General features: G+C 41.0%; 42 protein-coding genes across 64 annotated transcripts; 17 read left to right on the top strand and 25 right to left on the bottom strand.

Moving 5' to 3' along the window:
• Nucleotides 1-10,823: 10,823 nt before the first annotated feature.
• On the bottom strand, nt 10,824-21,676 carry fam20b (FAM20B glycosaminoglycan xylosylkinase). The gene is made up of 9 exons (XM_029500804.1): nt 21,522-21,676; nt 20,151-20,451; nt 19,706-19,953; nt 19,478-19,564; nt 19,265-19,374; nt 16,279-16,450; nt 15,937-16,128; nt 13,046-13,105; nt 10,824-12,959 (listed from the first exon to the last, which is right to left on the bottom strand). The coding sequence occupies exons 2-9, from the start codon at nt 20,277-20,279 to the stop codon at nt 12,728-12,730; spliced, it is 1,230 nt and encodes a 409-aa protein (XP_029356664.1). The 5' UTR covers nt 20,280-20,451; nt 21,522-21,676; the 3' UTR covers nt 10,824-12,727.
• Nucleotides 21,677-22,665: 989 nt separating this feature from the next.
• ralgps2 (Ral GEF with PH domain and SH3 binding motif 2) lies at nt 22,666-87,506 on the bottom strand. Of its 3 annotated transcripts, none has more exons than XM_029499357.1 (21): nt 87,388-87,506; nt 70,387-70,495; nt 67,939-68,065; nt 67,577-67,684; nt 66,759-66,809; nt 57,887-57,970; nt 54,814-54,903; nt 54,622-54,714; nt 53,718-53,844; nt 33,244-33,381; nt 32,107-32,197; nt 31,882-31,949; nt 31,621-31,759; nt 31,345-31,496; nt 31,211-31,265; nt 30,557-30,634; nt 29,413-29,518; nt 28,689-28,781; nt 26,871-26,976; nt 26,374-26,465; nt 22,666-26,295 (listed from the first exon to the last, which is right to left on the bottom strand). In XM_029499357.1, exons 2-21 carry the CDS (start codon nt 70,398-70,400, stop codon nt 26,266-26,268), a joined length of 1,842 nt encoding a protein of 613 aa, XP_029355217.1. In that variant the 5' UTR covers nt 70,401-70,495; nt 87,388-87,506; the 3' UTR covers nt 22,666-26,265. The 3 variants fall into 3 exon arrangements, with proteins under 3 accessions (XP_029355217.1, XP_029355219.1, XP_029355218.1); XM_029499359.1 differs by having other exon boundaries at nt 67,939-68,069; nt 87,388-87,417; XM_029499358.1 differs by lacking the exon at nt 30,557-30,634.
• On the top strand, nt 35,408-50,081 carry angptl1a (angiopoietin-like 1a). Its single transcript, XM_029499360.1, has 6 exons — nt 35,408-35,713; nt 43,818-44,075; nt 44,233-44,853; nt 47,283-47,476; nt 48,417-48,687; nt 48,820-50,081. Exons 2-6 carry the CDS (start codon nt 43,886-43,888, stop codon nt 49,005-49,007), a joined length of 1,464 nt encoding a protein of 487 aa, XP_029355220.1. The 5' UTR covers nt 35,408-35,713; nt 43,818-43,885; the 3' UTR covers nt 49,008-50,081.
• A 683-nt stretch (nt 87,507-88,189) lies between the features above and the next one.
• Nucleotides 88,190-89,878, bottom strand: coa7 (cytochrome c oxidase assembly factor 7). Its single transcript, XM_029500719.1, has 3 exons — nt 89,492-89,878; nt 89,228-89,368; nt 88,190-88,877 (listed from the first exon to the last, which is right to left on the bottom strand). Exons 1-3 carry the CDS (start codon nt 89,595-89,597, stop codon nt 88,432-88,434), a joined length of 693 nt encoding a protein of 230 aa, XP_029356579.1. The 5' UTR covers nt 89,598-89,878; the 3' UTR covers nt 88,190-88,431.
• Nucleotides 89,879-89,953: 75 nt separating this feature from the next.
• Nucleotides 89,954-97,088, top strand: zyg11 (zyg-11 family member, cell cycle regulator). The gene is made up of 18 exons (XM_029499989.1): nt 89,954-90,368; nt 90,487-90,652; nt 90,885-91,096; nt 91,192-91,509; nt 91,634-91,747; nt 91,847-91,963; nt 92,046-92,186; nt 92,466-92,642; nt 93,078-93,142; nt 93,295-93,394; nt 93,491-93,541; nt 93,637-93,798; nt 93,973-94,020; nt 94,122-94,319; nt 94,403-94,455; nt 94,546-94,643; nt 94,755-94,955; nt 95,036-97,088. Exons 1-17 carry the CDS (start codon nt 90,339-90,341, stop codon nt 94,943-94,945), a joined length of 2,241 nt encoding a protein of 746 aa, XP_029355849.1. The 5' UTR covers nt 89,954-90,338; the 3' UTR covers nt 94,946-94,955; nt 95,036-97,088.
• Nucleotides 97,089-97,099: 11 nt separating this feature from the next.
• echdc2 (enoyl CoA hydratase domain containing 2) lies at nt 97,100-102,134 on the bottom strand. 2 transcript variants are annotated; one of them, XM_029499991.1, is made up of 11 exons: nt 101,797-102,132; nt 101,420-101,487; nt 101,249-101,336; nt 101,066-101,152; nt 100,872-100,964; nt 99,462-99,518; nt 99,300-99,362; nt 99,063-99,187; nt 98,041-98,091; nt 97,915-97,962; nt 97,101-97,429 (listed from the first exon to the last, which is right to left on the bottom strand). In XM_029499991.1, the coding sequence occupies exons 1-11, from the start codon at nt 102,005-102,007 to the stop codon at nt 97,352-97,354; spliced, it is 969 nt and encodes a 322-aa protein (XP_029355851.1). In that variant the 5' UTR covers nt 102,008-102,132; the 3' UTR covers nt 97,101-97,351. The 2 variants fall into 2 exon arrangements, with proteins under 2 accessions (XP_029355852.1, XP_029355851.1); XM_029499992.1 differs by lacking the exons at nt 99,300-99,362; nt 99,462-99,518 and having other exon boundaries at nt 97,100-97,429; nt 101,797-102,134.
• Nucleotides 102,135-109,032: 6,898 nt separating this feature from the next.
• Nucleotides 109,033-121,211, top strand: lrrc52 (leucine rich repeat containing 52). The gene is made up of 2 exons (XM_029500763.1): nt 109,033-110,043; nt 120,886-121,211. The coding sequence occupies exons 1-2, from the start codon at nt 109,395-109,397 to the stop codon at nt 121,209-121,211; spliced, it is 975 nt and encodes a 324-aa protein (XP_029356623.1). The 5' UTR covers nt 109,033-109,394.
• Nucleotides 121,212-140,360: 19,149 nt separating this feature from the next.
• On the bottom strand, nt 140,361-143,939 carry mmachc (metabolism of cobalamin associated C). Of its 2 annotated transcripts, none has more exons than XM_029500483.1 (5): nt 143,823-143,939; nt 143,473-143,670; nt 143,075-143,227; nt 142,789-142,962; nt 140,361-142,447 (listed from the first exon to the last, which is right to left on the bottom strand). In XM_029500483.1, the coding sequence occupies exons 1-5, from the start codon at nt 143,904-143,906 to the stop codon at nt 142,265-142,267; spliced, it is 792 nt and encodes a 263-aa protein (XP_029356343.1). In that variant the 5' UTR covers nt 143,907-143,939; the 3' UTR covers nt 140,361-142,264. The 2 variants fall into 2 exon arrangements, with proteins under 2 accessions (XP_029356343.1, XP_029356342.1); XM_029500482.1 differs by having other exon boundaries at nt 140,371-142,441; nt 142,786-142,962.
• A 214-nt stretch (nt 143,940-144,153) lies between these two features.
• LOC115041794 (general vesicular transport factor p115) lies at nt 144,154-154,373 on the top strand. The gene is made up of 13 exons (XM_029499565.1): nt 144,154-144,188; nt 144,498-144,649; nt 144,851-144,928; nt 145,217-145,259; nt 145,443-145,603; nt 145,742-145,823; nt 146,630-146,813; nt 147,018-147,091; nt 147,231-147,307; nt 147,395-147,495; nt 147,587-147,675; nt 147,764-147,910; nt 149,200-154,373. Exons 3-13 carry the CDS (start codon nt 144,863-144,865, stop codon nt 149,397-149,399), a joined length of 1,224 nt encoding a protein of 407 aa, XP_029355425.1. The 5' UTR covers nt 144,154-144,188; nt 144,498-144,649; nt 144,851-144,862; the 3' UTR covers nt 149,400-154,373.
• On the bottom strand, nt 152,073-161,580 carry LOC115041795 (cell wall protein DAN4-like). The gene is made up of 5 exons (XM_029499566.1): nt 161,235-161,580; nt 158,254-158,452; nt 156,223-156,678; nt 154,899-155,056; nt 152,073-153,864 (listed from the first exon to the last, which is right to left on the bottom strand). Exons 1-5 carry the CDS (start codon nt 161,235-161,237, stop codon nt 153,820-153,822), a joined length of 861 nt encoding a protein of 286 aa, XP_029355426.1. The 5' UTR covers nt 161,238-161,580; the 3' UTR covers nt 152,073-153,819.
• A 2,077-nt stretch (nt 161,581-163,657) lies between these two features.
• Nucleotides 163,658-186,311, top strand: LOC115042440 (importin-13-like). The gene is made up of 23 exons (XM_029500671.1): nt 163,658-163,720; nt 164,161-164,247; nt 168,899-169,024; nt 169,122-169,478; nt 169,842-170,095; nt 173,032-173,172; nt 173,526-173,667; nt 174,048-174,214; nt 174,523-174,643; nt 175,021-175,168; nt 175,289-175,470; nt 175,712-175,738; nt 175,910-176,044; nt 177,464-177,616; nt 178,080-178,160; nt 178,268-178,405; nt 179,381-179,477; nt 181,426-181,478; nt 183,157-183,223; nt 183,386-183,444; nt 183,577-183,666; nt 183,834-184,015; nt 184,141-186,311. The coding sequence occupies exons 2-23, from the start codon at nt 164,179-164,181 to the stop codon at nt 184,235-184,237; spliced, it is 2,886 nt and encodes a 961-aa protein (XP_029356531.1). The 5' UTR covers nt 163,658-163,720; nt 164,161-164,178; the 3' UTR covers nt 184,238-186,311.
• Nucleotides 186,312-186,867: 556 nt separating this feature from the next.
• On the top strand, nt 186,868-197,664 carry pfas (phosphoribosylformylglycinamidine synthase). The gene is made up of 29 exons (XM_029499692.1): nt 186,868-187,104; nt 187,575-187,611; nt 188,273-188,395; nt 188,489-188,624; nt 189,083-189,188; nt 189,289-189,484; nt 190,586-190,691; nt 190,799-190,939; nt 191,039-191,163; nt 191,263-191,391; nt 191,900-192,037; nt 192,334-192,462; nt 192,660-192,733; nt 192,814-192,970; nt 193,057-193,118; nt 193,215-193,376; nt 193,525-193,761; nt 193,854-194,084; nt 194,200-194,380; nt 194,472-194,555; nt 194,816-194,971; nt 195,249-195,368; nt 195,482-195,627; nt 195,715-195,922; nt 196,043-196,128; nt 196,225-196,339; nt 196,420-196,569; nt 196,731-196,871; nt 197,108-197,664. Exons 3-29 carry the CDS (start codon nt 188,275-188,277, stop codon nt 197,416-197,418), a joined length of 3,948 nt encoding a protein of 1,315 aa, XP_029355552.1. The 5' UTR covers nt 186,868-187,104; nt 187,575-187,611; nt 188,273-188,274; the 3' UTR covers nt 197,419-197,664.
• Nucleotides 197,665-198,172: 508 nt separating this feature from the next.
• LOC115041851 (E3 ubiquitin-protein ligase RNF170) lies at nt 198,173-201,354 on the bottom strand. Its single transcript, XM_029499694.1, has 6 exons — nt 201,326-201,354; nt 200,468-200,579; nt 199,912-200,023; nt 198,793-198,866; nt 198,604-198,714; nt 198,173-198,496 (listed from the first exon to the last, which is right to left on the bottom strand). Exons 1-6 carry the CDS (start codon nt 201,352-201,354, stop codon nt 198,173-198,175), a joined length of 762 nt encoding a protein of 253 aa, XP_029355554.1.
• Nucleotides 201,355-203,833: 2,479 nt separating this feature from the next.
• Nucleotides 203,834-213,671, top strand: hook1 (hook microtubule-tethering protein 1). The gene is made up of 22 exons (XM_029499693.1): nt 203,834-203,878; nt 204,933-205,018; nt 206,040-206,112; nt 206,903-206,953; nt 207,168-207,300; nt 207,596-207,663; nt 207,857-207,919; nt 208,173-208,256; nt 209,657-209,820; nt 209,898-210,038; nt 210,528-210,729; nt 210,837-210,947; nt 211,037-211,124; nt 211,212-211,278; nt 211,377-211,517; nt 211,659-211,746; nt 212,000-212,031; nt 212,106-212,188; nt 212,335-212,435; nt 212,506-212,607; nt 212,694-212,762; nt 212,866-213,671. Exons 1-22 carry the CDS (start codon nt 203,834-203,836, stop codon nt 213,022-213,024), a joined length of 2,151 nt encoding a protein of 716 aa, XP_029355553.1. The 3' UTR covers nt 213,025-213,671.
• A 1,088-nt stretch (nt 213,672-214,759) lies between these two features.
• LOC115042611 (cytochrome P450 2J2-like) lies at nt 214,760-218,166 on the bottom strand. The gene is made up of 9 exons (XM_029500958.1): nt 217,899-218,166; nt 217,397-217,562; nt 217,152-217,304; nt 216,912-217,072; nt 216,574-216,747; nt 216,346-216,487; nt 216,062-216,249; nt 215,344-215,485; nt 214,760-215,189 (listed from the first exon to the last, which is right to left on the bottom strand). The coding sequence occupies exons 1-9, from the start codon at nt 218,085-218,087 to the stop codon at nt 215,014-215,016; spliced, it is 1,491 nt and encodes a 496-aa protein (XP_029356818.1). The 5' UTR covers nt 218,088-218,166; the 3' UTR covers nt 214,760-215,013.
• Nucleotides 218,167-219,203: 1,037 nt separating this feature from the next.
• LOC115041646 (cytochrome P450 2J2-like) lies at nt 219,204-222,146 on the bottom strand. Its single transcript, XM_029499272.1, has 9 exons — nt 221,908-222,146; nt 221,623-221,785; nt 221,126-221,275; nt 220,883-221,043; nt 220,625-220,801; nt 220,317-220,458; nt 219,998-220,185; nt 219,757-219,898; nt 219,204-219,637 (listed from the first exon to the last, which is right to left on the bottom strand). Exons 1-9 carry the CDS (start codon nt 222,088-222,090, stop codon nt 219,462-219,464), a joined length of 1,482 nt encoding a protein of 493 aa, XP_029355132.1. The 5' UTR covers nt 222,091-222,146; the 3' UTR covers nt 219,204-219,461.
• A 1,851-nt stretch (nt 222,147-223,997) lies between these two features.
• Nucleotides 223,998-229,063, top strand: LOC115041644 (cytochrome P450 2J2-like). The gene is made up of 9 exons (XM_029499270.1): nt 223,998-224,325; nt 225,636-225,798; nt 225,937-226,086; nt 226,250-226,410; nt 226,602-226,778; nt 226,852-226,990; nt 227,106-227,293; nt 227,457-227,598; nt 227,723-229,063. Exons 1-9 carry the CDS (start codon nt 224,125-224,127, stop codon nt 227,896-227,898), a joined length of 1,497 nt encoding a protein of 498 aa, XP_029355130.1. The 5' UTR covers nt 223,998-224,124; the 3' UTR covers nt 227,899-229,063.
• Nucleotides 229,064-229,069: 6 nt separating this feature from the next.
• Nucleotides 229,070-232,574, bottom strand: LOC115041645 (cytochrome P450 2J6-like). The gene is made up of 9 exons (XM_029499271.1): nt 232,307-232,574; nt 231,446-231,611; nt 231,195-231,347; nt 230,945-231,105; nt 230,657-230,833; nt 230,408-230,546; nt 230,104-230,291; nt 229,869-230,010; nt 229,070-229,764 (listed from the first exon to the last, which is right to left on the bottom strand). Exons 1-9 carry the CDS (start codon nt 232,496-232,498, stop codon nt 229,589-229,591), a joined length of 1,494 nt encoding a protein of 497 aa, XP_029355131.1. The 5' UTR covers nt 232,499-232,574; the 3' UTR covers nt 229,070-229,588.
• A 2,931-nt stretch (nt 232,575-235,505) lies between these two features.
• Nucleotides 235,506-245,131, top strand: il23r (interleukin 23 receptor). 3 transcript variants are annotated; one of them, XM_029500960.1, is made up of 17 exons: nt 235,506-235,788; nt 236,205-236,316; nt 236,704-236,812; nt 236,942-237,114; nt 238,051-238,174; nt 238,272-238,438; nt 238,884-239,020; nt 239,105-239,306; nt 239,408-239,490; nt 239,932-240,133; nt 240,214-240,417; nt 240,758-240,856; nt 241,055-241,216; nt 242,777-242,917; nt 243,092-243,173; nt 243,634-243,724; nt 244,132-245,131. In XM_029500960.1, exons 2-17 carry the CDS (start codon nt 236,256-236,258, stop codon nt 244,786-244,788), a joined length of 2,694 nt encoding a protein of 897 aa, XP_029356820.1. In that variant the 5' UTR covers nt 235,506-235,788; nt 236,205-236,255; the 3' UTR covers nt 244,789-245,131. The 3 variants fall into 3 exon arrangements, with proteins under 3 accessions (XP_029356820.1, XP_029356821.1, XP_029356819.1); XM_029500961.1 differs by lacking the exon at nt 235,506-235,788 and adding an exon at nt 235,870-236,118 and having other exon boundaries at nt 244,135-245,131; XM_029500959.1 differs by lacking the exon at nt 235,506-235,788 and adding an exon at nt 235,870-236,118.
• Nucleotides 245,132-246,554: 1,423 nt separating this feature from the next.
• On the top strand, nt 246,555-255,849 carry il12rb2 (interleukin 12 receptor, beta 2a). 3 transcript variants are annotated; one of them, XM_029499808.1, is made up of 16 exons: nt 246,555-246,927; nt 247,082-247,182; nt 247,419-247,676; nt 248,289-248,412; nt 248,529-248,719; nt 249,426-249,568; nt 249,860-250,004; nt 251,151-251,218; nt 251,792-251,996; nt 252,153-252,335; nt 252,457-252,558; nt 252,701-252,847; nt 253,178-253,306; nt 253,410-253,503; nt 253,648-253,735; nt 253,819-255,849. In XM_029499808.1, the coding sequence occupies exons 3-16, from the start codon at nt 247,520-247,522 to the stop codon at nt 254,275-254,277; spliced, it is 2,235 nt and encodes a 744-aa protein (XP_029355668.1). In that variant the 5' UTR covers nt 246,555-246,927; nt 247,082-247,182; nt 247,419-247,519; the 3' UTR covers nt 254,278-255,849. The 3 variants fall into 3 exon arrangements, with proteins under 3 accessions (XP_029355668.1, XP_029355665.1, XP_029355667.1); XM_029499805.1 differs by having other exon boundaries at nt 247,082-247,186; XM_029499807.1 differs by having other exon boundaries at nt 247,027-247,186.
• Nucleotides 255,850-256,051: 202 nt separating this feature from the next.
• serbp1a (SERPINE1 mRNA binding protein 1a) lies at nt 256,052-262,192 on the bottom strand. 4 transcript variants are annotated; one of them, XM_029499809.1, is made up of 9 exons: nt 261,827-262,191; nt 260,178-260,361; nt 259,400-259,543; nt 259,156-259,227; nt 258,799-258,873; nt 258,481-258,649; nt 257,909-257,950; nt 257,622-257,795; nt 256,052-257,396 (listed from the first exon to the last, which is right to left on the bottom strand). In XM_029499809.1, exons 1-9 carry the CDS (start codon nt 262,083-262,085, stop codon nt 257,340-257,342), a joined length of 1,176 nt encoding a protein of 391 aa, XP_029355669.1. In that variant the 5' UTR covers nt 262,086-262,191; the 3' UTR covers nt 256,052-257,339. The 4 variants fall into 4 exon arrangements, with proteins under 4 accessions (XP_029355669.1, XP_029355670.1, XP_029355672.1 ...); XM_029499810.1 differs by having other exon boundaries at nt 259,156-259,224; XM_029499812.1 differs by lacking the exon at nt 257,909-257,950 and having other exon boundaries at nt 257,622-257,791; nt 258,459-258,649; nt 259,156-259,242; nt 261,827-262,192.
• A 1,876-nt stretch (nt 262,193-264,068) lies between these two features.
• Nucleotides 264,069-266,529, bottom strand: hsd17b7 (hydroxysteroid (17-beta) dehydrogenase 7). The gene is made up of 9 exons (XM_029500749.1): nt 266,495-266,529; nt 266,095-266,301; nt 265,889-265,981; nt 265,614-265,728; nt 264,895-265,089; nt 264,706-264,819; nt 264,522-264,578; nt 264,347-264,445; nt 264,069-264,256 (listed from the first exon to the last, which is right to left on the bottom strand). The coding sequence occupies exons 1-9, from the start codon at nt 266,527-266,529 to the stop codon at nt 264,122-264,124; spliced, it is 1,050 nt and encodes a 349-aa protein (XP_029356609.1). The 3' UTR covers nt 264,069-264,121.
• A 420-nt stretch (nt 266,530-266,949) lies between these two features.
• ddr2a (discoidin domain receptor tyrosine kinase 2a) lies at nt 266,950-292,471 on the bottom strand. 2 transcript variants are annotated; one of them, XM_029499553.1, is made up of 17 exons: nt 292,316-292,471; nt 280,634-280,747; nt 274,018-274,120; nt 273,244-273,475; nt 272,881-273,028; nt 272,256-272,358; nt 271,567-271,741; nt 271,229-271,469; nt 270,971-271,033; nt 270,347-270,483; nt 270,043-270,259; nt 269,733-269,965; nt 269,520-269,647; nt 269,245-269,442; nt 268,915-269,149; nt 268,677-268,826; nt 266,950-268,599 (listed from the first exon to the last, which is right to left on the bottom strand). In XM_029499553.1, exons 2-17 carry the CDS (start codon nt 280,713-280,715, stop codon nt 268,468-268,470), a joined length of 2,577 nt encoding a protein of 858 aa, XP_029355413.1. In that variant the 5' UTR covers nt 280,716-280,747; nt 292,316-292,471; the 3' UTR covers nt 266,950-268,467. The 2 variants fall into 2 exon arrangements, with proteins under 2 accessions (XP_029355413.1, XP_029355414.1); XM_029499554.1 differs by having other exon boundaries at nt 270,043-270,208.
• A 764-nt stretch (nt 292,472-293,235) lies between these two features.
• Nucleotides 293,236-302,374, bottom strand: uap1 (UDP-N-acetylglucosamine pyrophosphorylase 1). Its single transcript, XM_029500568.1, is given in 13 exon segments — nt 293,236-294,378; nt 294,478-294,544; nt 295,561-295,602; nt 295,844-296,032; nt 297,045-297,185; nt 297,289-297,392; nt 297,394-297,487; nt 299,753-299,924; nt 300,020-300,195; nt 300,725-300,929; nt 302,095-302,135; nt 302,137-302,203; nt 302,206-302,374. Coding segments are annotated over 13 exon segments (1,641 nt in total). The 3' UTR covers nt 293,236-294,204.
• A 2,905-nt stretch (nt 302,375-305,279) lies between these two features.
• On the top strand, nt 305,280-310,508 carry ubxn6 (UBX domain protein 6). The gene is made up of 11 exons (XM_029500569.1): nt 305,280-305,467; nt 305,912-306,069; nt 306,565-306,629; nt 306,729-306,857; nt 306,964-307,061; nt 307,209-307,284; nt 307,388-307,472; nt 307,654-307,873; nt 308,020-308,150; nt 308,273-308,421; nt 308,748-310,508. Exons 1-11 carry the CDS (start codon nt 305,385-305,387, stop codon nt 308,871-308,873), a joined length of 1,320 nt encoding a protein of 439 aa, XP_029356429.1. The 5' UTR covers nt 305,280-305,384; the 3' UTR covers nt 308,874-310,508.
• A 748-nt stretch (nt 310,509-311,256) lies between these two features.
• Nucleotides 311,257-320,523, bottom strand: chaf1a (chromatin assembly factor 1, subunit A (p150)). 2 transcript variants are annotated; one of them, XM_029500452.1, is made up of 16 exons: nt 320,250-320,523; nt 318,917-318,964; nt 318,027-318,679; nt 317,452-317,514; nt 317,071-317,315; nt 316,874-316,955; nt 316,319-316,387; nt 315,752-315,969; nt 315,440-315,608; nt 315,133-315,213; nt 314,699-314,800; nt 314,349-314,598; nt 313,714-313,870; nt 313,164-313,485; nt 312,934-313,018; nt 311,257-312,052 (listed from the first exon to the last, which is right to left on the bottom strand). In XM_029500452.1, exons 1-16 carry the CDS (start codon nt 320,311-320,313, stop codon nt 311,943-311,945), a joined length of 2,718 nt encoding a protein of 905 aa, XP_029356312.1. In that variant the 5' UTR covers nt 320,314-320,523; the 3' UTR covers nt 311,257-311,942. The 2 variants fall into 2 exon arrangements, with proteins under 2 accessions (XP_029356312.1, XP_029356314.1); XM_029500454.1 differs by having other exon boundaries at nt 311,925-312,052; nt 312,925-313,018.
• An 881-nt stretch (nt 320,524-321,404) lies between these two features.
• On the top strand, nt 321,405-326,872 carry scamp4 (secretory carrier membrane protein 4). The gene is made up of 7 exons (XM_029500984.1): nt 321,405-321,510; nt 321,893-321,914; nt 322,034-322,162; nt 322,274-322,430; nt 323,889-323,990; nt 324,713-324,830; nt 324,966-326,872. The coding sequence occupies exons 2-7, from the start codon at nt 321,908-321,910 to the stop codon at nt 325,152-325,154; spliced, it is 702 nt and encodes a 233-aa protein (XP_029356844.1). The 5' UTR covers nt 321,405-321,510; nt 321,893-321,907; the 3' UTR covers nt 325,155-326,872.
• A 1,149-nt stretch (nt 326,873-328,021) lies between these two features.
• On the bottom strand, nt 328,022-342,836 carry LOC115042550 (semaphorin-4E). Its single transcript, XM_029500839.1, has 14 exons — nt 342,737-342,836; nt 335,976-336,459; nt 335,515-335,657; nt 334,725-334,787; nt 334,219-334,317; nt 333,202-333,301; nt 332,791-332,901; nt 332,492-332,643; nt 332,077-332,249; nt 331,693-331,849; nt 331,378-331,600; nt 330,433-330,548; nt 330,037-330,256; nt 328,022-329,926 (listed from the first exon to the last, which is right to left on the bottom strand). Exons 2-14 carry the CDS (start codon nt 336,082-336,084, stop codon nt 329,163-329,165), a joined length of 2,430 nt encoding a protein of 809 aa, XP_029356699.1. The 5' UTR covers nt 336,085-336,459; nt 342,737-342,836; the 3' UTR covers nt 328,022-329,162.
• Nucleotides 342,837-343,004: 168 nt separating this feature from the next.
• On the bottom strand, nt 343,005-347,791 carry LOC115042513 (uncharacterized). Of its 3 annotated transcripts, none has more exons than XM_029500779.1 (5): nt 347,691-347,791; nt 347,155-347,523; nt 346,736-346,786; nt 346,097-346,225; nt 343,005-343,580 (listed from the first exon to the last, which is right to left on the bottom strand). In XM_029500779.1, the coding sequence occupies exons 1-5, from the start codon at nt 347,713-347,715 to the stop codon at nt 343,414-343,416; spliced, it is 741 nt and encodes a 246-aa protein (XP_029356639.1). In that variant the 5' UTR covers nt 347,716-347,791; the 3' UTR covers nt 343,005-343,413. The 3 variants fall into 3 exon arrangements, with proteins under 3 accessions (XP_029356639.1, XP_029356640.1, XP_029356641.1); XM_029500780.1 differs by having other exon boundaries at nt 347,155-347,520; nt 347,691-347,758; XM_029500781.1 differs by lacking the exon at nt 346,736-346,786.
• Nucleotides 347,792-349,578: 1,787 nt separating this feature from the next.
• Nucleotides 349,579-357,363, top strand: fsd1 (fibronectin type III and SPRY domain containing 1). The gene is made up of 13 exons (XM_029499697.1): nt 349,579-349,739; nt 350,414-350,509; nt 350,623-350,754; nt 351,356-351,457; nt 351,741-351,763; nt 352,194-352,315; nt 353,929-354,138; nt 354,223-354,321; nt 354,468-354,615; nt 354,698-354,780; nt 355,022-355,273; nt 355,621-355,709; nt 355,794-357,363. Exons 1-13 carry the CDS (start codon nt 349,725-349,727, stop codon nt 355,902-355,904), a joined length of 1,482 nt encoding a protein of 493 aa, XP_029355557.1. The 5' UTR covers nt 349,579-349,724; the 3' UTR covers nt 355,905-357,363.
• Nucleotides 357,251-362,427, bottom strand: LOC115041855 (signal-transducing adaptor protein 2-like). Of its 2 annotated transcripts, none has more exons than XM_029499700.1 (13): nt 362,196-362,427; nt 360,917-360,988; nt 360,695-360,814; nt 360,552-360,608; nt 360,289-360,437; nt 359,871-359,999; nt 359,688-359,757; nt 359,004-359,106; nt 358,830-358,919; nt 358,558-358,632; nt 358,392-358,436; nt 358,172-358,312; nt 357,251-358,020 (listed from the first exon to the last, which is right to left on the bottom strand). In XM_029499700.1, exons 1-13 carry the CDS (start codon nt 362,280-362,282, stop codon nt 357,968-357,970), a joined length of 1,191 nt encoding a protein of 396 aa, XP_029355560.1. In that variant the 5' UTR covers nt 362,283-362,427; the 3' UTR covers nt 357,251-357,967. The 2 variants fall into 2 exon arrangements, with proteins under 2 accessions (XP_029355560.1, XP_029355558.1); XM_029499698.1 differs by having other exon boundaries at nt 357,253-358,020; nt 358,172-358,318.
• A 1,617-nt stretch (nt 362,428-364,044) lies between these two features.
• LOC115041662 (ras-related protein Rab-11B) lies at nt 364,045-367,415 on the top strand. The gene is made up of 5 exons (XM_029499304.1): nt 364,045-364,175; nt 365,770-365,965; nt 366,061-366,254; nt 366,340-366,420; nt 366,702-367,415. Exons 1-5 carry the CDS (start codon nt 364,136-364,138, stop codon nt 366,845-366,847), a joined length of 657 nt encoding a protein of 218 aa, XP_029355164.1. The 5' UTR covers nt 364,045-364,135; the 3' UTR covers nt 366,848-367,415.
• Nucleotides 367,416-368,374: 959 nt separating this feature from the next.
• On the bottom strand, nt 368,375-376,055 carry marchf2 (membrane-associated ring finger (C3HC4) 2). Its single transcript, XM_029499302.1, has 5 exons — nt 375,742-376,055; nt 373,098-373,406; nt 372,401-372,596; nt 371,924-372,133; nt 368,375-371,773 (listed from the first exon to the last, which is right to left on the bottom strand). The coding sequence occupies exons 2-5, from the start codon at nt 373,277-373,279 to the stop codon at nt 371,615-371,617; spliced, it is 747 nt and encodes a 248-aa protein (XP_029355162.1). The 5' UTR covers nt 373,280-373,406; nt 375,742-376,055; the 3' UTR covers nt 368,375-371,614.
• An 880-nt stretch (nt 376,056-376,935) lies between these two features.
• LOC115041789 (ras-related protein Rab-11B-like) lies at nt 376,936-380,566 on the bottom strand. The gene is made up of 5 exons (XM_029499558.1): nt 380,436-380,566; nt 379,285-379,480; nt 378,996-379,189; nt 378,710-378,790; nt 376,936-378,612 (listed from the first exon to the last, which is right to left on the bottom strand). The coding sequence occupies exons 1-5, from the start codon at nt 380,473-380,475 to the stop codon at nt 378,467-378,469; spliced, it is 657 nt and encodes a 218-aa protein (XP_029355418.1). The 5' UTR covers nt 380,476-380,566; the 3' UTR covers nt 376,936-378,466.
• Nucleotides 380,567-383,302: 2,736 nt separating this feature from the next.
• On the bottom strand, nt 383,303-419,160 carry pip5k1ca (phosphatidylinositol-4-phosphate 5-kinase, type I, gamma a). 2 transcript variants are annotated; one of them, XM_029499787.1, is made up of 18 exons: nt 418,776-419,160; nt 405,286-405,317; nt 404,446-404,532; nt 404,066-404,196; nt 403,622-403,739; nt 401,895-402,047; nt 398,850-399,149; nt 397,917-398,125; nt 396,872-396,955; nt 396,567-396,615; nt 394,875-394,959; nt 394,306-394,467; nt 393,523-393,664; nt 393,165-393,197; nt 392,777-392,896; nt 389,883-390,138; nt 389,594-389,640; nt 383,303-384,940 (listed from the first exon to the last, which is right to left on the bottom strand). In XM_029499787.1, exons 1-17 carry the CDS (start codon nt 418,906-418,908, stop codon nt 389,632-389,634), a joined length of 2,103 nt encoding a protein of 700 aa, XP_029355647.1. In that variant the 5' UTR covers nt 418,909-419,160; the 3' UTR covers nt 383,303-384,940; nt 389,594-389,631. The 2 variants fall into 2 exon arrangements, with proteins under 2 accessions (XP_029355647.1, XP_029355648.1); XM_029499788.1 differs by lacking the exon at nt 389,594-389,640.
• A 768-nt stretch (nt 419,161-419,928) lies between these two features.
• Nucleotides 419,929-426,550, bottom strand: gpx4a (glutathione peroxidase 4a). Of its 4 annotated transcripts, none has more exons than XM_029499322.1 (7): nt 426,467-426,550; nt 421,751-421,845; nt 421,516-421,660; nt 421,092-421,243; nt 420,932-420,956; nt 420,604-420,663; nt 419,929-420,365 (listed from the first exon to the last, which is right to left on the bottom strand). In XM_029499322.1, the coding sequence occupies exons 1-7, from the start codon at nt 426,488-426,490 to the stop codon at nt 420,333-420,335; spliced, it is 534 nt and encodes a 177-aa protein (XP_029355182.1). In that variant the 5' UTR covers nt 426,491-426,550; the 3' UTR covers nt 419,929-420,332. The 4 variants fall into 4 exon arrangements, with proteins under 4 accessions (XP_029355182.1, XP_029355178.1, XP_029355179.1 ...); XM_029499318.1 differs by lacking the exon at nt 426,467-426,550 and adding an exon at nt 423,696-423,857; XM_029499319.1 differs by lacking the exon at nt 426,467-426,550 and adding an exon at nt 423,723-423,851.
• polr2eb (RNA polymerase II, I and III subunit E, b) lies at nt 424,048-426,340 on the top strand. The gene is made up of 8 exons (XM_029499317.1): nt 424,048-424,239; nt 424,632-424,806; nt 424,966-425,081; nt 425,235-425,315; nt 425,417-425,475; nt 425,598-425,676; nt 425,951-426,023; nt 426,188-426,340. Exons 1-7 carry the CDS (start codon nt 424,183-424,185, stop codon nt 426,014-426,016), a joined length of 633 nt encoding a protein of 210 aa, XP_029355177.1. The 5' UTR covers nt 424,048-424,182; the 3' UTR covers nt 426,017-426,023; nt 426,188-426,340.
• A 158-nt stretch (nt 426,551-426,708) lies between the features above and the next one.
• arhgap45b (Rho GTPase activating protein 45b) lies at nt 426,709-439,629 on the bottom strand. 2 transcript variants are annotated; one of them, XM_029500403.1, is made up of 24 exons: nt 439,238-439,629; nt 437,918-438,167; nt 436,926-437,108; nt 434,898-435,038; nt 434,677-434,761; nt 433,165-433,237; nt 432,879-432,954; nt 432,373-432,504; nt 432,194-432,255; nt 431,955-432,065; nt 431,739-431,819; nt 431,479-431,646; nt 431,222-431,359; nt 430,942-431,138; nt 430,694-430,815; nt 430,361-430,447; nt 430,123-430,224; nt 429,862-430,025; nt 429,591-429,779; nt 429,349-429,486; nt 428,833-429,104; nt 428,476-428,722; nt 427,814-427,919; nt 426,709-427,645 (listed from the first exon to the last, which is right to left on the bottom strand). In XM_029500403.1, exons 1-24 carry the CDS (start codon nt 439,514-439,516, stop codon nt 427,194-427,196), a joined length of 3,855 nt encoding a protein of 1,284 aa, XP_029356263.1. In that variant the 5' UTR covers nt 439,517-439,629; the 3' UTR covers nt 426,709-427,193. The 2 variants fall into 2 exon arrangements, with proteins under 2 accessions (XP_029356263.1, XP_029356264.1); XM_029500404.1 differs by lacking the exon at nt 439,238-439,629 and adding an exon at nt 438,652-438,847.
• Nucleotides 439,630-440,442: 813 nt separating this feature from the next.
• On the bottom strand, nt 440,443-457,577 carry tjp3 (tight junction protein 3). 2 transcript variants are annotated; one of them, XM_029499627.1, is made up of 30 exons: nt 457,438-457,577; nt 451,233-451,289; nt 450,673-450,797; nt 450,446-450,548; nt 450,060-450,339; nt 449,857-449,960; nt 449,563-449,752; nt 449,341-449,416; nt 449,100-449,197; nt 448,887-448,980; nt 448,160-448,357; nt 447,846-447,931; nt 447,199-447,283; nt 446,440-446,528; nt 446,048-446,144; nt 445,839-445,927; nt 445,651-445,723; nt 445,410-445,483; nt 444,991-445,054; nt 444,693-444,849; nt 444,168-444,276; nt 443,862-444,081; nt 443,295-443,500; nt 443,098-443,193; nt 442,926-443,005; nt 442,592-442,802; nt 442,380-442,480; nt 441,712-442,287; nt 441,087-441,145; nt 440,443-440,999 (listed from the first exon to the last, which is right to left on the bottom strand). In XM_029499627.1, exons 2-30 carry the CDS (start codon nt 451,278-451,280, stop codon nt 440,876-440,878), a joined length of 3,912 nt encoding a protein of 1,303 aa, XP_029355487.1. In that variant the 5' UTR covers nt 451,281-451,289; nt 457,438-457,577; the 3' UTR covers nt 440,443-440,875. The 2 variants fall into 2 exon arrangements, with proteins under 2 accessions (XP_029355487.1, XP_029355486.1); XM_029499626.1 differs by lacking the exon at nt 457,438-457,577 and adding an exon at nt 451,401-451,788.
• Nucleotides 457,578-462,084: 4,507 nt separating this feature from the next.
• On the bottom strand, nt 462,085-515,293 carry sbno2b (strawberry notch homolog 2b). The gene is made up of 32 exons (XM_029499401.1): nt 515,141-515,293; nt 502,113-502,339; nt 500,665-500,753; nt 494,367-494,490; nt 476,550-476,726; nt 474,873-474,956; nt 474,023-474,128; nt 473,739-473,899; nt 473,512-473,645; nt 473,243-473,333; nt 472,966-473,109; nt 472,703-472,820; nt 472,503-472,608; nt 472,196-472,349; nt 471,872-472,048; nt 471,246-471,343; nt 470,690-470,772; nt 470,321-470,503; nt 469,985-470,106; nt 469,736-469,867; nt 469,482-469,617; nt 468,421-468,533; nt 466,880-466,951; nt 466,656-466,764; nt 466,473-466,544; nt 466,184-466,327; nt 465,828-465,922; nt 465,021-465,113; nt 464,764-464,895; nt 464,201-464,277; nt 463,745-463,935; nt 462,085-463,406 (listed from the first exon to the last, which is right to left on the bottom strand). The coding sequence occupies exons 2-32, from the start codon at nt 502,218-502,220 to the stop codon at nt 462,085-462,087; spliced, it is 4,947 nt and encodes a 1,648-aa protein (XP_029355261.1). The 5' UTR covers nt 502,221-502,339; nt 515,141-515,293.
• Nucleotides 515,294-518,163: 2,870 nt separating this feature from the next.
• On the top strand, nt 518,164-533,821 carry tm6sf2b (transmembrane 6 superfamily member 2b). Its single transcript, XM_029500112.1, has 10 exons — nt 518,164-518,243; nt 520,098-520,201; nt 521,790-521,887; nt 522,082-522,185; nt 522,638-522,720; nt 523,106-523,230; nt 524,167-524,268; nt 524,969-525,061; nt 532,517-532,636; nt 533,585-533,821. Exons 1-10 carry the CDS (start codon nt 518,164-518,166, stop codon nt 533,819-533,821), a joined length of 1,146 nt encoding a protein of 381 aa, XP_029355972.1.
• A 6,563-nt stretch (nt 533,822-540,384) lies between these two features.
• Nucleotides 540,385-547,853, top strand: hapln4 (hyaluronan and proteoglycan link protein 4). The gene is made up of 7 exons (XM_029500110.1): nt 540,385-540,420; nt 540,640-540,775; nt 544,125-544,314; nt 544,495-544,667; nt 544,808-544,923; nt 545,283-545,469; nt 547,462-547,853. The coding sequence occupies exons 1-7, from the start codon at nt 540,385-540,387 to the stop codon at nt 547,851-547,853; spliced, it is 1,230 nt and encodes a 409-aa protein (XP_029355970.1).
• The last annotated feature ends 15,519 nt before the right edge of the window (nt 547,854-563,372 follow it).

Genomic DNA, 563,372 nt, shown 5'->3' with positions numbered 1-563,372 from the left:
CCACTTAACCTAAATTTGCATGTCTGCGGACAAGGGCAGAAAAAAGGAGAACCCTGAGGGGACCGATGCAGGGGAGAACTGGGAGAACATGCAAACTCTGACCACCACACAGCTGAGTTATTACGAATGTTGGTATTTCTTCACAACTAAGATGTTTCCTTCCCAAAAGTCCTGCAATCAAAACTTCAGTTTGTTGCTTGCATCTAGCAAAAGAATTTACATCTTCACAAGTGAGACTCAACATACCCATGCGCTTAACACATCAGAGAAAACACACAGCACATATGCATAAAATCCCAAACAACAACTTTGAATAGCTCAATACAGTGGATTGGATTGAAAAGTCCCTGACATTGAATTTTAATTCTTTCAGGCTGGTCAGAGTTCATAGAAATGGAACAAGCTGTCGGTGTAGCGACCGCGGAATTGAAGAGTTATTGTCACATTCTTGACCAGTTTGGCATCATTGAAAAAGAAAATCTTTGTCTCATTTGTGCTCTTTTGTTGGATCGTTCTTCTTGATTCACCGTTCACTTGCATGAGGATGAAGTTCTCACTGGTGGGATTTGGGATTTTCACCCACCCGTAGATCAGGTAGTCTGCAGCTTTGTCCGCCGTGAAGATGTCATATGTCCCCTTTTCATTGCCCTCTGGAGAGGAAATGATTTTCTTCCATCAGCACACAGAGAGCTAGACAAATTTTGGAATTCAGGGAGGTCACTTACTGTTTAGTTTAGAGGCCTTCAAGATTTTTGGGGAGTGATCCTGTGGAGAGACAGCTTTATTGTGAGCAGATACCTGGATTCACAGAGAAGAGAGAGGGTTAATAAAATTAGCTCAGGAGACTTTCTGTTAGTGCTGCTACATCTTTCTCACCTTAGTGCATGATGTCTTGAACAGAGAATGAAGGCAGATGAAGAACACCAAAACGAAAATTACTGCTGCTGCGGCAAAGACCTTACACCAGAAGCAGCCACGGCCATTCAAAGGTGCATTTCTGGATTCCAGACCACCCATAGCCATCCTGACTCTCACCAGATTCTCCTCCTGTCCTGTTTGCTGTCTCGCCTCCATGCAGACTGTGACACATGCAGTGGAGATGGAATATTAAGGTAGTGTCTGCCCACGCAATGACAGACAAAGTGAGATGAAAGTTAACTCACACCCCATGTAATAGAAAGTAAAGGGAAAAGAATGAGGGAATCCCTCTGCTCCCACTGAAACAAACCAGTTTAATTATTAATATGTGCTCAGCGTATTCCAGAAGTAAATAAATAAAATTTGAACTGTCATTAAAAAAAATTATTGCAGAGCCTTTGCACTTATGGAGTGCTTTAATCTTCTATTAAAAATATTTAATGTTGTTGCTATTGGACTGATGCCAGTCAAGGATCTCATCAGCACCACACACACTTATATACGTAATAATAAACCACAGTTCCGCGGGTGTGTGCACTGAACCCAGAACTATGCAGTCAGTCATTACAATGCGTGGGCTAAATGTGACCTAACTGTGCTGCATGCACGGACCAGCATGGTACATGCATCTTTTTTCTCACACAAGGCACATTCTGCTTTAACGTGCCAAACTTAACTCAGTCTTAAAACCTGTTCATCACAAATACAGGCCGCAGACAGCTCAAGCGTGAAAGTGAATTTTGAAATATCCTGCTGCCCTGCGTCAATCTCTGTGTTTTAGTCTATCTTGCCATCAGGAAATTCCTGAAAACTGATTCAGGTTGCAGCACTGTCCCACCCACGTTACCAGAACTGAAACGAAGCTGTTGCATCACTGTTCTGTCTGAGATAACAAACATATGCACACACCTGTAATTAAAAAATAAACTGCTGATCAGTCAAACCTGCAAACTGCTTTCATACTTTAGAAGTTTGCCTTATAAATATATTATCTTGTTGATTTTAGTTTCCACATTTTTTTCGACTTCAGCGTAAATACTTGCAGCTGTTTTTGACTTCTGGTTCATAGCTGGAAAAAAATTTACTTGGACATTAAATAAAACATCCATATTCTCACATATTCTGCATATTCTACAAGACACATTTAATTTTGAGGGTATGATATTGTCAGTTTTTAAGGAAGTGAATAGCTTTTTAATATTTCTTGGCCTCAGCTTTCTGTTGGTGTATGTATTTAATTTTAAGGAAATTAAGGAAAGGAAATTGCAAAGAATAGCACTGTGTCTCTGTTTCATGACTCAGATTTGCCTAAACCAGTGAAGAATCCCAAGTATGCATAATGTTCATGTTTCATGTGGAGGTGGATGTGCAGATTTAACTTCAGTGTTAGAACAATATCACATGTAGCCATCAAACATTCATGCAGTTTTAATCTAAATGTATAGTTAGACAATATAATGCTCTTTTGTTGTGCTGAGGTACAGCTCAGGTTTTTACTGTGAAGTCTCTCTAAAGAGTCCATTTCACTACACAGTCAACAGGCTTTGTAATGCCAGATAATCAATGAAAATAGTAAAGAGTTTGAGTGCTTCCCTGATTATTGTGGATTTAAACCTGCAGGATTTTCAGTGAACACAAATTGTGAATGACATCTGATCGCTATAGCAGTCTGGTTGTTTTCTAGAAGAATTATTCCAAATTTAAGACACTACAACTAAGAAGACAGGCAGTTAGTTAGTTTTTACAGTATACTGTCCTTGGCACCTCCCCATTCACAGGTTATGAGAGTATCACATGATCGCAAGGTTCAAGGTCCAGTGTGTGTCAGGAGGTCTCTCATTATGAACAAGTCTCAGTGGGCTGGGAACTGAACCCATGATCTTCTTATTGTGGGGCAACACCGCTGCCTGCTATCCTGCCGTGCAGCCCATGTAGGATTTCATGAAGTATAAATATTTTATATTAAATGAATGTTACATGCAGTCAATAATTAGCAAATTACATCTTAACATTTGTCCTGTAGCTAAAGCTCCAACCTCCAACATCACCACGAGGATTATGGTCAGTTGTAAACTCGTACATAGTCACTGGGTTGTTTTTAATATTAGTTAATTAGCTCACATTGCACCTGACAATAAGCAAACATGGGACACACAGGACGTGGTTTCTATGTGATTGACTGACTGCACCACCAACAGCCTGCCTGACACATGGATGGAGTTCAGGTCCATCTCCCTGGTTTCAAGAAACTAAATTACAAACTAAAGGAGGTCAGTGACTTTGAAATCAGTTAGCCTGTGGTTTAGTTGTTTATTGTGCAAATTGTGCAAATCTTAGTCAAAAAGATATTCAGGCATTGAGGCTGAAGGCACAGCTCTTGATATATTGATGGATCTTTGATGCAAACTTCATCTGTGACCTTCAGGTAACCCAACGTGGGACGGATGGAATGATGGACATCATAAAAATAATCTAATTTTTTCTGTGTGCACACGGATAATAAATAAATAAATAAATAAAATCAACAGTATGTCTTTGTACACCCCCACATTCCACAGGAGGTAAAATCAGCTACTCTAGCCAAGTTTTACTGTTCAAGCTGAATCTTGCTCCAGATTTCATCACTCTTTCTGATTCCAAAATAGCTATCAGACAACCTCGGGCATTTTCCAAGTTTTGGAAAAACAGTGCTACAAACTATCTTAATTCAACAGGAAACAATTGTGTGAGAATCTGGCGTGTGAGAACTCACACACAAAAAGAAAACACAGAAAACCAATTTCCTTTCATTGAAAAAATGCACCTTTGGAAAACCTTTGTGTGACCTGACATTCCTCCTCAGTTTTCACTTTGTGGGACCCAGCAGTGACGACACCACTGACTTTCAGACAGTAAGAGGACGAGAGCGTGACCGAACTGTGAAGATAAAAGAAGAGACTTATTCCAAAATGGGAACTTTTTATTATTAAAGTCTTGTCACAACAGCTGATAAGTGCAGAGGCTTACAGGAGGTAGCTTCACTGTAAATTACCTGGATCAATTACACATCGTCATGGATTTTTTCACATATAAAAAAAGTTTCAACTCATTTCGAACACATTCAAACCAAGACCGATGTTAATTAATCTATAAATGGAATGTTTTGAAAAACTCAAGTGCAAAGTTCCTCCTTTTAAAATATTTTTTTATAAAGCATGAATAAAATATTTATGATAGAGAAAATCAAAGTAACAAAATCAATCAATCCAACCAACACCATATGACAGTTTGTAGTACAATACAGTGTGCTTCAGAGCATTATTCCACATTCCTTTTCAGTGAATCAGTGCAGTGTAGCTTGACACCCATCTTCAGATCAACACTTGGTCTTTAGAGCCGCACGCAAACAGGTGACATGTGACACTGACAACATTACAAAGTGATTAGAGCACTTTAAGTAGAGACACAATCACAGGAATCAAAACTTCCACTTAATCCCTTCATCCATCTCCGTCTTTACAACGACCTGTTCATGTATGTGTGGCTGCAGCATCAGACATATCTACACCAGCTTAAGAAACAAAGAAGTGTCCACTGACATGTTAGTCCTAGAAAAAGTGGTGTTGTCACTCCCATAGTCGGTGCTAAACAGCAGCAGCCTGGAAATCCATGAGAGCTTAACAAAGTTTGATCTTTTTAGTGGCCACACAGCTCAGAGACTCAGTGGACATTCAAAGTAGAAAAACTGCACCAAAAACAATACATTCATTTGGTACCACACAATTTGGCATTGTTAAAGTGAAATAAAGTACTGAAAATGATTATTCGTACAGTAAAATAAGTATAAAAAGATGTTGTAAATCAGATGCTGTGACCGTTCTGGTCACCAGACATTAATCCAGTTGGACACGGACGCTAAGTTTTGGCCCGGTCTGTTAAGACATTGCTCTCCACCACAATCATTAAAACACCACATGAAGGAATATCTTTTGGAAAATCTGAATTCAACCAGATTTCAAAGACATGCAAGACATTTTCTCAATGGTATGAGTAAACCATATTTCAAAGGTTGAGGAAATAAAAAATCCCTGGGTCTGATATTTAATATATATTACGTAGTAACTGCAGAGGTGACCAATCTTCCCACTGAAGACACATAAATTAGCTTGATGTAATAGCAAGATTGAATATATTCATCTTAGTAAGACTTAGTATTCCTTTCTTTTGTCACCTTCTTGTATCTTTGTATTGCAGGCTTTAAAAACTCTTCCAGTGGGTGTAGGTACATTAGTTGGGGAAGCATCCAGTGCAGTTGTATCTACACTTTTATAAAATACATATTGTTCACATGTTTTAAACCAACAAATATAAACCAGCAAAATCTCAACATCACTTAAATAATTGTTTGTTATTTTGTAAGAGGAAAACTACCCTTTAAAATGTCAAGAAACGTTGGTTTAATCAAGACTAGAGCTGAGAAGAATTAGCTGGGGACATAGCTGAGTCCTCGAGCTACATGCTTTGCATGCAGAGGTGCCGGGTTCAAACCCCAGCCATAAGGCAAACCAGTGGTAGGCTTGTGCCGACCCCAAGCCTGGATAAATGGGGAAGGTTGGGGCAGGAAAAGTATCAGTTGTAAAAGCTGTAGCCAAAATCAATGATGCAAATCATAGTGCTGACTTGCTGTGGCAACCCCAAACAGGGAAAAGCTGAAAGAAGCAAAACAAAGACCTGAAATAAATTAATCTATCAATCAATGACATTGTTACCAAAATGTTCTTTTTGTTGTTCTACGGCCAAAACCATTCAAAGGTTAATCAAAAAGAAAATTAATAAAATCAGCTGGTCATTGAAATAATATTCAGCCTTAACCTTCATCACAAATTAAACAGAAACCAAAATGAATCAAATTTTTTTCCACCCAGGGCCATGTGAAGTGGGTAAAAAAAGTCCAAGAAGTAAAAAAAAAACAAAACCAACACCTGTGTCAGTCAACACAGGTGTCGTCATTGGTGTGAGTCCTGCTTAGTGTATTTGTTACACACTCACAACTCAAGCGTTGAGGTCCTTTCCTCATCCTGTCGAGCTTTATCTTTTTGTTCAGGGATCATTTATCAGCCCTGATTAAAACACACACTGCCTCCCCAGCAGGTAGCTCAGGCCCACAGTCACATTCTGAATCTTGAATTCCTCCGGAGCATACAGGCGCACCTTTGCCCGGTCCTTCTCCCTGAGGTAGGCTGTGTCATGGAGGCCCCCGCAGACCTCATCTGAAGTCTGCAGGGAAAAGGAGATGGCCGGGGTTTTATGCTCCACCAGCTCCAGCTGCAATTTCCCAGAGGTCTCCTTTCTGTTCAGGCTGCAGTAGCACACGTATATGTGCAAAACGTAAGGTCCAGTGCAGTTGACATAGATCGTTTCATTCCCACTGAGCAGCCTCATCATATTCACACTCTCAGTGTAAATAAACTTCAGCGTTGCATTTCCTGAGATACCTGCATGATGAGAAAGACAAGGATGAGAAGATAAAGATGTGAAACACATATAACCTGAAACTCTAAAGCTTATTTTCTGATGTTTGATTAAAAACAAAGATAAAAATCAAGACAGGAAGTTTCTTTCTTTCACTTTTTTTGTTACTCACTTGAAATGGCACCAAATCGTATGTGTACATTATCTCCAGACACCTGAAAGAAGAGAGAGAGAGCGAGAGAGAGAAAAATGTTAGAAATGGTAGCTTTTTGCTGACCTTTTATCTATCCCGTTGTTACTTGTGCTTCACTGCCATTATGACTTGCTGTCTTTGTGAAAGGTCATGCTGCTCTGCTATATGATCCCTTAATTAACTCTGGGAAGCTCACAGGTTGTTTACTTGATATGCTGCTTAAGTGACACAGTGTGAAAATAGGCAGTATAACAGAAACTAGGGAAAGTCTCAGTGGATGATTAATAACTGTAGTGAGAGTAGCACTGCCACAATAAACACCATGGCCTAAATGTAGAGCTAGTCACTCACATCATCTTTAAACAGTAACTGTGCAAACAGATCTATGCAGATTATCAGTCATCCAGGTCAAAGGACATTTGAAGAACCTCTGCATATCCTGCCCCGGAGTCCCTGATTAATAAATAGTGCCACTTGACTATTAGCCATGAGTAAAAGCAGCTTATTTTGGCAGTTACATTCCAGTGAAAAGACCTATGATGCCACTTCATCATCAGTATAACTATCAGTTTGAAGGGTTTACTTTTCCTTCCTGCAGCAAATACAGCGTTTTCTCCAAAATAAGGACCATTTTCTTTGTACGAGAATGACTTATCTCAGGGGGGAAGACGTTTATACTGAAAATATAACAAACATGATTGTGTCACAAGCACAACTGAATTTTAAAGCTTTGAGATGAATGATTACCTACCTCACTATAGGACAAGAAACCGCTGATACTGAAATAACAGCGTTACTTGGATAGCAATTTGGTAAATGAGGATGAATGAATGAATGAGGATGAATGAGTAGTTTCATTTTAAAATTGTATCCTTCGTGCAGTCATCCATCCTGTGAGAACTTGCAAGACATTTCGTCACAGTTATGAGTGCAAAGATGAAGCAAGTGGAAAGTTATACTATTTAAAAAAAAAAAAAAGGGGATGAATAATGCCAAACAAAGTTTCAGGAAATAAAATGTGTATGGGTCGGATATACTGTCTTATGTCATAAATCAGATGCTATGACCTTCGCGGTCAACAGATATTAACCCAGGTGGACAACCAGGCTAAAGGTTGAGGAAACAAAGACATCTCAGGCTTCAGCACAAACTTCCAAAGTATTATTCCACATTGCTTTTCAGTGAATCAGTGCAGTGCGGCTTGACAAAGTCTATACAAACAACAACACTTGGCCTTTAAAAGCCACAGCAAACAGGCGACATGTGACTGACAACATTACTAAGTGATTAGAGCACTTTAAGCAGAGACGCAATCACAGGAATCAAAACTTAAAAACTTAATCCCTTCATCCATCTCCGTCGTTACAACGACCTGTTCAAGTATGTGCGGCTGCAGCATTACTGTCTTATGGTTCAACCGCATGTTAGCCTAGATTACACTCTATCTATAAATATATATGAAGAGAGAGATATAAATCTGAGCTCAACAAGTTCAGAACACAAAGACATCCAAATTCCTCAATGGAACGAATGACAGCTGCAGAGACTGTGAAATAAACAAAGCTGAGAGTGACACTGACGTTGAGGAAACAAACACATCTCCGCCTCTGATTTTTCAGATATACGGCCCAAAGGTTCATTTACTAGAAAACTGAAATTCTTTTTTGCATGAAATATGGAAATGATGAAAATGAAGATGAAATGTTCCTGCTCCAGCAGAGGTGGAGTTTGGTGTGTCAGGTCATCCCAGTGGTTTCTAAATGCTCGTTTTTTTTTTTTCCCCCCGGTGGCTCATCCCGTCTCCCGGTTCATCTCCTCACTCACCTGCTCCGGATACATCACGTGCCAGTAAACGTAAAAAGTGACGAGCAAGCACGCGACCACCAGCACGTTCTGCACGGCGACCACCACAGCCAGCTTCCTCGTGCGCCCCTCCCGGTGGAGCGCGCGCACTCCCTCAGCATCCATCCTCCTCCTCCGGTCCATCAGAGCTGTGAGCGGCCTGCAGCAGCTCCGTCGGCCTTTTAACGCGAATGGGCACGATGAAAGGAGGGGAGTGACTGGAAAGGAGCTGCTGAGCAACTACACTTTAGTTTGTTGTGCCTTTGTGTGGGTGGGGGGGTTGCGATACACACATTGGCTACACACATGCAGACAGACAGACACACACACACACACACACACACACTCACACCGAGAGAAACGGAAGTGAAACCAGCGCACCGAGAGCTGATTGGCTGTCTGTGACAGACGCTCGGTGATGCTGATACACAAACTGAGCAGTGAAACCTCCCACACCAAAGAGCAATAACTTCATCACTATCATGTTCCCATAAGATTCATCGGGGGGTTTAGGGAGACATCTGACGGCCTGCTTGTTTCAAGGAAACTGCATGTGACTGTTTTATTTGATTTCGAAATGTGCCCTCCCTGCAGTCAGTCAGTCAGACAGACAGACAGACAGAGGAGCTCAAAGCACAAAGCCACCAAGACAGACAGTTTTCACCAAGTTGGTGTGAAGAGGAAAAATGATGGAAACTTTCACCTCCTCCAAAGTTCAGATCCAGGCCATCTTTATTACACTTAGTAATCACAGTAACTGCTCATTAGGGTAAAGTTTCCCTTCACACCTCAGCCCTGTAAATCTGTCAGAGGGCTCTCGTGCCCTTCACCAGTTTATGATGGGGCAGTCCTGAGGACTCTGGGGACTTAGCAGGACTTGCCCTGTTGGTGGCCCTGGACGTCTCATACACAACCAAACAAACAAAGCATTTAGAAAGCAGGAAGTTGCTCTGTGTGGTGGCAAATGCAGAAATGTCTTTTATTGTTTTGGGTTGCCTGAAAATCTATAAAACTGGTTCAGTTCATTCTTAAAGCGGTTTTGCTGACTGTAAATATGACAGAGCCAGAAGCCGGTTAACTTAGCTTTGCATAAAGACTGTAAGCAAAGGCCAGAAAGTAGCTTCGACGGATTAAACTATCAAATTTAACGTTTATTAATAATATTATTTATACACTCAAGATAGTGCTTTAATTAGAGAGCTTTAGATGTGCTAAGAAACAAATTTCATATCATGTCAGCTTATTTCCTGGTCACATTTCCAGTATACATGGATGCAACAAATATGGTGGAAACTTTGGTCATGAAAGCAAATTTGTGTACTATTGAACGTGCATCACGTCAACATTATATAAATAGAATAAATTAAAGTGTTAAAATGTAGTTAGATTTTATTACTATCACAAAGCGGCTATTGGGGCCCTTTAGTATCTGCAGTAGTTGTTTGGTTGGTGGTCCTGTCTTGCATGAATTTAATCGTTCACATGTTGTCCATGCTTTTCCTCACAGCATTGTGCATTTTGTTAGATTTAGTCCTTGTCAGAGTGATTTTTGCTTAGTCATGTGGAGAGATTTGAACCCGAGCAGTATTACAGCTGTCCTGATTGCATGTGGTAGCTGTGGTAACACCCTACTGAGAAACTTCAAGTTGGATTTTCCTTTAATTTGTGAACTTTCTGTACACCACACAGACATTGTATATATGCACGCAGTTTAAATGAGCATGTGTGTCATACAGTGTGTACAGTGTCTTTTCGATACTTGTGATGAGTCACGCTTTTTATAGCTTACAGCTTAGTCTTCATCTCTACCATCCTACACAGTTTTTGATATTCCTGTAATAGATGATAGGACTTCTGCACTGCTTGCAAGTTTCAGCGATGGGCTTTCATCATGTTGCTTTACTCTGTCCCAAAACAAATCTGCAATAGTTATCCTTGAGGGACATCTAGTGTCTGTAATTACCAGTTAATGGCGCTTATTTTTTTATTCTTGTACTTTTTATCATTTTGCTTTCGAGGGGGGGGGGGCACACAAGTATAAAAAATTCCCACTCAAGAGAACCAGGAGAGGGAGAAAACTAATAAAGCAATAAAAACTGAATATTGTATGGCATGAGGACAGTCATAAACATAAAATTTCATTGTGTTTTTTTCCAAATAACCATTGAAAAGCACATCACAAAACCACATTCATTATTTACTGACATGACTCAACTTGCCCCAACATGGTTTTTCTCAAGGTTTCAATGTTTTGCCACACGTCCCAATAAAAACACCTGCTTAGCCTAAACGAAACAGCTGTCCTATATCATCTGACGTGTTGCACATCATAAACACAGAAGATGTGGATGTGACAGCAAGACAAACAGGCAGCTGAGAGTGAACATCTGCATGTGGGAATGGGAGGGACCTGCCACATGGTTTCACAATTACATTTCCCCTCTGTGGGTTGAAGCAAACACAACACAAACCACAGAATAAAGTCACTCTGGAGCAATGATACCACTGCTGCCATTGACAATGACAGAAATGTCAAGTGATAAGGATAAGCTCCTGTGGTGACAGATGATCTGTAATGGAAGGAAATAGTCAAGTGGGGAAATCCATCATTGAAAGTAGTTTAACGACACTTAGATCTGCTCACAATTGAAAAAAATTGATTCAAGGAATACAGAGTTATCAGATTTAGAGGGATGAGGGATTTTTTTGGATTGGGGGGGGGCAATTTGGGTATTTCACTTTCACTAAACATTAACATCAAGAGGAGAAGAACAGAAGGATGAGGAAAGTTTTAGTTTGTGGAAGTCATCTGTTATTGGGTTAATCATAAGCTGCCCACACACATCCTTTTACAAACCATTGCTGCAAATGATGTGAGAAAAAAAAAGCAAAAGCAAAACAGGGGCTAAAGATTTGTTTAGTCTAAATTGGGTTAAGGTTTGAAAATAAGAACCCCATATGTTTTGTCTGCTTGAAATTCAGTTCAGTCTGCTCAGTCAGCTGCTCAGACCACACCAGAATGTTCAAAACAGCAATTGCAAACACCTTGATCATTAACTGCACCAACTGTTGCTCCACATCACTGACATCATATCCCATTGACACAAATGCCTCTGTCATTGGGGTCAAATATCACACAGTGAAGCCAACACTGGAATGGACATTTTTCAGATAATCTCAAGTATCAGTGACATGTGCATTTAGGTCATGAAAGGTGATTCAGGTTTAGAAAAATGAAAACAAACCTTTACAGAAAGTGATATGAGGAAAGAGGAAAACTAAAACTAGTTATCATAAACTACAACCACTGTGCTCCAGATATGACCTGTAATTGTTTTCAGATCAAATCATACTAAGATAAAAATATCAAGGCAACGAGAAGTAGGAGTAAATTGAAAGTCCCTTCCAATGTGAACATTGTTGCAATGACAGAACCAACACATACCGGACAGCCATTTGGCTTTTAAGTGGTGAATGAATGGAAGAAAAGTGGGCTGAGTAATAACCACAACTAAATAGATCATCGTTTAAAGATGAAGACGAAGACGAACCCAACTCCTGACTTGTGTGCCCCCTGCTTCAAGTCTGTAATTTCAGTAGCTTTCTTATTTACGGCACAATATGGCACTCCTCCACACGCACACTCACACCTCCATGCACACTCTCACACTTAAGATTATTTAATATTATTATCCACAAATTTATATTCTTTCTTCCCATAATTCTATGACACTATTTAGTTAAATATATACACACTGTTGCAGCAGGGCTGAGGCAACTTTTTTTTTTCTCAATTTCAGTTCAAGGGGAAATTATTTTCAGTTTGAAAACAGATTTGAAGTTTCTTCCAAACAGCCGAAAGAAGACTGAACGTCTTCCATCCAGATGTTGGTGGCTCATTGCGACTTTCTCTTTCAAGTGCCTCCATCTCTAGCTTTCCTTGCAAAGAACTTGACAGGGAAGGAGGATCGGGCACAGGGCAGGAATGTCATCACAACCAGTAGTGGGAGATGGAAAGTTTCTTACAGCAGATTTTGTCCTCTAGTGCACAACAGTCCTGAGAGAAAGTTTGTATAACAGAAAAATGAAACAGTTCCAACACTTTGAATCCGGCGGCTTCTGTTTTGAAAAACACCAGTTATGTCAGATTGATAAATAAGTAACGGTGGAATAAACATAGGGTCCTTCTTCCACACTATAGATCCATTTGCTTTCTCATTCTTTAACACCAGGGGTGATCCACAAAGTCACCTCCTCTTCACTAGGCTCAGGAAGTGAAGTCCTGGCTTTTTCATTTTTTGCTGTTTTTCATCTTTCTTGTTTCTAAGGATGTGGGAGGTTCATTCGATCCTCTATTAGAGTGTTGTCAGGACCCTGTGTCTCCATGCATTGCTTAACAGTTGCTATGACTCCAGAAAGACGCCTGTCCAGGGCTGTGAGGTGTGGGTCAGGAAGGACCGGGTGAATAGGGTCAAATGCCAAAGCCTGCCGCATAGATGAACTTAGAGCTCCACCTCTCAGCAGATTTAGCCTGTTCCATGTGGACACACGAATCCTGACGGAGCAGATGCAAAACAGTATACATTACAATATATCAACATCAGAAAACAATTCAGACTCAACGGTTTGCTGCATACTCACATGCAGCACTGGTAGAGTGGTGCTAGGATGCTTCGTTCATCCAGAGCTGCGTTTCCAAAGCTTTGCACAGAAGACAGGAGGGAAAAAAAACAAACAAACATAAAACTGAAGAAAGTAGACTGAAGCTATGGTTAAGAAATGGCACCAAAATGCCTTAGTGGGTTTAGTGAGTTTAGTGGCATTCAACCAACCTAGGACGCCCTTCAACAGTGCTTCTAGTGGCCTACAATGAAGAAGGATGTGCAGAGCTAGGTCAACACCTGTCCCATTTGCAAGCAATGACTTTATTGTTGGTCTTCTCCCATCCAACGTACAGACTACCATCCTCTTGGATGGTCTGTCCTTCCCAAGCTCCCTTCCATCAAAGAGAGCGCCATTCTGGTTTTACAGCACATTGTCTGACTCAATGGCATCCCGTGGACATTGTCATTGACTGGGGCTCTGAGCTTACTTCAACATTCTGGAAAGAGCTCTGTGAGCAGTAAGGGGCCACTTTCAGCCTGTCATCTGGGTTTATCTGCAATTCAGCGGCCAGACCGAGAGAGTGAACCAGCAGGTAGAGACCGGCCTGCACTGTCAGACCTCAGAATCCATCCTGGTTCAAGGAACTTCTATTGCTGAAATATACCCCTAACACCCTCACCAGCTCTGCCAACGGACTCTTCCCCCATTTCAAGCTAAGCTCATCATTGTTTTTCACCAGCTTCATCCCAAACAGTCTGCCCCTTGGTAGAGGTAGACTCAAAGGCCTCTCAGTCCCTTATCGTCCCCAAGGCTAGGACTTCTTCAAAAATTACTCATTGGGCGAGGGTGTACCCCACCCTCACCCAGTGTAAGCTGATATTGGCTCCAGCACCCCCTGCAACCCAGAAATGGATAAGCGGTTGAAGATCAATGAATGAATGACTGAATGAATGAATGTGGAGGCTCATTAAAGCTGACATCTCTCCCTGTTATTGTGTGCAATTATAATTGAACTACTCAGTATCATCATCATCTTGTGCATGAATTCTCGAATAGGACTTATTTACACTGGATACAGAGAAAGACTTTTCATTGCAGGTCTGTAGCCAGAGGATTGCATCATTGCTTTTTGCAGACGATGTGGTCCTTTTGGAACCTTTGGCCTTAGATCTACAGTGCTCACTGGTTCAGTTTGCAGCTTAGTGTGAAGCAGTGGAGATGAGAATCAGCACCTTTAAATCCGAGGCCATTGCTCTCAGTAGGAAATTGCCAACTGAAGGTGGGGAATGGGTCATTGCTCAAAGGGAAGGGGTTCAAGTATCTTAGGGTCTTGTTCATGAGTGAGGGAACTCTGGAGCATCAGATTGACCAGAGACTCAGGGCAGCCGGTTTGATGCTGCATTCGTTGTACCACACTGTTGACACGAAAAGGGAGCTGAGCCAAAAGGCATAGTTCTTGATCTACTGGTTGATCTTCGGTCCTACTTTCACCGACTGTGATGAGTGATGAGCCATGACCAAAAGAACAAGATTGCAGATAAAAGCGCCAAAATAGGTGCTACGTGGAAAGGAGCCAGTTGAGGCGGATCAGGCATCTGATCTGATCTGAAGGATGCCACCCGAAGGAGAAAACTTTCCCATCTCTCAGATTGAGGATATGAATTCAGTCAAGATTATTGTACTCTTGTTTTTCATGCTTCAATGCCTGGTTTAATTTAAGAAGGTGGATTCAATTGTTAAACCATTCATGTGCATAAAACCGATGGACGTGGGTGGTTGTAATGTACCAGACTTTATGGGCTCATTTCCTTCCTTATGTGGGGGGAAGTAGGGGTTCTTCCCACCACAAATTCCTCTACAGGATGGTTACCCATTGAGTGAGTGCTTTATAAAAAAAAAGATCAGATAAAAATAATCCTTTATTAGTCCCTTAGTGAAGAAATTTGAAATAGAAGGTTTTAAAATCTTGGACATCATCGAGTCCACACATGCAACTTCTATTATTCCCAGGAAATTTACATCTACATCTCTTCTAAATCAGTGCAAGTCTGCGATGAGTATTTGGAAAGATTCCTTCTGGTCACGTGGTTGATTTGTGATTTGGAGATATGGCAAACACAAGCGCTACACCTGGAGACACTTATCATGGCGATTGAGGTATGTTCATATCTGGGATCCTGTGATCCTGTGGTGAAATGAATCAATGAACCAAATAGTAGGTGCAAGTTACAGCTTTACTGACCTATAAATTCATGAGTTGATTGAGTTTTGTGTTTTGAAATAACTTGAAAAGCACAATGCCCAACAAAAATATTATAATATTTTTTCTTAAACCCAAGTTTAACCGTCAAAGGCTTTGAAGACATAATTGGAGCTGGTTAATGTCATACAGCAGTGCACACCTTGACATGCCACAGCACAACAAGAAACATATTTTGTGGACTAGTAAGATTGAGGTTGAAAATAAGTAATATTTAATCTTATTGAAAACAAGGCACTGCATACTAGGATAAAATGTGAAGTGAAATACTAATAGACCAGACTTCAACTTATGATTTGGGAAAAAAAAAAAAAAAAAAAAAAAAAAAGAAAAGAAAAAAAAAAAAGAAAAAGAAAAAAGAAAAGCCACATTTTTCCACCAGATTCCCCCTCCCGTACCAGGGTGACTTAATGAGTCTGTCATCTGGGTTTACGGGGAGTCCCAATTTAAACAGCTTTGGGTTAAAAAAACAAAACAAAACAAACAAAAAAAAAAAAAAACAACCCTCGAACGGTGTATTAATGGTCTTTTTTCTCCATTCTTTATTATTGAAACTCTGCAGCCTTATTTATTGGCATTTAAATGTGACTCATGTTGTGCTTTCTTCAGAAAATGAAAATGAATAATAATACGACCAAAGGATAAAAATTAGGAAATCATTGCTCACCTCTTTGCATTGTCAAGCAGAATGAGCATGCTGGCGCCACCATCATCCTGGAAACTTTCATAGTGATGTCTGTCAGCGTTCCCAATGAGATAATCAAATATGGCTGTGTCTATGACATCTAGGAGCCTTGGTCCTGCATCATATGGAGGCATTTTCTTAACTGCCTCGCAATAACTCTCATCGTACTCCCATCTGGAGGTTTAAAACGCACATTAAATGGAATAAAAATCACAATATTTCTGCCAAGTCAGATTTTCCTTGACTTTGAAAAAAAAAAAAAACACACACAAAAAAAACCTGAAACAAAACAAAAACAAACAACAACCGTAGAGACACGCCCACCTGGCCAATTTCCCCTCTCTATAGGTGCGTCCCCAAGGATGTCTGTGTTTCTGCAAAGGCCAGACATCTGGCAGCCAAAGGGTTAGCGAGCCCTCCATTATCTCTCCCTCTGCACATGCTGGCTCACTCTCTCGGCAGTAATAACACTTCCCATAGAAGCATGTGTTATTACCTGGAAAAGGAAAAGAAACGACAAAATTAGTATGAGGGCTTAACATAGACATTCATCAATCATCACTAGCTACAATATGAAGTTATCTGTCACGTATGTTCAGAGAAAGAAATGAAGTGATGAGAAATGAATCAGAGTTTTCGTTCCTTATCACAACCAGTTGGTCTGAATCAAACATAATGACTGTATTTTAGTTTCATCCATAAATCGGCCTCACGTAGATGAATAGATCTTTACACAGACCCCCCCCAACCCCCCGAAATAAAAGAACAACAAAAAAACCCCTCAGTGAAAACTAGAATCGCAACTTTCCACTTTTTCTCAGTTCTGGTCCAATTCCAATTACTGAATTTGGCTATCTGGCAATATCGATACCAGATCATTTTTCTGTTAAACTTCATTGTCATATATTGTTGCTAGTAAACCACAAAGCACTAGATATTAAAATAGCAAAAAAAAAAAAAAAAAAAAAATACAAAAATGCATTTAATGCATGAAATTGAAATGTATTCCAAAGCATTTAATTTTATTTTAACTGTAACTGCAGTAGGTTTTGCTTATAAACAGGTGTTGGAGCAAAAATTTCAATGGCCACTAACTATCGGCTTATAGTTGCACGATTAATATTTATAGTTCATAAAATATGGAATTTCACACGGCCACATATTCACACCTACGAGCAAATTTTGTGTAAAATCCAACTAATTCAAATGACTTTAAAATTAAGAAAACACCATTTTTTTGTTGTTGTTAGGAAATACATTTCAAATAAATACATCAGATATATGTCTGTGCTCACTACTGCTCCACAGCATGCTGCCACAAGTTTTCGTTACTTGTGTTTTCCTCGATTTTGTTCAGCAATTTATTTTTGGTCATGTTTGTGCAATATTTGCTCCTTTGTAGCCATCTGATCTGGGTGATCTCTGAGTTGTCTTAATAAAACAGATTTAACAGATTGGTTTGTCACAATTAACCTGCTTTCCTGAGACACCCCTCAAGGTTGTTAAGATCAGTTATAATATTAACACATGAAAATATAGAGTTACGTGTGCAATGAACGCTACATTTATTAAGACTCAATATGTGTAAAGGATATAATTACATAATTATAATTACGAGTACGGCTGTGCTTAGCTGTAAACACATCAAAAAGCCTCTTATAGTCCGTGATAGTGACTAGTGACTAGAAAATATGTATATATATATTTAGTTATTTATTTTTTTATTTTTTTATTTTTATATTGCATAGATAAACCTGACAATACTCTTAGGGATCCAATCCAAAGGGGCAGAACCATTTCATTTGGACTGGTCTATTCTAGTTTGTCTTGTCGTGTCTTGACTAATAGCATGTGCTATGTGAGCTTTGGACAGGTCACCAGTCCATTGCAGGGCCAACATACAAAGATGAACAAACTATCACACTCACACTCGGACCTATGGGCAATTTAGAGTCCTCAGTTAACCTAACCATCCAAGTCTTTGGGTAGTGGGAGGAAACCAGTATAACCAGAGGGAACCCACACAAGCACAGGGAGAATATGCAAACTCCACACAGACAGCCCCCAGGCCAGGAATCGAACCCAGAATCTTCTTGCTGCGGGGTAACACTACTAGCTATTCTTTAGTTCTCTATGTACTATTCACTTTGTCATATCACGCATTACATTGTCTGTAGGCTACTGTATCTGAAATTGTAATTATTAAGGAAAAAGACAAGCATTTTTATTATTCAGTATATTGTAGACTTGCTGTTTATGTTTCAATAGAAAGACCCTATTATTACCAAGGAAAATTCAGGTTCTTAAGAATATTGCTGTTTATTTATTACTTGTTAATTGATCAATAAAGTGAATCAACTAACAATGAATGAATTTATCAACTCGCATCCATATTCAGCCTTGTGTGCCCCGTAACCTGCTTGTTTCCGCACAGGATTAATTTTGAGCGATAGAGCTTATTCCCAAAGAGGTGTGAGCCTTTTAATTGCTGTTTGTGGCCAATGCAATATAAAAAACTGACTTTACTGGTAAAGTTTTAATTGTTTCTGCACCAAGTTTCCTTTTGAAAAAGCTTGGTTGACAAAAGTCCACTGCCTGTAAACCACATTGGCACTGAATCGTTCATTTCTTAAAATACAACCAAAAAAGAAAAAACAGAAAATGTAAAATGTGACCAGAAATATTTCTGCATTAAATCTTTAACACCTAGTAAGCACCCATGTCTTTCAAACCCTATGTGCTCACTTTGTAATGCATTTAATAGATCTTCATTTTATAATCATAAACCAAAGGTGATGACATCCCCCGGGTTTCCTTTCTCACACTTTAAGCAACTCATCCAGAACACATTACACACTGCTTTCACATGTTGAGTACTGCATCCAAAACAACTGACAATCTGACCTTTAAATGTAAAATTTGTTGGGGTTTCCCTTTGACAAACAGTGTTGATTGCAGCAATGTTGCATTCACTTGACCGTTCAGTTCTCACACTGCCCCTTTGCTGAGTTTATGACACCTTGCTTATCTGTTTTTTTGATAGGTACCTTAATTGACTGGTCTGTGCCACAAGTAAAACTTCAATTTGATGTGATGATACTGTGTAAACTGTGTGGTTCCACGCCCTTGCCAAGCACAAGCCCAACCTAGTTCACTCTTTTATTGTTAAGAGCAGAGAACAGAAGGTGAGTGGGGCATCCAGTTAAAATCCGAGTGAGAAAAAAAGTAGACACACAAGTCAATAGAAAGGTAAACATAGTAGACAGGCAACTGGAGGTTTAAGAGGAAGAATGATTAGACAAATACTCACCCTGCATGAGGAAAGTGCTCAGCAACTGGTCTGTGGCCACAGGTTTAATCTCTGTCCGCAGGTTGACATATCGCCCTACCACAAGAGGTGCTCTCCTGAACCCCAAGATCCTGATGAGGGGAGAGATAGATAATAACTTGAAGATTATTACAGTTCTCCACAGATTGGAAAGTGTGTAAGAATGTTAAACACTAAATAATAATTCCTACTCACCTATCCAAGTGAAAAGCTGCCACTTCTGCATTGTGTCTGTCATAGCCTGCGTATGGCTCACCTTCAACAACATAGTCTCTGTTATATCTGATTAAGGGTGGAAAGGACAAAACCAAGACAAATGGGTTAAGCTAAAGGCAGTACTATTTGAGGGGAGAAAAAACAAACAAAAAAAACAAACAAAAAAAAAAAGGTATAGTGTGAAATCCTGTTTTAAACACTACTGACCGCTTGGGTTTGAAGACTACTTTCTGTCCTCCATCCAGCACCAGCAGGGCTTTGAGCTGAGTGCCCTTATAACCCACATCTGCCCGCTCTATTCTGGCTGTGGTGAGGGAAGTAAGCACCGCGGCCAACTCTGGGGTCTCCTCAGGATACACCTCTCTCGGTCCCACCCACTGGCTTGCTATCTCCCATGGAGACTGCAGGGTGTGGGTGAGCCGAGCTCCACGGGAAAGAGAAAGACCAGCTTCCATCTGTTGGGATGAATTCAGTGTTAATTACAGTGTGCAATGATGAGCGTCTGTGCAAATGCTTTCTAGCAGGCAGTGACTTCATACCAGTTGTAACTCAAATATTATATATTCTACTTCTGAGTCTACCGAATAGCAGTACAATTATTTGAATCTTCACATTTTAAAACAAAACTCAAAGCTGAAGAGTGAATCATGACCTTGCGAAATGCTCTGAGGTCCCGTCTGCTGGCAGCGGACCCTTCGCCTCCATCAAGCAGAAAGATCTTGGCCAGGCCAAGCAGGAGGAGCACGGCACACAGCACCACCATGCGCTGTTTGAGCTTCATCTCCACACCGACCGGCCCTGAACCTCTCCTCACCCAATGTTGTGTGCTTGCCCCACTAAGAATTTCTCTTATCCTTGATGCATGGCCCCTTTAACTGCCTGGAGCCAACCTTCCTGCTTGGCCCCGACAGACTGTGGTGCCGGAGCTACAATCTGAGCAAACTGGCATTCACCTGGGAAGAGTGCGGAACAAATATAAGAGAAGATTGGGAGGGAAGGAGGGGCAGAAGAGAACAAGAGGTAAAAGAGAGACAGAGAGAGAGAGAAATGAAGACGAAGTGTAGAAACACTTGAGAGATCTCTGACTGATTTGCTGCCCGTCTTACTTGTTTCCCCTTGGGACAGATGGTGACTGCAGGATAGCTGAAGCCTGTTTAGCATTTATAACTAAACCTGAGCTCCACAGTCTGCCCCATGTACAAGTGAGTGTGTGTACATTCAAAGGTACGGTGCACAAAACGTGTACTGTGCAAAATGGGCAGCTCAGCCTGGGTGTCCTCAGCCGTGTGTGCAAGCAGGAGCACAGGCTGGCCTGCGTTACAGCCGAGGAGCCACATTTACAGCATGTAAACTTCTGTTGCAGTTAATAAAGGGGGGGGGGGGGTGTCTGATGAGGTGGCGGACCCAGGACAGAGATGAATGGCCTCACCTTGTGTGGTGATCACACAACTGCCAAACATCTCCACCAACTCATCCGGCTGCTAAACATATTTCCAAACATGGGGCGATGCATGTCAGCGTTGCTTCCCGTAAAAAAAAAAAAAAAAAAAACCACACACACACACACCACGGTGGCAAAAATGAGCACAGCTGCCACTTTAGCCGCAATATCTTCAAAACTGTAAAACCGAGATAACCATACAGATTGACATCACCGACAGGGGCTGAGCTGATGTTGACACAGGTCAGCCTTCACAGCTTTAGCCACGCAGGCAGTCACTTCTTCCTCACAATCAGTCTTTCATGATGTCGCTGCCTGTTTTTAACACCACCACCGGGGGAAAAAAAAACAAAAAAACAAACAAAAAAAAAACGACTACAACATCCGGACAACAACTCTATTTAGACAACGAACGATACGAAAAAGAACCAGCTCCCAGTATCTGCACCGGTGTAGTCCCGTCCATCTCACCGGGGCTAGCAGCTCCAGCTCCCCGCCGTACACCTTCACTCTGAGGTTAGCTAACAGCTAACAGCTAGCTCCGCTCACTGTGTCGTCTGTTGTGTTTACGGCTTTACTTACCTGGTGGCCATACGTCGCTCACCGCGGACAAAGTCTTCTCAAGTGGCCGCAAAGTCCCGTGAATTTTTTTTAATTTAATACAATAATTAATCGGGCCGCTAAAAGTCACGGCGGTTTGTCTTTTTTCCCCCCAGTCCCCTCGGTGGCTCCCTTTCCTCCGCCCTTTCTCTCCGGCCCGCCGTCTCCACTTCCGCCGCTGTGATTGGTCCACTCGGCCGCCAGGTGGGGATGTCACACCACGTCACAGACGGGACAGGAAGTCCTCCATCTCAGTGTTAACATTATAAAACATCCACCAATAATCACCAGAACCATGACTTCATTTTTAGATTATATCTCTCCATAAGCTCAACGAGCATTTACAGATGTAAACAAGATATATTAAGATTACAGCTACTCTATAAACAGCTTTTAGTGACAAAATACATGTTAAAGTGTTTACCAAAAATACTGACAGCTCAATTCATTTTTATATTTAAAAAAAACCTATAAATAAATTCAAGAAATAAGAACGCGCTTCGAAACTAATTTACATACGGCTGTTTTTTTTCTCCCTTCTACACAATCCCTGAGAAAGAAATCCCCCTTTGACTAAGAAGAGAGCACGCTATTGATTAAAACCTATCTTGTAGGGGGCAGAGATTTCTAACTACATCTGTGCTTTCCTGTGCTGACTGACCCATCACTGTAAATGAGCCCCCAGCTATTCATTGCGTTGGCAGTAAAAAGTTGACATCTGTACCATGATGGATGTGATTAGGGTTTAAGCCTGGTGAGGTAATGTTTCAATGAGACATTTCTGACTTAAAAATGGGCCAGCAGTATATATGAACCTTTCCTCAGCATTTTGCTAGATAATTAAAAAACATTTGTTTAATATTTTGAGAATATTGTCATGAAGAAACCATTGTGCTATCTTAGAAAGGGAATAGAGGATGAGACATTCTCTCTGTGCTGTCCTCTTGTCTGCAACAATTTACACAGCAGCCTGAACAAACTGGAATTGATAATCATATGGTGTTGAATCATGCCGTATGACCAAGATTCACCACGCAGTCACAAGCACACAGCCAAGCCACTCCCTCTCTCCACATCCTGAATTAACCAACACGCAGTTATAAGAACATTGAGAATGAAACGGATGTGTGGAGTAAAAAAGGGAAAAGTGTTTATTGGTTCTCAGTCTTCACACCCGGCAGCACATCACTCAGTAGTGAGGTCACAGCGCTCGCCAGTCACAACATGGGCAGAGACACACACACAGAGCCAGGTCAAGGATAAAGGTCAAAGAGCTCACCACATTTGCAGAAACTGAAGGAAGGTTATCGTTGTTGTTGTCGATAATGATGTCTATGGTAAACAAACAATGATGCCTGGCCAGTGCACTTGACGCACAAGATTCACATTATTTAAATTTCTCCAACACATCATATAACCACACAAACACCTCCTCTGGCTAAACCCTTCATCTCAACCTCTAAGCATCATTCATGACTGTAAAAAAAAAAAAAAAAAAGAAAGAAAGAAAAAGAATTCAGACACAAAGCCACTCTAACCAGTTAATACGCGGTAAATTGTGCATTTGTAGACAATATGGTCAACTCAAGGGAAACAACATGACCTCTGACCACAGCAAAGGTCATTTTCAAGCATGGTGTCAAGTTTCTTCATAAGAACCATAAATCATCATAAATGAGTATCTGATATTTGAATGTACCACTATCATCCGAAAATAGAGGATTGGTAGGGTCATTATTTTGCTAATGATTGGCATTTGGCATCAAAGAAATGGTTCAACTAAACCCACCAGACAAATATTGAACTTTTACATTATTTTGACCATACACTGTATGGAAAATATTTTTAAAATGAAATTCATGAAAACTCAGGTTTAAGTGAGGAAATCCTCGCTTGTCATGATCTAGGAATTTCTTGAGGGAAAGGAAGGTTATTGAAATTAAGCCCACCTCTGTCTTTTAGGTATAAAACTTTTAACTCAGGAATCCACATCTTTCCATTGGTTTTTCGATAATTCATGGAATAAAGCAAAGTAAAAGGAACGAAATGTGATGAGGGTTGTTTGTCTACATTGAGTATGTTCACATCTCAGCCACTGTGGCCAACAGTCCATTTTTCAGAGTTTCTGGGAAAGCACTAATTCTGCTAAGCTGCACCCATTTTTGTAAATTTTGCAAATGACCACAGGTGAAGGTTATTTGAATACGCTATTAATGAAAAGAACAACATGTATAAATGTGGTTTCTCAACCTTAAAACTCTGCCCACCCATTTCACCTTTTTCACTCACAACCGTCTTGTTTCAGCCCCCCAGTAACTATTAGCCTTGATAGTGCTTCAGCTCTGGGACTTTGCCACTTCTTACCCTCTCTGCTCCAGTCTACAGCACCAACCTCAGCAGACACATGGGTACAGGTTACTTTCTCCACCATCCTCTAGGACACAAACTGGCGGCGTCAGTCACACAGATGATTAGGTAGCTAGTTAACCCCACTGCTCAGCAGCAATGGAGGACCAAATGGATTTGCCTATCTGGCTTGAATAACAATGTTTTTAAAAAAATAGAGACGTATACACAGGCACACAAATGCACACGTACTTGGTGTAACATGCTGCATTACAAGCCTGTTTTTGGCTTCCTCATTCATTCTTCCACATGTTCATCTACTATTATCTCTTTTTGTTTTCATACAAAAGGGCCAAACCTCTAAAGGAGACTAAAAACGATGTCTCCATGTTTGTCTAACCTAAAGAGTTGAGCAGCTGACTTGTATTTTGTGTACAGACAGTTTTAACACATCTGATTAAATATATCAAAGGGGTGGGGGCCCAGTGCTCTGGCTACAGATACATTTCCTCCTAAAACTTTGAGCTTCACTAATAGAGCATCCTTTTTACTAAGGTAGATACTACACATTTGGAGAGTGAGGATATTGTGATGTTGGGCAAAAGATTGTGTAAACATACAATGTAAACGGCTTCTTTAAGAATGATCTAGAATTTGTCGAGTGTTACTGGGTGAAAAGTACCTCATCGTTGTCATTATCACCCTCTTGATCAAATTTGCTCAAAAAGAGTCATTGTTGATTTGTGGCACCTTCAAACATCCGTAATGCATGGTAGAAATGGGAACCAGAGGTTTTTCGGTTTCTCTCCACTGCAACTCTGCCCTTCCTGGCTCTATTATAACCAAGGTGCTTATGGTATTTTTGAATCAGATGCAACATGGTCAAGGTTACAAATCCAAACTGATACCCGATCACAGGGAAAAGGGGCAAGAAAAATAGAAATAAAACATGTAAAATATTCAAAATAACTGCTCCAAAAAGGGCAAAACAACATAAAGAAAATGTAACATTCATATATGTAACAGACAAAAAGAAAAAACAAAACAAAACACACAACAAAAAACTACATTAACGTGCAATCATCTACTAAATGGTAATACTGTGAACTGCACCATCACTCCCAAATAAAGAAAAGAAACTAACATCACAAAAATAACAGCAACACATAAGGTTTAAAGTAGACTGTATGGCTCCAGATAGCTTTGAATGTCTACTCCAGACCAGAGGATTTAACCACATTAAGTAACAAGAAGAGGAGATAAAATCAGATAACACGAGATCGCTGCTCTTTCTCTCTCTGTCTCTATGCTCTTTCACAGTTTCAAGTCTTTAGTGTTTAGTTTGTGTGAATCACCTTTATGAGCTGATGGCAGTTATGACACAGAGCAGACAACACTGGAGAACAAAGTAATGCAGGCCAGTAAAGGGAATCGTCTACCCAAACGTGTCTCATCTTAGATTCAGGGATTATTGTACCTTTGTCAAATGCCAAAAAAGTCCCTATAATTTAAGGAAACATTGTTCCTCTTGTCCCCTGGACACTCACCCAATGCATTTATACAGACATGCGAGTATATATTTAGTGGACACTGAACAAAAAACAGGGGCCCAAGCTTTGTAATTAAAAACTAGAAACATTCAGTAAATGTGTGAATAGTTTCTGCTGGAATTGATTGCGAATCAGAGCCCTTACATTTACAGTGATGTGTGTGTGTGTGTGGGTGATTGTGAGTGTGTGGTTGATACTACTGCGACTCTAAAACAACTTGTAAGTGAATGAAAATTGAAAGTGTGAGCAGAATGAGTAAAATAAAATGTTTTTTCAAACCCTCTGAAGTCCATAGGGTTAGTCCGATGTGAGTGTGATAGTTGTGTCTCTGTGTCCAGCTGAATAAAAGGCAAGAATCTTGCATTCGAGCATGGCGGGGACATGTGTAAAAATACCTAACCCCTTCAGAATACCAAAATGGAGGAATTTGTCTGTCCATCTGAGGACAGTCTGTCCGTGAGAGAGAAGAGGAGAAGTCCAATGGCTCCACTGAAGTGCTGAACACTCGCAGTAAAATTAAAAGACACTGAGAGCAAATGGGAGACAAAAGCAGTGGTCCAGGTCCTTGTTCAGTAGTAAATACATCCAAAAAAGTCTCTTGCATCCACACCCACACGCTCACATGTTCAAGCACACGTCCACACATAGGGTATTCTGGTTAAGGCAGTGGTGGCAGGTGAGGCTGCGGTGAGGCCGGGGCTAGAATTGGAGAATTGGTGGGCAGGGCTCATGGCAGTGAAAGCTCCCACTACTGAGTCAATACTCCTCCTCATTCTCCTCGCCTGTTTCCTCATTCCTCTCATTTGCTCATTTATACCCCCTGGCATCTGTCACTCAAACGACATCAGGTTGGCCGGCACCTGGAAAAAAAAAAGAGTGAGAATTGTGAAAGATAGCAATTATTCAGCTGTGTGTGTGTTGTTTGTATGTCTACATACCTGTTGTCTGTTGCTCTGGCAGGCAGCACTTAGGTGTTTGAACCACAACAAAGCGTTCATTCTGTTACCTGCTTGGTACTTGTAGGTGTTACCTAGGCAACAGAGACAAACTGCATGAGTTTCCAAGTTTCTGATTTCCACCTTCTTCCTCAGAACTCTGGAAAGATGGCTAAAGCCTCGCTTGACTTTGGCCAGCGCAGTAAAATAAAAACAAAAAGTTTGGTGGAACCTCAGTGGAAAAGTTCAGGATAAAGTCACATGAGCTGCGTGTGTGTTTGTGTGTGCATGTGTGTATACGCTATAAACATGAAAGATGCTAAATACGATAGAAAAGAATGGCTTACTTAAAGTGTGATACACTAAATGTGAGTGGGGACACAAACCTGGGTGTGTGGCCTTTGGCAGCACTTAAATTAAGTTCAACTGACCAAGTTAACCTATTTCTTGCTTCAATTAGTAATGGTCATTTTGTATATGTGTACATGTGTTTTTCTTACCATGCTCTGAGTCCGTCAGCAAGAAGACATCTGGATGCTCAGGATCATCAGCCATCATAGCCATTAGACCCACCAAACACACGCTTTTACTGGATGTTGACTTGAACTGAACAGAGACAAGTGGAAGCAGAGCTATTATTTGTTTCTCATAACAACTGTTGCATCTAAATATTAACAAAAGCCTAGTGTGTGTGCATGTCTGAATTTTGCCAGCATGTGCACTCCACAAGGTTCTCATTAGCTTATGAATGACACACAGGACTTCAGTGATGTCATTGCTCTCATTAGTCAATGAGTGCTACCATCTGTCTATCCCCAGTGCACCAGACTATTTGAGTCCTCAACAAACACCCTCACTGGGTGCTTGTGCGCGTGTGCATGTGTGTGTGCACACGCAAACACACACACACACACACCTTGTAGTTGTAATGAGACTCATTAACATGATCATCAATCACTTTAAACCCCAACCTGTACTCAGTTTTAGCTCAAGCCTTCAAACCAAGTCTTAGCCCTTAAACGACCGTGTAAACTGGAGAGGCCTGAATAAAATGTCTTCACATGATGATTTCAAACCAAACATTGTCCAGTCTTTTGGCGATTCAGTAAACCTGGTTTGCAGTTGCTCCTGGCTCTAAGGTGAATCAGCAGCCTAATCCAGCCTTCACACCTGAAGTGAAGTCCTCAAAGTGAAGGAACACTGGTGAGGGTTAGGCTGCGCCCCACACATTTGTGAGGTTCTACAGGTTGGAAGTCTCTGGTCCATCCTGAGCCCATGCAGTGGTGGAGACTGTGCCCTTAGAGACTTTTTCGTGGTATCTCCCTATGGGTCATGGAGTCTTGAGCCTTTGTGAGATTATGCATTTTGGAGGTGGGCCATATTTCTCATAGTGAAACACCGAGTGAAGTTAGGTTACAAAACATAAACCCTGGTTCATTGATAACAGAGCCAGGTGTTTCAACAACCCTTCCCTCCTTAGATAGCCAAGAAGCCAAATCAGGATGATTTGACTTGGATGGCCAACCATAATATAACAGTGGTCAGAGCTCTCCCACATGTTTTTTAGTGGTGATGTCTCAAGTGATTTCCAAAGTGAAACACATCACTGTTATCAGAGATCTAGGGTTTACGAACTCTTTAACACCGAAGATTCCTCTCGTCTACCTGGACCATTTAACTGAGCACTTAAAACCTCCAGTATCAGTCAGGTTATTGAAACAATGTATTAAAGGTTATCAACAAAGGAGCGGATTCGCCTACTTCCGGCAACAGTGGAATTACAGTAATGACCATACATTGGCAATGAAGTGCAACTTCTCATCTTTCAGAAACCTATGGAATTACTATGATAGAGCAAACATTTGCATATTTCCAGTAATTTGAAGTGCGGCTGTGAATGTGCCACCGGCGGCACACTTGGTGTAAAAGGGTTAGGTAATCCAACATTTGAGTCTACCAAACACCCAAAAATTTGGCAAATTTCTTAGTTTCCTTATTTTATTTTTTATATTGTGCCCTTAACACAAACACATAAAGAAGAATCATTGCATGCTTTCCCCCAAGTTCATTCCATCATTAACATTTTTAAGAATGACTCAGTAATGGCTACCATGTGTTGCCTCCTTACAAAACTAAGGTGATTTGGTACAATATCAGCAACCGCAGTTCATAGCGAAGAATATGACTTTGCTGTGTCTGGGTGTAATTAAATAAACCAAGAGAGCTAAACACCCAGAACATCTTTGAACTACTGTGAATATTAACAACTAGCATACATGTATTTAACAGAATGAGATTGACTACTGTGTGCAACTTACGTGTTTTCTCTCAGTGGCCTTCAGGGACTTGGCAGGGTAGTAGTACAGCTGGGTCCCACAAAGGGCGACCCAGTATTTGGTCCAAGATGCCACCTGGAGGCACAAAGGTTAAATCATGCATACTTTGGCCTAAGTGGGTCCTTTCAATCAGTAAACTTTTAGATGTTTGTGCGATTGTGGTGTCTTTTGTATTTGCTTTGGTGAAAGCAAAATCTGCGTCTTGCTTCAGAAAACAATGGAAGTTTTCTAGACTAATACAAGTAAAATAAAAAAAAAATAGTAAAAATGCATTCAAGTCAAGCTCCTGATGAGCAGAGACCTGACTGCATGGTCAGATTGGGAAAAAGATGTATATCTTGTTATATGATCAAAGATGCTCACACATCATCCACATTTCCTTTGACAGCTCTAACTTAGTTTAACTGCACAAAAAGTTCCAGCCAAAAAAGAATAGGATAATCTAAGCACAAATATAAAAATGGTTTATGCAGAACAAGAAAAACAAAAGCTTTGGAAAGAAATGGAAATTGAAATCAAAGAAGGAAAAAATGACTGATGAATCAAAGGAATGGGCAGAAACAGGTTTAAGAGTCTCTGAGGTCCTATCCGATCTCTGTGCACAGCTTTTGGTGCCCTTCTGCTCCTGTATGTGCAGGTGTAGGTATATGAGCAGCATATTCACATGTACTGCTGCATTTCAGTGTGTGTTTCTGTGGGCTCTCACGGTTGGTTTCTTGCCCTCCTTGAGCACAGTCTTTCGCCTCAACACCCCCTGCACTGTGACGGCTCCGGGATACAAGTGAACTGCAAGCTCCTCAGACTCAGCAGAACTGCAACAGGACAAGGATAAACACTGTAAGCCGTACACACAAAAATGCTCATGAGAAAACATGCATGTTTTCATGCATGAACGCATTCTAGAAAAAAATAAGAGATAAACTAGTTGGCAGATACATGCTGCACAGTTACCATGACCTCTGCTTCACGAATAAGAGCCATTTTATAACTACATCTATTTCTGATTCAGCTGAATTTCACAGATTTAAATTTTTGGCTGTGTTAGCTTAAAAAAAAAAAAAAAAAAGAGCAGAGATGGGCAAGGTGGCGTGCAGATTGTGTCTGTCTGAAGGATCAGAGCAGGAAGCCCAGTGCAGGAGCCTAGTGAAGCCTGGTGGAGAGGGAGAGACACAGAGGGAGACCATCCCTTACCGCAAGGGACCACTAATATGCAATGCCCACAAGATTTGGCTCTAATAACCTTGCAGAGTCTGTTCCTCTCTTCTTAAAAAATCAGGATGGAACGGTTTGTTTCCAGTAACATATGGAGCTGAGTGTGGCTGTGGAAACAAATTTTTATCCCAAAAATGGTACAATTTAAAATATATAGTAAGTTATAATTAAGTCAAGAAGAATTTTTGACTTCAAGTTGTGTGTGTGTGTACATGTGTGATTAAATGTGTGAAGCAAACATGCAAGAAATTCAAGAAAGTAAAAGGTAGATTGGAGACTGATGATATGCAGCAGGATATATAGAATCACACACCCAAACAGATCCTTTGCTTTTCCTATTATTTGTGATTTTACACACACACACACACACACACACACACACACACACACACACACACACACACACACACACACACACACACACACACACACACACACACACACACACACACACACACACACACACACACACCTCTCTCTCTCTCTTTCTCACGCACATTTATTTCCCATCACAAGATGAATCCAGTACACACTAAGCACCAGCAAACAGCGGCCCCTTGCGGGGACTGAGGGGCATGAAGTGAGGATAAGAGAGGGTTTGATTCAGATCAGGTTGCTTCCGGTCGGGATGTGTGTACCTGCTGGGCCTCAGGACTCCTCTGTAGGGGATGCGGGCCACTCGGGTCACTGGGCCCAGAGAGTGATAGAACCGAGTCCTGTTCAGAATAGGATAAATAGGATAGGATGGTGGCACGGGACACTGTTAAGGCTGTGCGGGTGTTTTTTTCGCGTTGATACCGTTTTCCCCCTTCTAGTCATATGGGTTAGGGCTGGATGAGAAGCGGTCATTTGGTTAGAGTTACTGACGGATGTGTTACAGAGTTACGCAAGAGTTTCAAAGATTAATGGTTAATGGGCAGAAGATTAAGCTGGTATTCAGGCCAGTGGATTCTTGAGCTGACAGTTTTTACTTCAGAACCAGCAAGTGTAGCTCCAGACACTTGTTGGCTCAGTGAAACTACTGGGAATGGGATTGAAATGTTCAGCACTGAATACATTTCAGGCTCATGGACAAACAGAAGCATCTGAGCACAGCAGTGGAGGGATGATCCTTGACTGTAAGGCTAAAAGCAAGGCTGTTTAGGGTGCTTGTGTATGAGCTTTAATGGCAGATCATTTTGTATAGCTGTATGTTAAGGCTTTGACAAATTGACAATCACATAAGGCGTTGGGTTATTGTATAATATTTGCATATGGATGAGATGGGGAGGAAAAAAAAAATTATAAATTACCTCTCAAAAGCTGGCCAAGATACCTCTTCACTGAGTTCTGAACCCTCACTGCTCCCTGCAAGCAGAAAAAGAATGTCACAGTGAAGAAAACAAACTGTGCATCACATTATTAAGTGTAAATACTCAAGTCTTACCAAGTGAAATGCCACTGGACAACGTTGAGCTCTCTGCCTGTCCTCTAGTGGGGCTGTGGCTCTCCATCACACTGTCGTCCAACAGGTGGCGAGAACCAGCATTGGGGAACGTAGCACTTTTAAACTCGACTGTGTTCATCTTGTGGATAAAACTGTGGAGACACAGGGCAGAGCAGGCAGCAGGAAGACAGAGAGATGTGTTCATATTTTACGTTTTAGACAGTTGGTGTATTTTTGTTGTTCATCATAATCATCTAGCAGGAAACTGATGCTGACTTGTAGCCCAGGCTGTGGCACTTCCTGTGTCCGTACGGGAGCAGGTTTCTGGGGGAGGGTGGTGTGGCTGGGACTTTGGGTCCTTCATTTGCTACCATACATTTACGGCCACAGAGAGGGGACGCTGATGCCTCCTGGCCTGTAGGTAAAACAGGGAAGGTGAAGCTTTTAGTCTGGGAGAAACATGGTGGTAAAGATGCAATCCATAAATTTCCTCGACATGCCCCACCCTCCCCCCAACAGATCTGCAGTGAAACCCACCAACTAAATCTTCTTTGGAGGCGTTTGCTCGTGGTGTGCTGGTGCCTGGCTCAATTTTCTGGGACAACCTGAACAGACATTGATGACTCCATCAGCTTAAATTCAAAGACTTTTTTGATGGGCATAAGGCAAAAATATAAGACAGGATGGAAGAACTTTGTTTTCATATTGCTTCAAGGAGGTTTCTATGAAATAAAACTAAGCTACGTTTATTTGTTTTCTTACTTGTAATTGTCGTCCTCAACAAATTTCTGCAGCTCCTCGATATACCTGACTGAGTTGAGATACTTCTGTACATGAGGCAACACTGGTATATCTGAAAGGGAGGCAGTAATGACACACATTTTACATAATGATCATTTTAATTACTAAAGCATATCTTGGGTATAGAGTGCATCTGGATTTAAGATAAAAAAAAATATGGGCAATGTCATACTTCCATTAACCATTAAAGAAAATTAACTCAATTGCAGGTTAGTTCCAGATCAGCAGCCAGGGATTTTCTATATACTGTATTTTGGGGACCATAAGGCGCACCGCATTATAAAACGCAATATCAATGAACAGGTCTATTTTCATATATAAGGTGCACATAAACACATAAAGTGAAGCACAGTACGTACTGGTACTGCAAAAAGTAGCGGACGTAAGCATACTGCATACTGTTCTCTGATTTGTTTATCGTTGCCAGCGATAGCAAATACCTGAAGTTAGTGTGACGTTGGAACAATGTTGTCTCCCAACATTTGATTATAATTGCATCTCATTGATTATGATATGGATTTTAAATTTGGGTTTATGTTAAGAACCTAACATTGGCTTGACGTCTAATTACAGTAAGGTAACACTGACTAAATGTTGGATGGTGGTTGGTTCCCTGCTCTACATAATTAGTTATCTCACGTTGTCTGACGTTGCAGCCCATATCCAACCAAGGACCAACGTTAACACAACGTCCCTGTGTCAGCTGGGAATGCTCCAACAGTCCATCAACGGAGTGGCTTTGTCGCTTACCAAATTCTGACAGATTTTTGAGAGCAGTGTACCACATAAAATTGGTTCGAGGTCAGTAAGCACAACTACAATTCATACATAAGGCGCATTAGTCTGAGTCCATTTGCAGCTTGTTCGTTTCTCACAAAAGCACACCATTAATGAATTGCACAGATTTTCTGATAGTATATCCATGGAAACTGAAATTGAGGTATCAAGGCACTTTTTTTTTTAAAAGACTCTGTTCTCCTATGTCCATTTAATGGACATAACCAGATCTCAGTGTAGAGAGAGGCCTCCAGTCTTTAGTCTTCCTGCAATGTAAGAGTGAGCGTGTGTGTGTGTATATGTGTGTTAATCTTATCTCACCATAGGTGCAGGACCTCTGCAGGTCCGATATGATTCTGAGAATGTTGTTCATCAGGTTTGATCTCTGTTCATTCTCCAGTATGCTGCCTGTGGACGGGTAGGCTGAGTCTATGTAGGTCAAATCAGACAGGTACATCCCTAAAATAAAGAAACAGAAAAAGATGCAACATGTTACACTAAACCAACAGAAATACACAGCCACTTTCCCTCAGTTGGGGCAAGGCGAGGACAGCGTCCATATATTAGTGGTCAACGCCAATGAGGATTTTATAGCCTGAACACAGAAAGCTCAGTTTATTTGAAAGCATAGACACAAACAAGGCTGGTCATCCTAATAGGGCCTGATTTCCTTTGACACATGATGGAAGTGCCCTACAGTTACTGGTGTGAAGACCAGCTGGTGACTGCAGGCTGTTTCATAACACGTGGGCCAAAATATAGAGGAAGAAAAACTCTGCACAAACTCAACTATTAGCATATACTTTTTGCCCTGATCTGCTCCGAACAGACGGAAATGAGTGACTAAAGTAGATGACTGATCTTCTCTTCAGCCTCCAGCCTTTCCAATTCAAGGCCATCGCTCGCTTCCTCTCACTCCCGCTCTCATTACTTCTTTCTGGCAGACTTGGAATAGAGCTGAGATTCTTAGTCTCTCATTACATAAATATTAACACTGAGAGACAAACCCAGTAGCAGCTTCCCACCATTCTAAAAGAGAAATTAACAAGCTTTAGAAGTGAACTGATGGCACACTGTCCTCTCCATTGCCCTCTTTCTTCTTTTTGTCTTTTGCTCAATGTTTCATTCACAAGCCAATGATAAGATTGAATGCAGATGTAAGAAAGTCATCACACAGTAAAAAAATATGACACCAACACCTCTGCACTGTTGGGAAACGGTGCTATACTTGCAGATGTGTGTATGTACACAACACTGCATACAGAATCTAAAAGCAAATGGACAAATAAGCAACGATAATAGAATGAAATGCAATAAAGTCTTAATCTCATTTTCAGGATACCATAAACACACACACACACACACACACACACGCACACACACGCACACACACACGCACACACACACGCACACACACACGCACACACACACACACACACACACACACACACACACACACACACACACACACACACACACACACACACAAACACAACACCTTCTGATTAGAACCAGAGAGGGAGGATGGGTGCAGGAGAGGCAGTTTAAAAGCGTTTGAAGACTCAGCTGTGAAGGGGGGAAGAAAAAGATGGGGAGAAGAAGAGGAAGAGAGGGATCCCGAAGGCTTAACCACCATGGCTGCTCTTCTGAGAGCGTGTCAGGGATAACAGCAGTTAGTCATGCACAAATCCAACTGCCTTGAACACCCACAGACAGATGCATGCTCAGATAGCCTATGGTTATGGGATAGACACTTTGTATATTTACATGTGACCAAATTCATATGACAAATGATCAAGAGACGAACCTAAGATGGTAAATTATCCAAAAGTCATGTGTCAGATTCTTCAATAAAAACAAATAAATAAATAAAAAACACAGTGCAATGTTTCACAAAATGAGAGTACACCTTGAGTTGGGATAACAGCACTAATCAACTAACCCCATCTGCCTTGTTCTGTCACTGGCCCACACATACTGAAACACAAAAACAGGAAGCTGCAGAGAAACCTCAGGAGCATTACAATCACTTCTTCTTCCAAGGAAAAAGGAAAAAGGAGGAGAATTGAGTGTTGCAATTGAGTAAGAAAGGACCGAAGCAGTTCAACACTGTGCTCCAAACTCAGCAGAATCACTTTCAAATTCAAACAAATCAAATCTTTGCAATGAATCCACTTCTTCTTCCTAAGAATCACCAAGGCCATTGTTGAGGATGGGAAACTTCATGAGCCAACTCTGTTATTCTCTTTTGCTGTCTTTTTTCCATCAGAGTGACATCAGAGGTAGGCTGGGCCAATCAAAAAAAAAAAAAAAAAAAAAGGAAGGAAGGGAAAAAAAAAAAAAAAAAAAAAACCACAGGCAATCTCCAACTCCCACACCCTCATCCCCCTTCTCCTCCCCTCTCTTCCCTCTTTGGCTTCCCTCCCCTCCTCTGGTCTCCCCCATCCTTTGTGAAAAAGTCAAAGCATCAGTCGACAGAGCTCAGTCTGTCGAAGTGGCCAGCTTTTGAACCATGCACAAGCCTAAGCCCCGGGACAGCTGAGTCCACAGACACGAGGACATCTTTGGGAAACAGGGCCTTGACAAAAGAGTCTGTACTGTAATTTTCAGCTACAGGACAGAAGGAGTGAGTGAAGGGCAAGACCTCAGAAGACTGGGACAAAGAGAGAGACAGAGATGCAGAGAGATGATTCCTGAGCACTGCAGCTCGGTGAAGACACAATTTAATACACAGTTGAAACTATAACTGCAGGAGACACACACCCCCCCTCACACCACTGGTAACAAAAAGGTAAATGTTGTCTGAGTTTATTCCAAGTTTGATTCTTGAATATGTCAGTGAGATGCTGTGTGTATGTGTGTAGATGTATGTATAAGTGAATATGTCTAGGCAGCTGTGAGAGCTCTGGCTGAGAGGTTGGAGAGGTTAGGACGTTTCGTGACTGGAGGCTGCAGCTGCAGACAGAAACATTTAGCAATGCTTCTTTAGCTTTCCTCAAGAGCCTGAGGACTTAAATATACTGAGAGCTGTATCATGTATATATGTTTAACACATCACAGAGGAGGGGAAAAGGTTACAAAGCATATGTAGAATGACATCTGTGTTGGATTGAATGTATTTACTATGGTGCTTTGTGGTTTTGGCCTTTCCACTGTGATGCAGGTTATGCAATGGGAAATTTTTTAGGAGAATAATATTAGGGGGAAAAAAACAATCCCAAATAATGAAAAATGTTTTAGTCCTTGGTGTCTCTGCATGTTCTTTCCAACTGCACACAAATTCACACTACGCCTCAAACAGCTACAGAAAGATAAAGGGGGAGAGAAGAAAGTAGAGCATTCCAGTGAAACACTTGAGGGAGGCTGATGTGATCAGATGGAGAGATTTGAGCTCTACAGCCTAGCTTGTTTATTTTTTCTTGGCTTTTTGGGTTCCTAATACAGCACCATCTGCACCTAGCTGCTAATGGGTATATGGCTGGAGTCTGGTTAACCTGCCAGATTCCTGATTAGGTCAATAATATTATACACACAGCAACATAGTTATGGACAAAAATACATTGGAGTTTGTGGAATCTCTGTTTTTGTCTGTTTCTGTGAGTCCCCTTTACTGGGTCAGATAAAAAAAAATAAATAATAAAAAAATAATTATGCTACATGTAACCCAATCCTAACCACATTTTTGATCAAATATACCCAATGGACCTGAAACACTTCAGTCACAGCCTTGCCTTGATGGCAAAAGCTTTGAACACTTAATAGCATCAATACGGTGCGCTTCCATATCACCAAGTCACAATTATCTTCAAATGTTTTCATTTAAGTCTGGGTCTGTTGGTGGGATCTAGGGAAAACAGTTTCTTCACTACAAAGTCACATCTGTAGATGCCCTAAATGACCGTGAGAAACATTTGCGCACAGACACATTTGTACCTTCAAAGAGTAAAAGTCAAAATGAGGTTGTGGCAAATGGCTGAAAAAACATTTCATGACTTTGCTCGTTTTTCTTGTAGAGTAATAAATCTAAGTATCAATGCCGCCAATAAATCAGGCTGGGGAGAAAAAAAAAAAAGAGAGAGACAGTTAAAGATAGAGAGCAGGCGCAGCTATCCAAGAAATGTCCAGAACATTCTGTGCTGAGCAGCAACGCTTGGCCCTCAGGTTCACCTGAAAGTTAGGAGCATGTGGGACAGGCCTGTGAAAAAGCTTTAAATGGGTCATTACTACCAGTTCATACATAAACCAAACTTTCTCTTAACCTTCGTCCTGGAATGTAAATCACAGCAGAGAGGTTGTTTGATGTCTTTGCTATTTTAAGGTTTTAAAACTCCCTCAACAAGCCAATAAATAGTGTTCAGTTAGAGCATTATTTGGGCTGTCAGCCGTTTCACCAATGCCCCTTTCTAGCTGTCCTGTCACAGACTATGCTGTAAACCAGCAGGAGACTGATAGCTCACTCAGCCGACATGAGCTAACTGCATTTTATTTTTTTGGGAGTGGGGGCAACGGGCATGCAGCCAGCTGTATCTCACTGTTTAACCTGGGGCTATGTGTGGACCATTCATAGATACAGATGTATGAGGCATAGCTTGGCTGATGTTATCAGCAAAACAGAGCCACATATAGAAGCAGACACAGATAACATTTACATACATACACTAAGGATATAGACACAGGCTGGTCCAAAAAAATACTGCTGCTGTACTGTGCCGAACACGTGTGGTTAAATTCAACACAGCAGAACAAGTTGGACACATTTTATCACTTAAAATTCAACCCTACATTATGAGTCACACAGCTAGCTGCAGCATTTTTGAAGTAAAGTGCTATGAAATATTAAAAGTACTCTGGGCAAGTCTGAAGTAAAATTTGAAAGAAAAGCATGTAGCTGCACTGAAGCTCATTTAGAATACCCCTAATGAGAGATTGGACACAGCTGAATGGATGGGTCACCAAAGGGAGGAAAAGGTCAGCCAGGAGGTCGAGATAAACAGACAAGCGAAGTAGAGGCATGCAACAAAGAAGGGCCAGTGGGCAATGTGTGTGGGTGTGCTCATTCAACTAACAGAAAGCATGTGCAGTCAGAGGTATGAACTTAAGGTGAAGTGTGACAGAGGAGAAATAAAATCCAAGAACAGCTACGTGTGAGTGCTTATGAGTAATCTGAAAATTCACACCATTCAGCCAAACAAACATCTACAAAAATGCTATAAATGAAGCAAAGCCCCCCCGGCTCTCCTCTATCCCCTGACCTAACTCAGCAGGACTGTGTGTACCACTTGAAAAGTTTAATATAATCAGATAGAAACGGCACCTGAACAGAGGGGGAAGGCTGATTGTCAGCCAGCGTAATAAATTACAAGGGTAGAGTTTAAGAAGGCTGTGTTGGTGAGGTAATGGGATAAGTCATAGGGAGATGGAGCAGTGTGTTGGGGGAGCAGAGATTCCTTATCTTTACTGAGTCAGACAGCTAGAGATTGACGGTCTTCTGGAGAAAGGAGGGGGTTGGGGGCTACTTTCCACAAAGACCAATTGATTGGCGGGGTTCTTGAGCAGACGGCTGGGAGTGAGGAAGAGTGGGGCTGCAGCCTAATCCCGACGCATGGACCTCTGACCCCAACATCAACCCACATGTTTAGAGTTTCACTACAGTAGAGGGAAACCAGATGGAGCCCATGAAGCCGCAGGGATGTTTTGGGGGGTGATCCCTCTTCGGTAAAATAGATTCCTGAAGGTAGACAACTAAGTAGCCAGAGAGCAGAAGGTGGAAAGTTATTGTTTTGTATTCTACCCACAGGCCAGACTCCTCTTAAACTGAACATCTTAATCCAACACACTATTAATTTTTCCACCTCATCCTTCATTTTCTTTTATTTCAGGGGGAGGCTCCAGTCTCAATTACTGGCTGCTGTTGTCAACACTGAGAAAATCCTATTCTAGCTCTTTGTACCTCATTTGATTTCCTTTTTAATATTTTCAACATGCTCAGTTTAATGTGGAGATATAAAAAAAAAACACCATTAATAATGTAGCACAGTGTTTGCCATTCCACTGTAGTAGCAGTTTCACAGACGTTTTGTTGGTTTCATTGATGAAACCTTTGAGTTTTTCCTGATGGTACTGATCTTTTCTGTGCGTATGCTGTTGTTTTGATTTCATCAATTGTTTCACAATGTCAGTACTTTTACAACTTCCCCACTCATGCAGCGTTATCCTCTACAGCCCTTGTTCTCAGTAACATCAAATCTTTGCCATTTCTCCACACAGAATTTCCTACAATGATTTGCTGAAAAGATGATTTCTCAGCTTTCAGTTGCCTTCATTTTCTGCATGTTGCTCTGTAACCAACTGTGTCAGCAAGTATGCAATGAGTCAATTAGCGTGTTTGAGGGTCAGCGTACGAGTGGTCATGTACCTCTGCTGTCCACAAAAACATAGGCTGATGACATCATGTTTGGATGAAGTGCTGTGAGGAATTCAGTCTGTATAAGAGTTGGCTGAGCCGTTCTCAGATGAGATAGATTCCTGTAAAGCAGAGCAACAGCTTATTGCTGGTCCTCTCCTTTGCTCATCCCATTTTACTTTTCTCTCTCTTCTGAGCAGTGTGTTTCAGGGCATTTTGGACTTGTTGTGGGAAAGTCTGAGGACCAGATGGGGAGTGGAAGCCGAGGGTTTTGAGGCTGGGAAATACATTGCCTATTAAAATATAAATATATTTTGTCCAAGTCTCTCCCCCTCAAATCCCCAAACTTGTTGAGCTGCAATCCATCAAGCTACACAGTGACACATCAGGATTGGTAAATGACTGCAAAAGATACACTGACCAGGAGATCAGAAACAAACACAAAGCAGCCAAAAGGTACTTCTGGCAGTAACACAACAATTTTACATTTTCATGGGCTTAAGTTCATATGCCAGCATTCAGCGCAACAGATACTCTTTTAAGTCTATTGATAATGTTAATATAATGTAGTTATTACTGCAACGTGCACCCAAAAGCTTAAAACTTTACTCACATCAATAACTCACTTGTGCTCCATGTTATTAAACTTTATTTCCCATAGTTGAATTAAGATGAATAAGCGGTACAACAAGCAACAATTTGCCTTTAGATTAGAAAATGCACAAATTACTCATAGCTCAATTGTTGCCCAGTTGCACACTTGACCCATTTAGTGACTTAAAAGGGTTCCCCTTCTAGCCTCCTGCAGCAAGCCAGCTTTCCGTGGAAGCAGTTTAAGCCACTTGTTTATTAACCAGTTTATCAAACAGTTAATTGCCTTGGCTCACATCAAATGTGACTTTATGCCAAAACAAACAGTGTAACTTGAAGGTACAGATGTGACATATGGCTGTCCTGAGGTAACAACCAGCATTCATTATGCTGTTTATCCAGCAAGGCAAAACAAATGTTTCCTGTCTAGGAGTGAAATAAGCAGCATTGCCATCTTGCTTAATGAAATCTCAGGTCATTTCCTCTTCAAAGACAAGTAGAAAAGTCTTTCTTTAAGGTATAGAGCTGATAAGCATTCATGTACATCATCACTCCCCTCACATAAAACAAGTGCATATACTCTTGCACGCTCACGCACTTACACACACAAGCACATACTGTATATGCACATTACACGCGTGTGATTTCGGTTTACTGGAAATGTGTGCTAATAAGGCTATTTGTGCAGAGTAACTGGAAAGTGAGCATTTATTTGTGCATGAGGCATTCCAGAGATCTGTCAATATGGCACTATGCTTTTTAATTATTATTACAACTAAAGAAGCCAGACCTCGGAAAAAAAATGTCTCTCCTGTCCAAGTGAGAGAGCTGGAATCAATAAGAACCAGCAGAGCTGATGAATGCCACAAACAGACTGAATAGAAAACCATAAAACCAAGCCTCACGCCAGAGTTGCTGACACATATGGCAAATTTCAAAATATGGCCAAATCCAAAGATGACTAAGTTATATTAATGACCTTCAAGATCCCCCTTTGATGAAAGTCAAGTTTTTAACATTGTCAGCATGCCCATCTGTGTGTTTTAATATCATAGTTATCAGAACAGAGAGCACAAGTTTGCATTAGTACAAACGCTAACGCTGTCAGCCACTGCCAGCTGCTATCTAACGAGAGGTAAACAAATGAAGATGCTGACTGTGCTGGCTATCCAGACATGGTCAGAATCGGACTTGGACTTGTTTGGACTTGACTGAGTTGCAAACATGTTGCTGAGTGTCTGATCCTATTTTGCAACAGGAACATTAAAAACAGTAAAAATTATTGTGTCTTGTTCAAATGATAATTATTCCCAGTAGGAGGAATGAGAGTGTAATAAAAAAAAAAAAAAAAAGAGAGACTCAAGATAAAATGAAAAACAAACAAAGAAATGGGGGGAAAAAAAAAAAAAAAAAGCCCCTCTTCATGTAATACCAACAAAGTAATGCTCGGGTATAAGCACGGAAAGGAACAGTGCCAACTCATATTGCCCCAGAAACGCACCCAAAAGCAAACATTCATTTTTATACAGTGTGTGCACTGAAAACTGCCCACATACATACATAGATATATAAAGGAATTGAACAGTTGTACTAGTGTAAACTGAAACGTCTAGTGAAGTAGGCAGTGATTTAAGTTTGTTGTTCATTTTGGTGTTGAGTCTGAGAAGCACCAAATGTGATTTATTCCTGAAGAAATGGGTTAACAAATATAGTTTGTCAAATAGGGTGGCACATTCACATGCATGAAGTTTTTACTCCCTCAGGGGGCAGTTTATCGTTTCCTCTAAACAGCCCTTCAACACTGTTTGGTTTTGGTTTGTTGGGCTTGAAAGGAGCTGCTCTCAGCATGTTCTGAGGAAGCACTGTAAACCTTGTACATTCGTAATACACTGGTGACCTCTCTACATTTGCTAGAATGTCTTTGATAAGCGACGATTCCATTCAAGAAACTAGGCCCCTCTTACTCACAACCACCACCCAGGATGAAAGCAGCCTCAATAAAACAGAAAAGGGAAGGAAATAAGTAAAAGGGGATGAGAAAGAAATGTAAAGCATGACTAAAAGATGGAAATTGAAGGAGGTGGAAGGAAAAAGATGAGCTGTGATGTTACGTGGCTTGGTCATACCCCCCTAAACTGTGGTCAGTGCTGAGCATTGCTGTGTGAAACTCATGACAACAGTAGAAAACCAGACATAGCTTCGAAGCGAAGATACACTTGAGAACTGATACTGTTGATGCTGCTGTTAAAGTCATTAGCAGCTCTCATAGAGGTCAGCAAGGATACAGTACCTGGTTATGCTGTCAGACACAAAGGCTGCTGGAAAAACACCACCATGAAAATGAATAACGTCCCTGGACAGTCGTGCACACACAGTATTCAATCTTACAGATGGACTCACAAATTTATGCATACCAGCAAGAGTGCACATACAAAGTCGAGATCTGCAGGACTAGTTGTAATCCAGTCCCCTCCTCACATTGGTCCAAGTGACAGAATTGCCAGAATTCCTCAAGAACCACAATGGCGTCATATGGGAGACACAGCGCCTGAATTTCAGGGTGGAGGTAGGACTTAATGATGTGGCACTGAGTAAAGACTGAAGACTGATGGAGTGGATTAGAAGGACTGGGCACCTCTGTCCTTGCGCGGACTCAGGTCAGGGTGTTAAATGGAGCAGTGTTCACACTTGTATGTGAGGTTTTGTGCTTGTGCACTGATGAGAAACACAACCAGAATCATCAGGGATAAGAAAGACATGAGGGAGTGCCAAGGGTCCCCTCAAATTAGATAAGGCTGAGGAAAATTGCACACACTGTTTTCTAGACTTAATTCGACTCCCCTGCAGAGACTGTATGTGTGAGCACACAGGAATGAGCATTTTCAACCCATCTCCCGGGAGGCAGCATATCTTTTACAGAGAGGTACACTGTGCATGTGTAGATACATGCAACACAAATAAGTTGTATGGGACAATAAAGTCAAATCTTTTTAGTGGGAAGGGAGGCTACTTTGGCCCAATACCGAGAACTAAAGTGTCCCTGGACCCAAAGACAAAAGTCCTGACAGTTGATCGTGAGATTTTGCATGATGCAACCCTGGAAAGAAGATGAGGCAGAAAAGAGAAGAAAATAAATCAATGCTGAGGCAATAAGCCCATACCAAAAGCATGAAGAGTGTGTCTCATTTTTATGTTATTTCAACAGAACTGAAAGATGAACGTTCCTTCTTTGATTGTTAGACTGGTCTGGAAGTGTTTTTTTTTTTTAGCTTGAAGTTAATATTTCAAGAATATCCCCATCCTTCAGTGCTGATATTAAGGGTACAAAAGGAAAAGGAGCAGTAACTGTTGAGAGATCAGGAACCATAATACAAAAGAGAAAACTATACCAGAACTATGTTCCTATGGTTAACAGTCCAATAAATTCCTTGATGCTTAAAATTAGTTTTCTGGCAAGATTTCTTTCAGAAAGACCATTAAAGTGCTTACTAATCATTCAACAACTTGGGAAGATGAATAAATACCAAAGATAATGCACGGCCAGCCACCACATATCGGACCTCCTAATGGGAAGAAAACTAACACAGCCTGGGTGTCAGTCAGTGGAAGAACTGAGTGGGATGGAAAGCAGACCTCTTGTTTTTGACTGGACAGAAGATGTTTGTCTCTTTTAATCTTTCCACACAAACAATATGTGGAACAAAGAACTGATAAATCTGCTACTGCATGTAGTGAGACTAGCTTCCTATACATATATGTGAATAACTTTGTTGGCAGTAATTTCCTCTACTCCTGAAACATATACAATCAGCACCCCTGTGATTCTACATTAACTTTATTAGACTTTGTAGACAAAGCAGTGACTGTTCCCAACTATAACTCCGGTCTTGTATTCTTGCAGGAAGGCCTGGAGGGACTTGAAGGGAACACTGGTACCTGTCCATCTAGTCATCTAACCAGCTAGCAGCAATGCAGGGGCTGATGTGGGGTCTGTGTGCTATCCTCTGTCTTTCTCTCTGGGAGCAAAGTTACTGCAGGAGTTCCAGGGAAGCCCGGAGGACCAAAGAGCCGCCTGTTCACAGGACTAAACGAGCTCCCCCGGATCCTGATGCCAAAAAATGTTCTTACACCTTTCTTGTGCCTGAGCAGAGAATCACAGGTACAAATGACACTTTATCTCGGCAATAAAATGTGCGTTTTTCCATCATGCAGCCATCTTTATTCCTCATGGATATAACTTTCATTGCTATCTATTTTTGCCTCTTTCCCTTATACAATTTTGGTAAATCACCTAAATAAGTCATATCTGTCAACAGGTCCAATCTGTGCCAGCACCACAGGCCCTGAACCAGACAAGGACAGAGTAACTCGTATGGACATTGCAGATGTGCGGGAGGTGCTCAACAAGCAACGACGTGAGATTGAGACACTGCAGCTGGTGGTGGATGTGGATGGTAACTTGGTGAATGAGATGAAGCTGCTGCGGAAAGAGAGCAGGAACATGAACTCCAGAGTGACCCAACTCTATATGCAGCTGCTGCATGAGATCATCAGGAAGAGAGATAACTCTCTTGAGCTGGCCCAGCTGGAGAACCGCGTCCTCAATGTAACCTCTGAGATGATGCGACTGGCCTCCAGGTATAAAGAACTGGAGGCCCGTTTCGCCATGATGGCCGGGCTGGTCAACAACCAGTCCATTCTTATCTCTACACTGGAGGAGCAGTGTATGAGGACGATGGGGCGCAGTGAGCTACCCGTGGTTCCTCCATTGGTACAAGTGGTACCACAGAATATACCCATCAATAACCGTTTCACTAATGAGATACAGAGGGACAATAATAACAGGGCCTTTCCCCGAGGATCACGCATGGACTCCCCTACTGCAAACCCCTTCGGGATCGACCCTCCACCACCGCAGGGAACACTTACCTCAGATGGTATGTACCAATATCACTACAATGGAGCAATAAGTGAATGAACACTATAAAACAATGAGAAATCTGGTGGGTTTTTAAAGGAAGCTGAGCAAAATCAAATGTTTGTTGTTTCCCATTACAACAGTAAGAGCGCTAATTAAACGTACGAACAACTTCTAAAACCACAACTACCCACAGAATGCAATACAAACATTATTTCTAGCAACACCTGCTGAAGCATAGTGGGCCCATCATTGGCATCCTACAGAGGCAATGAAATCATACATTCCAGTGATGCCTTCTTGGTATTCTTTACCGGCTGCACCTCACTGAGCATATGCACTTAATCAGTAGAATGAGGGTCAAGCTTCTTTCAACAACATTTAAAACTCTTAAGATAATCCAGAAAATAATAGTATAGGTTTCAGTCAGAACTATATTTGTTCTATTCTATGACCAAAATAAATAACAACAAAGTACAATAAGGAAATGGTCTCATACCAGCAAAAAAAACCAAACATTGTGTAAGATAAAAATCCTGAGCAAGGCATGGCTTCTCTTTATTCTTTGCATACAAAGTCAATCATTCTAACATCTGATAGAGATCACCTCCAATATGAAACCAATTAGCAAGGTTAGAATGCCACAAACAAGTCCCTAAAATTGGTAAGGACTGCCGTATTTTGACTTGCGTTTAGACGACACTGGGTAATGCTGATGGGGTTATACAAACAGATAACAGATAGATGAAATCATGGATATTTCTCAAACAAAAAGAAGGAATAAGAGGCAGGCTGCTTGAATAGTGGCTGGGGGAGAAAAAAAAAAAAAAAAAAAAAATCACATAATATCAAAAAGTGGTTCACAGAAAAATGTTGAGGCAAAGAATATTTCCTCTATCTAGTACATCAACATACAGAGAATACTGAGAAGTGGGAATTCAATCCGAATGAGTGATAATGTTGTGTCATGAGGGGGTCATAGCACAAAGTGTACAAGATTGATCCTCTAGGAACCAGTCTCAGTAAAACACCGCTTCTATAATACCTTCAGCCTACTAAGAGCACTTAAAATGACAGGTAAAAACAAAACAACAAACAAACAAACCAAACAACTGTGAGTAGACAGAAGAGGTGAGAAAATGTTTGGAGAGGTAAAATGGCAGGAAATCCACTTCTAGATGACAAAAAGGATTTAAAGTTCTTGTTCTATTTTTAGCTGTGCATAACAACTTTCCAGCCAATACTACTATTTCACTACTACCTCCCCAAATCCTCGTTGAACAGTAATTTCAGTGTGGTATTAGTTAATCATAGTTGCATAATTACAGCTGCAATAAGCCATCCTTTCTTCCAAGAGTAGCTGACATCATCCTTTACCTTTTAATTTTCAGGACAAGAAATATGGCACATTGTTATATTTCCACCTCTTGTTCTCATAAAACACACTTAACACATTATTTTAATATGAATGGAAACATTACTTCCCTAATTTCCTTTTACTTTCCCTTTGATTGCCTTTGTTAATTATCCATGGATTATTGTACCCTGCTCAGACACTGTTCCAGTAAATCAAAATTTAAAATCTGTTAAATTTCACACCCAAAGTCAACAACAAGTACTAATGGGTTCTCTTCCATGCAGTTCCACTGCTACTGTAAATAGACATTTCCCAACCACAGTTGGGTCTAGTTTAACCTTGAAGACTTGATGACTGGATCTATTTTTAATCTCGGTTTCTTAAAGCTCTTCTCAGAGAAACTGACAAGACAGTAACAGAGGGGAATATGTTAGAGAGCCCCCTTACTGACAGGTCTGATGGACACATATCATGACTGGCAAAATATACGATTGTACAAGGGAATTTTAAGTGCCTGTACCAGCCATTACACTAGGTCCCTATGTGCTCCCATACTCAGCTGAGAAAATCATCTTCCATAGGCATTTAGGCCCCAGAGGCCCCTCACAATGCCTGTGTTCATACTGGTTTAACACGTTCACATAGGGGGGAAAAGGGGAAATGTGCTGGATTTAGGTTCAGCTGCTTCAACTCTAGATGCAGGGCAACCACATGGCGTCATTTGGGGATAAACACAAGTTCAAGTGACTAAGCTTGTGTAATTTAATTTATTTCCGGACCGCAGATCCTTTAGAGCAAAGGGTGAAGAATCCTTCTCAATGTTCTCTCTCATTTGAATCTTGCCTGCTGTCCCCAGAATGATGATGGTGACATTGGCATAACCAAAAAAATTGTTTACTTCAAGGCATTCATTAGCCTTTCATTTCTCCAAAAACTTAAACTTTCTGTGATTCAGGCAGTTTGTGATTTTAGTTTTTATCAGAAGTTGCCAACAAAATTTGGACGTCAACCATTTTAAATTAGAGCCACTAGGACAACCTCTATTGAAAATCTCTTAGTTTTACACTTTTCTCCTCCATTTCTGACCCCAGGGCCCTTTAGGGACTGTTACCAGGTGCGAGAGGCAGGCCACACCACTAGTGGGATGTACCTGCTAAAGACAGATGGGAGCGACCGGCTCATCCAAGCCTGGTGTGAACATGGCCTTGATAATGGAGGATGGACTGTGTTGCAAAGGAGAAGAGATGGCTCAGTTAACTTTTTTCGGAATTGGGAGAACTACAAGGTAGGTGCATTGAAAAAGAAACAACTGGTTTTAATAAGACCTTTAATTAAATATATAAATGTGATCCTTTAAAGGAAAATGTCACCTGATCTTTGAAGTTTGAGAGAAATGTCTGTTCATAACTTTTTCGCTGCCTCTTGTAAGTGACCCAGTCTCAGGAGTTAATTTGGGCGAGCACTCGTTTAAATGTAAATAGTTTCGCAGTAGATTTCCCTTCACTAAAAATCACACAATTACACACAATCAGAAAGCCCTAATGGGCTGATAGAACTGTAGCTTTACTCCTAACCCTCTGAAAATTATTATTTCATTCTTTTCTTCCCATGTCTTAGTTTTCGCAATTAAGATGTACTCCAGAATCTAGGAGATCTGGCAGAAAGGAAGACAGTTTTTACAAACACCCAAAGCAAAAATAGTGAAACCAGTGAAATTTAAAATTAGTGAAATTTGATAGGTTTCTCTGCTGGAAAAGGCAAAGGCAAGAGAAAGTTTCCCCATCAGTTATCAACTTTGATTTAAAAATAAAAAGCATGGTGCTTGTGACAAAAAATGTATGTGTGAAGCTCTGCCCCCCCTCCCCCCCAAATCACCACCAATTCACCTTAAGTGAGAAAACACAGATCACAACCATAACAGTATTGTCTTCACAGGGAGCAGATTTGATTTCATTTTACATGAATGCAGAGGTCAGATTCCTTTAAAGTCAGCACAGGGCAATAATATTTTTTTAACCTCACTCTGCCTTACTGTTTGTGTTTTTTGGATGTGATTTCACATACCACAGAATGAAAAGTAATATTTTCTTTCAGCAACCCGAAGTGTCACTTAACTCAAATTAATAGTCCACTATGTTGGTCTGTGCTGCGTTGCAATAAGATTTTAATGCAGATCACAGAAAATGGCTAACAGGGAGCACGCTGCTCTTCTTATCCCCCTATAGAGAGGCTTTGGTAACATAGACGGTGAGCACTGGCTTGGACTGGACAATATCTACAACTTGGGGAAACAGGGAAACTATAAGCTGATGATCGAGTTGGAGGACTGGACTGGGAAGAAGGTCTATGCCGAGTACAGCAGCTTCCACCTGGAGCCAGAGAGCGAGGGTTACAGGCTGAGGCTGGGCACCTACCAGGGCAACGCTGGGGACTCCTTCAGCAGTCACAACGGCAAACAGTTCACCACACTAGATCGGGACAAGGATGCATTTTCTGGTAGGTTGGATGCTAGATGAGCTTTGAGTACATTCTCAGTTTTTTTGTATCCAAACAACACAACTAAGGGTGATTCCCTCTTTGCCTGTCTATCCCACTCATCTTGTTTCCTTATGTTATGCCCCTCTACAGGCAACTGTGCCCACTTCCATAAGGGTGGTTGGTGGTACAATGCCTGTGGCCAGACCAACCTGAATGGCGTATGGTACAGCGGAGGAGTTTATCGCAGCAAATTTCAAGATGGAATCTTCTGGGCGGAGTATGGAGGAGGTTTTTACTCCCTTAAATCAGTGCGCCTCATGATAAGACCGATTGACTGAGATCTCAATCTTTGGTTCCCTTCAATTGCACCTCAGTCTCTTTCCTTATCTTTATCCACTCATAGATAAATACTGTAAAAGCAGGACCAGGAATCCCTGCCATAGGTCAACTATGCCCTGTAAAAGACAGACGGCTAAAATGGAGGAATGGACAGCAGCGTGTTTATAGCCGGATGATAATGACTCCAACAGTCTGTGACGAGCTCCAAAGTGAACTCAAACATGGTACTGAAGGCTGATGCCTTTGCCTTCTATAAATAACTACTCTCCTCCATCTTTCAATTTGGACAGGAACGGTCCATCAACCTCCCTGGGGCCATTCAGTATTACTCACAGGTGTCCCATTTTATGCAATCTTGTTGGAACTTAGTATGTAATAAAGAGAAACTGCCATTTACTTAAGACATGCCATTTCTTCTGAGCAGCTAATGGTGACCTGTTGAAGGTAATGTTTCCCATATCAAGGGCTACTGGATGTACTAGAATGTTAAACTTTTGGATCATGAAAACAATAATACAATTAAAAAAAAAACTTGTTGCCAGTGAGAATACCTGACAAACAAATGACTAGAGGACAGGCCTTGATGCACCTACTGTCTATGTGTTTCTGGGATTTGTCTGGACTTCTGGGGTTTCCTTCACCCCTGAAAAAAATGAACTCAATGACAATGTGCGACAATGTGCTTTTTCAACGTGCTAATGGCTGAGCTGGCTTTGGTGTGTAAATATCTTTGGCTTTGTTTGTTAAAGTTAATTTAAGAGGTGTGATTCTACTCAGGCCAAATGTTCAAAATGTTGTCACTCTGCCAGTCTTTGTTATTTATCAGTGTATTTATAGTAAATATAGCCATTTTATATCTAGTCCTGTAACAATGCAATTTTAAACATTTTTTGTATCCATTGTAGAAATACATTAATAACAGTCAAACAGAAGTTTGCGTAAACACACACAAAAACAACAATTCAACAATACAACAATTCCAAAGTGGTTCTCTAGTTAACTTGAGGACAGAGAAAATGTTATATTCAGTGCCAGTTTTCATACAAGTCAAATTAAATTCCTTTTAAACATTGCACTCTCTTTCGGTTTTCACTCAGATTCATCTTAATGAGTCACAACACTGTGACTCTATCCCAATAAAAGATCATACAAAAATCAAAAACACCCCTTTAAATTTCTTTGATCTGATTTAAGCTAATTCCAAAGTGTCAAGACACTACAGATGGTAAGGGGAATTTAATAATTAAAAGGGGGGAAGAAAAAAAAATTGCGTGTGTGTGTGTGACCAGTGATACACTATATTTATAACCACATTATTCTCGTTCTTAAGGGTAGACAGCTAAAGCAAAGAGGAGAAATATGTGAGTAGAAAAAGGCAGCTCACAGAACCAGATAGGCTTATGTGAACGAAAGGACAGAAATGGGAGAATATAAATGATACTGCTATAGAAGAATTTGATTTACATAAAAGAACAAGAGACAGTAACTGATAAAAAGCAAGATACAGATAGCTAGGAAAGAGAAAGAGCATGTATCCATCTGATGCTGACACATGCAGGATGGAGACGGTAATGGATGCATACAGTCATCATGACACAAACTCACACACTCAGTGAGCCAAGAAGAAGGGCAGGTAGATATCCTATTCTCCAAAATACTGCATATTCATGCAATCAAGGAATCGAGGCCGCCCAGGCTTTGTCTGGTTGCACAGGCTCATTACACATAGGATTGTAAAATAAAAGTCAGTCTTTTTGCTGGCTTTTCTGATCTTGGCTAGATGGCATCTTAGTACTGGCTATTTCCACTGTTTTGTTTGTGATCCACTGACACCACAACAACTGTAACACAGCAAGGAAGTCAAGGGCCCTTTTATTTCTGTCTCTCTGTAGATTTCCCCACTAGCAGAGAAGTACTAACACATTACTCAAAACGGATCCATGTAGCCACTGGCATCCACCAGTGTGGAACCAGGGTACAATGCTTTACCCTGATTACAGCACATTAACTACTTTCATGAAATGTATCATCATTACACACATCGTTACACACTTCACGCAAGATAGCATAAGTGTACTGAGAGCAAGGGGGGGTCTTTGGTAAATGCTTTGAACACTAGCAGATCTGATTAATGCTTATCATAGATTCACAAAAGTGTGTGTCCAGTGAAATGACGGAGGGCTTTTAAATTAAAACCTTTAGAAGAAGTGCAGCAGTTTAGAAATTACTTTACAGTAATTATGTAAATTAATGAGAACAGCTTTACTGTGGATTCACCCGTATTAAAGCGCTGTGTGTCAGTGTGGTTAGTATATGGCAGTGTATTTATGCTCACTGTATATGAAGACACGAATGAGTAAAGTAGTTCTGGGCTTGTCTGTTCTCTCTTAGCAGCATGTCCCCCCCCTATAGCTTCTCTGTGCAAGAATGGGGGACTTTGCACAACCTTTTCTGTAACTTTCCAATGCGCCAACATTCATACCAAACTGCTGTTGTGATTGGCAAGCTAATAGGAGGTACACTTGGTTTGAACCTCTTTTTTCCCCTGTTGTTATACAATAATATATTACACTTCTGATGTATAAAACTGAGTAACAGTATGAAAATCTAAACTTAACCTTCTAAAACAGTACCTGCATCTGCATCATACATATGATCAAAATAACCTTTTCTGTTTCAATCCAGCCATTTTTTCTCCACTTGAACACTTGTCCATGAATACCAACACAACGTTTGAGTGCGCCACACAGACGGCAGCTATTGCTATTATTCTGCTTATGCTACGTGGCTGCCGTAGACAAGGTGAAAGGATAACGAGTGAGGAAACATTTTTAAGGTGTGTGTGTTTTGTCACAGTGGGGCCATATGTTTCTGTGGGCTCTTTGTTCTCATATGATTGGCCAGAGAACAGGAACAAGTTCATCAGAACATTTAACAGGCTTGCCCTGTGGTGCATGCAGACAGGAGGGGTCTGTGTCTGTCGAGCTAAATAGCAGGTCAGAGTTCATACGACTGCATGCATGCACACGCAAACAGACAGTCACACACAGTTTAACACAAATGTATCACTGTGTAAAAAGCAAGGCTTTGTGACTACACAGCAGACAGGCAGTACTTTCTTTAGCCTTGTAATCGCAAGAGATAAGTGTCTTACACAGATGCAAATGGAGGAAAGACATAAGGAGTCGCAAAAGTGTTGCATTTACACACAAACACACATTGTAGAAACTAACCAGCCTGTGGTGTATTTAGCACATAGAAAAACACTTGATCAATTTTAGTGCTCTGCTGTGGGTTGGGACTTCAAAGTTTCAACATGTACTTTGTTTAGCAAGCAGAGGTAAATGCATGCTTGAACACGTCAAGCATGCATCTACTTGAACCACCACACACACACACACACACACACACACACACACACACACACACACACACACACACACACACACACACACACACACACACACACACACACACACACACACACACACACACACACACACACACACACACAGCTGTATTGTAGAATCAGCATTGTGACTGTCACTCATTGATTCATAGTTTCTCTCTTGAGGGATGTGGTGGATTTATCATGGAGGGGAATGTCTGAGAGCAAGAGCGTGGCGAGTTCCTTCTTGTGTACCATCTTGGCTCTGTCCGGCTCTGGCGCCAGCCAGCTGGTCACACATCACACATCACAGTCATCAATGACAAGCTCCAACTGTAAGGAACATCACCCAACTTATACTCATACAAAGACTTAGAATACAAAGACTCCACCCTAAGGAAAACCAATTCATCACACATCATCATTGAAACGCTTAGCAAATGGAAAAAAAATGTTTTTCTCATCCACATACACACTATGAAGACATACAGTTCAGCTGGTAACTGTGTGCCATTTCACAACATTAGAACTGCATTTGTTTCATAGACTTCCATGACGAAAGACACTTGGAAAAATTTGTGGTAAACCTTTCTTTAGCGACTCACAGATCTTTGAACTCTGCATTTGTGCTTGTTTGCACATACTTGAGCATGTAAATTCGGATGGAACAGCAGTAGCTATGATACAAGCCTGATGGTTAGAGAGAAAAAAAATGTGGCAGTAAAAACACATCAAAGTCATCCAGTCATCATCAAGGCAAAACAAGAACAAACAGTACAGCAATAAAAACCACACGTGGGCATGACGATTTTCCTTGCACAACTCATAAGGGATTCCTGTCTTATGTCATACTGTTGAGTCCGAAAAAGAAAGAGTATAAAAACTGAAGTAAAGGAAAAAGACTATTTTTTTTAGCTTTCTTCATTGATTCATGTTTTTGTTACAGCTAAATGGAACTTTGAGATGTTTCACAATAGAGTAGTAAAAAGAAGTTCAGCAAAAAGAGCAGAATGAACATGGCAGTGGAACCACAGTCTATAAACATGACTGACAGATGACATGTGATAATAAATGGATAACAACAAAACAAAAGAAAACTAAACAAAAAAGAAAAAACCCCTCTCATTTCCTGTTTCACACCAGACATGTTTTGAGGCAGCCCGGTTCTTAAACTCAAACATTTGTCCTCAGATCAACCTTTAGTTTTTGAACAGCCCGTTAAGAAGACAAGATAAGGCACAGTGACCAGCCACAGTCCATCCTTTAAAAATCAAAGCTTCTTTTCTGTTTGCAAGTGAATGTAAATGTTTGTGTTTATTACCTAGGTATGGTATACAAGAGACCATGCTCTGGCTGCTTATGTAGTCTCTCAGGCGTTTGTAGTTGTCTTCTTTGGACATCAGGTAGTCAAGTCGATCAAATGTTGCCTTGTCCTTCCGACTTAATAACTGTAGTTCAAAAAATAAATAAATAAAAAGTGGAGCAAAAATACATAAATAAACAAACAAACAAATAAATAAAAATACCATGGGGCCTAAATAGATATATATATCTATAAATAGATATAATAGATATAGCTATAACATATTAATTTCCTTGGCAGATGAAGTTCTATTTAAAATGAGTGAAATCTGATGTACAACATGTATGCTGTAATAGCTGTATGAACACAAAAGAAAAAGAAGCAGCCAATAGGGCTCCCACAGTGTTCTTTGTAAACACAGGCTGCTGGTTCATTGGATGTCTGGTGCCGAACTATCAGCCAGCTACAAGTTTGCACCTTCTTTATCCAATGATCTAAATATTTGTGTCCGTTTATATCACCAAGGGTGAATAGATGATTCACGGCTGATAACTGCTCAACATTTTTTCCCCCTTTTGTTTTCCCTTTCTGTTTGGAAAGTACGTCAAGTGTATGTGAATATGCTGCTGTCACTTACAGTGTCAAAGTCAAATGCAGTAATGTTGTAGGGAATATAATCACATTTGTTAGGAGCAAACTGTTGGCCAGAGCCAAAACACTTTCTCACAAGGAACAAAAATGTGAAATTATTTTAGCAGTTATTTGTCTTAATACGCTGTCTAATCTATAAAATATAAGAACTGACAGAGTTTTCAGTGGCCTCTGTTGAAAGGTCCAGTATTTCTGTAATGATACACATTACATCCCTGTTGACTGACAGCACTCTCCTAATAAATCCCAACTAGAAGGGAAATATACTCACTGCCCATGTTTTAGTCAGCCTGAAGATGGGAGCACTTTGTAACCCCGACACCACAGCCATGACCGCGTGGAGGTTGTTCATATCGCACAGTTTCTATGGAAAGTTAGTTCATGCCGCATACAAGTTGAGTGTGCACAACAAACATTTTTAACATCAGACCAACAACGTCACTTTGTACATAAAAGTGGGTACCTTGGCAGTGCGAATGTAAAGACTCAGCACCTCCGCTCTGATCTTTAACGTCTGTGCATGGAGGATCTCTCTCACCACCCAAAAACTCGTCTAGATTAAAAAACAAAACAAAAAATAACCAACCAAGTACACACACAAAGAGAGATTATGGAAATAAGCAAACTTATTACAGCACAAGGCAGATTTCAAGTTTGTAGAAAGATTGACAGGGAGTTCTGTCTTGTTAAATCTCCAGACTTTGAGACAAGAGCCAAGCCTTGCAGACAGTCATGACAAAAGCCAGTGATAAATTGGAGCAGGACAGCACTAAGCAGACTGCTAATGGGAATTCTCTATTAGAGTCGATTAGAAATTAGCTTTTGAACAAAAGCAAGCACTTCACATGAGAATACAAATGTTTCCAATCGATTACAAAATAGACATGCACCGAAACTCCTGATTTGTCAACCAAGAAAGGATCGTGTGCGTGTTCAGAGTGCTTGGCCAGACCGAGTAATGTTGGAAATCTGTCTCTCAGGGGAAGACGCTGCTGAGCCAAAGTTCTGATTGCACATACACACAGACAAGTCAGTGAATCAATCAGTGTTTATGCTCTGAGGAGAGAGGGAATGGAAAAAGGAAAAGGGAGAAGAGCGAGGGAAGAAAGGAGGCAATGGGAGGAGAAGTGAGCTTCAGTGCCACAGAGTTGTGTGGGCTTTCAAAGTCCACAGCTGTCTGCACATTGTGTTCAGCCAGACTGACCATCTTTGACATGTTCTACCTCGTTCAGATTCTCACTTTGCTGCTTGCCAATTCTTTCTGCTGTCCACACTTTAAGTGATTTTGTCCGTGGGGTCAAGACTACACCATTAAAACTGCAGAGCATCAATTGAGTAGGTGTGCTTCACGTGTGTCTCTAAATTAGCCATGTGTGCACGCTTTTATATCTCTAACATCAAAAGTCTTAGCAACAGTTAATTATTTCCACTTTTTCCTGGAAACTGCCCCAGGATTGTTTTCTTTTCAGGGAAGAGCTGGGGAGCGAGCAGATAAACTTATCCAGTAACTCACTCTTCTCCTAAAACACGATATATGTGTAGTAAATTCCTGCAGGTGGTGTGTCTTTAGTGCCATATGTGTTTAATTTTTATTATTTCACATGGAGAGATCTGTGGACGAGATTAGATGAAAATGGACAGAAGATGCAAGGATCATAATGCCTTCCATTTTAATTAGCATGTTTTTCTTCCAGACAGTGACCTCACAATCAGGAAAAAAAAACTAACAAACCTTTAGAGACTGAAGTTTCTGTAATGTAAAATGTGATTCAGTTCTTAGGGCACGAACAAGCTGCAGCTTCTCATTTAATTTTCTAAATCTTTTAACTTGATATCAGTCTGAGGTCAGAGGGGACCAAACATGTGTCTGAAATTCACTATACCACTGGGATTCATCACAATGCGCGTCCTCGTACATTTCTTGACCTTTAAGAATGAGACCGCTCATGATGACAATGCTGGTGTGACTGGTGTGGAGATACAGCGGCCACATGGACATGGGCCTATCTTCATGCAACTCGTATAATGAACTGGAGCAAGATTGTGTCCTTCGAACAGTCTCTATGGGAGTATCAAGGCCTCAGAATCAGAGTGGCCAGTTTCCAGTAACTCAATGATCATAAATAAGTGGACAGGCAGATCCAGCCCGCTGTGGATGACCCTATTTAATGGCCTGAGGGGAGGAAGGTATGGGATGGGATATCAGGACAAAAAAATGAGACAACAGCTGGCCGACAGGCTTGAGGTGTTGGTGGATCTAATTCCTGATTTGCTGACATGATAAAGTGAATTTATGAATGGTCATGCTCAGAATGAGTTTTGGTTTTACAATTGTAGTGTAAACTTAACGGTAGTTAGAAGTGCTTTTATGTTTAACTGGTGACTATCTTAGTAACATGCTGTCTAGAATGTGAAAAATATTTCCAGCACAGCAGGTCCTATATATTTACATATACACACACGCACACACACACATATATGAGAGAGAGAGAATAAAGAATGAAGAACAAATTTGATGAAAGTCTGATGGACATTTCTTTTTCCCCTGGTATGAATACAGTGTTTTCTCATTTGGCTATAATCATTGCATGAAATCATTTATTATTCCTGTTATTATTTCTGGATTATTTCTATTATTTCTTTTACTACTATGCAAGTCACTGATGAGAGGTTGATATTCCATGGCGAAGACAGTGTTATTCTGAATTAGTCTGCTCAAAAGAGTGGCCACTTTTCCTCAGCTCCACTGGCTCCCAAACTGTGGTGCCAGTAAAAGAGTGACTGAGGGAAGTGGAATATAGCTTCAGCTCATGCTAAGGAGCTATCTGGGACTCCCTCCTCCCCCAGTTCAAGTCATATTATCCAAAAAGCTCATTTTCCTTGGCTCCCAGCAGCTAAAATGTGTGCAGCTAACATCTTGAATCACTGTTTGGGATCTGCTATACATGAAGAAGTTTCCACAGCAACACATTCTTGTTAGATCATCTCATATTTATACTGGAGGGCAGTAAAGTGGGTCTTAAATAAGCCTGGCAAAAATCAGAAGAAGGTGATTCAATGGCATGGTTGCCCCTTACATCATTATCCACAACTTCCTGTTGATGATTTCACAGGGGACTGAAAGACCATGCCATACACAACCCTAACCCTAACCCTAACCCTGCATACATTTGGAAGTGTACGTCTGTCTACAGAAGCATATTAACAACTCCATGAGGGGCAAAATGCCCTGTCTTTGACTTACAGATAATCTTGATGATGAGTAGCAGGGCTGATATATGGAGGGTATTAGGAATTTCCCTGACAAGTAGGATTTAAAAGACAACCACCTCTGGCAGAGCTAGGGTGAGGATTTGGCATATGAAGGATGAAAGAGGACACAATGGAAAGAAGAGTTGCAATCTCTCCATTTCTTGAAAGCCAAGCCTCATAAATTTAAAACACTGGAAGGAGACATGGAGGTTTTCTCTCTCCGTATTTTCCTGTTGGCTGAGCCTTGTAGTAGCACTTAAGAGCAAACTGTATATGTGTCTCACCTGGTTGAATCTGCGAGTGAACGCCACAACGTTTGGAGCAGAGCTGTGTTTCTCCTTCTTGTTCCAGCCACAGCTTGACAGCTCCTGAAAACATAAAAACAATTAAGAAAATTATACGCAGATCCAGGGGAACTTTTTTTGCATACGTCAGCATACTGAATGTGCTGAACAGTGTAGTCACAGGTAACTCTGGGGAAGTAGAGAAGAGGACGCAATCAGGATGTAAGAGAGAGACAGAAAAGTTCTGTGAGGACAGGATCCAGTAAATTAATAAATGATTAATAAATGACTGGAAAAACAAGTTGGTGAAGTAATGAAGGAGCACACTCTCCCTCATCATGAATCATCATGATTTCCAAAACAAAAATGAAGATTCCTGGAATGTTCCTAAACCGTAATAAAATTAATCTATTAATTAATGTGAGTTAAAGCTCGTCTTAAGATACTAGGTACTTTATTTATCCCACATATGGGAAATTTGTTGTTTATAGTAGGTATAGAAAAAAATACAAGAATAGAAATAAAGAGTAGAAGTCCTCGAAGGGGGAAAAAAAAAAATTATATATATATATATATATATATATATATATATATAGCAGAGTTGCCAGTTTAATTTCCAGCAGTTCTGCTTCCCCACGTGTCGCTGCCCTTCTCTCTGCCCTATTTCCTGTCCATCTACAATGTTGTGTCACACTAGTGAATGGCCAAAAATAACATTTGTCTTTACAAGGGAGTGATATTGAGTCATTCCTTTATTAATTGGGGAATTGGTTGATGGGGTAAAGCAGATGTAATTCTTGCTGTTGTCACTTGATCATGACTGGATATTCAGTTATGGAAGATGTAAAGTCATTACCGGGACCGGAAAGACCCACAACTGAATGCCAGGCAAAAAAGTGAAACTACCAAATGCATTTTGGTTGAAATGTAAACTATAACTCCACTGTGAATTACTTTTAATCCTCAAAATGCAAATTATGATACATGTTTATCCCATCAAGTTACCAGAGACCATACGATATCCTTTTTTTTCCCCTCATATGCCAAAGTGCTTAAGCTATTTGAGAAAAAAGCTGAAAATCATTTTATTTGACAAACTGTAATCAATGAGCATTTAAATTATTTTCCTTTATTGAAAATAACTTAATAAAGTTATAATAGCTAATGGGTTTCTAACTTTTTTTCCCCGATGCTGGTCTTCCAAAGCAGCAGCAGCTTTGGAAGCAGCAGTAATTTCATTAAGTTAATTAAAAGAAGGCCAGTGATTTTGGAATGTGATCAGAAAATTCCAACAACACATGCAAATAGGCAGTCAGTACCAGGCTCAACTCCATTTGGCCTTGGCCATTGTCGTCTGTGATGAAGTAAAGACAGGAGACCACACAGACATCGCAAGGGGAACCCAGACCCTCCTTTGGCCCCTGCAGGCTGTTCAGAGGCCAGGGACACTGACGTAACAGTAGGAAAAATGTTGTGCAAGCTCCTCCTAATCCCTGCCAGTCCAGTCAACTAGGACTTCAATATGAACAGCTGAATCAGGCTGCAGCTCTCCCACACAATACCCCCAGTGATATTGTCTGACCGTCTGGAGGAAAGAACCTCCAGACTTCCCACAGTTCCTTGGCCTGGGTCACATCGGGACATCTACTTGCAAAAAGAAGTCATGTTCATTCAAGAGTGAGTTTCTCAGTCATTGGAGGCAACCAGTTGGGGGTAAAAAGACAACCTATCACATACAGATGTTAAAAGCAGACTTTCTTGAGGGGGCGAGGTGATGTCTCGGGAGCTATATTGCCTGAGTCAGGATGGGGATACGGCCAGAGGAAAAAGAGGGAAAGATGAAGTGATACTATAAAGACACACTCTAGGAGATTCAGCAGCATCTTGTGTGTAGCTTCCTCTGTTTTATTTGATTCTTCATTCCATGCAAGTAATGACAAAATACAAGTCAGAGCATAAAAAATTTATCATAGCAATGGGTGAAAATGGGACACTTAAACAAGCTGTAGTAGCTTGTGAATACAGCCCCAGTCACAACAAACACAAATAGTTTCAGCATGTTCAAGTTGCAGGACGTAGCTAACCCAGCATGGAGGAGACTCGAACCTGTCTCACCAAGGAGAACTTGGAGTTTATTTAAAATCTGTCCTTTTTAAACAAACGCTTCCCCCCTTCCTGCCGTCATGTCAATCATTCTCTTCTCCAACTTCCACATGACTTTGATGGTGATTCTTAAACAGAGATGTTCCATAGTTACTGGGAAGTGGGTATGTTTGTGTGTCTCACAGCCCGGACCAGCACCTGACCACCCAGGTAGACAATACACCCACAAGGAGACTCCCAGACGGTCCCACACCTTCCTCACTCAACACAACCACAACATTTCATCAACTATCACTGACCCTTCAGCACTGGACCACCTAGGCCTGTTTTCTAAGCTAACCATCCAACCCTCTGTCCATGTAGTTCAGCCTGAGGCTTAAGTCATTTGATCTATATTGCTCTGATTTTATTATCTAATTCCCAGTTTCCCCGTGTGTATCTAAGCAGCAGGGAACCAATTTACAACCTCTTGGAAACTATTACATCTTTATAGCCTTATTTATTGTAATACTTTATTTATGGCTTTTATTTTTTCCTTGTGCCTTTGTGGTCTAATTTACACACAGCAGGCATTTTTTATTTTACTTTATTCTTTAATCTGAAAACAGATGAGTTTTTGGAGACAGGCTCTGACGAGGGGAGCTCTGGGGCGAAAGGAGTTTTAAATGCTGCAGTAAAAGAGTGACAAAAAAAAAAAAAGCCATTCTGCCAAACCACACAGAACCCGTCATTTCCACATGCTGGTCTGGCCAGGCAGTTTTTTCATTCAAAGCACTGCCCTCTGAGGCTGCTGGAGGCTGGCTGTATCAACAGTCAGGTATATATGGTTAACATGGGGCTGTCAAATAAAACTGACCTCCAGTTACAAGCTACAATTAGGGCTGTCACATTATCTGATTTCCATTGAATTCATTGGAGCCAAAGAATTCATAACGACATTATCACAATATCTATGGAAAAATGTAGGGGAAAATATAATATTGTCAGGCACTTCCATCTGTAACTTGGCTTATTCTGTGTTATGTCACTTTTTTTGGAAAATGAACTGGACTCATACAAGTGCAGGGAGGAGAAGGGAGAGTCTGTAACCATAGCCATACAAAAATATATACAATAACATTTAATGGATGGTGAGAAACATGCCAGATCACCTGATAAACAAAAGACCCCAAGGCCCAACATCTGCCATTATGATTTAATTTTTAAGTATCAAGATTACTGCAAACGCTGGCATATCTCAATACCCGCGGATGCAACCATTACCAAATAACTGATAAAGTAAAATAAATATTTAACTTTATTTATATTTCTTTTTGTCAACAACAATACAACTTATACATTACAACACAATTCTCTTCCTTTCCTGTATATTCAAGCATTCGCCAGATGCTTAAAAAGTTGGATGCCCATTCCAAAAAAAACCCACTAGTGGAGGAGAAAAACAGAGACAAACAAAACGGAGGCACTGCATGCATCCCATAATGGAGAGTTAAAAGCAAATGCCAGATAGTTAGGCATTGAATGCATTTTTATGGAACAGAGACCAGATTCTCAGCCGAACATGAACCTGACCAAAACTTCACACAGCCCCTCAACTTTAAATGACTATGTCAATATCCTGTCATGTCTTAATACTGCTTTTCGTTACACAAAGTGTCAATTGCTATGCAAAAGTATTAGATAAACAAAGGTTCCAGCTGAATAAGCTAACCAGCTGCAGCCAAGCCACAAATATTGATGACCTTGTGTGAGATACCACAGCAATACCTTATGCTTTCATGTACATGGCAAGCGGAAAACACAAGTGGGGCGATGAGCTGAACAAGGGCTGATAAAAGTAAGGAACAGGCTGGTAAAAGAAGGGATATTACAAAGACTGGAGGTTTACAAGTAAGGTTTACTGCAAGAAGAGGAGTCTGCGGAGATAGATTTGCTGAAGATGAAAGCAATCAGTGCAACGGGAAATTTTCACAGTGGTGCCTGTTGCTTCAGTTTATAAAATAGATTAACTTTAATCCAAGGGTCAGGCTGTGCCACTGTTCTACAGATAAACCTTTACTCTGCTGTTTTGGGAAAAAAAAAAAAAAAAAAACCTAACCATAGGGGAAATGGAAAAGAAAAAACAAAACAAAACATACAAATAGGCATAACAGATATGGAAACAAAAGCTAAAAGTATATCATCTTTGTCAAAAAGGTCTGGAAGAGACTTGCAACGAGCAATTGGCAGTCTCCATTACTTTGCAGCGCACACCATGGAAAGCACTGTTTCTTCTTTTAGTACATGTGCTCTTTGTGACTCTGCCGTGCAAGTGAAAACACATCAAGCATGTTTGAAAAGAAAACTTTATTGGGCATTTGCTAAACATGATATAATTTTAATTATTTCTGTTATTTTTATCCTCTTAATATCTTTGGGTTTTTTTTTTTTTAAATCTGGAACTGTGGACCGAATCCTCTCTGACGAAGGAAACATGTCAGTGTGGTTTTTCTGTCACTGCTGCCAAACCGTTATTTTCTTCACCTCTCACCATGATTAATGTGCACTGACCATCACACTGACAGACTGTACCGAAAGCGACATTCCCGCCAGTGTTTTTTGAGAAGCAATTATTGTCCAATCCCCAGATCATAAAAGCACATGTACCAAGTCAACCACAGGTCCCAACAGAGAACTGTGTGTGCAACATTAAGTAGTTCTTGGTCTCTCACAATCAATGCTATAAAACATTAAGCCCACAGAGGAGACAGGCATGACGACGTGAAACACTACCTGCCTCCAGCTACAAGTCATCATCTCCTCCTTGACTCACACAACACTTTCAATCTGTTCAAAGGAAATCTATGCTGGGTGTTAGCATACTTAGCCGAGGTATGTATAATACAATGTGATATCTGCTTCCTGGGGGCTGAAGTTGGCAATTAAATTACTGACTTGGCTGTTGTCATGGTTGTGTGTTAAAACAAAGTCAACCCTCAACCCCTTACGGTCCCTTTTCATAACTCAGCCTCTCTTTTCCATTCAGCTTCTATTTCATAAAAATCCAGTTGCAGATTATGATCCACATATCTAATTACAAAATTAGAAATGGCCTGCTAGGAGTGGAAAATGGAGGGGGGGAAAGTCCCATGTCTTTTGTTTCATTACAATGCTTCTACACTTAACCAACTTTTATGTACACATCATGTAACTCCACATTTTCCACCACCTGATCAACTATATTACAACGAGAAATCCAACCCAGTTTCCTTTAGATAGAACCCATCAATGCTACAAACCATTAAGAATCACAGCATTGTAAATTTAGACGAGAGAAAAAAAAGATTTAGCGACAAGTCCCTTGCATCGTGTCTATATTCCATCTTGTCATTTTAATGGCGTTTCATTCTGCAGACCAACAGCCAAGAAGCAAATCAGCGATTTAGCCGAGGGTTGTAAATAAAATATCAGTGTGCTCTGCACATTTATTTTACCATCAAAATATAAGAAAAGAAACTTGTGTTGTTCCCATCTCTTATACCTGCACTGCCAACAGAAGAACACCACCACCCTCATTTATCAAATTCTTTGTCGTCTTCCTGTACTCTGGACATGGGTTGGGTTCCTTTTGCACTGCAGTGTATTATGAGGTGTCACCTATGTACCATTAAAAGCAGATGTGCTTAGAGTCTCTTTGGCTCTTGAATCTACTGTGTCAGAGTGGTAAGCACTCTTATCTGTTAAAAACTTCCTCTCTTTAGGCCTTTCCAATATTTCAGTTATTCAGATTAGTTATTTACTGTTGTCTTCTGCTGTTAACTATGACTTTTTCTACTTCATATACAGGGTGTGCATAAAGTCTCTTTACAACTTAAATGTATTACAAAAGCAAATGAACAGACATATGTGGAAATAATTCCAAAACGAGGAGTAGATATTGAAGTATTTTTGCCTCGTTTAATACACCTCTATGTGGGCACCATTAGTTGCATGAAGCGCATCAAGACGGTGCTTGATTTCTTGGCATGTCTGCTGTGATCTTTTGCTTTACGTCAGTGATGTCCCATATCTTTGTTTGATACACAATATCTTGAACATAACCCCACAGAAAGAAGTCCAGTGGAGTGATATCTGTTGAACGAGGTGGCCAGGGAATCAGGCCATCCCATCCAAGTGTTAGATTATTTATCACTGCCTATTTCATCAACAACGTACCTGAAATACACAAATGCAGTGCGATGAAGAACTTTGATAACCACTGAGTACATACAACAAATCTTATTAAGATATCTCATCAATTGCCTTTGTAATATTTTTTCAAATTGTAAAGAGACTTTATGGACACCAGGAAAGAGGAAAGGGAGAATAATCCATGCTTCCTATCCAGAGGGTTTGGCCAGACGTAAACCCATCTCCTCACACTGTTTTTGATGTCTCCGTCCACAGTTCTTGTGTTAACTTTTATTGCGATTGTGACAGACAGTTATCTTTTCTTCCTCATCCAGAGGGTTTGTCTGGACTTTTCAGGCTTCTGTCCATACATCTGCTCCATGTCAGCGCCCGAGTTAATGAGATCCTCTCTTCTACTGAAATATTGTCTGGAGCAATTTTCCCAGCTCATGCCAGCATGTCTGTTTATGTTTTATGTACACACACATGTAATATGGTCTAAACACAAGCATGCATAATTGTCTCTGGACTCGCAGGCTCAGAGTACTGTGGTGTCTCAGCCCAGTTACTCTGCTCCTCTCTTTCTCAGACCAACTAACACTCACATTTATATTATATTAAGGCAGTTATGAAGTGTTTATGGAAAGAGGAAAAATAAAAATCTTAAACACAGACACCAACAGGCCAGGCCATGGCTAGTTTGTGGTTGTTTAACTATTTCAATTAGTTATTGCAGCATTAGAGTTATTATAGAAATTAACTACAGCTTTGAAAGACCAAACAAAACAAAACAGTAACATCAAAGCAGATCATTTAAGTCATGAAATGGACAACATTTCCACCAAGCAGTTATAAGTGTAAGGGCCAAATTTAGTGTACCTGCAGTAATTATGCTGTAAGCTTGTAGTAATCATTTTGGGTCACTGTGACCGCAAATCAGAAACACTTGGAGTAAATCTGGTGGAAAATGTGATTCGTGTCTTATTTGTTATTATGCAAAAAGGCAAAATATGTCAACTTGAAACCCGCTGAAGAACATCTGGACATGTTGGTGTAATGCAAGAGACTCGACTGGAGATATATCCAATGAAAGGTCGAGTCCCGACGTTAGTTTAATAAATGAGAATTACAAAACACCATATAATGGAAACTATCACACTGCCTTTTCTCCACTGTCTTTGATGTCTTGAAAAAAAATGTGTTGCAAAAATTAAAATATTTGTTCCATATTAATGTGACTTTTAACCCCAGTTATGTTCATGAATGTCATCCATTCACAATAAGCCCTGATTTAGTTTCCAAGATTGTACAGATTTTAGCATACAGTAACTGCATTTAAGGCAAGAAAGGGCTGCATGTCAGTAAAAACACTATTGCACAACTCATGTTATTTAATATTTTCCGAATCAGGCACTGAATGGATTGAAAGAGCAGGCAAGCGCACGCACGCGCGCGCACACACACACACACACACACACACACACACACACACACACACACACACACACACACACACACACACACACACACACACACACACACACACACACACACACACACACACACACACACACAAACAGACAGCAGTGGAAACTCTCATTGGGTTCAGTTCAGTCATAGCTGAACCTTTTAGCGTTGTGAGAGAAAAGCACAGTAAGAGCAAGAAAAGCCTCACTAGTGCACTCTCTGCCAGGATGCTGCTGGGCCACTCTCCCTGTACGCTCTCTTCCTTTATTTCAGCCGAGTAAGAGTTTATAGTCCCTCCAGCATGGGACATGTGGCTGAAGTGAAACCATAACCCTACTGATCTGACCTTTAAATATTAACCCCGAACCATTATTTTTCTATAGAAGGACACAATGTTATAGGCTTGTAAATCTGAGTTTTGCAAGTCGTTCTACCAAACTGGACAGAATATGGGAGCAGCTTTACATTAATAAAAACCCTCAGTAGCCAGTGGAGTTAAGACAATGGGGTTGGAGTCCATAAGTTATCACTGAATTCCCTCTGCTTTTAGAAATGGCAGTACTCAAAGGACACTCCCTGATAGAACCTACTTTGGAATTTAAATTTTTTGCCATTGCTCAGACACAACAAGCTTTTTCAAAACGTTTGCTGAGAAGAAGACTATTACTGCACATGAGCACTAGCAGCAGTCAGACTATAGAAAATCATACTGGGATGTGGTCTTTGTCCCACTTTTATAAAGGCACTGGACAAACTTAAAGACCAGAAAAAACTGAGGTGACAGACAACAAGTGCAGGACTTGGTAAAGTACAAATACCCTTTTTCTGCTGTGATCAGTCTGATCACAGTTGCTGCTGAGATAACTAATGCACACTGTGACTGTAAGCAGAAAAATTAAGTAGGATGGAGGAACAAAGAGACAAATGGATAAAGTCAAAACTTAAATGTATAGATATGTACTTATATATATTCTTTTTAATGTAGTTCAGTTTTTTTTAATGAATGAAATCCTTTTATTTCACAATCCAATTAAAAGAAAGGGTTTAAATCTAAAAAAATTTAGGTGACTTCTTGGCTTCTCATATTAAATTTCAGAAGCTGCTAAGAGGTTATCTGTTTTCTCTTTTCTCTAAGGATTTGGTGTTAGCTCACCTCTGGCTGGATGGCTTTGAACACAGGAGCATCCATGAGCGTAATCTGGCCCTGGAGGAGGTGAAACACAACAGCATAGATTTACGTCAATACTACATCACAGTGACAAGATTGCATCTCCTCAAAACCCAAATGGCCAATTAACACACAATTCATAAACTGTCAAATCCATGGTCATTAAAATAACAGTTCAACAATTAAAATTACGCTTTAACAAGACAGGCTTTGTGATTTCAGGCAAATGAGTGAGACAGCATACAACTCATCATTCCAGGCATTCTCATTTTGACTAACAACAGCTTTTAACAACTTCTTGATTAATCACGGAAGATGTGGCATGAAATTGAAACAGGCCTCTCAGTTTAAATTTCATGTCACAAGAGTGCTGTCTTGTGGTTGAACAGAGTACAACATGGGACTATTAAAAGCATTCAAATCAGTTTATGGACATGAAGAGGAAATTGATGCTATTTGAATTGTTGTTCTGTTTGTATTTTGGGAATAAGCTCAGCAACACAACACTCCTCACATTATAAGAATAATTCAGCAGCTATATGATTCCTGTTGTGCTGTTGCTGTGGAACATTTTAGCAAATGCAGCCAGGGGAAACCTATCAGTGCTGCCTTGGCATTGCCAAGCAACATCAATTATTACTGATCCAAACTCTGACCCCATTTCCTCATCTTTCAACACATCCCCCATAATGTCTGAAGTCAGCATATCACTGAGCGAACTTAAAATTTCCTAAAATACTTACACATGCAATGTACCTATACAAAGACAGTCACAAATACAAAAACACAGATATTTCACTTACTGCATATTCTTCAGGAGTGACCTTGAGCACATCAAACACAACAGCATCAAAACTCTTCTTCAACTCTGAAGAACCCTTATCGCTGAGAGATTCTGAGCTGCTGCTCCTCTGGAGTACAAAAACACATAAACGCATAGACACAGACACTGGCATTAGAAAGTTGTCAGGTAAACAAAAGTGATGGCTGTGCTGTTAAAATTTATGAGACTCAAGTAAATAATGTGGTGCTGCAACAGAACTAAATAAGTACTGGATCCTTATAAGCATACATTAAAATCAGACACTTGGCAGAATGGACTCAAAGTTCTGCCTTTGACTAGCTTCTTTCAACAGAGTGGATGGATAACTGGGCTTGGCATCACCTCAGAGACTGTTGCAGCAGTGGTTGTGACAGTTGATTGGCCATTAGGGAGGTCCATCATTCCCACACCATCTAGCTCTAGCGCAGCAGACCATTCATCATCCTCAGCTGCAGCAACATCCACCTGCCTTTCTGGACACACACACACACACAAACAAAACAGAGAGTGGGTAAATTTTGCACCTCTTGTTGACTGCAATAATCATCTTGAACCAACAGTGCCACCTACTGGCTAAATTAAGTACATTTATTATTTCACTGGTTTACTCTCTAATCTGCACTCCACTCATCACCCAGCTTATATCATCCTCAAAAATGTATCTGTAGTTGAACTTGAGGTGGTGGGCATAGGGATGGCAGGTTCGGTTTTTGTCCCAGCAGGCCTGTGCATGCCATATAGACACATGTCATGTATGACACAAGACAGAAGGAACACTAACCTGCTTACACCCAACACCAGAGTATGACCTGCTGCCAACCATTGACTCTCTAGAATGAACTCATAAACTGAACACAGGAAGGAAGTTATAGGATTTTTCTTTTGCCAAGTGGCAAGCACAGCATATTAAGCACATCCTGTTACTCTGCAGACACTCTGGATTTCAACGGTTTCAACAGACACACAAACACAAAACAGCTGCTGAAATTGTCAGCTATAAGTTTATTCACATGAGTTTTGTTTTTCTCAAATGTGAGTAGCAAGTGTTTAATTAAGTGGATTTGATGACGCAGAGTATCTGAGGTCTAATATACTGCCCCTGATAAATACTAGGCCAGTTTGAAGTAAAATTTGCAATGTGCAATAACTTGCATGTGTTGATTGCACGTGGGCATAATGCAAGGATGATGAAAATATGATTTTTTTTTTGCTAACAATATATATTGATATAATAAGGTATTCCCAGTAATAAAGCTATTGAGCGATCCATGAAAATCTGTAAATGTGAACAGCAAATGCACAACACAGTTTATGGCATTAAATGTAAAAACACAAAAAGGAATTACAAGCTTTATACAGAAAATGTGTTTGCTCCCTTGATAAATTACTTCAATAATTTAATTAATTCTCATAATTTTTCTGGTGGTTGCCAGCTCTGATAATGAAGTACAATACATCCAGTATCACTGATACCACTAACAAAATATCAGCTATGGCAAATAATAAAATAAACTCTGCATTCCCACATATCTGTTTAATTATCTGGTACATAAAACTACACATAACTATATAGAGAGACATGATGATTATTCTTGATGCTTCATGATCTTTTCAATCATGCACCTTTGATTAGAGGCTCATTTCTACTACTTGTACAGACAGACTGAAATCTCAACTCTGAATGATTTCTTTTCAGGGTGATATTTTAATATTTCACAGCATTCCCATGTTCACTCAGAGCTGAGACACCCCAGGGAGTATTCTTTGCCAAAAAAACACAGAGACTGCAATAAAAAAAAATAAGGATTCGTTTAGAATACTGAGAGCTGCAAAGGCATCTCCTGTGTATTTGACAATGCGGACTTGTGTGTGTGTGTGTGTGTGTGTGTGTGTGTGTGTGTGTGTGTGTATTTTTGTCTCTTTCTGGCAGGTTCAAGGCTCAAGCCAATATGGCCTGTACTTTAAGAACCATTAACTGCCTTCTACGGTTCCATTCAGCTCAGCCAAGAACAAACAACTCTACATCATGTCAACATCCGTCACATTGTTTGACAGTGGAGTATAATTGCACTGGAAGCAAAAGCCAGTCTGTGTTTACAAGTCAAAGTCTGTCTCCTGTTTATAAAGTCATACATCTGTAATTACTATACTTCCTGGTCTAATACCCGCTACGTGCACACTTCTTTTTGTCATAAGGGGCCCTGGACAATTGACAAAAAAAAAAAAAAAACAACACAGCATTTTGAAATTTTGTTCATAGTGCAAATGCTGTAATTATTGTCCAGGCAAATAAAATAATTTGATTACAAAAAATTATCAAAGTAATTTTTCTTTAATTAAAACTTAATTTAGGCAACAATTAAGTGATCAATTTTAGAAACATGATTTTTATGTCCCTTTCCTAATTTTTACCATTGTTCTGAATAAAGCAAAATAATTAATTAAATTATTCAATTAATCAATAAAATGCTCAATTACAAAAAAATAATTGATATTTACTGCTCTAGCTGTAATAAATGTAAACATAAAACATGCAAGTTTAATCTTATGAAAAAAATATGAAGACTCCACGCATCACCAAGACTGAAACACTTTGCTTTTTGAAATTGCTGGACTCCCTCTACACTCCTGTGTGCCGAGAGCAATAAGTGATGTACAGTCATGTCTGCTCCTATAACTGTGATGTGGCCAACTATAATTGTATGCAAATAGACTTAAAAAACTTTGCAGCCATACAGATGCTCTGTTGTCACCACACCTTGAAAAATAAATAATTAAAGCCATACTTACTGGCTGTAGGTCATACGGGCATAGTGCTGCAAGTGAGGTTAACCTGTCGTTCTGTTTTGCTGCCTTTGTTTATCGAGTCCCCTTTGTCTGTGAGGTTGGCTTCTGTTGTCTGTTTGAAAATGAAAGAACAAGAAGCAGCATGATTCTTCTGAACACTGGGAGATCGCACGCAGCCATCACTAACACAATCAAAAACACACACAAAAAAAAAATGAAAAATCCAATGGCTGGTCTGATAGGTCCTTAAAAACAACCAGATATTGCAATGGATGCTAATGAGCACTACCATCAGGTGTGTGTGTGTGTATATATATAAAAAACCCAAACAAACAATACTTATAATTGTATGATACAGTCTGATTTCCTGAGTATATGATCACAATGTTGTTTTCTATTGTGAATATATTTGTCTCTTCTCTGATTTACATTTAGTCATTCAGAGCTGCCAAGTCAAAACAGAGTTCCTTGGAAATGCTACCTGAGTTAAAATGATTGCAGAGCCAAGCAATCCAAAGATTTTAAGTTTGTAAAAAGGTGAGTGCTAATACTGGATGGGCACTCAGTATTATCCCATGTGTCTAGTTGATATATGGATCTGATTTCTGGAAAATCGCTCTCAAATGGAAAATAATACTCGTAACTTTAAAACTTTGGATTTACGCCACTACTTTATTGGTTTTAAAAAAAATAAAATGTGTTGGCAGAAATGTGCTGAAGAAAACGGTGTGGCATATTTATTCATTTGTTGGAGGATCCAAATCACTCATGCCCCTTTGCACCAGCTTAATGGGACATGCCTAATTCTGATCTTCCTCTGTGCCTCCACACTTCAAACATGACCAACATTAACCAGTAGGTGTCACACTGCTCTTTGAGATAAAGTCAGTGTGTTGCACTGTGTGGGACCCTGAGAGGCCATGTACAAATGTTGCATGCTGACAGACAGTCGTTGGCCTTTGGCCATCACATTGGGACTAAGATGTTCTTCTCATCCCCTCTAAGTTGTTATCACGCTGGATAGAGGTACAAAGATCACCAGCAGAGCAAACAACAGATTAAGATTTCCACAAACCAAAGTAAACATAGGTTGTATTACACACATTTAAAGATCACATGTAAACAGGAAACACTTTCTCTGTTTCAGTACAGCTTCAAAACAGGCCTGATGAGCAACCCGCTTTTGTGCTGGGAAAAAAGGAATAACCAATCTTTCTTCTGAGTTGATTTATGTTTGGTGACATATTTCCACACAGTTGAGTCATCATCATACTCTGCTTCCTGGGGTCCAAGTCAAGGGGCAGTTCAGTCAAAGGAATATTATGTATATAGCGATAAACTTTATGTATGTAACTTGTAATTCGTTGGAGCGAGCAAAATATACTTTAATTTCTATTGGATAATACCTCAGGACACCATGACAGGGATTACAGGAAGAAGCAAAGAATAACAGAAGAGTGACAGGGCCTGGAAAGAGCCATGCTGGGGTTTGTAGTGGAAGATGCGTCACTTCACAGCATAGCAGGTGCTGCTGAATTAGCTGCCTATCCCAACCTCTTTTCACATTTCCTGCTTTTTGACATTCACATGCTGTAGTTCAAACACAAAAGGTGCTGGCAGCCTAGCAGGCCTCATTACTAAAGGGCACAATGCACACAAGCAAGTGCTTCTGTGTGTTGTCGTGCACATGCCTGCATATTTGTGCATGACAACACATTCCACATCCTGCACTGACCCTTTACATTCCTGTCTCCAGTGACCCTGAAAACAGGACCTCAACACCTCCAATTGGCAAGTTGTTCTGATGTTGCGCATCTCCTGTCCTTCACATCTTCACTGCAAACTCATTTTACAGCACCTGTCCGTCTTCAAGTCAAAGTCCGTTTGGATTGACGAGCAATAGGGAAATTTTACAATCATTAAAATAAAACTAAACACATGCATCGCATGGGAATAGTTGTGGCAATGGAGATATTTTCTGCTTTGGTTTCTTTTGTGAAGCCTTAGTCCTTTCTAAGCAAAACATTTGATGGCAGCATTTTCCAAAATGAAAATTTGCTGTTGCTGTGTCAATACTACACTGTAAGTCTTTACATGTTTACTCACTGCTCCATGTCTGTCGCAACATGAAGCACAAGCTACCATAGGCACACAGAAGGAAGGATAAAGGATTAGTGTGATGAGCGTGTGTGTATGATAGAGGTTTGTGTGTCCCTTAACAGAACTGTACTTGTATGATTAGGGAAAGGTCACACGCTGTGAGACTGTGAATAAAGCATCAGATGTGAGATTTCTGTAGTGTTCAGTATTAACAGAGCTTTGTGTGACTTTGGCAAAATCTACCAGTCCCTGTCTGCAGCTCTGCAGGCCTCTCTTTGACACCTAGCAGCCCTGCCAGGCTTGCTTCTCAATCTGCTCAAAGGTTTCTGTGAAAGCACAACAAATATCGTCCTGCTGACGGCACAACTCATAGACCTTATAAGGCTGAACAGAGAAGAGAGCCCTGGCCTTTTTATGGCAGTAAAACGACTAAGAAGAATATAAATGTCTTCTTTTGCTCCAATGTGCTTTCTGATAAAACTCAGTATCCTTACATCTGTACAACGTTACACGGCACTCACATATGCTTGCTGCACTGTCTGGCAGTAACGCGACTTGATGCATTTAAAAAGCATGTTGCAGATGCACCAAAGTCAGGGAGCCAAAGTGGGTCAGTGTGTTGAGCTGAGAAGTGAGGGATGTGACAGCCTGTTAGGCTGTGTCCTCTTCTTCTCTTTAGTATACACGCTAAGAGCATTCATCCTGTCTGGAGTTGTAGGCCTATAAAACCAAAATGTTATCTTTCAGACAAATGTTGTTTCCACTATGAGAGCAAATCTTATTGTTAGAATATGGGGAGACATATTATATTTACAATATTTCAAAGAAGGATTGAGATTTCAAAATATAAATTGCAGCCCCCATTTCACCTTTACTTCTGGTAAACAGGAACAAAAAGAAGAATATTAACATTACTTTTAGTTACATGTTAAGTGGAGCCTGTTTATCACTAGAGAGCTGGTCTTTGCTGTTACAGTAATGCTATGCCAGCAAATGCAACATTCAGGTTCTCGCTTTCCCTGGGGTCTAGTCAAGAGAACACCATCGATCGGGAGATGAGAGCGGCTAGGCTGATCACACACACTTCCTAATGACCTGCACATACATACAGTTACACAGCATGTGGCTGCATGTCACAGCAGTTCAATATTGAGTGCTTTCAGCAGTTTGGTTGTTCAAGCAGAGATTGGTGGCACAGCCTGTGTAGGGACAATGGCATGTGCATCTGTGCGTTGTTGTTGAGGGAACATGACTGCCTGCCCCTTCACACCATCACTTAACATGCCGCTGATGCTCAGATGCTTAAGAAGGACAGTTAGTGGACAGAGACGGCTGATCTTGACAGTTTAGACCTGAATGTGTGGTAAAGAGAGAAAGCGTAGCTAGGATAGCATCAAACATTAAACTTCTATAAACAGCAAACACAAGAAGCTGTGCATGCTATTTACTGACATTTTGAATAGCAGTCGATCATGGTTTTTATCTTCCCACACAAAACAGGTTCATAATTATGAGGAATCTCATTGTTAGCAAATATATCTTGGAGTCTATGTTGCTAAGTGAATGAGGCTAGTGCATGTAATGGTGCCATTTCCCAGAAAAAACAAAATAAATAGCCTCAGTGACACTATGAAAGACTTTCTCTGGGCTGCCCCTGAGCCAACTGAGACTTTCCATTGGTATGCTGACGACAGTCAGATATATATGCCACTGAAAAAGAAAAATCTTCTCTCCATCATCGCACTTCTGTCATGTCTTGAAGACATGGAGAGGAGGCTTTTTAAATTTCAATGAAAAGAAAACAAGAGATGGTTCTTCTGAACCCCCTCCTGTTTACTCGGGCACCTAGGCAGATTATGTGAATTCAACAGTCTCAAACTAGGATTTTAAAATGGACAGCGATTTTAAATTTAACTGGCAAATTGGTGTCAAGTTCAGCTTTTTCCACCTCAGGCAGCTGGCAAAGGTGAAGCCCATCCTTGCACAACTTTGAATTAGTAATCCACGTCTTCATCACATCATCGCTGGATTACTGCAATGTACTTTATTTAGGAGTCAGCCAGTCCTCCCTCACACGTCTCCAGTCGGTGCAAAATGCAGTTGCTCGCCTCTTAAATGGAGCATGTAAGAGGGAGCACATAGCTCTCATCCTCCCTCCGCTGGCTGCCTTTGCATTTTGGAGATCATTTTAAGATTCTTTTATGTTTTTAAATCTTTAAATGGTCTCGCCTCACCTTACTTCTCTTAATTTATTCATCTCTACACTCCTGCTTGGTGTCTCAGTTCAGTTCCGATGGGCCTGGGGGTACTGAGGTCTAAACAGAAGCTCCGAGGGGACAGAGCTTTTTCTGATGCTGTACACAAACTATGGAACAAGCTACCTTTGCACACCAGACAAACAGACCCCTCAATGTCTGTTTTTAAAACCCATTTTTATTCCTTGGCATTTAATCCCACACGAAACTCTGCTCGTTTTATGTCTTGGTTTAATCCACACCAACTAACTGCTATTATGGTCCATTATTTCAAAAGTTATCATAATGACTAGGTGATCGTTTTGGTGCATGCTGGCACTGTGGGTATCCAAAAGGACAATTCAATCCATACTTTAAAATGAACACTGGGTCAACACTTTGTTTTTCCTTTTCTTCTATATCAGCAACACTCACTCACTCCCTCATCTTCATCCGTTTTTATCCGTATCCGGGTCGCAGGTCTGCTGGAGCCGATCCCAGCCCACATCAGGCAATGTGACAGACAAACAACCACTCACGCTCGCATTCACACCTACGGTCAATTTAGAGTCTCCAGTTAACCTATACATGCATGTCTTTGGACGGTGGGAGGAAACCAGAGTACCCGGAGGAACCCGCGACCTTCTTATTGTGGGGCGACAGCGCTAACCACTATGCTGCCGTGCTGCCCATCAGCAACACTAAATATATTTATTTTATCTTATTTTATCTATAATATCTGCTGATATGAGCAATGGATATCCTGCACAGAATTTATTTGATTCTTTCCACTATAACTATCTTGGTTTTCTACGTAGATATTTTGACTTTCTCGGTTAGGAAGACTGCTTCAATATATTAAGGTGTTGACTTAAGCATTGAAACTGCCAAGAGGTTGGCTGTAAACTGCCACACTTGAGGGATTAGTCTTCATATACAAAGAAAGCTTTATTTTCAAAAACAACAAAAAAGTGTCACAGGGCCTGTCAGCTGCATGACCATTGTGGTCAAGGACAGTAAGCAGACTGTTATTCTTCTAAAATGATAACATCCATTAGGTCTTTTGTGTATTGTTAAGTAGATAAATTGTTCGGACACTCGGATACCTGGCCCTAGTTTAGTAGATCTGTCTGTGAAATTCCACTTGTTCTAAATGAATGTCGTAGCAGCAGCTTGCACCGTGGGGTGCGATTATGCTTTTTATAGATACACTTGCCTTTCTCTCTCCCTCCCTCCCGCTCTCTCAGTTGATAATTAGAGCTCAGGCTTTACAGACAGGCTGTTCAGGCCTGTCCCTGCTTCTGTCTTTCCTCTCCGCACATCCCCCAGTGACACAGACACCCTTTGAATGCATTACTTCTACAGAACCAGACCTATAGTCAACACCTTCCTGTAGCCATTCCCTGGCCTCAGGCTGCCTTTGAAATGAAAAAAATACTGTAAAAAAAAAAAAAAAAAAAAAAGTCCCTGATAACAGTATCTGGTTATCCATCATGAACTGAAGGAAGGTTACAGTGCCAAGCTTGGGAGTAGCAGCATGTTGCCAGGCTCCAGAGCAGCAGGCTGTCACGTGTGGGAAGGGCACGGGCTTACAGTTTGTGCGTATGTCTATTTTTGTGCGCGTGTGCCAGCTTCAACCTGATTTGTGGTCCAAATGGAAGCAGGGCAGGCAGCCCAGCCCAAGTTCAACTCTGCTGCTGAGGCCTGAGGGTCCTAAGCATGGTGACAGATTACTGGGCGGGCGGGGGGAGGAAGCGGAGGAAGTGTTGAGCTGGCAGCAGCACTGATGTCTGTGGTCATTCCCTGCACAGGCCATTAACAAGGAAAGGACTGGGCAACAATACAGGACAATAGAGCAGTCAGTCAGAGCTCTACTGTTTAGAGGAAACTGATATGATCTCTATGTCTTCCTCTATGAGTCTCTGAGGATTGGCACAAGTCAAAACCCCAACATTAAAGCTCCTTATTAGACCAAGGAAACATTCACTCAGACTGCAAGTGATGATGCATGTCAGATATGAGGAAAAACATCAAGATGTTACAGATATGAGCAGAAATTCTGTGTGTAAATGCGTGTGAGCCGATCTGTACACATCACGTGATTATACCACTCAAACTATGTAGCACTACTTAGCTGGTTTTACTTAATTTACTAAATCTATTCAAATGACCCAACACTTGTTTTTCAAAAATTCCAAGATCTTTCACCTTCATAGTAAACATGTGGCACTGACATAAACAACTAGACAGACATTCTACAGTCCTGTCTTTTCTACACCAATTTCATTAAATTGCTTTTAACAGGAAAGAAAAATGACAGTAGACATTACACCACAGGTTTTACTTTGTTTTATTTCTAAGCTTGGTCTCTTTACAAACTCAGTCCTGTTAGGCGTTTTTAGGATAGTGGTATGCATGTTTATTGGCACTCTGACGTTGATGGCATTAGTAAATTTAGTCGTCAGCTATCTAAATTTGGTAAGAACTGAAAATTTTCAGCCCTCAATAGTTTCAAAACTGTTTAGTTGCTCAATTCAATTATTTTGTGCAGTATAGGTTTAGTGGGGGCTGACTGGTGTCTAAAATGTCTGTTTTGTTGAATCATTACAACCTACAAAAAAATAATACTTTTGGTGAAAGCAGCATAAATGATTGGTGGCTATAGGAACTGCATTCAGTCACAAAACTCCCCTAAACTTTAACTTGAATAATTACGGTCTGTGCAGACCCATCACAGTTCACGGGACTGTTATATCTCAGCATGGTTAGGTAACTAAAACCATTTTACAGTAATTAATCTTGTAAAACTCATGAGGTCTCAGTTTGTGTTTCCTAAATCTGTTTCCTGTCCACACTGCTTAGAGCCAGCACTGAAAATACATTATCTGAAGTTTTGGTCACAGAAGATTAGTCCTGGGTCCTGACTTTTCTCAAAGGACATACGACCTAAGGACTCAGACAATTGTTTCTCTAACACGCAAACAAGTTTAGCGAAAAACACAAAACTAGTCTGTCGCCTGTGGTGTAATGAAACCACAGAAAATAAGTGACATCACCATTCTGCTAATGCAAGGGCAACACTTCCTGTAGCTGCTTATAGAAAAAGAACGATTATAAAACGGTTTTCAGGTCTTATTGTGGTGAAAGACACAAAAACATGGGCGGGTTTTAACCTAGGTTGGAAATTGGTATGCAAACTCACATTAATTAAACTTCTATCCCAGGTGCTGTAGTCTTCTCAATCCACACATCATATTTTCCATTCTACGGACACCCAAACTTTCAACTTCTTTGATTTCCACACAGCTGTGTGTTTTTGCTTGCTGGATGACCATTGTAAACATTGTGAAGTGCAGGTCAGCTGATTCACATTCCTCTCAAATGATAACATGCATAATTTCTTTGGTGTACTGTTCAGCGCACACATTATTAAAGTCAAACTTTAAGAAAAAGTTTGAGCTAATGTCTTTTGCATATAAGCTACAGTTTTAATATGTCAGATAATGTGTGTGACAAATGTGAATGTCTCTTGTCTCTATGGCTTCATCAGGGACACATAAGCCCTCTTTCTGAATTCAAGGCACTGCACAACAATGTGACTTTTTTTTTTTTTTTTAAGGGAAGGCATCTCTGCTCACCCATCAAAATATGGTTCGCTCACCCTCACTCTGTTAGTACCACAAAGACCAAAGCATGGCATTTTCCTGGATTGGGTTTTGGCCCTCTGAGCTTTTTTGTGAAACACAGACTTACGAAATGCAGCTTGCTGCAACTTGAAACACAGTTGCTTTGCACATTTGTTTAACAACAAACACACACACACACAAACAGTATCAGTACAAAAATAGCTTATTTTTAGGAGTGACAATTTCTGTATCATTACAGCGAAATGGTTCAGTTAAATCAAGAAAATACTCAGTTGTGAACAGACCGTCCATTTTGATTCTAGCCATCTTGTAGGAAGCTCGTTACTTGTGGGCCTTGTCAAATAAAATCCCAAAGTGCTTAATGTTGAATCTATAATTTCACAACACCATTAATTGAGTTATATGCATAATATGCATATATATATGCATTATATCCATTACCTATACCACTTACCGCTTATTATGTCAGTCAGGGTTTGAGCCAATTCCAGCTGACTTATTGTCAAAGACAGGGGCTCCCCCTAACCACTGTTCCACCATGCTGCCCCGATTCATTCATGTATTTTGCACTGTTTATTTGGTTACTTGTTCTATAGTGAGTTGTTTGTATACCAATGAACACTGCATAAAAGGTGATCTGTTAGTCTGAAATACAATATTTTAAGAGGCAGTTTTATGGGGTCGTGGGAGAGTAAAGAAAATTGAGGAATGGCCGGTCGTATCTTGAATTTTTCTTCAGTAATTTGTTCATAACAGAGCAAGTCTTAGCGCTAACGCAGGTACAAAGAACTGTGATGCTGAGGTTTGTGTTGGCTGTGGTGCAAGTAGCAGCAAAATTCGTACTAGAAAGAAAAGCCAAGTAGAACAAAATTCACGGAGCTCACGGTCAGCAAGAGGATCGTTCCGAACATAACTTTGACTTGCAGCTCTGAATGTTCATAAAACAAACGTTCGTAAGTAGAGCAGTGACTGTACAACCTCCTAGGATATACTTCTCCCACATATAACTCTAAAATCAACCAGGCACCTTCTATCTTTGTAACAATGAGCTCATCCTCCTCCAACAGGTTTTTCTGTCCTCTTTTAGGTTGGCCTACTCGGCTCAGATATTTGACCCAAAAGAGTACCAACCAATGCTGCAACACAGTCTCTGCGGTGTCTTTAACAGCAAACACACTGCTAAATATGCTAACTATTGTTACTGTTACTAAATCCTGTGTGTGAATCTGTGCTGTGAAGAGCCAAGTATTTGGTGAGAGTGAGAGGGTTGGAGATTAAAGCAGAGCTTTGTATTTAACTTTTGGATATTTGATAATCGGATTATTTTCACCCATAAATCAAGTCACTTTGAAGTTGCTTAACTGAGCAAGACAGAGATAACCATCCCCATGTAGCTTAGCACATGCACTCTCTCTGACACACACACAGAGCTGCGTGCATGACTTCCCCAACATGGCATTGCCCTGTCTCCAGGGCCTGATTAAACAGCCAATTACAACTGAAAACACAACATGAGTGCTACTGAGACGGACAGACAGACAGAGAACCAATTAGGAAATGGACAAAGGGAAGAACCGTGCAATCAAAGCATATAAGGGCAAAACTGACTGCTAAAGCTGATCAAAATGAGGCACGGACTGCGCACACACAGTTGTTTGCTCTGAGAGTTCACCAGGTCAGAGGTCAAATGGATACTCAGACACTCAGAGGTCAACAGTAAGATAAAGATATATCAAGACAAGACACTGCTAAATCCATCTAGATCTGGGAAACTTTTTTTTTCTCTTCCAAAGAAAAATTTAATTAGGCGGTTTTGTTTTGCCCATTTTGGCCATGGCTGCATCTCTAGTGAATATGGCAAGTACTTACTATTCCCATCTGATAGCAGCTATGAAAGATTGCTTTTTTCATGTCTCTCTCACAAGGCAGAACAATGTTACGCTGTGTGCTTCTTCCAGTGTGTGTGTTTTTGTGTATGTGTTTGAGCAAGAGGGAGGGGGGAAAGAGCCTGCATCAAATGGAAGAGGAGCAACAGCTGAGACCGGAGAAACAGCTGTATCTCTTCAATGCCTGCACTGCTCCCCTCCCCCGCACCCTCATCCCTTCTCTCCCTCAATGAGCCCCTCACACCCCTTTTCTGATACTCCTCTCCCACAGAGCAACATGGCCAGGGGCTACACTGCCTGCACACACACAGACACAAAAACACACAGAAATTACCACATTTCCACAGACACTACTGATTGGATCCTCATTTCACCTCTCAGAGGACAAGTACAGACAGGATGTATGTCCTACTAAACATTAATCTATTGACTAAAAATAGGAAAGACATTCTTTCCAGCGCCAATGTCATTCAAATCCTTCCAGCCCTCCCAGCTTTATCAAATTCTGACTACGAGACAAAAGGAAGCCCGAGAAATGTTCAGGTTATCCATTCATACACAAAGCAGAATCGAAAATGGCCTGTCGTTCAAGTCCTTCTGAGTACGTGTCATGATGTCAGTTGCTGAAACAATACAGTCATATCTCTGAGGGAGTTTCCTTCCATTGATTTATTTTTTTACAGAAAGGGCATGTTGAATTAGCCCCACACAGAATCTAAATACTCATAAATACTGGAGGATGTTTAATGCATTAAAATTGCATGTATGCCATATTGTGAGGGAAGCTGAAACAGTCACATATGGTTAAAAGGGTGCACGGTTACACTTTCATCAAACAGTGCAGAATACTTTTTTGCCAAATGTTTAGAAATGTACATTTAAGACTATTAAAACATCCTTTCTTGTTATTAAGGGTGCATCTAAATTTTGGGGTAATCTCATCTGTGTCATCTAGAATAAGTAAAGATTTCAGTGGGCATTTATGCTTTTTTCATTGTGCTCAATGGCTTGTACATCATAAAATGGCGTGAATGAAATGAATAAAAACACATTTTGACAGTTGAGGATGTAAAATATGAAACAAAAAGCATGTCAGTGCAAGTCTCTTTCTGCATGTCAAGACACAACCTGTGGGAAACCTGACAAAAGGCGACAGGAAACAGGCTGCCTCAGCCAGAAGAATCTAAATGGAGTCCTGAAGATGACACAGAGACACACATCTGCTTGAGAAATTAATCATCACCTTTCATTCATAATAAAAGCACTGGAGAGCAAAAAGGGAGTTTAAGAGCAAGGCAGGTAGTGACAATAAAGCCTCCTATTCATAGTGTACTTAGAGCAGAGCACACTGTGTGATGTGTTTTATGACATTGACGTCTGATGTGGGTGAAAGAGAGAGACAAAAGAAAAAGGGAGAAGAAGAAAACAAACTGAAGATGAATCAAAGGATTAGAGCAAGGTAGAAACATGTTTGTCTGTATCCCTTTGCCAGGGTTCAGAACCAAGTTCACTAGCTTCCATGACACAGCCAAAGCCTAGCTCTTAGTTTACTTCCCAACCCAAGACAAGACAGAGATTTTGGCAGATAGATGGGGCTATGTAGAGACCATAGAGCCTGATACAGACTGGTGGATCAAGACAATATGCAAGGGAAGTGGAAGGGTGCGGCACCTGTCTGTTTACGTCCAGCTTTGCCAGTGGCGGTGGGAGGGCTTGTGACCGGGTCTTCACTCTGTATCGGTAGGACGACACCACCCAAAATAGCCCCAGCACTTCTTTTTACTCAAATCCCACAAGAACAGGTTATACAAGTTATGCTTTATTCACCATGTTTTTTTCAGTGATGGAAAACCATGACTTTCTTATAGTATCTAAATTTCTTCTAAGGTAATTTTGAGTGGTCATATTCAAATCAATTATTTGAATGTTCTTATTTTTTACTAGGCTACAATCTAAGTTGTAAAACCCTGAAGATACTGACTGTTTTGTCAAGTAAATGGATTGTTGTTGCCTTATTTTCCTTTACGCGTTTTGTCCTCAAATGAAACTTCTTCTAGGGAGAGTATTCAGAATATGCAGGACAAAATGCTTCATGAAAAAGTAGGTGAGAACCAGCCAGAAAGTGTCAGGCTGAGTAGGCCCACACTAGCTGACATTCTGCGTGCCTTAATGGCTAGGCCCTTGTAAATGTCCCTGAACTCCCCTTTGACCCCTGATCTCATGACCCCAAGTCTCTACATCTTGACACAGCAACCTATGCTAGCAGCAGTTGGGGAACTGGGCGAAGGTTTATTTTGAAGTGCATACATTTTAGCATTGCCACACAAGCAAGTATATGAATACACAAAGATGAAAAGACACGCAAGAGAGCCATCCAGCATAATAGACAAGCAGGAATTATAGCAAAACCAGTTAGCTGAGATATTCTCATTTTGTCCTATGTTTAAAAAAAGAAAAACTGCACCAACTGCAACCTGCTTGGGTAGACAGCCATGTTTCCACTTTCATAGGCTCTATTTAGAGTCTGAGGAGGCTAATGGTAGAATTCAGCCAGAAAGCTTCAGTTGGAGAGGAGCTAAGTCTGCATGTGAAGTGCAGAAAGACTCCCTCAAATAGTAGAGGCCTGGTCGCCCTGATATAGCCAACAGGTTTTACTGCCATTTGGTAGACCGACAGCCTTTATTCGAAATTCCTGTCATGTCTACCAGGTCACAGTTGATACAACTCCAACTGAAGAGGGACCACTGGAATATAACACAGCCCACGTAAGCAATAAATAAACTAACAATAACAGTGGCTGCTAACACACAGCTGCATTATAAGATAAGTCAGAAAAGAGATATAATAACGAGAGCCATTTTTGTTTTGCCTATGTAATAGTCTGGTTGGACTTCTACCGGCCATTCTATGCATAATTAATCATATTAAATCCTGTTTCCAGCTGCATGTTTAAGGCAGTAAGGACCAACAGCAAATGAAATTATCCTGCAGAGTGGATTGCAATGAAAGACCAATTACGACTGATAAGGTCAGAAGAGATCTGCCGCTTGAGATCAGTTATGGCTCAGCGCAGCCCTGTACTCCTGTCATGGTTGCACAAGTGAGGCTTGATATCTACCCTACACACAGTTTGAGTCACTAATCTGTCTAATTCAAAGCTGTCCTATACCAAAAGCAGGCCCAATATGGTTTTAATAGCTGCATTATGCTTTTCACAGGTTTGAAGAATTTTACATCGTTAGGGTTTTGAGGAAATATAATTATGATATTGAAATCAAGTAGCACATTGGTAGAAGACCAAAAAGACCCATGAAGCTTGAAGATGAGAGGAAGAAAGGATGACAAAGCTGGAGCTGGGGGCTTGACATTGGTGAGAATATACATATATATAAATGCATCATGAGAGATAGGCTACTGCTTTCACAGATTTGACAATAATTTGATAAAATGAAACTTCAGCAGCTGTGACAAGATTAAAATAGTATTAGGCTCTACTCAAAACAAGAAAGGAAAGTGGAAAAAGAAACTGAGATGAAAGAAAAACAAAAAGAGAAGCAAGGGCAGTAAGAGAGACAGTGTTGTGCAGTTGTCCACGGGGTCAGGCCTCAAGGGTTAGTGAGCCAGTCATCAGTGGTTAAATTCAAGTTAAAGTGTCATTAAAGCTCCAGGCTGTCTGCTGCTGCTCAGACCATTCCTGTGTGTGTTAACAGAGGTTTTCCTGCATAGAAAAATTACAAGGTGATCACCAGGAAAAACCCTGGCTAAGCAGAGTTTGGGCCCTTGAATGCAAGAGAAATTCAGTCAAAGTCAAAGGACCATCCTTTCTGTCTCTGTTGCAATATTGTTTGTGTTGGACTGCTCTTGGTGGCGCCTACTTCCCCTGCAAGTGTGATTACAACAAAGCAGGAACCACATGGCAAAGACACTCATAACAATAAGAAGAGGCAGTGTTGCATCACTTCCTCTTTTATCTTTCTGTGCACAACAAAAGAGGCACATCGCTCAGTCTATGTAGTGAAGTGATACCGGCCACTGAGATTTCAGCAGTAAACACTAGGACACACGTTAACCTTGTCTTTTATCTCCTTCTCACACATAGCCATGGATACTGTCAGCTAGTCAGGTGCTCCTCAAGCTCACATCTACAACACCCACTTCAGCGAAGTGCCAGCAACATTAGAAACACTTCATATATAAAAAGTCTTTATCAAACACACATTGAGTGAAATATTATTAGCAGCGTTTCAAAACAGCCTGTCAAGAGCATGGTCCTTTTATTTTACTCCAAGAAGTATTAGAGAAAGCTTTGTGGAGACAACAGCAAGATGCAGAAAATGAATACATAGATGGAGATGGAGCCAGGACTGCGATGGCATAAGAAGTAGAATGTGACAACGTGTGACTTCGCAGTTCCATCTGTGCTGTATGGATGTGCCAGACGGATGCCTAAAGTTACCCTGGCAACAGAGCAACAGTACTGTTTGGAGGTCATGGAGAAACGGCTTTCTGTGGAATAAAATATGTACAGGACCCAGAAGGAGGCTACAAGATAACAGCTTCTAGGAACTTTTTCCATAAACCGTGCCGTGAACATGATGTAATGCAGAGCAGACAAACATAACCTGAGAAACACCAGAGGCTGAACCTGATGACGCAAGAGCCTGCCGTGTTTTATCCCTTTCTCTTACAAACACACACTCTGAATCTGAGAAGGGAGTTTCATTTCACACACACAAAGATGTAATCTCTAACTAATCACATTTGTAGGACTTGAACAGAGCAGCTACACCACAGTACTGAACAGATGGGCCCACGTACGTGAGGCATCTCCTGGATTAGCCGGGCACAGACAGCAGAGGTAGCACGTAGATGTACCGAGGGACATTTTCTCAAGAATTGCTTATCTTATCCAAGTAAATGTAATAATTCAGAGATAGAAAAACTGGAATTTTATCTTCAAGCAGATTTCATCAGCCTTTTTTTCCCCTCAAAATACAACATGAGATTTTTTCCCTTTTCAGTCAAGCAACAGTAACTCAACATGATATTTTTGTTCACAATCAGAAAAAAAGGAGCAGAATAAACATTAAAATTCACAACAATAATTCCATGTAGTGTTTGTAACCAGGCATCCAGATGGGGATTGTGTTGCTTAAGACCCACTGTGCAAATCTGAATGATGGATGGATGGAGGACTGAATCAACCATATTTTATTGGATTACAATCTAAGCTCTAATACTAACACTACCTAGGTACCTTTCAGATGTCCTCTTTAGACCCACTGACCCCTGTCCTACAGCTGCTAATTTATAATGGCCAGCATTTTCCTTGGTTCATCTTGAACAAGAGGAAGTAAAAACCTACAGGAATTCCAAATAGATTCCTTCTCTGGTATATGGACGACCGAGGAATTAAGGTTAGGTTTCATCTCCTATTTTGGGCTAAACCTCAACTGCGGTAATATCTAACCAATAAAACAACACTTACTGAAATGCTATTACTGTAATCATGAACACTAATGAAATGAAAAATATTTGCACCTATTTCACTATCAAAGAAGACTATTGAAGGCAAATCAGATGCTTTCTGTATAACAGTGCATCGCAGCACTGTAAAGGCATGCCAGTCATGAGTCTGAACCACTAACCTCCAGGTCATATGTTAAGTGTTGAGAACAGCAGTTCCACACAGCCACACTAAATATCGATATGGAACATTCCTCAGAGCCCCCTATGACGGGGTGAGCGGGATGAGCAACGGCAATGTCAAATAGGACATTGAAAAAGAAATGGGAGGTTCAAAAAGAGTTGGGCTTTGTGTAGGAAAAAAGGCAGACTAATGGTGAATGAGGGCAGGAATTGATCTCACAATGAATTCCTTTTGACAGCTAACAGGACCAGCCCGTTCATTCATGAGTGCCTGGGCATTTAGAGATAACGCAGAATTTAGTTAACAAATTTACATGCTGCTGTGGCCCCTGTCATCAGACTATTTACAGATTAATTTTATAAGAAAAGCTCAACAAAGCTTCTTCTCACAGAGATACTTCCTACAGCTTAATTTGAGATCTTTCTCCATTTCTCTATTGCTTAGATTTACAGCAAATAGAAGTCTATCACTCATTTGATCTGATATGAATGATCCATAAAGTGTATCAAAATAACATGGGTAGAGTTGTGGAGAATAACTTCATAGATGTGTAAGTCTTATTTAAAAGAGTGAACTTCAGAAGGTCCCTCTCTTGCTCATGAAAGTTCCCCTCATTTAAATTGTTTTCCATCGAAACTGCTTCTCGTCAGTCTCCAAAACTCATCTTTTGGCCACTCTGCAGACAAGATCTGCTCCGGCTGAGACAAGATCGGCCCTGATAGCAGTCGGTATTGTTTGTGGGTGAACCCCCGCCACACCCAAAGCACTCCCCGGAGGGCAACTGTGCAGGGGGCTCACCGCCAATGAGCTGTCCTGGGCTGAGCGCCTGCAGTAGGTAAGGCTGCTAAATCAGCTCTGCTGGGCTAACAGCAAAAAAGAAAAGGGGGTAGTCGGTCACAAAGTCCCCGGTCTCCAACCAGAAGCAAACAGTGCAGCGTCTGCATTAAACAAAGTCAGACTAAAAAAAAATAATCATATATCACAAAATGCGACCTCAGTGACTGGACTCACTGTTTTCTCAGGTTTGCAGATTAGCATCCCTGAAGTCCTGCTAGCTTGAATCGTTAGCTGTTAAGGGAGCGCACGGTTTGTTCCTCGCATGACATCAAACTCCTCCGTGCTGTTTCTCGGTGCTTAGTGTATCTTCACGTGGGCGGGCGAGAATTATATAAATGTTGTTTTAAAAACAAACTACATCCCGCAATAGATATTGGGAACCCCCCCCCCCCCACACACACACACACACACAACAAGAAAGGGAAAAACAGGACTAGTCCCCGTGGTTGCACACCCCCTCGACCCCTCCGCTCGATGGATGCCGATTTACTTTGATAAGGGAGCATCCCGCACATAAAAACAAACACACCCAAACCGTTTGTGGAGCTTAACGTTACGTTAGCTCTCTAACGTCGGCGGCTGGGCAAAGGGTTTTCTACATTATGTCGCAAACGAGAACCAACTTTGCCTCGTATTGTCCACAAACTCACCAAGGCTCGCCGTTGTCTTCTTCCCAGCCCTGTCCTGATATTCCAGTGCGGACATCGGAGGACAGCTAACAGTTTTCAGGCTAACGCTCAGGACGAGATGATGCGCCTCTCAACAGCTGTCCTCTGTTTTGAATGAGCTGAGGAGGCGGACGGGCGGAGCTTCCAGCGAGGGAGCAGAGCAGTCCGCCCATCATCCCCCGCAAGGTTAACTTTTTTACCCACACTTACCTTTTTGTCCGTGCGACTATCGTCTACCGGTTTGTGAAGCGGGGTCGGCAGAGAGCTGGACGGGTTGGACGCAGACCCCCCCTGTGTTGGGTAGTGACCCCGGGTTAAAGCGCTCTGTTGGGTTTAAAACAGGAATAAAGTTCATGTCCTCGATTCTGACTCCCTCTTGTGGTCCAACCTGTGAAACTATACAGTGTTGTGTCAACGTGTTTTCCGTCCAAACTCCTTTACTGTCGTGTAAAAAAATGCTTCTTTTAGACACTATCAAGCTCTACAAAGCTGCTGATTTTCAGTTCTTTAAGAGGTGCAGTCTCCACCGACCAGACTTTCCCATGGCCAATGACAAACACACACCAGAGTTCAGAAGAGTTACTGATGAAATCGTTAGCTATTTGGAAAACGCAACAACACACAATGATACCATACATAGTATTGTAGTAAGGGCGATGGACATGATAATCTGATGAGATTTCAAACTGCCCTTTATACTTTGACCTTGGGCGCCTGAACATTTCTATATAATATCAAAAGACACAGACAAAAGCTTGATAAATAACATGGCTGCATCTGCACCAACATTAATTTTTATTGCATTTACATTTTCTTTAACAAAATTGTCTAACCTTTACCAATACAAAGTCAAGTTTTCACAGCTCTCTGGATGGCACTGTCGACGGACTATAAATTAGGTTTGCAGACATCCATCCGACCATTACTTTAAAACTAACAAAAGAACTCCTCCAACCTTTGAACCCCCAGACCAGGTTTTGCCTCCAAAGCAAAACAATGATATGGTGATATGATCAAGTGTCACATTCACTCTCCAAATTTCAGTTGCCTTTCCTTCTCTAAACCGTGCAGCTCCCTCGCTCGATTCTTCAGCTCCTCTGCCTTCTTCTCATCCTTATCAGTACCATCCCCCAGTTTGTACATGCGACTCGCATTGGCACAGCCCCACACGTGTCCCAGTTCACAAGCCCTGTTGGCATATTTCAAAGCTAGAGTCATGTCTGGCGCCAGCCCCGTGGAATTGCCCTCAATGAATAAAGCACTGAGGTTAAAGCATGACGGAGCAAAGCCACCAGCACAGGCTTTCTCATAGTACTGCCGAGCTGCCTTAAGGTCTGGTCCTCCTTCCATAGCTCTACCATCATGGGCTAGCAAGCCCACATTATGGCAGGCATCTACAGACTTCTTTCCTCCAGCATTGCAGGAGCGCACAAAGCAAGCGTAGGCTGTTTTCAGACACTCTGTCATTCCACCTGGTGGAGAGATTTAGGATACATTTATAGTGTTGTTGATGAAAAGATGTTTATTCATCTTAGGCAGAAAATATCTCACTGTAAGTCATACTTTTAGTGCAACTATAAAAAAAACAGCAAACATATATATATATATATATAAAACACATAATATAATATTTGCCAGACAAACAAGCAAAATGCCAATACTTTGGACTTCTCTCTCATGTATCACATCAACATTTTGTGCTACTTTAACCTTTGATGGTTTTGTGAAATTATTTAATATATTAGCTTTTAAACAGCAACAAAATTTCCCAAAAACCAGAGAGAGTAAATAAGGGAACCAGTAAGTTAACACACAGATGTACCTTTTCCTGTGACATGGTAAGCTCCCAGTTTGTAGCAGCTCTCTGAATGTCTATTTGTCTCACAGTTATGTTTGAGGACCTGCGCTGCATTCTCATAGTTTTTCTTCACTCCTTCCAAGTATTCTGCGAGTCTTTGGCATCCTAAGGGGAAAAAAGACGTGATGTCAACATAACATGGAAAACAACTAAGGCAAATCCACCACGTTAGTTTGTGCTGTTTGAGCTTCAGCACCACTGGTCAGTGAACACCACAGGTTGTGTTACCTTCAGGGTCCTTCTCTTTGTAGCACTGGAAGCTGTATTCCACTCCCAGATTGTCCAAAAACTGCTTCACTTCTTTCTCATCTTTAAAGTTTACAAGTCCAGCCATATTTCAGCTCGCACTTCTCAGTTTTAGCTTTAAATGAATCGCCTGTGTTGATGATTTAGCATTTAGCCACAACACCCACTGCTACTTGTGACCTTGATGAGCGAGTAGATAAAACGATGTTACACAAGCGCCTCTTTCAAATTACGATGGTAGAGCGTCAGGGACGACTTTCCCAAACGTAACAAACGAAATAACAACGAGCTGAATAAAAATTTCTACAGGTCCTAATGGATTACTCTCGGGAAACACCAGAGAAGAGTACGCTCATGTGTCTTCCTGGTTTCATAAATCGCCCTGACAGGCTTCCGTAGTCCAGCCCCCCTCGCTCATGTACTTCCAGTGCGGTGACCTTTGTTTACGGTTCGTCTCGTCTAGTCAAAAATACACCCAGCAGCCCGCCATGAAAACTATATCTCCAATGGCCCTCGACTCGAAACTTTTGCTGTCACACCGATTAGCAGATATCTTTAAAACATGAGTTCCGCTTTCGCAGACCGCTGTCGACGTGTTTGTTCGGAGAGCGATCTTTCTCAACGGAGGCGACAACAAGTGAGCTAGCTAGCTGCTAACGCTGCTCGGTGACAGATTAGCATAACGCCGGACCCCACACCGACAGGTGAACACCTCAAACTGAAGCAGCTCGACGGCCCCCCACCTACTCAGGCGGTCGGTTTTCTGCTGTGGAAACACACAACACTCTGGGTTATATAAGCTAAAACCACAGTTTCTTTTTTTATAGCTATGACCATGGCCTGTAGTTTCCTCAATACGGTAAGTTTTGGTGTTGCCTCAGGTGAAATATGTGACGTGGTGTCGTTTCACATGCTCAAATTACTACTGCAAAGTGCACGTCGATTTACATGAGCAAACGTCGTGTCTGTCTTTTCAGGATGAAGCCTCTCCAGCGCCTCTGACAGACCTGTGTCTGACCTATGTGAGCCAGAATCTGGAGTATTTCTGTGTGAAACGCCCCGACGGCTCCCTGTGCTTCAGAGAGGCTGTACTCTTCCCGCAGGAGCTGGCAGATCAGCTGCTGGCCAAGATGGCCACTGAAGGTAAACCTGGGCCCACTTCAACACACACATGAACTGACGAGCTGATGTATGGTGTAGTTTTTGCATTCTTGTTGCACTGTACTGAGTGAGTGTCAGTGTTACATTTTAAGGGAAGGAAAAATGTGTGAAAGTATGTGGTCACCCAAACAGAAATCCTACCCTGGTAATTATTGTGCAAAAGTTCAAGGACCCTGCATGGACCCGACTTTTTCAAAACGTCATTATGCTGCAGGTCTGCTGAACGATAGCACGGTGGGTGTATTTCGGAACTGTGAATACCTGCGGCTGAGAAGAGCCTGCATCCGTACTGCTCGCATCTCTGCAGAGGCCTTTCAGAAAGCCCTGTGTCCTCACAGACTGTTGGAGCTGGATGCTGCCAGGGTCAATGCAGACCTCACTATTCATGATATTTTGCAGGGACTGGCCACCAATAAATACTGCCAGGTAAATTGAGTGTTAAATTGTGTTAGGCGGGCAAACTTTCTTCTTGCTATATTAAAACAAAGGTCTGTTGTTTGGTTTTCTACAACACCCTGCAGGAGTCTCTCCAGCGCCTTGGCTTAACGGGTCTCACCATGTCCTCTTTGGAGGAACCGATTCGGTATCGTTTCAGCTCTCTTCAGGGCCTTCGTTCACTATCTCTAGCTAATGTAGACTTCTATGACTCTGGGCTGGTTGATGTGTGTTCCCTGCCACGACTGGAGAGCCTCGATCTTTCCAACACTTCAGTCACCAACCTCAGTCCACTGCTGGGCCTGAAGGAGCGGCTGCGCTCACTAACACTGCATCAGCTGAAGAGGCTTGAGATGAGCACTGCTCAGCTGCTAGGAGTCATACGCCAGCTGGATGTATTGCAGGTTAGTGGGAGAGTGGAGCTGAGTTTGGTGCTGTGTGCCAATTGTTCAATTGGTTCTATTTGGTTATTATGCCTCAAGAAGGCCATTATGTCAGATTTCACAAGCCATGTTTGTTTGTTTTTAGCACCTGGACATCAGTGATGATAAGCAATTTACCTCTGATGTAGCTCGTCAGCTGCTTGGACAGCCAGGAATCCTACCTGCTCTTGTTTCCCTTGATGTGTCAGGGAGGAAACAGGTGAGTGCATGTGTGAGTTTGAATTTAAGAGGATTTCAATTAGATTGTAAAAACAACATACAGGCAGGTTGTCATTCTTTACGTTGGTGAATGTTGTAGGTTACAGATGCAGCTGTTAAAGCATTCGTGAAGGAGAGACCAGGGATGACTTTTGTGGGACTTTTGGCCACAGAGGCTGGTTTTTCTGACTTCCTTTCTGGGGAAGGAAATCTAAAGGTATTTAAAAAAAAATGTACAGACGTATTAAGATACTGTGTTTGGAAATTCACATTTGCTAAATTGTGTTACATATGGACAGGTAACAGGAGAAGCCAATGAGACACAGATCTGTGAGGCATTACGTCGCTACAGTGAGAGGGAAGGTTTTGTGAGAGAAGCTCTGTTTCATCTGTTCAGTCTGACCCATGTCATGGAGAAACCACGACCTGACATTCTTAAGGTGAACCAACATTATCATACTGCAAAGTGAAATCTATTTCCTTCCTACGTGTCTTAACAGTGTATAAAGACTTATCCTGCTTATGATATAAAAATCATAATGCAGTTTACCGTTTTTATCTGATAAGTGAGAGAGCCTCATTTCTTCTATAATATTTTGTCAAACCCTTCCAACCCCATTCCATGTATATACACTTCAAGTTCCTGCTTAATACAATATCACAATAAAATATTTTTTTCTTCTTTTGTTTGTTGTTGTTTTTTTTGTTTGTTTGTTTAGCTGGTGGTTTTGGGCATGAAGAATCATCCTGCTACTCTGAATGTCCAGCTGGCAGCAAGTGCCTGTGTGTTCAACCTGACAAAGCAGGACTTGGCAGCAGGGATGCCTGTTCGACTGTTGAGCACTGTCACTCAGCTCCTACTGGAGGCTATGAGGACTTTCCCCAACCACCAACAGGTAGTTTCACTCATGCACTTCTGTTTTGGTTGTATATGTCATTCATGCTGCATGAGTTACAGTCTTTGTCAAAATGACAACTACATTTGGCAGGCCCCCTCTTACCTGATTTATTTTACCATCAGATGGAGAAAAAGGGACTTTCTATAGTATAATTAATCCCACAGGTGAAATATTCAAATATCAGAACGTTTTCCATGACAGATCACCAAAATGGTTCTCATCAACAACAGACAAGTGGACTTTTTTTTTTTCTCTCTTGCTGTGCAGACATCTTTGGAACATTGTCTGATGTCACATGACAAGAGTAACAAGAATAACAAGCTCTTCTCCTCTCTTCACTTTTAATAGTGAATCTGCATTGAGCACCTACTTAGATTTGAACATTTTTTTAATATACTGAGCTAATATGCACTTTGCCTCTTCTGTCTAAAGCTGCAGAAGAACTGCCTGCTTTCCCTGTGCAGTGACCGCATTTTGCAGGAGGTTCCATTCAACAGGTGTGCACATTTCACAAAATGTTATAACAGTAAATCAGTGCCAATGGAAATAAAGTTGGGAAATAAAACCCAAACTTGACTTACTGGTCATAATGTGAAAGGAGTGGCAAGCTCACAGTTGATGTGATTTGGTCTGACTTTCGATTTTCAAGGTTTGAAGCTGCCAAACTAGTGATGCAGTGGCTGTGCAACCATGAAGACCAGAACATGCAGAGGATGGCTGTGGCTATCATTTCTATACTGGCTGCAAAGGTTCAGTCTTGCCTTATAATAAAAATATATGTGTCATTGTTTGTGAATTAATTGTACATTTTTTGGACTTAACCTTTTTAATATTTCATTTTCAAGTTATCCACAGAACAAACAGCTCAGCTGGGAGCAGAACTGTTCATAGTGAAGGTATAAATCTTGTCTCAGGCATTTTCTCTGCCACTGTTACTTATTTACCAAAAGGTCTATTTTCATTGGAAATATGTATTCTTGTTACCCTACAGCAACTGCTACATATTGTGCGCCAGAAGGCGACCCAGGGTGTGGTGGACGCCACTCTCAAATTCACACTGAGTGCACTCTGGAACCTTACTGATGAATCTCCAACAACCTGCCGCCATTTTATTGAGAACCAGGGGCTAGACCTGTTTATTAAAGTTCTAGAGGTAAGCAGAAATGAAATAAACAAAACAGCTTTGAACATGTGTTTGAGTGTGATGACTTGCTTCTGTTACTGTCTGCTCTAAGTATGTAATACTTTGGGGCAGGTTGACTCACTGCTGTGTTGTTTTTATACTCCACAACACGCCCACCCTCTTACCTACTCCTTTTCTCTGCAGTCCTTCCCCAATGAGTCTTCTATTCAGCAGAAGGTTCTTGGTCTGCTTGTGAGTTCACTGCCCTGCAATTACCTTTAAGAGAATCTGAATATTGAATAAATGTGCAATATTAAGGCAAAATTACTTCCCATCTACCTTTCATTGTCTAGAATAATATAGCAGAGGTCGGAGAGCTGCATGGAGAGCTGATGGTGCAGGGATTCCTGGACCACATTAGCACGTTGCTGCACAGCTCAGAGGTGGAAGTCAGCTACTTTGCTGCCGGTATACTTGCACATCTGACATCACGAGGAGAAGAGGCCTGGACGCTCAGCCCTGACCTTCGATCCTTGCTGTTGGAGCAACTGGTAGGAATGAGCTTCATTCATTACAGTACAGTACTCATAACATGAAAAGATAGTTTAAGTCTCATACGTTTGTGTTTCTTTAGCATGCTGTCATTATGAAGTGGCCCCCACCAGAGTGTGAAATGGTTGCTTACAGGTGAGAAGCGACTAGAATGAGTTGGACCTGAATCAATCCTATGTGCAGCCAAGTTGTCAGAATAGCATATTATATTCTCTCACCCTGTAGGTCATTTAACCCCTTCTTTCCTCTACTGGAGTGCTTCCACACCCCTGGGGTTCAGCTGTGGGCAGCATGGGCCATGCAACATGTCTGCAGTAAGAACGGTGAGACACAAGAGAAATGCTTCTGCATAACCCGAGATTGTTATGCAATCACAGTTGCAGACCCACCTACCCAAACCACTTACAGATCTGTTATTTTTAACCCTCCTGCAGCTGCTCGCTACTGCAGCATGCTGTTGGAGGAGGGAGGCCTGCAGCAGCTTGAGCGCGTTCATACTCACCCACAGACCCACAGAGATGTGAAACTGCTGGCTGAAAGCATTCTGGAGAGCCTGCAGCGTCACAGAGCCCGCACCGGACAGCCTGCACAGACACACACAAGTCGCCGACCCCCACCACAATAATCTCACTGGGGTAAAGGCACACTACAGGCCGTTTTTGCATCACAGTCTAACATTTCGAGATTTTTCATACTTTCCTTTTTTTTCTTTCAGAAAATAAGGCTTCCTGACCAAGAAGAGGACAGTTAAACGAGTCGCTCTCCTATTGGGGATTTCTTATGTGTGTGTGCGTGTCTATAGTATGCATATCTCACGCACAAACACACTTTATCAAGAATTCTCAGAAAGTCTGCATAAAGGGGTCTACATTAGGACAGAGACTACGCAATTCTTTGCACACTCACTAACCTTTATTTATTTTCTTTGTGTTTGTTTCTAAACAGGAATATTTCTGTGTGCTAAAAAGATTTAATTACAAAAAGCTGTTGGCCAGTTCAACTCAAATCTCAACATGAAGTTTGTTTTTCATGCTCTCCTATTTGTATGACTTTGGCATTGTGATGATTCCCCGACCAAAATATCAGTGCACACACACAAATCTGAGTTTGTAAGACTTTCACTCTCCAGCCTGAGGTATGTAACTGAGGCCTCTGGTTGCTTGAATTGGTTGATCTGCTCATTTAATATACGCATGATGCTGCTGTGAGCTAAAGCATGCTGGATTCCGTCTGAATGCTTGTTCATTTTTGGTATGCCTGCTTGTTTGTTTAATAGTGGTATTCTGGTAACTGAAATTCACACCTCTGGCTCTGCAATTCTATTATTTCTCTCCTCTCCATTTAGTCTTTTATCAGCTAACGCCTTTGATTTGATGTGACAGGACACTTGCAGAGGGTGTCTTCCGTGGTTGAAATACTCCACATGTTACAGATGAGAATTTCGATTATAGAGAAGCTGTACCTCTTTCTCTAAGAAGCTCTAATATTATCTCTTCTCTAAATGCTTTGACAGTCCTAAGTCATTAAGCTGTGTCAGTGGCAAATAAGCAGGGCTGTAAATCAGGAAATGCAGAGTGGGGGTCACATTTAGTTGATCTAATGCAGTCAGTTAAGTCTGGTTGAGTGCAAATGTCCTTTCTGGAAACAAATGGCAATAACAATGTGGTCAGTATAGTTATGTTGGATGTACAATAGTTGATTAGGTCACAGCCGTTTCTTCTTTGAGAAACTTGTGTATACTGGTATGTTAGTTGCACTTCCCAACTTGTCCAGGTGTCTTAAAGAGTGAGCCAGCATTTGGCTGTGAGCATGCGAGTATGTACTTCTGTACAAGTATCTGCATCGTAAAGAGTGTATCTAATTTGTACATAATAGAAAATGTAAGAGAAACAGTAATTGTTAGGACTGGTTGAACTGGTTGCATGGAAATTATTCTATTGTATGTTCCATTATGTGTTTATCTTTTTCAGTTTATCTGATTGAGAAATACTTCTAGAACAATGGGGGGGAGCCTAAGCACTGTTTACCCAGCGAGTTGTTGGAAATATTCAAGAGCATGTTTATCTGAAACCACTAAGGTGCCATTTTCCCGGGAAAACTTCTGTTGTTCAGAGAAGCCACCGTGTTACCTGTAACAGCTGAAACTGATGTCCATGTTCTCCCCCCTGCAGCTGTCATTAAGCCCCCATCGCCATTCTCTATGCAATCAAAAGTAATGTTGCAAACTTCTGTCCAACCCACAACACAACCATGACAGCACTTGGTTATGTCGTGGCTTGACACCGTGTGGGTTTTGGCCTCAGCAGAAGTAATAATGATGAGAGGTACCCAAGACTTCTAAACAAATTATGTCTGTTAAAGGAAATAAATCTAATATGTTGGACTAAAATGGTACTTGAAATTAGCTGTTAGCAAAAGACACATTAGCTCATCTTCTCAGTGAATTCTGGCCTCATTTTTTTTATGTAAAATACTTGATTATGAGCGTGCAAATAATGCACATGTCCAAGGCTGATCCCATCAGAACAAAGAGATGACGCAACTTGTTTTTGTTGTTTTCTATTGCACCAGCTGACATATTGGATTGTTTGGTTGAGGCCCAAAGGATCTCTTTGGACGAAAGCCAGTATGATTCTTAACAATTTCATTCAGATGGAAAATGCAAAATGTCAAGATACTGTATGTCTGCTACGACTGTGCCATGTTGCTGCTGAGAGTCACATTTTCAAGTTTGGAAAAATAAAGAATGTACATTCCCATAAACTGGAGATGACACTTGTTTTTTTTTTTTTGTTTTTTTTATTCATTCAGTTACTTCCCAATATTATCAAATGTCTGACTAAAAGTGTACACGGCCTTCCCTCTTACATTTGTCTGATCAGTCTGATCATAAACATCACTACTCTAGTTGACCTTAATAATCGTGCCGACATTGCCTTGACACTGGGAATAAAGTAATATTAATTGTCTTTTAGGCATAAGATTATAGAGCGATGTGCATCAGTGCAAGAGAGAAATTAATTTACTCAGTCTATTCCCCAATGTAGCGTGGAGGTCTCTTCTCTATGAAGGCAGTCATGCCCTCCTGCCTGTCCCGGGTGGGGATGACCTGAAAGGAGGGCAAGGGTTACAGGAAGTCAACAGTGGGCAGATTATATGACTGCAGACAGCCTCAGAGGGTTTAGACAGAAACTACTGATAAACTTCGCCTATACCAGGAGTCGGCAACCTTCAACATTAAGAGCCATTTAGGTATTGTTCCCACCAAATAAAAGCCATCTGGAGCCACAAAACCTACTTTAGCTCACCGGGGGTCGAGAGCTCAAAAACCACCAGCCTGTCGGCAACAGGTGATGCAAACGTGGGACGCATATTTCAATCAACAAAATTTTTTATTTTTTTTATTGTTTATTTCGATGTTGCAAGATCACCTAAATCTCTAGAATCATAGCTATTACTTTGAAAGAATAACTAAATAGAATAAAATGTATATAAATTAAATAGCTATTATTGATTCATGTTATTTTCTCAAAGCCACAGGGAGCCACGGCAGAGGGGTGTTTTTGAATTCGGCTTAAACACTGGACGTCTTACCCGAGCATAGCACATCCTCTCTATAGCCATTGCTGAACTGATGTCAACCTAGAAGAGATTGATTTTAGTCACCACAGTCATTGATGGACGATAATGGGAAATCATGATGTATGATTCACTGTGTACCTCGACTCCTCTGTTCATTGCCTCTTTTGCCATCCGCACAGCAATAGGAGCCTTCGCAAAAGAAATGAAACACAAGGTTGAAGGATGATGACTTTGACCTGAGACCCTGCTCAGAAAATGTAAAAATGTTGAGGAACAACCAGAATAAGACATTATATAACAGCCTTTTCCCTAACGCAGCACAAACAGCCACTTTAGACTGTAAATTCAGAACCAACTAATATAAGCCCAATACATACTGTATGCACTGAGCAGACTGAAGACGCAGTTTTGAATGTCACCAACACAAACGATGCAATCTAACTGAAAAAGGCGACCTGATGGCGACCCTGACAGAGCTTACATTAATTATGTATACATTGCAATGTGAAGTATTTGCATGTATGAGTCATCTTTTGCCAAGTGAGCACTGATAAAGTCTGTTGTTGGACCTCATTTACTAATGGAAAAAAAAAAAAAAAAAAAAAAAAAAAAAATCACAATTTAGTTTTATTCTGTAGCTAAGTTGACAGAAAAACAAGGCGTCTAGAAATATCAACTGCAAAGTGTGCATTGAATGCACTTCCCCATCCCTAAAATTCAGAGCACACGTGGCTCATCATCTCCTACATCCTTTCTCATTTTCATTCAGTGTTAACTTTTGTCAGTCATTCAAACCACACCAACATGTGCATGTTCCTGTGTGTGCGCTGAGCTATTTGTGGTCTATTTCTCCACTTGACTGCCACTCTGGCCCTGCCACACTATAAGCGTCTCAACTGGAGTGAAAGAAATATGGAACGACAGATGCCTAGAGAGAGGAAAAAGAGGGTGTGATAGGGAGAAAGTCGGGGCGAAAAAAAAAAAAACACCAAGAAGAGCAGGAGACAGAATGAAAAAAGGCAGGCAAGAAGCAGAGGAAGAGGAGACAGATATAGGAGCTAGTTGCCGCCTGGAGGAGGAGGAGGGCGATGAGGAAGGAGGATGGATTTATCATTATCTGAGCAGTAGCAGAGTGAAAACGTGTGTGATTGTTTTCTAACCTGGGGCAATATCTCTCTGGCCAGACTGAGCGCCTCTCTGTAGGCAGCGTCTCCTGTCTGGTTCTGCTCTACAGCTATGTTTACAAGCCCCATCTCCAGAGCTCTCTGTCCTCCCACACGCTTACCTGATAACAGACAGACAGACAGAGAGAGAGAGAGAATGTGATATGTGAAACCTTTGCTGAACGACACGCATCTTGTGCCTTTAGCAACATGTCAGCGTTTCTGTAACTCCACCTGTGAAGATGAGCTCTTTGGCCAAAGTCATGCCGACCGTCCTTGGCAGCCGCTGACTGCCCCCTGCAGGACAAACCACTTCAAGGTCAACAGCGGCTTTGACTTTTAACTAAGACATTCAGCGCAGTCCAAGGTCATTTTTGTGACCTTTGTTCATCTTACCCGCCCCTGGTAGCAGCCCCCGCGTGGTCTCAATCAGACCCATCTGTGCCGAATACGCTGCAATATACACACACATGCACAGAGGACAGTTGAAGGTCTGAGCTGTTGAGTGCCATTAAGCTATGGAGGGCATAAAGTCTGACTGATGCCTCTGTCAACGCAATACACGCAAACACCTGCTCACCTACCTCATCAGCCCTCAGCCAATCACCAAACTGCCAGGACCAATATAACCAATCACGTTCAGACTCAGGTTCACGAGCAGCTGTGTAGTTGTGTCTGGCCTCACCAGCTATTATTAGTCCCTGAGCTCATCAGTAATGGTTAATGGTGGGTGAAAAACACACGTTTTCAAATGTCAACTTCTCAGAAACTGCATCAGACCTGTTTTTAGTCTGACCGCTGAGCGTTTAAATGGTTTTCAAGTCATTAACCCCTTTTAATATGATTTTATAATGAAAGATCATTTCCTGTTAATGGTAAATGTTTCCTCGGTCCACAAAAAAAAAAACACAGAAATCTTTGAGCTGTAACACGAAAATAGAAACTCTTTAATTAGTCTCCTCTGAAATTTGTCTCTTTGACAACCAAGAAGTCTGAGAGATACTGAACCAATGTTCCACAAGCCAAAACATACAAAGCAAGTTTTTTTTAATTAATAACAAATTATTTTGTTGATAAAAATGCAAATGTTATAATACAATAGTTTAATTCATCAGTAAGGCATCATCTTCAAACATCTTGTTTTGTCTGTTAATTCCAAAGGTTTCTGAAAGAGTTTTTACTAATATGAAAGAAAAAAAAGTTCTCCCATTTGAAAAACGAAAAATTTTACAATGTCACGCACTTTTAAAAACGATAAAAAAAAATTATTCAGCTATGATGCCGATTAATTTGCTGCAAATGGACCGATTGACAGCTGGAGAAACAAACTGCTCTCTCACAGCATGCACATTTCTGCCGATGTTTCTCTCGGAACATACAAATAATATATACAAAACACCAGCCTGATAACTAGACCCTTTAAAACTATTTAACACTGACTCATGAGCCTTCATTACAGGTCACACACATCTATCATCGTTGGGAAAAAAGTTAAGATAGAGACAAGCAACATTTTTCTCACAGAAATCTGTCTTCTTAATTTCTTAGCTTGTTTATCAATCTTACACCCCCTCGGAGGGACACAGACTGTCTTCACTCACACTGATAGTTGTCAGTCTGAGTGGACGTTGCTATCTGCTCCAATGTCCTGTTTGGATCGGACTGCTGATATTATATGATTAGAGCTATGACAGCTGTGACGTGAACTTGACGTCGCCTCTCCAACCTCATTAATGTCACCAGAATGTGGCATTAATGGGCAGACTAATCTAGTTCTGCCCTTGCAGGTGATGGACTGTCACTCACCTGCAGTGCGGAGGTCGCAGGCCAAAGCTAGCTCCAGTCCACCTCCCAGGGCAACACCTTCCACAGCTGCGATGGTTGGCACGGGCAGCGATGCTACGATGGGTGTTACGGCAAAGAGCGCACACACACACACATTCAGGGTGGCAACAAAGGTTAGAAAAACCATTCAACCATCCATCTGTTCAATCCCTCACCTATCTGAGTCATGAGGGAGCGAAGGCCGTGAACAAACAGATCCGACTCAGTGTTGTTCATCAGAGCTCTCTCCTTCAGGTCTGCACCTGCACACACACACACACACCCCCTTACACAACATTTGCTCAGGTTTGGATGGCAGATGCCAGCCAGCTTGGAGACATCTCTAAGAGGACACTAACCTGCACAGAAAACCTTTGGTACCAAACTCCTGAAGACAACCACACGCACTGCTGAGTCATGGGACAGAGTGGACACCAGCTCCCTCATCTGCACTCACAGAGCGGTCTGTCAGTCATGCTGTGTGTGTGTGTGTGTGTGTGTGTGTGTGTGTGTTGTAGAGGTCTGTTCACCTGTGAAACAAACACATGGCCCAGGGCGTTTCTTGCCTTGTGTCTGCACATCAGCACCTCCACAATCCCTGTGAAAGAAAGAAAGAGAGAGAGAGATTCATTTCCATGGATCTGATCAGCTGATTGCTTTTATTATTGATTTCAGCACTTCATGTTTCCTTCAGTTGCCACAGTTGTTAGTAAAACAGATCCCAGAGCTGATTTGTACCTCACAGACCAACTTCCTTCCAAAAATGCCCCCACCTGTGGAGATACAACCTGTTTTTTCTGCAACAACACAGAAAATCGCAGCAGACTCCGGTTCTGTTTTATGGAGGACAGTAAGATTGATGAATGACTGTGTGTGTGTGAACTGGAAGTCAAAATAACGTCGTTACCTTCGTCTCCTCCCTCTAACCGCTTTAAATCCACCTCCACAGGGTCCCCCGTCTCCGTGTGCTGCCCCCGGCTGTGTGCGCCACCGCAGCCCGGTGAAAGGCGACCAGTGCCGGCCGCGGTCCGCGCTCCGTCCCGGAGGAGCAGGACGGCTCCCAGGCCCCGCCACGATGAGCAGCTCGGCCCGGACAGTCGGCTGATGAGCGATGTCATGCTGTCTGCTTTTGTTCCGATTAGTTTCCAGAAACAGGAAGACCTGCGAACTTTCAGGAAGTCTGGAGCATGTTTCTTCCTGTGAGAGGCGGGACTTGGCTGATCCTGATCCGACTGTCAACCCGCAGAAACAGCACCTGAGAGCTTCATACACAGAGACAGGTGCACCCACTGACACCCACAGACTGAAGGATGGCACCCACTGACACCCACAGACACCCACAGACTGAAGGATGGCACCCACTGACACCCACAGACTGAAGGATGACACCCACTGACACCCACATACTGAAGGATGGCACCCACTGACACCCACAGACTGAAGGATGACACCCACTGACACCCACATACTGAAGGATGGCACCCACTGACACCCACAGACTGAAGGATGGCACCCACTGACACCCACAGACACCCACATACTGAAGGATGACACCCACTGACACCCACATACTGAAGGATGGCACCCACTGACACCCACAGACTGAAGGATGGCACCCACTGACACCCACAGACACCCACAGACTGAAGGATGACACCCACAGACTGAAGGATGACACCCACTGACACCCACAGACTGAAGGATGACACCCACTGACACCCACATACTGAAGGATGGCACCCACTGACACCCACAGACTGAAGGATGACACCCACTGACACCCACATACTGAAGGATGGCACCCACTGACACTCACAGACTGAAGGATGACACCCACTGACACCCACATACTGAAGGATGGCACCCACTGACACTCACAGACTGAAGGATGACACCCACTGACACTCACAGACTGAAGGATGACACCCACTGACACCCATAGACTGAAGGATGACACCCACATACTGAAGGATGGCACCCACTGACACCCACTGACATCCACAGACTGAAGGATGGCACCCACTGACACCCACAGACTGAAGGATGACACCCACATACTGAAGGATGGCACCCACTGACACCCACTGACATCCACAGACTGAAGGAAGGCACCCACTGACACCCACTGACATCCACAGACTGAAGGATGGCACCCACTGACACCCACAGACACCCACTGACACCCACATACTGAAGAATGACACCCACTGACACCCACAGACTGAATGATGACACCCACTGACACCCACATACTGAAGGATGGCACCCACTGACACCCACAGACTGAAGGATGACACCCACGGACACTCACAGACTGAAGGATGACACCCACTGACACCCACTGACACCCACTGACACCCACAGACTGAAGGATGACACCCACGGACACTCACAGACTGAAGGATGACACCCACTGACACCCACTGACACCCACTGACACCCACAGACTGAAGGATGACACCCACTGACACCCACTGACACCCACAGACACCCACATACTGAAGGATAACACCCACTGACACCCACAGACACCCACAGACTGAAGGATGGCACCCACTGACACCCACAGACACCCACAGACTGAAGGATGACACCCACTGACAACCACAGACTGAAGGATGGCACCCACTGACACTCACAGACTGAAGGATGACACCCACATACTGAAGGATGGCACCCACTGACACCCACTGACATCCACAGACTGAAGGATGGCACCCGCTGACACCCACAGACACCCACTGACACCCACATACTGAAGGATGGCACCCACTGACACCCACCGACTGAAGGATGACACCCACTGACACCCACAGACACCCACTGACACCCACTGACTGAAGGATGACACCCACTGACACCCACAGACTGAAGGATGACACCCACAGACTGAGGGATGACACCCACTGACACCCACAGACTGAAGGATGACACCCACTGACACCCACCGACTGAAGGATGACACCCACTGACACCCACAGACTGAGGGATGACACCCACTGACACCAACATACTGAAGGATGACACCTACTGACACCCACAGACTGAAGGATGACACCCACCACAGCCCCCAGACAGCGTTTATCACTGAAGGAAAAGTTTTAACTACTTGGTGTTGGCCACTGTTTGACTCAGCAAAACTCAAAGTGAAAGTTTGACCAATTTCTGAATCCTCCACTTCCTCAACACATCATTTTTTTCCTCTACACACACACACACACACACGTTGGTGGCCTACTTCTATCTTTGTGAGGACTTTCCTGACACAATGCATTCCCACTACATGAGCTGAACTTTAGCAATCAGATCAAGGTACTTATACTCCTCACACACACACACACACACACGCTGTCACCCAGCCTGCCCTGTCTCTGTAGTGTCCAGTCCAGAGACTTTGGACGGACAAAGCAGGTTGTTGAGGTAAGGTTTTCCATCAGACTGCTCACGTCTAGCCAGGCCATGCATTATTGAGCAGTTCTTTACAGGTTACACAAACACACAGACAGTCAGGTCTGTGTGTTTGTGTGTGTGTACACACACGTGATCCCGACTTTATAATAGGAATGGATTATTTATGATATATGACAAAGACATTTCAGCAACAAAACACATCAGATTTAATTTATTTAACCGATTGCTTCTCCTCTGCCACAGCAAGCACATTTTTGTTTTAGTGTTTCCTTTACTCTTCCTAATTATAATGGATGAAAATAACCCCGGGCAGTGCAGCATAATCATTTGTAATTGAGATGTAAATGTATTATAAGTACAGAGTGTAGGTGGCTGCGTGCGCTGCAGGGTGTTCAGGATGATGTGATTAAACAGAGACAGAAACTATGGCCACAACTGTGCACATCCATATTAATAACAAGGAGCAGTAAGAATGAACGAAAGAATGAAAGGATGGGAAAACCGGGTGAGATGTTTAAAGAGAAGATCAGGGGTGTTTTCTTCTCGTGTGCCGTGAGATGGAAAACTGTTGGTAGATAGCTTTCACTGCTTGAGTGACAGCAACTGAGCCTTGTGGACTGTGACTGAAGGAGACAGTTTGTCCCTGGACTCAGGACACTCAGGGTTGATGCACGTCACAGCTGGAACAGAGACTCTGAAACACACAGGCTGAGTTGTCAGTTGAGACATCAAGAAGGACAAAGAAGGACAGAGGATCTCTTCGGTCTTGTGGGTTGTACGACTTGTGTGCTGACTTGGAAAAGGAGAGCCCTGATAAACTGGATAGATTCAGCTCTCCCAGACACAGTTTACCTGATGCCCAACCACTCAGCATTCCCCCTCCCATCCTGCAGGGGTCAGCCTTGGACCAGAGAGTTGACTAGAGGATTGTTGACTCTATCCTGTTGCTCTTCTGCTCCTTTTTCCTCAAACTTAGTCACAACTTAATTTGGTGGTACCTTGTAGGTTCCCTCTGTCCTCAGGTAAGGCATTGTTGACAATATTCTTCTTCCCCGACAATCTCCTCCACAGAGCCAGCGTGGACTGCAACAGACCAGCTTCAGTCTCATTGAAGCCCAAGGCTGGGGTGGTGAGGGGAGCCCTGGTGATGGGGCACAAGGTTGGACACGAGTCAGAGAGAGTAAGTGGCATCCTGTTACTGTAGCTGTCCGTCAAGCGCGGGATGGCACAGCTATCTGCTCCGGGCGTGTGCAGTGTTTTTGACCTCTGTGTCAGACACTTTATCACACAGACATACTTCAAACTGCCACACACAGCTCTCAGTCTACACCTGTCACCTGTTAAAATAAATCACTAGACTAGTTTTAAGTTAAGTAAGTTGCTAAATTACAACAGCAGTTGTGAGACACTGCCATGTTTGGTCTCATGTATTTATGAATGTGACCATGTGTGTGAATCAACATCATTTGAAGCAACCTAGTGACTATTAGGGACGCATGTTTATAATCATATGTTAATCAATATGATTTCTAAAAACAAGTTAAAGAGAAAGTCTGCTGATATTCTCTCTGTATTTATTGCATCCAAAGCCTGATTTAGCTTTTTCCTCAGTGCCATTGTTGCCAAAGACTATAAGAAACATCGAGTGACATTGAAGCAGATGTTAATATTCTTCTTTATTACAATAACAATAGGCACTGTGGTTTATTTTTACGCCGTATCACATTCACCATCCTGCAGTAAATATTCACTGGAGCTCCAAATGTGTATTCATTCACAGCAGAAAAAATATTCCCCAATAAATGCAACTATTACTACTGTTTGACTAAGATTTGTTACAAACTATGATGTCCAGCTGCTTTTAAGAAAATGATTTCACATTCTTCCAAAATGAACGTGCATTTGCATGACTAATTTATTAAGACAACATCTTCAGTGACTTAGCTCGAGGTTGAAAAGTCACAGACAGGCAGGAGAGAATTTAGAGGTAGAGTCATTTTGTTTGTTTTGGTATTTTTGTGGCATTTAGCTGACAATAGTGAAAATACAGAAACTTGCTCATTTCCCTCCAGGCTGCTCTGTCCCTGCTGGAGTTGTTTTTTTTTTTTTTTTCCTCAGTAATGATATATTTGACATCATGTCTTTTTCATGCACAGGACTTGGCCAAGTGTAGATCAGCATTTTTGTAGCTTTCCAAAGACATTATAGGCCATTTTTTTCTCTATCCCCAATGTCCATACACACCCACACACAAACACAAACACACTGCCTTATGAAGAGACAGTGATAGATGATAGTAATCTTGCTTCAATTACATTAAAATGATGGAGCTGGTTTTGAACTGAAAAAAGAGCTACAGCCTGAAAGATAGCAAAGCAAGACAGGAGAAGAGTTACAGCCGTACCAAGCCACGGGCTTCGAGAGGCAAAGAGTTATAGCAGCTCCTGATAGAGGACTTAAGGGCCAGAGTTCAGCTCCGACTGAATGCATTCACTGCTGTCGAAAACTTTCACGTGTCATTATTTAGTAAAGGGCCACAGAAGAAAGACTAGAAGAGGTGAAGTAATGTGCATGAAGCAAAGGTGATTGGCACCACTGATGGTTCAGGCCACCCCCACCTCCACTCACATCGCAGATCAGACCCAATGTCTGCCAGTTGACAGCTGACACTGCATAAAGCCTTATTAAAAAATAAAGATGTTTCCCTGCTCAGCCTGCTCCACACACCCCACACACAGACACACACACACACACACACACACACAGTCACTCACAACTATCCCTTCATTTGGTACATCCATGCAGACAAGCATGACGTAGACTTGTATTACATACACATGACCATACAATATGTGACATACAAAGACCTCCATATATCATGTATCCATGGCCAGCAAATGTGTGAACTCACACACACTGTGTGCGCATGGATAGACACAAGCACCTTTGGAAGATGACACCAATTGGAGCAGTCAGGGAGAAAAGTTACATTAATGACGCTGATTGTCCGGCTTTACAGAGGCAGTTATCTGTGAACACGATCCAGCATAGCCATTTAGACAGCAAACCCATGACAGAGGGAGCAGACAGAATCCGACACTGATCAAATAGGCTCATTTTCCCCCAGGCTGCTATGTCCTCAGCTGAGCCTTCCTTCCATAACAATATATCAGACTGAGGATAGATATTGATGCCTGACCACACACTCAAATGAAAGATCAGATCTGTAATGGTTTACAGCCTGTTATCCATGTGAGCCCTCATTATTAAGCTGTGCCCCCTTCGCACAAAATGTTTACCACTAAATGAGAAGCTGAGACGAAGACGTAGTTTCCCTTCTAATTAATGACATTTCATTCAAAATAAAAGTATAAAATTTCAAAATATTTTAAAATATAAATAAATAGTTTTTTTCTGCACTGGTAAACGTCGAAGCTCCATTAGCTGCTGACCCCCAGAACAAAAACCACAACTTTAAGGGGTTAGTTTGACATTTCAGAATTTGCTTATTTGCTTTTTTCTTAGGAGATAAGATGACAACACAAGCACATCTGTGCACTAACTAATGAAGTGGAATTTATTCATCAGCAGGTTTGATAGTCACAAAACTGCTCAGTTTGGATGAAATGAAGGCTGCTGGAAGCCAGGTTTTGTTAGCCTTTGAGGGAGGTAAGCTGCCCAGTATTTGAGGTAAGCAAAAGCCAAGCAGCTGCTGGCTGTTGCAGAATAATTATAATTCAGACGTAACTCCCTGAAACTGCTGGCAAGAAATACAGGAAACACATGTGAAACTGTTCCTTTAAATCAGAATTATATAAAAATTAGGAATGCAGCATAGAAGCTGGAGACGTACTTGGAGTGACCTCTGTGTGACCTCTGTGTGACCTCTGCAGGCTTGAAATACATCTTGTATACTGGTAGAGCACATTTTAACCCCTAAACTGGCCTAGTCTAATTCCTGACACTCAACGTCATGGAAAACCAGAGGTTGGGGTGACAGCTATGCCACCATTTGGAATTACAGCATAATATTACTGTTTTTTACCCTTTGTCCTAATTCTAAAGTCAACCAGCTGCCTTTCTTTTACTGAATGACGTGGTAATGAGACTCAAGAGGCAAGTGTCAACACGCTGTCTCTAATCAAGTCCAATATTCAGATCACTGTACTTATGCCAGTGTAATGGTGAACCCACCATCACTTTACATGCAGCTGGGGGACAGAATGAGGGGAAATTATCCAGTGAACCACGTAAGGCCTGTTTGTGTGTGGGTGAGAGAGAGAGAGAGAGAGAGAGAGAGAGATTTCTGAGTTTCTCCGACTCTAAATCTGGTGAGAGTGCACACCTGGTGACGTCACAGCCGCTGCAAATTGCCCCCTCGTGTGAAGTCACAACACACACAGCGGGCTACTTCTGTGTGTGTGTGTGTGTGCGCGTGGAGCTGCAGTGAGAGCGCGGATGGAGAGGTGGAGAGAGAGAGCATCGCCACAGCGCGGCACCGAGCCTCTGTCTGTCAGAGCCGTCTGAGCGCAGCGGACACACGGACGCGCTTCGCTCTGCGCTCCACGTCCAACACCCGCACACAGGCAGGGGCACACGGCATGCTGAGCGGGGAGAGTCTCCGCTGAGAGCATTTGGAGTCTTACATCCAGGATAGCGGGGTTTTGCGCAAGGCATGGCATTTGTTTGGGAAGTCACAGAATGCGCTCTGCCCCTCCAAAGATGAGTCACCCAGGGCGAGCACGGCAGGCTCCGATGGTTCCGGTCTCGTCTGGTCTTCTGTGGTGGGACAGAGTCCGCGGGGATCTCACCCACAGAGCCATCAGCGTCTCGGTCACCTTCTGAAATCATGTCTCCTGGCGACGTGCGCGGCGCGCCACGGTGCGTGTGAGTGACTGGCCGATAGTCTTTCTGAGAGAGGAAGGGAGGCTGGATATAAACAGCAGCCGGGCTCTCAGGCAGTGGCAGCCGGGCACCCAGAGAAGCCGTCCCGCCTCTCTCTCAGCTCCTCACACCCATGCAGGATGCCCGGGGAGCGCCGGGGAGTCCTGGTCCAGCTCAGCCCGAGTTCATGACGCTCTGGGCGGCCTCGTCATGCGTCTCTTGCCCGAGCCCAGCGCCCAATCCCTCCGGCTCCTCTTCCTCTTCATCTTCGTAATGGGGGTGGCCCCCTCACCGGCTCTCACGGCCGGCTGCCCGGACAGATGCGTGTGCGACGACCAGCTGGTGGTCCAGTGCGCCGGGCAGGAGCTCACACAGTTCCCCAATGACTTGCCCCTGGCCACCCGGCAGCTCATCATCTCCAACAACCGCATCGGAGACCTGCCGGCTCTGCAGCTCAACTACCTGTCCGATCTGGTCTATCTGGACTGCAGCAACAACTCTCTGACCGAGATCTCCGAGTCCACGTTCGGGAACTTGCGCAAACTCGCCTATCTGGACTTGTCTTTTAACATCCTGCTGCAGATCGAGGACCGGACTTTCGGGCCCCTGGCGTCTCTGGTGATGCTCCGGCTGACGGATAACCCGAGTCTGGGGGAGATCCACTCGGACGCCTTCTCGGAGAACATGGCTCTGCAGGTGCTGGACGTGAGCCGGAACAATCTGACGGCCCTCAACATCAGCAGCCTGATCGCCCTGCCGGCCCTGCGCTCTCTGGGGCTCAGCGGCAACCCCTGGAGGTGCGACTGTGACACGGAGGACCTCTGTCTGTGGGTGCAGATAGAGGGCTTCAAGTTCCAAGGTGAGGATGGAGTTCAACAAACAGTTCTCAGTCCCAGGACATGCACACAGAAACAGACAAAGTCAGTCTCTGATGTGTCAGACAATAGCAATAGTAATAATAATAATAATAATAATAATAATAATAGGATCAGGTGCAGGCTCTTAAGTTTGGCTATAAAAGAGGGATTCTCTTGTCAGTTTCCTGCCAAGTAGACAGCTGTTCTTGTGCTTTCAGACTAAGAGCCAAAGACATCATTTGTTATTGCCACATCAGCTGATGCATTTAATTTGATTGTGAGGAGCTAGGTGAGTTAAGTCCCTGATAGTTTGTCACTTATTGCACTGTTTCTCTTCTTTTGTTGTGGATTTTTGTGAATGTGCACTGACACATTTCCAAGTGCACTCCGGCAAGTACGCAGATGCAGAGTCAGATGCAGTTTGTCTCTCTCTCTCTCTCTCACACACACACACACACACACACACACACACACACACACACACACACACACACACACACTAAAACTAACACTCCAGAACTAATCATTTGACCTCAGAGCCAGAGCAATCTGAGGAATTGGTTCCCCTCCTCTTGAGTGTCCATCCCCCTCAAACTGCTCTGATTTTAACGTGTAAAGTTTACCTCAACAAATCATCACACCGGTGTTAGATAGTTGAAAGGCAGCACCCACCACAGCCGTTCATTCTGTAAATAGCAGGTGATTGAGTTAAACCGGCCCAGATACTCATCGAGAGCGGGTCTTGTGCTGTTCTCAGTGAGGACAAGCTCAAAGACAAACTCAGATGTTTGTAAACGTTAATTAGCTCTAAGCAGGTGAATTGGGTTGGGTTTTTTAACGACGTGGTCGTGCTTATAATAGCTGCCTGTGTGCGTCTCTCAGCTTATCGCCAATTGAACTTAAGCTGCATCATCTGTCTGAGTCCTGAGGGCAGAGATAACGCTGAAAGGATGATTGTGTCCTTTTGTACCTGTTTTCTTGTCCAAGCCAGACACACATCCACACAAACACACACACGCACTAACACATCGTGCACTTGGGTGTGCTGGTATTCCCACCACTGTATGCTTTGCCCCTTCAGTCCAGGTGGTTAATGATGGTGCTCAAAAAACCTGGACTCTGCTCCCATTAGGGGCAGTGTGTACGTCTATGTGCACACAAGTGACTCACTTCAATGAGGTGAGCATGAATCAGTATGCGGGCTGGAGGTTAGGAGAGACCCTTGGGTCAGGGCCGATGGGAAACAGGAATGAGATAAAGGAACAAGGAGCTTGAGAGGAGGGCCACTTGAAGACAGAAGCTCCCAAACTTATTATCCACAATCACTTTCACATCGCACTGAGGAGCACTCAAAAACAGGCATGAGCGCGCACACACTCTGATATGCTACTTATCTCATCAGTCTCCAAACAAATACATTTCTGCAGAAAAAAAAAAAAAAAAACTCAGATAAAAGGGCTTTTGAATCCCGAGCGACAACACAGAACAGCCACAGACAAGTCAGTGTGTGTTGAACACACACACGGCTGTCCTGGTTTAAACTTCAGCTAAAATCTATGAAATCAGAGCTTAATGTGTCATCACAATACACTTTAAAAGTTTGGACTGTACTTCCTCTGGCCCTCAGACTGATGAAACATGTACTGATATGACACTTATAAACACCACAGTAACCAGTTTAACAATTAGGTCAAGTGAGTGTGTGTGTGTGTGTGTGTGTGTGTGAATAGGGCATGCAGTGTGTTTCTGTGGTCATGGATGCCCTCTGAACTCACTGCAGGGCTGTGAGTCTAATGTACAGAGATTCAAGCTGTCGTTACCTCTCAGTGTGAACATGAATCAGGTGTATGCGTGCGTGCGTGCATGTGTGTGTGTGTGTGTGCACATGCTCAAGTGTAGAACATCTTCACTCACCCAGGAACTGCTGATATATATATTTTTTTAATTACGGCATTGTTTTTAATAGAAAACTCCTTTTCATTTTCTGTCTCAGTGGCAGTTTTGGGGTCTGACACCAGCACTTTCCAGTGTTTTTCTCTGTCTAAGTGAGTCACAGTTTGTTTTTGTGTCCCTACTTGTGTCACTGACAAAGGTTGACTCTGACAGCCACTAAAGTCAAAATGTCGCTTTTGGTAAACACAAAGTTTGACAGGTGCATTTAAGGCATCTGTTCATAAAATAAGAGAGACAACGAAAGGAAGAGAATGAAAAAGCATCACATTTCTATTCAGCCTATTTCTTTAGTTTTTACCTGACCTATGGCCAAATTGTCTTTATCTTGGGATATTTTGGCTGTTTCTGAATACTTTTGATCTTGACTTAATACATACCAAGTTAAAAGAACATTAGCCACGTCCCATCCTATATTTTATGGGAGGCTTTTGACAGACATTGACAGCAATTTTCCAGATGACTTTGTTTTTACACTTTGACCCCTTGAACCTGCCACACAAGTATAACATGTTTCCATGATCGGGAACTGTTAAACCTAAACTTCGCTGCCTTCATGACTGAAATATTCCATCATTTTCAAAACTGAACTGAATGTGCCCTCATTTCCTCTCTTGCCGTAATGGGATTTCAGTTTGCTGAACGACCTGCTGTACTTGCTGTAGGTCGATTTTGACAACTTGCTCGGCTAAACACAGACAATGTAAGTGGCTTGTCCTGGGCTCGCAGAGGAGGTGTTATGGCTCCATTGTTGAGGAAAAGTATTTCTGGCTGCTAGTTGGTGCCCCGGACAGCTCACACACTTTAGGCAAAAAGCCAAAGCAGAGTGCCACACGCGGGGTATGTGTTAAATATTCATACAAGAAGAAATAGACCAACAGAGGCTTTGGGTTTATACAAAGTTAGAATAAAAGAAAGAAAGCATTTTGCTTTTTTTCACAACAACTGGATTTGTTTTGTCTTTCATGGAAGTGAAACATGAATTATTTCTTGGATGAGATGGAGAAGCCAACATAAATTGTGTGACAAAAGAACAGAGGACAGAAAGATGAGCTAAGACAGAAAGCGCAGAAAAATTGAGCAAACAGATTAATCCAGACTTTGGATACAGAAAGGAAAAAGAAAAAACAGATGACAGAAGAGTTACCAGCCGCCTCACGCCCCAGATCTGTCGCTCAAATCCATTAAAACATTCATTATGACAAGGAGGTATCAATTCAATTTAATACAGGTAGATGATGCATTATTCAGCAGCTGGAATGATTCCTCAATCCCATCTGGTGCAGAGAAGCATATTGAATTCAACAAGCCTACTTGTGTTGTAGCGTCGTCTGCACATATTTCTATGCGTCTGTACATTTTGCAGCATGAGCTTGAAACCAAGATTGATGTGAGGCATGTGTGGGTGTGTTTGTGATCACCTGAGGCGGAGAGGAGAGGCAGCTCAGGTGTGTGAGTCTGTGTGCATGTCTGTGACCAAACAAAACACAAGCCGACAGAGTGAAAATGGAAAAGAGAGAGTGTGAAGATGACAGAGCAAAAACTGAACAAAATGGACGGATGTAGAGAACTGGACTGATAAAGGCTGAAGGGGAGACATGAAGGAAGAATAAATGCTAATGTGCCAGAATGGGAATGAAAAGTGGGAGGTGATAAAGAGAGCATGGCTGATAAGACGGAGTGATAGAGGAAAAAAGGAGAGAGAGCTGTTGCTGTTTGACCTTCACTCTCTCTCGCCCCACTCATCCTCTGCGAGAGGAAGAAATGATCATACGAAGAAATGATGGAAAGGAGGATGGTGGTAATCTGACTAATGCCGTATTTGAGAGGGAAAGGAGTGTGAAGGCGTGGGTTATCCAGTCCGAGTGGATGTGATAAAGAATAGGTCAGGACTATTCTTAGTCTTCGCCAACCCCGGTATGATCTGTTTAGCTAGATAAACAGTGCAAGCGATTTGGGTTTCACCGGGATTGGGGGGGGGGGGGGGGGGGGGGGGGGGCATCCCAAGTGCACCATGGGACAATTTGGACACTCAATGTGGCTGAAAAAAAAAATGTGTAAGTTGTCAAATTCACACATCTACGATGCTTATTGGAAAATAAAACCACATTAAAGGAAAGATTCAACTTTTTTAATGGGGGAAACTTGTACTGTCAGTATTTTCTAACAAAATGTTTATACCAAACCACAGGCTGCAACAACCAGTTAAAAAGGGAGATAAATCTCAGACTCTTAGAGAAAATTATCACAAACCACTGAAAATAAATATCCTTATATACTTCCAAATATGAAGACTACAACCAGAGAAGTTTCAGTTAGGACAGCCCAAGTCTCATATCCAAACTGCAAATCATTTATCGAAAACAACATTTTATACACACCGCATTTTTATCGCCTAGGTACCAAAAGAGCTCACTTTTCAGCCCAAAACTCCACACCGTTTTTAATTTAAAGATGTCTTTTGATCTGCAAAACACAAAACCAGCGCTTACTGCTCTCTGCTGACAACAAAAAGCAGGATATCAAAGCCCCTTTGATCACAGGGACTTAGAAATTCATAAATGTTTTCAGTAACCTGTTTCCACAGGGAGATTAAAAGTCAAGGTCATCTACAGAACAGAAGCACTGGAGCTGGTAGAGACGATAAAGAGGTGTCACCTAATGTTGTCTAGCTGGACACTGAATGCGTTGTGTAGACGGACATTAAATAGTTTTAGTCTCTACAGTCTACTTCCCTCCACCTTTATGAGACCACAAACCTGCTTATTACCACACACACCGGCAAAATAAATCAGTTTATAAATAACTGTTCTGTGTCCTCAGGACAGACTTTTCCCCTGCAGGTTAATACTGCATGTGCATGTGTGTGTCTCAGTTGAATAGATGGCACCTGCCTTTGGTTGCTCAATAAACTGCAGGCGTCCAGTCTTGTGTTCGCGCTGTAAGCTCACGTGTGTGGTGGTTGTGCCACTGCTCATTGCTCTTTTAAGCGTCGTGCGGCAGTGAGGAGGGAGCGGGTTGCAGGAAAACAGAGTGAAGTTCATGAAAGCGTCAGCAATGTTTATCTCCAGCATCTTGCTCCCACAGCAGCCCCTCACACGGGAAGGTGACCGTCCCGCTTTCCATCAGTGTGTCACTGCCAAGCTTGGAGACCATCCAGCTGATGATTTGACACTGAGGCTGTACCACCCAGTTGCAGTGGCAGCCATTCTCTCTCTCTCTCTCACACACACACACACACACACACAATGAAAAATCCTCACAACATAAACACAATTGTAAGTCGTGTAGTCCCCCCTTACCTTCCCTGGTGTGTGTGTGTGTGTGTGTGTGTGTGTGTGTGTGTGTGTGTGTGTGTGTGTGTGTGTGTGTGTGTTAACCCTTACCTTAGTAGGACTCAGTGGATCAGGCTGGTTGGTTGTAGACCGGGTGACCGTGATTTGGCTCTCAATGCCCAGCAACTATTAAAAAAAACAACAAACAACAACAACAACAACAACAACGTGCAGCGTGCTGTCACTTCACGCATTACATCGCGATAGACAACTTTTGCGATCCGGTCACGTGATGTAACGCCCTCCTGCTGGGAAACAGAGTCCAACATGGGGACGTGTCAGACTGTGGACTGCTGTTTGGATCTGAGTTCTGTTGTTGGTTTTGCTCTGTAGATTTAATTGCAAACTACAATCATTCAGAACGTTAAAGATGCGTTGATGATTCCAACTTAAAGTGATGATGAGGTCCTAAAATATTTTAAGAATATCTTTGAAATGCATGAAAAAAAGTAAAATGAACTTCAGGATTCCTGCATATAGCTTTAATGTGTGTGTGTGTGTGTGTGTGTGTGTGTGTACTGAGGGCAAACTGGCTCCCAGTCAGCAGTGCTGCACTGAGTCTTCCCCCACACTCAGTCCCACAGGCACCGAGCCCAAAACAAATGGTAGCCTTGTGTTTTTAGGCTGAAAGTGTACCGACCTGTGGTGGTTGTCACTTTCATTTTTGCTTTTTAAATATGAATATGGTTAAACATTTGATTTTATGGGTTAGGGTTAGGGTTAGGGGCTTCATGTCAGGTCAGTATTTCATGGCACAGCCAACCCAGTCACACTGACACAGATGACCACAACCCTGGTAAAAATTACAATAACACAATGACATGAAGCCATGCACCACAAGAGAACGAGTCTCAGCACAGTGAAGCCAGTCAAGTATGTAGTATGTACAAGTAAAAGTATGAAGTAGACAATAACGGCATCTTATTCCACTACCTCACACCTAACGGGGTCCATGTGTAGGCCAAGAAGAGAGGTTTGCTGCCAAAGAGTCATGGTTACTGGGCCCGACCAGTCCGACTCAGAAACTGTCCTGTTTCTATCTTATGCTGCAGCATTTCCCAGCCAGAGCTTCTTTAAGGCAAAGACTTATGGAAGCTGCAGTGCAGCAAGCATGCAAAAAAGTGTGAATTCTTCAAGGCTGCAGCTACTCTGCAGGATCAAAGAGAGGACACACACGTCCCCCTTCCTGTTTCGTTTTCTCTCTCTGAGGTTGACACACCCACAATTTTACACAAACACACACTCAATATGCTGCTCCTGCAGAATTTATCTGATAGTACAGAATAATATTATGCACACTGCGTATTTATATGTGCGGTAATGAGTGGCGCTTATTAAAATGCTTGAGAGATTTAAGCTCATAGTGGCCAGTATTCACCTTGACACTATTCAAAGTCTCACATTTTATTTTCACAATTAGATATTGTTAAATTGAATTGCTTGTTTGAATAAGCATCATAAGCAGCCACACAAAGACACTAAGTGTTTATTCCGCCCTGTTGCCTCAACTAGAAAATATGCAATACAAGCATGTTATCCTTTGAAGGAAATGCCAGAGAATTATGTACAAAAAGGTTTGGTGAAAGAAATTGTGCTGGTGAAGAACAGGGACAAACACTGAAAATGTCAAGGGCACTCTGCCAGAGTGATGTCTGCGTGGTTTTCCAGCCTGAGTGATGGGATGAGTGAGAAAACACTGACTGACAAAGAAACAGACGGCAGAGAGCTGAATGGAGACTGAATCATCTCAGCTGCTGCCTTGTCCTGTGGACTTTGGTCGCATTCACATTTCTTTCTCTCTTCCCTGATTAGAGGAGACAGTCATACTAAAATGCAAATGAAAATAAAATGTTTACAGTGTGAAATACCTAAACTTTTCCTCTCCTGTTTTGGCAGACATAGAAACAGTAAACTTTATTCTTTTTATATACAATCTAGAGAATTTTAACCCTGTTCTGACGTTTACTTTACAAAAATAATTCATCTTTATGAAGGTTGATGGTAAACCTGGTAGTCTTCAACCACATTATGTTTCATATAACAGCTCAGAAATCAAGTAAGGTAAAAAAACAAAACAAAAAAACAACAACTACACCAAATTGTGACAGTCCTGCTTAGTTTGCTTAATGTAAATGTTACTTTATGAGACAGTCTTCTCAAATTCACAGTTATGATTACAGTAACAGTTTATCTGGTTTGGGCATGCTCTCAAACCTGTAGCTGCAGCAGACTCTTCATCGCCAAAGTGACAAAGTGTAGCTTTACAGGTTTCATTAAATTAATTTAAATAATAGACCAAATACAGCCCTTCATATCAGGAAACATTCCTATTGGTCGTATTCGTGGATGTGACAACCTTTGTGTCGCTAACATGACAGCAAAGTGAGAGCTGATGGTTGAGTCTTAACAGTCTTAATGCTGATCCAGATTCCTTTAACTCCTAAATTAGTCTTTTCGCTGAAAGAAGTTTTCTAAATATGAATGAAGTTTGGGTGACCTGTGTGAAAAAAGTCTGAACTGTGTCAGCGTACAGGAAACAGTGATGGAGAAAGGACAGATGAGACCCAAATATCCTGAGGGACCCGCTGCTGTTGTGTGAGCCACTGATTGCACCTCACTCACCTCAACTCATGGCATCCAGACATGAATGTTACACCAGCCTGTGCAGACACACACACGCACAAACACTCACACTGGAGGGAGGAGACCAGTTTAATGAGACAGAGAAGGTCAGTTTGCTGCGGCAAGTGGTGACAGAGAGCGACAGAGGGAAGACCATGTGATCTGACGAGTCCTACAAGGCAGAGAGGGAGCACAAAATAACAAGAGCGGGACTTAAAAGATTCTTTTTTTAACTTTCCAGCATGAGACTGATAAAGCAAGAAAAGACAACAATGTCTCGTTAACCACTAAAGAGTATGCAACAAAATATTGAGAAAAAAGCTGGTGACATCAGAAGTATTTTCTTCCTGCGACATTTGAAACACTTCTTTGCATAGGCCATCAATTATTAATTTTCACCCGTTAGCAAAAGAAGGTTTTGTCTCACTGTTTTAAAAGTGGAAAATAATTATTCTTGAAATGGAGAAAATAGAGTCTGATAATACCTGATGGTTCATGAGGCCCATGTCTGGTTTCTGTTGCCATGCTGCCTCATTTTTACATTTCTTACAGCAAACTTCACCATTTTTGAAGCACAAAAATGGGACTGTATAATAATATGATACTAACTGTGCAAAATTCTCTTGCTGTTAGTACCACATTTTCAATCTTGTATCTTCTTCTGTTTGAATTCAGACATTTGACATCATTTTGTAGAAGACTGAGGCAGAGTGGGTATAAAAATGTAATGTTTCCCCTTACACTTGAGGAAATGTGCTGAAAGAGAGAAGCAGAGCGGAGACGGCAGGACGGGGAATATAAACTGACAGTTTGGGGAAACCTCTGCACATCCTGACGACGATTGAAACTGGGGTAGGATAAAATGTCTGCTGAGGGTGTGTGCCTGCTTGGCTCATCAGTTGCTGCTGAAGAATGTCAGACTTAGAGATAATGTTACTGTCTTGATGACCTTATGTCCCCTGGCCTTTTCTTACCTTCTTCTTTCATCTGAAGTTATCAGATGAAAATAAACAAACAGATGTGTACGCACAAAAGAACAACAAAACAAAACAAACAAAAAAAAAAAACATTTGTTGTTCTTGTTGTTGTTCTGTATACACTGGGTGCGATCCTGACCTGTTGAAACCTTTCAGGACACACTCATACACCATCATGTCAAAACCCGTTACTTCAACAAGCTCAGCATACCTGAAAACAACATGAGCACAAATTGTCTCCTCAAGTCTAAGACAGCACCCGTATCGATGGCGAGCTTTATCCTCTGCAGGTTTTAAGAGATTTTCAAAGCAGGCTGAATGAGTGTTTTTTAAACCTTAAAGACATGCAAGTAATCTGTCCAGAAGACTAATCTGTCCTGTGTTTATTTTGGGTTTAAATCTCATATCAGGAGAATAATGCACTTAAGGTCTTGTAAAAAAGGATTAGGTTCATTTGTGTTATGTGCACTTTAAGGCCAACACTTCGGTTTCATAAGCCAACATCTCACTGCAAACCTCTTCCCACTCCTCTTTCCAGCTAATACTGCTCTCATGAAGCCCTGGAAAACAGTCAGAAAAACATAGATCATATCTGACTATTCTCACCATCATTCTCCCACCGCTCACTTCCATGTTCAGACCTTTGGCTTTGCTGGTAGATGAGTGCAGTTTAATTACTATTTCTAACAGCAATAATCCATCAGAGGACAAGATTGCAGCCAGATGCACTTCTCTCCTTTGCCTTCTGTACAATCTTCGGGGGTCAGGCTCGCTCCATCTGTTTTCCTATGAGTGCGAGCATGTGGATCTTTCCGAAACGTTCCCCCCTGCTGTGCATTTGTTTCCCGTTCCTTATCTCTTCTTAATGCTTGCTTTCTTACATCTTGAAAAGCGTCGCCCCAGCCCCCCTGTCTATCTCTTCTCCTGCCTTCTCATCACACATTGTTCCCATCATGGAAAAAATAAAATAAACTAAAAATCCTTTGTTTGTTGGCGAGCGCAATTAAGCATGCAAGGACAGTGAGAGAAGGAGAGCATGGGAGTTAGCGATGCTGCTTGGGAAGGGAGTCAGATGAGCTGATGAAAAACAGCAAATACTCGTCTTGTCTTTGATCACACCATTTGATGCTTACAAATTAAGCCCCCAGCCCCCATTCCTCTTCCCTCTTTAACACTACATTCATCCCAATTAAAATATGTGAGGGTACTGTCATACTAATACAAGGTATTAAGGTACTGATATGCTAATGCTGCAAAGTCACTGTAGCAGAATGAAAGCATGCAGCAGGGCATGTCGAGCACCACTCAGCTGCTTTCTCCCTCTCTGACTCGGGCCTTCGACCTCTGTGCTGCAAAGGGTCAGGCAGCATAAATAAACTCATCAGTGCCTTCAATGCGCCTGTTTTGTTCGTTGCTATTTCAGCCCTTCTGTGTGGTCGCTTTGGCCAATTATCGTCGTCCTCATTACGAACAGCAGATGTTTTCCTTATCTCCGTGCTGCTGTAGAGGGATTTGTTAGCGTGTGAAGAGGCGCACGACGGGGTTGGAGAATTGACGTGTCAGAGGGCCACAGTCGAGTGTGGTCACCCTTCGGTGCATGTGCATGAGTGTGCGTGTGTGCGTGCAGCATAATAATGTTGCTGTGTCCTAGGCACCAAAGACCAGTATTACTCAGAGGAAATCTCTTCCTCTCTCTCTTGGGATAATTTATCACAAAGGTTATTACTGCATTGTTAATGACATGTGTTTGTGTGTGTGCGGAGGTCCTGGCTTTTGTTCACTGTACACCTTTTTCTCTTGGGTAATTGTGTTTTCTCTCCCCACCTCTTCCATCTGATACTCTGCCCTTCATCTTTAACCGTATGGAATGATCATTTTCTGCCACAGATTTTTTATGTTATATCTTCTGTCAATCACCTGTCCTCTCTTATCTCCACTGTCTTCTCTCCTCCATCTCCAGATGAGGGTCAGACAGTTTGCCACAGTCCCCCAGAGCTGGCAGGCCAGCGGTTGGCGGAGGTCGGCATGCAGCTGCGGGCGGACTGCCACCAGGGCCTGGGCTACTGGGACTACCTGTTCTTCATCGCCATTGGCTTTGTCATCTTCTCGGCCGGCACAGTGTCAGCGTGGGTGATGGGCGTGCTCATGGTGCTCTATGAACGCTACAGCAAGCGGAAGAGTGAGGAGCTGGACAGTGACGACGAGGACGAGAGGGGAGGGATGAGTGGAGGAGGGGGAGGCAACCAAGGAAATGGGGATCTGAGCAAGCCTGGCATGCAGGTGTGATGGACTGACGTGGAGCAGCAGGACCAGAGGAAGGGCATGAAGGGAAGCGAACACTGAGACCAAAGGCTCTGCAATGAACCGAGATCTGACTGTCTCTCTTTGAGTTAGATATCACAATATGCTCTTCAACATATTGGACTGAAAGTTGGCGTGTGTGTGTGTGTACCCGTGTGTGTGTGTGTGTGTGTGTGTGTGTGTGTGTGTGTGTGTAAGTGTGTGTAAGTGTGTGTCTGTGAGAGAGAAAGAGAGACAGCAATAAGGATGACTATATATTCACTTCAGGAGTACAGAACAGAATGACCTCTGAGAATATTGAGAGCAATAATCCACCCTCAGAACACGCACATTCAAAAACGCACAGACACACACACACACACACACACACACACTAGCCCCTCACTCAGCACCGATACTATAGCGAGCTGAATTCTGAGTGGGTGGTTGTATATGTATACTATGTGAAGTGCTCTTCAGTAACACCCTGAAAATGATAATTATTTCATGACATGTTATGTGAGCAACGTATTCAAAAACACACATGCACACAGAATACACTGAATACATCGATGCAAAGTACATATGAAGATACTGGGAGTCACAAAGAGAGTGATGCCTTAGCTTTGCTACAATTAAAAGGGAACTCTAGTAAATATCAGTATTAAAATGTGTTTTTCCTGAATGCCTTAAGGCAACGCACTTGAAATAGTGAACACTCTACTGGACAGAACCCGTCCAGAAGCAAAGCTACTTCCTGGGTCATTCAAGATAAATCAATGACAAAAAATGTGAATGTAAAACAAAGAATGGATCACAATAACAAATATAACCTTACAGTTTGGGGTTTTGGTGGTCCAAGTTGGCTGCTTGTTACTTTTGAATTTAGAGGCTGCCTGTGGAGTTTTTGAGGATGAGTGGTGCTATGGTGCAACTTTTTGGCAAGTAGGTCTTTTTCTTGTATCCTGCATCATACTGATACATGTAGATAGTGACTGATTGATGCTTTTATATTGATGGACAGTGAAAGGTCATCAAGAATCAGTGTAACATGTAGCAAGCATGTTTCAAAAACAGCTTTGTAAACGCCTTACAAGTTCATAGTCCTCAAGGATGCAAAGAAACGCATTTATCTGATAAATTCTGAATGGAAACATAATTGTCTTTGTTGACGAGAAAACTCCACAGGGTACCTTGAAAAGGTAATTCCCTCTGGAATTAATGTTGTGTACTCAAGGGGGTGTCAGCACTGTGCGACAAAATATTCTTGGCTGCTGTTAGAGGTTCAACAGACCGGCACCCAGCAGCACCCATCAGTAGTCCATTTTACATCCAAATGTAGCACAAGTTTGAACTGAACAGAAAATCAGTCAAAGGAAACACAAAATGAATGCACATTCCCATTTACTTTAAGTTCAGCTCACATGTTTCTTTGGTGTCATGATTAATCTGTTGAGTTTGTATGCATCATGCAGGGAAACCTGATGTTACATCAGGTTACTCCCCTTGAAATGCGAGCGTGAGTCCACCTACAGCGGCGCTGCGTGACTGTCTCATACCTTCGGTGCAGTGTCCGTGTACATGTTTGTCTTCATGTTTCCTGTGTGGATTGTGTGCTTTCCTGCACTTTGCAGTAATTTCTAACAACATTTTACGTGGTCTTCAAACCTGCTGGACATGGAAGTGAGGCAGGTTCACGGCAACTGCACACGAAGGCAACGTCAGTGCGATCGAGTCAGTCATATAGGGAGCGGTGACTGTACACTATGTGACTGGAGGCCTCACTCGGTTGACCTCATGTTACAGTAGTGCTGCTGCAGTCTTTATCCCAGCTGTCAGGGTGGAAGTAAGCCTCAGGAGGAGTTGTAGTGGTTGTGTGAATGTTCATGTATGCGTAACTGTGTGTGTGTGTGTGTGTTGAAGTGGGGCAGAGAGATCACAGAGTATCTCTGTGAGCAGCATGGACGAGTGATTCATGGGCCCAGACTGATCCTCCTCCATCCTGATCCTCTTCCGCACCGTTCAGCACGGGACGACAAACTGCCGTGCAGAAAGAGCGGGGGTCACTATCAGAAGTGGGAATTCATCTTGACGGATGTACTGGGTCGTTTTATTGAAAGACTGATTGATAGTTGGACTTTTATTCATTTTCTGAGCTGAGTGGCTGCTATTGCCCCGAATGAATGGCCACGGCTAAATGAACCCTCCAGAGGGTTTGGCAAAGCAAGAGGGTATGTGTGTCAATATATGTTTGTGCTTACATGTGTGTACATTTCCATTTTGGTTTATGATCAGGGGTATGACGGTACATCTATATCTGGATGCAGGAGTGTAATCAGAGCTTTTCTATTATAGAAGGATAATTTGTAATCAAAATATGTCACACATGCTTCCTCTGTCACTCAAACACAGGAATCTGCTCACGTTTTCTCGTGGCACACACACACACACACACACACACACACACACAGCATGCACAATAAAACTCAAGGGCACAGCTAAAGTCAGAGCCGCAGGCCCGAGAACATTAACACTCCTGTTTTGGTCTCTTACCATGCATCACTTCACCTCTCCAACCTCAATCTGACACTGTTATCAGCTTTCACACAATGCCAGCACACACACACACACACACACAAGCACACCTGCACCGGAAAATGATCTGTTAAATCTTTAGACTGTCATTATCAGATCATTTGTTCAAAGGGAAGCTTAGAGGCACATACTGACCTGCAGATTGTGGGTGTCACTGCTTCTTATGTTACATCATATTCCCAAAAAGACATTTCACCTCGAGCATGACCTCACAGCTACATCGCTGAACATAACCCTCAACACGGCACTTCCTGTTTGGCTTAGCTTCTTTGCTTGGCTGAATATCTGTTTAGCACACCGAAAATGTTGTTATTTAACCAGCGGCAAGTCAGACGATGGGGGAGGGGTTGGTCAGTGTGCCAAAAGGCTGTAAGCAGTGTGTATAAAGGATGTGTGTGTGTGTTTGGGGGGGTGCTGTCACAGGACAGAGTCCAGGACGGAGTAAAAATATCATTGATATAGGAGGAAGGCTTGCATTGTATGTGTGTCTTTGTGTGTGTGCGTATGTGCAGGAGGTGTAAGATGTAATGATATGCTATGAGGGGGGAATACATTTCTTAGGGATATTTGCATTTCCATTTCCATTAGTGGCATGTTTGACGGTGAAGAGTGACTTGGGGAAGATGTGGTGTGAATCTCGATTTAGTGGAGTCACTGCAGCTATTGTTTGCTGCGGGAGAGCGTAATATTTTAGGGCAGAAAAGTTCAAAAAAACTGTGTTGTTGCTCAGAAAATCATGGCCGAAGGCAATGTTCTGGCTGTCGTTGGCATAAGCAAGTCATGGTGAATACAGGAGGGGTTGCTCTGTAACTTCTCCCCTCCTCTTGTCATCTCTTGAGGAGTGTGTGTGTGTGTGTGTGTGTGTGTGTGTGTGTGTGTGTGTCTGTGTGTGTGTGTGTGTGTGTGTGTGTCTGTGTGCAGTCCAGCCCTTCATCTTCATCTGCAGAGGAGAAAACATCATTGGCTTGCTGATAAGTGATCAGGGTGCTGTGTTGGCTTGCTGGTTGAGCTGCAGATTGCAGATGTTCTCAAAGGCAACAGAACTGCAGAAATTGAACAGTCCTAATTGTGTGTGTGTGTGTGTGTGTGTGTGTGTGTGTGTGTGGGTGTGTACTTCTGATAGTGACACAGAATCCAAAATATCTGCTGATACAGGACACTGTTTTTGTTTGTTGTTTCCTTAAGAGCTGTCTTTAGTTTTGTACATCATAATTCATAAGAAATAAAGAATTTAATGATGAAAAATGGATGAAAAGTAGTTTTCTAAGACTTTACTTGTTAATACTGAGAAAAATAACTTGAATTCTTGTGCTGTAACAGAACAGGGATTCTCAAATAAATAAAAAACTACTCAATTGAATATTGTAAGAATTTTTATAAAACAGATACTGGAAATGTTTTAATAGCGTTTTTTTTACTCATACATTGGTGATAAAAGTCATTAAATCCATTCCTTCTGTGTTACAACACCATCTATAGGTTGATTAATTAATTCATGTTAAAGTAATAATCCTTATGATTTTCATGACAAATCTTTTAACAACTAAAGGTTACAAATTTTCCAGCAATAGCCATTTGATATACGTATGATTATGCAAAAACTTCAAGCTTTTATTGTCAGTGTTGGAGTCGTCCCTTTCCTTCCTTTCTCATGAAGGAGGGATTCATGGTGAATGAGATGTGCATGGTAAACAACAGCACAATAATGAATCAGAGCTGTTCTTAAGCTACTGCATATATATATATATATATATATATATATATATATATATATATATATAAAAATAATAACATTACCGGCTGCTGCTTCACATTAAAAGCGTGTAACTGGAGGCTTTTATTATGAAGGTTGAAATTATTGACAGGCATCTTTCTTTAAACCACGTGAGCGAGTTATGCTGCTATGGAAGCACTCTATGTCTGACAGAGCACGAGGTCTGGCATAGAAGTTCCCATCAGGGTCAACATAATAACCTGGCCTGAAATCTTCAGATTTTAAATTGAAGTTTATGTTCAGCGCTGTTGATATTGATACTCTGCTTGTCCCTGTTGTGTGTGTATGCAAGTGTGTGTGTGTGCATTTTGTTTCAAAAAGAGCAAATTAACCCCAGTGTCTCTGAGCTTCTATAAATTGGACCCTCTCTGTCTTGACATGCGCAGCTCTATCGGATGCAAAGATTTGACATGTGGACACACACAGCAAAAACACACAACAAGGAGGCAGCAGGCGATGAGCTACAGGTCAGAGGCTGAGAACAGGATGTAGAGGACTATTGATGACTTATTGATGAAATACACTCGTGTGTTTCTCTTTCCTCTTTCACCTGACAACTTTCCTCTCCCCTCTCTTCTTTGGTCAGCAGCTCCCTCCTGCTTGGCTCACAGTCCACTTTCTCTTTCTTTCCTCCCCCTCCTCTCTTCAATTTCTGTTGTGCTGCCAACCGTGCAGTGGCTCTACTCACACCGCTGGCATAGAGCGGGCCCTAATCCTTCACACGGCCCTCAAAACTATTCCTGCAGGATCTTACAGCTCTGGACCTTCTGAGAGCTTCCTGTGAGAGAGGAAGGCTTTCAGACGGACAGATGCATCCATCCACATAGAAAGTTACTGACTTGGCTTGTGGACTGACACAAAGAAATGGCAAATGTATATAGTACTAAGAACACAAAACCCCAGAAGCACAAAAGCATTGCTAGAGACAAAACATTTTGTGTTCACGCAACCAGTGCTGTGTGCTTGTGAGTCTGTGTGGGTGTGTGCTTGAGTTTGTGAGCTGGTCTGATCCCCTTATTTCTCTGAGGGCAATCTTTGAGCGTGAGCATGAAGCACAGAGACCATCTAATGCAATAAGTCAATAACACATCTCATCATTGCACACACACACACACACACACACACACACACACACACAGACACACACACACACACACACACACACACAGCACAGACAGCACAAAACAGCCTTGCAGGGCAGAGCATGTTCCTCTATGCGGATTGTTGTTTTTAAGCAGTTCATGCCTCACTGACAGCAGAGCGATGGACCAAACTGTGGTGAAGATCACACTGTCAGATCATTTGTCTAGGACGTGAAAATCACATGAAAAAATCCAACCACAAGCACGAAAGGTGAAAAGTCAAAATGCAACAACTGTTTATGCATCACTTTCAGCGTGACCCCACTTTGAGACCTTACACACACACACTTTCAAACACTAAAGTCATTCTGTAGATGACATTGTGTGGGAGCAGAGGAGACTGTGACTGTCAGCAGGATTCCCTCTGCTTGCTTATCCCTGAGAAGAGCTGAGATGTTTGTAATGGCTGTAACATAGAACACACCACCATCATAAGATGGCCATGCCGCAGTAGGAAGGATAATTGTCTGACTTGACAGGATATTCTCGTCTTTTTCAACCTGGGTCTCATTCCTTTCATTGTGGGTGTTCTTGCAAATGGATCATGCTAATTTTCCAGTTGCCTTCCCTTCAATGTTAGAGACCCAGAAAGTATTATTGCTGCATGAAAGGCATTGACAAGAGCAAGCAGTGGACAGCCCCAGCTGCTGTTGTTTGCTTTCAACAACTGGCCACTTAACAAAAGAAAAAGTATTCAATGTTCCCAAGCTTCTTTAAAAAAACGTGACCTTTCCATGGAAAAGTAAGACGCCAAAGGAATTGTGAAATGTAAAACAGTAACATACTGTAATATAGAGGAGAAAATTGTCATTGTCAGTCTGGCTGTCCATCGTAAAACAGTCAACATAGTATGATTGAAAGTTGACGTGAAGATGTTATTTCTATAATTCTGTATTTATTAGCTAAACAACTCTGCAAATGAGCCCGAACTAGTTATAGTCCTTCGTGCTTTACGCTGCTCACAGTCAGCTGTGAAAAGTGAAGCGCCTTTTTAAACATGCAGACTGTAACTAGCAGAGTGCGATGCAGAGGTCAGAGGTCATGAGAAGGTTAGAAACAGATGTTTCATAATTATACAAACATGACACACTTCCTATACACGAGAAGCACATGTGCACTCACACAAAGACACAACACCACACGGTGCAGAAACGCACCTGAGGGTCTCTGACCTATATTACATGGGGCCAATACACAAACACACACACACAGTCGGTTTATGATCATATAATCTTTATTATCTGACTTACCATAGCTCTCTAGTCTCTCATCTCTGACACACACACACACACACACACACACACACACACACATACTCAGACTATTATCGTATGAATCTACACAGAACTTGCTTCTGTATGACTTGGCAGTTCTGGCTATTTAAAAACTGCAGTAACTTATATTAAGTACCATTTTATCTTTTACTATTATTAAAATGATAGACTGATGTTTAACCAGCGACTGTGGTTTCATTCTTGCTTTAAAAGTGTCTTTCTTTTGGGTCTGTTCTGTGTCCTACAGTGATGTGAAGAAGTACATCTACTCTGTCAGCACAATGTGTGGATGGAGGGACGGAGGGGAGGAGGGCACAGAGGTGATTGATTTAGCTTCTGCACCAACGCCCTGGCACTAGAGAGGGGATGGACGGAGGGGTGCGGGGTGGGAGAGGAGAAAAGAGGTGTATAATGCTGCACCTGCAACCCTTGTGCAAACCTTGTCAACCCTGAACTGCACTTCTTCCCCTTACCACGTCTTTCTTTAATGTTCCACCTCTCTAATTCCCTCTGTTCATTTTTTCCAGCTTTGTCCGTGCCTCCAGTATTGCTCCTGTTTACTCATGTTTAATTCGACTCTGATTCTCTCATTTGTCTTGTCTTTTTCTCTTCTTTGATTTACCTCCCTCCTTTATCTCCTTTACCTGTCACCTTTTTTGGCAGAAACAGGGGTTTTATTATCCAACCTCACCTCTGCCAGGATGGGTCAGATACTGCAGTGGAACAGTCTTCACTTGGCACTTAATGTAGTGAAAAAAAAAGAAAGAGGACTGAAGGAGGTAGAGAGAGTGACACACTGTATGAAAAATTTTTAGTGTCACAGGGTTCATGTTGGCAGCCCAGCTAATGATGCAGAAGTTGTGTATTTTATTTATGTCTGTTAAAATTTAGGGAAGGTAAAAGTGTGCATTTGTGTGTGTGTGTGTGCGTGTGCACGCACTGCATGCTGCAGCTCCTTGTCGTTAGTGGTGCGTCACTGTGGCTGTGGGCTTCCTAAAGAGGAATGGTATACCAGACATGGCACGCCGATGCCAGAATGCCAGGCCCGGTCTGTGCTGCCAGCTCTGAGAAACCTCAATCGATCCTGACAGCTCAGTGTGTCACCGGGTCACATTTGCACTCTGAGGCAGAAAAACAAGGACAAGGAACCGTTTCAATCAGCAAATACTTCATGCTCTCCTTTCACCGTTTCTATTAAGATTTAGAGTATATTAAGAATGCCATCTGATACACAGAGAGAGGCCTGTTGAGCAAATCCCTTGTGCATGCTGGTGAGTTATCTGGATTTGTTTTCTATTGCGTACTCCAGCTACCTAACTCACGTCTTCTTATTCAGGCAGAAAATTGGCTGAGAGTTTGACTGTCAGTCTCGGTTTGTTAAGAAATTCCTCTGATGTGGGTCGTGCATTTGAAGCAGAAGCAACATAAACAGCAATGAGCGATGAATCCACAATTCACTGGCTGGCTGGAGACCCAGAGTGTGTGTCATGTGGCCTAGGGACACCTCTGGGTCCCCTGCGAGGAAAATGCTGCAGAGGAGAGGACTTCTTCATATGACCTGCTGCTTCTTTGACCGAATCTTGGCTCAGAAGAGCGGATGGATGGATGATACTTCATGTGAAAGAAAACTGTGTGTTACTTTTGGTCATCGTTTCTCTAAATTTAACATCTTTTTTTTTTTTTGTCTCCATTCAAACTTCCAATTCAATCCATTCAAATTCAAAATTCCAACAGTTCATTATTATGCTTTGCCACAGTGAATGCAGTGCTCCATTCAGTAGTCAAATCTGATGCACCATGGGACACGTTTTCCAGAGCTCATTCTCTAACAGATATCTCAAGATCTTAATGTTCTCGTCCCTTCGCGTTCAGCAGGTTGTCAAAGGGGGAGCATGGATCTGTGCTGAGTGGCATGAGAGGGTGAACCAGCCTCTGTGCCTCAGATTAAACCTCAGAATAGCAGCTGAGTGTTCCTGTAATAGAGCTCATCTTCCTCTGAGACTAACAGCTCATTACCACAGGACTGCCCCCAAGGACCCCCCCACCCCACCCCACCCCCTCTAATCACTATCACATCACCCCTCTTAACACGACCTCTCTCCTGAGATGGAGCCCCCACATCATTGTGCTTATCTACGTGTACCCCCCACCCCATCCACCAAGCCCTTTAAACTGCTAATCTTAGCAATGTAACTTCGATTATTCTTTCTTTTATATTTCACCTTCTGTTCCAGCATTATAGCCGCTACGCTTTTGTCAGACATATGGTCCATGTTTCTTTCAACTGCCCTCTCCAACCTGCTCCCTAACTGCTCTCCTACTCCCTTCTGATGCCTCTGCTCCCCTCTGTCCCCTCACAGGGTGGCTCTTGTCGACACCTTTCCTGATTTGGACGTTTTTGATGAGAATTTCCCACTTCAATCTTTTCTGTTTCCCTACTTAACCCTCCCATGGGCTTCTTAGATCTGCTCTGACACAACCACACATACACACACAGACACACACACACATGCACGCGCAAAAATCATTTGCTCATACTCACAGTGGAACACACACACCGGCACATGAGCGTGCACGTGCACACGCTTGCTTCACTGAGGCCTTAATGAGGTCTCATCATGTCTTTTTCTCTCTCCCAAACCTTCCTCCTCCACGCCTTGCTTTCTCCTTTTCTCCTCGTCAAGTGTCATCATTTTCATTCTGGTGCTCTACTGATCTGTCACATTTAGACATTAGCTAAAGCAAGTAATTGAACCTGTTTTGGAATCTGCATCGACATAATAAACCGAGTCCTGCTTTGACAACTCCGGGGACTCTTCAAAGATGTATACAAACACACCCTGTCAAATACAAAGTGTATTATTCTCTTTCTACTTCACTCCAGCATGTGTGTTTAACGGTATGACAAAGTGGGGAAGAAGGGGAGTGTATCTCTGAGTTATGGGTGTTATGGATCCATACGTCCTGAATACAGAAGAGAAATTAGTGCCTCTGCATGAAAAACAGAATCCTGGTATCATCACAATGACAGATGTGTTCTGTTATAGACATCAGCACATCCACTCTGTGAGTTGAGGGCTTGGACACTGAGTCCAAGCCAGCGTCTGAGAAGGTGGCTGCTGTTGGCTGAAGGGGGCTGTAACTAGTAGTTCAGATCAAGTGCCAACCGACTATGATGTCAGCCATTGGCTGGTGACATCTTGGACCCTCAACATCACCATTGTGGTTTTTTGAACAGAGAAAAAAGCCACATTTGGATGAGACTATGGAGCTGAGGAGGAGTGAGGGGTGGATCTGGCCTGCTCTGTACTCTATCCTGGTTGCCAGGAAAGACAATAGCATCACCCCAGTGCATATGCTGCTTTATCATCTATTTTCCTCAAATTAGATCACAGTTTATATAATAGAACACATCTAGTACAATAAAATCGAAATGCATTCCTTAAAAGGTAAAAAAACAACTCATAACTTGGTGTTGTTGGTATCAGACTGACAAAACCTTTCCACAGAAAACACATAAACACATGCCAAATAAGTAAAAACCTTATTTGTGGTTCCTGCTTCAGGCATAGACGTATTTTAACACCACAAGCTTGAATACTATATTTACAAAAAAGTTGGTTTTAAAGTCGGTAACAACAACAAAGAGCCATATGCAACTTTGAAATCCTGTTTTTGTGTGTGTTCAACAGTTAATAAAGAGGCATCTGCTTATTTCAGACACAGGGCAAGCCTTGGCATGGAAGACAGCTTCAACATAAGGGCTCAGAAGGAGAGTTTGTTGCAGAATAAAATAAATAAATCCCTCTGCTTAACAAGGCACGTCCTTCTGGCGGCACCTGTTCAGCCTCTGGGAAATGTAAAATATTTAGCTTATCATGCATCTTTTTCCACAAAACACAAAATAAAGGAGATTCTCATGTACCCTTTCCTCAGAATAAGGTTGGGTCAGCACTCTATGAGGCTGGTTACAGTAGCTCTGTTTGTGTGATAGATGGCCTCTTGATCCTATTCCAGGTTTAGGTTTAGTCTGACTGCTCTCTGGAGACAAGGAATATAGCCAAAAAGAAACCCACTCAGATGTAACGCACACTGCACTCAGGGCAACATGATGGCATTAATACAGGATCCTGCACTTCTCACAGAACATTTAAATGATCTATGCAAGACCTCTTATGCAAAGCATCATCTTTAACCAGCAAATTAGCAGTCTCAGGAGAATACCACCATAAACTCCATAGTTAAAAGTGCAAATCCAACACATTCTCCTCTTCTGTCCAAATCTGTGGTGGACTGATGAGCACGTGAAGAGCAGATTAGTCCTCCATTGCTGTTGAGCCTTTACTTGTCTATCTTTAACAATCTCCCTGAAGAGATGTACTCACACGTCCACCCCAGCAGGATGACGCAAACCCTATTTCTAGGACTTAAAAGTCCCCAATGAAGCTTTTAATGCACTATTTTGTCCATGTTATGGAGTAAAAAACCAGACATGATGTATAGCATAAGCAGGATTTTGTGAATCCTCCGTGGTGAACTGATGAAATGAAAGAAAACGATCTTGTAATAAACAGAGTTGGATGGTCAGCTATCCTGCTGGAGGCTGCTGCTAAAAACTATCATTTTGGGATCAATACCTGAGAGAGAAGCGTAAAAGATGAGCAGAGAGGGAGAGAAGAATAACCGATACAATTCAGTTTCCTCTCCTCCACACAGGCCTTCCTCTTTTCACCAAGATGCTTTGATATCAATCTGACATAACAATTCTGTGTCTCTCTGTGTGTGTGTGTGTCGGGGGAAGGTGTTAAGGGGTTTGCACATCGTAAAAAAAACTTAGCAGTTTCAGAATGAGACATTGTTACTTTTACTCATCTGTGATTGATGGACTGTGACTGAGTTGACTCTTTATAGACTGAACAGTCTAATCTAACCAACCTAAAAGTCATTAAAAGCATTAAAAGCACACATTACCGCTTACTGGCTAAGAATATGCAAAACATTTCCTATTAGTGTGAGGAACCACTCTGAGGTCCCTCACAAGGCGGGATTTCAGGCCATTAGAGGAATGACACTTGAGTCACTCTTTGTGCATGGCCTGTGCGTTGTTGAGAGTTGAGTTCTTTTCCTTCCCTCCAAAATAATCACAGCCAGATAAATTATGACTGAAGGCAAAAGTGCTAATGGATTTAGCGCAGCAAGTGCCATCACAGGGAGAGCATTTACATGCTGGAGTGATTCTAAGTGCAGTGAATGTATGTAGACTGAGTCATTTACCTTCTGCCTGTCAACCTGTTTTGTTTTGTTTTATGCCTTAAGTGGGTAGCATGCAAGTTCAATGGGACTCATCAGAGTTCACTGCTGTTACTCTAAGCTGCCAGGGTTCATCTCTTCGGTGTCATTTGTTGATGATTTTTATGGGAGCTGAATTAGCCACAGAGAGGAAACAAATAGACCAGGAAATTAAAACCATTGAAAGAAAAAAAATGTGAGCTCTTAATCTTTGCTTTAATTATTACTGTGATACATTATAAGTCAGTCATTCAGGAGGATTTAACAAATAGACCAGTGGATTAGAACACAGTGCCGCTGCTTCATCAGTGGTTTTCTGATGCTCAACAGCGGACGCAGGATGCCCAGAAGTTAGAACTGAACTGACCATCGTTTGTCCGGCTTCTTTCTCTGACAATTTAAAATATTGAATGGCTACAATCTTTAATCCAAGTAAAATAGAGTAGTTGAAAATGACTAAGACAGCAAAAGTACGTCTGAATACAGTGGCTTAAACTTCAATAAATGTCAGTTTTGGTCTCCGACCTCAGCACCAAGCATGAGTTTAGTGTGATGACGTCACTGGGAGGCAACCAAATGAAACGGGCAGTTAACATCATTAAAATCCAGTAGCCTCCAGCTGTGTCCCAATTAAGGGGCCACATTCTTCAGAGGCTGCATTTCAAGAAAGATTGCGTCACAGCATCACAACAAGACTGTCCCATTTAAAAGGCTCACTCAGATGCGTTCTAATTGCGTTTCATTGCACTACAATAATAAACACAAACAAACCGTTTAAATCGAAGTATTCGGTTTCACCTCAGTTCAACAGCTAGAGCGAAACCACGGGCCCCCAAGTATTTTTAACTCGACTCTGTGAACATTTTTTTTCCTTCTTTTAGCTAAACTTGCACCTCATGATGGAAAGTAAAGGGATCATCAAAGTTATTCATGTATATTCCATCATGAATTGTGATGTGAATATCTAAACTAAGTTTCATATATGCACAGAAATATTCAGTATTTTCTTTGACACTTAAGCCAACCACATGATTGGGCTACAGTAGAAGTCAGGGAATAACAATCTCATTATGAGGGGCTGTAGCGGCTGTGGATATCTTTTTATAAAATTTCATCACAATTCATCCAATACTTCTTGCTACATTTTTAAATAGGGACCAAATTGAAGTTCTAGCCACCAGTCAGATAGATGATGCTCAGAGCAGTTTGCTGATTAAATAAAATAATAATAAATCCCAAAGGCAGAGTGAATTATTTTAATTTTGCTCTTGTGGGTAGGTTAACATAGGCTTTGATTCCAAAGTGTGTAAATCTGTGTAATCTGTAGTAGCAGAAGTCCATGTATCTTTAAAGCTGATATGCCATAACCATCATATCGAAGCCTTTACATTCTCTCACTGGAAACTGCTGTAGGTCCTGCCAGCTAAATGTAGGAGTTAGGCTGACTAATTTCCCTGTGTTGTGTCAGCTTCAAGTGCTCTCCAGCTGCGCTCAATACCAGCAACCTATTTATAAAAAAGTGCATTCAGTCATGGGAGGACAGCATTATGCTGTGTCAAAATGTCAGATGGCATAAACCACAGTAATGTGTTACTCAGGTAAGTGATTAAAAAGGGAAATGTCTGGGAGATGCACAGCTACACACAAAGGCATACACACGCACAGTGTCCTGGCCTATAATCGTCCCCTATTTAAAATGCTAATTTCCTCTCTCCCGCAGGTGCCTAACTGTGTTTGAAACTAAATTGCTCGTCATAGCAGGTCAATCTGAGCCTAATGAATTCAGCTGCTCTCCCATTACACTTACTGATGCCGAATGGTGGACAACAGGTACACTGAGCACCGAGGGTTTGAAAGCTAAACCTGCAGCTTCTTCTTGGTCCCTCAGATGGATTTCAACATCAGCCCGTGAATATTTAAATATTTGGATTGGATGATGCTTTGACCTTTGACCTTCTCCGTTACATAGGGTGTTTTACTCAGTTACGGTCACTTGCTCGCTGACACTAAACTACCTATCAGATTATATCGTCTGCCCCAGCCGTCCCATTCCTGACTTCGGGTCAAATACCGAACAAGAGTTGCACTTTCTTTTGACAAGGAGACTTATTACATATTTTACTCTGTCAACTGAATGAAATATTGACTTAATAAAAGCGAATATGAGCAATTATAGGCCATGTAGCTCTAGGAATAGAGCTAATTTACATAAAAATGCATCCTCATGCAAGAGGTACATATGCACAGTGCATATTGTGTTTGTGTTGTGTTTTCTAAGTCTATAGCACACTGAAGTAATGCATGATGGTGTGGGAGGATGGCAGCTAACATAGCACATATTGTTTATAACTTGTAATCAAACCTGATTCTTAAGATTTTCTTTGCATCGTTCCCAGCAGTGAAGACTACAGTGAACTGTTTCAATTCATTGCACATCGCATCTAACGCTCTATGAAGACAGCCAGCTCTTGATGTTAATTTCACCATAGTGCATTTTAAGTTAAGTTAAACTAAAGAACTGTACTTCATTGTTAAACAAGAACAACGTCCTCCCTGCCAGTCCAAACTGGGCTGTCAGGCTATGTGATGCCCACATACGCTCACACAGGGAACCACACGCCCCACAGAGAGGAATCACAGGTAATGATAACCGAGGGGGAGCATCATTTCCTCCACAGCAAAGCAAAACAACACAACGAAACAGTCTCTCTGGGGCTGGAGAGGCATGTGAAGGGGAGAGGTGGATGCTAACAAGGGAGAGAGGTAAGAGGCCGCACTAGGACATCTCAGCAGAAAAATGTCAGTGAGTAAATATTTTCCACAGACTTCTCTGCTGCTTTGCCTCAAGGATCATCCACGGACGCGGGAACAGAAAGCAAAGGAAAAGACAGATAAATATAACAATTTCAAAACAAAACTGGGCAAAGCAAATCTCACTCCTGTGTGTCTTGTGGTCCAAGCCCTTTACTTTGGCTCTGGATCTGATTCAAGAGGCAGATTTAGAGTTCATTGACAGCTGTGAGGTAATACTTAATGCACGGCTATAAATTAGCTCATACAGTAGTACCGTGTGAGCTTGATCTGCAGAAGCATGCAAAGGATGGTGGGTTGGAGCTAACTGCATTCATTCAGAGAGAAGCAGAACAAACCTAGCTCTCTTTGTGGTCACTTTGCTCTAAGTACTCTGAGGTATTTCCCTCCATATGAGCAATCAATCAACACCCTTCTTCCTTTTGGTGCAGTGTTGGATCTTATGTGTTGCAGATATTTCACTTTTTATTATTTTACCTACAAATCTTTCTACTGATTTTTCTGATGCTATTGACTTGAATTTAGGCAAGACAAAGCTACTCAGAACCCTTGAAATGTGTATGCAGCACAATTACTCTGCAATCTACTACAATTACATTTATGGATTGTTTTTAAATATCAAAAGAGATGTATCAAAAACAACATATTGTCTTTTTTACTCCACAAATACATAATTCAAGTTTAATGACTCATTACCATCTTTGATTTTATCCATTCAGCAGTCTTGCTGCTGCAGTTTCGCTTGGTTTGGTGTGACCCGCGTGTTATTTGGCCCCATTTGATATTAAAGGGTCTGCTTGCTAACAGTCAGAGCTACCATTACATAATGTTTCATTAGTAGTTATCATGGAGTTGATCTTTTTTTTTTTTTCAAATCCAAAGTAACAAGTACTTCCTTTCACTCATTTTGTGACAGCAAAAGCTAAAGCCTTGCAATCCACAATGTAGAGCATTAGTCCAGAATAACCAAGCTGAAAACTAAAGGATGTGTGTCTCATGTGCACCTTAGAAGCAAACTGCATAAGACTCTTCTATAGCTCTGTGAAGCTGTGATTTGCCCCTCTGTTTCAAAGGGTTAACTATACCACGTTCTCAGGGGAATTAAACTAATCTAAAACAGTGGATTATGTAAAGGGAACCTTAGCTTGGGCTAATCGTTCCCTCTTGTCTGAATGCCACACTGCTCTTTGATGTGGGGTTTATACTGGAGATGATGTGGTGTCAGGTAGACAGATTTTTTTTTTTTTCCCATATTCTGGAGAGAAACAGGAATAATGCTGTTTGCAGGGATGTTGTAATATCCCTGTCCAGATATTCCACTTCAAGCATTACAGTGGCATTGGACATCTCAACAGCCAGGAGGTTGCTTGCAGCATTTTCCTTGACATGAATGCCCACTATCAAGACCCAGCTACGCATTCGAGTCACTTGTTAATCATAAGAGTCCCAATGTTTGCATGGACACTCAGAGACATCCAGTCTTAGTTAAACTCACATCTTTCTGTCCTACAGAAAACATCACTGCATGTTTATGTCAGCAACATGTACCTGCTTGTGTGTAGTTCTTTTGAACAAATTCAATGTGTTTGTGTGTTAAGTGTTGTTGTGCATATAAAGAGGAATTTCAAGTTCAATCGCCCGGTAAGTCTGGTAATGAGGTATTCAGACAGCCCTCTTTTTGCCACTTTCTCCTTTCCTACTTCTTTCTCACCTTCTCTCTCATCAGTTCTCTATGTCCTTGGCTAACCACTCCCTCTTTACAGGCATTGGCCTTTGCAGCCAGAGCTGACGACTCTGAGGCACAGGTCATGTTAATTATGCTAATGCAAGAAACTGATAAGGAAACATTTTGAAAACATTTAAAAGCTCTGGAAACACATGCACACACTGAGACAGTGTGATTTAAGGAGAGGCAGAGGGTGGGATGACATCTGTTTTAAAAAAAAACAAAACAAAAAACGACAACATGAGAATATTTTGTCAGAATGAGCAGAGTGAAGAAATACAGGACACAAAGAGAAGTGATAATGAAGCTGTTTCCTAGTTCTGATAAATCTCCATTTACACGTAATATGTGACATCTCAGAGTTTCCAGCTGATTTTTAAAAACTCTGTAATCTAAGTTTTTCATTTTAATTAAAAAAATTCTCTGGCTGCTGGGATTTTCTTCCCCCCACTGAGAGCTCAGTTCCTCCTCTGTAGTTGGTACGCTGCTGGCCTTTCCCCTCTCTTGTTGCCAACTGATGTCTGTAGGCGGTTAACACTGCTTCAAATCACACACAACTCATTTTTTCCCTTTCTTCCTCCATCCTTGCCTGAAACTATTTTCAGCACCAAATAACTTTTGATGTGAACAAACATCTTTCCCGTCTACTGTTTTTCTATATTTTGGGATATTAAAAAGTTAGACTTCACACTGCTTCTTTTCACAATCTCATTTGATTAGCCTTTGTTGGCCATGACTGTGGAATTCATTCCTAAACTGTATAAAGCAATGTTGAAACTATAAACCTGATTCTAAAATGCTGTGAATCTCACGGTATGAATTTATCCCCAGAGCTTTCTGTTGATGTACTTTTGGTTGTATAATATGAATCATGGGGAGAAAGCTGTGATGCTGTTGTGTAAATACTGGCAGTCCCATGCCCCACAACAGCAAAAGTGCACCACTGCCTCTGCAGTCCAGTAAAAACCCAGGCAGCACAAGAGCTCGGCAGTGTAGCTCTGGCTGCCAGAACTCAAGCTGCACTGAGGAGGCAACTGACTCCTGCAGGATACTGAGCAGGGGGTGAAACAAAGAGCCCCCCCCTCCACCCCAACTCTCCATTTCTAATTGCTTCATTTTTGACATGCAGCTGAAGTTTAAATGCCACATAGCAATATATTCCCAGCTGCAAATGTTGAGAAGCACAAAGCAGGTAGCCTTCTCGTCCAAAACAGCAAAGAGTCAGAAGCAAGCAATTTTTATGTGGGGACAGTACATTTTTCACTGTCAGATGTCTCCAAAGAAAAGTATGAATGTCCAGGTTCCAAGCCCACCCAGGAAGAATCAAAGCGACGAGGAAGGGATGCAAAAGGAGACAATAAGAGAGAAACTGCAACAAGGGCATCATCCTGCCAAGGCTCTCTATGCCTGCTTGGCTTTTCATTACAAGGTTTGCATTAGAGTCATCCTTTTCTGAACCTATCCTGGAAAATGTTAAAATTCAATATGATAATTTCTTGTAGCATAAAATACATAACTGTCATGTAAAATTCATGTACTGCAGGTAAACTAAAAACTTATTGATATTTTATGGGCTTATGGATACTCAGGCATACTTGAGAGCCTTTGGTGGGGCTGAGAGTTGAACTGCAGAGTTTAAGACATATACCTGAAAAAACAGATGGGGTAGAGCGAGAGAAAGAGGTGGGATGGAGCAACAGAGGAGGGGGATAGGGGAGAGATCGAGTATCAGTGGGAGTATAATTAACTCCATGGTCTGCCTCTCTGCAGGCCTGCGGTATGCAGCTCTGAAATGCTGATTCAGTACACAGATAGACAGAATAGCACGGAAGGGAGAAGGGGTGCAGTAAGAGAGAGTGGGGTGTTGCAATGAACAGAAAAGCTGAAATGAAGCTAAGCCAGCTCAGCAGAACAGCTTCTCGAAAGTCTGCACACAATGAAAGGAAGCTAAGAGTAAATAAGGACAATTAATGAAGAGAAAAAAAATAACATTATCCATGTCTGAGTGAGTAAAAAGGTACATTTGTGGCTGGTTATCTGCAGAATCTTTACTGGAATTTATCAAGTGCAGGACATTTGCAGATGCTTTGGACATCACAAAACCAGAGCTACTATTTTTAAGAGAGCAGTGACACCTAGAGGTGTAAAAACAGACGTAGCCTGTTCTACTGCTGAGCTGCTAATAGACTGAATTACCGACTTCGTTCCATGTACCTTTTAGGCAGAAAAAGAGCCCTCACCGCCTGAGATAACCTGCTCAGCACGTGACCAATGGCTGTTTGGGGCATCTTTTAGCCATTAATGTGTTTATGTGCATTTATCTCTGCTACAGAGAAATAAGAGTTGAGGGTGTTGACCCAGTGAGAGAGAGACAGAGGTGACAGAAGTCAGTTTGTCACCTGCCTGGAGGCAGAAGCGCCTAACATCTATAATGCATTAAGATGAGCGTCAGCTAAACTGAAGACAAGGACAAAGCAATGGATGGATGGATGGACAACCCAAACAATATTCCCTCACAGAATGTGAATGTGTGTGCTATTACCACAAATACTTTACAGTGTGTGTCAGAAAATGTAATTCATGGGTTTTGTAATTTGCTGTTGTGGAGTGGTGGTCATTCATGGACACATTTTGTTGATATGTTCAGTTTTTATAGTCGGCATAACTTCTTAAGAGCACAGTTTAACAGTCCTTAAAATATAATTATCCCAGCAGCTCCTTTATGAGATACAGAAACACAAACAAGCAAAAATAACTGTAACTTACTGTAACTGTAATTACAAATAAGTGCAAATAAATAGCTGATAAACAGCTTCTAAAGTTGATCCTCAGCAGGAATCATACAATCAAAACGTGAAGGGAAATTCACCCTTACCATCTACAGTATGTTTCAATATGACACAAAAGCAAATAAGAAAAATAAAGAAGAAAGGTTGCTTTCCATGGCTTGTTGAGAACAGAGAATTTTAAAAAGTTGCAGTTTTCTTAAAATCTCCCAACCTTCAACAGAGGTAGTGCTACTTCTGCGAATATAAAACAAAGATTTTTGGCATTTGTTCAAACATGTTACCCATATAGAAATTTTAGTCAGCAATAACTGAAGACAGCTACAAGGTCTTTAACAGTCCATTAAACTAAACAGGAGAAGCTGCCTTGCACACAGATTAAAAAAAACCAAAACAAAACATAGTAGTTAAACGCACTTTGTGTTTGTATGTCATGGCATTGAAAAGTCTTCCTCACACATGAATCAGAGTCTAATTACAAGGGTCGACTCTTGGCCCTTTACTGTTATCAATATAAATGTCCATTAGGTCAGGTTATCCAAAATTTCAAACATTTCTTTCCATTTTTATGCAATGACTCGCATGTCTACTTATCTATAAATCCATCAGACCTCACGTCAGTAAAGCCACATTCTGTTTAGAAAGGAGTAAGGCCTGTATGTCCAGCAACTTTTTCCTCCTTAAAAGCAACAAAATGAAAGTGATGTCTTTGGATTCAAGGCACAAAGCAATTGTGTAACCCAGACTTTAGCTTCCCTAAGGCAACAGTGCACCAATCAGTACAGAAATCTGGGAGTTATCTTTGACTTGGACCTGGGCTTATCAAAACACTTTAGAAACATCACCAAGACAGCCATCTATTCAATTAGGAACATGGCCAAAATCAGGCCATTTGATTCATTCAATGATGCTCAAATCTTTACTCATACTTTTGTCTCTTGCCATCTAGAGTACTGCAACTGATTGTTTCCTGCCACAGAAATCTTTAACCGTCTCCAACTTGTACAAGCACTGCAGCTAGTGCCCTCACTAGGACACCTGTAAATGCAACCTTATCTCCACTGTTCCACTGGTTACCTGTTGTGTTCAGAATTTATTTAAAAATTTTACTGCTTGTTTTTAAATCAGTGAACAGTCTCGCCCCAACCTATACCTTGCCTTCTTATCCCTTACATTCTAACTCACAAATCTGCAAGACACTTGTTGCTCTCCGTCTACAGAATAAGGAATAACACAGAGGGCGGAAGAGCATTTGTTGCAAGGACTCCACAATTGTGGAACGCACTACCATTTGAAATCAAACAAGCTACCTCAGTGTCCTCTTTTTTTAAAAGCACTTAAAACTTATTTTCAAAGGCTAGCTTTTAACTAATGAGTTGCTTTTCAGATCTATGATTTTACTAATGTTCATTACATTATTTTATTCATTGTCTTTGCTTATTTCTTGATTTTGCTGTAACCGAATTATGCATATTTGTTTTTAAGTGTGTGAAGCACTTTGTAAACACGTTTTTTTTTTAAAGGTGCTATATAAATAAAGCTTCTTTTTTTCTTATCATTATTCTTCTTATTATTAGTATTAATCAAAATGTAGCTAAAAAGCTGATGAAAAGTTTGTGTTTGGAGTAGATTGGATATATTTCCAGATTACAGCTATTCTCTTTAGCCATGTCCACCTGCCTGGCTCTGTGAGTTTCTTTCAGGTTGATGGTCTTCCCCTTGCAGGAAGCCCCAAGTTTTGAGCAGAGCAAACCGCTGAGCAGGGGGAGTGGTGAAGTAGTCCTTCTGTCTCTGAGAGTAGGTCTGGACTGGAGGGATAATGTCTCTGTAGCGCCCATCCTGTTGACGCAATTCAGAAATAAATTAAAATTTAATTATTAGGGGTTTAACAAATAATTGATTTGAAATTGGAAATAGTTTTCATTTAAGTGACGTGAGGGCATCGTTGCATGGACCCCTGGATCAGTCTGAACCATCCACGATCCATATTGTTATCTTTTTGGGCAAAATAGATTTCAGACAACTGAGTCTCCTCATTCGCATGGGACAAGAAAAACACCTTATGGTAGAAATTTTATCTGAAGGGTATCTGTGGTGGTCTCTGACATGAAACAGTTCAGTATCCCTGGAGTCTATTTATTATATGTAAGATGTGTGCTATGACTGACAGTGCTGAGCTGTACCTTCCAGTTAAAGTTGTAATTCTCCAGCAGCTTTATCCTTCCTTCTCTGGTGGGCACGCAGTCAATGGGATGAGGCTTCACCATTTCAGAGCCCACGGTCACATTTTCAAACACCAACAGAGCTCTGATGGCAAACCAGCCTCCGAACTTTGGGTGCACACACACTCCAAACATCTTCTGTGAATAAAAGGGATAGATAAAAAAAATACTTAGGTGGTAAGACAACAAGGAAAATGGTACTCCCTAAAGCAACCTATGACAGTCCACAAAAAAAAAAAAAAAGTCTTACTTTTTTACCCCAGGGTTGCTCAAGAACATCAGACTGTTGGTAATAGAAAGCTGCTCCAGAAACATGAGCTGCAGTCTGAGCCAAAAACCTGGGCATCCTGTTTGGGAGCATCTCGTAGTCGTACCTCACATCCACCTTCTCTCCTGAGAAACACTGTGTGGCAGGAAGAATTTGGTGAAATGGCATCACATTTGATCAAAATAACAATAACAATAATAACAATAATAATAATAATAATAGGTTCAGGTAGAGATTATCTCCTATAGATTGTGTTTTGTTTAGTAATCAGATATTTTAAGTATCCATGCATTGCACTCCAGTTCCAGATGACTTTGGTAGGGTGTACATAAAGTCAGATAAAAGCTGTGCTGTTTTTAGGTGTCTCCCTCACTCCTCACCTGAGACACAGCTGAGGTCACATGCAGCTTGACACACTGGTCTATGGGGTCAGACAGGCCGAAGCCTTCGCTCTTCTCTATGAAGGGCAGGAAGGCTTGTTCAAACATGGAGGGAGTACTAAGCACCAGCACGGCCAAGGTGTCATCTGGGCAGGACAGGTGCAGTAACGGATCCAGCTTCGAGTTATACCAACCGATCTGTAAACAAACAAAACAACAACACGTTTTCACCTACTCACCTGCCACCTCCGAGTGAATGAGTGCGAAACAGCAGAATTTTAGTCCCGTCAATATTAAAACCGTCTGGCTCGCAAAGCTACTGAATTAAAGAGAAGTTGGCGCCACTTTACCTTTAGAGGGTACACTTCAAATCCAAATTTTGATAAACAATCCTCTAACAGTCCGGTCACATTGCTGACCGTGCTAACCGCCATTTTCGCATCTAAGCACTGAGGGATTGTGGGTAATAATATTCTTTTACCTCTGTGGCATTAGAAATTAAAATTTGCTCCAAAAAAAAAACGCTGCAATGCGACACTAGTTATGATGGATTTAGGGCCACTTCTGCTGTGCTATTTATGTTATTTCCTGACCAGATAGACAGTGTAATAAACACAGAATAACTACATTACCCATAAGGCTCCTGTCTACGTCATACGCAATCACGTTGCCGTTCACAGGCTCCTGGATTTAAAAGTGGAATCGCAAGGTTTTCTGTGAGTAGCTTATTTAGCCAGCTAGCATCCTTCTACGTTGCTGTTGTTAACCAAAAATTATTCATGTCTTGGCCGACAGGTTATACGTCGCTGAGCAAAGCAGACATTATTTGCGAGGTTTGGGGGGACGAATGATTTTCTGCCTAAAAAGACAGCATCACGGACGATGAGAGAAAAGTCGTCATAAAACTGCTGCCATTTGAAATTAGCTTATGTTAGGACAACGGCCGCCGCCTAACTTTTGACGCCGTGTAGTTATGACCTTTAAAGGATTTAATTTGCATTTGGTTTGTGTTTGTCATCGAGCAGGTACCCAGCAAAACGTTCAGTTTACGGCTCCATCTGCTCCTGCAAGCTGCAGAGGGATATTCCCTCCGGGACTAAAGGCTTTTTAAAGCAGACCTCTGACGCTGCCAGCCTGCACACACACTTACACTTTCCTAAGTAGCAGCCGATGGCAGGTAAGCAATCAAACGTGCAAATACCCGACTCTGCTGTAATGTAATCTGCAGTAAAGTATGGGAGCACAGCTACCTCACCAACCGGCCACAAAGCATGTCTAAAGTTACTGCTCTTTGATGCAACACATGTCTTCTTCCGCCGTCAGTCAAGGTTTAATGAATGATGCATATGACAACTGGCCTTCATACATTTCTCTCTAGGTTAACTCAGACATGAATTGGGAAAATCAGCTGAGTTCTGTACTGTCTGTGGCAGATGGCAGCGTTGCAAAGATGAGGGTGAGTGCATGTAAATGTCATTCTCCTTATCTTTTGGCCTTAAAGAAAATCAGAGACAAACGTGATTTTAATATGTGCATTTAAAGCGTGTTTATTCTGTAACAGTGACATTTATGTCAAATACCGAGGAGACCTCACTGCAGTCAGTTGTAAGTGTAGTTATCTTCAGTAGATGGCAGTAATGCTCCACTAAATATTTCACATGGTACTTAGTTATTCAGATACTGAGGCTTCTGATGCTGTGAGTGTGGAAAAACCCTTTGAATCTGAAAAATGTTTTGTTCTCAGGAGAGACTGACCTCACCAGGGAAATTTTCAAAAGGAGGAGAAGGTGGGTGAACTGTGCCAGAATATTGAGCATGATTAAAAAGGGAAATTACCTATTTGGGTGAGCACATTTCAGCCTTTTCAACAGCAGAGTTTAGGCTACAACAGGATGTAGTTTAAACTCAGCCACTGTGATCTGAGCCTTTTGCGGCCAACCTCAATACCACTCATTCCTCTTCCTCTCCAGATTTGTTTCCAGTGCGAGAACGGATTCATGACTCAGACTTGGACCCTCCTGCTCTTCCCCCTCGAGCCCCCCTTCTCCGACAAACTTCTCCATCCCTTAGTCCTGGTGTGCAGTGGGCAGACTTTGCTGCCATCCAGTCACAACTCCAGATACAGAGCCAGGTGTGTGATTGTTATTTGAATCAAGCAGGTGTTCAAGCCAATTTCATAAGATCACATGGTTGCTGTATTTATATAATCTATTAAAGTGTTGGCTGCATTGACAGAATTCCACATTTCTGCCTGCAATGTCTTAAAAAGGCAATTGAGTCTCTCACACAGAAAATCCGTGACATGGAAAGAGAGAAACACTCGCAACAACATCACATCCAGACACTAGAAGGTAACTAACACACCATAACTTATGCTTCTATCATCTCAGTTTATGCTGTGTTACAATATATTGCAAACATTACACCTGAATCCTGTTGTCTACTGTAAGAAAATAATTAAGTTTTGTTTAATGTATATGCACATATGAAAAATAGACTATTACATATTTATAAATGCTACGTAAATTAGCATAAATGGTTACTACGCAATTTTTACATATATTTTACATTGTATTAAATTAAGCAGTTTAGTCTGAACAATGAATTTGGAGGTAAAACCATTATTTTTATGACCACGTAGGGGTCTTTGTCTTGAAACTCCTTATCTAGTGCGCCTAACCCAAGTTTGTGTGTCCATCAAACAAAGCTTTTCACGGCTTTATCAGTGGCTACACTAAAATTATATAATTCACCTTCTTCTCTTGTTTAAAAGATCAAATCAAATCTATGTTATCTGTTCAATCACAAACAATTTAAAACGTGCTTTTAAATTAAATTGACTTCTTATTTTTAAATTGTCTTTTAACTCCATGCACTTTCTAGTTTTGACTTTTGGACCATGTTGAGGCTGGAATGCGTGACAGTATGTATTAAGGACAACTGAATTTATTAGTTTAATCATAGAAAACAAACATCTTTCATGAAGACAGCCTTTCTGACTTTATATGCATATGATAGCATTGTACAAGTCATCTGTTTTTAAACAGTGTAGACTGGCTAATCATGACAGGAAGTTCATTCATAATTAAAGATAGGAATAAATTATTTGAAAGAAAAAAAAAAAAAAACTGACTCATAGAAATCTTTTCTCTTCCAGAGGAGGTTCACAGGCTGCATGATGCGCTGAGGGACCATGAAAGAGAGAGGGATGAATCGAGGAAGGGACAAAGTCCAGGAGCGGACATAAGGATAGAGCAGTGGAGGAGAGAGGTGGGACGGGAGCTGAGCAGTCTGCGGGGACACATCACCAGAGCCACGTCGCTAGGCAACCTGGAGGAGAGGTGCATTAGGCATGGAACTGTGGGGTGAAACTGCAGATATAACAGATGATGGGTCCAGCGAATGATTGACATGAAAATATTTACACCTCATGTAGAATTCAGAAAGATTTTGCTACTCTGAAGGCTTGTTGGTGACATTAAAATTTTTGGAAAGACCAGTATGAAAGAGAGGCAATAAACAGATTTCTCTTTATTTGCACTCAGTTTTAGTTCAAAGCTTCGCAGAGAAGAACTAGAACACCTGCGGAGAGAGGTGGACCAACTGAAAAAACGGCTGAGTGAGTCATTCACACATTTACACACATACCCTTGCATCAATTCTGCGGGACTGCACTTGTCATAAGCTCAACATTGGCTAAAAAACCAAATGCAGGCACAGTCTTGTTCACAACATTGATTTTCATTTTGTCCTGACAGGGAGACAAGAGGAGGATCTGTTTCTCCAGCAGGTAGAGGCCAGAGAAACCAGGAGACGTTACGAACACAGCTGCAAGGTGTGTCACACAGGTTGCTTTTGCTTGTTTGATGTGTGGTTTGTAGTCTGTCAGATCCTCAACCTTTCCTTTGTGTGTGTTGTTTAGACACTGGAGGAGCTAACAGACAGCTACAGAGTTCACAGCACTGATCTAACAAAGACTGTCTCTCAGTATTCACAAACCCAACAAGAGGTCCGCCACATCAGGTGAGTTTTTCCAGCATGTTTATTTTTGTGTTTGGGGTTATATTTCACTTTTCTGCTGATTGCGTATGTTGGATTTAATCTCTTACAACAGATCACTTGTGTCTGAACTGAAAGATGAGGTCCGGACTCTTATTCTTCGAGAACACGAACCAACGCTGTCATTGTCAGCACACACATCAGGCAAGTCTTTCTCCAACTTAAGCTCTTCCTAACACTTGCCTGCGTAGTGTGATAAAGTGATTCAGCTATGTTTTTCTGTATGATTCAGGGGCATCACCGCTTGCTATTCCACATGGTCACAGCAGCAGAGTCAGAGCCAGTGAGCCAGACTCTGACTCAGAGGACTTTAGTCCAACCCCTAGCCTGGATGAAGTCAGCTCAGATGATCTCTCATGGCTGGATGACAAAGAGCCCGGTAAGGATTATAGTAAAAGGTGTGAAAGCATGGTCGCTTTGTGCAACATGAGGTGTTGTATGCTGAATAATCTACGCCAAATGTTTCTATTATTTCACTTCCACAAGCCTTCTGTTCACCTTCATGTGCAGCAACAGAAACATATTTTGACCATTGGATAATGTTACATCCAACAGAAAACGTTACACAAGGTACCAGCTTGCTTCCCATCTTGTTTCAGCAAGATGGGAAGTGTAGTTGTCCCCCCCCCCCACTTTTCACTGAAGTTCTGATTCCTCACAGAAGATTTGACTCACTGGAAAGAACTCCTGCAAACAGTTGGTTAACGAATAGTGTGACATTTTGCTAATAAGATGAAATCACTCACTTTCTCACTGAATTTTAAATGAAAAGGATGATTAAAAACTGTCCTGGAGTGCCTTGCTGGGTCCCGTGTAATGTCAATGACAACAGGTGTCACTTCTCCTTGCCTGTACATGGTACATATTAGTCTGACCCACATTCTTTTTACACTTCAGTTTTTTTCAGCAGATTTAGTTTTGGTTGTTGTTGTTTGTTGTTTTTTGTTTTTTTTACAGACCAAGGATAGGTGTTTACTACTCTCATCCTACTAATCTTTTTCCTAAGCTAAGCATGCCTTACAGACATGATCTTTCATCTCAATGTCAGCAAGAAAGCAAATTAACAAGTTTGCTGAAATCTTAGTCTATTACTTAAATGTATCATAACAGAAGGTGATGTACATAAAGGCAGGGAAGTGTTAAAAAATTTGGCTCTAGAGATAAACAGAACATTGTTAGCAAGTTTGTGGTCTACTGTTTTCTTCTGCCTGCAGATTAAACAGTAAAAGTCTCATTTCCTCTCCACAAGTCTCTGCAAAGCCAGTTGTTTCTGCAAAGTTGTGCAGTGTGTGTGTGTGTGTGTGTGTGTGTGTGTGTGTGTGTGTGTTTTTGGTTTTTTTTTTTTAAAGGCATGCGCCGCTCAACCCAGAGACTTACTGTAAGAGAAGACTGACTTTCCCTGAAGAGATTACGATCTCTCCTCTAAATGTTTCCCAGAGTGATTTTGGGCCTATGAAGTCAGGCTACTTTGTTACACGCTCACACACAGACACACACACTCATACACAGTCAGTTATGGGAAAACATTTGAGTGTCTTCCAACCTAATCCCACATGGTAATGCAGCAAAGAGGCACTCAGTCACTCTCACTTGCACACACACACACACACACACACACACACACACACACAAATTAACTGCTCTTGCTCTTCTCTTCACCTCTAACAGCTCTGCATCAAAAGCCACGGGTACGTTTGAGTGTTCAGTCCAGACGGAGCAACTTTGCTGGCCCAGGATCTTATTTGGAGGATGGCCATGATGATGATGACAACGACGACAACGATGACGGTGGTGGTGATAGTGATGATATCCTTGAGGCCATTGTAGACCCAGATGTGGGCTCTGACCTAAGTCTTAATGACCTCTGACCTGTCCTAATTAGAAGTTCTCAAATTTAATTTAGAAAGGCATAAAGACATTAACTCCAACTCCTGATACACAATCCAAGATGTTTTAATTTTAAGATAATTTCAATTGAACAGTACATTTTGGAGTTAGAGGATTGTTGCACAATCCAAAACTTTAAAAATAGAAATGACCAGAACAAAACAACCAGCCATATGGTGCATTTCCTTTGTTGCTTCTTTTCCCTGAGGGAAGAGGAATGCAAACAAAGAAAGGCAATAATAGCAGATTTTACTTGGCAGCACTGGCAGATGCATATAATAACAAGTAATTGTGCCATCCTCTTTGTGTTATTGCCCTTGCTTGGTTATGATACATGATAAATTGTAGATATCAGCAGGGAACTTTCTTTCTCATGTAAAAAAATTCTCAAATGCTATTTCTAAACTGGTATTTATTTGAATAACAGAAGTGTTAGGGACTCCAGAAAGATCGGTGTGTCATACTAGTTTTAATGACTCATTCTTCCATGTGATAGCTGGCCGCTTGCTAGAACAAAATAGCAAAATATTTAACAACTGCTGGTTGATAGCACTATTTCCCCTCAACAAGAAGGTTGTGAGCTCGATTCCTGGACCTGGGGCCTTTCTGTGTGGAGTTTCCATGTTCTCTCTGTGCGTGCGTGGGTGTTCTCTCTGGGCACTCCAGTTTCCTCTCACTGTCCAAAGACATGCATGTTTAGGTTAATCAGTGACTAAATTGTTCGTAGGTCTGAGTGCGAGTGCTTGAGTGTGAGTGGTTGTTCGTCTCTGTCTGTTGGCCCTGCGATGGACTAGCAACCTGTCCAGGGTGTACCCCTGCCCTCACTCAGTGTGAGATGCGGCGCTCAATAAACTGCAGAGTAATTTTTCTGTAATTAATTTAAGGTAACACTGTCCACATCTACAGACTTATAGGAGAGCAAGCATTTAAAGGGAGAAAAGTTGTTTTGTGAAAGTTTCTCTTTCAAAAAAAGTCTGTCTTCGTGATGATGGGGGTGGAGTTCTGGCTTAGAAAAAAGCAAACACACTCTGAATCCATGTTGCGCATCATTGATGATAAATTATAGGTCAGAGACAGAGTTGATGACAGAAACCCTGTCCTCAACTGCTGAGGTCTGCTAACCACAAGGGTTGGTTTTAGGCTAGACTAAAAAAAAGTACTGCTTAGTTTTGGTATGATTACAGATTGTTGGAGTTAGGTAAAGGTTTGATGTGGATGAGGTTAGGGCAGGACTTTAACTACAGTACACTCATGGTGTCCATATGAACACTGCTCCTCATCCTTGTTTGGCCTAATAATGTAAAGGCTGAGAGTATGTTTATAATTGCCTTATGGAGGTATTTTTCAATTTATCAATGTTAAAAAATACATTGAAATGAAACTTAATGAACAAATCTTGTACTGGGACAAACTTTGATCACTTGAGGTATAGTAGTGTATTAAGTGTATTAAATATTCATCATATCTTTTATGTTGGTGATCATTTGCTACATTAAGCACTCAGTGTGGCAAGGGTGAGCATAACGTTTTTTTCCTCCTGACATAATGCACTGCTAAATCCATAAGGAACCAGCGGGATGGGGGATTCGATTTCTGGTAATGCAGCTCAAGTGATGGCAAAAAGGAATCAAACACCATTATCAAGGCGCCAACACGTCGGTCCTGCTCCACCTAGCGCTGCCTCTTCTTCTTCCCCTGTCCATAATCATACCCATAACATCATCTCCTTGGATTTCTCCCTCCCTCCTCCACCTGTGTTGTTGTCCATCCAACTCAAGTTAAGAGGGAATCGGACCTACCTTCCCAAAGAGGCACCCACTGAACACAACGACTACAGGCCTGGAGCACTTGCCTCCTCTGGTCCTCTCCCACCTCAGGGCCAGTGTTTCAACAGTCAGTGTGGTTGACGGTCTTATTTACATGCTACAAAGAACCCATGCACATCTGGTGCATCTTTGAGGTTTACTTTCTGCATGGGGGCATCATGGAAAAGTCTTGGCCCTGTTGGTGGGACTAAACGTGACATGGTCCAGCAAGCACTGGAGCAGGGGAAGAGCTCTAATGTGAGATCAATAATCAACTATCCATCACATCTACTCCATACCTTGGAGACAATCAATCAGTCACAGACTGGAATTAAAGAGTCCCTTTCTGCTATCTTGTCTGACACAAGTCACATGGTGCCAGGTTTACTGTTATAAATATTTCAGCATCCATTGAGCATTGGATGCATAGCCACTGGGGAGCTGATGGACAGGTTAGGAGTTCAGCAAGATGTGCATATGGTGACCAGACACTTCTTTCCAGCTCATTTAACAAGACAGATTGTCTATCTAGTCAATAATAAGGGACAGGAAATTATAAACATCACAGAGCAGCTTGCTCAGCTGTTACAATATTGTAGTCAGAGACATTTAATGAAGAAAGGGCTCATCACTTTACTGTTGGGGTAAAATAACGGCCGATCAATTTGAACGTTGCAAAGGATTATGCAGTAGTGCTCTAGTATTGTGGCTCTTTTTTCTTTCCTCTTGTTTCCTCATCAACAAAAGTCTGTGGTGAAGTTCTGTGTTTTCCTGTCTAGAGCTATGTTGTGCTCTGATTGGTGCAGCGGTCACAGATGTTTACAGATCTGAGGTGGAAATAAGAGGAAATGATTTCAAAATAACTTTAATCATACAACACCAATAGTCCATAATTTACATGTGGCAGCAAAACCTCATTATGCATCCGTGACACAATGGACAAATATTGGAATTTACAGACATATTCACCCCAAAATGAGGAATCTTAATTTAATACTTGATGTACAGACGAGACAAACAGAAAGAAAAAGTTGTCATTGCATGATTATGAAAATGATAGGACTCATGCTGTTTTGGGGTTTTGAAGCTACGCATTACTAAGAGAACTTTCATGTTGGGTGTCTTTCAATTTGTCCATCAGTTTGTAGTTCTTCATGGTATGAAAGCTCTTGAAACCTTTTTAACTGTCCCTTATCAAACAAAGTGTCCGAACAAACTCACCCTTTATCTCAGACATTAGATGAATTACTTAACATTCTCTGTCTTAAATGAACAGGAGCTGCACATGTTTTCTGTCTGTAGGCCTCCTTCTGTTGTCCTATATGAATCTCACTTTCTCGCACATTTAGAAATGAAAATACAGCAAGGCCTATTTACAGTAAAGACAATGAAATATTTCTGAACTATCGTTTCAGTTCGATGTTTGTCTGGTGAACACTGTGGGAGCAGCCAAGATGAAACATTTAATAGAGTTGTCTTTGCATGGTGCAGTCATCAGTAGTATTTACAATGCAGCGTGCACAGGACAATGCTTACATTGTGTTGAAAGGCCACTGGCCAATTTCAGTTTGCAACTGTCATTGTATGAATGAGTGCCTCATGTTGAACACGCTTAAGGCTAGTCTTCAAACACAGGCAAGTCAGAGCAGCTACTGGGCCCTGAGTGTGTGCTTAAATGGGAATCACACAAAACGCTGGGAATGACTAGTTCATATGGACGTTAGTTGTTTGCAGTATAAATACAGTATACAATAGAAGCTGTTCCTGCAGTGTATAAGGCACTCTATCCTGGACAGAGAAAAAAATGTGTCGAACTTAGGCATTATGGCAGCAGGACCTTACCCACAAAAAATTAAATATCAACTCTAAAAAAAGAAATATCAAAAACATACATGCACACTGAAATACTCATACTCATGCACACACATCTAAAATGCATACCACTATGCCAGCACTTACCACATGTATGCACACAAACGCAATTTTTTTTCTCACACGCATAAAATATTTGTCCACTTTTTTCCACTCCTGAAAAAAGTGCAATAACTATAATCAGGCCATTTCTTTTTTTGTTCCGTTCTTTCTTCTGACCTCTAAGTCAGACTCAGCTAGACCTTTATTCTGCCAAACTTTACAACATTAACTGACAAAAGGAAATTAAACTTGAGTCTGGCAGGACTGGCTACATCTGTTTTCAGGTGTAAACCCTCACATTGGTGGATACAACAAACAGTAATGCCTTGTGCTTCATACCTATGCTTTTCATCTCAAGGGAAATCAAAATATATTATAAAACATGGGCTGGAAAATACTAAACATACAGTATTGAACAGAGCTGTTGGCGTAATTTGCAATTACAGGTATCAAAATAGAATTTTTCCAAAGGAAGCCCGTTGTGGGTGGCATCATCATTGTCCACGTCAGCTTCAATCGTGCCCTTTTCCACATATCAGTGATCTGGATAAATGAAGGCAAGCCAAAAAATTTGCTCAAACCTACCCAGGATGCTTTCTGATTGTTGCAAATTACGACAAACACTGTGGTTTGAGCCTGGATTGAAGGTGGGTTAGGTGCCAGATCTTTCGTTGTGCCTCCTTCAGTAGCTGTACATCGACAAGGGTGTGTCCTCCATCATATCATCCTGCACAGAATAAATGTAGCTAATGTAACTAAATGCACATGATTATAATGGAAATATAAAGTGTTCATAATTGCGCTAATAGAAGGTAAATTTTATGCTATAATTTATTAAGAAATGAGCCTTAGATCTTTATAACATAACTATTAACTTTATTGTTGGTTAATTAATAAGAATGTATGATAGAGAGTGTAAAGTCAAAAGACATTTTGAAAGATTTAATGATTTACTTTCTTGCTGAGCTTTTATAAGCTTAGCTTAGTTGACTTAGCTTATCTAAGGTAACTGGCTGTCCCAGTCTGTAAACTAACCCCTCTAAAGCTCCCCAATGTGCATGAAATATCACGGTTGTTTAATGAATAAAAACCACAATGCAAAATTGCAGCACAGCTTTTTTTGGCAGTGCATTCCTCTCTTAATATGATAACAGACCATATGTTTCACCTCTTCCTTATTGCTGATTGTAACTTCATATTTACATTATTTACATAAGAGGCCTATCAATCTTTCAAGTCTTGGCAAAGAAGCTAATGTGAACGATTAATAGCATAATTTATGAAGGGTAACTTTTTGTGAGTGCATGCTTATTATTGTCTAATAAGCCAGCCAGAAAAATTAGTTAGTCATTCCTCATTATATATGCTGATAAGCTCTCTGTTGTAATAAACTGTGATAAACCTAAATAAACAAAGTAAGTATACTGCTTGAGGAGGATAACCACCAACATGGCAACCCAAAAACATCTACTACTGGCTAGTAGATTAAACTGATATAAGAGATATTGATTAATAGCTATAACAGTTGATCAATAGAACATTAGAATATGATTAACAATTATTTTAAAAAGGAATTAGTTACAACTCATAAACATTTAAAATGATTACCGTATTTAAAAGTGGTGCAGATCTGGTTTGAAGAAGTAGTTATGCCAAGTGACGTTGCATCACACATTAGTGCTGAACAATATCTGACAGACTGAATATTTTCACCGAGACAGGGATGTAGGTGCTGCAGCTGGCTGTCATGGCTGTACTCACCATTGGTAAATCCTGCAGCCTGCGGAACTCCGGTTGGTTGTCTCTGCGACGCAGCTTGAGGAAGAGGAGGAGAGTGATGATGACAGCGGTGATGATGAAGGCTGACACCAGGCCGGCCAGGAGAGGGTCTAATGTGGGAGAATCGTGGACCATTGTTGCTGGGCAAAAAAAAAAAAAAGACAAGGATGTACTTGAACAGGGCCCATTCCTCTGTTGAGGCAGTGGATGGATAACTTGGATTTTACATTGACCACCACTTTTGTGAAAACGTTGGAATTACTGGTTCTTAAATGGCCGGTGCTGCAACAGGAACTAAATATAGAGGCTACAGCAGCATGTTATGTTTAAGTGTTCTTGTAGCTCAGGACAGAAATTTCAAACACAGGATGATAATGTTAACCTGCCTTCCAAGTACTTGGGTTCGCTGTTGAGTTCATTTATTCTTAGGGCATGATTTTAAGAATGACTCAGTATGTTAATACAGCATAGGCACATAGTTTGAGAGTGTTGCCTAATCTCTAAGGACAGTATTAATCTCGACATTTTTAGGTTGAAATCTGTTGTGTTTGTATATATCTCTACTGGAGAGCTTTCCTGTCTGTGTGTATTTATGTATATGGGTGTTGCTATGGAATTCTGTTTGGTAAACTTAGCTGTTTCTTTATATCCTCCGGATGAAAGTTACAACTACCGCAGAGTGGTAAATGCTCCATGTTCCTCTGGCTAATGGAAAGAGGCAAGGTGCCAAGCATGGCCTAATAAAACCACATAGACTGAGAGAAGCCGAGAGATTTTGTGTTCTAACTGTAGTCATGATGGCTCAACTGAAAAAAGTTGATCAGTTTTTCCCTCCTTTTTTCTTACCGATGGCAACCTGAGCCTTGAAACAGATCTCTAATGGTGGGAAAAATTGAAGTAATCGATATACTGAACACGCAGAGTACAGATACAGAAAGCTGATGTATAAATAAATCATTGAGCAGACAAACAAAGGGAAAGAGAGACAGAAAAAGAAGGAAAACAGAGCATTCTCAAGGCCTGAGTCCCATGACTGCCTCCGTCCCGTTCCCAAACAGAGCCCTAATTGTGGAGTGCTTGGTGGTGACAGTGCTAGAAGACGACGTAGATGGGGGATGTGTGGTTTGTGTTTGTGTGTGTGCAGAAGCAAGGATGGGCTTTTGCTGAAAAACAAAGCACAGCATTGCCTTTTTTTTTTTTTTTTTTTGCAAAGCCAATTCACTGTTGTCTCTGTCAATATCCAGCTAGTGAATAGTTCAGAACACGTCTATAAACCACAACACAACAGAGTTTGTTATACACTTACTCTCAACGCCCATATTGACCGGGGAAGAGTTTTCAGAATGGGCTTTGGCCTCAGTGGAGGTGCTGCTTGGTGTGATGGTGGCTGTTGATTTGTTTTGCAGTGTTGTGGGAGTCCGCGCCTCTGTACTGTTGGACGTTGAGCTGGGCTGAGTGGTGGTAATGGTGGGGGTAGTGGACGTGGATGAGTCCGTTTTGGGCTGGGTGGGCTGTATTGAGGTTGAAATTGAGTCTGGAGGTTGGCTAAAGTTTGATGTGCTGGTGGCTGGTATGTCTACAGAGGCATTGTGAGGCGTGTGTGAGGGGCTTTTTGTTGATGTGGTGGTGGTGGAGGCGGTGGTAGTGACACTGAGAGGAGTCTGACTCTCAGATGGAAGAATTGAAGACGATGCCAACTCTTCTGTTTTGTTTGCATTGTTTTCAGTAGTGACAGACACTGAGGGAGATATTGTGCTGGTATCTACAGAAAGAGAAAGAAAATATCATCAAAATACTGTAATAATTCTCATTGTAAACATTTTTGTTGTTGAAATACCGCAATCAGTATTCAGTATGCCAACAGTGGACTACTGAACACTAATGTGTGCATAAAGTGCATAAATAATGGTATAATGATAAATGTTGATAAATGAATGTAATCATACATTCATTATATATATATATATATATATATATATATATATATATATATATATACACGCATTAAAAATAATGCATATATTTGTTTTCTTAGCCATGTTAAGTTTGATGGTTCTCTAACTTTTAATGAAGCATTGTCATCAGGCCAAAATTTCAATTTGACAACATTTTGGTGGTTTATGACCAAATAGTAAAAGTAATGATATTCCATCACCAGCCATAACAGATTATTCCCAATGCAACCCTCCCCATTGCTCTGGCCTTGGGACTACCACAAGCCTACCACATGTTTGCCTTGTGGCTGGGGTTTGAACCTGGGCCTCTGCATGCAAAGCATGCACTCCACCACTGAGCTATATCTCATTATCTCATGGCTACATGCTGCAACAGTGAACAAACTTAAATGATTTATAGATTTATAGATTGATTTATAGATGCTTACAATGAAATTGATAGCATTGCAAGTATCTAAGCAGGATTGTGTTAGCCTTTAGCTCAAAATACCACTCTGCCAACACAACCTCTCAGAACAGCTAGTATGGCTGTGTTAATTTTCCAATACTGCACCACAAATACACCCACACACCACCACCCCTGACCCGATGAGATGAGATGCAGGCCAAAAAGCAAAAACTGTGACTGTGAAGATATCACAGACAGATACCACAATAGTTCACATGCAAACAGTATTTCTCCACAAAATAAAGATTAGCTGCATTAAAAATGTGCACCAGGCTGTGAGTATGTTTATGAGTCCAATCCAGCACAAATGTCTGTATAAGAAAGAGAGAGAATATCTGGGCTGGGGGGGGGGGGGGCGGTGTACTTCTACCTTACTCACCTATTTGCGAAAAGTCACATGGCATTTAATCACTTCTCATCGCCAGCACTGCAGTGCCAACTTTTATCCAAGTATATTTTACCATTGATCTCCTAACAAGGCTACACCTTATTTAATTAACTCAGCCGTACTTTTTTTATTTCCCTTTACACTTTTATCCAACCCGTCTCCTTAAAATCCCCGACTGTTCTCTAGTTCTTTTGTTTTTGAAGACTGAGCTCCGAGGCTCTATGCTGCTGTTGTTTGTGGCACAGTTGTCACTCACTACGTGGCCCACTTCAGGACATAGAGAGCAGAGATAAGGACTTTGTTAAATATAGCTCCTAAACTCTGAGCCACCTGCTGCTGGACATCCTATGAAATGCTTCTGAAGTGTGGCAAAACGTCCGGACTGACAAACCTCAAAGAGACAGATACAATAACCGTAACATCCTGTCACCTCCTCCAACGTTTTCTACCATCTTCACACCACATCAGACAAGTAGCACTTTCAGTCTACCATCATGTTTTCTTATTAATTAATTAGATTTCTTATATCAAGAGTAGAATAGTTACCATTGTCTTTCTTTACTTTGGGTGCAAAGGAAGTGGTTGTACTGCTGCTCAAACTGCTGGTGCCATTGGAAGTTGTGTTTGTGTCAGAGCCTTTTCCTGCAGGTACAGTATAGTTGGCATGTATACCAGATGCAGCTAGGGACCTCATGACTCTCCTCAGCACTGGGAGCAATATCTGTGGAAGCAGGTTTCTGTTGATCTAATGAGGAGAGGACAACGTTGATTAATGACCAATTACTGGTGACGTCTCATCTTTAGCAGAGAAAAGAGTTATTAAAAACGTAACTGTGGGAAACCAAACAAGCGGAAACAGAAAGGCAATGTGGAAATTTCAAAACCATGGTGTTGATGATTGAACCTGAAAACTGGAAGAAGAAACCATTATCTGAGCATGAATATGTATTTCTATCAAAACAGGGCCGCACTTTAAATGGCTTACGCACTCAGGGCACCACAGTTGTGTATTGCTCAGTCGGCAGGCTCACCAGTGATCATAATCTCATCAGTTTTTGGGAAGAAGAAATCATATTAACTTTACAAACACAGTTCTTTTGCATTGAGAGCTGTAAGGGGCGATTCTCAAAGTCTTTTAACCCTTTAGAGAGAAAGAAAGTGAAGCCACATTGAGTGATGTCATGTCTCACATGGTTTTTTAAAAAAAATGAAAAACAAAAAAACCAACCATAGCCATCTATTTTGTTAATGAGTCTGAATTTGCAGTTTTATCTTGGGAACCACTCACTGACTAACTTTGACGTTGCAAGGCATCTACTACCAACAACATTAGACACAAGTGACTTTTGTTTTTTAAAGTAATGTAATTTTAATGAGGACCTTTCATCTCTCTAACTCTCTCTCTTTCCGCTTCACGTTGATGTCTTTCGTGCAACTCTACCAGACTTCATATCTGTTCCTAACTGCTTCCCTTGATGAAGACCAGAGCACTTATGTAATGTAATGTCGTTACTGTTCAGTAACACACTGCCGTGATGTCTTTCATTACGGCCATAATCACTCATACAGCTCATCAGCCCACAGTGAAAGAGAGAGAGAGGCACAGAAACAGAGAGAGGGAGACCTGTTTTAGCTCTAAATGATACGAAAACAGACACATATAAATAGACAGAGGCGCTTGGCTGTATAATACTGGCTTTGTTCCCAGGCTTGGCTCCTTTAGAGCAGCTCAGGTCAAATGCTGGAGTAGTATATCTGTATATATGTGTATGTGTGTGTGTATAGGGTAGATTTATAAAGAGAACCACTGTTTCCACTACTGCACACCCTTCTGTCAAGATATTACAGGGTCTTACTCACAGTTTTCAGAACAGTGCAGTGCATGTACCTTGAGAAATACCTCTTGCTCACTCCTTGACCCTACCAGTGAGATGAACAGCCAATGGTTTCCCTGCAAGCAGACGTCTGCTGGTTCAACACCCAGTGCTAGGAGTGCTGATCAGTGATATTTCATAGAAGACACTTTATATTAGTGCTCCAGGACACACATAGCACAGGTTTCACAGCATGTGGTTGTGGGGATTTTAGGAGGAAACAACACAGATAATTTTCAAGTCATTTTGCCTTTTAAGTAGAACAGAAAACAATACTGAAACAGCTCTGCACATCCTGCACTTGGCAGTTTTAGGGTTAGGGCATTTTCACCTACGCTGGTTTCAGCTGTTTATGGCATCCAGTATGTGCCCTCTCTAGTAGCATGTCATGCTCCTGGTCTCTCGCACCATTTCCAGTCTTACATACAAAAAATATTAGATTGCAAAGAACTTTATCTTTCTAGTCTGTTCTAAGCAAATACCATCTCTTAATGTGGGATATTACAAAAAGTCATAAATGAGAGCCATCCTTTCGTAAAGTCAGGAGATGTTCACCACATAAACAAAGAGAAGTGATAAATATTTGGATAAAAGGTGTCCCTGTCAAGCATTGTGTGCTTTGCTTTTACTTCTGAACTATATGTTTACACACTTCAAGGAAAACAATTTGACGCTGCCTTTAAATTTGTTCATAAAGGCTACATATTGTGCTATAGAGGGAAGTCAATTAGCATGAGGCTAGCGAAATGACAGTGTGCTGCTGCACACAGTTAGAGGTGTCATTTATCACAATGTACTTCCCTGCCCCTTTACAGCCAATAAATTTCTTCCGGTGGTGCTGCACTGTTTTCTGTTCATTTGAATTTCAGCTGGAGGAGCTGATGGGACAGTTCAGCTCAATAAAATCTTTTCAAATGTCAGTAGTGTCATTTTACTTTTATGTGAGAGGCGCTAACAAAGACAGAGAAAGGGAAGGGGGGGGGGGGGGGGGTAGAAGGAGAAACAGTAAAGGAAGTGTTAGGAACAGGTAGGGCAAAAAGAGGAAGGTGACAAAGTGAAATTATGATTGTGTAAATGTGATACATGCAAAGAGAGGAAGAAGGGTGATGTGGGTGGGAGACAAGGAACTGATGTGAAAGACAAAGTGTGGTAAATCAAAATCAGAATTACAATGAAATGAAATATGAAACTGATTTATATTTCTGCTGGAGGTGGCTGAGCATCTACATCAGATGTCAAGGTTAAAAAAAAAAAAAAACAGATGGAGGAACTCATAGGAGTCATGACAGTCTTTTCATGGTGAGACAAGGACAACTAGTTGATTTCTTACAGTCAACTCAGCTCTGTCCATTTCAATCTAAGTTCAAAATCCGACCTGTGGCCAGTGGTTCGGATTAAGGTACCTCCACGGGAAATTAAAGCAACTCTTTGTTTGTCCCCCAAAAGTGACCCAGGGCAAAGTGTGTTTGTGTGTGTGTGTGTGTGTGTGTTTGTGTGTGTGTGTGTGTGTGTGTGTGTGTGTGCGTGTGTGTATGTGCGTGACGAAGAAAGAAAAGACAGTAGAGTAACACATGACACATTTAATAATGTGTCACTCCTGTCCAAACCACAATACGTGTCAAGATGTAACAAACACAATATACTGTGACCTACCATCAGCTGATCCCCAGTGAATGAGCAGCAGAACACAAAGGCCAGTCCAGAGTTTGGTCTCCATCATCTCTCTCTTCTGGGACAACCAGGAAGGAAACGACTAAAGAAATGTTGTTTCAACTCGTCCTATCGCCTCAGAGCGGGTTTCTTGTAGCCTGTCCGCCTTCTTCACGGCTCGATGCCTCACTTAAAAAGGAGCGGCGCAGAAATCCCAGGCAGGCAGCGGTGTCCTCCCACTGCAGACAGACAGACAGGCAGTCAGTCAGACAGGCAGACAGACAGTCAGGCAGGCAGCGGCTCAGCCGGTGTACGCGTGGCTGGAGGACTGAAAGAGGAGGTAGCGCGTCCCGACTCTACCCCCTCCCCCCCCTCCCTCTCTCTCTCTGTCCCTCTCTCTCTCTCCCTCTGTCCCTCTCTCTCTCTGTCTCTCTCTCTCTCTCTCTCCCTGTCCCCCTCTCTCTCTCTCTGTCCCTCTCTCTCTCTGTCTCTCTCTCTCTCTCTCTCTCTCCCTGTCCCCCTCTCTCTCTCTCTGTCCCTCTCTCTCTCCCTCTCTCTCCCTCTCTCTCTCTCTCTCTCTCTCTCTCTCTCTGTCCCCCTCTCTCTCACTCTCTCTCTCTGTCCCTCTCTCTCTCCCTCTCTCTCCCGCTCTCTCTCTCTCTCTCTCTCTCTCTCTCTGTCCCTCTCTCTCTCTCCCTCTGTCCCTCTCTCTCTCTCTCTGTGTCTCTCTGTCCCTCTCTCTCTCTCTCTCTCTCTCTCTCTCTCTCTGACCCTCTCTCTCTCTCTCTCTGTCTCCCTCTGTCCCTCTCTCCCTCTTTCTCTCTCTCTCTCTCTGTCTCCCCCTCCCTCTCTCCCCCCCGTGCCACGTGTTCCCTGTTCAATACAGTCGGTGGATCTTAGTCTGTGCCATGACACTTGGTCGGTACACACACTGACACTGTCCCTCATCAGGACACAGGACACATACATCCGGAACTTGCGTAACAACTATGCTACACAATCAAAGAGCATCCAAACTGCTGCAGTAATTATAACACACTGATAATCTACACTCAAGTAGAGCAAATAGACAACTAGACTTAATTTGGTTTTTACGTTTAAGCGTCTACAGTCATGTCAGCACACCGGCTTTCTCAATGTGTGAGGGGACTGAACTTTTCTGACATCGTTTCACACACAGACACACAGATTCAGGCTATAATTACATTACAATTATAATTCTTTATTTTTTGTGTGTCGTGTTCGATTAGTCTCTGAGTTATAACATGGAGTCTATATCGTAAGGAGGATTTCATCGGTCATCGATTCTATATACTTGACTTCTGCATGATACATGTATTAACTTTACTTTCTGTTTTATTTGATTGCTGTTGTTTTTATAGCCAATTTGAGTTCTTCTACTGCGATGCTTTCTTTATACCACATGGGGACGCTACAGCTCTATAGATGAGCAGTGAAGACATGTCCATTTGGCTGGACAGACTCCAACCCCACAGGTTTTTAGTGAATTTTGCCGTATATTATAGAAATACCCTAACCCTAATATAATCTGAGAACAATCCTAACCTGGGAACATATTATAATCGAAATTTAATCACCTGTATTGTGGTTATTAATGAAGATTATGTGAATTTATCAACACATAATTTTTCAGTCATTTTGTACTTTGTGTATTTCGCTTACTTGTTTAGAAATCTTTTAGTTGCAAATGTCTTTTTATCGTAATAATTATAGGTTCAACAACTTCCAGAAAGAGCCGGATTTTTTTAGTTATCAGTTACTTGTGACATTACGACAAAATGTAACCGTATCAGTAACCTTTTAATTCACCAATAGCAAAAGTGTCAGAATGCATGTATTCTCCATATAGTGACTATATAATAAAATGGATTTTAAAGTCAGTGTAACATGTATTATATATTTTCCACATAAATATTGTTTCCTGATGGGGGAGGCATACATTAATGAATAACTTGGGATTCGTGCATCCTAACATGTTTTGAAATATCGCCAGTAATTTCTTGAACAACACGCAATATTTTTTTCTTTTCTAAGATATATGTAAGTATGAATTAAGGGTTTATACAATTGTTCAAGATCAATACACAAATTCAAGGGCAAAGTCGAGTTTTAATAAAACCTTTAATAATGGACGCATTCAAACCATGTTCATACATGAAAATCAAACATCCAACCTTTTAAATGACTCGCTTTTGGTGTTAATATATAACCGTTAAACGAAGAATTTTCTGTGTATTGTATTTGTTTTCTTATACTCTCCACGAATGATGTGTTTGCTTGTTTGTTTGTTTTAGAAAATTGCTGTTTCATTCGCCGTAATACTGGGTGGTCCTTGACCAGTTACGCCGCGAAGACGCGATTTCCCACGGCGCCTGAATGCAGCAGAGAGCTCCCGGTGACGGAGCAGCAGCGGCAGAAAAGCGGCAGAGATCTGCCAGCATCGTCTCAAATCGTCGCAGGACAGAAAGGTGTGAAATTATCAGTCTTTTTGGCAGCCCCAAGATAATACTCTCTGCGGGTTTCATAGTATTGACGCATTCTGAAAAAGATAGAATAGTTTTTTTTTTTCGCCTGGTATCCTTGAGCAGCGGAGCAGCGTTAAGTTACATGCCCTGGCTACATTAGCTCGCTTTAGCGTTAGCATTGTGGCGTTAGCCAGCGCTATAATATCTCTATGGTGGATATTAGCGCTAGCTAGCCAGCTCGTAAATTAAACGAGCTAACGTTAGCTTGCCAGTTAGCTTTTAATGTAAACCTGAAAAACCTAAAATCACCACATCTTCCAATCGATTTGTAGTTTTCAGTTGTTATTGGGGGGAGTGTTATGGAAGCGCCGCCGGCTAGGAAGGGGAGTTGAATGTCGGCTGCTAGCTGCTGAATGTGTTGCTCCTCTGTGATCGTTTGACAGCTCCGTGTCAGTGGGGACATGGAGGCACCGGGGAGGATAGCAGCCACACCGGACACCCTGGACTTCACGGTGGAAAACGTAGAGAAGGTGAGTTTTGGGGCCAGTAAGGCAGCCCATCCATTGTGTAGCAGCAGGGACGAAATAAGTCGTCATGTTTCAGATGAGATTTAAAAAAAAAAAAAAAAAGCACGAGGAATATCGCGCATAGAGTTTATTTGCTTCTTGATCGTACAACGCTTTGTGTTTTTGTTTTTATACTAATTTCGTTTGCAGAGATCATTTGTTTGCAGGAATTCAGCTTATTTGTCTCTCTCATTATTTCTGTTCTCGCGTCTCTAGCTGTCGATGTTCAGTAAGAATGAGCAGACGAGGGAGAAATAACAGGATGCCACCAGCTAATTCACTGTGTCTCATTGTGATATGCTCGTTTTGGTCTTGCTTTTTTTTTCGTGGATCGGATTTTGGCAGTTCTGATTGTGGCTGGCAGATTGGTGAGGTGGATCTCCCTGCTGGGTGGTCACTGACACCTACCAGAGGATGGGTGGGGAGACAATGGAGGCAGAGGGGTGCTCCCGTTTAGGAGCAGAGTTGATGTGATGAGATGGACTGGGGGATGATGGGTGGGGGTGGGACAGGGTCGATGTCTGTGACAGTGGAAGTAAAGAAGGAGGAGGGGGGTGGGTGATGGGACAGATATAATTAGTGAAAGGTCGGAAAAGAGATGCTCATTCCTGAAGGGGAAATAGCTCAGGGTGATACTGTGATTTCTGCTTTAATAAACAGAATGACAAACACCATGGTCCTGTCTCTAATTTGACAATCTCCTCTTTCTTCTGTTCTTTGGGTGGAGCGGTGTCTGACAGGACAGATTGTTTTGCAATTTGCTGGGGATGAGACAAAAACGACGGAACTTGTACTGTAATTTTAATCGTATTAACTACAGATTGACCAAATATTAGACTGAACTATATGCATACCTAAGTATATGTGTAATTTATGCTGCCAGCAAGTGCATAAATATTAAGTAATGATTTATTATGGTATTTTATAGAAAAGGCAAACTATACCCAACCTCATACATTTAAAGGAAATATTCAATAATGGGATTTCCAGTATGTGGTTTCCCATCTGCAATGGAAATGAAACACAGTTTGCCAACATACTGTTACCTAGTTTAAGCTACATTTTCATATCCCGTGAAATCATCATTAGTGTGCTTCAAGGGGTACAGTGATATCAGTAATCTCATTAGCTGATAAAACACTACAAATAGCATCTGAAGCATCATAACCTATGAAGGATATGAGCTCTTTTGTTATTTCAGTGCATTTGCATTTCAGCACTGATGAGATATTATTATTCAAAGCCGCAGTTATTTTTAGAAAATATATTTAGACTGTTTGGGTGAGATAATTTTTGTGTGTAATTTGGCTAGAATTACATATTTGTTTTTAATTGGCTATGGAATCAGCATAATTCTGTACATTCAGTGGAATTAGAGAAGAACAAAAGGTTTCCTCTGAATCAGTGTGTAAAGCAAAGAGCATCATATTATTGTCTGCATTTATCAGTTGTTTTATTATTCGCACTGCCCGACCATGACAGCAGGAACTAACCGTAAATGATCGCACCACCAGCAGACATATAGTGTTGATCTAAGGAGAGTAATAGCACCTCTTGTAAGATGAGAGCAACGGCAGCACTTAGAAGAGTGAAAGGAAAAAAGACGAGCAGTGCAGAATTGTTACTTCTGTGCAGTGGGTTGTGGTGGAGATGATAGTTCCTGGCCCTGTGTTTCTATTTGTCTGATAGATAGGCCTTTGTTCTATCTTGGATCTGTGAAACAAGATGCCACATTGTCAGTAACTTTGTGGTTATAATGAATTGGTTTGTATAATGTCTTAAAAATTCAGCTGGACTATAATTGGCTTCAGAATCACAATCAAACTAGCAAGTGTGTTTTGGACTGAAGTCAGAGCGCTACGCTGTGCTATTTAACAGTGTACAAGGTACACAAGGACTTTTTTTCTCTCATCTTTTAGCATTTTTAGCCAAACAACTACTACAACTACCACTAGAAAGAAGCACTACACAGCATTGTTGACATCTTTCTCAAGGATGTATATTTGATGACCTGGTCAACTACCCAAACAGGATGCTTGCTATAGGAGGCTCATTCAGTAGTGTGCAGCTCCTAAATTATAATGTGCCTTTGCCATTTGATTAGCTGTCTTCAAGTAAAGTAAGAATCAGATGAATGTGACAACAAATGCTGTCTTCTTATTTAATAGATTTAAGAGTTAAATGAAGAGATGATTCAGCCTGCCACCTAACATATTACAGAACAAAGCTAGGCAGAGAAATCTGACACTGAGAAACACTGCGTGGTGTGCTGAGTAGTTTCGTGGTGGCTTGAGCAGCTATTTCAGAAGAACACAAATTGTCACAAATATTTCCATCTACTTATTGACAGAAATACATATAGCCATAATGTTGAACACATTTTGTCGGTTACATGATATACGCACAAATTTTTTAGGTTAAGTTGTGGAAAATAAAAATGTTTGTGTTTCATGTGCTGAAATTTTATCTTCATTAGAAGCATTATATTCTTAATTTCTGTCTTGGTCTTGTGCTGCCTTTCTTTCATTCTCATAGTTAGGGCACACTGTCATCATGGGTCAGTGATGTGATTCTGCCCTCCGAAGCCCAGCACCAGCACTGCCCACCCTACTTAATGACTTTGAGTGTGACTCTCCAGTAGACAGTTGGCTAGAGAACGCAGCACACCTATGGCAGGGGGGCGTCATTACCTCATGTGTGTATGTGTGCATGCTTGTGTGGCTGCGGCATTAGCGCCACCCTAATGGCATTACTTCATATTTATACTGTGTATTAAATGTATTATTGGGTTCTTTGTTAATACAGCCTCTGATTCACATCCTAGTTAATATCCTCGGCTTTATGTTGAGCGCACAGGCATATACCAGCCACAGTAAAACTGGTTACGTGTTTGAGCAGATGGTGAATCTGTCTGACTGAGCCATGCTTTTGACTTGCTCCTGTTGCAAAAGGACAGAAGCGGAGGCTAATGACCTTTGACAGTGTCTGCCAAGAGTACGCCATCCTCAGGTGAAGCCAGGGGGTTCAGGCAGGTTACTGCCATCTGGAAACACAGTTTGCTGCCTCAGCTGCAAATAAACACTGCTATCTCTCAGGGTGTTCATGCTTTTTGGCTGTTTTAAGAGCCTATTAATAACAGACAATTACACTTTAAGTAGATAACTGCTGCATGTCTGCTGTGATTTCTAGGAGGAGACAGGCGGCAGTTTTTTGTGAGAAGATTAAAACAGCAAAATGAACAGACTTTTTTGTCTCGTGCTTTGATAATAAACTAAGGAACGGCAGACATACTCTGACGCAGACACAAAGCTGTTTGGGATCGGATAAGGAGAGGTCTGCATTGACACAGTGGACTGCAGTAATGATATGCTGCTGCTTTGAACTCCACTATCATTTACAGAAAGGGCAAATTGGAACCGACTAACAAAAACCACTCCAATATTAAGGCTGTGTAGAATGAAGGCTATATATGAATTTATGGAAAGACCTTCCCAAATTACAAGACGTTTATATTTGATCAGCTTTCTTCATACGGTCTGTCCATGTTAACATGGTCACTTTTAAACAAATGAAAAAAAATGTTGGCAAGAAAAAGTCAAATCATATAGATAATGTATAAACAGTAACGTCTGCATGGTACCTGCACATATTGCTCCTTTTCATACAAATGAGTAAAAATGCCACTTGGATCCCTACAAAAAGTCAGGTCATTAATAGCCAGACAGTCCTGATCATGAAAGTCACATACAGTATAGAGACATAGATAATTTCTTTGTGGGATTGCAAATGGGGAAAAATGTCACCTGAGACTCTGGTTCCAGTGGGTGTTGATGTTGTGTTGATGTTCTACCCAACAGCAGCTATCGCCTCATAAACCTCTCTAACAAGGTATTGGGAAGGATTTACATTTGTAGATAACGATGGAAAAGTGATGGATGTAATGAAATTGGATGTTTCATCCTTGGAAGGAGAGAGTGGTTGGTGGTGGAGAAATTGATGTGAACAGGCTCCAGGGCTAAAAGACAAAGATCGAAAAGCTCAAAGAATAGATTTCTCTTTTTATATTGCATCTCAGAGACTTGGTGCTGACTGCCAGTGGTTCTAGTTCAGTGAGCACTTACACATGTGTGTGATATTTGACAGAGAGAAAAAGAAACAGTAATTTTGCAGAGCACAGTCTAAAGCCTTCTCCTGGCTATACCAGGATTAGAGGTGTCTGTTTAATTAATGCTTCTGTTTCCCTTTCTTTCATTTCTTATTCTTATTCTCATTCTTTATCTCCCCTCTCTTTGGCTTTCTTATTCTCCCTCCACTCAAGTACTCAAATTACTCACAGCTTTGCTTCAGCGAGTGCTGTTTTCAGATCATTACTTTCTCCATTGTTCAGGTTTTACAGTAAATGATCTACTATGTGTCATTTGTTAGTGAAAAAATGATGGCATTTTCTCAAGGTAACAGGCTCTTTTCACCGACTGCAATTGTCATCACTGATACACACCATTGTGTATGTCATAAGTGTGCATGGTTTCTCACAGACTTTTCAACCATCCATAGTCCGTGTGGATTCCTTTAACTTTTTTTTTTTTTTATTCTTTTCTTTCCCCTGCTCTCTTAGGCCCTCCACCAGTTGTACTATGATCCCAATATAGAAAACAAGAATCTGGCCCAGAAATGGTTAATGCAGGCTCAGGTTTCACCTCAGGCCTGGCAGTTTTGCTGGGCCCTGCTGAGCCCAGATAAGGTACAGTGTACACACACACACACACACTGACATGGACAAACAAACACACTAGTTTAATATTTGGGATCATTTGCATCAATTTGATCATTTCTCACAGGTGCCAGAAATTCAGTACTTTGGCGCTAGTGCGCTTCACACCAAGATCTCTCGCTACTGGTCAGACATCCCCACAGACCAGTATGACTCTCTAAAGACCCAGCTGTTCTCCCAGATTGCCTGCTTCTCTTCTGGCTCCAAGATGGTGCTCACCCGGCTCTGCGTAGCTCTGGCCTCCCTGGCACTGAACACAATGCCTGAGGCCTGGCCAGGCGCAGTGGCAGAAATGGTGCGGGTGTTCCAGGAGGAGGGGGGAGGGGTGGATGGGCGGGCACGCTGCCTGGCATTGCTGGAGCTGCTCACCGTCCTGCCTGAAGAGTTCCAGACGAGCCGCCTTCCACAGTATCGAAAGGGACAGGTATGTCTGCACATTCAGCCTGCTGGTGTTCACCATGTCTGTTATTGTGGATTGTGAAAACTGTCTAAATTGTATCCCTAGTTCTCTTTATTTAGTATTAGATATTTCCTGACATATGATCAAAATAACTTCCCTAATTTCAGACTAATGCATGTCCACTTTTTTTTTTTTTTAAATAAATGTAAACATGTATTTTGTCAACAAAGAGTTAGCAGATACATCAGTTTATTTATTACAAAAAGTATTAAATAGTTATCATATTGGTCTCAGTAAGAGGAACCACTATAGAAAAACTCTATACCAAGGTCTACACATGTGCGTGATCCACTGTCAGTCTAACCCTTGTTTTCATCCTTTCTCAAGGTTCGGGGGGCCCTCGGCCGGGAGTGGGGGTCAGTATGTCCCTTACTTCAGCAACTGCTACGACGGACAGACAGCCCTGGGGCAGTGAAAGCTCGCGTGCTACGCTGCTTGTCATCCTGGGTGCTGCTGGATGTGCCCCTCAGTGAGAGCGAAGGCCTGGTGCACGACTGCTTCAGTGCCCTGCCTGACCCAGAGCTCTTCGACACAGCAGTAGAGGCAATAGTCAATGCCATCTCACAACCCGACTCCCAAAGGTGTGTACAATTGGGATGGAAATTGCATGAATGTCATCAATAAAAGTACACAAAACATTTTAGTATTTTTGTAGGACAAAGATGTGCCAGTGTGTACTGAGAGTGAGATACCAAGAAATGGGCAGAAGAAAGAAGTAACTATGCGATGCCATGAAACCTTGTCATGGAAATTATGCCAATTATGCCTCCCAAAATGTTGGTATAAGAGAAGAAAGATGCATTAGCCAACATTGGAAAAAAGACAAGGTGGGCACTGCAAGGCCATTAGGGAGGGATGGAGGGAAGGAAGAAGGGATGGATACAGGGTAGGTTGACGGCCAGAGGGAGGAGGGCAGCATTACTCGGTTGGCTGGCGTTGCTATAGCTACAGAGCTGAGGAGAGATGTCATCATGCCCTAGCTGATTCAGACATGGCAGACACCCATTACCCCTCCCCTAGAGAGAAGGAGGATAAGAGAGAGGGCGTTGGTGATGGGACGATGCAAAAGAAAAAGCGCTAAGAGAAGGAAGAGGGCAAGAGAAGGTGTGAAATGTGCAAGAGTAAAAGACTAATCCCCCATACCTCTGCAAAGCTGTAGAGACAGGGCGGTTGCATCTGAGAAGTTGCTGACAAGACAGTTTAAGCACACAGAAATTGTAGTGACCAGATGGTGGGAAGACAATTAATGGCAGTTTAGTTGGATGTAAAATATTCTCAGTCTCTGCAAGTGTTTCTGGGCTCTTTAGACAATCTTAGCCAGAGAATTTTTTACATTTTTGATCTTTGAAAAGTTGCAGATTTTTTTATTATTCAAAACTTGTCGGTTACATGATTATTCAAAACTGAACAAATTTCTGTGTCATGTGCATGTTTGCCAGATCCTTCCAAATATCTTGACTGTTTCAATAGTACAATATAGCTGCATTTAGTAGCTATATTGTTTTCTTTCTTCTCTTCTCTCTACTGAGCATATATGAGCAAGAGGAAAACAAATAAATCCATTTGAAGACATGACATAAGGGTTTTTATTCCAACTTCTCTCGGAATTAATTTTTCTGTTTGCGTGTTGTGCTTTATTTATTTTATCTATTTTATCTTTTCTCCCTCTGTTACTTTGGCCTCTTTCTTTCCCCTTTCTCTCATACGCAGTACTAAGCCCTATTCCCTGTCTCTTGTTCTCACCCTCTGTTTAAACACATTACAGTCAACTCATTTGGGGGAATGCTATTGGTCCAGCTGCATCCTGTTGCCAGGCAACCCATTTCCCCTGTCTTGGAGTGTTGCAGTAATTGCAGAGGGGATCAGAGGTGGGGGAAGGGGAGGTGGATGAAATAAAGGAGAAGTCAGGATGGAGGGAGATGTGGATAAGAGCCGGGCAGGGAGCATAAGGGGGAAGGACGGACAGCTATGAGGCAGAGAAGGTGATTTTGCTGCAGCAGAATGCTATCTCTTATGAGGGAAATGGGGAAAACAGACAAATCCATCCTACGTAATTGCATCACATACACACCAAGCACCATTTTCCTCAGCTAAGAGTGCATGACCTGAATCTACAAAGCACCTTCTTAAAAATGAATGATCTACTCAGCGCATGAATGCAGGCTGCCATTCACAGGAACAAACATGGACACAGTTACACACAATCACTCAGATTTAAGTGCAGTATACCCCTGCGCTGCTCTCTTAGCGTTACATAGACAGCAAAACTCAGCGGATGAGTGATATGCCAGTGCACACATAGGTACAGTCTTATTATATGAAAGGCAAATTCATACACATATCTCTTGGTGGGGGAGCTTTCTCCAAAGAAGGCTGAACCAGGGAGGGATGCTGAGTAGGGGCTTTGGCCTCCAAAGGCAGGACCTTAGACTCTGCTCTTCAGCTCATAAGAAAGCCTAAGGGAAATTCTAATAATAAAGATCAGGAGTCTGATAATAAATGCATTTAACCTACAGAGCAGAGGATTCATATTAGTTTCACTTTTTGCCTCTTTGGCTAATGCCAAACAATTCTAATTTCGAATCTAATAAAAAAATATCTTCTTTTTTTTTTCTCTAATTTCCATTTTAAATTATGAAGAATGATTAGTTTAAAAAGCAATTGATTTACTCGAGTTATTCAGGTAGATTTTTTTTGGGTGTGTGAAGTGGGTAATACCATAATACTAAAGTCACACAACCTTGCTGTGTCATTGATAAATATTCATCAATGCAGACCTATATCCTTATTGATGTCCTCAGGAGAAGATAAAGCATCACCTGCATACACAAAAAAAAAAACCTGTGATCAATATGAACATAATATGGTTTATATTTCCAACATTCACACATGCACATAATCTCCTCAGTGACATTCAGGCACACATAAATGCACGCTCCTCATCTTCAAATGTCACCCCTTCGCTTGCTGTCATTAGAGATGACAGGAGGATTTTGCCTGATGTGTTCACATGAGAACATGAGCCTGTGTTTTGCTTGTGTGTGTGTATGTGTGTATCTGTCTGTCTGTTCATCCGTCCGTCTGTCTGCCTGTCAGCACATGGATGTGTTTTGACCTGAGTTGGTGAATTAGGGAAGCAGGAAGAAGACAGTATGATAACTTACAGCAACACAGCTCTGAGCAGGAGCTTTGAATAGATTTTCTGGTAAATGTGTGGGTTTTTAGGGGTGGGTGTGATGACCCAGGGGTTGGACTGACTTGGACTGAGATTTGATTTGAAATAAACACTTGTCTTGAGAAGGAGCAATGAATAAATCAACCTAGCTATGAGTGTTCTGAGTCAATTTTTATTCACCAGACGAGGCTCACTGTCTGTGGATGTGCTGTTCTTACCCCTTGTATAGTACCGTGTACAGGTGTTAACTCAATATCTTTAAATGAACTGGGCTCTGAACTTACAGATTTTATTTATTTATTTATTTATTTATTTGTCTGTGTTTGTGTGTCCTCGTTGTAGATATGTGAACACTTTGCTCAAACTGGTTCCTCAAGTACTGGCCCTGCAGGAGCAGCTCAGGGAAGCTGTTCAAAATGGAGACATGGAGACCTGCCATGGTATCTGCCGAATTGCTGTCACACTCGGAGAGAACCACTCAAGGTGTGTGTGTGTGTGTGTGTGTGTGTGTGTGCGCGTGCGCGCGCTCTTTTTTTGTTGGCCTACATCAGTGCAAAAATGTTCACACATTCTCACATTCATTTATATTGAAAGTAACAAATATAACATTCATTGAAGCTAAAGCAATAACAACAGACTCATTTTGGACAGTTTTTAAACTCCTCTACAAAATAGATCACTATATGAGAGAAACAAAATTACGTCAATTGTGTGAGTGGGCAGTCTGGACCTCTGGCATGTCCCTTTTTATGCATTGCTGTGAGAATTGTGCACCTTGGACAGCTGTCAAATACTCCTAACACTTCTCCTTCTTTTGCATTAACTTCCTTCTCCAGGACTCTTTTGGAGCAGGTGGATCACTGGCAGAGCTTCTTGGCTTTAGTCAACATGATTATGTTTTGTACGGGTATCCCAGGCCACTACCCAGTCAATGAGACCACCAGCTCTCTCACTCTCACATTCTGGTACACACTACAAGTAAGGCCACTGGTATCATTGTCCACTCCAACCTAATTTTAAAGTAATGTGAGGATAGTTTGATAAATGAGTGTCAATGACTCATTCAATGAATATTTTTCAAGTGGCATATTTATACAATTCTCTATGTACATAGACCAGCCAACAGTTTATTGCAGTATGACAATAGTCAAAGCCTCAATAAGCAATTTCTTGAAATGCTTGTCTTCATATTGAAAGAAATCTGTCGCTGACTGAGGTCTGATTTTGCCTGCAAATTTTCAAATGACAAAATTGCAGCCTGACAGAATACACAACACTTTTGATGAATAAAGTGCCAAAATAATTTTACCTTTCATACCCTAAACAAATTCTTCTCTTGTTTATTCCTTCTTCCTCAGGATGAAATCATGTCATTTGAGTCAGATAAACAGGCAGTGTATCTGCAGGTCTACAGGCCAGTGTATTTCCAGTTGGTGGATGTTTTGTTGCACAAAGCCCAGTTTCCGTCTGACCAGGAGTATGCCTCCTGGTCCTCAGATGAAAAAGAGCAGTTCAGAATCTACAGGTGTGTGTATTTTATTGTATTTATTTTTTTTATCTGTATTTATATGCTTGACTCTATTTCTGTATGTTGTACATAACTATTTCTACTGCGCTTTGCTGGGTGCAAGTGCTTCGCTGACAGCCTGCGTGTTTCAGTAATGACTCACTGACAGGATGATTGGTCAGCAAATGAGTATGTTTTTCTCTAATAAACTCTCACTGGACTGGCAGCTGTGGGCAGAATCTGTCTGGGAAGTAGATTACCAGATAAGGTTTCAACAACACAACACTGCCCCTAAAAATGTCTGTTTGTGCATATCTGTCCTTCAGGGTGGATATCTCAGATACACTCATGTATGTGTACGAGATGCTGGGAGCAGAGCTGCTGAGTAACCTGTATGACAAACTAGGAAGACTGTTGACTAATGCAGAGCAGCCCACGTCATGGCAGGTGGGTGAGACCTACACACACAGATGAGCGAAGAGACATTTTGAACTATTTTCTGTCTCCTTTATTGTCGCGCAATATGGAAGCCAGTACTAAAAATGTGTCACACTGCATAAAATAAACAAGTTGTTTTTCACATTATGCTTGTGTGAGCATAGATAAAGTCCATCCCCCTAAAGATAACCTCAAATAAATGTTGAAAAAATTTATGAAAATAAATATAAAGGGCTTAATTTTGATATTTGAATCATTTTTATTGTTGATTTCATGACATGTCATTCATACATTCTATGCTTAAACCATGTCAATTTAGAATTTGTTTTTGTGTTTTTATTGTCCTCTTGGTTCACAAACACACTCATGGTCCCCTTGTACTCCAGCACACAGAAGCTTTGCTGTACGGCTTCCAGTCAATAGCAGAGACGATAGATGTGAATTACTCTGACGTCATTCCAGGCCTTATAGGACTCATCCCCAGAATAAATATCAACAATGTCCAGTTGGCAGACACCGTGATGTTCACAATAGGTAAGAAAAATACTTTTTGTATGATTGGGGTAAGAACAAATGAAGTGGCATTAAATGTTCAGAAGAAAAAAAAAAACAAGCAATACTTCTCGTTCAGTATCTGGCCTCTGCTCCAAATAGGTGCTCTGGCTGAATGGTTGGCAGACCACCCAGTGATGCTCAGCAGTGTCTTGCCCTTGGTGCTGCAGGCTCTAGGGAACCCAGACCTTTCTGTTTCCTCTGTCTCTACACTCAAGAAAATTTGTAGGGAATGCAAATATGACCTACCCCCATACGCAACTAACATAGTAGCTGTCTCACAGGTACATGTATACCTTTGATGTTCTATTTCTTTTTTTTAACCATGTGGATCAGCTATACAAGACAACAATTATCTTTATTTTTCTGTATTTTAATGCATGTGGTGTTCTAGGTTTTTGTAATCATTTGCTTTCCAGAAACAGCTCTCAAACTTGATGTCAGCACATGCATGTAATTTTAAAGTTGCTTTTCCTCTTACCTTCAAAATAATACAATAATAACTCTGCCTCTTATTTTCTTAAGGAGGTGCTTATAAAGCAAATCCACAAGGTCAGTGTTTGTCCGTTCTCTTTCTGTTTTGACTATCAATTCAGAACTGACATTTAGAAATGAAACGCTCTTCTAATTAATTAGTTTGCATGCAGGATAACACATGTATAAAACTTTTGATTTGACTCATGGTTGAACTGAAATGTCGTCCTTTATGGTCTCTTCCTGCAGACAAGTCAGTGCATGTGGCTGATGCAGGCTCTGGGCTTCCTGCTCTCCGCTCTCCCAGTGGAAGACATCTTAAGAAACCTTCACTCTCTCATCACTCCATACATTCAGCAACTGGAGAAGCTAGCAGATGAGACGGTGTGTACACAAAGCAATGTATAGCTGTGTGCGCGCGCACGCACGCACACACACACACACACACACACACACACATACAAACGCAAAGCCAGCACAGTTGGACTCTGGCCAATACGAACAGACCTTATGTCTGTGTGGTGTCATTGCAGTGGAACATTTCTCTGTGGGACCAGATTGGATTTGACCCTGCACCATGGGCTAGTGACTCACATGGAAGCAGTGAAGACACATTCTCTCTCCCTTGTGCATACACACAAGGGAGAGAGAATAGATTCAGACACCAAAGAAAGTGCCAACGCACACATTCTTACTCTAGGTTGTGTTTTCATGTGTGTATGCGCAGTTGTGCAAAAGAAAATTCTTTACCCCATTTAAACGTCAGGTCTAATGGTGCCTGTATTTTCTGACTGTCACACTGGACAGTATAAATATGGAGCCACGCTTACACAGTTTTATCTACTGGATGTGGAGTGAGGTAGAATTTCTCCTGATCACTCATTCGACACTCAGCAAAGACCTCGGGTGGGGTGAAAAGAGACGTCAGCATCAGTGAAGCTTTTAATTTCTCTCACTGTGTCTGTTTCTGTCCCAGTTTCACCCCTCACCTCCACATAGCAAACACAGTCACACACTTTTCATCCATCCCTTCTGACTTCCTCCCTTTCATATTGTTTTCTGTCTAGCTTTGATGTATTGGCATTACATCAGACTATGAAATCAGGTTCTGTATCTTAAGCCAGGGAAATAGTGGCACCTAGTGGGGGTGCCTTCAGGTTGCATTACATCAGGGGTGAATGAACGTGACATGTGACAGGGCTGACAGCAAAAGCTGATGGATTTGCTATGATGAGGATGTCAAGCATAATATACCCATGACTGCTATATAGCAAAAGCATCAAAATTGAATGGGGGGTGGGCGATGCTAAACAGGAGATGAGAGATGTGGCTGTACAAGGGTGTGGCTCCCTCATCTTTATCCTCACTGTAGTCTTTTAGCGCTGTTACATCACCATGGAGACAGGGCAATGATAAAGTACTGCTATTCACACCTTAATTGATGATTTTTACCTTAATGACTCATGTGCATGTGCAGATGGTAAGAAACTGAGCCATTACCTCCCTCTTATGACACCCAGTGATTTGTGGTCAGAAGCATTTCAACTTGAATTTAAATTCTTATTCATCAATTATTTTGTTGATTACGTAAGTCAATTTATCTGGCCAAATGGCTAAAATAGTTTTTCTTTAGTTTATTTACATTTGCATTTTACATTTTTTTTATAATCTTGAAATTTTTGTCAGTGATTTTTTTTTCTCGGTAGACACTAATAGTCTGAATGAGCCAGATGGAAAGTGGGGTTAGGTTGTATACTAGCCAGTATAAATTAATCATTTTTCATTGTTATTTCTTTTTTTCAGCCTAATCCTTCCAATAAATTAGCAATCATCCACATATTGGGGCTGCTGTCCAACCTGTTCACAACACTCGACATCAGCAAGCAGGATGACGAGTCAGCGGACAGCTCAGCACCACCTGTCAAATCAGCCCCTCTCCCACCAGGACCAAACCCAGTAAGATGCTGCACATCATTGTCACTTTCATCAGCAGGGTTTGTCAATTTAGCAAGTGTGGGTAAGAACTAACCCTAATGGCCAAAATATATATATATATAGAAAGCATATTCCATGTAAGGGCTCTGTAATAGCGCACAGAGAGAGCACTTTGGCTGTTGTGAAATGCAGTGGGGCACATGGTGCTTGCAGCCATAGGAGTTCTTTTCCTCTCAGCCCCACCCCCACTGTTTTCTCAACTGCTGAACACATCAGCTATCACTGGTTGAAGTACTGTGGGTGGCCAGCAGGAGAACTGCTCTGACACTCAACCATAATCATTAGTAAATCTGCTCATAGGCACGTACCCATGTGTAAATGCTAATCTCTAATGCTGCATCTTGTTTACTACTTCACTTTCTTTTTATTTTATTCAATTTTAATGAAGTTTGTTTGTGTGTGTGTGTGTGTGTGTGTGTGGCAGGTGGTGGTTGTTTTACAGCAAGTGTTTGCTCTCATACAGACGGTACTCAGCAAGTGGCTCAATGACTCACAGGTTGTTGAGGTTAGTCGTCATCGTGTGCACATACTGTCAAATCTCTGCTTGTGTCCTCCAAAAAATGCAGAGATGTGGTGACATTTGAGTGAAGCTGACCTCATGTTGTTCCTCAGGCGGTGTGTGCTATCTTTGAGAAGTCAGTGAAGACTCTGCTCCATGAGTTTGCCCCTATGGTGTCTCAGCTAAGTGAGATGCTGGGGCAGATGTACAGTACAATTCCACAGGCTTCAGCGCTTGATCTCACACGACAGGTACAGACTCATTTATGTGTGAGCACACACACAAAAACACATATCTATATTCTGTCTTAAAAATTATGTGGTAACATGTAGCGAGGGTTGTGTATGAACTAATAGGCTATGCAACAAAGAATCTGGGATGATTGAATATACAGTTTGTGTTCATGAAAAGATTTCCAAACAGCATGCTTGCCCAGGTAAAATTAAAACTCGAAGGAAAAGTTTCAAGGTACTGCACTCTTAAATAAAATTGATGCTAATGTTTTCTTCTACCCAGCTGATTCTAATTTAACCAACAAACAAACTGCAATGTCTTATCGTATCAGATACTAAAAAAAAATATATATTTTTTTTTAAACACACTAGGGTTATGTGCACCTACTGGTATAGTAGTAGTTCAGTAATTTATTTATTAATTATGTCACGTAGACATAAAAAGAACATGTTTTCTGCCCAAATGAGAGATGTAGCATTGTCAGAGGTAGATTTTTGCATGAGAAACCAAATTTAAATAATATAAATGGCCATTTTTATTCATCTTTCAATGTGCGCAATAATGACAGCCAGGAAAAATTATACAGTACTGTGGCATAAGTGTGAAGGAATTAAATTACTTGCTGCTTTTGTGTATCTGTATCCAAGTTAATTAGGTCCAAGTTGAACTGTAGCCAAAACTATAATAAATGCACCTAATCACAGCTGAGCAGAAGTTTATAAGTAAAATTTTGATGCATTTTCGTCATTAGAAGAAAATTGGGCTCTTATTATACAGCTTGATGCATCTGGGCTACAGTGTCAAATGCCACCAATAAAAGTCTGGTCCAGAAATTTAAGGAGTCTGAATATTGTTGGCAAAAAGGTTTGAAGTGATCAGGTAATTGCAGTGCATGTGAATATGTTCTCTTATTTCCTGCCACAGCTTTTAACATGCTCTCTTGTGGGCAAATAAACATAGTGAATGCCTGATTTGAAGTCTTGCTGTTTCAGATGGTGCATATATTTGCCAGTGAGACAGACCACTTCCCACCCATCAAGGCTCTGTTTGAGCTGGTTACCTCGGTAACACTGTCCATCTTCCAGCAAGGTAGGGAGTCCAGCAAAGGCGTGACTGTGAACACTGTTTCTGATCAAATCAGTGGTAGACCTGAAAAAGCATCATATGATCATACATACATTTTCCCCAGGTCCAAAATCATAAGTTGGAATACCAGTAGAGTCGGGAATAGAACAGTAGAATAGGGAAATTGTTTCTATATATAGTGATGCCATATATCCTCATTTACTATTCCCATTAACGATGTGCTGCTACATGAAACAGCTCAGTCTAGCGAACACAAATGGGATTAGAGGTCACTGGACTCTGCTTTCACTGTCAACCTTTAAATGTTTGCTCTCATTACTCATTAATGTAAGTGGAAACACAGTGGACTGTCTGCTTGAACCGTGACTTAAGCGGTGACTTCACCACGGATTGCTGTGGCTGCAAAGCATTGATTAAATCATTTTGAATTCATTATACTGCTTGCTTTAAACATATACAAACTATGTTTGCGATGTCTTGTATATTGATCAGCTTAGTCTGCTTATTTATTAATTTCATTTATTTGTTCTTTACATTCATGAAGTTGTGGAATAATATACTGTGTTTTGGGCTGCATGAAAATGACTTTCATCCTCATGTGCGTGACCCCGGGGCCAGACTAATGTTCTGATTTTCACTCAATATAAAATGGACAATATGTAGATCATAATTCAATTCACTACACTTGGCCTAGAGTGCTTGTATCAGGACTGTCTGCTGCTCCCCCTCCCTTTGTGTTGTCCCTTTTTTCCTCTCTTCCTTTCCTGCTTTGACTGGTTAAGTAATGGCTGCCTCTCCTCCTGCCTCTAAACTCTTTCTTTTCTGAGCAGGTTCCTCTCAGTAGGCAGTATCAGTCACAGCACAGAGACCTCTAGGTTATTCAGTCGGCTGACATATAACACAGCAGGGCAGGCCAGATCAATATGGCAGCCACTGCTGTGTTAGGATTAGAGTTGGGTTCTTCATCAAAGCCCTCTGAATAAACCCTGTATTTCCACAAGGAGTTGTGTGTGGATGTGGGCCCGAGGGGGGTATTGAGCAGGAAACATGTTTGGAGTATGGGAACATCTAAAGCTGGGCGCTCACTACAGACGTTTGTTCGGCTTTATTACAAGTTTGCTGTTGGAGCACCTCCAACATCAATCTTAAGCCATCGGAGTAAACCATGTATGAAAGCCAGGACTTTCCATGTGGATTTTTCAGTCCATAAGTTTCTCCAGGATTTGTGTGTTTAATTGTGCATCATTTGTAATCTTGCCATTTTTAAAAAAGTCTTGTAGTCTGTGTCCAGCAAGAGGGAGGTAGTGAGATCAGAACCTTTCTTGATCTTTGAGTGTGACTCAAACTGATGGCTATGGGTTTACCTTTGAAGCAAAGGGGATGATATTGTCCAGCTCTGAATGAACCCTTGATGGTCACCTCTCTTCTTGAGGCATTTACATTAATTGGAGAATTTGTTGCTGGATGGTTGATTGCAATGATGTCAGAAGTGTCTCATAGGAGAGAGGTAAAAAAAAGGGATTGATTCAGGTTTGGTGCCCCTTTTCCTCCAAACTGTAACAGTAACAGAGGTGCCTCCTGGGTTCCCACTCCAAACCCACTTTTGTTTCTTTAGGTTTGTTCTTTTTCTCTCGTTATTATTATTATTATTATTATTATTATTATTATTATTATTCTTTTATTTTATTTCTTTCTCCAACCGGACCCATGTCTTTGTCTTCTGCCTGTTTTTTGTTTTTGGTTGGTCTGTTCTTCCAAGACTCTGCCAAAGCTTCATATGCCCCCTCCCCCCTTCTACCCCTTTGTTCGTTATTCACCTGTGAATTATTTCAATGAAATATTTTTGAGTTCTCTTTTATTTCCACATGACTGTTGAATCTATTCAGTTGCTGTTTGTATATTATTCTTATTCTCTTATGATTTCTTAAGTTTCATCTTTATTATATTTTAGGACCCAGGGATCATCCTGATATTGTTGATTCATTTATGCAACTCCAAGCTCAGGTGTGTTTTTGGTTTCTTATTTCATTCACTTTGGGTTTCTCTCTCTCTCTCTCTCTCTCTCTCTCTCTCTCTCTCTCTCTCTCTTCTCTCTCTCTCTCTCACTCTCTCCTTTTCTAGTTTCTAGTTCCTTCTTTCTGTCTTCTTCTTTTCTATCCCTGTTTCTGTTCTTTGTTACTGGACCCTAAGGTGTCCCATCACATAGGCAAAGCAGTGGAATGAAAATGAGGGGAATGTTTGAAAAAGAGACCTATGTTTCTCCTCAAACGCTATTGATTCTAACAGTCACCTTGCCACACAAACATAGTACCTTTGGAGGGGATTTTCTCTGCGATGAAGAAACTACCTTGAGCTTTCTCCAGAGATCTTAGAGTTAAATGACTCTCTTGGATAACCTCTGAAAAATCACATTTATGTTAACAGGTTTTATAAACTTAAGTGTCAAGAATTATTTGTTCTTTTTTTTTTTTTTTTTTTTTTTTTTTCTTCTTATCAATATTTTATGATACTTTATGGAGGAGCTTTCACATTTAGGTGAAAATTATGTTTTTTCAGAATTTCAGGAAGACTAAAGTGGGTTAGGGTTGTTATTTTGAGATGTCAGTTTATTTTTTCAGAGCTTGGCTTTGCAAAGGTTTACTAAACCAGAGATGTTAAGAAAAGCTTATAACTCACTGAGGACTATGTCCTTCCGTAAATCATCATTGATTTATTGAACTGTGCTCCATGTTACTTAGAAAATGTTAAAATTTGATATTTCTGTTAGACTGTCAATCAACAATTTCAAGGACTTATAGGTTTGATTAAATATTTTTTCTTTGCTTCAGTTAAGTCAACATCAGGACATGATTGGTCCCTGGAAAATCAGGACCACACCAAGCTTAAATTAAATATTTCAGTTGATGCAGCGCTCCTGGGAAATTGATGTAAAAGTGTCTCAATGAGTGTTGTGGTCCCAGGTGACTGATTAGTCTCTGAGCTCAGTCCTTCTCTGAAGTCATTCCAGCCCAGAGCCAATCAAAGCCCTAATGAATTAATATTCCACCAATATTAATCAGTTCAGATAACTTGGCTGATGGCTCTTCTGTTTTATATTTTTGTCTTCCGTCTTCATTCTTCTTCCTTTGTTTTCTATCTTTGGATAGATCTGACCTTCATCTCTCTCCCTTTCCCTCTCTCCCTCTCTCCTCCATCCTGAATGAGTTCATTATTACAAAATGAGTTGTATTTCTCTTTATCTGCACATGTTAATTACTTACACATTTCTGTTGCATATTCAATTCAGTCAACCAAAAACAAGGAAAAGTAATGTTTCAAGTAAGATTGGTTTCAAGAAACAAATCCAAAACCATCATTACCTTTAGTTTGACTTAAGTTTCCAATGATTTCAAAGTTTGATTTTTTGTAATTTGTTCGTTATACCTGCTGAGTTCTGCATTGGAGGATCTCTGTATGATTTTGGATATAGTTTTCCCTAAACAGACGGCGAGAGAACTACAGCCTGGTAGGCAGATCTGGCCTCAGTCCTGTGGTGCTGTCAGATCCGGCTACCAGGCTGAGGGGGCATTGTTGATAGCATTATTTTGAAGGAACTTATGCAGTGAATGTGGTGAAGAAGGACCGATTGGGTTGGGCAAACAGAAACATACCCTGTTGTTTAATGCCTTTATCTGCCTCTTAGGCCCTCAAACGGAAACCCGATTTGTTCTTGTCTGAGAGTCTTGATGTGAAAGCAGTGTTCCACTGTGGTAAGTTTGCTCATGGTTTACACAAATATACATCCCTGCACAGTGTGCTGTGCTTTAGGCTCTATTTTCTGCAGTAGATGTGGTTGTTAGTACAAAGTACAAACTGTAAATGTGTGACACCATTTTTTAGTAGTTCATGGCTCCTTCTCCCTCTCCTTCTAGGAGTTCTGTCACTTAAATTCCCTGAAGCTCCGACAGTAAAGTCAACGTGCTTGTTTTTTGTGAGCGCACACACATACACATAAACACACAAACACAAACATGCACAGCTCAAATTTGGAAGATAAAGTGTTAATTAAGCTATGGTTTTAGATATAGATAAGTCATTTGCTTTTTTTGTGTATCCATCCTAGACTGAACTGTTACCCCACTGCTCAGATGTGCCTCCATTGGCCAGGGTGGTGCAGGAGGATGGAAAATTATTGATACAGGCCGTATTGGAGGTGAGAAACAACACATTGCACATTCATACACCTCACCACACCACAGAAAAGTCACATCATTTCACTGTTGATGCAGTTTGCTAAGTTATCGCAGTCCAAACTTTTCTTGGTCTTACGCTGTATGCAATTAAGTCCCTCATGTAAAAAGCCTCCTCCGCACTCTTCAGGGCATCGGAGGCGGGGCATCTCGGAGCCTGATGGACCAGTTTGCAGAAGTGCTTTTCTGTCTGAACAAGCACTGCTTCTCTCTGCTCGCTGTATGGCTGAAGGAGGCTCTGCAGCCTCCAGGATTTCCATCGACACGAGTCACAACTGAACAGAAAGACAACTTCTCACAGCAGATACTCAGGTACGCTGCCGGACATCTGATGACAGGCTCATTAGATCATCAGTTCATTCACTTGGTCAAGCACATGTTTTTTTTCCACATATACTTTATAATAACAAGTATGCCTCTTTTCTTCGGTTGTGCAGAGAACGAGTGAATAAGCGGAGGGTGAAGGACATAGTGAAGGAGTTCACATTACTGTGCAGAGGACTCCATGGTACAGAGTATGCCGCTGAATATTGAAACTCTACCCTCGAACTCTCACCTAACCGTGACCTCTGCCCTCAGTGCAAACCAGCTGGATGCCACAACAAAACAATTCTCACCAACCCTGTGAGTGAAGATATCATGAAATGATTGTAATGATTACCCCATCCCCGCCCCCACCCCCAACCACTGCAGGACAAGACATGGAACCATTCCAACACAAACATGCCATTGGATTAATGGACAAACATCAAATCCCTAATGGCGTCAGGGAGGCTATCCTCTCTGCTTCGAATCGCTTTTTCTGTTTTAAGGTTGATTGTTTCTTTTCCCTTCTCTGACCTTTAAGGTCTTTTCTTTGGAAGAGCTTCGAGCAGCACTCCCAGCATGCTGCATCATGCCTCGTTCTATCTCTGTCTTGTTCTGCCTTTCTAGATCTTCCTGTGGTTCCTAGGTTGTTTCCTGGTGATTAGCATCCATATGAAAATGGTAGTGGTATCGTACGTAGCTACTTGACATTATTTTTCAAAATAAATCAAATGAAATATATAAATGTATGTACACATATAGAAAGATGGTGGTCGTCAGTCCTGCTGCTGCTAATGGGAAGAGAGAAGGACCAATGTCAGGAGGGGATTCTGCAGGAAAAATCATGACATTATTACAGTAATATTTATGCCCACTCATGCCCCCAGGAGATCTGTATTGCCAAATTATCATGAAATGTTTTGTGAATATGTCCTCTTTGTTATATATGCCTTCAGGGGGGGTATGAGTGGAAAAAGAAAAGCCGAAGATTTACAAAACTCGGATAAACAAAAGTCTGCTCTCTCGCCTTGCCTTCTGTGCATAGGGCTGTACCTCATGTGCATCAAGTCCTACCTAGTCATACTGCAGTCTCCTCAGGTTGTTGAGTGGTGTTCATGCAGTGGTCCCTTCGGTAAAGCAGGACTGCCAGAATGAAAGCAGGAGAGGAAAAGGAATTATATTAGTTGGCAGTGAGAGAAAACCACAGGATGGGAACTAAGAGGGCAATGAAGTGTTTGGAGGGATTAAGGGATTAATAATCCTGGCATTGGACTGCTTAGTCACTGTAATCGTGCAAAAATATTAATCAAGTTGTGAATATTAACAGTTATTGCTAAACACTTCTGTGTATTTGAGTGAATGTGTGTTCATATATGTATGTATGGGAGGTTGTGTGTGCACAGATAACTTTTTTTTTCCACTTGTTCAGTGCACTTATATTGGACCTACAGTACACATCCATAATTTCCTATCTTTTATTCAGAGCCCATTCATTTCTTCACGCCACATTCATTCAGACTACCCGCTTCTTAAAGGCTGACCAGTAACATCCAATATGTCACTTCTGCTGCTCTTCGGCAATAACACCCACCCATTAAACCTCCTTATCATCTGGATAATCCATGATCACACTCAATGATCGCTCTGCTATTGAGCCAACTCCAACTACAGCTCCTGACACAATGCTTGTGAACAAGCTTGCCAAAATCCTTTCATCCATCTGGGTCACTGCCTTGGAGAGGACCAAGAAGGATTAGAGTTCAGTAACAAAATCTCTGAGAAAGTTATTCAGCGTTTGCGTCAAGAATTAACACTGACATTCTGTGCTCATCCATTATGTCAGAAAATTCATTAATGAGGTGATGTGATGGCTGTAAAAATGCCCTGTCTTGCGCATCAGCAGGATCAGCTGACATCTAATAACATTCAGCATCGAAATGTACTTTGTGGTCTCTGATAAAACTTTATCTCAGTCTAATCCTTCTGTCTTATCCGAGGTGCCTGCAGACATGTAGCATGTATGTGTTTTGTGGGGGTTTTAGGGGTTCAGGGGACAAACATTCAGTATGCAAGACACCGCAGATGGATGTGATTGGAGATTGGAGGAGAGAATCAGCTCTACAGGGTGAGCTGTCCTGCCTCAGTCTGACTTGAACTGTGAATGACTGGACGTTCAACACTGATCCTCTGTCCATATTGTGGTCTCATTTTGAGAGGAGAAATTAAAAAAATGTTTGTCACAGTTTACAGAAAGTGGTAGATGGAGGAGGGGAGGGAGATAAGAAATGTACATTGTTTTTTTTTTTTTGTACCTTGGCTTTAATTTATTAAATATATCTAAGACTGCAGCTCTTGGCTCTTTTGTGTGTGGGAATAGTTTTTTCCTGCTATTTCAACACTAGCAGAAAAAACACATTGTTGCACATAACTCCCTGGCTAACAATTCAGGAAAGATAAGTACAAATGAGTGGAAATAGAAATTCACTTAGCTGCTATCTGGCAAGTTTTTGAAAACAAATGTTTGATTAGAGGAAGTCCTTGTTAAATTAATTTTAACTTTCTCCCTGAATATCAGCAGGGTAAGAGCCTGGATATAAGGCACACTAAGGTCTTTTTAGGCCAAGTCACCTTAGATGGCTTACAATACAAAAAACATTAATCATTAATTATTCTCAGTTTTATTCATTTTTCTTATTTATGTATTTTTCGCAGAGACCTTGCAAACAAATTATCTGCTCTGCATATGATATCTATTGCTGACTATTGAAGAACTAAAATAAAGCCTTAGTATTTTCTTTTAGATGCTGTTTCGTAGTCCACAAATAGGATTAAGTTAAGATTGACAGTTTTATTTTTTCTTATTGATTATATTTGGTTGACTTAAAAAAAACGCACGCTTTCATCTTCGCGCATGCGCACACAGTCATGGCGCTCACATGTGGGTAGAGGTCTGTCATTCATCCCGTCCTGTCGGAGAACAGACTCCTCCATCAGCCAGACCTCCTCCAGCCCGGCCAGAGGACCAGACCTCTCTACAGGAGTCCCGAAGGGCTGAGCAGAAACTGAAGACACAGCTGGAGCTGAAGCTGCTTCCTGTAAGTGAGCTAACCGCACTGTGCTAATAATGTAAGCTAACACTGAGCTAATACTTTGCTAACACCAACACCCTGCAGAACTAGCTCTTCTTCTGTTGCCTTATGGCGCCACGTGAACAAGTTGTGTCTGTTCAACCTCACAACGTCTGCATGTGCACGCGTGCGTGCGTGCACACGCACACGCAAATGTCTGCATGCTGCTCCAGTCTTGTCACTGTGGATAAGGACTAACAGAAAGCGCCTGACCAAGCAGAGTGTGACTTCCAACATGCAAACAATCACTAGGCCAAATAATGCAGGCTGCTGTGTGTGTGTGTGTGTGTGTGTCTGTCTGTCTGTCTGTCTGTCTGTCTGTCTGTCTGTCTGTCTGCCTGTCTGCCTGTCTGTCTGTCTGTCTGCACCAGAAAAGTACGTGCATTTATCGTTGTGGTAAATTAGCTATAATATTTTTTTATCTTTTGTTGCACAAGGTCTTTGCTGACTTGCCGAAGACCTGAATAAAAACAGGTACAGTAAACAGCAGTGTTGTCAAAAGTGTTGATATTCAAATAAGTATCAATCTTTAAAATACTGTATCGGGGCACTGTACTCGTATGTAAAGGTATTAATAAAGTTTCCCCATGTATCCAGTTTAAGATTTTAGTAGACAATAGACAATACTAGTAAACTGTGATGTTCTCACCATCATGTGAAAAAAAAAAATCACAATAAGACTAGATGATAGTGCAATGATTAAATTTGACATGAGGCAGAGTTGCCATCCAAGTAGATCATTTAGTAAGCGTCATGATGAAAGCATGTTTTCTGATGATTTGTGTAAAACTTTAACTCTGTATGTTTGTCCATCAGTAAGTGTGTTCTGTCTATAGACATCTCATTAAAGATCTTACATAGAAATTTTGACACTCTATTGTGTTCAGTTTGTGTGGAGCCAGTCATCTGAGTATTGGTTTGTCTTTACTTTGCCTGAACTGGAGCTAAAGGTCAGCCCCAGTGAGACAATGCCAGTATTGATCTTTGACCTCTGACTTAGTGATCCATCAGTGTGGAATATACACTTTGTAAAATGGAGTACTCTATTTCACATCATAAAAAATGTCTGTGATCTGTTGTATTAATGAAGGGTCCTCAGTTTTAGACAGGATTTATTTTTCTGTTTTTCTGTCAGTCATGGCTGTGGTGCAGTTGTACAGTAAGGAAGCCATCAACGGGCGGGCCTTACAGAAGGCAGCCAAGCTCTACCCCCAGCTGTCAATCACGACTGAGTTATGTTACAATGTGGAGCTAACAGGTGAGTGTGTAACGGCTAATGATTTAAAGCTGTGGACAGCAAAGATAACCAATGAAATGCATTATTTCCTTCTTAATTATCATTCTGCTGCAGGCTGTGAGAGTCTCAATGCTGAGCAGAAGGAAGTTCTCCTGTGGTTGTTTCGCCCTCCCCTGCAGGCCGAGCCATTGTCAGACAAACCAAACCTCACCGAGGGCAGCGGAGAGAAACTGGTGGAAATTGGACCGAGGTACTGCTGCATATACACAACCTGATGCGGTGAATTTTTGCCATTCAAGTTGGCTTCATGTTTTTTTATTCTTAATATGCTTTCATTGTACTTAAAAACATTTTAGAGTCTTTACATGGAAAGACTTACATATTATCAGGTTTTGCTGTTCATTAACAAATTTATTAAGTCAAGGTTCTCAGACTTTTACCAGCATCCAAGCTACAGTTTGCTACTAATAGAACAAAGTTGTACTCATCCAGACTTTTTAAGGGAAAAAAGTTAGGTTTAGTATTAGAATTGGTGTTAGAGGAACTCATAATGTGTCTGAAGGGCTATCCTCTGAGCAGCCTGACCATCCTCTCTGAATATCATAATAACCTTGGTTTTAGATTTGAAAGTTTTTGTGCATAGTTGTCAATAGAGCAGAGATCATAAAACATAAATATTCCCCCTGAGCTAACTGTGAATACCTTCAGGTTGAACTTCTCCACCGCCTGGTCCACTAACGCTGTGTCCATCTGCCAAAGTGCCGGCCTCACTAATGTCACGCGGGTTGAGGTGTCTCGCAGGTTTCTAATCAAGGTTTGAAGACATGCTCGCATGCGCACAGAACATTATTTTGCAGAGCACTGACTCAGGGTTGCTTTATCATTTAATGTGCTTGCTTTTTTGCCGCCTCCAGCCCAAACATGGAGAGAGTGTTACCAACCTCAATGAAGAGAAGAAGCTGATTGAGTGCCTGTATGACAGTATGACAGAGTGTATCTATGAGCATCCTATCACTTCTTTTACTGTGGAAACCAAACCACAGCCTGTGTTTGAGGTGGACATCCTGGGGAAGGGTCGTGCAGCCTTAGAGAAGGCAAACAATGATCTTGGTAAGACTGACTTTACAGTTTTCAGATATGAGAATTTTGTCTTTGCACTTTTCAACCTCAGCCTCTGTCCATCTGCTGCCACTTAAGTCATTCTGACCTAATGCACTGTTACCTTTCTCTGTCTCTATGCCTCTTTCCAGTTTCGAAGCTGCCTGTGAGTACACTGTGTGTGCTTATGGAAGTAAACATGTCACATGATCACATAGCTGGTTCAAGTCACAGGACAGCAAAGATGCTGCTCATTACTTCACACATGCATGCGTGTTGTCTGTGTGTCTAATCTATTGTGAGCAAAGGAAACCCTAAAAAAGATAAAGGGTCAAACTATCAAAATTGATCTTTTTGATGTCTGCAATGTTTGGCATCGTCAGCCAGTTTCACTATCAATACTTTGAAACCGAGTTGTTAGGTTTTCAGATGGCTTTTCTTTACCAATCCAACATGATGCACACAAACTAATAATTTTTTATTTATTTTTTTTCTATTCACAAACTTCATCTTTGTTTGAACACCTTCACACTGCCCTCTGGACAGAACATTTTCCGCATGCTTATTTTCATGCTCTGATTATTCGCTTCTGCTAAGCTTCATTAATAATCATACAGCTACTCAAATAGATGAGAATAATTTCAATGCTTTGTAGGTTCATCCATGCTGAACTGATGAATTGAGGAGATGATTACAGATGACCCATTAAAAAAATTTATTGACGGCATAGCTGCTTAATTTTGTTCACTTATTCTCAATCTGAGTTAGATATGGTCTTGAATAGATTAGACATGTGACATGACATAATTTTAAAGTAGTCCTTAGTTTCAGTTATAATGCCCTCATATCAGTCTTTACAAAGTCTGCAATATTTGATTTAATTTACATTGGAAGTGAAAAACAATTTGAAATAGTTTTTTGGTTTCTGGTCTGTTGGAGCATGCCAAGGACATAAATTGCTTTTTGGAACTGATGTCAGTGTGTTTGTTGGGTGACTGATTCGTTTTACATCTTCATTTGTGTTGACCTTTGTTGGGTTGATGTATGTAGTGCTGTTCCAAGATAGATATAAAATTTTCTCTGAACCTTGTGTGTGTGTTGTACTATATGCAGGTTTAGCCTTTGACTCCTGGGATCTGGATTACTACACATCAATGTTCCAGAAGATTAAAAGGAACCCCACCAGCGTGGAGTGCTTTGACTTGGCCCAGTCAAACAGGTGGGGATTTGCTTGCAGTGAACAGATTAGCAGGGGAGCTTTATGTTGCATGTTTCTTTCTGGAGGTTTTTGTTCTTTAATGTTTTCTTTGTGCTGTGATGTCTCAGTGAGCACAGTCGTCACTGGTTCTTCCGGGGGCGGATGGTGATCGACGGGCAGGAGCAGAAAGACACTCTTTTCAGTCTCATAATGGACACCCAGCGGCACAGCAACCAGAACAACGTCATCAAGTTCTGTGACAACAGTAGGTAGGAGCAGAACCAGCATTATGACCACACATGCTGTGTGTGTGTGTGTGTGTGTGTGGGGGGGGGAATGTCACACTGTGTGTGTCTGTGTGTGTCCAGTGGTATCAAAGGTGTGGAACTGGAGTGTATTTACCCAAAAGATCCTTCCCAAGCCAGCCCATATGAGACAAAGCATTCACTGCGACATGTCATCTTCACTGCTGAGACACACAACTTCCCAACAGGTCTGGACACACAAAACAAGTCTTACTTGCAAAATAACTATCCATTTTTCCATGTGTTGTTTTTTCTTAGAGAGATTTTCCATCTCATTTGACCTTTAGGTGTAGCACCATTCAGTGGGGCCACTACAGGGACTGGAGGTCGAATCAGAGATGTCCAGAGTGCAGGACGTGGTGGTCACGTCATTGCTGGTACAGCAGGATACTGCTTCGGCAATCTGCACATACCAGGTCAGACTTAAGCATCAAATTCAAATACAGAGCCAAAAACTGATCATTTGATAGAACAATCAAAATTGATTAAAATGTTAAAAGAAAAAATAAATTATCCCACATCAATCTTACTAATGGGGAACATTAATTTGTTCAGCCAAAACAATTTTCCCTGAGGAAACCCTGGAAAGAAGCCATGGGATAATTGCCATTTTAAAATCTAAAATCAGAAAACAGCAAGTTTTCTCATCTTTAAAGTATGATATTGAGCCTGCTGATCCTAGAGTTTGTCTTGTGGTGCTCTGAGACACAGTAATAATGTTTTGTTTCACTTAAGTGTACCCATCTGTCGGCGTAATTGGGAGGTACAAATGGGTGTCAGTGATGATGTGCTTCAGAGTATACATTTATCGGGAAAGTTAACTTGGTCGTCACCATGCTATGTATGAGAATGTGAAATAAAAGACTCGGACAGTGATTTACAATGAGTCATTCTCAACATGTCTTTTCAAACTGCCCTGTGTAGGTTACATTCTCCCCTGGGAGTGTGAAGGAGAGGGCTGGGAGTATCCCTCCAGCTTCGCCCCTCCACTACAGGTGGCTATCGAAGCCAGCGATGGGGCATCGGACTATGGCAATAAGTTTGGAGAACCTGTCCTGTCGGGTAGGATAACCAGTGCTACATTTATTCAAGCCTTTTCGGATCAAACATATAATTGTTTACATAAATCAAAGAGGTGACAGAACAGATTGATCCAAATCTGACATTATCAGGAAATTTTCATGAATAATCACAGTCTAGCTGTTTTAACTATTTTTGTGCTAACAGACAAATAAAATTACAAATGGCACATGTTTTGAACCTTTGTAATTCAGAAGAATATGGAAACAATTTTGAAAAACATTTTTTGACAGTCTTTTGGTTAATGATGTGCTGTTCTCCATAATTCCCTGCTCCAGGTTTTGCTCGCTCTTTTGGCATGCGGCTCGCTAATGGCGAGAGGCGAGAGTGGATTAAGCCAATCATGTTTAGTGGTGGTCTCGGTTCTATTGAAGATTCACACATGAAGAAAGAAGAGCCAGAAATTGGTAATGTCTTAACTTTGTGTGTGAAATTAGTCTAATCAGTAAAGCGCCTATATTTATGCACATCAGTCATCATTCATTCATTCATCTTTTACCATTTCCGGGTGATGGGGGCTGCTTGACCCAATCCTAACTACCACATTGATCACTGACTCACAATTTCCCTCTGGGTGTTCTCCCCCCCCCCCCCTTTGAATTAGGAATGGAAGTTGTAAAGATTGGTGGACCGGTGTACAGGATTGGTGTGGGAGGAGGAGCAGCTTCCTCTGTGCAAGTAGGAACATTACATTAAATCACAGTGACACCACGTGGTGCAACATTTCTGTTTATAATAAAATGTAATTTGGCTTGTAGGTTCAGGGGGACAACTCCAGTGACAGGGATCTGGGTGCAGTGCAGAGGGGAGATGCTGAGATGGAGCAGAAGATGAATCGTGCACTAAGGGCATGTCTGGAAAGAAGTAGTGGGAATCCGATCTGCAGTATACATGATCAGGGAGCAGGAGGAAATGGTATGAAATAGGGCTATTATTGCATTTACCCAAAGCTCATAAAATTAGGCAAGAGGTAATGTATTGAGTCATGTTGTCATCTTTAGGTAATGTGCTGAAGGAGCTTAGTGAGCCAGCTGGAGCTGTAATCTACTGCAGCAGATTCAAGGTAGTTAGCTCATCAAAGGAAGGAAACTCACCTTCAATTTCCCATTTCAGTTCACTTGTTCACTTAGTTTTGTCTTCTTCCATCTGTTGTGTGCAGAAAGGGGACCCCACTTTGAGTGTGCTGGAGCTCTGGGGAGCAGAGTATCAGGAGAGCAATGCCTTGCTGCTCCGTCCAGCAGACAGGTCTTTCCTGAGGAGGGTGTGTCAGAGGGAGAAATGTCCCGTTGACTTTGTTGGGAACATCACTGGAGACGGCAAGGTGTGTGTGTTATTTGATAAAGCTGATAAATGTAAAGCCAGCTCAATCTGCTGATGTGGTCACTAGCTAGTTCATAAGGTTGGAAAGCCTCAAGTATCACACTGAATAAGTTTACAAGTCACCCTGATTAATTTTATTTCTCCCAAAGATTGTACTGGTGGATGAAGAGGGTGGTAATGGTGATCCAGCAGACCGACAGCACTGTCCTGTAGACCTGCATCTGGAGTGGGTTCTGGGAAAAATGCCACAGAAGGAGTTTAAGATGGAGCATCATAGCCCAACCCACCAGCCGCTGGCTCTCCCTGCTGGACTGACGGTCAAAGATGCTCTGGACAGAGTTTTACGTTTGCCTGCCGTGGCATCCAAACGCTACTTAACCAACAAGGTGCGTGGTTCATCCCCGTCTTGTCACTGTCTTCTTCATTAGTAAATCTGAGCAGGTGGGCAATTCACCTCTTCACTCTCACCATCTCCAAGGTCGACCGGTCTGTAACTGGGTTGGTTGCCCAGCAACAGTGTGTCGGCCCTCTGCACACCCCACTGGCCGACGTGGCTGTTGTTGCTATGTCACCATTCGGCCTGGAGGGAGCAGCAACAGCCATTGGGGAGCAGCCAATCAAAGGGCTGGTCTGTCCAGCAGCGGGGGCTCGTATGGCTGTTGGAGAGGCTCTGACCAATCTGATGTTTGCCAGAATCACAGCACTGAAGGTGAGCAGATTGGAGAGGAAGTTGAACACACAATTCTGTCCCCCCATAATAGATTATCAGAATTTTTTTTTTTTTTTTTGCAACATAAATTTGCTTAACCTGGGTGTGTTTGCAGGATGTGAAGTGTAGTGGAAACTGGATGTGGGCTGCCAAACTGCCCGGTGAAGGGGTTTGTCTATGGGAGGCCTGCAAAGCCATGTGTGAGGTCATGGGTCACCTTGGAGTGGCCATTGATGGGGGCAAAGACTCACTGAGTATGGCAGCTAGAGTGGGGAATGAGACAGTTAAAGCTCCAGGTACTCTCTTTGTGTGGGTGTATGTGCAGATAATGTGCATGGTGTGTGTTTTGATTACACTTCATTAAACATCCTCCTGTTTGGGTTGCAGGAGCCCTGGTTATCTCAGCATATGCTGTTTGTCTGGATATCACAGCTACTGTGACACCTGATCTCAAGAATCCAGATGACAAAGGTTTGACACAACATCATAGACATGCACACACAAATCCAATGAATCTTCATCAATTAAAAAGGTTTGTGTAGTTGCAATGTTTTATTTTGTGATGTCACAATAGTTCAGAGGGAATATAAAATACTCTGACTATCCAGGGCTGTTTTAATCCACCTCTCCTCTCCCTTATTCAGTTTGCACACATCTTTCTCTACAATATACACTCTCCACATGATCAGTAACAGTTACCCTGGCTCTGATCCTCAGTCCTCTGTCTGCAGGCATGTTACTGTGGGTTCCTCTCAGTCCAGGCCATCATCGTTTGGGAGGCTCTTCCCTGGCTCAGTGCTACAGCCAGCTGGGAGATTGCTCTCCTGACCTCGACCAGCCAGAACTCTTGACATCGTGCTTCAATACCACTCAGATGCTCATACACGGTCAGCTTGCACTCACTGGCAAAATGCTACCTCCTGCTGACAAAGTTTAGCTATGTGTGCTGTAATCAATCTGTCAGAACTATTTTATTTGTCCAGAGTTTTGTGCTGTATTTACACAGGTACCTAGTGGCTTAAATGGGACATTTTTTTGGGTCAGGTTTTTATTTCATGAGTCAGCTTGATTTTTTTATTTATTCAATTAAATTAGGGATTCATTGTTAAGTGAATTGTGAGAAAATGAATGACAAAATATTTGATGTGTTTTCTCATCTTTCAGATCGCCTGTTAAGTGCCGGACATGACATCAGTGATGGAGGCCTCATCACCTGCTTGCTTGAGATGGCGTTTGCAGGAAACCGTGGAATTGATGTTGAACTGTCATCACAAGGAACTGATGGTTCGTGAGTTGATGTGCAATTTAGTTTACCTGTAAACTGCACGTGTATCAGCATGCAAATTGTAGGCATTATAACATAAACTCAGCATTTAGCTGCCTTTTTGCCTTCACAGTGATGGAACTGTTGTTCAGTGAGGAGTTGGGTTTAATCCTGGAGGTTTCAGAGTCTGATGTAGAACACGTGTGCCAGAGATTCAGTGGCAACGGAGTGCAGTGTCACCGTATTGGCAGAACCTGTGGCTTCGGACCAGAAGCTATGGTGAGACTTCAACCTCAACACGCATCTAAATTCTGTTCACTTTAACTGAGACAATTATAACTTCCAATTTCCCAACTTGACTTGCAGGTCAGTGTTCAGGTGGACGGTCAGGAGCTGCTCAGAGAGCCTCTGCCTCGCCTCAGAGCTTTGTGGGAAGACACCAGTTTCCAGCTGGAGCGTCTTCAGGCTAATGAGCTATGTGTTAAACAGGAAGAGGAGGGGCTAGCTAAGAGGACGCAGCCCTACTTTAAACTTACCTTTGACCCTTCTGAAATGCCCAGCATCAGCAACCTCAGTAAGACCAGAGAGCAGCATTTAATCACTGTTGTCATTATATATATATATATATAAACAAAAGGTGCTACTGGGTTTGATACAATTTTTTTGGGGGGTGTTTTTGTCTCTTCAATTGCAGGGCAGCCTCGTGTAGCAGTGGTCAGAGAGGAGGGCAGTAATGGAGACCGAGAGATGTCTGTGTCCCTGTATATGGGAGGTTTTGAGGTTGGTATAACGCCAAAATCGTATTCATCGACCAGGTTTATGTTTAATTCAACTGTTCGGCTGATGTGGATGAACCTTGTCCATATTTGTATGTAGGTGTGGGATGTCACAATGCAGGACCTGTGCTCTGGCTCCCTGACCTTAGAGCGTTTCAGAGCTGTGGTGTTCGTCGGGGGATTCAGCTATGCAGATGTTCTGGGATCTGCTAAAGGTAAATAAATGCATGTGACCTCCCAGACTACTGTGAGATACAGGGACACGTTCAGTATTGTTTTTTTTCTTTCATGAAAGGCTGGGCTGCTACTGTTGCATACAACCCCAAAGCCAAGGCTGAATTTGATCGCTTCAGACGACGCAATGACACGCTGAGTCTGGGTGTGTGTAATGGCTGCCAGCTTCTCGCCCTGCTGGGCTGGGTGGGGGAAGGCCAGGATGGAGCAGGTAGGAGGAGAAACCAGGAAAGGCAATATAATCTCTTATAGTAACAATAATTATTGGTTGAAATATTATTGCACCCCTTAAATGAGATATGAAGTAAGACGAGGGGAGTTTTTGCAGTAGTTAATGATCTTAAAACGCTTTCTTTTCCAACACTACACCAGATTCTGAGGTTGTGCTGACCCATAACAAGTCTGGCAGGTTTGAGTCGCGGTTTGTCAGCATTGGGATACAGGCGTCCCCTTCCATCTGGCTCAGAGGCATGGAGGGATCAGCTCTGGGGGTCTGGGTTGCACATGGAGAAGGTACAATGAAAAAAAACGTAAAATTGACTCGTGTACTTCAGTGCTGCAGTAGGTCCTAACTGGCCATAAGAGCCTCTGGCAAAAGTTGCTGTGAGAAATGTATCAGTCGCTGTCAAATGCAATTTTGAGCTTGCACAATAACCACTTTTTTAACACTCATGTCATGGGTCAGTATGGTCTCTAATCAGCAGCTGTCTTCACTATTGATTTTCCCCAAACCTCTTTCCTTCCCACAGGTCTGATGCAATTCTGTAGTTCTCAGTCTCAAGACCAGATTATCTCTGGTGGGCTCGCGCCCCTGCGTTACCTTGATGACGAGGGTCATCCCACTGAAGAGTACCCTTTGAACCCCAACGGCTCTGCACATGGTATTGCAGGACTCAGCTCCAGAGACGGCAGACATCTGGCCATGATGCCCCACCCGGAGCGCTGCACCCTGGGCTGGCAGTGGCCCTGGGCCCCGAGAGAATTCAGGCCTTCCCTCACACCTTCACCCTGGCTGCGCATGTTCAAGAATGCAGCTGCCTGGTGCAGCAACATACAGTGATAATACCAATAGTTTTCTGTCACTGTCCAAAATGGTTTCTTACCATTATGCCTGCAGTAATACTTTGAGATTATTAGTAATAGTAATAGTGAGATTATTGCAGATTCCCGTTGAATTAGTATCCAGTCCAATGTTTGAGTTTTGGTTATCCCTTATGTATGTTACAAAACTGATGTAATCATGTTCACTGACATTATCAGTGGTGCTCTCCCAAACTTTTGAGACCAAACTTGCAAATAAATCTATCAAACCATCAGAAGTTGCCCATGAAATGTGTGAGTAGATTCCGAGAAGCTACATAGGACAATAAATATTCTTTATTTTACACAAACTCATACAATATATTTAAGTATATACATGGATTTCAAACAAAGTGGTAAAATTGCTGCCCTGGAGGTTTGGGAAATTCATGAAATACTATTTCAATATGACGATGACAATGAATATTTTGTCTGTTTCATATGGCTTTGAAAGTTCTGTGCAAAAATCTTTAAGCCTCAGGAGTTTAAAAATATGTAACCAAAGCTGAACCACAGCACTGCATAACATTGTATGTTGGATCTCTATCACGCTCAAATCTTGCATAAGCTCTGCAAACACTGGACAAACAACCCAGAGTCTGTCAGCAGTCTGAGAGGCTGAGACAGCATCTGAATTGTTGGTTGCTGTTGTCAACTTTTGTGCATCCAATAATTGAACTAGGTACAGCCATCAGGGAGAAATGTTTTCCCCGTCCATGTCAAACAGCATTTAGCTACAGTGAATTCCCCATTACTCCATGTGAGTGCATAGTATTTACAGAGTGTCTTCCTCTCTCTGGTACCATTTGCTGGTTGACATTGATAACACAGATGAGTAACAGGATGATGACCACCAGGTCATCCAGGACCCCGAGCAGCCCACAGAGGGACGGATCTGTCTCCAGGGCACTTGCTGATGATGAGGAAATTGACACCACGGTCCCCACGCAGCACAGGGCCACTCTGAAGAAAAACAGCCACACTAGCCACCCCATGGTGCCCAGGCTACGGGCCAGTAACTGCAGGAGGAGGGGAGCGTCACACAGGTAATCTGTTAGCTGGAGAAGAGAGGAAAACATACCACATAGTTCTGAATATGAGCATCCACACATAATCGTAGTAATAGTCCAGAATCTTAAAAAGCAATATTAGATGGAGTACTGACCCGTCGTGGGGCTCCAGAATATCGTTTATTGTAATCTGTGATTTCCCCGAGAACTTCCTTTGACTGTCTGTCTGATCGACTTTCACTGAATAGATGGCACAGCATACTGACCTGGATAGTTACGAGCATTGTTACTTTTTATTCAGACTCACTCAGAACTGACTGATCGTCTGGTCACACATACTGTACCTTCTGTCTGCAGAGGGGGCAGCTGATTGCATCCAACCATGAGCTATGTCTCCAGTAAGCGATGAGACAGGGAGCTGCAGTATCAAACACATCTATCAGCACCATGTGAGCAACAGTTTATGCCTCCATCAGTATTTATGTTATGGCCAACTGCAATGAAATCCACTATTATAGCATGGAGATGCAGTAATTTGTTTGGTGTTCAAGGTTGCGCAACCATAGGACAAGGGTGAGTGAGTCAGGGTGCAGTAGCACCAAGTATTTACAGTATGTTGAGGTTAAAGGTAAAAATAAGAGTGCTGCTGTAAAAATGGGCTTGTAATCCCTTAAATGATCAATTCTCAAGGTTAACCTACTTTCTTGACAGATTGCGCTGTAATCTGAAGTGCAGTTACTGAAAATATAAAGGTTTGTGAGTTCAGTGATTACAGCCATAACCCTGTTCTCACTCTCAATGCCAATGTCTCAATCAGAGATTGGCGCTGTGTGAGGAAAGAATACAGTACACGAGGAATTGCAGGCCAAAGCTTCTAGCAGGCTGAACGGTTTGGATTTTAAAACACAACGTTTGTCCATTTGTGCCAAAGAGATACTGAATATTTTTCCTCTAACCAGCAGTGGCCTGTTCTGTGATGTGTTTATTGAGAGCCAAGATTTGAATAAATGGTGATAGCGTTGTTTTGATTTACAGGACTTGTTTTTATTAGGCTGTTGATTTGACTGTCACGTTTTTTTATGGTCGTCTATGGTCACTAAATCACTTTGATCTACAATATACAACCATGAAGTGGCGTTAAGTTTATATGCTCCTTGTTATCAGTGCAACCACACCTGTGTTATTCATTATTCATTATTCACCTAAATGACATTCATTCCCCCCACCCCTTGTTTGGAGAAACAAAACTGTGGCATAATGACATTTTAACTGATCCACCAGTGACTGACGAAGACAGAGACGCATGATGCAACAGGTGAGCAACATGAACAGAAATTATTTAGTCCCATCTCACACTGAGGATGATGGAGTAAGCAGGTTGAAGAATGAAACAAATCAAGTCTGCTCGGAGAATCAGGCTGGTTTGTGTGGTTGTATGTGTGTGTGTGTGTATAATGTCGTACCACAGAACAAATGGCCACAGTTAGTCTGCACTGGGAAACTTGCCATCTGCAGGCAGACTGGGCAGTGCCAGTCTCGATGGCTCGTTGTTGGACAGAGCAGCTCTGCAGGGTCCTGAAGAAATTAAAATGTAAGAAAATAAAAGAAACAGGCGAAGAAGATGAAGCAGGAAATGGAACAACAAAAGGGAAGAAGACCAACAACAAAATAAAATCAGAAACCTACATGTTATATTCTGTCTACTTTGTACTATTTGATCTCAGAAAAACTTAAAAGCCCTGATTGTTGATTTTCTCATAACACACTGTGTAACAGACTTGCAATACGTACACAGTGACTTTGGATTTGGACTGAGGTTTTGTATAAAGCAAGGCTATCAGCATGTGTATGACAGAAACTCATACAATCGTTTAATCAAATTAAACTATTGAAATTAAGTTTAATAATCCTTTCAAAAGAAGTTAAAATGTGGGAATCAGTCGAACAAACAATTGTGTAACTCACTGAAAAATAAAATAAAAATAAATCCGAACCCGAGTGTGTGAATGAAGCTCTCACCTTGTGGCGGCTCACACACGTTGATGCTGATTGCTTTGCTGCGCTGAGCAAAGATCTTGATGACCCCAGAGGATCCTGACCCATTGGACCCTCAGAGGGCTGATGGATTCTCCTACAACATGACATGACATGCACCTTAAATACTGCAAATCTATTAGTGAGGAGATACTGGCGGAAAAAAGAGCAAAACTATTTGTTAGATAAGGTTGATTGTGCTCAGCTGTTTTCTGTGTGTGGATTACACATGCAGATGCTCTGACTGCAGCAGTTTGACTGTTACCTGACATGTTGCGTACAGCCAAAAGGCTGTTTGCCAAAATGATTTAAAGCTGAACTTGGAAAATCTTTGAAAAGGAAAATTACTAAAGCTATTAGCATAAGAAATGAAATCAGCCTACAAATGTAGACATTTTGACTGGCATCATATTAACTCTATAATAATCAGCTACTAAAAAGAAGCCAGACTCAGTTACTGAAACAGACCATCTCACACAATTAAATCTCACACACACATCTTTTTAAATTTGCTCTGGTGTAAAATGTGTTGAACTTCATATCATGTGGGGAACCTAAACAAAGTGAATTTAAAACACATCATACATTTTATATCAGGCTGTTTCAATTTCTGAATTACTTTGGGCTGTTGGGCACCTTTTGGTTTTAAATATTTAGTATTTTGTATAGATATGGTGTGACAACTCTTTCATAAGATCATCACACTATTATCACCACCAGGGATTGGTTCAAATTTCTTCTTTATTCGGAAACTAAACTGATCTCATAGGTTTCAGTACATAACTCTAGTTATACTTTTATTCAGTAACAAACCTGCCAAATGTACAAAAAATTAAGACTTACCTGGACTGAGATTTGTGGTACGGGTACATGGCTGATCAGGAAACAAAAACTGACTAATAGTCGCTGTCTCCTAGAGTCAAGTGAAGTGCTGCCAGACGTCATCACTGTCCAAAATAAATTGGAGCTGCCTGTTAATGATCTACAAACCCTCCAATATCAGCTGGTCGTCCTGTTTTAAGGGGCCAGTAATGCAGTTAGATCAACAATGGAGTGTTTGGCACAAAGTGGGATTCCAAAATACACTGATTAAACTAAACGATAGATTGTGATCAATTTTAATCTTAAGTTTTCAGTTTGTTAACTCTAAAGAGCTCCATAAATGTCCCTTCAGTTCAGTCACTGGCAAACTATTTGGCACACATGACTTGTGACCAGTTCAAAGCCAGAAAACATCCCTCCCACACCGTGTTCAAGTAGGTTAGATCTGACGATCATTTACTGAGAGTTTACCCTGCAAGCAGCCCATTTAACCTGCCGCTTCACATAATTCATGTCTTACCGTAAAGTAGTGGTTGTGTAAATGCATGTGGCTGCCACTGACAAGAACATGCTATTACGCTGAGGCCTGTGGATAATAAACCCAGTGACAGAAACTAGGTCTCTCGATTTTAGTGTGAAAACAAGTTAAATGTCTGTGCTCAATACTTTCTACAATGTTATTCTCATGCTTTAACATTTACGTTTATGGAAAACCAACTGTTGACCATAACCAGTCAAAGTACCATACTAAGTAGTATATGCTGTTGTATTTTCCTGATTGTATCAAATGTTAATGCCAGTTATTTCATTAAAAATGTATTGACAGTATCTGATAGCGATGGTGGATGTGATCATCTCCACATAGTTCATCATACCACAACCTTTGCAGAAATATCCTCGCAAATATTTACACAGGCCCTTCACCTCACCTCTGATAGAGATTAAAAAGAGGGAGTTGTGGGCCAGATCATCTAAAAATAGAAACCATCAGTCAGTGAAGGTCAGGGTCTCTGAGTGGCAGTGAGAAGGTTGTTCACCGACTGACAGTTCAACACAGGACAGAGGCCACTCCCTGCAGGCCACACGTATAAAGTCCAGCCAGGTAACACATTCTTAGATTTCAAGTGTCTGACGTGCATTATCCTAAATCACCTTTTTCCTCCAGGCAGATTTAAAAAATCCTTGAGATGAATTCTACTGAATTCATATATGATATAACAAGGCCACACTTCCTTATCTGATCATGTGCAGGAATTTTACCTATAGAGGCTTAAAAGAGCAGGAAATTCCTTATCTCGAACGGTATGATTCAAACCATCAGAGAGAACCAGTGTAGCCTGAATTACTCACTCACTCGTGATATAAATACATGGATAGATAACATGAGGAGTTTTATTGAACTCAGAAGAAATGGCTTACCTTCAGAGAAAGGCTGGCATGTTGTGGGGTTTTACTTGCTTTTCTATTAATGAATCTATTGAATAATTAATTTTAAATTAATATATATATTAATCATATTTGACTTTTTTTGAAGGTGTGGCTGAAATAGATTGCCATACTGATTTTATTCAGTTACCAACAACAAATCTTGCCTGTAGACAAGGCAATGACAAAGCAGTGTTAAGTTATTCGGTAGATCTATTTGACGCAAGTCACGTAGTCAAACATGAAACCAGCAGCAATTAATGTTTCGTGCCAGTTAAGCAAACATATCATCAACATCAGTTGGCATTGGCGTCACTGGCAGACAAAATTAGGCCAAAAAAAGAAATGGACGCAAAAGCTTGTTTTTATTTTAAATAGAAGTACTGAAACAAAACTCCATCGTTTCTTTGATATTTACGTCTATTCTGTCTTTTTTTTTTTTTTTTTTTGCCACTTATTTCACAAATAATAGTTTTTTTGTTTTGTTTACACAATTTCCTGATTTGCAATCAGCATCTGTTTATATCTTCAATCTAAATTATGCTGTTGTACTCTTATACACTGCAGGTGGAAAGAGACAAATCTTGTTGATGTTGATCGTTCAGGTGGCGGAATGAAAATACAACCTTATCAATTATCAAATGATAATGATGATGGTAAAAATCAATAGATAAAATATGACTCTGAATTAACCAGAATATCTCCATCAGATCAGATAAGTCATGAAGAATGAAACATCTGATGATCACACCGATAACACAATGTTTGGATTTTTGTCCAAATGCTGTGGGCGGGTGTAAATTGAAAAAACCGCGCTAGCTAATTGGCTAAAGCGGGTGTTTAACACCCGTCAATCATCACATATCTCGATTCTGATTGGCTCCCTCTCGGTCCCAACTTAACCTGCAGGAAATAGAACGTCAAAAACGTAACAGGCTGCGCCATTCGCGTACGTGTTACGTTTGTTCTGCGGCGTAGCGGCCGCAGCAGCTCTCCTCTTTACGCCCCGGACGTTAGACAGCAGGTGAGGTCAAAGGCGGAGGAAGAGGAGCGGAAGAGCTTCGTCCGCAGGTGGATTTAAATATTTCAGCCCAAACGGAACAAATGGACGACAACAAAACGTCCCTGGTCGAGAGCCTCATAGTGTGGGTGAGTGTTTTGTTTTGTTTTTTTTTTTGTTGTCCAGAGAAAAGCAAACACCTGCATGTCGGTTGGTGGGGGCGTGGAGAAGATGAAGATATGAGCCGGGGACAGGTGGCCGCCATTCCGCCTTCCCCCGCTGCTGCTGTCGCTGTTAGCCGGTTAGCCGGTCAGCCGGTCGTTGAGGAGAGCACCGTCAGTGTGAAGCCCCCACCTCAGTGTGTGCTCAGCTTAGCTGACCCTCCGTGGATTTATCGTGCTAATCCAGTCAACCACGAGATGTTTGTGGAATGTGGCTCTTTGGATTTATTTATCATTTTTTATTATTAGCATTATTTTTGCTAACGTTATGTAATTGGTTGGATGAAGAATCAGCACAGCTAATGTTGCTGCACCTGCTCTTTCCTCTGCATGGGTGTGAATCCTTTTTTATTTATTTATTTATTTATTTATTTTTCTTGGCTGCCTCATGAGTTAGTAACAGGATAATGGGAGGGTTCATTTGATCTGACTCTCAGCAGTTTGCTGAACAAATATATTCCTAAGTAAAGGTTAGTTGACTGTCACCATGACTTCTTCCCCTCAAGAAATTGTTACAAGTTAGGTTTGGAGTCAGATATATAAATCAAGTTTAGAAGTGGTCTGAAATGTAATGCTAGATGGCAGTGTTTCTTAATGACAGTTTGTAAATGGAGGAGGTAAGCCTCAATCAGGTAGTCCTATAAACAGCAGGCTGTTTCTGGGACATGTGATCTTCCTTAAGAAGAATTCACCCCACACCGTTGCTGCTACTAAAATAATTTACATCTGCATGTTGTGGTTTCCTTTATTTCTTTGCCACTATCATTCAACCTGCCATCTGCCAGCCTCGCTCACGCCTCAGTCCTCTCCTCGCCAATATGCATTCCTTTTGGTAATATTGAGAGTGGTACACCATGTTGGCACATCTGCAATCTTGTGGAGAAACCTTGAGTTTAGTACATGTACACGATTCCCGTATTTGCCGTGCTCTCCTTCGATTGGAGATGAGTTGTTGTGTTGATTCTGTGTTTCTATCCCCCAGCTGCAGACCTTCAACACTCCTGCGCCATGCAGAACAGTGGAGGAGCTGACCACTGGAGCAGCAATATCACAGGCACTGCATCAGATGTGAGACAACACGCACACACAAACGCACAAGAATGCAACATATGGGTCTGTCCGCTAGTCACGATACCTGGTTACAGATGTATTATTTACAACCAACTGTGTTAGGGTAAAAAAAAAAAACAAACAAACAAACTTGCAATTAAGTTAAACCAGACAAGTGAAGGATTAACCATTTTTGTTTACTGCTGAACCCCTCAAATTTCACTTAAAACACAGAAACGGCAAAGCTTATTCCGGAACCTGATATTTTGGTATTGGACACCAAAATTAACATATTGCACCAGTTTTGTTTGAGTGAGGGACAAAACTCATCCTAACATATTATATTACTGTTATATTCTCCACTTACATGCAGATTTGTTGTGGTGGAAAGAGGTGGAAAAGAGGAAATCAGGTGTGCAGACACAGGTGTCAGATGGGGAATCTCTTTATTCACATCAGCCCCACTAGCAACGTAGTCAGAGACAGAACACCAGAAAATGACGTGACATGTTTCTTATGCCTAAGACAGGTTACATGTGTGTGTTGTGTGGATAGCCTTCACCCTTATCTTAAACTTCAACCATGGTGATTGTGCAGCTCTGTGTGTGTGGTGTAGTTCTCTTTTCTGGCACCCAGATGTCTTCTACTTATTGTTTTGACTTGTTAGGCTCCAGAGCAGGTCCTGATGGCCTGACTCTCATATTGACGCATGAACAACAAGGCCTCTGGACCCTGTCTTTCCCCTACAGATTCCACGGCTGAAGGAAATAAACCTGTTTTCTAGGGATTATTGAAAGTAATTCTGGAAGATAAATGAATAATAACAAAGAATGAAAAATGAATAATAAAGTGCCTTTTTCTCAGTCCGAAAATACCTCCTGTAATATTAGCAATATGGTAGATTAACCAATTCTTATCACCTCAGGAAGAGTTTGTTTTTACCTGGTTTACTGTTCTGAGAAGTGAGAGAGGATTATATGTGGCTGACTGTTCTGTCTGTGTGTGTGTTTGTGTGTTTGTGTGTGCGCGTGCACTACAGAGACCCAGCATGGTTCACAGATGCATGGCTGGGTCGTATCAAAGCAGATGTTGAGGACAACTGGAGACTGAAGGTACAGAGCAGTGCTATCTCCCTGATCCACTGTTGTGTCCTCTCTGACTTTTCAATTTGTGTTTTGCTACACCCCCGTGTGTGCTAAATCCTCTGTTTGCTTTAATCCTGCTCAACTGTCCTTGACACTGACCTCCTACCTGCTCTAGGAGGGGCTTCTCCTGACTTACCCTGCACTCTGACCCCCGGCTCTGACTCCTCTGGTGATATGTGTACATGTATGTTTGTCCATATATGTCAGTAAGAGTCATTTTGAAAACCAAATACATGCTATTCCTCTTCCTTCTTTCTGTTTCGCTTGGACTGGTTTCCCAGCTGCTGCTTTCCCTCCCCAATAGGTCTCTTTTGACATGAGACAATAGAAAAAGCACATTTGGCTGCTCACTTTTAGTACCCCGGTGTAGACCCTTTTCACTGTAGGCATATTGATTTGTGAAAGCCTGTAAAGCACAGTTGCAATGTGTCATTTTGATGGTGACTGCCTTATTTGCACCTGTGCTGTTTCTGCACCATCCTCCTGTGAAAAGGCTGTTGTGCATGCTGGCTCATTGTCACACTGTCATGGCTTACTGGGACACTTAAATCGAGCAGACATTATTATTATTCAAAGAAGAAGAAAAGACGTTACATGCCAAAATGTACGAGACCTATTGTTTTCTCACATCTGTCCGTTGGAGCGTTCTTTGTTTTGTCATTGCATGATTATGACTAAGATTTAAAGGTAATTGGTTCACATGTGGTCTATAAACTGAATTAATAACTTTTCCCATTCTTATGTGTAATCTCCACAGATGAACAAACTGAAGAAGATCCTTCAGATGGTGGTTGACTATTATAATGAGGTAAACTATGGCCATGTAGAAACATCATCCAACCTGTGTGTTCCTTTGGTACCCGCGGAGTTGTAGTATGCATTGTTTGCATAGTAGAAAGTGTCCAGTGCCACTTCTGTGGACACGTGGCTCTTTTGAGAGTTTGTTCATTTTCACTTGCTGTAGTTGCGTATACTTGCAAAGATTTAGCACATTAAGTGCTTTCTCTCCTCTTTACCATCAGGTCTTGAACCAGGAGATTTCAGACTTCCCCTTGCCAGAAATGGCCCTTGTGGCAGAGCACTCTAACCCAGTGGAGCTGGGACGGTTGCTGCAGCTCGTACTGGGCTGTGCTGTCAGATGCGAACGTAAACAAGGTATATGACTGCATGTATGTTGTACACATTTTTTTCTACACAAAATAGACCGGATACTAAGATAGCTACAATTTAAATATATCGTGCAGATAGAAGTGGGGGGGGGTTATTGTATGAAAATCCAGTGTCCGTAAAGCTTTCAACCAGTGTTTAATTATCATGCTGCCAAGTCACTGACAAAGGCACAACTCCTCATCAGCCAGGCTTGGGAATGAATGACAGGAGTGTCATTGTACATTTGAAAGTGGGACACAGAAGTAATAAACAATGTGAATCTTTCTCACTCCATTGACAGAATACATTCAGATCATCATGACTTTGGAGGAGTCTGTACAACATGTTGTCATGACAGCCATCCAGGAGGTCAGTCCATCTTTATACCAGCTTTCTCCTTCATGTATTAGTAATATTGAAAAGCTTGACTGAACAGTTAAACCACTCCTCTGTCTCCAAGGAACTTTAGCCAGCAGCCTGAAGTTTTAAGGAACGCTTTTCTGTGTCTTTCATTGAGTCTCTGTAATGAACCAAGTATCTTTTCTTTTTTTTTCCTCTCCAGCTCATGAGTAAAGAGACCATGGCCCCGTTTGGAGCTGAATTGTCAGGAGATCTGGAACAGCAGGTCAGTGATATAACGACACAGAGTGGTATAAAAGTCAAATGTGTTTGTATAGCACCAAATCTTAACCAAGTTACATCAAGGCATGTAGAAATGGTCTAAACCAAACTCTTTATAGGATTATTTAAAGAGACCCAACAAATCCCCCCATGAGCAAGCAGTTGGTGACAGTGTATTAATAGAATTCAGGTGAAAGTTAAAAATGATTTGTGTGTGTTTTTAATAACTTCAGCTTTTCTTTCATTAAATCATCCAGTTAAAGAAAGCCCTCGAAGACCTTACTGAACTATTAGCTGAGAAGGAGGCTCTAGCTCAGCGCTGTCAAGAGCTAGACATACAGGTGAAAAGAGGCTACACACACATTCACACACACAAACTCTGTATATGCTTTTACAGAAACACATACATCAGTATGAGTCATGTATAGCCATAAAGCCTCAGTGCCTTATAACTAAGGTTGAGCTCTCCATGTCTACACCCACACATGTATGCGGATATTGTGCAGTATAAACAGGAGTTGTGTGATTTTACTGTAATGCTTGGGTCCATTGTGTGGAGCTACTGTGCCAGAAGAACTGAGCTTACAGTCTGGACTCTCCGTGGCAACCAGTCGGCTCTGGCTCTGCTAGAAGGCCTCACTTGGCACTGTGCAGCCAGACAAAATCTAGTTTAGCCACTGATCAACTGCTCAACTGGACTCTCGACAGATACATTTGTTCTGTCCCAAGTCTTGCTCATCTGTCGCTGCACAGAGGTAAGTCCAACATGGCTGACCGTTAAGCAAAACTAAAACCAGCTAAACCAGTTGCTCAACTGTTTGCTCTGAACTCTAACTATGCTAACAGATGGCTCAATGCGGGTCCAGTTGCAGTAAAGTTGAGCAATGTTTGTTTTTAATATTCAATTAATTATAATTATTATTTTTATTATCAGCCCAGAAATGCACCCAGAGGCTCTGTCATCATAATCCTTCTGGTGCCTTATGGTGAAAACTGCATGCATTATTAAACTGCCCATATAGGAAGAGAGAAATTTCATGTTCAATTAAATTGTATTCTGAAAAATAGTGATTCATATAAATGTTTTTTAAAACAATGTCCAAATTCATGGTTTTAAATTAACTGGAAAATACAGGGCAACAGAATGAGATACTTAACTTTTCCATTGTACATGTGTTAGTGTTTTGTTATGACAATGGAAATAATTGGAATCAACAAAGAAATTTTTTGGCAGTTTTAAAGAAAAGTGCTGGTCATTACTATGTTTATTTGAGTTCTTTAGCCCAGCCCTAGATAGGCATGTAGTTTCTGATGCGAAACACTGACCAATGGGGGAGGATTTTTATGCTTGTCTAGGAACAAGTGTGTGTTGTTTTTTTTGGTTTTGTTTTTTTTGTTGGTTTTTTTTTATACTGTAAGTTAATCTCAGACTAATAGTCCAGTGTCTGGTGGTAAAATTAACTCAGGTTATTTGGTGAGAAGTAAAATCAACTAACCATATATTAACATATCTGGTTAAAGTGCACGTTGTCTGTGCTCTGCTTCCAGCATGGATTAACTTTAAATGTTGTCTGTAACAGCTGGGAGAGGAAGAGACTAATTGTGATAGAAATGGTCTGTGTGACTTTGCTGCTTTGCATGGGGGTGGGTGGGGCTGTTTGTTTGTAAGTTCAATTCACTGTAGCTTTAAATTCACTCTCACATATGAGAGTTGCTCTATCACCCTCTTGTACCTGGACAGGTGACTATTCTTCAAGAGGAAAGAAACAGTTTATTGGCTGAGAATGATGTTCTAACTGACCGGGCAAATCAGCTTGACACATTCGATGACCCAAGCACACCCTCAGGAAGGAAACACGGCCTGTTACAGCAACAGCTGGAGACATTGCAGGAGGAGAACTTCAGGTTTGTAACCCTCTGCTTCAAACATACTGATGCAACTTTGTCATATCATTGAACAAATGAATGTTTGCTACATTTAGACTGGAAGCTGCAAAGGATGACTACAGGATCCACTGTGAAGAGCTGGAGAAGCAGCTGATTGAGGTTCAGCACCGTAACGATGAGCTCACCAGCCTGGCAGAGGAATCTCGAGCTCTTAAAGATGAGCTGGACGTCCTGAGGTCTGTGTTGGTGTTTGGAGGTGGTAAAGTATCTTTAGTTTTAGTACAGAGACAGACTGAGATGAACAACCCCTCACGCTCGTAATCAGACCTCGAGACAATTTGCCTGCAAAGGAACCGCACCCGCAACCTTCTTGTTGTGGGGCAACAGCACTAACCATTATGTTGCCATGCTGCCCTTCAGAAGTGGTAATCAAACAGATATCCTTTGCTGCCTAACCCCTAACTCTAAACACAAATTAGTGGACAACTGAGACAATTAAATGGAGAAGAATGGCCAAGACCATGGTTGCACTGATTTGCAAACAGCCTCTTGCTGGCAAACAGGGTGTTTACTGGAGCACAAACAAGAGAAAGCAAGAAAACATCCTCAGTACACAATGTGTTCTTCTAATATAAAGTAAAAATTTTGAGTGATTTATGAAATAAGGCTACTGTACTGTTTGTACTGCTTGTTCACTGTTGTGTTTTTACGTTGTGTTTATATAGGAGCTGCTCAGATCGAGTTTTGATGCTGGAAGCCTCAGTGGATGCATACAAGCGTAAGCTGGAGAGTCTGGGCGATCTGAAGAGGCAGATGAAGCTGCTGGAAGACAATAACATGACCTATATGCAAAACACTGTCAGCTTGGAGGAAGAGTTACGGAAGGCCAACGCTGCTCGTGCGCAGCTCGAGACATACAAAAGACAGGTGACATGGTCGCAAAGGGAAAGGCTAACGTCAAATAAAATCCACTATATAATTAATTATTTTTCAGGTGATTGTATTTACAATTAGTTTTTTCACCTTCTATTTAGGTGCAAGAACTGCACAGAAAGTTGTCTGAGGAGTCAAGGCGGGCAGACCACCTCGCCTTTGAGATGAAGAAGCTGGAGGAGAAACACGACACTGTGATGAAGGAGAAAGAGGTGTGGCAGTTAATTAAATATCTTTGAGAAGAAATGACGTGATGTAAAGTTTACAATTTAAAACTCTTAAATCTCATCCCCACCGCTAGAGAATAATCATAGAAAGAGATTCTCTGAAAGAGCTCAATGAGGAGCTACGATGTACTCAAGCTCAACAGCAGCAGCTTTCCCAAGCAGGTATCTCCCTGGATTGTCAGAACTAACAATGACCCAGCTCATCCACTTGTCACATTGATATTCTATGCACATATTTTTCTCATCTAGGGATGCTTCCTTCCAGCAGTCCCAGCCATGACAATCTGGCAGCTGAATTAATACCCATCGAATACAGGTAAGGGACAGCAACTTTGTGATCATAGGATTTGTTTTCTCTTTGCTTCGATGCTGTGTGTGTGTGTGAACACATGTTCTGTTTGTGTGATTGTTCAGAGAAAAGTTTATCAGGCTGCAGCATGAGAACAAGATGCTCAGAGTGCAGCAGGAGGAATATGAGCAGGCGAAAATCACAGCTCTGCAGGCTCAGCTGGAGGAAGCACATAAAACACGCAGTGAGCTGGACACTGAGAACAGGTCAACAGAGTTTCCTAGACAGCCACAAATAAATGTGACACTGGAGATGTAGATTTTTTTTATTTTTATTTTTTTTCTCCACATTGTGAAAAATTGTGGTTTTTAAATATCTGCCTCCTTCCACTTGTGAAAAAACTACAGATTGAGCCGAGAGCGGGTCATTGAGCTGCAGCAGCAAGTGGAGGACCTCCAGAAGGCGCTACAGAGTCCGGCAGCCAAACCTGATGATGTGAGTGTGCCAACATTCACTGGCACCAGTAACAGGGATAACGTGTCTCACCAAGTTAATCTTATTAGTATGTAGAGTTTGTATGGTTTTATGGAGGAGAATCACACTACTTTTATAATTATGGTCAAGATGTTTAAGATTTTTTTTCTTTTTTTTTTTCTTTTTTTTTTTTTGGCAGTGCAAAATGTATTCTTTAACCAATTGAAACTGTTGTATCTGTATGTGCTTTAATGTCTTTTTAATTTTCTTTCAGTCAAATCTGAAACGGAAACTTGATGCGCACATGTAAGTGTGATGCAGTGATGTAAAATTTCCATTTCCAGTAGAAGGATGTAAAGACACAGCTTTTGTTTCCTCAGGGTCCAGCTGAATGAGGCTCAGGATGAAATCATGAAGAAGAAGGAGCTACTGGAGGATCTTCAGCCTGACAACACTCAGACCTGTTAGTATCACCACACTAATGATATTATTTCATTTTTGATGTATCTAAAGTGTATAAATCAAGTATAAAGCACATCAACAGACACCAAAACACAACATTACAGTAAGACTTAAGTTAAACCTCATAATGACTTCTATACCTCCAAGCTTTGAAGGTGGATGAACTGATGGCTGCTCTGAAGAAGAAGGACGATGACATGCGGGCCATGGAAGAGAGGTACAAAATGTACCTGGAGAAAGCTCGCAATGTAAGTGAGGGGCATATTATTTTTATTACTGTTTTTATGTGAGTCAAACCTTACTAAACCATGGTTGTAGGTCATCCGAGCGCTGGATCCCAAATTGAATCCAGCCACTGCTGAAATCCAGGCTCTGAGGAACCAGCTGGCAGACCGGGACAAGCAAATTCTTAACCTAGAAGTAAATTTGCATTTGGATTTGTTCAGAGGATATTTTTAATGGCTTTTTTCCCCCACACCTAACTGTTTGCCCCCCTCTTCCGCCAGCGCCAATGTGAGCAGGCCAGGCTGAAAGAGTATGAGGAGAAGCTGATTGTCACTGCGTGGTATAACAAGGTAAGATTTGGTTTGTGTACTGTCTCTCCTGACATCATTATTAAACACACATTATATGCAGAGCAGAAAGCTTAAGATCAAACTGCTGTCTCTTCTTCTGCAGAGTCTGAACTTTCAGCAGTTGGCCATCGAATCCCGACTCGGTGGCCGGACGTCCTCCATGCTGACACCTGGCCAGTCATTCTTGGCCCAGCAGCGGCAAGTCTCCAACGCCCCACGGCGGGCTCTTTCCATCAGTGTGCCTGCCACTACCTCTAAATAGATTGCAACATGGAGCCAAATGTCTCGCCTTTATTCAATGAAGGGAAAAATATGCTCACCTATAAGTGAGCACCCAAGTGACCTTAAATACATCTACTCTTAGCACTGGGGGAGGAGTCACAGAGGAGCTGAGTGGGACTGATGAGTACACACTTATCAAATTAAACCCTGTAAGTTACCCATCTGCCACTATACAATACTGTCCCACAACACACTGGCAACAAGCCGGCTTCCCATAGAGCACTAACCCACAACCTCTGTTCACCTCACAAGCTAAAGTAGCGTACACAGCCATTACCATAGGCTTAAAGCATACTTTAGCGTGCTCTGTGTCATTGCTTTGCTGGCTGCAGACTCAGCTGGGCGCTTACTAATCAGGTTTAGCTGTTTGGTATGTCACATTTGGTGAGGAATGAGAGAAATGTATTTGACCACATGAATATTTTATTCCAGAGCCTGTAAAATATACGAATGTCTTTTTAAGGGTTACTTGAATGCTCATGTAAATTAAATGTAACATCAGATGATTGCTGATTTATGTACAACTGAACCATCATACTAAGCAGTTCAGGGTCCACTAATGTTATCATCTAGCACACTGATTTAAAAAAAAAAAAAAAAAAAAAAAAATGCTTTAGATGTTTTTAAGAAAATAACTGCTATGTTTGGTGCTGGCCACCAACTGCTTTTCAGCATGAGCCATCATCCACTTAAATTTCTATTTTTATTAAAATGGAACAAGCCCATCGTTTGAAGCTGTGAAAACCCTATGAGTCATAGTTAGTGATCAACCTCAGAGGTGCTCTAACAACCCATTTTACAGAATAAATCCAGAACTGTTCTGTTTCTAAAGTTTTAACCTCTAGAGTGTGGTGTGACTCGCTCCCTGGCAGCATGCTTAAAGTTCAACCTGGCAGGTCTTTATATTCATTAGTAATCAAGACGATAATCTATGAAGTTTAACAGCTGTAATGTAAACATGATTTAACACCAGCTTTTCATTCAGATATGGGGACCAGATTCAGAGTTCATACAGTACCTGTAAATTGTAATCTAAGAATTTCAATTACTGTAGTCAATATTGTCATCCATGTATGTGCTTAGTTCAGCATGAAGAGCGCTGTAGAGAAGCAGTAGTCCTCTTCAAAATTATGGAACGTTGGTTGCCTGATCTCATGGAGACTTTTGTCAAACTGCACTAGCTTTATAACATGAAATGGCTGTTGGTTGCTTTAATTTCTGTTTTCAGTAACACTAAATGGGCTGTTTGCTGTCATGGTTTTGCCATTTTTGATCCTCAGACGTGTGTCAAAGTGCTTTCATTTTGCTTTGCAGTAGCTGATTCTTGTGCATTTGCCTATTTAAAAGCAGTGTCCTTTAGAGAAAATAAGTATGATCCAAAGTAACAGCACAGAAACTTCTTCTGTGGTATGTGTGGTTTGTGTATAAATGAAGAAATGTAAGGAAGGCATGACAACTTCTCTGGAATATAAGTTTAAATTTTAAAGCCTTTGGTTTTCTTGTGAATAAATAAATAATCAACCCCCCCCACCAAGAGTCTTACATTTAGGACCAAAGATGAAGAGTATCAGTTTTGCAGTCATTTAAAATTAAAGCCAAAATTTGCATTTATTTTAAGTAACAGAGATAACTGATAACACATTTTTTGAACTTTTCAGCTGCAAAAGGAAAGAAGAGTGTTTGGATGTTTCTTGTTGGCTACATAACGGTGTTCAGTCTGAGGGTAATTCTTCCATATGCCAAATCTGATTGAGTTGAGGGAAAGCAAAAAACAGATATAGTGCACCTCTCATTACCCATTTTATGAAACATTTCCTTGTCCCCCCATCATCAGCACCAGTAATTCACATTCACACACACTATTTGCTGGGCTGGTTAAAAACATGGCTCATACTGGCTATTTGCTATATCACGTCTGTGTATAAAATGTGTATTTCTTTGGTCTACAGCAGGGGAGCGGTGGCAGCACTCAGCGGGTGTTGGCATAGACCTTAAAGGGGAAGGGTGTACGTGTGGCTCCAATGATTCCCTCTGTACTCAGCTCGGCTCCATGAAGAGTCGAAAAACAAAACTTCTGAAACAAACTGATGAAAAACAAGAACAACTCCATTCTTGCCAGGCCCTCTCCCAGACATGCACGCTTTCCTGTGAAAAACAAGCAAAACTCCCAATCTGTCTGCAATTTGATTTTTTTTTTTTTTTTTTTTTTTTTTTTTTTTTTGGTAACTGTCACCACTTTATTCTGAACACCACTCAACAATTCAAGTCTATATTTTCATATTCTGAATGTGATGTTTACCTGCAGAGAAAGGTAAAAATGCCTCCTTCCTCACAAACTTTCCCTCTGCATTTAGAAAGTGTGCGGGGTTGAAGGTGTCTGGAGTCTCCCATTCAGTCTTGTCAAACAGCACAGAGGTCAGATTGGCCATCACAGAGGTTCCCTATACAAAACAAACAAAACATTTGAGTTAACTTGCGCAGAGGAAATGTTTTTGAGGGTCTAAATGCCACAATTATAATCTACAAAGTTGGTACTAACTCTGAATTATAATGACTCAATCTCAGGCTCACAGGCTAACTTGAATTTTTAGTTTGTTTGGTGTATAATATATCTTTTTAAACGCAAATAATGGAATTTATTTGTCATGTCAGTTTTTACTTTGTTATAATAGTTTTATTGGCATTTTGGGTTTGGAATTACAAGTCAACTAAAGTTACTAAAGCAACAGTTTAAATTGTCACCACCAACTCCACGTCAGGCAGAAACGGTAAAAACAATTGTAATAGTCCAGTAATGATAGATAGTTGGAATATTTTAGTCACAGTACTTTTATTTTGGTGATACCTTTATTTTCTAGTAGGACTTTAGCAGGATTTGTACTTGTCAATAAGTATTTCTCCAGTCTATTTTTCCCTGTATTGATAGTTTAACTTTGTTAGGATCTGAATACTTCTTCCACCACTGCACATCCACTTTCTCTTGACTCCTTGCTGTTGTGCGTTTTCAGGAAATACACCTTAGGGATGAAGTAACCACCCAGCGTTGTGTCTTTGGCAGCCGCCCTGAGTCCATTAAGAGGAACAATATTTCCCATCCTCTGGATCTCATGGATCACAGCGTCAGTGTAGGGCAGGTTGGGCCTGTCAGCCATAGTGGGTGGTCGTGTCTGACCGATCACTCTGTCTATCTCTGCCTGGACTTTGCCTTGAAGATTAAATGAAAGCTTTTAATCAATCAGTTAGTCAGCTCGAACTTCCTTGGGTATATATAGATATACTTTTGTCTCATGTGAACACTCACGTTGAATATGAGGGTTCTTGATAAGGTAGATGAGGCCCCACTGCAGAGTCTTTGAAGTGGTTTCACTGCCCGCCAGGAACAGATCCAGACAACACAGAGCCAGGTTTCCCTCTTCAAAGCCGTGATCACCTCGTGTGTTCTGCTGTCAGAAAGGAAGGTCAGTGCATAAAAAATACAGTTTTTGTGCACTTTTAAAATGATCAACCAAGTCAATAATGCAAACATTACTTTCTCCTCTATCAGGAATGTGTCGATATAATCTTGTGGGTTGCTGGGGTCCAGGTTCAGCTTGTGCCTCTCTATTTCTCTCCTGATAGATGCCTCCAAAGACTTGCAGTGGCAGAAGATGCCATTGTGAGGCCCCGGCAGGCGTTTCATCAGTGCTGGGAATGCATCATATAGCTGTTTGGAAAAAAAGTGACAGTAATTCTGTTTTCAGCCACTTTCAAGAAAAGGTCTATCTTTGGATTGGAATGTTTTCTCTGATGAAAACTTTCAAATTAGAATCACAAAAAAGTCAAATCAGATCTGTATTCTTTAGCATGTGTGTTGCTCTAGTGTCTTACTAGAGCCCATATGGAGCCCTCTAGATAGGCCATCTCAGTTAGACTCTTCAGCATGCGCTGGAAGTTCTGATCGCTGTAGTCAAATCGTTTCCCAAACACTATCTGGCAGATAATGTTAGCCACAGCGTTGTTTAAGAGGGACACTGGATCGAAGGGCTCACCTGGACAAAAGAAATGTTTCAGTCTGAGTACAGTGTATTTGTGTCTTTCTATGTTGTTGTTGTTGTTACTTTAGCCAACCGTTCTCCTTCTCCATGGCCTCCTGCAGATGTCGGCACTCCTCACAGATGCCCCGTTCCATGGAGCTCCTGGCTAAGCCAAAGGTACGTAACATGGCCATGGCAAAACGTCGTTGTCTCCTCCACACCTTCCCATTACTGAAGAAAAGTCCCGCTGATAGAGAAACCAAACATGGATCAGGGCGGGCTCAGGAGGAGAAGTCGGCTACATTGATTCTTACAAAGCACCGGGTACTTGTGATTTACCTGAGTTCCCTCCATAAATTCTGTTCACCATTGAGCTGTCAGGTCGATCCACAAAATTGTCAGCTTGTGTCACTAAAGCTTCCTTCACCATCTTCCAGCCCGACACAAACACTGTTTTGTGCCTCCCCAGACGTATGCAGAACACTTTCCCATAAACATCAGCCATCTGTGGATTCATTAGCAGAGAATAAGCAGCTGATTGTTGAGCAAGTTACGGTGGCATTTAATGTCAACAGGTTTTTGACATTTCTCACACAACATGGTAGCAAAGCCTCAAACAAATTGAGACTTAAGACAAATTCATTTTAATCTTAGTTCTAAATCTTAAGAACTTATGTGAAGCAGTAATTAAAATTAAAGTAACGAAGATGTCAATGATTACTTATTTTCGCTTTTTGGACATGGTAAAAAAAATTATGTGTACTTCTCACAACAAAAAAAAAAAACTAAAACAAAACAGAAACACTGCAACATCAAAGATATCTCATTGTTGTCAGCTTACCTTGGTTAGATAAATGTGAGGCTGTTTGGCCTCAATGCTGAAGATGTTCCCCAAAAGAGGAAGAGCTAGTGGTCCTGGGGGAAAGTTTGGTGGATCCCTTTTCTTTAGGAAATACATCACCAAGAGAAGAATGGAAATAAACAGCAGAAAACCCCTCAGATTGAGCCACGGGAAGAGAAACTGCCTCATTGTGAAGTAGACGAGGAGCTGAGAAAAGTGAGGGACTGATTTGTATCACTTGTTCATCTCCAGTTAGAGTTGTGCTGGTACTCTGCTGACACATCATTTAGGTATAATGATCCATGTGTGTCAGAAATTTCTGTTGCCTCTGTTTCTGGATGGTGGGAGTTGCTGGAGCCAATCCCAGCCAATGTTGGGCGAGGGACAGAGACAGGCAGAGACAAACGATTCAGACATACAGACAATTTAGAGTCATCACTTAACCTAAACACGGACGGTGGGAGGAAACCCACGCAGGCACAGGGAGGACATGCAAACTCGACACAGATTCTCATTGTGGGGCAACAGGTCTAACCACTGTGCCACCATCATATTTTTATGCTTCAAGCGCAAACCCTCGATCTATTTCTATGACCATCAGACCAAGCACCTTTAGCAATGTTGCATTCCTAATCATTCAGCATGTGTAACTTCTTCATCAGCTAATAATGATCTTTTGAGAAAAAGATTAAAATGACACCTCTTGGTTAGATTAAATTAACTGAAATGTCAATTAAAAGTAATCTGAAAAAAAGACTATCAAAAGTTTAAAATGAGTTGCACAAAAAAAAAATTTCTTTTGACTAAAATGCTAAGACTTGTATTTAACTAAAATGTGACCAAAAAAAACTTAACTAAAAAAATAGCATATGGTGGACTAATTAAGGGTTAGGGTTAAAAAACTAATAAGACTTAAGCTAAATTGACAAAACTAACACTAACAGATATTTACTATAGATTTTTAGCTTTTGTAGGATTTGTAATTGGAATAACATTTATTATTTCAACTAATCACTGTTAAATAAAGAAGTTGATATTAAACCATACCTGTATTTTCTACACTGAGATGTCTGATTTACTTGGAGATTTATCCCTATCTGGCAGAGATGCTGAATTGTTGGGCGGATATTTTGGGTTTGAAGGATTTGATTTGTGCAAACCCTATTTTAAAGACGATTAGGTCTTAGAAATTAGCAGGATGAAGAGGACATAGTTGGAAAAAGGTATGCTAATAAAACCAATGCGTAGATAAATCACACAGGCAGCAGATCCACGTTTTTTTTTTTTTTTGTTATCCATGTCATTTATTATTGAATGAGAGATTGACCAGAGAATTGCTATCAGACATGTTGAAGCTGAATCTTAACAACATGCATATCCAGCGCTATAAATTTCAAATAAATTAAGCAAAGTTCAGAGAATTGTCTCTGTGTCAGAGTAATGTTGTGCTGTAAATCCAAGTGTAAATGTCCTCTGACCAAGGCAAAAGCTGCAAAGAACGTACTGTTTGGATTGGATTGTTCATTGATTCTTGTTTTTTGTTTTGGATGAGAACAGAGAAGTTCAGCGAGGTATGAACTGCACCCTGAACTCCTCTGGGGAATAGGTGAAGCCCAGCACCCCCTCCAAACTGGGCATTTCTCCAGGAACAGCTGAGATGGTGAAGCGCTGGAGGAGAGTTGTAAAGAAAAGGAAGAGCTCCAATCTGGCCAGGTGTTCCCCTAAACACACACGTTTACCTGGTGGGGAAACTCAGATGCTCTAGATTAACGGCTTCCTCACATATGATATATATTGATTATTAATTGTTATGGCAGTAATTATTATAATATTAATGAAATGAGAGTGTAGAACAAACCTGCTGAAAATGGCAAGAAGGCATTTTGCCTTCTGAACTGGCCGTCTGAATCCAAGAAATTCCCAGGATCGAAGGTATGTGGAGCAGCCCATTCATTCTTATCATGCAGCACAGTTGATAATATTGTCACAACAGGTGTCCCCTTTAAAAATAGAGCCATGAATGATTATATTTTTGATATAAGCAGTGCTTTCATGATTTGTTCATTTAAAATGTGATGGTTTGGTGAATAGTCCCTCACTTTGGGTATCCAGTATCCTCCCAGTGTGCTGTCTTTACTCGCCAATTTGGGGAATCCTAGCGGGACAATATTCCCCATTCTCTGGACCTCATGAATGACAGCATCAGCGTAGGGCAGGTTGGGTCTATCGGCGATGGTAGGCTGGCGAGACTGTCCAACCACTCTGTCTATTTCTGTCTGGACTCTCTCTGAGTGAAGAAACGGGGTCAGTGCATCTCATTTGCCTTTACACACACGTGCCACATGCCAGAGAAACACTGATGGCCTTTATGAGAATACTGCAGTGGTTAATTTGACTAATGAACATGAATGAGCTCACTCTGTATCTCTGGGTAATGCATCATGAATAAGAGTCCCCAGCGTAAAGTAGTTGCAGCTGTTTCTGTCCCGGCCTCAATCAAGTCAAGGGTGCAAATCAGCAGGGTTTCAATGTTGAAGCCAGCCTGAGGATCCTCTTTTTTCTGGCGGTGTCAAAAGAAAGAAATGTATTTTCTCTTAGAAGATCATTTATCGATTATTATTTATAGATGGAATTATTGTACAGTAATGTCTTTTCTTACTTTTCCCCATTCATTATGATTGTAGCAGATGAAATGTATGAAGAATTTTTTGCCAGATTTGTATTACCTTCTCCATCTCTGCCAAGAATGCATCAATATAATCACGGGGATCATCTGCATTCCAATCCTCCTGGTGTTTCTCTATTTCCTTCCTCAGGAACGACAAGATCTCATTGTAGTTGGCATGGACGGTCTGGTGAGGTCCTGGCAGGTACTTCAGCAAGCCGGGGAAAATATCATACAGCTGGTCGATGGGACAAAGTCTCCGATCAGTTATCCAGCAGCACAGTTTGTTTTATGGTAAAAGATAGAAGTTGGCCATTACCTGTGTTCTGGGAGAGCCAGCGAGCACAACAGCCTCATTATCCAACTCCAGCACTTTACGAAAGCTATGATCACTGTATTCAAAGCGATGGCCGAAGACCACAGAGCATATGATGTTACTCACTGCAGTGGTTATGGTGTAGTGGGGGTTGAAGGGTCTTCCTGATCACATAGCAAATTCAAATCACGTAATAATAAATGAAAGTGAAACAGGCACTTCAGAGGACCTTCGCTGTTTGCTGACCTTGCTCCTCTTTGAATGCTTCACAAAGAAAGTTGCTCTCCACTTCAATATGTTTTTCCAGCGACTTTTGGCCCTCTCCAAAGTAACGCAGGTGAATGTTGGCAAACTTTCTCTGTTTCTTCCAAAGGTAACCATTGCTCAATACTATGCCTGTGAAAATGTTATATCAAATTATTAACTGGCTCGGCACAGCGATTCATGCTTTGTTTACAAATTCCCAAAGGTTCACGGCACTAATTTACTTATCACATACTTTGCACAGAAGCAGCTGTCATCACCATTTACTCTCTGTTGTGCTGAATTTGGTGCAGTTTTTGTTCACGGCAACATAACACATGTTCCACATACACATCAGTCGTTGACAATTTGTCCCACACGAGTGGGCTGATTTAATCCTGATTTTTTTGTCAAATCTTTCAGTACAGCATACAATTTAAGATATTAAGAAAAGCAATTTATTGCAACACATTCTTGCTGTAATTCATTCCTCTGCTCACCGATGCCCTTGAAGATGACATGGAAAAGAGGAACGACTGGTCGGTCAACAAAGCTGTCCAGCTGATTGACAAGAGCCTCTTTGACCATCTTGTATCCTGAGATAAACACGATCCTTTCACTGCCTCTCCTCAAGCTGAACACTGGCCCATACTCCTGAGCAAGCTGTACTTAAAAACAAAATGGCCACGACAGACAGAAAATATTTGTATATACATTACATATTAAACAGTTGATGACAACGCAACTCCTTTAAAACCTACAGCTAGGGTTTGGGATGGGCTTACCTTCTCCAGTGTTTTAAAGTCAAGCCCAGTGAAGATATTTCCTAGAAAAGGCACTGGGCAGGGTCCAGGAGGGAAGCTGTGAGGCCTCCAGTTTCTTACCACATCAGTCAAAAGTAACAATAGAAAGCCTAATAAAAGCCAACTAGTGAAGTCCATACAATCAAAAATGCCTTGAAAGATCATGATGAAGAAAAAACCCAAACTGTTACCCTAATATTATTTGGCCAAGGAGTTGAGGATACTGCTGAAATGCACATGCACAGGAATGCTCTCTTATATAACACCGGTGGCCTCAAGGGACCTCTGAAGTGAAAAACAAGGGTGGATCTTGAACTCTTCCAGCCCCTTTATGGCTGTGGCATGTTAAAGAGACATGGGGTCCTCCCAATAATTTAAAGAAAATAATGGCCGTTTGTAATCCGTGAGTGAATTACATGAGTTAGCTATTGTGTGTGTGTGTGAGTTACCCAGTGCTCAGTTCAGAGATCAGCAGATGTTCAGACACTGAGCGTCAATGCTGCCACCTTATATGGGTCATCTCCGCCAGCTGATGTGCCGCTCAGACACTGAATATTAAAAGCAAAAGAGAAAATCCAGCTACATCAGATGAAATGTTTTATGCTCAAACTTAACAGTTGGTGAATAACTTTTATTTTTGCTTCGCTTCACTAACTGGTGATGACTATGTTGATAATACTGCAAATAATACTGCTGAGCAAAACTGAGGGATTCACATAACATATGATATAACACATATACACACTTGAGTACGTGCTCTCCATCTCTGTTTCTGTTTTTTCAGAACCAGTTTCTGGTCCCCACATGTCTCTGCTAGTTCATGAGGCCAGGCGGATCCTGATCCGGATCAATGAGCTGCCCGTACACCAGCAGAGAGGCTTCATCACAAATGTTAAGTGAGCTGAAATAATTCATTGATAGATCAATACATTGAACAATAGAAAGATAAGTTTCATGTTTGTTGGTGTGGGGCTGCACTTGACCAGGTTTAAAGAAACAGGATTCAAAAAGAACGGTCAACGGTCAGTGAATTTGGATCTGCCATTAAACTGGATGGGTTTGTCCCTGGACCATTCCTCCATTAAGGTCACTACAAATCATTTCAGTACTTGGTGCAGAGTCCATGTGACTAATAAACAGGTGGAGTGTGGATGAAGGTGTTGTCTCCCTGTTAGAGGGAACAGTACTGTCCAATAGGCACATAATTAGAGAGAGGACAAAGTACTTAAGCATGAAGCCGCATGCTCTTTTCTAGAAAACTGTGGTTCATTCAGACAGATATTCATTTATACGGATACACAGACACGCTAGTGTACTCCTTACTACGCGTGTTTGCGCTTTTATTTTGAAGGTCTGGTTTGTAGAAGAAGGAAATACAGTCTGGACTTTGTCAGTGGGATGTGGTCAAATACAAGCTTAGTTCACTTCTGTCTCTGCAGATCAACGCTACTTGTAATTAATAAACAACCAAGTAATAAGTACTAAGGTCATTAAATGGAGACCGTGTCCAGAGTCCTGGACTGGATAGATGGGTGGAGCGTTTAGATCTCTCTCTCTCTCTCTCTCTCTTTTTTTTTCTCTCTCTCTCTTTCTCTCTTCTCTCTCTCTCTCTCTCTCTCTTCTCTCTCTCTCTTTCTCTCGCTCTTTCTCTCTTTCCCTCTCTCTCTCTCTTTCTCTCTTTCCCCCTCTCTCCCTCCCTCTCTCTTTCTCTCTTTCCCTCTCTCTCCCTCCCTCTCTCTCTCTTTCTCTCTTTCCCTCTCTCTCTCTCTCCCTCTCTCTCTTTCTCTCTTTCCCTCTCTCTCTCCCTCTCTCTCTCTTTCTCTCTTTCCCTCTCTCTCTCCCTCTCTCTCTCTTTCTCTCTTTCCCCCTCTCTCTCTCCCTCTCTCTTTCTCTCTTTCCCTCTCTTTCTCTCTTTCCCCCTCTCTCTCTCCCTCTCTCTCTTTCTCTCTTTCCATCTCTCTCTCCCTCTCTCTCTTTCTCTCTTTCCCTCTCTCTCTCCCTCTCTCTCTCTCTCTCGCTCTGTGTGGGTCCGCTTTAATACTTTTATTTTGAAGGGCGGGTATACACACACACACACACACACTAGAGAAAAAAGGAAGCAACAAGTTGATAGCATTTTTGTGTTTCTCAGGTCAGATACAAGCTTGGTTTATTTCATATTGAATAAACCAGCCAAGTAATAAGTACTAAGTTCATCAGATGGAGGCCGTGTCCAGAGTCCTCGGCTTGGACTGGATAGATGGGTGGAGTGTTTTGATATTTCTCTTTGTTTTTCTGCTGTGTGCTGATGTTTGGAAGAACAGGGTGCCCCTGGGCTATCCTCCAGGACCGTATCCTTTACCTTTCATTGGTCACCTTCATCTCATCGATCCCAGCAGAATCCACCTGCAGTTCTCAGAGGTATGGCTGTAGTCAAATAGATCAGGAGTAACTCTTTTCATTTATCTCTTTCCTTATGTCACACAATACTCTACAATGCCTTGATATAATAATAATACAGGGTAACCAGAAATAAAAACTAAAATGAGCTACTAAAAATGATCCTCGCACCTTTTTAATGGATTTCAGTCCCCAGCTGTCATGAACCAGCTCAGTGGGGAGTTTATTATTTCCAGTGGCCTTGTTTATCACTACAGGATGTTACTGTGATTTTTCCTTCTGAAGTATTTAATTGATGATGCTGATGACGTTGTTTTTTATTTATAAAGCTACAGACTTGATGCTCAATGTGAAGTCAGGCCAGATCATCGTCAAGTCAGGGAGGAATATTTCTTGGTCAGAATTCCGAAAACCGATGATTACAATGAATAAACAGATGGCAGGTGATTAGTGGCGTTGCCTCACAGCAAGGAAGGTCTCAGTTCGATTCCTGGGGCCTTTCTGAGAGGACGTTTCTCCCTGTACCAGTGGAATGAGAAGTAAATAACCAGGCACGCTGTTTCACCCAGTTTAAACACAATCAAATATCACTTATCTTATGTAACCTGGAGGTCATGTAACTGAGACAAAGTGATTAGGTAAGAGGAAAACTCCATGTGTCAAGTTACATAATTGACAGCCATTTTACAAAATGCTTCTAAACTACTTCTAAAACTTCTAATTATACATTTACTGGTTTTGTCAGCATTCTACAACAGTGAAATAAAATGACAATTTCTAATACAGCATTTAGTTGGTATTTAGTAAGCCAGAAATGGATTCAATGATCTCACTGTAAGTTGTGCAATCATTTCAAATCAAATCAAAACATCTGGGAAACTTGAGATATTCAGCACAATAGAAATTGGGTTTGAAAATAGCGCAACGTGAAGTAATGGTCTTGTTTCCAAATCATGTCTGTTCATGTTTACAGTTACCGACCAGCAGCTTCTTTTGTGTGTCACAACCGTCAAGTCTGTGCCTTTTAGACGGTATTGTCTGAACTACCACCTGAAAGGCCATTAGGGCGCACAAAGAAACTTTGAGACGTTGAATATTGATGAGACTGCATTATTGAAATAGCTGCACTGTTAGATTACACTTGTACATTTTTTTCTGGCCTTATTCAATAAGACAGGTTGAGGAGTGACAGGAAGGAATGACGTGAACCAAAGACGAGGACCTTGTAGCGTCTTGTATTGTGTTGTTGCTCGACCCACTACATCACCGGTGCTTTGTTTATTTGTAACCACTGTCAAATACAACAAGCACATTAACTCTGTTGCATTCAGTTTGCAGAGAAATATGGAAACATTTTCAGCCTTTGCCTCTTTGGTGGAAAATGTGTCGTCATTAGTGGCTTCAAACTTGTGAGAGAAGCCCTTGTCCAAAATGGAGAGGACTACATGGATCGCCCTGTCGTCCCACTGTTTAATGATTTTGTTGGGGAAAAAGGTAGTGTCCATTTTATTTTATTATTTCTAAAACAGGACCTAGTTCATGATTAGTCCGGCCAGTAGCATCAATAAGCATGATAACATTACATTTAAGTCCAGCGACATTTGGTTTCCTGCGGTTTTGTGTCGTTAAAAGGAATTGTGATATCAAATGGTAATCAGTGGAAGCAGCAGAGGAGATTTGCTCTTCACACACTCAAAAACTTTGGTTTGGGCAAAAAGAGCTTGGAGCAGTCCATCCAACAGGAGTGCCAATATCTCACTGAGGCTGTTGCTGTTCAGCAAGGTACGAAACGCATCTGAAGCTGGAAGCTTCTTCCCAATTATTCCCAATTATTCTTCCCAATTACTTACATACTGAAATAAAAACACATGAAAGCGAAGGTGTGTATAGAGCTTTTGCTGGTATTGTATGTATTCATTTATTTATATTTTCGTTATTTTTGCAGGAGAGCCGTTTAACATCCAATTACTGTTAAACAATGCTGTGTCCAACGTCATCTGCTGCTTGGTGTTTGGGCATCGATTTGAGTACACTGACAAGCATTACAGGTCTATCCTTCAGAACTTCAATGACATAATAGCTTTACAGGGAAGTTTGGCAGTACAGGTGAGGCAAGATGCAAAAGTGTGAAATGTCTCTAACATCATAATTAACATAAACCCAAATAAATTTCACGTAGATGTAATTTCTTCACTTCTCCTGACCACAGTTAGACGCAGTAATACACATCTGTCTGTATTGACGTGGCCAACTGTTGCCTGGTCCTCAAATGAGCTGCTCTCTGTCCTGGCCTGTAGATATACAACACAGTTCCCTGGCTGATGAAGTGGCTCCCTGGACCTCACACACAGATACGAAGTCTGGTCCAGAAAGTTATTGACTTTGTTGAAATAGAGCTCAAGGAACACAAAGAAAGTCTGGATCCCTCCTCACCAAGAGACTACATCGATTCTTTCCTCATCGAAATGGGAGAGGTGAGTTTTTTATCGTTCTATTTGTATTTTTTTGTGAAATACGTCAACTGACTACAGATTTTTCTCCGAATAGAAGGAAGACGAGTATTCTGGTTTTGATTCAAGAAACTTGTCTATTTGCACCCTGGACCTGTTTGGTGCTGGAACTGAAACGACTACTACTACCATACACTGGGGACTTCTGTACATGATATACTACCCTGACATACAAGGTGTGAGCGTTTGTGTGTGCTCATCAAAGAAAAAGTGTGAAGGAGATGTTGCACATTATTTCCCCCTCAGTTGTGAATGCAGTTTCACATTGTCTCCTGTTTTCACTGAGTGCAGAGAGAGTGCAGGCTGAGATAGACACTGTGGTTGGTTCATCCAGACAGCCCTCTGTGTCTGACAGAGATCACATGCCTTACACTAACGCAGTCATCCATGAGATCCAGAGAATGGCTGACATCATCCCTCTCAATTTGCCCCATATAACAAATAAGGATACCACACTCAACAAGTACACGATTCCAAAGGTACAAGGTGTTTTAGAAAGACCTGCTTCATGTTGATATTTTGCTTATTGCTTGTTTGGACATTGGTTTTTCTTTTCAAGCTTGTGCATTTTTTGGAATTTTTTGAAAGCAAAACAACATGTCAGTTTCATGTATGCCGATAAATGAATGTTACATTTTCCAGGGCACCATCATCATAGCCACACTGCACTCGGTCCTCAGGGATGAGTCAGTGTGGGAAACTCCTCACTCCTTCAACCCTCAACACTTTTTGGATCAGGAGGGTAAATTCAGGAAGAGAGAGGCTTTCCTTCCCTTTTCAGCAGGTCAGTCAGAATTTACAACACTCTGAAACTCACTATATGTCATTTCAACCAAGATAGATCAGATGTCTTCCATTTGGTAAGACAGTTGAGATTCAGGCTTTTCTGCTGTTTTGTGTATTCTCAGGTAAGCGTGTGTGTCTTGGGGAACAGCTGGCGAGGATGGAGCTATTCCTTTTTTTTACCTCCCTCCTTCAGAGGTTTTCCTTCTCGCCAGCTTCTGGACAGCAGCTCACTCTGGAAGCCAAACTTGGGGCGCTGCGCAGTCCCAGACCTTATTGCCTTTGTGCTGTACCAAGATAACTTTCATATATTGTAATGCAGAAATCATCTGTGTTTATATCTGAAGTAGAGATTTAAACTTTCCAGTTCAAAAAGAAAGTCACAGGCAGCTAAATAAGTATTACTGATGTTTTTCTCATGCCCACGTTCAGCTTCCCTCCGTGTTCACAGGTTGGTTTCTGTCTGCGGTTTGGTAGGAATTAAAACACTTGATGAGACAATTTCATGTCAGCTGGCTGAGTGCCATTTTTCAGCTTCACAGACTGTGAATTTATTTATGTGCAGTCAGCAGGATCACCAGGTTTTGTTTTTTTTGTCATTGAAGTTTGTTTGATGGAAATCAGTAAGTATTCTGCTGTGTTCATTGGCCTCATCAGTTTTTTTCTGTCATCCATCAACAACCAGCTTCTATCACTTCATGTATAAACACTTGCATCTTTTGCTGACATCCTGAATATTATATGACAGTTCTGAAAATGAGCAAAACTCCAGCTTGAGGTCTCACAAACAAAATCAACAGGTTTTTCAAATTTCTAATTTAATTACATTATGACAAATTACAACATTTTATGGACTTCCTTATGCTTGATGGTCTGTAGAACTCATATGAATCAGTGATTGTAAAATAAAGTAGAGTTGTCAGAGACTTTTTGGCTTCAATGTTTAAGACGTTCCCCAAAAGAGGAAGAGCTAGTGGTCCTGGGGGAAAGTTTGGTGGATCCCTTTTCTTTAGGAAATACATCACCAAGAGAAGAATGGAAATAAACAGCAGAAAACCCCTCAGATTGAGCCACGGGAAGAGAAACTGCCTCTTTGTGAAGCAGACGAGGAGCTGAGAAAAGTGAGGGACTGATTTGTATCACTTGTTCATCTCCAGTTAAAGTTGGGCTGGTACTGTGTGTGTGTGTATTGCCCCTGTTTAGCAAAGATTACAAAATAAATCCTTAACATAAATATAACACGTGCTGGATGTATTGAAAACTTGCAATCAAAGGCTAAATTGTTCGCAGAAAAGCCATTCTTCCAAGTCAATCTAGCAATTCACAAAAAGTAAATCTGTATCACTTTTAGGCAGCAAGTTCAATATAAAGAATTATGTAGAATGTGTTTGAATTCATGGTTTGTGTTTTGTTGAATTTAAAACACAATCAGCAACCTTACTCACAACTGCAAACAATACAATGCCACTTGGTGCTGCTTCATGATGTTATTTATTCATTTATTTAATCTATAAATCCTTGAAATATGCTTTTAAAAAAATGAAAGTGATTTTTTTTTTTTTTTATTAACAGGGTTCAAGTTCATATGTTGTTTAATATCACAATCCTTGTGAAAACCCAGAGTGCCAAAGAAAGACAATACACATTATGTTTTGATCATTTAAAGTAGATTTGACAGCATATTGAAACATGTATACACATCACTGTTAAGAGGTCACCACCTTAAATGGGAAACCAGCTCTACTAAATGACTGACTTTGTTATGATGACACAAAACAACACATGGCTCATATACAACACATAAATCCAACCCTAATTCATGAGTCAGCATCAGTCGCTTTCAGATTAGGCTTTAACTAAAGGTTTATAGAGGATGTGTTTCATTGCTATAAAGCACTAAAATCTCCAATAACTGTATCACACAGAATTAAATGTACATTAAGGTGACAACATCGTTTAAAAGGAAAATGGATCCTTGGGATTTGCGGAGTTCAGCGAGCCTTGGCACAAACCTTGAATGGGCGCGGCACTCGTGTTGTTCCAGCGATTGCATCGGTTGTCATCTCTTCTCCGTCAGGAGCAGAGAAAGAGAACTTCTGTAGTAAACCCACCAAAAACAGGAACAGCTCCATCTTGGCCAAGCCTTCTCCAAGGCATACACGCTTCCCTGAAGTGTCCACAATGCCACACACATAAATAAAGGTAAGCGTACGGGAGGAGATGTAAATTGTGGTTCAGGTTATGTTGGTGACTGGGCTGAAGGTGGATTACCTGCAGAGAACGGCAGGTGAGCTTCCTTCTTCACAAACTTCCCTTCAGCGTTCAGGAAGTGTTGCGGGTTGAAGGTATGTGGAGTCGCCCATTCATTTTTGTCAAACAGCACAGAGGTCAGGAAGGGCATGACAGCCGTACCCTAAAAAAACAAGAACACCGACCTCTAAGGCTTTCTCTCCCCAAGAAACATATAATCCTGTTAAGACATTGAATTACTGTGATCTAGATGCACCTTGGGGATGAAGTAACCACCCAATGTTGTGTCTTTGTCAGCCATCCTTAATCCGTTGAGAGGAACAATATTTCCCATCCTCTGGATCTCGTGGGTAACGGCATCAGTGTAAGGCAGGCTGGTTCTGTCAGCCATAGCAGGCGGGCGGGTCTGTCCGATGACTCTGTCTATCTCTGCTTGGACTTTTTCTAGATAGATCAAAATATTGATTGATTTCAGTTTACACAAACTGGATATCAATTTTAAATTGCATTGGATGACTTGTCGTGTAACGACCCTACAGTTATGTGGTCAAGCGGCTTACCCTGGATGTCAGGGTTCTTGATGAGGTAAATCAAAGCCCATTGTAAAGTGGTGCTGGTTGTCTCTGTTCCAGCCAGGAACAGATCCAAAGAGCACAGAGCTAAGTTAGTCTCAGTGAAGCCCAGGTCAGAATTTTTATGCTGTCCACAGAAGCAGATGAGGATGAAATAACGAATGAATTAGAGAATTGGACAGAGAGTGCGATGATTGTAAAGTGCTGTGCGAGCGTGTGATGCATTCTCTCACATACATTCTCCATTTCAATGAGGAACGCGTCGATGTAGTCACGAGGATTTGTGTGGTCCAGGTCCTCCTTGTGCCTCTTTACTTCCTGACTGATGAAGTCTTGAATGCGCTCAAAGTCGCTGAATAATTTGTTGTGAGGACCTGGCAAGTACTTCATCACTCTAGGGAACGACTCATACAGCTGGTCAGCGCACAATAGCAGACATAAGGAAGTTTAGTTCAAATGTTGACCTCGCTAACCCACAAATCCCACCAGAGGACAGCGATTGAATTAGACAGCTTGTTGACTTACTTGAGCCCAAACGGAGCCCTCTTTTTGGAGAACATCGTTCAGATTCTTCAGAATGGTCAGGAAGTGGTTGTCATTGTAGTCAAAACGTTTCCCCATCACCAGCTGGCAAATGATATTGGACACAGAGTTGCCGAAGAGGCGTGCTGTGCTGAAAGGTCGACCTGGTGGAAAGGAGTCCACTGTCAGAAAAAATCGATTTTAACAAGGAGCTTTTGCTGCTACTTGAGTATGACTACTCAATTAAAACCACCTTTCTCATTCTCCATCTCCTCCTGCAGGTATTGAAGCTCCCTGCAGATACACTGCTCCATCTTGTTTTTGCCCAGGCCAAAATTACGTAAGGTAGACAAGGCGAATCGGCGCTGTCTCTTCCATGTTTCACCGTTACTCATGAAGAGGCCATCTGCATTAAAAAAAAAAAAAAAAAAACATGCATAGGAAAAAGGGTCAGTTGTGGTCACTAATTTCTAAGCTGCTTGGAAAAGAGCTGTTTTTTTACACCTGAGGTTCCCGCGTAGAATCTGTCACTGACTGCACTGTATGGTCGATCGACAAAGTTGTCAGCTTGTGTCACGAGAGCTTGCTTCACCATCTCATACCCACAAACAAACACCATCTTGTCGCTGCCAAAACGGAGGCTGAACACATTCCCATAGATTTCAGCCAGCTGCGGACATGAAAACACAGGTGAACCACAAAACACTGCCTCATTTTCTTACTTTTTAAATTGTTGGGAAAACAAAGCTGCAGCCGCAAAGCGATCACTGAGCGGGATACCAGGTTTACTTAGAGTTATCACTTTAGTTTATATTTCCTATTTGACCCCCTGATATCAGTATCTGCCATTTATTTGACACTTTTTAGCATTTTATTTTCTGTGGGGGGGGGGTTTAGTGATTTCAAAACTCTCTCTGCGGTTTTCTCAGGTTTTAATGGCTTCAGCAGACCGTGACGTGCAGCACTAACTGGAGCTGTTGGCAGCTGAGCGTGAAGCAGGGACATGGGTCAGTGCCTCTGCTGTAGCTCTGAGGTCATGGTCCCCAGCTGGCAAACGGCCAATTAAGACAGAGTTGCCTGAGAGAGTTTAAATATGTTTTTTTCACATCGGGCTTTCCCAACATGAATGTCAGGCTGTAGGACCAGGAAGGCACATCGCAAAACATTTGGAAAGTGTGAAGTTGAGTTTGGATTTCAGCCTGCTGATCAAATGGGAGTTATATAACCATCAGGCAGTCAGTCACACCCATAGTTGAAGTACATACATTAACACAACAAGACTGAAACATTCTCAGAAGTGATATGACTGATTTTTACCACTTAAAACACTTGTGAGGTGACATCGCCTGTGTATTAAAACTGTACCTTGGAAAAATAGACGTCTTGCTTTTCACTGTCCACATTGAATATATTTCCCACAAACGGCAGCGCAAAAGGTCCTGGAGGATAATTTGGTGGATTCCTGTTTTTCAGGTAGTCTGCTATAAGAAGGAAAATAAGCATGAAGAGAAAAAGACCTTTGAGGTCAAGACTGAGAAAAAAATTATAAAGCCACATTGTTGAACCACCAGCCGGAGTTCCCGCTTCTACCGTTCACTTGCACTGCGGTTCCAAACAAAAGAACACTGGACAGGTTGTCAGGAGAACAAAAAGGAAAAAAAGAGGCGTGTAAACGTGCTTGCAACGTAACAGTTATATAACCAGCTGTAGGTATATCTCAAAGTGCAGTGGGAATAAAAGACAAAAACATGTATATCAATCTATCTGCAATGTTTATCTATCTGGGTCACAAGTGGTTTGGAGGCGATTCCAGCTGACGCCAGGCAAATGTGGTTTAAGGTCTCTTGAAAATTTGAAGATTATTCAAAATAAGAGGAATACCAAACAATATTGCATAATTTTCAGTGCAGTAATATCCAGGGTTGTCAGTCAGTTTACATTTTCATAATATTATGTGTCACAGAATTACAATATTTAATGAATGAATTCAAAATACAACATAAGATATATAGATTTGTGTGTGTGTGTGTGTGTTCCAGATACATAAAAGTTATTTGAAATGGATTAAATGGATAAAAATGAGATCGAGGATATTTTCTGTAATTGTTTCACTTATTCTTTTGCCTTCCTCTGCAGTCATTGGCCAAGGCTTTAAATTAAATCACCACAAACAAAATCAATGAGGCAAATTCTAAACTTACACACAAATCAACACAATCAGAAAGAGACAGATACTTCAAACTATCCAAGATGCAACATCAACGAAGGAGCACTTCTATAGTAACATTTTATTTGTTTTTGGTTTATTTTAGAATAATCTTTATGCTTTAATTTAATCACTGTGAAGCATAGAAGCTGATGTTAAACAACCGGTATTTTCCAAAATGCTAAATGATTTATTATATAATGAGAACATAGCCTGAGCAATAACAGCATAGTCTTCCTCGGGGGAAGGTGAAACCTGAATGCTAGCATGCATATCCATCATCTTAAATGCCATTAAATAGATGCAAAGTTCAGATAATTGTTTGTGTGTCAGGGTACTCTTGTGCCGTAAATCTCAAACAGTACAGTCTTATCAATGCTCGGGCGCAAGTTTTATAAAGGGTTAGGGTTAGAAAAAGAAAAGAACACTTAGTTATCATGATGTTTATGAATGACTCAGCCTAATTTAATCATTATTTTTATACATTAAACAATCTGAATCTGTCATCTTAGGTGTCATTAATAGTTGCAAAGTTCAGAGAATTGTTTGTGTGTCAGAGTAAAGTTGTGTTGTAATTCCAAATGTAAATGTCCTCTGACCTAGACAGCAGCTAAAGATGGTGCGGTAAAGTATTGCTCTTCTTTTTTTTTGTTATTGTTGTTGTTGTTGTTTGTTTGTTTTGGATGAGAACAGTGGAGGCGAAAATCAACTGTATATACACTTCTCCTGACCACAGTTAGACGCAGTAATACACATCTGTCTGTATCGACGTGGCCAACTGTTGCCTGGTCCTCAAATGAGCTGAAATGGAGCTCAAGGAACACAAAGAAAGTCTGGATCCCTCCTCTCACGAGACTACATCGATTCTTTCCTCATCGAAATGGGAGAGGTGAGTTTTTTATCGTTCTTTTTGTAATTTTTTGTGAAATACGTAAACTGACTACAGATTTTTCTCCTAATAGAAGGAAGACGAGTATTCTGGTTTTGATTCAAGAAACTTGTCTATTTGCGCCCTGGACCTGTTTGGTGCTGGAACTGAAACTACTACTACTACAGTAATGTGTGTGTGTCTGGGTGTGTGCTCATCAGAGAAAAAGTGTGAAAGTGATGTTGCACATAATTTCCCCCTCAGTTATTAATGCAGTTTCACATTGTCTCCTGTTTTCACTCAGTGCAGAGAGAGTGCATGCTGAGATAGACACTGTGGTTGGTTCATCTGGACAAATTATCAAAAGGAAAACAATATGTCAGTTTCATGTATGCCGATAAATGAATGTTACATTTTCCAGGGCACCATCATCATAGCCACACTGCACTCGGTCCTCAGGGATGAGTCAGTGTGGGAAACTCCTCACTCCTTCAACCCTCAACACTTTTTGGATCAGGAGGGTAAATTCAGGAAGAGAGAGGCTTTCCTTCCCTTTTCAGCAGGTCAGTCAGAATTTACAACACTCTGAAACTCACTATATGTCATTTCAACCAAGATAGATCAGATGTCTTCCATTTGGTAAGACAGTTGAGATTCAGGCTTTTCCGCTGTTTTGTGTATTCTCAGGTAAGCGTGTGTGTCTTGGGGAACAGCTGGCGAGGATGGAGCTATTCTTCTGTGTTTATATCTGAAGTAGAGGTTTAAACTTTCCAGTTCAAAGAGAAAGTCACAGGCAGCTAAATAAGTATTACTGATGTTTTTCTCATGCCCACGTTCAGCTTCCCTCCGTGTTCACAGGTTGGTTTCTGTCTGCGGTTTGGCAGGAATGAAAACACTTGAGAGAATTTCATGTCAGCTGGCTGAGTGCCATTTTTCAGCTTCATAGACTGAGATATCTGCTCTTACTAGAAATGTATTTATGTGCCGGCAGCAGGTTGATCCGTTTTTTTTTTGGGGGGGGGGGTTTTGTCATTGAAGTTTGTTTGATGGTATTCTGCTGTGTTCATTGGCCTCATCAGTTTTTTTCTGTCATCCATCAACAACCAACTTCTATCACTTCATGTATAAACACTTGCACCTTCTGCTGACATCCTTGAATTTTATATGACAGCATAGTAGTTCTGAAAATGAGCAAAACTCCAGTTTGAGGTCTCTTTTATCTTTACATAAACACGCTGCCTTGAATTCTGGGTTTTCCCCCCAAAGCTTTTGAGAGTAGAAATGGAAAATAAGATGCAAAAGAAAATCACAAAAACTGCAGTAGCCTGACAAGATTTGTCTTACTTTAAACACAGTCGACTCTCTGAAGGATATGGATAAGCCAGAGATGTCGGTTTGTGATGGGAGCTCTTCCAAGCAAAAACTCTAAATTTGTTTTTTTTTTTTTTTTTACAGCCTCAGGACTTCCTCTCATACGGCAGACAGTTTATACTATGAGTTTAGAAACATCCATAAATGATGCTTCGATGTTGTTAATATAATTTTTGATTGCCGTGACTAATTTGCTGCCTTTGTTTTGCCACTCACTGTGTCAGCGCTGTGAAGTTACAGTCAGCATCTGTGTTCAGATAATGATGTCACACAGCATGTTACATGTCGGACCGATCACTCGAAGTCTGCTGGCAGCAGCACATTTAATGAGAGCAGCTGACATTTCAAGTCAACCGAGCAATTGTGGTGATGGAAAACAGCCAACTTAAATGGGACACCAAGGTATGCATGTTCAAAGTCTCTGTCTTTGCCAAAATACCACCAAACTAGGTCACTGTCCTCTTTAAGATGTCTCATCTGCACAACTGAGATCAGTTCAGTCATACAGAGCTCACAAGGCAAGTCATCGGAAGAAAATGTGACTGCTAAGCTTTGATAAGAAAAACTTATGTGTTTGCTGTAACACATATGACAGAGCGATAAGATCTCCGGAACTAAGTGAGCGACTCAAGAGCCACTACTTTTTCTGATAGATTAGCTCAAAGGTTCAGCAAAACAAAATGTTTCTGCATTAAAGTTTGCCAGCGCGTCTCCTGAACACAGATGGCCGAGGTAAGTTTTGAAGATCGCTGAGCTTTGTATGGAAATGATGCTTTCTTTTCAAAATGGATTAATAGGTGGAAAAACTTGTATTACAGCTGCTGACTCATTCTGACTGGGATCTTTGAAACTGGGGAAGATGAGCTGAGATGAATCTTTTGTTGACCATTTGGGAATGCATCATTATACTTCTCAATTTGTCCATCCAGCGTGAGTACTCATCTCTCTATCCACACTGAAGCTCTGATGATTTCAGTCCTCGATTCAATGAGATAACTATACCAAAGTTTGGAAACTGTCAGGGTTTGTTCGTTCTGCTGCTTGAGTCCCCCACTAACCCCCACTTCTGAGAAAAAATATGTATACAAGTTGGATAATATATGTAATTCTCAGCATGCTGAATTACAAAAGCAATCATGGAATTTGAACATGAGATTAGAGAGGTCAGAGGAGAAGATTTGTCCAGCTCAATCTGACCCCAATCAGCACAGATTTACATCAGTTGAATTAATGTGCAGCGTGTATTCATCTGTGTAATGCAACTGCTTGCCTTCGGATGTCGGCGCTGCCCTGACATCCCTGTATGTGTTTGGACAGGCTGCCAGCACATCAAAGAATTTGGCTACCTGACGGTGGTGCCATCCCCCTTTTTCCTCATTGGCTCCAACCTGACAGTGTACTGCCACACACACAAGTGTCTTCCAAGGTAGGAATGGTAGAAAAACAACACAGCAAGCTTTGTGTGCCCAAACTAATTATAAAATTCACCTGTATACCTCTGTATGTTCTACACCTAGCAAGAATAGAAAAACTTTGTTATGTCAATAACTTGCAGGTCTACAATATCCCTGGAGCTGAATGGCGAGGCTGTGAAATCCTCCAGGAAATTCAACTGCACCACGGTGATGTTTAAGCTGCCCAGTGTCCGGATACCACAATCTATAGTGCTCTGCAAGCTGAAGGGCGATCTGTCCAAGATTGTCAGTGGAAAGGACCTTCATGGTGGACGTACGTCAGTTGTTTTGTTAATTACATGCAAATATAACTTTCGATACAAATTCACAAAATGACACTTAAGTTGATAGATTATGTTAGAAATGTGTAGACTCATAGGTTATCATGGTTATTCAGAGGTTTTTGGGGGGTAGTTCGGTCTTAAGTAGATGTGACTGCTAAACTAAAGTTTCTGTGTTGTTGTTTGGGTGTTCCACGTTGTTACTAAGATGTTCTTGATGTAATATTTTCAGGTGGTTTCAGGGCTGGTTGGGCTGGTTGGGCCGGTTGCCAGGCTGATATTTTTGTTAGGTCTGTTGTCTGGTAGAGACAGACACAGTGTTGCCAGATTAAAAACTGTCAAACAGTGCTTTGTGTGTGTGTTACATTCAAAGGTCTCGACCTACATGAGCAGGGAGGGACGTAAAAAAGCAGGCGGACTGGATGTAGAGTTACGATCAAAGAATAATCCCAACTGATCAAAGAATTGTTTAAAAAGAAAAAGATTCAACCAAGTCCTGTGGGAGCGGACATCTGATTTATTCTGATAATAACCTCCCAATCTGGCAACCGTGGATAGAGATGAGTCTGGGGCACCAGCTGTGTGCCTAAATGTTGGTTAACAACTGGTTAACATCAGTTAACTGTCATCCCCCAGAATAGCAAAATACATTATTTTGTGTTCAACTACTTTATACAGTAAGAAAAAGCTTAAAACGCACACATATAACTTGATTTTCAAAAAAGGAGGCATTTCATATTTAATATTAGCTATCTTTTAATATCTAAATTATAAGATGCTTTCGGACATTTTAGATTATTTAGAATAGCTCCTGGCATTTTCTCTGAGGAAAAGCTGTATGTTTTAACGGGTAATGTGGGAGGACTAGTATGCCCTAACTGTAACAAAGAGAGACACAACAGCAATGATTTTCTTTCCATTGCTTGCAGTCCGTCCAGATAAACCTGAAAATGTTGTCTGTGAAACGACAAACAGCTCAGACATTATAGACTGTTCGTGGAAGAGAGGACAGGAAACACACATTCCCACTAACTACAACATTTCAGTCGAGAGGTATGGTGTCATTCGGAGGTCAAATTAAGTTGTTGATTTCATTTGCTTTCTTCTTAGAGCGTAACATCCATTTAACAACAGCAAATCCTGTTTTCAGAGAAAATGGGATGCAGATGTATTCAGATCAGGTTCAAGACGCTGAAAACATCACCATACCACGAGGAATTTTTGACAAAAATACCAAGTACCAGCTGATCATTACGGCCTACAACCGCTTTGGAGCATCACGGTCCGATCCAATAATCATGAGTATAAAGGATATTGGTAAGCTCTCCCTTCTTTTAAACACATATCTTTATAGATCGCCATGCGTCACTTTTAAAAGAAAATAAAAAAGCCATCTATCAAGCTTATGTGCTTTCTCTAGAAATTAATCAATCAACTGTTACATTCAGACAGTTTCTCTGTCATCACTGTTTGACTGATGTGGCCTATTTATCAGCAAAACTCTCTCTCTGTTTGTGTAATATCTCTTTGAAATGAATGGTTGACCTATTGCATCAGCCCACCAACGTATGCAGTGTTTCATTTCACCTTTTCAAGTTTTAACATCTCCTTAAACAGTCTTGAATTATTGAGTCACTTCTGAATTACTGTCGCATGAAAGGTTTTTTTTTTTATGATACAGGATTCGTGCGAACTTATCACACTCCACAATCTTCATCACTTATGTTTTCTGATCTAGCCACTATTTTATTTTGTTTTGCAGTGATACCAGAAACTCCTTATATCACCCACGTAGACTTTGGCAATGCCTCCATGGAAGCCACGCTGCAGTGGAAAACAAATGAATCATTGCTGTATCTTGAGCCTTACATCGGGCTCCACACACGTGGCTGTTCCTTGGTAAAATTACAGCCCTGCAGTTATTTGCAGAATCACCTATCATAAGACAGTGTGTAGATAACCCAACCTTTCGATGTTTCACAGGAAGTGAGGGAGGGAACAGTCCTCAGAAATGGCCTGATAAAAGTGTACAACTTGAGACCTCTGACTGATTATGAGTTCAAGGTGAGAACATGTTACTCGGCATCACGGCTGATGCATATCAGCACCCCCAGCTCGACCTCTAATGAAAGGTCGCTCTGCAGCAGGTGGAGCCCCGCTGTCATGGGGAGAAGTCCAGGAAAAGGCAAGTTCTCCAATTTAACCTCCAAATTCATATGTATCATGTACCAGCGTGTGAGACTGCCGCCAGTCGTGCAACAATTTTGTACTCTGACTTACCTTCAGGTCCATCTCAGGAGCTGCATGTGTGGAGGAAGTTCAGCAGCTTTCAGCCAAATGGGGTGCAGGAGTTGACTGTTTTGTGGAAGGTGGTTTGTGGTTTTTTACAGTATATCGATATTCTGTATTTTGCATGACAAAGAACAGAACAGAAATTATTTATTCTGCGAAACATTGTTATAAACAGGTCACCTGTACTACACTATAATATGGGAATACTTTGGGAAATATATCAATAAAGACTCAGGTGAAAAGATTGCTCTTGTGATAAAAGCATCTTTATCTTATAGTAGTGTTCATTATACTAATAATAGTCTGCTTCATAATTTTCCATAAAACACCGCTTTATTATTTTTCTGCTTTCCTTTATGGTCAGATTAAACAGGTGAGATTAATTAGAGGAAGTTCTCATAAATGACAGTAAATCATTTACTTCTTGACACAAAAAAGAAGCAGCATATTTCCCAAGCTGTCATGGTTGATGATGCAGAAAAGTAAACCTGAAGTGATGAATGGACTTTTCTCCGCAGCCTCCCCCTCCAGAGGACTACAGTGGCAAAGTGCAACAATACAAAATCTTTCTGGCTGACGATCAGAAACTGGAGGTGATCTGTCCTGCGAATTCCAGCCAGTGCTCAGTTCAGAGATCAGCAGATGTTCAGACACTGAGCGTCAGTGCTGTCACCTTATATGGTTCATCTCCACCAGCTGATGTGCCGCTCAGACACTCAGGTACATGAATATTAAAAGGAAAAGAGAAAATCTGGCCAAATGACGTGACATTTCACAGAGGATTGTTTCTTCACGTCCAGGTGTTTCTGGTCCTGTGCTGACAGAGTTGGCTCCTGCAGCTTATGGCAGAGCTGTGCTCGTCTCCTGGTCCTGGCCGGAGACCATCCACTGGTCTGCATCTGGAGAGAAACTGCTGCACTATGTGGTAGAGTGGATCAGTGTGCCTGTGATGAAGCTGCAGTGGCAGAAGCTGAACAAAAATCAAAACAACACATCTATCACTGGTACAGGAGACCACAGAAACGCCATTCAGGCACAATGGCAGTGTAGCACTTATCTACTTACACAAAGAAGTGAACATACAATACAGTAAATTTGTTGGAAAATTAAATGTTTTAGGCTCAATATGGCAAAAATGTTCATGAAAGACAACAACTGAACTTCCACTGAGATCAAGCAGTGGCCTCTTGTGGGCCTTCAGTGAATTACTTTTTTGCTTTGTTTTTGCTTCACTACCTGTTGAGGATTTAAAGGTGATATGATAAGAGTGAAGTTCATTAGCGAAATAGAATAAATATGAGAAAAGCATGTTTTTGTTTTTGTGTTTTTCCTGTGTTGTTTCAGGTCTGACTGCGGGTGTGAGGTACAATGTGTCCGTGTACGCTGTGACCACCAGAGGTGTCAGTGCTCCATCATCTGGTCTGGTCTACTCCAAAGAACAGAGTAAGATCATGGCTCGGCATGTCCCACAACCCAGTTTTCACATTCACATTTAAATGTAAAGATGAACATTTTTCATCAGCTGAGTTCACCATGTGACGGATTTTCATAGGGATTCAGATAATGGCATATAAAACATATACATACTCGAGCAAAGCGCCTAAAGCATCATTCTCCATCTGTCTGTTTCTGTTTTTTCAGAACCAGTTTCTGGTCCCCACATGTCTCTGCTAGCCCATGAGACCAGGCGGATCCTGATCCGGATCGATGAGCTGCCCGTACACCAGCAGAGAGGCTTCATCACACACTACACCTTATATATCCAGAAACAGGACTTCAGCAACACAGCAGAACAACAGAGAGGTGAACTGGAGTCTTGTGTCCTTTTCTGTGCTCGTCTTATTGATTATCAACAAGTTCTTACCAAGAAGGTTGGTAAGTTCTTATCACCAGAGCAGATTTAAAGAAAGAAACAGAACTGACCTCCACCGAGACCAAGCATTCAGTCAACGGTCAGTGAATTTGGATCTGCCATTAAACTGGATGGGTTTGTCCCTGGACCATTCCTCCATTAAGGTCACTACAAATCATTTCAGCACTTGGTGCAGAGTCCATGTGACTAATAAACAGGTGGAGTGTGGATGAAGGTGTTGTCTCCCTGTTAGAGGGAACAGTACTGTCCAATAGGCACATAATTAGAGAGCGGAGAAAGTACTTTCTCAGGTGTGATCACACCGATGTTCAATAAACTGTGTGCGTAGCAGGCTGGTTAGTGACAGCCTTCACTGTTGCATGAGTGCAGGCAGCCACATAGCTTCCTGTTTGTGGTCAAAGTCATTTCTAGAAAACTATGATTCACTGGCAACCAGAGCTTGAGAGTATGTGATCAGTGTGTTGGTTATCAACGTCTGCATTCCTTTTGCTCAGGTATATGTCAAGAACTTTCACACGTGCATATTCACACACAGACAATCAGACGGGTTTGACACAACAACCCATTTAGATACAGAACAAGTGGGGAGATAATGACACAACACTGATACACAATGATGATTTTTTTGTTTTTTAATTAATGGTGTAATTTGCCTTGGATTTCGGGCCGCTACCTGTTCCTTTGTTTGTTTGTTTTGCAAAATAATTCATCACAAAAAATTACAACCAACAATCACCAACCAAACAAGGTTCAAAATTCACCTCATTACTGGAAGTAAGATCAGAAAAACCCTGCTGATGCACTGAATCTTTGTGGGAGGTGAGTATCAATGGAACGCGAGTTGCACACTTTCCATCAAACAACAGCATTTTGTTCTGAACTTAAATATATGCACACTACTGCATGTATGATTTCCGTCATGTGTACTTAAACACAGGTGTGCATTAGCCTGACCTGAGTTAAATTTACACAGAAGCACTGAGCTAAATGAGCACCAAACAGAGCATTTGATCTGCAAGAACAGGAAATGAGTCACAGCAAAGTTGTATTTCCTTCGAACCAGAGGGTAAATTCATTGTGAAGGAGGATGATAGAATTCAGATTATTTTAAGAAGCTAATGGGTATTAAAGGCTTAAAGGCAAAGTCCTCCCCGAATCGCAGCTCCCTTTGACTTAAAAACAGCAGAAATACGAAATTCACCTCCAAGTTAGCTTTTCAACTGCTAAATGCACAAAGAGCATTTAGCAGTTGAAGAGCTTGATATGTCATGATATTTCCTTTGGAAGTTGGTGGCAACAGGTGAAATTTACCTGGTTCCACGTGGTAAGGTGGCAGGAAGCTGATGCTGTAGATTAGCAATTGTTCACCAGTGGGTTTAGGGATCGGACTTAAACTTTGTCTCTGCAGCCCCTGTGCGGCTAAAATCTTTGAACATATGTATGAATAGATAAAATATCTTCAAATTGTAATCTCATTTGCTTCTCTCCAGTGACGCTGCCTGCTTCTGGCCCCAGACTGGTATGGCTGGACTGTCCTGAGGGAGCTCTGGCTCTGCAGATGACTGCATCCACTGCAGCAGGAGAAAGTCCACCGGGGGTCCGGATCTCCTCTGAGCCTGCAGTCCCTGCCGGTCAGTCTCCTGCTGCCATCCCATTGTCCCTTTAGAAACACAAACACCAACTAACATCTTCCTGTAACACTGAAAATGAAATTAAATCAATTTAATGAGGTTTTAAACGAGAAGAAGAGAAAATGGTGCTTAGTCTATTAACCGTTGTGTGTTTCCCTTTCTCGTCTCTTCTAGTTGGCCTGGTAATTGTGATCATTTTCATCATCATCACGTTCTTCATAGTCAACCTGATGTGCTGGAGTTGTGTGAGAGAGAGGTATCATTATTAATTAATATGCTTCTAATGGCTTTCAATGTCATGGAAAATAACAGTCATCAGACATCACCTAATAATATTGAAAGTATTTTGATGGGATAAATGCTATTTTGTTTTTAGTGGTCTCCTGTAAGTGATTCTGAATGCGCATCGGTTTTGATTTACAAGGAACTGGTATCGTCACCATTGTGGTTGATTTCATGCGAAAGTCCATTGTGCCATAACATGAGCAGAAAGACCCACACAAATAAGGTGTCAGATACTGAATGTGATGGTTTTAGCTATGAAGATCCCAAATTGTGTGATTCACACATTCAGAAATTACATTTGAATGTGATACTTTTTCTTCCTTTTGTCTTTAACAGTGGCATAATAATTGGTGTTGTGTATTTTCTGCAGCTGATAATAAACCACCATCATCAAGCCAGACCACTAAAACCTAACTGTGTTTCTCTCACAGGATTAAACAAAAGTGTCTATCCTGGGGACCTGCCTGGCTCGTCGAAAGTCTGCCAAAACCTGGAAACAGTAATGCCATCAGGCTGCTGGAGGTAATAATAGCAATTTAAACAGGCCTGCTGTGTTCTCATGCTTATTTCCCCTTTTTTGTGCGGACTACTGTCACCACAATTACCAAAACAACTATCAACCACTAGCATGTGCAAGAGCTGCAATAAGGGCAGAATCATGTGAAAAAAATTGAAAAACTTTGAAATATAGTAAAACCTTTAGTTTGATGAGGTTTACCACTCTGGATAGCAGCATGAAGTGAAATCTGTTAGTAAGGCACTTGTTATATTCCTTCACTGTGACACCACCACAGTTCTGTTGACTCTCTTGCAAATGAAAACAAGATATGTGTCTGTCCAATCCATGTGACTCACTGTGTGTGAGACAACCAAATCTGATGCTTTATGCTTTATTCATCTTCTTGATATTTTTCTCTTTTTGTCTCCAGCAGGATGGAGGTGAACCATCCTTCTCATCCATTTACAGTGACCCTCCGCTGTCCCCCATCAGTTTGATCTGCTCAGACAAGCGGGAAGACATGTATCCCATCGTCCACGTCAGTGTACCGCAGGCTGGATCGGGACAACCTCTGACGGAGACACCACGACGAGCGTCAGGCACAGAGACGATGCTTACTGACAGAGAGCTTGACCACAGCTACAAACCTCAGATTGCTATATTTGCGTCACAAGCAGGGGAGGTGGCGGAGACAGAGGAGGAGCAAACGCTCATCCCAGACAGTGGAGAGGAGGACGTTTGTTCACGACCATCTCCAGGATTACTGGAGGTCTTGCTGTCCAGCGTAGAGGTGGATTTCTCCGATTCACCCCTGGAACTGGCTGTCAGTGCCGTTGGCGGCTTTCTGTGGCCTAAAACTCCTCACAATACAAGTGTCTTGACTAGAAACTTGGGGAGCGGGGGCCCCGACTCTCTGGAGTTACACCAGGATGACATCATGACTCCTGACGTGACGGATCCCTGTTTGCCTCAGTGTACGGTGGAAACATCTTTGACTGATGGTTACTTCCCTCAGGTAGCACACACAGAAGTAGATGCAACAAAAGGAATGAACCAAATGGACATAAACTGTGGCTCTGAGAAGTGACGCCAATGTTGAAAGTACTTTAAATCGAATGACCACCACGGGCCAATTCAGCTGGTTGCAAAGAGGTTAATTTGTGATTTTTTTTTTTTTTTGCTGAGTTGAAGCTTTCCTTCTACTTTATGGTTTCAATCAGTAGTTTTAAGTCTGTCTTATATTTTTCTAATTATAGTCCTCTTTAGAGGAAAATAGAAGATAAAGCAGAGTTAGTGTCAGGGTGTTGCAACCTGCCTGAGAAAGTGCCAGGTCAGATCCACCCTCACGCCTCCTCGGCTCCACCATCTCCTCCAAATATGCTTTCTTCTGGGCACAAAAAAAAAAAAAACAAGATGGACAACTCAAAGCGTCAAAACAGCAGTTCACAAACCAAAGGTTGACATCAAGGTGGGTTTCTACTTGGAATGAACCAAACAGGACAAACTGCAGCACTAAACTGCCTTTAACAAGAGCATTATACAAGCATGACCTCATCTACTGTACAGTTAGAAAGCGAGTTAATAAAGGACAAAAACATATCAGCTGATTGTAATAAAAGTGTAGCAATATCTCTCTGTTGTTACAGACATTCTCCATGAATGGCTTTGTTAATGTTAAATCATTTTTCAATGCTTTGAAGAGCAGTAATACACCATTCTTTGCAGTTTTCAGTTCGGCTGGCACACATAAACATGCAAGTGGACTTCCTTGTTCTTTTCAAGTGTTCATGTTAATAACGTAGCTCGATGTTGATACAGGGCCAAATGTTCCCACATGAGCTACCCTGATGATTTTGGTGATGGAGTGACTTCTTTCCTGCAGCCGCACCAGGGCACCAAGTCCCTCTCAGGAAATATTATTGTATCATTGACTTTCACTCTATTGCCAACATCAGGTCAAAGCTTTGATTTTTATATGGAAGTTCAAGATCAAATACCTGAAAAACTACAAACTACAGCTCTTGTGGTTGCTGAATGGAAATTATCACGGCATGTTAGAACACTAAACTATGTTGATGATAGTAAACATTATTCCGACTATATGTATGTTAGCATGTCACTGAGAGCAACACATATGAGCTGATCTCAGCACTGCACTCAACGCATCAGCGTGTCTTAAATGGATTTTTGCACAGCCTTGTAATAAAATGTTATTCTTACAACTGGTTTATTACAGATTCATAAAGGGAGAATATTTATTAACCACAAGACAGAAGTCATATCAGATGTTTCCGGTTATTGAACAATGAATTAAATACATGCTTGTGAAATTAGAAACTAACTAACTCATCATCGTGGATCAAGGCTGAGATACTTTCCAGTATTTCAGTATAAGGGTGTGTGACCTCTGCTTGCTTTGCTTGTAAATATACCCACTCTGGTTTCTGAAACAAAACTGCGATTCCAAGTGTGAAATTATTCCTGAGCACACCCTGGTAGAAGTCGGTTGGGGTTTTCGTTTCTGCAGACCCTGCAGCTGCTGCTGAGCCATGTGGGGTCTGCAGTACCACCTGCAGCCAAACATCATCTTTACTACGGACTTTCAGGAGGATTTCTCCCCAGTTGGCACACTGAAGCTGCCAGGGAATCTCCAGGACTCTCACTCGCTCAGCTGAAATAGTCGTGCTATTTATTTATTTATTCTAATTACACTTCGCTGTTCTCGTGGTGGTGCTCGTACAAGTCAAGGTGAACTTTAGTGCAGCTGCTTGGGGAAGTCCCCTTCCAAAGCAACCACATGTGGATGAGAGTGGCGGAATGACAGACGTATTTCAGTGTGGAAACTGTGATGATCAGAGCTGCCGTGCTGGTTTGTCAGACTCATGATCTAAACATCAGGTTGTCTCATCCTTCCTGAAATAACACGGAGAAGTAAAGATCATCAGACCTGCCGCTACTTCCTCCTTCACGGGCAGCGGGATCATTAACGGGAACAGGAGAGCAGCCTGCTCTTCTCGAGATGATACGTATCAGCTGTGTGTGTCTGTGTGTGTCTGTGTGTGTGGCTGTGTGTGTGTCTAAGTGATCTACACTTCGGAGCAGCAGAGGCGGAGCCAGCTTGGACTCCCCGCCGCCGCCGCTCCGCCAACACCGGACTGGTGCAGTCTGTCTCTGGTCTTCAGGCGGATGATGGCGAGCAGAGCTTCGTGTGTCTCAGAAGGTCTGGGTGAGTAAACACAGCTGGTCTCCCTCTGTTTATGTATACACGTAGAGAGAGCATGTGCTGAACCCTGATCTGATCTGAAGACCTCATTCGTGTGGACAGAGACAGACTTGGCCTCCCATCATTGTGAGGATCGTGTGTTTGTGCTCGTTCTCAGATGAAATGAGCGTCTTATGAGGAGACAGTTTCGGATGTCTGGTCGCGACGATGTCTCAAACATGGTCCATCTTCATTACACTGCTGGCGATGCAGCTTTGTGTAGGTAAGCGCAGACTGCTGTGTGAAACATTTAAAGTTTTTATTGTTTGAAGATGGAAAACCTAAAAAAAAAAAAAAAATGTGCTGACTGTAAAGTTAAGCAGAAATTTTCAGGTTCACAATTTCTTTCACCAAATGAAAAAAAAAAGTGTGATCTTTCCTGTTGACATAGATGACCCCTAAGACATGATGTTTATGTCCCTCCAGCCTATAAAGGTCATTCTGTTTGTCTTTAGGAGGCAATTTCTGCACAATCTGGTCCAGTGCTGGAGATCATGTGCAGCTAGACTCCAGTTTTAAAGTCTACTGCATCTTCAACTCAAACTGCAAGGGACTTATGTACAGGGACCATCCACCCCAGCCACAGACACACACAGTGCTGAATTCAACAACCATTTATCTAAAAGTGGAGAACATAAAGAAGGACAGAACTTACAGCTGCCAGTGTACTTCTCCAGTCCGAGACTCCTGCGGATTGGACCTCAAAGCTGGATGTGAGTACGAAGTTCAGAGAATCACCAGCTTTTTTAATTTATTTTTTTTATTCATTTTCATTTATTTAACACCATTCAACTGACAATGCTTCTGATGCACAAGTTGCCAAACCATCATCATGGGCCAGCAACTTACTTTACCTTTGTAGTGTCCTCCAATAAAATGTATGCAAATACTTCTACACATTTTGCAAGATGTTTTGTATTGCTTGCTGTTTCAAGATGAGCCGTTTATCTCAAGGCATGACTTACTTTCGAGCTGAATGAGCTGTGAAATTAAGACAGAGCCACTTCTGCTTTCTCTTCTTTATTTAAAGCACACGCTTTTCACATGTTGTTCTGTAGCGAGGCCACTAGATGTTTTAAGCAACCTGCAAAATAGGTGCTCTTTACTGACCACAGGACTCCTAAATTTGGAAACAAAAACACGCTTGTTGATTAATTTTTCTTTGGACACATTCAGCATTTGCAGTCTTGAGTGAAAGTATGTGAAGCAATTTTAACCTGTTCAACTACTGAATTAGTAGTAAATTCTTTTGTATTCCGTCTTCTATGAACTACCTTCGAAGTGTAGGTTTCATTCAATTCCTCTTTGTCTGCTTTCTGCTCTAGATCCACCAGATCACCCTAAAAACATTTCATGCGGCTACATGGTCATGAATGATGAAAGTGGGGTTCTGTTTTGTGCTTGGAACAAAAGCCGGGAAACGCATTTCAGAGACAGTTCAGTGGTGTGGTGAGTCTGAAAAGACTGGAAATTTGAATAAAAACTGTTTCCAAAAACATGTCACAGTATAGTTTCAAATGGCCTTCCTTATACGCTCAAGTGAAACCGAACTTAATGTGTTTCAGGGTGAGAACAATACCCAGAAATCACATTGGTGACGCAGAGATCCACAATGTCCTCTGTAAGAAAACTCATGAACTGTCAGTAAATTTCACCGTGTCCAGATCTGTCCACCTCATCACTGTGTGGATCAAATCCACAAACCCACTGGGCTCTGCAGTGTCATCCAACATCAGCTACAATCTCAGTGACATTGGTGAGACCCCTATCTATTGCTGAGCTCACTTTAATTTGATATACGACTTTTACATATAAAGTGTGCAAATAGCTTGTCTGTAATGTCTGACCTCCAAACTAGCAGATGCAATTGAGGAAAAGGAAAAAAAAAAATGTCTGAGAAGTTTACTAGTTTTGTAATTTAACTTCTCAATCTGGTCCATTTTGGGCTTGAGGCTCTCTTGGCACTTAATCTGTTTTCCACATGTCAAAATCTTTCATGGATCCATTATTTCACAGACTTGTCAGGGTCATTTGTGCTGCCTCTCCAACACCAAAATTACAAATCATGACAATAGCACGTTTTAAACTACAATCACATAACATGGATCTCTAGTGAAACGATGTTTCCTGACATTGTATCCTCTCAAACCTTTGATATGTACTTAATTGACTCACGCAATAGCTTTGCAGTGAAGTGTGTCATTCTTTTCAACAACCAAACCATGTTGAGTGTCTCAGTTCTTCTTCCTCTAACCGTCACAACGATGAAACGAAATCTTATCCTTTATTTCATTCATTGTACCTTTTTATCAAGTGGAATTTGATATTGATAAAGTATATCTTATTCAGATTTATTTTATAGTAAAAAAAAAGGCATCAAAACTAACTTTACCTGCTCATCTCTTGAAAGATGCTTTTTAAATAAAGTTTAACCATTCTGGTGGCTGTGTTGATGTGAGCAGTGATGCCATCGACTCCTGTTCTTGGCCCACCCAAGTGCTCGTCCCGGGAGTGTATTATCAAAGTGAACCAGACTGTGAGGACTCAGCACATGGAGATCCAATACAGATCGGGAAAACAGACATGGACATCTTATCCACATCAAGTAAGGCATTGTGGCGCTTCAGACTGCTCCAGATTTCTGTTACTGTGAGTGAGATTTGCAGGAGATATGGCAGAAGGTTACTTAAAACATCTGCACAATTACACTTTATAGGCAACTGATGATTCAAATGAAATGGTAGAGATCGAAAGTTGAGTGTGAGTCCAGAAATGTCAATGAAAGGCTCACATTTGAACATTAATCCTCAGACAGACGTTCTTACCAGATGATCAGAAATATCACTTTGGGATGGATGAGTTAGTTTGAATAAATACATGTTTCTTTGACTTTCAGAGCATGCAGCTGAGTGCAGTTCAGTACCCGTCCGTCTCATCTCTGGAGCCGTACAGATTGTACCATTTCAGAGTGCGATCCAAATTTGAGACTGGCCTGTGGAGCCAGTGGAGCTCAGAGATTTCCAGCTGGACTGAAGAGGAGGGTGAGTGACAGAGTACTAATCTGCAGCAAAGGGTCTCACTGTGTTTCTGCATTTACTGAATGAAAGCCAAACAGACACATTTGATCCAGTAAATTTGTGGCTCTTCATTTACATTAGCTGTCAATGAATTAATGTTTCCTGGTGCTTGTGTTGTCTGAGACACTTATCAGCTCACCACCGTCTGTAACCACTGATGCAGGAAATGTAATGTGGCAAAGATGGTTCATGGGAGATGTCATGTGCTATCTGATGGTATGAAGATATGCAAAAATGGTAGATGTGGCATAAACGTACTGCAGCAGAAAAGGGGCTCACTGTAGATTTAGTGAAAGAGAAATGCTGGTTTGACAACCTGTTTTTTTTATTTTCTTCATTTAAGTATTCAGTAAATGAACAAGAGGAATTACATCTGTTTGAATTTCAGTCTCTGAAGGAAAAGCCATTTTCAATTCACAGAAGTGATTAAAGTGATTACAGCTGGTAAAAGTAAACTTTAAGATCTGAAACGTAATTTAGGAAACTAATCTGTCCTAATTAACACATTGTTTCTTTTGTAAATTGTATAATCCTCTCATGGAGGTACAGTTGTGTCTATTTGCTGAAATTCATGTTGTGTCTTGTTGGAATTTGAATGCATCTTAAGGGGAGATGGGAGGGGACAAGCTGATCAGTACTAATGCCAATAAGATACACAGCATTTGAAAATACATTTTTAACAATGCTCCCAGGCAGGCATGTGATATAACACATTTCACATAATGTGCTTCTCAAATGTTGTGAACAAATTACAGGAAGGAGTGACCTCACTGTTTTCAGCATTGGTCAGAAGGAAATCACCCTTACACTTTAAGTTGTTAAAGACATGCCAGCATGAGATTGTTCGTCTTTAAAAGTATAAGTAAGAACAAATAGAATCTTTGTGGTTCATTGAGTTGACAGGAAAATGAAGCAGGCCTGCGGAGTGGATGTATGTCACCGTCATACATGATAAAAGGTTTTAAATGATAAGGATCAGCAAGGAACATCAGCACTAACCGCGCTGATTCACTCATCCATTGAAAACAGTACCACTAAAACAACAAAATGCTTACGTGTGTTATTCTCCTTTTTACAGAGCAGACACTAATCCATCTTTTGTTGTTTTAGCTCCTTCAAAAGAGTTGGACGTCTGGTACGCTGAATCCGGCTCAAAATCCCTGACAGTTTACTGGAAGGTTGGTTATAAATCTTGTCTTTTTTTTTTTTTTTCATTAGTTTATTTTGTTGAAAGCTGTTAAAGGCCCAGCTGCAACACACAGGCACACTGTACCTGCAGTTCAGGTATCAGTTGTCTCCATATATTCCACGTCCTCTTACTCACCGCCTGTGTGGGTCGGTTTGTGGTCTTGTAGCCATAGTAACATTTTCTGTTCTTCCTGCTTCACTAAACTACTACGTGTAAAATCTAAAGGTCAACCCTTGACCACTTTCAAGGTGAGACACCTTCACATGCACACAGACTCGCACATCAGCCACTATACACACACACACACACTCACATGTACATTGGTTCGATGTCATATAAAGACAATGAGAGATGAGTGAAACCCAACTGCAGACACCACAGTTTCGGTTTACAAGAAAAGATGAGTTGAACAGAAATGATGTTGTACGTCCTCATCTTGCAGTGTGTTGATTGCATCCTGTAAAGACAAACAACATGACAATAAAGGCTTTGTTGTCTCTAACGTAAGGCTAATATATGATGTCAAAGTTAACCCTCAAATATTTTTTTTTCCTGATTGCAGGAAGCCAACATGTCCATCTCTAGGGGGAGAATCTTGGGTTACAAAGTCAGAGTCCACAGCTCTGGATTGGACAGTGTCATTGATGTGGGTCGTGATGTCAGGAACTATACAGTCCAGGTGTGTGCCGGGTGTGAAGTGACACTGTGGGCTCGTAACTCCAAAGGGCTGTCTCCTCCTGCTACAATTACGGCACATCATACAAAAGGTAAAAACAAACAAAAAGAACTCATTAATGGATGCTTATTCAATGGCCAAGCTTGTTACGTGTGTGAGAAAATACTGAAGGGGGAAGAAGGTGGTGTCTGAGTTTCTGTCATGTATGAAGCAGTAAAGGTTTCACACACAAACCTCAACTTTTCAGACACCCTCGCTCAGTATGTTGACATTTCGGTGGGCAACCACAGTGTCGCCATCTCCTGGAGGAAGCCTGAAGCTGCACTGCTGCCTGCAGGGTATGTGGTGGAGTGGTACCCAGTGGGGCTCAAGATGGAGGAGCTCAGATGGATGAGGCTGAGCAGGGATCAAACCCATGCAGTCCTTACAGGTGGGACAGGTGGGGGGAGGATGTCGTGAGTGAGCTGTAAAAAAAAAAACAAAACAAAACAAAACTCAGTTGTCAGCAGCTATGTTTTTTTTTTTTTTTTCCGCTCTCCGTCTTTATGCAGACATTAAACAATTCGAGTGCTACGAAGGAGTCCTGTATGGTTACTATGACAACCGCACAGTTACTCGGACCACGTTCACAGGTGTCGCTATTTTGGAATCAGGTAAGAATGGAGAGGCGCTACGCTGTGATGAGCATTATTTTCTAATTTACTAAGACATAGTATACATGTCATGATGATGAATTACTGTGTTTGATATTCGTCCTGTTGAGTGGCCTTTTTAGATTCCCCTTGTTGTTTGCAGTCCCTGAGGTCAGTCCAATTGTGGAAGAGAAAGTTGAGGGACTCAGAGTGGAGGTGATGTGGCGGGAGCTTCCCAGAGCGCAGTGGAGGGGTTGTATTACCAACTACACCATCTACGTAGAGAAGGACAGAGGAAATCTGTCACAGAGTAAGAACTAACTCTTTTAGGGACTATAGAAAACTTACACACGCACAGGGAGGGGTGTCATAAATGTAGAATATATTTCTGTCCTACATTTTCTATTTCCATTTCACAGTTTTGAAATTAATAATATACAAAGAGCTTCATTTGGATGAAATAAGATGGAAGGTTGAAAAGTCCTACTTACTCCAGTAACTTTGACACAGTCCTCTATTTAGTCCAAACTTTGTATGCACCATGTTTGTGGCATGCACTCTTTGGATCACTACACTGAGTTGTGTGAATATTGAATGTAAAATTGCTCCTCTGCGGTTTGTGAATGACTTTGTGTTTCAGGCTCTGTAGCAGCGTCAAAGAGGTCGCATGTGATGGAGCTGTCTCCAGCAGTCTACAGTCTGTGGATGACAGCATCCACTGCTAGAGGAGAAGGCCCACCCTGCCAAAAAATTAAGGTCTACATTCAGGGTAAAAAGCCTTTTGATGATTGCTTCAAAGGAATATTTTGACATTTAAGGCAGCCAATTGTGTGTGATGCAACTTTATGACTGTTTTATTGTCATTATTACAGAAGAAACTTACCTGCCGCTCTTACTGGTGTCTACGGCCGTCTTCCTGCTTTTGCTGCTTTTGCTGTGCCTGTATCAGTGTACATCATTGAAGAAGTAGGTTCGAAACATCAGCAATGAGCTCACTTTTCATGACTTTGATCATCTACGCTTTTGCACAAAAGCCCACAACAATTGTTGTTAAAGAAATTGTGCAACAACAACAACAAAAAAAAGAAAAAAGTTTTGTTTGTCCCTCAGGTTGTGGGCGTGTTTCCAGTGCCTCATGCTCGATGTCGTGCCAGATCCTGCAAACAGCAAATGGGCAAAAGAGTGTACGCAGGAGGAGGTTTGTTCGTAAAAGTGAATAAAAATGAAAGCCACCTTTTGCTGATCATTACTAGTTTGAGCCTTTATCTTTCTCCAATTCAGGGCCAGATTAACCTGAGGCTGCAGCTGAGCAACCCCAGCATAGCCGGCGATGAAGAGGAGCCCATCCTGGTGGACGTGGAGGAAGTGCCTAAGCAGAACTGTGACATCTCCAGACCCACAAATGTCTTTTCTGAGGTCCCTCCTCAGATCGGCCTTAGCCCAACGACTGACGGACCCACACAGCTGTACCCTCTGAGCACCTACATCAAGAGCTTCTCCCAAGACTCAGACAGCTCAGACCACACACAGACCTCTATGGACACAAACACAACCGTCGGCTACATCTCATCACACGGGATGGGATATATGGAGGAGGAGGAGGAAGAGGAGGACGAGGATGAGATGATGGGGTTCCTCCCTAGTCAAAACATCTTCATAGACACGTTAATTTTTGGAGGAAAGTTGACCCTGGACGCGGTCAAAATTGAATTCAGCGGTGACTTCTTTCAGGACAGTTAGCAGAACTCTGATGAGATGAGCTCTGAACTTAAAAACTGAAAACGGCTGATGTAAGAAATGTAAGATTCTGGGCACAACCATGATTTACATGTCGCTTGGATGTGCATGAACTACCTCTTTGTGACCACTTGTTCAAATCAGATCTGTAACCAGTCTGAATCGTTATGCAGGAATCCTTTTGACTCATGTTCTTTTTCCTATTTGATGCATTACCATTGTTTTCTCCTCAGAATAGCAATAGACACACTAATACCATGACCAAAATGAGCGCAGTGTGAGGTGAAATCAGATATCTGGCTGCCATGAGTTGAAATATTTTCAAAAAGGCTTCATCCTATTGCTGAAATCACTAAGGGCATTTTTCACAGAGATTTTGACTCAGTAGGAAAAGAACAGGTTTTACTGACTAACATCATCAGTGGCATCAGTGCACAGTATTAGAATGTAGCCACCATTTTTCCAACCCATTTATTTGAAACACCACCACTTCAGTATGACGAAACCCTCCACGAAAAAAATGTTTCTCCAGAAGTGCACACAAATTGTACTTGGGGCCTCTGAAAGGCTTTAGTGTGGAGAATAGCAGATAATGTGAAAATCAAGAATAAATGAACTTATTAGTGTGCCTGCTGGTATAATTAGCTCAGCACTGGGTAATAGAAATGGGTGTTTCATAGTAATTTGGTTGGAAAAACGACAGCATCATGCTTTTCCTACTGTGCCATGTCAAAATGTTTCAGTGAAGAGGACTCACAACAATGCATATGACCATGCTGAATTTTGGCTGTGTAAATATACAGCTGCGCTTTTTCATGCATCCATGCTACCTCACTCTTCAGTCTCACCTCATCTAAATGAGTACAAAGTTAAATTGTGTCTTAAATTTGTTAGTGCTGTAGATGTGTCGATGCTGTTGCCGAGGACAGCAGTGCCTTGAGCTACACTATAAATGTTTACTGCATTCACCCTCTGATTTCAGTATGTTGGCAAGATAAGTGCTTCTTTCCAAAGCAAACAGCTGATGGCTGATGACGAGCCTTATTTGTTTTGGGGATATTTGGTCTGAAACCAAACAAATGACCAAACCGATTGACACTTATGACAAGTCGTTCTAAGTCATGGATATGGATATTTGCAGCAAATTTCATGGGAACTGATTAAGCAATTATAATTCCACTGAAGGCCAAAATTGTCAACCTCAGGGAGGCAGAAGAGGAAAAGCCCAGGAGATACTGAAGACTAAGACTCCTCTGGAATCCTCTGGAAACCACGACTACAAAATTTCAGGGCTGTTCAGTCTGAAGATGTACGCAGGCTCCAATAGATTTGCAATCATTGTCTGTATTCCATTTAGTTTCACTCAATGAAAACTTTATGGATCAATTTTTGTTCTATTAGAATGTTTTCATTTTAGGAATGAAAATAAATGGTTTCATCCCAGCACATCGTCTGTATGCCGATTACTTTTAGGCCTGATTAATCTTCTTATACAGTCTCCGGATTTGAAACCAGGTGATCATTAAGTGTGTTTACAAGAGGACTGAGTTTTACGTGCAGGTTCTGGTCTGCCATAATTTACTCTTCTTCCATAAAAAAGGTGTAAAATAAAGACTTGAGGACAGAGGGACCATTTGGCACTCAAAGTTTTTGTGAGGACATTCACCACCAACTCTACAAGGGTCACTTACAATCGAGAACATTTAAGAGGAAACACAGTCGTAAACACAAGCAATTTTCCCTGCAGGATATATAAAAAAGGTGACAATGCAAAAAATTTATCGACCATCTTTATTTACCGACAGAGGTCTCTAATAGCAGGGCTAGAATTCACACATTTGTAGAGCACTTCAGTTGTTCCACACAATGAACAACTGTATTTCTTTCAGAGCAATTATGCAGTGGTGCCACTGTGGAAGGGGAAGTCAACAGTGGAGGAAAATACCAGCACAGAACAAACAGCAGAAACAAACTGATGCTGGGCTGAGTTTATATGTGTGGAAGTATGCTCGAGTGGAACGTAAACAGTCAGAGGGTCTGAGTGTGATGCGGCCGCATCAAGAGACTTCCTCTCTTCACTCTTTGCAGTTAAAACAACGGCTTTGATTGACTTGCACATGGTGAGCAATCAGATGAAATGAGCAAGGAGGAAGAGACATTAGATAGGGAACAGCACCCCAAATACAAGTTAATCAGAAGACAATGAATAACTTTCAGCTTCAGATAAACCCGCTTTGACGAATGTCTCAGGATCAATGTAAATTTAGGAGTGTAATAACTGATGTGTTCCTCCAAGATGACCGAATGTTCCTGCTTCAAAACATTTCCGTACAAAAGAACCTTAGACAGATTTAGGCGCCATTTCATCAATGCATTCAAATGTAGACAGCATCGCTTGATCAAAGATCAAGGGGTGTCCTATTTGCACCATGTGAAATACAGTCTCTGAAAGAATTTATGAAAATAGTCAAGATTTACAGGCCGTAGATCATAGAAGAATAGACCTCCTGTATAAAATATAAAACAATACCCCAGTGCTAAAGAAAAAAATCCATAAATCTCAATGAGTGAAGCAGTAACTTCATCTGAAATACCTGGTGTGGCAGAGATTATGAGCTTAGGTCGAAGCTCTGCAGTGCCTATTTCAAAGCAAGCAAGCTATGGCACACACCAAGCTTAAGATGCTCTTCTTATGCTTATATTTTGAATGCATATTTTCAAGCAGCAATTACAAAAATTTACCAATGGACAATGCATAACCTCTGAAAAAAATACTGTATGAAAACATCCCTGCTACTTTGTTTCCAAGTACAAAACCTCTACCAATAAGTTGCTCCAGAGTAGCAAGAAGTCCTTTTCTTTTTTTGTTTTTTTCCTTACTTTCTGTTTTTTTTTTCCATCGTTGTTTTGTTTTTATTGGATAAAATTCAGTCCTCATATTGAGTGCCATAGTTAATGACAGTCTTCTCCATCGTTTCACTTTGCTGAAGGATCCAGGAACATGCAAGCCTCGTAGTGGAGGTGCTCAGGAGGCTGCTGTAGGCCTGAGGGACAGTAGCCAGGGCTTAGGCCAGGGCTGGGAAGGCCTCTGGGTCGTCCACATTGGGCACAGATGCAGATGACTGCAAAGGAGGGGGGGAAAAAAAATAAAAAAAAAAGGTGAGAAGTTATAAAAGTCAAATGTTGACACATTATGGTCACACAATGAGGGAATGAATGAAAGAGTAACATCAGAATTTAAGTACCGACAACCCATAATCTGCAACAGATCCATTTCAAATGACCTTTAATTCGTCAGAAAATGTAAGTACTTGAGTGAAATGAAACATTTCCTTAACATTATCTACCTTGTCAGTCCTTCCCCCACGGACCGGCCTGGTGGCTTCGCCGCGGCCACGACCACCCCGGCCACCACGTGGTCCCCCGCGTCCGCGTCCTGGACGACCCAGGTCTCCAAAGTTGATCTCCAGCTGGGACGTAATGTCATTGGCTGGCTTGCGGAAGTGATGCTCATCGTCTCCCTAAATTACAAAGATGGAGAGGAAAGGCCCATTGTTTTTTGTACATTTACAGCTTTGGTTTATTTTGTTTAAAACTTGCAGTTGATCTCAAGATATTGTGCAGCAGATTTTACCTTAGACTCATCCTCAGGGTCAATCAGATCACCTTTCTTATCCTGTGATGGATGAATGCAGAAGAAAAAAAAAACAAACATTAACATAAAGTGAAGTAATCCAAACTATTGTACACCTCAAATGAAAATCTAAAACAATTGTAAAAAAGTGTTTCCAACACATTCAAATTGTGACAGTCTTGCCTGGTGTTAAGTACAATTCATCAAAATGAAAACTAATTCTGTGGTTGAAGAGGACCCTGGAACTTGCAGCATTCAACACTTAATAACTAATTAGGTCTGATGTTTATGTTGACCCTGAAGTCTTTGTTTTCATTGGAAATAGGTGCAAAACTTAATAATGTCAGCAGCAAAAGCCAAGTGAGATCACTGAAAGCTCTGAATTAAAGAGGCTGAGATGGTGTTAGATCAACGGCCTTTATTACTTATGTTACTAAACTAAAAAGACACAAGAGACCTTATTTGAAACAAATAAACACAAAGTTCTCTAAGGTCAACAATAACTGATGGTGTTAAATTTTGATGAAGTGTACCAAAGTTAAACTTTTGCAGTTCATCTGATTTTGACTCACCTCTGCCTTGGACTTGTGCAGCACAAAGCCTTTGTTCCAATCAGCTCCCTCGTTGGCCTTACGGATGTTGAACTCCACCTTGGCCCGTTCCTTGTCCTGCATGGCTTTCCACTCATCCAGAGTCATTTCCTTGGGACCTTCCTCTTTCACTTCCTCTACCTCATTCTCCCTTTAACAGACACCAATGACATTCACATAAACTTGGATTCTAAAATAAACTCTGATCAACTTCTAGTTTCCTTCATCAACAATTACACAAGATACAAAACTGTAATGTTTTCCCAAAATGTTCTAAATCAGGGAATTATGAATACATACTTGTTTTCAGAGTCAGCAGGTGGATGCTCCTCTCCTTCAGGGTTCTCTTCAGTGTTGTTTGATTGGTCAAGCTCACTGGGGAAGAAAAAGTCAAAATTATGTTAGATGTCAATACTTCCCACTCATACAATCACAAGGCTAGGTATTGATAACAGGGAGATCAGTAAGATGCTCCGGAAAACCTAAACACACTTCTCCAAAAGCACCCTCTAAAGTGATTGCAATAACAATAATGACAATAAACTGGCCAAGCACATCACACCAAGGGAGACTTTGTATGTAATATGTAATTTGTCAAAGTTCACATGAAGAGTGTGTATCTTTTTTTTAAATAATTTTTCACACATTGGTACTTACTTAAGTTCATCTTTGACAGTGCCCCAGTTGTGAGATCCACTTCCTCCGCGCTTGTCCTCACCTTTTAGACTACTGAAACAACATTTGCTTTAGCCACGATCATAACCATGTAGTGCATTAAAACACACTAAAAGGCTTTAAACAGGCCTTGTGTAATGTGTATGTACATAATGATATGTACATTAATGATGTACATATCATTAATGTCTTGTTCAAGATTTCCATCAGTGCTCAAAGTACTCACGATCGGTCACTGCCACTATGTCTATCAAATTCACGTTTTCCTCGGGAATCAAAGCCATCACTGCGACCCATGCCACGTCCTCTGCCTCCACGGGCTCCTCTGCCGCCACCACCACGTCCTCTCATCGGCCTGTCACCAATGGGTCTAAAGAAATGTACAAAGAACATGTCAGCCAACCAGTAAAGCACAAGTTTCTCTGCCTTTCAGAAGATTAAATCAAAAGTAGGGCCTTCCACTCATTTTAAGTAATTCATCTTCAGATTAATTTGTCATTAAACAACAATTTTGACAAAAACACAGCTAAAATAAATAACTTTTTTCCCTCAAATTTTAATACATCAATTTACAGTGCTCTAAAGACAGTCTAGCTAGCTGTTGGCTAAGAACCAAATAGATGGTGGGTGTGTTGCAGATTACGCCCAATTCCAGAAACAAGAAAATCTTTCTAAATATGAAACCCCACATAAACATGAGAGGTCCAAACGGCAGAAAATGTGTAATCCACCCTCTTCATTTGGAAACTGCAATAATTTAGGCTGACCATTTTAAAGTGTACTAGATTTTCCATTTGTAAGTTTACCATATGCAAAACTTAAACATGCTGAGCTTTATCATAGGAAACAACTCTGTCTCCACCCACACCTCACCCACATAGTGAGAGCTGCTTTTGTTAAAAGAAGATACCACCCAGTAAGTTATGATAGCAGTGGACTCACTGTACCCTTTACTTATGATTTATGTTCACTTAAAATATCTGTCAATTGGAAGTTCAACTCACTTCTCCACTGAGAATTCGCCGCCCTCAGGCTTCTCGCCAGCATCACCAGCAGGCCTCTCAAAGCGGCGGGGTGGCCGTCTGTCCACAGGTCGTCTGTCTGTGGGGGGGCGCCCTTCTCCTTGGCCGCCCTGGGGTCTGGAGCCATCGCCTTCCGGCTTGCGGCCCATTCTCCTCATGCCAGCACCTAGGGTTGATCAAAATAGGAGGATTAGAGGACCAATAGCACTGATGGATCAGGACCCACTGCTGGGCAACACACACCATTTTGAAAGAATTAGGGGGAGGGTGATAATTGTTCTGTTTAACTGGAGCAAATAATTTCAATCAACGTGCTGAATCAAAAACAACAAAATGGTAGGATTAATTTATCAAATATGTTGCATGGTGCAAGAAACTGCATTGCCTTGACTAATTCTGCCAACATTTCAATGATATCACATATAGATGAATTTATTTGATTAAGGGCTCAAGAGTTGAGCGCTGCTCAGTTAAATCACCAGGTCACTCTGTGGATCGAATTAACACCTTCCAAGTCTTTAACCCTCTGTGGCACATGGCTGTGACTGACCCAGTCCCACCCATTGACTAAATCACCAGCTACCAAAATAGACACCCTCCAAGACATAGCAGCAGCTGTGTGCACCATAGTCGCGGCACCTGTCTCATCTTCTCCCAAGCGAACAGCTCTGACCCCACTTGGCAGCATGGAGTGATGATAATGGCCAACTAACTGCTTGTGAGTAGGATTCAATCTCAATAATTCCTCGACACTGAGTTACACCTGAGCGAGCGCAAACTTTGTTGAGAGTTGAAGTTGCCTCAAAGGCATTGAGTCAGGCCATACACTTTCACATAATCTGTTCAATCGTGATAACTGAATCTTCAAAACAATGTACTAAGATGGTCTGGTAGACAAAAAAAATGAAGTGGGACACGGAAATGCGCAGAAGCAGGTCGACCTCACGCACTAAGCATGAATTGTGCGCCAATGGGAAGTGGCAGTTAGGAGGCTGTGCTTTAACACGCCCCACACTGCAAACCACGAGGTTCATCACCATGCTGCTCTTCATGTCTGACAAATCCACAGCCACATCGACCACGACCCAAATATTACTCTGTCCTGGAGGCGATCCACTGACCGCTTCCGATTGCATCTGTCGTACACGGCTGTATTTTAAATCAAAATATAATTAGCTCTTCAAATTCTGTCTTTTTTTTTTTTTTTTTTTTTTGGAGGAAGGAGAAAAAAAAAAGTCAGCAACAGCTAGCTTGAATTTCAAACCCGATCTGACAGGAATCAACCGTGAACAGTTAGGGGCTACTTTTGTCTGATCGGCCAGGGCAGGGCAGACCAGGGACGGGTTCCACCTGCTTAACAAGGCCGGAGAGGAGGGGGGGGGGGGCAAGCCAAAACAAGTTGGCCTGCAAACTGTTTATCACTGACCCCCTCTTAAGCCACTCAGGTCCAGCTGTAGTACACTAAAGGATGAATATGTTTGTCCACGGGGACACAAAAGAAACCACGCCGACCTCATGTCATGGGGGCTTACGAACCGCTGCTAGCTGGTGAGCAGCAACTTAGCCTGTTAGCTTAAAGCCCTTCTTGGCTGCAGCTTGACTAAAACCTACAATGTCAAAATTTATCTCACCATCTTTTTTCAGGGTTACGGGCGCCTGGGTCTCCTCCTTCTTGTCGGCTAGTGGGACCTTTCTGTCTTTTTGGGACTCTTTTTTCGGCTGCTTGGCAGCCTGGGCTGCAGTCTTGGCGGCACCAGGAGCAGAAGCCTCCTTCTTCTTCTTCACTTCGGCCTGCTTCAGCAGCTCAAACGGATCCGACTCGTCGTCAAATAACTGGTCGAACCGATTGGTTATGGCACAGCCAAAACCTTCTTGCATTTGTCCGGGCATGATGGCGCCCCTTCAGCAGGATTTTCCTCCGATTCTACGAGGCTTGGTGCGAACACTTCGCTAGATGAAGCCACAAGATGGCTGGGAAAAGGACCTTCTTCTCTTCCGGCGCGATAGACATCCGGGACTCTGGAGCTGGCGTGGGTGGGGCTTGTAGTTCTTTAGCAACGACGAGCAGTTGACTTGGATACGAGTGGTGCTACTGGAAACACTACACTACCCATAATGCTGTTCTAGCCAATGTTGCTAACTCAAGCATGGTTACTGTCGCACACGCTCTTGTTTTGACTCCACGAGAAAATCTGCTCAGACCTCCAAACAACCGTGACCCAACATGGTGTCAGCTTTTAAAGCCCGTCCGGCTGAAACTCTCCGTCACCCCCGTTTTATCCCCGATACATACGTTTGCAAACATCGCAGGCAAACAGCTGACGCCTCTGCTATTTTCCATTATATGATTCCCTAAATTGGAAAATGAAGACAGGTCGGTAGATGCGATCATATCTTCTGCAGACAGCCTCACAGTGTTCCTCTGCATCGACAGGCTGAGATGACTTTTAATTGTGGCCTAAGTGTTCATACCACGGTGAGCTGCAGGCTCTTTTTAAACACCACATGTGGTGTGAGGGTAAACATGTCAGTGTCGAATACAGATATGGAGGTCAGACCGCTCACTGGGGTAAGAAAACCTGACATATCAAATGTGGGTTTCTGTACCACACTGATAAGGTGATGAGATGGAGAGGAAACCTTTCTAAGATCCTCACTCCGTACAACCAAAGAAATCTTTAAATGCAGTTGGTGTACGGTAGACAAACTGTGTTTTGCAGGCGGCCACTAAATGATTGACAAAGTCAGAAAAAAATGTGTTTTATTAGAGAATCCAATTAAATAAGTTATTCTTGAAAGCGGAAGAGAATAATTAACACAGTTGTCAGCTTAAACAGGAAAAGGTTAACACTTTTAAAACCACTGTCACTTTCTGTGACTTTTAATTTGGTATGATGTTTCTCTACAGGTGATAAAGAATTAGTTTGTAGTTGCTGGCTTGCTCTACTTAGACATATTAGTTAGTTATTAATACCTAAGCTTACATTTCAAACAATATTAAAGTAAAAATTTGCATAGCCTACCTTTCGAAATGTTTTGGTTAAATTTCATATCTTTATTATTCTCAGGTTCTTCACTGAGCTTTTCATCTTTGTCACATATGAATCACCAAGAAAGCTCCTGAAACTCACGTGACATTAAATTATATAATTAACCTAAGTTAACTTTTTTCTCGGTCATTTGTCCTTATTTGTGACGACAGAGTTAGTTTGTTATACCGAGGTTTGGGCTTGTCCCCATCTTGGGTTACTGTTGTGCTCCAGGGATGAGGCAGCCACAGTCCCCCTTGGATGTACTTTGGGAACTCGGACAGTCCTCCCGCTTTGCGCAGAGATGACATCAACAGTCGACAAAGCCATGATGGAGTCTTACGGGCTGATGGTTATGGTGATGGGCACGTTTTTCGTATATTTCTGCGGGATGGTTTGGGCTTTCTGCAACCCGAAACTGAGCGCAGCAGAGGAGGAGTGCGGGAGTGGAGAGCGGGCGGCGGATCCCGGGGAGGACGGCGGCGCCGCCGAGCCTCCGGAGCCGATCTCCAGTCGCGCCTGTGCGCACGTGCCGCCGCTGTCGAGCACTCATCAGGCAACTTACGTGAGCTTCTGGCATGACACCGACAGTCTGCTGTCAGACTGCAATGCATTTTGTCGCGAGGATCGCGGCATTAACAACCATATTGGATTTGGTCCCTCCAGCTCCGGGTAGACGGACAGGCTGCCTGCGCTCCTCTCCTCTCATAACCTCATATACTTCAGAGTGAACGGGCTGAAAGTGACGGGAGTATGATTGATTTTATTGTAAACTCCAAAAAAAAAAAAAAAAAAAAACAACAATCAAGACATTTCTATTTCTGTCTTATATAGATGTGTTGTTTCAGAGCAGCCCAAATGAACGGAATAAAACTCTCTCCATCCCAGAATTGTGCATCAGGATGATCCCGCAGGAGGACTGAAGGAAGTGCTGGATTTTTGTTGTTTTGCCTTCAGTTTTTTCCTTACTTCGCTTTCTAGTTGCAGTAATTTCTCATAGAAAACCTCTGACATTTCAAAATCAATATCCATCTGCAAAGAGAAACAGAAGTCACGAACTCATCAGGTCAACTGTTGTACAAGACAATTTTTCTTTTTAGAGGATTGCATTCTTTGCTGTACCTTACAGGGTTGTGTGTAGTTGTTGCCCAGACCGGATGTTAAACTGTGATATTTGACTTGTGGGTTCAGCGATTCTGGCTTTTGCTTAAACAACCAGAACTACAGGAAAATAACAGCATTTCTGCATTAAAATTTGTCAAACTGTCTATGGAAATAGAAGTTGTTTTTCACTTACCAGAGCTTCAGCTCCATTGTGAGGTGTCAGGGTGAAAGTATTTGTGAAGATCCTTATCTGTGACAATAAAAGACAGATTCATTACTCAGATGTAAGTCAAATGACCCTAAATCGGATTTTATTTTTCATTATTTACACACAGCACCAAAGACTGAAGTCATTTATGGTGGAAAGTTGCCCTCACAATCCAAAACAGTGGCATTAGCAGGATCCAGAGGAATGCTGGGAAAGAGGGTAGTATGCCGTAGGTCAAACTGGTCATCACAAAACCAGGACAAGTCACAGATGAGTACAAACCCTACAATGCAAAGAAGGCAGTGAGATAATACATGGTCATCAATATCTGCAGCGCACGGGTAACAAGAGAGCTGACCTCTTTGTTGTAGTGTGTGTTAAGTGCCAGGCTGAGCAGGTCAGAGGCATATTTGGAGGAGCTGTAGGGCTGGTTCCCTCTTCGGTGCTGGATGTCTTCAAGGTTAAAGGCTGATCGGTGAGCGTTACTGGAGGAGGTCCATATCAGCTGCGAGGTATGACCAGCATGGCATAAAACTGGCTCCAGCTCCCTGATCTGGGCCAAAACACACAGGCATTCAACATTATTAGTAGCTGTTAGTCTTAAAAAGTCATTAAGGTTTTGTTTCACCTTTAAATAGCAAAGATTAACAGCACAATTGAAGTTGAAGACAAAAACAACATAGTTAAATTTAAATTTTGTCACTTTAACTCAAATGATCTAAAAAGGAAAAGTTTTGCCTTCTGTGTGGATACATCAGCACATATAATAATCTTTTAAATGCACAAACAGGATTTTTTGTAGGATGGTCTCTCAGCATACTTCAGTTTTCACCTGCAAGTGCACAGTAAGCAAAAGAGTGTAGCGACCTCAGGGACAGAACAGTGCACAGTGTTAATTTTTAATGAGCATCACTGCTAACTGACACACACGGATCCAGTAACACCCATAAATGCTCCACAAGGGCAAAAGAGCTGGCACAAGAACTGAGGAAAATGCACTTTTGCATGACGTATTATATAATATGTGTGTATTATCACTACTATATCTTAAAAGCTTTAAAAGTGCCAGTGACTCACGAGAAGGAAGTGACCAAAGAGGTTGGTGGCAAAAATTTCTTGAAGGCCATCAGAGGTGATACTGTCCTTTTGGGTTAGGATCCCCTCGGCGGTGGCAAACATGGTGATGACATTGCTGAAATGAAGCCGTTATATAAGCTCCATGAGAAAATAGATGACTGAAGCATGCAACTTAAAACGGATAGTCTATCCAGGATTATTTCTCCTTTTTTTTTCTGAGTCAGTACATATGGAGGAGCATCAAGAATCAAGGGCATCTCAAATGAACAATGTACCTGGAGAAAAGGCCTCTGAAAAAGGCTTTTACATCAAACTGTGGATTTGGCATGATGCCGGCATTCAGATAGAGGTAATCCAGTCGGCTATACCTGCAGAACACTGTTTATTATAGATTTCTGAACACACATGAAAAACCGGCAGCATAACGTGCTCAGTGATTGTATTTGTGTGTCTCACTTCTACACAGCTCACGTCGTCCCACCTGAGTTTGACTTGGTGAGCAGCGCAGATGACGGAGGAGACGCTGCTGATGTCCATCTGCAGCAGGTCAACCTGAGCCGTAGGGTGAGATGAGAGCAGGGCTGAGCGGGCAGCCTGAGCTCGATGCATGTTTCTGCAGGCTAGACAAAGCTGCAGACCCTCCATGTCCTGGGAGAGGAGACGCTCACAAAGGGCCAGGCCAATGCCACTGCAGGGGAACATACACGGCCTCTTCATTTGCTGCACATAAAATGATCATGCTGCTGTTTTGGCTCTTATGAAAGGGGTTTCAAAAAGGCAAAAATAAATACAATAAGAGAATCAACAAGTAAACCATCCTTGTGTCTCACTAAAGTTAAGTCGAAAATGCCTGACATTTAAGATGATATAATAATCATTACCTATTTGCTCCTGTCACCAAAATCACCTTATTCATCTTTTCAGGTTCCAACTTGGCAGAAACTACAAACCCTCATTTTAGAATCAGATGCTCTTTTAGTGCAACAAGTTTGGAGTCTAGTCTGCTAAGTGATCATTTTCACTCCACCTCCACAATGTGATTGGACACACCAGCAAGACCGAGCCAATGAGTTCCCAACAGCAGTAAGCTAATCTTAAAGGACCACCCCCATCTTATGAAATATTCAGCTCCACGAGAGGCGAGAGGAGAGCTCACAAAGAGACATCCCTGTTTCAATTTTATTCATATTTTGTTGACCAATGTACAACTTTTGTATACAATATTTTAAAACCTTCTCACCAAAAAGCAAACATTTGAGGATTAGATGATATAAAACCAAACAAATTCTAAAATGTGTCAGGGTGCAGCCATAAAGCTGCTTCCAGCACTTATAACAGATTGTAAATGCCCTGTGAGGACTTCTTTATTCAATGAGAATCACTACATACGTCACAATCACCCAAATTTGTCTCCTGTATGCAACAGATTAGTTTGCCTGGATTGCAAAGTACAGAAACATAAGACTGAGACGGACTCACATTCTCATAAGGCTGACTCACTACATGTAGGTTGGCACATCGTGCATCAGGGCAAACATTATTGTCTTCCTTGTGTGAGGTAAGTGGGACAACAGCATCTGAAACCGCAGAACCTGTAAATACAGCTGATCAGGCAGAAACAGTGGTATGCAGTATGAAGTCTAAGCTATTAAAGTGAAAAAAGAGTTATTCCATATGGAAAAATACACAGAAAAGATGAAGAAAAAAAAAATCCCACTGTAATGTGAGCTAACACAAACCACTGATCTGGAGCAGTCTTCCCAATTCTTTGGTTCCATTTAACACATGACGTAAAGTGAATTTTCCCACTTCCTTTATATTCCCGATTAAAACCTCGCTCAACATCCACAACACACCTAGTAAAACCTCTCCACTGGTACAGATTGTAAACATACGCTTGAACCAACATAGCACATCATCAAATACACTGCCTGGATTCGTACTCTATGTTTTGGATTGGGATTAAAGAAAAATAAAAAATCTAAATGTATTTTCTAAAGCAGTTTTTTTTTTTGTGCGAAAATCCAATGTTTGACCAAGAAAATGAACGTCAACGTAAAAAAAAGCCATATTAATACACAAATATATAAACAAAACATAAACAGAACAAACACATATGGACATATAAATATAAAGTACAAAATATTGATATTTGAGATTTAGATTTATCTGTTGAAAATACACAGTCATTTACACATCACGTTCAAATCCCCTATTGGAAAACTGCAAAGAGATGATGAAGACTGAGTTACTTGACATTTTTCTTCAAGGCCTGACGTTTGTCTGAGCAACTGAGATGAAATACTTGAAATATAATGAAATGTAACAGTAATATACTTCTGCACTTTTCCCTTCTACATTCAAGCAGTCCTCCAAAAGAAAGCACGCAACGTTTCATCAGTTTTCAAGATGGGGAAAATTTTAACTCATCAACAAATGAAATTAATAAATATTTCCAAAAGTGCCAAATGTCACATGCTACATTTAATTTTGGCTTCCGCAACATGTGTGTGTGTGTGTGTGTGTGTGCGTAAAGGTTGGTGTGTGATTAAACAGAATCGATTTTCTTAAGAATACTTGTACGCTTATAAAACATCCTAGCCAGCATGATTGTGCTAATAATACTTAAACTGGCACACACAAAATGTCTCTGGTAGTCCATCTTTGTTGTGTGTTAAGTCCATGGAACAGTGTTTTCCAAAATATAGCTTGTAGCCCACAGGTGGCTCTCAACTTTTACCTCAAATAAGACAAGACAGCTTTAAACCTGGAGTGTGTCTGCTACTCCTCTTAGGCACCATTTCTTCCAGATATGAGCAGACAGGGAATCGCTGTCTCAAACAGAGGCCCTGGCTTAGGGCTGTATTTCCAGGAGGGCTTGGTGTATTTCTTGGAACGAGGGCCTTTCTTTTGTGTTCCTCCTCCAGCAGCACAGCATGACCTTGTAGAGCGAGTCTGGACACAGGACAGGCTGAGGCAAGTAAATCTGCCCGACAGGGAGAAAGAAGTGAGGCCGGGGATTCAATGGGTTTTATACAGTGAACAGTCTGAGGTGCCACTCACCTGTCTTTTCTGGTCCCTGAAAAACTCCCCTGTGTTTTCTATCACCTGCTCATCGGTGAGCTGAGAGTAGGGCTGCTCTTTGCAATAGTTTAGTATCTCCCACAGGGTCACCCCGAAGGCCCACATGTCACTCGCTGTGGTGAACTTACCCTGGGGTGAGATATAGACATGAATACAGGGAGAGCTCAACATGCGTGTTCACTTTAAGAGGGGAAGGTTAAATGAAACACGTCCTCACCAGCAGGATGCTCTCCCATGACATCCAGCGTATAGGCAGCACAGCTCTGCCCTGAATGCGGTAGTAGTCACCGCTGTACAGGTTTCTGCTCATGCCAAAGTCAGCTATCTTTATCGTGTACTTTTTCCCCACCAGGCAATTTCGTGTGGCCAGGTCTCGATGAACAAAGTTTAGAGAGGAGAGGTACTTCATCCCCGATGCTATCTGAGTGGCCATGTAGCACAGATTGTTAAAGCTGGGAAGGAGACAGAAAAGAAAGCGTCGTGGGTTCGGAGAGGGAAAAAACAAACAAACACACTAACATCAATTTGCAGCAGCTACTTGGCTCACCTGACAGTAGGTGCGTTGCTGAGCTGAGCAAGTTGTCCCTCGGGCTCATGACGGGACAGAAACTGATTGAGATCTCCATTCTCCATGTACTCTGTGATCATACACAGAGGGTCGCTGTAGATGCACACAGCTAAGAGGCGGATGATGTTTGGGTCCTTCAGACGTGACATGATCTTTATCTCTTTCAGGAAGTCATTCCTGCCAACACAGAAGCATTATGGACGAGTAAGGTGACTGAAATGAGCCAGGCGACGAGAGACACTCAGATTAAGTACCTAGCGTTTTTGTTGGCATCCGAACGGAGCATCTTCACAGCCACTAAAACTGGCAGGTCCTCGGCGATGTCAAATAAAAACTCTTTATTCATGAACTCCTGCATTCCCTCTGCTTCGCACAGGTGAACCTGAGAGGAGAAATGACACCATTTTAACACGGCTTCTGCATTCAGCCCAGCTAAAGCTGTAGACCGGGTGGTAAAGAACACACACCTCTCCGAACTGGCCCTCGCCCAGCTTCTCTTTGAAAGTGAGCAGCTTTCGGGGGAACTCCTCCACCGCAACATCCTTCCCTGATAGCAGGTCCATTGTCACTGCAGGGATGGCATATGTGTTGCTTCCTGTCACACCTTGCAGGTTTACAATGTCTGCCTCTGCATAGTGAGGGACGCCATCTTGGACTACTGTGGTTGTGGTGGATTTAGATGCTGCAGTGCTGGTGGAAGCTGGAGCACAATAGGGAACACTGTAACTGAGCATTTTCTTTGTGCGCGTCAACGAGCAGATATGTGGGTCCACCTACCAGGATCCTCTGAGCTCTGCGCAAACTCAGGCAGCTTACATATGAGACGTGAGGGCTCCTGGTAGTCTGGACCGAGGGGGAAGATACGCTCATAGGTGGAGTTGGACTCCTGTTCGCTGGTTGTGCCCGACTGGTTGGGATTGTGGTTGTAGGTGAACGTCTCGCTCTGTATTGACAGACTAGCAGTTAGTTCATCATCCAGCATCCGACGAGAGGCCTAGAACGAAGGACGTCAGGGTGAAGGAATATCGACAGGCTGGTGATTGTTTGGTGTATTTTATTCAGTAACTCAGTTCAAGCTCACCTTCTCCAGCATCTTCTGCCACACCTGCCTCCACAGGATGATGACGATGATGGCCACAAGGATGAAGATAATGGCCACTAAACAACCTATCAAAATTCGAGTGTTGCTGTCGTCTACTTTGTGGGTGGGGTCATCTTCTGCGGAGGGAACAGGGAGATAATTGTGATGATAAATGAAATTAAGGGTCAATTCTGTAACATTTGAGTGCTTTCTTATTTGTTTTCACCACCTTTGGGGATCCTACTCAGTCAAAAGATGCAACGCAACCAAATGAATGCCATATTGCATATATTATATATAATGCCATATATCTACACGTCAGCGTAAAGAATCACTTCAGACCTCACTACCTTGTAATAACATAATTTTTTCATTATCAGTATTTCTTTAATTAAATTACATAGTATCATTACACCTACTGCATACCAACCATCACACCGTAATATTACGTTTTAACAGATTATATATCAACAAATAGTATATATTGATACATAACAATTTATGTGCATTTTTTCACCATGTTTCCATCTAATAATAGATAGTAACAAGATTCAGTGTTACCCCCTATTTATTAGTAGTATATATATACATATGTGTGTATGTGCTTGGGCTGCGATCACTAACCTGGTTGTATGTTAGGTGGCCCCGTCTTAGGAGGAGCCAAAGTTGTGTTGTACATGGCTGTGTCTGAAAAGGCAGATAGATAGGCACACAGCTGATCAGACACCAGTTTTAATGAAGTTTAATGAAACTTTTAATGAGTGGGTATTGATATTTGAATCCCTGGGTATTTACAGAGTATTTGACTGCCATAAGCACCAGCGATGTTTTCCAACAAATATACAGCTGCACACATGCAAATGTGTGTTCTTTGGTCTATACCTGACTGGAAGGTGATCTCACTGAACAACATCCAGGCATCAGCAAAGTAGAAATGGCATTTGATGGCACTGGCCATGTGATTGGCCAGGTTGACAGTGACGAAGCGGGCACTGGGGTTCTTCTCGTCCACCACTGGGCTGAAGGACAGTGGAGAGGCCTCCCAGTCTAAATCAGAGCGGAAGTAACACACCACCTGCCGGAAAGCCTTCACATGCTGGGAAAACATGTTGTTGCAGTGGACCTGGACGTGGGAACACATGAGCGTTATAGAGCTGATGAGTACATAAAAATTGAACCCTGGTGAAAATATTAAGGTTTATTGTCGTTAGCAGTCTCACCTTCATGGTGGTAAAGTTTCGTGTGCGGTCAAACTCAAACATGATTTCAACATATCCACTGGGAAAGCTTTCGTTGTTCCAGCCTACATAGTCATACCCGGGCCACACATGACTGTGTGTGAAATCGTCCAGACCACACACTCCGTCAGTCAGTTGCCCCAAGCCCTCTGTCATACTAACAGAAACAAAGACAAAATACATTATATCATCCTTTTGCTTTCAAACTTTCACGTCTTTCAGGTTTCTGACGGTACAACAACTGAACACCAGGTGGCAGCATGACAAAACAAATTTAATCACTTCTGCTGTTGGCTGTGATATTGTAACACGGGCCATTTTCTTTTTCCCTCTGCACAGTTTCCTCACAGAGAAAAGGGGCTTTGTGTCATGGAGGATATTGTTCACCATGCCATAATCCAAACACTAATGTCAACAAAAGGCTCTGATCTTTTCATTCCAGTTTTGAAACTTTGTGAGCACAGTTGACTCAGTTGTTCCCATGAGTTATTGCACAGTAAACCACCATGACCCGCTCACCACTGTCTGTCTCTTTGCTCTCACCATGGTGACCAGGCAACAACAAGGTGAGTGGAAAAAGAACTGACGAAGGATGAGAGCAGCGATGAAGCAGGGAAGTGTTGTGTGGAAACAGGAGAAGCTAAATGAAACAGGCAGAGGAAGAGACACACCTGTAGATTACAGCTCCATCGTAGACAGAGTCATTGAGATAAATTGGGTAGGAAGGTGAGTTCATCTGTTCTCCGGCTGGAGCGTTGTAAGACACCAGACCATCTGTGAAGCACATTTGTTTTTGATAAAGTGCCATTTAAAATTTGATCAATTTGTCAAGTTGAATAAAAAATGCTGAAAATGTAGCTCAATGTATTATTTGGTATAACACGAGAATGGCAAATGCCACAGTGGAGTATTTACTGAAGTGGAAAGAAACTTATTGTGGTTGAAACTTTTTTGAGCATAAAGCGAAAAAACAAAGAGAAGTAACTGGGTGTCAAAGTACTTCTTATAAAATGTAAGTTGTAACCAACACATCAGGTACACGAACACAAAAACTGATTTGTGCATCATAATTTAAAAACACAACTACTGGGATAATATTAGATTAGCCCAAAGGAGTTATTCAGTGTCTTGTTCAGTTCAAAAAACTCTGTCTGTGTTTGCAATAAAAAAGTGAGAAAGCAGTTGATCTCTTCTGGTCTCAGGACTAAGGACAAGTGCATTGGCTCAGCTGTGATCTTTGCTCCTCACTTCTGAGCACATCAGTGCGGACATATCTTCACTTCCGTCACGTCTTACCCAGCCATTCACAGCCATAGAGCTCCACTCTCATGCAGACATTCATCGAGTGATCTGTGACGGGCATGAAGCGGACAAAGCGAGCAATGATGGGCGGGTCAAGGTCCTTGAGTACAATGTCGTAGGCATTTCTGTTTCCTTCAATCACCTGCAAATAAAAGAAAACATAGCTTGACCTCAAAAAGACACTTGATAACGATTAAGATTTATTTATTTAATCTCATAATTACTTTGTTTGGAGATACCGAAAAACATATTTATTTGTTTCAAAGTAATGTCTCTATTATTTCTCTTATTATCTCACAATGCACCATTTGCTACAAAGGTCAAACAGCATGAGCACTGATTGACGGGTTAACTTGCCTGCTTGCCCTGCCTGTTCTTCCAGGAGATCCAGCGGCTTCCATCACGGCTGTACTTGATCTTGTACATCTGGGCGAACTCATTCCCAATACCCCCAGCGTGTCGGCCCTGGGTGCCCACAAGGGTGATGAAGTGGAGCGAGCGCAGGTCGATCTGGAGAAACTCCTTGAGGTTATCCGGCTCAACTGTTATCTCCGGACACCACGCACCATCGCCCTCCTCGAAGTCCAACCTGGAGAAGGGCAAATGGAAAGGGAAGGAGGAAAAATGAAATAACAGTGGGTTGATGCTCGGATTAGAATTACAGAAGGAAAGGGAAAAGCGCAAGGGAGAAGAAGAATTAGGACAGGATGGAAAGGGAAGGTGAGAGGAAAGTAGACGTGAGTGTGGTGGTGGGTTTCAGTTCTTACAGCGTTTTATGAAAATACCTTGGTGAGTCTGTGTCGTAAATTCTAAAGTGTTAACACGGGGCAAGGGGCTGGTGGCGGAGAGGGGGAGACAGAAAACACAGCCAGGATGGATGGCGAAGGTATATTACATCATTGCCCTGATAGTTACTGAAGGCCACCCAAGTTTGGCTGCACTCACGCAGACACACGCAGACTTCCTTAATCATGTGGCTGTAAGTAGAACTGATATCCCCGCTTGTGGTTTACTACAAATAAACAGGCGCAGGCACCTTACAGGATAAACCACCCACACACACACACACTCATTATCAGGATAAACATACTATGAAGCATCTGCACATGTATGTGTGTGTGTTTGACCTACCTGCCATATCTAGCAGCGGTGGATTCGGACCACTGGCTAGAGGCTGAGATGTCCTCGTCCAGAATCTGCCCTCCTGACATACCCAGAGGATACCGACACACACCTGTAATGCAACACACACACACACACACACACACACACACACATATATATAAATTTGGTTGAAATGCGAGAATAAATAAGCAGATGAATATAGAAACTGCAATGAAGGTCAGTGAAAAACTAACAGCCTGTTTGTTCTGACTTAAACACTATTTACAGAAAAGGGGAAGTGACTAATTACAAGCACCATTGTTAAAGAGTAGCTTTTTGTTTTGCAGCACTTTTTTGATTACACTCTGAAAGCACAAATTTTACTTCAACTTACAATTAAGTCCAGTTTTGATTGTGTAGAGCCCCAAAAGCCAGAATTACAGAAATAGCCTTTTGCCTATCGCTTTCTCAGGAAAATATGGTTGTTGTTGAGTTGCACTTCATAAAACAAAAAACAAAAAACAAAATAAAACAAACAAAAAGAAAAACAGTGAAAAATTTTTTTCTTAATGTATACATCACTGAACTTAACATGGGCCAGCAGGCAGTGGGGATGGTGAGAGCAATTTCTATGTTACTCAAGTATCTTAATATTATTTTCTTTATGCTGCTCCTCCACAAGAAAATAAAGTTTTTTTAGTTTAACAACTTAGTTAGGGTGGCTGCTTTTCTCAACAGCAATCATGAAAACATAAAACTGCTCTTATGCACTTCATGAGAAAAGCTATTGAGTATCAATGTGAAGTTCTGGGATTTTTACTTAGTCAGACTGAGCTGTTTCAATGAGTCTTGTCCCCTTGAGGTTTCTACACAATCAGCTGAGACTCCAGGTTACATGGATCCTTAACTAAACTGTGTCGTCTCTGTCTCTGCAGCTTTGGAAGCAGCGCATTGATAAGAGAGAGATATATATCATTTAAACTCTCAACGAATGAGCATTTGATCCTTTGTGTGTTCTGGTAGCATGCACTGAAACTGAACTCTGATATCAGGATCCCACAGTGGTGCTTGCAGTAGCTTCTTCTGAAACAAAATATTTCACTAGATGAATAATTAAGTATACAACAGAGCCGTCTTTCCTCCTTTGGTGTTTACCTGCTGAAACTCACAGCTCCCTTTCCCTCTCCTTGACCAACCACAGAGCTGGTTGGTGCTGAAAATTCAAACCCTTACTCAAACATTCACCAGATGCTCTCGGGCTTTTCTAGGACAGGAATACTAAATTACCAACTCATGTCAAGAAATCTGCACAATGTGGTGGATAGTGCTGGATTAAGTGGTGGGGAGGTAGTGTGAGAGTGCTTCGCATACACACACGCAGACACACGTCCAACTGTAGAGCCTTTGCACTCAAATTGTGGTTGCTTTATTGAAATAATAAGCTGGATCCATTCGGCGTCTCTGCCAGTCCAAACAGTAATGGTATCAGGCACATGAACAGGAGTTAGTAACTGTGTGTATATCGTATATGTGTGTGGTAAACCCGGCTGGTTTGAGCCCATCCGCCCCCACTGTGCGGTCAATAGAAGCAATATGCCCTCTGTTTCCTGCATGCCCCTCCACCCCCTCATCCTCCTTCTTTCTGTCTCCTCTCTGTCCTCTCCTCCTGTGTGGTCTCTCCTCTTTTCATTCCCCTTCAGGGGCAAAAGTTGATGAAAGTTAACACAGTGATTTAGAAAATCGCCATCTCATTAAGACCCAGTGAGTTAGTGACTATCAACTTTTACAAGCCTCTGAATGTATCGGCTGACTCGTGGGTGTTTTCTGAGAGGGAAAAAATGAAAGGGCACTTTTCCATCATGTGTTATTAGCAGGACTGGGTTGTTTTGGTCCAACACTGATAACCCCACCTAACAGGATGTGAACCTTCGGTAGCCTCATTTGTGGATGAAAGGACCTTTGGAAGAACAGATTTTTGAGTATGCGATAGCGCTGGCTTGTGGCTTTCAGCGGGGCCAGAGGCAGAAGTTAAAGGGAGTCTGACCCTGTTCACTTGGCCCCTTGTCTCACAGAAAAACCTTTGAGAAGATGCCAGCAACAGCAGAGCTGGATGTTTAAGGCCTTCTCTGTCTCTCTCCTGCTCTTTCTTTCTTGCGTTTTCTCTCCCTGAGATTTTCTCTTCCTCTTTCTTGATCCCCTCCAAATATTTGCTTAAAAGTCAAGATGTGGAAATCCCTCAAGGGTTGGGAACTGGGCTGACCCGATAGACCACTTACATGCCTGTGCGCGCACATGCACACACTCACAAATGAAAAAGCAGCCGTACATGCAACCACACACACACACACACACACACACACACAGAGGCTTCATCTTGGCAGTGACATAGTGACAGCTTGAAGGAGGCACATACAAAAACTGTTCCAGATGTCTACATTTGCCTCCTCATTCTCCTTTCAGCGTGTCCTCTCTAACCTTTGTTCCACATTACCCTCTTCCCTTCAGCCTTCATCATTTATCTGTATCTGTCTACATCCCTCTTCTCTGCTCCCACCCCCATTTTTCTCTTCGCACCAGATCGCTTTGTCCATAAGCAAACCACATCAACCAAAACCTTCTCCACTCATATCATATTCTCCACATATTAGCGGTATCCTCTGCTGCATAATTAGAGAATCATTTCAATGATAGGTGTAGTGCACGGGCTGCACGTGATAGCTGTTGCAAAACACAAATCGTCAGAGCCTGTTTAAAATGTAACAACAGGAGAGCTCTAACAAATGACTTAAAATCAAATCAGGGCAGGATGCAATTACGAAGAACAGCAATGTTTGTAAAAAGAGTGGAACATTAGGAACGATTTTATATGGCATCTGGTAGCTAAAATGTTGTATCTGTTCTTGAGTTACATGGCCGGTCCAGCTTGAGGTTGTGGGGTTTGAGCTGGTTGGCATGCCTGCACTTAGGAGCAGCAGTCAGTAGAGGTGAAGCATGTAAACAAGCATTGAAACAGGCGATGAGATGAGCTACTGTCTCCCACATTGTCATAAATCCAGAAGATTCTCTGCGTGGAAATGCTGTGATCATTATGTGCATGTCATGTGGTGTGAGGCGCTGACATAAACTGACATAAACAACAGAAACACACAGTGACACAGACCACAGAGTGCAACATCACCGGTTGGGGAAAACAAAGCAATTGGCTGGGACCTAATTGATAAAAACATAAGTCATCATCGGGGTCGTTTAACCACATCCTAGAGAGACAGGAATGGGTTTCAGTGTATCGTGCCGGATGACCGCTCTTCCAAATGTTGGTTTTTGCTGTGTTTATTTATCTACCCAACCCACTCAGAGGTGACCCCTGGGGTTAGCTGTGGGGGCCGTCGAGTGTGTGCATTTAGACGCACGCACGCATACGCAGATTTACCCCACACAACACAGACCCACATCAACCTCACCGCTCTTCGGGCTTCGGATTTGACCACAGTATCTAAAAATATCATCCCAGAAAGGTGGAAAAATACCAGGCTTGTGTGGTGAAGGAACAGAAAGACAGGGAGAGATGAAGGAGTAATGGGCCAAACCCCCTCTCCCACTACTGAAAGGTAGGTTTGTTCTGCAGTGTTTGCTGTCCAACTGCCAAATACACTCACACATACACACACTGTGTAGTCACACAAGTTGCTGCCACATAATACCTGTCCGTTATATGTCAGGAGTTGTGCTCTTTATGACTGTCTGTCTATTTTATTACATCTCTAATGCAGCAATATGAAAAGGGTCACCTGGAGTGATCAACCCACACCTGGGTTAGGAGCCACCTCTGCAGATGTTTCTAACTTCAGCTTTTCATTTTAGTTTTACTGCCTGCAAATTTGGTATTTTCTTTCACACTATGAGCTTCCATCAGTCAAAATAATCTAACAAATCTAGAGGACTTTACCTGTTCACAAGACAACAAGCAGCAGTGAGCTTGTCACATTTATAACAAAAAAGATAGATTTCTCTCAGGAGCTGCAGTATTGGTGCCAAAAGCACGACACCAAATGAATGGTATGTGTTTGTTGGATGTGTAACTAGGTTGGCTTAGCCAACCAGCTAACTTTATAATTCAATAATAAATAATGTCAATATTGTTTGCACCTTGTTCAACTGCCAACGAAACAGAAAATGTCCAGCTTCTGCGAAATTGAACAAATAGTGTGTCCCATGGTGACATAACATAGACATGCACTATATGTGAACAAGGTTTTCTCATCTGGACAGTAACTCAGTATTGTCAACTCACAGCAATATCTATTTAAAGTTAGCTAACTGATACTACAGTAGATATCAGGTCATGGCAGACTAAGTGACTAATTGCAACATCAAAGTATGGATGCATTTTATTGTGACGACGGAGAAATTATGTGTCTTTATCTGGAGGATAAATAGTGTCATTTTAGAGCAATTTTGTGTTTCTGGTGATTTAAAGAGAGATTTACGCAACAATAACGCCCTTCAGGATACATTCGAAACATCCTGATGGGAAGAAGCCCACACAATAATAATACTGCATGATATCTGGCTGCTCTGACCGGGCCTGTACTCCTCTCCACACTTCCTGCTTTCACTACAGTGAAATAAAGTTCGCCCACTCACAAGTAGAATGGGAAAGACAGGGATGGTATAACTCTATTACTTGGGAATTTTAAACAGGGGAAAGTTGGCATCACTCAACATCTCAGCTCTACTAAATTCAGCCATGAATATTTCCAGACTGTGGAAAAATGACCCTCTCAATGCAGCAGAACTTAAGTATTATGCAGAATTGTAGGTGGATATACCCCGCTTCCATAGATTAGACCAGGTGGAGATATGATCATTTAGTGACACTGGAGGTGATTGTTGGTGGTTTCTGAACAGAGAAAATCTTTGGATCAGGTTTTACATACAAAATTTTGCCTAAAATGTTGAACTTGTTGAACTTTGACCATGATCTGATGCACAAACAGTCCTTTCCATGACTTATGAGTGGTCAAATACTGGGAAACGCACTCCACACACACACACACACTCACACACACACACACACACACACACACATATACACGCATTCTGGGGAGAAAGACAGAGCTTATTTCAATGGACTTTCCTGCTGTCAGAATGTCTGGTATGCATTAGCCACAGACTCCAGTGGGATAACTGGATCCACAGCATGTGTGTGTGCGCACGCGCACACACGCGCACACACACACACACACACACACACACACACACACACACACACACACACACACAAAACAACAAAAGCAGAGACAAGAGAAACAAATACACTCAAATCCTTAATTATGTGTAGTTGAGAAAAAGTCTCATAAAATATTGACTTGTTTTGGTGCTGAATGTTAAATGGTACAAGAACTGAGATGTGAATGAAATTTATATGTAAAAGGCAGCTTATGTTACACACACATCTGGTTAGATAGGTCACAAATGCAGCTATTAACGTATAAAGACACATGCATGAAAGCAACCACAGCAGGAACACACACATATTCTGCTTGAGAACTCCCTCTATAAACATTCTCTGTGATCTCCATCTCACTCACTGTTTCTATTTCTCCACTCACTTTCCTTAAACCCGTTACGAAACTCTCTTTTATCCTGTTAGTTTTGGCTCAAAGACAAACAGGGTGAGCCAGGTTTGAGAGTGTGAGGTGTGTCTGTGTGCATTTTTGTCTGATTCAATACATGGATAAATGCTATAGATACATTTTCATCTTTAAACATGGGAGTACGACGCTTGTAGAGTCTCTGGACTAGGAGCCAAAAATCCAGTCAGGACAGTTTTAAATATGGCTGTCATGACTTCATCTCTGCTTTTATTTTCATAGTTTCTCAAAATGCAATTGGGCTTACATTTTTTAAAAACACTGAAAGTCAAAAGCTTTATTTTGAAAGTGGATGTGGGGTGGAGTGAGGCGAGAGGATGTGGAAGTGATGGGGCATTTTTTCCACTGCTGGTTTTTTTTTTTCTTTTTCCTTTATAAGCACTTGGCCAAGTGAAGTCAGTGTGACCTGTAAACTGTGTGTTGAACTTTAAAAACCATCATTAATATCTGTTTATATCTGAGTCAATTCATTCATTATCCTTTCAACAATAAAGAAAACTCAGCATGATGACAGACGCCTGGAGACTGAAATCATAAACAGTAGCCAGTCCAGGGTTTTTACTGGCAAATGTCAGCCGTATTTCTACTATTTCAACAATAACCAAAAACCTCTTCTTGATTCCTGTTTGATTCCAGTTCTGCCCACCAAATGTTGTTACTCAATTTCCTTGTAAAAAAAAAAGAAAAAAAAAAAAGGAAAGTTTAGTTAGGTTTCATTGACATCACAAAAAAGCCACCCATTCAGTGGCAGCAAAGCTGGAGAAAAACGTGCAGACTGGGATCAAAGTGGCCAAAGTATAGAGAGAGAGGATCACACGACTCACACAAAGTCAACCAGTCACAGCACTAAACGCCGAGAAACTACCCATAACTCACACAAAGTCATTTTATAGTTTTCACAAAGGCTTAAATATGGTGTTGTTGCAGTCTGAGACCACATTTATCCCAAAAATGTGAGATGAAGCACGGCCACTTATGGCGGCACTTACCTGGGTTGACCTGTGACATGACGGCTCCTAACAGGTGGAGAAGGATGAGCAGGAGGAAGGGAGTGTCCCACAGGTGCTTCATCACAAACACATGAACAGAGACAAGCTTCCAATCTGAAAGATCAGACAGACGCAGCAGGTCACACCAAGTATCAGTGCCACTATTTCATATACAGCTCAATCATGAGGCTGAAAGAGTTAAATTAGCTGCGTGGAGAACCCATTTTATTTAGTATTTATTGCTGTGTTCATGGGAACCAAACATTTGCGTAGATATATAAAAGGAAAATTGTTGTTTAATTGGAAGTGTTTATATATCGCTATAATAATTGCCACCTAACAGTGGAATTTCCATTTATTTACAGCTGTATCACTCTCTGAGAAAAGCCTATTAAATTCAGTGGTGACATTTCACTATCCAGCATACGAGACAGACCATTATCAGTTCATTTGAAATTAAAAGGCAGTTCTCTTTAATTTTTGCAGGTTTTCATGAATTGTTTCATGAAAACAAATTTTTTTTGCACATTAATTGTCGGAACAAATGATGAACGAGTTAATGAATGAAAGGACGAATGATGGAGGAAGAGACACTGAGTCATAGACATGACTTCAGCTGGACGGACGAAGCGCCAGCAAGCTGCCTCCAACTGACCACTTAGTCCCACAGCAGACAACAGCTCCGTCCAACTTGTTTCTTTCCATATTTCCTATAGAATTGTGTGGCCCAAATCTAAAATGCTTGAAAAAAATTAATAAACAAGTAAATGCAAAACATTTTTGATTGCCATAGACAGAATACAAAAAGCCTTTTCTTACTAAAATGTGCTTCTTGTGTCTCGTTATCTCGCCATTACAAAGTTAACAGCTTATAAAACCCAGTGGGACATTTTTACAGGCAGTCCGAGTCTTTGTTATATAACAGATTATACAGACATCTTTATTTTCTTATATTTCTATAAAACAATTCAGAACTACCCAATTCTGATCTTCTTGCATACGTTTTTTTGCGCTTTCTTGATATTGTACCTACTGTGTTATGATTTTGTATCTTTATTGTTGTAGGCGCCAATGTAAACAACGATGTGAGTTGGGTTTGATAAACCCATTCACACATGACACAGAACAAAACTACCAGAGCCCGGTTGGGAATTTTCACAGAGACACAAGCGTCCTGTGTGCATGTATGTTTCCTGGTGTTCATCACTGGCCAAAAACAACATTTTGCTGGCATCTCACCATTAAAAAAAAAAATAAAAAAAGCTGAATTGATCAGCAGCATACCGCTCAGAGCTGCAGTGCCTAGGTCTGGACAACAGGACAAGGCTGGGCCATATTACGAATGAATCACCGAATTACATTCACATACGGTTCAGTCAATGTATTGAATTATGGCAACCCTATCCCTAAAATCTCTGTTGTTTCTTACGCGATGCTGATATTCAGTGGTGAGTCTCCAGCAGCAGTAATGTCTGTTGAATGTGACATAAGGAGAGCAGGTTCACATGCGCTGCATTCTGTCCATGGGAAACAAATCCAGACGTGTTGATTTTGAGCTCATGCCCAAATTTACTCTACTTTTGACTAACCTTGGTAGACTTGTAAAAATATTTGATATTAAAGAACAATTTCCTTCGCTTCTCATATTGCCTGACTACAGCAATTGAACATGTGCTTTTGGAAATACAAGCTAATCTTTCTGGAATTAAAAATTGAATACACATTTCCAGTAGACCTAAAGTTAAAATGACCCTCAAACGCAAACGCTCTCGTGCCACCAGTCTTGATGAATATCGTGACACAAATTACAACCTGACTTGCCTCTTTCATTGTGTCCTCACACATAATCTCATTGCTTTTCTTGCTGCCCATTTCCTTTAGCGTCAAGTTACGGTCATTCCCCACTGAGACTCTTTTACTAAGCTTAACTCCACCTGGCTTTTCATAGCTAATGAAACACAAACACCTGTGCGCATTGGAAGCTGAATATATGTATGCCGTGCACTGGTGGACATTTATGTAAAGGCTGCTTGTGTTGTATAGGGGCGGATAGATGACCTTTGATTCTACATCTGGAGACTCTCAAACCGTACTGGTTTGTTTCTGCGTGTTTTAGGCCATTTACTGCAAATCACTGACTTTGTTGCTCACCGTTTACTAATGCACGCCATAAACGGAGATGGATGCCAGTCTCTCACTCGTCAACATTTTCCAGAGTAAAATATATCCAAAACTACTGGTTGAACATCAGATCAAATAGCTCCTCCAACTGTTTGTTGCATGACAGGATGGATCTAAAAAGAATAAACAAATTCACATCGGCCTCAGCTGTGCTTCCATGATGTCGGCGTGCAGACATGTCCAAAGTTAACATGCAAAATTTTGCATGATGTTCAAAGCACACTGGGGCTGGCAAGCTGGAGCTGCTGGTCGACATGCAGCTGAGCCTACGAGCTAATAAAGTCTAATTTTTCCTAACACGGCCACCACACCAAAGAAAGGCCTTTTAATTTAGACAATAACATGGCTTTTCTTCTGGCACCACCGTCACGCCCTCTCCGCTTTACGTCGAAGTTATTCATCCGTCTATTTCCCTGCAAGAGCATGACAGTGACCTCCTGAGAGGAAGGAGTCTTATAATTACTTTAAAGGCTATGGCTTGTTTGCCATAAAAATGTAAGGAAGCCTTAAGAAAATGGATCAGATTGATCAAAAAAAAAAAAAAAGATGATTTACTTCTTGGAAACACTGGAAGTTTTTCCAATAATTTACCCCTCGAGACAACACATTTCTCACAGTTTCTCGACTTTGGTTTCTCCCCAGAATTAAGTAGCAGAAACTACTTCCTAATTTGCTATTGGCCCCTCCCCCCGGCAGCCGGTGCGTTCTTAATATCAGTATGAAGCAAATGGCCATTTCTCTACAACTGCTTTCTGATTCAACAACATCATGTCAGTCAGCAGTACAGTGTTGGAAACGTCTCTTCGCTCCTGTCTTAAGGGGAAAACAGCCGGAAAACGTATGCACGTCTATCTTTGTTTCAAAAAATGATCTATTCCACTATTTCCCGCTTACTTTCAAAGATGAATTGCACAATCTTCATTGGGGAAAAGTCTGTATAAATACAGTAAAGAGCTTATGAAAACATTGTTGAATCATCTAATAGTTTAAATTATAACATGCTGTGTATAAATTTCAGAACTCTCCATTGCTTTTTATTTATTAACCACTTGCTGTCATTAAAAGTTGAGTTTTTCCACACAGAAAAACATCTCCTGTGTAATTTAATGATCCAAACCGTATTCCATTTGCTGTCACGGTGTTTTTGTTCAAAGATTGGACATTGCTCTTCGAAATTTATTCCAACAGCTACATCTCACATTAACAGTTCATTTACTTAAGTAAGGGCTACAGAGAAGTGGGGTAATGGAGACAGTGGACCAGCTGCACAAACCCTGTCATGAAGTTATTCTCATGGCGAGGCTGGGAGAAAAAAAAAGAAGAGGGTCTACCATTCGCTTCTCCACCTGTATGTCAGGTAGGTCTCGTACTGCAGTTTGAAGATCCTGTCAATGCTTTTTGAAATTCTCCATCAACGGAAAATCGCCTCTGGAAAAATATCCCCGTCCAGGCTCAGTGTAGCTGACATTTTACCGCCAATTAACACTCATTCAGTAACGACCAGAAGGCACCACCAGACAGACTTCGGTTTGTGTAAGACTGGTCTTCCATTGCCATGGTGACCAGGTGAACTAGGTCCAACTACTTTTTCCCAAGTGAACAGATACTGGAGCTAAACAAGTGAAATAGTTTTATTACATAGACGTTTACTACACTACACTGAATTATATTAAATTTAGGTTATAATGTATGCATTGATAAATACATAGACTGATAAACAAACAGATAAAAATGCTGATCATAGTAAATCTGAGAGTTTCTTCATCAATCCATTGGTGAGCTTCAGATCCTTAGAGCTCATTAACAAATAAACTAAAATAACATCAGCTAATCATTAGCATATGAGCTTAGTTATATTGAGCATACAGCACCTGAATGAAGCCTCAAAGAGAGTCAAATATGGCCATTGGCTGTTAAGTTCTACATCCAGTCAGGCTGAAAAATGTTCACACTGCAATACGACACACTCCTGTGTCACATTAACACAAAATAAAAAAAAAATAAACATAGGTCCACTGACATCTCTGAAAGCACTCAGAATGGGAACAAAAATAAACCTGAGCTGATTAAAAAAGCTGATAAAGTAATCAAAGCGCGATTTCTTTAACTAGAAAAGCATGTTTGATATTTTTTCACTTTTCAAGTTTCCATTTTTCTAATCAGATTGTGACACAAGTGAGGAGACACATGGTACTTTTCTACTTCATAACTTCACCAGTTTATAGCTATGGAGAATGACATAACAGAGAGAGTATGAATCAGGTCCTACCTTCATTGTGCACCACCAGAATAAAAGTTTGAAATCTGGGCAATAACTCGTAAAAGAAAACTGGCCTCATATTCCTACTCCAGAGGACTAACCCTCTGTCGCTGTGTGAAGTATTTTCAGCCATCAATGTGGTGTGGTTCTCTGGTACTGTCCCTTATTCTGATCTTATATGCATCCAACCCCAATATCAAGATATTATGCAGCTTAACAGACACGAAAGCTTTTTATTTTTTATTTTTAACCACGTCTGTGTTTCTTTGTGAAATCTGATTGAGCATACTTTCACCCATCATCTGAAATTCAAGCTACTTTTCATTATCTAAAAATATCCAGCGTGTCCGAGCACAACCGCTGTTTACAGTATTAGCAGATTTGCCTAAACCAAACCACGTGTGGTAAATGTACCTGAATGTGGTGGCAAATCACCGTCTCTTCTGCACCAGTGGGAGTTATGGCATGTCATTTCACATGAAACACATGCCAGTCACTCACTTAGAGTCCAGATTCGTTCAGACGTCTGCAGCTAAAGCGCCATTCAGACTGGACATGCTCTGACTGACTCTGACTGTCTGCTCATTTTAAACACCACATGTTTAAAGGCAGCACGTTGAGTTTATTGTATCAACTTGGAGCAGAGCATTCCTGAATACGACTACTGACTTGAGTTTCTGCTTCTGGGGTGAAAAAAAGTCTGCGCCCCATAAATATCATCTCCCCCTTGGCTAGTTCAGGAAATGGTGAAGGACAGATACTCCCCTCAGAAACCCACAAGCTCACACAGAACTCTACCGAGAAACACACACACACACACACACACACACCCTGTACCTATATTTCTTAATCTGAGGGGCAGCATGCTGGAGATTCACTGAGGAGTTTCCAAATGATCACAAATCAGCCAATTAACTATAACAGCCAGTTGAGCCTGATAAGACATATCCCACTTATCCAAGCATAAATCCTGAATCACATTCACGCAATCACTATGAACTCGTTGCCATGTCCTCAGAATGCACATCGCAAACAGTATTGACTCCCAGACTTTCCTGTTTGTACAGATAATGAGATTTTCTTGGGAGGATGGAGCCCAGCACACAGAGCACCGTGGGTGTACCACCAGGCCCTTCACTCTGGGAAAAGCCTGTAAAGTCAACACACAGATTTGCTTGGCTCTGATTCCTGCCTCTGTCTCTCTTCTCACACTCACTCACACACACACCAGAGTCAACATTTGGGGTTTTACATGGGTCCTGGCAGAGGAGGAAGCAACCAGCAGAAGGTCAGAGGGTCAAGAACAACTAAGCATTTCACAGCTCAACCACCAAAAACCTGGAGCTGCTGCCAGCGAAGGTGAAGGACAGAGGTCTGAAGTTTGTCAAGTTCCTTCTTTCAAAATCACACAATTCAAACACATGCAGTTGCCTTTGTTTGACTTTCTGTTAATCACAGTGTGAAATAAACTTTGTTATGTTTATATGTCAATATAGTCTGTCTGTTTGTGCTGTGCTGTTATTATAAATTACAATGAATGCGGTCTAACAAGGAGCAGGTGAGCGATAAGAAGGTTTGATATCTACCAGCAGTCACCAGTGTGCCATGTTAGTGTTTAAGTATTAAACACAGCTGAACCAGCTGTGAATGTTGTTTCCCTTGCAGGTATTTCAACAGATATTGAAACACTGGACTCAATGAAAAGGTGAGCTGGTGGTGACGGAAAAATCCGACAATCATCAAAGTTATTAGAAATTGTCCAAACAGGAGCTTGAAAATCTTCACAGAGAGCTATTTCTCTCCCTAATGTGAGCCTCTTGGTGGTTATTGAGAAAAGGTTGTTTGAATAGTCAATAGGATTCACCACAAGCATTTATCAAATCATATTTCTCAAGGTTACTATTTGAAGAATAACTCATTTAGTTTTAATATTACAGGTCCTTTCAGAACCCAATAATGGTAGTGTATGAAGGCATGTCACGGTGACCACAGATGGAAATTTGCTTTTAGCTCCATATGCTGTGATGATGGTGCATCCAGCGGCCTGCTGGTTAAGATCCAGACCAGATGACCACAATGTACCTGCTTCAGTTCCAACTGCAGGACTCATCTTTCGTATGTCATAGCTCAATAACATCAACTGTCAAATTACTATAAATACATAGAAAAATCTAAAAAGAAAATAACAACATAAAAACAGCAAATAATGGAAACCATGCGGAATACATAAGCTACTAAAAGCAGGTCATATTACCCGTAGTTTTGTCTGTGTTTCTTCAGCCCACGTGTAGGCCTTATAGCTATAAACCGCACATACAGTTTGGGCGTGTGTGTGTTTATGTGCTCTGTTGGTGCCGGGCCTGGCTGCCATATAATGTGCCCATATGCTACGCACCATAAGCATTCACATGTGCTTTCTATTACATTGTCCTTGTTCTCCGTTAAAGCTGTAACACAGCATCGCAGGTATTTTACATTTATGGGAATGCATGAAATCCGAATCACATCTTGCAATCAGACCCAGATGGGGCAATGAAAACACAGCAGTAAAATCATGGAATGAGGCGCATGTATGTGTATGTGGTCTTAGACACACATATGCACAAAACACACACAAGCACATGTCGTTAAATTATCTTGACGAGAAGAGAAAACAATGCTCTATTGTCTTGACACCCAAGAAGAAGTTAATAATAGGATATCACACACCCTCAAACAAGATGTATTCATGTCTGTGATGACAGGCAAGGCACATCTGAGGGGCGGTCTTTGAGAGATTTGTTTAGAAAAAAAAAAAAAGAAAAAAAGACAAGAGTTTTAAAAAAACAAGATGAGATTCCTCGGTCATATTATAACCAAGGAATCTTGTCAGCTATTTCTCTCTATATCCTCTTCTGTATCAGGCCCTCTCTCTCTGAAGGAGGTTTCACTCTGCCCCAGAGCTGCTCTGACATCGGACATCTTTACGGACACTTTAGCATGAGGTGATTCTTGAGGGATCCAGTTTCTGTAATAAACCAAAGGCTGCTTCTGAGGCACTTAAGCCGAACACGCTCGGGCAGGAGCACACCTGCTGTAACACCTTGCTGATGGTGCCATTGGGGACGTTCAGCTGCCCGAGGATGTGAACTGTTCAAGCCGGTGTGCAGGGGCTCGTAAAGGCTGCCAGCTGAAGTTTGGAGGCCACGAGGGAGAAAGAATATGAGAAATTGCAGGCGAGCCTGTCAGCCCACTTACTTCACTTGAGAACACTCACAGATTCTGCAACATTTTTTTAATCTTCCTCCTGAAACCATCAGTAGCATTTCAACAAAGGCTTTGGGCTGTTCAATGTGAGTATCGTGCAACGACAAGGTCTGTGTGTGTTATGTAAGGAGAGTAGCCTGAAATCCATAACTGGAAATCCATTTTGATTGAATATGCAGAGTCTGAACTTTACAGCTACAATGTCAGATTGGAAAAACAGCAGCCAACGCCAAGAAACGACTTTTTTTTTCCATTTCCTCCATTAAAACAAAAGTCCATCCCTAGCACACTGCTTGAATCAGCAGCACTTGTGCTTTCAACTACACCAAGAAAGCGCTCTTAAATTTCAACAAAATGTACATTTGAGTTATTAAACAAAGGTCTATAATGACTTGACTGCGAACTCTCATTATTGGATCTCATACAATACATACAACATCCGATTCTATTTTATTCTGTTCCGCATTATTGACACTCATGCAGCGGTGGAGGAAGCAGATCATTTACTTAAATAAAACTATGAAAACAAACATGAAAATATGCAAGAAAAAGATCAATGTGCTTCAGGTATCAGAAGTTAAAATATTTTTTCTGCAAATATGGCCCCTTAGCCATGTTATAAAATAGTGTATAAGATTATATGAACCTTAATACTGATGCATCGATGCATAATTAGAATAATATGAAACTGTAAAGATCTCCACTACTGACCACCACTACTATTATATCCTTTCCAAAGGGTTACAAATAATAATTAATATTTACTTTTATCTTACCTTTAATCAATCTTGTGCATGAATGTTGGATAATTTGAGTTGTAGCTGAGTTTGAGGAGATATGCTGGTTGATTTTATATGAGGAGACACAACGCAAAAATGTTTTCATGTAAAGCCAGCAAAGTAGCCTGAGTAAAAAGCACAAGGTTTGCCCCTGACATGAGAGAACAGCCTGAAAATGCTGTGATCCGGCTGAATGTACTTCAACATTCAGATAAAAGGAATGGATAGTAATAACTTTATAAAATGCCCAGAGTTGTCCGTGCACGGTGATACGTCAGCAGTGACAGCTCATTCGGTCTACAGTGCCATTCGCGTTTGGTGGCAGCCAGCTGCAAATCATGAGGTTCTTTTGATGGCAAATTATTACCTCAGATCTCTCCTGAGAGCCTGCAATCAGGCCAAACGTGGGTAACTGAGATGGCAAGGTGGAGAGGCAGATAATGACCATCATACAGACAGAGAGGGACTGCCACATGTCAGTGGCAGAGAGAATGAGGAATGAGTAAAAACACGTGTGCAAACACAGACAGTGACTACTGAATGTTACTCTGTGTGCACATCGATCTTTTTGGTTTTTGGCACAAGACCACTGACCAGCTGTCCGAGCAGCTTTATCTTTAAGACGCAACTCAATAATCACTCACCGTTTCACAAAGCAAAATATCACAAAACTAATTTTACAAGTGTTCGATTCCTGTAGCTAGAGCTAAAAAACCTCAACTCAAGTAAATGAAAGTCAGAAATAAGCAGGACAGAGGCTCAGTGTCTTTAGGCTACATGTAACTTAATCCCACTGCAGCAGTAGGTGATGAGTGAGGGGCTGGTTAGGGCAGGGTTGAAGTTCATGCGTGTGCAGGAGGCAAAGTCAACAGCGAATCATTTTAGGGACAATGTTCCCTGAAACACAGCTATTTATACCAAATTACAGTATGCACCTCAGCTGGATCAGGCACACAGCTGGTTTTTCTCCTGCCAGAGGCATTGATTTCAAAACATTTCCAATCAAACAACGTCTGCTTCAAGTTACAGCTAAGCTAGGTAAGCACCGGGTGCCTCCCCGGTATTATTTTGAATGTGGGATTGAAATTACAGCCTTTTCCGTGTGCGTGTGATTAAGGTCTGTATACGAGGATGTCAGTCAACCTCTGAGCTCCAGAGCAAAGAGCTACTGATTGAAATGACATGTTGAAAAGATGCAGTGATAGAGACTCCTAATGCTCTCTCTCCCTCTCACATCTGTCCTCCCCTGTGTGCGTGTTTGTTAATGTTTAACTTTAGTGAAATTACACCCACATAATGGAGTGAAGGTTTGGGATCAAACCTCTGTGAAAGCTCCCTCCCTCTCTATTTTCCGACTGTCTAAGCAAACAAAATATAGCGAATATGAGTACATTAATCACACCCCTATGACATCCACCACAGGCATTTCACATATTTCCCTGTCATGAGCTCTGGCCTCTCCATTGTGCTTTGACGAAGAACCTATTTACCCTGATAAAAAAAAAAAAAAAAAGTTGTGTATCCAGGAAGTGGGTGAGACCAACATTTGTTTGTTTTTTTCTGCAATTTGCTTTGATTTGTCTTGTTTTGTTCTCCAAAAAGTGCAACAGCAAAAAAAAAAAAAGAAGAAGAAAAAAACATGTTTACATTCTTCACTTAAATCACAATATGTCATGGACAAGTGAGGCAGTCTGCTTCAAGAATACTTCTGAAAGTACATGATACGACACAGAGTTATTTACTGAGCGGTTTGCAAAAAGGTTCATTCAATGTGTAATCCATAATCTCTGAAATAGCTTAAAAACTGTGGCTATCACGCAGGACTTTATGTTTATCATGACTCTACATCTCAACACACGAAAAACAACCCAAAATGCCCAACAAAGGTTCCAGCAGGGCTGCAACAAATAGTTAGGTTGATCACCAGTCATATTAATGTTGATATTGATATTGAGCAGTATTCAATGACAATAGCATGAAATAGAAGCTCGCAGTAAACCTTTACACAGGAGACAATAGATAAGTAGTATGTGAAATTTGTCATTGATTAAATATCAGTGGATTAACTGATTTATCATGTGTTGAGAAGGCCTGGATAAGTTCTTATGTGCTGTAAGGCCATATTCCTCACAAAAAGGGAGAGCAGCCAAGTACAGATGTAGAAAACAGCCCAGTCTCACTTACAAACATACGCTCAGTTATTCCATTGACTGCTCTGTTGCTCAAAATGTCAATGCTGCAAGCTCATACATATTCTAAACTCTTCAGATAATCCTTTTTGCAGTATTAACTTTTCAAACACCTACAGTGAGGTAGAAAAGAGGCCTCTGAGCGGACATCAGTCATCGACATACCACAGCAGAATACCAACATACCATCTACGCAACACCTACATAACACCACAGAGCATACACACCATCTCAACTGATATAAAAGCAGGATGGAAATTTGAGGCGCAGAAAACTTTCCCAAAGCTGCGACTTGAACATTCAGTGTTTCATCAGCTGACTGCAGCCAACTCAGAGGGAATCGAAGCAACTATAAAGATTCAGTTAACTTTTCCAAAACATCCTTCTAACTTCAACGCCACAATAAGTAAACAAAAATGTCTGTGTGCTGGATGCTGGCAAGTCAAATGAGTCACGTGATTTATTTTTTTTTTATGTTAGTTACACTTTGTTATAACGGTTCTGCACAGTAGAATCATCAGTATGGAGAAGTTTAAACAGACAGACCTGACAGAATAAATGAAGGCAGGATTTTATGCATGTACCTTAAAATACATTGTTTAACGGTGAAAGAGAACTGCTGTGTTGATGGCGTCTAGATAGAAAAACATCCATTGTCTTTTTCTCATCCAGGTTTATTTGAAATGAAAAGTTGTTTAAATGAAGGAATGAGGCATAATTCCGGTTTAAGCCAACCACAGCAAAGTAAAACAACGCGTAATAGACTCTGTTAGAAACAGCCGGATCTGCAGAAGGAGAGCAGAGAGAAGTTTGAATCTGGCATCACTCCTCTAGTCTGCCATGCAAACAGCAGCCAACAGCAGGACAATGAGTTCAAACATGCCCTCAAGACATTTCATTCTACAAGGAAAACTTAAGACACTCCTAAGTTTCATGAAAACTGAAAGCAGCTTGAAGACCTTCAACGAGAAACAGAAAAATGGATAAAGTGCTATTAGTTAAAAATGTCGAGCAGCGACGTACTTACTTCTACGATGTTGTTTTTCCTTTCAGATCATTTGTTCAGAGATGGTTTTTGATTATTCCAGTGAGAGCCAGACGGCTGAACGTTATAACCCAGGACCTTCTCACTTACTCTCTCCGACAGTTGCCTTCATCAGGACTCGCTGGGCTGATGTGCGACACCCCTGCACATAGGGAAGAAAGAGAGAGAGGGGGGAGAGAGAGAGAGAGAGGGAGAGAGAGAGAGAGAGAGAGAGAGAGAAACAGAGAGGGGGGGAGAGAGAGAGAGAGAGAGGGAGAGAGAGAGACAGAGAGGGGGGGAGAGAGGGGGAGAGAGAGAGAGAGAGAGAGAGAGAGAGAGAGAGAGAGGGAAGGGAAAAAAAACTTCACATTCTGTGGATTCTTGGAAGGACGCCAAAGTCCCAGAATTCCACATGCCACACATAAGGTTTCAATTAAGGTCGAATCCAACGCTCAATCAGAAAGCGTTCTTCCTCCTGAAAGGAGTCTTTCTTTTGACAGCTAGAGGCTGGGGCTGCTATAATTCACTGTAATGTTTGTGCTGCTATACGCTGAAGTCATTTCTTTGTCAGTTTAAAACTGACTTTTAGGATGATTTTCAACACTCATGTCTCACAAGGTTTCACGTTTAAAATGATGCCAATACATGCCTTAGACATAAAATCATACTGTACTTCTTAAGTATACAAAAATTGCCTTTGGTATTTAACTTAGGGGGTTGAAAATTTGTCACTGCCTTAATGGCCTAACCAGATCCATAAAGAGTGTGAGTCAGGTGTCAGAGAGAGGTTGTCCTCTAGTCACGTCATACAGTGTGTGTTGTAGTGTTGATGTGGACTGAACCGTTTCTCCAAGACTAAAGAAATGAGACGGCTATTTCAAGATGTGAAGCTTTTATTCAGAAAGCAATGTTTTGTTGCTGTATAGTTGTTCTGCAGATTGCAGATTTACATGTTAATATTATGACTGTGAGCATGCAGCGACCCTTGTGATGCCATTTAGCTCAAAGCACCATGACACTGAAGTATAATATATATACATATTTAAATATTTATTTATTAACTAGGAGACCATCACACTTTGTGTTTGATGAAAACAAGCCACAAAGGAGCCACAAAGGATATTTCCTGAATAGCTACAAGTGTTGCATGCACTGGCCCATCTCAAACATAAACCACGTGCTGGAAACGGCGATTCAAGACACCAGGAGCTATAATGCAAAAAACACACTCAGGCAAGTGAAACATTCACATTTTGTAGGCGTGAGAAAACACGCGCACACGCATGCACACACACACACACACACACACACACACACACACACACACACACACACACACACACAAATAGACAACACATTCACAAGTTTTTAAAGAGGGAAAATTCTTTTCTTTAATAAAAGGTGATGGAAAGAAGAACATAAATCACAGCTTATCTTGAAGCTGGAAAAAAAAAAGTCTAGCCTTCAATGATTCCAAGCAGATAAAAGCTATAAATACCCCCCCATGCCATACCGTGTACCTTCATTGCATACTGATCCATTCATATTAATGTATAAAAAAAATAAAATAAAATAAATCAAATCACCAGGCAAACCGAGAAAGTTATCAAGCATCCATCAGTATATATAAAATAAGTCTCATAAGGAAAATAAATAGATGCACCTTAAGACAGTTTCATCTTCTCAGTAGGTTAGGGATTTCGACCTTCATCTCATGCTGTGTTCAAGTGCCCTCTAAAACAGAAATTAATTACGAATGACGTTGAAATACAAAGCAAATAGAACTTGGCACTGGAAAGTAAACCGTACATTTGCTTCTACACTCAGTTTGGACAAGAGAGTCCCTTCCATGAACCATGTATTGCAACAATTGTTATTGCACAGCGGCGATATCACAGTTTCTCCCCCAAAATGTTAAGAGACAAAGGGAGGTAGGTCTTTGGATTGTCCCTCTCTCTCTCCCCTCCATTGTCTAAAACTCCATTCTTCACCAGCTCATGGACTCCGTGCTCATCAATCATTAAGGTTGGATGAAACTCTCGGTCCTTCACCAATTCTTCAAGACCCTTGAAGAGTTACAGATACATTACCAGACTGTTGTTGTTGGATTATTTCAGGATAACATCTGGTATTTCGATTCGATATGTCAGGCTTTGCCTACTTACCTCTCCCCCATAGGACACGAGAGGGGAAATCTCACATTTGATTGGCAGGTCTGTTCCATCCTTCAGGCTGCATTAGATACAACAAAATTGAGGGATGACCGTAAGATAAAAAGAAACTAAATGAATGATTGTCCCCTGAAAAAAAGTGGAGGGCCTCTATCTGACAGAAGCAGCTGTGAGTTCTTGACACAGCTGTTCTTCTACTGCAGCTTGTGATTAGAGCTCAAAGGCAAAGAATCAGAGCTTCATCATTCCCAAACGCAACCAGTGATTAGTCGCCTAACCCGTAACAGACTTCCTCCAGAAGGAAACAGGTGAATGACAGTTGTCTGTTCAGTTCTTTTAATGAACTTTGGGAACTTTGCATCACATTACTGTCACTCACATTGTTTATTTCCAGATGATAATTATAGAGATCCACTACCACTCACACATCAGGTGTTTCAGCTGTTCTGCTGAGAAGCTGCCCACACAGCTGCACCATGGGAATAAATGAAAAGCTGATTGACTGGAAAGGAAACACACCTTTTGAAGGTGCCATGAATGTTGCTAAAGCACATGCACATTTGTTTTAAAAACAAGCAGGTGGATTTTAAATTTAAAGGCAAACTAGCAGGCAATGATTGGCTGCCCTTGTCATAACTATTTCACAGGTGAATCCGAAGGATCTTCTCTTGCAGAGTTGTTGCTGTTTGTTATAAAGACTGGAGCCAATTATCCAGCATGCAATACATATATATTAGTAGCAACCATCCGAGGGGGAAATGTGCCACCAGCAGGTCCTAATGAGTTTACATCATCTTGCCGGGGCACTAAGAGCACTGTGATCACCTAAACTGATCCTCACTGTGATTTCCTTCATCACAACTAACTGTAAAGTGGACAGAAAAACGGCAGTCGCTCTGTGTCCACAGTGGAGATGAAGGAAAGGGGATGTCAAGGATCAGAAGTAGTGTTAACACATAAGAGAGAAAGAGCAAGAGATAGATAGATAGAGAGAGAGAGCAGGAGAGAGAGAGAGGGGGATGGAAAGATAGCTGAAACCCCATCACCATGCATTCAGTACTGCAGGGAGATAATTACTTTCTGTTGCCATCATCTGTGACACTGCCTGCTGGTTCGTCTCTGGAAACATTGTCCGGGACACACAGGAGCAAGACCAAGCATGAGAGAACGGGATGTGAGAGTGTGATACTAAATGAATATGATGTCTAATACCAACAAAAATGACAATGGTTACAGTTTCTAGGCAAAGTGTGGTGACTGATGACGAGGAACCCATTTCTGCTTTCAGTTTAAACATGGAGAGTGTTTGTGTTTGTGACACGACATGCATGGTGCTGTGCAGCTGGCCAGCTCTGGTCACCTGGGTATGGCAGGGACACGTCTGCCATTCTCATCGATGAAGTGGCCGCCAGCATTGAGCACCCAGCGGTGGTGGAGGGACATGAGGGCGTGTCTGGCTGTAGTGGGCGTGTCCTTTCCACCCTGACTGTCTGCATTCTTTAGTGGGGAGAATTCATCCTCCCTCAGCACTTCGTACACGACAAACTTCCTGTTGGAAACATATGGCATCACATCAGCGCATGAACATCACCAAAATGTACAGTCGACTGGAATGACAAACAGATACTGATAATATCTCCACATACAGTTTGTTAAATACATGATTTGCTGCTTTTCTCTGAGTGTCTGAACATTTTGGTAATGATTATGTATGGGGAAAAATATTTTGATAAGTTATAAAGAGTCACTAATGATACATTATATAGTTAAAGCTGATCCCACTTTGCAGCCAAAGTCTTATGACTAAGTCACACATAATATATGGCACTTGGGGCGACACAACAGACGAGGACCACCTAGACCAAACAGTACTCAGAAAGAAAAAGCAAGTGAGCCCATCTGCATTCTTCTATAGCTGCCAGACTGGACACAACTGTAATCCATCTCTTCGGTAACTATTAATTAAACTATTAATAGTTAATACTACTAATATTAACTACTATTAATTAAATAATAAAACTATTTCTTGTCTTTTCTACTTTGAAATATGGTGAATAAAACTCAAAGGAAGCTGAGCATGTCTGCAGTGTTTTTCCATCAGTCAATCATTACAGGAATCCTTTCATTAGATGTAAAGTTCTATTAGTAGCGGCGTGACTCAAAGATGATGTAATGCAACACTGGAGGAGGTGGAATGAGTGAATAGCTCATAAACCTAAGTCCTCCTACGGAGAGCTTGGCAAGCCTGGTGTGCTGGACCAGACCTTGGAGCAATGGCAAGATTTAGGCAGATGGATAGGGATCGGGACTGGAAAAATGGGGTTGGTCCATGCAGGGAAGGACAAATCAAGGAACAGTCAAAGCCAAAGCTCAAAGGCCAGAAGAAATTACGCAACTCAGCCACTTCTCAAAAGGAGTATAAGATCTTCATTATACCCTCAATATACCCTCATTATACCAGTGGCTTTTAGTGATGTGGTACAATGCCTTCAACTGATGGTGTCACACGCACATAAACCCACACTCTGTGCCCTCTGTGGAAAAAATGCACCATAACTCACTTGGCGAACTGGAAGATGTCAAAGACAAATTTTTCCATTTTAATCCCATTTGGTTTGTCTGGTTTGATTAGCTGACCCTGTGTATCCACATATGGGATCTTCTTCTGGGCCACATGGTGCTGCAGCTTTGGCTCGTACTTCCTGATAGATTTAAAAAAAAAAAAAAAAAGAAAGATTGGCTACATATTTCTTGTAAATGGCAACTAGAACCACAAAAAAAAAAAACAATGAGTATTTCCCTTACTGTACTATGTCTCTGAGGAAGGGAAAGCTAAAGATGTGATTGGCCACATTTCCTGCATTGAACATCAGTCGACCATTTGCGCTGCGTTTCTCAGCAGGTTGGCCAGACAGTGATCTCGCTGTACGCCACCACCTGGTAATACCCGTCCACCCTTGCAGACCACACTACTGCTTCTGTTGGATTGGTTTTCTCCACCACCGGAAGATGGATGTCATAAAAACTTGAGTAAGGTGCTAAATAAAGAGGAAATAGGTGGAAAACGGATTGTTCGTATTCATTATACCATCACATTGATTGCATTGTGACACTGATCTTTAAACAATTTCTACTTTCCATAGCCAGCAAGTTGCAGCCTGCAGTAATTGAGGGAGGAGGGGGGAAAACCACCTTTCCCCATCTGTTGGTTCCTAATGACAGAGTGGAGTCCTGATGAGGGGTTTGGTGGGTGGGGTGGGGTTAGGGGTCTGAGGTGGTGGTGAAGCACACAAACTGCAGTGGAGCACCATAATTTATAATCGGAAGATGGAGGGTGGGACTGTGGGACTCAGATCTGATCACTCCATCTCTTTTCCACCACACAACTCATAACATCAAGAAGCAGCAGAATCTGGATAGTCCTCAGTTAAATATTTTAATCTAGTCTGTGTTGGCTGGAAAGCAGGGTTAATATACTCACTGTGATTTAAATAAATAATAAATATTTCAGTTTGGTACGGCTAAGAAATTTCAGGTCTGGACGCAGCCAGTCTGAGTTACAAAAGAGATCTGGCTGCATATAAAACGCAAACACACTAATAAGATTTTTTTAAGATCTGGAAGCCAAACTATGATGAAATGAATAACAAAAACCCAGGACTGCTGATTTGTTATTTTTAGGAGTTGCCATGGTATGTAATAGTATTTCAAAATCTATGAAGGAGAACCTGACAACAGAGGTGAGTCATAAATGTCACATCCTATTGCTCCAGCAAGGCATCTTGAATCACTTAAACAGATTTGGGATTTTTAAGCCCTTTTTGCAATTGTACATTTGATGATGAGTCAAAAAAGACATGTTTCCTAACTTTGTGTTCACTGTCTATTGTTATTTGGCAAAAACAACTCCCATCTATTACAAAAGGAGACTCAACTGATGTCAAGAGCAACAAGCCACAAATCAAAAAACAAACTTCACCCACGGGAGCATCAATTCTACTTCTTGCCTGCTTTCCCATCCCAATTCTCCTCACAGTGAAGCCTTTATTGTTAATTAATCTGAGAAGGATGTTGGTGGAATCACCTCCTCTGTTTTACTATTTAACAGTTTCAGCAGGAGGATACAAAAGACCAGATCCCAGCTACTCTGCACAAGCTCCCCAAATTAGGCAGGAGAGGTTGCTAGTGCAGTTTGTAGAAACTGAAGTATCTTCAAAAGAGATTTAAAAAGAAATTCACTATGTCATTCAAGTGTGAAGATTTTGGTTCATGTTAAAAATAGCCTAAAAGAGCAGCAGTTTGACATACAGTACTTCTATATCATGGTTCTCTATGTATAAATTGTGTAACGGAAACAAAAATGCCTCAGTGGATCTTTCATTATTTATCCTTGTTTCAACCTAAAAACTAAAACAAAAGGTTCTCTGAATGGACTTCCTACTTTAAACTTTTCTCAAACTAGATCTGTGAGCATCCCTACTATCCTTGTTTACTAGGTTGGCTGTACTGCCACATTATTAGTGGCCAATATATGGGTCAATAGATGGTTTTTAAAAATAAACAAAACAAACTAAAATAATTAATAATCCGAGGGACTGTTAATTGCTCATGGGAAGGTTTCCAGTTCAACTGTAGTACCACGAAAAGCCTTTTCTTCCAAAATGAGAGTACACTCTGGAAAAAGTGTCACCAAAGTGTCTAAAAACACTCATGTTATCCAAGACCAAGGAGTGAAGTGGAAGATGATTATGGTCTCAGCCCTAAAATTTCCTAGAAAGGTAATATGACTTCATTCGCTCAAAGGGGTAAACAAAGCAGCCTGATCTCCACCCAGTGGTGAAGTGTAGGATTTGCAGTTTTGTACACAATTCACAGGTAAACTGTTGCGGCCAGCAACTGAAATTCATCCTCTAATCAAGGCACAGTGTGAAATGATCATTGTCACAAGTGAGCAAAAAAACTGCACACACGGAGCTGCGTTTATGTTGCCTTTCTTTGAATGGAGCAGCTGATGTAAGCTGCTAAAACGCTAAAACCAATAACAAAAACACTCTGTAGCGTAATTGAGATAATTTTGGCTTCACACTGAAAAAAAAAAAAAACAAACAAACAAAAAAAAAAAACATTAGAGTCTTCAAAAGCTGAACTGACCATTCCATTTCTTCCTAATTATCACTTGTCTTCACTTCAAGACATTCTTTGAATTTTCAGCAGAGATCAGGTGACCAAAGATAGCTGCAGACAGAAATAGAAGGGGCTGTGACCAACCTTAGCTCCACAGTCTGCCCCTTTCTCCACAGAAACCAACAAAGGCGGGGTCCTGCAACTTTTGACCAGGATGTTGTCAACACAATACACATGGATAAACTCGATTCCCCTTCGCTCCATGTCATCCAAGATGCCCTGGTTCCCTAGAGCTCTGTAAAGACCCCCATTGCCATCTAAAAATAAGCACAGACAGAATTGTTTTAAATACATCTACATGGCACAAAAATAAATCATAAATAATAAAATCACAAATCCAGAGGGGGCTTACCAGGGGCCATTGAGAGTTTTCCTTTGCTTTCCAGGATGATCTTCCCATTGTAGTCCATGGCTGGAAGCATGCCCTGCTGAAAGAAGATGACATTGTTCTTGTCCAAGCCGAAGTAGTTATGTTTTGAGAAGAAGGCCTTAGTGGACTCCATCGTCCTCCCGCTGGTCATAATGTACCTGAGGACAACAGAAAAGAAACTTATTTGTGCACTAATAGTTTTTCATTTCATTTAAATCATTTACAGCCTTTTCATTGAGGAAATCTTCTACAGACATTATTCAAATAAATGTACTAAGCTGACACCAGCCCAAACAATACTTAAAGAGTAAGTATATGACAGACAAAAAACTAATTGCAATATCAGCTATGCAACTGTTTTTCCATTCTGCAATTTACATAAACTTTCAGGCTGTTAAGCCCTAACTAGAAGTGTCATAAAGACCTTTTCTGCACTCGACTGCTTTCCTGGTATCTCTATGGTTCCACAGGGAACTAATCCTTTTCCAGTAACAGCTTTCTCTAGTGAGCTTCTTTTGATGTTCACAGTGATGTGACCCAGTAGTCAACATGCACACACAACTGGGACAAAATGTTTTTCGTTCTCACTACAAACCAAGAGACAGTATTTGGGAGCATATAACTATAACTAAAATACCTTCGTCGTCATCTTAAAAAAAAAAAAAAACCTCAAAGACATTCTCTTACCAGGGGATATAGCATTCGATCTTGTGCTTCTGCTCAGCTAGTTCCTGCAGCTTCAGTATGCGTTCAGCCTGGATCTGAAAAAGGGTTTTGTGGGATGGCAGCCCCACGTCATACATGCCCTTGGGGTAAGAAACTCCTAGTCTGGTACCTTGGCCTCCAGCCAGCAGCAGGACAGCCACTTTCCTCTGAGAGATGCATTGAAGACCTGTGCAAGCACAGAGCAGAAATGTTTGTACAGTCATAAATAGTAGCATTGAGACCCAACTGCTCAAAGACATATGTCCTTTAACATTAAAATACCTACATATACTTGATATGACGGACTAGCACAGGTGGCTAATCTCTGGTGATGGGCACTGTGCATTTTGAATCGCCTGTGTAAAAGCATCTCCAATAAATAATGTAAAACTAAATGTTGATTAAAAAAAATTATTAATAAATTCAATTAAACCAGTGTTCAACATCTTATGATTAGTATAATCATACTTATCTCTGGCTATGCAACAAATTAATTCAATTAATTGAAATTTAATAACCGTGGTCCACCAGTTCAATGATGATAATGGTTTATCTCACATAAATTGCCAATACGTGACTTAATATCCACACAGCTGATCGCGATTGCCAAAATAAGGTTTATATCGTTGCATTGGCCATGCCAGCTAGACTTTGACTACCCTCCCAAGTCAGCTAACACACAGACACGCATGCACCACACCCTGTACACATATTTGATCCCAACAAAGCGAGGTGACCTCATGAATGAGGGTCAAGCAACAACTCTATTGACGTCAGACTCAGATCAAAACCAGATGTGCTCCACTGCCCACCTCCACTGTCATCCTCCCCCTGGACTGAGGAAAAAAAAAAAAAAGCCAGCCACTCACTGAATGGTTAGACCCCCACTGCAAGTGGAATTGTGCAAAAAGCATAATGAACACCCATGATCTGGCTACACTCTTATTTTGAATATGCACAATTGAAGAAGAATGGCAACACTTAAATCGTTAATAGGTATTAGAATGGGGAGGAGTGACGTTTAGGACACACACAGAGGAAAAATTGCAGATTCCTGACACGTCTCAACTAGTGACCTCATTACAAGCTATTAAAGAGGCTACTCGGGCAGGTCAATCCTAAGTATCAGGGCCATTATCATCAGTATGTCTACACACCCAGCTCAACATCAAGCATGTGATATTTTTAATCCTCATCCAAGGCGCTAGCAGGAATATTTTCTTGTGCATACCTTAGTTGCTAAACTGTGGTTCTAGCTGGTAATTGCTCAGTCCTCATACTGAAATGATAATCCAAAACAATGCGGACATTCCCAAAAAAGACGAAGGAGGAAACACTTTAAATGAGCTCACCAGTTAATTCCCAGTCTTTGAGACACTCTCGTACCTTGTGACCTCCCTAGCACCTCCCGAGCACTGGGCTCCATGCGGGCATCCATCTTCTCATGTTTACTACTGCTGGAGTCTCAATGGCGCTCTGGAAGAGGTCCATTGATCTCTTTAAAGGCCATCCCTGCAGGTCCTGGTCAAGTTGACCTGCTCCTCGGGACTCAGCTCAGCCCCAGAACTGGAGGAGGTGAGACTGGCCAGCTTCAGCCAACCTCCTGAGAGAGTCCGCTGGTGCTGAATCCATGATCAACTTGGCTCTTACTACCTTGATTAACAATAAAAATACAGATGAAAACATGGCAACCAACGTCACTGATCCACCTAGGTCATGCTTCAGGTTTCTGAATAGCGATGAAACTTCAATGACAATGAACAAAGAAATTTAATTACAGAAACTGATCAGATTTAGGGAGGAAACTAGTTTCAGTTACAGGAAAGAAGTTTGGATGTCCTTTTCAACATAATTGGATTCTGGCCATAATGAAGGAAGATGAAGGAGAAATGAAATAGTTCCGTTGCTAGTTTGTGGCTAATTAAAATGTTTTTGGCTGGGTGGAGTAGTCCAACAGAAAATTGACTCATGGCTGCCACCGGTCTGACTGACAGAACCTGCGCTCATAATATTGAGGGATGGAACTGAATCTGTAGGATCTGTACACAAGTCAGAAACTATTTCAATAGCGTCTGACTCAAATAGTTTCTTAGAAAGAAACTATTGAAATAGTAAAGTTGTGGCGATGAAACCAAGTCCACAAGGTGCAGCCTGTTGGAGGAGGAAATCATCACGTCTTGAGCATTTGAGCAGGACACTGAAGCTGATGGTTTACATTACCCTTTTGGTTCTTGTCAGAAACAAGCATGATATGTTTTGGTTTATAATATATTGATAAAACGCTTGTGCTTCGCGTTTCCAGTGGACTGTGTCAACTCCTTCAAAGCTATGTCCTTCCACTCACCCACAACACAGCAAGCATGCTCCGTTTAACAGGAAGCATTCACGGTGTAACTAATGTTAAGTTCCACAGTCATAAATAAAGCCGACCTTGATATGTACCGTCGAGCTGTTTTATTAACACCACGTTAGCGTCTTACAACAGCAGCGGCGGCAGCACACGAGTGACAGAGCTCAGACACCATCAGGCAGCTATCCGGCTAACTGCGGGGCTAACTGAAGACATAAACGACGGCTGAATGAGAAATTAATTTCTCACCTCTCACAGTGGGCTCCTTCAGGAACAGCTGTCCGTGTGTGGTATGTTGCTCTCTTTACAACCAAACGCCTCCCCAGCCGGACTTACACCTCCGGCTACGTCACGTTTGACGTGGCACTAGCGCGGGCCTGGAGGAGTGCTGCCTTCACGTGCTCCTCCTAAAAGGGACATTTCACTACCTGACAGAATTGTGTCTGTGAACAAACCGAGAAACTGTGCATATTTATATATTTTTTTATTTTTTATATAATGAACATGATATAAAGATGCGGCAAATAAGATAAATTATTATTTCAATGTTTTTTTTATTTTCCTGTACTTCACAAGTTGTATCTCATGTTTCACCATATTTACTCATTTATTCCATATAAAAACGAACATCCTTCAGGACTTTGAAGGACGCTTAAATTATTGATTGTTAAGTGGAATCGGTAGCGCATGTCATTCTTGAGTACTTCATTACTACTTTCCTTTATTTAAGAAAGATTTGCTGATAGTACCACTTTAAAGTGCGTTCAAAATCAGTATTTAATTTAACTTTGTCACACACTAAAATAAAGTATACTTTATTACCTATAGGTGGCATTTAAAACGTGTCCGTGTTTTTTTTTTTCTTCAGTGCTCAGATTAACCACAAGGCGGCGACGCAACCGTTTGTGTGGCGGGTAGTGACGGGAAGTGATTCGGATCCTTTTACTGACTCCGGTCTTTTCATCTCGTTCAGTAAAACGAACGAATCTTTTTTTCAAGTCAATAGTTCATGTCGTTCATCGGAACCAGTGTGGCGCTGTAGCTGTCATTTGAGTAATGGCTGAAAAAGCACTGAAGAGCAACATGGTTTGCTTCGCTCGGCCCTAACCCTACCTGGTGTTGAGTTCCCAAAGTGAACTCACACATTCGTTTGATAAAGGATGCAGGAGACATCCAAATCAATTTCATATATTTCGTTTGAACACAAACAGTAAAATATACTATTAAAAAAATAGATTGTTTACAGAGCTCTCGACCAGACTATGTTTCCCCAACCAGCAGACAGCTCCAGCATCCGTTCAAGTCTGATGCTCTATCTTTCCCTGGTCCAGCTGTTATGGTTACACAAAGGAAATGGAGGTATGTGGGTGTCACTTCTTCGGGTTGCACATCTTATCTGGCTCCATTCCTGCGATCAGCCCCTAGAGGCTGTTGTAGGTCCCTGTTTTCTGTGGATGAGACAGGAGAAAAGACAAAACACAACCCCAGTGTATCTCCTTCATTCAATAATAAAAAGGCCATGATTATACATACCATATATAGATATTTCATATAAAAACATGTAAGAGGTATAAAATCAGATATTAAAACAATATGTGATTCATTAGGTTAAAACAGCATGATTATCAACCGTACAAAAGTATGTAGATAACAGGGTCAGTGGTCACTGAAGACCGTAGTGCATGTGCATTAGCTTAATGCTATCAGTTAGTTTCCCCACATTAGCGTCACTGAGTCTTTACCTACCGGCATGTTACTGAACGCTAACTGGGCATCAGTACTTTGCTGAAGTCTATTTAACTTGGAAAATCAATGATGATTGATCTTCGGCTAAGAAGTCCTTCCTTCCTGCCTTTTCTCCCGGAAGTCGCTGCCCGGGTGCCTGACGTGACGTCATTTTCAAGGCGGTGCTCTCGCGAGTAATTAGCGTCGTATTGACTCAAATAGAATCGAAAGACCCGAAGACCTGTGGTTATGTGTCGTGAACGAATGCACTCATTTCTGAACATGAGACAAGTGAACGACAGACTCGAGACCGGGAGACCCGATTTTATGAGTCGTGAACGCGCGTGCGCGGACCAGAAGAGGACGCCTCGCCCACCGAGATGACTTGTTACTCCCGAGTCATACAAAAGATACGTTCAAAAATGAAGGATCGTTCGCGAACGACGCGTCACCAGTGGCGGAAGCAGTTCGCCAGCCAGCAGACACATTTGTTTTGGTCCTCCTCCTGGATCAGGCTAGCTAGGCTCACTGTCTCCACAGCAACGTTTCCACCCACAACTGAAGGAAATGAAGAAGTTTTTCGATGACATCAAGAAAGACATTAAATTTAAATCCGCGGGGCCCGGAAAGAAGCTAACGGAAGACACCAGGCAAGTGACCCAACTTTTCTCCTGCATTAGCTGCAGTTAGCCTCGGAGCTAACTGACTGACGCTGGGCAGTAATAAGTTACCCTGCAGCTCACTGCTGCTTATTTATAGTCCCCGGGTTTGTGTACGAATGCAGTAAAGCTAATTAAAACAATGTTGATTCACGATGGCCACTGTCTGTAAGCTGCAGGTAGCATTTAGCATCTGACACTGCGCAAATAATTATATAAGAGTCATGTTTGTGGGAGGCGTCCATCCAGTTTCAGGACAGCTAGCAGCTAATCCCCGAACAAGATTACATGGCCACCGGGATAAGCAACATCAAAGAAAGTGCTACTTGTAATGTTAGCAGCATTTAACTGGCTATTAGATACTGGATTTGCTGTGTCAGTGACAGAGTCATGGTTAGCTTCACTCTGCCTGTATTTATGCCCACAACCCCGCAGCGCCAAGCCGGAGGTGTTGCAGAGCAGCTCCGGTGCCAAGCAGGTCCGTCATGCTCCCAGTGAGGGGGCTCAGAGGGCTGGAGCCGCGGCTCTGGCCCGGATCGAGCAGCAGCCTCGGCCCAAGGTCCACACCTCTCTGGACACCATCAGGAACCAGGGTGAGGCGCCCGGCCATGCTCAAGTGTTTCCAGTGAATCAGCCTGGGTGGCGTCTGAAAACAAATCAAGGCTCTGAGTAATGTTGCCATGTATAAACCTTCACGAGGACTCAGGAAGGTGATCTTAAACTTTGAAGAAAAACAAATTATAGTTTCTATGACGTTTTGCACAACTTGAATAGCTGCCACTGTGTGTGCTTGAGCTTTAAGTGCACGTATGAGCAGGCCATGCTTGCTGTTTTACTTGTTACATGTTGTGAACATGTAGTGATTGTCAGCTTTGTTTTATGTTGCTTGCCCGAGACGTTCGAAGATGCCTAAACTAAGTTGATATAATCCCAAAGCTAGCTAGTATTTGTTGAGCAGATGACATTTTAGTGCCTTCATCTGTAATAGTTACAGTCTCAATTTCAAGAGTAGTTACATCATTCTTTGTTGAATATCAGATATAAGTTTGATGATGAATGAATGAATTATTTTCTGTATTTGCTTGTAGTTAAAAAGGAATTGGAGGCAGAGGCAGCTGCATTGGCTGTAAAGGATAAAGCGGCTACATCAGAGGTATGTATTACACTGATTTGTTAGGATAAATCAGGATTTTTGAAGTCTCCTAAAATGGCATATGTCTGATGATGTCAGTGATTGATAATTTCTTTCCAGGGAGCCAATGTGCCTGTGAAAGATCCCGCCTGCCTCTCAGTGTTAGGCGTTTATTTCATTTGTCCACTAACTGGAGCTACTTTAACTAAGAGTGAGAGGGAAGCACACATTAAAGAGGCCATTTTTATGGTAAGGCTAAAGATATGTCACATGTTTTTGTTCCACTGCTTTGAAGTGAGAGATTAAATGAGATCTGGTGCTGTTGATAAAACATGTACTCTGTCGTCACTGTCAGAGATTTGAGGAGGATGCAGTCGAGGCCTCTGTTATGATGATCCACACATTTAATAAAGACAAAGACAAAGTGAAGGCTGCCGTGGACACCATAAGCAAGTAAGGCATGTTGCTGTGACTCTCAATGATAAACTGCCACTACAATGGCTTTGGCTTTTCAGCTTTTTTAACGAGTTAAATCTCTTCATGAACTTAATATTTCAAACAGTGCTTTTGTTTAATGTATTTTCATTCTTTTGTCCACAGGTATGTGGAAAATATATGTAAATGTCCAACAGAAGAAAAATACAGGAAAATTAAACTCAGCAACAAAGTTTTTCAGGTGTGTTGGTACCTATATTATAGAATCCCGTCGGGATTTTTATTTATTTATTTCTTTTCCCTAAAAGGAAAAAAAAGGTTACTACTTTTGTATTTTATTTCAGGAGAAAGTACGTTCTGTGGAAGGCAGTAGAGAGTTCCTACAGGCACTGGGCTTTATAAGTATTATGCTTCCTGTGGAGGGTCAAGGTAAAGTGTAAGAGATGCTCTGTTGTGATGTTTTTGATGGATATGAGCAGGTTGTTTTCTGTGCACTACCCATTGGTTTTCACTGATATATCAGCAGATCAACAGATATATCATTGTGGCAAAGTCTTCATCAAAACTCATGTAATGTTTTTACCATGTGCTTATCTTTCCTGGAGAGCAGAGGAAGAAGAGGAATTTCTGGTGTTGCCAGAGCAGGATCCTGATGCCCTAGAGCTGATGAAGGAGAGGAAGGATCGCCTTCTGAGAGGAGAGCCTGTTAGAGCACAGCTGGACAGACAGCCTCGAGTTTTCAGACCGTCTCCTAACGCCCAACGTTTTGAGCTGCCGCCGGAGTTTTACAATCTCACAGCAGAAGAGCTCAAGAGAGAGCAACAGCAGAAGTACAGTCTCCAAATTCATAAATATTTCAGTTCAATAGTAAAGGTCACATTATTGAATGACACTAATAAACAGGTTAAATTACAATTTGATGTATAGCTTTTTTAAAAAGTGCTCAATAACCTGTGTTGCTTGTGTATTTTTTCAGGAGTGATTTGGTGGAGAAGAATGCCATGCTGCGGACAAAAGCCATGAGGGAAAGAGAGGAGCAGAGGGAGAGAAGGAAATACAACTACACCCTGCTCAGGATCAGGCTACCTGATGGAAACATCTTACAAGGTAACAACAAAGAAAAAGTTTTTTTTTTTTGTCAATTAAAGGGGGAGGGGAAAAAAACAAAAGGTGGTTTTGTTGATGGTCCTTATAAGTGGTCATGAGTCAGATTGAATTTGTGACCTTAGGGACCTTTTATGCGTGGGACCGGCTGCCTGTGTTGTTTGAATTTGTACGGGAGTCGTTGCTGGACGGATGGCAGCCCTTTGAGCTCATTGCTCCTGGAGGTCAAAAACTAGAGGAGGCTGAAGATGCTGCTCTCGCAGAACGTAACCTGGTGAGTTCAAACCAATTTAAAAAAATGGCCTACATCAAATATTTTGTAACATATGAATTATTTCAGTTTTTGGATAAAAGCATTTATAGACCAGTTTTAAGATTTATGTCTTTAAGTATGGACAATTTCATTATTTTCCAAACTATACATTGTTGGAGAATCTTTTATCTTGTAGAGAGACCAAACATTCACAAAATTAATTGTCTATCAATATGTGGAGAGCAAAATTAATTAAGTTGCAGACCTAAGAAATTGAATTCCTTCAATTTATCAATGCATTTCTAGTGTCCTCCAGTCATTTGATGCTTATGTCTGTTTTTTCTCAGGTCCCTGCAGCTCTGCTCACTTTTGCCTGGGATGCAGCTGTGCAGGCAGATATTGCAGCAGCTGGGGGAAAGAGCCCCACTGTTCTCAAACCAGAGTTGCTGGAAACCATTCAGACACTGAATTGATCAGACTTAATCTGTCCCTCAACTCTCCCTTCTAATTTCACCCCAGAAATTCAGGGTTGAAATTGCTCCTTAAAAATGACTAATGATGAGTGTGTATTTACAAATGCTAACATAAGTCATCAGCAGTGATAGACTAGGGGGCAACTTCACCCTAATGCGCTTCTTATGCTGAGCTACCCCTCTGTCTTTTGCTGTGGGGCTTGTGTTACTCTGCAGTCTGTCTCAGCAACACATTCTGTTGAAAGAAGCACTTCTAAGAGATTTAAGAGATTTCAGAAGGAAACAAGGGACACGTTTTTTGTGATGAATGTACATGCTGTGTAGTTAATGGACTCAGCAGTCCTTTGTCCTCCACCCTTCAGCCAACCAGTCAGGTATGCTTCATGTGTCATGTTGAGAGACCTTGTTTTAACTGTGTCACCACTTCCTCCTCAGTCCATCGCACTAAAGTAAAATCAAGAAGGATCAAGTGTACAACTCTGACTGTGCAGTCTCATGGAATAAATTTAATGGTGAAGACAAGTGAAGTTCTTCAAATACTTTTGAATTTTATCTGACATCTCAGCATCAAGTAGCTCAATTGATTTTTAAACGCTGCTGTGTGAAAGTATGCTGACTTTACTGAAGACTTGAAATGTTAAGTTTTGTTTGATTGTGTTTTATCTTTCATGGGATGATCTGACTGAGTCTGTAAACATTCTTAAGCTTATTTTGGCTGTTTTTGCCCTGCTCTGCAGCAGCCTTGCACTCCTTAGTAAGATAAACGAGGCTTTTGCAGTCACTTCCATAAGCATCACTTCCATTGGAACGAGCACAAGCTGAAGTCATGAGTCATGAATCACTCTAGATAGTTTGACTTGCTCCAAAGCTGGAGTAAACATTTACATCTGAGGTCCCCCGACATACAGAGTGTTGTTAGACTCTTAGCCAAGTTCTGTCAACTGTTATACCAAAATACTTTCTATTTAAATCTATAAAACACTGTCTGTATAGCACACGAATGCAGAGTAACAGCTACTTAGTACACAAGTGATTGATGGTTTCATTGTGGTGGTTCAGTGCAGAAATGCCATGTCATCAACTTGCTCCAGCATCAATGTTAAATATTTCAGATCCACCTTTTTTCCTGTAAATGTGTCACAGAAGGTTAACACAATTGTTTTTCTGGTGGTTTTGCTGTATGAGAATATATATTGGGGCAAATGTGTTAAAGGTAATTATGGCTTCTCCTGCCTGTGGCTGGTTAGGACTACAACAACCTACCTCTCATCCAATACATCCCAAGTAAAAGGTGTGTGTGTGTGTGTGTCCGTGCGTGTCTGTCCCACCCCCCCACCCGACAACTTTAAACCTGCATTAATCAGTTGCACACCAAAAACAACTTGTAACCGCTGCATGTTAAGAAACCAGCTGATGTGAAGTATCAGTTTCATGCAGAACGTGATACAGTCCCAGCAGTTGTTAGACCATTTCTGCGCCCATAGGAATGAAATTGTTCAAATGTTTTAGCAGCATTGTGAACTAATTAGTTGTGATCTGTCCAGACGTTTCAGTTCTGTTGCATTTTCAGCTGCCTGTAATTTTGAAAAGTTGCTTGCTCTGTATCATGACTTTTGTTTAATAAACACGATTATGAGGCAAGTTTGGGTTTAAAACTGACACGACAAAATATGACAAAAACATTCCTTGATACAGGTGAGGCGTTCATGGGTCTCTGACAGAAATTCAATCAACACACCAGCAGCCGCTCCCCCTCTTCACTGAATGTTGGTAGTGGCAGCTTCATTGTGTGTAATTTATTTGTGTAACTCAGCAGCAGACAACAGCAAAATCCAGAAATCCTGGAGGACTGCCTTGTCTTGCACTCCCATTTTAGTCCCTGGCCTGAATTATTTTCCTCCTACATTTATCAAGACTAAAGGTGCAACCCGATACACAAATAGAACAAATGTGTTTAGTTTCGCACTTTGAACCAATTTGAAGTGAATGCAGATGTGAGTTGTATCTTAAATTTAATGTCTCCTCCAAACGTAACGGGATATTTCCTGTAAAATAAAGCAAATAAAATTGCAGTCCACAGATGCCAAATAATTTAGATCTTGTTACACAGATTCAAACTAAATGTTTTTCAGATGCCTCTGACAAATATGGACTTCAATTACTTTATACTCATTACAATTTTACAAATACAATTACACTGTAGAGAGATTGCTGCTGAAAAGCCTCTATTTGTAAGCATATTGTCCAAACTAAAATCAATCACTTTTAGATCCCGATTAGTAATGCTGGCCTGTTTGAATGGTGGCACGCAGATGAAGGAATGAAAAGAAGATAAAAGTGCAGTACTTTTATTCATGTTTAATGAATTTATCCTGTTCAAGTTTTGTTGAAATACACAAAATACATATTTATAAAACTGGTGACACTGGACCTAACTGTACATGTACAGATCTAGCAACTACACGATTGAGTTGTCAGAATTAGAAATTGCAGAATAAATGCACCCTTGGAAATCAAAAGGAAATGTACAAATGAACTCTCAGCCTCTACTTTGTGGTAAACTATATACACATTTAGAGCGTAAGGAATCCACATCATGAATACAACCATTCAAAGCCGTAAATAATGCTGCTCTTAATATCTTGGATGCTTCTTCCATGGAAATTAGGCATTTCTATTCTGCTCTTCCTCCCTCTGTTCAACCCAAACTGCCGTAGTGCAGCAGTGCCTGAAAGACGTTCACCTTCTGTGATCCTGATTAAAACTTCAGTACAAAAAAAAATAATATATATATATCTCAGACCCATAGTCAGTGAACACTGCCAACCATGCCCTCAAGGATCAGGCAAGACTAGCATATTTTCTGCAGTTACATTTTACTGAAAAATGTTTTCTGACTCCTTTTAACAATATTAGGTGAGCAGGAACTCCAGCTGCTGTGAGTTGCCTGTACATGGGTGCGGTGCACCATCTTGCTTGAAGACTTTATTTTGTCTTAGGCACAATAAAGTTCAAAACCAGCAAGGAAAACATTTTGTGGAAACAGGAAGGAGGCAGCTTTTCCTGTCCTCAAGCAGTGGCGAATGTCTGAGCAGCGCTGGCCACAGGGAGAGCTGCTGTGTCAGTGGGAGCAGCTTCCCTGAGGATGTCTCCCTCCCCAGAGCTCTCTCTGGTTGGACCTAGAATGTAAAATGTAACATTTCATTTATTACAATAAAACTGTTCTACCTAGTTTGGTTGATAGTATCCAGGTTGAAGCCATTTGTGAATGAATGAGTGGTGCTGTCCTGATCAGAATGTTTTCCATTTTGAATCAACTTCCAACAAGGATTGGATCATACAGTCAGATTAATTGATGCATAGATCTGTACAGTACGTAAAGTGCATCTGCTCCTCAAGTTGATCACAACACCGTTCTCTTTGTAGGTCCTCTGAAGTGTTACCATGTATTTTTGCAGAAGAATAATGTCAAAGGAAAATATACCCTGTCAAGTCTTAGCTGACGGCCATGTCAGGAACTTGTTAAGAGACGACTATGTATGCCCCACAGGTGTCTCAGATCATTTGCATGCCTCTGTGTATAGAGGCATATAAAGGTGCCAGAGCTGAGGGATTTCTCTGGCACCTTTTCTGCTTGTAGCACGTTTGCAGTTACTTGCAGAAAACTGCCTGCTTAGAAGTGTACTGAATACACTATAGAGATCTCGCTCCCTTGTGCTTGAGTCCTATTTCCAGAAGTTTTCCAAAACCTGTGACAGTTCAACTCACAGAAAGTCAATGAGCACTTTTTCTTAAATGTTTACCTTGCTGAATTGCTTTTTAGGTATTCAAATTCTTATGGGTGATAAGATAATATGTCTATAGAGTCATAATATGTCCTATTCCATCCTTAGAGCTAATCTAAGTTCCAAATATATCTTCAATCCTTTAATAATGTATTCATTAGTAATTTCGCACTTGGTCATACAATAAAAATTAGGATGTTGAAGATACTGAGTGGTCTGAATATTGGAAAAACATTAAATGGCATACCAAAAAACTTCTTTCTTACATCACTCACCACTGTGTGTGGAGACGATGACACAGTCATCTTCATCATCTTCCTCTGTGTCAGCTTGAAAACCATCTACCTCCATCGGTTCTGTCTGATGAGGGAAACAAACAAAAAAAACAGCAGGGGCAAAGACAGTTTGAGACGGTAATGAGCTACAATAAACTTGTGAAAAATCATATTTTGAGTATCTTTGACTAATTAACATCTCAGCGAATCAAACACTGATGTTTGTCTACCTGCTCAGGATCAGTGCATCTCTTCATGAACTTGGTAATGGGAATGCTGCCTGCACTCTTTCTTTTACTGGAGGTTAAAGAAGTTGTAGAGGACGTCTGAGGTGTAGTGGGAGAGTTTCCCTGAGAGCCTGTGGCTGCCTGTGGTTCTTCCCGGGACTCTTCTCGAGCACCTGTGGTGAGGTAGGTCCACTGGCAGGGCACTGGAAGAGCCTCCTGACCATAACTGGAGAGGACTTCTGTGTGCACATACCAGCAGCAGCGTCTGTAGTTTGAGCGTTTCTCGTAAACAGCGTTGTTCTTTATGAGGCGCTTCAGCTGTATTCTGGTAGAAGTGAAGGAAAGAAGAGCAGGGACTACACGGTAAATACTGATGTAGAGAGCTGCATAACTGTTGAGCATGTTAAACAATAAAACTGCTTATTGAGCTTTTTTTTAATAAAATCTGTTTCAGCCAGTAAAGAAGGGTAGAATTATGATCAGGATATGATCATGTACTGTTTGTGTACTGTTTAATTAATGTACTTTTGTGAGTCACCAAATATTCTTTCACCTGGTAGGAATGTTTTCTGCCGCACCCTGAGGGCTGGACATTTCAGGAGGTGACAATGAGGATGAGGTCTGCTGACGGCAAAACTCCTGGAACTCTGTGATGATTATTTTGCTGCTGTTTACATTGCCGTGCAGCAGAGGTAGCAGTTGACCAAGTACTGTGGGAGAAACCATGTGCAATATTAACTCTTCAATCACATCTGAAAATGCAGATTGGTCACAAAGACATTTTAAGATAAATTTTCCACAAAAAATTAAATGTTTCATGTTGCCACTAAGCAACCACTGATTCTTAAAATAAAGATGTAAAGAGAGATAAAGAGAGGGAGGGGGGAAGAGGAGGAAAAAAAAAAAAAAAAACAAAACAACCCCCTCTCCCCAAAAAACCCCACAAGCTACTGTTATTAATATCCATAGCAGCTCTTGTCTTTCACTTCAAGAACAAAAAATAAATTGAATAAAAAATTATTACAACAAATGCATAATAATGATGTAAATGGTGGGGATGTAGTGTACTGACTGCTGACAAAGACAATTAAAGGCAATAACAAACCAAAAAAAATACAAGCAGCACTCAGCCAGGTTTATCATTATCTATTAATTTCAATTTAAGGGAATCATGCGGCACACACTTACATTGAGCATCATTCTGAACCTTCTTTGACCGTTCCTCTGGGCTGACGCTGGTGTCCACTTTGGGTAAAGGCTCAACCAGGCACACAGCATAAGGCTGGAGGAGTTCCAAACCAGGTCCTTCTCCCTCCCAGATGCAGCCCCTCACCACTGGGTCCAGCACCTTCATCTTCTTCTTGGTGGACATCAGCTCATCCCATTCCCTGGCTTTCAGTTTCTGGCGCATTTTCTGCTTTTCCAAATCTCCACCCTCCTGGAGAATTTCAATTGTGTTAATAGTGGTCCAAATAAGAAGAATTCTGAAAATCCAAATGTTATTCAGATTACAGAGAGACTCATAGCTCTCTTCATACCTCCTCTTCCAGTGCTCCCTCATCATCTGAAAGGTAACCATGAGGAACAAAGAACCCATCATCATCATCGTCGTCATCTTCACCTCCTTCCTCTTCATCTTCCTGAAAATGATCAGTGGTTCAAAGTCTTTTAAAATGTATAATCACCATCATCTCCTGGTCCATAAGGGATTCGTTGTTGTTTAATTGCAGTTTTATTTTTGGTTCTGTGTGGGCAGAGTCCGGTTTAAAAACTGTTGTTTGAATTTTTCAGCTGCAAAACCACAACCCTGTTTATAATATCCAAGTATGCTGTTTTACAGTTTTTTAAGAAACAGATTTTTTCCTTTAATACCATGATCTGATCAATATATTAAATACTGGGTGAAAATGAACTACATATCATTTGGCAACCTACATAATCCTTATGTGTTCATCCTCCAATCAAAACTTACCCCTTCGCTATGTGACAAGGACTCCCCTGGCTCCTCTTCCTCCCATTCTTCATCACTGTCCACCTCATAATCCAACAACTCCTGTAACAACAGATGTCAGCTCTAAGTGTCTAAGATATCCAAAATAAATTTTTGGATCAAATGCAAATAATAAAACAAAGCCAAATTCTTCATAGTGAATGTAAGTCCAACTTTAAAATTGTATTTTAAACAAACATATTTGTTTATATATACACAATTCACCTGCCATTGAGTTTGTAATATTTAGCTGGGATCTCATTAACATGCCTTTGCAAAATAGTTTTACCTTGTCCAGTCTGAGGGGACAACGAGGTGAGATGTGTGAACTCTTCTTACTCCAGGTGCCCCAGTATGCTGGACGGTAGTTCTCATGGAACTGCAAAAGTTTCATGGATCCATAACGTTTTCGGTCTGGCACACCATCTGGTTTAGGTCCCTCAACTGCTGCACAGTCACTAAGAAGATGATAAATTGGGAAACAGAGAGAGAGAAATGATCAATCGTAAATATGGAAGGCCATGTGTAACAAACAAACAAACAAAAACAAAACAGGTAACAAATATGGAATGGTCAGGATAGTCGCTATTTCCAGTCTCACCTCAATGAGTTCTTCAGTCTTGGTTTGGTAGGTCCTGACTGTCGGGGCTTTTGCCCGATCCAGTCTTTTAATCCACCCAGGTTCATGGCAGGATTCAACAAACAGCGATCAAGATCTTCCAAAACAGAGTCCTCACACTGAACCCGACACAATGGTGCCAGAGCCATGTTTTCTTTTATTTCAAATGGGGCGAACTTCCCACAAGCAGCTGCAAGCGTCTAAAATTGAAATGAGAAAAAACAAGTTGCACTTATTAATAAAGATCATAATCATAGGCCCAGTACACTATGGCTATGTTTTCAAAAACAACATTTAGATTATGTTAAAAGAATAAAAGGGAGGTGTGGACACAGGAAATCTGTGCATCTACTGCAATTCAATCAAATGTTGTGTCTTATAAGATAATAATATAGCTTACTCTCTGAACATGTTAAATGCTTTAGGCAACAATAGACTTTCAATCAGTACTATAATTAAGAACAAAATACTTTTATTAAAAGGTCCAACCCACATGTGCAGGTCAAACCATCTGACATACTGGTATTAGGAGGAGTAAGACCTACTAACCTTTGGTGCCTGCTGGATCTTGGCTTTCTGTAGAAACCGTGTGATTTCTGCTTTCTCCGCTTTGAGGCGCTTTAAAACAGATATAAATTGTATAGTGATTATTCAGTAAAATCTAAATCAGTGAGTATTAGAACACCTCAGTTTCCCACTTGTTATTGAAATGTACAGTCTAATGTCTCTGTACTGATTAAAGAACAGAATTAGTACTGAATAAACAGAACCATGAAGTCTTCTCCCGTTTAGTATATAAGGTGTCCACACAACACTCTTGCGTTTATATGTTCCTTTGACTTCACCGGCTGTCCAGCTCATCAAAACCTGCACCACGGGATTACAGTCAGGACCCTGGATCATATATCATGCAGTTTGACTAATTATCTTGCTATAAGATGAACTCCTGAGCACCAAGCCCATCTCTAACAATGCTTTCAACAGACATGGGTTTGTAAATCATCAAATTAAAGTACTAAGAAAAACAATTTGTCAAGACGGTTTTCATTTACCAGCCAAGTTCATCTTATATCAATACTAATCTTCATACATTTTTCAACTTACATCTTTCTCCTCTTTCAACCGTTTCTCCTCCTCCTTCATTCGCTTCTCATTTTCTTTCTTCCGTTTTTCTTCAAGCTTGGCCCTGAGAAGACATTTTGAACACACCAACATCAATATCTGTTAAACATGACAAATTGATAAAACTACTTATAAACTTATAACTACTTAAATAAAAACAAGAACCTAGCATTACTCACTCTAGCTTGGATTTCCGTAGTTCCTCCTTTGCTTTTAACCTCTCTGCCTTTTCTTTCTCTTCCTTCTCTTTTTTTTCTCGTTTCTCTCGCTCATCTTTTTCCTTTTTCTCACGTTTTTCCTTTTCTCGTTCCTCCTTTAGTTTGCGAGCTTCTTCTTTCTTTTTCTCCTTTGCAGCTTTTGCCTCTTCCCTCTGTCGCTCCTTCTCTTGTCGCAAACGAAGCCTCTCTTCTTGTTCTTGTAAATTCTATAAATGCAAAGGTTCATTCAGATTTTTGGCCACTTTTAAAATAACACAAATTAAAACAGATTAAAAATACATTACACAATAAAATCAGGTTAACCCTAACCCATACTTTAATAGTTATAGCTAGAGGTCTCACCCTTAATGAGCGTCTTTTGACCTTTTTCTGATCTCCTGCTGTCTTGGGGGTGGTCTTTGGCTCCTTTGAGAAGGGTGAAAAAAAAACAAAACAAAACAACAACGTAATAGTAATTTTCTGATATCTGGTCTAATCAAAATTTTCTTTGTATAAATTACATTCAAATCAATTATTGCAAAAGTATTGATACTGTACTGTAATTAGTACTATGACAACATTAAATGCGGAACAATTAAAATGTTCTGATACATAAATATCTTCAATATAGCTGAGCTACATGTGATCTTATAGACAGGTTCAGTGTTCTGTTACAATATAAGTAGAGATATTTGTCCTAATTAACAGATGAATGGTTATGGTGATATTGCAGACGTCTAGCGTGATAAAAGCAGAAAGGGAAAACATGTTTCATCAAAATTTCTGAGCAGTACAAGATTATTGAGCCAAAACCCTAGATTTAACTACCTGAGAATCCTAAACAAATAGCCAAAAACAAATTCTCAGAACTATAAAATTAATTAATGAAACATAAAACTAAATGAGAGTAAACAAAAATCTAAGGGAGATGTGCATACTGAAGGTGTAGTAGTGGGTGTAGGGTCATCGGTCTTGGACTTTTCTGGTGAGCTTTCAGACATGGAGCTGATGGAAGACGTTGATAGTGTGGACTTGTTTCCCAAACTGGAAATGTTTCCCGACTCATTCTGCTCCTCTGTTTCACTGTCAGAATCCTGGGTTGTGTCAAGATGTGAGATAGAAGCTGTCTGATTTCCATCTTCATCCTCAATCTCTTCTACTTCATCATCATCATCATCATCATCATCATCATCAACTTCTACACAGTCTCTAGTATGTGCTGTAGGAGTTTGCTGTTTGCTGTTGGATTTCTCAGAATAAACAGTTTCATCTTTGCCCTGATGCTTATCTTTTGTTGAGACAAGGGGAAGGGCAACAGCAGCTGAATCAGGGCACTTTGCAGGAGTCAAAGGTTCGTTCTGTGTCAGATCGATAACGGCATTCTCATCTGAGGCTGCAGGGTGCCTGTGGCTCAGGAAGCCATCAAGGGGCCCTCGACCATTAACCAAAGGTGGTCCGCTGTGCACTGGGAGTGAAAAGGACTCATTCTCATTTTCTCTGTCTGAAGGTTCAGGACAGGCATGTGCACAAGGGCGTTTAGGTGGCTGGTTCTCTTTAGGTTCAGGGTTCAGACGCTTAAATGGCAGGCGAGCTGCAGACAGAATGAAAAGGAGAAAATGTAAACACCACCCTGATTAACTTTAATAGCTGTATCTGTCTGAAGAAAGGCACAACAATGGATTGATAGTTGGTGTAAATATAAGTCAAAATTAGACTTATCAACCTTCCATTGTAGATTATCATCAATAGAATAAAAATATATGTTAATCTCATAATATTTGAGTAGTCTCGCTACTCTTGAAAAAGAAAAAGTATATTGTGACCTTACCTTGTATAAGTTTCTTGCTGGCATTGTTACTTGACTTACAATCCATACCTGGAAAAAAAAAAAATCAATGAATAAATAAATAAATAAAGCCAAGCCCCCATCAGAAAACAACATATCATATAATTAATTTGGTGTAATATCTATGAATGGGTTTAGGGTTAGTGGATCAGACATTTAATATTGTGTCTGTTAATACTGTAGTAACTACACCCCAGTGCCCCTCAGCAGCCAGCTTCCAGGTGAAACTGCTGTGGACGTGAAAAACCGCTCTAGTTCTGTTCCTGTAGGCTGTCGTTTGAAATTTCACAACAGCCTGCGATGTCTGCGTGTTGTCTGTGTGTTACAATGGATGTAAAGCTTGTGTTTGGTTTGCTCTCCCGCCAACCGGTGTGTAAGTCGGTGCAGAGGCAGCAGGCCCAGCCTAGTCCGCAGGACACGCTCCTTCAGGGCTGTCAAGCCAGGGCTCTGTCTGTCTGACCAAAATAACCCACTGCACCCTCCAGACGACCACGAAGGTTTGTTAAAACGTGATATTTCACAGCCACAAGAGTCTATGATGTTTGGAGGACGATGGAAAAAAAAGTGTGTGTGTGTGTGTGTGTGGGGGGGGGGGGGGGGGGGGGGGGGGGGGGGGGGGGGCAGCAGAGGTCCACAGATGAAGCCGGCTTTCACGTTTGGTGCTAACGTTAACCACCTCCCGGCTGCTAGCCCAACAAAGCTAGCAACTTTGTGAATACAGCGGGCAGCGACAGAGCTAGCAGCAAAGCTCATCTCTGGTTTTTGGACTTTTAAAGGCAGTTATTTCGAGCCCTGACTTACTTTAACGTGGCCTTACAAGTATACCTGACCTTTTCGTTTTCCAACACAGCAATTAGCAATACTGGTGTAATGTCGAAGTGGGTTTCTCTGTCGATATGAGCTTTACTTCACATAAACCTCAACAAAACCGTATTTCCACTCTCAGGAGGCTTCTCCTGGGATTCATAGATCGGCCCTAGCAGACCATAAACTAAGAACCAGGCCCAGGTAGTCAGTTAGCACAGTTACAGATAGCTCTGAGGTTCGGAAAGTTAGCGGACGGGTTTCGCCTTCTCTTCACGTTTGTGTCATGACGGTGACAATAGCAAACATGTCGACACACAGTTGGGAAAAAATGGCCTTTAATCACGGAGCTTTGAGAAGCCGACTAATTTATCGTTTAAAGGAGCGTTTCTGGAGCGTGTTCTCGCTAATAAATACAACCTTAACAGCGCAAGCTCCACACTGTAATAGTCCATCTTTGGGTAAGTTGTTATGGCATTTGCAGACATTTTAAACACGGTGTTGGTGTTACCTCTTCTGCGGGGAGTCGATGCTGCCAAATGTCCGTCCACAGATGGGTTCTCCGCCGCCAACATCCCAACCAGTGACCCGGGGTTCCGCTCGTTTGTGATATTCTCCGGCCGAAAGACGCCAAAACAACGACACGGTTCGGGCGAACACCCAAGACAGTCTCCGATAGCAAAACAGAACCTTCACTGCCACGCAAACGACATGTATTTCTACTTTATTTCAAATAAAACGTTACTATTGTCTTTCCGTATCTCCCACATACTCCCTCGGTTTGCCCCGCTGCCTGCCTCGCGCTCCTCAGTCGGAATTGGCGGGAGTGTGTGGCTCGCTTCAATAACCTCCGCTGATTGGTCAGCACCGAGTTGCCGGTCATGGCTGGAGGTACTTGATTTAAATACCCGCGTCGCACTCCTCTTGTTTCGCGGATCGTGGAGTAGGTTTCAACGTTCACAATGGCAGCAGAGCTTCTGGTTTTGTGTGAAATTATTTTTTTGTCAAAGATAAATGAATTTGTATGGGATAAATTAATTAGATTTATCGGGCGATTCTCTGTATAAACCTAACACCCACCCGCCCCAGCACGCCCTGTGTAGAAACTGAAGGGTGTCAGACGTGTCCAACAGGGCACGCCTTCTGGTAATGTTTCGGGCTCTGTGATTGGCCACGGTCTTTGACTTTCACAAGTCAGGGTTGCCATGTTGCACCAAAGTAAAATGAAAGAAAAGAGTTGGAAGTCCAGTCGATGAGCCCAGTGCCCTCTGAATGTTAGCCTATTCGCGAGCAGTTATTATTTAAGCATATTGCGTGATATCCCTGTTAATGCTTAGTACACATTTGTTGAAAGACTTAACACTTTTGTCGCCCATTTTCACCACCAGCTGTTTTGTTTATATTACTGAGAAAAGTTCTCAATCGTCGATGAGAACTAAACAAACTTCTATTCTGAATGAGGCTCGGCTCCTCTGCTGCAAAACGCAGCATGTCCCAAAGTGTTTACATCTTGGAAACTTCTCTGGGTCTGTAAATCCATGGGTGGGATTCTGCCGAACTGGTGTCATGTGGGAATCACGCGTCTTCCGTTTACCGCTAACGTGAGCGCTGGGACTTGTAGTCCGTCGGGCTCCTGTGATCATTCCATGTAAAAGGTTTGGAACTACAAAGGGCAACGGGACCGCGCAGGCGCCGTTTTCCCGTCATATACTGGAAAAGGTGCTACTGAATGATTGCTGGACGCCAGCGGTTGTCGACAGAAACGCTAATAGGTAAACGTTGTCCAAATAATGTTGGTTTATCCACACTATGTGGATGATTGAGCATGTTTCAGTCCATGTCAGCTGTTTAAACAGTCAGCGAAATGAAGCAGCGACGTGGTGTAAAGTGACCAGAAGCTAATCTGTGCTTCCATCGGAGCTGTCCGACAGCACGCTTTAGCTTCTATCCGCTGTGTGTTATTGCACATAAAGTTAGCATAAGTTCACCAAGGTGCATAGTTCAAAAGAAAACTAAACAATAACAGTTTAACCAAAGCAAGTAATGAGTGTCATTTAGTAAAAAAAAGAAGTCAGGCGAATTGGTGAAAGTTTATCTCTTTTGCCTGTATGTACAAACTGTTAATTTCGAGATCTGTTTATTTGTGTTTTCCAGGAGAGACCAAGGAAAATGGCAGGTTTGTCACTTACAATTCATCTGTTTATCTGTCCATCTGTGCAGTTTTTCCAATACTAAAATGTAAAAATGATAACAGGAGATAACAATAATACGATGATCCCTCTCCTCCTGTTTCAGAGCGGGCAAATAATTTTCCTCCCCTGCCTAAGTTTTTGAGAATAAAGCCATGCTTTTACCAGAACATTGAAGAGGAAATCCCCACACCTCACCAGCAGTTGGTGCGGAGAGTCTACACGCTGTGGATGAGTACGTATTCTTCTGTTTTGTTTTGTTTTTTAATTATTTGTTTGTTTTTTATATTGTGGTTATTTTATATATTTTTTTTTATAATCAAACCTTGTCCTCTCTCCTCTGCAGTGTATTCAGGCACGCTGGTTATAAATGTCATTGCATGTATTGCATGGTGGGCTGGTGGAGGGGGTGCAACGAACTTCGGCTTTTCTTTGCTCTGGCTCGTCCTCTTCAGTCCCTGTAGTTACACTTGCTGGTTCAGACCACTCTACAAAGCTTTCAGGTTAGTCATCACTTGGTAAAGCTCATGCAACTATCATACCTGAATTTTCACTTTCACGTCATTTACCGAAAATGCTGTCAGAAAATTTTTGTCATACATTCGTAATATGTTTATGCTTTTATTGGCGGAATGAATTTAAACCGTCACCATGGAGTGTAATGCAACTTCATTCGTACCTCTTTGTGGATGATAAACTGCCACAATCTATATGTTTAAATAGAACAGAGTATCATGAATGATACGGTCATTCCTGGAAATAAAACATTATCTACTCACCATGTCGTAATGTGACCAACTGACAATATTTAAGTTCTGCTCTCAGTGAGATTATTAATAGCATTGTTCCAATGAAATACAAAGAGATCAAAAGAAAACCAAAGGCTGGGGAAACGGTGAGAATGAATGAAAAATCCTGTTGTAAACCTGAGCTAAAATGACGGAAACACAGACTTCAAATCTGCCATGAAATCTACAAGAGTATGCCTTCCGGCCATAATGCAGAAATTAAATGGTCAAGACAGCAACAGTTTTTCAAAATGATGAATGACAATAAAATTAATATTCGCTATCTGTTTTCTGCTGTTGGTAAACTGATTAATCTCACTAGAGCAATTCTTCTGGAACTTCTCTATCACAATAATGTTATAATATGGCTATTAACGTCACTGGGAAAATCTCCACCATTATTAATAACCCTTGTTGAAATTGAGGAATAAAACAGCTTAAACCCTCTACCAGCTTTCTTGACCCCATCCCCACAAAACTGTTTAAATGTGTCTCTCAATGCCTTCCAGACAATCTCCTGTACATTATCAGTGTTTCTCTTCAGTCTGGAGTTTTCCCTGCTTCTATAAAGCATGCTTCTATAAAGCACATTGAGTTTACATTTGTATGAAATGTGCTACATAAATAAAATTGAATTGAAATTAATAATCTAAGCGTAACTGAACTTGACATACACCAAATGCATACACCAACTGACAGGTAGTGGAAATTCCCACACAAAAAGCCACAGCCAAGATCCTAATTCTCAACTGTATGGTCCCAGTTGGTTTCGAACTTGTAATAATTTTATCAAGTGAAATGCTCAATAAACTAAAAAAAAGGATAGATTGTGGATAGAGTGTGGGCAATCTCAAAGGAAAAACGAATAAAATAGTAATCTCATTTCTGATCAACTCAGTCTCTTCAGTAAAAAAGGTTAAAACAGGAAACTTGGTTAGGGTTAGGGTTAGGTTTGGTCAGTGGTATATAAAAATCTGCATAGAGATTGCATCCACTGTGTGTGTGTGTGTGATGTACTATATGCATCTTTTTTTTTTTTGTTTTTGTTTTTGTTGCCACTTTGGCCTACATGTTCACAACATAGGAGGATGTGGCATTGCAGTGAAAATAAGGCATCATTAATTATGTGTTTTCCATTGTATCATCCTTTCATATTATTGTTCACATTCCTAGGGCTGATAGCTCGTTCAACTTCATGGCCTTCTTCTTCGTCTTCTTCCTTCAGTGTGTCTTGGCCCTCATCCAGACTATAGGCATCTCTGGCTGGGGAACATGGTGAGTTGAATAAAACCAGCTTTGAAGACTAGGCTATGCACATGGTGCCTAACAGCACACGAGGGCTTCTGTCAAATACTCAAGGCAGTCAAAAGAAAGTCCATCAGAAGTATTTGTATAAATGAACAATTAGATCAAACACTGAATTACAATTATTATTATTATTATTATTATTATTATTATTCTCATATTGAGTTCAACATCGAGGCTCTAAAGAAAATTATTTGGATTTTGAGGAAACTACACACACACAGCATGTGTCCATTTTTTTTAATGGTGCTTCTAAAAACTTCTAAAGATTTAATTCTAGAGAATGCTCAATACAATACAGTACTGTTGTGATTTAGCCCCAATTTTTATGTGTTGTGTAATGATTCAATTATGCTTGAATAGACAATAAAATGTGATTATATAACTTTTAGTCTTTTTTGGAGACCATGTGGAATGGAGTTGTTTTTAGCCACAGTCTTCCTCCAACAACATTCAAGGCTAATAACGAGCATTTGCTTGTTATAACACCACTGCTCACTCATGGCACAAATTTGTCACGATAAGTTACACTGATCATCATTATGCTCTTTGTCACTGCATATGTTTCCTCACTGCTTAATGACTCGCTAATAGTGTTGGATTATATTTGTGTTAAATCCATTTTCCTCTTTTCATATTGAATGATGCACTAACCTGTACTACTCCATCTGACTCTCATCAACACATTAAAGCGGCTGGATTGCGACAGTGATGTTTTTCAGCTACAATGTGGGCTCAGCTATAGTCATGCTTATCACAGCTCTGCTCTTCACTCTGGTGACTGCATTAATGGCACTGGTGCTCCTTAAGGTGAGTAAACACATCTTTTGAAAATGCACACACTCTTGAATACAGACCCCCATGTTCATAAACCCCACACAGAAACTTGAGAAGAGACAAGAACGCACTTTGTGAATGGGTTTTTGCTTACTTCTGACGTTACAGGTGCACAGACTGTACCGTGGCGGTGGCGGGAGTTTGGAGCGCGCTCAGGAAGAGTGGAGCACCGGGATGTGGAAGAGTGCACCAGTGAGGGAAGCAGGGTTCAATGCTGTGGCTCAGACAGCACAAGGCCCGAGCTTGCCCCAGTACCCAGCTGCTGTGCCGAGCTATCCCGACAACAGTCACTGGTGATAGCAAGGCTCCACCTCTAGATGGAGACAGATGCCTGGCCATTTCTGAGGTGCTCAGCAGAGCATTTGAATGTGCCATATCATTTCATCTGCACATGACTAAATGTGTTGTCATTTTTTTTTTTATTTTGTTTTTTGAATGCGAAGACAGGATTGCTATGAGATGTTTTATAAAGGAGTTTTGTCACCAAAGCTCTTTAAGCTCTTCATTTATTTGAGAGGAATACCTTCAAATTATATCATTCCATTTCAATTCTGTTTACATAGTTTATTGAAGTGAGTGAGATTTTGTTTTATCCTCAAAACAAATTTGCTTAAAAAGGCGATCTGCCTTTCATATATGCAATTGGAAAAAAATTGAAGTGAGTTTGATGATAGTGGTATGTGAAGGACGTGTGCCTTATGGACATTTATGATAAGATTGTATTATACCATGGCTGCATTCTAGAAATTGTAGTATGCTGAGATGTTTTTTGTTTGATTGTATTTGCGTTTTGCTTTTTTTTCTTTTGTAACAGAAAATTGGCAACAGCACAGTTTTTATCTGCTCGAACCCTTCTCTGTGTACTTTGTGTCCTCTGGCAAAACTGTTTTGATTTGTTGTGCCTGATAAGGCCATGCTTGCCAACTGTCGCTGGGATTTCACGAAATACCACCTCACTATTGTTCACAGATTTTGCATGTGGAAGAAATTGCCTGACGTTCGCTGTAACAAATGCCTATTATTTCTCATGCTTTAGTGAAGCAACATGTGGAAACATTGCAGACGTTGCTGGAGGTTAATCCCCAGCAAATAGTGATGTGCAAAAACACTTGCCTCTTTCCATTATTTTGATCATGAAATAAGCCACACCCAAGCTTGATATGTGTTGTTATTTCCTTCACTTTCTGTATTGCCAAAACAGCACTGTTTGCATTTGTTGTCAGCGCCCTGCAGTGAAAGCACCTTATCAGCTGTTACTATTCCAGATGCTTTAGGTTTGCTCAGACTGAATTTTTGTATTTAGTGGATGCAGTGTACTTGCATGCATATTATTGTGGGTGTGGGATGACTTGAGAATTTTTTATTATTTCAAATATTCTAACCTCAGCTAACCACATAAACAGACTCAAACATCTCTCAAAAGCATTTGTTGATGCAGCTGCAGTAATGTGAAATCTTGCATGCAAATGTACTTGCTGTCTGTTTAAGTGTAGTTCAGTACTGGATAAGGGCAGATTTTCTGTCATTCCAACAAACTTCAAAGTGAACGATCTGACATAACCAAATGAATGTCGCTTTTCTATTTTTATGCAGGTGATATAAAAACTCAGTTTTAGTTTGCCTCAATAATCTGATCAGAGGCTGTTTGAGGTAAAAATACTAACTGGAAGGAAAAGCTTCCAGTCTCATAGTTTGACCACTTACTTTTCTTTTCTTGCTAAAGAAGTGTCCTTCATGGCCAATTTCAGTATTTAGATTTTTCTGTTATTTGGTAAGCGTCATGTTGAAATAACCTTTAAATATTAGTATAATAAATATTCTTACTCTCATGGTGTGTGTCTGTTCCAGTTGAAGATATTGAAGTTGCAATGGTAAAGATAGTTTCGAGTTTGATCTACTTACAAATGCTCAACTGGAGCCCATTCAACTATTAGGTTATTACTTAACAGTCAGCACAATGATTTAAATGCCACATGATACACACAAATCTTATAAACGTGGATTTTGTGATTTCACTTGCCGTGTTTTCATTTCCTTCTCACTGAAAAAAAAAAAATATGTTTATTGTACCTGAAGTGCTACTTTATGGGGGTATCTGTAACTTCACAACACCTTCATTGACTCCAGCAATTTGGCCACTGCGCTTGCCTACAATTCCATTTGGAATTGTAGGCAAGCGCCTACAATTCATGAATTGATATTATTGGTTTTATATCAATAGTATAAACCTTCAAAGATCTTAAAAACAAATCAGAACTAACAGGTCACTGAGACAGTAACAGCTGTCACCTGCTGGGGCCATGTGTGGCCTGGAGGCTGTGTTTTGCTGGTTTTCTTTTTTTTGTCAAAAGAATTTCTGTATTCCTCATCCTCAGTTTAAAATCTTTCATCCTGGCAGAGATGCTGTTGTCATATCAATTTATTTGGAAATGCAAGTCAGAAATCTTCAAAGAAACTGAGTATGAGTTAAAAAAGCCTCTGAGCATGTAGGAGAATTCAGAGAGACTGCCAAAAATAAAAGTAAGTGGGGAAACCTTAAATCTTGGGAAAAATGAGGAATGAGGACTAATTATTTTTTTAATTGAAAACAGTGCTCTCTGAAACTTAAAAACAAATCACTCATTAATTTATCTTCAACCACTTATCTGTTTCCGGGTCGCAGGGGTGCTGGAGCCAGTCCCTGCTCATACTGAGTGAGGGCGGGGCCACCCTGGACAGGCTGATAGTCCATCACAGGGCCAACACACACTCACACTCAGACCTACGGACAATTTAGAGTCACTAATGAACCAAACATGATGCCTTTGGACGGTGGGAGGAAACCCACGCAGGCACAGGGAGAACATGCAAACTCCACAGAGAAAGGCCCCAGGCTGGGAACTGAACCCACTCTGCCACCGTGCTGCCCCAAAATCAACCCTGTTTAGTGAAAACAGTATCAGAATGTAGATTGCCTCTATCTGTTGTCTGCAATATTTGATCTTTACCTAATAAGTTGTATCTATATTCTTAGTTCATGACAACTTTCTTATACTGCAGTGCTGACTAATGGAGCAGAGACTCAATTCAGGCCTTTCACATCTACACTATTGTCTGTGATGAAACATGAGGTGGCTCTGAGCTGTTGTTAATAACAGAGTGAAAAACACAGCACACATTTAGGCTCCATTCCTGTAATTTAGTTTTGTCTTGAGTCATCTTTAACAGAAACGTACAGGCCTGAGATAACTGGCAGTCATGTGCATGTTTTTGTTGATATTGCCCCACCACACAATCCACAGGCGCATCAAGACAAGATGCAGATGTCAGTCAAACTTTGCAGCAGTATTTCAAATACATCTTTCTGGCGCGCGAATGGGGAGGTAATCATTAATGATAGCTACATATGTGTCAAACGCACCATACAGTTTGTTTGCTTATGACAAGGACTGCATTTCCTGAGGTTTGAAACTAGTTCTTATCTCGGTTCTGTCTCTGAGTTGAGCGCCACTGCTTGAAATGTAAACACGCTTCTCCATCTACTGGCATGTTGACTTTTTCAAAGGAAGACAACAGGATATGCTCGGTATAAAATAGAACTGTGTACCCAAATATAACCCTGGCTGTACAATAACTCTCTAAATTACTATATAGCATTTGCTGAAGTGAGATGAAATTATTACTTTTGAGTTACAGGAGACGAAGGTATAATATTCACTCTGTTTCATCTATGAGTGTCATTTGAATGCTTAGTTACAAGTATGACTGTCGTAAATTTTACCAGCAACTCCAAAGTCAAGTGGTAGTACACAGAGAGCCAATCAATTATTAACAGACACAGTTTGATGGTACATGCTGATTGATGACTGCTGCCTTAAATAAAACAATTGTATCCATAAAATGAAATGTGGCTGCAGTCTGCTACTTGTTCAGTGCTGCTGAACCTATTTACAAACCTTTTAGGAGCGTTTTCAGATGAAGTAAAATAACTTCACGGCAATAAATAAATAGTTGGGAAAACAATGGTCTTGTCTGTACACAATATATTACACAAAGTAGATTCACAATTTGTCATCATACAAAAAAATATTAAAAGATGTCAGTTTCCTGGAGTGATCTTCAACCAGAGAATGTCGTTATACTGATCATCAGCTGCCCGGTTAGAGAATGAAAATGTTCAACAGACTGGTGAGAAGAGAAAGGACACTGGTCAAAAAGGATTCATCATGTGAAAATATTGTGTCCCTTGTTACAAATGCACCTATAGGAAGATGGTTGGTTCAGTTTTGTTGGCAGAGGAATATTCTGTTCTATACCTCAGCAGTTTCAGATCTCTGACTCATCATTTATGTATCCCAGACCATCAAGACTTGAGATGTTGGCCATAGGTGTGAAGTGGTGCTCCCCGTTCCCTTTGAAGTCAACAGCAGAGTGATTATTATTGGCACTGCAAGGTCTCCCAGCCTCAGGCCCCAGGAACTTTATCTCTGAAGTCCTGTTCTGGATGTGCATGTAATCACCTGACTGCCTTCTATCCTCACTTACACTGGAGCTCTGTGTAAACTTGAAACATTCCCAGTGTCCTCGAAACCACATCCAAAATATGACTCCCATCAGGAAGAAGCAAAGCAGTGATAGCAGAGCCACGGTCACCTCTAAGCGAGTGACCCTGCCAGTGTCTTTTCGAGTCTCAGGGAGCAACAAGTCGTCATTCCCAAGGTTTGGCACTGGCCCTGGTGCAGCTGTGTTCACAGTGTGAATAGAGTCGGGGGAATTTGCCAGCTCATTGCCAGGAGTTGTGACTTCCTCCACTGTTGGGCCAGGGTTGAGCTGTAAATGATAAACTGCCATAGTTTGGTTGTATGTTCTGCCGTTTATGTACTCCACTGAGTCACAGATGTAGAGGCCAGCATCTGATTCAGAAGCATGCAAAATGAGGAGGCCTCCGCTGTAGATGTAGTATTTGTGGTTGGAGTGAAGTGTTTGGTCAGAGAAGCGCCAGAGGACCTGTGCCAAGTTGGTGTGGAGCTGGCAAGGCAGCTGGATGTTGTTCTCTGGGACAAGGTTTAGTTCCACAGCTGTGACTGGATCTGAAAACACAAAAACACAAGGTCAGTCTCTCTGCTTCCTGATAAACGCTGATGTTGGAACATCATTTCAAACAAAGCAATACATGCAAATGCACTGTGAGGGAATGTACCAAGCTGAGGGCACTGCGAGACATCTCCCTGCTTCAGACTCTGCATTGCAGTGTTGGAGGAGCGGGGGAGGCTATGGACTGAGGAGCACTGCTCTGTTGAGAAGTCCCAGGCACAGTAAGGATCCCTGGCCAGGATGCAATCCACACAAGTGTCATAGCGGCTGCAATTACTGACGGGCATCTGGATCGCACCAAAAACTGAACCGGCATACAGCTGGCCCTGTGTTTGTATGGACACACACCCACATACAAAAAAAATTTTTAAAAAGTCATCTAAATAACCCTTGAAATGATTATATATTCAAATTTGGACTCAACCTTATTTAACATTTGCCAAGTAAAGTAACAGTAGCAGGAAATGGGTGTCGATGATGATGACAAGCTAACAAATGTCACCTTGCTTGAGGAGAGACGCAGGATGGTAATTGGCTCGGGGTTTTCGAACAGCTGAATCTCCTCAATTATAAACATTTCTCCAGCGTAGTTGACGGCCTTCTGAACATAACCATTTTCTATCAGGAGACAATGATTAACAATGGCATTTAATACATACATAAAACACAGTAGAAGCCAATTTTTTTACACGATGAAAGCTTTTCTGAAAGCTATTATATCAGATCTATCTATCTAAGGTCTCCTTATAACAGATACTTCAAACTGATGATCAGATCAAATCAGGCTATAGCTGGAAAACTGCTGTGTTCACTGAATTGAGAAAGTCTGCATTTCACTTCTTATGGATTCAACTTTTCATGTATGAGAGAAGGAATAAATTATTTCTCATTGGAGAAGTTACATAATCTAGCTTTAAAGTATGGAAACATTATTTTATTTTCCCAAGAAGTCCCAGTGAGATTAGAAAAATCTTTTCACAAGAACAACCTGGCCAAGTTTGCAGCCTTGCAAACTGACAACATAGAACACAGCATAAAACACTTTCACACATTTATCTAAGTTATTACTTATAAATTGTCACAAAACGTTGCTTAGTCATAATTAATTTATGTTTTGTTTTAGTCATTGCTCTTGTGACAGGTTTGGAGTAGGTGAGCTCACCTGGAAAAAGGTGGTATCATTTATATATATATCCACACATCCTAAAGAAGGCTTCTGTTTTAAACTATTAAAAAGTAATAACAATTTTTTCCCCCGAATGTTTGAACTTTGAAGCTTCATCAGTCATGAAAATTGGATATTACAGAGAGCTGCTGAAATTTTCAGGAATTTGATGTATAATCAACCAGAATATTCATGCAGAAGATTTAAATTAAGGAACTTAATATTTCAACGTTAGTTCTGTTCCACTTTAATCTTGACCTATGTTGCTGTCCAATAGTTTACCTGTGCCAGTGAACATGACCTCATATCTTTGTCCATCCAACGCCAGCACACTGTCTACAACGATCCGAGTCAGCAGAGCTCCTTTCTTGACCAGCAGCGGCCCACCTGTTTCTGGACGGACAGCCTCGTCCATGAGGGGGCGGTCTCTGATGAACTGGAGGGTTTTATCGGGAAGGTCCAGGGAGCGATTCATGCCCATTGTACGTGCCACATTATTGATGCACTGCAAAACAAAACCCCTACTTAGAATTGCAGGTTTTGTTGATTTGCCTCAGATGCTTTAATATGCAGCATCCTTTCTGGGTTTGAACTCACCGCTCCTGGTCTGGGGACTGGTACCTCTCCGGTGTACATCACCCACTTCACATGGGATGTCTCCACAGCAACGGGGGTCTTGAACTTTCCCGTACTGAAAATATCTCTAATGGCAGATACACTATATGCACACACCGCCGATACCTGGGACAGGCTCCTGGAAACAGAAAATAAATCACAAACAAACAAATTACAAGTTTTACTTGCTAAATATCTTATATTACAATCAACACAAAGAAAGAAATTCAAGACTTTGTCATTTTTCATGAATATAGAGATCTTCATTGTTCATTCGAACTGAGTGCTCTGAATTCATGCTGGATTACCCCATATCAACACCAACCCTGAGCCATAAAACCACAGGATTTCACTGGAAGTACTCACGACTGCGGTGTAAAGACAGCATAGAAGACACTCTTCCTCCAGTCCTTGTGCTTCAGCAGGAAGACATCCTGGACAATGGGGGGCAGGCTGGGTTCAGGGAGGGAACAATCCAGACGAGCTTTCAGGAACGACGTCCATTTCCTCTGTAGCGTCCGCTGTCCACCCATATCCCCCTGAACACAGACACACGGCAATCGCGTACACATTCCCTTTAACCACAACAATCAGTCGTGTGTTGAACAGGAATCTCTGACGATGTTTGATTTAGCATTAGTTCTTATTCTTTATGTCTTTATAGCATATAAGAGGATAAATGGTTGTTTGACTCTGTATGTCAGCCCTTTAATAGCGTGACCATCTGTCCAGGTTCTACTCCACCCAAACTACGACAAAAAGGATGGATGGTGTTTTATACCTTGCAGACACGGGCCACTCGTGACACTGCAACTTTGCTGTAGAAATCATACTCCATGGCATTCTCACTGAAGAACAAGTACACCTTATCATCATCGCCATCAGGACTGTCAACACTCTCACCCACAAAGTCCATGTAGACAAAGTTTGGCTCTGAAACCACAAAAACGTGAAATAAATCGAAAGAAAAGTTAGATATCAATGCATCATTCGAAATAATATACTTTAGTACTGCCACTGGTGCCTCAGTCTGTTTCCCCTATACCATAAACCTCTGCCTTTATATGGCCAGGAACTCACCACTGAGCCAGGAGCCCTTAAACTCGGTGCGAAGAGCCAAGTTTGAGCTGCGCAGAACCACAGGCTCAGAACCCAAGAAGTTGATGGATGTAGCAGAATACAGGTCATTTCCTGTTGGACAGGAACAAGAGATGGAGAAAGTTTCCTGGAAGTCAATTATTCATATTAAATTGAAACAATATCTCATATAAATGCCAACAAATGAACTGTACAAAGTGTTGCAGCGCATCTGTTGAACAAGCAGGTAGCAGAAGTGAAAGAATCTAGGTCACATTCATAACAGGGTGTTGTGGCCTGAGAAATCTACATACACTTATCGCATCAGGCATCTTTTCTGTTGGTGCACTTTGAGTACTCAGCATTATTCTGGGCTTTGTTCCATTTGGTTTGAAACCTGACTCAGACACTCACCAACCATGAGGGAGGAGTATCTCTGGAAGGGATCAAAAGGACATTTCCCCTTTCCCTCCTCCTGCTTTCCCTGTAGTGTCAGCTGTCCATTAACAAATGTCTGTCAGACAAAAAGAGAGGGGGAGGGAAGAAAGCTGTTAAAGGTGGGAAAACAAAGAACATTTGAGTCATTTTATTTGAAGTAGTTTAATCTTATCAGGATTAACATTTAACCACGGGTTGAATATGTTGACATTATTACACTCCATTTTACAAAGTGGAATAGAGATGCATTAAAGCCTATAAAGGGACTACCAGCCCACGATTTAGCCATTATCATGGGGGAAAAACAAATCCTGTCATTTCTGCACTGTTGATATTACTGACTTCTTCAGGTGCACATATGAACTGTTTAACTCTCCTTAGCAATACTTTCATGACCATTCAACCCTCAAGATTTGAGTTCCTGCCAAAATAAACTGCATTCACAAGCTACCGTGTTGTGTTGAGCAAACAAACCCAGCAAAGACAACAACTAATAAAACACCAAAAAATATGCAAGGATTGGCTTCGACTATTTTTTTTTTTTAAATCACAACAAAGACACACTTTGTATTGACTCTAATAACTGAATAGCCATTGTGGCCATTAAGGGAAGCTCAGTCTTGCATTGACTGCAATTTTTGCTGCATGGCCTCAAAGTAATTTGACAACAATCCTCCCTCATCACAATGAATGCTGCTGGCTAAACCACACACACAGTCCCAGGTTTTATTAATCCATCCAATTAATCCAAAATAGTCCCCAACAGATGCATTATTTATACTTCTGTTTGAGCAGATTGGTTTAAAAAAAGAAGCATACAAAAACACCTGTATGGGGCTTAAAAAACACACAACTACCAAACCAAATGGTGAACAAATGGGTGTCACATTGTGAGCAACACATAAACAAACAGGTGCTGATAGACAAAAGGTCAGAGGTCTTTCCCACAGAAGCAATTTGTAAAATGCTCTAAACTAACTATTCTGCACTTACCAGAAAATCACAGGTGGGGCTAAAAGCATTTGTGCCACACACATACATGGTGGTGTCGTTCACTGTGTGCAGAGTTCGAATGTAGTTACGGCATTCCACCTGCAACAATATCCAGCAGAGAGAATGCCAAGGCCACACTTTGTTAGTTCAGCCGCAAAAAATATAAACATGCCACATACACATACTGACAGCATGGGCTGGCTGGAGCACAGCTGATGACCAAAAGGTCAAGGATGTGCACAAGCATTTTCTGCACATGCCTTTATTTGGGCTTTGAATCCAAAACTGCAAGCAAAGTACTTCAAAGAGAGCTCTCTGTATAGACTTGAAAAGGAGGATGGAAAAAAAAAAAAACACAACACACACACACATATATTAATGATTTAAACATGTAGAGAGTTAAATGGTAAACTACTTGCAGTCAACACTCAGCCTTAGAGCTTGTATCCTTGCTCCAAAAATAAAAGTTACTGCATGTGAACAGTTTTGAAAGACATTGCACAAACCTCGGCATGTTTTCCCTTGTATGTGCACTCCCTCTGCTTCTCCTCTGTAACTCGCCAATACACCTGCATCAACAGATGGAAAGTGTCTTGTCAAAGCACGCAGAGATGGTGTCACAACCCAACAGGCTGTTGACACTCACACATCTCATTGTTTGTCTAACATCAAGGCCAGTCAGGGAGCTATTGACAAGAGAACCTGTAAGTTATTTTTCAGTTTTGACTGTTAGCTGCACAACTGAAATTATGATTATATTCAGACAATCGCTGCAGAGTTTAACAAGAGCAGTATTTATAAGAAATGCCCCGATCAAGCAGAAAACAGTGACGAATGAGAGCATCTACTCCATCGTGTGCCATATAATACCAGAATACGTTGTAGCTAACTGGAAGCTTGTCTTGGGTTTGTCCTAAATGTTTGCACTTTCTGACTAAAAACCTTTAAATTACAAACATTGAATTGGAAAAAAAAAAAAAAAGAAAGTTTAACTCCTCATAGCTCTGACCTGAGAGATTATAATGTACAATGCATGATATAATCTATGATTACCCACTGCAACCCATCTTGATGATTACTTTATAAAACTGAGTCACCATGAGAGAAAAATATCAAAAGTAAAAAAGTTTCATTTCTAATCTGTAATAATGAAAAATGAATGAGCTGCTTCAGTTTGCCTGTGAACACAGAGGAGTTTCGTGAGTTTACCTGAGCTTTAGCATCTTAAAATAGAAGAGCGCTGTCCGATCAGACTGTACATTTTGTAAACAGATGTCTCTCTTCACATGTTCTTACCTCAGCCTTCCTGACGGAGATGTTGTTGATGTCCAGAGCATATATGGCCTCTCTGGCGCCCAGCAGCAGCACTCCAATGTCATCCCTTATTAACATAGTAGAGTAGTTTGAGATGCCCTCTTCTCTGAACAACTTCAGCTCATCTAAACAGGAGAACATCTGCATAAATATGCTGCTGTATAAATGAAATGCTTGAACAGGCAGAAAAAAACAAAAACAAACAAAAACTAAACTAAACTAAACTAAACAAAAACTTAAATGAAATTTAATAAGCACTAGACAGAAAACCAGCAGAAAATCCAAGCAGTTAGAAGCTGGTACACTTGTTCACATAACAGGATTAAAAAATTCAAATACCTTTTTCAAATGTTACAAATTGTGGTATTTACTGGACCAGCCCTAGAGTGGAAACAGTGCTACAATGCACTGAAGTCCTGTTGCAGTGAGAATTTGTGACTTACTCTGGTAAGGGACAGTCTTTCGTGGGACACAGTAATGAGTGTTGAGGACACTCAATGAAACATGGAGCAACAATCCACAGACAATGCTCAGAGTTGAGAGAAGAGACATGGCTCAGGGTCCAAGTTTGTCTAAGTGTGGAAGAGCTGCAAAGTCCAGCTCTGCCACCAAAGCAACAGATCAGAGACAGATCATGGTCCAAGGTCCCAGTCCATGTGTTGTTAGGCTTCGTTGACGTCCATGTCCCGGACATGTGCAACTCTGACACGAGTCATGTTTTCAAAGCAGTTCATACAGACGTTTAACCGACCAGGCCCACAAAATGCAGCATACTGTGTATCTATGTGGGTGTTAGCCTCCAGTGCAGTGCTAATGAGCTGCTGGTGTCCTCTCCTGAAGAAGAAGCAGAGGCCATGCTGTCCAGCTACTGGTGAGGGATGCTGGTGGAGCTCATGTCCATCCTTTTCATCACCTTCAAGAAAAGATCTGTGAGTGAAAGAGAAACATTATTTAGTAATTTTCAACTTCCACTGTCTGTGTTTCCTTTGGACATTCACGGGCTACTTTTACATTGAGACTCTGTGTAGGTTCATCCGGGTCATAGTTCTCTGGAAGAGTTGAATCAACATCTTCATGAAACTTCAGTCAAGCCCAGCTGTCCGACATTCAACGTTCTCAGTTTTATGTAATCAGACATAAAAATGCTATTTCCAGGTCGTAGCAACGTTGGTTGAGCTAAGATATTTTCACTCCAACGTCAAAAGCATGAGATCCTACTATTATCCTTCTATCTCACTTAGTCCTCATGAGGATAAGAAACATCCTTTCAGAGCCAAAGGAAGACTATATGAAGCTGTTAAGTAGCACTTCTTGTTCAAAGTTAGACTGTTTTTATATGTAGTGAACATGATTCAAGCCAAGAAACTTTGAAGAAATAGACATCACTATATACCTTTACTTTTTACTTGTGTGAATGTTTGTTATGTGAATGAATGTGGGATTCAATGATACACAAACAGTCATGACGTTATTATTACATCAGAGAAGCGTCACTTACAGGTTCAGCTGTGAGCATTAGTTACATTAAACTGTTGAGTATTAAGTGGAAATCGAGTGCCATGTTGCCCACCAACCCCCACCTTCTCTTCCTCCCCCACTCTGTCTTCCTGTCCTCCTCCCTGATAAGAACCTGCTTCCTTTGGGCTCAGCAGGGTTCAACCACCAGAGGGGATCAGTTCAGGTTTGGGCATGCATACAGATTACAGTGATTCACTGCTTTTATTACTCCATCACTTCTGTTGGGAGTTTTCTACTGTTTTAGACAAACTGAGCAGAGTAGCCTCATTCAAAATTCATCAAGGCACTCTTTTTTTTTTTTTTCCTCAGAATAACACACAAAGCATACTTAACAGTCTCACGATGTAAAAACAATACTTTTAACTTTTCCATGCAGCAGTACTACACAACTGCTTTGCACCTGCTATTTAAATTTTAGCTTGCAGAGAGAGGGAAAAAAAAAAAAAAGATATGTATCCACTGAAACACAGTGCAGAAACCTTGCCTGTTGAAAGAAACCAAAATGACAGCATCCAAATTTCTACGAGAGACAGCTTCGCCTGCGCTCCCCTTTGACTTTGATCAACCTAGATTTTGAATACTTGAGTGAAACAAGCTACCATGCTCACCCCTTGATGTTACTTGACACTGCAGGACGAGCTGCTGCATGTATGGAGCTTCTCATGTGTTGTCGAAGCACCATTGCATACTTCCCCCTCCAGGCTATGGAGGGGGGGGGGGGCTGTAGGTTGAACACTACGACTGAATGGAATGATTGCTGGCTGTTTTTCACAGGGTCTGACAGACTCTTCCAAATAGTGCAGACAGGCAGGTAGGGCTACAATAACACGAGCACACGCAGCAGTTGTCCTCGTTTTCTCTTCTTTTGTTTACCAAGGGTCACACTCACCCACTGACATATTCACATGCAGACAGGACGTGTGTGTGTGTGTATATCTTGCAGAAGTAACACAAGTCATGCACAGTTAATTTTCTTGTGCAATCACCCCATTGTGCGTTGCCTGTTATCTTAATGACTGATTTTAGTCTCGATTTGACAGGACAAAGAACATAAAATCACACAGTATGGGGATTTTAACAAATTTTAAATGTTTTTGGCACAATGGGGGCAGTTTTTGGACACTAAAAGGCAGTGGAATATGCTGTAAACACAACACGAGAATATACAGCTGTCACAGAGTATCGCTCTTCATATTATTTATTCATCTGAAGTTTGGCTACATGATGAAAATAAGTCCAATATCTAGCTTTGTGGTCTGTTTTGGTCTTCACTAGCTCCCCAGGGAAAGATGTGACTTTTTAACTGCTAAATGCTCCACAATGTTCACCAGCAATCCCCGAACCCCTTCAGCTGAACAGACTCGGTGGGTTCTTCTGAGCTAGAAAAACCTCTGAAACTGCACAATTTGCCAGTGAAAGACCAAAACAGTTACCAAAAAGAAGCTAAAACTTTATGTTGTGGCGTGTTGCACATTGTCTTGCATGTCAAAGCACAAGTGTTGTGCTGCATCTTCACACTGGAAACATACACTGGTAGAGTCAAAGAGGCTGCAACCCACAGGTGGAGCAGAGGTCTGCTGATGATTCGGTAAGCACAGATGATTGGGGAGCACTGCTGATGATGATTGGTAAGGGGAGTACCAATAACTCATGAGCGCCAAGGACAGCAAAAACGGGTGCAGAAGTTGCACGGTCATGGATTGTTACAAATTTGGGTGGCAAACCAGCTCAAACTGGTAATCTTAATCCACTGTCAATGCTAAAATTAGCTATGCAGTATTAGAAAGTCACAAGTAGCTCTTATGATTTCTGCATAGAAAAGAGCACGCAATCAAAGATCATGAGCCCATATGAGTGTCAAGGGTCTCCTTCTCCCTCCACTGTTGCTTAGTCAGGAAGGTCCCTCCCATGGACTGTTTGACCCTTTACTTTGTGGAAGTAGCACAACATCATTGCCAAAATCCACTGTGTTAATGGCTTTCTGGTTTTAATGCCTTGATGGCGCATTGCATAGCTATTTATGACCCTATTCTTCGTACGGTTTTATTAACAGCACGCTCAGCTATGTTGTGAAAAGCGAAAGATTCTCACTGCTACTCCTCAAATTTCAATTCTGTCTTTCACAATGAATCACTGTTTCATTCTTTCTCCTTCACTGACAATAAACCACCATGACGTTAGGTTTGCTCCACACTGAGATAATGGCTGTGAAAGACTGGGTTGAAATCATCTTTCACCTTTTGTTTATGCAGGATCAATGATGATTCTAGTAAAGCCAGCAAAACCTGCTCAAGGATCAGTTATTAAACATGCTGCTGTGTTACACACTTCAATTAAACTTGATATTCTTCCCTTTGAAAGTCTATACAGTATCTTACCACAGACGCCTCATTAAAGACATTCATATTTATGAGTGGTATTGTTTGTGGAAAATAGACCAATATCTTCATGCAATGAATAGTTCTACAAAGCACTCTTCTCTTGAAAGTCAAGCTGACATTTGAAGCACTGGTTGCGTGTAAATACAACAACCCTACAGTCATTGTAAGGGTATGAAGTACTTCTACAGAACAACACTGTGACTAAAATAGTTTCTCTACATAACTATAAATGCAGATGGAAATGTGCGTCTGTATTTCCCACGTTCCTTTCTGAAGTGTTCTTTGGTGGCTGGTAGGTTTTTAGTCATCAAGCAGAAAGATGCGGACAACTGTGGGTTCAAACGCTGCTCATGTTCTAGTACAATAGAGTGAAGAAGCCCTGCAGCAGTATCTCCAGATACTCCAACCACTTGAAGCATGAAGGTATTTATAGCCTGTTCAGGAGCCTGCATGGTATCTACAACCTGAGATGGAGTCTCGCTAAAACTGCATGTTGCCTAGAGTAAAACCCCAAACATGCACAGACGAGCACACTGTTGTCATCACAGTGAGTCATAATAAATCCATATCCAAAAAGGTGTGTAAAGAGTCAGAGAACAGCTGGGGAGAGTCATGACTGTGGAAGCAAAGGATCTAACATGGGGCTTCGTTTGCATGATTGCCTTACACTGCACTGTATGGGCAAGGCCTCCTGATGCTGTAACTGATTCACTCGAGTGGGTAAATAACTGATTTGCAGGTTTGCTGCCGGTCGAGTCACTGGCTGGCTGGTTGACTGCTTGCTGCTTGTATTCCTGCCAATCAAACGTAAGCTGAGCTGGCCAGTCCACAGGCTGACCGGCTGGTGAGCTGGCTGTGATACAGTATTCCATCACAGGGGCCTAAACAGGAAACCGGTTGTGGGAGGGTGTTCACCTTTGACACTCCTTGTGTCACACAGATTCTGTTGTGAAACATATATTGGAAAAAAACCCAAGTTCAGCACTGGGTTATGTTTGTGCAAGTTCAGATGGGCTAAAACAAGTCATTCTTTTATCAAAGTGACAGTAGCTTACCACATCGTGTTTTGATGTACAGGAGAGTTGTAATTAGGTCACAGCAATGCTTCAAAAAAAAAAAAAAAGGCTGTGTGCACAGTTTTAAAGCCTGCTACAGCGTGTATCATTAAACTAATGGACAGCTGAGAGCCTTGACACAACTCATGGTGGCAAGCAAACAACAGAATAAATATACAACCTGTTAAATAAGATGTCTCTGCTTTAAATGACTTGCCGTTGATGAAACAAGTTTGGTGAAGTGTAAGTGCACGCCTAAATGCACAAACACAAAAGTTTTCACATTTATCCTTGTTAGTAACTTGCAGAGACTTACATTCTTTGTAGGAAGCCTAATACAAACCCTAACTTGAACCAGGAACTCAAAATGACTACTGGTCTCATCAAAGTGGCTTTTCTGCTAATAATGGCCCCACAGTGGAAGCAAAAAAAAACAAGCACACATTTACACACATGCACACACACACACGCCTAGGCAAGTCCCAGCAGGAGCTGTGGCACAAAAGGAAAATATGAACACGTGAACACCTCTGCCTGCTCTACCAGAAATGTATGACAAGTTCACTGATAGGAACACCCAAGAAAACAAACTGCGGTGAGGAGTTAAACTTAGATTTAAAATCAGAACCAGGGTAACTGATTCATAACATACAGAGTGTCGTTTGATCCAACTTTATAGTGTTAAAATGACGGTGCCAACTACCAGTTATTTTCCATATGTATCCAAATTCCTAAATTCCTATTCAACCAATCAATTGAGGTCAAGAAAATGTCCAAAAAAAAACTGTGATTACTTCGGAAATCAACAAATAAATTAATCAGTTTGGTGGAAAAATGGTAATTTAATAATAAGAAATGCTGCTTTCAAACGCTTATCACACTTTTCACACTTGTGTAACGGGCCTGTGGCTTCGTCAATTCAGATCCTTTAAATAGCAGGACTATGGTGGGCCTATCATCTGATAAATAAGAAAAACAATAGCATGGTGTTGTTTTGGTTTTTTTTTTTTCTGTTGTCATGGTTCTCCAGAATATTGTTAGTCTGCCCATGAGCTGCTGGCGGTAATTTGAACTTTGGCCCCACCGTCTGAAACTAGCTAAGACGTCCATCAGTCTCAAGTATGTGTACAAGTAACCATAAAATAGGAAGGAAATGTAATGTGACAGATTAGATGACAATGCCATTGTGTTACTTGTGGTGTAGCTGTGTGCAGAGATCTGTATATTCACACCTCCTAAGCTGCAGTGTGGCAGCTAAAATTGGGCAGTGTGGTCCAATTTCCACGTACAATGACAGCATTTAGTGTGTATATCCTCTGCTCACTCAGCCAGACACACACACACACACACACACACACACACACACCATGTGCTTTCATAAAAAACGCATTGGAAAAGGATTTTCAATCCAAAAACATGCCAATTCAAATCAGACAGTGAACAAAATAAGAACTGTGCATATTGCGTATTGAAATATGAAATGACACAAAATGAAAAAAACAAACAAAAACAAAAAAAAAAACGGAAAACTAAAGCAAATTTACACAAGTTTCTGGACTGGCTGGTTGTTTTTTCTGAACTAATTCTTATGCTGTGTGATGGTTTGACTGTGAAAGCCAGAAAATAAAAAAAAAAAAAGAAAAAGAAAAAAAAAAGGAAAGCTGCACATTCAGTGACATTCATTAGTTTGTGTATTCCCACTGGACTGAAGCACATATACACCACTGTGATACATGTCCTGAAGCTCCACACACACACACACACACACACACACACACACACACACACACACACACACACACACACACACACACAAACACACACACACACACACACACACACACACACACACACACACACACACACAAACAAACACACACACACACACACACACACACACACACACTCTCACACACACACACACACACACACACACACACACACACACACACACACTGTCACCAACACCATCTGCGGAGCTTAAGTGTTTGTCGGACATATCCTACTACTGCTTAGACTGGCTCCCTGCTGCTATTATTAGATTGGTATATCCTATAATCTTTAGATAGGACAGAGAAGTTACGAAGCGCTGTCTGTGCGCCCCCCAACCCCCCCAACCCCCCCGAGCCCCGCTCCGCTCTCCAGTCCAACGCTGCCAATCCACTTCCCCCCAAAAGCAGTCCGAGCTCCGCGGAAAAAATGAAAAGCTCCGGTGGGACTCAAACCCCGCGCACCGAGGCCCCGACTTACCGGCAGAGAGCTCCCCGGGATGCCTCTCTCCTCTCCGGCGGTGCGCTCCCGTCTGCTCCACCTGTAACTCTCGGTCCTCCGTCCGGCTCCCGCAGCGCCCGGTCACGTGACTTGTGATCGCAGGTTAGCTTTTCCTGAGAAGCGCCCTCTCACTTCTCCGAGCGGTCACACGACGTTTGTTTGTTTTAATGTCGGGTAAATCATAAAGGTCTACCTGGGTGTTACATATTTAAATTTAAAAACACCATAAACTGACTCCAACACTGCCCCCCCCTTTTTTTTTAATGTTGTAAAAATTGAATATAAACATGCAGGTGAATCAGGTCATTCAGTTCAAAACATCAACGCTCATCACCAGTTCAAACAAAAAGAGTCATCACTTGCTTATTTACATAAAAAAATTCTTTAGAAATATAAATGTATATACACACGGGTATAAGGTGTTTAGATATTTAAAAAAATGAAATAAAATCTTAAATTTAATACTTATTTACGGAATGCACCGTCTGCCATCTAGTGGCTCATGATAGAAAATTTACAGGGAACAAACATAAAAACTAGCCACAAATGTCCAGTCAAAAGAAATTATCTTATTGAAAAATATATACAAATATCCAGCTATAGGACAAAAGTCGTGTTAAAAAAATGTAATGAAAAGTAATTAACAATGACTTCCTTCACGGTTTTTGCATCTGTCTTCTTTCGTGGTCTCTCTTGTCATGACTCGGGTACCAGTTGGCTTCGAAGGCCTTCAGGTGGGCTCCCTCCCTCTCTACAGTCCCAGGCCGAGGGGAAGGCTGCTTCCTGGCTATAGGACGCATGTTTGCATAGACCGGGTCGTCCCCTGAATTAAAAGATGGACCAGAAGAAAACAGGATGAATCTCTGTTGCTAAACCTCTGACAGGCCACAACACTCACCTCAGGGTCAGAGATACTGAAAGGTGATCTAGTTGTGTCTCCATCTTGCTACTATGCTGTTTTGCCTAAATCCCCTCTGCAAAGTTGTATCTGCAAGGAACTAAACTAAATTTACTTTGAAGCAAGATGAAAGGTTTCTATGAATATGTGAGAAGTAGTAGCAGTAGTAGTTTTACTTATATATCTGGCCACTAAAGCATTTTTAACAGCAAGTAACTGTGTAAGGTAAAAACCATTTTGACTGAATAATTTTTCCTGCATATTCATTTCATAAAATGAAAGATAAAATTAGACACTGCCATGCTTTAGAAATAACAATCTACCAACATTTCACTCAGTAGCAGCAAAATTAATTAATTCAAATAGGTGCAATCTCCCCAGATAAATTTATAGGCTCTGGATTGGTCGTATAGATCTACTTCAAGGTATATAACAACTACAGAGTATAAAAGTATACCACTCAACCAGCAGTACCAGAGTAGAGTGACAAAGATGTGTTTGCTTTTAACAGCCCTTTAGGAATCACCTACACTGAAACACATAGGAAACAATAAGCAGCATCTCTGAAACAATGTTGAATCTTTGTATTTATCCCACTTCCTGCTCAGACAACAACCTCTTTGGAAGCATCATGCACTGGCCATGCACTTTTTTCCTCACAGTACATTTTCAGTATCACTGTCACTCCCGTGTTTTCAAAACATGGGATCCACACACCAAATCAGTTTATAGTCACAGCACAACACACACCTTTGTCCTGCAAAAGGCCATCACTCCTTCAAATTGTTCGAGCCATCAAGTGCACAATAAAAAGCTCTTTCTATCATGTAGCAAAAACTGTTATCATATCAAGTTAAAATTTCAGGAAAGATCACTGTCACATCACAGCAACTGCATGAAAAAAAGAAGAAAAAGAAAATGGAAAGAAACTCTTGAAGCAAAGTAACATTAACATTTTTCTGTATTGAGCCTCCGCAGTTTGCTTGTAGACCTTATTCTGCTGTCTGCTCTGAGGCCACTTCCTGTCAAAGCGGGGGGCTCTTTTTTCTCATACTGCTGCTGCACTGAAAAACATCTGCTGTCCGTCAGCCAGGTGGAAATTAAATATGCTATCAACTCTTTGTTAACGTTACTTTTGTCGTCTCTGGTGTAGACGCGTTAAAGCTGAACACAATCGTCTGTGATAAACTGTCATAAAAGGTTATATCAAGTGACCTGATTTTCAGGAAATATTTGTTTCTAATTGTTTCAGGATTATTCAGGATGGCTCATATATTTTGTAGATGAGGATTTGATAACAATGACGACGATTTGTTATAATTTTATGATCACTGATTTCAAACTGAAAAATATAATTAAAACTGATACTGAAACTGATAATTTTCCTGATTCTGTAACACAACCAAAGGTTCAGTTTTTCAGTTTACACTGATATAAAAGATAAAAGTTTCTCATCATCTGTTTTTTTAGTTTAGTTTAGTTTTTAGTTTAGTTTTTAGTTAGACTGATTAAATAGTTTAAACTGTTAATTGGCTATCAAACTACTTTCTGATTATTTGGATTTTCAATTAGTGAACTGCTTGTTTCCACTGTAGACAAAAGCAGTGAAAGAATTACACAAAATTTTTATTTTGATGCGTTGACATCTTAATTTTACACTATTACTTTTTGAATTGTCCAATACATGTGAAGACTTCACCAAACTAGAAAAGCTCTCTTTAAAAGATTAAATGATTCAGCATAAAATGTGTGGAAATGGATTTCGTGAGTAAATATGGGTTGCCAATGCGGGAAAAATTATCTTGACACATAAAGCAAGAAAAGCTGTGTGTGGTATGGAGTGGGCAAGGGGGGGTGGGTTCCTGCTGGCCTACTTTACTTAAATACCTCAGTTCTGGTCAAATGGTTGGGACCTGGCTGTATGTACAAACCTCCTTCATGAAAAAGTTGCCCTCATCCTTTGTGTTTGTAATATGTTCTAGAAATTAAAACCTCACCCAAACCACACAGGAGAACAGAGGCAGCCTTGTTTTTAAAACACTGGCATTTTAAAATTTTCTCATGGTGTGCTGTTAAACCACACCAAACACCCCCAATTACTCAGTATGCTTCTTCTGGCCACAATGATTGAAGTACCTGTTAGATTTCTTCCTTTGGTGCAAACAAAAAGGTTATTGGTTCCTCAGTTCTTCTCTTATATTCAAATCTTTCCAATGAAATTAATTTTTCTTTCACCAGGGGATTTTTGCCCTGATGGAATTTTGAGGTCTTGTCTGTAAGATGATTTGATCTTCTTATTAGGACAGCAGTGACTTAGTCTTGTTCCTTTCATGTGCCCCATGTTTTGAGGTGACAATAAACCTCTTGAACTTGAACTTGAACAGTGTAATTAGTTCAAGATTATTATCTGAACCTTTGATGATGAAAAAAGCAGCTGTTACCTCTGCTTTTGCTGCATCTTCTTCTCAGAATGGCATATGTGAGCAGCAGCAGCACGGTCAGGACCAAAGCTGAAACTCCCAACGGGACCCACATCTCCCAGAATCGACCCAGGCGGCCAGGTTTAGTAGCTGTATGGAAAAAACTTTGTCTTGAAATTTGATCATATTTATCAACTGCATCAAAGCGTATTAAACAAAGCCAAACTGCACAGAAATAATCCTTGATAGGACATTAGGTCACTGTCCCAATTTCATAAGCAGCATACATTTTGGTTTATCAAGCAAATACCGAACAAAACAGGTTCTCAGGTTACAAATGGGCAAATGTGCATGAAAGGGTTTCCCCTAAACTGAAGTGCGGGAAGCAAAGAGGTTTTCACCTCAGGCAAATAAAATGAAAAGCCTATAAATATCATGACCCTGTGCCCGGAGGTTTTGTCATCTCTGACAGTGGATATGCTCCACTGCAGAAAATAGACATTTCCTGCCACCAGACATAGTCATAGTCTCCTGTGCTGAGACATTTAAGGTCAAAAGCTCAAACTGTTCTTGGGCTTAAAAAAAGAAGACATGCACGATTAATGTTCATTTTCAGTGATCCACGCATTCATGCACATCCACACAGACACGCACACACACCTTGTTTACTCGTCATTATTGACAGATACGTTGTGTTTTCCAACCTTGGCACTGTCATGAAGGAAAGAAAATATTTTAACAAGCATTCATTATCAAATATTAGCATTATTAATGAATGAATGAATTCACAATATTGTCTTTCAATATCATGTACGACTATGATATACTGTATATGTGTGTAGAAATTTATCAGCAGCCATGGCTGTGGTCACAGGCAGTAAAACACATTTTCAATTATATAAATATGTCTGAGAAGTTTTAGCGGTATATTATTGTGAATTCATACACTGTATTATATCATAATTTATATCCTGAATACATTCTTTAAATTAATATGCTTAAACTGTGTCTATATATCTGCTTCCAACTACATTATATGGACTTGAAGATTTGAAGGTTTGCATACTGCGTATACTTACAAATATCTATTTTTGTTCCATTGGTTCGATCATTCTTGTAAAACGGAATCTCTCTTGTAACTTCACAAAAGTACCATCCAACGTTCTCGTGTGTGAAATGTGATATCAAGTGTGTCACTGTTTCTCCCTTTTCATCCTGGGTTGTTTCCTTGCTGGAGGTATTTAATGTGAGGGTCCTCTGAGAGATGTTTAGTGCCCCGTTGAACGACGAACTATTGTGGTTAAAAAGCCAGCTAACCCTTGATCTCTGAGATTTCTCTGTCCACAAAGAACATTCCAAAGGCACAGAGGAACCAAGATCAACATAGTGTTCTTTGTGTGAATTATCCAGTTTTATATGTTGTTGACCTGATACAACCACAGCTGCTACTGCCACATGAAAAAGACAGATAGATGGACAATTAGACAGATATAGATTCAACATCAAAACACATGCACATTTGAAATTGTAATCAGTATCTTTATGTTATATTTGTGTAGCTATTTATCACGATAACATTGTATTGATCTGTCGAATATGAAGCCAATAGTCTCACCTGTAAGCAGCACCACCACTTCCATCTTATCACGTGCAAGGTGGTCGTCTTCGTACACTCATCCTGCGTCTTGTCTGCACAACTTCATCTAACAGAGCTAAACCTGTAGCCTGACAGACAGAGAGAGTGTGTGTGGGTGGGAGGAGGGGTTTCTATGACTGTACCATGACAATGAGTTGGTTTCACTCAGGGAGCTGACTGTAATGCTGGTTCTATAGATGAAAAGCAAAGAAAAAAGAATGGAAACAATCATGTGGGTCTTGAAAAAGACCAAACACATCAACCTAATTGTTGCATGATCGATGACAGCCTGCTACTGCTACCTCAATACATTGCAGACATCCTGCACACCACTGTGCTCAAATAGCCATATTCTAGATACAGATACACATGTGCTGACTTGCTGTCAAATAAAATAGTGTGCACACTTATGACAGGTTTGTGTAAACCTTTGTGGCTTTAGGTGAAAGGGTGCGAACACATTTTTACCATGTCTCCACTGTGTCTTACTTGAAAAGGAGAAGTTGGCTTCCTGTGACAAGACGCAACTGGGTTAGTACTTTGAATCTACAACCACAGACTATGAACTAACATAATATGATTATTAATAAAATTAAATAAAATAAAATAATTGAGAAAAAAAAGATTGATCACAGAATAAAATCAGTATATCTGTAAATATTTATTCTTAATGCTTATTTAAATATTTCTGACATCAGCTCTAAATCTGCCTTGTCACTTCAAGTGAAACAGTATAGCGTAACATCACCAGAAAACAAGGCCAGAGACCTTCAGAGGTCTTCACGATGAGACTGAATGCTTGAATCTGTAATTCTAAGCATAGAAATGATCTCAAATCACTTATTTAGTGTGACAGTGGTTCATATGTATGGGTGATACAGGAGCGATAGTTCGAAAAGTCACCAAAGATGTGGCAGAGGCAGAAAAAGCCAGCTTCTGGTTGTGACTGATGAGGAAGGTAAATAGTCAGGGTTCAGAGACGAGGGCAGAGGAAGCTAAACCTCCACAAGGCATACTGGGGAGATGGAATCAAAACATCCTTGAATGGTGGTCCATTCATGGACAGTCTGATAGAGGTATTTCATCTGTCATCTCCCAGAAGAGACTTTGCCAGAGGAGGATGTCTGTTCTCCGAGGTAGGCACGTCAGGTACAGGAATGTCAGACAGCAAAGCCCTGCAGGTAGGCCTGAAAACTGTATTTCATATTGGATGGGCACTGAAACATTGCTCAACTGAGCAAAGTGTATCTTAAAGTGGAGAGACAGAAGCCCATAAAAACCATTGGCCTATCAATGAATTCAGTCTCTTGCACAACTCAATTTTTCACATAATCTACAGTAAAAATGTCAGACCAGAGAAACCACAATATAGAGGTTTACAACAACAGTAGTCTTTATGAGTAAAGTAGAAAGTAGTCTAAAGCTTTCGCTGCAGCCCACCAATGATGGGTTGAGGGTGCAAAAGGTCATTATTCATCATGAATCATAGTTGAAGTTAATATCTTTATGCCTTAAATGGGAGTGAAGATTGACTTAGCAGTTTGCCTTGAATTATGATTATGGACAACAAGGAAACAGCATTCAACAAAGAACAGAAAAACTCAGATTACAACAAACAAACAAACAACAAACGAACAAACAAACCCCAGTATGTGACTTTGTTGCAATTATTTCACTGTGTCCTTTGAAGGAAAATTGCGATTTGGTGCCACATTTTGCGTATAAAACTCCCTTTACTAACAGGCCCCGCTCGCTCTTCCCACAGTCCCTGAAGGCAGCCTCTTTCAGCCACACACAACCGAACACCACTACCCAGAATCCTCCTCTGCCGCATGCGCGGTTAGCACTCCGGCCCAAAGGCGTTGGTGGTTGGTGTCCGTCCGAAGATGCACAGCAGCCCGGCATCATCAGCACCAACTCCGTCGAGCTACTGAAGCCAGAACCCGGCAGAAGGAGGACCGATACCGGCGGTGGTTGCGGCTCGAGCGGGCTCCGGTTCGTGGGGGCGGCGACATGGGGGACCCAAAGGTGAGGAGGAGCCGGAGAAACAGGTGTCTCTGATGGGGGGGGGGCGTTTCAGGGCGTAGCGTACAAAGGCAAGGCGGAGAGGGACGGAGGACGTCGTTTTACAGCCGCCTTTTGGTGGTTTTAATCCGCGTTGGGTCCGTCTGAAGGTGAATTCAATCTCGTCAGCGGTGTCGGCGGAACCGGAGCGGGCAGGGACGGAGGGACGGAGGGACGGAGGGACGGAGGGAGGGGGCCGGCCAGCTTGTCGCAGCTCCTCTCGCTTCATCAAACACTCAAACATTGGACGGTCGGTCGGTGTGGATGTGGATGGCCGTGTTCACTGAGGGAGGGGGCCGATCTGTGTCATAACGGGCTCGGTGTGGGACCAGTCCTCATGGAGGCGGCCGTTCAATGGCTGTGGAGCTGCATTATTCAATTATTAATGCGCATCCTTCCGCCCCTCAAGTGTCCTCCCTCTCTGCGCCCAGAAGCTAGTCCCACCTGATCCAGGCTGGAGAACAAGCTGGTCCGGCCCTTAAACAAACAGTGCAGTGAGTGGTCTGAAGACAGAACACGACCTGCTGATGAAACATATTAAAATGTATATTTCTTGGTGTCTCGTTCTGGAAAGATGAGATTTCTCCTTTGCTTTAATTGATCAAATGTTGATTGAGATATTTATTTCTCTTCTTCAGGAATCTCTGCGTAAGATCACCCACACGCTGGCCGTGAAGAATGAGGAGATATCCAACTTTGTCTGCACTCTGAAGCAGAGCCTCGACAACTTGGAGGTACAAAGCTGACATGGCAGGAACTGAGACCTTCATCTTGATCCGCTGTGTGTCTGTTTTCCTCTCTCTGTGTGGTCATACGGCTTTCCTGCTCATTCTTACTGTGACAACAGGCGAACTCCAACCGAGTGCAGGAGGACCTTCAGTCAGAGTTCACCTCCCTACACTCAGTCCTGGATGAGATGAAGGAGACCATGTTAACCCGCATCAAGCAGGAGAGAGCCAGCCGCACATATGAGCTGCAGGTAACAAATGTTGTGTCTGCAGAGTTTGAACTCTCAATACTCTAACCTAAAGGTGGGCTCGGTGGAGGAAAGCTTTAATGTCACTAACTACTGCAGAAACAAACAGAAGACAACAGCAAAAAAATCAAAAAGAAAACAAAAACTAATATACAAGTTTTTTTTTTGTTTTTTTTTTTTTTGCACCTGTGTGCACAATACTTTTGGATTTAATATTAAGAATGCTTTTGTTTAAAGAATTGAAATGGTACATGTATTTGCTTATATTTTCTTTATATTTTTTCTGACATTGTTTGTCCAAAAGTAAATTTTTGTCATTTAATTGTACAACTTTGTTGTACTTCTGTAGTAACTCATTTCAACACAGCTTTGCCGTTGTGTTAAATTCCTCTCAAAATGATCATGTCGAATAAATCCCACAGATTTAAATTTTTAATAAATGCATTCAGTGCTCTGCAGTCTCAGGACACAGCCATGACTCTCAAATGATGCAGCTAACTCCATCGCCTCTGTAGAAAAGATAATAGTCCCATTATACTGAAGATGAGCTTGTTAGTTTGCAGATATCTTACTCTGTTTGACTGTGACTTCATATTTTTCTCAGAGTCAGCTGAGCGCCTGCTCCAAGGCCCTGGAGAGTTCAGAGGAGCTTCTGGAGCTGGCGAACCAGACACTCTGCTCCTCTGAGACAGACGGCTTCACTCAGGTGACTGACCTCCTCTGCTGCTGTTGTGCTGCTGCCAACGCACTGTCCCCCCACTCACTGTTTGACTGTATTTTTATTCATTAATGATAAACTCTAGTGTCCATTTATATGATTGAAGTTATTCTTCTTGTGGTGTCATACTACCAGTTATTTTAACACTGCCACCTGCGACTTTTTTTTGTGTCAAATGACAACGTGATGGGCTACAACTCAGTTTTCTCTTCGCTCCGTATCTCTCCTCTCCTTTCTCTTTTTCCTTTCCCTCTCTGCTTCTCCTCTCCAGGCGGCCAAAGACATTAAGGATAGGTATAGTACTCAGCCATCCATTGCTTCCCTTTTGTCATAGCCTCCTGTAACTTATAAGCTGTGTCATAACGTAGCATGCATGCATTGAACGATGTAGCCACCACACCCATTCTGTAGATAAAAAGCACTTTGGAAAAATTTTCCACCCAAGAGCCTTTTTTCTCTGTCTCTCCCACTGTCTTCTATACTTTCTGTGCCATCCTGTGTCAGCTCCTCCCTGGATGAATGCTGCTCCCTCTTTAGCTCTGGCTTTTGAGTGTCGGTCAGGGTGACCAGTTCAGTTGTAGAAACAAGTCTAGCTAGTGGGCTTTTCCTAGTGAGCAGTACTAGAATCACCAGGTTTCCCCCCCTCCTCTGATTCAGTTGAATAATGGACCATGCTTGTTTCCACCCCGTGTGTTTGTGCCTCTTTGTGTCTCTTTGTCCGCAGCGTGACAATGGCTCCAGCCTTTCGCCTCTCCCTGAAGGCTAAAGCCAGTGACAACATGAGTCACCTGATGGTTGATTTCAGCCAGGAGAGGGAGATGTTGCAGGGCCTCAAGTTTCTTCCAGGTCTGCTCTGCTTTTACTACGATGACACACGGATAGAAATGAAAGATTTTCAGCCAATATCATGTCACTAACTGAATTTACTCCACTACTGGTGTTAGTTAAGTTTCTCCATTCAATGCGACCTTTTGCTTCACAATATTTCAGAGGGAATTAATATGCCTTTTAATCCCCTACATTCATTTTGACAGCTGCAGTTACCAAAAACTTTAATAAATTAGATTTTCTATACAAAAAGAAGAAACATCTTTTTATCTTCACCTTCTCTGGCCATTTAAGTTTGATTAAGGCTCAGTTTTAGTAAACAGTACAGTAATTTTTTTCAATGTAAATTAATTTCTTTTAATTTTTTTCTTGAATTAACAATAAGATTTTAAGACAGAGATTTATCTTTATAATCTGTAGCTTTCACATTGTTACAGATTTAACAGTCTGACAAAACACTGTTTATCAGTTTATTAGTAACTAGAATGGCACTTTGCACATATTTCCATCATGGTCAAACACTTTTGTCCACGAGATGCAGCTTATTGCTAGCTGCACCAGCTTCAACATCATTCATTTCAACACAATTAATAAGTTCAACTTTTGTAAAGAAGAGCCAAATAGTGGTTCCTATAATATATACCAATATGTCCTATATACAAACATAGCATGCCCTACACCAGAACCATCCCTCCCTGGTCCATATGCCTCATCCCGCCACCAAAGTTGGTCCAAATTGACTCTTTAATTGTTGTCAAATCTTACTGACAAACAGGCAAACAAGGTGAAAATATAGCCTCAAATGGGTAGAGGTAATAATAGTCCAGTTGTATAACTTTTGATACTTAGTTAAGTACATTTGCCAAAAAATGCTTCTTTACTTTTACCAATGTAACAGCTATTAAAAAAATAAGTCAATAAATGCTTGTTAATAATGGTAAATAAATCTCTAGCAATAAGTAGGTAGTAAGTACACAAACGTTTGAATACTTTGGTTTAGCACAGTCTGGGTCTGTGCAGCTTGATCTGATTTGGGTACTCTTTGAAGTCGCACTGTACGAAACAGGCTGCGTGCTGAACAGTTTTTGAGTCTTCAGTATTTATTAATGAGTCAAATGACACAAGTTGAAATGGGATGCTTGCAGCATTGAAGCCGCAGAGAATACTAACCTAACTCTGCAGCTGTTTGCAGCTTGTTAACCTCTTTGACGTTGTGTGGTTTTAAGGACGTGTATTTTTTGCACAACTCAGTCTCAATGTGAGCAGCCATTTCCACCTAAAAAGCTCAGATAAAACCATCTATACATCACCCATATAGCACCAAACAGAAAAAGGCAGAGGCAGAAACTTGAAGCCTGAGGAGCTTTAATCCAAATATAGAGACCTAATCAGTTGTAAACGAAAGATAAATATTAGACTTAAATTTGTCAAACTGATAATTTTTTTGCCTTTTCGGTAGCAATAGAATCTTAAATAATACAGATAGTCACTTGTTTCATAAAGCAGCTGAACTCTTTGGATTTCTATCTGGGTTTCAGTTGTAAAGCATTGAAACTGTTGAACAGTGTTACATGCACAGAAAAGGATGTTGGCTGCTCCTCGTTACGTTGTTTCTTTTCTTGTATGATCAGTACCCGCCACTCCAGAGATCCAGGTGTCAGAGTGTCAGGTGTGTGACAACACAGTGGCTATCGTCTGGAGCCTACCAGAGCCTGACAATAAGATAGACCACTACATATTGGAACATCGACGGACAAACCACGAGGGTCCGCCACGCATCAGAGAGGACTACCCCTGGATGGTGGTGGAGGGGATACGAGAGATGGAATACACACTGACAGGTAAGAGTGGGACTGTGATTTGATACAATAATATTGATGGAGCTGACTATGAAATTATGCTTCCGTTTTCTTCACAACTCTCAGGTCTGCGCTTTGACACTCGCTACATGACGTTCAGAGTGAGAGCGTGTAACAAGGCCGTGGCAGGAGAGTTCTCCGAGCCGATTACGCTAGAAACCCATGGTGAGAATACTGGGCGCAAAATACTGGCTTATACACAGATGAGAATGATCATTCACTATTTTAATGAGAAATGAATGCAGGTCTTTGCTGATAAGAATGTGTTTTTTGTGTTTTAATAAATTGTCTGCCTCCTGTTCTGTCTAAAGCCTTCACCTTCAAACTGGACTCTGCTTCGGCTCACCAGAACCTAAAGGTGGAAGACTTGAGTGTGGAGTGGGACAGCAGTGGAGGGAAGATACAGGACATCCGCAAGGAGAAGACCCGCACCAATTCTCCAATGCACTCTCCAGCAAGGTCTGTTGAATGTAAACTGCAAACTCTTTCAATCTGGTCACGCACTACAATCTTTATGGATAAAATCTCTATCAATGGACAGGTCAGCCCTGATGTCTCCTAAAAGAGCACTGACGGCCCGTCCAGGCAGAGACAGGTTTACTGCAGAGTCCTACACAGTGCTTGGTAAGAAAACAGTCAGACTGGAGGTACAGCTGTACATTTATTTGAAAACATTTGTTTTCAACTTACAAATGGTACAAATGGTTTCATTTCAACTTGATAACTCAGTTGTAAATTTTTGACTGACCTTATACGGTCAGATTTCAGTACAGGGATAAAATCATATCTTTTTTTTTTGAACATGTCAACAACGACTCAATATTGATACTGAAACTGTATTCCTCTCCATGATGTCTCATTACAGCTGACACCATGATCGACGCTGGCCAGCAATACTGGGAAGTGCGGTTTGACAAGGAGAGCAAGGCATTCGCTGTCGGGGTGGCCCTCCGAAGCCTCGGCCGCTTTGACCAGCTGGGGAAAAGCAGCGCCTCCTGGTGCATTCACCTGAACAACTGGCTGCAGCAGAGTCTCACAGCCAAGCACAACAACAAGGCTCGGACACTGGACTGTCCGATCCCGAGCAGTATAGGTGTCTTTGTCAGTTATGATGAAGGTAAGATAAATGGAAAAAATCTCTGTTGGTCAAATTGTTTCTGATTTCTACTTAAGTCAGTACAACAACGTTGCTTACAAATGTATTGACTCGGCATAAAATGTAGTTGTTTGTTTTTTTTTTTTGTGACTGAAGGAACACTGGTTTTATATCATAGTTTGTGGATGTTGGTAAGACAAAATGAGCATTTTTGTAAACATAAGGCATTTAAAAAAGTTTTTATATTAAACTAAATGATGAATTGATTATATGGTAGAAAAATAATTGAGAAATCAATCAGCAGTGAAAGGCATATTAATGGAAGTTGTACTTACTTATTTATGTGTGACATACTTTGTTCTCTCCAGGTGTTCTGTCTTTCTACAACGCCAAAACTAAGCAATTGATGCACACCTTCAAAACTAAGTTCCAGCAGCCAGTTATCCCAGCTTTCATGGTGAGACATGTTTCTTAGGAGGCAGGTGTCACCTAAAACAGTGGGTTGTTTTATAAACTGCCTGTCAATGTGCTGCCCCTGCAGGTGTGGAATGGCACTTTCTCAGTAGTGACAGGCCTGCAGGTTCCCAGCGTGGTGCAGAGTGGCCAGAGGAAGAACAGCGGCACCAGCAGCTCCAACGCCAGCCTCACCTAGACCCATCCACCTCAGCCAGCTGCACATCTTCCAGCTCTGCCCAATCACAGTTGTTCACTGCAGGACATCTCCGCCTGGACTGCGTTTGGAGCTGTCATGGAAGATTTACATCACTGGAGTATGATGGCTTAACATGTTTCTCATGTGAGTGTCACAACAAAAAATAGTTTTGAGAACATATGAGTCATCAGCCCCCTCAGTGACAGAATTCTTCAGATTTACAACTCGGGCTGTTGTGGTTGCTTGGGGACACCTTAGGTGTAGTGTTACTAGTTTTCTCTCTCTGCTACTTTATTTAGCACTGTCCCACTGCTGCTAGAGCAAAGATTTAGCGCTGGCCGCTGCCCTTCCTTCCTTCTTTTCCATCACCAAAACTTTCAGCCGTACTGTCATGCAGCCAGCTGCAGCTGCAGGTGCAGAGTCAAGCCCTGTGCTGCTCTCTCTCTCACTCTCCCTGTGCCTTCCTCGTCATTTCCAACCTGATTGCCAAATCCGGTGATCAGTACCAACATAATGTTTCACAGGAAGAAACAGTCTTACTATTTCAATTCAAAACAATGTATTGTGTCAGTGTCAGTATAACCAGTTTGTATTGTAGCGTAGTGGTACATCTACTGAATCTGCCTCTATCCATTGGCCAATCTATGTAACCAAAATAATGCCCTGCTTCTAGACAGTGCTATTCAGTAGAGTGTAGTCATTACTGATCAGGTTAACTAACCTCTACTTCTCAGAACAGATGCACAGCACATATTAAGGTTATTATGTTGCATTTGAAATTTTGCCAAGGCATGCTGACTTAACAGTGGTTCCACTTCAGGACTAAATATTGTGTGCAAGAATTTGAGTCATTCAGCTTCCTGCTGAGGTTCAGTAGTTACACATTAGACTCACCATTGAGCTTCATCTGACGGCCAGACTCCACACTTTTCATCCTAGAGTCTTGTATTGGAGCAATAGAGCCTTCAGACATGGCTTCAGGTCTTTGGAAATGACTTAACATTTTACTCACTTCGACCACACCCTAATGCTTGTATAGTATGTATGTGTCTATACCTAATAACACTGCAGAGAGGTCATTAGTGGACTGTCCGTAGTCCAAATGTAACAAATAGCTAGCCACTAGATCCAGCTAACAAGCTGTTTTACAAGAGTTCGGAAGGTTTTGGACCCAACTGGGTCAGAAACAAGTACTGAAACTATTGATTATTGTTTTAACATCCTTATTTGTACAGCACCTGACCTCGGAGTAGTGTGTTTGTCATATGTCACACATGGTAACGATCTTGCTTTGCCATATTGCTCCTTCTGAATGCCTCTCCTGCATAACTTTGGCCTGCAATGCTTTAAAGAAGCGTCCAGCTGAGAATTATACATTTATTTCACATGCTGACAAATGTTACAATTTATTGTATATAGTTTAATTTTTCCACTTTAATGTATCAGCTATTGAGGTAATAAAGGAGTGAGAATACTTTTTTGTGGATATGATTTTCAACAAGGAAAGTTAAGTGCTACACAAGAAGGAGCCTCAACAGAATATCACAAAATGGACAAACTTTGATAAAATCAGATATACTGAAGTGTGTTTCAGTTCACCTGGAAAAACTATTGTTTATATAAATATATTTTATACAAACTTTTTATATACAGGAAGAGCTTTTACCAACAGGCAACAGTCCAATGTGTGATGTGTATATAAAAAACATCCACACATTCTAGCATAGTCATTGCAGTTAAAAAATTAACTGTACAGTAAATGAAGTGTAAAAAAAAAAAAAAAAAAAGTGGGAGCACTGCACACTACTATCTATGGTAAATGTGCAAAATGCACAAAAGAAACAATGTAGGCAAAGTGACAAATGCATCCTTGTTTACAGTTGATTACTGTGCTAATGAGTGTAAGAGATCAATACATCGATAGTGTTAATCTTCAACCAGGCTTCACTGCTGAACAGTAGACAGCCATGATGGACAGGAGGAAGGGGATTGGCCAGCTCCAGAGCAAATGACGTTCTGACGCAGAACAGTCGTAACATTTTACGAGACTCCCAAAAGGAAGGTCAATCTCCACACTTTGCCTTACCTTCCAACTTTTGTTTTAACTCAGATATAGCTGTAAAAAGAGACAAAGCACATCAGACGGAAAAGGAATATTAGGGAAAGAAAGTAAAAAGGCACTTCACAGGAAAATATGGCTTGAACCTGCAAATGTACCCACACAAATAACCATCTAAAGAAGGTAAAAAGTCTGCATGTGGACTCACTTTGTGCTAATGGGTCCACCAGATTTCCCATTTTTGGCTCATTCTTTATTGAGGAGGCAGAGGAGGGGGGTGATGGAAGAAGGGATATTTTGCGAGGAGCAGGAATTGGAGGCATTATTGGCTTCTTTTGGGCTTTCTTATCTGGCTCTATAGGACAAAAAGAAATAGAAAATCAGGCCACGCAAAGGGTGAAATCTGAGATTGGAAGGACCGCACTCACCTGACGGTGGAGAAGCCGAGGAATCCATCTCTTTTTCTTTCTCTACTGTTGGAACACAGAAGTGTTAATGAAAGACATGGAAAAATGAAGTCACACCTGTTTACGTTTGCAAGACATCAGTGTCAGGGATGATGGATAGACTAATGGGTCTGGTTGAGTCACTTACTGATTTCATACAGACAAGAATCCTCTTCTTCAACTGGCTCTGGTGCTGGTTCAGGAGCTGGTATTCTTGGCAGGACTGCAATAGCAAATTACATTGTTATACATTTATATCATGACCCAAAGAGTAAACCAGATTATTTTTCATGACAGGGTGACTTGGGACTTGGGAAGTCCAAGATTAAAGCAATCAGTTGTAAAGGAGCAATATCTGAATATCCGTCACACTGGAAGCAGGTTGGACAAACTGTGTCCAGTCTGTTTGTATTAAAGTACCTGGTCTGGCAGGCAAATTTGGTGGGATGAGGTTTGTCGAAGCTTGCTGAACACTTTTTTCTCCGTTTTCTTCATCAGACTGGATGTACGCTGGAAGAAAGAAAAAACAAAAAAACACATTAAGAAATCATGTTGAGAATATGAGATAGAAATGTTTTCAGTTTTCAAACATACAGATCTTTTTTTCGTATGCTTCTTCCATGATGAGAGGAATCAGATATCTGTCAGTTCTTTCAACAAAATAGTTGATCACATCATACAGGGTGGCGCAGAGAACCTGAGGGGGAGCAATGTGTTTTTTAAACATGAGAACAATAATACAATGCAAGGCATCAAATTAAAAACAAGTTTATTTGTATATAGCGCCAAATCATAAAGTTACGTCAAGGCTCTTTATATATAGAACAGGTCTGGACCAAACTCTCAATAAAATGATTTCAAGAGGCCCAACAGAACCCCCATGAGCAAGCACTTGGCAACAGTGGCGAGGAAAAACTTCCTTTAAGAGACATCTTGCAGGTGTAAACACACACGTGCCACCTCTTGCCAGCAGTGTGTCACACATTAAAGGCAATAAAGGTTATTTGCATTCCTTTAGTTTGCCAGGAAGTCAGGTGCTGGAACTCATCCTCCAATTAAAAAAAAAAAAAAAACTGTCTAATTAGGCTTTCTTTACTGTTCCTCACTCTCAAGTGGCTTCCAACATTCATACAGATCAATAATGCTCAAATGATCATTAATAGAAATCACACAAAGCAGATTTCATGTTTGTTTTTAAGAATCAGTCAGCAACTTCAAAAGACAAGACCACAAGTTTTTTAAGTACCTTGGGCTCCACTACATGTTTTAAATACTTACTGGATTCTCCACATCAATCTCAAAGCCTCCTGTATGCTTGCGATTCACACGGTAGTGTTTAAATATTGAGCTGACAGAGAAATAAGGAGGACAAGACCAGAAAACAAATGAACACTATGGTACTTTTTAAGTCATGTAACTGAAGGAAATACCAAAGTTTAAGGAGTGTTTGTGTGTGCATACCCATCATGGTTCTGCATGGTTGTGAGAGCAAAGTTTCCATTGCTTCCTGGCCTCAGGAGTAGGTTTCCCCTCTTCACCTCTCTCTCGAGCAACATTTCTGCCTCGATACGAGAAACGGTGTGGTAACAGCTGCAGCCAAAGAGAAAACGGTGATGCCACAGAATGGAAAAACTGAGTTCAAAGACATCCTCAAACTACAAACAGACATGGACACAACCAAAGTTAGAGGAAGAAATCAGCCCACACCTCATTAAATAAAAACTGAGTTCACACAGCACACTTCTGTCTAAAACGAGGTTATATGAAACCTCTTAAACTTTCTGGACAGTTATGCTATGCAAAAATTGTGAATGCATAAATAAAGAGAAAGGTGTCTCAACGCCTTATCAATTTCAAATATTTTGGTCTTGCGACTCACGCTGGCATGTCAGCTTGAAGGGTGATGTAGGGGCTGGAGGAAACAGGAGGTGGGGAGGTCTTTTTCTTCCGTTCCTTCTCCCTTTCTACTGCTTCTTGGAGCATGTGGATCTGTCCTGGTAGCAGGTTGAGGGAGGAGGGTACAGAAAGCTGCAAGGAAACACACAGTTTCTCTTTTGTGCAAGCGTGTGTGTGTGTGTGTAAAATGCTGTGCTGTTGCTTGTTCTTCCTATATGGTGAGATAAATGTTTTTAGTCCACAGACCTCAGTCACAGAGCGGATGTAGCCTTTCCACAGCTCCCGTGCCTCTGCAGTTGGGGCCTGTAGAGAGAATGCAGGAGAGAAACAACTGTGAAAAAAGAGGAATCACTACGGAAAAAGGACAATTTTTTGGTGTATTCCCTCACAGTGAATTTGATCATTTCATCTTTCATCTTAAGGTTGAGTCTGGCTGCATCCAAGTTACGATCCTGGGTGCCGTCGTCTGTTACTGAGAGCAGTCCGCTGAGCTCCAGTTTCTCTACGTACTTATGAAGCATACAGAAATCACCAATATTAGCTTGAGAAATATTTTTTTGTGGAATAATAATTCAAATGTGTTTTCAATTATAAATCCAAAAATAACATACAGTAGTGTCTCTCTTTTCATTGTAGAAGAAAAGTGTGTCTCCACACAGGCTGGTCCACAGTTTCCTGGATGTCTGTACAACCACACACAGAAACATAATGCACAGAAAGCAAGAAAAAGACATGGAGGTGAATCTCAAAGACTACTGCCAGTTTAAATTTGTGTTAAACACAAAACAAAATATTAAATATGAACAAAGTAATAGCACTAATTAACAGAATAAGGAAGCTGGCACATTTAAATGTGCAGGTGACAATCTAAATAATTTCTAACCACTTTGTGAGCTCCTTCATTTGCTTCGGGAAGTAAAACATTTTACCCGTGACTCACACACTTCATTTGAGTGTTTACAGTCTGTTATCTGTGAGGGCTAAGTACAGTCAGTCATAAGGATTTATTTGCAAAACCTGCCAGGGCTGTTCTTTTTCGTCACTCTTTTCTTGGTTCTTGGCCTGTCTTAATCTTTATGGCACAGAAGACTGAAAAGCTGTCAGACCAGTTGGAGACGCGAATACCACTCAGATTCAGGATTCAGGCCAAAGATTCAGGCCAAAGTCCACTAACAAAAAACTATATGAGCACTTATGACCTCAAGACATACCGTTCCACCTGCAGAGATCAACTTTTGACCTGCCTTTATTCGTTTTATGGCAGGCTATGCATGAAGTCTATTGTTTCTTGGTTGTAAGTAGACGATGAAATATGTCTACAGGCTACACTTTTGTGATACTAACAAAAGGTATGTGGCTGTTTGAATGGGATTCCTCAGATCACCTGAGATAAATTTATTTCTCAAGCAGACATTCAGATGTTTTGCTCTGAAGAGTAAAACATATTAAAGTCGGTGATTGTTGAAAAGACCCTTGACATATGCTGTTATGACATATTGTTGGGATGGCAATAATTCTCTCACACACACAGCAATCACCATTAACAATTTACCATTACCAGTAACTCAAATATAAAATAAACAGAATATTCAATCTAATTAAATAATCTGACATTATCATGATTTAGAGCATTAGTTCTTTTTTGATGTGCAGTTGGCTTTTTCTTTAATCAATTTAAGAAACTGAGAGATTCAGCAACAATGAAAATAATTAATTAGTAAACCAAACACTCTTCAAAACCTCAAATTGAATCTCTTCCATTTTTGAAGATCGATACCCAATTTAAAGGGTTATAGGCTCTGACGAATTTAGCATTTTATATATATATATCTACCAGATAGAGTTAACTAGTGATAGTCACGTTTCCCATGATACGGACTGATCGGTTACCTTATCTTTGAACGACCTCTTCTCCAGGTATCCTTCATAATAACAGCTCGGCAGCTGGCTCCTATTCCTCGCAGGTCGCGTCGCCATGTTTATTCTGTCACCCAAACAGAATTTCTGCGTCTTTTCTGTCTTTTCTGTCTTTTCTGTCTTTTCTGTCTTTTCCCTGACTGTGCTCTAAACTCACCCAGCCATCGGGGACCTGCTCTGGGGGCTGCAGTTCACCTACCTGTGATAAAATCCAGGTGACCTGTCGGAGAGTTGACAGGCAGTAGGTGGCTTAAACCTGATTGGCTGATGTGTTGGGGGGGCGGGCCTTCTTTAGAATAAAGAAGTCAGGCGAAACTATTTGTGACGTCACTACCAAAGACGGAAAACACCTGCGCATGCAAATATCCTTGACCCCAAAACCAGTGTGTAAAATGTTTCAAACGTACAAAAGCTGACAACACAAACTGAGCTGGAAAACTCTGTTAACATTAAATACCAAAATGAACGTCAAACATGTTTGATGCTGTTGATCTGTGAAGACTTAACACAAATGAGTGGTGAAATCAAGTTTACTTAATAAAAAAAATATCGCAGCTGGAGCTGTAAAAAGAAAAGCACACATCTCTTATCTAGTGAAAATACAATACAAAGTCATGCAAGGTTACTGTGGTGGTTACTGTGGTGTGTAACTGCTGAGGGTTAGGGTTAGCCATAGCACTAAATCATAATCTATATCACCATTTGGTTGAGTGTTAATCTGTGATTAAAGATGATTGCAAGGTGTAAGAGTTCTATATTTAGTAACTATGGTCAATGCTCCCTTATTGTATATCAAAAACATATTTCTAGGGTGAATTTATTAAAGGATCACTGCAGGTTTTCTTACATGTAACTTGAAACTTTATTATTCATGGTTTTTGTGAAAGTAAGAGAACTGAGGATTTATGGTTAAAAAAAGGCCCCCTCTGCTGGCTCTATGTAAACCATGCATTGAAAAGACTCAGTTGATTTAGTTCAGTTGTTCTAGAGCGCCTATAAATTGGCTGTTTAGTTGTTCACAAATATCTTCAGTTTAATATCTTTGCTATTTTTTTTAAGGCTGGCTTCATGAAAACAAGATACTAACATTATCTGATATTGTCTGATATTATCTCTACATGTCCAGGTCAACAATGGGATATGAACTATTTCAGTCTGTCTTCTACAGTTTCCTGCAAATGATTATCTTAAAAAAAAAAAAATGCATAGATAAAATTCTTTAACAGTTGCTGTTTGCTACATTTGTTTTCATTAGTCCAGTTTTTTGGCCATGACTGTACTCTCTGTCAGTGAAGCTCTTGACCAAATAGGAAGGAAGGCAAGAGAACCTGTGAGTCTTGGTGGCTTAACATATTATTAAAATATTTTCTGGTATGAAAATTTTGAATTTTTCCAATCTTGAGCCAGCCACCTAGACGCTGTGTCTTCTGGATTCAGCCCTGACATTGTCATCATTGGGTGAAATATCCCTGAGACAGCTCTGTTAACATTTAAACTCCCAAGCTGATGTGGCTTCATTCAGAGGTTTAAAGTTAAGCTCTGAAGTTAATTATTATTTACATCAGTAATCATGGTTAATACTTATAATATACAGTCTGAGAGTAAACACGTGGAACCTGGATTCTTTTTTTTATGTCAACCGTTTCCAGAATCTGAAGTACATTATATATTCTTACAGACAAATAGATCTAACATATATAATTAGGTCAGTACATTTGATCTCAGAACGACACGGTAACAATGAATGCGCCCCTTTATTAACCTGCTGTACCTGAGCTATGCGGGTCACGTGACCGTTACCGTAACTCCCCGTATGCGCATTGTCTCCTGTCATCTTGGCTCATCTCCCTCCAACGGCGGCGGCGCGACTTTCCCTCCGGGCCGCAGTCTCTCACAGCTGATAGGATCCAGCCATGGGGAACAGAGACGACGAATATGACTTCTTGTTCAAAGGTGAGCGGAAGAGAAAGTTACTTGAGAGTGAGCTGGTTCGATGGTGTCCAGTAAGGGGAAGTGGCTAATTTCAGGCTAGCTGGCTAACATTAGCTGTGCTAACGTCAGTGGTCCGGTTGGCATCAGCTGGTGGCAGCTAACTGTGGCTAGCCCCAGTGTTTTTATGGCTAGAGCAAGTTTTCAGACTCCCCCTATTCTAATGAACAGCATATTAATGCCTTCATTTTCATTGAGACCTTTGTTTGATTTTATTTATGTCAACGTTTGCTCTAAACTATGTGTTTGGCCAAATGTGTTTTACAGAGAGGAGGGCGTTTGGCGATGTTGCTCTGCAGGCTAATGGCTAATGGCTAATGGCTAACGGCTAATGGTGAAGCGAGCACTTTTACAATAAGTAAAGTCAACTTTGTTGCTGTTGACCAGATGTCCTCCTCAGTTTGGCTTAATCACACTTCACATTAGCCAGCAGGGATAGCAATGCTCTACTGTCTTTAGCTGTTGTCATGAAATCAGATGCATTTAATAGAAAAGGGGTTTCTTTTGTGGTGGAGTTGCCGCTCAGTGATCTGTCTCTCTCCTTATTGGGGGGGGGACTGTTTCCCTATTTAAATTATGAAAGAGGAAGATGGTGTAGTTGGGTTTTCTTGTCAACTACCTGCTAATACGTGCAGGTAAAATGGGGTCCAGGCATCGGAGACCATTTTTCCATCAGGAAATGTACGAGTCGGTTTCAGATACCAGTCAAGCAGAAACTTAACTCACCGGGTCACTGACTCGTCATTCACACAGTTCTTTTACACCTTGGAGTCAAATTTCCTGATAACATGATGCTGACTTTGCTGAATAAGAATCGACATGCTGTTATGCCATCATGTTACAAGCAATCAGAGATCACATGATGGAGGCAAAGTTTTATTACTCTGGTAGATTGGATCTAACAAAAAACAAAAAAACGGAACCCTATTTCAGATTGTTTCAAGCTTCAGTGACACTAAGCATTGTAAGTAACAGGAACAAGGTTATTTTACCACAATGTCAACCTTTGGCTGTAATTTGAATGCAGGAACAGAAATATAAGCTTTGTCACATCTGTCTAGAAAAGCACAGAAGAAAAAGAGGCTCTGGTATTGTGTGGATGCAGGTATTTGATTGGAGGGTAGTGATGACTACTGGCAACAACACAGGAGCAGAGGCCTGGAGAAACTGTCGAGTCAGATTTCCCAGAGGCAGGCAAGATTACCAACAGGACAAAAGGAATGAGCAACAAGTGAGTGCTTTCACTTTGACTGAGGAGGTCATGGCTGAACAGTAAACTGAATTGTTTTGACATATTATCTGGAGTTGTCATCGTCTGTGTAATTCTGCAAAAAATCGTACAGTTGACTAAACGTGGTAGTTGGTGGTATGTCAGTTATTATGCACTGTTAAATGAGTCATGAAAAAAAGAAGTGACAAGGTGATTGGAAGTTTATTTGGTTGGAGTAGAAAGTTACTACACATAATTGCAAAATAACTCCTGGAATGTTTGGAATCTGTGATTTGATAAATTGAAATATAAATTGCAAATATCCATTTTTATTTTTCATTTTTGTAGTTGTGCTAATCGGAGACTCCGGAGTGGGGAAGAGTAACCTGCTGTCCCGTTTCACAAGAAATGAGTTCAACCTGGAGAGCAAGAGCACCATTGGGGTGGAATTTGCCACCCGCAGCATCCAGGTGGACGGCAAGACGATAAAAGCTCAAATTTGGGACACTGCTGGACAGGAACGCTACAGAGCAATCACCTCAGCGTGAGTTTGTTTTTTCTTTGTGTATAACAAGTGTATGTCAGTTCTACAGAAGGGTTGTGTGGTGATGTACGCATCTGGTTTTTCTGTGTAATCAGGTATTACCGGGGCGCAGTAGGAGCTCTCCTGGTTTACGACATCGCCAAGCACCTGACATATGAGAACGTTGAACGCTGGTTGAAGGAGCTGAGGGACCATGCTGACAACAACATCGTCATCATGCTGGTCGGAAACAAGAGCGACCTCCGCCACCTCAGGGCAGTGCCCACTGACGAGGCACGAGCCTTTGCAGGTAAGTTACACCAAATGATGCAGTGATAGAAACAAACAATACCTCTTTGTACATGTTCAATCAGTACGGTTTTTCTCTTCATTAGAAAAGAACACTCTCTCATTTATTGAGACTTCAGCATTGGACTCCACAAATGTAGAAGAAGCCTTCAAGAACATTTTAACAGGTACGGTAAGAAAATACAATACAAAGTGAACAATGACATGTCGAATCTGCTCAGTTTCTCTTTGTTGCATAGTTAGCATTTTTATCATTTGGTAACACAGCAAAGAAAGTGTGGGCAATCATAAATGTGACCATAATGCATTTAAGCTGTATAGCCAAATGAATTTTTTACTGTGGTACTGCACAAAATGAATTTCCTTTTCTTTTTGATGAGGATACACAATGCATCCAGTTGTGTAAATTTCAACAAGTGCATCATAATTTATGTTGTCCCCCCCACAGAAATCTACCGCATCGTGTCACAGAAGCAGATAGCAGACAGATCTGCACATGATGAGTCTCCAGGCAACAATGTAGTGGACATAAGCGTCCCACCAACCACTGACGGGCAGAAGGGCAACAAACTCCAGTGCTGCCAGAACCTGTGACACTCATCCTGTTCTCCACATCCACCGTGACATCCCATCACCTGTGCACTTTTTATTCCCGTAACTCTGCTCATGGCCACCTCCTCCTTCACTCTGTAGTTTTTCTTTCTACCTTTCATTCTGTTTTATATAATTCTTTTGAACTCACTTGTGCTCTTCTCTTCTGCCATGAAAGAAAACATGAAGCCTTTATGTCACTTGGTTCGTCGAGTTGTTCATGGAGTCAATGTGAAGGTTCCTGCAATGCAGGAGCGAGGCAGCTTGCTCTGTCTTAATGAAGCCTATGAAGTTTGAACGCTACTGAAACGCTGTCATGTACAGGGAGGATGTGAAATACATTTCAATGGTTGGTGCTGCGTCAACAAACTACAGGCAGTTACTCTAACCCAGTGAAACAGTATTATGCCTTCTGACAGTGTGGCTCTTACATCAGTTATCATGCCAAAAATATCCTCATTAGGTATTTATTGAAGAATATTTGGCTTACATTGTCATTGTTTTACTTTCAGTTTAAGAACTGTAAAAAATTTACAATAAAATTCTTGACAAAACTGTCTAGACTGATACTTGATTAACTCAGTCTTCATTTCCTATTCCACGCCATTTCAGCATTACAGGGAGAAAGTGATTTGTATTTTAAGTATAGCACTAGATTAGTCTATTAGACATGACTACTTAAATAAGAATACTTGTACATGTAAGATTTTGAAAGCACCTGTAATGAAGCGTTTTTATATTGTGGTATTACTGTATGTATGAAACAGCTTAATCCATGTTGGGATGAGGGGTATTGTAAAGATGTAGTTGAGTTAAATGTGCCAAATTCAGGGCTGTGGTTCAGCACAAATTTTTTTTACAAGTGTTGGCATCTTCTGTAGCTGAAGTTTAACAGATCAGCTGAACTTGCCCTCATTTTAATCAAATTAAGACCCAATGAATACATTCAAGCATTTTTACTATGTTTTTTTTTTTTTAACTGCTCTGCCTCTTTCCTGGTCTACAGGGATTGATGTTAAACTAAGCTGCTTATATCTGTCAAGTGCAGTGGATAGGACAAAGACACAGCGACGCCACAGAGACAGAAGCAAAACTTAATTTGCTTATTTTTCACCAGGATTAATGGCTACGGTCAAAAACAGACCTAAAGTAATCCCGCCTCATCATCATTGAGCTAAGACGATGATTTGTAAACAACCACATACAGAGTATCCATACTCAGATGTTTCCACATGAAAATAAAACAACACAAGAACAGAGCAAGGATCAGACAACAAAGAAACCAAATCAACTGAATTTATGTTCACCGATAATTTATCAGCATTTTGTTATTTGCTTTGCAAACAGTTCTTGGCTTGTAATTGCAGGTACCAGGATCTTGGTGAAGACATCTTTCCTTTTTTTTTTCCACAGCACACCATAAACATCAGAGAATTTCAAATGTGAATACTGAAGAATTGCAACAAAAGTTATATTAACATACCCAACGACCCCCCCCCCCCAAAAAAAAAAAAAAAAAAGAGATGCAAAAGCAATATATTACAAACAATATGATTAGACATAACACAACATAAGTACAATATACATGTTCATTATGAAATGAACAAAAAACTGATTAAAAATCCCTTTTGGGGGTTTAATTTGTATAAATTGATTATTATATTTTTCTTAATGCCTAATGAAACAGTTGGTCTAAGTACTGGACAACTTGTCTCGTGTCTCCAGTACAGAAAACTGAAAAAAATACACCAAAAAACCTAAAAATGTCATTGGTGTTTTCAAACGAATTACAACGCCTCTTTACAAGGCTTAAAATCAGTGCACAGACACATCCCACCACTCGGAGTAAAGCCTTGGTAATGACCCAAAGTAAATGCACGGATGATCTACTGATTTATAAGCTACGGCAGAAAAGCCCCCCCCAGGACGTATCGAAGTGCATAATCCTTTGTTTGTAGACAACAACAAACGATTAACTGGGGCGGTATGTGGGACAACCCATCACGAGCTAAATGTTCCAAAGGGTAATTTTAGTGTGGACTAGAGCAGCCGCTGGTCACACTGTCAGCAGTCAAACAGATGTGGTGTCAGATTCCCACTATAAACACCACCGCTGACACACACACCCTGTTCTCTTAAACTAATGTTGCACAACAGCTCCACGGACCCGCTGCATTTGTAATGTCATTTCCAATGAAGTTTTTCATGTATGACTAATAAATTGAGTGGAGGATGAGAACATTTCAGTGTACACTTTCTGACAGTTAAGAGCCGGTTTCCTCTGAAAGTAGGATGTGAAAAGATCTGTTCTTCCTCCAAACAGCTGACTCTTTACACATTTAGTTTGTGGGGGGGCTCAACTTAAACTCAACTGGGAGATTTTGGACTGACAGCACTTCAATTAGACACTTGACATTGGTTTTTCCCTTAATATGTCACCTATCTGAATTATAAATAAGAACAAATTATCAACACAATTATGCATAAAATTCAGACTTTTTAAACTTTTGCCTCCAGAGAATGGACCAATTAATTGAAAAATATTGTAAAGCAAAAACAAACAAACAAAAAACAACAAAAATCAAACCATGGTCAAGATATGATCATGAAAATAAAATCAAATAAAGTGACAAAGTTATTGATTCCAATACACTCAAAGAAGAATAGCTAAATCCAAAGCAAATGATTATTTTGATTTTTCTCTTTCAGAATATAGAAGCTTTAAAGTTTACCCCCTTGCTCCCAAAGCCACCTGTGTGGCATACCTCAGGGATTTGTTTTAATTTAAGTGCACACTTATAATACAATAATAATACAAATAATACTGAACTCTACATCTGCAAGAACCCGGACAGGATCGTTTTAAAGTTAAGTTGGTTGTAACATCCTATACGTGTTGCTGGAGTTCTGCTCTTTAAGCCACTATGTTAAAGTGGCATAAAACCGTCCATTGCCCAAGTTACATGGAATAAAGAAATAAACAATGTTTAAAAGTGGACCATGTCATGACATGGAAATCTGGAAACCAACCAGATCTGTTCTCTGCCTCTGAAAGCAGAGAGGGTCATCTCTGACTGGTTGATTAACAGCCACTATAAGCGGCTTGATTATGAACCACAGCAAACTATGTACAAGAGAAAATGTGAACTGTCTCTACTCTCCCAATCTGTTTACACAGCCAGAACCATCAGTAATGTCACAAAGTAATGGGGGAAAGTTGGCACCTCCAAAAATAGACGACCATCATCAGATGGTCTTAGAAGAGTACATGAACATCTATTGGCCTGTTTGAAAGAAAATACAAAAAAAACAAAGCTAAAGTCAGATTTGGCCTCAGTGGTGCTTGCATAACGTATCCAGAAAAGTCATTGTTAGCAGTTTATCTTAGTCCGACAGAAGCACTGAACTCTTCCTCCTGAGAAACTATGTTTAACCATTACTTGAATGACACAAGCTTGCAAGACGCTTCTAAATCCCTGATTGTTGTGATCATGAAAACTACACATTGAGCAATGTGTATTGCTTTATAATGTAAAACAAAAATGAATTACATGGATATTTATGAAGTACTTCAACAGGCCTTCCAAAAGGATGTTTTAGTACATGGTACCAGATACCGAACTACGTGTGGAAACTTTCCTCTAAAAGCCACCTTGATGGGAGTTTTTTTTTTAATCAATCTAAAGAAATATAAAGACCAACGTGTTAAGTGCTGATGATATAGGAACCTCTACGAGGACACAGTTAAACCCTACTTAAGTAGGAATAGTAAATCTGTCAATTTTTAGTGATGTAAAAAATGATTATTATTTTTATTTTTATTTTTTATAATACACTGGGAGTAAAAAAATCCCCAAAGTTTTTAACAGTGTTTGCATGCATGACTGTGCATGTTGTTAGAGGTGTCTCCATGTACTGCGACAACCCCAATGTCCACAGTGCTTTATTGCACAATCTCTGACTTCACTGTTACACTGCCAACCATTCTTGGATTAAATGTAACAGATGCCAAAAAAAAAACAAAACAAACCATCCAGACATCCAGTGGGTTTGTGTTAAACTTAAAATGATTGATCTTTAAAAACATACTGGTATCTGGATTGTTTAAATAATCAAAGAGCTAAGTGCTTGAGAGATCTCTTCAACAGGCAATGCTATTCAGAGAATACAAGGCCTAAATAGGTAAATGCATGTACCTCGCATTAGTACACGTTGATCACTAGAGGAAAATAAGGAATCAATGAGCTTGTCTCTGCAGTCATCTGTGAACCATCAGTGAGTTGTTAAAACTGACAAAGCAGCCATTTTACAGTTCACTAATCAAGTCAGTTTGGTCCATCTCTTACTTCACCTTCACGTTCACTGATACCATTGCTACGTAGATGATGAGAGTTTGTCCTTATCTCTGTAAATGTCGCTACTCACTTTCATGTGCTTCTCCTTTCTTCAGTGCCTCTGCATAAGTTTGGTCAACCCCCAGCACGACAACAGACAGACTTCTTATAAATGTGCTCAGTTCTGCACCCACACGAAGACAGATTTGTAAAAAAAAAAAAAAAATAAAATAAATAAATAAAATAAAAACGAAAAAGGAAAATGCAAAATACAAAAAAAAAAAAAAAAAAGTACTAATGGAGCAAAGAAAAAATGTGAAGAAAGCAACCAAAAAGCCCATGAGTTCTTCTTTAAAGTCTTGGCTGGTGGGCACGATGCACTGACAATCAGCCCCCCAACATTAAAGACACCATTACCGTCGACCATCATTTGGTCTCATACTATACTCTCACTGACAGGCTTCTTCATCAGTTTATTCGAGAGCAAAGAATGCTGGGAGGAGTTAGACTCCTTGACCTCAGGAATGAGCAGACATACTTTCTGATTTGTTCTTCTCCATTCAGAGTACAGCTGACAGTGATAGCGGAAAGATACCTGCAGACACAACCAGGAAGAGGGGAGGAAGATGGAATGTTAATTATTTGCATGAACATTAAACATTTTTTTAGGTAAGCCACCAAGAAAAAAATTGCTATATTATGATAAAGCTACAGCTAGCCTAAATTATATGAATTTTGTTCTTACCAGAGTCCAAAGAACATAGATGGTGAAGAGTGCGATGGTGAGCGCTATGAGGCCCACGGCCTGAAGCCAGCTCCCTAGTTGAAGGTGGTCCTGGGCCCCCCTCAGGCACAGCCAACCTGAAATAGCTGCTAGAGGTGTGATGAACAGGAAGCACACCATGTCACAGAACAGTGTCCTCTTCTCATTACGGGGGCCCGGGTCCTGTAGCCACTGTGGGATTTGAAAAAGTCAGAGAGAAATGAAGAAGGGGAATCAGATCAAGTAAATCAGGAAGAAAAAGATTCACTATGACAAAGCATCAAGCAAACTGAAAGATGACAGAGATGTTAAAAAAGAGAGCGTGAGAGAGAGAGAAAAAAGAAAAGGCTACTTCACATTTATATAAGCACAATTGTTCACATAGAGGTTCAACCAATGAGAGTAAGAAAAAGAAGCAAGATTGATGCAGACAAGACAAAGGGCATTGACCTTTGTTACCTCTGTGAGAGGCCTTGGTCGGCGCTCGATGCTGAACTCTGTGTGGCAGAGCTCGCAGTAGCTGGTGTTGGAAGACGACAGCCACTTCTCCAAGCAGCTCTTGTGCACTGCACCCAGAGTGCCTGTGCAGTCACAGGGTGACAGGAGTCCTTCGCTGTTGCTTCCTTCATGGCAAATACGACATATGGGACCATCACTGCAATAACATAGACATTTTTAAAAAAACGACAGCATTTGAAGCAGCCTAGCTGGGCACATTGTGTCTAATTCATCAGGATAGAGGACCAAAAATCTTATGATCACGAAGTAGGACAGTGAAACTAGACTAAAAGCTCATTACTGACGACAATATTATAAAATTGATCAAAAAAAGATCAAGTCTGAACAACAGACCTTTCTCACAGAATACATTTTCATCTGACACAAAAAAATGTAATGAACAATACTGCTTCAGATGAACCTTTGACAATAAATGAGTTCACAGACAAGAGTTAAAGCTCTAGAATACCCCCCCCCCAAAAAAAAAGCCACAAAAGCATAAAAAGTCAAAATGTCTGCTGAAAAAAAAAAAGAAAAAAAAAAAGCATAATTTCTCTGTGAAGTTCTTGTTCAGGATATAACTGTTCATGTTAACTGCACAGGACTAAGGGCCGAACATCTGCCCTAAGAGTGAAGGGTAGGGATAAAAGCGCCTCACCTTTGTGCACCCATGGGTTTGAGCACAGAGGACAGCAAACGTCCATCTATGGCTGTGACCTGGGTGACGTAGAGCGCCTGGCACCCATCACCACTTGCTTCCTCCATGCTCTTCCACAGACCTGTGCTGCTGGCACAGTCACACAGAGAGCCGGGCAGGTGGCAACACCCACCTGTCGTCATGGCTACAGTGTCCAGACCCTGGCGGCAGATGTGATGGTGACAATGTACGAGGTGAGAATGGAGAGATGGGGGAGGGAGCAGAAAGCACAAACTCCGCTCTGCCTCAGGTTTTTAGATGGTTAACTTTCTGCAAACAGAGAGAGTGACAGAGAATTAATGGTGCGTGCATAAAAACAATATCTTAGCACTTAAGTGGAATTTTTAAGTTCACAGATTTTACATTTCCATTTTATGCTACTTTACTACATTACAGAACCATGTAAACACACTATATAAATTTTATAGAATTTGTCATAAATATACAATATGTATAATATATATAACCAATAAGCTATCAAGCTGTATTTTAAAGTTACACCTTATCATTTTCAAAATCACAATGACCCTTATACACAGACACGTCTATAGTTTTAATGTAATAACATGAAATGTTGAAATGGGTGTTCCCGTAATGAATATTTTCACTTCCAGTATTTTCTGCACTTAAGCATACTAACGTGAAACCATTCAAAGGCTTAAGTTAGCCAATATTTACATGCAGCCTCATAAGCAGAGCAAAGAGAGATGATATGAACTCTAATTAGAGAAATTAGATCATATATTACAGCTAAGCATAATATGGTAAACACTGGTGGGGTTCAATACAGTCCTAATCAATCAATCAGTCATAAACAGTCATAATCTGCAGTTAGTATTGTGACAATATTATAGTTCTCTAGATTTATGGTCTTGCCAATATTCTTCAGTTCTGGGTACACTTTGCTTTACGTTTGACATAATTCAGCTGAAAGTGTGCTTCATGGACCAATGATTTCCTGTCATGTGAAAACAACTAAGATTATCTGGACAGACATTTTGTCATTTAAAAGAAAGCTCTTTCGGGGTGGGCCAATTCGTGCAGAGCATCTCCTAATCCATTGTAAAAGCAAGTGATGGTCTGTGCCTTTGAGCATGATGTGCAACAGACTGATAAACAGCCGTCTCCCCCCAGATAACCCCTCACTAAAGATAAGAAACCTAAAGAGAAGGCTGAATTTTCAACAGCCTGTAGCTGCGTAGCTGTCAGAATGGACAAATGGACATTTTTAATCTTAATGTTTTTGTTGTGAGGAGACAATAGCTCCAGTAGGAGTAGTAAAAACTTCAAATAAATAACCTCTTAGACATTGAAGCGTAATATCATTGTCATAGAACTAATAAGTCACTCATACTAGTGTATTGGTCAGCAGTAAATACTTGGTTGTTGCTGTTATTCACATAAGGCCTGGTTCCTCAACTGTAGCTCTGTACATGTCGCCGCATTACACCAGTCCTCTTTGTGCGCAACACTGATGTTGTTGTGTTGTTTTCAAATGGGAGGCTTAACATAACAGATGGTGCAGAAATGCACGTGTTAATTTGTGTGATTTTGTATCTTTATCTGTTTATGAGTAATCAATACAAGAATTTAGACTGTATGGTCATTTTAAAAATGTCACAATGACTCAGTAAGAAGAGGGAATGTTGCATATTTTTGGACAAAATAAGATCTTATCTGATTAAATCTCTGAAAATTATTTAAGTAATGTAACATTCCAATTTATTTGAAATATGCACATGTGCCATCCAGAGACAATTTAAAAAAAAAAAAAAGCTTTGTGTGGTTTGAAGCCCGGAGACCTGAATTTGGACTTTGATATACAGGTCTTTGGTAAGATGAAATGTTAACCCCATTCAAACCAATGACACACAGTTAAAGCATAACTGTGTGGGGGCACGATTAAGAAGAACAATTCAGGACCAGCAAAAACAAAAAGGGGGGGGGGCAGTTCAGATAGGAAAACATCTTTAAAAGACACTGATCTATATACATGAATGGATGTATGTGATGTACATACATCGACTGATTTTTAAACTCAGACCACAAAATTTCCAGATGTAATCAGATGGAAAACTTTCGATTCGATTTCACTGAATTCAACTGTACCATTCAGAAACACTGACGGATCTGCACGATTCCCACAGTCTGCCATGAAATAAAATGAAATAACGAAACTAAATAAATCTGCAGAGCTGAAAGTCGCTGACATTTTTGTTTTCACTCTGACTCACAGCAGCTAATGTTAGCGCTGCAGCCAGATGTTCCAGCTGTGATCCAGACTGTCGTCTGGAGCACCGAGGGCTTTGTCATGTCTGAACCACAACAGGCTACGGCTGCCTCGGTTTTTCACTAATTATTTCTGTATAGCCGGGTTGCAGTTGTGCTTATTTAAAACACACACCCACGTCGGTTTTCGCTTCTGTTGCCAAAGTGCTGCAGATTTTCCATTGTCTAACAAAAAACCGTGCTCAGCTGGTGCCCCTCGCAGCAGCGCTGTCTGCTAGCTGCCAACTGTCAGGAGCTACTGGGAGCAGCTAGCTGTCTGTTGCTGCTGCTGGGAAAATAAAAACTAAAAACAAAAGAAAAAAAAAGGCCTACTCACCCTTAAGTCGCTTTCTTATCAGTGTGTTTGCTGCCACGGGCATTACCGCCCCTCTCTCCTGGCCTTTCCTTCTCCTCTCATCGCCTGTCGTGTGTGTGAACCGCTGAAAAAAAAAAAACGCAGAAGTAGCTGCTCGCTAATGTGGCTGCTGTGCTAGCTAGCGGAGCTCAGCTGATATCACACACCGGGCCAGACTTCCGCCTTCATCGGAGCTTTAAATATCTCAGGAGGATCCCCGTCAGCTGTGTGTGTCCGTGTGTGTTGGAAACAAACTGTCAACACCCGGACTGGTCCAGATGTGAGTGTGAACAACAACCGCTGGCCAAAACAGAGGGAGGGGCGCTCAGCGAAAAGAGCAGAAGAAGAACCTCCATCGGCGTCTCCTTCTTCTTCTTCGGCATTATTAATGTTAATACATAAGAATGTAAAAATCGATGTATGTTTTCTTAAAATGTAAACGAATCATCACAAGAAAATTAGACGAATTAGTGCGAAGAAGCTAAATAGTGAGCTTTCAAAATGTTTCTTTGTAATACATTTCTAAAAGATTAAAATAGATGGCCACTAATGTTAAGGTCTAAAAGGAACTCCAGACTTGGACTGTCATTGTGTGTGACACTATGCACGCTAAGTCAATTTAATTTTTAAGCACCAGTTCACAACAGACATGATCTCAAAGCACTTTCCTCTTAACGCAGGTCTAGACCTGCTCAATGAAATTATTTGCAGGGACCCAACAATTTGGACCATGAGTAAACACCTGCTACAGTGGAGGGGGGAAGGCTTCAGGAAAAGAGAAAGCGTGGGCGATCATGAGCAGTCAAAATAAGAACAGCAACAACTGTACAACTCTACAACACGTGTCACTACAGTAAGATGTCAGCAAACATTTTACATTTACGTGGTCATTTTCAGGCATTCGAAAGGAGAGACAAAAAAATGACATAGTGGGGTTGTGTTTGAAGCAATCCCCTGTAGTGAAGTACATCTAGAACTCATCTGAACGTCAGGGTGCCTGTCCTGACATAACCGCATTAAACTGTTAGATGGTGTAAAATGCATTGTGCCATCTTCCTTTAAAGCATCCAATCATCATATGTGTGGATTTGTTAGCACACCCAGTTGACAGTTGCTTAACGGCGTTGCATTAATGACGCACCGAGTACATAGCCAAAAATAACTGCCAGATATATGGTCATGTGAATTAGGTTTATTTTTGCCTCAGTATTTTCAGTGTAATGTCAAAGTAGCAAAAAAGGCTTCCATTCACTGACTTTCCACATATTATTTGAAGACATGAAATATAACATGACATAATGATTCATACATGGAAGCATTTTGACCAGAAGGGTGAAAATGGCCTTTCAGCCAACCATGTAGACAATTTGCATTTCTGGGTTTTAGTTCCCATTTTCTCTAACAATTGTTTCTGGCTTTCGTGCAAGTGTTCTCAAATTGATTAAGTTCTCAGATTATGCATATTTTTATCCACTCGCCTTTAACGGATATCACAGAGAAATAGGTACATGAGGGAAAACCGCTCTAAAAAAACAACAACAAAAAGAGCACAGCACATTGTACATTTTGTCTTTTCAGTTAACAGTTTCCTTTAGCAAGCAACAGTAAGATGTCACAAATACATGGTGAATGTATTCAAAAATATAAGGTGATTTATTCTGCTGAAATTTTTGGACACAAGTGCAAGAATCAGCGTGCTTACAGAGTTTGACCTGAGCCAACTCAAGAAAGGAATTAGACACTAGGCGTATCCAAGGCTGATACTATGATATTACACACACACGCTCACACACACAAAACCACATCACAACTTTTAACAATACTTTTGCTATATAATATTACACATTTTTCCCCAAATAGCCTGAATTGATTGGCCAAATACAGCAATGATCTGCAATATTAACATCCTTTGAATGCTCATAAATAAGGAAACTCAAATCTAGTATTGATTGCATTCATCTCCTTTGGTATCTTTGTGTACTGAGATTAAAACATGCACAAATTCATACATGCACGCACAAATAAAAAGACTTCATTTGTTTCACACTTTCCCATATTAAGTTAGGCAGTCATAGCCAGTGTGTTTCCTGGCTCATGCTATTTTAACGCCACAGAGGGCACAGGGCTCAGGAGGGGATATTCAAACTAATGAGGAAACCACAAACTCCAGGCAGTGTGTACATTAGTACACTTAAGTATTGATACATTGCCTACTTGTCCTCCTCTTTTCTCTCAGAACAACCAGACATGAAAATGGGACACTTCTTTAAGCAGGCCATGTCATAAGTAATTGCTGGCTTAGAAAATGAAACAGGTTGAAACATATTGGAGAACTGATAGACTAGTTTACTGATCCCTCACTGTTCCTTCCACAGGAGCACGTCAATGGGACCAAGGAAATGGCTAATAAAAGGGAAATAACAGTTTACTGCAGCTTCCAGGTCCACCTCATAATAGCAAGCACTTTCTCCCTCTCAAATTATTATGGGGTCATAGAGTTAAAACTGAAAAGGCTCTCCTGAAATCAAACACAAACAATGCAAAACAAATAAGAAACCAGCAAAAAGGAATGTCAGCAAGATTCTTGGATCAGAAACATCTGAGCCAATGAGGGTATTATGTTGACAGCAGCATGACAGCTGAAGTAAAGCAAAGGAGAACAAGGGAAAAACTGACAGGAAGTCAAACAGGGAAGAAAGCAAAGGTATCACAGGCTTTGACAACAGGGGAGTTTGTTGCCCCTGTGCCCATCCATCGTTGGGGGAACACTTATGTCCACAACATTGTTGCCTGGAGAATCATCATGTGCAGATCTGTCTGATATTTGCCTCTGAGATACAATACGGTAAATTTCTAGGAGAAAAAAAAGTGAGACGTCCAGTAAAATTAGACACAACCTTGAAAAAGTAAATCAAGCTAAACATTTTTAACACTTCATTGCTTTTCTTACCAGTCAGAATGTTCTTAAAGGCCTCTTCTACATTAGTGGAATCCAATGCTGAGGTTTCAATAAATGACAGAGTGTTCTTTTCTGAGGATCAGAAACAGTGAACAGAACGAAACTTTCACACGTCACACAAATTGTTGTTAACATGAAATAAGTTGGATTTAAGGTTAACAACGTTTGTATAAACCTTTAAACCAGAGAGCGTTTGTTTTGCTTGTTTGTTTGCATGGTAACACAGAATTCACCTCTAATAACATCACTGTCGGAAATTCAGTGGTACAGCCCTTACCTGCAAAGGCTCGTGCCTCGTCAGTGGGCACTGCCCTGAGGTGGCGGAGGTCGCTCTTGTTTCCGACCAGCATGATGACGATGTTGTTGTCAGCATGGTCCCTCAGCTCCTTCAACCAGCGTTCAACGTTCTCATATGTCAGGTGCTTGGCGATGTCGTAAACCAGGAGAGCTCCTACTGCGCCCCGGTAATACCTGATTACACAGAAAAACCAGATGCGTACATCACCACACAACCCTTCTGTAGAACTGACATACACTTGTTATACACAAAGAAAAAACAAACTCACGCTGAGGTGATTGCTCTGTAGCGTTCCTGTCCAGCAGTGTCCCAAATTTGAGCTTTTATCGTCTTGCCGTCCACCTGGATGCTGCGGGTGGCAAATTCCACCCCAATGGTGCTCTTGCTCTCCAGGTTGAACTCATTTCTTGTGAAACGGGACAGCAGGTTACTCTTCCCCACTCCGGAGTCTCCGATTAGCACAACTAGAACCATAAGTTGTTCACCAAAATATATTACAACAACAGTCTTACACTCCAACCCTAACCCTAGCATCTGAGTGAGCACACTGAAGATAAATTTGCAGTCTTCCTGATAATTTCTCCTCTGTAATCCATTTTGTGGATTTAGGTCATAAAAAAAGATCCTTTGTTAACCTTAAAGGTACAAAACATTTTTTATATATTTTTGAAGTTACAAAAAGGTTCCCTTTTGTTGTTCTGATCACATTCACATACTTCTGTTTTATCTGTATGGCTTTCTGTATGGCTTTCAGTCACTGTGGGGTTGGAAATAATGCATCACAAAGACTTTTGTTTTTCAGCTGCGGATCGTGGATAAAATTTGTAACTGCCTTTGTTTCCCCGTTTATTTTATTTTTTGTTGTAGATCCTGAATTAAAGTTAAAACGTACCATTAGCAGCATAGAGAAACAGAGGAGCGTCAGTTTCTGCTTTGAGTAGCCTTAGCTTCTGAACTCATTTCTATTTATTTATATTTATATTTATATTTATATTTATTTGGCGGCTGACTGAGATCAGGTATTTGTTCTCTTTTGTCAAGTCGTTTCAGGTTTTTTTTAACGAAGCCAGGTGGCTAACATGTTAGCATGCTAACAGCCTACTTAAATATAGTTAGCCTGCTAATTCTCCTGACTGCTGGGTGGAGTCGCCGCTTGGTTTCCGGGGAGGAAAAACTTGTCGCGATGATGATGATGATGATGGTGATGAGTTGTTTTATTCTGATATACTGCCGAACAGAATTGTAACAGGTAGCAGAAGTGGCTAAAAGGTTAGCTCCCAGTCAGCACCTACCGTGTCACCACTTCGCCACTTGAGCATTAACGCTGTCTCCGTTAACTTCCCCAGTTCCTATTTCTGACTTCGACCTGTTAAAAACGAAGCCAACAGCGACTCGTGACAAGTTCGAAGAAGAATTTACCTTTGAATAAATAATCGTACTCATCATCGCGGTTTCCCATCTTCCAGGTTTAGTTTTCGTACTTTTTTAGCACTTTCCTAAAATAACAACAACAACAAGCTTCTCCACCGGCAGCTGGTAGGGCACCGCCTTCAACAAGGAAGAGAGCGAGCACATGAGTTCAGCTACGTCGATTTGGCCCAATCAGAAAAGTGATTATTTTGATTGACAATACAATAAGCCAATCGTCACCTTTCTTTTAAAATTGCCGACCAATCGCCACGCAGGAAGGAGAACCAGTGAGGCAGCGCACCCTTTGTTCTCCAAAGTTTGACGCCCAGAGTTTTTGCAGATTAAGCAATGTCCATCTTTCCAACATGAGGAATGTTTCATGGTGGTATTTTAAAGGAGAGAATAGGAACAGGAATGGCAATTTTTGTATACATCTATTTTTTAACATATACAATTTAATAAAAAAGTTCTAGTGTTATTGTTGCAGATTATCTGTATCAAATCAAACAAGTCACAATATCTCCATGAAAATAAATTCTACAAAATGCTCCATTGTGTGTTTTCTGTGAGTATACCAACATCAACATTAGCATATCTATCTTTTAGTCATTGCTAACCTCTTCCTCTTACTTGCTGGTAATCAGACAGTCATACGGACAGCAATAGACGTTTGAAGTCTGATTGTGCTGGAGGGAGTAACTTCATCTTCAGAATGGTTTCCTGGCAATTTACAATCGCATCTCCAAATGCACTCCTCCATTGACCCTGACAGGTGTACAGATGGATGGTTAATAACTGGCCTGATTTCCATGAAAAAGTTCTAATTGGTCTGGTATCCCCCTTGGCCTGTAGCACCACTGTCAGACTCAAAAACTTAATGGGCCAAATGCTATATCATAAAGTCCTAACACACTAAAATCGTAGCCTTTGAAATACTTTTGGTTTCAGTCATGAAGACAGTATCAATTCCCTTATAGGACCCTCAGGACATAAGAATTCGGTGTCAGAAGTTACTACAGTCAATGTTAATGAGTCTCTCTAAGGAGTTTAACTGATCAAGTCTGAATCCCAAATCCAAATATTTATGACTATGTTTCATTTTCGGTGAGCTATACAATAATTTCATCAAGGAATTAACCAAAAAATATGTGACATTATCTCCATGGACAACAATTCATAGAACCGCTTTATTTTGTATTCATTCTGATTGAGTCCAAACACACACACATACAGCCATCTATTTATCCTCATGTATTAATAGATGAATATACACAGATATACATAAATACACATTTCTGATATGCATATTCATTTTGAAATCATGCTATGTCTCTGTAAAGGACTCTCCCTATTGGATGAGGGCACACTGCGATTTGAAAACACATACACAACACAGCTCAACGGTTGGAAGAATCCCTATTGATTTGCATGTACAGTAAAACCCACAAATCTTTCCATTTTGGATATCTTACAAAGAAACAGCTGTGGTTTATAGACCATAATTATACAGCAGCTGCATCTCAATAAACACACTGAGGAATATGGTACAGTAAATTATGTAGATTGCAATAATTTCTTGCCCAGCAGCAAAAATAAAACCAAATAAAAATAATATTCTCCGATTCAAATGGAAAATATATTTGTATATCTTTATATATGTATTTATAATTTTATGTACACATTCTTAGGAGCACTACTATGAGCAATAAAATAAATACAACAGCACATGTGAAAAAAAAAAAAATACAAACCATAGGCCTACATGTAAAAATTTTCAATAAGGCAATTAAAATTAACTCAAAAGCTAGACTTTACAAAATATTGCTGCTATGGTCTCCATCTGATGAACAACAGTGAACTGATTACAACTGGCCACTGCACATGAGAATGGACTGATTTCTATTTTACAATAGACATTGATGTGTCCTCTCTTACATACACATAGAAACATACCAACTGAAGTAACAGTTTCTGTAGTTAGAATTTAAAAAATTGTTTTGTTGAACTTAAACTGTAGTTGAGAGTCCTAAGATGTCAGCCACAGAGACTACGGTAAACACTAACCATTTAATGACTGTGATTGACTTCACCAACACACATACACACTTGTTAACCATAAAATAAATGCTGTCTAAATGACCGCCTGTGTGAGCACAAATTCCTATATACCAACTGAAAAATTATGATAATGTGGTGTTATGTTTATTTGGCCTCTATCACTAGTTCATCTTCAGGTCCTCTTCATAAGTGCAAAGAACATTCAACCCATTTACAAACGGCTGTGTCTCACCAAGTCACCACTGCGATACACTGTGTTCATTCAACTATACAGATAACAGGTACGATATTGACTGCAAGTACTACAACTGATGCTCTACATCTACAAACATTTGAAATGTCCAGTCAATGGATTTACTGTGGTGAGGAGGTGAGGGCGACCAGATATAGCAAATGTCACTGATATGCTTACTATTCCTCCACCTAAAAACAAAAGACGGAAATGTGGAATTTATTGTTAGAAATTATTTGTGTGTGTCTTGTCCAAAAATAGGGCAACACTGGAAGACATTGTAAGGCTGTGAAGATTACTGTAAAGACTGACAATGTCTGCTGCCTTAGTGTTGTAACTGATGCCATATATTTTGAAGGCAATAATCATAATCCCCAGCCGTTTCCACAAACAGGTAATTTCAATCAATCATCTTCTACTGCTCATCTGTTTCCAGGTCGTGGGGGGTGCTTGAGCCAATCCCAGCTCACACTGGGCGAGGGCGGGGTCACCCTGGACAGGTCGCCAGTCCATCACAGGGCCAACACACATAGACAAACAACTTCTCACACTCAGACCTACGAACAATTTAGAGTTACCAATTAACCCAAACGCGCATGTTTTTGGACAGTGGTAGGAAACCCACACATGCAAGGGGAGAGCATGGAACTCCGCACAGAAAGGCCCCACCCCCGGGAACCAAACCGGTGACCTTCTTGTTGTGGGGCACCAGCACTAACTCTGAATTTACATGACAGACGTAGCATCAAAAGAAACAGATAAGCCACAAAAAGTTGTAGTAATGAAATGATCAAAACAAAAGTTCTTTGGATGCAAACTGGGAAAAAACAAAACAGCATTACAATGTTAAGAGTACCAGGAACAGACAAACAAAATAAATTAATATTCACAGTAATAAAACAGCTGAAGAAACATTAAGAAAAATGTTGAAAACCCCCAACCCCCACAAAACATTTGATATAAATTATTAACACTCATCACTGTATATGTTCCATAAAACAATTAATGAATGTCTTCTTAGTTCTCTCCTCTGAAACTAAACTGCATCCTTTCACTATTGGAAATGTGAGAATGATATTTCTCAAGATTTTCTTTTGACTGGTTAAATGATAGTTATCATTCTAACTTCAGTTGTATGCACAAGCCCAGCCCTCCAACACCACAGCCTCCACCACTCACTCCTCAGGGAGCATCTCTACTCTATATGAGCCAGCACTAAGGAGGGTTGGTGAGCTTGTCCCGATCGGTTTGGTTTGCAAAGTGGGAAGAGCTTCTTTAGGAAGTCCTGACTGAGTTTCTTTACTGATAAGGTTTAGAGTTGGAGCACTGCGATAGCTTAGATGGACAAGACACTCTCCAAGTTCAATCCTCATTATAAAATATGAACAACTGTGTGTGTAATACTTATTTTTAATTTGTTAAACATCATGTTCTTTGATCATTTGTTTCATTTGATGACAGTAGCATGCTGAGAAGCACCAATTATACGGATCCACAATGTGCATTTTGTGACGACACATATACTCACTGAAGTGAAAGTTCAGTGAAGCACATGTGACAAATTATAATACAAGAAAAACAAAACTGAATTTGATACGGCTCTGACTTTCACCTCTGTCTTTCATTTCAGGAAGCAGCTAAAAAAACATGCAGAATTTTTTTTTCTCAGAAACACAGTTTAAATTATTAAAAACTTAAGGACATAAGACAAATGTAGTGTTTTTTTATGTAATCCCAGAGATGTTTTTATGTTGAATAACATTGAGGAAAGATTTGAAATGGCAATAGGTGATTCCCGTCACATCACAACTCTATGTGGTGCTTTGCAGGGTGAATGGGAGAGCCAGTGCGGAGGTTGTTGGAGGACTGTCCTTGTGTGAAACAGGACATACAGTAGATTATATCTGTCTTTCATGTATTTCAAACATATAAGACTGCAGCGTCATATGCACCATGTCACACCGACACATTTTTAATTGGTCTAATTTTCAATTGTTAGGGGTGAAAGGCAGGGATGGTAGGAAATCAGTGATGTTGTCACTGTCAGGATTTGTTCCCCTCTGGTATTCAGTCACCTTCTCCCTCAGTGTGTTCAGTTTCTGTATGCGTGTTTAAAATCCTGGCTCAGACAGAGATCCTGCTGCTACCGCTGACATCTGAGCTTCAGACTAACAAGTCCTCTCCACTGAGACGTTCACTTCTCTCTGCCAGTGAACTGGGTTTACTGTTGAAGACACACAATGAATAAATTAGACAGCCTGTACACATCACATGCTGACTGATTTCTATAGGGTACAAAATGTATATCTTAGGCATTACATTCATAATGACAGAGAGAATACTAAGCCCACTAATCAATCAATCAGTGCATTGATAAGGAGGTAGAAGTCAGAAAACAGAAAGTGCAAGGCAATGGAAAATCTTAGAAATAAATCCAACACTCCCAAAAATAGGAAAAGTCATCATGCACAGGGTTTATCTATCAAACTAATAAGTGGTAATAGAGTGCATTTCTGCATGCAATAACTGCCACATCTTACAGACAGATAGTGGAACACCTTAGATCAGATAATGCTAAGCATTTACCCAACATGACATATTTTAATTGCTCTGTATTTGCATGTATTGTAAATATAGTATGCTATTATTTTTAACTGAAATATTCCTTTCACGTCATTTTGTTCTTGATTTATTTTTCCTACATTATGTTTGGTGTTAGAGGAAAATGAAAAAAAATATGAATTGACCAAAAAAAAAAAGAAAAAAAAAAAGCAATGGCTGATTGAAACTAAGCAGAGCAGGAACAAATGCTGTTGCACTGAGCAAAGTAGACAAGTAGCCTGCCAAAGACAAAACTAGCTAAAGCCAAGTGATGTAATTTCCATCATGAGCCACATTTTAATGAATAGACTATCTAATTTATCAGATGTACCAAACGGGCAATTAGCTGTCTGAGAACATTAAAGCTGTATTTTTACACAGAAAGTTAACCCTTGACCAATAACCTCTCAGTGTAAACTCAAAAGACCAAAAACACATCAAAATGAATACATTATTACAATTTGAAATAATCATCCGCATTTCCTGAGACTGAAAAACACAACTGGGACCAATTGTTTGATGAGTTTCTTCAGTAAAAAGAGCCTCACCTGTAGGTTGAGTGTACACAAACTAAATAAAAACGTCTAACAGCATGAGCTGTGGGAGTCTGGAGATGCATGAGTGTAATGGCTTCACACAGGCTGATGTGGTAACATGGAGTCATAAACTACTGAGCAGCTTGTTGTTGGAGGGACACAGGATGGTTGGCTGTGGACTGAATGGTCATGCATTGACCATTTCCACTCACTTGCCAATGAGGAATGGATGCTGTCATGTAGGGGAGGGTTTCTGAACATAGACCAGGCCTACCCTTGGAGTTGTAATAGACTTTTGGACCTGAGGAGCCTTTTCTACATTTGCTGTAGAAGCTTCTCATACATCTCATCCTGTCCAACCCTCTATCATGGATGAATATTTGCCACCAAATAACATAGTCAAGGGTGGAATTTATTCCTCGTCTAGTTTTTTTTCTCCCTATACTACATATTTTAGGCTAATGCTTCTCACTTACTGTCTCTCTTTCCCAATCCCCATCTGGCAGGGCCTTAGACTCTGAGCCATAGTGTAGCGGAGAGTACACCCAGGTCCTGTCCTCTGGAGGCTGTTTTTATACACCCACCACAGCAGAGGGGGCCAAAGGAACAGAGGAAAGGCCAGAGGCACAGAGACAAGCAGCAGGGGCAGGCAGGAGAGAAAGACGCAGGAGAACACAGGAGAAGAGAGGACAAGACAGGAAATGAAAATTAGGGATGCATAAAGGAGGAAATGTTTCTGAGACACATTGAAAGTGTGAATCTCAACTACAGAACAAATGTTAAAAGTATTTAAAAGAATGTGTTAATGCTTTCAGCAGGTAGCAGACTTGGAGATAGATGTAGATATTAGCAGATCACTGGCCATGCTGTAATAATGAACGACTGCCCTTTGAATCATGTGTCTGTTTTGCCCCATCTGAACTAGCTCTTTGGACACAAAGTGAAGTGAACAGAACAAGGGATGAATTGCTGCAACAGCCGAAGTGGGTTAGGAGCGGGAATTAGGAGGTTGGAATGGGAAGAAAGCCAGGATGCTGGGACAGTCAGGCACAGTAAGCATCCTCAGTCAAAGAAAAACACAATAACATTTTTTTGTCCTTTCCAACAAGCAAAAATGCTCATTCCATTGAATCTCTGAGGACTTTGATCGGTTACTTATCACTGTTGGTACCAGCCTTTTATGACAGAAAACTGGCAGCAACACTGTGTGTTGTCAGTGGCAATGGAGGAGGTGTTGGTTGATGCCACACACACACACACTTCAGCCTACTGGAGCTAACACACTCCACACAGATGCTTCGAGGGAGTAAGCAGGCTGTCAGTGAGCGAGGAAACAAATTTGAAAGAAGATTAATTTCAGAGTAAAAGAAAGACAGTCACCTCAATTTAGAGACCTTCTGTCATTTACCCCCCTCCCACACTTTACTGACTTAGTATGTGGAGTATAGACGTTGTTTAGTTTCAACACAATGACACCTGCAGTGAATAAACTACTTGACATAACAAGCTGTGGCTCTTACAGCACACTCCATAAAACCTTGTTTCCTCTCAACACTGCAATTCTATGTTTCACTTAAATATGTAATATACAAAAGGTCTAATCTAAGATAACACCAGGACAGCAACTAATTACCCAACCATCTCCTCCCCACTTACTGGCCAACTGAACTGGCATTTCCTCCTCTGTTGGAGAGGAGAGACCACCCAGATCCTCCCATCAGGAAACTGACAGCAACAGGGGAACATGACACAAACAAAAAGAGATGTGACAAGCAGAGATGAGGGACAGAAGAGTGAGGGAAGGTGAAATAAAAAAAATGGGAAACATGCTGAGGTGAAAATGGAAGAGATTGTCCTGGATGTTGGTAATCCAGCAGAGCTGCATTGAATCAGAGGTGACAGATGGGTTCACAAGTCAGGCAGAATCCTACCACATTACACGATTCTCTCCCCACCTTCCTCATGACTCAGAGGACTGAGAAAAAGCAGAAAATGATAAAAGCAATAGGCATAGTCGGAATAAGTGGTGGAGAAGAAAGATTTGGGATTAGATAGGTGAGAATTATGTAAGAGATGTGGTAGGATGAAGGAACAGAAGGGAGGAGAAAAGAAGTGATGATGAATAAGAAACAATGAGATGAGGCAGAGATGAACAAGAGCACAGCGGGGATCATGAAAAGTAAATGTGCAGATTGTTGATAGTGACTTAATAATTTAGACACAAGCTACCTTAAGGAACCTGTGAAGTTACCACACGCAGCTAAACGATGCAGTGGTTTCCCAGAAGAGCTACATGAATTCAACTGTCATCTCTTGTGTCAAAAATCAAGCTTATTTTCTGCCCCTTTTTACACACATACTTTATTATTTAGAGCCCTAGGACTTAAAAAATGCAGGCCTTTAACACCACAACTGCTTGATTGTTCTGGTTAAACGGAGGGGAACACAGAGAGATATGGTGCATTTTTATTCTCTAAATCCACTTTACCCAATAATACAACGAATGAAATTCGCTGAAACCATAATTAGCATACATGTAAATTGGTTTCCTTCACTGCAATTTTAATAAACTTTTTTTGTTATAGCAGCAATGCATTTCTGTCTGAGAAATTTTTCACATTATACAACAATAAAGATGTTAACTAGTTAAGAAATGAGAAAGTATTTGAGACATTATGCAGCAAAGAACAGAAGTCTCTTTTCAGGGGCTTTCTTTTTTCTTAGGTGGCTCAGAAAATTTGGCATTTATTGATGGAAAGAGCAGGCTGAGCCGTCATTCACAAGCCTGATTTGTGAGGGATGTCAGGGAGGAGCTGTGATGATGATGATGATGACAGAAATAGCAGAAACAGACAGGCGGTACAAAGCATGATCAAAGGATGAGTTGGCTGAATTCAAGTTTATTTGTACTTCTCCATTTCCTTTATCCAATGTGTCGTTTTCACACTAAGGTCTGGATATTTGGCAGTGAGTGAAAGCACATGTGGTCACCCTCCACAGTTCGATTGTGACTTGAGTGCCTGCAGTGTTTTTCTGTGTAGTTACAGTGAACAGAGTCACTTGACCTCATGCAGTGCAGCCAATCCCCAGCTGCTGTGTACAGAAAGTGGATCTCCTCTTTCTGAAACATCAGCCCAGCATCCATCACCTGAGAGGTCTGTTAAATAACTCACTGGATGGCCCTCCCAGACTAACCTGTTGGCCCTTATGATTCCTCATGCCACATTACGGGGTGGTTTTTCCCTGATAGTAGACACCCAGTAGGACTAAATGTGATGAGTGGCTCCATTCATAATGCTCCACATGACACTCCTATATTCATTTATAGCTCTGCATTTGGGTCCATTTACAACAGCCCCCCCAACACTGGGACGCACATGTCCACTGAACAAACCCAGCCTGCTAAAGCTTCACTGTCTGCAGCTTTGTTGAAGGTCATGTAAGACAGGAATAGCGAAGTGATGGTGCACAAGCTATTACCACTCTACAAACACTTGAAACCAGAGTGCACACTGCAATACACTGTGTTTAAAGAAATAGTTTGACGTGTGGGGAAATATGCTTATTTTCTTTTCCACTGGATAAGACTGGCTCTCATGCCTGTACTGTATATCTAGCGATAGCCAGAAGCTGGTTAGTTCAATTCAGAGAAAGAAGTATATTCAAGAATATTTCCCAAAGTGTCAAACGTATCTTTTAAATGAATGCACCACACACATCAAGCAGTCTTATTCTCGTACCAGTCTCAGTCTCCATCTGTTTTTTTGCTGTCCTTGTGTCAACGTTTCTGTAGGAGAGCATCAAATAGCTCAGTCCAGTGACTTCAGAACGATTAACACATTGAATCTGACTCTAGAATGATTTGATGGCTAAATAAAAATATGACACTTAAAAAAAAAAATGAGGTGACAAGAGCTAGTCTTAGTATTGGAGTACGAGTAGAGTACAATCTTGACCGAAACAATATATGAAAGTATCTGAAAGTGGTGCACATGTGTTCAGTGTGTGTGAGGAAAGGGTTTTACTTACAAAGTAGATATCTGTGATTGGCACATCATCGTCGTCGTCGACTGAAGCCTGGCTGGTGCAGCCTGAGCCAGACACCTGGCTTGCATTGTCTGCCTCCACCACCACCATCTTGGGACTGGATGGAGCTTCCTCAGCTGCCATGGGAGTGGAGGGAACAAGTGGGGCAGACGGGGAGGAGGCTGCTTCAGGGACTGATGAACAGTCGGAGGGTGCTACAGCATCGGGAGCCTCAGCACCAACCACTTCCTGTACTTCACTATGGAAACGCAGATGAGGGATTATTAAAAGTTTGTTGGCTGCCTCGGTCACAGTCTAGTCATGATTCTCAGGGAAGTTCTGGAGATGGGTGGAGCATTTTTTTTCCCGCTAATTTATGAGTCATTATTCACAATAGATATCAAATATTGGCATCCTCCAAAACTGAGTCACACTGAATCTAAACGGATGTATTTTATGTCTGTGTTTAGGTTGAATTGAATTAAGACTTGGCAGGAAAAACAGTCCCAAAGCCTTTTTAAGCACCTTTATATTGAGATGTTGGTCCAAAACACTGCTGATGCACCTCTCCCTTCTACCCAACTACTTCTACTCAGGAACCTTGCATTTCTTTTGTTCTGCCCCTATTCAATTTTACCATGCTCTCTGTTTTTATTTATTTCATACTATTAGGATAGATTATCATAAGAAAGGATCCATGTGTTTAAGGAATAAAAGCTTTAATCACACAAAAACACAGAACCTTTAATTGGGTCACTTGCCTAAAGCCACTATTCGGTGTCAGCCCAGAGAAACATTAGGAGCCATTAGGAGAGAGTTAACCGGCTCTAAAATTCAACATCTGTGTCTGTGTGTGGGTGTTTATGGTTTAGCTGCTTAAGCTAAGATTTGCCAGCTGGCTGTGTTCTGCCACAATCCTTTATTGTTCCTGGCCAGATCATCAACTATTAGAAGGATTTAGACGCTTCCACATTGCTTTCTCAGCTTCTGTGTCTAGCTTAACTCCGTCAGAGGACGAGCCCGTCTGCTGGCTACTGAGGCAAAAAAAATCCAAGTTGGCATCTCAAAAAGGGCTAAATAAATGAAAGAGACAGGATGGTGGTTCTCATGTAAAAGGGCCTAATTTACTTTACCTGTTTCACCCCATCTCTCATTTTAGTTAAATTAGTTTTTATAATAAAACTCTATATTTAACTCTTTATCATTTTCTGATTCTGTCTTTGCTTTCATTTGTTTTTCTAATCTCTTTTGCATCTCATCTTATTCCCAGCTGTCTGTCCTCCCCAGTCTTTTTTCATAAGTAACTTTCTCTGCTCATCTTCTCTTCCAATCATTCGTCCCATTTCCTTTCCTTTGCTTCATCTCCCTCACCTCTCTGCCACACAACCAGCTCCTTACCTGCAGGTAAGTGGGGGCTGCTCAGACAGAACGGATTTAATCGACTGTCTCTGCTGCTCATACCACCCAGCTCCCTCCCCCTGCCAGTTCCTTCTCGACCCCCAGGCCATATGTCTCGCCACTGCCTTCTCAGCGTCAGACTCAATTATTCAGTTGGTTTCCCTCAACCACCACACCCTTATCCTCACTGACCTAACCCCAGTTTACAGTAAATCAAGGCTCCACTACCACTACATTGGATCAGCTCAGTTTATTTCTGTTCACAATCTATTTAAACACAGCTTATACATTGTGTAATTTTGTCATGCCTCTACTGATGCAGTTTTTCTTTCATTGAAAGCGAAATTGCCAAATCCTTTAACTTAAATCAATTAAAATTCTGCTTAAATTATGCAGGTAAGGTCAGTGTCAGGTCATCTCAGCTTTATGGGAACAGCCCCAAGCCTTTAGGCTTCCTGCCCCACTGCCCTACTTCTCCTGGCCAGTTCATCATGTCGGGGCCCCTAACCCTAACCCTAAACAGCGTTTTCTGCCTGGCAGTGTTACCCCATTAAGAACACACGCACTGCTGACACACTAAACAAATTAACATGCATGTGTGCACTTTCATAACCTAATTATTACACAGTAGATGTCTGGTTCACAAAGTGCCTGCAGCATTTATCTATCCAGACCCCTGAGCTCCAAAAGCTTTCAGTAATTATCTCAGTTTTTTGTTAGAAACTGCGTGTTAGTGTGTTTATGTCACAGGTCAGTTGTGCTGCTCAGTTGGCTAAAGCCCAGGTGAGATATTAGCAGGAGGTTATTTATATTGTCATGTCAAACTGAGTCAAAGTAAGGATTGGGGTCAGATAGAACTCACTGCACCCACTGCAGCTTATATATTCTCTATCAGGGTCACATGCCTACAGGGAGCATTTGGCGGTGCTGACTATTTTTGTCATTGTTTACAGTAAAAAGAGTACCAAACGGTGTGCGTCATTATCATAATTTGGGTGTATAGGTATAAATACCTACGTTACAGTGTTTGAGCATGAGCTACATATAATGAAATGGAAATTAAAGATTTTTATTTTTATTTCTTCTGAGTCAGATTTATCTTAATGTTGAGGGTTTAACAATTTGCTTCTCTTATGTGAACTGCATTAAGGAATCATTCATTTCATTGTGGGAATTAAATTCTGTAGTGTACATTATGCTACACTGATATGGTCAGGTAGTAAAGTCCATATAATATAAGCCTCAGGACGGTACTGCTGTTGTTGCCTACAAGTGGACAGATGGTCTCTTATCAGTGAATTAGTGACCCTCATGATTTATGTTTAGAAGAGTTGACGAAACACATTTACTATATTTGAATACATACAGTTCAGTGTGTCACAAATATAATAATTATATTAACGCATTTTATCTCTCTCATACCGTATATTTATGAGATATTGGAGCACAAAATGGAATGAATTACTTTTATTAAGTTCGTCATTACTTTGTTTACGTACCTGGTTTCAGAAGAGGGCTGTGGAACAGATATGGTGGGTTCACTGTCGTGTCTCTTCAACTCCACCTCCACTGTGATGGTCTGTTGATCCTCCTCATGCACACGTAATTCCTCCTGGGTCCTGAAAACAAATATATGAAAAACGCATATAGAGGAAATGAAACATGTGTGAGAAAAACACCAGCCACATTTTAGAAACAGGAACAATGGGCCTACTCATAAACACACCAGCCATCAGGCTGACCTCGAATTTTTCCTCTTAAGCGGCCACCACACCCTGCTATGTGTACTGCTGGGAAAACATAAAACTAGCAAACCATCATAAAAACATGTTAAATCTGTTTTAAAAAGTGTACGAAGTGAAAGTAGCATTCATAGCCTCGACTCACCTCCCGTCATGACTGAGAGACTGGGTGTGCCTCCTGGAGACAGAGGACACAGTGTCATTAGCAGCTGGCAAATGTGCAGCATATTAGCTGTGGCTCTTAAAACGCCCAGAGTCAACTACTGAGGCAATACTGAAAAGTCTGACTAGATAAACAACAACCGATATTGTTTTATCATTTTAACCCAGTGTTGCATGTACGAAATATATGTTGCATTTAATACTGCAATGCTGTCACTTCTCAAGCTGCCCTATCTAATGAAGCCAGAACCCCCACCCCCCAGAAAAAGGTAGCAATAGGGCTCGGATTGAAATGGATGCCTCTGGTGATTCATTTTATTTTTGTGTGTATGTGCTTTGACCTGTAGCGAGGGTGCTCTGCCGTGTCAGATGGAGATCTCTCAGGGATGGACAGAGAGGTGGTAGAAGACAGAGTGGTGGCGATGGATGCTGTGGTTGCTTCTTCAAATGATGGAGGAGTACATGGAAGAAGATCTGGTCGTCCTGAAGAGAGAGAAAAACAAATAATAATAAATAATGATTTAAATATATTTCCTTTTTCTTTTTTTCTGAAGCGCTGTTAAGCATATAGCATTTTGTTTCCCATGATAACAGTTACATGCCTGATGTTTAACTTGGGCTGAAAAGATCAGAGGTTTTTCTGTTCACAAAAAACTGTAAATCACTGTCAGGTCGTGTAGACTGGAGCTGCACTTTGAACTGTCATGAACTTTTGACCATTTTAAAGTCAAAGCCCTCCAAACCCAGACCTGACTTACAGAAAAAGTATTGAAACTAATTCAAAGAAAATCTTAGAGACTTAATTGTGCTCATGTCAGTTAATACAAAAAAATAAATAAATAATAATCATAAGAGTGTTTAGTGAACACAACATAGAAACAAAAGAAAATTATTTCAAAAATTCTGGCTCAAAAAAAAAAAAAGTTGTAATTCAGATCTTTTTTTTTTTTTTTCAGATTCATCATATTACCAGTTTAAAATCATATCTGTCAGTACTACTCTAAACACTGCTTCCCTATAGTGACTGGTGAGGGTAAATCTGGAATCTGTGAGTAGCTTGTGTTCTGTGTCTGGTTATCTTATGGTCCATTTATTTTACTGCATTGCAACACTGTGTTATTTACCCTCATCCTCCAGTGTTGGAAAGCTGCGAGCTCCTCTCAGATCGTAGATATTCTCATCCCTCTCACAGGGCAACTGGCTGGCAGACCATGCCGCACCAGGACCAGAGCACTTGGGCACCATCAAAGACACACGGCCCTTCTTGGATGGAGACGACTTGAGAGCTGAGAGACAAAACACATTTATTTGTGACAACATGTGAAACATTGTGGTTTGTGCTGTCAAACTGAACCCCCCCCCCCAAAAAAAAAAAAAAAAAAAACAAACACCCCTAGTCTAGTAGATTGGTTCACACTCTGGGGTATGTGAATAACCATCATTTTTTAATTACAGTCCATTTGGGGATTCTTTCCTTATATAAAATTGTAGGAAAGTTCTGCAAAGGTAAGCTGCACCAGGATCAAACTAAAGCAGTTCTCTAAAATAACATGAAGCAGCACCAAATATGGATGTAAGTTACTGTGTCCGCCTTTCCTGTCAAAGCTTGGCAGAAAAAGAAAGAAAAGGCTGGCATCTGACATTTACATCTGTGCTCTTCCCACACTGCTCTGACTATGTAAGGCAGACTCACAGGAACTCTTCTTGAAAACCGTGCTGCTCATGAACTTGAAGAACCTATCTGCGTAGAAGCCAGGCCGGTGGACAGATACAGTGTCCTGAGGAGGCACAGAGAGACAAAGAGATTAATGAGACAATTGGTGCACGGATAAAACGATCAAACCGTTGCTTGAAGTAGATTAAATGTCTATTTATGTCCTTTAGTGTCCCATTTGTAGTATTTCTTTCCTGTGGGTCTTCCCACAAGATACACATGCAACAAAAAAGACAAATGACAAATCGAAACACAGCCAGATGAGGCTACAGACACGTCTCTTCATTATTTATGTGGCAGCAGATGGAGATCACGCTGCCAAGAGACTGACAGATGACACTTGGTGTTTGGTTTAGATGAGAAGAGAGGAAAGGATAGTGGGATGAGACAGCACCTATACAGTTATTGTTAGCTTTCTGAATCAGCACCAATGGAATTCACTGTGAGTAACATTTTTGAAGGCATAACTGAGCCAACTGTGTGTAACACAAAGAAAAGTGTACAGTATCACTATCATCATCAGCAATGACGCACAGAGGCAGCTGTCATGGGATTGCTTGTTCTCCCACCTATATCTTGTCTTGCGTACAAGTGTGTTTCAGAATAGCAGTGTGGCATGAATAAGTGGGGTGTGAATGTGGGGGCTGGTACGATTTGGTCAGATTGTTGATTGATGTAAACTCCAAAGCAGATCAGGGGATGCGAGGACTTTTGTAGGGAAGGGATCTGCAGGTGAGTGGACAGAGAACGTAAGAGCACTTGTAACATCCAAGTGTCGACAATGCCAGCGTATCCACAACGGATCAAATCTGTATCATAGCTTAGGGTAGCTGTAAATAAATGAATATTAAAAAAAAAAAAAAAATTGACACAAAAATAATTTTACATTCAGTTATGGTTGCTTTTGTTTTGTGCTGTATATCAGCCTCTGTTGAATCACTAAGTGATGTACAGTATTACACTTCCACTGAGAACAGACCTGGCAGTGCACAATAAAAATGTGTGTAGGCATGTCAGAGCTGCCATCCTCGTAGCACCTGCCTGGTTTGTCACAGGAAGTAAATGTACGTCTCTAAATGATTTCTTGATATTCAAATGTCCAATTTTTAGAAACATCTTTAATTCAAATAAAATATTTCATATGTGCAGAAAAAGACAACCACGGCCTTTAATAGGCGCATGGTTAACCTTTGAGAAATCTAAAGCGCCGCATGAACATACATTAACATTTGTAAATAGATCACAGATGATCATTGCGACTTTGTTAGTTAGTGGGACAGGAAATGGGATGCTGAGATGATGGGGACATTCCCAGGTTTAGAGGTTTAAAAAAAGTGAGAGAGACAGATGAGACAGGAGAGAAATAAAAACGTTGACAGTTCCTCTTCAAACCCATAGCTTCCCAGACGTGAAGGTAACAAAAATCCTAATGCACACAAAGATCTGAACACATAAATACTGAGCCTTAAGGCTCCAGCTGATGATATCTGGTCCAAGCTATGTCCTTTTGTGAAGGCCAGGCATGTTTTGAATGAGCAACACCATAAAAGAAGATGAAATGACATTCTTTTGTTGCCTGATGAAAAACATGTTCGTACACTTTATTGATCTTTCGTGTGCACAGTATAGTTCATGTTCCTGTACCTCCTGTCAGAGCTATTAAGAACTCACCCCATCATGAACCAAAGCTTTCCACGTGTGCTCCAGTTTCTTGATTAGCCTGTGGGGAAAAAAAAAAGAAAAAGAAACGCCCAGTTTAACAAAGCGTTGGTTACATGTACCTATATTTTATATATAAAAGAGAAAATGAATAGAAGTGACATCCCTGAAGGCTGAGAACATTACACGTGCTGTCGGATCTGATTACACTGTTTAGTGAATGTGCAAAAACTTGTTGGAAGGTATGGAATAGGATGTACACAGAAATTTGGCCCTGGAATAACTAAATGTCACCACATGATTGCTGTGACATTGACCTGTAGGACTGCAGGATGTCGATGATGCCGATGTAAAGGAGGAGTCTCTCTCCCTTTCCATTGACAGCTGGGATACCACCCATCCTAAAATGAGAATCAAAGGTTGTCATTCAGACAGCAAAAGAACGACAATGTTTTCAGCCGATGAGCTGAGAAGAGAGCCTGTACATCATTCATCTGTCCATCCAAACTATGTTAAGCTAGATTTTTTTTTTCTCAATTTAGCACTGATTCCTAGTGATGTCTTATAACTGTACTTACTATAACCATTACTGAAGGATTGGATAACTTGTTTTGCACAGACCACTGTAATGTAATAAACAAAAATTCATGAATGTTCAATGTCAATAGATCCTGTAGGTAGAAACAGCTGTGCAGGGAAGAGATCTGATTCACAATTAGTCAGTCTTTCTGACCTTTTGAGTATTATTTTCACCTAATTCAACATTTTTTCTCTAGCAACCTCTCAGTCTAGCTGGGATTTGATTGAGAGGGTGCAGCACCCTGGAGAACTACATCCTTAGAGACTTTGGACTTAGGAGCTCTTTAAAGAACTCTCCACCTCAGACAGCTCAATGTCCTGTTTAGTGAAGATCACATACAGAGTCCTTTGGAGCTCACTTTTCGATCCAGTCCTTTTGTCAACAAAAGTATTTACCTTTGACCAATACTAGCTGTTTAATAGGAAAATTTCATGCCCATCGTCGACGCCGCTTCAAAGTGCAAGTACCTGCTTCGGTATGATCTTTTCTATCATTTCCCATCAAATAGATTTTACAGTGGCAATTTGCCTCCTTCAATATTTTTAGATTCCCACTCCACACAGAAAGGCCCAAAGCCCAGTAACCAAACCTGCAACCTTCTTGTTGTGGGGAAACAGCGCTTACCACTTTGTTGTAATGCAATTCATCATTAGTTTATTCTCCACTGTGTATATTTTTATTATGATAATTATTAATAATAACAACAACAACAACAGGTACCAACAATCACATTTATTAATGCGCTCTACTTCTAACATCATCCTGTCTCTGGTTAAACTCACGTTTCATCAGTGTCGATGGATCCTCCGCAGGCTGCTCCTCCCTGGATAGACTCCATGGCTGTGGAGTACAGGGCCTTCTGCTGGGCCACGGGCCTCTTCTCATCACTGCCACCCTGGGAGCCCTCCATCTGCCTCTCCCTCTCTGCCTGGTCCATGTTGTGAACCCCAAGCAGGAGGCTGTAATCCATGATCTTAAAGCTTTCCAACACCTGAACAAAGTACATATCCAGACAGATGTGAAGTGTGCAGTGATTAACAGTAGGCTGCTTAAAAATAAATGAAAGCTTTTATCTAGCGTGTGCAACAGCCTCAGCACTGGAAGGAATGAAACCTGTACCACTGGAGATGTTACTACAATACACAAGACAGTAATGCACACATTAATAAACCATGTAATAGAGAGCAAGCCTGTGGGCATACACTTGCTCCCGGAGTGTACACCCTATGAATGTAAATGTGGGGTGGTGATTTATAAGACAAGATCAGGCCTGCTTGCAGACCAGACAACCCGTTTTAACTTCATGCTCGTAACAAAGCTCTAATTTATAGTGAAGGATCCTGGAAATGCCAAACACCATCATGAAAGATTTTTTTCTTTATGCCTTTCTCATCTTCCTCCACCGGTACCCTGATATTTCTAACACTTCTCCCTTTCTATTTTATTATATATGTCTTTATCTCTTGGCCTTTGTGGACACTGTGTTATGGCAACACTTTATCCTATCCACTTTTACATTCCCACTAACAGTTACTGGCTCAGATCTCTTCCCTCCCTCTGCAGACTCTGGGTCAGCGTGCTATAGCTCCTCCTCTAGAATCAGTAAACCATCCCACCATTTCTTTCTCATTTTTTGACAACAGGAATATTTAAAGAAAGGTGTTATATAGCAGCTGCTATATAACACCTTTCCCACTCTCATTTATCTTTCTTACCAGGCAGTCTCTCTGTAGGGTCTTAACTAGAGCATTGTAAGTATCCTGGTCCAGCATTAGTCCATCCTGCAAGTCTTGCATGAAGTCCAGGTCTTTGAAAGTGGGCTTGGCCTTCTCTCTCTCCTTCTTGGATGCTCGCCTTTTGTAGGTGGAGCCCTTCAAGTCATATTTGAGATGCATGCGAACTACACGTGGAAGGACATTGTTCATCACCACCACACGGATGTTTTTCCCACCAGACTGGACACAGTAGAGGCCAAAAAACTTGGGCAGCAAAGTGCGAGGGTTCTGATTCAAGTTCTGCAGAAGAAGAGGAAGACAGTAGATCTTTAAATGTCTCATAAGTTAGTTTTAGCTGTTTTGCAGAATGTTGAGCAAGGACCCAACACACAACTTTTGATGTTAGTGCATGTGATGAAATGGAAATCATTGGCATACAGGGCAATAACCAGGAAGTCACAACAGAAGCAGAGGAGGTATCTTTCATTTCATAGAACTGTTAACTTAAGGCAGAGGTGTCCAGCTCCAGTCCTGGAGGGCCACTGTCCTGCATGTTTTAGATGTTTCCTGCTCCAACACTTCTGATTCAATTGATCAACTCGTCATCAAGCTCTGCTGAAGTCTGATCAGGAGCAACTCATTTGAATCAGGTGTGTTGGAGCAGGAAATATGCAGGACAGTGGCCCTCCGGGACCAGATTTAAGAAAATAAAAGTACATGTAACTGCAAAAACATAATTTATTAAGAGTGTACAATTTCGCAGTGAACATGTTTGAGTTGCTCATTTGTCATCTGAGTGCCTTACATAACAGGGAACGTTTCCCACAGTGCTATGACACATGAAAGTGGACAGTCTCAAATTATTACAATTCTGCCTCGCCTGGTTACAGTCACAACATGAGGACGCAGTCAGTGTTCGAAAAAAGATGAAGGATTAATATGGACGAGCTTTAAACCTTATTTGAATCAACAAATTTTATTACAGCTTCTAAAGTAATTTCTTTTCTTTCTGAACTCCCATAGACACTAAATAAGTTGTCAAACCGTTTCACATGATATTGTCTGTTTTATAAGTCAAATTAATTGTAATCAGTTACATACCAGCCCCACAAAAAATGCTGAATTGAGACTCATATAAAGCTAAGTGCATGGTAACATTAACTACAAACAATATACACAATACATACCCTACAATAAAAAAAAAAAAAAAAAAAAAAAAAAACAACACTACCACAGTTTATGTTTCTCAGGTTAATGACCAACTGATAGATGAACAAATTCAACTTAAACAAATTAAAAATTTATCATATAACTTTTGTCTTTTCTCCAAACTTACTTCTCCCTACTATTACCAGTCTGGGTTGAATATTTTGGAAGTCAATCCACACAAATGAGGTTAGTTGAGCTGTGTCCTCAGTTAAAAAGCTGTTTTGACCTTGGGACCTGAGCCAGCTCAGTCCCATTAGAGAAATGAGAGCAGGAAGTGGGAAAGACAGAGCAGTGGTCCATACAGTGATAATGTACAGCATCGAGGAGCAGAAGTAACTACAAGAGGAGAAAGAAAGAGAAACAGATTCAGGAGAGATGAAAGATGAATATGGCTCTGCACTCGTGAATGACCTTCAGCGGAGAGAAACTGGTAGAGAGAGCAGCGAAGTGATACAAAGGGAGAGAGAGAAAGCAAGAAAGAGCATTCTCTGCCGTCAGCCACACACGGCCCTTCTGTCAATGTTAAGAGGGCAGAGCAGTGACAAGCCAACAACACAGACGTGACGGAGAAGGAGAGAGCAGAGAGAGATGGAGTGGAAATATGAGCATGAAAGGCAAGCAGGGGGGATGGGGATTAAACCCAAATGAGAGATAAAGGAAAATAAATTACACGACCAGTGTCACAGTGGCAGTGACAGTGATAAGACATTTAAATGTTAGGGAGGAGGGAATGATGAGCCGCATAATAGAGCAGCGACTACACAGAAGGGAAAGAGTTGGTTACATCACTGAGATCCATGTGGTGCCTGGAGCAAGACTCCTCATCCAGCCTGTTACCATCAGCCACTCAGCTGTGGAAGACATGGATCTCCAACAATGACTGCCTGTTTATCATGCCTCTTTCTGTACATGCATTTGTGGCATCTACATTATTTTGTGTCTGTGTCCTTGGTCCACCTGCTCTGACCTTAGCACATGAGCCTGACTCGCACCACTCTCAATAAAACTTTCTTAGAAAATTATACCTGCAAAAATGTTTCAGAGCGCAACCAGAGCCATGAAAAAAGGTCAGAGGAAATGTGCCGTACAGTTAATGCTCCTAAATGATTAAACAAATTCCTACAGTGGTCTTTGGTCACGAATGGCTCTACTGTGAACTTGAGAGCCTGGATCTGTAGCATGGACATATATGGAGCTGTTGGGTTCATTCAGAAAGAGCCTGCAGACTGGAGAGGAAAGGCGCTATTGTTGGTGTAAGGCATGCTCAGATTTATTGTACATAAATCTGACCAGTCCTTTTATGAAACCTCATGCCCTGAGTTTCCAGTCAGAGTTGACAGAGCTGTTTATGTCATGCTGGAAGACGACATTTACAGTCTCTTGCATAAACCTAAGATCTAAAAAGTACGACTCAAAATTAGAACATAAAGAGAGGCTGTCATTTAAATAAAAGTCTGAGTATGGTATGTGTGTAATGGCCTCTTCAGACCAAGATAATTGGCTTCTCCACCTTTTGGTGGTGAAGATAATTCTCTCCACCTTTTGGTAGAGAAGCCAATTATCTGAATCTGTTTTCATACGTACATATGCCATTAGACTAATTAGCCTAATATTTGTATGCCTTGGCAGTATTTATACAACTACATATAGCGTAACATATTATTATATATTGGATAATTTCTATAATTATATATTATCCAGCATGAAGAGAAACGGATACCATAAAGAGAAAAAAAAGGAGAAGACGAACATAAAAGTAACAGCTAATACAGTGGAACAGCCGTTGTCACATAATGTGACATGGATGAACTTCAGACATGTATTGCTTTTGCTTACCATATAGTATCCGGGCAGCAGTTTCTGTAAGAACTCGGCCTCCTTGTGCATCACAGTCTTGATGATGAACTCGTCATCCTTTGTAAGGTAGAAGACTGATCCACTGGCTCCTGGGTTGGACAGCTCGATCAGGGGCTCATTACACAGGGAGTACTGCAGGCACACACACAGATGAATACCAACACAAGGATTTAATGTTTTCAGAAAAATCATTTGCTGAATGAAAAACCTTGACATGAGGATAACAGTTTTTTGAAAATTCCAATGGATTTAATAATGCAGAGTTTCTGTGTCTGGCTCTTATTTTTGTACTGTTCATGTCAGAGCTCTGACAAGATTTAGTCTTGACACTGCTTAGAAATGCATTTCCTTACTCAACAGCCTGGTTACACCAAAAGCAGCAGACATGCTAAACAAGTTACGCTTCAATGAAAAAATATATACACTGTGTTGAACACCTCATTAAGGCTTCTAAGTCTTCATCCTCGACATGGGGCCTACATAAAGATCATGATCAGAACAGCAATTGTATATCTGGAAAAGAATCACATCTGGGGAACTTGAGTCCATTAAATTATGTTATACCCAATTAGATTCAATCAGATCACTGTGTCCCTCTAAAGTTGTGAATTCAAAGAAGATATAGAAAGTAAGACATGTTGAAAGTTAGAGCACACAAATAGCTAATGAGGCCAAGCAGGTTCAAGTTTGTATCCATGGAGTAAAACCAATCCATTAAAGTCAAGCACATGGTCCATGCATAAAAAGTAACCAAGCATTAAACCTATAATCTGCTAGACTGCTCAGAGCAGAGCAGTGAATTGTGCATCCTCCAGGTCATCCAGACTGATGTGGAGACAAACTTCAGAACTTCCCTCCTTCTCCTAAGTCATCCTCTCCTCTCTGCCTTTTTGTGAGGTCCTTAAGTTTCATCGCCCTCATTCATCCACTCACAACTTACTCCTCGTTTATATCTTTCAGTGTTTACATGTTCATTGTCTTTGCTACCTTCCATTCATCCATGTGGTAAGAATTCATTTAAATACACTGAGGCACAGATAATGATTTGGGTGCCATTAATAAAAAGGATCTTTCCAAGTTTTCAACAAGAACAAAAGTGTTTTATTTTTCCAGAGTCTGAAAACAGTGTAGAGAAAGAGCATGAAAAGGCCTGTATGTGACTCGGAGCTACAAAAGCTCTACTGTTCGTACTGTTCGTTTAGTTTTTTTTTTTTTTTACACTCAAAGAAAAATCTGTTAAGTCTCCCTCTGCGTATATTATTATAACATGTTTACCCTAAGTAACAGACATGGTGCTCAGTCGGGAAACAGGATGTCAAATAGATGGCGTAGTTGGAATCTAAGCCAATGTTGCATAGAAAGATGTTTCAGCGTGTTGCTGGCATTTCTCCACCAAGTTCCAACAACCACTGCGCCTTTGCCTTCCTTAAGTAAAACCAAATTTGAGACAGTTTCTTCCGCTCTGCCATGACCCTTTCTTGTTGCAAGTTTCCAGCAGTGCCAGCTCATGAGTTCAGCATAATTGCTTTGCAATTTGCAAATGAAAATGCCAAAAACATGCTGGCATTGATCAAGAGTTGAGAAGCTCAGATGCATACGCATCAAATGGTTCTGTCAATTTGTGTCCGGTTTTCAACCGGAACTGATTCTTCATTTCCATCCTTAATACCAGTTGAACAATGAATACACACCAGACTCAATCTTACCAGGTAGTCATCTGGCCTGATGCCAAACAATTCTCTGAAATAGCGGAAGGCCACAGGAGCATATGTTTTGAAGCGGAAGTCTGGGAAATGATGGGCTGGAGTGAGGTTGCTGCCTTCACTGGAATGGAAATCACCATTATCAGTAACCAAATTCATATTTTTCTCCAGCAAACATCAAACAGAGATCAGTCAACAAAGAATCCACTCCAGCAAAACACATTAACACTGTATTAACCATCTGTGCACGGAAAATACACAACTAGAATAGACAGATCATCATAATCAATAATCAAATTCATATTTTCCTCCAGCTGACATCAAACAGAGATCAGTCAACCAAAAATCTGTTCCAGCGAAATACACTGACATTAGATTATCTTTCTGAGCACAGGAAATACACAACTATAGGAGATTTTTTTCTGTGAGTATGTTTGCAGTTAAGACCTTGGGAAAAAGATGCTCTCCACCACGTAGAAATCCTGCATCAACACATCTCTCTCGGGCTTAGAGCTCAGGTTGCCCACTGTGTAACCGATGCCCAGCTGGATAGCACCTTTCAAGGCCGAGGATGTGGTCTGTGGGTAAGGGAGACAGACACGTAGTGTGGGTGTGATATTTGTACTGTAACCCTTGCAGTCCTATTTTTAGCAATAATTTTAGAGAATTCAAAATGTAGTTAAATTTTACTGTCAGTTTGAATTATTAAAAATGCTCCTATTTCAACCTCCAAAACACTTCAATGTTTATCTCAGATTATTCATATTGAAATTTAAAGCATATAATTATTTAAAACAAGACAGACAGACAACATCTTTCTACGTTACCTTTTTATAAGTGGTTTCTCCTGATGCATCCACTCCTCTGTGACCTATCTTTTTCCCCTGACCGGGCTGCCCTGAGGACGAGGGCATCTGATGACAAAGAGAGAGATTTGTGTTATGGGGACAGGAGGATTTGCACCTGTTCATTAAAAATGATTATTTAAATATTAAAGAGAAGGGACTGAGGATTAGCACATGGGAGTGAATTAAAGCTTTACTGTTTTTCACTGAGCAGTGAGCAGCACTGTTCATTTTGAGGCAAATTGAAAACTGTGGTTCATCTTCTCTGGGCATCTTTATTTGGGGTTTCTTAAATCCCTAAATCAATCATACTTACACAGATTCAATGAGTGAGACTGAAAAAACCTTTTTGAACTCAAAGACAAACATCTCACTTCAATATTACCGGTGCTACTGTAGGCTATCTTCAGCTTTTTGGATTAAACATGACATGCAGAATATAATGATGTATGATACAATTAATAGTCAGCAAGAAAAATAAAAAAATAATAACATTTCTGCAACATTGACATAGAAGAAAAAATATCAGATAGTGAATATTTATCAAATGAGGAGCATTAAGATGATAAAAGTCAAAGCTGTCCAGCCAGGACTTTCTAATACTCTGTAGTCAATATTGACATTTGCAGCAGTGTTCATGCACTAAGCCAGAACAATTCATACTGCAAATATTAATTGATAGATCCTCTAAACAAGGTAGCTGCTTTCATTAGTTTCTGGCTAAAACCAAAGAACTAGCAGACATTGATGTGGAGGATCAAAACAGAACTTAAGAGAGAATAATAACAGAGCAGATGATCCTAGGGACATTTGGCAGCTCACCTCTGTGATGAAGGCTTTCTTTGCAGCAGCATCTGAGAGAGACAGAGACAAAGACAGACGCAGAGACAAAGGTGACAGTGTTAGTCATGAGGCTCCATTACTCAGCATAATATAATAACACTGATATACAAGTATAAGACTGTCAACTCAAGCAAGGATTCTCAACTGGTGGGCCACATCCCAAAAGTGGATTATGGACATGTTCTTGGTGTGTCACAGACAGCTGGTCAATAAACAAATACATTATATTAGATTTGCATCTGACTTTGGACTTTGGACTTTGGACTTAAAAACTTAACTTGCATCAGGCAGCTAAGTTGGTGAAGTGACCTCTTATTTGCATTTAAAGTAAAATGGAAAGAGAAGCTCGGCTCTATTTCAGTGTGCAATGTGCTTGACATTAGTTAATGTCAAACTGATGGTAAAGTGTGGCTTTACATGCGTGACATTATCCAGACTGCCACGTGCTACATGAAGACATTAAACAAGTCAACTGCACATTTTACAACCTTATACATAACAAAAGCACACCACATAAACCTAAGCCTAATTGCCAGCGGCAAAAAAAAAAAAAGTATTGTTCTGGAACTGATATTGAAGTCAAGCTATCTGTATTGATATTGATATAAACAATTCTGAAGGACACCCAGCCCTACTAACAGCAAGTAAGAGGCAGAGAAATGAGATCATGAGATGGAATGTATGAAAGACCAACATAGTCTGACTGGAGTGACTAAATCGACAGCGATGAGATTAGATGCTCCTAATTTTCAACATATAAACACTTTGGACAGGACACAAGTTTTATTCATATGATCACAGGCAGTTTTTCTTCTGCTTGTACATTTTTTGTCTGTTTTATTGATACAAAGAAATTGTAGTTGGTGGAAAACTTAACACCCCTCAAATAGAAAGTATAATTTAGGGTTAGGGTTAGGGTTAGATAAATAACAATCTTTACTTCATGTGAAAAAGAAAAACGGCCAAATGATTCTTCGTCTTGGCTTACTGATCACAGCTTGTATCAATCTGACTGACTTTCTGTGTATGCAAGGCAGAATAATAATGTGTGTGACTAGACTCTGTATATGATTTACAGTGTGTTGTGATGCTGAAAAAATTAGAAACTACACTTATTATGCATGCAGTACTTAGCGCTTTCATCCACAACAGACTTCTTTCATAGCAAACATTTTGAAACCAACTCAGTGAAATACAGCCATAATTAATTCTGTTAATTACACAGTGATAAGTCAACAATTCGATGAAATTGCCTCCCGTTTAGGACTAATGTGGGCCTTTTTCATGGAACAAAGATTATTAATTTATTTAATTATGTTCTACTTCAGTGATTGATATAAACTGGTAATGCAGCAAGACTGACCTTCTACTTTTCCTCAGTAAACATGCATGTGTGTGCTAAATGGTTATGTGTCTACATTGGTTAGTTCTTGTAAGTGGTTCACTTTGGGTGTGTGAAATGTTGGCAGCTGTATGAGCTGGCTTGTGTTAGGCAATCCTGTCAAACGTAAAGTGGTCAATTCAGGACAAATTTGAATGGTGGATGATTAAATGACATTTTCTGGCTGTAATTGTGGAAGCACCAACTTATAACCAACAGAACCTGATTCAGTATGTCACTCACCAGGTGAGCCAGTGACAGCTAACCTATATAACCCAAAGTCACACAGGAGTGGGATAGCATCCTCACAGTTTGACTCTGTTTGCAGCTAAACTGATACTGTAGCTGGCCTCTCTAGTCTCTGTCTGCCTCGTGGATATCCACGTGACCGTGCAACAGAATGGCGTGTTTGCCACCCCTCCTCCTGCTCGGTCTCTCTCTCTCCCTATAACACACACACACACACACACACAAAAGCAGGCAAATGAAATCTCAGCAATGCTCCATCCAAGCTGGAACATCCAGGAAATAAAATTTTGCAATAAAACAAGTGATGGCAGACTGTTTGTTATTCAATGCTTCAGTACAATTCGAATAATTTAATTATGATGCTCTCTTGCTTTTTACCAAAGCCTGTAGGTCCAAGTGCAAAATGCAAATGTTTGGCCAACTAACTGTGGTTCTCTAAAATCTTCTCTTTTCTTAATTCCAATTATTGATGAATGTGTGGCCTTGTTTGTGTGAGAAAGAATGTGTAAAAAATGTTTCTCACTGCTCCTCTCTTTCTTTCTTCATGTCTGAACCTGCTAAGATAGCCCTCAGATCCTGCATGCATACTTGCGTGCCAGGAAGATGCCAGGAAGAACTACATTTATATTTCAGCTGTTTAATTTATGTGAATGCCTCCCTGCAATGTAATTACATTATGATTACAAGCACTGAATAGAGTGCAAATGACAAAACCACACTAGCCTGCAGTGACAACAGAACCTGAGAGACATTAAGATGATGAGAGTGTTGTGCCTTGACAGAGAAAATACAAAAGAAGTAGATGAACTAGGGATATGAAGAGGTAGAAATTCAGTGAGTATTCTGAGGCGCTGAATGTCAAACAGGTCACTGCATCATATCAAAGGATATAAGTTTATTTTAGCTGCTAGAATATAAGAAAAATATTATACAATATGCTATATATGTTTTTTTGCTCTATCTAATGACGTGTTTTCGTGAAAACAAGTTCCAGAAATGTAATGATAACCATCAGTAAATAAGCTCTCTGCGATAACATTTCATGCATGTGTTGAAACAGATCTGGAACAAAAAAATGACTAAATCAGGATGGCAGCTTTCGATCACAATGGATCATTTGATGCAGTGAAAAGCTGTCCTCTCCAGCCCATTGCTCATGCCACACATTTGCTGTATCATAAAAACTGTATGATGTGGACTGACAGCAGAGGACAGAGTGGCTTTCCCGCTATGTGCACACCGCTTTGTTCAGTAAGTGAGAGGAATGCTTTGGGGAAAAGCGTTCCAGGGAGAAGCCTGTGTGCCCGCACCACCATGCTGGTTTAAGTCAGGTAAATTTATGAGTTCAATTGTACTTCCTACTGTAGTCTGTAAGTAGCTGGAATTTCTGATGATGTATTCCTCTGCTTCTGTGTTATGTGTTTACACGCAGAGGTAAGGATAAGATGCAAGAATATTATGCTGCCAGAGTGCCGTAATTGCGAGGAACGATTAAGCCTCTTTGAAAAGCTTAGCATTAGGAAGTTGATGACTCTTTAATTATATCTGTCATCATCCAAGTAATTCTGCAATGTTGGTCAACGGTGAGGAATCCCCAATATAGTTGGATGACACACAGATATTCACACCTATGTATCATCACAAGGAAACACCGACTATGTTTACACCTGGATTAGTACAAGGATTTGAGAGTATATTGTGAATGTGTTGTGCATGGTAACATCATGTCTGAAATAAATAAAAATACAGAAGCTTCTTTGCCTCTTATACACCTATAGAAACCAGGATACTATGCAAACACTTGTCTGTGTTTCTGATCATAGGTGTATCTTTCATATTAGGTTTGGTAAGGAAAAAAAAAAAAAAAAAAAAAAAAAAAAAAGATACCAGATTACTAGCAATAACCCTAAACCCAGCTATTAAAGGCTCTGCATGTTTTTCAACTTTTGACAGAAAACTGGGAAAATGTCAAACTGGCACAGAGTTGTCAGAAACATACAGATTGTTATAAGTGCGTGACAAGTAAACATCATGTGCTGAAAATGAAAGACGTGACACGAGAGTAAATCCAAACATACTTTATCAGGACTTTTTACTGCTTCCATGTTTCAATTCTTGCCTGAGGCCAGAGAAAGAGGATGAGGACCACACTGGCTGACTGGTGCAGTCATGGAAAAATACAAAGCCCGCTGGCCACTGAGATCAAGGACTCAGGGGTTGAATGGCTCGATGACACTGACTTGGGATTAGCTTGCTGTCCCTCATTCTGCACAGCAGCCATCACTGTTGCATAAACCTCCTGAGTGCAGTGAAGTAGGTAAGGTTGACCATAAATTAACATATTCTTTAAAAAAAAAAAAAAGAAAAAAAAAAGAAAGAAAAGGTCCTGGAGGTAGCTCTGTCCGTCTGAACTTCTGTAGCATCCTGTGCATAAGAGAACAAATGCCTCTGTCTTCTAAAATGCACACAATCCCGTGGCATTTTACAGTGGTCCAAATACCGTATTAAGAAGGCTTGTTGTTTCTTTACAAATTGACTGCTTTATGGATTTTGGCTTTCTGTAGATCAGGTCAAGCACACTTACATAATATTCAAATGCTAATTTGATGTGGTCATAAAAATTGACACTCAATCAATAGCCAATAACATCATCTCTTACCCACTTAGCCTATAACAATTATCTCCGAGAGTGCCTCTTACTTAGCTGGTCCGCAGGGACCCCCCAGTATTGATCCAAGCTGGGTCAGACATCGCAGTCAGTAGAACACATCAGTGCTGCCTATGTTCACAGTTATAATTTGCATTAATTTTGTTGTGAAAATGCATTTAAGGAGGTAAATAAGTAATTAGCTATTACTGTAAAGCTAATGTTAGTATTAACAGCTGTTTACCTGATATTCTACAAATTCAACATCAGGCCTGAGTTCTTCAGCCACTAACAGCTGTCTCTGGTGCCTGTTGAGAGGAAATACTAATTATAACTATTAACTCTTGTTTTCTCTTATTTGTATTACTTGTTTATTCCTGCTGAAGTTAAGGTTCTAACCAGCTATAGTCTCTATATGCGTGCATGTGTACACTGTATTATATGTTGCTGTCCTAATGCCCTGTTTAAAGGCAGCATGAGGACATGTGGAAGGCAGCATCTGTCTGTTGAAGCCAGGCACACGTGCCTTACTCAGAAAAATCTTGGTTGACCTCAATAGGAGCACCATGGAAACAAGAGGAAAAGTGTGTGTGTGTCTGCGTGTGTGGACATGAACAGAGCCCAGAGTTCAGGACATGTAACTAAACAAATATTTCATAATTACATATCTGTGTTTCTTTTTTACATTAACGTGCATGAATTTCCTGCTGTAAATTTAGAAAAATCTCCTATAAACCAATCTGAATTCAGAGAGAAAAGTAGTCAATCCTACCCTGAGCTGATGAGTAATACATATGTTTTATTTCTTGGGATCTGCACAATCCTTTTCATTGTAAAACAAGCTGGGAAACTGGGATATTGGCAAGAAACCCAACATCATGCATCCCTAGAAAAACCCTAAAACATTCAATTAGTAAGTTAATATTCTGGGTTGCCTTCATACAAAAGGTTGAAAAGCAACATTTCCAAGAGACAAACTCTGCATTGTTTTTAGCTGCATAATACTTTAATACTGCAATACTTTAATGAATGTTATATTTAAACGCTAAAAACAGAGCAAGAACCAGTGATTATCTTAAGACAACAAACAATTTCAGAGCTGCAAAACAGCACATTACATTTCAAAACAGAACAACAACTATAATTTTCAGATAAAAGCTTCTTCAGTGTTTCAGAAGAGGGAAAACATAAACCACAGACTCTCTTTCTGGCCTGACCTCATTGTGGTGCACCCAGGAAAAAATGTGATCTTATAAAGTCCCACAGACAGACAGTAAGGCTAGCCAACTCATTGTCACTATTACTTTACTACCCTAATCCCAATCCCACTGGGCTACTACACTACCTTTCTGGATTATGGGGATAAAAGTGCACCAATGCAAGGACAGGTGGAAGTCAAGTGACTGTTTTTTTTCTGTTTTTTTCTGGTTTGCTGGCTGCTTGTAACAACAATTTTAAAGAATAATATGCTTTTATTAGACACACACTCATGACTACATGAATGTCTCCTGTTATCTGAACAATCAGGTTTTCTCCATCTACTGAAATGTCGACCAAAGAAACCTTCCACTCTAAATGCAAGCATTACTGAAATGCCAAACCTGCCAGGACTTCACATCTCCTGTCCACCTTCACCATCTAAATCCATTTATTCAACATTCAAACTGACAATGAAAAGTAGCCAAAACGACAGAATAGTTCAGCAGTGACCGACATCAGCTAATGACCCCAGTTGAATCTTGTCATCGTTCAAATTAGCCTATGATGGCAACATCTTTATTTCACACGGTGGATTTGACTAATAGCTATGGCTATGAAAGTGTAATTTTTCCTTGGAGAGGCATGAAAGCTCTGCAGACTTTAAAATGGAGATTGAAAGTGAGGAGATGGAGGAAAGTGGAGAGAGTTCTCTTTACTGAACAAAAGTCTGGCTCCCCAGCTGAGTCCTGACAGAGAGTATCATAGTAGTTTGTACTGACACACAAATGCACCTCCACAAATCAATAAAACAGCAACTAATCTCTGTTAGGGATATAAAGGTCAACATGTGCCTGTATGGGTGGGAAGCACAATTTTATGGGCAATTCACTGACAAGCCAAAATGTCTGTGGTCTGAAAATTTGTGTCAAAAATAACTTTTTTGTTAATTTTGAATTTAAGCAAGAGTCTGTAAAGAACATGTAGCCTACTAATTGATGCATATTTATTGAAAAAGAGTATAATGCAATTTTATTTATGGTCATTTGGTGTGCAGTAGTACATTACACTTTTCACAGGTTGCCTGTGGACAGAGGCTATGTTTACTTTGTCACTTGCGAAAATTGACAAATGTGAATAGCTTAACATAGTGTGAATTAAAGTACTTGTTTTTTGTTTTTTATTGTATAATCAATCCTTATTACACAATTTTAAGCTTTGTGTTTTGTGCCTGCATTTTCCAGCTGGCAAACATGGGGGAAAACATCAGTTTCGGTTATTGGCCAAAAGAGTTGTAAATTATTGGCTTTTCGGATATTTGGAAAAAAAAAATAATGTGTATCCATAGCCTATGGGAATGTCATGTCCAAAAAAAATGCCATTGAAGATAGGAATAATTTATATTTGCAATTTAACAGATTCAGTTCACATCTTCATTTGAACAATAGCTACTGTGATTGCAGTATTTTTACCGTTGCACTGATATGTCAAGAGTGTGTATGTGTGTGTCATAACGTCCCTCTGGGAAATTTTTCTGCTGAGTAGCAGCACCCTGTCCACCCCTGTTCTCTGGGCAAAGCTAAAAACAGCTAAGACCTCCTGGCAAAACGACACGCATACACACACACACACACACACAATTACACAAGTGCTCAAACTCTTATGCAATTTCAGTATGTTTTTCATTACTGAGCTCCCAGATCGGGACTGAGCTTAGTGATCCTTGCTGATCCTCAAAATGCAGTGAAAGCTGTCAGCTAAGGGAAAAGGTCCTTATATGGACTGAAAGGAAATGAGTGGAGTGGAGAGGAGAGGATAGGAGGTTGGTAATACAAATAAACACGGTTGTGATCATCCTGATTTTTGTGTGCTGCTGTGTTTTTGCTGAGAGCAGCATCATCTGCCAGTGGCGATGACTCAGTAGAGGGTAATCTGCTACAACTAAAGAAGGAACAGTTGCACAAAAACAAAGGTAACACCTGTCCCCATCTATCTCATTTCTCCACATCCACATTAACGACTGCAAATTTGGCACTACAGAGATGAAAGACCAAGATAAAGTCAAACTCTTGTGCCACTCAGGAAGGCAGCCTACGTCTGGATTCACAAAGAAGGGTGTTTTTTTCCAATGACAATCAGTGCTTATATTCATAAGTGACCAAAATAGCATTCTGGACTTAGATTGCTTCAACTTAACGATTCATCTCCAACTTAATTAGGATACTAATTGTCTTGTGCCATCATTCAAATACTGTTATGCTGAATATGCGCTTTTTTTTTTTTTTAACCCTAACCCCCTAAGCCTTTTTTTTTTTTTTTTTTTTTTTTTTACTTGTATTCATCCTGCTGCACCACACAGTTAACCTCTGCATGCTGCTGTTGACATCAAGACATGGCGTGCAGATGATCTGCCTCGCTGTTGTGCGGCAGACTCAGGTATACAGTTAGTTCATCAGCAGAGTTTACTCCCATCATTTTCCATTCTACCTAAAGAGCTCTGCTGTTATGCCTTACACATGGTGTGCTTTCAAAGGGATATCCCTACCCACAGAAGAAATCAGATAGGCAGCAGCCTTGGCCTTTTGTAAAACACAATGCAGCAAACACAGCCTGCAGCTGCGGATAGGGCTGGAAACTGCATAGAAAACGAGTCCTCTTTACTGGGCTGCTATACAACGATAGAGAGGGGGAAAACAGAAAGTCATCTGTGGAGAGAGCCCATAGAGGAGTGACCAATGTATTTTTCCCTGTAGTACAAAGGTAGAAATAACTGATGTGATTTAGGAGAGCGTGTTACAATCTTGGAGAAAAATAACCTTATAAAGGTTACCTAACAAACCTTGAAAACATTCAGGGACATAACCATAAAAATTAACATGGAGGAAAATTTGCCATGTACCCAAATTATAGTTTGTGTTTTTGAATATAATTAGAATATGTAGAAGCAGATTAAAAACACACCAGAATATGGCTTAAACTGGCCTGAGATAAGCAAAAAGAAATTCCAAAAAATATGTATGATGTATTAAAAGTGAAGTTGTTAGTTATTATATCATGCTTTAAGTTTATTTACTCAATAAAATGCATCACCTACTTTAGGTACAGGGTGTGTAGCCAGAGATGTCTAATCAACCAAACAGCAAATTCAACACTGATTAAGATAAAATCTGTGCTGCAAGTGACTTGAAAAAGACTGACACCAGAAAAGGCAGCTTTGATCTCTGGGCAAATTCACCATCAAATTAAAGAAAAGGAGGGTGTTGCTTACAACACTTCTTAAGACTTATTTGGCTTTTAATGTACCAGAAATCAGTCAAAATGACATACTGGTACTGTCAATCAGCTAACTGATTAACCAACAAATCACCTCAAATCTTTGGGCTCAATTCTGAATATTCAAGTATTTAATATTTAAGTGATTGTAATAAAAATGCCAAAAGCTTTGGGGCTGACTGTGAGACTAAACATCCCATATGAGATGCATCATCATGCATCATGAATGACACATCAACTTTTTTCACTATGGAGGTGTCGTACAACCAAATCAGTAGCCGTAGACAGGCCACTAATTCACATGGCTTTTAATTTCCTCTGCACCAGAACAGGACTGATTACTGAAGACTCATTTAGTTGAAGATATATTGCCTTTTACAACTACAAAATCACCACAACAGAAGGACGTACAATGTAAATTTCCTTGTGTCTCTCCTCTCTGTGTCTGCCTCTCTTCTATTTACTCTCTTGCTCACGGATAGCAGCGATCACTCAGAAAAACCTGGAGAAGCAAAAGGACAGATAGCAGCAAACACAATTGTCTGGCTGTGCAGTGGTGTGGCTGGCCAGTTAAAATAGTGGCCGTGGCACACATCCCCCATGTGCTGAGAAAATCAGCTGCATGTAAAAGGCAAGTGAACTGCGTCATCATCTATGTTAACCATGATGACATCAAATGATCTGGCAGAAGGCCAAAGTGCTATACAAGCTCAGGAAACTAACCATGGGGATACAAACTAATCAGCTAGAGAAAAAGAAAGAGGGAGACCTTGAAGAAGTGATACAGAGGAAACAGATGGATGATAAATTCCACAGGAGGCAACCACCCTTTGTGCTTCCATCAGCAATTTTGACAGGCCATGCTTAAAGCAGAGAAGATAAAAAACAGAGAGAGGGAGGACTGACGGATAGTGACAAATGAGTGGCTGAGCCAAGGGAATCATTCACAGGGGAGGAGGAGGATGAATTGTATCTCACTTTAGCAAGTAAGAGAAGCGCAAGTCAAAGCAAGAGAAGAAAGCTTAAGAAACACTTATCCCTGGATGAAGGTGAGAGAAGTTGGTTACGATTGCAGGCAGAAGATAAGTGAGATTGATGTGGTGTAGTTACAGGCGACTATAGGGACAAATTACAATAGCTTGAGGATGGGGAGCTTTGAATTGGCCTAAATGCTCAGACAGCTATTGAACAGCCAGCTGTGACACCCACACAATGTTGTATTCATACATCCAGAGCAGCTGAGTTAAAGGCTGCAGTCTGCAATTACACATACGCAAGCTCTGACGTTAGCAAAGCTCTCAGTTGAGTACTCTGGCATATTGCAAAATAACCTAGCATCTCCAGGAACCAATAAAAATGGGCTTTGCAGCACTCATTCAGTGCTGCATTTACCAGTCTCAGAGAAACACTGTTGTCACGCTCTCAGAAATGAACATGATTCTTGGCTTAAACGCCTTTTGGGTGAATAGCCTTTAATGGACTAGCTCTATTAGATCTTTGACTGACAGATGGTACATACATAGTCAATACACAATGTGCTTCAAGTCTACTCTTTCCAGCTGCATCAGACACTATACCTTAAAAGATTTGTATCACAAAGGGTGCAGGATATTAGCAGTAAAAATAATAAGATTGACAACTTAAGAGTAAGTTCACTTTCAAAATGTAAGACTACTTAAATCAGATAGTGATACAATCTACGATAGAGCGGTACAGTGTTGGATATTATCATTAGCTGGGAGCTCATGTGATTGCACAGTCGTTCTTGTTATCTCTGATGTTTGATAACAAGATAGCATTTAAGAATGTGATAACCTTTATTCCCTAATAGAGATTAAAAAAAAAAAAAAAAAAGGACAACGTTAAGGTGTGTTGATCATCATGTGCTGACATATCAGAAAAAGCATGCCACTAATTTTAATCTACTGCTCATGGATTTCTTGCAGTTTTTGTCAAATATATATATTCCACATGCTCCAGACTGATATTGAGTGAAATCCCAGGTTTACACCAGTAGCTGTACGTTTTTTATCCTGCTACAGCACAGGAATGCAATTCACTTTATAGAAGATCTTTTGAATTCCTGTTTTAAATTTACAAATTAAAATACTTTTTAGGTCTAAAAGGGGGCACCACGACGGCATAGTGGTTAGCACTGTTGCTGCACAATAAGAAGGTCACTGATTCAGTTCCCGGGTTTGTGGCCTTTCTGTTCAGAGCTGCATTATTGAATTGACCATTTTCTGTCTTCCTTAAATTGAATCCCTTCAGCAATCATAAAACATGACCAGTAAGCTAATGGCAACCATGGCTGATGAGAATGACTTAAATATGTCTTGCCTCAGTAATATTTGAAACAACCTCAATCTACAGCTAGCCGATCTACAGATGAATAATGCAGAGGGTACATGGGGTAACAAACAGATTTCACACCACACTGAAAAGTTGTTCTTGTTGTTTTTACAAACGTTAAGTTGTAATGCTCTCACAGCAAATCACACAAATGTGAATGCTAGCTGTCTGTGAGCCATCAGCCAGACTATACCCGACAGTGTACAGGTATAGTCAACACTGTATATCTGCATCTGAAATCTTTCTCACTTCAGTAAAGACTCTGTTTTCCACCTCATGTGAAGGGTGCACCGACACATGCAGACTCAAGCGTGTGAAAGTAACCCAGTTGCATAAGGCATGTGCCATCCAGTATGCTGAAAAAACAACAACAACAAAAAAAAAAAAGATATCTGCAGCCAAAGGCGGAGAGCTCCCAGTTTTTTAATCCTTTTGACAGAAGTACCCCTTTCCAGACAGCCCTTTGATTCATTCGTCTGTTCTGTTTGGTGGCATACTAAGCTTGTGTGAAAGCCAGCACTTCCCTCACTGAGGACAAAAAAAAAAAAAAAAAGTGTAGTTAAGCGAATGCAATATTATTTATAGTTTTTGGACTCACGACTGAATATACTCACGCCCATTAATATACTTCGATATCACTAATATTCACATAGTGCCATATATCACATTGATGATTTTTATGATGCTCCATCTATTATCTTAGCTCCTAGATAACTTCACTTTAATTTTAACAATCTCTTGAGAGTGCTGCTCATCTAAAATTTGCTTTCATTGCATTCAATGCTACATTTCTGATTATTGGCAAATTAAAAAACTGATTAAAGAAAGAAAAAGGATGACACTGTCAAGAGGGATTGGCTTTGGACATTTACAGATGACTTCAACTAGTCAACAGATTATAGATTGAGTTGGATTTGTGGGATTGAAAAAAGGCCTGAATTTACACATTGCAGAGATGGAGATGGAGGTCATTACTGTACGCCATCAGCCAGTCATGTCATGTCATGTCATGACTGTATATACTGTACACCTAAGTCTGAAAATAACATAATTTATTCTGAATTCATAACACCTGTCTAACTGTTTTCCAACTCCACTTCTGTGCAATTTTTGTATAAACAAAGATATAACAAGAGAATATCTGAACGCTTGCTGCTTCATCTGCCTGGAATAATTTACTAAAACAAACAAACAAACAAAAAGCTTGTTCAAAGTCTAGCAAATACCCTTCATATCTCATCACTGATCCCAACATAATAATTTTAACCTGTAAGATTATGACACAATCAGCCACAACACACCAGTGACAACGCAGGTAATGGTTATTCACTCATTGCACACGCTGCTAAAATAAGTAATACTCGCTTTAATATGCTGGTAGCTGACTTTAATTGCTCAGGGATGGGTCTAATCTTTTGCCATGACCTCAATTAATAACATGTCTGTTTCAGAGAGGACACCATGACATGCCACATTAGGAAAGGTACAGCCTTATATTATAAAATGAGTGAAGGATGAATTTCAGTCAGCTGCCTCAGTACCAGCTTCTGATCATCGTTTGTGCTGGCTCAATGTCACGCCTCACTGAATAAAACTGAGACATTATTAATATTATTAATAACACCTGTGAGTGTCCTACTGTGATAAGTCAAAATGTCTGCTGCAAAAAAAGACCTATTTCAAATCCTCTAATATGAATATAAAAAAATCATCACTCTTTCCACAATATAAAAAAAACCTGCCAGGTGTCAGTCGTAGCGCTTCAATAGTCCTTTTTGCCAAATGTTTCCATTTTTTGGCTTCACCAGCTACAAAGATGGTGCCCAATGGAAAGCCCAATATGAAGCTTTAATGGTTTCTTCAAATAATAACAATAAAAGATCATTCTTCCTGCAGCCTGAAAATAACATACATGTTTGACAGTAAAAACAGTGGAGGAGATGGCAGCTACACCCTGACTGCTCCTGTGAAGCAAAACCAGCTAAATATTTACACCTTTGTACGCTTCAAATGAGTCTTCTAAACAGCGGCTGGTCCGTCAGACGTGTTCAGTTTGAGGTGTCACGACGGGACCCGGCTGTGGCCACACGAAAATGTGATGTTTTTGTGATGTAGTAACACACACAGTGTGTGTAGTGCCGAACTTCACCTGCTCCCTCCTCCGTCCGGCTACGTTAGCTGCTAGCTTAGCCGAGCGAGTCCTTGCTAGCTGAAGATGAGTCGGGACTTTTGCGGACACTTAAATGGAAACTAATCAAAAGAAAATGAGCTCCACGTTCAGGAGAAAAGCAAAAAAAAAAAAAAGGAAAAAAGAAAAAAAAAAAGCAAAGGAAACGGGGGTTTTATCTGACAGACAGACAGACCACGTACCCATGTCTGCGGCGTCCATCCCGTAGCTAACCCCGACGACCGTGTCCGCATCATCGGATGCTGCGGCCCCGGACAGCGGGCTTCCGTCCCTGGCCTCCGACAGCCCGACCGCTCCCTCGGCCGCTGCTTCCATTCAGCCTCCCGGAGGAAAAAATACCAGACGAGCCGCTCCGAGTGAAAGACCGGCGGCTGGCGGACGATGGAGCGGGGGGGAGGGGGGGGGACGTGTCGTGTTGATGGGTAACAGCAGTCAGACGGAGGGGTGTGTGATGGTCATCTGTCCGATGCTTCCTGACTACGGACGGACGGACGGACGGACGGAGCCCGCTCCTCTCCGCTCCTCTCTGCTCGACCGCACCGCACTTGCTGCCGCCGCCGAGCTCCTGCAGCCTGCTTTTGTGCTGCCGGACTCCGGGGCTCCCTCTGCAGGGGCCCGGGGGGAACCGCAGCCCAGAGCCCGAACAGAGCGGGTGGAGACGGCCACGGCGATGGATTAGTGCCATTAAAAAGAAACAAAAAACATTTTGATGTGTTCCTATTTCAACGGGGGAGTAAAATCAAAATCAAAACTCATACTCAAACTGTTTAAGTCAAAATTGGGCACTGTTTCATGTTATGGTGAGGATGACATGTTGCTGCCAGTCAAAATGTCTTATAGATGAATTATATAGGCTGTAAAAAGACACACCTTTTTCCTCAGACTCTCATTTAAGACCCTTCTGCTGCTCATGCAAAGCAGACTGGCCTCCTCCTCCCAAACCAGCACTGGTACCAAACTGCAGCATCCTCAATCCGTCATATCTGCTCTGACTACGTTGGACACTTTCCTAGAGCTGAACTCATTTGGTTTCTGGCTCCAAAGCAAAAGCGGTTTCTCCTTAATTTAAAGTGTTGATAAAACTGTTACAACTGTTTTGGTTGCTCATACTGCCATATGCCCAAGAGCCAAACATGATTTCAGAGCTCGTCAGTTCTGCCGTATTATATTACAACAGTTATTACCTGTTTTTTGAGTCATCTGACAAGTCATCGTACTGTCACAACCTCAAGTTGTGGACCAGTGATTGAAGCTCCTCAAAAAATAAATAAATAAATAAAAACTTTTGGAGGTTTCAGTCAAAGTATATAATACTACTGTTTGCCATTATTTACACTTGGATAGTCCAATGTTTATTGACTTGACAGACAGCAAACACCACAGAAAAAAATGTAATTTGAAAAAAAAAAAGATAAATCTTAGTGCAGTTTATTCAGAAAACAGCTGTAGACATTACTTAATTAAAAGTGTAAATGATGCATTAGGATATATCCTCTCCCCTTTTCTCCAGAGAAACTAGTGAATATAAGCTTGGTAATCCTCCCAGGAGGTTTGCATGCCATTTTCATCAGATCTGCCCTGCCCGCCATTCAGGTTTCTGAGCAGACCGTCACTGGTCTGGGGTGGATCCCAACTATATACACTGATGCTTGGAGATGCAAAGGAAAGAGGGGGAAGATGTGGGAAAGACAAAACGGGTAAAGTATCAGCAAGTGTGGTGTCAATCATCTGTTAGGTGTTTAAAGGTACTTGGGAAGATCATTCTCGATCACCTGAAAAACAACAGTAGAAGAAATTATTAATAACAACAGAACAACACATATAGCACACAGATGTTTTAATGTTTTTTTGAGTTACGGGCTAGAGAAAAAAAAAAGCACTTCCTGCTGCTTTCTTATATTACAATGCCACATAGAAAACCTAAATAATTAAAGTTATAAACACTGTAGTGGACTAAAGCCAAGCTGTAAATACGTCATAATTGCAGCAATGGAAAATGTTTGTACATACACTTGGATCATCTAGAGGTCCGTATCTCTTCACCACCTGCCCCTCTCTGTTGATCAAAAACTGGAGGAGTAGAAAAAAGGAAATTTACTATAAAAAAAATCCAAATTTAATTTTTTTATTAAAACAATTGATGAAAATGATTTATTGGTTTCTTCTTAAAATTATTCTATACCAATGAAGCTCTACACTACCAAACATGGTAAACTGTAGCATGAGAGAAGGCACCAGCACAGCTCTGATTGGACAAAATTAGAAAGTTACACAATTAACTGTTTACTTTACCTGTTAACTATTAACTAGAAAATACAAACAAATAACTGATATTTACCTTTGTGAAATTCCACTTGATACTACTGCAGGATTGAATGCAAATCTTGCATTAGACAAGAATCAACAGTTTTTGTCAAAGTTTCATGTCACAAAAGCATAAACAGATAATAAACTTGATTTCCCCCCGATGTTCAGTGATTCTTGTGTTAGCCACTTACTTTCCAAGGAAGCCTTTCCCCTTGGGCTGCTCCTTCAACCACTTCCACAGAGGGTGAGCACTGGGCCCGTTCACGTCAATCTTACTGAACATGTCAAAATGAGCATTGTAAGACTGCGCAAACTGTTTGATCTGAGCGTCACTGCCAGGCTCCTTCAAAGTGTTAGAAATGAGAAAAGACAAAAGAAGTGAGTCAAGTGTGGAGCTGATTTTATTGTACTGTATTTCTTGTATATTCAGTATATCAGATGTGGGTGCAGACAAGTGTCATTCTGCAATAAGAAAAGTTTTTAAATATTTTATGAATTGAGTGTTGCATATAAATCTTCTGAAATAAATAGTCAATAGATCACATACAAAAGCTGTTACATTTCCCACTGGCAGAACTATCATACTGCTCTTGAAACACTCATGTGTTAATGCACCTGATTCCCAAACTGGTTGGAAGGGAAGGCAAGGATGTGTAAACCTCTCTCAGCATACGTGGCATGCATCTGCGCAAACTGAGAATAGTTTACTGGGGTTTTGCCTCATTTAGAGGCAACATTGGTGATGATGACAACATCCCCCCTGAAAAACACAAAAATACAAATTGCTGTTGTTTAAGTGCTGCCAGTTGATAGTGCTGCAAATTGTAGTGATAAGAGTTGATAGGGTTACCTGTATTTTTCGAGGGAAACCATGTTACCATCAATATCTGTCGCTGAGAAGTTATAAATAGAGGTGGCCGTCTGCCATTCCTCTGTCGGGGAAGACTGGAAGAAAAGAATTTAAAAAATAGTTGTGTGATGGGAGTTTGCTTCCAAAGTCCACAATCATGTATTGATTGAATAGATTAGCCAACATCCTGACTTTTATCCAGCTGCGTGCGTACTTAATTTAAAAACAAAACAGGAAAAAAAAAAAAAAGCTCCAATACCAATGGAAGAATGTCGGAAATACAAGCATTTCTTTAGATAAAACTAAAGGAATTAAAAATGTTCTGTCTCCTACTTATCACATACTTCACATAAAACACTCAGAAAATCAATTTTAAAAACCCTGAAATTCCAGAAAAATTGTTTCTGATTGTTAATGTAAGTTTCTCAGTTCAAATGTAACTTTTTCTTACCATGGCCTGCAGCAGGACAGAGAAAAGGACAGTGGACCCTATCAAGCGCATGGCTGCCCTTCAGTGAGCCCTCTGAAGGCAGAGAGAGATCAAATCTCTAACCTCTCCCTCAGTGTCTTCAGCTATGGCCTAAGCGTTGAAGCAGACTTCCCACTGCTATGAGGGCTCAGTGTCCAGCATCCACATGTATATGGAGCAGGTGATGATTAACAGAATTGATAGGCTCTGATTCTCTAATAGGTCCCTCTCTCTGCTGCTGACTTAAAAAATCCACATCAGAAATGAAACGCGTTCTGTAGTCCACAGTTCGCATTATATACAGGCCACGGGAGTTTGAACTTGATGTGGCCGGGACAAAGAGCAACAGTCTGAAGAAATAAGCCCATTACATAATGTTCTTAATAACTGGATGAAAACATTTTTTACATCAGCAAATTGGCACACTTCACAACATAACCCTTGCACATAAGCCTGACATGAAAGCCAAAAACATGTCTTCTGACAAACAATCATAATGTTGTGCTTTAAACAAGTTTAAAGGGACCACATATTTTTCCATGCCAGAAATTGCGGTCTGGTAACAGTGCTGGAACTGCCAGGCCATGGAAAACAATAAACAACAGTCCGTTTGAGCAACACGTTGTCCAGACTGCACAGATATTAAGCTTCAGGACTTGTTGATAAAAAGTTCCCAAGAAGTACCAATAGATGGAATTTTAGTATTTAATTCAATATTTAGGGACATCATACTTTTGCACGATAATATGGGAAAAACTATTTTACCATCATTTGTTATGACATTACATGTCAAATAGAAATACTGTGCACGAGTGCTCTGTACAGTTTATTTCACACTGTTTAAAAAACTTTGCAGCCATCTATGATAATTGCAGTACATAGTACACAAAAGTAGCAAAAATTCTGCTTCCACAACAAAAATATATTCATACTTAATAATATGATGCATTGAAATTTGTCAGCTAACCTGGATACTTCTTTTGCTTCTACTTTACAGTATAGTATCATTTTTTTGAGTAAAGTAAAGCTGCTGCCTTTTTTTCTTATGATCTGTAATGCAAGCAATGAAAAGACTTTTCCCAGTGAAATAACACAGTTCCAACTGTAACACAAAACGTGCTGTTGCATAACCTGTCAGATACACTGATGACTGTTTGTAAAAGATAAACCTTTATCAGCTGACAGCAGCACAGAGAAGGAGAAGGCAGCTTGGTTGTACCTTTGTCCTGTAGCTGTCACTCAGCTTTTAGACAGCGGGTTAGTCTGTGTATAGGCTGTTTATAACATTATTATAATACAGATAAGGAAGCTTTACGTAAAGCCTGGAGCATCTACAGTAAATCGTTTCGACAGTACTTATGGGCTCCACAATATCACCGACTGTTGTTCCTATCTATGTGAATGAAACAGCCGTAATTTGTGACCTATAACTCAGCGCTGTTATGCAATTTAGAAAATATGTGAAGTTTACGTTACCGAGGTGGGAAAAACAAAGTACAGTACCATCGCCAGGATTAGTCCACAGCTCGCCACCGCCCCCAGTATTAAAAACACAAAAGCTGATTTCATTTGATTTGTTTTGGGACACATTTCTTCAGATCAAAAGCTGCATTGTAGCTGCAGACTCTGCCCTGCAGCTTGTTGTGAGGCAGGACAACGTAAGTCTGGAAGATGATAATTGTTTGATATTATTGTTATTGTAATAATAATTATCATCGTAGTTATTATTAATATTTATGTTGTTATTATTGCAAGTTTGATCACAATTATTATTATTATTATTTATTTATTTTATGAATATTTCACCCATCCACTTTGTCACTGACCTGACGTCATCAACTTGCGTCAGTCAACGAAAACGTGCGGTGCGTCGGCTAATGTTGTGGACTGCTAAGCTAAACAAATACATTTATACAACTGTATATATCGTCTATTTTTAAGTAAGAGGGGCATTTAAGACAATATGGACGATGAAGAGGAAACATACAGATTGTGGAAGATCCGAAAAACCATCATGCAGGTGCGTTACATTGGAATGTCTTCTTTTATCCCGCTAGCTTAGCTTAGCATGTAGCTAAAATCTTAGTATTGATTTGATTTGTTTGATTCAGGTTTTCTTTCTTATTTGTGTCGTCGGTGTGCGATTGTTTGTTTGTAGATGCTTGTTATATCTTAACGAGAGCGTAGTCGTGTTATACTAAGAGGAGATTTCTTTCAGTTGTGTTTTCAGGGAGCACTTCCCTCAGTGAGGACCGAGAGATAATGCAAACGTATACCTATGTGAGAAGTGTTTTTGGAGTCTAGGGGTGAAAGTCTCCTGAGATCTCTAGTCTGTTCAGTTGTTAGGGTTAGGGTCAGGGTCAGGGTCATTATGGTTTCTCTGACATAACGGCCTCACCTCCGTGTCCCCAGCTGTGCCACGATCGAGGCTACCTGGTGACGCAGGACGAGTTGGATCAGACTCTGGAGGAGTTCAAGTGCCAGTTTGGAGATAAACCCAGCGAGGGTCGCCCCAGACGCACAGACCTCACCGTGCTGGTGGCCCACAACGATGATCCCACCGACCAGATGTTTGTTTTCTTTCCCGGTAGGCCCACACTAAATATTAGGCGCTAATCGCTCATCATTCCCGTGTAAAGACTGTGAAATGTAGGAGACTAAAGCTGCCTCCGTTGTTCACTTTGGCTGACTTGACGGTCCTGACTAGATAAATATATGTAATAAGTGAAATTTCTTCACTTTTCAGAGGAGCCCAAGGTGGGAATCAAAACGATTAAGATGTACTGTCAGAGGATGCAGGAAGAGAACATCACACGAGCCATCATTGTTGTTCAGATGGGCATGACACCCTCAGCTAAACAGGTCAGTGGCTCAGACGAAAAAGTCCTGATGAACAGGAAAAATTATGTCGCTGCTGATTGCTCAGTGACTTTGGCTCTTTGGTTTTTCTAGTTCTCTTTATGTATGTATTTTTACTCTGTTGTCAGAAATATTTATGGAAATATTTCCCTGCAGTCTCTCGTTGACATGGCACCCAAATACATACTGGAGCAGTTTTTACAGCAGGAGCTGCTCATTAATATCACAGAGCATGAGGTAAACATCATAGTAATGAGTCCACTGCACTATCCTATCAAATGATTCTATAAGCTGCAGATATTTTTTTATGTTTAATCCATTCCTTTGTTTTCTTTCAGCTTGTTCCAGAGCACATTGTTATGACAAAAGAGGAGGTGACTGAACTTCTGGCAAGATAGTATCCTTTAAAAGTGCGGTCAGTGTATCTAAATATTCATAATAGTATAGTATGATAGAGTATTTATAATAGCCTTCAACAAAGTTTGCATTAGTTGTCCTTCCTTAACATTTTTACCTCAGTAAATTAAAAGAGAGCCAGTTGCCGAGGATCCAGGCTGGGGACCCCGTGGCACGCTACTTTGGCTTAAAAAGAGGACAGGTAAGATGTCACGGAAACTTTATTTTTGGTCTCATTGGTCTTTGCTTTTGTGATGTTTGTGTTGTTCAATTAAGTTGGATAATACAGTTTTATTACTACTTAAATTAATCTGCAAAAATAAGATGCATATTCTATAATAAACTGGATATCATCATTTGCATGTAAGTTGTGACAGCAGCTCTATCCATTTGAATAAAAGGGTGTGGAACACACTAAGTGTTTTGTTAAAACCAGATCTACAGTTATCTGTACTGTTTTTCGTCAACTTTGCAAGGTTGTAAAGATCATCAGACCAAGTGAAACAGCTGGGAGGTACATCACATACCGGCTGGTCCAGTGACAGACGGGTGCGTTGCATGGAAAACATTTGTATTCAGGCCCTAATGCCTGTGCGATAGACACAAACATTGTATGCACCGAATCAGTCAAGAAAATGAAATTAATCAGCCAAAGCACGCGAGTGTGTAGACGATGAGCGAGTTTGTGTTTTAAAGTTTGTTTCATTTACCAGGTTTTCTTTCGGATCAACATTTTGGACTCCTTTGGAGGGAAACGCAGAATCTTACAACTGCATATTGCTCATCATGGATTATTCTTCATTCTATTTGTTCTGTTTAAGGGTATTGTTATACATTTTGTAAAATAAATGCTAAAAGAAAACTGAGATCTGGTTTCCTTGCCCTGATTAAACAAATTTAATCTTAGCCATTAAATGTGAACAGATTCAATTGAAGACAGGCATTAGTTTAATATTTACCTTAATTAGGCTGTAATAATTTTAGGTGCCTACCCTTTTCTTCCTTTTGAAAGCCATGCTGAAGCTTCATCAGACTGACACTTTTAGAGTCACCTGCTTGCTCTCCCTCACGTCATGGATCAAAAATGCCTCTCACTCTCATAAACTTCCTCCAACGAGTCCCCTCCCCAGTACCAGGAAACAAGTGCGTAGCTTGTTTGTGATTATAACTCTTCCTCATCCGTTATTTGCTCTCGCCTCTACAATACAAAGAAGAATATAATTTGATAACAATACAGTTTTAAAATAAAAGCTGTTTTATTAAAATAGAACAAACACTTATAAAGGCAAGACAGTAACAAGGAATTTCAAAATGTATTTTTAAAACTCTCGTGCTGAAATGAGACCAGCAGCACTTGAAGATTTTCACAGAAATTCTGAATTGCACACGGTTTGAACTGACTGTGACTCATTTCATTTCAGAACTATAATGGAAAAAAGAACTTTCAAAAAGAAAGATTTACACATTTTTATATTGTTTGTGCTAAGCCATTTGAAATGACAGTAATGTTGTCTAAGAGCAGTAAGCATGGCAGAGGTTTCACTGCCAGTACAGATCAATGCAGCTACATGGGGAAACTAAAATTATTATAATAAAAATTTCAAAAAATGTGATTTTGATACAATAAAAACAGTTTCACGTTTCCCTGGATTTCAAAGCAAATACACCATATAAATGACAGATTTAGATTTCATAATAAGTGATATTTTGATAATGATATCAGACAAACTCAGGCTCACTGTCCCTGTTCCTTGTCAGGGGTAATTTCTTTCCACACAGACGCGCCAGAGGAAGCCCAGACAGGCTTGAAACGTGGGAGGACGGGTAGTTATTGTTAGACTGGTTCATATTGAGCTCCGCCAGGGATGTACTCAGATTCTGCTCTTCACTCGTGTTGTCATCGGGGGGCCCGCTGTCTGGCAGAGCAGGAGGGTCTCCTCCCTCTGGGGTGTCCAGGTCCTGATCTGCATCTTGTTCTGGGTCAGTGTGGCTTGCAGACTGGCTGGACAGATCCAAACTGTCCCTAGAGCTCTGCTGGTCATCCTCTATGCTCACCTCGCTCTCCTGCTTCATCAGGCTGCAGGAGTGTGCTGTCCTCTGGCTGCTTTCGTCGAGCTCTGAATCTGAGTCAGGAAGCTGCTCACTGGAGCCCAATGAGCCCAAAGAACTTCCTGAAAAGGGGCCAGTGTTCACAAGTGACATCTGTTAAATGCTACGGCCAAATTTGAGAGATTTTCAAGTGTATTTCACCTTTTCAAAATACCTGGAATTCATTAGGGAAGGGGAAATCATGTAATTTACAACATTCATTTGCATACCTCATATTTATGAAAACTTACCACATCCCTCCTCCGCTTTGTCTGAGTCTGGTTTACCCTGCTCCTCTGTACCTCCACTCTCCTCTGCATCGGCAGAGCTCCCCATCTTGTCATCTGCATTTGTCCCCTGAACCAGAATCAGGAGGAAATTAAGAGATTTTTAAACAAGCTAGAAGTGAGCTCTTTATTTTCCATAACCAAATGTAAAATGCAAATCAGCAGGAAGTGGAGGCGCTAAATAAAACAGGACTATCTATAGCCTGTATTTATAGGAAATCATTTAAGACATTTCAGTACTTTTTTTTTTGTTAATGTCCAAATTGTTTACATTTGACACTTACCACCCACCAGATTGTACCATCTCTGTCACCCTGTGACATTTACCAAATAAGCACTGCTGAGTTTATATCTTCACATAAAATGGGATAAATCTTTGTCTTTTCATTCAATTAGTTAGTTATTACAATTAATTATACAGTGTTGCTTTTAAAACTAGTTAAAAAAAATAGGATGGCTAATAGAACCGATTTTAAAAATCGCTATGCTTTACCAGATCTTGTGTACTAAGACTAGTCAAACTGACAATATGCTGCCATAAAAATTTAAAACTGGAATTATGCTGGAACATATGTCACTACTTTGAAGAAAAGGTGTTAAAACACACAGTGCACACAGAGCCCCACCTGCTGAGTGGAGGTGGAAGTGGAAGCTGAAAGGGAGGTTTTGGCAGACCGAGAGGAATATGAACACTGGAATATGGATGAATAGAAGACTATGAGGGCCTCGACGATGCGGGCCTGGTGAGGGTAATCAACCAGAGAGGACAGGGATATTGTGGCCCCTGTTGGACGGGGACGCATCAAGGAAGGCCCAAACACAATCCCCAAGTTATTGGGACTCATTTTGTTGTCCTCTTCTAGCTCTGCGATCCTAGAAGGAAAACGTCAGGAATGATGAAAATATGTTTCTACACCAATTCCAAAAAAAGAGGACCATCTTTTTTATTTTCTTGTTCTGATGCAAGCGGCATAACAACAGACCTTCTGAGGTGGCGGATGATGTAGCGCAGAGTAGCGAGGTTAGCCTTGGGCAGCTCCTTCAGAAGTTCCTTCAGCTTATCCACCAGTACTAGAATCTCAGGATCAGTGTCAGGACCCAGATCCACCAGCTCAGGCCCTTTGCCCACTGCTGGGTTAATACCGCTTGACTCAGTGTCTCCTCCCTCTGATGTGTCTCCGTCACTCTGCAGACTCTCTTTGGCCAAACCCATCAGGCTGTTGTATAGACGAAACAGCATGATGGGCTCAGGAAGCTGGGGGCAGGGGACAGAGTGTGTTAGAGGGGCTGCACACAAACACACAGCATTTAAATTGGGATGACATAAGAGAGCCTTATAAGTAACTTGAAAGCAAGTCATTACTTTACATTAATCCAGATTAGAAATTCTGGGATTCCTAACAGACTTCACAAATGAAATGAGCATCCCCAGTTGGATTACAGCTGTGGTAGCTATGGTAACTGCCACAAGTCACTTGAGAAAATGGCCACATGCGTACCTGTCTGAGGTAAAGCTTAAGAACATTGCTGATGTCGTGTGGCGAACACTGAGACAGCTCGACCAACTCTTTTCCATTCTCAAAGGCCTGACAGAGTTTCTCAACACGAGTCTTCACCCCATTCACCCTGTAGATGCCCTGCAGGGAGGAAGTGGTGGTTTAATAACAGGCCGTTTGACTTCTTTTCCGTGGCCAAGATTCAGACATCTGCACTTTCACAGACAGCATAAATACATGCTCACCTTCATCTTGAGCGCCCTTCTCTCTATCTCAGAAATGCACTTGGTGATGATGAAGGGGATGCCGTCACTGACACAGCCGGCTACCTGAGAGAACTCCCTGCCAAACAGCTGCAGGCGGCCCTGCAGCTTCTTATGGCCACACTGGATGGCCAGAGTCTCCAGACAGCGTTTGTGACATGCCAGGAAACACTGAGTGGACAGATGAAGAAGAAAAATGTGTTGACTTGATGAACATTGTTGTCAAAAGCATTGATGAGATCAAAGAACTCACCTCCTCACACTCAGCCCCCTGGAAGTAAACATAGCTGTCACACTCGCGGCACTTGGATGGAGCCCGCAGCTTTCTCAGCCGGTGGGTCTGAGCTGCTTTGGACAGGCCGATGTTACGGAAGGGCCTGGTGGACACCACCACGTCAGGATCCATGCCGTTGATATCTGAAGAGAAACACGCCCATCATAACATGTTTCCCTCTCAGCTTGGTCACGTGATTACACAACAGAATGAAAATGCAAGGTCATCTGAGATTCATACTTGGAGTTTCAAATGAAGCCACATTGCCATCTTTCTCATCTGCGTCCTCATTGGATGACATTGTCCCAGTGGATGATGTCCGAGCTATTTTACTGATGTCACCTATTATGGATATATAATTTAAATATATTTTAAATGTCACTATGTGACATTAAGTTGAGAAAAAGACAAATGATTTCTTCCTTTTCGTTGTATATGAATGAAACGTATTGAAATGTGAAATTTAAGTCTTGCTCACTTCTGCTGGCAGTAGGAGACTCCAGGCCTCCATCTCCTCCAATGCTGTCATCACTCACTGTTGAACCCCATGACTTGTGGCCCTGCCCTGATGATAGTAAAGGGAAGAATATATGGGACACAGTAAAAGAGTAATGAGTTAAACTACAGCATAAAATACTAATATTCTAGATTTAAAAACCAGAGTCATCTTTTACCTGCTGTTTATGTGCCATGAATTGAGGTGTTAGCAACAGGCTGGATTTTTCAACAACAACAATAACAACAATAACAATAATAATAATGAATTTATTATTATTATTATTATTATTATTGCATGCAGGTCAGCACTTACTCTTGCGGTGAACCTCGATGTCTCTGCTGTCACCAGCTGCCATCTCTGCACTGGTGGCAGGACTGTCAGTGTGGCTCGGCTGCTCTGTGTTGAAGCTGTCATTCCTTGGTCTGTGGCCCTGGCTGCAATGAAATGGTTAAAGGGCTAGTTCAAGATTCCCTTTCTCGTCAAGAGTTAACACTCAGCAAAAAGAACAAATAAGTGTTAAAACCCTTTAACATTGATACTTTGATACTTAGAGCTCTTACTGTGACGATGAGCTGGAGGGGCAATAGGCCTCAAATCCGTAGTGAACATTGGGCTGCTCTGGTAACTGCAGGTCCCGCACATGGGCGGCGTACTGCTGGCCGGGGTCATACAGCTTACTGCTCTCACACAGAGTCTGGTAGTGGACAGGCAGGGCGACTGTCTGCATGTGCATGAGCTGGTAGTAAGAGATGGTGGCCTGAAAGAGGAGCAGATGAACACAGGTTATACAGAAGTTGACCAGCTGACATTATTCTGACGTTTGTTTGAGATTGTTCTGACCGAGCGCAGCGTCTGGTCGCTCTGTTTGATGACGTCCTGCAGTTGTCTCAACACTGTGACCTTTGTGTGCTCCAGTTCCAGCTGCTGAGCCGTGGCATCTGCTATGCATGTCCGATAGGTAGCCTCCGCTTCGTCTGACTGCGTGCACACACATTTTTCAGCCAGATAAAAATTTCAACTGCAAAAATTGAGATCTTCTGGCTTTACCATTACCATTACCATTTACCATTTTCCTTTGTGATACAAAAAACAGCTACCTTATTGCGAGCCTCCTCCTCTAATCGTTTCTTCTTCTCTAGAGACTTTGCTGTAGATCCTCCTGCCTCCTCTTCGGCCCGGCAGGCTGCGGTTTTAGCCTTGTCGTACTCCTCACAGCGGACCATGTAAGCATGTTTGGCCTTGCGCAGGTTGACTTCACACTCCATCTAAAGAAACACAATTTTTTTGTCCTACTGAACATACAGCTGAATGGAGCAGTCTGTTGCTGCAAGTCCTCCCATAGAATTCAAGATCGTACCAGCTTTCTCTTTGATCGAATCCAATGCTCCTTAATCTCCTTCCGCCTCTTTTCATGCTCTTGTTTCCGCTGCATCAGAGGCTGCAAGGACAAACACATTGACACATTAATACAATGTGTATGGGTGTAAGACGGTCCAGTATTGGCAACAACAGCAGGAGGATGATTGTGATTGTTGAAGGGTGACTTAAGAATGAACATCACAGTCAAGTCTACCTGGATAAAGGTCTGGCTGTGCAGGGTGGTGGTGGCCTGCTGCAGCCCCACACTCTGCTCCTGGTCCTGCTCCAGAGCCAGAGAGTAGATGGAGAAAAGGGGCATGTGGGGCTGGAGGAAAAGAGCACAAAGTGGAAAAAAGGTTTTGATACTCAAAAAAAAAAAAAAAATATTAAGTTTTTATATTCAGTATCAGATAATCAAGGAAGTGGTTAAAAAAAAAAAAAAAAGATGTTTACATGTGTTATGCTGTGCTTGCAGGACTGGTATAATCTCTGGAGCCCTTTGGAAAACTCAGTTTCTGGTAAAATAGAAGAAGGCAGTAATATAACAACATAATAGATGGGACAGTGGATAAAGAGCTCACCTTTATTTTCATTCATTCATCATGTTCATTACACGTTATTTTACCACCTACCCAGTGAAATCCTCTTCTCTACGTAGCCGGCCAGGTCCTTCATGTACTTGGAAATGGTTTTGGCGTAGAGCAGAGCAGAATCCACCCCTCCCTCACTGCGCTGCAAGATCACATCCACTTCTTCAACACGGCCTACACAGTGACACACAACTACAGGTTACTTCATAAATTGTTACTCAGACCAACTGTTCACCTTGACTGTGGTTTGTGGAAGGTGAAAGTCTGCAGATAGCTGGAAACCATGTTCATTGCTTTTTTTAAGCTTTGTTCTGCCTGTCATGTGAGTTTCTACAGCTGATTAAATGATTACTATTGTGTAACATCTGTGCACCACATCGTTTACATCGACAGGGGGCAGTTTGTGGAACAACAAATGTAAACGTTTTAATGGTCTGGTGGCCTAAAATATACATGAAAGCAGCATTTTCACTGAACAGAATGAGCGAATGGAAAGACAGACGTTCACAAGAATCACAGATGGCACCTCTGAGTGATTGAATGCCTACCCATGTCTTGCTGGTCACTCCTGAACGGACTGCCATCTGATCCATGGCCACTTGCAGTGTACAAGTTCTCCATCGACTATATAAACACAGACAAATACACCTTCAGCTCTGGGATGGTTTTTATTCTACATGCAGTGAAAATTTGAAAGTAGAAAACTCTTTTATCAAGTGAAATATTTAAGTGAGCTGTATGAAACTGTGACAGTGGCTGATGTGTTAAACTCTGTTGAAGTAATGCTGGTTTGATCCTGTCAGGTTGCTTTATTTGTGATAAACTTTCACACACCCTGCTTTTCTCTGTAGGCAGCAGCGAGAGCAGTGTGCTGCTGTCCACCTCTCCCATCAGCAGCTCAGACACACTGAGGAGAGAAGAAACACATTCAGCACAAATCTACTATACATGAAAAAAGTGTAGAAAGGAAAAACAGGGGGCATCTACAGCACATTTTAAAAGTGAAAGAATAAATAAAAGGAGAGAAAAGGTTGTAAAACCTCAACCGGTGTACTGTAGACAGAAATTATGTCAAATTAGAATACTTCCATCTCTCAGGTCTTTTTTTTTTTGTTAAATTACATAAAGGTAATTACAATAATCATGCACAAATTTCTCATCTGTCATTGTGACATCTGTTTACTAAGTTGGTGGCTGAACAAAAACTCGAGTCTATCTTAGTCTATGTTTTTCTGAACACAACAGAAAAAGTGTCAAACAGGGGAGAGAATGAGGAAATGAACTTCAGGCAGATTTCAACTGCCTGTGCCAACTCACTTCCTCCTGTGACGGATATCTGAAACCCCCAAATGCTCCTGACAAATATGTTATTAGATGTTGGCACAAAATGCTTTAATTGCATACAAAGCACAACTTCTTTCTAACCAAGGTTTGCCTTTCGCTTTCAAGATAATACTTTCAAAGATCAAAAATTGTTCAGGGCAAAATTAAAATTTTGGATGCAGAAGAGAAAAAATGAGAATTTATCTGGCCATCATTTGTCTCAAATATTTAAAAATCAAGCCTCGTGATTCAGCGCCTGTCTGCAGCAATCTGTTCATTTAGCAGCCAGGTAGTGAACAACATTTTTGAGTTTTGGTTTTGCATCACACAGCAGGAGAAAAACCACTTCCTGTTTTCAGCTCAGCCTCATGCAAATGTGTCATCATCACTTATTCCCAACAAGAGACTACTTTATACAGACACCACAGTATTACATATCCTGCCTTAAAAAGGTATACTGCATTCAGAGCGTATTCACACGCTACGCTTCATTCGCGTCTTTTTTGGTTGCGTGATGTTTCTTAAAAATCATCAAATTTTCAATCTACACCAAACACACCATAATGAAGTAGCAAGATCAAAATTTCTGAGATTTGTCCAAATCTTAGAGAAGAAATAACTATATTAATACACCATGAGTATTCATTCCCTATATGCAGCATTGGTGTCGACTAAATTCAGTCTTCTTAGGTGTGATTTGACGCCAGATCCAGCTTTGCATATCTGGATTTGCAATTTTAAGGGATTTTCTCATGATGCTGACACCACCGCACAGAACCAAAACCAAACAGCTGAATCTTAGTTTCATCAGGCCAGAGAATTATGTTTCTTACACACTAGGTCCTTTAATTGCTTAAAAAAATAAAAATAAGAATAAATAAATAAATAAAATACAGCCTGTGAAGCAATAACAACAAATCACACCACCACAGACTACCTGTAATTACCATAGGGCTGTTATATGACGACAGAGCTGTGCTTTTACAATGAGACATTCTGTAAATAGGAGTAGCAGATACTTACTTGCTACTAAAAGCCACTGCGATGGTTTCAATCGCCTTCTCAAAGTCCTTTTTATCCGCTTCGTTACAAGCCTCATAGTGGAAACCTGAAAAATGACCACCGTGTATGTGTTTAGGTTTCAGTTCAAATGAACTCACTCACCTGCACATCAGTTACATCACACTGCCATAACTCCACTCCTTTTCATTTCATGGCTGCGTCAGGGTTCTGGACCAACTCACCTTTGACCTTGGATATGAGCTTTCCTGCAGCTGTGAGGATCTCCACAGTATTTAGCAGAGGGTAGGTGTTGATGACCTGCCGCAGCACCCGCAGGACCTCGCCCAAACATTCATGGGCCACGGGCCGCTGAGCCTCTTTACCTGGATGGAAGGGAGGGTTGGGGGAAGACAGATGAAAGAAGTTACATCACAATTGCTTAGTAATGCTGTCGTGTCCCGAGACCATTGTGAAATTACTCCTTAGTGATGCTTTCATGACAAAGTTGATGATTGGTAACAATGACTGATTTTCGTAATGCATCGCAACAACAACAAAAAAAAATAAATAAATAAAATAAATCATGAAATGTTATCAGCTGTGAATGTTGGGAAGAAAAGCTTCTTGCTTTCGTGCCACGGGCAGATTTTATTTCCTTGAGCCAGAGCTCTCCCTTCAACTTGAAGAGTGATATTGATGTTCTCATCCAAGAGACCTTTAAGTCCTAATCCTTTAAGTCTTAGCAAGTCTGCTGCTAGTGGAGACAGCAGAGACAGACAGTCTGAGTGCCGACACGACAGTGACAAACAAGCTAATGTCAGACAGGTCGAGACAAAACACTGTGTCAGCTCTCCAGCTTTGATGTCACACTTTGACTCACGGACATGCACATACCCACCTTTCTACACCCTTTTTTTTTTTTTTTTAAATGAAGACAATTTGCTCAAAGAGGAGGCCAAAGGGCAGCTGGTCCCTCCATCCGTCCACTGTCTGTCTGAGCAGCAGAGGAGAACTAAGTGACCTGGACATTGTGACTCAGAGGATGTGGCATCTTCTATTGTTTTGTAAGATTAGAGACTAATTCTGTTGCTGCTGTCCTACATCGACTCTCTGTGGCTGAAGATCACCTCACTCACACACTACTGTGAGCTCCACAGTTTGATATTAAAGGCAGAGTGGGACCTACAATTCAAGTGGAGCTTCAGATTAAGGAAGTGTCCAGATCGCAGTTCAGAGGAAGCAAAGCTAGAACTCTGATTGTGGTGCTGATTAAGAATCAGGCATCAGGTCACGATGATGCAGTTGAGCTATCAGAGTAGGAAGTGTGGACGCAGCCGCTCTGTCAGAGGCTATCCATCATAGCTTCCTGTTTAGAGAGCTCAATCTGGGTGGAGAACATGACAGAACAGTGCCACATTACAACAGGGAGCAAGACTAATATCTTTGTCTCCTCTGAAAACATCTTTTTCCAGTGAATTAATAATGCAAGAACTTCATGACTTTAGTCTCGACCCTGCCTCCATTTTGGCCAAAGTTAGTCAACACTATAGTAGTGGGTTTCACCCCCATGTAAAAAGTGAATACGTTTGCAGTTTTAAGGCTCATTTCATCATAGAGAAGGCAGCCTTGTGCGTGCACAAGGCTACAAAAAAACAAAAAGCACGCTTCCTGAAGGAGAAAAGAGTGTGGCCAAATGTGAGCACACCGGAAATGCAACGCTTCATTTGGAGAGAGGAAACTCAGTCACTTCTTAGCACGATTTTACAGGGTTGATCCACCCCCTGCTCCCCTCGTACAGGTTGATGTAAGACCGACAAAACCTTTAGAGCATTCCTCATGTCCTCACCACGTGACCCCTGTCGAAACAGTCTGGAGTGTGTAACGCAAAAGGGGAAGAAAAAACTAAACAGTATTGTTCTTCAAACTGACGGAGCCACATGAAGTCAACACAAAGCAATGAGACAAAGACCAGCCACAAGCTGAAAAATCACAAATGAGACACATACAATAAAGTTTTGTCTCAGAGTAGGAGGAGGGTTCAGTCCCAGAGGGATCAGATTGAATTAAAATCCTCAAAGAGCAGATGGTGAAAAAATGGAGCAGCTCACCTGAGAAACAGGAGCCAAACTCATTCTGACAGGTGGGACTGGAAATATTTGGAACTTTCTAAAATCAAACGTTTTTGTGGGTGGATTGGTGACCGGTGGAAGTTGGTAGACGAACAAGAAAGAGAAAGGAAAAAAAAAAAAAAAAAAAAAAAATTAACCTACCTTCTGCCAGCACTACATCCTTCAGTTTCTCCACAGCCTCAGCGAACCGAGCCACATCCCTCAGCAGAGCTGGGATGTCCTCGACTTCAATGGCTGTACTCTCTGGACTGTCAGGCGAAGGAGTTGGGGTCAAGGCCCCTTTCCCTTGGCCTTTAGTGAACACCCATGACTGGAGGGGGAAGCCTGAGGAGACACAGAGAACGTCACTCAGCCTCCAGCCAAACGAGAGGAAAATAGTAACATTTATAAGTTCAACAAATATGTGTTCGATCAGAGATTTAGCTGCATCAGAAGATCAAAACTTCTTCTTGTCTGTCTGATGAATGAAGCTACAGTTAGCAGTCACTGAGTTAGCGCAGAGACACTGTTTATTTGTGGCATCTCCGCTGGTTTCCCTATAAAATTGTCAGTAAGCTGACTGAATAGCATTAAAGAAGGAGCTTCTGAGGCTTTTCCTTTTGGAGAATCTAGTCGTCTCTCCCAGTTAAGCTACAAGACAGTCAACAAAATGGCATCAAACTACTTCCCAAAGTGCAGAAATGTCAGGATTTGCTGTTTGATGTTTGAATTATCCTGATTAATCTTTACTTCGTTATTTTGTATAGCTTTTTGTCCTGTCTTATTTTTTTATTCCTTCTATTCTTCTAATTTAGTAGTTATTCTTTTTTTTCTCTTCATTCAATATTTTGATGTGTTTTTTTTTTTTTTTTGCTCTATTTCTGTTTAAAACAACAGTAAAATTTCCTCATTGTGGGACCAATAAAGGAATTTGTATTTAAAGACTCTGGGACTCTCGGAGGACTCTGTTGTATTTTATTGGGATATTTTGGAGACTAAAAATATTTCATTTAAACTGAACAAATGTAAAAGAGGATAACAAAAATAGCTTGTGGGTAGACGGTAATATTTTGTACAGCAAGCCCTGACGTTTCAGCTCTACACCTGGGAGCGTTGGCTCCTCTGTGCCATGAACTGATGTGTTTGAACCAGACCTGCAGCGCTGGCGTGTCTGCTCAGTGCGGTGGGTCTCTTCAGAGTGGACACAGGAGATGGACAGTTAACCCCTTGCATGGCCGTCATCTTGCAGTGCTGGGGGCTCGGGGTACCTGGGCAGGATGCAGAGAGGTCCTGGAGCCCAGCAGACGATGGAGTGAGCGTTGATGAGGAGGAAGAAGAAGAAGGTGAAGAGGAGAGTGTGCTGTCAGTCGCATCTTTTCGAGGTTGCTCCTGCAGAATGGACAACTGGGGGAAGAGAGAGAGAACGAGAAAGCACAAGATGATCACAAGCAATGAAGACATCAATGTGACACATAAGCAGCGCTGTTGTTGGTAAACACACACGATGACTTTCAAAAGATCCTGTGTTGCATTGTGTAACACTTCCTTACTCCAAGCAGTTGTCGGGTGTGGCAAACTGATCAGCGCACAGAGTAACAAACAAATGTTTGGAATAAAAAGAATTACACTTTCAGACGTGGAAATAATCTTATCTGCTTAAAGCTGCACAAAGATAAAAGTTGGCGTCAGTTCCAAGTTGTTTTTTGTGTATATTTTTCTGTCCATAGTTAATACATCACACTCTTTGGGCCAGACAAACACATTTGGAGCAAGCTGAGGAGCGCTGCCTGCTGCCACAGTGAGAGCAAATTATTTCCACTAAAAGACACAGAAGAATCCAAAAATACCTCCATCGGTTTGGATACACAACACGAATACACACACATACCTGTTTCAGCCAGACACTGTGCTTATTGGGCAGTATGTCCAGTCTGTCCTTGCCTTTCCGCTCATCTTTTTTTATTCTCTGACTGGTAGCATAAGGTTTGTAGCTACTTTTACTACCACGTTTCAGCATGCTTCTTTCCTTCTACAACTTTGGCTCCATTCTTATAGGACTCAGCTTTTGAAACCGATCTCTCTCTCTCACACACACACACACACACACTACTGTTTTCTGTGAATACCTTCACAGCAAATACACTTCCTATGACAAAGATATGAGTCAGTATGCAGTCAAAGACTTACACATACAATTACGTGAAGATGTAACCGTGTGACACTGTATGGTAATGAATGTTTTCAAGCTGTTTTACCTGCTCACACTCCCATCAACAGAAAAAAAAAAAACTATTCAGAAAGTTTAAGTCGCTTTCCCTCACACACACACACACACACACACACACACACACACACACACACACACAGAGGTCAGGAGCCCCTCTCCAGCTGAAGGTCGCCTGACATCTCTCACACACACAGACACACACAGAGCTGCAGTGCCGGACAGAAACCAGAAGTGAAGCGCCACTCACAGACTGCACGTTGCTCTGCGGCCCGGGGCTTCCTGTTCGGCTCTTCTTCGAGATGGACGGCGTCTTGATGAGCTCCCTCTTCTTCCTGGTGAACATCTTCAGGGTGCCCTTCCCGTCCATCCCGGCCTCTTTGAGTTTGACGCACAGCCCCCCCACCCACCCCCCGACTCGCCACTTGGGTGCTCTGCCGCCTGCGCTCAGCGGGAACTGGGTGCCATCCGGGCCGAGCCTCAGCCAAGGTGTCTGTGCGTAAGTCTTCCTCCTCCGGCTGTCACACATCGAGCCGCGCAGGCTCACTGACGCAGACGCGCACAACCGACCGCAAACTGCCTGAGCGCTCCGAGCATCCGCCCTGACGTCCGCAGAGTTCCGCTGCACGGAGGAGGAGGAGGAGGAGGAGGGGGGGCGTTTCTGCTTTTCAGCTGGACTTTTTTCAGGAGCTTTGTGATTCCAGATAAAGTGTCATTCAGCGAACTCTGACGTGGAACTGAAACTTTCACACAAACACGTTGAAAAGAGAGAGAGAGAGAGAGAGGCGCACGAGCAGCCGCGGCTCCGTTCACACAAATCAAATAACCCGGACTCACCTGCGTTTCCACCACGTGACCCCCCCCCCCCTCTCGTGCACCTGCTGTGCAGAGGGAGAGGAAGCGGAAGATGGCGAACAGGAGGAGATACCGATCAGTGCACACTTCAAACATGCCTCACTGTCGGAATTTGAAGTTCCCACCAAAGAAAAATTAAATAATATCGATAAATTTGAAAATAAAGTGGGCCTGGGAACTGCACATAAGGTTCAAAATAAAAGTTTGTGAACTTTCAGGTGATTCAAAGATAAAGAAAATCTTAATTAGAATGGTATTGAAGTGAGTGCTAAATGATGACCCCCCCCCCAGTTTTAGTTGGAAGAATCTAACTGTCAACAGCAGGACATATTTAAGATCAAAAGTAGATTTTACAGGAAACTGTCAAGACTTCCACGACCAAACCTATTCTTAAAGTCAGGTTATTGTCCTCTTTGTCCATTTGTCCACTCACAGTCAGTCTAAGTTTCCACACATTGTCATCATTACAGGATGGAATCAGCGTCCATTGTCCCCATGAAGTCACATTATCTCAGCGTGAAGGTATCACTCAACATCAGAGACATAATTATAAGCTTTAACTATTCTATCCTGTTCTGGATAAACAAACCCACTTTGAAATTTTAAAAGGAAAACACTTTAATGTAGAAAAAGTTTAAAGAACCATTCACATATTTCATAAATGCACGTTAACGCTTTCATAAAAAAGACACTTATTTAACTTCTTATATAACTAATATTTGTTAAGTTACATGCAAAAGGAAAAACTAAGGGAAAACTGATTTGTTTCATCTAAGATTATTTAAATAAAAATCAGAAAATAAATCAGGCACTTGATATTAATTGGTGAACCATTTTTGAGATATTTACTCTTGTAGTAAAAGGTTGCAGTTATCTTGAACAAAGCAGTTCTATTGTTGCAAATTCGAACAAGGTGAAACTAGAAGACTGGCCAGCATCTTTAGGTTTGACACAAGGTCTGTAGAAAAAAATTTAAAGCATCCAAGAAGAGGGTCTGTGTGTCGTTCGAATCCATTTACAATCCTTGATACGTTCAGAGTTCTGTGGCAGGACCCCATTCAATGTCGTCCTCTTCGTCCTCATCGTCCTCGTCAGAGCTGTCGCTGCCTCGGATCTGCGTGCGTCTGAACTGGACTGCTTGGTGATGATGAGCTAGTCTGTTGAAGGGCAGAAGAGAAGGGTCGCAATCAGCAAGGTGCCTCAGTCTGGTAACAAGCTCACCCCCACAAACCCAGAAGACTTACACAATGAACTGAGGACTTTTCTTTTCCTCAGATTCTGCCTGTGGTTCTGCTGCACGAGCCTGGAGGAGAGACAGGCACGATTTAAGAGAGAATTAGTCACAATGTTTGTGCTTCATCACACATAAAGCAAAATGGATTTTAACATATCTCACTGCAAACACGTACACCATGACTGTCTTAGTTCCAGACTGTTGGGTGGCTCTAAGATAAAGGCAATTGGTGACTTTTGAGATCTTTACCGAAAATGTCATATCCTTACGATGCTGATGGCCACTTTCCAAACAACTGTTACCAATGATTTCATCAGTGAACTAATGTGACTTTGGCTGGGGCCAATTCCAGCTAACATTCAGGGCGAGGATGGGTTTCACCCTGGACAGGATGCCAATGTATCACAGACACACAGCGACATACACAGACAAACAACCATTCACACACCTTCAAAGAGTCACAAATCACCCCAGACGTGAAGTTTAAGCTCACTGTCAGAAAGAAAAGAAACCTCACACTATCATAACTTGAGTCGACAGTATGAACATAATGGAACAGAGGTTTTTTTTTTTTTACTTTTAGAAAATGTTACACACTGATGTGTGTAACATTTCATGAGATGACCATTATTTACCTGCTGTAGTTTCTCTTCAATGGCAGACAGGGTTGCCTGTTGTGGGCTCTCAGTTTGAACGTATGAGGGCTCATTCGCTGAGTGCTGAATTGGGGGGTCAGGGGCTCTAAAATCCGGAGGTCCGTCTGATGGTGTGGTCGGTGGAATTACATCAAGAGTATTGAAGTCTGAGTCTGTGAAACTGCGGTGAGAAGGCTCTTCCTCCTCCTCAGCATCACTGTTAGTTGGACTGTTTTTGTTCTGGTGGGTGGATCTGGGCTCCGGTACGTGCATCAAAGGTGGAATCTCTCTGAGTGAGTATGTGTCAGGGTGAGGCTCAGGGTAATAGGCAGGGCTGTGGTGTCCAGAGGCCGGCTCAGATGATCGGGCTAAAGCAGCTCCAGCTGCCCTGCTGCCTTGTGGGAGCCTGGCTGCCTCCTGGCCGGGATAAGCCTCTTCAAGGTCCTCGTTGTCGGTGTAGGGCTCTCCATCTGTGAATGCCTCTCCGTCTGTGTCCTCCAGATCACTAGCAGCACTGAGGTAGTCTGATTGGGTTTGATCCAGAGTATCCAAGTCTTGTTCTCCACCAGCTTCCAACTGAACAGAAAGAGCAGATGTATTAAAAGAGATATTTAACATCATGAGTAAAGAGGTTAAATGTGAAAGAATCAGATGTGTACGAGTCATACCGTGACTTCAGACACCCAGACAGGTTTGGACTGTTGGTGGCGTATCTTATCTTTCAGACTCTCGTACCAAATGTTGGAGTTGGGCTGCAGGTCAACACGTGCTGGAAACACCAGAAGATTAGGAATGAATAAATTAATAGAAATACAATACAAACAAACAAATATCTAATAAAACACATGGTGTGGCAGGCCTTAGGTCTTTGTGTCAGTACCTGAGAACAGGTGGCTGCAGTGTTTCCTCATCTTGAGGGCCTGTGAGTAAAGGCGTCTGGAGCTTTTGGTGGAGTTGGGGCTGTACCTTTGCCTCATGGCTTTCACATCTTTGCGGCTGTGAGGGTCCAAGAATAAAACCATTGGATGGTACTGGATGTAGTTGAGTCTCTCCACTGCAGTGGGTGTGATGTCTAGAAGAGGGTGTTTGTCCTGTGAATACAGAAGGAAAGGGATAAGCCAAAAGGGTGTTACAGGTAAAGGACAGTACGGAAAAATTAAATTTCTTTCGTCTGCCTCTATCTGCTTATTTGAGTTGAGGCTCTTATTGCTCACCTTCTCTGCTATTTTCCTCACAGTGTCCAGTTTAATAACCGTGGAGCCGCTCTCACCTCCACCACTGCGAGGAACCATTTCTGAAATTAAATAGAATAAAAAAAGCAAGTGACTGAGAAATTTGATCATTTTGGACTTGACGTTGAAAAATAAGACAAAAGAAGAAACCAACCTGCCACCTCATATTCATCAGGCATCTCTCTGGCCAGCTTCTCCATGGCAATGTCATTAAGAGGACCCAAAATGACAATAGGCCGTTTGAAATTGGCTGTAAATGCAAACAATTCAGGACTGTTAAAACCTTTTCAACTAGTTACAGTGGGATGCGATTATTCAAGACATCATCTGCACATAAGGTTGAAAAACAACCTTCTCTGAGTAGGACTCTCTCGTATGCTGGGAATTTGCCCTGAATAGTGAGCTGCAGCAAGTCATCTCGAGACCGACGGACGTTCTTTTCATTCTTTTTGTTCCCTCTGAGACCCCGCAGTTTCCAGAACTCAGCTCTCGGTCCCGACACTGTCCTCTCTCCGCTCGTCCGCTGTGACTGTTCGATGCTGGCCAGGGTCTCGGCCCTGCAGGAGATAAATGATCCATTTAAATCATTCAATTCTCCTGCTAATTTCTAACATTTGGCTATGAGGAAACACAGGAGGTTGTGTTAAAATATAAAAAGAAATAAAACTGCACCAGTTAAAAACATTAAACTCAAGACAAACACAAAAAATAAGGAGAAACAACTAGTCCCTAAAATATGACATAAAACTACTACAACTATTTAACTGATCTGACAGCATAAAAAACACAATCAAATAAATATATGCAACCACCATAAAATTATATGAAATGCATTACAGCTAAAAGCTAAACTAAAAAGATGAGTCTTCAATTTATTTTTAATACTATATTCTCAAAAACTGAAAGTCTGTTCCTGACCGGCTCAGGTTGGGGATGGTGCCTTTATCCATCTCATGCAGGTCGTTTCCCATGCGGATGGCTAACCAGCTGCCCAACTTCCCACGGTGCATCGTGTCCACCACCCTGAACACCTCTCCTCTGGTGAATCCCAGACCAATCGGGCCTTCTGCTTCATGGTCAAAGTGGGTGCGGATGTAGAAGTTGTCAGCCAGGTTCGACTTGATAATCTTTTTATAAACTAAAGAGAACGGAAATGTAATTTTGATTAATTCTGTTTCTGGTCAAGATTGAAGAACTTTATGATCTTGTCTGAGCTTTGCTTACGGTCCATCTTGTTCTGAGTGCAAATTTCTACTCTTTCTCCTTTCTTGATGTTCAGGAGGAAGTTGGCTGCCTCTTCACGCGTGAAATGGCCAAAATCAACTTTGTTTACCTAAAAAAAAAAAAGAAAAAGAAAAAGAAAAGAGAGGTGTCTGTTAAAATCAATTGACAGATATCACGTCTTAAACTTTCTGTCACAGAACTAATCATGCTCTGATTGACTGAAACACCCAATGTAAAAACTAAAATCCAGCTCTTCTAAGGTTTCATATTGACAATGAAAGCTCTTCACACAACAGAAACTGTGCTGATCAATCATAATGTTGACAGAATTGGACAGAAAAGCTCCACAATTTTGAAGAAGAGCTGACTCTCCAAAGTAAGAGTTCGCGAAGAGCTTTAAACAGAGTAACAGTCTTTATGGATACTGATGTTGAAATAAATATTATGCTCTTTATTACCATTTGACTGTGAGTGCTAATGATAAACTTACTAAGCATTAGTTGAAATATAGCATTAGCACCTCACCTGCATAATCTGGTCTCCCTCTTTCATTCCCTGGTCATATGCTGGACTGTTCGGCTGAACTCCACCTACAAAGATGCCAACATCATTGCCTCCCACGAGCCTCAGGCCTACGCTGCCCTCCTTCACGAATGAAACCGTGTGCAAGTCTGAGCTGTACCTGAGAGTCCAGCAACCAGGAGAAACATGCCCCCCCCCAAAAAAAAGTAACTATTTTTGCAGTGAACGAGCTGGTTCAGATATGATTAAAAAAGCCTGTTCGTATCCAGATTAATGCCCCTTCACTGTTACCATGACTCACCCTGGATTAGGTGATGGGTAAGAATCTGGAGGTAATGAGTAGATGGGCTCTTCTGCAGGTTTTGCTGGAACAGACAGGTTTTTTTTTCTTGTTGTTATGGCAATTAAATTAATTGCATAATTATACATGAACCTAACTAAAGTTATTAGAAAATGCGAACAAACTGTACAAGCAGACCTGAAAGGCTTCCCTTGACATTTGAGAGTGATGTAACAATAATAGTCCACTAGTTCTATTAATTTCACCAGAAATAAACAAAATAGGAAACTGTAACACAGCCAGGAACACTGTGACCCATAAACTAAGAGCCAGAGCTATATTTGTCAGCATTTGTCAGTCATTGTTGATCACAAGTGCAATGAAAGAATGAAACAGATACTGTGTCGTCATCAAACTTGGAACTTGAACTTCAGTCTTACTATAGAGTGGTGGGTTGCTCTTCACTGAAATCCCAGACCGGCCGGTGCCAGTGCCACCAGGAGCACGAGGAACACTGGAGGAGGAGAACACATCACGTTTGGCCTTCCTGTAAACTTTTATAACAGTGCTGGAGCAAAAATGTAACTTCAACCTGAGCATATTTCACACTTTTGTCCAATATGCTTCAACACTTTTTTTTGTTGATTGACATTTGATGAAGTGAATCGTATCACAGTGTACCTGTGGTGGACGTACTCCCGCTCAGAGCTCCCAGACCGCCTGAGATGTGAAAGCTGGTCTGAGTCTGAAGAGTCTGAGTGAAATACAGAGATCACGTTGTTAGTGTTTTTGTTTTTCTAAAGCTTTAGCTGACGATAAAGAGGAGGAGTTAGGTGATAAGAGTGTGACACAAAGAGGAATAAACTGACCATCAGGAGGTGGTCTGGTGGGTGATGGGATATGACGAGGAGCCGCCTGCTTCACAGTGATTGAGCTGGTCTTTGTCTTAGGAGGGACTCTGCCAGAAGTACAGTGATTGGAAAGATGTAAAAAAACAAGTAACGAATTTCACAAAAAGACGCTTTAAATTAAATATCAGTCCATCTTTTCTGACATTTAAACATGACGAGTCGCTCACCTGTTTCTGTTGTTGACTGTGTCAGAGTTTCCACTGTCTGTAGAGTCCCTGCGAGGGACAGAAGCATAACTGGCCTCTGACTCAGAATCTGAATGAGCTGCGAAGGTCAAATAAGTCTGTCATGAAATTTAGGAAATGCTGTAGACTTCACTCCACTGCTCTGGTTAATTTTAGCTGGAAATTCTTATGCCAAAGGTTGAAAATGTAAATGACTCTTTTGCTAATTATAACATTAAGAAGCAGGCCACAAAATAAACTGTGTTTTTGCAAAAGGTTATTCGATTTTAGGCCAAAGCTCTTTGAACAAGATCCACAAAGGCTTTCCAGAACTTTTCAGAATTCCTTTTACAAACATAAAGTGACATTTCAGCTGAAACCTCACAGACACACACCTCTCTGTGGTGGATTGATGGCAGTGACCCTGGTGGGGCTCCGTCTCGGTGGATCCATTTGGGGCTCCAGTGTAACATTTTGCAGGACTCTGGAAGAGAAGAGAGGGAAGTGGGAGTGAGGGAGGAGGAGGAGGACAACAAATCTCAGTTACATCTGGAGATGGGGGGGACTGTGGCTGATATGATGATTATTGCTGAGAGCATAAGATGGAAATGTTGAATATTCACCTTAGTATCTCTGAGGGAAGGACTTTCTTTGATGGTTAACCGATCAAAATTCACCATTCAAAAGTGTTATTATTTTGTTTACTATGCAATTGAAACTGAGTCAAACAGATCTGCAACTACATCACAGACTGGTGGATTAATGCTGAGTATTTATTCTGTTATTGGCCACATACAGGAGAAGGACATGTTCAGTAAAATTCACTTTTATTTAATTGGTCAACAAAATGCCCAATAAAAATAATACTCAAAAAAAACAAACAAACAAACAAACAACATAAACAAAATGCCAACAAAAAGACACAATACACAGTCAAAAACATAAATCAAGCAAAAGACTACAAAACAAGATTTTAAAGGCACAAAATGAGCAAGTGAGTATTAATATAAGCAAGACAAAATGGGTCACTTATGATTTAAAAGTAAATTAAAACATATAGCTAGCACAGTCTGCTCAGTTCCCAGTCCATGAGCTCTTGCTAGGTTTCAGGAGGGGGGGGTGTGGGTGGGGTTTATGCAGACCTTCATCTGTACCTGTATCTGTTGAGGGACTCTTGACTGCGTGAGGTGCGGTGCCTCTGAGGAGGCGCCGAGCTGCCGTCAGATTCGGACTCAGAGTCTGAGATAAAAGAGAACGACGGTCATTAGATGTGGTTGAATTTTATACTGTAGTGATGAAGAATGACTTTCACTGCAGCATAAAATCATGACTGATGCTCCTGAGATTATTCGTCATAATGTAAGATTTTTTTTTGCCCTGAAGAAGTTGGTACATGTAGTATTTTATCAATTATATATTTTTGGTTGAATTCATAAAATATAACAAACATAGGAGTCATGATAGTGATGTGAGAGTTGAACCTAATATTGTGAATAACTGGCCTTGGACATGTTGTGCATAAATTTGCTTCACCCAGTCTTCATGGTGGCTGCTACATATGCATGACCATGTCAAATGTGACTTTAATACATACGTACTCTTTGATATAAAACTGAAATATTAATCTTCTACTCATATAAAACTCTCTGCTTGAGCTTTATTTGCCTGTTGACACCAGTTTAAGAGCAAAAATTGAACAATAAAGCAAATATTGTTGAAAAGTTTCCGAAGTCCAGGATGCTTCACCATCACAAGTAGATTGGATTTTCACAAAGTTTTATGTGTGAGTGTGTGTGCTGACCTGGTGGTGGGACTCTGAGAGGAGAGTTGACCCTCCTTGGTGGCTCTTGGCGAACAGTGATTGGGGTAGGCAGATCAGGGAGAACTCTGTCAACACAGGAAGGTGGTGAGAGACAAAAGATGTCAAAGCATTCAGACTAGTTAAAAGTTTCTCTAAGGTTTTCTAATGTTGCTGTGACCTGGCTGGTCATTATCTGACAGCTCCACAAATATCTATCAATATTACTGACGACATAAAGTCACACTATTAATCAGCTTTTTCCATCATCAAGACCTTAAAATTAATCTCAGAGAGGAATAGAGCACTATCTTTACTTGTATCTGCTGTCAATATGTGGGCTGTCTCTACGTGGGCCGTCTCTGCGTGGTGGAGGGGAAGCGCTGCGGTCAGAGTCCGAGTCTGACACCGGCCTGCGGGGCCGAGAGGCGGAGGAGGTATGGTGGGATCCTGTCCAGTTGTGCATTACAGGAGAGGACCGGGGATTGGGGAGGGTGGACACACCTGAAAGCGCTCTGCGGAAACAGAAAAATCAAATAAACTTTATTGACACCTTATTTTTTGTATCTACATGCACAAGAAAATTGCTGTCCTTGTCTGATTTCTTTAAAGAACTTAACATAAATCTAGGAAATATTAACTCAGTTAGGGGATAAAGAAGAAAGAACTGCAGTATGCTTGCTGCTGGAGAAACCTGATTTTCTTTGCGGTTTTTACATGTTTCTAGCAAATATGGATGACTGGAGTAATGATGATGGAGTAATGATAATTATTGATTATTATCAAATAAAACAGCGATTCTGGTTATATTTAACAAAGAGATATTAAATATTCTCACTATAAACCAAAATGATCAAAATGGATTTTTGTCATCTAACTATATTTCTATATTTAAAAACAAATTTTGAATGTTTCTTCATTTGCATTATTTCCTTACTATTATTTTTATACATGTTACTACATATGTATCATTATTGTGCCCACACACAGAGTACATCAACATTTTGCCACTCTTAATAAGTCAAATAAGGAAATCACACTGACTTGTATTTGCTGGACGGATCCCTCAGTTCTGGACTCTCTCTGTCCCTCCTGACAGGAGGTGAGGCACTGTGATCAGACTCCGAATCAGATGGAGCTGTTGGAACAATAAGAAACGTTTCAAAAAGTTTTTTTTTTTTTTCTATGACAGGCTGTAAATATTTCTATGCATATGTCTGGTTTGGGTTAGTGATTTCCTGCAGGACTGACACCGACCTCTCCGAGAGGCGTAGGATCGTGGAGGAGGCCGACTCAAGGTGGAGCGCACAGGGGATGAATCCCGAGATTTGGCTGGAGGAGGCCCAGCTCTTGTTCTACATTAAGAAAAAAAAAGACAGGAATTTTTCTATGCTTTCACTTTAAGATTTAATTAAATTTTTTTTTATTTAAGTTTGAGATCCTCACACAGGTGTACGACTACTGCCTCTGCTACAGGTCTATCAAATGTTGGATTTACCTGCGGGTCCGTTTCTCTCTGGTGGGTTGACGGGATGTTCTCTGCGGGGGGAGATCTGCATCGAGGTCTGAAATGTCTGATAGGAAATGCAAAAGAACAACAATACAGCCAGTCATTCATGTCATGGTACACCATGAGGGTAATGTAGAGTTGCTTCTACTCTCAATTCAGTGAATGACGCTCACATTCACTTCTCCACTTTGCCACCTCTTGTCGCCTCACCTTCCAGCTCGGAGCTGCTGTCTCTGCGGCGGTCGTCCTCACTGTTGGGGGCGCTGTCCTCCACCTCGGGGATGCTGACCAGGAACTTTCGGTCGTCCCTGAGGACAGTCATGGTCAGTTTGCCCCTGCTCTTCTCCACCAGGTGCTTGGTCTCCAGCAATGATAGATTTTCTGTTGTCATGCCATTGATCTGGTCAAAGGAAATAACATTTATTGAGGAAAAACTAAGGATTCTATTCTTCCACACACTGTTGATGAACTCCTGATCATCATCATTATCAATCAAGTTTTCACCTTGAGAATCAGGTCTCCCTCCTGCAGCGTGCCTTCCTTTGCAGCCAGGCCTGTTTCTGTCATGTGCTTGATAAAGATCTGACTGCCCAGCTTCAGTCCGTACTCTGCAGAAAAAGGCAGAAATCAGCCTTTGGTTTACAGATTTTGGTTTACAGTATAGATTTATTTATTTATTTATTTTTAAATAGTTCCAAAAGTCCTACCATCTGTGATTTTCTTTTTAACCAGAGTAGTTCGGAGGGGCCTATCTGCAGTGTTCTGGTGTGGCAGCCTCTTGTAGCCCGATGACATTAACGGCATTGTGTTTCCATGGCCGTTGTGATCGGGGGTTGCTCGGTAGCGGGGAGAGTCTCGGTTGTCGCTGCTGTCTGAGTAGCGTCGTGTTCTTCGGGGAGGGTCCTGATCAAGCAGGTTAGAGTGGGAGGTGGAACGAGACGGCCTGGTTGTGGCTGGGATTTGGATCTTGCGGGGACGTTTCACTGTCTAAAAAAAGAAAGAGAGAGGTGGACAGGGGCAAAGATTTAGACAGAAATAAGCAATAATATGTCAGTTTGGAAGCTATTTTGGTTGGTACTTTGATTGTACTCACTACATTTGCAGTCTTGCCACATGACTTGAGGATCTGAATGGTGTAGTTAGAGTGAACATTTTCCATGGATGTTCCGTTCACCATAACAATTAAGTCTTTGGTGCTTCAAAACACAAGGTAACAAGATACGTTAACAAACCCTCCAGCAAATGTACACACACGGTCAGACAGGTGCAGATGATCTTACGGCTCCTGCAGTCAGCTAAGAAGGGTAAAAATGAACTCACAAGAGTCGTCCCATCGCTGGTCCGTTTGGCAGCACATCTGACACCATCACAGCTGTATCCCCGTTGTCAGGATGAGGCTTGTCCTTGCCTCCTGATAGGGCAAACCCAAACCCCAGCTTGGGATCCTGCAATCATGACATAATGAGTTTAAACACAAAAAGAAAAAAAATCCTGAGATGGGACAAAAAGAAAGCACACAACAGAGAAATGAGAAAGAATGCAGGAAAATGGGTGTGTAGAGCTTGAGCCTGTGCAGGAGATTCAGAAGAGAGATAGAGGGAGAAGGAGCACATTCCAGGGAACAGCTGCTGCAGGGTGTGTGGCTGAATTCCTCCTGGGGTCTGAAGCACAGTCTGCCACAAACCCCTCACAATAGTCTTGGAAACAATAGTGAAACTGCCTCTGAGCCAGAAACAGTTCAACTTACACCACCATCTGAGCATAGACCAAACAGCACTAACGCCCTAAAGAAAAGAGGGCTGCTCTTCCACTTTATCGTTGTTATCCCTAACAGCTTTATTTAGGAAACAAAGCATCATGATTCATTTTTATACACTTACTTTGTTTAGTGTTATTGTATGTTGCTCCCATATTGTTAACTCCTCCATTCCTGGTTTCTGAAAAATCAAAACAAAAAACATAAGCAACAGTCATGACTACAATTCTGCACTTAAAATCAATGAATGTTTGAATTTTGACCATACTAAATGTTAGTTTATTAATCTTACTATGTAGTCCAGTTGCTTACAAAGGAGACAGTTGATCCAGAGCCATTCAGAGAGAGTGTGTAAAACTAAACCTGATCTCAGCATGCTCTCACCTGTCTCAATCCTGCCTGACCGGTATTGGGGAAGGGCTACTTTGTGACTGAGTTTGTATTCTGACATACAGAACGACAGCTTGCTCAGGCACACAAACTTAAAAATAATGTCCAGATAATCAAATAAAATTATTTTCTTTGTGAGGGACAATTACTAGGATGTGTTGGACAGATGGCTGGACACCTCTGGCCTCAACACCTGCAGTGACAGAAGGCCTCTCCCACTTTTACACATACTGTCCACTTTCTTCCTTCAATTCTTCAGTATGAACACTGCACTGTTGAATAAAAAAATAGTAATAATAATAATAATAATAATAATAATAAAAAAAAAATCAATGTCATACCCAAAAGAGACAGAAGAGATCTACCTGCCATAACATGACAGCATGCCTCTCGTGCTTCTCATTCTCTACATACTAGGACTAGGACAAAGAAAAAAGTGTGGGCTGGCCATAGTTTGTAGCTCATGGAACAAGAAAGATGCTTGCTTAAAATGAAAACAGGCCAAGCCAGCTTAAATCAGACACAGTGAGGCATTGTTGCAGTCAAGTGATTTAAAATTAAAAAAAAAAAAAAAATTGCCACGACACTGAAAATCACAATGAGTACAAGGTGCTGACATGTATTAGCAGTGACAGATGGCACTCACAACTTTAAATAAACTCACTGAGCACAAACACCAGCCAAGTGTTCAAGAGCATCCAAACACATAATACACAATATGAATTCTGCAAATAAATATTTTGGAGGTCGTCTAGTACTTTTCAAACTAGGAAGTTAAACTATTAAAACACTTTTATTTCAGGGATAAATATCTCAGATAAAATCAGAACAACAATCTAAATTGCTGGAGGTGACCAGGAGTGTAGATGAGTGGTGTGTGACCAGTGAACAGCAGACTGTTTGACTTAGTTAATCAGCAACAGACCTGATTGCTCAAATAAAAGCTTTGGGGTTTTTTTCTGACGGCATTACAATCGACAAAATGTGACATGTGAAGCTGTTAATGTTTTACAGTAATTTCACTGCAGTTAGCTGTAGCCTCATGCTGTACAGGCTATTGTAAGCAAAGCAGAAGCTGAGCACACAGAAAGTTTGGACTGACCAGGTTTGAAAAGATGACTAAAATTGTAAGTTTATCAGATGTCAGGGCTGCACGGCAGCATGGAGGTTAGCACTGTTCCCCCACAATAAAGAGGTCACAGGGTCAGTTCCCGGCCTGGGGCCTTTCTGTGTGCATGTTCTCCTCGTGCCTGTGTGGGGTTCCTCAGGATACTCTGGTTTCCTCCCACTGTCCAAAGACATCATGTTTAGGTTAATTGGTGACTAAATCTGAGTGTGTTTGTTGGTCTCTGTCTGTCCAGGGTGACCCCGCCCTCACCCAGAATGAGCTGGAAATTAATAAGTGGTAGAAGAGGAATGAATCAATGCAGCAGCTGATTTGCAGTCCTTGAACTTCTTGACCAGGAGCTTATTTAATAGGAAATCTATCAAGAAATGATGAGAAGAAGTTATGACTAAAGGAAAGAGCTGCACAAGCAAAGAGCAAACAGGATTGTAAAACTTCATAACCGTCCTCTTGACAAGGAAATCTCTGTCAGTAAACAGTTACAACACTGAGACAGGCCTTCAGATTCAGAAAGACCCCTGTAGCTGAATCACAGGGCACTGGTGATACAAGCAGTTAAACTTTAACTCCAGATGGTCATATAGTTACATGATAAAAGTCAGTCATTTGAAACCAACCCACAACTGAAGGTAAAGGAAGTTATTATGACCACATTCAAATAACAACAGTGATATCAGCCAGTTTAGGTACTCTCCTTAAACTCAGCTGTGAGCATGCATGTAAAATGTGAACAAGGATAGCAAAGTTGACAGTGATTCTCCGTTTATCCTCAGATGGCTGGCTTAACAACCTGTGGTATGGGCCTTCAGGATGTCACCTTGCCAGCGAGAAGCACACTTCGGGTGGGGCTGTGCACAGATCATCAGTAATTTCTGTCCTCTCAATTTTAAACAGCTGAATTTTAAACATGTTCAGAAACGTTGGACAGCGCTGTGCAAAAATCGTTTGTATTCCTCACTGTCCACTTACCACTTGGTCTTTAAACCTCACTTCCATTTCCCGCCGGGATTGCTAAACTGAACACAACACCTGTGGCCTCCGGTGCTGAATGAACGGCCGGCCCGCTATTTATATTCCATATGGCAGCGCCACAAGCCAAACAATCATCCCAGTTATCCAACTCCCGTTACATCTCTGTCAAATCAGATTCGCATCAACAAAGTCTTCTGTCCTGCAGAAACCTGAACCTCCTGCTGCAATTATTTGTAATATGACCAGCTGTGGTGTTTCTCTCTCAGCAGGGAGAGGAGGAAGAACAAAACACTGAGGAGAGACTTCACCTGGTGTGCTCCTCCCCCACCCAGCCTTTGCCCATATTTTATTGCCCTTTAATAAACGTGGCTTTAAGGTGGAGCTGCATAAAACCCCAAAAATAGTTATCAGAAAAATGAAGCATCTTAAATGCAACTGGGGAAATGCTGCGTTTAAAATTATTCCAGATATAAAGAAAATATAAGACGACATACAAAAACATTCAAGTGAAAAGAAAATGCTTATCAACTATTGGTCCCTAATATGGTAAGTATGAAATATATTTCTCCACATTTAAAATGGAAATATCAGCCAATATTTTCAACACAAAACTTTTTTTATGCAAACAGGCATTCCTTGTGAACAGACCTGTGAGCTTGAAATATGTTTTCACATATTAGTTGTTTTTACTTATGTTTTCGACACTAATTTATTTATTTACAGTCACTGTGTCATCAAAAAATAACAAAATGTTAATTGAATCAAAACCTCTCTCTTTGATGGATAGATATGCAAAAAAAGATTATGCATATTTGACCTTTCTCAAAGTTTAATACTGCTTTCATTTATATGAACTATAAATACTTGTATGCCATTATGTCATCGGTTTCTAATCAGTCAAGGTGTCAAAAGTTACTGTTAATCAGTCTTCTTTTTATAATGATATGGAATGAAATGAATGAAAAAAAATTTACCTTTACTCAATTATAAACTAATGGTTTTCTCAGCTTAAACTAATTCTTTAATAAAATATTAGCCTTATTAGCACGTATTTTAAAATGAAGGATTTTCAGTTCAAATTTAAATACAGTAAATTAAGCTCACACTGAAGAAATAGACTTGTAATAATGAACCATGTGTAATGAACAAAGTGATCTGTGGGCCCTGACCCTGCGTTAAAAAGTCCTTCAGAGATAAATTTAATCCTTTTATACTGTACTTATGAAGAAAGACTGCAAATTCATCTTCTTCAACGTGAATAAATGAAGATGCATATATATCGACCTGGTAACATGACCAGCTACAAAACAACAGCACTCGCTTGCATTACACTTACAGGCACAACCAGAAGTGGTGGTGGGGGCTCAGGGGGCACTGAGCCGAAGCGCTTCAACAGTTTCATACGCTGCGTCAGATTCATGATAAGACTGTTGACTTCGCCTTCTTCTGTTAAAAACACCTGCTGACCAGCTCACACAAAATCTCCAGATGGGTGAGTGTAGATCAGTAATCTCCCTTGCAGTCTGTCTGTCTCCAAAAGACAAACAGTCCACAGATAGACAAGATCATGGCAAGAAGGCACCTAAAAATACGCCATTTTAAATGAAGAGAATTAAAAATGCCCAGTAATACTTTGACATTCCTCTGCCTCCAACAGAAAGATCCCAGATCCGCTACTCGAGCTATGTTAGTGATGTATCCACAATTATTCCCTTTCTGAAGGTTCATAAAAACAAACGGGTCCACTTGCTCCCACTGTCAATGGTATGTGAGCTTCTTGCTTAACTTGCAGTCTATCCCACCAGGCAACAGCAGCAGGTCCAAGGCTGCTGGCCGGGTTTCAGTCTGCCCGGTGCTATGGTTACGACTGGGGAATGAGAGCACCGGGCTGTAAATAATTGACAGGCTGTTTGCGATGCTAAAAGTCTGCTTGCTCTGAGTGAAGTTTCCTGGGTTCCAACACAGACCCTGCTGTGTTTCAGGATCAGGAAATGGTGCTGTGGCAGCAGGGCTTTGATGGTATCGCTCCTTCATAGTTAACATTTATGCACAAATGGGCACAGGCGTGCTGCAACCTCTTGTTTGTCTGATTGACTATCAGTGCCTTCCCCGTCAGGACTATAGTCGCAATGAGTTGAAGCCAACTTGTTAGGTGGAGGGGAGTGGCACCAACAATTAAGTATCTCAAGTGTGTACAGAAAGTGATACCAACATTAAATATCTTATCAGTGTCTAAACCACAGACTCTCATCCAGGGATTGCTGCCTGTATTATAAAACGGGTATCAGTTTGAGAGTAGATGGTGGCCACATACTTTAACAAGCAAGTTATCTTAGGTTGGGTTCAGCTGGCTGGAATAGCTTCCCCCCGATCAGCCAGGGCAACAGGGTTGAATTATTAATAGGTATGAAGAAGACTGAGTAAGGAAAGCAACCACTACTGTTACTAAAGCAAACACTTCCAGGGTGTGCCCCCTCTCGTAGGTAAATAGTCACTCATTCCTCTCTCAGGACTTTAGTTTGTTCAGTAATGGAGCCACCGTAGAGACTGTTCTATCAGAGTTTCCTGTATTCTCAGATGACGTTGACTCACCAGCATGCAAACGACCATCTATCAACTCCGGAGCACCTTGTTTTACTACAAGTCTGCCACCCTATTAGCTCCAAATGTGAATATAGAGACCTGCTTTCAGTGTGAGGCATAAGTGGAATTCTTCAACAGTGCATCATTCAAACAAGCCTCCCTAATAAACATTAATGACAGAGGACGGAGGCAAAAGCCTTCACTGTTCTTCTGCATACTGTAGTTAGTGGTTAATTAAGTTTAGCAAAGCTGCTCTGTGTAAATATTGAGCTTTGGAGGACAGATACTCCAAACAGAGACCACAGAGTGGCTGAAGCCACCGCAAGTTACTCCAGGAATGTACTATAAACAGTGTTTAAGCACTGAGAGCAAACACTTCACATCCACGAGGACTCTTACGCTGACATTTCCACAAGTTATAGAGGAATTATACACACACACAAACAAAACACTGATTCAGCCATCACAATTCAGCATGCCAGTGCTGAATTATCTCTACTGTTCATTTATAGCATTATTAAGTGATTGAAATCATCAAGTATTCATTTAGAATATACAGACAAACCTTCATATGTGGTTATTTTATGTGTTAATACTTCCTCTTCTGATTTTCAGGAAATGTAAAATGTACTTTATCACAAAAATGATTGCTGTCAGGGCTGACAGCCTCAGCAGGTTTATTGTTTGATACAGCAGGCGATGGCTTCCTGACAGAAACCCTTTAAAAACAGATCAAAACAGTTCACTCCATTATTAAAAGTCCACCAAAGCCTCAACAGAACCAGTTAAAGCAGCATTATATTCACAGTTTATCAGTAAAAACAGCAGCAGGAAGACGAGGCTGACTGAAACTGTTGTGAAACTCTCTGGCAGGCAGGTAGAAACTTGTGTGGCAGAACCAGAAAGGTGAGGATGAAGAAAACGGGGCTAGAAACCTACAGCCACCCCGAGACACACACACACACACACACACACACACACACACACACACACACACACACACACACACACACACACACACACACACACACACACACACACACACACACACACACAAAGCACAACAAAAACAACACACAAGCGTACCTGACATGAGTATCTCACTGCTCACCGTGTGATATAAAAACCAGTTCGCCTTTCATTTGTCAGGAGCGTGTTCCTGTTCACCTTTCGGACTTTGATAAACACTGAAAGTTCACCGCTCGAGGCTCGTTTTGTCGGTTGGTCCGGCGGGCGGCCATGTTGCACCTGAACTCACCTGAAGCTTCCTGTCCGGCGGGCTGAGCTCTGTCGACCGACTCCTGACAGATGTCTCCTCTGCGTCGTGGCTTCCTTCGGCCGTTTCTGAACTTTGAGAAGTTTCCCTGAAATGTTCCTGGGGACAGGTGAGGGGGCGGGGTTTCCACCGCCGGACGTACAGGTGAGTTTCACGACGTCATCGCGCGAGCGGCGCGTCCGAAGCAGGAAGTGCGTCTTCCCTTTAAACGGATTATCACAAATCATACCATCATAAGGACAACATGGCCACAGTGCATCTGCGAACTTTCCTTTGGATATGACAACAAACAAAAAAGGCTCAGGTAAGGCCGGCTAATCCACAATAGATTCACAAATTGTGTAGGTAATACTGGAAAGCGTACTTTCTTGAATTGCATATTATCACTGCATATTATAGCAATAAAATGGAGGCTGCGATATGAGACAAATCTCCTGGGAGCTGTTAAAAAAAAAATCTACGCATCTGGATGTTGATGCACATCCAGAGAGTTCTGCCCTTTTTAGCAGTAATTTCTAAAATGGTCCATGTTGTCTGTAACAAACCCACTGAACAAATATCTGGACACGGATGAGGATTACACATCGTGGCCATATTCTTACCTGGAACACGCACAGAGGTGTGTGTGTGTGTGTGTGTGTGTGTTACAAAAACGGACAATTAAAAGCAATGAGTAATGAGAGCATCAATAGAAATGTAGTGGAGTAAAAAGTACAATATTTGGCCTTCAAATGCGGTGAAGTGAAAGTATGTCCCAAAAATAATACTCAATCAAAGTACAGATACTCAAAAACTGTAAATTTACTTTGTTACTGTCCACCCCTGAGAGTAACCAAAGTCATGCAATACGATGTCAAGTATGGATACAATGCAATTATCAGCAAAATGTTTTTTATTATTATTATTATTTTTTTTTATTATTGATCGTTAATATTCATTATGAACATATCAGAAGTAGTTTAGTGTAATGTCGCGTGGGAAGTATTTTAACTGCTCTTCATCACATTTTATAAATTGGTTTTATAGATTTGCATGCTGAATCTTAAACTGCAAAGTAGCAATGTACAACAGCTGTATAATAATAGTAGAATAAAGCATAGAGTAATGCCTGAGATTGTGAAAAAAAAAGGATAGCCAAGCATAGACATCTGTACTGTAAAATACAGTGCTTAAGTTGGCTCTTCATCTCATCAGTAGGCTTTACTGTTACCTGTTAAGATAAATGTGGAGGGATGTCTCACATGTTGCTTTTTCTTACAGGAGCACACAAACCGACAGGAATCAGGATAAAAGCATTTTATCCAAGTTGAAAAAATTAGAATTAGTTTCAGCAATCTTCAAGTTTTTATTTGTTTACAAAGTTAAGATTGCAATTTCATATATTCCATCCTTTAATGCGTAGAAAACCTTTTTAAAGAATTAGTTGAAAGGCACAAATTTTACAATATATACATTTGGATCCAAATTATAAATATATAGAAAACAAAAGCACAACCCAGAATGAAAGTGCTGAACACAGTTTCTTTTGTACAGAAAAAATAGGCTTTGTTTAAAAATACAATAACAATACAATCAGTAGCATGTTTTTGTTTCATTTTTTGTTAGCAATAAATTATTTGAGTGTGATACCATTTTTATAATATGAAAACTGTGGAGAAATAAGGGACATGGTTACAGTATACACAGAGGAATCCATTAAAGATCAGGAACACAACAAGCTTGCAATGCTCAATCATAACCAACAGGAAAACAGTAACTTGATTATGCCATTCTTAGTGCAAAATGATAATAAAATGACAAAAGGCCAAACTACATGAATAAAGGATTTTCTATAAAAAAAAAAACAAAAAGGAAAAAAAAAAAAAAGGGGAAAAAAAGGCCTTTCTTCCTTAAAATGCGGTCCATATCCCTCAAATGCATAAAGCTTTAATAGCGTGACTATAACACACAGAACTGAAGGCAAATCTTTTGCAGATTGATGTCTCGGAATGTGCCTGATGAGGAATATTAAAAGCAAAATTGATGAAGGTACACGTGCTATTTTCAAAAGCTGAAGAAAAAAAAAAAAAGGAAAGAAAACAACTAAACGAGAAACTGCGACACTGTTAGTCAGTCAGCCCAAACCTGAAATGAAGCATCTGTTGCACTACGGGAGGTGAAAAGGCTTGGACAGATCAATTGCACATTTCAGCATATCCTGGGTGCTAATTGACGCGAAAACCTGTCAGCATCAACAGAAATTAAATGTCCAACAGCTGCAAGACACACACACACACACACACACACACACACACAAATAAAGTCCACAGAAAAATAATGTTCCTTACAAAGAAACAGCGTTTGATCTTTGCCCTAAGAAGGCATAAACATTTAGAATCACTTACATTTTCACAAGGACATATGACAAACCCATCACATTGAGTCTAAACCATAAATACAGCAAGAGTCACAGCACAAAGTTAAGAAAAAAAACAAACAAACAAAAAAACAGCACATGTATTGGTTAATTTCACCACTGTTATTAGGGAAAATGATATATTTCTGCTAACGCCCCAATGTTACACCTCTGGTATGGTTTCTTCCTGAGATTGATAAAAGGTCTGATATCTTAACTTTAGGGGTGTCTGTGGAATACTTTGGTATCTCTCTACAAACTGAAGGCCTGACAAATGTCTGGAGCAGACCTGACAAAGCTGGAGGAACAATTCTATGTGAGAAGATCTAAACTGAAAGGAGCAGAAATAAATCCAGACACTGTACAGCAGTACAGAACAGTGCAATCGTATTTGGTGGCAGGTTATAATAGAATTTGTTTTATAGTAATCTTGAAAACTAGAAACTTCCCTGACCAAACATTTTGTTAACTATTCTAATAAGCAGGATAACATATCTAAAATCTAAATATCCCTTAAATATAAATAACAATAACTTTTATATAACGATGACTAAAACATCAAGAACGCATTGCGTTCATCCCGTGAAAACTTACTATACAAAGGTTGTATGCATTTCAGAATCTATGAAACTAAAAGACTTTGAAGCACAGCAGAAAGAAGATTTTCTATGATACAAGGGTAGCAATAAAGCTTTGCCTTTTGAGCTTTAACACCACTTATGCATCTCTGTTTCATCATAAATGTAAAATATGGGTTTATTGCTTTTTGATCACTTGAACTTTTCTGGTATTTTGTCAAGAACAGTGCATCATCACTCAAAGATGGCCAGATCTCACAGGTTTTTACGCATGTACTATTACACAAACTGAACCTTACTGGTCTACGTGCTTCAGATTTCTTTATGTCCTTAATGCCTGAAATGGAAAGGCATTTAATCTGTTATATTTTGAACTCAGTGTTCAAGAAGACATTGCTCGTTGCTACTATTGTGAAGCTTTTGTTAAAACAACAAGGTTTGCTTTACATAACCTCAAGAGAATAAAATCTTCAAGACTGAAACACAGTTTTCATTGTCTATGTTGGTCAAAATGACACACAAAACAACCTAATAACCCTCTTGAGACTTTCCTGAGAAATTCAAAATCAAATCAAACCAGGAGTTATATCGCTAAATGTTATGGTTCTAGAAAAAAAGAAAAAGATATAACATTTTGGACACAATTTTTATCCACGCTGTTTAACACTCTGTGCCAAACGAACTTCCTAGCACATTGTCACAGCTCCAAAGACAAACAAAGCACATACAGGCCTAATGGAGGCTCCGCCCTGAAACCCACCACCAGCATGTTGTAACACAAAGTATGACTGACTGAGGGGGCTAAACATCGAAAAGAAATACACATTATTAAATTTAAATAAAAACAAATGTTTAAAAGTACAAATCTATACATTAGGCTACATGGATTTTTAGACTGCATTTATAGATTTCTCCAAAGGCACTGTTTGCAACAACAGACTAAACTTCCTCTCTCCCTTTTTCCTCACACTAGTGTTCATACAAGCAGGGAGAGAAACAGGAGGGAGCATGTAGAAGAAAAGAACAAAACAAAACAAAACAAGAAAAGAAAACTGAGGAATTTAATGGACAATCAGCTAAAAGATTTAGTTTTTTTCTTTCACTTATTCCAGTTTAGCTATCTTTTGTATCATTCAAACCAAGCCTTGCATACAGCCTTTTAGCCAAGACAAATGGCCATGAAGCAAAGTAACAGTAAAGCAAACCCTAAAAATGTGGTGTGAACTGGTGAAAGGCTTTTAGAGCTTCCAGCAACTTTACCGATCATACCTCGTAAAAATCAGCAGCGGGAGGTTTTACTTAAGATTTCCACACCTCGATGAATGAGCTTTGTTTGGACAGCTCATATGTTCAATAAAATACAGTTATCAAATGTTTGTTTTCACAACAGCTGCCTTACACTGTGGAGCACACACTTTGGTGTAATCTGGCATTGATTGAGGCCGGCATCACCTCAACAGCCTTAAGCAGGGGAACGCTACAGATGGGTAGAGAGAACGGTGAGCAGAGCGCAGGACAGGCAGTGACGTGACTATAGGCCCTGAGGGGAGAGGGAGTAGGTCCGAGGGGTGGGATCATAGATGGCAGCGAATGAGACACATTCTGCTTTGAAGGACAAATCAAAAGTCCCGACAAGATGTTATTGTTTTTAAGATCTTATTCCTGTTGCCGGTACTGAATGACAGACTTGCGGTCAGGTCCAGCCTGCAGCATGCTGTTTAGAGCCTCACGAATGTCAAAAACGCCTGAATTATAGTGGCCGTTGGGTAGGGGCTGACTGTCTGACTCAGGGAGGGAGACAAAGTTGGGGGTGAAACAGGGGGAAGAGCTGGAAAACAGAGAAGAGGATGGTAGGCTGGAGAACAGAGAAGAGGAGGAGGATGATGGGATGAGGGTGGGTGAGGGCATGAGGCCGGAAGAGACATGAGAAACCAGGTTGTTTGACGTGGTGGAGGATGTGGAGGAAGAACAGGAGGAGATAGAGGATGAAGGGCTGGCTTTCTGGGTGGGCATCGGAGGAGGCAGGGGCATGCCAAAGCAATCTAGCCCTAACCCTAAATCTGTGTGGTGGCTGTTGGCCAGCAGGCTGTGATTCTGCTGCTGCTGCTGCTGTTGCTGCTGCTGTTGCTGTTGCTGTTGCTGTTGTGTGGCCTGTAGATGTTGCTGTTGCTGTTGTTGCTGCTGCTGCTGGTGCTGCTGTTGTTGTGATAGCAAAAGAGGCTGTTGTATCTGTGCAGCGTGCTGGGCATTCGTTGTATTCTGGGAATCTGGGAGTCTGATCAGAGATTCCAGATTGAAGTCATCTCCAAATGCTGCTGCATGTCCTGCCAGACAATCCAGGTTCAGAGCGCCCTCTGTGCTGTCTGGGGAGGGGGATGGTGAGCTAACAGTCAGGTCCAAGATCTCATTCAGGGGATTCTTGGAAGACAAGTTGGGGGACACTGTGGCCTGATGAAGTGAAAGAGATGGGTTCTGGTGTGTAAAAGGGGGCATGTAGGTCGGAGGGTAAAACTGAGAGAAATTGGAGCTGAGGCTGCGTAGAGGGCCCTGGTGCGTGGTGGAGGAGGTGGTGGTGTTGTTGTTGGGCCAGTTGGGGGTCCGTTGCTGAGTTTGGTTGGGATTTCTTTGTAATGACAGAAGCGTTAAGTTCGGGGCAGGCAGCTGTAAAGACGACTGAGTTTGACTTTGCATTCTCTGCAGTTGAGAGAGGGTCCCACTTTGTGTCCTTGATAGAGCATTTTGGTTCTGTTTCAGTTTGAGGATCTGGCTCTGGGCGAGAGACTGGGCAATTGTCTGGTTAGTTAATGGTTTCTGGCTGAATAGATTTTCCAGGAGGTGTTTGTTATCCTGCTCCATTTTACGCATTCGCTCCTCAGCCAGTCTCTGCTCCTTCTCCTTTCGCTTCCTCTTCACCTCCTCATCCATTAGCAACAGCTCTTCACGGACACGGGCCACACAGTTCTCTGGGATCTTGATACCTATAAAGAAAGAAAAGTAAATATTCAAAATTTGCCAAATGCATTATTACATTTTCCACTTTTATTTTATTTTGCATTAATGTGACACTCAACGGAGTTCATAAGAGGCAAATAAGGAAAATGAGCATCAGTTTCATTTCCTCAATTTGTCATAAAAATATTTTAGCTCTTTGACAGCATTCTATTTTACCATCAAAACAATTCATGCACATCTTTAAATTTACATTTTTCTGAGCTTGATTTATCTTGTAAACAGCTTTACAGATCCTTCCTGGTGATGTGAAATCTAAAATCTTGATGTACACTGTTTTTCGTGAACTGGAGGAGCCTTTACTTACCGACTTGCTTGTTAAGCTGCTTAGTTCTAAGGCGCACGATCTGCAGGATGCTGGAGCTGGTGATGTCAGACACCACATCAGATACACGCTTCCACACACGCAATAGAGCACCACACAACATGTGGTACTGACGGAGGCGCATGCCCTGCAGACACTCATGACCTTCCTCAATTTTCTTGCACTTCCCATTCCTAGGAAGAGAGAAAAAAAGGAGGTCAAGGGACCAACAATTGCATCGTTGGTCTTGTTTTTTAAAAACAATCCTAAGTAATCCAGCAATGAGCACTAATGTGAGACTTGCAGGTTATTTCTCCAAGACTAGTTCTCAGGTGGTCTTCAAATCCTGCAGAAAGGCATCTGACCTTAAATTCACCCTGACTTGAGTCCTACTGAGTACCAGCCTGTTTGCATGTAGTGCACAATTAATCCCAAAGGACATTGCGAATTCCTGCTTACCAGTTGGCATGGCTACACTTCTTGAAGGAAAAGGTGAACTGATTCTCCCAGCTGTCTCTAGCTTCCTCTGGTGTCACCTGGAAACAAATATGGAAATTATCTCAGGGCGTCATTACTAAGTTTTAAAAAACTTTGGCTATACAGAAGTCTATTTTCCTTCTGACAAAGTTAGAACCTAATTGTATCTCATTTATAACCCACTGATTTTCTCAAAGGAGACGCTGGCTCTTGTGTTCCATGAGTTTTATGATGAATGCTCATTAATCATCACACAAACAGGTACATTTTAATCAGCTGTGTGAATATTAAAAAAAAAACAAAAAACAAAAAACCTTCATTATCCTCAATAAATTCATAACCTGTAATAACAGTCCTTCATGACCACAAGGGGGAAGCAGACTCCATATTTTATATAATCCAAAAGGTGACATGACACCCTTCTCTTGAAAATGTGCAACCTGGTCTTTTCTCAAAGTTGGTGTTTGCTTTTCCTTAAATACATGGGTACATGATATAAAGCCACTGTTATTTACTGAATCATCCACAGACAACTGGGCCATTACCTTCCGGTAACGTTGGTGTAGGTTTTCCAGGCTTTCGGGGTGGGTCTGCTTGCCAATATTCGGCTTGAAGATATTGAAGTTCTTGCCTCTTCCTTGCTCGGCCAGCAGCACACATGGATGGTTACCCCTTAACTGTGGAAAGGCCAATCAGACAGTGAATTCCTCAGCAAACATCCATTGTGTCATTACATTGCTATTTTGTGGGTTGTCACTGAAATATTAGGTTTTGTTTTCTTGCTATGTCAAAATGGACTCACTTTCTGGGACAGATAAAATCCCTCATCTGAACCGCTGAGCTTCAGGGAATGGTTGTAGGCTTCATCCCAGGTCATACCTCTGTCCACACTGATCTAGACAGGCCAAAAAGAAAGGAAGAAAGAAACATTCAGACTTGGCACACTGTTTCCTTGAAAAGAACACATAATTAAAAACTTACAGTTACACAGAGATATATGTGAATAACATACATCATCCCAGTCAGGCATATACGCAACACTCTCTCTCATACTTGCTAAACTGGTCCTGGCTGTGCAGCATTGTGCTCTGCTGCCAACTTTGAAATGTCAAACCTAGGTTAGCCTGCAGCCAATAGCAAAAAGAAAAAAAAAAATAAAGAAAGAAATACTAGTAATTATTCTGTTTCCATCTTCAACTAGTGTCAACATCAGCTCCTTAGCCCCAGGCTAAACCTGTATAATCGCAGTCTTACTGCTCACGAAGTGACAGCCATCAAAACAAAGCACCTTTACTTGGTGAGGTTGCTACCAACTGCAAGAGTGCAGTTTATTTAGAACAATGCCATTGTTGTGCCAGGTCTCTGTACACAAATATTGGGTGCAGAGGAAGTGTTGTCATGAAAATGTAACAGACTTATTGTCACCAGTATGTGTTTTGTAATCAGTGATGCCAGTGATGGCCAGCGCCTTATTAACTGTTTAATGTTTAGTCTACAGCCTAAAAGTTGTACCAGAAAACATGATGATGGTTTGGCCATCATGTATATTTATAGACTCACCTCTCACTTCTCACTCACTAAACCTGACAAGAGGTTATGCGGTCCATACCTTATAGAGAACAACCTGTCCATCCTGAGGGTTCCCAGCTGTCAGGAAGGATTCCTGTTTCTCCTCGTAGATCTCATCATTACCTGGGGCCAGGTCTGTCACAGACACAATTATTGCACACAGAAGATTTTAAAAGTAAATCCCTTAAGGCAAATTTACAATCTTCTTTGAAGTAGTGCATTTATTACAAATATAATTGATCTATAACTATAAATAATCTGTACATTAAAAGGTTGTCAATACATTTTAAATCAATAGTAGATTCCATTTCTGTGTCTACTTTTTGTAACTGTGGCTAAAATAGCATTTATAATTAAGATTACATATTGTTTCTTTAATAAATACAATCTTTGTACCTAGAATTCCCATGTCGTATTTCCCCTCCTTTTTGTCCTTCTCAATTAGGTAGTCAAAGTTATCTGTGAAGTATTGGAAGAGATAGTTCTGCTTGTGGACCTCCAGCCCCAGGATACGATTTAGGAACTTGGTTATGCTGCAGTCTGAGATAAAGACAGAACACAGAACAATTAATGGAAAATAATATTGTGTTTGACAGACGATCACAAAACACAGCAGCATCATATTCAGCAGTGGGTTGTCTGAGTGGCATTTGCATTTGCCCTGCTTGCCTCTAGGTACCCCTACCTTTCTCAGTGTTGATCCCAAAGCGAGACTCCTTACAAAAGATGCCAACATCCATCATTCCAAGTTTCATATCTGAAAGAAAGAAAAATACATTTCTTTCACTTATTGTATCATAGTAACCTCTTTGCTGGTGAAGCTCTCTCTGTTTAGAGATGCGTCCAGTGAACTAAAAACAAAACATACCTCTGAAAAAGTTAGCATCACCCCCAGGGTATCCCTTGGGGGGGGGCACCTTGTTTTCTATGTGGCCAAGTATTGCTTTGGTGATTTTATCCAGAGCCTTGGTACCATACTGCAAGAACAGGAACACAAAAATACTCAGAACAAATTCTCTCAGATGAGTTAAAGTGAAAATGTGGCACAATTTTACCACAAAATGTCAGAATATTATACTTAAATCTGTTTACCTTGTTCTCAAAATTGTACTTGCTCAGGTCTCTGGATTCAGTGGCTCTTCTGTCTCCATGTGTTAATGCACCCTGCACAGAGGAACACGATCATTATTATTATTATTTTTCATCAGCAGTGATGGCAGTGATAATTTTCATGACATCATAGCGTCATCACAGTTAGATGGATACAGTAACGTGGGATAAATCTGTATTTGCCTGTTAACTGGATGTGTCAGAGTGCTTATACAACTTGACGTCAATGCTTAGATTAGGCATGAGTGAGTACAGTACCCACAACTAACAACACAGGGATTCCTACATGGTTACTCTACATTGTGAGATCATGAAACATTACGATTACTGTAGACTTTGAACCATTAATTCTGCTCTTGTCATTTTTACTCAACACAGTTATACAGTTACGTTTACTCTCTTTAAAAACAAACAAACAAACAAACAAACAAAAACAACACACAAAAAATTACCAGCAAATCTTTGTGCAACATCTCACCTAAAACTGTGTGATGACACTATTTTGACTAAAATGACCTGGGACTGTACCTGTTAATATAGTGTCTGAATCAAAAAGCAGGAAAAATAAATACATTTAGACAATTTAGACATAAATCATAACCATAGCTATAATAAATGAGAACATTTAACCTGTTTTTGGTCATTTTCTGTGAGGGATGTAAAGGAAAGTTTGTTGGAAGCCAAGTCAACAGCAGAGCAGCCTTGTAGCCAGCTGCTGCCCTGCCCACGCAGAAAAATGCCTTGAGATACCAAAACAAAGGGAAGCCTTCGCCAAATATAACTTTACTCCTGATTTGGAGACTGCATATTACAAGGTACTCAGCTGTTTAGTTGGAGTTGCTGTGTGTTATATCTGTTTCGCCCAGATGAGATGTGACCTATTCTTGATGCAGATTTACCGAACACGGCTGGCAAACGAATGAAGGACTTCCTGGAACTGCCAATCCCTTGCACCCTCCTTAAGCTTTTCCAAAAGAACTGTCATGCTGTGTCACTATGGAAATAAATGATGGCTGGGCAGAGATGCATTGATAACTGTGGAAAATAACCACAGACTTATATTTCCAGACAAGCTCTTTGCTTTTTTCCTGCTTATTCAGTTTTCCGTCATTGAGCTGGAGACGGGAAAGACCCAGAATCTCATGAGGTTTGTGGAGAGAAGTTTTTGTAACTATAGACGAACCAACAATAAAAGAGACTCTTTACAAAGTCTCCGAAATAGGGAATACCCCATGAAACAGGAAGGACAAGGGGTGAGAGTGGGGTTAGGATGCAAATGCCAGAGTTGTATGGCAACCCAGAGCACAACAATAAATGAAGAGAAAACATGGATCCTCTGTTTACAGTGGAACATTTCATCATGTTGTGATGAACTGTTCCACTGTCAACACCTTCTTGTCATGAGACAAGGTGAGGTGAATTATTTTTCCACGACTAAAATTTCACTCAGTTAAAAATAAAAATAAATCTGGGAGGAAATAAGAATTAAATCAAAAGAAGAAATTGCAACACAGCATACACACCAGGCTCTCTAGTCTCTTCGCCACAATAGAAGCAAAACGTCTCTCTCCGGCCAATTCTGAGATGAGGAAGATGTACTCTGGGGCTGTCACCTGATTGGACCGATGGGTGCGACCTGAGAAGACAAGGCAAGCATGACCATAACACAAAACCTGTACAACCTGCTTTGTTGATTCCTTAAAGCTGAAGTTCCTAATTTAAAATTAACTGATTTTGAAAGCAATGATGATACCCACAGACATGTTTATGATGATGTCTCACAAAAAAATCTGACCAAGTAAATGAAATTGTTTTATAAAAAAAGGGAACACTTTACTGATGGCAACAACCAGATAGACAAAAACATTGACAACAGTAAATATCAAATTTTATTTGCTGCATCCATTAAAAGCCAGGATCAGCAATTTGAAGAGTAAGAAGGGGGGATTCCTGATGATTGGCAATATCAAAAACCATGGAGAGCTAATGTTTGGAAAAGAGCATTATTTTCCAATGAGAGCAGAGGATCCTCCGACATAACCAGAAATGTTTTATTTCATATTTTTACACTGCATAAGTGAGCATTAAATCAGTAAGCAGGCAATAACTTTCATACAGAACAGCCTTACTTGAGAAGCTTGATAATTACTGTGAGCAATTAAATCATTCACTTTTTCAGTGGCTTGTATGTGGATAAATCATTGTGTATAAAATGGAGTCACAGATGGAGCAACAGAGAATGTATTTTTCTATATCTATGCTGCTTGCACTAAATAATGACATTATGTTTTCCATGTGAGAGGTCAAATATTTGGAGCATACTTTGAGACTAACTGACAAACTGCAGCAGCATATTGCTAACAGAGTTTCAGTGAGACAAGAGAACATTTTTTCCAGTTTAAGTGAGAAATACAACTAGACAGGGCTCTCTTTAACTTTTGACATTTAAGTTGCAGGCATATAGGTGTAAAGCAGCAAACACTGGAAAACTGATGAAGCCCTGACAAAAGGAGGAGCTGAGCCTTTTTTTTTTTTGCAGTTAAGTGGGTTCACTTGCACTCTCCGATTCAATTGTTTGACTCACCAAATTGCTGAATAGCCCTGTCTGCACTCCATGGCAGCTCCAGAGTCATGTGGACCCTGCGCCTCTGGTTTTTCACTCGCTTATCTGCCTGCAGGGAAATCCCAGAGCTGGCTGCCTCTGAGATGATGGCCACCAACTGGAAGAAAGGATTTTTTGGCAATCTCAATAAGGATTGTTTGAAAATCAGTACATTTCTATAAGAGATTGGTGCCAATTCAGGACATTATTTTACATATCCATCTGTGATATCTGACCTTCTCTCCACTCATGAAGCGGTCTTTTTCCTTGATGTTGATATGGTCAATGGTAAGACCCTGCTCAGCCCGTGATTCATATCGGACACTGCCATCAGGACGTCGAACTACACGACCTTTACGACCAGTCATCTGCAGACCAAAAAATAACATTTCACTTGACCAGAACAAAAAAAAATATGCATTTGCTGGCAACAGTTGAAAAACATGTGAGTTCAATTACTTCAGTTAAGTGTTTTTGGTTCATACCTCGGAGACTTTATCTGGTCCACCAAACTTATCAATGAGTTCATCCAAGGTATTAAGAGGTAGTTCTTTTCCCAGCACAGATATTTTGTTGAGAAGGTCCTGCTTCATCTCTTCGATCCTTGCTGTGAACACAAAACAAAAAGTACATTAACTTAGTAACCAAAACAAGCGAGAGTCTCAAAAATAAAAGGGAAAGGAGGCTACAGTGTCTTTGTTTCACAAAAATACATTACATTGAGAAACTTCTAAAAGGGCTGCAGCACCTTCTCTATATCCTGTTACTTTATCTCCCGTGACAACATAAACGGAAACAAAAACACAGGGACACCTCCCTACCTGTCTGGCAGCTAGTGTGGTTTACAAAGATGACATCATCATTGTCCAGCAAGGAGTCAGGTGAGGAGTTGGAGTCTGTGTCCATGCCATCGGAGTCACTACTGCTGTCATCGGTGATGTTTATCACCCCGCCGCTGTCCACTGTGTGCTTTGGTACCTTGGGCTGACGGCCTCTAGGCTTCCCTAATTTGAATTCACATCATGATTAGTTACAATGTGCAAACAACCAGAGATACACAAATACACAGTATATATAAAAATATCTGCTAAACTTTCGATTGACCATCAAGGAAAAAATTTATAAAACAGGCATGCTTTTCATGGGCTTATATGCTAACATGTTATGACAAATACTTCCTCATCGCTTACGTTTTCTCTTATTTCCTGGTGCCTTTTCTCGACTCTGTTTTTCCGAAGGGAAATGTTTTGTTACAAGGGACTGAAATACTCCCCTAAAGCAAAAAGAAAGAGGAGAAAGAAACTTTTATTTTGACAGAAAAGTGATCAGGAGAACACAAGGGAGCTCAGACAATTGGACTCCCCACATTCCTGATGTGACCTCATTGTCAGTGTCAGGTGTTGAGAGGCAGATGAAGACGTGTGTGATCTAATATACCCAGACGTTAAGACATGTCATGTTCAGACATGAGCAGTTTTGGATTCGCGTCAAAGTATTTGTGCTCAGCCCCTCTTTCCCTCTCTCATTATTTTTGGATAAATCATTTGTTAATTAAATATCTGCTAATAATTAAGCAGATTGCTTGGTTTATTCAAAAATTAATGATGAGAACTTAAACATAACCTTAATCAATTTAGTATACCTGGATATGATAAAGTCTGGTTCAGCAGATGAAAAAAGTATTTTACTATTATAAATGTTATTATAATTATTATTGATCAGACACTAGTTTTTCATCTCACTTACTCTGCTGCAGAAACAAATCTATCGAGATGCCCATCATTCTCATCCAGGACTTCTCTGGTACGAGACTCCCCTGTAGACTGAAGGCCAATAACAATGCACTGCAATTGGGGAAAAAAATAAATAAATAAAAAAATCACACATTTCAACAACCGAAATAGTTTAACATGGCACCTGGAACACTACTATGCACTATTCTGTACTATAATACTATGCAATTTAGAATGACCAATCAAACTAAACACATGTATTTGGACGGTTGGAAGAAACCCACGCAAGCATGAGGAGAACATGTAAACTCTGCACAGAAAAGGCCCCAGGCCCAGAAACCAAACCTGTGAGCTTCTTGTTGTAGGGCAACAGCGCTAATCACTATGCCACTGTGATGCCCACAGCAAATTTTTATGAATTTTTTTAATTAAACCGTTTTACAGGAAATGAAAAACAAAATAAATCAACAAATAAATAAATAATTAGACCTGATTAAAGATTGTAGCCTCAACAAATATCTTCCCAATATTTGCAGGTCCTAATAACACAAAAGCATTTATGCAGAAGCAGATGATTTTTTGTCTTTGAGAATATGTGCAGACTATATGAGTCAGGGTTGAAGAGTGTGCTGTGCTGACCTTTCCAGCCTCCAACTCTTTTTGGGCCAGCTCCACCAGGCAGCGAACCTTGGCAGCGATACAGAGGTATTTGAAGAAGCGCTGGTGAGACGACCAGAACTGCCCCCACAGAGACTTCCTGCTGACCAGTCCCAGTTCATCCGCTGCACGCATGAACACTTGCAATGCCTCTGCCCACTGGACGCAGATTCCATGTTTACAATCAGTCAATCAGTTTGCGTATATATATAGCGTATATATATACGTATAGCGTTTCTTTGACTATACATATTAAAGAAACAATACTACCCACCAATTCCCGTGTAAAAGAGAAATAACACAAACCAGTTTTGCAGCCTTGTTATAGACCAGTTTGAAGTCACTGTCCAGTCCGATCTCTTCAATGCGGAAAGATACCCCTGAGAAGCTCAGTTGCCTGGCAATGTACATCCCGCTCACTTTCATGTCCATAGCAACAATCTCCATGGCACCGACACCTCTGTCATATAAATTATTCAACATGATTTAATCACAGGTCAACCGGCTGTAACAGTGAACTGACTGTAAAGAAATTTCCAGGAAGGACAGTGATATGAAGATATATATCCACATGACTGAAAACATAATTCTTTGGAGTGAATTTCCCACAAACCTCTTCTCGATGGCGTGCAGAAAGTCATCAAAAATTCTGAAGGGTGTGCCTTCACCCCAGATTCCCAGGCGGCTCATATAGATCATGTTCTTTGGCTCAGAGGCACCTGAGGCACCAATAGCAAACACATTCATTTTAAAAAATTTTCAGATGTGCTGTATTATGTGTGTGAATGTGTCCTTATGTATGTATCAGCCTACCTGTGGCACTGGCATACACCACTCTGGCCCGTGGCAGCTTGTTTTGCAGGTCAAGCACTGCCTTGCCCATCTTCGTTGATGTGGCATTCTTGGCTTTGTGGCATTCATCAAAAATAATCTATGAGGTGAAAGGTCAAGGGCAAATGTAGACATACAGTGCCTATGTGTGTGAATGGGCTGGGATGAAGGTGGGGCAGCACATTTCATGCCAGCTGTGTAATAGACAGATGGAACCTGTAAACATTATTAATAAACAAGGATACAACTCCATCAAAGTCTGGCTTGCACCAGTCCAGGATCTGTTTAATTCTCGTCCGACGCTGCCCTCCTGCCTGGCTCTCTCCGATCAGCGCAGAGTAGGTTGCAAACAGGACTCCTTCTGAGGTAGCTGTGTCACCATACTTTATCTACAAGAATAAACCAACCGATTTTAAAATGGTGATGGTGGCTTGTTTTGTTTCATTTTCTCTTTGAATGCGCATATAAGTTGTTAAGAAGAAAATGTATGCTCTCAGGGTTTCACATTCCACCTGGACCCACCTTGTTTAAGGCATGCACAGGAATATTCTGTGCATTTATGTCTTTGAGATCTCTCTCTGCATCAAATTTCAGGTCATTGGATATGCTGAACCTGAGGGCAGGAACAGAAAACTCAATTATTGAGCTGGTTACTGTACAGATTAGCTTCTACTACTCCAATATAACCAGGCACATAAGTGAATACAAAACACAGCCCTGTCAACCAGAAAATGAAGCTGTCTGGGAAACTTCATTTAGGATTCAAGTTCTTTCATACCCCTGAATCTTACCATAGTGATTTCTTCCTTCCTTTCAGGTAATTCTCTAGGATGATTCCTGCCACAGTGCGTCCCTTTCCAACCCCAGCCCCATCTCCGATTAGGAAGCCCGCCCTCTGGTTGTTCTGAAGGATCACCTCATGTTGCTGAGGGCACAAAAAGAAAAAAATGCATGAACAGACTTTTCTTACATGATCAAAATGGTAGGTGCTTTATTTATTGTATGTTGATGCCTATACCTGGCAGGCGTAGATAATGGCCTCGAGCTGCAGAGCTGACAGCAAACCAATCTTGATAGTTGACTCAGGGATAGACAGAGTGTACGTAATGTCAGGAGGGGGGACACTGGATAGTGTGTTGGTCTCCACCACTATGTCAGGGTGAGAAATTCCAATGGTGGCTGAAGAGAGGTTCAGAGAAGGAAAGGCTTTACAAACTACAAGAGTGGCATGTCATATGAAAAAACAAAAATGTTGATGAATTAAAAGATAAGCTGATGTTGGCATGCAGTCGAGTGACCTACATTTAGAAGGTCTGTACTCAGCATATGTGTCTACGTGACCCAATTCTTCTGACTCCTCTTCCTCGGCATCCTCTTCCTCCTCTGGCGGAGCCTGTATTCTCTGTGTCTGGAAATACCAAAAAGATTTCATCAATGTAATCCACATTGGCCACAATTGGGAGTTTCTTGTTTCAGTTTTAGTGAAAATTATTTAGGAAAGAGACTAACGCTCAAAGTTAGAGCTGGGTGAGGAGTAAGGAAGCACATCATGTGCAGTACCTATCAAGGGATATTAAACAATCACAGGCTAAATTGACAAAATACATTAAATGGCACATAACAGTGGATAAAAAAAAATGCAAGAGGGCTTTGTAACATAAACAAAACAGTGCTTTCCATCTCTCAGATAACAGCAGATGCATGTTATCTGAGAGACTAGAAATGAAGAGGGGGTCCCATTTTGACCAGTCAATACAACACCTTCTATCCTTGTCAAATCAACAAGTGAGAGAGACAATGGAGGATGTGTATTATTTGGTCTCTATGCAGTGTGTGTGCATTTGCAGATTGTCCAGAGGCTGCAATTTGTAGCAATGCCTTTCAACCTCCATGTTAAAATAGATCTGACATCACAGATTATTACTTCAATGTATGACTATCAATATGTAACCCCAACTCTTAGATTAGTGGTTAGTTATGTTTCTAATTAAAACAGTCACAGGCTTATCTTTTAATGCAAACACACAGTAGAAACAGCTGCACACGGCACACTGTATATCTCTGCATTACTAAGAACTGCCAATGAACAGGATCATCTACTCAGAAAACTTAATTTCATTTCAACATCAGATGGAGAGGTTGGTGTGGCTACCTGGTATCCTCCTAAAGGTGGAGTGCTGATAATTGCAGATATATCATCCAAACTGGCCAAGCCATGAAACCTGCTGCCATTCTGCTGTCAACATAACATAAAATGAAAAAACAAAACAAAACAAAAGAACAAAACAAGAAAACAAATTCAAATGAGTACAATGACAAATTAATAAAAAAAGAGAAACAAACAAACGAACAAACCAAAAAAACCCCACAAGATATCATTGTGTGTGCGTTTGGCTGTCAGTTGTATATGTGTGTCGATCAGAGTGTGTGTGCATTTGGTGGATGTCTGATGGAGCACCACTCAACAAAATGCAATTTGTTGTCTGGTGGTGAAAAGCCAGTGACAACAACAACAAAAAAAGCAGATAAAGCTGTGTGTATCTGGGAAACATAATGGATAAAATGAGGGCAGAATGAAAAGGAAAACATAAAAGGCTTTCAGTCAGCAGGAGAAATAAATGTGCTCTGGTACAAATAAAACGAAAAATATCCTGAGACCCTTCGAACTAAAGGAGGACAGCAACACTGGCAGGAATTAAGGACCCTTTGACAAGATCACCAGCTTGGAGACAATGATATACTACAGTTCCACGAGTGTCTTTAAAGAGACTGCCCACCGAAAATAGAGATAATTATTATTTACAGAATCGCATGCAAAAATCTCATTTGTTTATTTGGAGATGTCACCACTTTGAAAACAATTAAGAATGCGGTGTGATGCAAGTCTGACGTAAACCTGGCTTCACTGTTAGAACAACCAAAAAGAAAGGTGACATTATTTAGCTGTAGAAAAAATAATAACAACAATATATCTATATCTATATATATAGATATAGATATATATATATATACTTTTCTCAAGACTTTTGATAATATTTTCCACTACCATCTGTAACAAACTGCGCTCAACCATAGTGCTACATGTCTGTCCTGCTCTGTGTGCTGTCAAATTAAATATTAATAGAAGGAAGCAATTGTTTTCAGTCTAGGTAATACTGACACCTGGGTCTAAATCAGGGGTCGACAACCCGCAGCTCTTTCATCCCTCTGCTGTGGCTCCCTGTTGCTTTGAGAAAATAATGTGAATCAATAACAGCTAATTTATATATTATTTTTTCTATATATATTTTTTTAATGTAATAGTTATGATTCTAGAGATTCAGGTGATCTTATTTATTTTGTCGATTGAAATATGTGTCCCACCTTGTTAGCATCACCTGTTGCTGACAGGCTAGTAACTTATTTTGAGCTCTCGATCCCCACTAAGCTAAAATAGATTTTGTGGCTCTAGGGGGGTTTTATTTGGTAGGAAACCATTACCAAATGGCTCTTTTAATGTTGAAGGTTGCCGACCCCTGGTCTTAACAGTGTGGACTACATTGGCATGGGCGCACTATTAAAAAAAAATGAACATGAACACAGCTAAGCCATGAAATTCTCACGTGAGAATGAAACCTATAGCAAGTTGTCAGTTTATAGAGTCAGAGGGACAACCTGATCCTTGCTTAGGGTTAACGTTACTTGATAGTGCTTAATGTCTACCCGAAGTACACACATCTATGTGATTATTTTAAAAAGTTTGTATTGCGCAAGATTTGTAAGATGAGCTGTTGGTATGGTAACCAGTGTTTCTGGAAATGAAATGAGTGCCTGATTGCTTGCTGCTGACCTCTAGCTGGCTCTGTGCTGGTGTGGTGGTGGTACTAGTGTTGATGTCCCAGAGGGTGGGCACTGTGTCCAAGTTATCTGTGTTGATGAAGGACTGGGTATCAGCATACTCCGACAGTGAGTCAGCCGGAGAGGAGAACAGAGAGTTTGTGGAGAGGTCATCAATGCAGGACAGATCCTGAAGGCAGAAAAAAATTAAAGGTTATATTGTTGAAGTGACATGTAGATTCCTTAACCAAAACAAACCAGATATAGAGAAGGGCTAACCTTGCAAAATGTATTTCCAAATGAGACAAAACAGACTGCAAACAACATAGAGATATGAATTGTATGCCAAAGAACAAAGAGACCTATGAATGGATGTGGATCATGGACAATAAAAGGTGTGACAGTTATTGTGAACCTCAGCCAATACTGTTTATTTAGGACTAAAACCAGCAACCAAAACAAAATCTAATCACAAATAGACGTGGGAGGGTGAGCATGTAAAATGTAAAGCCAGTATAATGAGAGTGCTCGTGTCTGTGTGTCATTTCAGCAATGGCTGCCTTCCAGTTGCCCCTCTATTCATGTCCCTTCCAAGCCATTAGCATACCATGTTCTTTAACCATACTGTCATTGGCACCCTTGGGCCCCCTGAGACATGTAAACATGGATATGGGAGGAGACAGTGATTGAGTGAAGGGGAAGGGGAGAGAGCACAGCAGAAACAGACTGAGAAAGAGAGAAATGGCTTTTGGTAAAGGGAGTATGAGTCGGCTCATTTTATTGTGTGGGTGTGCATCCGCTTGTACTTCTCAATGTGTGTGACTGTATGCTTGTATATTTATACTCTGTGGACCAAGTGTGGAGATTCCCACACCCCCGTGTTCTAGCTATAACCTGCAGAGGACCATGAGGTTGACTTAAACACAACCAAGAGCTTCCAGTTTGCTAATTCAGCAATTTCATTTCACTGTTTGCCTTTTGTTTAGAGGTTGTAGTTCCACATTTTGGAAAACTCATGAATTCACTTGGCTGGAGAGGTTAGCTCCTATGCACTATTTCCAGTCATTGTCCAAAGCTGAGTAAGCCAGCCATTAGTGTCATAGTGGCATTCGTGTGTCGATATGTGAACTATATCAATCTTTTCATCCAGCTCCAAGTAAGAAACCACATAAACTTACTTTCCAAACAAGAACTTCTTCTCCTTGAAGTCTGGTTGCTTCTGAACACGAGTGTGCCACCCAAGCAATGCAAATATAAATACAGGCAGTTTGCATATATCTGGAACTGCCCTATATTTAAATAGGCTTAATTGGTTTTCATTTGGCACATCCCGTGATTCATTTAAGATAAAAATTGTGCGTGTGATAAGTGTTGATAAGTGGGGTTCGAATACAATTTTGCATTTGCTTTGAATGAGGTCCAAAAGTAAAAACTGGAAACGAGCAATCAATCAATCAATCAATCAATCAATCAATAAACAATAAAAAAATATTAATTGTGCTGCTACAAATTAATGCTGAGAAGTTGCACTGGCTTTTGTCATTGCTGTGTACAAACACCATTGCTCCCAGTTCAGCTTAAAATATTTTGCAGGCATGAGAAGACAAGATGTGGAGCTCTCTGTGTTAACATGACTACATCATGTGGGAATGGGGCCCAGTGAGGTTGGTAAACTGCAGGCAGACAAACAGACCCTGCCCTGTGTGCGCTCAGATACATGTGTATATTTTAACCCTCTGACATTACAGACAACTCACTGACCATAGTTGTTTGTGTGTTCGACAGATTGCTTTTTTAAGGGTACTGCACTCAGCCTATCACTGTTTGCTGAGTACCTCATGATTATGCTTCACTCTCTTACTCTCTCGCCCTACCTTTCTTTTTCCTTTTTTTCTTGTGTGTCCACATGTGTGTGTGGGACTGTGCTTCCTGATGGCAAGATCAGACATGAGCTCTGAAAGGAAGCCTCATCAAACTTGGTGTACCCTGCAGACAGCTGAGAGGAACAACTGCCTTTTCTGGGGTGACAGACGGATTTAGACCATCTGTGAAATATTGCTACCACTCCCAAAAACCCAACACATCATCATTTTGTTTGTTTATCCTGTCATTTGTGCAACCCACCCCATTCCCTGCTACATCCCATGTTCTATTCACGCCTTTCTTGGCACTTCTGAGTGCGGATAGATGAATAAGCAACAGGGCATGGGAACGGGACAGTGTCACCAGAACTTCATTCGACTGAGACAGAAAAACACAGAAACCAAGTGTACATAAGTGGGATCAGGCGAAAAGTATTAAACAGCCATCATTTCATGAAAAAAGACTACTTAAATAGATTTGATAAGCAAATACCCAGTCAGCTGGGTTACAGTTCAAGATACTTCTCCTTGTAAAAATGGTTTGATATTATGAAACCTAGAAAAGCTTAATGACTTCAATGTGTTGTGTCATGAGGGATTCATCAAAGCTCAAGCTGAAACTAGCCCTAAATCAATTAGTTCTGAAACTATGTGATTTGTCTTTCGACCTGTTGTTCCACGCTATTTTACAATGTTACAATGTTTACAATGTTTACTTCTAGGCTTTCCATATCATGGATATCCACGTAGGGGATCTTTAATGACGAACCCCAGTCCTGATATAGAGGAATCACAGAAAACTCAGACCTGTCTTGGTGCTTATCCTGACATGGCCAAGCTTCAGTACCAAGCTAATGAAGTTGTTAAGCAGAGCGTAACTGAGGCAGTGTTTGTGCCCCAGCAGGAATACACCCAGAGCAAGTTCATCTACTGCTTTCAAGACTGGGCCCTGCCGAGCAGCGATAAGGCCTGAATTCCAACTGCTCTGATGGTAATCTGGCTCCTTCTACTGTGCCCTGCCACAAAACTGTGAAACTTCTAATCATGCCTCTCTCTCCATATCCCATTTTCTCTGCTGTGGAATAGTAAAGAAAATTTTCTTTACTTTACTGTAGTCCCTGGAAATAGCTAGGGGAAAAAATCTGCATGTTTTAGCATCTAAATTTCCAGAGAATACCAGCTCAAAATACCATGTGAATTTTTTTCCATTTGTCCGTGCCCCTGTTTTTTCCCCCCAAGTGTTCCTGTTTGATTTCACTTTCTCTTCTTAGGATGGTGTAGTCAGGTTTTACTGTATTCCCTCCTCTTACATCTCATGATGAAAACAGTCATGTTCAGTGTGAACATGGCTCTGTTGCCAGCCTAAAGATGTTTAATGGACGCAAACAGCAGTGATAAAAAACAAACAACAGACCAACTGCATATTAGAGAAAACAAATAGGTGAGAAAAAGACAAAAAAGATTTTTTTTTTTCTTAATTTCTGTTACACAGCTTCAGCATTTCTACTATGATACTGCCCTTGTGATCTGGCACTACCATACAAGGAAGTCTAGCAGCCCTATTTTTCAGTTCACTTTCTAAACAATAATTTCCATTTCCATCCATGTGTTTATCAAAAGACCCATCACTGATAGCTGTGTGTTTCTGAAAGAGACCCCATTTAAAGGGACAAAAATTTAAATTTAAATTGCATTACGTTACAATCATCGTCTCTCACATGAAACTGTGGATAGTTTTGGGTTTGTATGTTTGTTTTCGCCTTTTCCTCTCCAATGTTGTGAAATCCTTGTCCCAGCTATCTCCACTGTTGTGCTAGGGAATTTATGGCTAGCCATATCACTTTTGTGATACACATGCTGCCAGCTGCTCCTTTCACACACATTTCTTCTGGCTTGACGGAAATGAGCAGTTGACTTTGCAATATGTTGCTGCCAGTGCAATAACAGGGGGATAATTCCTTGTTTATTTCCAACCTGGAATAGCAAGAGATTACATTTGGTAAAGTTCATATGAAAGCCAAAGGTTCAAAAACTTTACGCGTAAAACTCTATATAAGGTCCATGGCCATATCCTGTTGAACTCAGTACCTGCAGTGCAAAGCCATGCTGAGGCCCCAGACTGTCAGGCCGGCCTCAGGACTTTCCCCTCCTACACACTGCTAGCCAGGTTGCTTCTCCAAGACCAGAAAAGATGTTAGCCAGGCCTCCCACTTACTCTAAACACCCACATATATAGACACAAACACACCTCAAATGACCTTGTCATTTCACTCATACATTTCTGTCACCTCTTGCTTATTCGGTAACAGAGTTTTGCACTTTGCCCCCCTTGTTTCCAATCCCTCTCTGCCCTTTCAGCCACGTATTGTGTGTTTATCCTCATTTTGTTTTCCTACAGAGCTCTGAAACAGGAAGTGCAACTATTTAGACCATTTAGGCTTTACAGTGTTAGCCTGCATTTAGTTTGACCTCTATTAGGCGATGTGGTCACTTCGATCAATCAAAATAAAAAAGCAACACAAAGTGCTTCACATCATAAAAGCAAAAATTACCCACCCTCCCCACCCACCACACACACAATAATCACCAAACTCAACAAATATAAAGGAAAACTGGAACTGAGGAAACTTGCCACATTAACATGTTAAACAAGGAGAAAGACAGAATCGCGTTACAAACACAATTCACAGCACATAAGTTGACACATACATTTAAGGGTCTTTAAATAAACATTTAACTTTGCAATGTACGCAAAAGATCAGCGTCAACTAAATAGAACAGCCTTTATGTAAAAAAAAATATAATTCATGGCTATAGACTCTCTCTTAATAGTCTGAGTCTGAAATTTTTTCTCGATAATCGTCGAGGTGGGCGTGTGTGAGTCATATCGGGACCATGAATATAACATTCATGAAAGGCTGATTGAACGCAACCTTGTCAAGGAGTGGAGAAGGTGCAGTGAAGTGTGCATCTGTGTATCTGTGCTGTGGGAATGTGGATGGGACTGTGAGATAGGGGGTTATTAAATCACGCCTATGATCAGCTGATTGAAAAAAGCCCCACCCAAGGCTCTCCCCTGTAGGGTCAGCTGTTGACCTTGTCCATTAAGTCAAATAAACCTGACTGATGGCCAATGTGTGTGCACATATGTGGTGTATTTTTCATGAGGGGAGTTTAGGGCCAGGAACTGAAAGCTCCCACTGGTGTCTGTCTTTCTGTCTGGATTACGTTATGCCAAGCTGTCTGCATGTCCTACATCCCTGACATATCTGCTGGGCTGTGACTTTAATAGCACAGCTCTGAGCCTTTCTTTTTCCTTGACCTTCTCACAGACTTGAAGCAGACACAGAATTTTTTGGCAAACCAACTGTTTGGTAAATTTGATGTTAAATGCACTTTTGTTTTCAATCTTAAATTGATTTTTTACAGTGCATATCTGACCACAGCGAATGATTTGTGGACAGTATGAGACAAAAATCACATAGCTTTGATCCAGGAGCCAATTTGTGAATAGACCATCGGATTTGTGTACGAGAATGCAGGCAAAACTTTATATCTTCTTTTGTTCTGTATGATGATTTAGACAAATGTATCCAAAATACATGCAATATTTTAAAAGGCTTTAATAGTATTGAACTGGAGAGCATATTTGGGGTAGAGACCTGATCGCCAAAGATTTTGCAGTTTCACTGACCACTAAGCGCTCCAATTAGGAATCCTGCCAAGCCAAAACTGACGCTGTGATGCTTTCATACTGAAATATTATATTTGCTTTTTTCTCATACAAAGGTTGATTATACTTGACAACTGAGCTGGAATAAAATGTGAATCTTGAGGCGATGGTCTTAGAAACTATGAATATATACTATATCATACTATTTACACTTGAAACTGTGGAGTCAAAAAAAAAAAAAAAATTATGTCACCTTTAGCTGATCCCAAAACAACTACCCTGGGCCAATCAAAGCAGTACGACCCAGCCGAGCAACCTCCTGACAGGCAGGCCTTCATGCACTGCCAAGTCTGCGTAAAACAAGCAAGGGATAGCTTAGTGCTTACAAGCCTCCTGGAATTTTCCAGTGTTTTCAGATGTTCTGGTACATAAAAGGATGCCGTGTCAAGTGTCCCAGCAAGCAGCTAAATGAGGGAGTTGGTTCTAAGAGCTTGTTGTGTATTCAAGAGCCTGAAGCCTATGCTGAACAGACGGCTTGTAGACGCAGTGTGCCGACAATTGAATCTACTTGGTAAAATTTGGTCCTTTTCCCGTGCAGTACAAGCTGAGAGAGCCACCCCTCATCCACGACAATAGAAGACTAACAAGGGAAATTTCTATTGCTGATACCAACAGGAAGTCAGATATAATTTGGTAATTTGGTAGTATGTTTCAGCATTTATGGAGGCATGTCTGACGTTTACACGTAGATCTCTAGATAAAACATACAGGTCCAACAAATCATGATGGTCTTCTATGAATGTATAACATAGAAAACACAAGAAGTGCAAAACCCAGGAAAATGACTCAGTGTCAGTTATTGTGCACATATGTTTATATTTCTGTATGAGCAACAAACTGCGTGTGTGAGCTTGATCCACAGTGTTGAGAAAAGTAGATGTGAGGGGAGAGTTGACGCAAGATGATGTCTCAGTTATGCAGAAATTTCAACACAGCATACCACACAACACTTGCGACATGGGTAAACACTGTCATTTGTAACAGCCACAATGTGGAGAATAACTTAGAGAAAAACTAAAAAATATAACATTTTAAGTAAAAGACACTAGAAAGCAATTAAGATTGTTTTATCCTTTGAGAGCATAAGTCGGACAACAGTGTGTAAACTGAAATTCAAAGTGAATGTGTCCGACATGAGACACATGTTTTACCAAAGTTTTACTGGCTCTGCTTGGGTTACCAACATTTGAAGGTAATGTCTTTGTAGGCTATATGAAATGAAACCTCTGAACTGTGGGGGGCTTGTCCCCCGCAAGTTTCTGATTTAGTTTTCAGCCAACAATCAACAGGTAACAGACATGAGAATTTACTCAGCAATGGGCACAATGCTGGGGCCGCTGACAATTGCAACCTAAAGATTAGGCGTGTTCTGGTTTTTATCCAGTGAACACGTAGGTGTTAAACAAGAACACATATTCACTAAATATATTCAGCATCAGCTTAATCTGTTAAGGGAAACTGTGGCCACAAAAGGGAAATTATGCTGGTCAAGCAAACCAGTGTGTTATTCTAGCTCATCATCAGGGCAAAAAGATGGGGGAAAAAAAGGACTTAGCCTAGATTTGTATTAAACAAATTCACTATGCACATATCGATGTGATCATCATCAAACAGCTTCTTTCCCTGGGTAAAAAAAAAAAAACTGTATCTCAACTGTGACCAACTAAACCATTCTTAGGAAGAGAGTGTATAAATTTCAATGTTTGAGGTCTTCAGCACAAATGGACACACTCAAAGGCAGATTTCCCAAACATGGTCCCTGGTATATCACAGGAAAATCTCATAGATGGTGAGGCAAATCTTGGGGCCATGTAAAATGCCTCTGTTTAGACTACTGAAGCAAACCAGACCGCTGAACACAGATGAAAACAGCTCAAGTTGGCTAGAAGATCTGAACTCAAGCCCTTTGTGTGATCACGCTGCTAGCAACTGAGCTGCTACGCCTCCACCGATCTACTACACAAGTCCCTGCAATATATCTACCTCTTCCTCTTTTATTTTTGTCTGCAAGGGCAAGTGTTAATTCAGCCATGAACATTTTGTGGACTTTGCTTAGAGAGACATTTCTGATGAGAAAGTGCATGCAGCCTTGAATGAAAAGCAGTTTCCCAGTAGAATCCATCCAAAATATTAATTAATATGAAGTATTTAACAATTACTTTTCACCTTAAAAATGGCTGTTTTTTTAATTGAAAAAACAAAAAAACGAAACAAAAATGATCACTGCATAGATTATTCTAAGCAACTCTCGATTCAAACACGTAGCATTAACACCAGGTGATCCATAACACCTGACATCAAAATCTTCATCCTACTTTCCCGCACTCTGTCTTTTACTGCATTTAATTTCATGTCCCTTAGCAATTATGACTTCTTGTTGTCTTTTTACCTTTGCATCATCCTGGAGGTTTTTGAAATGTGGCGCCTTTAATGCAATGCTAGTGAAATAAGTTTACTTATTTCATGACATGATGAGACATTGGTTAGTATGCTGTGCAAGATAGGAAATTGTCACAGAAATAGAAAATTGCACCTATCCTCTATCCCTTATACCCCTTAATTCTCTCCATCGTTCATCAACTTCACTCTTGCTGCAACTCATCCTCATCATCATTGTTTATTCACTTCCCGTAAGCTGTGCACTGAGGCCATGCTTGAGGTTTGTTGTAATACCAGGAAGCTGACATGTACCCATAAAGAGGCAGCCCCAGCGGTGGGCCTTTTAGAACAGATTCAGGATTTTTTTAGGTCTCTCTTAAATCCTGTTGAGTACGTTGTGCTTTAAAGGCTATAGCTTTTAGAGGAACACACTTAAAAGTAAGAAGAAGTCTTTTTCTGTACTGTTGAAGCTTCATGCATGCTTATTTTGTTGTCCCATTTCTAACACGGACATGGACACATACACACTGAACAGCTGATATGAACAGTAATAAATACAGTATAAGAGTTAAGTATAACTGCTCCCATGGGCACCTGATAATTTTTTTGGACAGACTTTAAACCTCCACAATGTTGCTTAATGGATTTTATGGTTGAAAGCGATAAGCATACGATGATGACAATATTGTTATTAAGCTACTAAATGCAGATTCTGCGGATGGGGATATGGAGAATTGGCCAGCAGCTTGTCGGAGAGAAACTAACAGCAGCAAATGAGCCGTTTGTAGCCTGAGCTAATGTTCAGCCATCTGTTATATTGGTACAGCCTAATGAATTAAAAATTATTGAACAGCTCTATCAAATCCGAGACGAGACTGCAAATTAACTGCTTATCATCAGTCTGCTGTGTACTTTTTCCCACTTGATTGGAAAGAACACTGTTTGAAGTATAATCACTAATGTGTGATCTCTAACTATCTATGTACACGGCACAATAAACTCATCATCTTATTCGCAAATTCTGTGAAAATAGGTTCAGCAGACCTTAAACTAATTATGTTATTAGATTTTTAATGAGTTTCCATCAACAGTGTGAACTTTAAAATGAATGACAAAATCAAAAACACAGACGTTCTATTAACATTGAAATATAATGCGTGTTTTTGATAACCATCCACAATGCAGAAAAATCGCTATTACCCCGATAAGATATCAGGTTCAAGAACTTACTGGAAGACAGCAAGGAATGAGGCAGACATTCATTTGTCATAGTTCCTGGCTGGGAATGAGTCTCGGTGAATGACAGGCACAATGCCTTCCCAGCAAAAAGCATTCACAGCCCGGCAAGTCTACACTCAATACTGAGTCTAAATCCACACTCTATGTTATCTTTTAATACCATCAAACTGCCACTAACTTCTTCATTAACCAGACAAATTATTTCAACAACATGAGTATGCCAAGCAACTAAAAAAAAGTCCAGTGAGAAGAAAAATCACAGGCCTGTCCTCATTACTGAAGAAATTACACGGAAATGTTTTTAAAGTTCTTTCAAGGAACTCAAAGTCAAATGCGCTGGCATAAGCAGGTAATAAAGTTCTGACTCATCTGGTTTAGACAATTCTCAATGCGGACAATAAAAACACAAGTATCTTTCTGTTTAATGCCTCTCTCTTATTGAACATGACATCCCAAATAATAGTAGGTTTCGGCCAATTACTCACAAACTACAAAAAAAAAAGACTCAATTCAGAGTAATATATGGCAAAAATAAGCAAACAAACCTTGGGAAGTGGTTGTCCCAGCTGCGAATAGAATTTAGTCCAGAACTGCATGAGAGACATGGGTCCAGACGCTGCAGTATGGGGGGTACCATACACACACACAGTCACTCCTGCTTCACCTTGAATCCCTCAATGCGACACCCTCTTCCATATGTTGCTATTCACCTTACAGCTGGTGCACTTCAGCCCTACAGTGGACTCTGAGTAGCCCTTTCCCGGTTCCTCAGCATGCACATCTGGCTCTACCGCAGGTACGCTCTGGGCAATGAGCTCACACATACAAACTCTGTTGCTCTGACAAACAGTGAGAAGGGCAAGTCTAAAACATGCTTCCTGCTTCAGTAGGACAGTCAGGCATTTGCATAGAGGGCTTAGTCATAGTGTTTGACTAGTTCCTATGAGGTGGTTGGAGAGTGAGTGAGAGAGCAGAGGAGGGGTGGGGAGGGGAGAGGTGGGGAGAAGAGGGAGGGAGGAGGGGAGGAGCTTTCAGGAAATGATGCTTTTGTTGGTAAGTGACTAGAGTTACTGGCAGTCGGGCCCATTTTACTGTACATGGTGTAACTCAACCGCATTTGTAGTGTAAACAGTTTTGCGCTCTGGACCTGGCTGCTCCTCACACCCTGCTGCTTACTGCTGTGTTTAATGGGCCTGGGCCACTATTTAATGATCATTATATTTAGAGATTGACTGCCAGCCTGACTGCCTGTCCTATTTCATGCTCTGCTCCTTGTCTTCCTAGCATTCTGCTCAGGCTCAATTTCAAGACTGCTGCTCTCGTGATGATTACTGATTAATGCAATGATCTATAGCTGAGAGTCATACAAGCTCATAAGGAGAATGGAAAAAAGTTGTCTTGTGAATTAGAGTGGCCAGTAAGTTCTGTGATCACAAAAGAATTGAGCTGTCAATTAGCCTGTCAAAATATTAGCCTTTAATTTAGTCTCTGTTGTGTTTATCAGAATTTTGAGAGGTCATCCATGCTGCAAGTTTCTGTGTAAAACATTACAAACAGCTGAGGATTGCAAAGAGACAACTGAATTTTGACAGTGGGAGCTGCAAATGTGTCTATTCAAAGGGTCTTGCAAGCATCACCCCGAACTTCTCTCTGTGCACAATGACACAAATATCACTGATGGCTAGTCCTGCTTACTGGAAGTACAGACATGTACGGACAAAAAAAAAAAAAGAGCATTCTGGGAATCTGATATCAAATGGGTTACTCCAAAATCCAAGATGGTGATCAAAGGCAATGTTTTTTTTAGATAGAAAAAAAAAAAAAAAAATTCACAGGCCACAAATGAGGGAATTTGTTGTATTTAAAAACAAAAATAATGTGATTTATTTCCCCCTTGGATGGAATAGATAGAGAGCTCCATTTGCACACCCAGGTTCCAGGAATAATGATATCAAGCAAACATGGTGAGGTACTGTAATGTCCATCTAGGCTGGGCTGAAGAGGAGTCAGACTGTCAGAGACGATGTGGCGCCTGTCCATGGTGTCATCATTTGAGTGGGAATCCTTTGAATAGTGTGTGTGTGTGTGTGTGTGTGTGTGTGTGTGTGTGTTAGTGGGACAGAGATAGTCCCTGGGGAGGTATGAATCATTAATGAGCTTCTGTCAAATTCTCAAACTCTCAAACATACAACTCATTGCATCACAGCCTGAAGAGAGAAGGTCACATCTCTTCTCACCATGACTGCCAAAACACAACGTAAATAACAAATTAACACGCCAAGATGAGGTGTGTATCAGAAGCAAAGAAGTTGTTTTCCAAAAACTGACTGTGCAATATGGTAGATTTTAGCTAACTTTCTGATCCAGATTTGGATTTCAGTTCTCCCTGATAACTTGTTTAACTTTCGCCAAAGCATGACAGCTTTGATATAGAAACTGTAGCATGAAATAGCTTTTTTCTATGTGCTGACATGTTGTACATACTGTATATGGAGATTGACAGTGTAAATAAATGTGCAGTCAGTTTAAACTTGTTTGTTAGGAAATATAAAGTATGTTTACTACCAAATGTTTAGTTCATATAAAATGCAGTGGTTGCACGTTCTAAAGCTGCAATAAAACAAATTTTGGTCAGGTGGATCACAGTGCACCTGAAAACAACCTGCAAATCCACCTATAACTTCCTCTTTAAATTAGGTCATCCAAATGACTTCTGATGTGTCTCATAAGGAAGTAACTAAAAAAACAACTGGTTTATATCATAGTTTGTTAGAAGAAATACAGTACAGGACAAACGTTTGGACACACCTTCTCATTCAAATGAATAGGAAAGTGTGTCCAAACGTTTGGCCTGTACTGTATGTCAAGAGAAAAAAAAACAAAAAAACAGAGCATATTCAGGTTCTTGTTATATATTTTCCTATGAAATAGCTTTCCTTGAAATATCTTCAGTGTAAAAGTAATAATCATAACCACGATCATTTGCAATTCATGCATGATACATTTAACATTTACTATATCTCAGCCCCCCCCCCCCCCAATAAAACATGCACAAATGAGCAAGTGTGTGCAATAGTAAGAGGACATAAGCCTTCAATAATAACTGTGCCTTAATGCATATGTGTGTGTCCAGTGTGGGTGTATACCTGGAGTATACAGTAGGTGTATTAAAGTGTTTTCTTGCAGAGGACTGTTTTTCTTTTGAGGTTAGCCAAAGTGGTTAGTGAATGAGCTCGGTCTGTTATCTGCCTTCCAGTAAATCTTGTTTTCATTCTGGCACTGTGAACAGCTTCACTTCCTTTACATCTACAAATGACCCAGGTATGCACATGTCACTGCGAAAAAGTGTGTAAGTCCCATGAGTTTAAAGAGTCAACTACTTTTAAAATACACTGCCAGTTTTTTGTTGGGGATACTGGTATCATTATGTAGAGATTACAGCTCTTTCTACCCCTGGTCATTTGTCCAGCCAGTTAACGGAAGCCACTACCTGTCATTAATTCCTGTTCAAACTTTAGAAGATTACTAGATATTCAGTCAATCATCTTCAACGGCTTTATCAATTTCCGATCCGCGGGGTGCTGGAGCCAATCCAGCACCTGCGACCTGCTGGGCGAGGGTGGGGTACAACCTGGACAGGTCTCCAGTCCATCACAGGCTCAACACACAGACAGACAGAGACAAAGAACCACTCGCACTCACAGTCAGACCTACAGACAATTTACAGTCACCTATTAACCCAAGCATGGTGCCTTTGGACAGTGGGAGGAAACCCACGCTGGCACAGGGAGAACATACAAACTCTGCACAGAAAGGCCTCAGGCCCGGGAACCGAACCTGTGACCTGTGACCTATGCAGACGAAAATTTGGTTTTATCAAATCTTTATTATTTCAATAGAGAATGTATTTATTTAATTGGTTTAATTTTATTGTTTGATATTGCTTTATTTGAATGGCTATTACTTTGCTGAGAAACAGTTTTACCTCTATCTAATCTCTCTGAGGACATTTGCTGGAAATGACTGAGCAATCTGATTCAGATATATCAACTGATCAATTACTGTAAGATATATGTAATTTTATAAATCCACTGTCTAGATCAATTTAATCTTGAAATATAAATACCTACATAACAGAAATTATTTCCAGACATTGTGTCACTTTAGTGAGGAAATATGAATTCTGCCAGGGTTGCAGGGGTTGCTGGAGCCAATCATGGCCAATGTTCTGGGTGAGGGCGGGGTACACCCTGGGCAGTCCATTGCAGGGCCAACACATAGAGACAGAAAGAGACAAACAACCGCTCACTCATTCATACGGGTAATTTAGAGTCACTAATCAATCTAGATGCACACGTCTTAGGACTGTGAAAGGAAACCCATGCAAACATGAAAAACTGCATATAGAAAGGCTCCAGCCCTGGGAATCAAACCCACAACCTTCTTATCGTGAGGCAACAGCGCTAACCGCAATGCCTCCGCGCTGCCCAGAAAATATGAATTCATTAAGTTTACGCTTAATATTACCTTTTGAATATTATGAAATATTTTATAATAAATAAAAAAACTAAAAAATAAAAATAGTGAGACATCTGTTTCATCCACATTATTGTACATCGCACATGATTACTATTTCACTTGTTAGCTAATAATCTATTGTAATTGACTGAAAGTCTAAGGGTCATCAAGTCTCAAAGCAAAGTCTATTAAAGCTAATACAAACAAATATTTGTTTTCAATTTATGAGAGATCTAGAGGTAGACATCTTGTCCACATGTTGCAACAGTGTGTGTCCTTACAATATGAGGTGACTCCATCAGAAATGCAAACAAACTATAGCTACAGAGAGCCATACAAGCCAAAATGGCACTTTAGCTTGAACTGAAAAAGGGAACTGGCAGAGATTTACATGGAAGTCACAGGGTAAACATGGAAGTCACACTTGCTTAAATGTCTCTGTACGGACATGGCTCAAAAGATAAAAAAAATCCGGCTTTGTGAATGTGAACATTTTGAGAAAAAACAGGCATGGTCATCACGTGATGATGAAGGAGAGGATGGGTGTATGGAGGATGAAAAAGGGTGCTGAGAGTGGGGTGGTGGATTTGTAATGATGACCCCATGAGTTTCATTTTCTCTGCATGCCTCACATGTCAGGGAGTGTCCAAAACCACTAAGAACAGCTGAGAAAGCACAACACATCTCAGTTTTTTCAAATGCACCATAGCATTCCACATATTCTGTGCCAGGAAACCATACTTACATCACTCATGAAGGAGCTAATTTAAACCAAACCGCACGTTAATGACAGCTGTCAAATCATGCTTTTCTAAATCTGTGCACAGATGATTAAGAGGAACATGTACCTCGTAATCATGCACCCGTGCACTTTTCTGTGAGGAGGGAAGCCTGACACAGGCAGATGGAAAACTAGGGAAACCCCACATGAATCATGATAGCCATGCCAGCACAGCCACACACATGATGATATCAGTTTCTTGTGTAGAAAAGGCCGTCATGTATGTTTGTTCCTGTGTTCTTCAACACCCCTCCCCCGTTGTTTTTTTTTTTTTCCACATAACACTCATTCAGATACCTGGATCCAAACAAGAAGTGAAACTTTCATGTGTAATTTTCTGTCTACTTGTGCTTCCCTACTGTTGCTTAATGATAATTTCACTATACAGTAAGTGGTTACAGTGACGTGGAAATTTGAGTGTGCAACAAATGTTGAATAGATCTAATGGCACATTTGACATCTAACTGAAGGGACTGTTGTTGTGGAAATTAGTAAGCAGTCATATTCAGAAAAAAATTTCATCAGTGTTCCTTTGACAGCCACAGTGCACCCGACCTAACTTAATTTGCCGAACAAACTGAATTTGTTGCCGAACATCAGATTTAATGAATTGAAAAATTTAACCATGAGCTTTTATAACAGTGACTGACTTATAATACACAATGTGCATAGAGATGGTACTATTAACTGGTTTTACTGTTAACTGCAATTTAAAATGTCACAAATACCCAACCGGTGAGTCTGAGCAATACCAAGTCAAGTGATTATGTCCACAGAAATAAGGGCATTATTGCAAATTCACTGTCTAGCAATCTGCAGTAACTGTCCCCAGAACAAAAGCCTTTCAGCAAAACTCCCCAGAATATACAGGGTTTTTTTTCTAGTTTTTTTTTTTTTTTCTTTTGTTTATTTGTTTGCTTTTTGTCAGAAACTGGAATGGAATAAAATTGTGTGGGTGCCGGCTAAATTGCCACTGAAGCCAATGCGGCTACAGGAACAATGACATACAGAGGGAAGAATTTTATCCACCAGGGTGAAGTTCTTAGTGTGGGAGTATTTTGGTTAAAAGGAAGATAACCAGTAGGTTGTTAAAGAGCACAGCCACACACTCTACTAAACCTGCCACATGAAAGTTGCAGCCAAAGAGTCTAACTCATCTAATTTTGCAGAACATCTACATGATCACCATCTCACATCTAAGGGCACAAACAGTTTAACTACAGTAAAATACCGCATAGTTTATGACTGAGGTATGTCTATGTGTGTGTGTACATGTGCATGTTAAATAGATTTTTAAAAACCAATGAAAATATTAGACATGAAGGACAGCTTATACTCATACCGCTAAAATCTATAATAATCATGATAAATGTGATACTGAGATTTCTCTTACTATAATTGTTCCCTCAAAATCCATGATTGTCCCATCCCTAATATGTGCAGTAACCAAGATACATTTGTGCAATATATCTAATATGCAGTAATTTATAATATTCAATTATATGAATTATTGGATAAGGTAATTCAAGTGTATATATATATATATATGTGTATGTGTGTATGTTTTGGATACTGACATTTTACAGTTTTTTTCTTTCTTTTGCTGCTGTGATAGTGCTATTTTCAACACTTCACGAAAGGATTATCTTATTTTATTCTCCAAGAGACAAAATACTATGACACATAGCTGTTGATGGAAAACGATTCAATGTGAAACTTGCGTATACATAGTATTTTGTTGTAGTTTGTTCCATACTTATATTTCAATTTATTCCTTGCCATTACAGTTGTGAAACAACTTATTGATATTATATTCAAATCCAGTGGATAAACTGTGCAGTAACAACATAAACATTAACAGTGATAATTTTAATGTTTATTTATGTTGCAATAAGTTTCATTATTTAGTAATGGATTCATAGTGGTTTCATTTATAGAACATAGTAGTGTAGTAAAGTACTGGTTGAGTATAAACAAGCTACTTTAAACTGAAACAGTGCTGTTTCAGTTTCTATTTGAGTTTAAATGGGTCAACTCCCCTAAAAATGCTTTTAGACATTGAGACCCCACTGTATAAGAAGACTTTTTTGGGATATTTGCAATTGATCAAATGGGATTTTATTTCTGGTTGCAAAAGCACTGCAACTTAACAGGAAGTTGTCTTTCCAGATGTAATATCTGGATTTTTTTTGGATAATCCACTGACCTCACTGTTGACATTTGTCAGTACCACTACCAGTGCGTTTATTCTAAAATCACTCCTACTCAACTCCAACTCCAACTTCACACAGCAGAGACATTAAAGCCAGATCAACTGTTCAAACTGAGAAAATGAGAAGCATTCATTATGCAATGAAATTCTTTGAAAAAATATATATATTCAAGGTTGATTGCTTTAACTGCAGTCACATTACACCCTGCATCTTGTTATCTACAGCTTTGGCCGTATGTTGAACCTAGAAAAAAAAAAAAAAACCTAATTTGCTATGCATTTTCTACTGTCAGACAGGCTAATCATGAGGGACATATTGCCAGTCTGCCTGGTAACCCATGACTGCCCTTCTTTAAAACTCATCATCATAGCATATTGTGTTTTAATATAGTTCTATAATAGCACTCATCAGCTCAGCCCAAATAGGCTCCAGATTAGAAACTCACTGGTCTGTGTCATTACAATTTGCTCCTATTCATACAAAGCCAGCCTAAAGGACTTGGCTGGATGGGCACAAAAGTGCACAGAAATAGAAAATGCAAATGATGGATTGTAACTATCTGTATTGGTAGGGTAAATATGTGCGTGGGTAGAAGGCTGCACCTGTCCCTCACTGTCCACGTTTAAGCATTTCCCATCCAGAAATGTGTCCTTTTCTTAAAGTTCCTTCCTTTCATGCACAAATGCTTAAAAACACCTTTCAAGAAAATTTGTACATTATTGAAATGTTCCAGAAACATATGTTAGTTTGAGAAGCAATCAAAACAAGATTGAATTTGGCACTAGTTCCTGAAGAAGCAGTGTGGAAGCGTCAAGGAAAAACTGTGTTAAATTATAGTGTCTTATTAATGACATGCCTTGACAGGAATGGGGCTGGTACTACTGCAGTCGTCTAGACAACACAAGGCTTTAATCAGACTGCTCAATGGTAAATTAAGCTGAGCTGAATACACACAGAGGCTGAGATGAAAGAAGTAGGTAGGAGCCATGGTAAATTGAGTCTGAGTAGCTATGAATGTTTTCATATTGGCTCTTGTGGCCTGACAGTGAGTGTGTAATGCAAATATAAAGATTGCAAACATTTACAGCAGACATACAGAACCAACCTGGGGGAAATCTCCATTTCTGGGGAGGTTGAGGCTAGAAAAGTCTACGTCATGGAATCCCGAGTACATGTCCATGTGCACATCCGGTGTGGTGGTGGTAGTGCTGCTGCTCAAGTGGTATTGCCTGTGGGGGAGAAAGAAGAGTTTTAGTCTTATCCAAATAAAACTGTCACATTCTTTAGTTTTCTTTACCCTCGTTCAAATTTACACCTTACTACAGCCAAGGAAGGACACAGACCTCTGCTGTATGGTAAGCAGCCTCAGTAGTGAAATGAAAGTCTTCACTAAAAACCAACTCATGCAATCCAGTGGAACAGTCAAAACAGTACTAGTTAGTGATCTATGTGTAGTCATACAACAGATACAGTCCTCTAACGTTAAAATACGACATTATACCATGTTTTTCAAAAATTCCAACACATTACACAAACTTAACAGGTGAGTACACTTTCAGTTTTTCTCATTCTAATCATTTGATGATGGTATGGGCTGATACCAGTAAAGTCACTGTGTAGGCTCTTCCTTAATCAAAGTACCTAACAATAAATATCTTAAAATATACAGCACCATTCAAATATAAAAGGAGGAGGACAGAAACACATGCACATACTGTAGGTAGGTGCTAGGTGCTAGAAGTTTAAAAAAAAAAAAAAAAAAAAAATGCAGAGAGACAACACAGATACAAGTCTCGAGAAAGTCAATACAGATAGAGAATAACAACTGCCCCAACCTGCGTAAAGATCACATATCCACCTTTTGTTAATGAAAAGCATTCCTCTTTAGCCCAGTGCTGATATCTACAGACCTCATATTGAGATATTTTCAGGTTTTGTTTTGAGTACAAATCATTGTAACAAAACGACCGGCTGCGCTGATAGCGAAAGCAAAACTAAATCTTTGTCAAGGTTGAACTGTTGCCTTGCCATCTCATTTTCCTCTCACCCAATCATGTGCCAGAGCTCAGGCTTAGAGGGAATGAGCTTGGCAAACGCTATTCAGAGGATTTGGCTTTGTGTCCTCAAGCACAGGCCAGAGATCAGTGAGACTGATTGATTTCAGTTCAAAACACCAAGGGAAAGGGCAGTCATAAGACAGCATGTAGAAGCCAGTCCACAAACAATGGCTTTCCTGGAATGCTTTTATTGCTTTTCTAAAAACAAACACAACAGCAGATTTCAATATTTAATCACCTCCACGTTGAAATGTTCAGTGGTGATTACTAATGCAGACATTTTTGTAAAATAAATAGTTTTTTGTTGGCAACTTTTGGTTTCTCCGATTAGTTACAACAATCACATGAATAAAAAGGTTAAATATGACAAATATTTGTTGTGGAAAAATCCAGCTTAACTGTTATTGTCCTGATTAGGGTGTAATGTTGATGCACCTTTTGCTTCAGACCTTGATTATTCTTATCTTCCAACAATGCACAGTTTTTATTATGATTAGACTAAACAAATGCAAAAACACGCTGAATGAATGACACTAAGTATATTTACAAAATATATAACTTTCAACAAAATTATAGTTTCGTGATTTCTGTTTCTGTGAAGCGGAAATGATCTTTTTCACATTCCTAATTAGTAATCTGAACAGTCTGCACCTGCAGCAGAATGATTACGTACTATAGTCATCAGTGATGACTGTAAACTAGAAAAGGCTCATATGCTCATACTGGTAAATAAATGGTTATTTCTCAAAGAGCACAGAAAAAGGTAACAATCATCAACACTGGAAATCCCCTTTCTGGTGTTTTAGGCAACAGTGATATGACAGTGATATCATTACAGCAGAAGTCTTGGCAGGCCTTCATCAGCTGCTTTCCAACAGCACAAAGCTGATTAGCGGCCCGTGGCCAAAGGAGGTGATTGACTTACTGTTTGTCTACATGTGGCTTTCCAATACTAGACAATCTGTAGTTGAGTACAGATAATTAACGTGAACTTTGTTATTTGTGCACACTATTTCATTTGGATTTTCGTCAGGCCAGGTTAATTTATTAAGCATCTCCTTAAGTGACTGCAAAAACAAAGACAGACATGACCCAGTGTTGTAAAAATGTGGACAGAGAAATAGATAAGACCATTATGTTGCTGCCTCTGTCACTTTGGAAAAATGACAATCATTACCTTTATGCAAAATACCCACAAGCCTGAAAATGGCCTGGCTGGCTGGGAGTTAAACATCCGATAGCTAAATGCACCCTAAACTTTTAGCTTTTGGGTGGTTGCCAAAGCTGTCTATAGGACAATCAGTGATTAAAATTAAATCCTCAGCTCAGTTTTGTTTCTAATTTTTAAATAAAGAAACAACAAAAAGGCTATATTTCAACACTCAAAGCATCTTTATATTGATATGAAAAGAAAAGGTTTCTAAAATTGAGTACTGAGAGAAAACCAAACATGATTATAAATGTGACAGTGCTCCTTCTGCAGTAGCATACCAAACACCTTGTTATAAATTAGTAGTATAAACAGTAGGGGTGGAAATCTTTTACTTTCTCACAATTTGATTCGATTCTGATTTTTGGGGCTACGATTCGATTCAAAATAATTTGATTCATAATGATTTCTGATTCAAAGGGTGTGCAAAGGGTCCTCATGATCTATTCCAGTCTCTTTTGCAAGAAAGAATGACAAATTGAGACAATGACGTGTCTGTTTTACATTTATAAAGTTTGAAACATTTATCCATGCTTAGATGGATTGTTGCAACTGTTGTATAAAAGCAATATAATATAATAATATATATAATAAAATAATGAACGACCCCTTACACATGAATGAATGAATGAATGAATGAATGAATGAATAGATACACGAATAAATAAATAAATAAATGAATTAATTAATGAATGTGGTGACTTGAGTGTAGTGGGCGTGGTTCGATTTCCAGTAGGGACACCTCATTATGTCTAGGGTAATTGGTGACATGATGTAAATGGCCGTGGTGATGGCCCGCAATAAGAAGGTTGCAGGTTCGATTCCCAGCCCAGGCAGCAGATAATTTCTAGGTTAATTAGTGACTTGATGTAAATGTATGTGGTGACCCCACAGTGGAATAGTGGTTAACGCTGTCGCGGTTCAATTCCAGGTGGGGGAACATGTCTTGTCTTGAACATGTTAGACTAGAGACTAGACTAGACCAGAGACCGGACCCCTGCAGAGAGTAGAGACTAGACCAGATCAGACCAGACCAGATGAGACACTGGAACCCGGTCTTTTTTTTTTTTTTTGGAATAAAAAGGAACGTATGTCAGGAAAATGCGTTGCGAAAAATGCAAAAAACGTAATTCTCAAAAATCTAAATAAAAAACTAAAAATTGAAGAAAAAAATTAGTATGGGAAAAATTTTAATTGGAATTTTTTTATCGATTTTGGGACATTTTAAATCGATTCTGAATCATAGTAAATGAGAATCGTAATTCTCATATGAATCGATTTTTGGCACACCCCTAATAAACAGTAAATAACATGATGACAGAAGACTGCAATTCAAACTAAACTTTGGAGAGGGAATACCGCAAATGCTCTTCTCCATCTGCATCAAAACGAAAATGGTAAAAGAAAGAGACTTTGGTGTTTCTTCAGAAAATCTCATCGAAATGTGGGCTATTGTGTTCCATGTCAAAGAAATATGTTAACAATAAGTACTGCCAAATAATCAACCAGATTGATAACCAAGGTATAAAAACATAAAATCACATTAATGCTCTGCTGTAAACAAACATCCAGGCTCCTTCTGTATGGAAATTAACATTACCACAAACTACTACTGCTGTTTGTTGAAGAGATGACGGCAGTGATTGCTCTTTTACACTTTGTGATAAAAACATAAAAACAAAAACATAACATGAAAACTCTGTATATTTAGTTGTCCATTAGAGATTATCATAATGATGATTGTAAAGGTTTGAACTGCATTAAACTGCATTAAATGTTTTGTACAGTGAGATCTGTTAGGGGTAGATGGTGACATAGTCCTCTGTTTGGACTCAAGCAAGCTGGATTTAAATATGTAAATTCCAGACGTCAGGTCTGAAGATGAAAACCAGCATGAGGTGACCATGGCTGCAGAATGGGAGTGGCAGAGCGTGACTGGGGAAGCTGCGACAGATGAAGTGATGTGTAGGGCTATAGACCTTTTTTGATTCAGTTTAGACAAATCGCTTTCCCGATAAAGCACAGTTTGAGAGAGTTTACTTTGAAGGAAGACTAAAGGACGTGATAGTCAAAGTCAAATTTATTTATAAAGCACATTTAAAAACTACCACAACAGACCAAAGGGCTGTGCAAGATCAGCCCGTTGTAGCATTAAAATGCACAACACTTACCAACACTGGCTGGCATGAATGATACGAGTGATAGTGGTTCTCTGTCTTACTCTTAATTGTGTTTCCTGAAAAAATATTACACAGGTGCAAACGCAGGTGCAGCAGGCAGGCACCGGCTTGCATGACTCAGGGTTATCCTTGGCACCAAGATTGCAGTGTACTGCTTGATTGGCAATGAGACAGTCTCTGCTGTGTCTCCCCTCTCAGTGAGGTGCATGGCGAGTCACCAGGATGAATGCGCACAGGAGAGGAAATAATGTCTTCTACATCCCAAGAAAATGCCAATTTGCTGGTTTGGAGCTTCTGTATTCAGCTTGTACCAAAACCAAAGTACAGCCCTTTGGTCAGACACGTTACTATTATTTAGGAATTTGCTGTTGTCTGTTATTAAGCTATTTTAGTGATTCCCTATTGAAGGGTTTAGACAGTCATCTGCACACTTGACAGGGGATTTCTCAATCTTTTCTTTCACAAGTACAGAATCTCCGTTTAAAACAAAATGAAACCACAAACTGGCATCAATATCAAGTGACCCAATTTAAAGCCCCAGCTTAGTGTTTAAAAACTAAAAATCATGCCATTAAAAACAGCATCTCTAGTGAGCCCTACGTACTACCTTCTCAGAAGAGACTCTTCGCAAAAAAGAGAAGAAAAGCCCCAAAGAAATTGGTAGAGATGGCAACTCATGACAAAAAGAGATAATAAGAACAAGCGCATTAAGACTTGTCCTGTTTTCTCGGTTAAAAAAATTTAAAAGAGTGACCTCATAACCATAGCCCTGGTTTGTTTAAAGAACTCAAAACATGTCTGCTTAGTAACTCTGGGACAAGAAATGTATGACATTATGTCAGAGCTATTGTATTTTAGCTAATGTATCAGCAATATCATCAGAATTTTGATCATATTGTAACACCATAAGATGAAGAAGGAGACAGTAGTCAACCAGCTTGATGTCAGAAAATTCTATTTTGATTTAACTTGAAAACCACAGACTGCGGTATCACGTCATCAATTCAAAACAATACAAAATACAACTGCAAAAAGAAACAGCTTGTGAGTTATGTTAAGTATGACACATTTAAGGATTAAACGAGACATATGACACACAGTATGACAAAAAATAAACCTGTAGCACAAGAGTAATATGTGATTCACAGGGACTTTCACCATTGTGTAAAAAAGATTCTCTCTCTCTCTCAAACCAACCACCCAACCGGGCAGATCCCACTGAGCCTGGATCTGCCCGAGGTCTCTTTATAACTTTGTTATGATTTGGCGTTATACAAATAAATCTGACTTGATTTGATTTGATTCTACTAAAACACACAATTATGTAGTTTGTGCACCATCCTACAGCAGACTCACTGCCGCTTACACAACCTTCACATATTCTTCTTCAGACTTGCGTTATGTCATTATCATTCCTGACAAGAATCTCAAATATCTCCAAAAGCAAAATTCAGACCACCATTGAAGCACTGTTATTTTGTAGTCAAGTAGGAAAATGTGTTGAACATGTTCTTATTCAACTACACTGATATGACGCTGTGCATTGAGCTGTAGTAATCCGCAGTGCCACTGTGGCTTAGCGGATGTAGTGTAGAAACCAACAAGGGCTGCAGCTGCTGCTGCTGCTGCTGCATGGTTGACAAACTGCTTACTCCACATGGCTAATGCAGAGAAGGTGTTGCTGAGCCTTTGACAAATACACATGATGTCGTAAGAGAAACAAACACCTCTCAATGAGCAGAGGTAATAAAAAAAAGAGCTGAATTGACTTTCTTCTCTCCTCCCCTATCCACAATCATATGCTTAGATGGTTTAGTTTTGAATGTCACATATGAACTATTTGTGTTTGGTCACTCCAGGTGTCAAGAATGCAATAATGGGTTCATATCAAATGGGGCCCATGGAGACAAATTGAGACAATTCAACACAAGATAAAATATAGATTTATACACTTACTGGTTCCCAGATTGCATAGGGCAGTGTATGTTGTATCCAGCTTGCTGAGGAAAGGATCCCCAGGATACAGGGGGCGCATATATTGAACTCTAAAACACATGAAATGAAAGACAGTCACACTTTGCAAAAACCATAAAAATATAATACTGAAGTGCAACAGGGCTCCTTTGTAGTCTTTAAAGATGAACAACACAGACATAGTGTTTGTCACTCAGTGTTGCATCTATTGAGAAAAACAACAACAAAAATTACCTTGGAATTTGTATCATGGCCATAACAGTCACACCAGTGCATTCTATGCTCCATATGGTCAGAATACCACAGGCTACTGATGCTAGACAGTAAGCCGCCTTCATTTTGTATCAGTGTTATGGTGCATTCCCTTAAATGGTAACTGGGAGCAAATTACAAAACACGTATCCTTTGAGGTAGATAGTTTCAACTACATGTGGTTAGATATGCAAAATTCTCATGAATATCTGTAAATAGCCATTTACTGCAGGGGTTAACAGACCTCAAACTTTGTTAAAGTATTATTCATTTATTAATTCATCTTCAACTGCTTATCCCTTTCCAGGTTCCATTTGCAGTCAGACTTATGGACAATATAGAGCCACCAATTAACCTACACATGCATGTCTTTGGACGGTGGGAGGAAACCCATGCAGGCACGGAGAGAATATGCAAACTCCGCACAGAAAGGCCCCAGGCCAGGAACCAAACCTGCAACCTTTTTGGGGCAACAGAGCCTACCTCTATGCCACCATGCTACCCATTAAAGTATTATTTTAAAATTATTTCAAAAGTATTATTTCCTTGAAAAATAATGTGGTGGCAGAATTTTCAATGGCAGATATCTTAAAAATTCTTGGCACATCAAACTTTACATTGCTTTGATACTAGTAGAAGTGATTTGTGTGACACGAACTTGTGAATACTTGGTCTCTTCAACATTGAAAATGGAAAAATTTTCATTAGCATCTGTGCCTGGTGAATAATACCACAAGCAGGATCACTTCCTCTTTCATATATTTTTAGATGAGTGTTCTACCACAAAAATCTCACCTACACAATGACTGGTAGTAAATATTAAGGTCTTGCATTTTTAAGTTTAAGTATGGCCAATGCATATTCACCTGTCCTCTTGAATATGCTGAAACGGGGAGAACTGTGTGAATAATCTAGTTTACTTTTGCTATTTAATACTTTTAGATCTAACACTAAAATTGGATTGCTCTACAGTTATTGGATAATAAAATTTTGAGTACTAAAATGATCCCTTGAAAAATTAGTCCAATCATTACTTTTAACAAAACGTTGCAAGATTATTTAAAGCTATGCTGAATTAACCAAATCAAAAATGTAATACCCATCTTTTTTTTGCAATTTAAAAGAACACGTCGGCTGAGTGAATATGCATATGGATGCAAACAAATATAACAATATACCTCCATGTTAGAGGCGGCCACAGAGAACAAGCTGCTGTCCAGCTGAGGGCCCTCTGGATGCAGGTAGTTCTCCCCGTCCATGTCCAGTGCTGAGGGGAGGGTGGGCATCAGAACACAGCTTCACACATGACCTCCAGTTGACTTAGGCTACACACCGTCTGACCCCCACCCACGTGCTGGCTGTGTCCTAGGTTGTACTTCTAACAAGGGCAGATGCTCTCCATGACCTGATGAAGACAGTGGAAATGAAGGGTGTGTAGAGGAAAGGGAGACATGAGGAAAAAAAACAAAAAACAAAACAGAAAACACAGTGATTAATATCCCATAAAAATACCAGACATGCACAGGAAGTCTAGAAAATCCTTGACCTTAATAATTTAACACAAACGCAACAAGGGAAACTACAGAAAGACACAAAATGTAAAGCAAAGGTGTGGCTAATGTATTTTTTATTTTTTTATTGTTAGATTACATACCAAATAAAACTGAAAAATGTTCCACCTGCATAATTATAAAGTCGTTTCAAAACCTTCACACTGCTCTAAAAAGGAAATGAGAATTTTATGTGATCCACGTCATTAATAAATTTAATTAACTGTAAACACAGAACAGTAACAGCATAAAGTCTAATAAGTGCCATTGACTTTAAAGATAAATACGCAAATTCATTTCACAGGAAGACCAAATGATTTTGACATGAAAATTATAAACAAAAAAAAAATCTAAATAGTGTTGGACAGTTACAAATTACTATTAATAATTACTGCTATTACTGTATTACTAATATAATTAGCTTATGAACCAAATTTGTCCAATCATTTGTCTCCCAACTTCAGCACTGATTCTAACTGGCTTTGCACTCTTATATTGTCATTGACTGACAGTCTTCATTAGCTGGTTGTCATCTTACATCACTGATGCCTCCACATTGATTGGAAAACCAATTAGAATCACTGCAGGAGGCCTACAGCAGCATATGTCATATAAGGTATAGCCAGAAGCACAACCAGTTAGTTAGCACGCAAGGCCCTTTCTGTCACAAACAACTGTGTATGTGTACGTTACAACTCAAGCAGGGCCTGTCCAATATTTTGACAAGTTTAACTGGCTAAACCAGATTGTCTGGATACAGACATGAGACTTCCTGCATTTCCAACATGTTCCCCACTCATGTATCTTTCCCTCATATAAACACATACATTTGAAAAATATTTGATATATAAAGGCAAGGATGTACCATGTTGCTTTAGATTTCCCCATTTTGACTGTCTGACTATCATCTGCTATTGTTTCAAGGTCAAATAATTGTGTTAAAAACTGGAAGCTTGTTCTTTTGCTGCCCACCATTGAATGTTGATATGTATATGAATATATATGTACATGAAAATATGAATTGGAATAATGTGTATGAAATTAGGTTTACCTCACAACCCCAGTACATGCAGAGATGTACAAAACATAAAAAAACTAAACTGAATACTGTTGTTTTAAGATTGAAAGCTAAACAGATATTCTATAAATGAAACAATTCAATCTTACAACACTCCACAATGCATACCTGTGCAGTGTCAGTCACACTTCCTTAACCCACACAAATGAAACTGTTACCCTCTCCCTTCCTTCATTCATTCCCTCCTCCAGTTTTCCCCCAATATGGAACATGGGCCAGACGTGTTCACTGGGGACAAAGCTGAGGTAATAAATCCTAATAGAGTTCATGAAGGTCTAAATAAGAGCGCCTTTGTGTGTGCATTTGGGTATATGTGTGTGAGAGAGAGAGTGTGAGAGAGAGAGAGAGAGAGCCAGCCTGTACACACAAAGGGAGGCCATTTTACCCTCAAGCTGCCAGTGTGATACTGTCCGAACAAGGCTGAATCAAATATGGGGAACCAACTGGCAGACATCATAGGGAGGAGGTCTTAAGCAAAGGGGGTATTAGATATTTTTTGAACATGAATTAGCTCTGAGCCACTGAAGTCCGGCTGAAAGCATGACAACTCATATTAGACTGGGAATGTGTATTCAGAGCCTTGACTGGCCTCTTTGGTGTTGCAGAACTGTGCTGAATGCAACACTCTCAGGGCACCGCAGGCTTGGCTGTATCAACAGTTCTCAAATGCAGTTCAATTTCAATTTAGGTCAAAAGTTAAAGAGGCAAAAGTTATCCATGGTGTTCTTAAAGTATTCTTTTACCCCATTAAGGGGCACAGGTAACCCAGGTTAAATGAGTGGTTGTAGCAAATTTTAATGGCTTAACATGCACATCTTCCATCCAAGTTAAGGTAGGTTTACACAGCCGACTACAGAAAATGATTTAAATAAATAGAAATAAGTATTTTTTCTAAATTTCATGCAGTTTTGTAATTGTATTGAATTCTCTGGTTTCAGTGATGCTTATGAAACTACAGTTTACACACAGATACTCAAACAATGACATCTTACGATTATTCTGTATTAGTCTAAAAGCACAATGAATGGTCTATCCCATCGTTTTGTTTTTTTTTACACCATGAAAAGGGTATCTAAGAAAGTACATCATAAAAATAGAATTATTCACTATTATAGGAGTAGTAGTTGTATGCATTTTTGAGCAGATTAAATGATTTGAGCTTAGCCTTGGTAGACATGTGCTGTCACTCTTTGCTCTTTGATGCCGTTGACCATAATTATTTTAACCTTTCATATTAGAAAAGCCATAACTGATTTTTGGCAAAAAATGTATTAACAACAATCAATTATTTTCCAATGCCATGGTATAGCTTCACTCATTCTCCCAACCAGTTACCGTTTCTTAGCAACGAAAAATGTCTGTCTTTTGCTGTCCCCTCTTCCCTAACATGCAGCCGTCCAGGAAGCCTCTGAAGATAATCGATACTGATCATTGTAAGAGTGGCCCCAGTTAGCCCCTTCCTGTAAGGCCTCTCATTACCAGAAAACAGCAAAACCCTGTGTTTCCCCAAACCTGCACAGAGGAAAAGGGAGGGAGGTGGCAAGGAAAGCTATCAGCGGGGAGAGGACGGTTGCAGTTAAGGGGACAAAGAAAATACTTGCCTGCTGCAGCACAAGGGAGCCCATTCAACAAAATGCAGCAAACACATCATTTTTATAACCCTGCCTAGTCATTAACTCTGCCAAGGAGGTTATGTTTTCACATATGTCTGCTTGTTTGTTGATTTGTCAGCAGAATTACTGATTCACACATGCTGTGGCGTCAGGGCATTGTAAAGGGAAGAATACATTCAGTTATGGGGAAAATGTGGATCTTTGACTTTGATTTTGTTTTGTTGACTTGCACATTTTTTGGCACTTGTCTTGTTAAACACGTGAAGATCTGAGTGGCGAAATGTTTTCTTTGTTATCTGACTTTATAGCCTATATCAAGACTAAATACAATATCTACATCTTTTTTGACAAAGACTAGGTAAAACACGAACCCTGAAACTCTGCTATTGACCTTTTAAGTATTGCAAACAGTTGTTGCTGGTTTTTGTGCTGTCTGCACTGTGGGTGGCCTGATGCAGCAACTCTCTGCATGGAGACTAGTCCATTTCATGAGCAGTAGTTGCACAATCTTTAAACATCTAAACATGTGTTGCGCTGGCAAAATGCACAGACTGTGTTAAATTTTGGAAGGATTGGATTGGGGGAGATTTGGTTAGTTAGAAACTGTGTGGCTACATTCTAGGCCCTCAGTTCCACTTGGCTGGGTGAATCACTGTGCCTGCCAACCAGACAGCACAGCTCTGTCACTTCAAAAAACACAATGTGTGTCTCACAGTATGTGTCTCTGTCTTGGGTTGCCCCCTTGAGTCAGTGCAGGTGGTGGGAGAGAGGAGGATGATAGCAATGCTATCATCAATGATGGACAATGCCTCCAACCCCATGCAGGACACCATCGGTGCACTGTCCTTCAGTCACAGACTCCTTCACCCCAAGTGTGTGAAGGAGAGATATCGTAGGTCTTTCCTTCCTGCTGCTGTCAGACTGTTTAATGACCAGGACTGACCCCCCCAGTAGACCACACACACACACTAAGAATAATACTGTGAAACAAACAATACTGTGCAATACACAATGTGCAATATTTTTCTAACTATCCAGTTACAACTGCTGATATGGGTAGTACTACCTGCTATTGTGTGTCTCTGTTGTTTGCTTGCTTGTTTGTTGTTCTCTCTATCTCTTAATTTAAAAATCTTGCTGCTGTAATAATGTGAATTTCCCCATTGTGGGACAATAAAAGAAATCTAATCTAATCTAATATAATATAATCTTTACTATGTTGTTAGTTACAGCACCCATCAAGTGTTTGGAAGTACAAGGTAGGTGAGATGGAAAATGCAGTCTGGGATAGAATGGACTCGCTGGTTGTACGCTGGTGGCCTTTACTGACTATCAGTGGAAGCCAGAGCACATGGGAATCATGCAGGGAAGTGTGACTTCCTTAAGCTGTTAAGTCATGATTAAAGCTCACGAGGAGAACCACCACCCTGCCTGGTGCGTGTGCCATCTCATTTGCAAAAGCTGACTCACACTGAGTGCTGACATACAACTAATAACTAACTGCCGTCATTATTAGAAAAGTGGTCTTATTCTATTTTTTCATGTTAATTTCATTTTCAGCCTCTTATCTGTCAGGGTCGCAGGGGGTGCTGGAGCCAATCCCAGCCAGCAGTCTTATTCTATTATATGTACATAATTAAATTATATAATAATTCACAACCATAAATTTACCTGGCAGACATTCAGGTAAAGGATGAACACCAGAGACGAGTGTCCTTTTAAATTTCGTTGTGCATGTCGCACAGTGCTATGAGGAATGTACGACACGGAGAAAAAGCCAAATTTTGCCAATGTTCTGGCAGAAGTCTATTCCACCCCCTTTTGTATCACCACCAATAGTTCACCACGAGTGACAATATGACTTTGTAGGAAATGAGAGACTTCAGGTCTGTCCGATAGCCGTACATTTGAGGTGAATACTTTTCTTTTAATTTGTCCCATGATGCAGACAGAAACTGATTTGATGCTCATTTTTGTCTTACATATGTGGTAACATCACCCACATGCATTTCAGCAGTGACTTTCTAGTTGTTTTGCATTTCTTGAAGGTCATCAAGTCTCCCTCTGGTTGTTTGGCATTTCTTTGTGGGTGGCAGTGTAATCAAACAACAAAAGCAACACAACTGCCTTTTCACTATACATGCATGTGCTGAAACAGTACACACACACACACACACACACACACACACACACAACTGCCAGTATGTGTGGTAGTGTGAGATGGCTGATGGAGATCATTCAATCCAAAGAACAACGCTCACTCATCACCAATCTGACTCGATCAGCATCACCATTAATCAGGTCCGAAATAATCCAGGCCAACTGCTTTACACCAGGGCAGCAAGGGGGCTGTTACTTGGCAGGATTTCATTAGTTACAGATATTAAATATTCATAAAAGGAACAAGTTAATTCCTGGGAAACACAAGGCTCTGTTATTCAAAACAGTCTACATTATTAATCAGTGCCTTTTACACAAAAGGCGTTTAATTGCCTGTGTGCGCGCATGTCCAAACACACACACACACATAACTCAAACACACAGACCTGAGTTAGCTATCTGTCTTTGTTGTCTTCCTCTCAAACAGAATTTCACTTCAGTATTATAGACGTTTCTATAAGGGAGCTGTGAAGAGCCTAACAGCCAGGCAGGACGCTGAACAGAGAATAACGATCAAATGACTGTGTAACTGAACCGTTTGTCTTATCAAAAACTGGGAAATGGAAACAAATTGGGTTTTAAGAGCCTGTTGTTATTGCATTTTACCCACTCAAATATTTATCAAAGAGCCTGTCTCGACTGGGACAGCACACAGGATCGCATTGACTAAATGGGCAGTCATTGAAATGATTTGGCCCAACTGAAAGGGTTCAAAGATTTAGCAACTTACACAGGGATAACAATCCATCTTAATTAGATTCTCATCAATCTACTGCAAGTGGCTATTCAGCATAATTTTGGCATGATGGTGAATATCATGGTGCCCGCAAACACCAGCTGAATGGCACATTAAAGCGATTTATCCATTAAGTGGGAGCATAATTGAGCTCTGGTGGCTCGGAGGATGCCTTTGTTGTGGTAAATACAGAACTGGGCAGAGGGAGAAAAAGGCCAAGGGGCAAAAAGGAAAGAAAGGTGAGAACTGAGATGAGTTTGACAACGACAAGAGTGGTCCAAAGAGCAGACGAGTAGGAAACAATAGTTTCCAGTGGCTTGACAATGCTCATTTAGACAGCAGACCCCTCTACTTCTACTACCACCAACAGCATGCACCAGAAACAGATCAAAGGCTGACTAGATCAAAGCGAGAACAATCCACTTAGCTGCCTCTTTGTCCCGTTTTCCTGTCATCTAATTTCCTAAGAACAGAAGGACGATGCTACATACTAACTGCAAACAGCTCCATTTATTGTGCAGTTCAGCTCGTTAGGTGAACAGCTTGTTTTGCCTTGACGACCAAAGTACTCAGAGGACACAAGACTTGATGTAGTGATATTTAAGTAAATGCTTTGTTGTTGTTGTTTTTTTTTTTTTGTTTTTTTGGGGGGTTTTTGTAGACTATATTCTTGCGTTGTTCTTATGCTGCAAAACAAGCAATAAATGAAGGATATATATTTATATGTCTTTATGAATATATAATGAAATTTCTTGTTAGTAGGCAATGATGATTATTAGGGACGAAACAATGCATTAATGAAAAACCGCTACATATATGTGATGACTCAAATCGGATTATTTGATATGAAACCTTGAAGAGCAACAGGAAATGGACGAGAAAAAGAGAAAGTGGGGAATGATCTGCATCAAGTGACACAAGCTGGAACCAAACCTGTGTCACCAAAGAAAAGTTGGTAGTCTTTTGTTTACAACACATGCAGTACACCCACTTACACCCCGGACGCCCAGCGTGAGGCCGTTTTCACACAGCAGAGAGGGTACACTGTCCTCTATATAAATGCAGTGCCATTTTGTTTTACATGAAAACATCAGAAACAATCTCTTCAGTCTACCCTTACTTGCCCTTTTGATTCTCTATGGACCATTATACTTTACGTTTCTGTCATCCAACATCCAACAATACTCTCACCTTCTCTATTACAATATATTGTCTCCATGAAAGCAGCCACTTTCCTGTATCCATCACTATCCCTCTTTGTTTTCCCCCAGTAATGGCCTGGTGTTTTTCTATTTCCATCACAATCCCACTCTAGCGATGTGCCAGTATATGTCACCATGTCCCCATTTTTCTTATGCTCATTCTTCCTTCTTCCTGCCCTCCTGTCATAGCGGGCTGGTGGTGTAGGCTGTTGCCTCTCACCCAGTCTGACCCTGAGTTGGACCCTGCCACTGATTGGTGGCAGCTGGTTCCCTGACTCTGAATCTTCACCCCTTACACACCCCTTGCAGTCGCAGTTACTCTGGGAGGCTTTGTTAATGCCAAAGGCTCAGATGCACATTGCAGGGAAGGTTAATCTGAGCTCCTGAACTTAACTGCCATAAACAAGACAGATTTTAAATGTGTGCTGCAAGAGTATTCCTGACAAAGGTCACTTTACAAATATCAATTGCAACCCCAATTGTTCAACTATGATCGAAAATTGCCCTAACCCATTCAGAAAGCATCCTGTGCACCCACTTGTCCTGCAATGGGTTTGGAGCAAACGTGTCAAATACAAGCCTTCTCCAAATTAATACTTGCATTGTCAAATATTCCCCAGTTTTGGGAAAAACAAAACACAGGGCCGTAAAATACGGTAGGGCAAATTGCCAGTTAAAAGCAGTTTGTTTTTCTGATCTCTTCCTTAACATTGTCCATATCAAGACAGTACTGTGTTCCACTCAGACTGACCTAACTATTCTGACAGGCGTGAGAATATTGCACCACATGCAGAGCATCAGCGAGCCTGTCTGTGTCTGTCTGTGCCACTTCTGTTTGCTAAGGTCAATTCAGTTCATCTGGGGGCTTCAGCTAGGCTGACTAATGGGATTGTCTCCAGTTGCTATCATACTCTGAAAATACTACTAATACTACTACAGTTACGTACCATTTCGAAAATTAAGACAGGCACAGTCCATTCTCGAAAATTAGGTAAAAGTGGATGACCAAAAAAAATGTTGGAAACTTTAATTACTGTAATAAGTATATCTTTTTCGGAATGAAACAGAAAAAGTGCCCACTGGATGAAACCCCACAAAATTTGAGAATGTGCACTTTGGTCTTGTCCCTCAGTGCAGACACTGTTCTGACATTGTTCTGAAATTATAGCAGAACATTTCTTTTCTACTGTGTAGACCTAGTTGGAGCTGGTGTGTGCAAAATCCACCTTCTTAATGTGTGCTGTATGTGACCCGTTGACTCTCTAATTTAGAGTTCCTGTGCAGCTGAGCCTTATTTTCCACAGGACTGGAAATCTCTTTATGTACATTATGTGTGCTTACACTGCATAATATTAGCTCCTTGCAAAGGTACAGATATGTCCTCTGATAGGTAACAAAAAGTTACAGGAAAAACGTCCACCAGGGAGCACTGACAAACTCAATTGTAATGTTTCTAACTCATTGTACATCATTCTTTTAAAACTGGCGAGAGAACTGAATTAAAAGTACTTCATTTGACTTTACTTAAAATCTCTGATATATTATTTTCTACCCCTGCTGCTAAATCCTTACAATTAGTTATCATTAAAGTACATTATTAATAATTTCCATTATCACTTATTTGGCAATTTTTACTTACTGCCAATATTTATTAATGCACATTAAGTCGTACCAGACGTGAACCATCTTTACTCCAGTATGTTTTTGCCAGCATCTTTTAATGTATTCTCTCTCCTCTTGCTCTCATCCTCTCTCCATCGATTTGATTAGACTTTTGATTTATATTATCTGACAGTCTGCCTATGCAAACAAATGATACTAGTGTATTGCAGTATAATACCACCATTTTAAAAGTGTGATAATACCTGCCAGAATCCATCATCTTCAGGCTCAAATCTATTTAATCTTTTGAAAAAATTCCACATCCTACACTGTCCCCACAACTGTGACAGATAGGTTGAAGACAAGGGAAAGCAAACTGGTGCAAAAACACCAAAATTATGTCAGGCCATGTCCTGTGAAATTAATTAAACCTATTTAAATAAACTGGCTGCCAAATGTACTAAAAAAAATAATCAGATATCCTGTAGCATGCCTGCTAAAGGTAAATTTAGACAATGTAGAAATGCAAATATGCACATGTCTACACTTCCTTTAAGTCAAATAGACACAAAAAGACAGTTCAACTACCTACAATTTAATGACTTCCAAATCAAAAGATGCGGCATTATAAGGAATCTGGCTTAAAACAATGCATAAGAATGTGCTAATGAGCCTTTGCCATCACACCAAGCAGCGATTACAGTGGTCAGTGACAGTATGGCTATGGTTGGCTATCCCTGGTGTCTTACTGTGACTGCCTCCACCCTTCTTTGTAACAGCTGATAATGATAACCTGTTGTAATATGTGTGGTCATGCAGGGGGCTTACAAAGATGGCACAGATTTTAGAAGGATAGCCATGTTCATCTTCTTATAAAAAGGTTCTGCAGTAAGGTTTCCATTGCGTGAAACATGAGAATGCACTCTGAAATGATGACATACAAGAAACAGTGTAAACTTGCTAAATTCCAGTCAAAACATAACCTCTGTCTGTATGAATTTAACATTGACACTAGACTCATCCCTAGTAGCCTACATTAACAACCCACCTTGAAATGAGGGTCCAACGTGTGTTGTTTCACATTTGTTTAAATAATATGAAATATAGACTATAACTGCTTTACTACATATAGCTCAACATATTTTACAACACATGCTGTATGATAGCCCTTCAAATATCAGTTTCTTTCCCCTTTCCTGTTCATCACATGGAGCTTGGTTAAAAATCCAAGATGACAACTGAATAATGACACACAGAATTCAGTCTTGCATTAATGTAGACACTAATATTAATCTCATATTTCTTTCCTGGTTGAGTCCCTTCCTGCATTTCCCTTTCTCAGAAGGATGTTGACACTATTTTCACAGAAATCCATAAGGCAAAGTGGTGTGGAATGCCAGAGAGTAGCATGCTCTCCTGCATTTCAATCATCTCTTACAGAGCTCTTATGTGGCTTGAGAGAGATCTGCATTGCCTTCAGGTCTGGCTACTAGCTTGGACATGAGGTACACATATAGGACTGGTTTCTGTCTTATCACAGCGCAGATGTGAACACTATAGCCACTTATTAGCAAAACCTTTCACTTTTTATTTCTCTCTCCTCTGATTAAATATCCATGTTATGTTTAAAACATGAACTACCATCAAATGAAGGCCAGTTTCTGGGAAAGCAGGAACTGAATCAAACATATTACCTAGGCCTGATTCCCCTCCTCCACTCTCACTCTAATCAGCCCACAGGCCATAAATGAGATTTATCACTGGCATCAATTGGGGAGGGAGGGAGGGGGGGGGGTAAAGGGGGTAGCAAAGATGAGGGGAAAGGGAGAACAGAGTGCAGGGGGCACAACAGTGAGCCATGGATCACAGCTGTTAAGGCTCACTCAGAGAGGGAGTGTCTTAAAAACCAATATCCGCCCCCAAAAAAGAGTGTTCTATTTTCTGACAATTCCAATATTATCTTAATGCATTATACAAATCCTAACCATTATCCTTATAGCACAAAAACTTTGAGGATGTGTCTGAACAAAGTTATCTAACTGACTGACTTTCCTTTCCTGCCTTGTGTATCATCCACAGTTCCTCCAGGTTCTGAACACAGTATCAACAGATAAGGTCTGTTGTGACCTTCAGAGCCCATGCAGGGCATGCAGCCATCAATTGTTTGCCACAGTAATGAATTAGAAAAGTGGAAACTGTGCAGCACAAACATACAACTGAATTCTCACAGACCACCACTATTCAGAGATTAGACAATTATCGCTCTTAAATCCCTGTACAGGCAGTCACACCTATTCCTAAAATATTAAATATACTTGACCATACTAGTTCAAAACAAACAGATAGATGATAGAACAATTTTCCTACCCGTCGGGCTCTCTCTCCCTCTGAAAAGAGGCATCAAAAAACAATAAAGGTTTAGCGTTGTATGCTGCGTGCTGGTGAAACGATGAAAAACGTGAGTCGTGTTTCCGACTTTGGGTTGACAAACCAATTCAAACAAAACTCAACTGCAATTAAAATCTATATTGGCTGGAAGAGGAATTTGACAGCGAGTGACACCAAGGCCATTGACCACATCACTGGGGGCACTTGACTAAAACTGTGGCAGGATTCCGGCTTTCCAGTTATCTCCCAGTCACCAAATAGCCTTCTGACAGGGGAAATAAGGGGAGATTATGTAATTACAAAATGGTGAGCCACCACTGCAACCTACTATATCAAGGCTTGCATAGAGGTTGACTAGCCTTAGCTGCAGGCCACAGACACACAGGAATTTAGAGTGAAAATTGGTAGGAATGAAAAAGATCTGGAGGGGACAGTAAGAGCTGTATACACTTCAGCATGTCACTCAATCTGCTGGATAACTATCAAATATCAAAGTAGGTTACACTTTGTGCCTGTTTTAAATCAAGCCAAAAGTTTAAGAGTATTTATTTGATAATAAAATATAGAGGCAAGGAAATTCAAGAAGATAGGTGGCATGTGTAACTGTATAAGTGGTGCACAGGACGGTTGTGGACTTGAAGAAATGCAGCCACTTCTTTCTCCACAAGAAATCTCTTCTTACCCAGCACTGATGAAGGGAAGCCCAATCTCTGTTAAATTCGAGGAAAATATGTGGGGATACATTCCTGCACTAAACACGATGCACTCAGTCAACACTGCACCCGCGACTGCCAGGATAAGTTTATTTATAAGGACAGCATTGGCTTTAGATCCCCGCCTGTCCCATTATCACTGTCCCCCGAAGAGATCCGCCGGAGTTGAAGTAATTTTCAACGAACACCATGAGCCCTGAGGTCCTAACACCACAGTCCATTTCCAGCTATTCGACCGGCCTCAGCTGATATTTCCCGGACAGTGCAAATGTTGTACATCTGTGTTAAATATGTCGCCGTGGGTTATTTTAAAGTTTTCACACTTTAGTGAGCCCAAATGTGTCTCTCTCTGAGAAAAAGCTCCAACGAAACATTGGTGTTGGCGCAGCACAAAGGAAAAGCAGCGTAAGAGCTACGTTACAGTGTAATTGCCACTAATGTTAGCTAGTCGGGCTACAGACGACAACATCTATCGAGCATGAGCCAGCAAGCTATCGCTGGCTACACATAAACACCAATTTGTCCATTTTTATTCTAAAGGGCAACGATGAGGGCCGGCGAAATGTGGCAAGATCCCAAATTAGTTCGCTAATACCAAACGTACCTCTGGTAGCTAATTGTGCTAGCTGGGTTAGCATAGATCGCTGCGTTTTCCAGCTGGGTATGCTCGTTTTGTATCTAGTCTGCGAAGGTTAGCGGCATAATATGACTGTGTGGTTTGGTAAAGATGTCCCAGATAAGACTTTTGACTCTGAGATGAACTCCAGTTTTCACAGTGGACGAAACACCCAATAGGTTTCTTCTTTAAAGAAACGCTGGCACGGTATTTATGGTGACCCACATAACTGACTGCTTAGCTAACATCAAAGCAATGGCTTATTACTAAGTAACTAGCTAGCGTAGTTAGCTGTTGGCCTTTCTTGGAGATAAGGCAGCAATGCCGATGTTACTGTCTCTTTTTATTTGCTACAGCTCCTCTGATTTCCTTCGGTCTCCGTTCACCGATAACTTCTCCCTGTGATAACTCAGGGCAGCCGCCGGAGAAGCGGCGTAGCCCGTCGTCAAAAACGTGCGCGCCTAGGAGAGGCTGCCCAGAACGCATTTGTTTTAGGCAACTGCCGATGTGTCGGTAGCCTTTTCACATTATCCTCGAATTACACTTACCGTTTACGTGTTACTTGTTCGCAATCCAAAGCACGGGCCCACGGGCTAGTTTTGTACGAAGACTCGCGTCAAAGAAACCGAGACGAGGAATTTTATCCAACTTATTCTTCTTAGTTGTTTTCCCCACTTCCTGATTGAGACGGTGCCATTTTGAATAGCGAAAAAATGTTTCCGCCGCTGTCGTCACGCGCACCGCCGCTTGTTGATCGGCCGCAGAAAACAGAAAGGCCATAAATAGTTCATCGTCCGTGTTTGGTTCACCTGAGCCTCTGTTCGGGTCAGAATAAATGCACGACCATCACGGACACCGACACGAACTCTTTATATCTGTTCGCTTATCTGACAGCAGACTAAAGGAGAACAATAGCTAGAAAACGAATCGATTCAGAACGAGCAGAATCAGATGTAACGCTCATAAAGTCACTTATTCATTCAATAAACACGGTCATACTGAAATTCCTCAGACTGTGAGGATTGTAGGCAAACTTTTGTGTAGTTTGGTTTAGGCTTTATCATATATATTTCATAATGCCATGTAAAAGGCATTTTGGTGAAGAAGGTTAAGATTTTGCACGTTGAATAGGATCATTTCTCAGAATTAAATTAATTCTCTGAATAAAAAATAATTTAATAATCAGTTTGCTTAGAAAACGTGGTTCCAACGATGAAAGGATGAAATCTTCAAAATACCCATAACTTTCCTTTTCAACTTTTGGAAAATTTGAAATTTCAGAAAATTTCACAACATAAATAATGTAAAGAATATTAAAGAATTATTAATAACTTTTCATTAATTACTTCACAGTACCACCGGGGCTTGTAGTTGTTTTTTCTTTCACTTTAAGAGACCATGGGCCTAAATTTAGCTCACAATTCTTACTAAACTACTGCTGCTGTTAAGACAGTACAATCAGTCCTACTTCTAATAATAATCGAGTCAGTGACTGAAGGTGAAATGTGCTCACTGGATGTAAACAAAATTATGCAGTAGCATAAAATCACATTTGAAAGAAAGATAATGCCACTGCATAATAAAGTCTGATACTGAACATTTTTTCATTGTTTTTAGGTGTTGTTGATACACGTGTGTATCTTTCACTCTGTGAGTGAAAATGGCATTTCATTTTCCTTCATGCCCAGGACACACTATGGTAATGATAATAAAACTTAGTGGAATCATTGAATTAATAGCATTAACTTTTAAAGAGAGTTATTAAATATAGAGAATTTAATAAATAATTCCCAACTTTGGAAGTGAGATTTATTGTTGTTTCATGCATTTCATTTTGGTAAGATTCAACTATTTCCCTGCAGACAGTTGCTGTATAAAAGCGTACTTAATTTTAGATGGAAAATGGAATACATGTGCATCTTGATCCTGTAGGTCACTCATCCATCTGTCCAATGTACGTTATTGAACGACCATGCTGGAAGAACTCCAGTTGTTTCCAGCAAAGCCACTGCTTTCCTGGTATACCAGTCCCCCCTTTTCCCAACAAAGGAGGGTGGTGGCAAACAAAGGGCGGGGTGTGAGTGGGGTATGTGTGTACTTGCATTGAATCTTAAGGTAGTATTCAGGAGAGATACTGGCAGGGTTGTGGTTTGTCTTGTCTCGGATTGTTCTATTGTCTTATTTAAGGAAGGTGGTGTTGAAGATACAGTGTATAACAGCAGCATAAATACATCATGGCACATTTCGGCTGCACCTTTGCAGAACATCTTTGCTAATCACTGAGAATGTCAGTTCATATGAGATGAACGCTGACCTTCATTCTCAGCGGTTCGACCATATCACAGTTGTTTGATCAACATATCAGCAGGTACTTGTGTAATATCAATTTCTAAGACAGTGGTCTGATACAGTCTTGATCGTTTTAAAAACATTTTACTTGAGACATCTTATGTTGTATTTATATTTTTACATTAATAATTTTTTCAAAGGCCTCAGCTCTTTTTAGTTTGAGTTTGGCGCTGCCTACTGGAAGTACAATGTAAACAGTTAGTTTTTAATCTGAGCTCTCATTTGATCAACAGCCTTTTGAACAGGATCAGGCAAATGGTCTAAATAACTCTACCTGAGAGAAATGAAAGAATTCTACAGTTAGTCGCTTACAGTTATTTTTGAGAAAGTGAATTATTTTCGTATTCCATTGCAGGAAAATCCACCTTCATCTGGTGAACTTTTTGGACAAATAAATGAAAATTTGTCTTTTTATAGGAGGAAAATTTTGATTTTAGGACAATAAGTATTGCAAAATTTTGCCAAAAGAAAGAATTAGTTGGAGAGAGAAATGAAAGGCACAATAAAAATAGCTCAGGGTGTTGGCATCTTCAGTGCTCAAGATGTTAAACAAGCGTAAAGCTCATACGCTACACCACAATGTATGCAATGCAGTATACAAAATTATTGTTCGGCTATTTGGCTCCACATTGATAACAGTGAGTCAGGTGGTAGCAAAAGCATATGTGATATGTTACATTTTGGAAACTTTTTTTTGTGAGCATTACATACAGTGGCTTACACATAAAGAATAGCATGGACTGCACCATAGAACAGGAGTCAGGCTAATCACAAAGTTTGTGTTGCTGTGTAAAAAGGAATTTAGGCCTATTCTCTAATGCGACTTACGTAAATCTCTGACAAAACCAAATTGCACAACTTTCACCCAAAAGCTTCTTTGTCTTCGCTTCATTATTTTCCCAGTAAAGGCCATGTCCGCCCCAGGCCAGCTGTAATTTGATTAATCCAACGAAAGGGTAGCCAGACGGTAAGAGCCTGCTCAGCTTCTTCTCCATCTTATTAAAAACCATAGTCTACATTTGGATTTTATTTCATGATATTCATGTACTTTTTCTTAAAAATTCAATTCAGTTCTCTCAGTTTTCATGAATATATCGACACATTTGCATAATTTTAATATCAACGTAATCCTTCATTTTCAGTTTTCCTGTTCCTGAAACTTATAGCTGTGTTGCATTTTCAGCATTGCTGCAAGGAGTGGGGCAGAGGAGCTTTTAAAGAGATGGAGACTTTTGTGTTTTTATTTTCGTTTTCTGCCCTGGGCATTCTTTATGCCATGAACACCATCCCTGAGCTTCAAGAGTAAGTCATTATAAATTTGTTAGTGTTTGGTTTTTACATGAAGACAAGTCGTTTAAATGTTTGTTTTGGCAAAAAGTTGTAAATTATTGTGATTGCTATTCACCAGTACTATACAACTACAGCGCATATAACTACTATGTGTAATATTATGTAATATGTAATATTATTTATTAATGAACAATGGTTGCATTATTAAAAAAGTATATATGTGTAATACTAAAGGTGATTCGTTGAGTATCATGGGATGACATAGTGTACTTTACCACCACTAGAGGACACTCCAAGCTTAAAACTGAAGCTACACTGCTCAGACTTTGACTCTTGGCCATGTTGAGCACTCTAAATTTTCAGAGTATTTACCAATTGCAAAAAAAACTTTTAAATGATGAAACCTGTCTCCTATCGGAGGGTAGAGGAATGAATAGGGAGCAAAATAACTCAGTTCAAAAATAATGAATCTTCTATGGTATAAGGTATGAAATGCTTAGTCAAATCTTATCTATTTTGCATGTTTACGTGGTAACTGCCTTTATAGTATTTTCTTAGCCGATGACTGAACACTATAATGTTATAGGCTGAACAAAGTCATCTGTGAAATATGTTCCACTCTGCCATAACACTTTTTGTTGGGAAGACAAAATATTTCTCATTTCCATCAGATTTTATGCTCCTAGTGTATGAATATCTGCTAGATCTTTTTTTTATGCGTGGACACTGACAATCAATACAGACTGCACAGAAGAGTTTGATAAATGGCTCTTGACATCCAATATGCCTTGTGAGCTTCCACTCTGCAAACAAACAGTATTGTGTGCATAAATCTTCCTGTAGTGTTGAATTGTAGAGGCAACAAGGGAGTGTCCCTTTGCACTCGCAGCATTTGTTTTCCTTCTGTGAGTGCACGTTGTGAGTTTTCTGAGAATGTAATGTTGTTTACTGGGAGATACCTTGAGCACATTAATCTCTTCCAGTGGAAAGCAGCGGTACCTTTGACCAGTAAACACGCATGGCAGGGCTGAACGAGCATGGCCCTAGCTTGCAGCTTCCCACACCTCTGCCTAACATTAATTAAACCTTGGTGGAGCTGTGCTTTTAAGCCATTGATGGGTGCATCACCACAATAGTATGAGTGGGAAGTATTGCAGATCTGTAGTTAAACAATAGAAAATTGTTGCAATCAATACTTAAAGTAAAAAAAAAAATTGCACTCATACATTTGTCTAATTTTGTCTTTGAAAGAACTGGATACTTAAATTGGACCAACAAGCTAATTTTAGAAGGTTAAAATATGATTTGTTCCAAAACAACCATTTTGGTGCATGTTATACAGCAAAAAGAAAAAAAAGAAGAAAGAAATGGTGTGAGTAGGAGTTTAATCAGATCAATAGCAGGAACACTGAATCAGCATTTTCTCATCTTGGCTTTAAGCTCATCAATAGATTTCTCAAAGCCTTGGGTAAACAGATGAACCTACTCCTGCTTATCAAAGTTGCCTGAGAAGGCAGGCAAACAGGAGGGCAGATTCAACGTGACGTACTACTTCGCCAGCACTGTCCAGGCACACGGACTACCACAAAAGGACTTTGTTTTGTGGTAGAAGTGTGAGGTTTTCCCTCAAACTTCTGTGCATGAAGTTTGAGTGTTGCTGCGTGTGAACCATTCGTTCTGACTGCCCATTTATCATCGTTTACTAATTTAACACTGCAGAAAAAAAAATAATTAGGGAAGACAATGAAGCAGAAAACCAGAAGGAGCTTTTTTGTCTAACATCATAGCAATTGCAATGTGTTAAAGCATGGTCAATGTGTTGTGATTTTTTCTTAGATAACCGTTGCATTTCTTTACTTTCAACAGGCCCTTTGTGATCCTGGAGATCGGTGTTGCTGTGTTACTGATTGTGTTTCTCTTCTACTTCCTCATCACTCGTAGCAACCCACCTAAAGACGCCTTATTCTTTGGTAATTAATGCAACTATGCGCATTTCCCAACTTACTTGCAATGCATTTCAAAATAATGGATTTATACAGTGACCATACAGAGGTCAATAAGTACTATGCATTGTGCTGAAGCTGATCCCAATGCCCACAAAAGGATTTTCAGAACTTCCACTCATACTGGTTTAAAGTGAAAACACGAATTGTATTCAAAGTGATTTCACCCACTACGTCAAAAGCTGCTTAGACTGATCAGGCTCATGAAGCTTAATTAGTCTTTTCTGAGGCATGACTGAACCTCAGCATGCTGATGACCTTCACACTGCTTGTGCCTACTTAACCCTTTTGAGTCCTTCCTTGACCTTGAATCAAAAGGCATAACTATTTGAAAATGCCTATACAAGACTGGACTCCACAGTTGCTGTTCATGATTAATACTAAACAAAACTCTATTACTGGCTAACCCAGAAAACTATAAGCGGGTTGATATTCGTTTTGTTCTATTTGCGCTTTGCTTCGTTCTCAACTATCAGTCAAACTGTGTTCTCCTTTTCTAGCCAAGGGTTTCCCTTCATACACATCCCTGCAGCTGACGCCAGGGGCTATGCTAGTGGGACAGAAGTGAGGTGATATATTGGTACTCAGTGCTCAAGGCGACTCTAGTGATGTGCAGGACAGCCATAACCATGAATGCAAAGCTGCAGCGAGCTACCCTCAGTGATAGAGAGCCATAATCTCCTCTCCCTGTTTCACCTGTTAGATGTCAGAGATACCCCTGACATCCTGACGATTACACAGGAGAGACAAAGTGTGTGTGTGTTTGTGTGCTGTGTTTAAAGGACAACAGGAAGGGTGGGTTGAGATCCAATGGTTTAAAGCTGTGGTTTCTACAGAGAAGCCCATGTCACAACACACAGTTTTTCTTTATAATGGCATTCTGCAATGTTGTAATGGCCTGTGTCTGTTCAAATCCTGTTTAAACTGAATGTCAATGAACAACGCTTCCCTTATCCCTGCGTACAAATGTTACAATGCATCTGGGGTCAGTGTTTATAGGACGGTGTTTCTGTTCATTTATTGCCACAGAGAGTGAAAGGCAAAGTAAAATGTTTGGTAAAAGAGTTTAACTACTCTGTTCCTAGTGTCAGTAATGTTCCCATGCCACTCAGGTTTATGTAGCTATACACTTAAAATTCTGTCTTGTGGATAAGACCTTTCAGCTCTGCTGGGTTTTTCACCTGAGGATAGAAGGAGGCGATTAACCATGAACTCAATATCAACATGTCTTCAGGCCACCTCACTGCTATATGCTTAATTTTCTTGTCAAGACAAATTACTTGTTCATTCAGGTTGGAGGAGTTGTTCAAAATGAAGAAAAACAGGTTGAAAGATTGAAGGCAAGCTGAAAATTTAAGAGAGGAAGTTAAAAGATGGGTAGACAAAATATAGTTACTGGATTGGATGACATTTTTCAAAGTAATGAAAAAAAGCTGTTTCACATGTCAAGCTCGCTTAACTTTGACAACACACACTTTTTAATATGAATAATTTTTGATACCCATGCCAAGACATATTCTATTTTATGTCCCTGAATGGTTTCTTCCTTTTGCAGTTTTTGCTGAATTTTCCTTTACTTGTGTCATCGACCTGACGAGCGCCCTGGAATATGACGGCATTATTTCTGGCGTTATGGAATTCTACCAGAAGACAGTAAGTACCTGATGTCACGTCTTGAAACTGTGGTAATATCTATGTGATTTGACTTTAACACCCCAGAAACATTAACGAAACAACAGCAGAGATGGTTTTAAACCAAATCCTTTCACCCGTAACAAAGTAAAGCAACGTTAACCAAATGTCTGCCATTAACACTATTATTTGTAGTATGTGCTCATGTGTTTCAGGGGGAGCCCTATCTGGGAACCGCATATGCCATCATGATGTGCTACTGGGATGGAATAGCACACTTTATCATGTACCTGGTGATGATCAGCAGGATTACAGACAGGTGGGTGCAGATCATGTCAGTTCAAGCCATCGTACTCTATGGTACACTGACTACAGATAACAATGAATAATGACTAGATGTAACAGATATACATACCAGTACGAAGATAAAACTTTCAACAGTATCTAATAGACCCACAACAGATCCATTATTTTTCCAATATTTTAGCTTTTCTGAAAGAAATGAAAAATATGAAGCAACTTCAACCCTGTGAATCACAATTCTGAAAACATTAATGTGGAATATAACAAATGCCAACCTTTTCACCACAGGGGCAAACTGTGCTCAGCTTTGTATTAAACAAAGCATTTATGATGGATGTGAAGGGATTCAGGGATAGCACATGGGGTACATGAACACAGCAATACCATGTAGTTCATCCTATTAGCTTCGATATTACCTGTAGTCTGTGCACTGGCATAGTAACGCTTGTTTTTTGTATTCTGTCCCAGGAAAGCGTACCGCACCATCGGCTTATTCTGGGCTGGCTCTCTGTCTGCCAACATGAGTGTGTTCATTGCCGGTATTGTGGCAGGTGAGCCTCATCTTCTATTCTCTGTCTACCACTCCTGTGATGACAAGCTTTAATTAAGTCGACATCTGCACTGCCGTGTACCATCAGTGTCACAGTTCAGCCTGCCAATAAAACGCACCGTGTCCTGTGTCTTGTCTGCCATCACAACCCACAGAACAAAGCAGAAAACACACTTAAAGCATCTGTTGTTGGCTTTTCAAACTGCAGACAGTTTGATCTCGTGAAACTTTTGTACACAGGCAGCGCGTTGTTCTCGCTGTTGTCAATTGATAGTGTACTGTGCTTTATGTCATTGCTAAATAATGGGTGACTGTTTGATTACTAAAATACATTGAAATGTATACAGAGTACTAACTAATTCACATATTCCCCCTCTTTCTGGCAGGTAAATATGGGTCAGAGATCCGTCCAGCTTTCTGGCTAAACTTTCTCTTCCTTCTGATGCCTGTATGGGGAGCTGTCACACTTTTCACACGGCCCAAGGACAGACCACTAATTGGTGGATACAATGTAAGTCCAACACACGGATGGTTAGACCTTGAAATGTGACCTTGAATGTGGGAGGGCTTAAAAAGCTAATGCTTGCTGAAGGTGTTTACTCTCGTGTAATAACCTATGCAGTGGTTGTGCAGTCAGTGTGACATTACAAATGTCTGTTGGTGGAGTCTGATGATGGTTTGTCAGCAAATGGAGTCAAATTTTTTACTTTACTTTAGTCAGTGCTTGTCTTGACTTAATCTGAATTGCATTACTGCAGTAGATGTACAGTTTCTGAAATCATGATTGCTCCTTTCTTAGCCTTGGGTGATTTTAATTTAGCCTCAACCCATTGTGTTCTTGATCGAAACTATAGGTACCCTGACTATAAACTGTATTTTTTCTTCTATTAACCATGTATCAACGTGATGGAAGGTGGCACTGAGATGACTTGATGAGCAGCTCTGCTGTCAGCCCCTTGTTTTCTGGCCTGCTAGTGTCCACGAGTAATCTGGTTGGCTCTCTCACCTGCCATCCCTGTCGCTTTCACGTAGCAGCAGGCTTTTTTTTTCCATGGAGAAAGCTCAAAAACCTGACTCAGTGGTCTCTTCATTCCTAAGTGACAGACCTACAAATTTAGCAACCAGGTGGTAAGCATGGTGGGGCATTTTTAGCAGCTAAAAGAACAAGATATTTCTAGAAAGAATTGGTGGAAAGCAAAGCTAAAACACAATTTAATCTTGGCTTTACCTTTGTCCAGGGGACACAAATGTGTCTGCAAGTAAATGTAGCTCAAGAGTGGTGTGCTCATTGCTTGTTTCTGGCTGTTCGTTGTGGCTTAAAACCGATGTTAAACCAGTGAGAAGTGAGAACATGACCACACGGCTCATTTAGGGGAGCGTATGCTCTGAAACAATGACCTTGACTAACCAGGATGATTCTGTACGTTGTGTTGATATGCCCCCACAGGCTCAACATGCTCAGAGCATGAAACTGATCTGGCGTCCCTTGGACCTGATTTTGGTGTTACTCCTGTTAGCTGCCATGGCCTTCACCATCCTTAGAGGCTTGGTGAGTGCACAGAACATTCATGTTCATGAGTTTAAGGCAGGACCAAAATGGTAGTATCAAAGTCATGCAGCTTGCAATGTGCGTGTGAGTGTGAGGTTTCAAATATAGTGTATTGTTTCTGCTTCTACAAGCAATTAGCTCAACTAATTGGCCCACATGGGAATTTCATATGTTTATTTTCTAAATGGGATCTGACCTTAAATCTTAGGGCAGCAATATATAATTAGTGTATTTACACATAATTACTAAGCTACTGTCTCATATTCTGACAGGCTATTTAAGAGAATAGTTTGACATGTTGGTAAAGATCCTAATTAGCGTTCCTTGAAGGAGCTGGATGAGAGTATTGATACATCTGTTATGTCTGTATGGAAAGTGAAACTACCTCAGGCAGGTGGTTGGGTTAGCATAAAAGCACCTGTTGGGCGTAGCTCAAAAAGCAGTTGCATTAATCTTGTCTGACTTGTTGGAGCAAGCAAGAAAAAACAAACAAACAAACAAACAAAATCTGTTACCAAAATTGTAAATCACTTAAAATCACAATATTGTCCCAATCAACCTGCCAAGTAAACCAGCCAAAATTTTATCTGGAAGTACATTTTTATGTATTTGGATTTTTCCAGGGATATTTTCATTTAATCATTACACAATACATGATGGTTGAATTGCACTACATGGAGATGTATGTGTTCCTCTGTAGGTGGCTCTAGACTCTCCACTCGAGGCCTGCTCTGTTTACCTGCGACGCTATGAACCTTACCTGAAGGATCCCGTGGCATATCCCAGAGTCATGGTGGGCAAGTGAAATTATAAGATGGTGCCATCTTGGTTTTTAGAAACCAGGGAAGACTGAATTTGCATTTGAAAGTGTAGCTGAGGAAAAGTGTGGGGTGAATCTGATCAGATCTATTCAAGAAGATTTGAAACTAGCAATTGGCATCGCAAATTCATTAGAAGAAAGTTAACTTGGGTAATAAATAAAGTGGGAAGTAGGACCACATTCCCAAGACTCCTTTACAATTGCACTTCTTCTTTCAGCCTACGGAGTACACAACTTCACTACTTGAGTAAAAGCACAGATACTCCTAGTCAAATATTACTCCAATACAAGTGAAAGTAGCTTCATCAAAATATTACTTCGGTAAAAGTACAAAACCATTTGTTAAAAAAAAAAAAAACTGAAGGAAAAAAAACTCAGGAAATACAGAAAGGAAAACTGCTGGGTTGAAAGTAACCAAAATTGGGTGAAATTGCTAACCCAGTGCTGGGTGCAAAAGGAACCAGCAACCAGCATGTTAGGAAGAAAATTTGACCCAGCATGCTGGGTTTATGTTTTTACTCAACAATGCGTAGAAACTACCCATGTTGATGAGTTAAAGCTACCAAGAAATGGGTTAAAAAAACAAAACTGAAGTTCAGGGTTATTAGCTTAACAGCTATTCCTGGGATTAAAAAAAATAAATATAAATCCTCATTTTATTACCAAATTTTTGTAAAGAATGTTACATTTAATTAATTTCATCTTTAATTTATTTTATGTAAATTACTTCTAAAAGATGAAACCACCGAAATGAAATACTGTTCCAAACATTCCTTTATTGGTCATGAAATCTTGACTTTTAGCACTCATGTTAAGTATAAAACTGGCCAACAAGTACACAATGTATAAAACTGTATTTTAGATTATCTTCATTAAGAAATATAAAGACGACCAAAGTTTTTTTTTTTTTTTTTTTTTTTTTTTTTTATATCTAACAGTGTGTCATGAATACTTTAACTTGACTCTTGGAAACTTACTAAGCACACTTAAGCAGTCAGTTACTTTAAAACCAGAAACACATCATTCTGATAGATATGGGGAGCAGTCCAATAGGGCAACACACAAAGAGCTCTGATAGTGGCTAAAACTGCAGAAATAAGACTGACAAACAGTATACCCTAAATACTTTAACTTGAATCTTGAAAACTTACTAAACAGACTTCACAGAGACTTGAATGAGGAGGTCACTCACTTCAAAATACCAGAAACCTATCATTCTGATGCTGTGACTCCAGGCATACCTCTAGCATACCTCTTAGGTGATGCTGAAATTTCAGAGGAATGAGGGAGGTCCAACAGTTTCCATCCAGCAGAAAGGAGTCTGTCTATCTGCTGAGCTGAAACACAGAACATGGCATACACTGAAATCAAACAACTATGTAGAAATTTTGCTCTACTGTTTTCAATGTATTAGTTCATTCATTCAACAAACTGCCGTTAATGGATTTATTTTAAATATGATTACATACCTTCAAAAGTTGGGATCAACTCTGCCAGGTTCCACTCCTGAAGCTTCTCCTTGGCAAACTTATCAATCTTTCAAAAATGAAAACAAACATTTTTAGTGCCACTCTCTCAGAAATGTAACTCACAGTGCCAGAATTCAACACAACTTGCCATGAATGTTTAATTAAAAGATCTATCATCTTTCATGTATTTATTCTGTTAATATATTCTATATGAAATATCAATGTGTCAATCAATATGCTTACAACTGCTTATGGAAAAATATAATCGTCATTCACATGATTTTAAATTAATATAACGTGAGATTTACTCGGTGATGAAAAAACAAATGCAATCTCCTCGATTAGGACGTAGGCTATAGAAAGTACAGCACGTGGGATTACAGAAAAACTCGGCTATAGTAAACATACCATACGTAAGGAATCCTTGCCTTTACTGTAAAAACAACAACAACAACAACAACAACAACCGAGCTCTGGGTTACTGTGGGGAAGACTACCGTGAGGAATCTTAACAAAAGTGAGAAGTTACTGCAACAGGTTACAAGTTTGCGAAAAATCGTACAGAGCAACGAGCCCAAATGTAAACACACTCCGCCCCACTATTCTCCATAGACAGACTACACAAGCTGAAATAAGTATCAACAACACACTCCTTAGCTGACTGGGATTACATGCAGCCGAAACAGCACTGCACACAGTAAAAGAATACACACTTTTTAATTCAATTAAGCACACAGACGTATTGACAAGGGCAACAGGAGCTAAAGGTAATTGTAACGTTACTGGATTACCCGCAGCCACAACAGCCTCGTCGCTGTTACACACATTCATCCTCCAACAAACCAGGACTAATAATAATAATAATAATAAAAAAAAATTCGCCAACACTCACTTACCTGACACTTTCAAAGTAAAAGCGATCCCCACATAAACACAAGCTAGCGAAAACACGAAAAAAAAAAAACGATTCAAGTCGGTTGTGGTGCACATCATCACCACAATACAGACACGCAACAGCTAAACACAACCACGTAGACTTTCAAAAGTGACAGTAAACAAGTATGTTTAATACCTGCGTCAGATAAAATAACCGGCTAGCTAGCGAGAAACACGAAAAATACAAAAAATAGTTAGAGCCGGTGTGTCGGTTCCCCCTGACGCGGATCTACTGCTGAATCGTGCGTACTTAAAGAAGAAACGTGGTGATACACACCAGGTCCGACTCCCAGAATACAAGTGTCTGCAAACACACAAAACATTAACAACGAGTAATGTCCCGGTCCTTGTGTGTGTTGTTGTGTCTGAAGCGGTGGAGTACTTCCACATTTGCGGTCAATATCTTTGTGCAGAAATAAAGCTAACAAGTAAATTCCTCTGCCCCCACGTCACTTTCTCTGTGACCTGACTGCAGCTGGAGGTCTCTCCTCTCTGTCTCTTCCTTTCTGATGGAGCTACCAAACTCAGCTGTTTCTGTCTAAGATAACGTTTTGTGTCGGGCTTTAATACAAGCTAGGCTAATGGACGTTAGCATCAGAGCTGTCCAGTTAGCTTACGTTACAAGTTTCTTACCTTGCTCTACGTTTCTCGTCCCAAATTCACCGTCACAACCTTGTTAAAAAACATTTGTATAGAAAATTTCTCAACCCTTTATTTTCTTATTCTTCTTTATTTTCCTTTCTGATCACCGGACTGATGCTGACCGGACATTTTCCTACCGAACTTCAGCCAACAGGCTAACATAGCAACAGTAACCAATGGGGGCGGTGGCCTGTTGGGGGGTGGTTACAATTAGGAAGAAAAACAATAACATAATCTTTCACTAAAAATAGTTCATCTTTACTGGTCTAGTCTGTGGACGCGTCCTGTCGCCGGTCTAGTCTCGGTCCGTTCCTGGAGGGGTGCCGTCACCCGTCTGGTCTGGTTCGGCCTAGGTCCTGGGGGGGGCGCCGTATCTGCATTGGCCCAGTCCATCACTCGCAACCAACTAACTCCGTAGACACGTTCAGGTGCCCACACCGGGAATGGACCTTTACATACATATACACATACACACTACATATATATTAACATTACATACAGGTTGTCATACAATCACATTTACATTACATTTATATCATATTACACATTATTATATTAACATCACTAACCCCGGGGTTACATTACATTAATGTACATTTACATCGTCTCCCCTAGCCGGGAATCGAACCCTTCCCACCTAGGGGCGGGGCGGCAGCGTTACCGCTGCGCCACAGCGCTGCTGGAATTGCAGCATACATTTGCGCTACTTCACCATTTCACATTTACGTCACCTGACCTAACCGTGATGACGTACCACTCAGAGTGGGCTGCGATTGGCTCCAGCATCCCACGTGACCTTTTCTTCTTAGCCCCGAGTCCACGCCTGTTGACTTGTTTATCATTTTTTTGAGTAAATAAATACCACGCTTTGTTGCTGAATTTTTCTTGTGTATATGCTACAGTTTAACTGGTTGATCGATCAATGATAATTATGTAGACCAATAGTCTATTTTATAAGCATGTCGTGCAAGAGATAACAGATCATGTGTAGGCTTTCAGGGAAAAATGTTTGAAGTGTTCAGTGAATGGATCATTGACTTTCGTATAAATCATGCACTTACTTGGAACCAACCCAGGGGATAAACTCATTCCCAACAAAGTTTCCCAAAGGTCGGCCAGGATGAGCGTTTGTCATCTGAGTGTATGTTCATTATGGTAAAATGGACAAACTTGTGTTCAACGAGTTCGTGAATTATGAAACATACGGACACTGTCCGGTGGGTGTTTCTGAGGAGCAGAAATATGTCATTCGCAGGCGCTCTGCCCGTTTCCAAATTAATGGTAAGCAATAGTTAGGTTATAGGTCAAAAATAATGTCATCAGTTCGTCAGTCGAACATGCTAACCAGTTAGCTAACCAGTTAGCTAGCAGTCCATTTCGAAGCGACTAACAAGTGTAAGTGATCCGGCAGTGAGGTTTACTTAACGTAGGCTATTCTCGCACAGATATGCTAGCTGGTATCCATTTACACAAAGATTGACAAAGAATGGCCGAACAAATGCATTCTCAATTTATTTTGTTATATAATAAATACCATACCAGTAACCTACACATTGGCTTGTTCCATTTCGCTTTCCGTACACCCAGCTGTGTTTCTATTTGCGTTTCTTCTTTAAGTACGCACGGTAACTTAGCAACTACGCCCGACTCAGCAGTAAATCAGCGTAAAGGGGAACAGGAATTTGGAGGGAACCAAATCGGTTGTCACACCGATATGGTTCCCCCCCAAATTTTTGTATGCTTTTTGTATGCTATGGTTAATGCTGTGGTTAATTAGTACCAATAACAATAAGATACAACTTTCTGGCTACCACATTAAGCTACCAAAAGCAGATGTTGTAACACCACAACAAGATTTTCTTACCATTTCCTATTTAATTTCTTTACTCAATCCTCCAGAGCTCCCACCCCCGGGAGTCCGCACCTTTAAGACATTTCTGCGTTGGATTCACTTTAAGACCTGGAGTCCTTCTCTGTTATTATATAAAGTCCACTGAACTGTGTTGTTCAGAAGGCCATGTAACTTAAAAGCCAGGGGCCCCGGGGAACGGACATTTCCCTGAGCTAATCTCATTATCAGCATGAAGCTGAAGCTACATTTTTAAACACCATATTGATAAGCACCGACGTTATCGGTTCTGCCCTACTTAAGGAATTAAGAAGATTTCTGAATGGTTATCTCTGCATAAAAGTCTGAGGAGGATTTCTGCTGCCTCTCTTTGGCTCCGTGCATGAGAGGGGAGGGGCAGCTCTCTGGCACACACACAAATACAAAAACTTAGCAATTAGAGAATGGCAGAGAGAACTAAACATTTAAAAGACTAATGCTTTTGGACTTAAGACCAAAATCACGAGCAAATCTACGTAACAAAACCTCTGGTGAAAGCCTGTCATCTAGGCCTATAGAATGAAAAATCTATAGTTTCTGACCACCACGCTTTTTTGTGTTTGTGTCAAGTGTGTTTTTTCTTCTAGCAACTCACAAAAATGAACTGAACTATGGCAACAAACACTAGTCAAAGTTTGGACACACCGTCCCATTTAAGTCAGAAAATTGTGTCCAAACTTTTTGACTGGTAGAGTATCTTAATGATGAAAAGCAACAATGAACCATCTGATTTTTATGGACGCCTTCTAAATATTATGTGAACTGATCTGAGTAACTTCTGAACATCCAGAAATGAAGTTAAAGTTTTAGGTCACTCGGGATGGCCGCTAGGTTAATAGGCTTGCTATTCACCAACAACACCTGAAAGCTCCACTCCAGTCTGATTTTAAATAACCAGGCACATAATGAACCCTTGCTTTCATAGCTATCACTCTGCAGGACGCTTGGCCTTATCTCTTCCACTCTTAGAGCTCACAGCTGATTACAGAGCCATTTTTCATCATTACAGCAACAATGAGTGCAGGTTGAGAGGCCAGCGCATCTTTGTCTCTCTCTTTCAATTGCTTAAGATGGATAACAGATTATTACTGCAACTGGTGGTGAGTCCCTTCATTTCTTATTTTGCCGACACTGCTATGGGGTTTGTTGTGTTTTGTTTGGTGTGCACAGCTGTGTCAATAGGTTATCCAAAGACCTTGTCAGGGTGGCAGTCCAGGCACAATTGCAAGTCATTGATCAGACAGCCGAATGACATGCTGAGAACTTGATAAACTAATCCTTTGCCCAAAGCCCCCCATCAGCATCTCTATGGGTGGGAGGAGGATGTGTGTGCAGCATGTGAAAGTATGTCTTGGTTGCCTTTTTCAAATCTACATGTGTGTGTGCGGAGAAATAGAATGGCTTGATTTTTGCACAGGCCTTCAGTGTTTTTGCAGCTACTGACCTCTTTATTTTGTGACGATGATGGACGATATATGGCAGCACTAAAAAGATATTTAAACAAAAGATTGAAAGGCGTGTATGATTTGCTTTCAGGTCCTAAGATGAACTTATTAGAATTCATATAGACTTCAGAGCCAGAATGAAAAGAAACCGTTCAGTGGTGTAATTTGAGGGTTCTATAAAGTGGGAAACTGGCTTTCATGCACCAAATATTTTAAGTTGAAGGTCAGACAGTCTCTGTACTGACCCCTTGGTGGAAGTTGTAATTTGTGCTGCGTGTGGAAATTTGTGTTTCAGAGAGCACTGAGCTGGAAGTGGAAAATACTCAGGTACTACACTTCAGAAGTATTTTAAGACAGTTAGTATTTCCATTCCAATGTTTACATTTCAGAGGGGATAGTGCTGTTGCCCTACAGCAAGATGTTTATTGGTTCGATTCCCACACCTATAGATGTACAAAATGATACACTGTCAGTGGGACTTAGTTGGACCCATTTATGACATCAAAATACTAAAAACATTTGCGGTATATTCCTGTAGTGGAACCAAATGGGCATGTTTGATTGTGATACTTACCTCAATTTTTTCTGCAAATACTTGTTAAGTTGTATCATAATTTTTCCCTAAAACATGTGAAGTGCTATTTATATGCAGCGTGTCAAATAGAGTGCACGTGGTAGTGGTTTGAGCTTTAAGTAGCCCTCTTCTGTATTCAGTGTAAGTAGGTGAAGTGCAGCATAGGCCAAAGGAGAATGAGGATGTGCTGTATAAATTGTCTGCTGGGCAGCTGGTCATGCACCAACAACAACATGAAGTGATAGTAATGGAGGGCAAAGGCTTGCTCCACTCGATTTTTGGCATTTTTCAATATATCTGCTGGATCCACATTGTGGTTCACTGGAACTTAAACAGTGACATATACACTAACAACTCACTTTTACCAAAACGCAGGATTTAAGTAACAGAATACAGATCTACGTCATAATGTAGAAAATGCTCCCTTTTGCATAAAGTAACAATAAAATAATGGCGTTACACTTTTCCCTACAGATGCTGCACTTGTTCTTCTATGGACTACCTCTTTTGGGTGCCTTTGTTTATGGTCTGCTCAAGCCTGGCTGCACATGGATGTCAGACTGGACCATGTTCTTTGCAGGAGCAATGACTCAGGTAATGGCATCAGGACAACCAGCTGATTAGTGAATCTGGTCCTACATTCGTTGTTAAGGTGCAGGGGTTCTATACTGTGTATTGCACTGACAGTAAAGTATAGCGCAACTCCTTGCCATAATTACTGGCCTCAGACCAGCGTCTTCAGCACAGAATGGTCTGATCTGTCACAGTAAATAAACTGCATGACACGAGTTCTCATCCTATTAATAAATACATACACCAAGTTTAACCTTAATTATATTTACAAGCTGGTGGTGCTCTCTCGTCACATTGATCTGGCAGGAAGACTGAAACCTAGAGGAGGCGAAGTCTTTGATTAAAGTCTTGTTTTGCTGTTTATAAAATGCTGTAGACTCTTTTTGTCCTGTCTTATAAATTGCCACCTTTTAAAATCAGTGCAGTAGTCTCTTGCCTCCATTAGAGACCCCTTTCTATACTTTTCTCACAGAACACTAATAAGTGTTTGAAAGAACTAATTCTTCCCTTTCAAGTTTGGTCTCCAGGGGGTTTGTTTTTAGAGACATTAAAGGAGCCATTTGTAAGTTTTGAAATTGCTACACAACCAACATTAACAGCAAAATACTTTCTTGTCGAGAGAAAATGCTGCAAGTTCAGCATCAGACTTCATTCCCACTCTATGCTTTCCATTGTTAGAAACCAATTCCAATTTTAAATTTTCCTCTCATCATGTCTGTCATTGTACTGAAATTATTTTCTAATATTTCTGCCCTGAAGATGATCAGGGGGTGTATTACGTTATATTCTGTAAATGCAGTAATGGCTGCAGCAGCAGATAAAACTTACAAATAGCTGCTTTAAGGAAATACCTGCCATCGATATGAATATTGAACAAACTACATGATAATGGAAATGTCAGGTAGGTGCTATATGTTGCATTCATTGATGGAAATGTAGACTGACCTTTTGCTCCATGTCTCTCTCCAGTGCCAGTGGGCTCATATCGGAGGGTCCCTCCATCCTCGTACCACGGCTCCTTTTCGTATCCCAAATGATATGTTTTGGTACGTGCTGACAGCTAACTTGCTCTATGCTGCCACTCCCATCCTGGTGGCCCTGCGGGTTTATAGCAATCCATATTTTTTCCTGAAGATCGCCCCCTTCCCTGGCCAAACGGGTTTGCCAAACAGTGAGGAGAAGGACACCAAGTACAAAGACAAATAACAATTCTTGATTTAGTTTGATCATTGGAGTTAATTGCTTACCCAATGACTAGAAGAAAGTTGTTTTGTTTTAAATACCAAATTTCAAAATGCCAAAATAAATGACTGTTTTGCTCAACCTCTTTGTATTTATTGGTTTTTGCTGTCAACAATTCCAATTGCTGCAGCAATCATCAACATCATCATCAATGTTTGTATACTTTCTCGGAAACAAATTGAGACTACAGGAAACAGGGAAAAAAAACAGTCTGAATACAAAGAACAGTTGATAATAATTGCATAACCAATGTTTTCATCAAATTAATCAATTTCACCTGCATTTGAGCGCACCAGGAAAGACTCATGGAATAACCCATGAGTAGTGCATGCGATGTACATTTCATGAAACAATATAATTCACATAAATTGTATATTTGTAAGAGGTTATTTTATAATATTGTTTTCGAGACCATAGAATGTGATCACGCTTCCTATCGTGCAGTGAGTGAAAAAAGCATTACAACCTTTCCATTACCTTTTGCCCTGAGGACTCAAAGAAAACTTATTGATGGCTGGAGCTCCTTGTTGTCAGGTGGGATGGACAGATGGTGTCATTCAGTCTATTGTTGCTTATGATGTGCGCAAATAGACGGAACAGCACGCTGCTGAAAACAAAAGGATGAGAGTAACAAAGTTAGTTTTCTGTACGCAAGTCAGAGGCTTCAATTTTCTCACTCTTTCCAAGCAAAACTGTTGTTTTATGAAATATGGGTGACATACAACCTTACAATGGAATTATTAAAATTCAGCATTTGCTTCAAACTAAATTCTTGTTTTCACACCTGTTCACACATCTCTGTAGCTGCATTCTGTTCCTGAAAGTGTCACATAAAAACAGATGTACATGGCTGAGTTTACACTTTGCGAAGCAGCCGTGGTGTATAAACATGAATAAGTTCCAACAGCTGTTAAAAGTACGACAAAGCCAAAGAACCTTTGTAGCAATAATATAGCTATCGCTGCATTATGCAACCAATATACATCGACAGCCAAGGAGGTACATGAATTAGTACAAAATATCTGTAAGACACTCCTGGCTAATTGACTTGGTGTTACCGAGCAGTCTTGATGACACATACCCTTTTTACATGTTTTCATTACTACACAATGAATTTTGGGATAGACTAGCCCAGGAAAAGGACACATTTGTCAGGCAGATGTGAAGAAACCTTTGAAATTCGATGACCTCATCGTGCTGTAAGCGCTGTGATGTAAATGGTGGTGATGCAAATGCAGCCTCAGAAGGATGTGGCCTCAAAGTGGGGCACATCTATATTTAGCTGCATGGCTCTCAAAATTAGTTAATAAACCAGTAATATCATTGAGTTTGACAGCAGTTGAGGATTTTGGAGACTCTCACACATCGTGCCATAAAGACGGCACACAGACATGCCGTGGGCTTCAGTAATAGGCAATTTTAGTACTTTTTGTCACTCCATTCGACTGGAGCCACCACGGATCGTTGCAAAATGCAGAGTGCCAAGGACATACCGACACGTGCTGCGGAGAGCAATGTACTCCTCAACAGCAGCTTTTGTCACGCACCTCTGCTGTCTGCTGCCAGCCTGTTCCAGCTTTAAAAAGACAAGTTTTCTTTCTCAGTCTAAGTAGGAAAACAAGATGAGCCCTTGCCATTCTGCATTCCCTCTAATCTCGTTGTGCCAAACTGGAGAGCATTTTATCCCCTCTCAACTTACGGTCCTTGATGCTCTTTTACATCTGCTGCGGCGCACTTGCTCCGTGTGGGTGGACTGCAACTCCTCTCATTACTGTCTCATCAAATCAATGACCTGTGTTTTTGCTTGCCTTAACAAACACATCTAAAGAATCACACATTTCATTCTACTTGTTTGTCTTTTCAATTCATTTAGTCTGTTTAGTTGTTTGTGCCTACGTGTTCCACCTGTGTTGTCATGTCCTTGGCTCCTACCAGTAATATTACCTGACTTTCTCTTCCTCCTCCTCCTCCTCCTCTTTTCCCTGCTCCCTCATTAGCTCCCATCATCTTTGTGCCATGCTCTTCCGTTTCAAGAGCTGCTGATCTCGGCTCTGCTGTAACCCAAACCTTTATCCTTTTTTTTTTTTTAATCCTTATTTTTTTCTTTACTTACCATGACAGTACCCTGCTGAGCTAAAAAGTTTTTTCTCACATTTAATTAGAAGGAAGACTGTTGAAACTATTGTCGAGGTCTATAACACTCTAACAGCAAAAAAATTTACAAAATGTTCGGGTTGGGTCAGGGTCGCTATTGACCAAGGTTGCATCTGTCTGCCAAACCTTTTTCAGTAATATGATCCGCTGGATGTAGTGCAGTCATTTAAAAGAACACACAGTTTTCTTAACATTGACAAAAGGTTATTTATGTGCTTAGATAAAGCTTGAGTTGCGTAACCCTTCCTTGCGCCTTCCTTGCGCCTTCCTTGCGCCTTCCTTGCGCCATCGATAACAGTAGCCCAGTCATATGCAATTATGCCTTGAAATGCACTGAGCACTAGTCCACACAGAGAGAGGCACAGTTATTTAATACACTCGCATTCAGCAGCCTTTCCGTGCTGAAGTGTGCCATCAACCCTGCTTGGATATGCTAGCCGTGTGTTTTGTGTGTATGACAGAGGCTTTTAAATCAAATGTGGTTGCTCCAAACTGTTCAGTAATCCCATGATGGGAGTCACTGGGGATCTCTGCTGCAGATGACTGCTTGGTTGTGGAGAGCTCTGGAGCTTGCTGCTGTGAAAATGACAAGTAAACAATTCAAACAGCTGTGAAGCCAGTTAATTTCTATCTAAAAATATGAGCCCATGCCGACAACATTTTTAACATATGGCACAGCCACACAGAAAAACGATTAGATAATGTTTTGTTGTATAACATAGGCATTGGCTCATAATGGATGTAATTGGTCTACTTACAGATCAAATTAGCACAAAACTACTCCATAACCAAAGAGCGACATCTGACCTGCATCTCACTAATCCATAGTTTGGTTCATTTGGAGGCGCATTGCTCTTGTACAAATACACAAATATGGCAAGATTGTCAATGAGGAAAGAGGGCAGCTACTAACTATTTTCATCACTGCATCCATCGATTTTTGGCCAACATAGCCAGGTCTGCCCATCCATGCGTCTCCAGAAAAAAAACTGAACTGTGACAGATCTATAATGGCCACTGTTATGCACCAATGCACAAACTGTGGTTGATCCATGTCCTTAGTTGAACTGTTTCCAGACTATGCAGTTTTTAAATCCTCAAAATGCAGCTTGCCGAATCAGTGCTGGCAGACATTTCTGGCCCATTTCTGGTTGTTCTGGTTTTTTGATGCAGTTTTAATTCAGAAAACTACCCCCATTCTTTGTAACAGGTAATCCCTAAAAAATCCTCATCATTACAACAATATTCAGGAAAAGAGTTGCCTGCAGTCCATTTCTCAACTTGTAATAGATTTGTAGAGGGATAATCTTTCTTTGCTCTGAGGGCTCTAAACTGGCAACTCTTGTGCAAAGGCCTTTTATAAAGCTGGTTGATGCAAGGCTGAGAGTATCTGGTTCAAAGGAGCGTGTTCAAAGTATTGTTCAACTCCATGTTAAATAACACCACCAAACTGACTTAAGATCTTTGGAAGCGTCCAGCTGTTGGCTGAAGTCTTAAAGGAATTTTGCCTTTCATGCTGATGGGCCTGTAATACTGCAGGGATCATGACCCAAACTATAGAAAATATTCTTATAGTGATGACTCACAGAACTGCAGTAACTTTGGCAGCTGCGCAGCAGTTAACAGGTCCACTCCCTAGACACGTCGAGTCAACTCATGTCTCAGTAGCACAGTGTAGAATAATGTAGCCATCAGCACAGTTTCTTTTTTTCTTGTTGTAATAACTCAAAGTGCAGCAATCTCATGCTGTGTCCCGTCTCCTCTCATTGTCTGCTGCTATCATCTCAAGAGGCTCTCTCATTTAATCGTTATCCTTGTGGAAAGAGCTTGTTGAGTCTGCATCACATCCACATCCAGAAAGACTACAGTGCCAGACATGTCAGTGATACTGTTCTCAAGCACCATCATGCATTGGATAGTGGTTAAGGACCAAAGAGCATGTGGAGGTGCAGAAACTCACGAGCGTCTGCTTGAATGGACAACAAAAAGTTTGTTCTCACGTTACATTTTTTCAGCCTTTCCTTTGGAAAACTTTATTTTATAACACTTTATAACACAGGGAAAGACCTGAACTTAGTAATGGGGTGACTCTAAGCACAAGCGCACAATTTCCGGAACCAATTCTTCAGCCGCAAATCGAACAAAGCCGGTAAACCCACTGCCTGTCGTGGCCATTTGCACAGTAATCAAATTTGGTGTCCTCTCTGGTATTGTTTCCACAACGTTGTTGGGAACCACTTGCTTTTAGCCCAGGTTAATTGATTAATAGAAGAATACTTAGGTTTGTACAGGGGTCACTCTTGACCAGTTGATCCAGATAGAGCTGTCTATTTGACTAAGATTTATAATAATGCTTCCACCAAGCAACTCCTGCTGCAGTGAAGCTCTAATGTTGTCCCTCACTTGTACTTTTAGATAAAAGTGTCTGCCAAATGAATAAATGGAAATGTACATATGCCATTTATGCCATTATTAATTCATGTTTAGTCTGGCATTTATTCATCATTTTATTCCGCAATGGGGGAAATCCTTTACTTGAGTAAAACATTAATCTTTACCTAATTGTAGGCTACTCTTTATTTTGCACCTCTGGTATTATTCATTCATGTTAATTTCTGTGCTATAGCTAAAACATACAGTACTTACGAAGAAAGTTCTTTTTTCCCTCGTCCTGAGCCATAAAGTTATTTTTAAGAATTTGATGTGTGCATAATGTGATTAGTCTTAATCTGCATTCATCATATAACAAGAACAGCCTCCATTGGCCTTTAATAGCACCAATGTTCTGCCTGAAATTTAATAAGATTTCCCTGGTTTAACTGAAACAAAGTGTGACAATCAACCCAATATGTGACAGAGCTCAATAACACGCAGCAAAGATGTTCACAAACATTTAACAGGCGTGAAATCGTTGCTGTGACTGACTTACCCACACAGACTGCACAACCAAGTGTGTGCTGCGTCACTGCAAGACTGCGGGACCCACAAATACTGGTGGTTCCCCTGCAGTGCGAGTCCCGTCAGTGATGGGACTATAAACAGAGAGAGAGAGAGAGAGAGAGAGAGGGAGGGAGGGAGGGAGGAAGAGAGGAGGCGAGAGGTGTGCTGCTGCAGAACAACATTTAGCCAGGCTGAAGAGTGAAACGACACACAGCGGTACATCTGCATCATCCAGGCATTAATCCTGTTGTGATAGCCATGGTAAGTTCACTTCTGTGCTCAGATAGTGCGGCTCTGTTCTGCAGTTCTCTGTGCATGACAACTGCAGGGATGACCAGTGGACTAACCTTGAGAAACATGATGCAGCAGCAGGGCTGTTCTTAGTGTGCATTTTGCATGTGAAGTAGCTGCTTTACTAACTCTGCTTCACGGAGGCCCGTCTTCATGTTCAGATGTTTGGTAATGCAGCAGTGCTGTTTCATAACAGGCAATTTTTCACAGGTGACCCTGACAATGCAGACCACCAGCAGTGAATACAGGAGCAGAATACACACTTGACTCTTTTATGTTGTTGGTGTAACGATTTTATTCCACCCTTGATGAAGTAAAAGACAAACCTGCGTGCCTGAGCATGCGTTAAAGGTGTGTATTCTGCAGAGGGCTTCCTCCTTTACAATTCATTATGCAGCATCAACACTGGTGTCTTATTCTGTCATACTGGGTCAAAATACCAAAATACCACATGCTACAGCTGCATCCACCACACACTCACCCTTAATGCAGAAAGACAATTGTCAAGCTAACATCCGAAGGCACTTTGATTCCTGTCAGGCTATTGATTATTGGCCAGTGCCACAGGAGAGGAGGAGCCAGAGTCTGGTCCTCCAGACTTGTCTAGTTTTGTGTTGTAAGGCTTTTGGACCCTACTGCACTCCAGTTTTAAAATTCTGCTATGGACTCTTTCATTCCTCTACTATATATTTCTACATATATTTACAGAGAACACGACAGTCACCACATCAGACAGACAATTATATTTTTAATTCTCATATGATTTTCTCACTCAAGCCTGCATATACGTACTTCTCTGTTTACTGTCGTCTTCTCCTGATTCTCTCCCAAGACCTTCCAAGACCTTCCTGTTTCTTCAGCTCACACTTGGCACTTGCAGATGCGGATTGCAAAAACAAGCTTTAAGTTTTGACTACCCTGCCTGGACTATCTCTTCTTTTCATATTGTGACTGTGAGCTACAGAGCTAGCAGGTTACAGCCAGTCTGTGTAGTGCTAAGCTATTTTAAAGCATGACTCTAAAACCAAAACACAGTAACCTTATTATTTTTGAATACTTGGTTGTCTGCTGCCTGACTCACTGACCAGCTGTACACACTTTAGGGGGTAGAGTTCTCTGGTATGACTTTGGGTGGTTCCAGCATGACGGATGCATTTCACTCAGGGAGCATGGGAAATGTGTGATTTTCGTCTACTGCTGATTTTTAACACAGCTCTGTATTTGTAGGTTCCAATTCAATTCCACCAGGATGTCATACTTCTGTCTGCTTATCTTCGCCAGTACACTTTATATAGGCCTTGATTTGGCCCCTGGCATTTTAAGGTGTCATTTCTTCAGGTTTCTCCACTTCAGGTGAATGTGTGATGCTCTTGTTTCTCCTGTTGTGTCCTTTTCAGCAGCTCTCAAAGTGGGTTCAGCCTCTGGCCTTTCAGAAAACGTCTTTTGTGGTTTTCATCCTGATCTCCGCCCTCTCAGTGACCTCTCTCCCCACTGATGTAGAACAGGGAAGGCGAAAAGTGGTCCATGTTCTTGGTAAAGGCATTTTATTTCCTAAAATTTCCTACTGTACTCTTTGGAAAAGTAATACACATAGCTGAAATATTATTAAGAGTATATGCTTTCTGCAGAAATGCTTTCTCCATAGCAGTGAAATGGCTGGCTGGGTGTGCAGTGTTAATACATATCTCTCTTTGACATAATTTTGGAAAGATGCACTTGCTAAACCAGATCCTGGGCTTCCTATTGATAACATAAAACAGAAATGCAAAAAATTTAAAGCCACCAAATTCAGTGTATTCTTTTAAGACAGAAAGTATTAGTAGCTTTTAATGCAGCATTTGGATCTGGTTGTGTAATATAAGGCTGTAGAAACACACTTGACCTCACCAAAATTCCTTGTTTTATCCCTGACAATCATCTTAGAATTCAGTTTAATGTCGTATGAAAGCCATTAATAACACAGCTTCAAACGTAATGCGATAAATTCAATTTATTTACTTGCTAAGAAAACTGATGCCATCAGGGATTAAAATAATCTACCGCAGAAACCTGGCTCTTTGTGTTATCTGCACAAAGCAGAAATATTGCTGATGTTGTATTGGAAGATATTCTCAAATGATTGAACTCCTCCACCCACCTGCCAGGTAGTATCTCAACATTGCTGCAGTCAGCTGTGCAGTGTTTCCATCCTTTACCTGAGTTAAAAAAAAAAAAAATACATTCCACAGTGCAATTCTTTTCATCATCAAACTTGTTACTTAAGAGAATACCATGTAAAACATAACATCAGTCTCATGTTGAGACTTTATCACATATAGCACATAAATTGTGTAATGCTGATTAATTGTCACTAATCTATTAATGTGCGGGGGACTAAATGATATGCTCTTCATGCTTTGTATGTAAAGTCAAACTTTGCCTGTTTGCAGATGAAACAGTGTGGAAATGGAATAAATGCAGAGTAAAATATTTCCCCCTGAGGCTTAGAACAATAAATAAAATAACATAAGACGGAAAGCACCTAAAAAAAAAAAACAACAACAACAACAAAAAAAAAAACCCACCCTAAACCAAAAAAAATAATTAATGGGAACTCAAAATTTTCTGAAAGGTGGTATAAATGCTTCTTGACAACTTGAGGTCAGATAAGCTCCACAAAGGACCGACAGACACTTTAACTCACATAACTGCATCAAAAGTTTCAGCTTAAGTACTGAATATGTTGCAAAAATAAATAATAACAATGAAAAATTATTCTGTTGCACATCTTTGTGTTGTTATCTGTCCAACACTTACATTCATTCTTTCTCTCGCTGTCATAGTTTCATTTTTTGTTTTCAGTTTGTAGATAATTTGTCTGACAGACATTGGGCTTGTCTGAATTTCTCTGATAAACCAGGGCAGCATGATGCATGCAGAGTCTTTATATCACCGCCTCTTTACACAGGTGCCATTACGAAGTATTAGCAGCCGCTAGTGCAGTGACAAGGCTATAAACTGTTGCAGTCTGCAAACGCAGAGCGTTATTAACAGCAGTCCCGTTACTCGGGCTACCTGTAAGTGCTGTTTCCTTCATCAAATGGTAACATGGTTTTATTTGTCTGCACGCCAGCGTGTTGCTTCAGACTTCAGTGCTGGGAGATAATGTGCTTGAAGTTTCGATCAAACAAAACTTCATGCTTTCATGGCAACTGGTGATAGACCACTATTCTGAGAGCATTAAGTGGTGACAGGACTAATTGCTGGCTGGCATGGATAATTGTAGGTGCCTTTATCTGGTCACAACATCACAGAAAACCTTTTGCATCTGCTCATTAATGTTTAAATGTTTACAGCACACTTGTCTTGTGCTTACTCTTCAGTTGCCAAGGCACTCACACACACACACACACGCAAACAAACAGTGTCTGAGCACGTCTGCCAAAAATGCAAACTAGGTCTTGTTATTGCCCATTTGGATGGTGACGCCTGCTCTTACCATTAGTCTCAGATCATATTGGTGATTTGCACTTGCAGAGGGTGAGGTAAAAAATTTTGGAGTGGGTGGCTTGTTGATGGACCTTGGCAAAAGAGCAGCATGCTGGACCCTTTGATTAAAAATGTTTTCACCACTGCTGATACGCTGAATGCTGGGAAAGTAATGTGACAGTACTACCAAACAGGCCAGGGTTTATTAGCGAACACAGATTCAATCTTGCTTCCATTGTGCTGTGATATCCCTCGTGAAGAGAAGAAAGATTGAATCTTACGATTGCAATATGAATTACAAATGGCAGTGTCATGATTGATTGCAAGCAACACTGAGAGAATCTGATTCTGAGTGCATATTCGCGTGCAAATGGAGAATTCCTATGGTATTGACTTACATGCACTGCTTCTATGAATATCGAATATTGAATATTTACCTTTCATTTAACAAAGCTGTTGCACCATTCAAAACACAGGCTTCTGGTCATGAGAGCATTACTGCATCAATAGCAAGCAGAACAGAGTAACATTCAGTTGGGTGGGTGACATTCAGGGAAAACCCAATATAGGTATTTAACACTTAACACTACATTTAAACACTTGAAGCACTCAAGTGTTTAAATGTAACCAAAGCTGTCAAAAATGTAATGTAGTCAAAAATAGTAGTATTTCCCTCTGAAATACAGTTGCATGGAAGAAGCACATAATGGAAATGCTTAAGTACAAGTACCTTAGAATTGGAGTCACTGCTAATAAATGCACCCTGTCTTTGGAACGCATGGATTTGGATCTGGTTCAGTTACACATCAAGGTAGAGCTAAGAAAACAAACTGAGGATATACCTTTAAAAAAAAAGGACCAAGTCAACCACCACAGCCACACTAAAGACTAATTACATGAAGTTAAACTTGAACTTTCATTTTCAATATGCCGTGTTTATTTGCTGAAATTAAGGTAGAAACATTGTGAAATTATTGTTAATCCATAGATACCCAACGCAATCTAATTCAGAAATTCAGAAAGTAAAAGGGACACTGAGCAGGCTAGGTAGTTACTACTAAAAAAATTTACAATGGCATGTATTGGAGACATGATGATGGCAGCCACTTCTGCAGTAAGGACATTATTTTATTCTGTGTGGAAATGAATATATTGTAAAATTTGCTTACAGTTTCAGGGAAGACGGATAAATTATTTATTCATTAATTAAAGTATGTACAGCAACAAGGATGTAGGTATGTAATGGGCATCTCTAAGCCTACAACTGTTTAAAGAACCCACTAGAAGAAACTTAAACTGGGAACTATGCATCAAATTTTTTATCATTGGGCATAAATTCATTGAGATGCATATACATTTCAAACATCAAAATGATTGTTACATTACTTTACACTGATGTCTTTGTCTCCTCCAGAGGACGACACCGGCGCAGTCATTGTGCAGACAGCTCCGGGTAAAGTGGTGACACATCGTGGTGGCTCCATCACGCTGCCCTGTAGATTCCACCACGAGCCAGAAGACACAGATCCTGCTCGAATCCGGATTAAATGGACAAAAGTTACAGATGCGCTGCAGTTTGAGGACGTCTTTGTGGCACTTGGAAGGTAAATTCTGCATATTTAGTTTTAGTCAATCTGAATGCCTTGCTCAAGCTTACAAAACTGCATGCTGATTTGATTGAGTTCCTTTTGCTGCTGCCTCTATGGAGCCACTCACAGCTGTTTTCAAGACAGAAAGGTACTCACTTCATTCAGGGAGAGTTAATGTTTGTGAACTCTCTCCAGGCAGCAGCGCGTATTTGGAGCATACCAAGGCCGTGTGTTTTTGGAGCAGGCAGGTCCAGGTGATGCCTCAGTGATCATCCAGAATGTCACACTGGAGGACTATGGACGCTATGAGTGCGAAGTCACTGACGACATGGAAGATGACACGGGATTTGTCAACCTTGACCTAGAAGGTCGGGAGAGGTGTCCATCTGGATGGGTTTCTGTCAAAATTGACACACTTTATATTGTCAACAGTTTTGATAAAACACAGTTTCACTTCAGATGTTAATGAAATGAATCTCAGCAATACGCTTGCTTCTGTTAATTGTAGGTGTGGTGTTTCCCTACTATCCCCGTGAGGGACGCTATAAGCTCAACTACCATCAGGCTGAGGAGGCCTGCAAACAGCAGGACGCCATCCTGGCCTCCCACTCTCAACTGCATAAGGTGAAATCACACCCCACATGCACAGTCTATCATGGCCAGTGCAGCTAAAGGGAAGGGTGCATATTATAGATCAAGACCAACCGGCTTTTGAAAACTATGCAACATTAGGTAGATGTAATAATGCAATTACATGCTCAGGCCTTCAACGGCTTTTGAGCAATAGTCTAAAATGAAGAATATGCAAAAGAGCAGTCCAGGAATTTTAATGCTTGTCTGTTGTTCCAATTTAAAAACCACTACACATGAAAGATCCGAGTAATGGAGCTATGTCAGAGGCGATAAACCTCAATTATTCTCATCTAAAAAATGTCTTTAATCCTTCAGTATGACCCATCAACCTACATTATCTCCTTCCACAGGCATGGCTGGAGGGACTAGACTGGTGTAACGCCGGATGGCTCGAGGATGGCTCAGTCCAGTACCCTATATCTCATCCCAGAGACCAGTGTGGCCGTAAGGACACTCCAGCTGGTGTTCGTAACTATGGCTACAGGCATAAGGAGGATGAGAGCTATGATGCTTTCTGTTTCACTTCCAAGCTCAATGGTGAGAATCAGACAAATGTAGGTTGAGACCTGCAGTTTTGAGTGTCTGCATGTGCATATCTGAAGATCAAACAAATCCTTGATCATACCGACAAACAGTCCAGCTTCTGTGGCTCATGATTCGATGGGCCCAAGACACTAGCGGAGCTGGATCGTTGGGATACGGTATAGAAAAAGGATGTACCATGAGTGTTAGGCCGCGGGGAATTGAGGCCTGTGTCTGTAATCTCTGCCTGTGATCTCACAAGCCTAAGGCCATTGGATTTAGATCAAGCTGTGTTGATTCAGCCCTGCTCAGGCCACAGTGTCCGCTGGGTGCCAAGCAATGCCTTTCATCCCCACGTTCTTTGATTTACATCACATTCCCATTACGATTGTTGTTCTTTTTTTTCTTTTTTTTTTTGTAGCATATATATAGAAGGATCCCCCGCAACCTGGAAACAGATGCGCAGTTGAAGATGAATGAATGTATAGAGAGAATTTGAAAGTCAGCATGATAGTTGAAGTAATAGGCTGTTATTTTTATTTGCTTTCATGCTGAGAGTTTGATGAGAAAATTAAAACCAGTCTAATTTTGGCAGGTTGAAAAGTCTTTAATAGGCTTTCCATGTAGCTCAGCAACCAATCGGGGCTGTAGCTTCCTATTTGGCCTGCAGACATCCATCCATCCATCCGACATACCGCTTATCCCTCACATCAGCAGTCATACAGAAACATACGACCTTTCACGCTCAAACTCTTAACTGCAACCTGAAGGTGTGTGTCTTTGGACTGTGGGCGGAAGCTGGAGTATAGCACAGAGAGAACATGCAAATTAATGTTTGAACCAGAGCCTTCTTGCCCCGAGGCGGCGATGCCAAACACTGCAACACCATCCCTCCCACCTGCAGACATGAGAGTGGTATTAAACACATCATATCGTTTCAAAGTTGAAAGAACTTTTAAGTCACTGTTATAAAGTTTCCTCTGCTGATAACTTGTGGGAAGCTAAGGGAGACAATTGTTGTTGTTGGGCTATCTTTGTCTTTAGAAGGTTATAATATAAGGGAAGATAATCCTTCATTAGTCCCTCAGTGGAGAAATTTGCAATATGTGATCTGAGCAGCAAGTTACCTTGCAGGCGTACGAATATAAGAAGAAGAAATAATGTGATCGAAATAAGAGTGAACCACAGAAGTTTGCCACTAGAACTCCAAATGTTTCCGTTACACGTAGCCTATTTTGGGAGAGCCTTTTCCTCAGCAGAAATCGGTAGCATGACAGAAACCTTAAATGATTGCTCATGACTTCCCTTGTGTGTTAATTATTGCGGACAGTCTGTTGTGGGAAGGAGGGTTCAGCTGTGGTCGTGGCCGATGCAGTTGCTCCATCCAGCTGGAAGGTATTTACTGAATGTTCCCCGGGGAAATATGGGACAATATTCTGCCTCTCTAATAGCCACCAGTCACATAAACAAGAAAAAAATCAATAGCTTAGCCGAGTGCAAAGCTGAGGTTGCGGACATGATTTTCATGATAGTAATGGTAAGGAGAACTCTTCGTTTAGTTCCTCATCCTGTGCTTCATTTTGGGGAAAGAAGATGTTTTGTGATACAGCTCACTTCACCAAAACCGTTCAACCAATCAGGACACCCATTTCTTTAATATTGCCAGGTGAACAGTCTCCCCAAGGTGAGATGAAAGTGAAAATGGGAGCGTTTTGGGAGTAATGCGGAGTGATAGAGTGCTGTTCGCTGACAAAACGCTGCATTTCGATTTTGAGCTGTTGTTTGAATGAGTAGTTATTCTGAACACAATCAGGCGGAGAGGCAGGAAAGCTGAGAATATCCACCCTCAGGGTTCAGCTTGTCTCAAGGGCTTCTCTCTCTCTCTCACTCAAGCCTCTCTCTTTCTTTCCCTTTGCCCTCTTGAAAGATTCACTTGCTCTGTTTTCTTTCAAGTTTATAGATGGTTTTACAAAAAACATGGGCTCCTCTCCCTCTTTATTCCCCCAGGCAAAGTGTATTTCCTCAAACGATTTAAGAAGGTAAACTACGCCGAGGCAATGAAGGCTTGCATCCGCGATGGCTCTGTGGTGGCCAAAGTGGGCCAACTGTACGCGGCGTGGAAGTTCCAGCTCCTGGACCGCTGTGAAGCCGGTTGGCTGGAGGATGGCAGCATTCGTTACCCAATAGTCAACCCCCGTTCTCGCTGCGGAGGATCCCAGCCAGGTGTCAGACATCTGGGCTTCCCTGATAAAAAATTCCGCCTCTATGGGGTCTACTGTTTCCGCAAGACCAAGGATGAAAGAGCAGGTGGTATCGAAACAACAAAGAGCCTTAAAGATAATTTGACAAAGAGGAAGAGCATCAACAACACACCAACGAATGCCACGAGCGTGATTTAAACTAGAAAGACTGAGCAGGAGGTGGATGCAATTTTAGATTTGACTGCAACAACTGTTGCCTAGCAGCCAGATTTCATTCATTTCCTTTAAAGTAAAACAAACACACACAGACAAGGTGTTGTCATTTGTAGATTTGCCAGAGAGAAGAAGGGCTGTGTAAAATGAAGGGTGACATTATTATTGGGGGGGGGCTTCCTTTTGTCAATCATCTTAAGGAGTGAGTGTGTCGCCACATTTGTTGCTGTGGAAAACTGCAAGATTAAAAAGCAGCTTGATCATCACACAAGGGCACATCAGATCAGAGAGTCTGCCATGAGTATCCTTGTTTACGTACGTGCGGAGCACATTTTTGGCCCCCGCTGTGTCTCCTGAACGCTAAGCCCTAGTCTGAGCCAGAATGCCAGTGCCAGGGTGAAAACATTCATTACCGGGTGAAACGGGATGAGCTGCCTCATGGTATGGAAGAATTCCAAGATGCCCTGTAAGTTTGGATTGTACAGAGTGTAATTGCCTGTAACTGACTGCCACGCTTGGTTAGCAACCCGCTGGCACAATGTGAGTCATTTCTCTCATTAACTAAGACCTGGCAATGTCATCATCAGAGCTGAACAGGCCTAGTGATAAATATGTTACTTACTCTACAAATGTAGGCACTTTAGAGTTTTATTTTATGATAATATCTTAGCTTGGACTTTAGTGAGCATGAATTGTTTAGCTCAGAATAGTTTACTGAGGCTGAATTAGCATAGATACAACGCTACAATAATTTGCTATTTACCTCACACACTGAACTTCTATGCTCCCTGGGCCACCAATTGCACTACAAATGTTCCATGCATATACTTTTATCCGAGTATGTTTGCCACAACAGAATAGATGAATGTTCTGCAAAAATAAAAGTCTTGAACAGCTGATTTTTGTATGTGTTTGTGTCCAGTTATTTTACATCAAATTGATTTTAAAACAAAAAACTGATGAAATGAAACGAAAAATATATTGAATGCGAACAGAACTGCTCATACGGATCATTAATGGCCTGATGAGAATAGAGGAGGAGCAGGTCTCGTCCTTTTTCAATACCGACTCACCGTAGTCTGCCTTGAAGACGCGCTTCTCAGGGCTGTATTATAACCCCTACTGTAAATACAAAGGCTTCTTTTTGTGGCATGCAACCCTCACCGTCATCCTTCCCCAGCCAGAGAAAACCTACGAACTTTAAAGCTGCGTCCAAATGCTTTTGGTTTCTTTCAGTGGTTTAATCCAAGCCTGTAGCATTAACTAACACTGAACACAAAAGATACTGGCTGATTGGAATTTGTTGTACAATTAATCGGAAACTTTCATATGTGATTATAGTCACTTTGAGCTGAAAATGGTGCTTTTTTGATTTAAGGGATCCAAATTTCTCATTTTACTTGATATCAGTGTGCTGCTAATAGAGGAAAAGTCACAGCGACACCAAAGTCAGGATTTAACTGTTGTCGGGGAACAACAAAGATTTGTATAAAATTTCATGTCAATGAATTCAAAGGTTGTTGGGAGATTTCAATTAATACCTAAAAATCTGCATTTATCCAATACTGAGCTGTTTCACTGCATATCAAAGTGGTGGACCAACTGATCAGCAGACTAATAAAATTATATTATTGTGCATTGCATAAACTTTCTTTATAATTGTGTATCGACAATGTCATTTTATCAGCTGAGTCCTAAGATACTTACTGACCTTCACAACACTTTTACCGACACTTAGGAATCAAATATATACGTCGGAGTCGCAGTTCAATAGTGAATGCTTTCGTCCCAATAGTATGCTCTTCTCTCTGCCTCGTTAGGCCCAGTGTTTGCCAGAGAGACCTTGCTGATCAGTGAACCTGTGTGGGAGTGAGCTGGTGCCGTGCCAACACAGCAGAACAAACCATGCTATCGCCATGGCAACTAACAGCATGTAATTAAAGTCCAACATTGTGAAATTATCGCTGTTATTTGGCAATGATCATGAGCTGTTAGAAAAAGAGATATGCTTGCCAGCTTTACGTATTTTTTTTTTTAGGTTTTTCAAAAGAAGCTGGACGACCTGGATGATCAAAGTTGATGATTTTAATGATTTTCTGAGTGCTCTCACCCCATTAGTCTCTGCTACGGTGTGAATCCAGAGTCACAGCCGCTAAATTAATAAGCATAGTCCTGCTTGATGCACTATGACATTTGTAATTTATGGAGAGTTATGTATCCTGAATTTCAATGCTGAAGTTAATTTGGATGTTGTTTTTTTTTTTAAATATATGTTCTATATTGTGATGGCAACCCATTTAAAATTCACTTTGTGCGGCATTTAGCAGCAACTCCAGCTTATGTAAAATCAAGGGCATCAGTTTGAATGCCAGTGCTGTGGCAAGAACAGAGACAAATCGTTAAGCAGTTTGTTTTCTCAAACACATATTCTGACAGTAATGGTAGCTACGCATTGGACTAACTGATCCCCAAAAAACCCAACACATTCCACGCCTTCCAGATGACAGTGATCTCAGTACTGTCCTTGATTAAAGTATCTTTTCACGTCAAACCTTACTCCATGAAAAGACAGCTATTTCAAGACAGAAAGAATGGCTGCAGCAGGCGAAATGTTGTTTAAAATGACTAAATAAAACTAGTTTGCTTCATTTCATCAGCCATCCTCGCTGTCTTTTCTTCTGAAAGGGAAATAAAATTTGATGACCCTATAATGACTACTGCTAAACAATACATTCAGACCGATAGGATGATGCTAACTCCTACTTGGCTCTCATTTATCAGACCGTGACAGAGGTCAGGACCTCTGAACATGCCTGACATAGAGGCAGAGGAGGGAACAAATCACAGCAAAGTCACACAAGAAAGTCAACAAAATAGGAGAAACACCAATCAAATATATCAGAAAAAGGCACCGTACAAACTGCTGACTGTATCGATTCATCAATCTGAGCAGACAAGAGGTGAAAACAGCTTTAATCTCTTATGAAGTCTACAATCACCATGTCATGGCCGTCTACCTGAGCCAACCGGCAGAGCTGCAGGAAATATGGTCACAATCTCCCCTTCCAGAGTTACAGAACTGAATAATGGCCGGGAACGTTTCGATGTCACATTGACATTGACCTCTCATCATTTAGACATAAATGATCCTCGCTGCAGCCTTCGATCTCAATAATGTATACATTTTTTAGTCGCAGGGAAAAAGACTTTGTGAGATCACAGGTCTGCTTGACCAAAACTATCACAAGGCCAAAACTGTTTCAGAAATCAGAATAAGTTTCATTTTCATTCAAAGTGAATATCTAAAGACATTTCCTTTAGGTTTTACTGAGATATCCAGTCAATGATAGCAAGACAGACATTTCGAAAACATAATGCCAGAGGCCATAGTGATCTCTGGTACAGGCACTTGGACTGTGTTTACAATCACTGATTGAATACTCGCTTTACATCCCGTACTGTTTCTTTGACGCTGTAGTGAGCAGCGATTCTGCATATCAATACACCGGTATAGTGTTGCTATAACAGCAATTAACGTCCACATTTATACATCCTCCAGAAGTTTTGACCACCCGGAACCTTAGCAGAGGCCTCATGTTTGATACAAAAAAAACCAAACCAAAACAAAACAAAACACCAAAATTGTCTGACTTGTCTCATCTTTACAAAACTAAACTAAAACAATGAATACAAGGTGCTAAAATAGGAAAAAAGATTCTGGTTTGGTATGGTGTTCGTCACAAATGAAGAAACTTCACAGGATCATCACGCTTCAGCATTTCAGCTAAGCCTTTCAATGGGAAACAAACAGATGTGTGTTGGTGCTACCTTTTTTTATTATCTTTGTCAGCACCATCTTGTGGTCTATTTCATATCACTTTGTGGCTTGCTGTTTCATAGATTTCACACGGAAATAAAATATAAGCTGGGAAGAATCCACACATTTTGATTGCATTGGATAAATATTACACAATTAGTCAAACTTCTTAGGAAAACATTTGTCATTTAAGTTTTCATTTAAAATTCCTATTACTCCAGTATGACGCTTTGCTTTGCACACAGAGACTATAAATATTCTGGTCCTAGACAATTATGTGCTCTGTAAATGTCATTTTAATTTGCTGCATTGTTTTTTTTTTTACAAAATGCATTAAGCCCACGGGCACAATGAAGAATGTAGCTAAGCAAATATTATCAAATTAAGAATGTCTAAATGTCAGAAAACCAAAACTCATGCCGGCTTTTTCACAGGTTAATATTATTCAAACAAAGGATGTCTATATTAAGATCTGGAAACTGGAGAAATCCTTCCTGTGCCACTCAATACAAATAAACGAGCACATGATGTGCTTGTTGACGGTGTACATTTCAGTCTGAGATAAGAACAACGCAGCGCTTGTAGAATATCCCGACAAGAATTAAGTTTTATTTTGTATCAGGTCCAGGCATTGCTATGACTAAACACACAAACAGACACCAACATTAGCCCTTGGGAAATAGTTTCTTAAATTACCCCATCTCCCTAAACGATCTCCCTTAATGCCTTATGCTTTCTGTGTGTAATTTAGCTGGAGCGTGCTGCTACTGAAACATGTAATGCATCGAAAGCAGTAGGTTTGTGGAGATGGGTAATTGGCCAAATTGTGAGAGATTTCCCAGAGAGTAGGGGGCAGATTGAATAGGCAGCAGTGCTGAGTTAATTGAAAGTGTTAACCATCTAATGGAGTGCAGTGCGGCTATTGAATAGGAGTGTTTGCCCAGATGCCTCGAAAGAAAATTGTGCTTCAGTTTTACAACAGCCAAGCCTCCATCTTTCTATTAGTTCTCCTCTTTGGAAGCGAGCTGTCACATTCACCACATCAAGAGTGAGTCACGCTGGTTTACTTGTTGGGCCCTTTCAACAATTCCAGATTGGTTTGAAGAAAAGAATAGTAGGAGGTTAATGAAACAGTTCAAACCATTTGTGTGGGAGTGGGGTGGTGGATGCATGCATGGACGATGGGGTGCGTGTGTGTGTGTGTGTCTTGATGCATGGAGGTGTTTGTGTGTCTGTTCATAAGAAATGAAGGAAGGGAGAAAGCCTCCGCAAAGACATAAAGTCACAGGGAAGGACAGAGTGAAAGTCAGGCAGGGAGAGCTACAGAGAGAATAAGAAGTGTGGCAGAGAGATAAGTGGCAGGAAGGCGTTTGAGGGAATAAAGTGAAGGCCCAAAGATAAAAGGAAAAAGTAGGGAAAGGGCGAAAAATGGCTGGAATGCAGAGAGCAGGTGAATGCAGGCAGACCTGAGGATATCAGGATGCAGAAATTGACTGCCCACTGAACTATTGTGGTCCTGCAGAGAAGAGAAAGGACTGAGTGGCTCCTGAAGTAGACAGACTGCTACAGCTTATCTCATCATGGTCACAAAACATACTTTCACAGCACCTGCAATTCACTCCATGGCCTGGTCGGACCATTATTTTCAGGGCGAATCTGGACTGTTGTCTGTATGGAAGCCAGTTTAAGAAGCCAAACTTATGACTTTAACAATACTGTTTGTTGGTGTGGATCGATGACACTTCCTGTCACGGTGAGCGAAACGGTGGTGGAGGTGGAGAAGTCTCAATGCATCTCCCTGCTACAAGTAATAGACCTGAAACTCAATAGAAAATATAACCAGGATTACATATCAGCGTAAAAGATGATATGTCAGTGAAATGTTCACAGCTCGCATTGTGTTTTCAGGTTTTAGTGAAACAACTGCAACATTATCATGAAATGTTGCTTTGTTTGTCAGGTAGTTCAAGTGAAACTCAAGACAATGTCCATCTTTCATTCGCTCTCCGGGTTCAATATGTTTTCACTAGCTATGTTTTTGTGGTGCTTTTCTCTTTCCTTATGATGAATAATGGTTGTGTGTTGGCCACTTGCACGCGCTCGATCCATTGATGTTAAAATAATAAGTGTGACTCTGTATTAGAAAAAGTTTCATGCTAGACTGAGTTACTCTTCACCTCTGGTGGAAGATGAGTTAAAAAGCAGCTTAAAATAAAGCCGGAGTGTCCACACAGCTGGCGGAGCAGAATGTGAGGGTGACGGTGTTTCCAAGACCAGGATTACATTCATAGCATTATTGGCTTTACTCCTCAATTCTTAACCCCTCCCCCCCGCCACACACACACGCACAGACACGCACAGACACGCACAGACAAATGCATACGACTGTAGAAGATGCTGTTAGTGAGCTGATGCGCCGCCATCTGCAGCCGTAATTAGGACTGGTGCGAATGCAGATCCATGGGTGAAGCTATTCAGCAACCTGGCTGCAATAAAGATGAGGAAGATAAACGTGGTTACGATGCATATTAATCCTTTTTTGATTTGGATAAGCAGCTTGGTTTGCATGCGTGTGTGTCATAGCTTCCAGCCTCTAATGTTTATGTGTGTACTAAAGACAGACAGTAATTCTGGGAGGAACTGATGCAAGAGCAGCTCTTATTCTGCCTCGGAGACTGTCATGCCTAAAATGATACTAAAGCCCTTGTTGCTTTTCATAATCTTCTTGAACTTTGACAGTGTCATTAGGAGATAATGCAGGATAATGCCGGAGATCCCCATCGATTGGCCATGCCTGCCAGATGAGCCTGATATCGACCCAAGTACAAGGTTATGATGAGCAGACTTTTCATGCCTTTGAATTATCTGCTCATTTTCAAGCCAAGTTGTTGTACAAGAATCAGGATAAATCTCTATCATCGATAGACTGTCTTCTAATCTTTTCACTGGTTATTATTAGAAAGTTATGGGAGGCTTGGGAATGTTTCGCGAGCTTCGTCCACACGTCTTTCCCTAGTGCGCACTAGTCATCAGGGCTGAGCTCAGGACATAACATTTGTGATTGTTTGGAGAGTCACTCCAAGTGGCTGTATCTAATCTCTTGCTGCTGCACAGCAACAGAGGAGATCTGAAGGTCATTCTCAGCTGCGAGTTTGAGACAAACTCACCGGCAAGCAGCTTTAATGAGCAGTGTCCTTGGAATACACTGAGCTGAATGAAAAACATCACTCAGCCAGCCAGAACAGAGGAGGAGGATGTAAAAGAGATGCTATATTCAGTGTGATTGATAGTCGCTGGAAAACACAACCAGGCAGCGCGGCTTCTTCCGGTATTTTGGAATATTAATGAAATGAGTGAGTCACATATCAGAAGGAGATGAAAGAAACGAAGAGAACGAACCAAGGAGAACGGCAGAGAGAGCGGGAGAGAGGAGGTTGTGTTTTTACAGGCGACAGCGATGTGAGGCTATGAAACCGTCCACTGATAAGAGAGGACTCTCAGATTCACCTCATTAGAAGCCATTTAGTAGAGCTGAAGGTCCTAACAGGTTACAATGGTCAGGATATTCACAAACTGCTCGCTGCTAAAACTAAATACCTCTTTCTGGCTTTTGTCCCCCCCTCACCCTCACTTTTCTGCCTCCCCTCTTTCACTTGTGCCACCGAAACTGCACTACTGCATTGCTTCACCTGTTTTTCGGCCGGAGAGTTGGAAAATCCCAAAAAAATGGAAGCAAAATTGCAGTAGTTTTATTGATATCCCGGCAGAGGAGAAAAATGTTACAGCTTAATCCGAAGAGATTTGGAGATATATCTCCCCAGCACACGAGGGTCAGAGGTGCAGATTGTTCCCCCGTGAACAAATCTGCAGCTTAAGGCATAACTGAATCTCTCATGTACAGAGGAACAAGATGATAGCAAAGAGAGGGCATATTTGTATGGCAGAGAGAAAAACAAGATTTTTTTTTTTCCCTGCATTCACTTTTCAGGAACAAGTAACGAACTCATGACAAAGGAGGTCGATACAATCATTCTACACAAATTGATGTGCGGAACTGAGCAGTAGCGCCCTTGGCTACATCAGTGTGTTTCTTTGTCACCACATGTTCGTTTGAGGTGTTAGGCCTTCCAGTCTCCTGGCTTAATCCTCTGTGTGTTTAATGGCTTTGGAAACTTTCAGGGACGTTTTCTTTCTTCTGTCTTTTAAGATTCAAAACCATCAAAAGACATTCAGCCTTAGGCTGGGAAATGTGCACCCTCAAATCAGTCAGTCAGTCAATCAGGTAATCAGTCAGTCAGTCAATCAATCAATCTTCCTTCCCACCCTGCTCAGACCTTCTGGTCCTGCTCTTTGTAAATTCTAATTTGTGCTGCACTGCAGTTGTTTTGCCACATTTTGGAAATTACTCTTAACATTTTCTAAACTTTGTGCTACTGTCACAACAGTTCCATGGCACATTAAAACTCAATAGCATGTTTTCAAAAGGAAGTTAATTCACTGTAAAAAATTCATCTACATTTCAAAACCGAGCTTTTGTGTCAGGTACTGTAATTGGCCAGAGCCGTACTGGAAAAGATATTTAGATGCTTCTTCACCGTGACAAACCTCTTAATGTGTCTCAAACACAAATCTGTTTTGCTCCTTTTTTGTAATATACAAGTTTTTTTTTTTCTTTTGCATTTGAGGGATTTATATTCAGATTTCAGCAGCTCTCTCTCAGCGACGTGAATCTGGACCAGCTATGCTCTACTGCTTTTTTGAGGAGAGGAACAGAATCACAGCGGCACAAATGCAGGATTTTCTTACTTTGAGATTTAACTAATGTGGAAACAGTTCAGATTCTGTATGAAATTGCATACATTGGTTTGACAGTGGTACCGTTTATTTTGGTTACATGATTCCATTTCCATGATTTTGAATTGTACATTTATGTGTTGTGCCCCACAAAATGTAATGTGTAGAAAAGTTGAAAGGACAATCTGATGCTATATCTATTCTAGTGATATGAACATAGCTGTGAACAAATGCTTTGTCACTTCAGGAAAATGAAGGTGTGTGGTTGAAGGTGATTACTAGTCCATTGCTCTCACCTAATGTGTCTAAACGCTCAACATGTCATAGATATTTACAGATTCATGCATGTCCGACAGATTTGGATAACGGAATGTATATTTTGCCTCTGACGGCTCATACGATGTAAGAATGTCTCGAAGTTGTGAAGAGTTCGACAGTCTCATTGAGAATCAACTCAACAGTTTTTGCTCAGTGAAACATGTGCAAACGTTTATTTTTTGTTTGACTCTCTTGCACACGTACCGAAACATTCAATTTGCTTGAATGAATGAGAAAATCTGTTGTGAACAACAAAATTATTCTTCAGAGATTTGAGCTGAATGTTTTGCAAAATGCTTTTCCACTTCAAGAAAATGGATGGCTTTGTCTTACATGTCTGGTTTTAGCTTCAACCGTAAACGTTTATGTTTGTTGCTCATGCGATTTGTTAAAGCGCTTTAGAAATGTATCAGATGCGTCATTATAATTATTATTAAAGCAAACTACAGCAGCTATTAAACATACATTTCTTTCAAATAAACTCAGTGATGAAATAAACACTCCAACAAAGCAAGATAACAGATCCAAACAAGGGTTTCCTTTAATGATCATTTGTCTTGTAAAGAATATAATACAATGATAAGACAGTAATTCATAAGAACACACATCAATAAATATGGATAAATGCTCATGGACCACATTCACACAGCGGCAGCCGGGCTCAGTTGCAGTTCCAGTGTGTCTGTGCTCACAGTGAACAACACAGCGAGCCACAAACTGAAATGTTGCGCAGAGAAGTGATGTCAGACTGTATGGCAAAATTTCACCTTTTAATGGAGCAGTTTAAAACGACAATGTGTGTGCGTGTGTGTGTGGATGCTGGATGGAGGGACATAAAGAGGGAGATGGGTCTTGGATCTACAGAGGCTGTCTGAATATGGTCCAGAGAGGCTAAGCAACAAACACACCCAGAATTTAAAAGGATTAAAAAAAAAAAAAAAAAAAAAAGAAAGAAACGAAAAACCTCAGAGTATTTACATCACAGGAGAAGAAGAGTGTGCCATTGGTTTCTGATCTGCGTTTGTCATTCATTACACTGTAACATAACTCCATGGCTCCATCCATCCACCCCACCACAAAGCTGCAATGTCACACCAACACCACCAGGAGTGTACCTGTTCATTCGATACCAACTACCCAAGCAGTGATGTGTCAGTCCCAAGGAGGAAAGTTTAGAAAGTTCACGTTAGATTGCGCACAAAAAGAAGATGATGCAAATGATGCAGAGACAACTTGTTTGTTCAGAGTCACGCAGAGTGCAGCGGACAGCGTCAGTCTTTTTTCCTGTTATTTAGAAAATATCCAGCAGCCAGTCGATGTTACTGGGTCATCAATACCATTGACAGACCTAATGGGAACTCGGGACAGACAGCCTAATCATGAAATCAATAGTCTGTCTGTGGGCGAGTCAGGACAGCAGCCTCCACCACTCTTATCAGGTTGTCATTGCTGATGAGTGCTGCATTCAAGTGTCTCAGGTGTGCAGTCAGGGACGGCCGTGATAGTAGCTGGAGGAAAGAGAGCTTCTCAGCGCTCTTTCTACTGGTTACTCACACGGGGAGACACACACGCACGCACTGTTACCTGTCCCTTACTGCTCACAACAAATGAACAGACACGGTGAAATGAATCAGTCGCAACATTATGACCACCTGCCTAAGACTGGGTAGGTCCCATTTTAAGGACCGAAAACCGCCCTGACCGGTAACAGTGATGGACTCCACTAGAACTCTCACAGTATGCTGTGCTATCTGGCACTAAAATGCTTGAAGTCCTGAAAATTGCGATGCCGGGCCTTGGTCGGCCAGCCATGTTTGTCCAGCAGATCCAACAGATGAATTAAATTAAGCTTTTGGGGAATTTGGTGACCAAGTCATCCCCTTGATCTTGTTCTTCAAAACTCTCCTGGCCGTTGTTGCAGTGAGGCAGGGAGCATTAATCTCCTGAAACAGGGCCCCCCCAGCAGGAAATACCGCTTCCATGAAGGGGGGGACTTGGTCTGCAACAGTGTTTGGATAGGTAGCGACACGTGAATAGCAGCACCCTGCCAGTTTGTCTTATTCCCATAATTCATCCCTGCGCCATGCAGTTCCCAGGTTAGTGACGCTAATCCACATGATGTAAACAAAAATGCGATTCATCAAATGAGACCTCCATGTTCCATTGCTCCATTGCCAAGTTCTGATGTTGGAGTCCATTGTCACAGCTTTGGGTGGTGGACCGGCGTCAGCAGCAGCTCCAGAAACAGCAGACTGGGAGGCACTGTGCGTACGGACACCTTGACTTTTTCAGTTTGCCACAGCAGCTCTTGTGTTGGATCTTTGGTTGTGCCGTCACTGCTCCACTGGTTTTCTTTCCTTTTGCCACTTTTGATGGACACCAGCCGATGCAGACTGGGAACATCCTACAAGAGCTACAGTTCTGGAGATGCTCTGACTTAGTTTGTCCTTTGCCAAAATCACACGCATCTGTATATGTGACCATTTTTAATGCTTACCAAACATCAACCTGAGGACAGACCAATGAGAATCATCACTGCCATCCACCTCACCTCTCAGTGGTCATAATGTTATGACTGATTAGCCTGTATGAATCAACGCTGTGTACCTGGGCCCATAATGAGTGATGCACTGCATGTAAAGGGTTTGTGGAGTTTTATCTTTTCTCTTAGCCTTTCCAAAATCAAAAAAGAGCTAATGCATATCTTGCACTTGTCATCAGGTTCAGTAGAAGTTGCATTAACTAACAGCGCTAACAGTATCAACTCAGCAGAACAAGAACAATGAAACGTCTTTACTGACATTTTTCGACATTGTTCATGTATCAGCAGCTGGTGAGAATGAAGTTATGAATTTTTAGCCTCAGATTCTGAAATCTTGTCTTCACAAAGTCCTGTTTTAAAACGCTGACAGAGACAATAAGTGAGAGTGCTGGAGATGGCCGGATTCATTTACATGCCTCGCATGAGCGTGCTTTTAAGTGAGGAAGCCGGAGAAGTAACATGAATTTTTTTTTGTTTGATTATGTTTAACTTTGTTCTCGAATTTTAGATGAGAGTTTTTCAATCCAATTAATTTTTTTCGCCGTTACTTTGACAATTTCTTATTTGTTGCGTCTGATTTTGTTGTGTTTTTTTTTTTTAGTATAAAAACATATTGGTGTTTGTATTTAGAACTGCTGTTGTACCCACCTGCTGACACACAAGCACACCAAAGTCAGTTCTGTCGCACAAATTCAACCAGACTCCCACTTCCTCACAACATTCATTCATTTGTCTTGTACCGCTTTTCCGTTTTCCGGGTCGCGGAGGGTGCTGGAGCCAATCCCAGCTCAGACTGGGTGAGGGAAGGGTCATCAGAGACAAACACGCAGACCTACGGACAACTTAGAGTCACAGGCTAAACTAAACATGATGTCTTTGGACGGTGGGAGCAAACCCACGCAAGCACAGGGAGAACATGCAAACTCCACGCAGTAAAGCCCCAGGCTGGGAACCGAACCCGCAACCTTCTTGTTGTGGGGCAACAACAACATATAAAACTAATTTAACCAAGCTGTGCTCCTGCATATGCTGCTTAGATGCAGCGCAATCAAACAGTCACAGCTACGAGCATGCGTTGATGCGACTGCATCGCCGCATGCTCATAGCTTTCCATCCTACACTTGTCTTGGCTGAACCCTGAAGTGTTCAGCTATGAGCAAGTGGGACGACGATTAGAACAGGTGCCTCGGCTTGGGGAGAAGCCTCTCAGCTGTGAAGATGTTCAACACTCTGCCTGCTGCTCTCTCCTCAGGTGTGATGCTCGCTGCTGAGCCCAGAGACAGCTGAGATTAACTTAGAGAAATTAAGACGCACAATTATAAGGCTTCATCACTGTCTGCCTGCCTTCACGGCGTCGACGAGAGAGACCGACAAGGGGAGGGGAGACGCTTGTGAGAGGAGGAGATGAAACGGTGGGAGTGAACAGCAAGGAGAAAGGGACACAAAGAAGAAAAGTCGTTGTTTTTTTATGCATTCAATACTTTAAAGTGTTATTGTGAGAGAGATGCTGTGAGAAAGGCTAAGCACAGAGCGAAAAGGGACCAGCTTCAGAGCATGTGCCAAAAACAAGCTGCTTCCTTACCAATAGGAAATGCCACACAAACACAGCCTGGGCAAGAACATCACCATCCCAAACCCAACACATCTTCATGGGAAAAAGAGAGCGTTATCATTTCACACCAACTCGTTGGAAATGAATGATTTACGTGAATGCATGTAAATCTAATAATCTCTGCAGAGGTGAGAAAAAGTGTTAACACAAGACTAGAGGGAAATTAAACGTCAGTTCAACAAGTCTAATTTCATTTAATTCACTCAAGATTCATCTCTTCTACTACTACTACTATTTTTTAACCCAATTTTAGTCCTTTATCATTTCATCACACCATTTTTAGTAAGTTCTCATCTGATGCAGCTAAACTTTTAAACAACTGTAATTACCTTGTCTCTAGGCATCAACTCAGGTTTGAATTACTGTGAGAGGTGCTTCTGACTGCCCTTTCATTCATCCTCCTGTGGTCAGTCCATTTTCTTGGGGGGGGGGGGGGGGGGGGGGGGAGCCCCACGGCGGTCTGACATCGATGAAATGGCAGGTCTCTGACAGCTGTGACACTTCTCTGAGCCTGCTGTCTCTCACCCTCAACCTTCCACCGACTGTCTGTCAACCTAACCATTCCCCTTGTCATCGCAGCTCTGTGGTCCTGAAGATAATGCAACTTGTTAATTAATTAGGCATGCGATAGATTAATTAAACTGATACAGAGGTGTAGGTTCACCATTCTTCTCTGTGCAGATGAGTGCTGTCATTGCCAAGGTGAGAAGAGAAAAACAAAGGCAGAGAATTAATGCACACAGAATTGATTTTTTTTTTTTTTTGACCTCGTGGATTGATATAACCCGATCCTCCTTTAGTGTTCTCTTTACAAGATGTTTGAAAAGCTGCTAAAAAGAATCTGTGTATTCTTTTGCCTATAAATAGTCAGTTAAACTAAATTTAGTTTTACTTGTCCTCCACATTTTTCTTTTGTAATAAGACAGTGAGAGTAAAAAGAAAATGAAGTGAAGAAGATAAATGAAAGGTGAAAAAAAAAAAAAAAAAATGAGAACATGGAGTAACATAAGGGATAAAAGTGCTTGAGATGGTATTTGGGACATAATCCCAGAAGCTCCGACCTCAAGTGGTTACTTTAAAAAATAGCAATTTAACCTGGTACTGGAATGGAGAGAAAAGAGAGCAAAGCACTTGTTCTATCTATCTCAATCCCCTCTTAAAGCGGGACACACGGCAGGAAGGAGCACAGGTGTGAACAGCTGTGAGCCAGGTGAGACTGTCTGCCCCAGAAATGGGGAGGCCTTAATCTTGGCTGACACTCTCTATCGTCATCCTCTGGGACTTCAGCTGCCGTCAACATCCTCCATAATAAACACACAAACACACACACGCATAGCTCACAGAAACACACTGGGAAGAGAAAGATCTCAACATCTCGGTCTCCTCCGAATCTGACTCTCATCACATGTCCAATATATTATCCTGGTTTAGAAGATTTACACTGGAGAGAAAAAAAAAAAAGACCAACTCTGTCATTTAACCCAGTTTTTAAAGGCGCTCAGATTGGTAACGTCATTGGTTGAAACATATTGTTGGGACAAAAGATCAAATGATGCTATGCAATGCTGTAGTGACAAACTCCATCTTTAGAGTTCTACCCAACTTAGACAAACGTTTTAGAGAAAATGTCATCTTATTGTTCTGGTTTTATGGGCTTACTTAGCTGCTACACTCCTCCCCAACGGGTTAACTACCATGTTAGTGATAACAACGTCCCCAAAAGCCTTTTATGTACATTTGAAGTTTGTTCTGAGAATGTTTATAGAGTTCAAGTTAGCCAACAAATCTGCCAGTGCAATCTAAAACAACCAATGTAGACGTAGTCTGATATACTTTTCCAGTGCTGGTGAAAGTGATTAAGTTAACTTATTTCATGCACAGCCATATAAAGTTACTGGTATTTTTTGACTGAAACATCTAAGAGCTGTTTGTAGCACAAACTAATAAAATAATCTATTTAATTCCAGAAGTCTGTCTCTTTGCAGTGCACCCAGACCTTGTGCATGGACACACTTATCTTGTGCTTGTTGTGACATATGAGGAGGCCACTGGATCTGGATCAATAACCCGCTCTGCCTCTCTCTGTACGCCTCATGCCTCTTTGACGGCATAACTTCTGCTCAGCAGACCAAAGAGGTAAAACTGCAACATGAAGGAGATACAGAACTTCACGGTGCTTCATCCCCTTGGTTAATTCACCTCACAGCAAGGAATTACGAGAAAAGGCGAAGCAAATGTGGGAACGCTGAGCTGAGACAAACTGAAATGAAATGCTCGTATTAACCCTCAGCAGAAACAGGTGTGGATGGCGGATGCCACCGGGGCTGTTAGAGATCACTCCACACTTCTGAAGAGTGACTGATGTTTAATGTGACACGATGAAACTGAATTGAGATGTGACGCGTTTTCCATTTCCCTCTG

This window comes from Echeneis naucrates, chromosome 4 (assembly GCF_900963305.1).
Source record: "Echeneis naucrates chromosome 4, fEcheNa1.1, whole genome shotgun sequence".
In the NCBI taxonomy this organism is placed as follows: Eukaryota; Metazoa; Chordata; class Actinopteri; order Carangiformes; family Echeneidae; genus Echeneis; species Echeneis naucrates.
This window is presented reverse-complemented; position numbering and strand designations above follow the sequence as displayed.

Bases quoted from the DNA above. Each gene is read 5' to 3' on its own strand.
- LOC115041795 (XM_029499566.1), bottom strand. The intron at 155,057-156,222 runs GTAAGTGTATAA...TTTTTTGCCCAG, and splicing joins GGTCAATATGGGCGTTGAGA to CAACAATGGTCCACGATTCT. The intron at 153,865-154,898 runs GTGAGTACAGCC...TATTCTGTGCAG, and splicing joins GGCTGCAGGATTTACCAATG to GATGATATGATGGAGGACAC.
- LOC115041794 (XM_029499565.1), top strand. From the start codon at position 144,863: ATGAATTGGGAAAATCAGCTGAGTTCTGTACTGTCTGTGGCAGATGGC. The intron at 146,814-147,017 runs GTGCATTAGGCA...ATTTGCACTCAG, and splicing joins CTAGGCAACCTGGAGGAGAG to TTTTAGTTCAAAGCTTCGCA. The intron at 147,496-147,586 runs GTGAGTTTTTCC...CTCTTACAACAG, and splicing joins CAAGAGGTCCGCCACATCAG to ATCACTTGTGTCTGAACTGA.
- il12rb2 (XM_029499805.1), top strand. From the start codon at position 247,132: ATGTCTCAAACATGGTCCATCTTCATTACACTGCTGGCGATGCAGCTT. The intron at 253,504-253,647 runs GTAGGTTCGAAA...TTTGTCCCTCAG, and splicing joins CAGTGTACATCATTGAAGAA to GTTGTGGGCGTGTTTCCAGT. The intron at 253,736-253,818 runs GTTTGTTCGTAA...TCTCCAATTCAG, and splicing joins AAGAGTGTACGCAGGAGGAG to GGCCAGATTAACCTGAGGCT.
- pfas (XM_029499692.1), top strand. From the start codon at position 188,275: ATGGCTGTGGTGCAGTTGTACAGTAAGGAAGCCATCAACGGGCGGGCC. The intron at 190,692-190,798 runs GTGGGGATTTGC...GTGATGTCTCAG, and splicing joins GACTTGGCCCAGTCAAACAG to TGAGCACAGTCGTCACTGGT. The intron at 193,762-193,853 runs GTGCGTGGTTCA...ACCATCTCCAAG, and splicing joins AACGCTACTTAACCAACAAG to GTCGACCGGTCTGTAACTGG.
- angptl1a (XM_029499360.1), top strand. From the start codon at position 43,886: ATGCAGGGGCTGATGTGGGGTCTGTGTGCTATCCTCTGTCTTTCTCTC. The intron at 44,076-44,232 runs GTACAAATGACA...ATCTGTCAACAG, and splicing joins GCCTGAGCAGAGAATCACAG to GTCCAATCTGTGCCAGCACC. The intron at 47,477-48,416 runs GTAGGTGCATTG...ATCCCCCTATAG, and splicing joins GGAATTGGGAGAACTACAAG to AGAGGCTTTGGTAACATAGA.
- coa7 (XM_029500719.1), bottom strand. From the start codon at position 89,597: ATGGCTGGACTTGTAAACTTTAAAGATGAGAAAGAAGTGAAGCAGTTT. The intron at 89,369-89,491 runs GTAACACAACCT...TTTTCCCCTTAG, and splicing joins CAAAGAGAAGGACCCTGAAG to GATGCCAAAGACTCGCAGAA. The intron at 88,878-89,227 runs GTACATCTGTGT...TCTCTCCACCAG, and splicing joins TTACCATGTCACAGGAAAAG to GTGGAATGACAGAGTGTCTG.
- LOC115041855 (XM_029499698.1), bottom strand. From the start codon at position 362,282: ATGGCGACGCGACCTGCGAGGAATAGGAGCCAGCTGCCGAGCTGTTAT. The intron at 360,609-360,694 runs GTGAGGGAATAC...TTCTCTCTACAG, and splicing joins ATGAAATGATCAAATTCACT to GCCCCAACTGCAGAGGCACG. The intron at 358,319-358,391 runs GTGAGTGCGGTC...TTTGTCCTATAG, and splicing joins CTCGGCTTCTCCACCGTCAG to AGCCAGATAAGAAAGCCCAA.
- lrrc52 (XM_029500763.1), top strand. From the start codon at position 109,395: ATGCGTCTCTTGCCCGAGCCCAGCGCCCAATCCCTCCGGCTCCTCTTC. The intron at 110,044-120,885 runs GTGAGGATGGAG...CTCCATCTCCAG, and splicing joins AGAGGGCTTCAAGTTCCAAG to ATGAGGGTCAGACAGTTTGC.
- sbno2b (XM_029499401.1), bottom strand. From the start codon at position 502,220: ATGCCCACCCTCCCCTCAGCACTGGACATGGACGGGGAGAACTACCTG. The intron at 472,821-472,965 runs GTATCCTTGTTT...TTCACCTCATAG, and splicing joins AGCCAGACTTTGATGGAGTT to ATTATTTTTGATGAATGCCA. The intron at 465,114-465,827 runs GTATGGACCGCA...TGGCCTGTCTAG, and splicing joins GACAGGTTGTTCTCTATAAG to ATCAGTGTGGACAGAGGTAT.
- hsd17b7 (XM_029500749.1), bottom strand. From the start codon at position 266,529: ATGAATAAGGTGATTTTGGTGACAGGAGCAAATAG. The intron at 266,302-266,494 runs GTAATGATTATT...GTTCCCCTGCAG, and splicing joins TTGGTGACAGGAGCAAATAG to TGGCATTGGCCTGGCCCTTT. The intron at 265,090-265,613 runs GTGAGTCACTGG...GTTTTGGCCCAG, and splicing joins TCTTTGGTCACTTCCTTCTC to ATCAGGGAGCTGGAGCCAGT.
- LOC115041789 (XM_029499558.1), bottom strand. From the start codon at position 380,475: ATGGGAAACCGCGATGATGAGTACGATTATTTATTCAAAG. The intron at 378,791-378,995 runs GTAAGGGCTGTA...TCTGATCCTCAG, and splicing joins CGAGGCACGAGCCTTTGCAG to AAAAGAACACTCTGTCATTT. The intron at 378,613-378,709 runs GTAAGAAAAGCA...TTTTTCTCCTAG, and splicing joins CTTTAAGAACATTCTGACTG to AAATTTACCGTATTGTATCT.
- polr2eb (XM_029499317.1), top strand. From the start codon at position 424,183: ATGGACGATGAAGAGGAAACATACAGATTGTGGAAGATCCGAAAAACC. The intron at 424,240-424,631 runs GTGCGTTACATT...CCGTGTCCCCAG, and splicing joins TCCGAAAAACCATCATGCAG to CTGTGCCACGATCGAGGCTA. The intron at 425,316-425,416 runs GTAAACATCATA...GTTTTCTTTCAG, and splicing joins TTAATATCACAGAGCATGAG to CTTGTTCCAGAGCACATTGT.
- ddr2a (XM_029499553.1), bottom strand. From the start codon at position 280,715: ATGAAGCACCTGTGGGACACTCCCTTCCTCCTGCTCATCCTTCTCCAC. The intron at 271,470-271,566 runs GTGAGACTGCTA...TCCCACGTCCAG, and splicing joins GAAACTTTACCACCATGAAG to GTCCACTGCAACAACATGTT. The intron at 269,648-269,732 runs GTGTGTGTTCTT...TTCTCCTCTCAG, and splicing joins GCGAGGGCCAGTTCGGAGAG to GTTCACCTGTGCGAAGCAGA.
- LOC115042611 (XM_029500958.1), bottom strand. From the start codon at position 218,087: ATGAGGCAGTTTCTCTTCCCGTGGCTCAATCTGAGGGGTTTTCTGCTG. The intron at 217,305-217,396 runs GTAAATCACAAG...TTTCTCTATCAG, and splicing joins AATTTATGGAGGGAACTCAG to CGGGACTTTTCTTCAGTAAT. The intron at 216,488-216,573 runs GTAATGTTTGCA...CCTTTCTGACAG, and splicing joins CATTCCTGATAGAGGAGAAA to CAGAACACACGAGGTGATCA.
- LOC115041851 (XM_029499694.1), bottom strand. From the start codon at position 201,354: ATGTACCCGTACCACAAATCTCAGTCCAG. The intron at 200,580-201,325 runs GTAAGTCTTAAT...GTCATGTTGTAG, and splicing joins TACCACAAATCTCAGTCCAG to GAGAATCCATCAGCCCTCTG. The intron at 198,715-198,792 runs GTACAGTATGTG...GTAACTATCCAG, and splicing joins GCCCCCTCTGCAGACAGAAG to GTCAGTATGCTGTGCCATCT.
- LOC115042513 (XM_029500779.1), bottom strand. From the start codon at position 347,715: ATGGAAGTGGTGGTGCTGCTTACAG. The intron at 347,524-347,690 runs GTGAGACTATTG...TTCATGTGGCAG, and splicing joins AGTGGTGGTGCTGCTTACAG to TAGCAGCTGTGGTTGTATCA. The intron at 346,226-346,735 runs GTGTGTGTGCGT...TTTTCCATACAG, and splicing joins AATAATGACGAGTAAACAAG to CTACTAAACCTGGCCGCCTG.
- LOC115041662 (XM_029499304.1), top strand. From the start codon at position 364,136: ATGGGGAACAGAGACGACGAATATGACTTCTTGTTCAAAG. The intron at 366,255-366,339 runs GTAAGTTACACC...TCTCTTCATTAG, and splicing joins CGAGGCACGAGCCTTTGCAG to AAAAGAACACTCTCTCATTT. The intron at 366,421-366,701 runs GTACGGTAAGAA...TCCCCCCCACAG, and splicing joins CTTCAAGAACATTTTAACAG to AAATCTACCGCATCGTGTCA.
- il23r (XM_029500960.1), top strand. From the start codon at position 236,256: ATGAATCTTTTGTTGACCATTTGGGAATGCATCATTATACTTCTCAAT. The intron at 236,813-236,941 runs GTAGGAATGGTA...AATAACTTGCAG, and splicing joins ACACACAAGTGTCTTCCAAG to GTCTACAATATCCCTGGAGC. The intron at 243,725-244,131 runs GTAATAATAGCA...TTTTGTCTCCAG, and splicing joins ATGCCATCAGGCTGCTGGAG to CAGGATGGAGGTGAACCATC.
- ralgps2 (XM_029499357.1), bottom strand. The intron at 54,715-54,813 runs GTACCCACTTTT...AACTTTCCATAG, and splicing joins TTTACATTCGCACTGCCAAG to AAACTGTGCGATATGAACAA. The intron at 29,519-30,556 runs GTACACACATCC...GTCCTGTTGCAG, and splicing joins GGAGTCCTGAGGCCCAGCAG to TTCTGCTGAGTCTGAGGAGC.
- fsd1 (XM_029499697.1), top strand. The intron at 354,781-355,021 runs GTAAGAAAACAG...GTCTCATTACAG, and splicing joins AGAGTCCTACACAGTGCTTG to CTGACACCATGATCGACGCT. The intron at 355,274-355,620 runs GTAAGATAAATG...TGTTCTCTCCAG, and splicing joins CTTTGTCAGTTATGATGAAG to GTGTTCTGTCTTTCTACAAC.
- mmachc (XM_029500483.1), bottom strand. From the start codon at position 143,906: ATGGCGGTTAGCACGGTCAGCAATGTGACCGGACTGTTAGAGGATTGT. The intron at 143,671-143,822 runs GTAAAGTGGCGC...GTTTGTTTACAG, and splicing joins TTGAAGTGTACCCTCTAAAG to ATCGGTTGGTATAACTCGAA. The intron at 142,963-143,074 runs GTAAGACTTTTT...TTTTATTCACAG, and splicing joins AGCAACCCTGGGGTAAAAAA to AAGATGTTTGGAGTGTGTGT.
- LOC115041646 (XM_029499272.1), bottom strand. From the start codon at position 222,090: ATGATCTTTCAAGGCATTTTTGATTGTATGGACTTCACTAGTTGGCTT. The intron at 221,276-221,622 runs GTGAGCAGAGGA...ACATTTTCACAG, and splicing joins TGTCATCTTCAAGGGCATCG to GCATAGTATTGAGCAATGGT. The intron at 219,638-219,756 runs GTTTGTTCTACA...TTTCCCCACCAG, and splicing joins CTTCTTGCCATTTTCAGCAG to GTAAACGTGTGTGTTTAGGG.
- fam20b (XM_029500804.1), bottom strand. From the start codon at position 20,279: ATGAAGCTCAAACAGCGCATGGTGGTGCTGTGTGCCGTGCTCCTCCTG. The intron at 19,565-19,705 runs GTCAGTAGTGTT...ACCCTTAATCAG, and splicing joins GTAGTCTTCAAACCCAAGCG to ATATAACAGAGACTATGTTG. The intron at 12,960-13,045 runs GTGAGTATGCAG...CTGCTCCGTCAG, and splicing joins CCACTCTACCAGTGCTGCAT to GATTCGTGTGTCCACATGGA.
- tm6sf2b (XM_029500112.1), top strand. From the start codon at position 518,164: ATGGAGACTTTTGTGTTTTTATTTTCGTTTTCTGCCCTGGGCATTCTT. The intron at 522,186-522,637 runs GTGGGTGCAGAT...ATTCTGTCCCAG, and splicing joins ATCAGCAGGATTACAGACAG to GAAAGCGTACCGCACCATCG. The intron at 524,269-524,968 runs GTGAGTGCACAG...GTTCCTCTGTAG, and splicing joins TCACCATCCTTAGAGGCTTG to GTGGCTCTAGACTCTCCACT.
- marchf2 (XM_029499302.1), bottom strand. From the start codon at position 373,279: ATGACGACAGGTGGGTGTTGCCACCTGCCCGGCTCTCTGTGTGACTGT. The intron at 372,597-373,097 runs GTGAGGCGCTTT...ATGTTATTGCAG, and splicing joins AAACCCATGGGTGCACAAAG to TGATGGTCCCATATGTCGTA. The intron at 372,134-372,400 runs GTAACAAAGGTC...CAAATCCCACAG, and splicing joins GACCAAGGCCTCTCACAGAG to TGGCTACAGGACCCGGGCCC.
- hook1 (XM_029499693.1), top strand. From the start codon at position 203,834: ATGGACGACAACAAAACGTCCCTGGTCGAGAGCCTCATAGTGTGG. The intron at 203,879-204,932 runs GTGAGTGTTTTG...TCTATCCCCCAG, and splicing joins TCGAGAGCCTCATAGTGTGG to CTGCAGACCTTCAACACTCC. The intron at 208,257-209,656 runs GTGAAAAGAGGC...GTACCTGGACAG, and splicing joins GTCAAGAGCTAGACATACAG to GTGACTATTCTTCAAGAGGA.
- arhgap45b (XM_029500403.1), bottom strand. From the start codon at position 439,516: ATGTGTGACAGCCGGAGGAGGAAGACTTACGCACAGACACCTTGGCTG. The intron at 435,039-436,925 runs GTAGGTTAATTT...CCTTCCATCCAG, and splicing joins GGATGTAGTGCTGGCAGAAG to GTAAAGAGGCTCAGCGGCCC. The intron at 429,105-429,348 runs GTACGCATGTGG...CCCTGCCCCCAG, and splicing joins TTAAGCTTTACCTCAGACAG to CTTCCTGAGCCCATCATGCT.
- scamp4 (XM_029500984.1), top strand. The intron at 322,163-322,273 runs GTACGTATTCTT...TCTCCTCTGCAG, and splicing joins AGTCTACACGCTGTGGATGA to TGTATTCAGGCACGCTGGTT. The intron at 322,431-323,888 runs GTTAGTCATCAC...TCACATTCCTAG, and splicing joins CCACTCTACAAAGCTTTCAG to GGCTGATAGCTCGTTCAACT.
- tjp3 (XM_029499626.1), bottom strand. From the start codon at position 451,559: ATGTCAGAATACAAACTCAGTCACAAAGTAGCCCTTCCCCAATACCGG. The intron at 449,417-449,562 runs GTGAGGCGACAA...ATTTCCTATCAG, and splicing joins CAGCAGCTCCGAGCTGGAAG to ACATTTCAGACCTCGATGCA. The intron at 445,484-445,650 runs GTACACTGTGAT...CTCCTCCTCCAG, and splicing joins CGGGAGTACGTCCACCACAG to TGTTCCTCGTGCTCCTGGTG.
- LOC115041645 (XM_029499271.1), bottom strand. From the start codon at position 232,498: ATGTGGCTTTATAATTTTTTTCTCAGTCTTGACCTCAAAGGTCTTTTT. The intron at 231,612-232,306 runs GTACAGTTTTAA...TCATGTCCGCAG, and splicing joins AAGACGTCTATTTTTCCAAG to CTGGCTGAAATCTATGGGAA. The intron at 230,547-230,656 runs GTATGTGAGAGA...TTCTGTGGACAG, and splicing joins TCCTCATTGAAATGGAGAAT to CATAAAAATTCTGACCTGGG.
- LOC115041644 (XM_029499270.1), top strand. From the start codon at position 224,125: ATGGAGGCCGTGTCCAGAGTCCTCGGCTTGGACTGGATAGATGGGTGG. The intron at 225,799-225,936 runs GTAGTGTCCATT...TGTCGTTAAAAG, and splicing joins TGATTTTGTTGGGGAAAAAG to GAATTGTGATATCAAATGGT. The intron at 226,991-227,105 runs GTGTGAGCGTTT...CACTGAGTGCAG, and splicing joins ATACTACCCTGACATACAAG to AGAGAGTGCAGGCTGAGATA.
- serbp1a (XM_029499809.1), bottom strand. From the start codon at position 262,085: ATGCCCGGACAAATGCAAGAAGGTTTTGGCTGTGCCATAACCAATCGG. The intron at 259,228-259,399 runs GTGAGTACTTTG...ATGTTGTTTCAG, and splicing joins CATAGTGGCAGTGACCGATC to TAGTCTAAAAGGTGAGGACA. The intron at 257,796-257,908 runs GTAAAATCTGCT...TTTGTAATTTAG, and splicing joins ACCCTGAGGATGAGTCTAAG to GGAGACGATGAGCATCACTT.
- ubxn6 (XM_029500569.1), top strand. From the start codon at position 305,385: ATGAAGAAGTTTTTCGATGACATCAAGAAAGACATTAAATTTAAATCC. The intron at 306,070-306,564 runs GTGAGGCGCCCG...ATTTGCTTGTAG, and splicing joins GGACACCATCAGGAACCAGG to TTAAAAAGGAATTGGAGGCA. The intron at 307,285-307,387 runs GTGTGTTGGTAC...ATTTTATTTCAG, and splicing joins TCAGCAACAAAGTTTTTCAG to GAGAAAGTACGTTCTGTGGA.
- LOC115042440 (XM_029500671.1), top strand. From the start codon at position 164,179: ATGGAGGCACCGGGGAGGATAGCAGCCACACCGGACACCCTGGACTTC. The intron at 174,215-174,522 runs GTGTGTGTATTT...TCTGTCCTTCAG, and splicing joins GAGCAGTTCAGAATCTACAG to GGTGGATATCTCAGATACAC. The intron at 175,739-175,909 runs GTCAGTGTTTGT...CTCTTCCTGCAG, and splicing joins TTATAAAGCAAATCCACAAG to ACAAGTCAGTGCATGTGGCT.
- echdc2 (XM_029499991.1), bottom strand. From the start codon at position 102,007: ATGACATCGCTCATCAGCCGACTGTCCGGGCCGAGCTGCTCATCGTGG. The intron at 101,337-101,419 runs GTGAACAGACCT...CTGTGAGTGCAG, and splicing joins GCCATGTGTTTGTTTCACAG to ATGAGGGAGCTGGTGTCCAC. The intron at 99,188-99,299 runs GTGGAGTTACAG...GTCTGTTATCAG, and splicing joins CAAAGAGCTCATCTTCACAG to GTAAGCGTGTGGGAGGACAG.
- LOC115042550 (XM_029500839.1), bottom strand. From the start codon at position 336,084: ATGTCTCTTCTCTCAACTCTGAGCATTGTCTGTGGATTGTTGCTCCAT. The intron at 335,658-335,975 runs GTAAGTCACAAA...TCTCCTGTTTAG, and splicing joins AAAGACTGTCCCTTACCAGA to ATGAGCTGAAGTTGTTCAGA. The intron at 331,850-332,076 runs GTGAGTACTTCC...TTCTGTTTCCAG, and splicing joins GCTGTCTTTACACCGCAGTC to GAGCCTGTCCCAGGTATCGG.
- chaf1a (XM_029500452.1), bottom strand. From the start codon at position 320,313: ATGTTGGCGGCGGAGAACCCATCTGTGGACGGACATTTGGCAGCATCG. The intron at 314,599-314,698 runs GTATGAAGAGAG...GAAATTCTCCAG, and splicing joins AGGGAGCACTGGAAGAGGAG to GAGGGTGGAGATTTGGAAAA. The intron at 313,019-313,163 runs GTAGACAAACAT...TTCCCTCATCAG, and splicing joins GATGCACTGATCCTGAGCAG to ACAGAACCGATGGAGGTAGA.
- pip5k1ca (XM_029499787.1), bottom strand. From the start codon at position 418,908: ATGGAAGCAGCGGCCGAGGGAGCGGTCGGGCTGTCGGAGGCCAGGGAC. The intron at 403,740-404,065 runs GTCTTAACTGCA...TTTCCATTCCAG, and splicing joins GAGAGCATCTTTTTCCCAAG to TGAAGGCAGCAACCTCACTC. The intron at 390,139-392,776 runs GTACGTAAACAA...GCGTTTCCATAG, and splicing joins CAGCCCTCTTCTGAAACCAG to TGAAGTACAGGAAGTGGTTG.
- hapln4 (XM_029500110.1), top strand. From the start codon at position 540,385: ATGACGGATGCATTTCACTCAGGGAGCATGGGAAAT. The intron at 544,315-544,494 runs GTAAATTCTGCA...AACTCTCTCCAG, and splicing joins GTCTTTGTGGCACTTGGAAG to GCAGCAGCGCGTATTTGGAG. The intron at 545,470-547,461 runs GTGAGAATCAGA...TTATTCCCCCAG, and splicing joins TTTCACTTCCAAGCTCAATG to GCAAAGTGTATTTCCTCAAA.
- zyg11 (XM_029499989.1), top strand. From the start codon at position 90,339: ATGACCATGGCCTGTAGTTTCCTCAATACG. The intron at 92,643-93,077 runs GTAGTTTCACTC...TTCTGTCTAAAG, and splicing joins CTTTCCCCAACCACCAACAG to CTGCAGAAGAACTGCCTGCT. The intron at 94,456-94,545 runs GTGAGAAGCGAC...CTCACCCTGTAG, and splicing joins TGTGAAATGGTTGCTTACAG to GTCATTTAACCCCTTCTTTC.